General features: G+C 41.8%; 3 protein-coding genes and 5 long non-coding RNA genes across 24 annotated transcripts; 4 read left to right on the top strand and 4 right to left on the bottom strand.

Moving 5' to 3' along the window:
- The first annotated feature begins 59,840 nt into the window (after positions 1-59,840).
- NTNG1 (netrin G1) lies at positions 59,841-266,873 on the top strand. 12 transcript variants are annotated; one of them, XM_083620474.1, is made up of 10 exons: positions 59,841-61,567; positions 69,413-70,124; positions 141,229-141,866; positions 194,982-195,154; positions 203,750-203,776; positions 223,154-223,219; positions 226,093-226,152; positions 233,653-233,810; positions 242,490-242,627; positions 265,529-266,873. In XM_083620474.1, exons 2-10 carry the CDS (start codon positions 69,879-69,881, stop codon positions 265,724-265,726), a joined length of 1,704 nt encoding a protein of 567 aa, XP_083476600.1. In that variant the 5' UTR covers positions 59,841-61,567; positions 69,413-69,878; the 3' UTR covers positions 265,727-266,873. The 12 variants fall into 12 exon arrangements, with proteins under 12 accessions (XP_083476600.1, XP_083476595.1, XP_083476602.1 ...); XM_083620469.1 differs by having other exon boundaries at positions 233,653-233,820; XM_083620473.1 differs by lacking the exon at positions 59,841-61,567 and adding an exon at positions 61,727-61,796 and having other exon boundaries at positions 233,653-233,820.
- On the top strand, positions 217,771-221,156 carry LOC310765502. Its single transcript, XR_014549617.1, has 2 exons — positions 217,771-217,901; positions 220,816-221,156. It is a non-coding gene; the product is annotated as an uncharacterized lncRNA (long non-coding RNA).
- Positions 266,874-280,791: 13,918 nt separating the features above from the next.
- Positions 280,792-284,015, bottom strand: LOC310765501. Of its 2 annotated transcripts, none has more exons than XR_014549615.1 (4): positions 283,474-284,015; positions 282,115-282,255; positions 281,261-281,508; positions 280,792-280,922 (listed from the first exon to the last, which is right to left on the bottom strand). It is a non-coding gene; the product is annotated as an uncharacterized lncRNA (long non-coding RNA). The 2 variants fall into 2 exon arrangements; XR_014549616.1 differs by lacking the exon at positions 283,474-284,015 and adding an exon at positions 283,073-283,462.
- A 4,766-nt stretch (positions 284,016-288,781) lies between these two features.
- Positions 288,782-447,292, bottom strand: VAV3 (vav guanine nucleotide exchange factor 3). Of its 5 annotated transcripts, none has more exons than XR_014549604.1 (28): positions 446,727-447,280; positions 410,990-411,106; positions 397,132-397,190; positions 396,856-396,921; positions 395,986-396,094; positions 394,068-394,160; positions 391,695-391,763; positions 389,551-389,654; positions 383,056-383,155; positions 382,163-382,258; positions 378,347-378,415; positions 377,122-377,208; positions 376,322-376,407; positions 375,002-375,134; positions 374,424-374,533; positions 352,463-352,564; positions 349,214-349,314; positions 343,148-343,170; positions 340,125-340,170; positions 329,955-330,091; positions 323,473-323,538; positions 319,050-319,084; positions 315,961-316,083; positions 314,908-314,995; positions 306,231-306,375; positions 293,477-293,631; positions 289,630-292,002; positions 288,782-289,101 (listed from the first exon to the last, which is right to left on the bottom strand). XR_014549604.1 is itself a non-coding variant. In XM_083620443.1 (28 exons), the coding sequence occupies exons 1-28, from the start codon at positions 446,928-446,930 to the stop codon at positions 291,961-291,963; spliced, it is 2,646 nt and encodes an 881-aa protein (XP_083476569.1). In that variant the 5' UTR covers positions 446,931-447,280; the 3' UTR covers positions 288,782-291,960. The 5 variants fall into 5 exon arrangements, 3 of the variants coding, with proteins under 3 accessions (XP_083476569.1, XP_083476568.1, XP_083476567.1); XR_014549605.1 differs by having other exon boundaries at positions 293,477-293,628; XM_083620443.1 differs by adding an exon at positions 298,524-298,607 and having other exon boundaries at positions 288,782-292,002; positions 293,477-293,628.
- LOC310765498 lies at positions 316,205-319,007 on the bottom strand. The gene is made up of 3 exons (XR_014549612.1): positions 318,089-319,007; positions 316,753-317,712; positions 316,205-316,451 (listed from the first exon to the last, which is right to left on the bottom strand). It is a non-coding gene; the product is annotated as an uncharacterized lncRNA (long non-coding RNA).
- A 21,187-nt stretch (positions 447,293-468,479) lies between the features above and the next one.
- LOC310765506 lies at positions 468,480-501,104 on the top strand. The gene is made up of 2 exons (XR_014549620.1): positions 468,480-468,685; positions 500,500-501,104. It is a non-coding gene; the product is annotated as an uncharacterized lncRNA (long non-coding RNA).
- Positions 501,105-515,665: 14,561 nt separating this feature from the next.
- SLC25A24 (solute carrier family 25 member 24) lies at positions 515,666-532,915 on the bottom strand. Its single transcript, XM_083620503.1, has 10 exons — positions 532,760-532,915; positions 530,841-530,928; positions 529,998-530,109; positions 527,880-528,038; positions 526,263-526,412; positions 524,069-524,176; positions 523,014-523,181; positions 520,022-520,172; positions 517,248-519,147; positions 515,666-517,075 (listed from the first exon to the last, which is right to left on the bottom strand). The coding sequence occupies exons 1-9, from the start codon at positions 532,797-532,799 to the stop codon at positions 518,969-518,971; spliced, it is 1,155 nt and encodes a 384-aa protein (XP_083476629.1). The 5' UTR covers positions 532,800-532,915; the 3' UTR covers positions 515,666-517,075; positions 517,248-518,968.
- Positions 525,109-533,455, top strand: LOC310765507. Its single transcript, XR_014549621.1, has 2 exons — positions 525,109-525,918; positions 533,209-533,455. It is a non-coding gene; the product is annotated as an uncharacterized lncRNA (long non-coding RNA).
- The last annotated feature ends 1,157 nt before the right edge of the window (positions 533,456-534,612 follow it).

Raw genomic sequence — 534,612 nt, 5'->3', positions numbered from 1 at the left:
TTTGTAATTTGGCTTTCGCTAATAGGACAACACATATGACAAAGATTTCCAATGACCAATTGGTTTCTATTGCCCCAGCATTAACAAGAAGGTAGTGGCTAATTTCTAGCAAGACCTTGGCATGAAGATAAATTGTCTGACTTCTGAATATTTCATGGAAAGTACAAAATTAATGACTGCGATATTGAAAAAAACCTTTTTATGGTGATCCAAGGAACACCTCACTTGACCATTTTATCATCTAGGATATGCAAACAGCCACATTAAATACAGTTACAATCTCTTTTGTTCTGCAGGGTACGTATTCTTACGTTTTATTGCAACAAGAAATATGGCCCTTGCCAGGCAAAGAACAGACACTAGTAATTTAGAGAAACTGCCTTTAGCCTTTATGTACTCAACAGCTTTCTTTCTTTCAGTTGTATTAAACCAAGCTTCTTGTTTGGAGTCCTGATTCCATCAGTGGCCAGACAGGTTTTTCCAGGAATTACACACATAGGAATGAAGGTCCTCTTCAGTTGTTTGCCCCTAAATAATCCTGAGATTACAGTGTACAATCACATGAGTGCATTAATGTAGTGTCAGCTGCTCTAATCTGCCATGCCTTTCTTACAATTATCACACTGATGAGACATAATGCCAATTAAGCATCATTGGATGCATTGTGGAATATTTTATATTGATGTTGTTGCCAGTGTTTTAATGACAGGTATATACCAGTTCAGTACAAAGCTGATTCATTGGGAAATGGTCTAAAATGTTTTAGTAAACATTTGCCTCAGTATATCTAGGCACACTGATGTTATGTCTTCAGACAGTTTTGATCAAATTACAAATCCGATATTACGGGAATGTTCACGTTATCAAAGGTGGAAAGCAACAAATGGCTTTTGTTGATGCACAAGATAGTTTTGTATGTATTTGCCAAAGTTCAGTGCTAATCCCATTACTTAGAGAGAATGTGCTGACCAGCTTTGTAATCTCCACTTTTAGAAATGTACCCTTAATTCTAGTTTTGTTTGTTTTTAAAATATATTGGTTACAGTGGTCAGAGGGAGAAGGCTGGGTGGAGGGCTAGATGCTGAAGGGGCAACAGGGTTTAGTGAGCAGGGAGAGACGGTGACAGGGAGCAGTTCAGACTCCAAGGCTGAAGCAAAGGAGGGGGGGTCAAGAGGCTGCTGCAGGATCCTGGGAGTCTCCCTCTCCTGTTGTGACAAGTTCACCTCCCCGCTGGTCTCCAAGAACTCACAGAATATTGAGGATGGGCAGAACAGAGACCAGAGGTGAACAGACACAGTCGTGGCAAATGTTCTACTGGGCAAGACCTACTGGGAAATGTTGCTGTGTTGTATGCTGTTTCCTTGAATAAAGAGTTAACTTCACTGACAATTAACTTTGCTTCTTCGTGCTGATCTGCATCTGATGCCAGCCCTGACATGATGCTTGTAAAATGCGGATGAGGAGGGGAGAAAGAAGGCTTTGCTATCCCTATGCTTAGTGCATCCCAAAAATTGAACTAGTAGGCTGTTTCCACCATCTTCACAAAGGTAAAACCCAACAGGAAGGATTTCTTTATGTTTCTTGTTTCTGGACCCTTCAGTGGGCTCAGACTTAGTAATACTTTTACAACTATCACTGTAAAAATAGCTCTCTTTTTAATGGCATGTTAAGTAAATATGAAGGGTGTGTGTGCTACTTCTGCACCCCATTTGTCATTCTCCCCAGTCTCCACAAATTGGAAGGAGATTGCCTGAAGTAGGGCACCTCCTATTCTATTATATCCATATATCTGTTGCTTACTACTTGAAAACAACTTTCTTTCTTTTCTTATGGAGTGAAGTGGTGACTTTATCATACCTTTATCAACTTTTGGTAGAGCTACCAGAGGGCAGGGGAAAAATTCCTCCAGGCTACCAGGTTCACCATCCCTGATCCAACACAATACTTCTCTCTTTCCTCTCCATCCCACATAAACATGAAATGCACACCTTCTGCAGGAAATAAAAATAGGATCCTGCCTCCTGCAGAGTGATGGATACTCTTCATGGATAAAACTTTGAGAATTTAGTATGCAGTGAAAAGAATAATGACTATGAGAGTATGCAAGGCAGGTGTTTGGGATCCCTGGAAGATTTTTTCAAAAGCCTCCTGCCATGAGTGTTGGCTGAGTGAGGTTGGAGAGCAAGCCTGCCATGCAGGAGTTTATTGTGATGTGTTCTTTTCTTGACAGTTTATTCATCAAGGAGCTGATTGTCTTCTGGAATCCAGCCTTACATTTACTTGTAGTCGTCAGTCAGAATAATGTGTCCATAACTCAAAAATCGGGCTGCCATGATCTTGCTTGGTTAGCTGCGTAATAATAGAGAGCTGAAGAATCCTCAGTGCTGCTCACTTTCCTGTCTGTGGCATTATCATTTTTTTTCCTTGCCATTACCTCAAGCGATAACATCTGATACTCATAATCATAATATATTTGGAGGGGGCTTTTATCCTTGGATTTGTCATTTCCTCTCATGGAAATGTATATGTGGGTTTTCCTAGGCAATATCGTTCCGGGCAAGCTGTTCCATGCACTGCTAGGACAAATGTTACCAATCCATTGTCTGATATGGGCATATTCAATTATGTCTTGCACAACATTAATGATGATTACTTGGGGGTCAGAATTAAGGCCAGCCAGAAAGTGACTCATCTATGTTCAGGCCGCCTGGCCTTCCCACATCTTGTCAAGGGAGATGAAAGGACAGAATAATCAGGAGCAATTGTCATATGTTGACAGATGCTTCCCAGTAATGACTACCCCCTGCAGCCATAACCCAACACCTTATGACACCACAACAGTTCAGTGTTAATCTTCTTCTTTTTCCATAACACAAAACATGCCATGTGTTATCCTTGTGATTATCTGCATCAAATAACTAACCATCATTACAGCAGCTCATGTCAGTCCAAGGAAAGATGTAGAAATATTTACTGAATTCATCTACCTGCACCATACACTTAAAGCAGTATCATTTGGGGCTGTTCAAAAAATCCTGGGAATGGTGCTTTGTTAAGGGTGCTCAGAATTTCCTGGAAAAATGAGTTCACTGTTAAACATATGAGCCAGCTCCTAGGGGCTGAAGTCCCTTCGTCCCCTCAATTAAATATTTGAGGGGGTTGGGGTGCCCAAATTTGATGGGAATTGCCATTTGTATGGTGTGTGTGCACCGTGTATTGTGTTCAGTTATGAGGGGCTTGGCTTACCTGAACCCCCCCCCCAATATTTTATTCAAGTTGGCACCCCTGCTGTTAAACACCCATAATTCCTCTCAGCTCTCTAAGAGGAAAAGGAGTCGTTTGTGGTCTTTGGAGTCCCCAACATCTGTTCACCGCCCCTGCCATTTCTCAAAGCAAAACAGTTCGGGGAGGAAGAATGTTGTGCGAATCATGTATTTATGGTAGAAAAAACTAATTCTCTTGTCCTCACAGTTTTCAACATCATTTACAACAGCTACTAAATCTCACTATCTCCCAAGGGGACAATGCTGTAAGTCAGGAGTGGGCAAACTCCTGTCTGCAGCCTGGGGTCTCCCCATGTGGGGCCTCCCCATAGTGCTTTTCTAACCCTTATTACACTGCCCAGAGACCATGGGAGGGGGGTCACAGCTGTGGAGGGAAGAGTTAACCCTTCTGTTCTCGTTTACTGTGACCCACCACTACAAAAATATCACTCTGATCGCCCTATAGGCTCTAATAGGTTGGGTATAAATAATAAAATTATTATTATAGAATAGGACATTCCTGTTTTCATTGAGACATGTTGGAGGGTATGCTGTTTTTGAGCCTGATTGCCTTGCTGGGGGCATTGGGGGGTTTCACCCACAGCTGCACAAAAAACATTCCCATTCCTTTCCAGGTGCAGTAATTAGGCTTGTAAAAGGCACCTATTGGCCACAATGAATGCAGCATCACCAATGAAGATTTCTGAACATAACTGAACCAAATGAGATACAGTAGAAGAGGTGGATTAGCAGGGCTTGAAAACAAAGGGCAGCCTCCCCGAGGGCCTTCTAATTGTGCCGGTAGTGCTCTAACTTTTCTGGTCTTCAGCTTACACTAATTCCCACAAGGAGAACTCCCAAGTGCACCCACAGAAAGGCCTATTGAACATCAAATTGTTCTGCAATCAAAAAGGCCTATTGAAAAGTGAGAAGAGCCAGGAGCCCAAACAACAGGTGTTTTCCCTACAGTTTCAGGATCACCCTCTTAATCTCTGTAAAGAATGAAGCAGGAAAACTATGCAAGGCCTCTTGTTACTAGGCTTATCAAGAGAGAAGTGATTAGAAGCCCCCCTAATCAGTTTATCCACAAAGCAGCCAATGACATTAATTCTATGTACCACTGTTCAGTGCTAGACTTTCTCTCTTATTCTCCCAAACACTGTCAGTGGGTGAATTCATTTGAAATTAAAATTGATTTAAAAGTCCTTTTGTAGCTGTTTTTGTATATAGTGTACTGCATGGAAAACACATTTCCTTTTATGTTTTGGAACTGGGGTTTTAAGGGAGGACAGTGAAGTGAAAGGACAAGTCCTTAGCCAAAGATCCACAAATATAAACTTTACAAGGCGGGGAAGTCATTGCCACGCTGTCTCTGCCTCTCAGCAATGCATGCATGTGCAAATCAGCCGCTTGTGAGCATGCCCTTGTTTTCATATGAAAGCAAGATGGGAAAGAAATGTCCCGAGAGACTTTTACTAACTAGCAGTTCCTCTGATTTTCAAGCTGATTAGGCCTCTAATTCTGCATATCTGCAAACACACTGGAACTTGAAGTGAAGTGGCTGCCGTCTCAAGACTATGTAGATAACACCCAACCACATTCAATACGCATTGGCAAGGAAATGTTTTAGAGGAACAACGGAGTATCAGAATAGTTGCTATTGCTACACACTGCCCATTGGCAAAATACTTACCCCCATACATATGGAACACAGGGACACGGGATTCCAGATTTTCTACTCCTCTGAATCTCTCCATGGATGTTGATATTCGTCAGTACTTAAGTCTTATTTCCAAAGTCGAAACAATACACTGTGGCTTTTCATTTAGGAAGTTCTACACAGCTCTGGTTGTGTGCTCTTTGACACAGGTTTTAATCCTTTCCATTCACTGTGGAGGGAGGGAGTGTTCCTATCTCTATATTATTAACTTTACGGGCATACTGAAGAAATGCAGCAGGAAAAAAATAACCACAAAAAAAGAAATATTGAAGATGTAATGAGATGAATGATTTCATCAACACATTAGAAGAAACCTCATGCTGGTAACCGCTCTTCGTAAGGGCAACAGACTGCCTCAGGTACTGCCTCAGGTACTGGGGTTACCAAAGGCTGGGAAGTTCTTTGTGAAGAATGCTATAGTTGCAACAACACATTGTAGATCCTACCTTAAGTAGTGGACTAAATGACCTGCAACATTTTTTACAACTCTAAAATTGTATTATTATATTATTCTAAAGTTGTTTTGTACAATGTATTGCTAATGTGCAAGCTATGTTGCAATGGATGATGTTAGGCTATCCTGCGCATAACAGTAACACTGAGCAAAAAAGAATATTGTTGGAATCTCAGGGAGGAATTCAACGTAGTGCTAGGGAGATTGTTCTACCAGAAAAGGAGAAATGCTTGAGCTGATGGAACAATCTCCCTTCTCTTCCCCCATGTGTTGTTCTGACTGTTCTCCTGACCCCCTCCCACAAGTTAATTTGTGGGGGCATGGGGCATGTTGAGGAGGAGAGGGGGAAGCCCAGTTGCACTACCAGAAACCCTGGCGTGGGAAGCCCTGGTGCGGGCTTCCACTAGTCAGACTAGTTACTAGGCCTTACTTACAAATATATAATAACTGCTTCCGCATTGTTCATGTGTTTATTGGTAATAGGACACACACACACACACACAGGACATGAAAACATCAGAAAACTAAGCATATTCCAATTCCAGAATTAATCAGCTTGTTAAAGAAGAAATCAGTGGATACCAAGTATTCATGGATAAGGAGGAACAGGTCTCCCCAAACATCACACACAGCACTGTGCCCAGGCACCAGCCACATGTAGACCATAAGATAAGGCAATGATGGGGAGCCTCAAGCCCAAAGGCTGAGTATGACCCCTAAGGGCTTTCTATCTGACCTTTTCGCCAACACCCTTTCAGGTCACACCTCTTCTCCTCAGGCCAGACCGTGAAGATTCAGCTCAGTTTTTATGGCATTTTGTTCATTATCATGACAACATATACTAGCCAGCGGTTGATGTACAAGTAATAATTATATCTTCTGTAAGATGCCAACACATGCCTCATCAGACAAAATGTATTGTTTCACATCCAAAGTCTTTAGTTGCTATTTGACATTTTATTGTATCCTTTTGCTGTTTCCTTCTCTGCATTTGATGGACATAAGCTCCACTCTGGGAAGAAAACAAAAGCATGGCATCATTAGTACCATATTCTACTTCCTGTCTGGTTAACGTTGATGGCCCAGTAATCCCATACATGCAGCAAATACAAACGCCTGCTCTAGCTATTAAGTGAAATAATCTGCAAAATACTGTTCCGTGTTGTGAGGTTTAAAAAGTAATAATAAAAGGTGGGTGATAATGCGCCTTCCTGCAAAATAAAATCAATGCCTGTCTTGAAATGTTGAACATCACAGCAAGGACTACAGCGAAGGGAAAACACTTCAAATCCAAAAGTATCTTCCCTTAATATATACTGTGCTGTAGATCGCCTGTCAAGTCAGGGGACATTTCAGATATGAATTCAGCCAGTGCATATGCTGACTTTCTAAATAAAGCTTTCCAACCTCACATTTGAGGTTCTCTTTTTTGCAAGTCTGTCTTCTCGCTCTAACCTCTCTTGCCTCAAAAAAGTACACTGGGGCAGGGAGGCCTTGTTATCAGTTGCTTGAAAATTCTTTTGGGTGTCAGGAACCGTCCCCTCTGCCCCCACAAAAGACAAAGAGTTTGCCCAAATTATTTTTCTTTAGTTATTTTATTTGCTACACTACATCTGAGAAGCCCTGAGAAACATGAATTGTGTCACGCCTTTTAACTTTCTAGCAACCCTGTGAGGTAGTAGGAATAGACAAATCTGTTCATTTCAGTTTCTCTCTTTTTTCAACCCCCCACATTTCTGCATCAGTTTGCAATTTTGTTTAAGTCCTCATTTAAAAAACGTCAACATTTTAGGACACATTTCTCCTTATGTACGCATCTTTTGCATGCAGTTTCATCTGGCAAACACATTTTCACAAGCAATTTCCTACAACATAGTGCATTTTATATGTCATCTTCACAAATATATGAGCTTTTGCACACTTACCCCTATTATACACATCTCTGAACACAATATTTGGTTGGACAGCTGCATCACAAAATTTGGAGAAGTGAAAATTTCAAAGGATAGCTATGCTTTGGTTCATGTATAGTTTCTGAAAGTGCAAATCAAGTAGATTCACCTTTAAATCGTAACTGAACCAAATTTCTCCTCTATTCCTGTAATTTCTCCACTATACCTATCCCTATAACCCAGGAGGGTTAGATGTAGGAATAAGAGATTTTGGCAAAGTCACAAAGGTTGAATCCATGTGTCCCTTAGTCCAAGTCCAATGTATGATCCACTATGCCAAACTGATAAATTTGAACAAAATGTGGTAGCTTTTGCTAGTGGAGCCATATATCTGGGAAATTTGAAAAGGGCTTTTTCTAAGAGAAGTCAAATTTCTCAAGTATCTTTCACACATCCGTAGACATCTTCTGAAATTTGCCTCTAGTGAAATGTGAGACAATTTTGGCCTTGCAAAACGTAAGGAATATTTGAGAGAGCCCAAGGGAGGTTCTAATGTAAGCCAGGCAGATTTTACTTGGTTTGTTCCAGATATTCCCATATTTTGCATGCTGGGAAAGACTCATACATATTTGAATGGCCCAAATAGTGTTGCATGTTTTCCTTCCCTGAAATAGCACAACAAGAAGGCTACAGTTGGTTCTTTTTTCAGGGTTGGGATGTTTTCAGCTGGTTTGGCAAAAGTCATATCTGTTAGACTAAATTATAGAATTTGAACTTCATTTGGGGTAGTAGTTGTTTTAGTTGATAGTGGCAAAAACTGCTAAGATTTATAGAGGAGAACAAACATAAAGACATGTATAGAAGAGGGGAGCAGTGATATTAAATACAAAAAAGTCAATTAGAGCCTAAATGAGTGTTGAAACAAGCAAAGTGGCATTTCCCCAAGTACAGTAACTAGAAATAACACAGCTATCTTAGCATTGCTAAGTGAATTAACATCTGTGGTGTGAAAGAAAACTATTACTTCTGTTCAAAGTTTGTTATCAGTTGTAATTCAGTTATTCAACCCTGGAGTCTCCCTCTGAAATACCTTTCTTGAACAACGGCAACTTTTTGTATATACAGTACCGTATTTGTAGCTGTGTTGTTAGAATGTTCAGATCATTTTTCTCCAATTGGATCTGATGCATGGAACCCAGGACTGAACACAAGCCCTCTGCATGCGTGCAAAAAAATGTGTGTGGCATAAAGTGCAAAGGAGGAGCAAGTGGGCATTGGTACCACACCCACCCACCTCCCTCCCTCTACTCTAGCCCTGAGCTTCAGACTTTGAGCAGGAATGTCTAAGGGAAGGTTCTAAGCACATTTGACTGGCTGCACTTAGAAGCTTCCTTGCAATCAGGAGCCCCAATAACCCTGGGTTCACAAATTGCAGAGGTGAATCCCCTTCAAACCTGCCTGTTTAGCATAGGAAGGTTGGAGATAATTGGCTGGGGCCATTGCACACTCACTCTCCCTATGTACATGAATAGTACTCTACCTACTATATCACATTGGGTTTAAGTCAGTACTTGTTTCGACTCGCCGCCATTTAGTACTGGCAGAGCATGCCTCTTTGGAGACCTGTCCTGTTTTGTGTAAACTATCCTACCGCAATGAACATGGAAATCTAAATTATAATGGGTCCATCTTTAATAAAATGCCTTATTAAATAGCGGGAAACAAGAAAATAATCCATTTTTATTACTCTATCATCTCTCTCAGCCAACTGCTACGGTAATAAAATGAAGCATTCTCTTTCATTGAAAACAAGGAAAGTAATTGTATTTACCTTTTTTTCCATCGTACCCCCATGCGTACATGCACACAAGAAGCAATCAGCTGCTGGACTCGTTAGGTTGCTGATTAAATACTTTGCCAGTTAAGTCTGAACTAATTAAAAGAGAATTGAGGCTGCCTATGCATCAGCCAGCAAGGTATTAACTTTAACTGAGCTTTCCCTCATGTTCCATTGCCTGAAAGAGTCTGTTTGGGGTACTTCTAGAATGAAATGCATATCCTTAAAAAAATCCTCACATTCAGGTTTTCAGACTAAGAGATCTAGTATCACTGTTTTGATGTAGAGTCCTACCTTTCAGGTGTGCCCTATTGGGAACGGCAGAATTGTGAATTTGGATTGGTGGAAGAAAGATTATAGTATAAGGGCTTATTCACACTTACCTTTCCTTCACACTTTCCAGGTATGCTCCGTGATTGTCCAAGTGCCCCTTTTTTGCTCTGGAGCTTCCCCCACAAAAATCTGCTCTTTAAAGCTCAATCAGAGCAAATGTAAACCCATGGAAAATCTGAATTGATGTTTGTTCTGATTCAGCTTTAAAGAATAGGGTTTTGCTGGGATAGCTTGGGGCAAAAAAATTCTGGCAAGATTCCCACATTCTAATATGATACTGAATTGAAGGGAAGCCATTAAGAGCTTCTATCTCCAATTAGACATTAACTCCATAGTGCACAACTGCCTCTGGTCTGTTGTTTTAATTCATTCACTCACTTGGAAGCCATGCAGGCTGGAGTGAGCTGGAGAAGATGGGGAGGAAATGCATGATTATTCTGACTTCCACAGATGTTGATGTAGTGCTTTACTTTTCTTTCTTTTTGGTCCTTTCATGAGCTTTGACACTTTTCCTTATGTTCTTTGTCTAGTTTAAGCTACAAGCTTCTCGGGTGTGTTTGTAAAGTGACAGTGACACTGATATGAATAATGCACTCCACATGCTGCAGGAATGCCATTTTTATTTTATTTTTAAGGAAAGTGTAACCACAGAGATGTGGTACAAAAGAGAGTGCGTTTCCACTGGATTCCCTACCTGGTAAGACTGATCAATCTCCTACTTCTCATCTTTCACTGGCAAGACCAGGCAGCGATTCCATCACCACCACCATTTATTTATTTATATCTACACCTTTGAAAGCGTAATATAACAAGGTTTAGTATCTCCATCCATCTGGATTTTTAACCTGACAGACCTCACCAGAAAGGCCTTTTGTCTTGAGAACCTATGTAACTGCTCATATAATTGTCTTAAAACAATACTCACTTCCAAAACACCAGGCCTTGAGAAGGTTAGGTTCTGACTGCACAGTTTCCTGAATGAATCAGCCAAGATCAAATCTAACTAGAAATGATAAAACTTCCAGAATTCATGATGATCTATGGATGGAATTAAAAAAGCTATTTTACTTGTGTCCATGGTGGACAACAGGCAGCACCTTAAACTCTTTTCAAGCTAAGCTTGGGTATTTAGCAATGCCAATCTCTAGCTTTGGTTCTTTGGCTCCCCAGCCTTGCTATGTCCTCTGACTCCTTGACTGCCTACCTGCCCATATACAACCTTGTTCTAGGCCCACCTCAGTTTGAATATCACAACTTCATCCCTTTTGAAGCCTGCATCAATCCTTCTTGTATGCTAGCATGGTCTGCCCAATTCAGGTCCCAAACATGCTGGTCTCCACATTCTCAGAAATAAATGTTCTAGCATAACCTTTCCCTGACATTCTAGTTTTCTACATGTGGGGTGTTGTTGTTGCTGCTGCTGCTGCTGTTATATATAAATAATGGTTTCAGTCAAACTGAAGCATTCTAAAGCAGTGCTCTCCAAGGAATGAGGTAACCCTATGACATTTCCAAACATAGTTTGTCTCTTAAGAGACAGTGTGCATCATATAGTTAATGACACCCGTAGGACTTGTGCCCAAATACAAGATTTGGGTGCTCTTTTCCTATAAGAAGCAAGGCTTACAAGATTTCTGATTTTTTTCCCCCAGCTCCAATTTTAATTGGAGTCAGAGAAGAATTCCTGGCTTACCTACTCCCCACCTGTTCAGCTATTCAGTCAGCCCCCAAGACACACACCCAAACAATTCCTCTTTGCTTTCCACATGACTTAAACAGGAGGGTTCAGGGTTTCAGGAGTAGTAGTGGGTCTACTGAGGGAGAGGCGGAACAAGGATTTATCCTCCCCCTAAGACAAAAGGCCCTTGCTGGTCCTTGAGGAATTACCGGTAAGTTCTCTCAAGGTCAACTTCCAAAGATGGATCGGCTCAGAAAAATAAATAAATAATTTGGAAATAGCTTGATTTATTTCGAAGTTGTGGCGCTTATTTTTCTAAGCCAATCTGACACCCATCTCCAGTTTCATGGAAATGGCTATGACATCTCCAGACTGTTGAAGAATTCTCTTGCATCAACTGAATTCTTGAAAGTCTCTTTATAGAAGCTCCCCAGCTGCTATGCACCAGACCACAAGATGATGATGGAGTGTTTATCTCACAGTAAACGCTGCAAACACTGAATTCATGTACAGGAGGTGGAAGAATGAAGCTGACATCTGTTGCTAGGCAGGATTAATTAGGTATTACTTTAAATGATGAATCCTGGACCATTCCCATATGAACAGTTGGTAAATGCTCTGTTCTAATCAGAGATTTTGAAGATAAAGATGTTCTGTTACAAGTCCCATGCTGGCTACTAAGACCTTTATTAGTTGTATTAAGGCTCTTATCAGTTTCATCAATGTATATTAGCATGTACGTTACACAAACTGTGTCACATTTGCCTAAAGAGAACAAATATTTTATATTATGTAGCATTCCCCTTTTCTTCAGTTTTTAAGCTTTGGTCAGGATTGATTGATTGATTGATTGATTGCTCTACTGCTATTGATTTTTAGGTTGATTTGATTGGTGATTGTTTTTAAATCACTTTTTTTAAACACTAAATTGAAGAGCACCTTCTTCTCCCACAAGCCCATTTGCTGGAAGTGAAAATGGGACAAGGGATGTCTATTTTTTCCAGAGGATGGATGAAATTCCCTGGAAGACTTGGAACTCAGTGTTAACAGTAGTGGTTCCAGTAAGGAGATGTACACTCAGCACGACACTATGACAGAGAGAAAATACACACGATATGATACAATACGATATCTTTATTGTCATTGTCCCTTGCGGAACAATGAAATTGAAAACTACATAAAACTGCATAAAAACTACATAAAACTACCACAAAACTACATAAAACTACATAAAAACCACATAAAACTACATAAAACATTCAAAAACCCCTAAAACTCTAAAACCTCATTTTAAAATACACTATACTACAGAGACTCCTTATGCTGCGTTTAGAACCAGAATTGCATTAGCGTAGAAACTGTTTTTCAGGCGGCTAGTCCTGGCCTTTATAACCCTATACCTTCTTCCAGAAGGCAGAAGCTGAAAGAGATCATTTCCGGGGTGCGTACTATCATGTGCTATCTCTGCCGCTTTCTGGCATCCAAACACCGTAACCATCCGTGTTTGTATCCGGCCTTGTTTCCTGAGGGGTGTGTACACTGGTGTCAGAAGCAGGGACACATGATCTGAACCACCGAGGTGCGCCAAGGTCTTGACCTCATATGCCCGTCTAATGTTCGTATACACCTTGTCAAGAGTATTTTCTCCCCTTGTTGCACACAGCCATGGGAAAGCCCAACAGGGCCCAGCAGGCCACAGAATATTGAAGGGGCCCTTGAAAATTTGGGGGCCCTTGGCCCCTCAGCCCCTCTTAGCAGTGGCGTAGCGTGGGTTGTCAGCACCCGGGGCAAGGCAAGTAATTTGTGCCCCCTAACCCGTGGATTTGCGCCCCCTATCCCGTGGATTTGCGCCCCCTAACCCTAACCCCCAGATGTTGCGCCCGGTGCGGCCGGCCCCCCCTGCACCCCCCACGCTACGCCACCGCCTCTTAGATGGCTCCCCTGTTCTCAAGCCTTACTAATTGAGACTCTTCCAGCATAACTAAACAGTGGTCTGGACACCGCTTAAGGTTATCTGTGGTTCCCCAATCCCCATCTGACACTGCCTGACTAGAGGGGAGAGAATTGATGGGATATGTCAGAGGTGTCCACAGGCCTCATTCATTGAAATAGCCTGGTCATCAAGTGCTCATCTGCATAAGCTTCCAGCAGACATGGGAAAGCAGGACTAGATTATGCCCTGTGAAGATCCCTGTGTAGCTGGGCACTACAAACTGGTTTAGATCAAAATCTGAACGTGTACAGGGCACTGATTTCATAACTAAGTATTACAATAAAACTTGTTACTCTGTGCCTTAATGGCGTGCTGTTTCTTCCCCATGACACACACCATATATTTCAGCATAAGCTCCTGTGTTTTGTTCTTTAACCAGCCTCTGAGAGCAGCTGAATTCGTTCCATTCCAATGTATTGCATCCAAATTCAATTTGGAGTAGGTGCCTTCTAAGTGCAGTGTTGAATGCAATCCATTCTTCTCCCTTTCTCTTCATGCTGCTAGGTGTACCCAGAAGTTTGTGGAAGAGTCTGAAAAGCATCACTAATAGCAGAGAAAAGTGAGACATAAAAGGCTTGAAGAAATCACCTCCAGATGAAGGAGGACAGAAGGGGACCATCAGATCCAGCACAACCAAAGTGTTCTGTAGTGAGAGGATTCCCCTGGAGCAAAATAAAAAAGGACATAATACAATAAAAAAAAAACACTTTGAAGGCAGAGTGAGAGAAGGAATAAAACTGCCGTAGCACATATAGAAAGGAGACGATTTTGAAAAGCAAGGAAAATTGTGTGTGTTCTGACATTTCATCAGCCTCACAGCTAACATTGGTTTGGGGAAAATAGCCTGGTTTCTGCAACAAGAGGTGCCTATCTTCCTTACCTATGATTTTCACTTGTTCCTCAAAGAGGCAATGCTGCAGAAACTGATCATTTGGTCATAATTCTCCACAGGGGGGAAAGAAAACAAGAAAAGGAGCATTACAAGGATGTACAACCATACGCACCACAACTAAACAGGACCATAGCAGCCTTATACCAAATCATAGCCCACTGGTTGATCTGCATTGCATTGTCTTTACTGAAATGCAGTGACTCTCTGGGGTTCTGAGCAGGAGCTTTTGCAAACTCCATGCACAGCCGAAATGAGGGCAGGGAGCTGAGCCGACAGGAGGAATAACTGGCACAACAACATTCTGGAATTCAAAACGACCACAACCTTATTGATTACAGATGTTGGTAGGCTTTGGCTCAGGCATTTGGCTTAGACTCCTGTTGGATGGCTGGCATTGGCAGGGTCATGTATGGGTTAAGGGTCATCCCAAGACCCACCCACCAGGCCGCCACCTGGAAGTTCTATGGCTCATCAGCTTGCCATAAGAGCTTCAGGACAGAATCTTCCATCCAGACCCCTTTACCAGGGTACCCCGAGATCACCCTGCTTGCAATGAGATGGGGAAGGTGATGCACCATCTCACCCCACCCCCAAGAACAAACTAAGGATTCTACCCAATGCCTTAACTGCTGGTTTGCAAGCAAATTCCTTCCTGGTCCTGAATATGAGGACCAATTATCTCCACAGCAAGGTCTTCAACACAAACTGCTCTAGTGAAGCTTGTGTCTAGGATGGGTGAGTTGCTTCGCCACCGACTGCTGGCTCCGAGCGCAGCCGACCTAAATACCCCAGCAGCAGACCAGAGTGAGGACCAGAGCCCCACATCCATCAAGGCCCCTATTGGCCAGTTTAAATTTTCTGTTCAGGCAGAGTATCCCATTGTTCTCCTCAGCTAGCTGAGGCCAAAGGAAAATGACTGGCCATGAAGGAGAATGGGCTACCTTCCCCGCTTCCACGCCTGGGGAGCTGCACTGGGCCACAACTGTCACCTCCCTGTGGAAGGGGGTAGGCGATCGTTCCCAGTCCTAACTGAGAGGCCAGAGTTTGAACCTTGTGTGTGCAAAGCATGTGCTCTATCACTATGCTACCACCCTTCCCCTTGAGAATTCAGAGAGGCTACAGGTGCCAAGTTGGGCAGGGCTCTTGTCCAGTAGATATTGGCATTTCAGCAGGTGAGCAGCTCATGAGACAGAGGTGAGAAAAGATGCTTGGAGACCTTCTAGATAGCAAACAGCTAATACATTAAATTTATATTTTATTATTATTATTATTATTATTATTATTATTATTATTATTATTACCTGAAGGAGCATCTCCACCTCAATCGTTCTGCCTGGACACTGAGGTCCAGCGCCAAGGGCCTTCTGGCGGTTCCCTCGCTGCGAGAAGCCAAGTTACAGGGAACCAGGCAGAGGGCCTTCTCGGTAGTGGCGCCCGCCCTGTGGAATGCCCTCCCACCAGATGTCAAAGAGAAAAATAACTACCAAACTTTTAGAAGACATCTGAAGGCAGCCCTGTTTAGGGAAGCTTTTAATGTTTAATAGGTTATTGTATTTTAGTATTTTGTTGGAAGCTACCCAGAGTGGCTGGGGGCACCCAGCCAGATGGGCGGGGTATAAATAATAAATTATTATATTATTATTAACATTTGAAACTCCCTCCCATTAAATATCAGAGAGACAATGTTTCTTCTGGGCACCTAATAAATCCTTTCCTTTTTCAACAGGTCTTTGAAGCAAAGATTTTTATTCTAGTCTGTGTCTGTATCTGTATTATTTTTATAGATGAAATTATTTTATGCATGTTTTTATTGTTAAATCACTCCGAGGTCTTTAAAAACTGCAATAAATAAATTTTCTTATCCATTTGTTGTTGAATTTATATCCCATCTTTCTTCCAAGGAGCTCAGGGTGCCACACACAGTTCTCTCCCTTGCCCATGTTATCCTCACAACAACCGTGTGAGGTGGGTTAGGCTGAGAGATGGTAACTGGCCCAAGGTCACTCAAGTGAGCATCATGGCCCAATCGGCATTTGAACCTGGGTCTAATCCAGCACTCTAACCAGTGTGCCAGATTAAGCAAATGCTGGTTGTTCACTATGAACTCCCTGACTTCACATCTCTTGATTTTGCAAAATAGAAGAGCTAAAACAATATACAGGTAGCTGCTTAATCTAACTTATTTTAGTGGCTAATTTGCATATCAGTTATTCCGTTCAGTTATCAGTTCTAGCATGGCAGAATGCATGGGCTATTGCAAATGTATGATTTGCCTAGGGCATTGTTTCACTGAGTTCACAACACGTGGCATATAATCTAAACTAATGTGTATTCAGACATGCTATGGGGTTGGGTGCTGCACGCAGTTCCCCAGTGCAGTAACTGTAGCCTTTCCGAATAACTGATATCCATGTACAGCTTTTTGAAGATATGTTGACGATGCCCTCTGCAAAAGAGTTGTATCAGTCTGTAGAGTTTCTACAATGAGATAAAATCTCTCATAGGCATTTGATGGAGAATAAAAACCCTGAAAGCAAAGCTCCAGAGTTTTCATCATGTCACTAAAAACATCAAAGCAAAATTGCAACTATAATTTATGTGCATAGTGGGAACAGATAATTTATGAGTGCATGACTTAAAAGCTACTTCTGCCCTTCCACTAATTGGTCTCTTGTCTTCCTTCGCATCCCATTCTGCACATCCTACCTAAACAATAAAGTGTCACTATGAATCTCTACCTTTATGTGAAATTAAAATTATTTGGAATTAGTGTTGGTGGGGATTTGCGTAGGGATTTGCCTTCATTCTGGACCTTACCTTGGGGCCGTTCTGTTGTTTTCTACATTAATAAGCCAAAGTCTAACAGAGCCATTAAATTAATACATGCTGCTTTAAACAGCATGGTACACTTTCAATGTACACTTTGTCACAGTCTAGAATGGTTGGGATGGAAGCCATGTCAAGGAGGCTGGAGCTAAGTTCATGGATCAGTAAACCTAAAACACCAGAAACAGGTTATGAAAGCCAGGGGTGGAGGAAGAGGGGTGCAGTAGGTGCAGGCCGCCCCGGGTGTCACCACTGAGGGGGGTGACAAAATGCCAGGCAGCACTCACCATGGGGCCTGTAGCACACCCGAGCCACACGTCTCTCCTGGGAGTGACGCAGTGGCTTGGGCACCCGCAGGTTCCGCGTTGCCCCAAATGGTCCTCCCGCCACCTCCCCCTTAGCTGTAGGGCAACTGAGTGGGAAGAGGTAGGCATGCTCCGGAGGCCCCATGGTGCACCCCACCCCACCCTCGCCCTGCCCATATGGGTGCTTTGCCCGCTCCTGGGCGCACCACCCCAGGCGTCCGAGCGGCTTCCTCCACCACTGATGAAAGCCAGTGCCTCTTCTTCTCTTCCACCTCCAGGCCAGCCCTATCATTGGACAGAGTAAGGTGACCATCAGAGGCAGAGGATGCTGGAGGTGAGGGGCTGCAGAACTCCAGTCATTCCCCCCTTAACCTTTTGGCAACTTAACTCTGTTGGGACTCAAGTCCCTAGTTCACAGGACCAGGGTAAATACAAACTGAAATAATCTCAACACGTTTAAATGCATCATGCACTGCGTCCAACTTAAGCAACTGAAAGTCGCTGAGTAAATCAGAGGAAGCAGAAGACCGAGACAAGTCCCATGGTCTATCCACTCACAAATGCGTGAGTAACTTTACTCGTGTAAACTTCTTTGCAATTAGCTTTCATTAAGAAATTTGGCTGTAAAATGTCTGGATTTTTCATAAGCATTTATCCCTCCCTGGCTCTGCTTCAGTGTTTTTGACTTCATCACCCTACATAAATCAGAACACAGCTCAGAACGGTAACTTTAATGAACCTTTTCATCATGTCCTGTAAATCAATCCATATGGGAGCTATGTACCTTGACATATATATATATATATATATATATATATATATATATATATATATATATATATAAAGCTCTGGCAGATGAAGTATAAGTAAATGCAACCAACAGGCTGGCACATTTAACTCTTGCTCCTCAACACATCTGGCATTGTCCTCTGTGGCCAATAAAGCTATGTACCCTCAACCAGAAGTGGGCCAGCTCTTCCTCATGCAGTAAAAATGTGACAAAATCACAGACCAGTCAGCATTTCCCTTTCATTTTGGAGTCAAGAGACCAAAAAATGTGCCAGGGATCACTGATAGTTCCCAGATCAATTTAATTAGAGATGAACAAATCCATCTGCTTCTAGTCCTTGTCTTGTTTATGTGTTTTAACCATGACTCCATTGCATTCTGTCTCCACATTAATCTGTGGATTTTTATTTTTTAAGAAACCCTCTCAAAACACATATTGAAACGTGAGCTTTCTTTTAAAATATGTATTCAAATGTACATTTTCTCTCAAAATATGTTAATGCATGTTTTGACACATTTAAAATGTCAAGGATTGCTTAACAATATTCAGAGAAGTGTGAAATCCAGTGGGGAGCCAGGTTCTAATGTTTGGTGTGGACATTAGAAGAATCATAGAGATGGAAAGGTATGGATTAAGTTATTCACACACACACAAAGACAGAATTCCTTGCGCATTCTGAAATTATTCACTACCAATCTAAGTCATTCAAGAGATTGTGGCAAGGCAGTATCCATAAATCCATTCCAGCTTGTTTCATTTCTACATTCCTCCAAATGCTACGCAACTGAATTTTTACACAGCTGAGGGAATTAAATTAAATAAAGTGTCCTAAATCCCAGGGAAAGCAAGGGAAATTTGCCTAATTATATCTGGCTGTCACCCTGTTAGTTTCAATGCACATTTGAAAGGTAGCCTTAGTGATGGTTGCCAACAATTTGAAACCTGGCAAACAACCCGGCCCCCTTCCACGCACCTAATCTCACTGATTCGCAAGGCAGAGGAGAGAGGTAATCAACATTTCTTGAAAACTGTGCCACTGCACCACCAGGTATTCCAGCTCACTCCAAAATCAGGTGATGGAACCATAAGGTGACATTGGCACTATGCCACATCATTGCTGTTTTATCATGCATGGAACTGAAATGCCAGAAAAAGCTTAGCTGGCCGCTAAAGTGTACCAAAAGAGATAGGTTCACATGTTGCGGGGGGGGGGCATTCTAAGCTGTATCCTCCAATGTGGTGCACCAATTAATTTCCTCTATTGTCATCTCACTCGGGGAAGGGAAAGAGAGCAGGAACTTAGCATACTTAATTATTCTGAGTAAGACCATTGGCCTGTCTAGCCCAGTATAGTCTACACAGGTTGGCAGTGACTCTTCAGGGCCTGGGACAAGAGGCTCATTTCAGCCCTACCTGAGGATGCTGGGGATCAAAACAGCTGCACCAACATCTGGACAGAGCACTGGACACCTCAACAGAGTTGCTTCCCATTTGTTAGTACAGGATTTCAAGATGAAAGTACCAAAAAGTGAACTGTGCATGCAATTTCTTTTGTAGGAATTATAAAATACAAAACAACTTTATTGTCCTCTCATGGGAATCAATCACCACAAAAGCAAAACCTGAGCACTTTGTTTCAGCACCTGTTACTGGATCCTATGTCATTGATTTCTTTTGGCAGTTTCCACCAGAAACAATTAAATGGTTCAGTCTTAATTGCTATGCTATCTTCCTGTCAGTGTACTCACTGATCTGTGCTGTCCAGTTTGGGTAGAATTTAAAGATGTGATTAGCAAAAAGTTGGTAGGAGCATGAGTGGAAGTCAATGAATGGGACACATATTCATTTAGAAAAGGACTAATCGTCTACTCCTAGTTCCACGCATTTGAAAACAGGACTTTGTTTACACCAGGAGTTTTCAACCCATGGGTTTCCTCATAAGGTTATCAGGGATTAACCACTGTAAAGATCAGTAATGGAAGATAAGCATCCCTGAGAGGCAACATCAATCGTGATCAATATAACCATGATCAAGGTGTTACTATAAGTATATAAAGCCCTTAACAACTTGGACTCGTTTTACTTGAATGATCTCCTTACCCTATAAAGGCATCCCTCCCCACTTTCGCAGGTGTTGCGTTCCGGGGCCCCTCGCACATAAGTAAAATAGCATAAAGTGGGGGGCATCCTCTAAACACCCTCTTTGCCACTCTCTCTTCAATCCACACCAAAAATACTGTATCCAAAAATATCCACAACTAGAATTGAAGCTCTGGGGCCAGCAGGAGGCTGGAGGATGCAAGGGAAAGCTGCTGCCGCTGCCACTGTGCTACCCCGCACATCAGCTGTTTGGCAGGTAGGGCCCCTTAGAGTTTGTGCCTATGACTTGGCAGGTGTATCGCAACTGCATCTTTTCTACAGCCCCAGGGAGGCAGCCAATACAGGAGTTGTGACTACCATATTTTGCAAGCATTGTGTTTTTAGTGTTTTCTCTTGGTGAGATAACCGCAGCTGTGCTCGGAGCAGGTGAAAGGTGATAACAAGTTCAGAATATATAATAAAAGTACAGGATACTAACATTTTAACAGGAGGCAACATTCCTCTCATAGATTTCATTATCCTGTTGTTTTTTCCCCAGAGAAGAGTACTTGGCAGTAATCCAAAAGTGAGAGGATACATTTTAAAATGACTAAATAAATGAAGTTCACATGGATATAAGAAGAAACATTATCTCCTACGGTATTTCTCAAACCAGTTGCCAGATTCCTACATACATTCTAATATTAGTAGATTAATGCTGTAACACAAAGCTGAAAAACATGCAGGTGGGTGTGTAAGGCTGCATGGTCAAGCCGTTAAATGAAGCATAAAGGAATAAGATAATGGGCGGGGGGGAGTGCATTCATTTCTGGAAATGAATTTCTCTCATGGCCTTATATCTCACACCCCTTTCAGAAATTAAAATGCAGTAAGTTGAACACTCCACACCCCAACAAGGTTATCCTACAGAGGGAATTGGGGAATGGGGACAAAACATTGGAAAATGGGGCTGTAGGTGTCATACAGTTTGCCCTGCATCCCTTTGCCTGTGTAGACATAAGACTGAACTGGCATTCAGACGGCTGCTGTATGTGCAACAGGAGGATGTTGTCTTGTCCTGTGCCTCAGGTAGAAGAATGTTTTGGGGTGACCATGCAGCCTCTGCAGGATCTTTCCCAACTCTTCAAGAGGAGGGGGTTTAGTTGACTCAACACTTGTCTGACATTTCACTAGTCTCTTACGAGGTGCTGTATCTGACAACGTGCTTTCTCCGGCACAAGGATTTTTGGCTGGGCAACAGAATTTTCTTTCCCTCTCTTCTCCCCACATTGTCCTTAATTCTGTTCCAGGCATTTCTCTCTCCCCTTTAGTGCACTTTTCCTGCTTCCGTGTTGTTTTCTAGGAGTCACTGGAATCTTCATAGTTTTGTCCTTCCTTTTTTTCCCTAGCAACAGGATGCATCTTTTCTACACTGGGTTCATCTGAGATCAGGTACTCTCTGTCAGTGTTTGTAAAAAAAGAAAAGAGGTTCTGACCTCCCTTTGTTGCCTCAGCCTGGTCCTCGGACCTTTGTCGGCATAAAAGAGTCCACGAGAAGAGTATCCTTGCAGAGTACTTTCTGCTTTTATTCTTAAAAGTCTTTCTGCAAAAGCAACTGACCAACTGTACACATATCAACACTACCAGCTTTCACTAACTAACTAACTAACTAACCAACCAACCAACCAACCAACCAACCCAGCAACAAACTAACATTTCTCACTCTATATATACAACCCAGTGCAGACCACTGACTCATGCTGACCCAGCTTTTTAAGCATTAAAAAACAGCGGCCAATTTCTTAGCCGTGACACTCTCTAAAAGTTATGTTCTACAAATGCCATAGTTAACTTACAGTAAGTACTCTGGTATGCATGTCTACTTAGAAGGACGACTCTTAAAATAGGCTTAATTCCAGGTAAGTGGTTACAGGATGGCAGCATATGCTTGGATTTAGGATTAGCACTGGAGGGGAAACAGAGTTATTGTGCCTTTAGCAGCTTTATCTCCATAATTAGCACCAGCAAGACATAGTCGACTTGCCATGGTATGCATGAGGTTGTCTGGCTATTTTCTGTTATGCCATGCCCCCCACACACATGACAGTCATTTGGTGACTAGTACTCAGAGCAACCTGTCAAAATTCGAAATGTGCTCTCTGGTTCAGAAAGGTTGATAAAGCTTGGTGAAGAATATAGACAAAAACACATTGTGATAAGCCAGTCTTGTTCCTTAACAAATACCTGTATTATTATTATTATTATTATTATTATTATTATTATTATTATTAAAATGGTGTAAATGTAAGTTATGTTTTATATTTTAACACTGTACACTTAATTGATATTTTATGATATGGTGGTATAGAAATATTACAATAAGTAAATAAGTAGAACACCTTTCTTAAGATTATTAAAGGAGTGCTGCTTTTCTAAAAAGAATCTTTTCCATAAGCATATTTCTCAGCTGTCCCAATGCAGACGAGAAGAAGCCATGCTGAATAACAAGGAGCTTTCACAGCCCAAATTCCAGGGAGGTTATTGTGGAAAGAACCTAATGCACTATACAAATTTCTCTATATTTATAGAGATTTTTTTATGGGCTTATGGATCAGTTAGCAAAGAAAGGCATTAAGCTCAGCATTATTTAATTAATAGCTATTCATTTTATCACAAGTCTAAGAATATTCCAACAACAGGTTTCCTTTAAGTTCCAAAATAAGATATTTGACATTTAGGTCATGGTTGAGCTACCTTTCTTTGATCTCTATTATCTTTCGGCAACCTAACCATGAACTGATATTCCCTTCACTCACAGAAATATTAATATGATTTATTCATTGAATTTGTATGCCACCCTTCATCTGTCGATCTCAGGGCAGTTCACAACATACACTATTCAATCAAACCAATGCTCATTTACATCATAAGCAGAAAATATTAACCATAGTATCTTACCAGCTAGGTTTCTTCTGAATTCTTAGGTAAAGGTAAAGGGACCCCTGACCACTAGGTCCAGTCGTGACCGACTCTGGGGTTGCGGCGCTCATCTCGCTTTATTGGCCGAGGGAGCCGGCGTTTGTCCGCAGACAGCTTCCGGGTCATGTGGCCAGCATGACTAAGCCGCTTCTGGTGAACCAGAGCAGCACATGGAAATGCCGTTTACCTTCCCACCGGAGTGGTACCTATTTATCTACTTGCACTTTGATGTGCTTTCGAACTGCTAGGTTGGCAGGAGCAGGGACCAAACAACAGGAGCTCACCCCGTCACGGGGATTCGAACCACCAACCTTCTGATCGGCAAGTCCTAGGCTCTGTGGTTTAACCCACAGCGCCACCCACGTCCCAAGTCCCACGTCTGAATTCTTACTTACTACCTTAACCATCGCAGCACCATTGGGAATGGTATAGGTATTTCCCTTTATTTGTTTTTAAGCCACCTGCAGTAGCAGTGTGAGAGAAGCACTTCTAAAATGACATACAAATATGCATCCTATACAACTTTACTATAATGGAGAAAATGCTGCTGCCTCCAGACAACCACTCCAGGAAGCTTCTATAATACGTGCTTTCTTGATGCCTCTGCTGCCGAAGAACCGTGGAAGGGTAATATAATAGGGTGGTGGGGTGGCATTAATTTTTCCTGAGGTGGCACAGAGGCTGATGCTGCCCTGATTTTCACAGCAGCTTCTCCTAGTGTGGTGAGGCATCACAGCAGCTCACCTGTGTGAGGCTGTGGTAGAGCAAGGAGGTGACATGTTTGGGACTGGGTGGATGCACCCATTACCATGAGAGTGCCAGATTGGCTGTGCCACTGCACCACACAGACCTCTCCACTACCCTGGCCCACCCCAATCCTGACTAAGTAGTCTTGCTACCCCAAACAGGTTTGACATATAAATGTATGAAGGTGCCTTATCTTGAGTCAAAGGAGAAGATGGAGAAGCATCAGAAGTTAGAGAGACAAAAGATGAAACCTTCAACAGCTGCTAAGAAAACAGTAGACTATGGTAAACACAATGCAATCCATGTATGACACCCAGGGGAAAAGCTAACTACAAGAGTGCAAAACAGAGTTCTTAAAATGTGTGTCATTAAGAACAGAATACTCTGTTCAGTAGCATTTGTTAATCCAAGGTTATAGATTAAAAAGCTGTCATGTTTTGTTCTTGAATAAAGCTTTAAATTCATTAGCATTGTGAAAATAAAAAAATGAAACAACCCCAGCACAATTCATTTTTACACTGCCTCATTTAATTTTTTTATTTTTGCACCTTGAATTCTGAAAGCCTACAATATCCTAAACTGTTCACATGCTTATTGTGCTTGTTATGAACATGTCAAAATGTGTATTTATGAACTCATCCTTTCCCCAATTTCTGAGAAGAAAAAGACACAATATAAGAGAGCAACACCAAAAAGGTGGACCTGTCAAACATAACATTAAAATGCTCTGTGCAGAAATCCATTGTGATATATCTGCATTTTCACACACAGCAACATGAGATGTCTCGACTAGAACAGAAAGGGAGAAAGAATCAGAATTTACCTCCTCACAGAAGTCTTCTACAACATGCTACTTCATGTACTGACTCCTATTTTGTCTTAGTTAAAGGGAATGTTACAGAGTGGAAGGGGGTCTAGTAAACTTTGCAGAATTCCAATTTCCTTATTAATGCAAAACATCCAGGTGTATCACATTTAAAGAGAGAGTGGGTGCCTTTCTCTTTAATCCATACAATACCTTATTATAGCATTAATAATTTTTCATATCATTTCATTCATTTATTAGACCTATTAGTTGCTTTCCACCAGAAGTTCTCCAACGACTTACAGCAAAAAGAAAAAGAAAAAAAGATATACAAAAAGCTGGCGGGTGTCATACAATACGTACATTAATATTTCATATAACATAACATCATTAAAAAAAAGAATCTCAAATAATAAACAAAGCAATAATCAGACCCACAAATAAACAAAAACTCAGTCTCCCCAAGTCCAAAAACCATTCATATCAAACCAATAATTTCCCCCCTTTAACCTCCTCACCCCACCCAGAAGTCTGTTGTCAAGGCCAGCTGTTGCGAATCAGTGGTTGGTGGGCCCAGTGTTCTCCATGGATGGTCCAGTATCTCTCCTCTCCCTTCAGTGGGAAGTAGTAACAAAACAAAGCAGGAATATGGTAACAAAAGTTTTACCTGCTTTACAGCTCCTGCTGCTGGTGGGGGTGCAGGTTTTCCTCTTCCCCAACTTCTATCACTCTGAAAGCCAATTCAGAGTGAAGGCAATGTTTTTTACCCTCATTCTGAATGTTTAACCATTCATTCAGATATGGTTATATGACACTATAATCACATCATACATCTCCCTAACCTCGCTCCTCATTATTGGCTGACAGTATGAAAAGCAGATAATATGGTGATATGTCATGGACTACGTTACAGGGATAGGAGATGTGGTTGTCTAGTCATGTGGTTGTCATTCTGCTGGGAACCTGACGCTCATCTTCTCATTTGTTTCTGCCTTGAAAACACACAGATATTTGGACATTATCATATACTGTCCAAATAACAAGAGAAAGAGCCCTTTTCGAGAAGCACAGTTTGCTCTGGGAAAAATGCCAATCTCCTTTTCTCATGGAAATAAATAATAGGCAGACATTGTAGAATCTATACACCTTGATGCAGAGGAAATTAAACTGAAATAAGGATGAAAGAATTCAAAAGCACTGCAGCTTATACCCTTGGATAGATTTTGACATGTAGCAGGATGAGGAGTTTAATTAAGATGAGGTCTTCTGTGTAACTTCCGAAACAGTTTGGAGATCACAGCTCCTGACATGCAAGCACACCATGTCACAAAGAAGTGAAAATTCTGGGTCATTGCACTAGCCGCATGGCCTAGCATTTTGGAAGGGCAATGACAAAATTTGTTCAACTTTGCATGAATCAGAGGCTGGTTGCCAGATGGGAATTAGCAGTAGTTGTACACAAGGGAGCTCGTTTATACTGCTGAGTCAGATGCATTAGCAGGGCAGGTCATTCCAGTACAAAAGCCAGTTATGACCATAGTTTGCAGAAATTGGAATCTAAATGCAAGAGAAGTAAGGGAAGAATAAGAGACATTAAAACACATTTGGCTGAAAAAAGAAAACATATTTCAAATTGGCAAGCACTGAAACCACTGCAGTCAGTGAAAATTCCATAAAGCAAATCTTCCCATAACAGATATCTACCAAGAGTTTTCCTTTTTTTATAGCCTGCAATTTGTGTGTGTGTGTGTGTGTGTGTGTGCAAAATTGATGTTCAATCTGACAAGATATTTATGACTCTTAGGAACAAAGTGATTCCTTTCCTTTTGGAGTTACAGCCTGATGAACATCATCTGATGCTCCTCTAATTCCTATGATCAATCCCTTAAGGAAGTCCTAGGTAATAATTTGAGGAAAGTGGTTGATGGAGTTTGGAAGACCATCTCTTAAAGTACATAGAAACAGTATGCATCCAAAATGAGAATCTAAGGCTGCAATTCTATGCACATTTACCTGGAAATAATCCCCACTGAATTCAGTAGGATTTACTTCTGAGTAGCCATGCATATGATGGCACTGTAAGAAATGAGCTCTCATGCACCACTTCATTAAATCAGTCCCTAAATATTTTTATACTTCAGTGTATTTTTTTATTGGAAATGAAATTCTAGCTCAATTAATTCTTACCCACAAGTCATACTTACATAGTTGCACTTCCTTGAAATTTTCCTTAGTTACACATATGGCCCTTTCACAAAGAGGTATGTTCATATGCTGCTCTTTCATTCAGCTAATTTCTAGACATAAATCTATTACTTCCTCAAATTATGGATTTGAGGTTTATGTCGCAACACCACCCTCTTTTTTCTGAGATGCTCAGGCACTGCCCACACTCTCCGGGACCGCCTTCCTTTCAAGCTGTCAGCCAATCATCACTCACCACCAACATTCCAAGGCCCTGTCTCCACCTCCCTATCTAACATTACTTTAACTATCATACTTACCATTATGCAACATTACTTAGCATACTGCATGTACATTCAATATTATATACAAACACCAGAACATCACAGCTTACATCTTTGGGAGATAGATATCATTGACACAAGGTCAGCATGGTGCAAACACACCAATGGATCCTGCTAGCATGTTTCCACCACTCCAACTTCACGACCACCTTGCTCCTGCCTTCTCCATCATGGTACACAGCAGCAACTTCCTTGGAGAGAGGCCAGGTGAGCTGTGCAGCCCCACCACACCATCTACTGCCAATGCCATGGATGATATGGGAATCTGCGGCTGGGATGCAGGTGGCACTGTGGTCTAAACCACTGAGACTTTTGGGCTTGCTGATCCAAAGGTCAGTGGTTCAAATCCCCACAACGGGGTGAGCTCCCATTGCTCTGTCCCAGCTCCTGCCAACCTAGCAGTTTGAAAGCACACCAGTGCAAATAGATAAATAGGTACCGCTTCGGCGGGAAGGGAAATGGCATTTCTGGGCATTCTGATTTCTGTCATGGTGCTCTGTTGCACCAGAAGTGGTTTGTCATGCTGGCCACATGACCCAGAAAGCTGTCTGTGGACAAACGCCAGTTCCCTTGGCCTGAAAGTGAGATGAGCGCCGCAACCTTTGACTGGACTTAACCATCCAGGGCTCCTTTACCTTTTATGGGAATCTGCACACCTTTTTCTGCTGTCCGTCCATGCTCCTCCCACTGGCAACAATGAAAGGGAAATCATTAAAAGGAAGGGGGAGCCCATAAAGGAAAACAGAATCACTTCTCCATTCTACCTTCCACCCTATCAGTATAAGACCAGCAAGGCAATGCATATTCCAGATCCTCTGCTATTGGTTTCCCCCGCCTCCCTTGTCCCAACGGTTGGATTGTTCTGTTAATATCCCTAGGGTCTAAAAAAATAAAAAAATAAAAAATAGTAATCCAGAAAAAGAAATATGAGAAGTAGAATTTCTGCAATATTTTATTACTCAATGCAAACTATCAGAATGCCTCTTTGAACCAACCGCAGTGACAAAATTACGTTAGCAAAATTAATTTTAGAGCAAAATATTCTGTATGTAAAAGTATTCAATTAGGTTTCCTGTTTCTTCTTCCTAATGAGAAAAAAAGATGGTGGCGCCGCCAGGGCTAAAGGGAATCTCCAAGCAAATGTTATCATTCATTATATGGCATACAACAGCAGGAAGCATAAATCATGCACACACAAGGAAGGGGTTGTGCAGTTATTAGAACCCAAAACAATAACTAATAAGGGTGAAGCACAGACCTCAGAGAGAATAGCATTGGGTGTACAGCTTCCTTCATCTTCATTATCACACCATTCAGCCAGCTATTGATATAACAGGAAGGTGCTCCTGCTGTGGCAGAAGTGGCAAGCCATAGATGGAGGCATTACTGTCAGAGAAAATTAGCAAGGCAAATGCAGCAAAGAGCATCCCAGGAGAATTAGAAACCAGCATCACAGCAAACCAAGGAGTTGTCTTTTTTTAAAAAAAAAATGAACAAAGCTACAGCAGGAGCAAGGACCCCAAATCAGTGGGGGAGTTTCCTTCCCAAAGAAGAAAGGGTAATATTCAATTAAGTCCTACCCAGAGTAGATCCACTGTGATTAATGGGCCTACGTATATTGGTATCATTGGGCCTACTCTGACAAATGCTGAATATCATCCAAAATTCAGCTTTCACCTACAGCATGGTCAGGAATGCAGGGAGTCAGGTAGGGAATAAAGAACAGAACCTCAACTATGCAACTGTTCTGGCTTCGGCACAGATCCAGGCATAGGCAAACTCGGCCCTGCAAATATTTTTGGGACTACAACTCCCATGATCCCTAGCTAACAGGACCAGTGGTCAGGGATGATGGGAATTGTAGTCCCAAAAACATCTGGAGGGCCGAGTTTGCCTATGCCTGGATTAGGCTGTGTGTCTATCCAGAGAGCTCAATTCACATCTAAGTCTGGCTGACTTCTGTACATGTAGTGAAATAACATGTTGTTCTATGCTTCATCTACAAAAATGTCTTGGGCCAGCCCTGCCCACAGTTGACAATGAAATAATTAATACTAAATAATAATAAATAAATAAATAAATAAATAAATAAATAAATAAATAAATAACTTATACCCTGCCCTCCCCAGCCACTCTGGGCGGCTCCCAACAAAATATTTTAAAAATTAAACATTTAAAACTTCCCTAGAAAGAGCTGCCTTCAGATGTCTTCTAAAAGTCAGAGAGTTGTTTATTTCCTTGACATCTGATGGGATGGCCGCATGTATCAGCCCTTGCTCATGGGCTGTTCTGGTACTGCCTAGGAATAAATGAATAAACTGAGGTGTTTCTACCAATGCATTAATATCTGAGAGTTTTGACACACAGGGTTTGGCTCTTAATAGCGATGAGGTTTTGTTATTCAATTAAGAGTTCTTACCTAAATTATCCCCTTCTAACAATGCAGATTGTCAAAAACAAATGATTGAAATATATTTGTTTCTCTGGATATGGCTGTATATATTTTGAATAATCCAAAACCAGATTTGAATCTATTGATCCAGGAGCCCAGGCAAAATAGTAAACAGCTACATGTCTACTGAGGGCTATAGTTAAGTCTATCCAATCAGTTTCCCTCAATTTATAACTCAAGCAGAATTTGTCCTCAGGGTTCACTCACCTCATACTAAGTCTACAAAATTCGGTCAGTAACAAATGATAATGGCTGGAGGTAATCTTGGCACACATTTGGAGCTGTGCATTCATTGGTTAGCTGCCAGCAGCAGTTCTGTTTAGCTGATTGCAGCCTCCGGGAGCTCATGACCAGGACCGGTAAGCAGGGGTGTTTGCAAGTGGGGGAAGCTTGGAGTGCAGTCTCATTGTGTATGTAGGACTAAGAGAAATGGGTGGCCAGGGAGCTGCTACAGTGATCAGCAACACCTGTGTAATGTCTGTCACCCTGCCTGAGAATGTGCAAAACTACACCTGCAGCAAGTGCAAACAGGTTGCTTTGCTGGAAGAGAAGGTACAGCAAGTTGAGGCCCACCTATCCACACTGCAAGTTATTGGGTAAGATGAATAATTTCTCACTAGAGCAAAGTAGACAGTCCTGCAACAGCTATGCAGGGGCAGTAACCCTAGGAAGGAGGAAGATCACTCACTGCAGGAGACAAAGCCCTGGAAGAATGGGACACACAGAAGAAGCACTGTCAGGAGTATCATTGCTGTGCCGTGCTGTGTCACTGGAGCTGTAAAACCAATTCCATGCCCTCACCTTGAATGCCAATTCTGGACCAGAGGAGCAAGTACAGCAGCTGCAGACCTCAAAATACACCTGAGGTATCTGTGGAAAGTACACTGTACAGAACAATTCCTGCCACTTCCCAGAGGAAGAAGACACGTGTGGTGGTGGTAGGTGACTCCAGACTAAGGGGGACAAAGGCACCAGTATACAGAGATAAAAGGATGTCCTGGGAGGTTTGCTGTCTTCCAGGTGCAAAGATTCATGATGTAACAGTGAAGATAAAGCCCACTGACCACAACCCCTTCCTTCTGATTCATGTGGGTACCACAATTTAAGAAGGATATTGGTAAGTTGGAACATGTGCAGAGGAGGGCAACCAAGATGATCAAGGGTCTGGAAACCAAGCCTTAAGAGGAGTGATTGAGAAAGTTGGGTATGTTTAGCCTGGAAAAGAGGAGACTGAAAGGAGATGTGACAGCCATCTTCAAATATCTTAATTCTTCAAAGAGCTTTAATTCAATTTGGCAATAATTTCTGGAGTTATTTATATACTAATTCTCATTACTTGCTCTATAGGATGTCCCTCCACGACCCATCTGCTTTTCACAGCACTTTTGGATAATATCATATTCTTCATTCATTCTTGGGATTTCATTTTTTTATTTTAATTTTGAAGGCACTTATTTTATTTATGTGTTTTATTTATAGCATTCGTATGCCACTCCTCAGCCAAAAAGCCCCCCAGAGTGGCTTATATAAGTTAAAACAATATAATCTCTCCCTGCAGGCTCACAATTTAAAAAAGCATGACTCACAAGGAGAAGGGCACAGGGAGAGAAGAGGGGGAGACTCAGGCATCAATCCTTAAACAGTTCTTATAATGGTCATCTGGCACAATTCAGGGGTAGGAAGTGATTGATAAAGCTGGTCTTCCAGCAAAGCTGATGGAATGAGTTATATTTCCTATCTCTCCCTCTGAGGCAGCCTGAAGGAATGGGTAAGGTTGCTGGTAAGGTAATGGTGAGGAGCTTAGTTTGTGATGGCTCTAACTCATGCAACAATCTCCAACAGAGTCAGTGTCTCTCATTTCCCACATGGAGTGGCATCTAACTTGTAAGGTAGAAGAACAAAAGTCAGTATTTTGTCTCCTAAGTTTGGCTGGTCCTGGAAGCTGGAGAGACGGAGGCATGTCTGCTCTGTGCTGGACCCAAAGCTGTGACTTCCCTGGAAACCTATCCATATGAGCGCTTAGCTGTAACATTTTCATCCTTACTAAGGCCTATTTCAAGGAAACCATCCCTGAGTGCTCACTGGAAGGACAGATCCTGAAGCTGAGGCTCCAATACTTTGGCCACCTCATGAGAAGAGAAGACTCCCTGGAAAAGACCCTGATGTTGGGAATGATTGAGGGCCCAAGGAGAAGGGGATGGCAGAGGACGAGATGGTTGGACAGTGTTCTCGAAGCTACCAGCATGAGTTTGACCAAACTGCAGGAGGCAGTGGAAGACAGGAGTGCCTGGCGTGCTCTGGTCCATGGGGTCACGAAGAGTCAGACACGACTAAGCGATTAAACATCAACAAAGGGGCTATTTCTTGCCGATGCACTTCACTCTTCAGGCACCTCATGTGCTGGGTCAGTGGTAGATAGACTTCAGGCTTGCAGGATCTACTTTGTTGGCTTAATTTTACTCACACATTCCTGGATGCAGAATTTGGGGCAGGATAGGATGGGGTTTAATAGGAAAAGAATGCATCAGTGGCATTGATGGTGACTGCCAGCAGATGAGTTCTCCAACTTACTCCAATTTCCCCCCAATGCTTAATAAGCTGATTGGGTGGGGGATTCACCTGCCCCTTTCATAACTGAATCCACGCTGTTCTGAGAATCTTTTAGCCAGCTCTAAATAAAAATGCATAACGCTTCTCCCCGTCAAATTAGGCGCAAATCCAGTCAAAGCCAAGCACTTTCAAGCCCAATTGATTTCAGTAGAGGAGCTAAACACATGATTAAATCTCTCCCATGGAAACCAACGAGACTGAAAACTGCTTAAATTTAGCTTACTATGTCCAGTGTTCATGGCCATTTTGATCCTACAGAGAGTCATAGATAAATTGAATCATATATTTTTCTCCTGTGTTTACTAGAATTGAAAAATGCTCAGACATTTTAAACCTACAAGCTCTTCAGCAATTATGGTTTTTGTTTAGAGCTAGCATCGATTTTGTTAAGGATAGAGTAGCATTCTCAATCTGGTAGTCATCAGGCCAGATGTGCGACTTTTTTTCTTTTCTTGTACCATAGGCATGCAATTACAGGGCTTTTTATACTGTCGGACCTTGCTGACAGTGTTTTTTGAGGCCCGTTTTTGTCAGATTGACCAAAGTTTGCAACCTTGAACAGTTCAACATGCCATCATTATTGTATTGCACTCATGGCACTGATTGGGCAGAGAGGTATGATGGCTTAATGTGTTTTGTTGGTCAAAGAAATGAACAGTTTAATTCAGCAAGGGAAGGGGAAATGGTCATTTTATCTGGGATTCACGTCTTACACTGGGCAGAATGAAGGCTCAGGGTTCAGGAAAACTACTTTAAACAGTCCTGCCTTCCCCCAAAGAATCCTGGAAACTCTGGTCTGACAATGGCGGTATTCCACTCACAGAGCTACAATTCTCAGAGTGGTTTAACAATCAATTCCTCTTCCTAGGGAACTCTGAGCATTATACCTCTGTGAAGGTAACAGGGATCTCCTCACAACTCTCTGCACCCTTACCTAACTATGATTTCTATGATTTTTTTCAGGGAAGCCATGGCTGTTTATAAAGTGGTATGTTGCTGCTTTAAATATATGGTGTAGATGAGACCTAAGTCTTACTCCAAGCAGACTTGTTGAAATTAATGGACACAAATAAATTAGGTCCATTAATTTGAATGGGTCTACTCTGCGTGAAACTTGACTACCACCCATTTGACTGGAGCCAATATAATCACTTTATTGGGGATGAGAGCCTGCCTGCACAACCCTTTAAGCTAATCTATTGCCCTCAGGTACACTGGAAAACCCTGCTCAACCAGGGCTGAAGTAAGAGTCAACTTCCCATTTGGTCAGTTACCATATGTTGAATGGCGATATGCCATTGTGTCCTTTGTCTCAGGATGAAAAAGTGGCTTGGGCCATCACAGATGTCAACACAGAAGTCTCACTGAGTTCAAGAGGATTTTCTCCCAGGTAAGTGTATATGGGTTTACAGACTTGATGTTCTTTTTGTTGTGTGTGTGCATTTTAACAGTGATCGTAAATGAATGGGTTTTGTAATATTTTGTCCTTCACCATAGCTTGTAGCCTAAAAGGTAAAAGTAAAGGACCCCTGACAGTTAAGTCCAGTCGCAGACGACTCTGGGGTTGTGATGCTCATCTCACTTTACAGGCTGAGGAAGCCAGTGTTTGTCCACAGACGGTTTTTCTGGGTCATGTGGCCAGCATGACTAAGCCGCTTCTGGCACAACGAAACACCGAAACCAGAGCAGTGCATGGAAACGCCGTTTACCTTCCCACTGGAGCAGTTCCTATCTACTTGCACTTTTTGGTGTGCTTTCGAACTGCTAGGTTGGCAGGAGCTGGGACCAAGCAACAGGAGCTCACCGCGTCACGGGGATTCAAACCGCTGACCTTCTGATCGGCAAGCCCAAGAGGCTCAGTGGTTTAGACCACAGCACCACCCATGTCCCTAGCTTCTAGCCTACAGTGCAATAAACTTGATTCTGAGAGCCTAACCCCATATTACATGTCGCTGTGGCATTCTTTTCTCTCACCATATATATATTTTATTTTATTTTTGCAGAGAAGAAAAGGACTCTTAGGAAACTGGAATCCTGAACAGAGGAGGAGGGAATGGGATGTTTAACCTCTTTCCTGCCAGCTGTTTGCTCAAAATTCAGTCCCTGAATCTTTTGTCCCACAGGGAGAAGCAACTGAAAAGAGGCTTCTTTGAAAGGGAGTGATGAGCAGAAAAAGGGCAGCCTCTCCCTCATCCACACAAGGCCAACCGCCTTTGCTTGAGAGGAAGGGGGAAACTGTTGCAAAAAGGAATTACAATTACATATAATGTATAATTTGCCCCGATTTTGATTTTGTCCTGAACATTTCCATATATTTGTCTGAGCTCCTTCAGGAGGAAGGGCAGGTTATATACACTGAATGAATGAATGAATGAATGAATGAATGAATAAATAAATAAATAAATAAATAACTTTTTTTGGCCAGGTATTAAACCTGTTGCAGAATGAGAATTCCTACCATCATTCCAAACAAGAGCTGTTAGGTCAGCCAGGGTGAGGAGGGGAAATCTATTTAACATCCTAAGAGCTAAGCCATGTTGAAGCGTCACATGCAACCAACTTAAAAGTCGCAAAGCTGATCAGGTAATGAAGGTTAAGTCAACTTTGTGCTGGGATTACCTCGCCTGTCCATGTCTTTCCCTGGTCAGGACTAATTTATAAGATTACCTCTGTTAAAAACAACTCTCTATCCTACTTGGAAGCCTTTCCTTCCCAAGGAATAAAGTGCTTACGTTAGTCCTTTAAAGCTGGTTAATCAAAAGGAGGTCCAGATTAATTTCCCTTACATTCTTTTCACAGCTGGAGATTCTAATTGATGTCGCTCTCAGCTGATCTATCTATTCCATTATAAAACAATAGCATGGATTTCTGGGTCTTTCTAAGTCATTTTTTGCAGTTCAGAAATGCTCTGTGCATATATATAAAAATTTAACTCACATTTGTGACATTGGTCAGGCAGAAACAGATGCCTTTGCCATTGCTTGCTATTAAAAATAAAAAGCTTTATATTGCATTAGGAAAAGCCCCTATTTGCATCATAAGAACACATAAATGGAGAGTTTATTGAGCTCCTGCTGAATGGGAAAGATCAACCTCAGCAATATAGTTGATGGTCATTCAGTGCTATCTGAGTGTGAAGGAGCAACCCAGGAGATACAATAGAGGAAAAGAATTAACTATGAGTACGTGACCAGGTGCAATGGGGGGAAATCATTGGCTGGAGGGTTACGTGGGAGCTGGTAGAAGTTAAATTCTTTGAAGACAGAGGTCCTTTGGCTGGGTCGGGATGTTATGGGATTGGGGGGCAACTCCCATCTCTTGCGGGGGCGCAATTAGTGCCAGCACCGTCCGTTAAGAGTTTGGGTGTAATCTTCAACACCTCCCTTTCCATGGAGGCGCAAATTGCAGCTATAACAAAGGCGGCATTTTTTCATCTCCGCCAAGCTAAGCAGTTGGCTCCTTACCTCTTTTGCCCTGACCTAACCACTGTGATCCACGTGATGGTCACCTCCAGACTTGATTATTGTAACTCACTCTACTTGGGTCAGCCCTTGAGACTGACCCAGAAACTCCAGTGGGTGCAGAATGCTGGGGGGACACTCCTTACAGGGTCCTTGCCGCAGGTATCACATTCACCCAGTGCTATACCAGCTGCACTGGCTCCCAGTGGAGTACAGGATCAGGTTCAAGGTGCTGGTTTAAAGCCCTATACGGCCTAGGACCCTCGTACCTATGGAACCGCCTCTCCTAGTATGTCCCACGGAGGACCTTACAGTCTTCAAATAAAAACATCTTGGAGATCCAGGGCCACAGGGAGGTTAGGCTGGCCTCAACCAGAGCCAGGGCTTTTTCAGCCGTGGCCCCAATCTGGTGGAACGCTCTGTCACAAGAGACTAGAGCCCTTCGGGACTTGACATCTTTCCGCAGGGCCTGCAAGACAGAGCTGTTCCACCAGGCCTTTGGACAAGGCACAGTCTGACCCTCCTCCTTCAGTAATCCTCACAGAACTCTAGCCCAATGGTTGCCATTAATTTGATTTTGAATTGATTTTAGAATGAATTGGTTTTAGAATGCATTTCAATTAATTGATTGTGATTTTATGTAAACTGTGTTACTTTTATTGTTGTTAGCCTCTCTGAGCCCGGCTTCGGCTGGGGAGGGCGGGATATAAATAAAAATAATTGATGTCCAGGGAACACATTGTGTTCGGTAAGCAGGACCTGTGTATACATTGAATGTGTGTTTCTCCATCCTGTGGCATTAAAGATTCTGAGTTGGAGCTAGAGTGTCTCTTCTATAAATAGGAGGTTTCATTCCAATTATAAAAGGGACTATGAGTGGCAATTCTTGCTGATGAGGTGAGACAATTTTGCTGCAGCCCCCAGAGCCATTTCCCATGCTATTCCAGAAGGTCTCCAGATCCTTGAGAACAAAATAGAGTGGGCTATCAAGGGAAAGGATAAATATCGTTTTGTCCCCTTCCACCAGCAGAAGCATCCTGTGAGCTTCTCACTTATGGGAACTAAGAATTGAAGCCCCTATTTTCATACCCACTATCCAGTTTTCTTTGGAGTTGTCCAAGAAATCCATGCAGAGCTGGAAAAGCTCAGATTGTCAGATTCAACCCTTAACAAGTTGAATGAAGTCAATTTAATCCACTGAAGTAAAGTGTCAGAATGCGCTGGGATTGGGGGAGCCATGCTATTTAAATAACATTAAAATGTACATATATTCCTACTCATTCAAGTGAGGTCTGAAGACGTTGTTCAACGTGGCAACTCGTTCTTCAGTGCAAAACCAAACCATTAAATTCTAAGAATTAAAATAAAGGGGGCACTATGTTTATATTCACAACATCAGTTTTAAAACCATTTCCCCCTTAAAAAAAGTGGTAACTGACTGTATTGCTACTAACTACTTCAGCACTCTTAGCCCCGAATCATCAGCCAAAGGAACAATAGCCACCAGTTGCTTTTAAAGCAAGAACATTAGCAAGAGAGGATCAACCTAGCCTGAACTGAATTAAAATGTATGCTTATAGCTCACCACTTTGTGAGCTTCACCCTCTGTCTTCTCCTTCATTCACCTGCACATCTTATCATTTAAGTGTTTAAGCCTGATGAGGCAACCCACCTCTCTTTAATTCATGTACGCCACTTCAGGAGACAGTAATTGTCTATATATGTGATAAAAATACCATTAAAGGTAAAGGGTAAAGGGACCCCTGACCATTAGGTCCAGTCATGGCCAAGTCTGGGGTTGCGGCGCTCATCTCGCTTTATTGGCCGAGGGAGCCGGCGTACAGCTTTCGGGTCATGTGGCAAGCATAACTAAGCCGCTTCTGGAGAACCAGAGCAGTGCACGGAAACGCCGTTTACCTTCCCGCCGGAGCGGTACCTATTTATCTACTTGCACTTTGACGTGTTTTCGAACTGCTAGGTTGGCAGGAGCAGGGACCAAGCAACGGGAGCTCACCCCGTCACGGGGATTCAAACCACCGACCTTCTGATTGGCAAGTCCAAGGCTCTGTGGTTTAACCCGCATACTTAATACCACCACCACCACCACTGATTTCAAGTCAGTCTTGCAATCAAAACTGCTATGTAATCAAAAGGCTGAGCTAAGAGCATAAGAACTGTGGAGACTAGCCATCCTTGAGGAAGGGCCATAACTCAGTGGCAGAGCTTCTGTCTTGCAACCAGAAGGTTCCAGGTTCAATTCCTAGCATCTCCAGATAGGGTTGGGAGAGAGTCCTCCCTGAAATCCCACAGAAAAGCTGCCTGTCAGTGTAGACAGTAAAGAGCTAGATGGATTAGTGGTCTGGCTCAGTAGAAGGCAACTTCCTCTGCTCCTATGTCCCAAAGAGCAGTGGGAAAATTCACCATCATTCCGCTCCACCATCTTTCTGTGCTACTAGGCTGGCCAGCTATTAATAGGGAAGGGGGGGATTAAATTCAGGTTGCATTTGAAGACAAATATACTAAAGTCACTCTTACTGAAACAAGACATAAACTGAAACAGTAATCATTTTAATTTTGCACACCTCTGAATTTTGCAATACAGCTCTCCAGCCAAACAATGTGTACAAAGTTGCATATATTCATGGGAGAAAAACATATTTTAAAAAATGAAAAATGTTTTGCAAAATGTGTATATTAGGCAAAATTGCATACAAAATGTGTATGAAATTCACGCAAAAAATGCTGCTGAATTTTCACGAGGACTTTTAGAAAAATGCAAAATGATGTGGAAATGTAGTGGACTGAATTTGAGAAACTTAGTAAAACTGAAATTTACAGATTTCCTACTTACTAGACAGAGCAACAATCTCTCACAACTATGTTGTGGCAGAGCACGTGTGAATGTGTGTTTAAGGGCTCTTGAATAAATGAAATGAATAAATGCTTTTGAGAACTCGTACCAATGTATTGGTCTCTGTGTTGTTCTCCCATGCCACATTGCCTTCGTGATAGCTACATCATTAAATTATATTGAATTAACAAGCAGTACTTGCCAGTTCTAAGGAAGAGTTATGCAGAATTTGCTTCCAACAGGAAAGGAAGGGAAAGGCCAACATATTGGTTTTGTGCTTCTGCTACACAAACAGCCTCCCAAGTGAGTTGTCCTCCCCATTGGCGATATGCTACTTACTGTTCATGAGATTCCACAGAGATGAGTGTGTAGGGCTCTTTGTAGTAGCCAGTAAAATGGAACTAATTTGGGAGGGTTGATTGCCAAGCAAGCAGATGGAAAGCCATCAGATCTGCTTCTTCTCAACAGGTGTTCCAGCAATTTTTATTTTTTTTATGAAACATGTTGGCAGGAAAGGGAGACCATTCCAATTATTCTCAGAATGCAGCACTTGCATGGAGTCACTTTCATGACCTTTCATTTCCAGGAAGATTCATCACATAACATTGAGGGGAATGAGAACACTTTCTGACATGTCTGGCCCCAGGCGTGATGCTCTGCAACGTACACTAATAATGTTCTAGCTGGACTGTGCATAGCTTTGCATTCCTTCTGCCAGGTTTTGACTGCTACCAGATCCCCTTGTGTGTCTATCCACGCAAATCCATATATTACATGCATTCACAGGGATATTCTTTGGAAAGTTGTGCGCCACAGACATTGCAATGGACACAGCGTTGCCTTGCTTATGTGGGGCAAATTCACAAAATGGAAAATACTATGTGAAATGGCTTTGCAGCTTGAAGCACCAGTAATGAAATGTAAAAGAGCAAGGTGGGTAGTTGTTACGAATCACACAGACTACCTGAAGTCATGTTGTCACAAACTTAATCTTAAACAGTTTCTCTATGGCACATTTTCTTGTGATATAATGCTTGTGCTACTCAAAGAGAAAACAAGAAGAAGAAGTGCTGGGAAGAAACAGTGAGATGAGGAGAGGAAACAAGGGTCGGACTCAAGTTAATCTGAAGATTAGGTCTGGCTCCTGAAGGCATTCACATGTTGGAGAAAGCTTGAAGTAGAGTGAAGCAATCCAGTGAGTTCAATACAAAAACAATACAAAATGTATGTTTTGAGAGGTGCCGAGATATAGTAAAGAGACTTCCTGAGAGGTGTTAGATATAACACAAAAGGTGATTTTATTAAATGTAGGGCTGGGTGGGAAGGGGGATTAAAGGATGTAGGTAATGAGCTGCCATTATACATCACAACATTATTTTCCCACCAGACAGTGGCAGGGAGGCCAGAACTAGCAGTCAGATGACTAAGATGTCCCTCATGGGGAAAGGTGGAAACTTTTCCCAGGAAACGTAAATTTAGATTTGCCAGTAGAAAGTGCAGACTGAAGTAGGAGGACTTAATCCAGGGGTAGACAGAGTTGTGCTCTCCATGTTTCTGGCCTGTGATTCCCATCACCAGTGATCATTGGCCATGCTGGCTGGGATTGATGGGAGCTGGAGTCCAGTAACAACTTTAGGGCACAACACTAGCTGCCCCAGACAATCTAATCTCTAGGGAGGTGCTTGCTGTAGGAGGTTCACTGTTACTTTACCTAGAGCTGCTTAATATTTGGATTTGGGTGTTGAGATGGATTCCTGAATTCTCAATATTCAAGGTTATGGGGACTATATAGGCATGCATTCATGCTATTGCTGCTATAGCGAAGAAACTCCCTACATGGCAATGATCTTTGCCAGGAATACCTGAGGCTTTCTTTCTTACTTAGCTTCAACTACATAGCTTTCTCTGATTCCTTACAATGGTGCTCAGAGCAAAGCAAAAAAACCAACAACCTCACAGTGGTCTCAGGGCATGTGCAGAGTTCCAGCTGAACTAAGATTCTCAGTAACATAACCTTTTTAACCTTTGATTATTGCACTGGTGGGAGAAGCTGAGTGTCTGCCTCACCACAGCACTATACGAACAGACAGATTTGCAGACCATATTTTACTTTGCGTAGTCATTAAAGACCCAAGAGGTATATCTGAGTAGAGAATCTGGCATCCATGTTTCCTGAACTAGCACTCATCTGACAAGCACTCCAAAGGACAAAATATTCTCAAGCAAGGGTTCTGAAAGGACAAGGTAGTCAGAAAGAAGCAGCAAGAAAAGAGAGCGGCTCTGAGTCATTACCTTGGATATGCTGCCCTCTCAGAACACATCAGGCTCAGCAAACCTTTTGGAGTGTTTCTCTAATCAAAGGCTAAATAGCACCTCTTGAGGCTGGTCTCTCTTTTTGTTGGGCAAAGGAAGACCAAAGCCTGGTAATTTCCTCAGAGTTGGAAAACCCCATATAACATGAACCAGAGAGCTGGGTTCACTAACCTGTCGGTCTAAGTTTGTATAAAAACCACCTCATGTATGGAATGTTTATAAGCTTGGAGGGTGCCAGAGTGCTTTTCCTGGACACATTTTATTGATAGTCCAAGAAGAAGAAGAAGAAGAAGAAGAAGAGGAAGAAGAAGAAGAAGAAGAAGAAGAGGTGTTTGGATTTGATATCCCACTTTATCACTACTGTAAGGAGTCTCAAAGCAGCTAACATTCTCCTTTCCCTTCCTCCCCCACAACAAACACTCTGTGAGGTGAGTGGGGCTGAGAGACTTCAAAGAAGTGTGACTGGCCCAAGGTCACCCAGCAGCTGCATGTGGAGGAGCGGGGATGTGAACCCAGTTCACCAGATTACGAGTCTACCACTCTTAACCACTACACCACACTGGCTGCAACAATTCCTCCCACTTTGCAGAGACCGCCTACAGGCTCCTCTTTTCTTTCTCCATTCCCTCTCCTGGGTGGAATCTACACACATATATAAACCATTCTGAAAATGCTTTTTTTAAAAAAAAAAAGTTTTAAAAAAAAAATACATGGAATTTTCCATAAGGCTCACCATCGCCAACTAGGGTCACATTGTGTATTGCACTTAAAACACTATTAAAACGTTTTATTTGCAGCTGTATAGCTGAGTCCCCAGTTTCCATTCCCCTTGCACGCTCTTACCTCTGATCTTCTTCTTTTCCCCTCATCCACTTCCAGAAACAAGGTGGCAACGCACACATCACCAGCGAAAGAAGAAATGCATCACCAGCCAAAAGAGGACAAGAGAGGGCATCAATTTGCATACAAATTTCATGTGCTAATTTATATGTATAGATGCAGATTTAGAGATAATGACTATAATTTAAATAGAAATGCCATGCATATCACCATGGTGGGGAAACTGTAACCAGGTAACCTTTGTGCCTTCTCGGTCTCCTGCACAGATGCTAACTATTGATGGGTAACTTCCTATCTTAATGTTGGGTTATCTTAATACTGGATCTGGACTAGACAGCCCTTCAAATAGAGGACAGTCATTTGAAAAACCCTTCAAATTTAGGACTATCCTCTGAAAGTAAGACATACAGGCTACCCTGTTCAGAAAAGCCTGATTCACATTACCTGATGCCTTCTCTGCCTATTTTCTCTTTTCCAATGGCACTGCTTTTACTATGCTTCTTTTCCTAGACCCTTCAATCTACCATGACCCTTCCTATAATCAGAATATGATAGTGGATGGTGATAAGGGCCATTTAGTGAATAGCTGTCAAAGACCTGCATGCTTGCCCACCCTTTCTCTGTGCCAGAAGAAGAAGAGGAGGAGGAGGAGTTGAATGATAAATAGGCACTATGAAAAAAAAATATTTTAGTGATTAACACTAGAGAGCACAATCTTCAATTAATTATTCCTAATGATTAAAAAGGGGGTTGTTTGGGGCATTTCAGAAGATATACAGTTTGCCTCTAAAGCAACCAATTAATGTAAAAAACTGAAGTGGCCAGGGCATCAGTAAGCACTATAACACCCAATGAGAAACCTTTAAACCAGGCATTTTTAATACTAAGAGCAAAACAACTCCCAAGAGATATCATCACTTTGACAACTCAAAAGCAGTTGAGGTTCGGATGTTAATGGAAATGTGTTGGATGTTTTTGTTCAGGCAGGGGGCAGACAAAGTGACTCAAATGGTCCTTTCATACCCTACAAGCTTTGGTTTCATGTTTGTTACTAGGGCTGCCGCCCCTAACCACCACTCCAGCCTAATCTGCCAAAGCCTTGCCAATGACTCCCCCTTAGATTACACCTGGCCAATCCCTGCTTCCCACTCTCTTTACACCTCACACAAACCCCTTACCTCTTCCTTTATAGTTCATCCAACCTCTCTTCCATTTAAAGCTCACCCAAACCCACCTTCCCCTCACAGCTCACCCAACCTCTACCTGCTGGCCTGGGCCGCCCAGGCACTCACTTACCAGTTTCTGTCTCGGCTTCCCACCTCCTTGCCCCCTCACCCACCTGCCAGCCTGTTTGACTGTATGCTTGTTCACCAGACTCAGCCACCCGCACATCTGCTTATCTCTGTCTCCAGTTCCCCCCTCCTCATTTGTCTTCACACTATAGTTTGCAGTTCCAACCATTGATGGCAACACAAACTGCAGCATGATGACATTCTTACATTTTTTATGTATATAGGAAAATTTATTCCACAAAAGTGGAACATACAAATCTGCCTCATAATGAGTCAGACAATTGGTCCATTAAGCTCAGTATTCTTTACATTAACCGGCACCAATTTTCTGGAGTTTCAGAGTATTTTTAAGCCCCACCTGAAGTCGCCTGGAATTGAACCTGGAACAATTTTATTACAATGGTACCTCGGGTTAAGAACTTAATTTGTTCTGGAGGTCTGTTCTTAACCTGAAACTGTTCTTAACCTGAAGCACCACTTTAGCTAATGGGGCCTCCCGCTGCTGCACAATTTCTGTTCTCATCCTGAAGCAAAGTTCTTAACCCGAGGTAATATTTCTGGGTTACCGGAGTCTGTAACCTGAAGTATCTGTAACCTGAAGCGTCTGTAACCTGAGGTACCTCTGTGATTCTTTATTTAGTACATCTAGGCCCTACTTTTCTTCCATCATGAAAATCAAGTAGTGTATTCCCACGTGGTCTTCCATCCAGGCCCATGACCAGACCTAAGCCTTCTTAGCTTTAAGAGGATAGCTACTTATTTTGCCCTGGAGCAATGTATGCATTGAGATATGACCCTCTCCCAAATTAACAAATCCTTAGTTAGTCTCTCTCACCTAGGCTCTCTTCTCATTGAATTCTATTTAAGTTACTGCTCCTAAGCTTACATCATCTAGTCACCCACTCCTTAATATGTCATTTGCTGCCAGATAAATCTGTTCCTTCCTGTATCTCCTCCTCCTCCTCCTCCTCAACCTTACAGTAAAAATTTAATGCTGAATTTGTAACCTCTGTGTTTTGCAACTCTATAAATCTGAGTGTGATAGTGATGATTAAAAGTTTTATGAAAATGCTGAGTCAATTTTATAACGTTTCAGCTTGGTGCTATATACATGACTGAAATATTTGGTCATAAAATTAAGGAAAGAGTCTTGAAATACAGTCACGGGTTGTTCCTTTCAGAGAACAGTGTATGAACTTTAATTCAAAAACACCCTGATCAATGTTGAACATTGCTTGGGAAACTGGAAAGTACAGGGGCTCCCCTTTTTTTATTAAACAACAGTAGTGGGGGGCACCCAATGTCATAGTAGTAATTGTAATAATCAGTAAGAATAGTATTGGGGAATTATGAGTGGTAGCCAACTGAGTTTTACTCAGAGTGCACCTACTGCATTTAATTACAGTGGTGCCTCGCAAGATGAAAAGAATCCGTTCTGCGAGTCTCTTCGTCTTGCGGTTTTTTCGTCTTGCGAAGCAAGCCCATTAGCGGCTTAGCGGATTAGCGCTATTAGCAGCTTAGCGGTTTAGCGGATCAGCTGATAAGCGGCTTAGCGGCTTGGGAAAAAGGGGGGGAGGGGAAAAACCCTGCAGGAACTCGCAAGACATTTTCGTCTTGCGAAGCAAGCCCATAGGAAATTCGTTTTGCGAAGCACCTCCAAAAGGGAAAACCCTTTGGTCTAGCGGGTTTTCCGTCTTGCGAGGCATTCCTCTTGCGGGGCACCACTGTAACACTATTCTGTTAGGTCCATTAATTTCAATAGGTCTACTCTGAGTAAGGCTTAGTTGAATACCACTCTATTTGGCTATGCCCTGGCACTTGTGCTGTGAGGTGCAATTTTATCCCCATGTTGATTAAGATCTATCTGAAGGGGGGTCAATAGGACCACAATGTCACTAATACACTGATGACACCCATCTCTAATCCTCTGTTACCTCTGAATTGGGAGACACTCTTACTGTTTTGAACCAGCGCCTAAATGCTGTGGTAGGCTGGGTGAGGGCCAACATATTGAGACTAAATCCTGATAAAGCACTAAGTGAGTATCCCCCGCCCCATACACACACACATTTTTCACCCCAAACCTTTGGCCCCAAGAAGTTCAGGGCAGTTTTATCTAACCCAGGCTGTTTTAACTTCGCAAGGCATAAGCCTGCCTCCTGCCTGCATGTACAGTTAGATCGGGGCCCCAATCTTCCCCCCAAACCAGTTGTACCCATTGTACTCTGTTTTAGTATTAAGCAGTTCTTTCTTCCTATGGGCTGTCAGCCTTTTGGGGGCTGATGTGAAGTGACTGGAACCATAGCTATTTTAAACTAACATTATCACAACGTATTACGGGCATGGCAAAATGCTGAAAACAACTGGCCAGTAAAGACACGTTGATGAATAGTTATTGACAGCCCTTGTGGAGGCATGCATTAATAAAAACTGCCAGGCCATTTCTGCAACATTTGGAAAGAATGAAAATAAGAAGCCTGAATATGTACAGTAATGATAATATGTGTATAGATCTAGGGGAAATAAACAGATCGTAAAATCTGCAAGCACAATAGCATTCTTCACAGATGCCCTCTAGGGAGAGAGATGTACTTTGAAAGAAATGTAAACATTTTGCAAATATTTTCCCTACCAATACTATGTATTGAGTTTCTTGCTGAAATTGCAGTTGCAGGTTTTCAAAACAGAAGGGCTATGCACTGCATAGTGCTGCAAGGGGAAGCTGGTTGAAACCAAGAGATCTTAGGGGTTCATCAACAGGAGGAAATGTGTGAATGTTGCAATTAGGAATTGGGGATAAATGGGAATCAGCTTGCATTTAAAGGGACATCAATAAATTTCATACTTTCTGAAGCACTAAGCAAACTGAAAGAGTCATCTTTCAAAATTTGTACTTTTCCTGCTAAGGAATATAAACAAAAATGCACACACAATGGTAATGTGTGCATAAAAATGTTAAAATATTCGTTAAAATAGTATGTAAACATGCATAATATTAGGGGGAAATGCTTGCAGACAATGTGAAGATTACATACAAAAATATGCATAGTAAGAGAAAATTGGACTAAAATGCTAATTGATTTTCATGAGGACATTTTTTAAAAATATGCAAACTGATATGGAAATATGGAGAACTGAACTGGAAAAATTAGAAATTGCGAAAAACCAAAATGGACAGATTCTCCCATCTCCAGTGCTGCCAAACCACAGAATGTTCCTGTGTTTCTTTCCTTCTTTCCCTCCTAGTTGATTACTGAATGGTGTCTCTACCAACAAGAAGCACCACAAGAACAATGCTAGCTGTTCCAGATGTTTTGGAAGATGGTAGTTGCCTAAATTACCAGCTCTTCGCTCACAATCGCCAAGTCCTTGAGCACCAGCCACCCATTGAATTACCAAAACAGGTCATATTCTAGCAGGAATATAAGAGCATAAGAAACAGCAGAGCAAAATATAGAATAGAGTTCACCTGTGCTGAGAGCATAGGAACTGTTGAGCCTAGCCAGAGGTGCCTCTTATTTAGCATGAGCAAGCCATTCCTACATCACTTTATGCCATATGGCTGAAAAACTAATTAAAATGGAAGACATGTCACTCAAGTACTGCTCACAGATCAGAATAATCTCTCCACATTCTGGTATAATCTTCAGAATCAAGCCAGGTAATCTGTGGGAGCACACCTGAACCACCCTTTGAGTAGAAACAAGACATTTCTCAATGGGGCTGGTATAGAAGCAGCTCCATCACATTCAGTATACATGTAAAATAAGCATAACTCTGTGTGTGTGTGTGTGTGTGTGTGTGTGTGTGTGTGTGTGATGCAGCTTTATTTAGCTAACAAAGCTAAACACTGTTGAGTGTCGTCTTCTGTTAGATCTCTAGAACGCAACCCATTTGGGGTCCCTATGAGCTTCTGTAGGTTATTGGAGATTTTCTCTGGAGAGATTCAGCCTAATTTATTGGACCCTCAAATCTCCTTTTGATTTGTTGTTGTTAAGATCATTGTCCCAAGATGCTTACAATCTAAGTTATTCCACTAAAGGAACTCAAAGAGAACGACTGGAACAAAATGAGAGACCAGGGACTCAGCTATACAGCTGCAAATAAAACATTTTAAGTCTGTTTTAAGTGCAGTCTACAATGTGACACAAGATAGTGATGGTGAGCCTTTTGGAAAAGTCAATGTATTTTAAAAAACGCTTTAAGAAAAAAACATTTTCAGAACAGTTTTTATATGCGTGTAGATTCCACCCTAGGTACTAAGGGTTTAATATGGGCAGTTGACTTATTTATGATTGCATCTATTTAAAAGAATTTATAAACCACTTACTATTTAAAGTGGTATACAATCTAACAACATGTCAAGAAAACGTGAAAACCAAAGCACAATAAAATAGCAATATAAGCACACATAAAATCATATAAAAGTGGATAAAATAGAAATTCAAAGGATTCAAACACATAAATCAGAGACCAGCCTGATGGACCAGGGCCAGAAGGTATGGTATGTCTTCACAAGACGTCTGAAGCTGTTTCATGTATGGCAGAAGGAAGGGCATTCTGCAACACAGGAACAACCAGTAGTGGCCAACTGGGCAGTGCAAGTTGGGCTGCTGTGTTCTCTACAGCCTTTTGGTAACCAGTGGCGTAGCGTGGGGGGTGCAGGGGGGCCGGCCGCACCGGCCGCAACATCTGGGGTTAGGGCAAATCCACGGTTTAGGGGGCGCAAATCCACGGGTTAGGGGGCGCAAATTACTTGCCTTGCCCCGGGTGCTGACAACCCACGCTACGCCACTGTTGGTAACTGGCAGTAGTGTGCAGCATTGGGAATACAACTCTGCCCGAATTGCCCCATTAGCCTCTACCAGGGGCAACAGCAGAAAATGTCTGTTTTTGTCATGAACTGGCAAAATGACAGGGAGGAGGAAGAAGATCCCAGCAAAGGGTTTTGCCGGGACTGGGGTACACCGAGGCAAGCAGGAGATGGGGAAGAGGATGTCACTCACAGGGTGACAGAGGGTGGCAAGTGGATGGGGATCTAAAGCAGGCATAGGCAAAGTTGGCCCTCCAGATGTTTTGGGACTACAACTCCCATCATCCCTGACCACTGGCCTGTTAGCTAGGGATGATTGGGAGTTGTAGTCCCAAAACATCTGGAGGGCTGAGTTTGCCTATGCCTTGTCTAAAGCAGGGGTCAGCAACCTTTGTCAGCCTTGGGAAGGTCCACTGTCCCTCAGACCATGCAGTGGGCCGGACAGTATTTGGGGGGAGAATGAACAAATTCCTATGCCCACAAATAACTCAGAGATGCATTTTAAATAAAAGGACACACTCTACTCATGTAAAAACACCAGGCAGGCCCCACAAATAACCCAAAGAGGCATTTAAAATAAAAAACACATTCTACTCATGTAAAAACATGCTGATTCCCGGGCCGCCCACGGGCCGGATTGAGAAGGTGATTGGGCCACATCCGGCCCCCAGGCCTTAGGTTGCCTACCCTTGGTCTAAAGCATAGGGAGCAGCGGGAGGGGCACCGTAAGAGGCTGAGGCAGGCAAAGGCCCACAGTGCAGCTCTCTAACTGGCCAGGTGAAGCTCACTAGCTCTGGGAGGAGGTGTGTGATTCCTCAGCTGGAGTAGGCTTGGAACAGGTGAGGACCACATGCTTCATCAAGCCCAGATGCTGCAATCAGCATGTAGAGTATAAAAGGGCAGTAGAGTTGAGGTGTTGGGTCTGTGTAACTGCCTAGGTTGATGGGCCTATGGGACTGTGCTTTGGGTTTGACTCTGGAAGGTGTTTCCTCAATTTGGACTTTGCTTATGGGGAATGACCCTCAGACTTGGCATACTGTCTTGCTTCCAGGTAGGCCAGAAGTTTAGGACAGTTTTCAGGGCACCACCCTATCATCTTCCATAGTTGAGCTTACTTAATATTTGCATCCTGCTTTCCTTACAGCAAATGTCGAGGTCAAACCGGCTTAAAATAATCACAATAGCATTTAAAAAAACAAAAATTCAACACTATAATATGAAACACAATAGCATATAAAGCAAACAACAAACTCATCAAAAACATTAATGCAATTCAATAAGGTTGTAGTAACTCGTAGTATTGCCAGGATACACCCTAATCACATGGAATCTTACTCCAGAACAACAGAATGGATTAGCTGTTAGGTTATCAAATGCATTGTTTTTGCCAGTGTAGTGGTTAAGAGCGGTAGACTCGTAATCTGGTGAACCGGGTTCGCGTTCCTGCTCCTCCACATGCAGCTGCTGGGTGACCTTGGGCTAGTCACACTTTTCTGAAGTCTCTCAGCCTCACTCACCCCCACAGAGTGTTTGTTGTGGGGGAGGAAGGGAAAGGAGAATGTTAGCCACTTTGAGACTCCTTCAGGTAGTGATAAAGTGGGATATCAAATCCAAACTCCTCCTCCTCCTCTTCTTTAAACACTTCATTGAGTGGCAGCCTCATTCACTGTATGTGAATTATAGGCTCCTACATGGAACAATACACTAAAAAACCATTTGAGGTGGGTGGTCAAGGTCCTTGAGTCAGCGGGGCCTGTCATCTTCAGACATCTGTTGGGTGGGGTGCCATGAGTAGTGTTCCCTCAGACGGTCAGAGTCATTACAGGTCTATACACAGACAGGCAACTTAAAGGTGATCAGGCTACGTACAACTCCTCCTCTTCCTTGCAAGCATTGTTTGAGGTAACATATGACATGAAGGAGAACTTGTGGATAACTGCTAAGATACTCAGCCCCACATTGTATGTATTTTGGAATGCTAATGCTCATAATTAGCATATGGAACTATAATTTCTGGATAGGCACATACAAAGACCCTGCAGTTTATTATTCATTACCAGATTCTAATTGCACATTTTGGGATGGTCCAGTGACAAAGTGACACTTAGTTGTAAACCCCCGTCCCCCCATTTCTGCACTGCTCAGCATGAAGAAGCTGCAAAATGTATTAGAAACCAGTGTCTTTAATGACTTTCTTGAAATGCATTTCAGGTTATTCATGCTGAGAAATGTTTATCGTTTGAACTTTCAGACTGCTGGGCTATGCAAAATTAGCCGATTCTCTGTTAACTCATTGAGGGCCATTGTCTACTATCTATCTTCTATCCATCTATGTACTCTTGGAAAGTGGTTTGTCAGTCAGTTCATCTGCCCATCTGTTCTTTGTAGATTCAGTTGCCTCTTGAGATATCATCACCAAATTCAGCACAACGGTTCCCACATTGTGGGCAGTGGTTTTCATGGGTGTTGGGATACTGGCCTCCATTTTGAATCAAGATGACAGACCAAAACTTGACTTTGGCATGACTTTGCCCATTTTTAGCATGCCTTTGGCTGCCTCAGCAAACCTGGCCCATGGGTTCCCAAGGTGTGGGAAATGAACTTCATCACTGTTTGGACACCAGGCACCATTTTAAATCAATATGGTGGACCCATTATTTGGCATAGCTTTGGCCAATTTGATGTGACCACTCCTAAGTCTATCCTGACACATTTTTGCATGAATCTGTTGCAATTTTAATGGATACTTTTAAATAAATAAATAAATAAATGCATACATATTTTCTCTCAAGATACCCACTCTAAATGTTTTTTTTTATCTTAAAATAAACATTTTGATAGGCATTTTGGTATATCCCTTGAGCATCACAAAAACTGAAGAAGTATGTACCGGTAAATAACACAATGAATGAGATTTGTATCATTAATTGTTATAAAATTTAATAAATATTTAAAAAACACAACTGAAGAAGTGTGAAATTCAAAGTATCACTGCATTAATCCCCATGGGGGGGGGTCAGTTCACATCAGAATTTGTGAAGAAGAAATCCATCAAGCATCCCTATTCACTCTACACGAGGTCCCAGGAGGCATGCAGTATACTAACTTGGAAAAACAAGTTCCATTTGTGTGTGTGTGTGTGTGTGTGTGTAGTCATTGTTATTAGGTGATTCTAGCATTTATTAGGCCATTTTAAAAAGCTGGAGATTTGAAAGTCAACCATGTATGGATGCTTCTGCAGGAACACTTTAGCATTAGAAAACTGCAGACTACACATGAAGTGGCCATGTGAATTTGCCTTCTGTATGGTGAAACAAACAAGTCCCTTACAAGTCACTGGATCTGTGGTGCTTTCAAGGCTCAAATACTAGCCCTTTCCCCTATTAAAATTAATTACATGTGAAACCTGTGGGAGTAATTCTCTTTCCTAGATCCCGTCTATGGATAGTCAATTTTCCTGTTTGAATTACAATCAGTTATTTCTCCTGCCATTCCTTTAATGTTGCTCCTGGGAGTATTTTACTCTAGGCTATACTGCGGTCATGGTTTTTGTGGTGTTAGCAGTCATAAATTCTAAGCTGTTGTTTCACATGCATACTTACTCCAGGTCAAAACAGGTAGTGCATAGTTTGATGAGATCACAGGAGATTAGGAGAAGATAACACTCGAATTCTTGCAATCAGAATTAAAACAGAGAATTTGTGAATTCTCTCCCCACATTTGTGTCAACTACAGTACAGCACAGATGGAGAAGAGTTGATAGATATTTAAGTACTTCTCAGGCTTTTTTAAACTGGATTTTCAATCCACTTCAAATTTACATTCCCACCCCCCATGCTTTGCTGACGTGGAGTGTGGGGGGATAGTCTGCCTGAAATCCCTACATTAAAAAAATCACATGCAACCATTGAAAAATATGTACTACAGACTCAAGAGGAAAATCTCACACAAGCCACTTGGGGAAGGCCATATTTAAAACTATAATCCAGGTCTCTCTAGCATCATTCAAATGAGTGGCAATTGTACTGAAGCATTTCCTCACCAGTTCTGCCTCTGACGGAACAAAGCTGCCATTGATGTTTTTCGAGATACCCCATTTATCCATTTATCACTCTGCTATTGACAGATTATACACAGCTCATTAAGTTTTTGATTACAGCATCTTCTTAGCGTCTTTTTTTTTTAATAACTCTATTCCCAGTAGTCTGTTATATTGAATTTACAGACTAAGACAAGCAAGGAATCCTGATGATTCTGTCTAGTTAATACATAGACCTGTTTGGTTTTTAAAGAAATTAATTGGGGAAAGGCCATGTCTTTCCATTCCCCAGGGGAAAAGCTTAAAGATCTGCAGGAAAGGACAAAGAATCAGCAGAATATCAGGGTTTCGCAGTGGAGGCCTTTGACTGTTTACTTAGATTATAGTGTGCCAAATGCACTTGATTCTGTGTATGTGTGAATGTGAGCATGCACACACTGTTCCTCTTGCCTGGGGTGCATACAAGCAAATAGTAACGATACAAGAAAGGTGGAGGGGGGCAGATAATTTATGTGACATGCGTTGATGATGATGTTGTTGTTATAGCAGGCACAACAAATATTATCAAAATGCATTGCTTTAAAATTAAATTAATCTCAAATATATCCAAGAGAGGGAAGCTATAAACTTTTCTAAGAATCTTGTCTTCTACCTGATAAAATCTCTTTGAACTTAATCTATACAACACACACGCGCACAAAATCTGAACAGGCATCCTAAAAGAATTGGGTGGTGCTGTGGTCTAAACCACAGAGCCTAGGGCTTGCCGATCAGAAGGTCGGTGGTTCGAATCCCTGTGATGGGGTGAGCTCTCATTGTTCGGTCCCTGCTCCTGCCAACCTAGCAGTTCGAAAGCATGTCAAAGTGCAAGTAGATAAATAGGTACTGCTCCGGCGGGAAGGTAAATGGCGTTTTTGTGCACTTCTCTGGTTTGCCGGAAGCGGCTTAGTCATGCTGGCCACATGACCTGGAAGCTGTACGCCGGCTCCCTCGACCAGTAAAGCAAGATGAGTGCTGCAACCCCAGAGTCGCCCGCAACTGGACTTAACAGTCAGGGGTCCCTTTACCTTTTTTTGTGCTAAAGGAAAGCAAAAACCCCAATCCAAAAATTAATTTCCCCTATGGTGCAAAAAGAAGTAGGGATGAGCCCTCTATGCAGCCTAGATGGTCCAGGTAAAAATTCATTAACCTGAATTGTTGTTTGCCCCGATTCAGCAGTAAATATTGAGTTTTCCTGGGGAAAGAAGCAGGGGCAAAAATAAATAAAGCACTCGGGCATGGATGGGGAAAGTGCAGACCTAGAAAGCATGAGGCAAAAGGTAACTGTGGACAAGCCCTTAAATAAATGTAAATCTTTTTGTGCGGAGATTCCATTCCGGACATCCCCTCTCTGCATGTGCATTAGCAGAGTGTGCATAAGCCTTCCGCACCCTGTTCCTTTCCCGCCCTGGCCCACCTCATTCCACCCCTTTTCGCAACATCTTCTGGGATTGGCGCCCTGCACAGGTGTGCAATCATGCAACATTCTGATGCACCTAAACTGGGAATTGTCTGTATGAAGAACATTGGTTCTAAGTATAACACCAAACGTATCCAATGAGACTGACTCTATGGTCTCCACCATATGATTCCCAATACACAAAAATGGAAGGAATAGGAGGCAGGTTTGACACTGTAGCATTGGTGAAGGCTCATGGGTATGCATTCCTAGCCTTCCTGTTACCTAGTTCAACATTATTTCTGTTGATTTTAGAATACACTTCATGGGAGGCATATGGTTTCTCAGAAAGCAAGATGCCCTTTTGCAAACTTTCAGATAAGTGAGAGGTGCTAATTTATACTTCTAATGTTCCCATTTTGAAAGAGTGTTTGTATAATGCTCAAAGTGGATATTTGGCGCATATATATCCCCAATTAATTTCTTATCTACTCAAACTATAAATGTTTCTAATATTTTAAACTTGGCAAATAATTGGGTGAAAGAATAGGGAGCTGGGCTAGAAGAGCAGGCTCTTCTTACATTCTTTTTTATATATATAATATTTTTATTAAGTTTTACATAACAAATTTAAATTCAAACACATCAGTCACCTCTGAATCCCTTGACTTCCCTCCGCCCTTCCATGGTTACCATTATCAATCCAATTTTCCATCTGCTTATCTTATTTCCTCTAAGTTGTTACAAGAATATTATCAATTTTTCCATTGTTTTTTGTACATTACAAGCATTACTCTAATCCTGCCAAAGTTTTTAGTTGTTTACAATTTTATCTTAAGTACATTATGAATTTTCCCCATTCCTTCTTAAAATTCTTCTCTTCCTGTTTTCTGATTTTCCCAGTCATTTTCACCATTTCAGCATAGTCCATCATCTTCATCAGTCAGTCATTCCTCTCTGGTTGGAACTTTATCTTCTTTCCATCTCTAGACCAGTAGTATCCTCGCTACTGTCATTGCATACATTCTTGATATAGTATTTTGAAGGCACCTGATGCAAGAACCTTGCCAAAGCTAAATGGATCTGGGTCTGGTCAGTGCCTGAAAGGGAAATTACATGGGAACCCTGTAATATCCACTTTGTGCTCCATGACAGAAGAAAGGAAGGCTATAAATGTAATTCATGAACTTTCCAAAATTTCAGAGGACAAGCTTGTAACACCCCAACATGTAACAAGCCTGGCTGCCTGGGCAGTTCCCAATCACATGTTCCTAAATGTTTAAACTCCATCCGCTGTATGGTCTTCTACGCATCAGCAACTTGACATGTGCTGTTTGAAAAATCAAAATAGTGTTTTGTCCTATTGGTTAGGGAAATACTATCAGCCTCCAACCTGTTATCGACAGTACAAAATGTGCAGAGCCAAGGTGTGATTTAGCAGCCTGAGCTCTATGCAGTGCCTTAGAGTTCCTCATGAAAGAATTTGCATGAGAGAAGATTAAACCTCCACCCTCTGCCACTAAGACACTTGACTTCTAGAGACATTCTGGAGGAAGCTCTTCTCTAAAAGAAAATGACAACTCTAGCAATTACTTAACAACATTTAAAACCTGGGAGAGGGAGGTGAAAAAGAAAGATGGAGATAGTGATTTATATGGGACAGGAGCCATCACTGGTAAACAGGGGCAATTGAGACTTTTGTGGTCCTAAGTTGATCTGGGTCGGGTCAGGTGGTCTGGATGGCTGAATTTGTCGGTTTCTCTTAGCTTCTCACATTTCCAGTCTCAAATTCAGCTTGCCACATTTCCACATCAGTTTGTGACTTTAAAAAAAAAAGCCCTCATGAAAACCCATCACCGTTTAAATGTCCACTTCTTCTTATATACATATGTGTGCAATTTTGCCCTATACGCACATTTTTGCAGCCTTTCTGTCTAATATAATGGATCTTTGTATGCTATTTTCACTAATAGATGCATTTTTGTGCACACTCTCTGGCTGGAGAAGTGCACCACAAAATTTGGAAGGGTGGCAATTTCAAGAGCTAGCTGTGAATCTGTTTACATATTGTTTCAGGGAGTGCTAATTAGGCAGGTCCCCATTAAAACACACACCAAACTGAATATATCCCCCCATTCCTATGGGAGATGAGCTGGCAAGCCATGGTACACTCCTTTGGGTTGGATCAGGTGAGGAAAGTAGCTTCCCCTCCCACTCAAAAAAAAAAATCTAACTTGATGAGCTTTTCTGAAGTTACCTGAGACCACAGCCCCACACAGAAGTGGTTTCTTTTCATTCCAGGCCTGAGAAACAAGGAGCCTAGACTGGGAGTTGGAATGAAGTCTGTTTAGTTCCCTCTTTTTGGCTTTTGCACATATCTACTGGAAAGTTTTTAGGTGGAGATGTCTTGCTCAAAGGTTCCACAGACAGGAATGGGAAAGATCTTCTTACCCTCAAGCGGGGGGGGGGGGGGAGGGGGAGAGAGAATAACTCCAAGCCGAGAAGGAAGATTAGGTAAAATCGAGCCAAACAACCTTTCACTGTCAATTTGATGGGTTGGGCAGGGGGATGCTTCCTTTCAGACCCAAGTTTCTTGATATAATTTTCTGGCAGCAGTGAGGAGAAGATGCTTGAGGAAAACCAGGCTGCCAGTGTTTTTACTATCTGATCATTACACTACCACTACTCTACACACACACACACACAGAGAGAGAGAGAGAGAGAGAGAGAGAGAGAGAGAGAGAGAGAATCCAATGCAAAGTACTGTTGCAATAAAGACCTGTTACAATGTCATCTAGCTTTATCTTGGTTGGGGAAATATATGCTTGTTCCCATCATTATATCAATCAATTGGAACTCCTCACAAAATAAGGTGAAGGCATGTATATAAAAAAAAATCTATATGAAACATACAGTGGAACCTCTTGTTACGGACAGGATCCGTTCCGGAGGCCCGTCCATAACATGGAACTGACGCAAGCCGAAGTCCTGCATCTGTGCACACGTGCAGCATGATTTAGTGCTTCTGCGCATGTGCGAGCGGCGAAACCCAGAAGTAACCCATTCCGGTACTTCTGGGTTGCTGCGGGACGCAACACAAAAACATGTAACCTGAAGCAGACGCAACATGAGGTATGTCTGTACACATCTTTTAAAGTGTCCTTTGCAACAACACCTTTTTCTATATATGTATCTGTGAGGGAGAAGGCATGCAAATATTTTGTTAGTCTTTATTGTGCTACAGAACTCTTATTTGTCCCAACTATTCCAGGCAGACATTCTTTTCCTGCAGAATCCTGTATTCACTGGATTAAGACATTTTTCTCTCTCTCTAGCACCATTTCCCCCTTCCCCCCTGGTCACTCCCCAGTCTTCCCTTGGGAGCAGCAAATAAAGCTGTTGCAGGCACTAAAAACACAGGCCTGGATCAATAGCCAAATAATCGCCTATTGATTGAGCAAATTGGGAGCTGAGTTAGGGCAAAATAAATCAATGGGAAATCAGATGAGCCAGCTCAGGCCTGGGAGCCAGGGACATGAGCTGCTGCATTTTTCTTCTTGAACTATTGTTGTTGAATTGAGATGGAAGTGTGTCAGGGTCAGAGGTACAAGTGATGACCATTAATATCCTATCCTTCATTTCCAACACCTTTTCTTAATGCAGTCCACACTCCTTGAGTGTTATAGTACCATATAGCAACAATGTGCCGTGTTTTTCTTTCAGACACAAAGAGCAAGCTTGGAATAGTTAACCTAGCATTTTTTATTTTTTTTATTCTACTTCTGGGAAGTGAGAAGATTCCCATAATCCACTCTGACACATACACTTAGCATAGATACAGCTTTGCTATAACTTGGCTGAGAACAAAGACCGCAGCCAAAATCCCGAAGCAAGCTACACCAAAATCAAGGCTGCCATTCTCAATTTTCCTATGGGAAACAGTAAAGTGTGCTTGGGGATACTGTTGCAGTGAGAGCAAAACTTACTTTGCTTCCCTGACCCACTCTCCCATCGATACAGCTGTCCTCTATGAAAGTATGGCGCCTCTAGCTCTGTTTCCCAATGAAAAATTTCAGTGCACACCACTGCCTGAGGCCCTACACACACACACACACACACACACACAAAATCTTGTGCCCCATGTTTGCACTATGCCAAGCTCTGCCACCTCACCCTCCCATTAAACAGCAGCGACTCAGCCATCAGGAGGTTAGGTAAGCACCACTGCCCCAACATACTGCCAACTACTCTCTCCCCTCTGTAGAACTGGTGAAGTTGTAGGAAAGTGCCACTAAAATATGTGACATAGGTTAGCTGTATGCTGATTTTTCTTGCTTCAGTTGTAGCAAACAAAATGGTTTGCTTTGCTAATATGCAAGTATGCACTGCTGATGCATGGACCAAAGGAATCAGTACCAAGGGAAGCAAATTTGGCTGGTTAAAGAAGAAAAGAAAAATGTGTTTGACTTTCAGGAAATACATAAGAATCAAGGCCAAGAACATACAGTTAGGGTCACTGTGATCTGGGAACAATATTCTTTTAAGGGATGCCATAAACGTAGTGAGGAGGAGGTCAGCCCAAATGTGCCATGTACTGCCAAATGTATAGCTAAATGCCAGCCAAAAAGTGTTTACAGGAATCAGGAATTTAAGTTCACTATGATAGACGGTTGAAGTAAAGCTCAGTATAATATGATCTACATGTGAACATTTACATATCTTGGGAATGTGAAGTTCATAGTGGTGAATGATTACCTACACATCCAGAGAGGCAGTAGCCATCAAGAGCTTGTGAAAGACAATGGATCTATGACAACCATGATGTGAGAAAGTGATTCTGTCCCAGCTACATGGGAGAAACATGAATGGGTCCCTGATTCCTTATAACAGTCTTATGGACCTTTGGTTCTTAGCAGGTCCGATTTTGCCTTTGATAAGATGAACAAACTCTGGTTTAATTAGAATGGGGATGGGGAACCTGTGGCCTTTGAGCTGTTGTTCAACACCTATCAGCCCCAGAGGTTTCCCACCTCTGATTTAGAGCCCCCCTCAATTAATTGGCATTCTGTAAGCTCACAAGTTCATGACGCACAGGGTCCCCCCCCCCCCCCAGCCCTTGAATGTCATGTTCTGCATTTCTGTAGCCCTAGCACCTACTTCAAGTACTCAGAAGCCACTACCACACTTTTGGGTGGCCCAATTTCACTCCTAGACGAGTTCACTATTATAGCAGGAATGGTATTATTCTGTTGTATTCTTGATCATGTGGATAATGGCTGCCCTGAGAGCTTTGAACTGAAGGGTGTCATAGGAGTATTCTAAATAAAGTGTATCACCAGTAATAAATGAGCAGCACACATACTTTAGATTTCAGGCTTGTGAGTCTTAAGGCTCAGTATTGTCAACAAGAGGTGACAGGGCTGCAGACAGGAGTCTTCCCTGCCTTACCTGCCAGGGGTAGAATCTGAGACTCCTGCTTAGGGCATGTCATTTTAGAGGGTATAACTTTATTTTTGCAAATTTCTTCAGTCTTAAAAATATGTTTTAGAGTGTGAGAAATTCAAATCTGCTTTTATTTTTCTGACTGGGCAACATTTAGCTTGGTAAGTCTGCATTTGATGAGAAAGCACATAAACTGCTATCGGAAAACCAAATAATTTTAATTTTTCTTTTTGAAAACGTTAGGTAATGCTTGATGATGATGATGATGATACATATTAATATATAATATAACTGCAAGTACTTGGCTATCATTTTTAAGGATTTCTGTGCAATTTTACACACAATTCACTTACCAAATAAAACCAAATTTTATTAATTTAACCACAGCTTTTGAGTTCCCAAGCCATGTTACAACTTTTTAGCACCCCTCATTTTTTGGAATTCGAATGCTGAAAAATGCTTAATGTATGCACTACCATTGAGCTATGGCTCTGCCACCAAAGTGAAATACATAGGTGTGCCTTTGGTTTCAGTGAAAGAGCTAGGCATGTCCTCTCCCAGTGAAATCACAGGGACATTAAAGAACTTAACTTCAGCTGTGCTATTCTCTACTGTCACCTACACGACCTATTTCTTTAGAGGAAAATCAGGACTATATGAAAGAGGCTGTCGCCTCAAAAATTTTCATCACGTCACATAAAAACAATCAGAGCAAATGTCAATGTGACGCCATCAGTCACAAAGGGTGCAGACACATACATCAGCGCAAGGAAACAGGCAAGGTGTGGCCCAACCCTTTTCCAGATGACTGCTAGTGTTAAATGCAGAAAACCCTGGAGTGCACCATTCACAAGTGGCAGTGCTGGGCATTCATTTTGGTGCCAGTATTCTTAAAGCAAAGTGTGAAGCAGCTCAAATGCTCCAGGGAACTATGAAGAACCTACATGACCTAGGAGTGGTGCATGTGTGGTCTGGTGATGGTCGAGATTCAGGTTGCATAGAATTGGAAGGGACCCCAGGGGTCAGGAATCTCAATGAAAGCATCAATGACAGACAGCCATCCATCTGTCATTAAAACCTCCAGTGCAAATCTGTCCCACTGTCCAACAGCTCTTCTATCAGAAAGCCCTTTCTGATGTTTAGTCGTAATCTTTCTTGTAAGCCATTGATTCAAATCCCACACTGTGGATGAGAAAAGAGGCTTGCTCTATCTTCCATGTGCCAGCATTTTGGAAATTTGAAGGTGGCTAGCATATCTCCTCTTTCTCAGGCTAACCTACCCAACTCCCTCAACCTTTGGAAATCACTAGCTTTACCTGGAAGTGACCTGCCATTTACACCAGAGGTGGGGGGAGAACCTGCTCCCCTCCAGTTGTTGCTGGGCTGAAACTCCCAACCCCCTTAACCATTGGCTGAGCTGGCTGGGGGGCTGATGGGAGTTGAAGTCCAACAACATCCCAAGGGCCACAAATCCCACCCACCCAGCTTTGCAGCAATCAGGCTTAATTCTTAGTAAGATGGATACGACTGTAACGGGGTGGGTAGGTGTGTTAGAAAACACCTGTGCATTGTTAAAGCGAGAGAATGAGGGGCGTGGTAGGTGCCGGAGACGCTGTGGGTGGTAAGCAAAAAAAGTGGAGCTGGCGATGGAGCCGGCTGCTGATACCATCGGCGTTAGGACCGCTCGGCGCGCTCAGGTCCGGAGGTGGTATAAGGTTCGCAATCTCTCTCGTCGCTGCCAGTTGCAGGAGGAGATTGCTTTTAAGTGAAACGGCGGTGCCACCCCCTCTGCGCCTTCCTCGCAGCTCGCCCTCCCTCTCGCATTGATCGCGTCCTGTCCTTAAGTTTGCGAGCTTCTTTCCGCCACTGCAGGGGCCGCGGCGAGCGCCCAGGAGCTGCCGGTAGCAGGTAGTACCCAAGGAGAATTTGCAGTCCTGCAAAAGAGAGAGGAGGAGGAGGAGGGGTGTGTTGCATGTATATTTCATCCGATGGACTTTTCCCCGCGTCTCGCCGTCGACGCTGATGTGCAGTGACATTTCTGACTGGAGCGCCGCGACGCGCCCCGGAAGCGGCGGTGGCGGCGGCGGGGCCCTGGGAGAGGCGAGGAGGCTCTGGTCGGCGCCAAGGCTAATTGCGGTGATTTATGTCCCTTCCGAGCACCTTCAACGTCGGCGGCCGAAAATAAAATGAAAGCTGGTGGGGTCCCGCAGCGACAGCCGCCGCCGCCACCAGCACGACGGGAGCAGCCGCGCCACCTGGAGCCGCCGCGGCCGGCGGGCGAGCAGCGCGCGCCCCGCGCCTGCCCGCCAAAAGTTTGACGCCAAGAAGTGCGGCGGCCTGAGGGAAAAGCCGGCCGGGGAAGGGCGGGAAAGTCCCAGCGGAGCGGGACGCCTGAAGGGACGCCGTCTTCCCGCGCCGCCCTTCCCGCCACCTCTGTCCGAGCCAGGTCCCTCCCTCTGCCTCAGGATTTCCCGCCCCGTTGTTAGCCAAGCTGGGCTGCTGCTGCTGCTCCAAAGTGGCCGCGCCAGAGGAGTGGCTAATCCCCGCCGGGCGCCGCGCACGGGGAGCGCCCAGCCTCAGCCCGAGGCTCGCGTTGCTTTCCCTTGCCTCGCTCGCGCAAGTCTCTCTTTTTGCGGGGCGTGAGGTGTAACTTTGTTAGCTAGTCGCCTGCGAAGGGAGAGCGGCGGCGGCGGCGGCGGCAACGGCACGCGGGAGGAGCGGCCAGTGAGGGCAGCCCTCGTTTTTCCCCCTCAGCGTCCCTGCGCTGCCGGAGAGGCACCACAGCCTCGTTGGCTCCTTCGCCCGCCAAGGGGGTCCCGAGCGAAGGCGGCGCCCGGTTCCTCGGCCTCGGAGTCTTCTCCTCCTGCCCGACGCGCGCAGCGATCGCCCCGCACGGTGAGTAAGACCGCGCGCTCCACGCGAGCCCGCCCGTTGCCCGCCCTCCAGACGGCGCTGTGCTAAGGAAAGGAAGGGGTAAACTTCCCCACCCCAAAACGAGGTTTCTCCCCACTTCGGCTCGCTTGCTTAGGATCCCAGAGCTGGAAAAGATCGAGGACCCTTTCGCAGCCTGCCCGGGGGAAACTTCGCTGTTGGCCAAACACAGAGGCACGAGATCCCATCCGAGGTTTGTTGGGACTTCCCCACCTAACTGGCTTCTGCGTCCTCCTCTTTCCCTTCCACCGTGCAAAGGGCTACCTGAAGGGGATGCTCTATTCTTTTTATTATTATTATTTTCTGTCCCGGGTTGGAGGGATGGAAAGTGGGGAGCCTCCGGTGTCATTGGATCTGGATTCAGCGCTGTGGTTTGCTCAGAGGAAGCGGGTGTTCATCTGTCTATCTGCCCATGTACTTTTTTTTTTTTTTGATATGCAGCGTCTTCAGATGCATATTTCCGTAGCAAGCAGAATTATTGTGCTTTTCTGGCGTTTCCTCTTCTCCGCCACCCCCCCTCCTCCCCGCAGTAACCAATTAAGAGATATTTAGAAGAGGGAAAGCAGATCAAACTTAGATACGAATAGAAACTGCGCCCTCTGCCGTTCGTCCGGGAGGGTCTTCCGTGGGGAAGGCGACCAGATTTGCAATCTTGGCGAAAGGGCGGAAATGTGCTAGGGGGGTCTTACAGAGGGGTTGTTTCTAGGAAAGAGGGCAATTGACCTTTTATTATCAAACACCGAATATGTTCAGTGGTGGTGGCGGGGATCCAGGCATCTTTTCTGCCAGGGCAACGAAGCTAGAGATGTACTCCTTGGGCTGGCACCGTCTCCCTTGAAATGCATTGTTCTGCTAGTGGGGTGTCCTCAATTCTGAACCATCTAATTAAATTCTGCTTCGTAAGGAAACCTTCAATCGGTTACCTTCCTGCTCTGGACCTTTGCTAGCTTAGAATTTCATTTTAAAATCACAGAATCGATGGCACAAGATTTAAAGAAGGGGGAGAACCTCACTGTTGCAATTTACGAAAAAGGGTTATCCTCAGCACGAGATCTTTCCCTGAAAAAAAATTTTTAAATAATGGCAGGCAGTAAGAAAAAGGAATATGTTTGCTAAATACAGACTACTTTTTTTAATGGATCATCTGAGCCAAAGCTGCTAAAAAAGTGCACCGTTCATTCTGAATCCGAGTAGCTTTTTCAGTTCTGTGAATAAAGATTTTTGTGCATGGAGGAAATGTGATTCAAAATACAGCAAAAAGACTGGGAGAGGTGGCTTAAGCCCAACTCCACTGGGTCTTCGTTCTGATGTGAAATGAAATACAATATTTCTAAATTAGTCAGATGTAAGTGTTAGGGTTGTGGGACGGCGAGAGAGGAAAATGAGTTTATCCCCCAAAAACAAAAGCATCAGATGACAGTGAGCTATGATGAAAAGGTGTATTCAACAGATAACAACTCTTAAAAGTTTGCATGCTTTACATCTTGTTCCCTTAAATAAAAAGTATGAGCCATATATTGATAAATATTTGTTTCTTCATCTTTCTGTTTTCCAAATATATGAAAGGAGGGGAATAAATAAGGCAGTGGTGCAGATTGTGGGTTGCCAGGCCCCTTTCCTCATAGGTTTCCTTGTTTTTAGGATCTGTTTGAAAATAGCCCAATCCTAAACCCGCTTAATTGGAAGTAAGCCACAGCGAACTTAATTGAGCTTTATCCTTGAGTGGATATGTAAAAGATGATTCTGTCAAATAGATTTCATAACACAATCTTGTTAGACTCGAAATGTGTTCCTGGAAGTCCCTTAGAACATCATATAAATCCAGCCCATACTTTTCTGTCAAGTTTTAGGAACTTGAAAGATTTCTGTATTTGCCCTAACAAGAGAGTTGGGTAAGTACACCACAAAATGTGTCATTTGAATCATTGTGGATCCTGTATGAACTATTTCCACAGCAGTTCGCAATTAGAGATGGATATTCATTCTTTTTCAAATTGTCACGCCTAAATCACATTTAAAAATGCAACTGCATTTGTGATCCAAAGTGTAGAATTATTACTATTATTTTAAACAAAGCCAGGGCTTTTTAGCTTATCGGCAGCCAATTCCTTGCATATATTTAAGTGGTAACGAATATTGAAATTCGGCTGGGAAATTTTCTTATGAGTGTCGTGAGAAGCCATCCTGTACACAGGGTTGCATTGCTACATGCAGAATTGTTGCCACAGTTTGTTACTTTCCAACAACTTTTCTTATGTTGTGCAGGCGCCAATCTTTCCCTGGTAATTGTGCCTAACTGTTGCAAGCAATAGGCTATTCTGTAGCAGCTACTTAAATGAAGGATAGGCGTTTCAGCAATCTATGGCAGTTATAACAATACGTGCTTCCAACAGTGACTGATAACATTGCCCTCAAATGAAAACATGTGATTCATTTTCCTTCCAATTTGAATACTGTGCTACGCTATGAGGCATTCGTGTACTGTGTTTTCCGGATAATGCTGCAAGACAGAAAAAACGGAACAGTCATCATTGGGGGTTAGGTTGTTTTAGAGCCCTTGGTTTTCGTGATTAAATTTCAAATCTTGTCTCTCTCTCTCTCTCTCTCTCTCCTTACAACTTAAAATTCCAAAATCCCTCTTACCTTCCCAAGGGAAAAATATCTGCACTGTTCCACAGTTCAAAAATTTTAATTGCTTTTTTTTAAAAAAAAAGCTAGACTCTTTACCATCAAAATCGCAATGTATTTTACTACTTTTCAAGCCTAAGGGCATAAAGCATATACCCAATTATCCATATGGTCCTATTTTTGCTTGTTCAGCAGCTAATTTAGTATTTATGAAAAGCAGTGGGCTAGTTCTAAATGCAGAGGTTTCGCATACACCAGGTTTCCATAGTCGTGGGGGCACTGTACAAAATTGGCATTTTCCATTTTTGATCCCACATCCAAGGAGGTAAAGTGCAAACCCTATTTTATATATATGTTCCCTTTTAGCTTCCAAAGTTGACTGAGCTTGACCTTTATTTTATTTTTTAAGATGTGGGCTGGTTTTAAATGCCGAGATCCTGGCTTACCCTACCAGATTTGATTTCCTGAGTGGTGGTGGGGGGGGGGAGTGGAAAATTGTGGTGGTTTATTGCACGTTCTGGATTGTGTTCATAACAGTATTATTGGAGCCTTTGAAGAAGACACCACCCAAAATGCCATGAAAGGTTTTTAAAGAAAATCTGTAGAGAATAGCATAGAATATAGTTGACACATATCTGCTTTATGGTTTCATTATCCATCTACCAAGCTATCTACAGTACTAAGTTATGTTTGATTTGCATCTGACAATGTAAGGAAAGGCTGCAAACCTGACCACACTTCCTTAAAATGCATAAACGCTTTACTTCTTTTGAAGTAAATATAACTAGAACTGGTTTGGGTTCTTTATTTTTTTTAACTCTTTTAAAAATAAAAATCAAGCCAAGTAGCAAAGGCAACCCTCACCTGGAGAGTTCTCCTGACATCATCCCCGATCATCTCATTCTTGGGTGACAGTTTTTATAATGAGATGATTATTATTGCGAGTGTGGGAAGATGGTGCTGTTCCCAGTGACCAAGCCTACTACAAGAAGCTACATTTGCCAGCAAAATGCTAATGAGAATTGACAGTTCTCTTTTATAATAATTAATTACAGCTGGCATTCACTTTTGGTGTCTGAGCTGGGGTATCAAATTTGGTATGCGTAATGAATGCAACATGCAAGGCTGGGCATCGATTACCCGTCCATGCCTAAAAATAGATTGCTGATTACGAAGCGATTAATATCACTGTTTTAAGTCACGATAAATGCAAGTTAAGAATGTGTGTGCTGGCTCATGGGGGTGGTGGGGTGTGAAATGCCTGCTGGCTTTTTTTCAGACACTGGAGAATAGGGCATAGGTGGAAAATTTAAGGGTCAAAGTACCTCGGGAGTGATGAGCTATCAGAAACAAGGGACAGCTCCAATACACTGTGTGTTGTGGCTCTGTTGAATACAGTTAGCATAATCCATTTATTTTTCCAGCAGATTGCAATTACCTTTCCTTCAACTAAGGAAGATGCTAGATTTTGTATGTGAGATGCTGTGGATCAATTCAGTTTAATATGGTAGATTGCATGATTGGATAGTAGGCAGAGAGGTTATAAAATCTTGGGAGGATTCACAACACCAGACGTCTGTCAGTTATTTGCACTTCTCTGTTATAGATCAAATATGAATTGGGAAAATGCTGGGGTGGCGGAATCCTACTTGATTCTTCAAAGCTCCTTATCTCCACTACAGATGTTAACGTTCAAAAAGTTTATGATCCTAAGGAAGTTCAACTAGGAATCTTATTTGAATTGTGCTGAAATAAACTGCTGTTCTGTTTAGGATCAAAGTGGAAATTTGTGAGTTCGTGCAACAAAATAAAATCATTACGTCTGTAGGTAGCTGAGACTTGGCTTTCATGAGTTGCTCTCCCCCCTCCCATGCATAAATGCAAGATGGGTCACGTGATGCTGTTGCCCCAAACACCGACGACCCTTAGCCTGTGATCTTAAGTCAGTATCTTTCCCTGTGTCACTGAGAGCTCATTAATAATGAGATGCTGCCAACTAGCTAAGGTGCGCTGCGTTAGCTTTTGCCAAAGCATGACATTTTTAATACATTAATAATATGTCTGTAATGTAATGAAAAACTATTAATCATGTACCGGACAGGTGCCAGAAATTTAAGCTATAATTGGCTGCTTCTTGTCAAACATGCCATTCACATGTTCTGGTATCTGTCTGATTCTCAAATCACCTGCAGAATCTTCTCCACTTTCCCCTTGTCAGCACACTAAATTTGATCAATGATACAGTCTATAATTCTGCGTAATGACCATCATCATGACTCTAAACTTTCCTTAATGAGGATTCATTATACAGGGGAAAGGGTATAGCCTAGTGAAGAGGGGTAGTGTTCAGTGCTGCTCTTAGTCTCTACCTTCTGCATTTGTGCTTTGTGTCTGCTGACATCTTGATGAAAAAAAGGAAAGCTCCACAAGAAAGGTTAGGTATTTAAGGACACATTTGCTCAGGGGTAAAGGGTCCTGAAAATAATAGGGCTTACTTGCAGAAGTGCATCTTTTTATTCACAAAGGTACTTCATCATTTCAGCATTCATTATATATAGCTTTTTTCTGGTAATCATAAATTTGATTTCTTAAAGAAAAGATCAAATAATACCAAAAAAGTGAATTATTTCTTTAGTAAACCCTTCCCCACCCCAACGATGAATGGGAGCAGGGAAAGGAAATCTGCCTTCTTTCTAGAAAGGTGCATTTTGGACTATACAATGGAAGAAACTCTAAAACAACAGATTTGAAATGAATCAAACGCTGTTTCTAAATTACCAAATGAATGCATGAAATGGCTTGGTGATGATTACACAAGATTAAGCATACCAAAACTCAAGGGAGATGTTGGACAAGATGGTATGGTTTTAAAGGTATGTTCGTGGAAAAATATATATATTATAAACATGCTTCTAGGTTTGTGACAATTTAAAATTCCGACATTGTGCAGCTCGTTGCTGGAAGGAAATTCAAGTAGCCAGAACACTTTCTAATGCAATGCAATGCATGTAACAGCTGTACAATACCATTTTATGAAATGAATATAATAGGAAATTGCTCTTGCGTCCATAAGGCAATTATTGTAATTTGCTATGGAAACACAATTCAGCCATCTGTTGGCACTGCATAGTCTCTGTAGCTAAGTTCAGTTTCAAGACGGTGCCTTCTTTGAATAGAAGGAACTTGTTTACAAAAAATTGCTTTGAAGACCAGGTTCCCTTTCCCTGGAAGTAGATGTTTTCTGGAATGAGCTGTAAGAAGTTACTATAATGTGGGGAGCTTTTTTTTCATATATGTGGCATCATAGTCTCAATTATGCAACTAGCTAGAAGATCCAAACTAACAGAGGTAAGCAGCTGTATGAAGCACAGCTGCTTCCATATGCCAAGGGAGAGCTCTGGGAGAGCTGGTGGCGGATGGTGGCTTAATAACAGATTGTTAAGAATGGGGCTATATGATTAAACACATCATCTTGGGGGAAATTGCCAGAAAGAACCAGCTCCTTGTTCCCTTGAAGTCTGTAGATCAGGCTCCCAACGTTCAGAAAGCACCATTAAAGGCAAATAGAGTGGCACATTGAAATACTTCCATCCCAGCATAGGTCTGAGGACTGTGGCCTGTACCAGGGAATAACTAAACTCTCGTATTTCCAGGGGCCACACTATTCTCCAGGTGCTAGACTCTTAAATTGGAACAATATGATTTGCTTGCAGATACTCTGGATCCATGAACCAATCGGCACCATCTAAAGCTAAGGGCTTCACAGATTTTGAGCTCAAACATCATATTATATACACATATGCACAAGCTGTGTGCAAAATCCAAGAGAGATGTCACCACCAAGTGTGGAATGCCTTTACTTCTTGGAGCCTGTAAACTCCACCCCCCCCCTCCAAAACCTTTGGGAACTTTTGATCACAATTTAACTAAAATCTGGTAGAGCAGGGCTGGGCAGACTTCAAGCTTGTTAAATCTATATTCTTGTTGTTGTTTACCAGGACATATAATTAGAATCAAAGCAGAAGATGCCATAGGAATTTGTTTTCAGTACCAGAACTGAGATGAGCTGACAGCCCCTCCACAGAAAGTCCACTCCCAGTTCTCTTCATTTCACTTCTTTTCATTAATTTAGGTGGGGAAAGTTATTTTGTTGCTGGTACTGTTTAACAACTGGCAGTCAGAAATCCTTTCTGATCTACTGCTGGTACAGAGATCTATCAGTAGATCCCGACGACCCTCTGCCCACCCCACAGGACAGGAAAGAATGCTTTTTTGGGGGGAGGGGGGGCTTGATTAAGCCTGACGGCTCTCAGGTGAACATCTCTGTCCCATGGTTCTGTGCATGATTATGTATTTTTTAAAAAAATAGTTGTAGCATTTAATTAATTTACAGCACAGTGTTTTATGTCCCTCTCCTGTGAACAGAGGGGGTTTGAGAGGATGGCTTCTGCTCTGGAAATTGACACATAAAAGGACATTAAAATAATAACAATAATAATAAAAAGAAAATACAGAAGGCCTATAGAAAGAGGAAATTATTATAAGCTGCAAATGAGCCAACTGTTATCTTTGTCATTAAACACAATTAAACAAAAGAAGCAAAGCTCTTCCAGTACTAATGAGAAAAAATCCAAAGAGACAGAAGTGTGCTCATAATATCTCTCTTATTAAGCTAACAAAAGCTGAGACGTGTACTAGACACTTGGAGCTGTCTCCCAGGCCTTCTTTCCAAGAGATGAAAAGCGCACAAGTTGTTGTCAGCCCTTTGTCACTGTAATAAAAGATCCACTACCTCTGGTGGGTTGGGGGTTTCTATCCCCCTTTTGGTTATGAAATTCAAAAGCTGTTTAAGGGTTATTTCTTGCTCTCGGGCTTTGCCAAGATGGAAATACCATTTCTGAAGCAAATAAACCAAGGGAAAGAGGGACTCAGGACTCACTGAGAATGCTACATATCTGTCTTTGTTAGAGAGGAGTTAAATCTTTCATGTCAAAATAGTTTTGGTGATGAGTGATTCCGGTAGTTTGTTCACTCCAGGAAAAGCCCCTCCAGTAAAGGTTATCCAGATTATTCCAATTTACCTTATATTGTATCAAAGGCTCTTGAAATGTCAACATATCGTATATTTTTCTAATGCATTGATTCTTGGACAATAACTCTTACTTTTATTGTTTCTAAAAGGGTGCTGGTGCCAGAAGAAAAGAATGATTGATGGCAGTTAGACACAGGCCTGTAGATGCTCATCGTTTTGCTCCAACAACTGATTTATCGGTTTGGCTGGCCATTCCTCATGAGCCGCGAAAGAGGAGGATCGCTCAGGATTACTGACTACCCATCTGAAGACTGGCAGCATTGCTAAGCTATCATCTGATTTTGGATGTCCTTTACGTATGTGATTAAGGCCCTGATACGTTCTTTTTAAGGCAGTGGACATCCTTCAGATGAAAAACATCTCTTTGTAATGCCAGGCTACCACCAAAGTTTCCAACTTTAAAAAAGCAACCACTGTAACCTAACTCTTCTGCTCTGTTCCGGAACATGTTTTTACAGTAACTCGCAACTCCTGGTGTACATACATGTATAATACAGACTACACCTTTGATTGCTACTGGTAATAGCTGTCAAGGCACCTGTGAAGGATTTAGAGATGTATTTGTCAAGATTCTTGTCACTTCATGCCCTTTGGGTTACTGTGTCGTCGGTGATACAGCACTACACTTCGGCTTGGGGGCATTACGATGTGTGTAAGACCCAGATTTACACAGATGAAGGGAAGTTTTGGGATTACACGGCCTGTCAGCCAGAAGCCATAGATATGATGAAATATGTGAAAGTGAGCCTGGATCCACCAGACATAACATGTGGAAATCCACCAGAGACCTTCTGCGGAATGGTAAGGCAAAAACCTGAATGTTGAATTGTGGCCTAAAGGATAGATCCCTCAGCACAACAAAGTGAATATCCTTAACTTCAGTCTTGTGGACCAAGACCAAGAATTTAGGCTTATGGCAAAATTTGCATGTCACTCTATACTATAGGTCTGAAAAACCTTTGGCAAATAACAGCCATCAGCTTTTTAAGCTGAAGAGGTAATAAGTAGTCATTCAGTATGTTTTTGTTTAGGTTCAGTTGGTATCAATGGCAAAACCATTACTGGTTCCTTTAAATGAAAGGTGTGTCCTTTCACAACTGCAATATTTTGAGTCAAAATGCACCTGGTTTCAGCTCGGGATAAAAATGCAAACAAGGTTACCAAGATTTGATTTCAAGTGTATCTTGGTGTTGCCAGCATCATTAAGTGGTGCAGAGCACCTGTACTCTTCCAGGTAACTTCTCCTAAGAAGGTAACAAGCTTCTGCAAAAAGTAAGATTCCTAGAGAAACATTCCTACACGTCTGGCAATCCTATTTTTTCAGAGCATTATTTATTTATTTATTTCTGAATGTGTTTGCTGTTTTCCTATAACTGAATGAACCCAAAATCCCAAAGTTGGAAGCACAGTTTTCTTGGGCAAGAAGAATAACCTACTAGCTATTTAAACCAGCATTGGATAAAAATGCTGACTTGACCTGCATATGAGTCCCTACAGTTTCACTAAACTGGCATATGTATGTATACATACATTATATACGGAATCTCACCATTTGTAAACTTGCTCTATAATTTAGGTGCAGTGAAAACGTATGCTCTGGTTTTGTCATCTACTACTTCTTGTGCAAATGATTATGCATTGTTATAAATTGCATGCATCCATGGGCTTTTTAAATTGCTGACAAGCATTCATCTTGTGTTTTGTAATGTACACTTTGAGATAACCACAGAACCACAGGACAAAGCTAGAAGTAAGAGGCAGAATATGCAAAATGCTGGACATATCAATTCTGTCTTAACCTGTACACGCATTCTGGAAGCTCACTTAGGGCATAGTCTACCCAGTGTGTACCACATTGAAATGAGCAAAAGTGGTACAAGAGGGCTACAAGCTCTGGTATTCATTTCATTTGGGCCAGGAGAGCTTCCCAGGGAATTGTGTTAATAACACCTATAAAATATTGCAGATCCATGAGAAATTCATGTAATTTAAAAAAGTAAAGTGTGTTTTTTTCCCATAGAGTTGAGTGCCCTGTTTCTGAAATGACCGAGAGCTACATGTTTGGTGAAGGATGATAGTTCACTGGTAGAATGATGTGCTTTCTGTGCAATTCTTGGCATCTCTGGATCGGGCTGGGAAAACTCAAGACTCCTGCCTGAAACCCAGGAAAGCTACTTCATGCTAATGTAGACAGTACTGAGCTAGATGGAGCAATGGTCTGACTCTGTATAAAGCAAACTCTTGTTGTTTGCTGTGATGGAGACATGCAATGTGATCTAGTCACAGGAAGATTTCATTTTTAATACTTTTGCTTTGAGGAATGTTTCCATGCTGAGAATGGGATGCAGGTTTCACAAGAATGTTTTAAATCTAGCATGTTCCAAATCACAGTCATGGTAGGCACACAGTTAGCATATGGCTTTCCTTTAAAGCGTTTTTTGGCCTTGATCGAGACTCTTGACAGGTCACGTACTTTGTCTGGTCTCCAGACCCTGACCTGAGGTTTCAAAGAGCAGGAAGGGTTCATGTGCAGTCTGTAGCCCAGGCATACGAATGAATGAAAATGTCATAAGAAAATGTCATCTGCAGCTTTTTCTCACTCTTGCTTATTCAAAAAGTTAATAAACTGAACTAGAGTGAAACAAAATAAAAAAAATTCCTTCCAGTAGCACCTTAGAGTGAGTGAGTTGTACGAATAGTGCAGCCTTTGGTTGAGATTTTGGTTTCTCTGTGCTTGTATGCAAAGAAGATTTTATTTATTTATACATACCCCACCCATCTGGCTGGGTTTCCCAGGAATGTATTCATCAGAGACTGCAGATTAGCTTCAACAGAACAAAGAGGGAGAAGATCCCTGTTGCGTTTTTAGTGGGTTATGGCTTCCAGTACCCCAGAGCACCCCGTTTATGGCTTCCAGTACCCCAGAGCACCCTGACTGGCTAGAACCTGGAGAAGAAACACTCTCTTGTTAGGAAGAGAAGGTGCACAGCAATATTCTGTTGCAGCTCTTCCTCATCTGTGCAAGATTGTTCTTTTGATGATCATGATGGCTGCGGCACTGCTTGGCCAAGCTGATGATAGCTAGCATCATGTTCACCTGTGTAGAGAATGAAACCTTTTGTAATCCAGTCTCCATGGGAGGAAGGAAGAGTGGATATCCCCCTTTCCGTTTCACTGCTGTACTGTGGGTTCCTTTAGCTCTGTGCTCAGCTCGCTCTCCTTCAGATTTAAACTGAGAATTTCTAAAATTATTTTCAATAATGAGCCGTTTGCAGTTGGTGCTTCCCTCCTCCTCCTCCTCCTCGGAAGTTTCCAGCTTGGAAGAGCTCATATATGCATTAATTAAAACAGTGGGTACAAAGAAGCTTCATACTTTTGAAAACTGGGGGGCGGGTTGGGGGTTCAGAGAACCCCAAGTTTGTATCAGTGTTATTTTGTTTCAGTGGATGTTTGTAATGTTAAAAAATATGAAGAAAAAAAATTAAAAAAGGAGCTTCAGACAGGATTCCCCCACCCCCTATTATGTTATCAATGCACACATGTACATGTGCACCTCAGTTAAATCACATCACAGAAAGGAATCTTGGGGGCCCTTGTGTGACGTGACCACATCAAGGCTCCTTTTCATCCTGTGTTTTAAGGAATTGCACATATGTGCTAATGTGCATTGGCAATCTGTAAGGGAGGGGTAGTAAGAAAGGCAAGCTGTACATGAGCAGATAAAGCCCATAATAATAATAAAAATATCAGATGAGGTCATGCTGCAAACAAGATGAGGTCATTCAGAAGATCAAAACCCAACAAAAAGTGCACATGGGCCAATTTCATCAGCATCACTCCTGGGCCATTGCATGAAGGTGGTGGAGCACTTGCAAGAAGTCCCAGGTTCAGTTCCCGGCGTTTCCAGGAAGGACTGAGAAAGAGCTGCTTGTGGGCTTCCCAGATGCTGAACTGGATAGACCTTAGGTCTGAAAGAGCAGGATGCTGGTGTACTTACTTCTCTGCCTGCAACCTTGGAGAGCTGCTGCCAGTCAAGGAACACAGTAGGGAGCTAGATGGACTGTTTGTCTGACTTGAGCCAAGGCAGCTCCCTGTATTCCTAATATTTGTGCATGTGTATTTCTCATGACAATTTATTGTTTCCAGGTCACTGGGTGGCTAGGTGCCCAAAGAACATGGTGCTATGCAGGAATGATTTTGTGGGCGAGGGAGGCAGAAGGAGCAGAGGTGCAGCTAGCAAATTGCCAGTGTCCACTTGTAATTTGCAATAAGCAGTAGTTTATTGAAGAGTAATAGCGACCAGAAGAGAGGAACTCTTTATTTTCTTAGGCAGCCTTTGCTGCCACAGCCCAGTGCAACATCCGAGTGTCTTTAAAAAACTGCAACTTATCTTGGAATTATCTGCAGCATGCTGCAGTTTTAGTTTAGTTTTCTTTCTTTTTCCTGGAGAGGTTATACAGCGACTTTGAAAGAGCCTACAGATGGAGGAAGTCTGTGTACGTTTGTACAATTTATAGAGCTGAGTTGCTGATGGCAGCGTAAAAGCAAGCCTTTGAGTGCCACTATGGATTTCCTAGCCAATCAAAACTAAATTAGGAAACAAAGATTATTAAAAAGTCTTCTGTGCATGTAATTCTAGCATAACATTATGAGTTGGACCTTAAATGTTTTCCTTGGAGATTTTTGGCGTCATTAATGCAGCAAGCCTTTCATTACCAGTAGGCTCGCATTGCTAAAAAATTAGGGAAATAAAGGGCTCTCTGGTGTAGTTAGCAGTGCCATGATTATGTTTACTGAAATAATTAAACCATCGGATTCCATTCATCAGACTAGTTTATAAGGCAAGAAGTGAAATGAATCTGGGGTTTCATTTGGAAATGCCCTAATATATGCATGGATGCCTAAGGACAACAAATCGATACAGCGCTGCAGCAGTAATATCAAGAACAAATCTGGTATGGAAGGTTGGTAGCTGGTAATTTATCACGAAGGGGAAAATAACCCATTCAGATTGTATACCTCCCTTCTTTTCTTTTCTTTTCTTTTCTTTTCTTTTCTTTTCTTCCCTTCCTTTCTTGATGAAAATGGGGTTTTTTTTGGTGAATATCTTCATGTTTTTATGAATGAAGGTTATGTGACCTCTAAGCACTGCATTTCCTTTGGTTGTGGTTCATTTTATTATGGTTGCGTGTTGATGCTCATGCTTTTTAAGGTATATGAAGCCACCTTGAGTATTTTTGAAAGGTAGTGTAACATTAGTAAAATAGCACTGTTTCCCACATGGGTCATGGGTAGTGTTAGATATATAGGCTAGGCACCCAATGGCTTCTTAAACCAAAGGTTACAGTCACCAGAATGGAATGTCTAGTTGTCATTTGGGGCCAGACAGCTCTAAAGTCTTATTTTTCAATGCGGCTTTTTGGTTCTGATTGTGCAGAACCAAAATATAATGCATAGAATTCTATAGGATGTGTTGCTAGTGTGTGAAAACAGTCAAGATCCAAGGATCCCCAGGCATGCACCTCCTGGCACCTGGGCATATTCACTTGGTTGCAAGTGGCTGATAGCCAGGTGCAAAATGTTCCCGGTGCCTGGTGAATTTCAAATGCTGGCTGCAAGTAGCTAGCCTTGCCTAGGGTGTGAAATAGCCTGGCACAGCACTGGTGGCAGAGCTTCTTCCTTGCATACAGAAGGTCCCAAGTTCAATCCCTTGGCAACTCTAGGTGTGGCCAGGAATGTCTGCTATCTGAAACCCCGGATAATTTCTGCCAATCGTTGCAGACAATACAGAACTAGGTAGGAAGACAATTGATCTATGTTCCTACACCCCACCTTTTTCCATGGTAGGACTCCAGCTAGCATACATAGCATTCCTAGGTGCTTCTCTCCAATACAGACCTCTTTAGCTTCAGCAAGGTTCTTGTATGTGCACCTTCTGTTTCCTCACAATTCCCATCACGGGGAGAACGCTCCATGCCAAGGTCTGCATGCACCTCTGTGGATGGAAAGATAATGCTTTTCAGAGCATCACACTTCATAGCCCCATGTGATGTGCATGGTGGACAGAAGGGGTGCATATCACTTCTTCATGCAAATAGGAGCAATGCAAATAGGAGTAAGTTTATGAACCGATATGTAGATTGTAGGCATACAGTTGCAGGTTGAGAGTGGATCTGGGAAGGGATCAAGGGGAATGAGTGCATTGAAGGAAATCATCTGAATCTTATTTCAAAGTCCTATGCAAATGCACATTCAAAATGTCATTCTTTCTGGCCCAGCTAGAATACTGAATGAATATGTTTATAGTGATAAATACTATGCATGTTCTAGATGTCTGTGTTGGAGTTTTCATAGGCTATTTGTAGTGGCACACTTTTTGGTCTCATTAAAGGAATATAAATGCTCCTAATATTGCTAAACCCTCCGTGATGGCTTGCTGTGGGATGCTTGTTTCTTTTGCACCCCGACGGGAACAGCAGCAAAAAGAATATATCTTTCATGAATCAAAATTAAAAAGCCACATTCCAGGAAAAACAGATTCTAATGTCATTCATTAATCCACTTAAAAGCATGCTTGTAAATTATTAACAGGATTATGCCATGATGAATTTGACTGTAAATCTGTTTTCTAAAAGCAAGGTTTTTGGTTTGGTTTTGCTCCGTTTTCAAGAGAGAGAAAATGCAACTGAAAGAGTCCCCCCCCCCCCCCCGATCACATAAACACATTTTTAAAGTAAAGTCAGGATTTTATAAACAAATATGCTACTCGGGTAGTTGGACACCATATTGCTGAAATCTTACAACAGTTATGTAAAATAAAATGGTTTTTAATAGAAACATGTTCTGGGAAAGCGCTTTGCATAGTGACTCATGAGTTCACTCATTCATAGACGATTCCATAGGCAGGAAACCCTGATCCCAGATATCTATTTTTCAGTGCATGGGGTCTTCTAATCCTAACCATAGAAGGGCTATTAATAATACTTCAGCATTCTAAGCCTGGTGTGGGCAGCTGGTTAACTCCCAGCCTGATGGGTGAATGATGAACTTGCCTTTGCTCATTCGTTTTTATTTTATTTTTAGCCGTTCTGAAGAGAACGATGTGGAGAATAATGGTGTAGCCAGTGAACAGCCCTTACAAACCCCTGGGCTCATCAGCCAATGCCCAATTTATCAGGTTGCTGGCACTGGGCTGCTCATGAGGGAGGATGTCTTGCTGACAGTGTTCTCAAGCTGGGGAAAGGGGGGTACCATTATTAATTAAGAAATACCATTAGGGGTGGGGGAGCTTTGGTGACAGTGCAGGTGCAGTCCAAGGAGAACGATGGCACTGCCATATGCTGCAGACTGGCCCAGTGTGCGATGATAATTTTAAGATTAATTTTATTATTTGCCCTATCCATCTGACTGGGTTGCCCCAGCCACTCTGTCCTGAGAAAAAGCAAGGTGGGGGACCCACAAAACCACCTGCCACCTTGTTTAAAATAATGGCAATTGCCCCTCCCCCTGTCAAAAATGAGCAAAAATTGGACGAGGTGCTGAAAATGTTTCTCCCTATCTGCAGGTTGCAAATGGCACTACAGAGGTAGGGGTGTGTGTGATATTTGGTCTCTGCTAACTAGATGAACTATCCATGCTGGGATCACATCATTCTGGTCCCTTGACAGCTGTATGGAGCCCAGAGTGGCTATTGTGAATAACAAAAATGACTAACCTGGATCTAAGCAATTATCTTGATTGGTCAGCATCCATTGCATTGTCCAGATCTGGAAATATAGCTGAAGTTGGTTTCAAACTAGCCGAATGACCCCCCCCCTTTCTTTTTCTTTTGGTGTATTGGTTAATAAGAACCACATCAGGCATGCCTTTGGAGACAATACTTGTGTCCAGTTTTCCTAACTGAGCTTTGTACACAGCCCCAGAAGCTGGTGTGAAAGACAACCCATGCACAGCAGATAATTGTGTGCAAGGGTCCACATCCGGATAGAGACAGCTGGTCCATGCTTTGGTTGCCTTGCACTGGCCTAAAGATGGGGTTGGATATGTTTTCTCCACTGATGGTTGGTCGATTCATCCTTCTCACATCATACTGTTTTAAAGGAAAGCTGAAATTCCTGAAAGAGAGAAATCTTGCGCCTTGCAAATAAATCAAGTTAGCAACTGGACAGTTTAGCTAGGGGAGCATCAGCTCCCAATCTTCATACAGTATTTTACTTTGAAAAATTGGCAGTAATCCTAGATGCTTTATCTAATGGAGTGAAGCAGAGAAAGCTTGGGATAGAAAAATGTTAGTCTCTTAAGAGCAAAAGGTTCGGCAATATCCCCAGGCAGAAATATCCATAAACACATCATCTCTTAAGGTTATATTTTTAGTACTTCTTCTTTTTTTTGTCTCCAGAATTTAATAAATCCACATGGGAACAGTCACTTGGCAGTGACACTGTCTTGATATTTAAGTCCTGACAGTGTGAATGTAATTATAGAGAGAGGCCTTTGAATGAATTTTAATAACATGTATGCCCTACGAAGAGGATAGTTTCTTGCACTTTTTGGTTATTAATCTCCTTCTTTTACTTGGGTGCTCAGTGACTTTCAGTCTGCAGGGGATAGTCCGAAGTCCAGTTCTGCACATACCTAAGCAGATAAGTAATTTTATATCAGATCACAAATCTACAGATCTCAGCATGGCGAGAGATATAGAAGAGGTAGTTAAAGAAGAAGAAATACATGAAGCCTACCTGGTAACTAGGGTTGCTTTGTAGGGCTGGGCGATAGCTGGGTTTCAGCTTCGGGATATATCACCAGCTTAAACATGTGTAAATATCAGCAACCTATTATGGTTTAATAATCGCAGGGCAGCACCAGTTTAAAAAGACTTGAGACTCTATAAAGCAGTATGCTAATGCAAAGACAAATCATCAGTTTTGCTGATAGAAAAACTCACCCATTCAGAAAATGAATCTGCTCAAAATAAATATGATACATATTTCTTGTCCTGTCTGAAAAAAGGAGTCAAATTATACCAAATGCTTCTATTATCTGAGTGAATACCTGCTTATTTCTAATCAGTTTTATGATCAACCTGGGTAGATTTTTTTTAGAGGTAGAAAGCTCTTCATTCTTAAAAAAAAAAGCAGGAAGACTTAAACAAGCAATGAACTTTTCCACTATTGAAGAAAGAAACAGAGCCTTCTACTTATGTTGACCATCTTGATATTCCAAATAGAAAAGTAGTGTATACTCATGTGTACATTTGGTGGGATTACTGCTCTTTTGTGATGTACTTTGACCAGAATATGCAGGTTGGTTTTTCATTCTTGTCCGAAACCATTCAAGATGTTGCTCTTGGCCTACAGAACCCTGCATAACTAAGGGCTCTGTTTACTGGGGATGCTATCTCTTTTCCTAAATCCCATTATGATCAGTTAGATCACCTTTAAAATCAACACACCTGCACATTTTACAGCTTTCCTGTAACAGCTCTGTCCTCCATTATGGAAACAAGAAGCTGCCACCAACAAAATTGTGCTGCGTACATATTCATCTGGGTCTCTTGTACCACCATGTGGGCTGGAGACTATTTCATCAGTCTGATTTGCATCAGTGCAGCTCCACAAAGAGGAGGAGCAAAGCAGCTGCAAGCTTTTCTCCAGGATCCTGCAGATAAACATTTCACTTAAGGCAGGAGTTGGTAAGCTTTTTGGACCAGTGAGCACATTTGAATTTTGAGAGAGTGCTGGGGTGCCAGTCACAAAATGGCTGCCATGGTGGTAAGGTGAGGCATAGCACAAAATTAGAGAGAATGTTGTAATGGTGCAGCTTTCCCCATAATTGTATTTCTATAAAGAAGGCTGATCGCTGAAGAATTGATGCTTTTGAATTATACTGCTGGAGGATTCTCTTGAGAGTCCCATGGACAGCAAGATGATCAAACCTATCCATTCTGAAAGAAATCAGCCCTAAGTGCTCACTGGAAGGACAGATCCTGAAGCTGAGGCTCCAATACTTTGGCCACCTCATGAGAAGAGAAGACTCCCTGGAAAAGACCCTGATGTTGGGAAAGATTGAGGGCACAAGGAGAAGGGGACGACAGAGGATGAGATGGTTGGACAGTGTTCTCAAAGCTACCAGCATGAGTTTGACCAAACTGCGGGAGGCAGTGGAAGACAGGAGTGCCTGGTGTGCTCTGGTCCATGGGGTCACGAAGAGTCAGACACGACTGACTAAACAACAACAAATACTGGAAAGGACTTATTCTGTTGAATTTCTGCTTACCATATGAGCTGTTATGTAACCTGCTTTTCCACAGGGTGTATGAGGTGTTATGGGAGGGGTAGAACCACTGGTGGGGGACACGCCATGTTCCTTCTGGGGTAGTTTGTTCCCACCATGCACTCTGCTCTCAACTGTGGCTCCTAGAAGCTGCCAGCATGTGACAGTGACCGCACAACGGTGAATGGCTTTGACTGGCCGGCTAAACCTGGTGAGGGAGCTGATAGGTTTCCAACCCTCAGTGAGTTAGGGACTTCCATTGCATGCAAAGACAGGCTCCGGTGAATTAAGCAGGTGAGAACAATAGTGGGTCCAATGGTCAAGAAGGCAGTTTCTGCATGTGCTGTAGAGGGAAGTGAAGGGCAGATGGGGCTCATCAACCTGGGAAGGTAGCCCATCTAGGAGAAGGAAAGCTCTGATCTCAAACCTCTGCTGCCTTGTGGGATAACTTCAGCAGAAGAAAAGGATAAGGAGTATACCCACAACGGAGTGGAGCCCACAAGGTAATTGGATGTCGCCTTGTATGCCGCCTTCTGGCAACTTCTGCAGGCAAGCTTATGCCAGATGTATTGCTCTGCTTTCCTTTGGACCACATCAGATAAGCCAAGAGGAGGGTCTTGACATCTGGGCAGCCCGGGACCTCTCTACACACTGCTCAGGCTTGTGTCCCAGGGAGGGCACTTTGGTGTTGCTAATACGGAAGTTTGGCTTCTGCCCTGGAGGTGAACTCCATTGTCTCTTGACGGACAGGTGCCAACAACCCTGTTTCCCCCCAATGCCGCCCGTAAACCAAAACCTAGGCTTCCATTCTGTACCCACTGACCTTGGAATAAGCCCCATTAAACACTTACTTCTGAGTAGACATGCATACCATTGTGTTGCAAGTTAACCGTACTGTTAATTCTTAGGGAGTTCTTTAGCTCCTGCACAGCAGGACCTACCTCAATCTCTATTCAAAGTTTTCACAGTTACATTTTGTGAGGAAGGAGGATTATTCAAAATCCACCTATGCATACTGCGTATTTGCAGACCGTAACTTTTACGGATTACCCGATCTTAGATGAACCCAGAACAGGAAAGATGCCTCTTGGTTTCTAGGGGGAAAGGAAGGGGAAACTATGGAGATTCCAATGACTAGAAAAGAACACAGAAGCAGGAAGAGTGCACTAAAAGGGAAGGGAAAATAGCACATCCTCAAGACACCAGGAATTCCTATTTGCTAGTGTGCAAACAACTTGTGTATCTATCACAGCTCTGACTTCATTCATTGGTTGAAATACTGACAGGGAGGAGCAGCCAGGCTGACTCACTTCACAGGAATTGCTTAACTTGAGGGCTAGAGACTTAACTTTCTTTAATAAAAAAAAGGAAGCTGAGAGTCTTGGGCCCCTGTCCAGGGGTGCCAATAAAGACTTTAGTGGCAGGGCACCCATGTGTGCCAGGTTGTCGATCCCAGCTTAATGTGTTGGCGATCCCAGTTTAGTAAGTTGGCGATCCCAGCTTTAGTATGTTGGGCGAATCTGGCCCATGTCAAGCATTCTGCTGGTGCTTTTGAATGCATGGTAGTCATCGTAGTAGTTAGAGGTATGCAAAACCTGTTGCTGTAGTCTGTGCATGTTTCAACCTTGCCATGCTGGTGTTACATTTGCCTGTAACAGTGGGCATGTAGTTTTTACATTGGAACTAGAAAAAATATGAACATTTGCAGATACCCTAATGGAAAACTCTAAATAACTTTGCTGTGGCAACGTCACCATCATATTCTCAGAGTTTCAACTTGCAACTGCCTATCCCCACCCCCACTCCACCCCCACCCTGCTGCCAATATATGTCTTTGTGATATTTCTTTAGACATCTTTGCCTATACAGATTTTTAATTTGCATGCAAAAAAACCAGCAGCTACTTTTAATTACATGTTCCTTTATTCCAAGAGGCAGAAGGTAAGCCTTTTTATAAGTAGGTAGTTAAAAAGGCATTAGAAAGGACTCTTTATGATGAGAGGAGCATTTCCGTACAAATAAGGGTGGTGCTTTCTAACATTTGAATGTTTTAAACTCTTTTTATCTGTAAAACTGTTGAGAGCCATCATCCAAACTGATTTTTTAAAAGTTTTTTTTTAACACCTGATTGTAGGAATCTTTCTTCTGGTGACTATTAGCAGTTGAGCTGCTCATGGCTGACATTTACAGAGGACTGAAGTGGCGGGGGAAGAAAAGGAAAATCTAAACAGCAAGCTACTAAGGGAGGGGGAAATGATTCATTTTTTGAAATGTATCATGTGTTCAGCCGCAGAGGGAGAAATACAGATTGCTGTTCTTGTAACGGATCAGAAGAATAAGCTTTCGTGTGAAATCAACCCCTATGTTTCTTGTACCTTTCTCCACCTCCCTCCATGCTGATGTTCACAACTCTTCTCGCCAAATGTAAGGATGTGATTTTTAGTATTAGAGAGCCAAAACATCATTGCAAAATGGCATGCGTCTTATCTGCACCTAAATCCACACCACATTGCCTATTCAAAAGCAGAGAGATTTCACTAAGCAATACCCAGATGTAAAACATGGTTTATGCAATACCATCAGTGGGAATAGTTACTTTACAGAGCTGCCCCTGAGGCATTAACACTCTAAATGCAGGGAAACAATAGAGAGGCAGGAGAAGGGAAGTGATGGGATCAATGGGAGCAAATGCAGTTATACATACTGAGGCTTCATTTCAGCTAGGAACATGGCTCAAAGGGTTAAGCTCAGCGCCTTGTGTAGAAGACTTTATTTGAGGAGTATTTTTGTTATTGGCTTAATTCAGGCATCCCCAACCTTTGGCCCTCCAGATGTTTTGGACTACAATTCCCATCATCCCTGACCACTGGTCCTGTTAGATAGGGATCATGGGAGTTGTAGGCCAAAACATCTGGAGGGCCGCAGGTTGGGGATGCCTGGCTTAATTCCACGTCATCGTGCATGTCCAATTGCTGCCTCCTTTTGGGATAAACTGCAGTCTCTGGGTTTGACCATTGTGGGTTTTTCAGCATCACTAACTAGAACCATCCTTCATTTCTGTCTTCTTAGGGGTGGGGGAGAGGCCTTCCCACTGTTTCGGTAATCATATAAAACTGGTAAGCAGAAATAAATAGTGCAGATAACCCAACTGCAAGGGTTATGTGTCCCTGGGTCTTGTCTGTCTGTCCAAGCTATTCTTTTCGGGGGATCCTAGGCTTCCCCCTTGGCCTCATGTTTCATGGAACAGAGATAGCATCACTGGTGCAGTAAAAGCAAACAGATTCATACTAATTTAGGAATATCAGACCAAACAATGAAATCTTCTTCGACATTTGAGTATCGGCATCTGGAACTCTCTAGTGTGCTTGTTTGTGATGTGCATGCTACTTTTAGAAATGCACCTGTGCAGTCTGTTTCGTGAATCACGGTTCTGTGACCTTGTAAATAATGCAAAAAGGAAACGCACCCCAACAAACGGAAGGCATAATGAAGAAGAACGAGGTGTGTGTGAACACACAACCTCTTGTAATACATATATTGTACAAAACCATTTAATGAAAAATAGTGCCAATTAAAAAAACAAGCAGCATGTATCTCTAATTGTAGCGTGATTTACTCATACAACATTTGCTTTATTTTAACCAAACATGCTTGCGCGTGCACACACACACGCACACACAATTTCCCACACCTCCCTTTTATCAATCTTGTAGAATAGATTAAACACAAGCATCCTTTGGATTCCCAGCTGGAAACCAAGGATCTGGAACATATCACTCACTCATCCTGACATTTTTATTACTTTTCAAAAGTGTCAAGGTTTAATTGTTTCTTGGATTGAGATTGGCAGTTTAGCCTGCTCTGGCAGAAGCTTCCCAGCTAGTCCTTTGTTGTGCTTTTAACTGCTGACCTTGCTTTTTGGTGAAAAAATTCTCAGACTTTTTAATGTCGTTTGTAGTAGCTCTTCCAATGTGCAAAATGAGTTGTTGTGCTTGGTGCAGCTCTATACTGTCATGCTGGTTCGACTTTAGCTGTGAAATCGTTTTCGATTTAACTTATTATGCACCACCTCTGTAGGATGGGGTGACTAGTAAATAAACCAATCAACTAATGAAGGAAGATGAGTAACTATGAGGCATGGCCTGGGGCAGCAATAGCCAATGTGGTGCCCTCTAGATGCTGTTGGACTACAGCTCCCATCATTTTCTGCCAGCATGGTCAATGGGGTGGGATGATGGGAGTTGTAGTTTAGCAGCATTGTGGTTATTTTTTAAATTTGTATACCGCTTTATACCCGCAGGTCTCAGGGTGGTTGGCAGCATAAGATCACAACACAGGATATGGTGGACTCTCCTTCCTTGGAGGTTTTTAACCAGAGGTTGGATGGCCATCTCTCATGGATGCTTTAGCTGAGATGCCTGCATTGCAGGGGGTTGGACTAGATAACCCTTCCAACTCTGTGATTATACACTGACTGGCAGTGGCTCTCCAGGGTATCAGACAGCACACATTCCCAACCCCACCTGGAGAGGCCAAGGATTGAAACTGGGACCTGCATCCAAGGCAGATATCTGCATGCAAGGCAGATGTCTGCTCCTGAGCTACATCTGCCCCACAGAAGTATATATGCTATTATTATTATTATTATTATTATTATTTATTTATTTATTTATTTATTTTATTTTGTAGTTTCAAAAAGTTGGAGCCAATTGTGAGCACTGAACTATCACTCCAATGAGCACATGCACTGATGGCCTCAGTAACTGGAAGCAGATGTACATGTGGGGATGTCATGGTGGTGCGGTCGCAGTAGCGGAGTTGGTTTCACACTCTTGCTACTGTGCCTACACCACACTGACCTCCCTGCCATCTCTCCCCTTTCCCCCTTAGTAACCTGCACTGACCTGGTGTTGGGAAGCCAGGGTAGGCAGCCCAGCCACACCCCATCTTGATTTGGGTTATGACCAGGGGTTGTAACCACTTGTCCTAGGCAAAATATACAACTGTCATCTCACACGGCTGCCTGAAACACTATAGTTGCACCGAACATGCATTACACAGTGGGTGTCATCAACATTACTATTATGCCACTTTTCCTTAAAGGAGGTGAAGGAGAATGTGGTTCCCTCTTCTATTTTATACTTAGTTTGTTTAGGCTGAGAAAGACTTAATTGCTCCAAGGCCCCCTAGTGAACTTTGTGGCAAAGTGAGGAACTGAAGTCTTATTCTATCAAGCACACTTGTTTTAGACCAGGCTTCCTCAACCTCGGCCCTCCAGATATTTTGAGACTACAATTCCCATCATCCCTGACCCCTGGTCCTGCTAGCTAGGGATCATGGGAGTTGTAGGCCAAAAACATCTGGAGGGCCGAGGTTGAGGAAGCCTGTGTTAGACCATCCAACGGATGTCACAAAAGTGAAAGGGAATGGTAAAAACCTAGCCCACCACCCTGAGATATGCTCTAGGGAATAGAGTGTCTGTTGCTTCTGTGACTGCAAAAACTAATTACATCACATTAGGTCTACTAAATGCCTTGCACAGTTTAGCATCTTGGGCAGGTTAATCAAAGGACTCTTAAGAAACAATAACCATCAATATTATTATTGATAATGATAATGATAATGATAATGATAATAATATACAGTGCCATTGAAACATAATGCAATCATTATTATTAAATACAGTCCTGTAGCAACATGGTTGAAAAAGAATTTTTTTAAAAAAAAAGAGGCAGGTCTTGTCCCCCAAAAGCTTGCAGAGAAGGATGGAGGGGAGGGATGGAGATGCAAGAAATAAGGAAGGACAATGCAAGCAGAAGCAGCTACACAACATTAAAAATTGTTGTGGTGACTATAGTGTTTCTATTTCAAATATTAGAGAATGATCCAACCCCCCCCCCCAAAAAAACCTACCAAAACAGAAAGAAACCACCAGCTATGCTATAAAAAGAAGCTAAGCATTGAGACCCTCTTTTCAGCTATGATTTCTTTGCCAGCTCATGATAAAAGAGCTTCTTTCCAGAGCCCCCTAAGCGGATGCCTGATAAAATCTCTCTAATCTCATTTTTGTATTCATTACCTAGATCAACCTTTTCTTGCGAGTTTCTTTCGCCAACATACTGATCTGTCTCCAGCAGGTGTGGAAACTTGCAAGCAGAACAAAAGTAACGTGGCGCTGAGATTGTATCAAAACTGATAAAACGCTATTAGAAAACTTGAAGGCAGCTGAGAGGTGATGGGGGTAACACGAAATCCTGAGCTCTATGTTGCTACATTTGGGGGCATTGCGATATTCTCAAACGAGGAACGTACATGTGCTTTTTCGTCATTTCCCAGTGTGTGTTCTTTCTGAACTGAACTGGGGAAAAGAATATGAGAATTCTGTTGCTGTTCCTAATGATGTGCACTTACAATTGTGGAGAAGGACTGTGGAGTACAAATTAACAGTGCAAAGTCCTGCTACTTTGTGTAGAGATGATCAGGCTATTTTTATATTCTATTATTGTTATTGTAGATAGGTTAGGCCTTTTTTTGGGGGGGATAAGCACCATGAAAATCTTGTTAAAATAATAGTAACGCAGGGCAGCCCCTGAAAATGAATTGCTCTCAGTATTCACTTGATCATTTGTTGACCTAATACAGCACGCTTGGTTTTCAAATGGTGGGTCACAACTTCATCTAAAGTGAGTCACCACAGTGGTGGCATTGCTATCTTTTGGAGAGAGAGAAACAGAATAACACAGAGAGAACGAGAGCAGGGTGGGAGGTGAGAAAAATGTGACAATCGGAGAGAGGGAGGGAGAAATCTATCTATGTATTTATTATACGTACATACATATATATATACATACATACATACATACATACATACATATATACATACCTCAACCATCTGACTGGATTGCCCCAACAACTCTGGGTGGCTTCTAGCATAATAAAAGCACAACAGAATGTGAACACTCTAAAACACATCCTATCAGCGCAATAATTTCTGTTTGTTCCTTGGAACTTCCTTCACCTCCCCTCATGCATCATGTGCTCCCCCAATCTGCTCCAGAGGTTTTGGGGAACCCCTAGAACTGGTTTAGGATGCGGTGGGGAAAGGTCCATTGTGAAAGCACAAGTCCTTGAACTGATGGGACTCATAGCCAGATACTGCCCATCCTCAGGGCTAACAAATTAAAAGTGGGGCAGGATGGGATTAAAGTCAAGCCCTCACCCTGGATCTGGAAAGACTGGAGCCCGCTGATTAGGGGTGTTCAATTCAGTCTATTTCTATTTTGTTTCATTTGCAAAGGTTTTCATCTATAGCTCAGCTCTGTCCTGTTTCCATGTCAATCTGCTCCCCCCTCCAAAAAATACTAAATCTACAGTAAAATTTGCACTTGCCTACTTATTTAACTTCACAACTGTATTTTCCAGTCTACACATTAATCTAGGGGATGCAGATCCAGTCAGCTTGCTTTGAAATTGGCAAGGATTGGACGCGTTAAGCATCCTTGCTACTGATATAAGAGATCGCAGTGGGACGTCATAATGGATCAAGCAGGCTCTTGGGTATGTTAGGCACACAGCATTGAAGACAGGCAGGAAAGCTGTGCAATTTCCCCCTTCCATAACTCATCTGAAGAACACGGTGGAAAGGTATATCTCTAAGCACTGGCTGCCAAAAGATAAATAAAAATAAAATAAATTGCAAATTGCAGCGCCTTACAACTCTATTAACCAGAAGATGGGGAAATAGCCAGCTTTTCATTTTAATGAGATGTCAGATCTCACCCTTGCTGTCCCATGCATCTTAATGCACCTGGCTGGCTGCGCCGACTTGGGGACTCAGAGGCTTTGTCATTATTCGGCAGTGCCTTTCTCTAATTTCTTGTGACACATGGTGCTAAAATCCTCCAGAAATGTGAGGTGAGGCAGGAGAAGATTCTTGCAGACAGCCTTGCTGTGAGAGTGCTCATTTGCATTATTCATTAGGCAGGAGCATAGATTTGCATCTCGTCGTGGCTGTCTCTGTTTTGCGGCAAGAGAGTTCTTGAGATTACTAAATTTTTACGATATTAATATCGCCTGTTTGGGAATAGAGCATCACCATTGTCTGGCTTGTGGGGGTGTTTGGGGGGGGTCCCCGTGCTGATCACAAAAAGGCTTCCAAAAACTCTGCGCCATCACCTCTTTATGTAAAATGCAGCTTTCTGCCGTTTAACCAAAAAATATGCTCCTTTCCTCCATTGCGCAGTTAAAAAATGTATTTATATGACGGAAATACAGCCCTGTTAGCCGGTGCATCCAATTAGACCCTAATTGCAGGCTGGTTGCTAGTTTTATAAGGCAATCCTTCAGATACGCGGGCTGTTCCTGCTGCAGTGTTTGCACACTGTTTAATAACATCTGCAATACTTTCTGCCATTTAGGTTGTCTGAAGTACTAGCCTGTTAAGGACGTTATGTCTTTCATTCGATAGGACAGCTGTTCTGAAAGTTAAGGAACGCAGGATTGAGTTTCCTCCCTCCTCCTAAATCTCGTTAATTAATTTACATTGTGCTTAGCACTGAATCACAGTTATTCAATTAGAAAAGCTTGGGGGGGGAGGGAAGATCTAACGAGTTTCAGACTCGCATATGCTATGCACATTTTTTGTTTTCCTTGTGCGTGGCATTATTGAACTGTGCCAGGCTAGTTTATTTATAAAGAAATGAAGCAAAAGCTTTTTCCTTCCCCGTGTTTCTAATGGAGACAGTGCGAGTGCTAGTTAAAAGATGAGGTTGACCAGCCACAAGTTGCTCTACTGTTCTCTGATGCACCCTGAAGCATTTATACGCCACTATTCTTGTCAGATGACGATGCGCAGCGTCTAACAATATTCAGTATATCGGAACAGTATACTGATGAATCCAAAAACATCTGAACGAAACAGAACAAGATGGAAAACAATACAGCCATCAGAAGCTAAAGCAGAAACAAACATTTTAACAGCAAGCCAAACTGAGGTATACAGAACCAACACAATTTTTACCCAAATGCTTTACAAAACCACTAGCTTTTAGCCTGTGGCCCTAGATTAAATGGCTCAGGACCTCAAAGACCACCTCTCTCCATATGAACCTGTTTGGACCCTGAGATTACCTTTTGAGCTCTTCTTTGTGTACCTCCTCCACGAGAGGTCTGGAGGGTGGCAACACGAGAACAGCCCTTTTCTGCAGTGGCTCCCCATTTGTGGAATGCTCTCCCCAGGGAGGTTTGGCTGGCGCTTTCATAATAATACCTTTAGAAGCCAGGTAAAAACATTATTCTTTAACCAGGCCTCTGGCTGATTGGCATTCAATGTCCTTTTAAGATGTGTTGGGGAGGGGTTGTTCTTGTTTTTTATTTTTATTATGTATTTTGTGTCTTTATATTGTGATTTTATCTTGCCAACTGCCAAGAGACCTGTGGGTATAGGGCGGTAAAATGTACATATGAATGAATGATTATATAGTGTAGTATTGGTGCCACACCTGAAAAGGCCCTGTTGCTAGTGGACACCTGTCTTTTCATTTGTCAGAGGTGCCGGGAGCAAAGCCTCTGATGTTGAATGGAGTGCATTGGGTAGCATAGCATGTATGGGAGAAAGCAGTTTCTTATTAGGGCTAATGTAGCTAAGTGGGTAGGAAGAAGAATTTCAGGTTTGATTAAATGTATTTAGGCTACAGTCTTAAGATTGGGGTGTGTGTGTGTGTGTGTGTGCGCGCGCGCAACAGAAGGCAGTACAACTGCTGCATCCAAAGCCGTGCTGGGATCTTGCTTGCAGGGTGCACATGAGGTCAGAGGAATGTTCTTGCATGCTCCTGTCCTCTTTCCTTCTTTTACGTTACCGTTATTTCCAATTCACAGAAGTGTTTGATGCCATCCCCTGAACTGGCATCGTCCTCTCCTTATTTGGGAACATTGGCAGAGACCTGTGAAGGCTTTGGATTCCGCATATTACACCCACACCCTGACACATCCTCTTTTTGTCTTGGTCAATATCAGGTGTGCAAAAACAGCAGAGGCAGGGCCAAGGAGTCTTCTGCAATGCTGGTGGTAACTTGACATGTCTGTGGCACCAAAGGGGGGAATCTGATGTATCCTATGTCCCCTAGGATGCCCTCCTGGAGGGGGGCATAGGATTACACTTAATGGTTAAATTTGCATCCTACCCCTTTTTCTTGGAAGTAGTCTTAGCCTCACAAGAACCCTCTGAGGTGAGTTAGGCTGAAATATAGTAATGGCTCACTGTTTATCGCTGATTTATGGTCTGTTGCTTTTTATGCATTTCTGTGTAGATCATCAGAAGATTATACTTTCTCAGCTTTAAGAGCCCATAGAACTTTCTGTCTAGAACTGATGCAGCTTTGGAGACAAAAACAAACAAACAAAACCCAGGAGTATCAAAGTATGGGTGTGAATGCATCCTGTAACAGCCATTTCCATTACAGTGCTACCTATTAAAGATGCTGCTACAATTACTGCTATTGTTATCTTCACACACAAATCTATGGAGGATGTTGGCATATAACGCTTGCTAAAGTTTTGGAGAGTTGCAGGGGAAGAGAGAGGACCAATTTCAGGAGGATGGTGTAAATGGTGGTGCACAAAGCATCAGTCGCACCACTTTAGCACATATCCCTTTGATCATCACGGGCTGGAATTGGAAAACATTAGGGTGAATCCTCTGGCCCAAATAAATTCAGCATACATCTCTCATAGCCATCATGGTAGCTGGCTAGCTATTGCTTTGCTTAAAAACACACACAACTGAATGCTGCAGAAAGATTATGGTGTACATGTGCATGCATGTTATACTACGTATAGACTTCCTTGTAATCCTTCCCAATAGTTAATGGATCAGACATCTTTCTGAGAGTTTCACAAATCCACATAATGTCCCTGATTATTTCACTGTACGCTAGGACCCAAGATTTACTTGCATAGATGTGGATAACAACCCCCTTGTCCTAACAGCCACGTATGGAAGTCAGAGATTTCTCTGCTATCAAGGATTAAACAGGAATTCTAGTTCATTCCACACACACACACCCTATCCCCTCTTGGCTCATCCTGTTTGAGTTAGCAGCCTGTGGAGAAACACTGCTTTAGGACAATTTCACACGCCAAGGGTCAAACTGTCTGCTTTTTTTGAGGATACTGCCTTCACAGCTGTAGAAAAACCTGAGGATGAAAAGAGAATCGCCCCTTTTGGACCAATGTATCTTGATGTAACTAGGACAGCTGGTGATAGCCCCATAAGTGCATCGCTAAAAAGCCAAATTACAAAAGAGGGCATAAAAATAGCAGCTGGCTCTCCGATAAGTTCTTACCACTTGCCAAAGCCCACTATACTTAACAAGCAAAAAAAAAAGCCCCCACAAAAAGTGCATTAAAATACAGTCCTGCCTTTCATATGCACACTTGATACGTTTCCAAAAACAGTCTGTGCACAACTGCTAGGTTTCAGAATGACTTTTAATAACCTGAACATTCAAGCGGTGTGTGGCGTATGCACTCCATTAAACTCTACTGGTTTCATGGGACTCCTTCTTAGGAGATTTATATTGTAATAGTTCCACTCTCATCATATTTGTCTGGAGTAAATAGACACATCTTGCAAATTCTCAGTATGCAACATTGGAAGAAGGCCAATTCCTGCCTCATTTTTCAGCCAAACTCCCACTGAAATGAGTGGCATCTTTGCCTCATTAAGGAGTTCAGAGCCAGGCCTGCAATATGCAAAATCCCACTGCATGTTGTTTTTGCATATCCCTCGCGAAGGAGGAAGCAAAGCTATCAAGACAGGCTGCAGTTCTGAACCCTTGCCTACTCGCTGTCCATTTTCACATCTTTTAAAACACCGAGCTACTTTAAACAAAACACCCTGCAATTATTCTATCAATCTAACGGGTGTCTTGAAGCCAGCCATGCCGACATAAAACGATAACACTTCCAGGCTGCACATGTCTCCAGTTTCGCAAAGGGAGCTGTATTTCGTTCCCATGCAAATCAACTAATTTAAAATATTGTTACGATGGAAAAGTGAACCTCTTCCAAATCAGGGACTGCCAAAGTCAAGAGTGGCAAAATAAGCCAAATTGGTTCCCTTAAGGTTCTTGTTTTTTCTTCCAGACTAGATTGACTAATGAACTTGGATGAGGAGGGAAGTGTTGACGTCTTCTGTATGTTTGCTGTCTCACCTGCAGCCTAGCTGAGGGAGAAAGTGCGCCATTTTTTCGAAGATAGAGGGATGCTGTCCTCTGCCCAGATTGCAAGTCCGCCTGGTTTCCTCTGAACTTGGTAGCTCCACCTTAAGGAGACATTAAGCTTTGCTCCTGTGGCAGAAGAGTCGGGGTGTGTGGCACCATGGCAGCAGTCTTTTAAACTGTGACAGCTGAATATATAGGAAACATAAATCTTTGGCAAGGAGGCATAGACTGATACCCAGATTATGGGGAAGTTGATACCAAACATATAGTTTTCTGATTTGAGGTATAAATAAGATATTGTTCTAAATTAGCCTTCACCCACATGGTAGCATCCTGATATTTTGGACTAGAGCTTCCAATTCCAGCACAGTCATTTGAAGTGCAAAGCATGGCTGCCATGCTCTCACGGGAGAAAAAAAAGAAAGAGAGCCCAGACTCCTCTACGCTGCTTTATACCTTGTGTGTTCATGAAAATGCCTCAAAAAGGGATAGAGTGAACATGCAAAATATATCTTTTTTCCTATTGGCTTTTCCATACTCCTTATACATTCACTGCCGGGAACTGCAAGGAAAGTACAGAGAGGGGGTGGGGATGAAGAAGGCAGAAAGAGGTTTCTTGGTACAGCCAAGTGTTCATTCAGCCTTGCATATCCACAGATAAGCACCAAAGTGAAGGCTTTAATAAATGAAAATTACTACCTGGCTGGTAAGTTGAAAAGGCACCTTGTGTACTGATTAGGGAAGGGAATGTGTGGGTGGATTTTTTTTGGGGGGGGAGGAAAGGGAGTAAAAGTATTATTCTCTCAGATGTAATAATGAAAAGAATGTGTTCAAAGGTAACCCAATAAAATAATAATAAATTGGTAAGGAAGCAGCAGGGAGGAGACTTCAGTTATTCGGTGGTGGGGTAAAGGCACTCTGTTGATTCTTAGAGGAACTCTCCTCATATTCTAGGACTTAGCATTAGTACAGGGGTGTCAAACTCAAATTCATCGGGGACCGCATCAGCAGTTTGGTCACCCTCAAAGGGCCGGTTGTATCTGTAGGACTATGTTTCCTGAATGCATGTAAAGTGGAGGTTTCCTGTGTAGAACGGCCGGCGCCGCTAGAGGGCAGACGTTCTCTGGCTTGTAGGCTGCCGCGCATGCGCTGAAGAGGCGACTTTCTTGTGTCAAAAAAAAAAAAAGCGAGAATAAAAGGTGAAGGCTGGCGGCCAGCGGCGGCTACACGGGCCACATGACGAGGTCTGGCGGGCCAGATTCGGCCTCCTTGGCTGAATCCTGGTGAATTCTTGGCACAAATTGGAATGGAGACATGGAGAGCTTTTCTGTCCCTGATGACAAGAAGGGCATCGAGTTGTAACAATAAATCATCAATCTGTTTATATGAAAAGCTGCTGAATGGGGGGGGGGGAATGAAGAGGACAGTTGTGTGTGTATGTATATGTGGATTGTGTGGAGCCTGCAATTGCTCAGTGGTGAGAGAAAAGTGCTCTGAATATGTTCAGAGGAATACTTTTTAAAACCGCTAGTTTTGCTTAGGAGTCCTATGTTGTGGATTTACTGATTGATCTCAGTATAGTCTTTCATTGTTGTGCCTTGGTGTTACTCAGCTATAAAATGGGGCCAATATCCTATACATAAATGCAACATAATTCATGTATGTATAATAATGCCACCAGCACTCTGTACGTGTGTGTGTGTCTCTGTGTGTGTGTGTGTGTGCTGGGGAGAGCAGGTATCCAATTATGCATATGCCCAGAGGCTCATGCAGATAGCCATCTATATTTTTAGCTCTCCTTGGGAGAGTGGCTACAGACTTGGAGATTTGACTAAAGGGGGTCTGCCATGATGAGCTCCTGCATTTTGGAATTCATTCAATTCATTCACCACTGCCCCCATTCACTGCGAAAAATCTGATCTGCAGGTCACTTGGCATGGTGAACTCTGCTCATGCCTGATTTTGGCATGGTGTGAAACAGTGGCATAATTATGAGGAGTCACAGGTAGACACTGCACCTTTTGGGACTGTGCTGCCCCATGATGTGATTCACCTTTTCAGAACTCCCCTTTCCTGTCCAGAGCAGAATCCTGGAACACCCTCCTGCCTGAAGGAGAGATAGCTGTGTTCTAGATCTGCATCCTCCTCCTTTCCCCATACTGTTACATGTACATGTCCTCTGCGTTTTATGTATTCCTGCAAATTTTGAAATTCCTTGAGTGTGCCAATACCTTGTGTGTTTGAATGGAAAAAATGGATGCCTTTTTCAGACTACAGTGGTACCTCCAGTTACAAACTTAATTCGTTCCGGAGGTCCGTTCTTAACCCGAAACTGTTCTCAACATGAGGCGCGCTTTTGCTAATGGGGCCTCCCACTGCCGCAGCGCCGCTGGTACATGACTTCTGCTCACATCCTGGGGCAAAGTTCACAACAAGGAGCATCTACTTCCGGGTTAGCAGAGCTCGTTACCTGAAGCATTCGTAAGGAGGGTGGTACGTAAACCGAGGTTCCACTGTATTTAAAGAAATATAGTATGATGAACTTGCGAGCAGGATTTGAGCTATGAGCAACGGAAGTAATTAGATTATAATATCATGGTTATGATCTAATAGTTACCGTAGGTTGCAGCAGAAGGGGGAGAAAGAACAACTCCATGGAAAACAGGGTGGGAAGTCGATAAAAATAAGAGGAAAGACGAAATTGTGTTTTGATAATGTTGAAACTTAATAAAAAATAAGCCCTGAACTTTGGAAGTAGAAGGAATGATGTTCACTTGTCTGGGTCTTTTTTGTATATGTGTCTATACAAAATGTGTATATATTTTTTGTATATTCCCCAGCCAGGAAAGAGAGTAGCTATGGGATGGGGCTGGCACAGACCATTTGGCTCCAGCAGACCTTGAGCGTTCTGCACCATGGTCATCCGCAGTCCATGAAAGGGATGCTTCAGAACAGAGAATCAGGATGTTAAGAGAACCAAAAGCTGGCCTTTGTTTAGTTAGATGACATGGACCACGCACGTGGAAGATAATAGGTAAATCTGCAACACACACTCTTATGATAAGCAAAACGGAAAGCAGGGCAATTGCAGATAGTGTGAATAGTTACTCTTTTGCACCATGTGGGTTACCCGCTTGTAGCTTCTAACTAAACTGCCCCCTGACATATTATGAAGTGTGGTATCTAAATAATCTAAAATAAAGAACTGCTTTGTCTTTAGGTCCCCCCTCAATCATAGATGGATGGATGTGGATTATAATAGCCATCCAAAAGAGCTGAGAACCAACTGTGTGCCATCAGCGCCTGTTGCTCCAGCTAGGAAAGCAATATTTACTACATTTTTTAAATTGTATACACTGCGGAAATAAACACTGCTATCTTACTTAATTGGACACACAATGTGTGGGGAAATGTGCCCTTTTCTGAATAGAGATGAGGGAGTTAGCCTCCTGGTTTCAGTTAGGATAATTACAATTGTAAAGCTGTGTTTTCCAACTCCCACCACCCAGAAATATACCCTTCCAAACCTTTAATTAAACCAAGAGAAATGCTTCGTTTTTTTCTGGTTATTGCCAAAACATGTTTCGGATGCCTGGAGGAGTGTTTGATTGCACTTTCATTAGAATTCAATTTCTATCAGCCATACAGGTGCAATGAAAGAAATAAAAATTAATTAAAACTGTGGACATGTTTATCCCCTCCAGGTGCCATGAAAGGTAGTGGCAGAGACATTTTTCAAGTAATTAAACAGACATCTCTCTGTTTTCTAATGAGTTACTACTCGCCGCTCTAAAAATGCACCAAGCAGGATTCATCATCAGTCTATAACAGGTGATGGGAGAGTTCTGTATTGGAATAGCAGCAGGATCAGCTACATTGTCTCCATTGTCTGGCTGCCCCATAAACAGACCAGCATAATGGGGGTGACTTTATTTTCATTTAATGAGTCCCTGAATTCCCATGTGCACAAGCATGCAATATCCTCAGTTATATCAATGGAATACAGCCTTTCCTTCTTCCTTTTGTACAAACTGGGCATGTCCCTTTCAAATAATCTCTTCTCCAAACAGAACATCTTCTATCCTCATTATCCCTGGGCTCCAGAAGCTACCACTGCTGGGAAAGAGAGGCTTCCTAATTCCTCTCCCCTTCTACCCCTTACTCTCCAGCCACGCCCAGTTCCTGGCTTTCTTGTGAGTAGGCTCATGACCAGGTCTTTACTTACAAGTAGACTATTAGCTCGCAGGAATCCTTTTAGATGTCCAATACAGCTGCATCCCGTTTGCCCAGCAATGAGCAGCGGGGTGTGGGTGGGTGGGTGTCAATCACCCAGAGACCAGCATTCCAATTTCAGGGCAGGCTGGAAAGCAGTCTTAAAAACAGCTCCTACCAGCTATTCATAAATATCTTGGGTCAAGAAAGTATTCCACCTAAATTGCTAGCTTGGAACTGCCCAGCAAAAAGAAAGGACATTGTTAGAACTTTCATTGTGCTTCTCCTTTATGTAGTAAAGCAGGAAGTTGAGCACATTCTCTGCACCTCTTGTGGATGTTCCATAATGTCGTTTCTGTAGCAGAAAGAAATAAAACATTTATCTCCTAATGCCAAAGTGTGGACATATTGCCAGTTAAGATGAATTCTCCAAGGGATTTTTCGTTTAACAGTCTTTCTCCCTCTGATTCATCATTTTGGAAACTTTCTTTAGGCTTCTGATTTTTATTATTTTTTATTATTTTTTACAGCATACCACTAAATAATATCAAAGGACTTTTTTCTTAGGAAAAAGACTTTGTGGCACGACCTTCAAAACCTTCACCTGGCTACACCAGAAATGATTATAAAAGATTGTGGCTGCAATCCAGCAAAGTGAACTATGAGTAAATTTTGAAAAGCAATGCTGGTAATTCATTGCAGGGAGTAAATGTGAAGGCACTGAATGGGGAATATACAGACGAACTCAACGGTGTGTGCAGACAGTGGCTTGTACAGTGGTACCTCTGGATGCGAATGGGATCCATTCTGGAGCCTCGTTCACATCCTGAGTAGAACGCAACTCGCAACTGTGCGGGTCGCGATTCGCCGCTTCTGCGCATGCGTGTGACGTCATTTTGAGCGTCTGTGCATGTGCGAGTGGCAAAACCCAGAAGTAACACGTTCCGTTACTTCAGGGTCGCGGCGGAGCGTAACCTGAAAATGCTCAACCTGAAGCATATTTAACCCGAGGTATGACTGTAAACACTTTTGTATCGTGGCCTGTGTCAAAAAGTAAAATGCTTAGCAGACACTACAGTACTTTCTTTTAATTCTCTTGCATGCTGCTGCAGACATTTGGTGTTTAGGGTAGAGTGTAGCTAAGTAGTCAAGAAATACTTACAAGGGCAAACAAACATCAGAGGAATCTGCTATACAAATTTGTCTATAGAAAAATGTGAGAATTGAAGTTTTTGGTTTGTTGTAGAGTGTAAAGGCTGCAGGGGAAACAGAAAAAAAAGGAAAAGAAAACCTCCCCACCCCACCCCCACACTTTATCAGCCTCCCTCCATTTTTACAGAAACAGATCAGGGGAAAACAAAAATGGGGGAGAACAGATCCTTGCCTCAATTTTCCTGTTTTTCTTCTGGGCTTTCACATCTCTAATTTATTATAAGGGGAAATTTTCCCCAAGATAAAATTGGACTCTGGGCGGGGGGCAAGGGTTGACTCTTGTAAATTACTTTTGTTCTTGTAAAATGATGAACAAAATCAGGTTCTTTTGAATGGTTAATCAAGAGCAATTTTCTTTCTTTTTCTGCATCATTTTATATTCAATAGTAGATATTGATTGCCCACTTCGTAAGCAAAATCAATTATGAGTGAAGTATAAATTCCTTGGTTTTATAATTACACACCTTATAACAGAAAGCATTAATGACACCCAGCTCCAGAGATACTGTCTGGTCACAACAAAAGCCTATTTTAAACCAGAGTGCAAAACATATTTACGTGATTCCGAATCTGGATTTTGACATCTTCAGAACTTTCTCTGCTCCCTTGACAAGGTCATTGTTTATACAACAAATGGTAGGTTGTAGTTTGCATTGCTTTAATATTGCAAGCGCATTATGCACTGATTAAACAACAGAGCACAGCTATACATCATACCCTGCCGGTCAGTTTTCCAAGGTCTATAGTTCATCATTGTTGGGAGACAGAATGCCAGACTAGAAGAACCCATACTCTGATCCATCAAGGTGATCTTTATGTTCTTACATTAAAGCACAGGAAGGCAGCATGGTGCGCTCACCCCTCCCATCCATGTTTTGGACTAAAGCTCCTATGATTCCTTTCCATTGCCCATGGTACTTGGGCCTCATGCAAGTTCTATTCCACAACATCTGGAGGGCGCAACCTCCAGAGTTGCCCGTTCCTTATTAAGGCATATGCAACAAATGTTGGGAATAGGAATTTGAAGACTGAAAAAAGGAAGAGCATTAATTATAGTCCATGGTGCAATGGAGGTGTAATGGCTGTCCACTTAGAGTTCACACATTGAACAGAGCTGACATTGAAAGAGCCAATCTGCCACTTGTCTTCTCCTTATGATTGAAACAGTGGTCAGAGCTCTCTAGCATTGCACACCTTGATTATATTGGTAGAGGAAGGACTACATTCAGCCCAATGGCCACCTGAATTCCTGAATTATTTCATAGGAAATACCAAACTTCACGCTGTCCCCTTATATCAGGGATATAACTGCTGATCCTCTGCATGTTGGACTCCTCCCAGCACTACACTGGCCATGCTGTCTGGGGCTGATAGGAGTTGGAGCCCAACAATGTCTGAATGGCCACAGGTTCTTCATCCCTGCCTTATGTGGATATATCATACCTGTCTACCCTGAAGAGTTAGGCAGGTGGTGAAGAGAAGGCTAGATATGGAATGGTTCCTGTGACTTTAATTTGTTTATTGGGTTTATTAGGGTCCCATCGCTGGGTACAAGAATGAAATGAAACAATAAAGTGGCAATTAAAACCAATAAAAGCTCCAAGGGCCTTCTGATGGTTCCCTCACTGCGAGTGAGGGTTACAGGGAACCAGGCAGAGGGGCGTCTGCCCTGTGAAACACCCTCCCGTCATATTTCAAGGAGATCAATAACTATGAAACCTTCAGAAGACATCTGAAGGCAGCCCTGTATAGAGAAATTTTTAATGTTTAATGTTTTAGTATGTTTTTATATATGCTGGAAGCCACCCAGAGTGACTGAGACAACTCAGTCAGGTGGGCAGGGAATAATAATAATAATAATAATAATAATAATAATAATACGATACCACATCAGCCTGTGGAGTGTATTCAGGAAAGTATGCTTGGCAGCAGCCCCACACTGCTCCTGCAATCTTATTACTTGCTTTGTTTTGTACACTTCCCTTAAGAATCTTAATACTTAAGGGCAGCTTATAACTTGTCAAAGTAAGTAAAGCATTTTAGGGAGAGTCTCTGCAGGTGGGCACCCTAGAAACAGATCTCTGTCAAGCTGCAATATCCTGAATAGTATTGATGGCACTTGGCTTGCCCCAGGACTCCATGATTGTACTGTACAAGCACAGTAACTGGCATTGGGGGCAACATTCATATACTGAGGCTCCGAATATTCACCTTTCAAGAGATCCCTCAAGTCTGAAGAGAACGGATTTCATTTCTCAGCAGGGATGATCCATGTCCTAAAGCAAACTTCCATTAAAAATGCCTACTGGTATCAGAAAAGTTTCTGGTGATGCATACAAGCTAATACAGGCCCAAAGATCTTGCTTAGACCAATCTGAATATTCTAGTTGACAGTGGCCCCTTTTTCTCATGGCTTTGATACATTTGTAATTTGTTTTCTCAATTTTGGACATGTTTGTTTGTTTGAAGAAAACCCCACTGCACATGGAACAGGTGTTTTCATTGAGCAAGGTGTCTTCTTTCCAAAGGTTTTGTTATTATTAATGTTTGTTTACTTGGCTTCGCAACTGTGAGTATTCCCAAAGCATTCTAATATCATCCAAACTTTCTGAAGCTTGCAGCGAGGCTTGGTAATGTACGTTGTAAATGAAATGCAGCACGGACAGTTTCAAAGTCCGTAAGAGAGGAGCTTTCTGGGAAAATCAATTTTAACAATTGATATATTACATCCCTTATTGGAAGAGAAATGTGCTGGTAGCATCTTGGAAAACAGTCAGGTTCTTATAGTGTGTTCACTGACAGGCCCAATCTCTTGCGGACCCTTAAATTCATATATAGAAACCTTTACTTTCTTGCAGACGTGAGCCAAAGGACTCACATTGATGCACAGATACACCAGCAATGCAATTAATTGGTGCTATGGAAGTAGCATACTTTCCTCCTAGGTTGTTTCACATCATAATATGAAACATCCTCAACCAAAGAAACATAAGGTCACAAGCAGTATTAGAAACTCAGATATATAATCTAGGCGCCAAATGGCTCCTTAAACCAGAGTTACAGTTGCCAAAATGGAATGCCTAGTTGCCATTTTTGGGCCAGAAGGCTCAAAAGTCATATTTTTCAGTATCCCCTTCTCACAGTGGCCAACCAGATGCCTACGGGAAGCTTGCAAGCAGAATGGCATTTGTTAGCACTGATCTGTTGTTAACTCCCTTTGCCTTCCCTCCACTGTCAAAATGTGAAAACTAAGTTTGAGAGCTGGTTAAAGGTAAAGGTAAAGGTACCCCTGCCCGTATGGGCCAGTCTTGACAGACTCTAGGGTTGTGCGCTCATCTCACTCTAGAGGCCGGGAGCCTGTGCTGTCCGCAGACACTTCTGGGTCCCGTGGCCAGTGTGACGAAGCTGCTCCGGCGAACCGGCACCAGAGCAGCACACGGACGCCGTTTACCTTCCCGCTATAAAGCGGTCCCTATTTATCTACTTGCACCCGGGGGTGCTTTCGAACTGCTAGGTTGGCAGGTGCTGGGACCGAGCAACGGGAGCGCACCCCGCCGCGGGGATTCGAACCGCCGACCATGCGATCGGCAAGTCCTAGGCGCTGAGGTTTTACCCACAGCACCACTCGCGTCCCCTTTGAGAGCTGGTTACGTTATAACAAACAATGTAGCTTTTATTTATTAAACTTTTTGTTTTTGTTATTATGTTAATATTTATTATTGATACACAACGTAGCAGAACTGGTATGGCTCAAATTCCAAGTATGATCAGCATCTGGAATGGAATATCATACCATTATCAAAAGGGAGGTCATTTTGCATAACAGTCTTCTTCTTCCTCTTCTTCTTCTTCTTCTTCTTCTTCTTCTTCTTCTTCTTCGGTGATCACTCATGGACGAGTAAGACTGTCTTCCATGAACACGGTCTTAACAGTGAGTCCGTAAGTGACCATGGACGCCAATTCTGGATCCACGCGTGCTTCCGCATAACAGGACAGTAGGACTCACAAGGGTCCACAAAATTGTGGTTAGCAGTGGAGGCTTGCCTAAACTTTTCGGTCATTTGAATCCTACGCCCTCCCTCGAGAGGAGTGCCTTATCCTATATCTCACACCGTGTCTCAAAAATGAGAGGTTGAGGAGCTGGGGAGGATTGTGCATAATGCGAAAGCAAGCCCAGAGCTGTAGAAAGGGATGGCAGGGCTTGCTTTGGCTGGTCTCTCCATGAACCCAGTAATCACATATCCAAAAAAACCAACAACAACCCCACACTCTGTCTTCCTCTGAATTTTGAGGAGAGTCGGAGTTTCCTCATTCTCTATAGAGTTCCAAGATTGGGAGGAAATCTGTATCACTGTGGCTGGTAATTATGAGTAACACTGGAGGGAAAAAATGGTTCTGTTCTTCTCAAGGTTTCTAAATCTGGCTGTAAACGTTACCCTTCCCTTGAACCCCAAGCACTTTTTACTAGGGGCTGCCGCTGCTTCTGTAATGGCTTCTGTGGTAGCAGTGGAAGTCTATCCTTGTCCCCCTTTTCTCTTCTCTAATGCCTCAAATGAATACTGGTTTGGCAATATCTCAGCTGCCAGCATCCCAGGTGTCAGAGGCTAGGGGAACACAATTTCCCCTGACATCAAGCAGGCTGTAAAAATAACATTTCCCAGGGCTCCCGGAGGTCCCAAATCCAAAATGGGATCCCTGGGCTAATGTTAACAGTTTGGGCGCTCTTTGATGTCAGGCTTACATTGTAAGCCATTTACTGAATAACTGCCTTTCAATTAACCAGCAAATGTACATATAGAATAAATTAGAGTAATTTCAGACAGACAGCAGAAGGGTGAATAGCTTCACTCAGCTAAATTATATAAAATGAAAACAATTTTACATGCATTGAGTGGATTTAGAGAGACTGCTTTTGTCAACGACTTTAGTATTGATCATGCCTCATAATGGTGTACTTCTGTTTACAAAGAATACAAATCTATTAATATTATTCTATTTTCCCCCCATTATTCTTTTACCAGTATTAAGAACACAGAGCTGTTTTCCACCCTTGGCTTTTCCATCATGTAGTATATTGATTAAGATATTTTATGATTAGCTTTCCCAGGAACTTCAGGAGTTATGCTTTAGTAAGAGGGCTTTTGTTGAAGTTTGAGAGCTACTGGGCTGGGAGTCTGACCTCTGCATCTGACATCGTTACAATTTCTAAAACCATCTGAGTTTGGGTAGCCCAGGATTACTATGACTGACAGTTCAAAAATACAGTGATCTGTTGTGTCTAACCTATGTCAAGCTGGAGAATATTTAAATCAATAATAATGCTATCAGAAGTGGAAAATCAAATGCAAAATAATTCCCTAGGCTTCCTGTGCATAATGACACCTGCTCTTTTGATGAATTGCTAATGCATTCTTGCACAGGAGAACAGCCAAATCTGGGATAGAAAGAGCAAGACTGGAAGAATTTGTGATTTTGTTGCCCTTACTACTGTTCACCGCTGTTTATTTTTTTGTTTAAAAATGTAGAATTCACTGTTTAAAAACCATATTCAACGCAGCACAACTCATACTAATTACCATTAAAAGATAAATCCACCAAAAACCACTCATCAGTGGTTATGGGCTTGTTCAGAATTTAAAAGCTGGGGGGATTATAATAGCTACTCTTTCATCTCTTCATAGAAAGCACTTGGCACAGCCCTGATGGAATTCTACTACATTGCAAAGCTGGCAGAGGAGCTGTACAACTGAGTACTCTTCACATCACAAATTCCCTGCCCATTGAAACATAGCATTTCAGGGACAGCGGTCATCCCAATGTGCTCGTTTTCCATTCAGTGAGTTTTTGATGTGCACGAGCCTTTAGTGATTCTATTTCCCATCAATATTCTGAAGCAGCACAAGCTTAAAGATTTTTTGATTCTCTAAAAGTTCATCTCTTATTTGGGGGGGGGGAAAAGAGCTGAGAATATTTCTGCATCTCATAGCTATAAAGAACAGGAGTTGTTGTTTTTAAAGGATGGAAGAGCACATGAAGGCTGAAAGCTAAACGTAAAGAGAGAGGGGGGTCCGTCTCTTAAAACTGGGGAAGCTTCAAAGAACATATATAGTGTCAGAAACCCAGGAGATTCCAGGCTTGCCATAACATATTGATTCGAAGCCCGTTGGAAAGTATATCCTTTCTGGCATAAAAAGGCAATAAATATTTGGCAAAGGTGTGTAGCCTTTCTGCACTTAAGGTAAGAAGGGTGCATTTTGCCAGTGCAGCTTTAATATGTACTAGTTGTTAATTAAAACAGACGACTTTACTAGTTCATGTTTTATGCATTTGTGGGATTTTAATACAGCCACAACTAAAAGGTTTGGTTCAGGAGCTTGGAATCCTCCTGTAACCCTTTAACAAAGCACTTTTCGACTTAATTGATGTGCTTAATGCTGCTATGATGCCTACTCAAGGTGCTCTAGGGACGTCAAGTAATGAAAAATGAAAATCTACTCCCACTCTCTTCCTGTGTGCATTAATGGACACCATTAATGATGCAATCGTTTACCTTTCTACTCAAAAGTAAGCCTTGTTGTTTTTAATGGAGCTTGCTAGCATTGCAATAGCCTTCTCATGCATTCAGTGTATTAGCTCCATCCCTGCTCCCAAACTGGACGACAAGCCTGTAGTACATGTTGTTGCATGCCACCCCAATCTCTGATTCCAGGGGTGCTAGGCAATTTACCTAGGGTCCATGTTTCCTTTTGGAAATGAGGCACAGCAGAAACTGTGGAGTCTTGATTTATGGTTGATTTACACCTATATGTCAATCAACCATTTACAACCTGAGCTTGGGAGAGGCTCCCAGCATTAACACTCCAAGAGAGGCTTGTTTCTCCACAGCCATGGATGCAAACAGAAGCCAACCATCATGCTTCAGCCCTCTCTCCAGCTTGCCGTCTTTTCCAACCTGCAACCTTTTCCCTCCCGGTCACATCCCAGCCAATTCTAAAAACTCTGGCTTTGTCTTCTAATTAACTTGGAGCTGGAGGAGGGACCCCACCAACTTGTCATCTGACACAGAGCCTTTGCCTTCTTAATGGGCCATTGACTTCCCTTTGTTTTCGTAATGGCTCATCACTCCAGGCGATTACCTCATCAGGAAACCAGGCTGGCTTACAATTTAATCCTTGCTGGATCCAGGGGTTCAGGAGGCTTGAATAAATTCTAGCACTTACTGGATCCAGGAATTCAGGGGAGTCTGGCTCGTCACTAATGCATAAGGCTACGAAGACTCAGCATGAGTTTAAAACCCCAGGGGTGCATGGAACCACATTTCAAAAATATAGTTGACAACATGCTAACCTTATGGGGAAATGGGAGATGGGGTGGGGGAAGTTCCCATTTTTAAAAATCTCGTTTTACTTTCTTTATTACTTTATTGTTTTAGGGGTGGGGCAAGAGGAAAAGGTTTGTGGTAGGCTGTATCAAAATTGTGAAGTAGACTATAAATGCAATTATACAAAGTATTTCAAGGCTGGGGGGAAATGGAGGGTACATTGAAGGGACTCCTCACCTGGAGCCTAATTTGGTCTTGGGTCAGTCGGAGCAGATGATATTGGGTTATGTGGATCAATAGTCTATCCCAGTATAATGACCTGACCTGCTGTTTGGGGTGGATAGGTGTAAGGGGCATGCAACCAGACAACAGACCATCAAGCTTTAGACAAGGAAGAAAAAAATGAGATAAGTGAAGATGGAAACAGCCACAATGGCCAAGGCTTAGAGACACAGCAAGCTGACACATGGAGTCAAATGCATCTAGCTCTTGCAAATTCTAGCACAGTATAGAACAAGCCTGGGGAGTGTACAGTGAGATTTCTGCTGAGGGGAAAACTTCAGGAAAAGTCTGTGTTCCCTGTGGAGTGTTTCAGGACACAGCTTTGCCTGAAGATGTCCATATCTAGAAGTGTTCTCAAACATCCCTCCAAATCGTAATCTTGTTGTTTGTGGAGATTTTTTAAATTCTCTAGTCACACAAGAAAAGGAACTGGAATTGCATAACGAATATTTGTCCGCCTTCACTCACTACACTCCATTCAGGATACATACAAACCAAGGAAGCGTTTTCTTAATCATTTGGCAACACAAAATGCTGGCTGTTTTAGTTTTCCATTTGTTGATTTGATTTGCTCTTCACACTGAGGGAGAAATCCTGAAAATGGTAAGAAATGTAATTTAATATGTTCTAATTGATGCTTCTGGAAAACTTGCATCATCATAGGAGAAAGCAACACACAGTGATGTCAGTTCCGTACCAGCGTGAAAACCCATGTTTGTTTCCTAATGCCAAAATGTGGACATTTCGACAGTTAAGACGAATACTCCGAAAGGATATTTCGTTTTACTATCTTTCTTATGCATCATTTTCAGAAACTTCCTTTAGGCTTCTAATATCGTTGTTACATACCACTGAATAGCATCAAAGGGCTCTGTGGCACAGCCTTCAAAAACAGTAGACAAGACTAGGCCTTTGGGGATGAAAGAGGAATAGAGCATTTTAATCCAGAAAACAGGTGTGTATCAGAAGTTTGGGAAACATTTGGTTCGTAGAGTAGTAGCTTATTAGCACACAGCCTAACTATATGTGCCTGACCAACCCTTGTTTTTCAACCCAAAGGTATTATGATGCATTTTACAGTGATTTAAAACCTGCCTGGTATAATCCTCTGCGTATGGATGTGGGAGTGTAATCGCCGCCTTCTTTTTGCTCAGGAGTGCTAGCTAGCAAACCGCTCGATCTGCAACCTTGTTAAGATGAAGCACTTGGACATAAACAGATTGGGTCTTCCTGAAGTCATTGGAATTAAATTGGTTTAAATCCAAGCACTTAAGCTTAATTGGGGTGAGGCTTTGGGTTGTACATCTGACAGCGCATATATTCGTGACAAGTGCCAAATTCGCTCTCTTGCTCTCTCTCCACCTTGCCATCGTTTTCATTGGGGATGAGAACTACGAGCTGCATCGGAATTGCCTTGAAGGGATGCTCTGGCATTGTCCGTGTGATTTTTCTGCTGCTCAGCTTCCCTAATAAATCATTTATATCAGGAGAAGTGCAACAGGGCTAGTGAGAAAAACATGGTTGTTGTTGCTGCTGCTGTTGTTGTTTTGTCTCCATGTCAGAGAGCAAAAAAGCCAATAGTTTCCCCAGCCCAGTTTGTCACTTTAGCTCCAGTTAAATGCTGACCTATCTGAGATTTTTGAACTTTCTGTTGACATCTCTATGAACTTGCTCTCTGTAGCTTTGAGTCAGCTTGCTGGCCTCTGCTTAGATCCTTATGCTTCTTAAATCTTCAGTTCTGTTTCTTTCATCTATTTTGCCCCTTGATAAGACTGTAGAAGTTTTGGAATTGGTTAAGGAAGAAGAGAAAAGCTCATCCACTGCTGTTTTCTTAGCACAGATTTTTTTAAAAAAGAGAGGAATGGGAAACATAGGGTGGTGGAATAACATCGGCCCCATAAGAATAGCTTTAGTACCATAGGCAGAATGGCATGTTCACTCCTACAATTTATAACGTGTTTTATATGGGAACAAGAGCAATCCTGTCCTATTGGTGCCAAATTAGAGAAAACATTAGATCTGCATCTTTGTCCTTAAGTGCAGGGCTTTTAAATGCAAGTTGCCATGGTGAAGGTATTAATCTGGACTGGTTCCCTACCACAGGAAAGGAGTAGTGCCAACTTTTTGTTGCCTACTATGGTTCCAAATCACAGGACTCTATGCTGGCAGTTTCTACAAGGAAAATAACTCCCACAGGATTCAACTGGTTCCCCCCCCCCCCATGGAAATTGCAGGCCCTGGGTCAGGTGAGCCGTCCAGATTGGGACTGAAGCAGGAAGCAAAAGCTGAAAACCCTCTAAACACCTGACCACCACCACCACCACTGCTTGGGTCTTGCTTCATGTTGGGGACCCTGCACTGGCAATTTGTGTTATAAAACAACAACCTGCACTTAAGGGCACATACATGGAACTTAAGTGCTACCTAGCTTGTGCCTCGGGACACGGGTGGCGCTGTGGGTTAAATCACAGAGCCTAGGACTTGCTGATCAGAAGGTCGGCGGTTCAAATCCACGCGACGGGGTGAGCTCCCGTTGCTCAGTCCCTGCTCCTGCCAACCTAGCAGTTCGAAAGCACGTCAAAGTGCAAGTAGATAAATAAGTACCGCTCCTGCGGGAAGGTAAACAGTGTTTCCGTGCGCTGCTCTGGTTCGCCAGAAGCAGCTTAGTCATGCTGGCCACATGACCCGGAAGCTGTACACCGTCTCCCTCGGCCAATAAAGCGAGATGAGCACCGCAACTCCAGAGTCAGTCACGACTGGATCTAATGGTCTGGGGTCCCTTTACCTTTAGCTTGTGCCTTAGCTTCTTCCATTCCCCGCTTTCCTAGCCAGCCAGTCCCCCTGCCTTCCCTTTCATTTCTTCAAAAAAATACCTGCTGGTGGCTTGATAACAGAAGAAGCTCCCATCAACAGCTGGTGTAGAGATGGACATTGTTTTCTGAAATGCTAACCTGGCAGCTGGGCTCTGGTGCCCAGCAAACTGCTGCAACAGGTATTTGAGGACATAATGGAGATGCTGTTTAAAAGGGAAGTGGGTGACTTTAATGAGGGCTGTTGTTTTGTGCTAATGCCAAGCTCATTAAAAACCAGATCTGATATTTGCAGGCAGGAAGCGGTGGTTGCACTGGGCTCTTGAATATAAAAAAACCCCACAGAATTTGTTTAAAACATATTTCATATGAAAAACACTCTTTTTTCCATCAAAAGTCTCAAGATTTGTCAACTTTTTGCCAGGATCCCTAGGGGACTGCCTATCCACTTTGAAATACCATCTGCTTCCACTGGGACTAAGGCGAGGGACTTTGAGATTTGCACCTTCAAATGTTGAAATGTGGAACTGAAAGAAACAAGGGCTCTACAATGAATTCCAGTTTTGAAGCCTGCCTACACAAGAAACCAGAAAGTTTAAATTCTGTGGTCCAAAGGCAGACAAATCACTGATTTAATCTCTTTACGGTGGGAGTGGGCACTTGGTATACATAAACTGGTCTTTCCCCATATTCTGGAGAACCATTCTTTGTGTTTCCCCATGTTCTTCACTTGTGGTTAAACCAAGGTGCTTTAATTTTGCACTAGGTGAATATTAAGCCTCTTGGTTCCGTATGTGGCCCTGTGCCTTTAATTAAAGAAAAGGAAAAAGACAAGCGTATCAGTTGATGCTGAACCTGAGGCCACAGTAATAGCTTTTCCGTACTATTTGTCTCATTTAATATTCACAGGCCACAAGGCTCTGTCTGTCATTTGTGGTTAGGAGTCTACATTTCCCCCCCTTTTAGTTGGAGAGAGCACTTGTCCTTTTTGTTCTACTTTGACACCGACACCGTGTTTCGCTTTACTCTGAACACAAAAGCATGAGCGCCCCGTGCTGTTTGTACATTGGTGTCACCTCCTCCACCTGAAATTAGCATTCCCCAGTGCCAGCCAGCATATTTATATGGAGCATAACGTCCTAACTTTGACAAGTTAGGAAACAAAAACCAGTGTACAATGAGCATGCCAATTGAGGCTGATTATATTAATTGCTATTCAGGTCAGCGCTCAGATTAATTATTATGTTTGTGTAGCGTGTTTGTTAAGTGGTTGCCTGATTGCTGTTCAGAAGATTGATTACTTGTTACATTTACCTTGTGGCTTCTGCGGGGGAAACCGGTGCTTGCATTTCATCAGTTCAAAGCACACTGAGGTCAGGGAGGGCAAGTGGGAATTGCGTGTTGATCTCTTGGTAGAAGCTTGTGCAGACCTGAAATGGCATCAAATGCTTTGTTGAGTTATATGCACCCTTTTGATCTTCCTTAGGGACATCCTGAAAGCATGTCACTATGTTTCAGGGATTTTCAAATCCTATATATACACACACACAGTTTTTAAAAATTAGATTCCTCTTTCGTCATTATTAGAGCTGAGCTGAAAATTCTCTGAAGAAATCTTTCTGAGAAGATTACTGGGATTTTTCTTATTTTCTATCTCTGCACACACACACACACACGGTAAAAAAGGGCCATTTTGCAGACCATTCTCCTTCCTTTACCTTTGTGTTGGAGCAGCCACTTCCCCTTGGAATGCCCCAGAATGATAGTATCCATGGCATCATGGGATATGCAAAATGGTACCTAGACTGCCAACGCAGCTAACACTGTTCACTTGCAGTAGCACCAAAAACAGAAGTGGGGAAGCTGTGCTCCTGCCACTGCTGTTGGCAAGATTCATCCTGGTTAAACTGTTGGAGATTTTCTTCTTTCCTTGGGATAATTCAATGAAAATTTCCTTGCAATTTCTCTGCCAACAAATAGGGCAGGGGAATTTTGATGTACCAGGTCATGGGGGAAAAGAAAGTGCACCTCCTTAAATTCTGTAGTTTTACAAATGAAGGCATAAGAGCAACCATCTGTTCCTTAACAGGTCTTAAAAGTAGGTAAATACAACCTCAGATTAACAACAACACATGACATATTACACTGTGTCATGCAGAACATGCGTATAAAAATAAAATTCCTAGTTACGTCTGTGGGCCTGCATGACCTTGTACCTTGTTACACCAGTAAATCCTCTTCATTTATACAAATTCCAATTCAAAACTGAAGTATTTCTTTATGTTAAGAAAAAAAATTAAGGAATGCATATTCCCCCCCCCCCATTATTCTAGTTTAAGTAGTGCCTTTAAGAATTTCCAGTAGTTGCTTTGCATCCTCTGCTCTTTGTACTTTGATCCGAGCTATTTGGTCTCACATTTCCATAAAGGCAGTTGTCACCATGGAGAAAGATAGCATCATATAATTTAGTAAAGGGCATACTTGGGGGGGGGGTTACAAAATACTTAGGGATTTAGGGACAAGAGGCTCTGTGATTAGAGCAAAGTGTGGAAGAGAACTTGGTTTTATTATCATGGAACATAAATGAAATATGCTTGGTGACTGGTAAAAAAGAGTTGTCGGTGAGCATATAAAAATAATGCAAATAGTTATTGTGGTAGTTATGAAGATAGTTGGACAGTTGTTTCAAATATCAGAAGTGTTTGGCTATAAATATACATTTACCAAACATGTGTCAGAGTGTTAAATGGCACCTGGTTTTGGGAGGCAATACCATAATCGGATGAATTATATTGGGACTTAGTCCAATGTTGATTTAGTTTAATTGGATTGAGAGGACAATTCCAAACTAAGTGAAATCTTTAATAGTAGCAGAAAATAGTGTGGTGTCCCAAGTGGAAACATCCACAAGTTCTGTCTGTAAGGAAATGACTGATGAAGTTTTTAGAGTTGGCAGAAATGGATAAATTAACTGATTTCATTAATAGGCAGAAAGGTAGTTCTCAGAATTTAACGCATTCCTGAGAGATGGGCATGCTATTTACTGTGTCACAAATGAGAAAGTGTCCTCAGGGGCTAGAGCCCCAGTCCAGGGAGGTATAAACCTGCTGCCCAAAGCACTCAAGAAGGAAAGCAGGGGTGGTGATGTAACACAGCTCAAAACAGCTGGCGTCAAGCACAGGGAATCAGTTCAATTGGTCACTAGTGGAAGGTTGTACAATTCTTCAGTAAAATACAATAAAATCTCAAGCTTTGAATTCTGATGATTTTCTAGGAGAAGGAAGTTTCATATTTATGCAGCAATTTTTAATCTCCCCCCCAACTCTCAGTTCATAGAATAAAATTACTTGCAATCTAAGATTTAAGAGAGGGGATAGACAATATCATCCCATAGCAGTGCAATGCCTTATGCTCCAAATACCCTCTGCATTCCATCCCCTTGTCCCTCTTAACTCAGTTTCTGGCGGTGTGGTGCTGGTATGAGGAATAGTTGCAGTATGGATTTCTTGTACTACCACAGCAGCATGGGAAGGAGGCTCAGGGATGGGGAGTTTGTGACTCTCCAGATGTTTTTGCCTATGCTAAGTGGGGCTTGATGAGAATCGAAAAGCATCTGAAGGACCACAGGGTGACATCTCCCACTTCACTCGTGTAACATGAGAAGAGTGTCACAGAATAGGGAGGAGAAGAGAGGAAAGGCTAGCAAAGAATGAATGGAAAGAAATGCAGCTTAACACTAGGGCTCCCAGATGTTGTTGTTTGCACAATGGGTGGGCATGTAGCCTAGTGATGCCACGCCATCGATGTGCAAACCAGCTACCCTCCTTATACACTTCACAGATCCCACAGCACACATACTTTTAATGTAGGTGGAGGTCTGCTTTAGTTAAGCTTTGTTTTAGTCAGGGTTTAAAAAGGGAAGCTTTTGTAGGGGGATTTTTGCAAGAAATGTCTGCTGTTCAGATGGATCATACTCAGAGATGTAATATGTTTTTAATATCACATGCTTGGGTGGCAGTGAGGAGTAAGTTCAAGCTAATGAGATTCTTCTCATTGTCTTCCTGGAATTCTTCCTTTAGTGTCAGGGGGTTTATACACCCAAGGGAAGACATGAGCTTTCATCCTATCCCATCCCGTGGAGATAGGATTCATAAGTAGGCTGAAATCCTATGTGCCTGTGTGGTGGTTTTTTGTTTTTTGTTTAAAAAAGAAGTAAATATATAAAATGGACTAGAGATGGGCATGCTATTTACTGTGTCACAAATGAGAAAGTGCTTTTCCATATCTCACTCAGAAAAGTTGCACAGGCAGTAAAACTTAGTTTAGTTACAAAGTTGTGAAAGTTCCTAAATTATTAATATAGGAACACGGGGATGGCTGGTGAGAGCCACGTGACTGAGTCGAGGCAACCAACTCAAACCTCTTCACAGGCTGGGTTTCTCAGGTGGACAATAGGATGGATTGCTTATTTCCTCCCAAGATAAGGGAAATGACATCGCTAAGCCTGGCAGGGCAGCCCACTCTATGGCAGGGGTAGGCAACGTAAGGCCCATGGGCCACAAGCAGCCCACAGGGGTCGTTTAACCAGCCCACAAGCCACCCCTGAACCAAGCCACCCGCTCGGTGAGTCCCCGCGTGCTGTACTAAACCGGCTCTATCCATCATATTCAGTTAAAAGGCCTTAGCAAACATACAGCGATGGAGCAGCCCAGCCTCCAACAACCCTGATCCAACAACTCTTCCCAGAAGATTTTTGTTTAACACCCACTGTGTTTAGTGTGTTTGACCCTGTTACATTATACCACACATTTTTCATTGTCTTACAAGCATCCATCATCATCATCATCATCATTTTGCAATATTAAAACTTTATTTTTCAAAACTAGAAATAGAAATTTTACTCGGATCTGACAAATCTCGCCAGCACGGAGGCACTCCTGGGAGGTAATCATGACAACGGACATGCTTCAACTGCTTGAAACAGATTACTCATTTTCACCAAAAAGATGCAAGTCCCTGCATAGAGCAAATCAATTCCTTGCAGTGACAGCCTATTTGTTCTGAAAGCAGAAAGACGGTCCCCTCAGACTCTGAACCAGCTGGCGTTAAACCCTTGTGCCTTTTCTCTGGGTTGCACACATTACATAATGCACAGGCCTAGTTTTTTTCTACTCTGTCTCACTCTTTCAGAGCACGGACCTGAGAGGTAGTTTGAGTTTTTTCATGCTGGAGAAACATTATGGCCATGACTGTTATTGTCGGTTGGCTGGCTCTTGCTTAACTGGAAAGACATAAATCTTCTTTAGAACGCTAGCTGTTGTACACACTCCCTTTCGCGCTCTCCCCTTCAGCCCGCCCATGCTATTAGCTTTGGACATACTGAAATGATCTTGGTCTAGCATCAAAGACCTCAAGAAGTAATGATGACAGGGGATCTAAACTCATTAAAATCTATATGGGAGTTGGATCTACACTCTTAAATTGGTAACGCAAACTCGAGGAACCTTTTAAATCAGTGTCGGCTAAACTGAGAGAAAATAGTTTCAAAACAATTCACACAATTCACAACCAATAAATGCCACAGGTTAATAATATCTCCTTCCAGTCCTTTATGTTGGAGTGCATTACAAACAATTCATCTCATATTTCCATATGTGATGGGGATGCAAACCTGTACAATTAATTTTAGAAAACTGTCTTTGAAGAAGTTCCTCCTATTACAGGACAGGCGATTCAACCTGGTCTGAGGCTAGCTTTCTTAAATCTGGTTATAAGATGACAACAACAACAAATTAATTCAGTTTATATTCTGCCCAATACCCGCAGGTTTCAGCGTGGTTCACAACATAAAATCACAAGATAAAAACACAAGATACATAATAAAAATAAGAACAAAAACAACCCAATAATCCCCCTTTTCCACAACACATTTTAAAAGGACATTGGGTGAAGGCCTGGTTAAAGAGAAATATCTTTACCTGTCATCGAAAGGTGTATAATGAAGGTGCCAGCCAAACTTCCCTGGGGAGAGCATTCCAAAAATGGGGAGCCACTGCAGAAAAGGCCTGTTCTCATGTTGCCACCTTCTGGACCTCTCGTGGAGGAAGCACACAAAGAAGGGCTTAGAAGGTTATCTAAGGGTCCATGTAGATTCCTATGGAGACAGGCAGCCCATGCGGTATTGCGATCCTGAGCCAAAATCATTATTTAAGGACTTACTAATCTTTTTCACGTCTGCAGCAAGAAATACAATAACACAGTGTAGGAAAACAGCTAATAACTTAACTCTAGAGGCATGGTGAGATAGAGTAGCCCTAATGGAAAAACAAATAAGCATCTTAGAGAGTGCTCAGGAACACAAAGACCAAAGATGAATTTGAAACTGGATGGCACATGTCTATTCAGTACACAGGAAAAGACAAGGTTGTCAACTCACCACAAGCTTCCCATGGCTCACCCTAGGACGATCTGTATTATTTATCTGTATTATTTACATGTCTATGCATGGAATGTTTCTTTTGTGGGGGTGGAAGTATATGGGGATTGTTTGTTAAAAGTATTTTTAGAAACTGAAAATATAAAGTTAAGAAACCAGGGGGAGAGAAGTAATGTGTAGTCAGCCTCCCTAAGGAAACCTGTGATTTACTGCATCCTCAGTGTCCGGCTGTTCTATAACGTGAAAGGCTTTGTGCCTTCATATGCTGCAGAGTGTATGATTTTGGCCCATCAAGTCAGTGTTCAAAACTGCTCAAAGGCTGTGAGGGAAAACTGAACTCTTTTGTGGGGAGCCTCACCGGATATTGTGCCTCTATGGCATTGGATCTACACTGCGGCAGGAAGCTATGGGCCACAGAAACTTAACAGGAAGGCTGGCTGCAGTCTTCCCTTCCAAGCCTTTTCTCTTCAAACAGTTTTTGAAAAAGAACTTGGTCCATGCAAGTCAGCAGCTGTGTTCGCACTTGGTTGGGTTGTTCCTGCTGTGTCAAGGACATGATTTGCTAGACCTTTGCTAGTCTTTACACATATTTGGCCTTATAGGTTTTGATAAGTAGAAGCGTAGGGCTTAGTACAAAGCGTACGGGTGAATGATAAAGGAAGACAAATGTCAAGCAGAATTGTCACCAAGTCTTTAAAATTTAATCAGCTTCTTTGAGTTCTTCACACCCTCCTTTTTTGTGCTCCATGCCATTATCAGCTCTCTATTTTAGTCTTTAGTGAGGCTGCCCACAATTATCACTATTATGTGTCAGAGACAGTTCTGTTCTCCCCACCCAGACAACTGGCTGTGCCCTGAAAGCACCTTTAGTTTGGGTCACAGGTTGGCCAGAAGCCTTGCATGGGATGCCTGACATCTCCTGGTGCTGCTCCATTCTTCTAACCTTAGCAGAGTTCTTACCTGTGTTTCCCCACCCACCCCACACATTTTGTGCTGTGCTCTTCTAGTCTTAGAAGTAAAGTCTGAGACTCAAGCACATAGATTCTGCAAAGTTCTGCATGACTCGGCGACCTGTGTAAGTATTCATGCACCAGTGGCCAATTGCCGGATGATATGCCACACTGCTATGGCACTTCTGAATGCAGGCAAAGCAGCATGTGAATTATAAAACCTTGAAACAAGTTGCTGTTTCATATGGAGCCCTGCATTCACACCAGGGACAAAATTTCACTTTTCCAGGCCATTCCCCTGAAAGCTAGGTCCAAGGTACTTTCTAGAAAGCATCTATGTTCATCATTTATTGTGCTGACTAAGAGGATATGCATCTTTCCCCTCCATTTTCTAATTCCATGCTGAAGTAGTAAAACGAGTGGGATTGCATCCTATATTTCAAAATTTGCCATTCCTAATTCTAACATATCCCCAAACCAGAGAAAATATTTGCACGTGTCCATACATGTACTCCTGTATTTCAGATGCTATTCTGCCTAAGTGTCCCTTCTTTTTAAACATTTCATCAGCAAATTGTGCTCATAGCCATAATCTACTGCAAGCCTTTCTGGCAGTTGAGGATCCCAAACCATAGTTTTCCATCTTTGGAGAAAACATCAAAATCCTGCTTGCGGCAAAACTGTGAATGGAAGTTTCTCATCTTCACCACTCCCTAGAAGTGGGAAAGGAATCATACAACCTTGAGGCAGCTAATATTTCAAACAGTCAACCATCTGAATCCAGCCGCTGCCTTGCCACACAAGAATGCTGTGTCTGGATTTATCAAAATGCTACATAGTATAGTTTCATTGCTTGACTTGCTGGCCATAAGTAGCCCTGTCTGTACAGTGGACGCTCAGGTTGCAAACATGATCCGTGCAGGATGCACGTTCTCAACCCGCAATGTTCGCAACCCACATCTGCGCACACGCGGGTTGTGATTCGGCACTTCTGCGCATGCGCAAAGCGCGACCGCCAAAAACAGGAAGTAACCCATTCTGGTACTTCCGGGTTTCTGCGGTCCGAAACCCGAAAAAACACAACCTGAAGCGGCTGTAACCCGAGGTACGACTGTATTGTAGTTTAATGGCACGTGACAAAGAGTAGGTGGAGCAGCAAACATAATTGAAGAAACTGGGGACATCATGCAAGAAGGTGCCAACAAAAGCCCAATGACACCTAAAATAATTTGCCTGCATTTTAAAAATAGAATAAATGTGTCTGGGGCATCTCTGAACAGTCTCATCAACAGAGGGAGTACCTTTATCACCTGCTGCTGTGTAGACAAAAAAAAAAAGTGTGGGGTGAAAGGATTATTAGTGAACCTTGTCATTATGAAGTCCAGCTACTGGAACAGTTCCTAGGAGGTGTTGGCAGAAAACACATACAACAGCTCCTTCTTGTTTGCTGTTATCAAAACTGGGCAGGAAATTTGCAGAGAGAAAGAAATATTTATGCATCATGCCAACAGCCCTGCTTTTCCCAGAGTGATTACATATAAATTCAGAATGAAGCAGATTTCATGCACCTGGTTCCAGCAATTGTGAATTCATTTTCAAAATGGCCAAGTACTAGCCTTCACCAAACTGGGAGCCTCCTGTTGTTGTGGACTACGTCTCCCATCATCCCTGATCAATGGACCATGGTGGCTGGGGCTATTGGGAATTGTAGTCCCAAACATCTGGAGGCCACTATGTTGGAGAAGGCTGGCAAATATTTATACAGGGCAATCCTGTGTGTGTCTGACTCCATGGTAAGTATTATAGTCACAGACTATGGTGTTTTTTAGCTCACTGATCACATTATTCTTTCGAAGGCTCACCCCCTTCATCATATCTGTTACTTCTGCTGCTGCAGATCACTGCCTTGTGATGGAAGTGGTAATGGAACATGACATATTGTAACTCTTTACTTTCCCTGGACGGGCCAGAAGAAGGATGGGCACCTGGGGCTAGGCACGTCAACTGCTTTTGCAGTGGATCAAAGCGTATTAGAATGCAGTCCGTCACTTTGCTTCAACTTCACCTTTACAAATCGTCTGAGCACCTCAGCTCCATGTGTCAGGAAGCAAATCACATAGCCTCAACTCAGCCAGTCTCATTGGGGTCACCTGTCATGTATCAACATTAGGCAGATCCTACGGCGATCTGTTGGGAGCTCCAACGTGTCACTTCGTTCTAGGAATAGCATTATAAATATTTGTGTCCACTATAAACCAACGTTTAACATGGCACTGGACGGCCAAGCAACAGCAGCAGCAACACTATAAAAACGGCCTTGCTATTAGGCCACTTCGTTCCGCATTTTGCTTCCAAGAGCAACCAGCTGTGGAAGCTCACAGGCTTTATCCTCAGCATCTAGTGCTTATCAAAAAAAAAAATCAGGTGATGCGACAAACCTGTGTCTGGATGGTCCTCAGACTGGAGGTGGGACTCAGATTATGGAATGATCTGCCGTGCAAAACATTCCTACATGAAGAAATCTATTGTAGAACAGGGAGAAGGCACAGCTTGAACTTTTTCCCCTGACCCTCCAGCATTCTGACAACTCGTCTTCTGTTTGTGGGAATGGCATCTTGGAGGCACAATGCCTCTGAACCTGTAGCTGTCATGGCTAATAGATTGGTAGACCTGTTCTCCATCAATTTGCCCAATATTTTTTAAAGCCAGTAAGAACATTAAAATGGGAATTGAGATTCAGCTTTTTTAAAAGAGTCACTAAAAACATGGATGGGGCGGGGATGTGCATGTAAGCCACTGTGCACCCCAGTTTCTCCAAAGTGTAAGTGGCAATCCTTGGGGTCTCACATTTCAGCGGTGTCCTATGTGGTGGCAAAATTGTGTGCCCCCCTGCCTCTCGACTTCCATTCTACAAGATAGTTGCTGAACCCCCTGTGTGCCCAGTGTGACTAAACCAATGGCGCTCCCCTAAAGCTGCCTCTGTTTGTGCAAACCTGGAGAGAGTTTCTAAGCACATTCTATTGAATACACTTAAAAATCTTCCCATAATTGTAAGACAGGGAGGTGTCTAAGCATGTTCAACTGAACCCCTAGAACCCCTCTTCAGATCCTCAGATTAGTTGCACGAAGATCTGAAGAGCCCCACCACCACCACATAACGGGGGCACAGTGTGGCAGGGCTTGCATATGTGCCCTGCACCCCAGCAGATTTGTATCCATTGCATGTTAAGGAGAATACCAGCATAGGGTTTGAAACATCATCATACATAAGCAGCTTGCCTTATTTTCTTTTTTTGTTTCATTTTGCATATTTCTCTGTTAAGTTTGACTGTACTCTCCAGAGAAAGTTTTCAGTGGTGCAGTTCTTTCGACTGTTGGTCCAAAGGTTTCCTTCATGCTTTCGTACATTTTGCGAGCATTGCAGCAAGTTGAATGCTCTGACACAGCTTTAGCTAATAGTCATTGGCACATTGTCTGGCAATCAGCTGGGCATCTGCAGGAGCTGGCTTCAGGCACCAGGCCTGTTGGCAGACCAACTCTGTGTTATAAAGATGTCTGCAAATGTGACATGAAGCCTGGCAACATTAACCCCGCCGTGTGGGAAGCTGTTGCAGACAACTGAAGTGCCTGGAGACAGGTTGTGTATTCACTGCGGCGACCAGAGGAGAAATGTCTACTGGGAATAGCACAGAGAGAAGAACACCATGGTGCATCTGCACCAGCAAAACTAGACACCTTCATCTGCCCTGCCTGCACTGAAACATATCTCCCCCATATCGGTCTCTACAGCCACAGCAGGTGCTGTAACTATCCAATGCTTTGACTTTACCCGCAATGGCACACTCTTCCATTGTCTCTCAAGACAGACGGATGCCCACAAGATATGTGATAGTATTAAATGCTAATCTTGCATAGCCCTGATTTTATATCCAATTTGTTGGGGGGGTGTTTTTGTTTTTGCACATTTTCTGAAACTAAACAGCATCTGCAGCTTGAGGGCTTAAGTACATGTTCATGTTGTGTAGTGGAAGCAACATCAGAGCGATTTTTTTTAAAGTTTTGTGTGTGTCAATGAGGTACTCAGTGTGTAGGGAGGAATGGCTTACCCTTCCTTGGGGAAAAATGTGTTTCTCCAGTGGCAAATGGGTGCCAAAGGGAGTCCAAGGTCTGTTCTTTTTCTTTCATATCTCTTGTTATTTATAGCATGCATGCCACGGTTATGCAGGAAGAAGCTCGGGGTGACTCACTCCCTCTTTAATCCTCACAACAACCCTTTGAGGTAGATTAGTTTGAGTGACAGCAGCAAGCCACTAAACTTCATAGTGGAATAGGGAATAGAAGCCAGTCCAACAGCTATATTCACTGCTACTTTGTTAACAGTAGTTTCGAAGCTTATTAATTCCTGTGTTTCATAACTGTAAAATAAATGGCTGCTATTTTCAGGCTTTCGATCTAATTAATTTAAGTCACTTTCGAAGCAAGCAACTGCTGTTCTTTTTCTTTCTTTTTTCTCAAGAAAAGTGTAAAAAGGGCCAGTGTGCGTGTGGTGCTTATGTCAAGACAATAAGTGTCCGTATGATGATGGGGGTGGGGGAATGTGTTAAGGGAAGCAATGTGCGGGGAATTTCATTTTGAAAACTAGTTGTCTGTGTATGGCCTTGGCGAGTATCATTTACAGGTGCACCTCTGGCCAAGAAGGAGAGTCCTTAGAGGAGAAAGTATTGATCTGCATTGCCCTCCACTCTGGTGAACCTAGTAATGTATTGTATTCTGCGCTCTTACAGTGGATAGAAGCCAGTTGCTGCTATGTTCTTTTACTTGTCAGTCGTAATGGGTGAATCATTCTTCTTCCTTATCTTGGGTTGCATCTGACTTACTTATGTTTGTGGGAATTTTTCATAATTTAAAAGTCAGGAAGGCGGATTATTTGCATGTGCCTCAGTGCACATGCCATAGCTCCCAATGCTGGAGTTTCATTGTTGAAGTGAATGGAAAGGGGAGTAGCTCCATGCTCACAAGTGGAGCCCCTGGGTAAGAGCCAGGGTCTCAAATCTGAGCCCCTGCAGGGACTCTTCATGGGCAGCTTTAGAAAGAGAGAACAAAAATTTAAGAACCACTTTTGGACTTCTGGATTGGAAAAAAAGATGGGTGTGTGGTGCCTGAGAAGAATTATGCCTGGCAGAATGATAAGCAGCGATAGAATAGGATATAGCTAGATATTATCCTGTAGTGCATGTTCTGATTAATTTGAAGGATTATTATATGTACAATTGGCAGGTGGTGAATTGGATTTTTCTTTTCTTTTTTGGTTAACTTAGCTGTTTTTATTTTTGACTTCTAGAAGTCCTCTATCTTGGGTTGATGAGGACACGCACAGAGAGGTGATAGGTGGATGATGAGGGGCTCTGTATGGGAGAAAAGGTAGAAAGGGCACCCCTCCCTCTCGCCGCCTTCCTCTCCCCCAACCCCCGAATGAGGGACTAGAGATGGTGGCGGCGCTGAGAGGACAGAAGGCCCTGGTGACGGCAGGATCGGCTTAAGCAAGGAGGGGCAAGTGCTCGCCAGCTGGCTCTAGCCCGGCAAGAGGTGGAAAAGGAGAAGAAGCAGCACCGTCGCTTCCACTGCGGCCACCCCAGACTCACCTCCCTGGGAGAGAATGACGGAGCTCCAGTCCGAGCTGCCACTGTGGAGACGGCCGACATGTCAGTCTGTCCGTCCGTCGGTTGGGGCAACACAAAAAGTTAGGGGTACGCATACCCCTGCGTCCCCCCAGAAAAAAAGCACTGAGAAAGGCAACCCCAGGGTGGGAGGCTGGGGGGGGGGGACAGAAGTTCCCAGGTGAGACCTGGGAAGGTTGACTTTTTTGTATATGCATAAAGAATATGATACAATTTTGATAGAGGGTTTCTATATCTATTCTCCCCCCCTTCTTTCTCTTGCCTTTTTTTTGTTTTTTTCTCTCTCTTATTTTGGCTTTTCTGTATCTTTTTCGTTTTTGGATGAGTTTGGCTTTTATTGTCTCTTATGTTGAAAATTTTGAATAAAAATACTTAACAGGGAGAAAGAGAGAGAAGCACCTCAGTGCATAACATTGTTTTCTGTTCCATGGCCAGCAGGAATACCTGCCTCTTTTGATGGGAGTCACTAGCCAGTAGCTGCCAGGTGCCTATCCTGTGGTGTACCGGTATATCTTCATCGCATTCACTGTACACACACAGCACGAACATTCATTCAGAGCAGGTGTGGAGGACTTAAGGCAGCCTGAGGACCAAATGCAGCCTCTCTTTTTGGTTCTTATGAGTTTCCCAGACTAGGCTCTCTCCCAAGCTATACCCTTCAATGGCCCTGCTCCACACTCGTGCTTTTGCCAGCTGGAATATGTCTTTTAACTGTGATAAAGTCTCTTATTTGCCATGGAAGGGGAGAGAGAGAGAGAGAGAGAGAGAATGAAGAAACACCTGATTTTTGCCTAGCCCTAATTCAGAAGAATACTCAGGAACACACAACTTTGTGTTCAGTTTAGAGCCCTCACCCCTATATAAACTTGCAGAGATTGTAAAACCATATAATCTTGCTGTTCTTAATTAGAAATATATGTAAAAGATACGTATATTTATAGGGCTGAGAGCTGTCAGGATTAACTTAGAAACCTTCCAGTGCTGGGCATTTCTAAAAGGTTCGTGCTAGCAGGCTTGAGATCAATATTGTGATAATTTCAGCTTTGATTTTTTTATATATAATAACATACTTCTAGCCTTTCTATCTGTCGAGCAAAGGCCAACTAGTGTGTCAATAGCATCTGGAAATGAAACATCAGTTAAAATGGTGTTATATCTCTTTTAAGAGTCCATCATGGTCGGTTGGGAGCAGTGAGTTCGAAGAAGCTTGTAATAAGAATATAAGCAGAGCAGTTCAAATGCTGCTTAAACCAACAGAGTTTCTGTTGGGGCCAAGGGTTTTTCTTCTTCTTTTGTTCAAAATGATTTCAACTTATCTCTCTTTGTAGATTGAAACTGTAACTTTTCTTTTTAGAAACAATCTGTTCTGTAACCCTACACACACATACAAATCCTGAACCATCCATCACATGTGCTAAGGAACCATTCATTTACCTTACGGCACAAACAGCATTTCTATTCCTGTTTCCAGAGAAATCCCACACAGCATTCCACACTTCATTGTGATTCATCAAAAGAATATTTATTTTGGCCTCAAGACAAACCAAATGAAGGCAAAGTCATTTAATACCCCCAAATGATCACAAAAAACCCATGTGTAGCTGTTACGATATCCAGGGCCACATATCAGCTACCTCACTTGGTGTTGGGGTAAGTATGGATGTTCCTTACACAACACACTATGTATTGATTCAAATACCCATTCAAACACTTCATTGTTAGAGATGAGGTCCAAGGATTTGTATCTTCATAAATGCCTCTTAATTCTTCCACCGCTGGCTTAAGCCCACCAGACTGTTCTTCTGAGTGGTAGTGAGTTATGTGTAAAGACCAAAAATTATGAGAGGAGGTTAACCTCTCTCAGGCGGTACTCAAACAGGCTTTCCCCTCAACATATTGTCTTGAAGACTCTAGCTTTAAGTTTTATAGTGTTCTGTCTGTCTGAAAGTCCAGCAGAGTTTCAGTAGCTTATATGCAGATGAGGCAATGTCTGTGCTCCTCTCCAGCACCTGAGACCCTCAAAAAGTGGGCTCACTGGGCCTCCTCAACTCACAGTCCAGAACCATAGATTACTGAGCAGTCTCTCAGCACGGTAGGGACTAGAGCTATGGCAATACAATTCATGTAGATTAGGGTTTGGGGAAAGGACCCAGATGGCACACCGGATCTTAAGGGTCCCCATCCCCTGCAGGCTACTTCTACAGGCGGACGAGGGCAGTGTGACAGAAAAAGGCACCAGATTCAGACAGCACCAAACCATAGCTCAAAGCCTCCACAACTGATATAATGTCAAGTGCAGGAAAAGGTGGGCATGGTTTGCCCAAAACGGCCCTGTGAGTTTATTATGCCTGCAGACTAGAGGTATATATTTCTGCCCCACATTTCACTGCAACAGTTAAAATATGGAGTATCATATAAAACAATAAAAACGTGTGCAGAAAATTACAACCCTACACAAATCTGGAGTGGAGTCCCTAAGGCGGTTGGATGGCTCCATGTGCGCCTCCTTCTTGCAGCTCCTGCATCCAAGCTGGTGCCAAATGTATTGCTCTGCTTTCCTTCGGACCACATCAGCGAGGCCAAGAGCGGGGTCTTGTTATCTGGGCAGCCCAGGACCTCCATACACACTGCCCAGGCTTGTGTCCCATTGAGGTCACTTCGGTGCTGGTAATGCAGCAGTTTGACTTCACTCCCAGAGGTACCCTCCATTGTCTCTCAAGACAGATGACTGCCAACAGCAGATCAAGGAAACCACTACTCCCCACTGAGGCCTTTACCTTTATGCTCTCTTGCTCCTTCCCTCCATCTCTGCTTCTCTCTTCTGCTTTCTTCCTCCTACTTTCCCAACTACCTGACCAGTTCTCAGGGGCTCCATCCTATAAGGCTTTCATCTCTTTTAGAGGGGGGTTATCAGCCCAGGATTGTACAGGCTCATAGGCACCCCAGGGTTCTCTAAGCCAGGAAATTTGACGATAAACATGATCAAATACAATAAAGCCAAGTGCTGAGTTCTGTGGCAATAAGGCAGTCTTGTTATTTCGACTGAGGAGGGAAACCACCCTATTTTTGCATAACATCAGCAATTCTAATTGTGGTGCTTGACATTCAGGGCTAATCCACCAGTTCGAAAGCTTATTAACAATGGCAATGAGAACATTGGTAGCAATAGGGGAGGTCAGAAATCGTCTGGGGTAATGCTTGTTAAAAAATCAGAGATAAAATTATGAGTAGAGTCGGAATGAGGACTTGGCATGAAATCCACAGGTACAGAATCAATAATATGCCAGAGAACAATGAATCTTGCCTACAGATGCAGATAGTCCCAGCAGCAGAGCTCCCTCAGCAGATAAAGAAGCCCTTTATATATTTTTAAAACCCTTCTTTTATTTCTTCCCCGGCTGTGTGGATTCTCTTCCCCATGGAATCAGAAATAGAATTAGCAGCTGAAAATAATAAATGCCAGCCACAAAGTAAGAAGGAAGAAGCAGTTTAGATTTTGCTCCTAGCTCAAAAACAAAGAGATGGTGGTCAAATTAGCTCTGTTATCGACTATGCTTTAGTTTTCCTCTTTGAGACCGAGGGAAAATAATATTTTGCTACCTTTACAAACTGAGCTAAATACATACAGATGAACAGCTGAGGTGGCAGAAAGCATTAATCTCCGTATAGGTACGAGGTCGCTAGAACAAACAATAGCAGAGTGCTGTTGCCTTTGTGCCAGTTGTGAGGTTCTCAGAGCCAAATTGTACATTTGGCAGTTATTTACATAATGTTAACCCAGCACCGGCTTCTCTACCCAAAAGCATCCTTGCAAAGTAATATGCAAGGGGAAATAACAGAAGTTTAAGCAGTTCCCTCTCCATAATGGGTACAACAGCAAGGATGCCTCTCCATCTCTCCCACTCATTGGTGCTGCCTTGAGCTGAAGATTGGGGGTGCGCCACGTGCCTGTGACATCTGGAGGAGGCATTGCCCAGCGCCACGCAGCTTTAATGGCTACTTTGATCCATTAAAACAGGGGTAGTCAATATGGTATCCACTTTCTGTTATTGGACTCCGAATTAGCCTCACATCAGTCCCAGCCAGCGTGGGCAATGGTCAGGGATGGTAGGAAAGTAAACCAGATTGATGGATAGTCACAGGAATTGGTTTAGTTGCTGACATCGGGGATCCTGGTAGCAACGTATGCAATCTTTCAACAATAATGTCAAACTTTTAACACTGTAATGTGCTATATAGATAATGAACTAATAACTTCATTTCTCGTGGCCAAGAAAGGGACCCATATAATGGGGAAGGGGAAGAGCTATTTATTTCATATTTTCATCCCTGTGATGTCTTTGTGAGGCTGAGGAAAACGTTCTTTCATTATTTATTCAGCAATTCAGCTTATGAACTAGATGTATTCCACTGAGGATAGCCTGTGGAGGATTTTGGAACAGGTCAGTCTAGGTGGCACTATCATATTATGGCAATAATTATAATTGCTTTCTGGACCACATTTCAACCACTGTTTAAATCCAGGCCCTCTGTGTGTGTGTGTATGTGTGTGTGTGTGTGTGTTCACATCAGTTTTGACAAAAAGAGAGAGAAAATATTTCACTGTTGCTACAACATTCCAAGCAGCCTTTTTAAAAAAATCTCACTGTATAATCAAGAACCATCCCCAGGAAAATTTAGTAAATTAAGGTTGACATTGGTCTGTCACAAGCAAACATTAATGAACACCTTAGAGGATTGCTTGTCTCTCTGTTCATTGTCTTTCTGTAATTTATATCCAATATCCCAGAGATTATGCAGAATATATATGTGTGTATTTGTTGTAGCTGCACAATTGGACAAGCCAAATAGGATTTTATAAATTGGTGGAAGTAAGACGTGGAAAATAAATGTGTACCGTATGCTTCCTTGGGATGAATATTTGAACCATGATAATATGTGGTTTCTCAAATGGCATAAGGTTTTCCTCCAGTGCTCCGAGTTGATTGGTCTCGCTGAATACAAATGCTTCCAGATGACTGTATAGTGTTATCGCCAGCTGATATGATGCATTCTGACATGTCATAATCTGCTTCATGACAACGCGGATGCCTCACTGAGCAAACCTTAAAACCCAAAAATTATATTTATGTAAAGCGATATAAGGAACCTATCAAACTTTCACTATATCCATGATTCTTTCTTTCTTTCTTTCTTTCTTTCTTTCTTTCTTTCTTTCTTTCTTTCTTTAAAAAGGGAGGAAAATACTTGTTGCAAGAGGGAGAGATAACCTGTGGCCCTGCAGATGCCATTGGACTCTTAACTCCCATAAGCCCTTGCCAGGATGGCCAGTTGTCAAGTTGTCAGAGTGATGGGAAATGTGGTACAACCACATCTGGAGGAGCCTGTGGTCCCTGCATTCATCCCCAACCTATACAGACCAGTTTGATTTGAGATGGCCACTATTGTGACTCTAGCACACTATGAAAAATGCAGTATTTAAATAGCTAAAATAAGTTTCTGTTGAATCAACCTCCCTTGAAGCCAGGTTAGTTAACAAACCAATAACAATGGATGCAAACAACGTGTCAAAATGTGCCTGCCCTTGGTGGAGGTCAGCTGTTCATCTCTGGCTGAGCAGCTGTCTTCTTGGTGCACGTATTGCAATCAGGAAGCACACCCAGATCAGATCACACCCAGAAAAGCACATCGCATTTCTGCTCACGCTGTGTCCTCCAAGTTTGGGTAGCTTTGCACATCTCAGAGAGTGCATTGTAAGTCACATGCATTCAGTAAGAGCTCCAGAAAAGTAGGCTGTTAGCATTGCTTTTGCGCCACATCCATTAAAAATATTAGGACTGCGCCACCCTCTACTGTGTATAACTGTGAACATCACTGTTCTTTACAAAATTTGCAATTCAATGCATTTTGCTGTTCACACTTGGTACCCTGGATTCACATATAGAAGAAGAGAGCTGAAAAGGTCCCATGGAGCTTCTGTTGCCACATTGCCCTGGCAATCCTAGGGGAAAAGATTTAGGAGGAATACTATGGACTGTAGCAGGGGCAGAGGGGTGAAAAGAATCCATGGCCACTGCCTTGCTTGCTAAGGAGGAACCTGGAAGCTGGGATCTGTAATCAACAAAGGAGGAAAAGGTGTGTGTGTGTGTGTGTGTGTGTGTGTGTGTGTGGGAGAGAGAGAGAGAGAGAGGGAGAGAGAGAGAGAGAGAGAGAGAGAGAGAGAGAGAGAGAGAGAGAGAGATGCGGATAACACAAAGAGAGAAAAAAGGGGTGTCCCTGCCCATTTTTAGTTGTAGCTTCACTCACCATCAGCTCTGGCTTCATGCATGCTGGTTCCAATGCCTAATTCACTGTCCCTGTGTTTTGACAGCCCTTCACTGAAAAAGAAAGTTCTGCACTGCTTGTCTGGACCTACCACTGACAGCAGCAGCTCTACAGGGTTGTACAATTCTCAGAATTATCTAGAGGTGCCAGGTGTTGAAACTGGAATAGTCTGTATGCAAAGCATTTGCTCTGCTACTGGGATATGGCAGGGATGTTGGATAGCTCAGTTGGTTAGAGCATGGTGCTGATGATGCCAAGATTGCAAGTTCGATCGCAGTAAGGGACAGCTGCATTTTCCTGCATTGCAGGGGGTTGCACTAGATGATCCTCAAGGTCCTTTCTGACTCTACAATTCAATGATTCAGTGGTTCAATGGCCCTTCCCCAACAGATGCTGCTCCATGTGGGAATCTGTTTTTGTGAAGCAGACCCTATGTAGCTGTAGAAGTTACGCATATATATATATACTCTTCACCATTTTCGAGAGTGAGTGGCTGGTGCAATGAAAATACACCCATTCATTCCACAGCTGGGCCTCCATTTACTTCTGAGCACATTAAGAAGGCATGGCATTCAAAGAGCAGGTTATTATTCCTGGAACTGCTAAGCAACAAGCATACGGTAAGCAAGACTGCATTAAGAATAGCAGCATTGCTCTATAGAAGAGAACTTGGGCACTTCAATTCCACTTCAGCACTTCAAGGCTGTTCAAGGTTCTTTGAGGTGCTACTGTTAAGTGCAGCTGCACAATCTGAAGAGACCAAAGAAAACAGGCAGAGGATGAAGATAGTCTTGGAAATAGCCAGATGAAGGGCACAATATCTGCACACAATCTACGGAAACATGTTAACACCCAGAGCAGACAGAAATCAAAAGGTGCTCTAGCTGTGTCTCTCTGTATCTGTCTCCATCTCTCTCTCTCTCTCTCTCTTTCTCTCTCTCTCTCTCTCTCTCTCTCTCTCTCACACACACACACACACACACACACACAGCAGAAACCAGGCCTATGTGAAGCAGGGAAGTAAGGCCTCAGGACAGCTTACTAAAATGCAAATTAAAAACAAACAAGCTCTTAGCAATCACTCAATTCCCTCAGTGTTTGCAGCCCATCTTGTTGGTTGCAAAAAGCAGGAAGAATTCCGCATCACATAGAGAGATCCTCGGGGGTCAGAATTAAGATTTACTTGCATAACAGCACAAGTTCTAAACTCACCAAGCCAAAAACAGCTCACCAGCTGTGAGTACCACTCTGTCAGAGCTCAATACGCATGAAGTGGAATTGTGCATGGAGCTGGAACTACCCTGGCCTTGGTGCCACCTTGTCCCACCCTATCCTGATGAGTGCAGCACCACTACTGAGTGTACACCACTGCCACTTCGGCTCCTCATGAGCCACCACTGTATCTGAGTAGGAATGGGAAACATGAAGCACTATGCTTCCATTTCCCCATTCATACAGATTTGTGCAACTTGCCTGTTGTGTAGTATACAGACTGCACACTCATTGAATATTATATGTGAATAATTATGCAGGTGAATAGCTCAACTATTTGTGTACACAGATTGTACGCTCATTGAATGTAACATTCAAGGGAAATGCCTGCTGCTGCCCTTCTTTTGCAAACATCTTCCAGCATAAATATCTCCTAAAATAAATATAGACATCTGGAATGTGAATTCACTGCCAGGGGCAGGTGCTTACATTTTCATTTGACCTTTCACCCATCATCTTCATCCATGTAGCAGGTTGCAGGCTGTAACACACTTTGTGCAAGCTTTGTGGTATAGCTCCTTAAACACAGAGATGGCCAGATCTTACACAAACATTTGCTGGACCATATTATGTCTCTAAACTAGCTTTGAATCAGATTCTACACATCTGAAATATGCCCTGTCTGAACTTAGATGCTTTTAGGCTGTAGTGTGCAATTATGTCATCGTCAAACATTAGAATCTAGAGATTTCTGACCAGTTGCAGACATTGAGAAAGTTCAGCTGGATGTCTGAAATGAGCTTAATTTTATGAATCCAGCGGAAAGTTCAGATACTTTAGGTGTTTACCATCATTTGGAGATTCAGGAGACATGAGCCTGCTATGCAACTGTAAACCTATCTCACTCTAGATTCATCCCCTAAAAGCTTCCAGTGACTTTACTCTTACATCAGGAAATGTTTTTGAGGTCTGTTCTATATTTCTTGTATCCAAACTACAACACCAGATAGCAGCATTTCTTCCTTATTCTTTTAAAAAAGGTTTTTGATTGCTCAGAATTTATTTTTAGCTCCATAGAATCTTGACCTACTTGACCTTGATGGTCTTTGCACTTTGCAAAAATCCCCCCACCAATCCTCTGGAGGGATTTAGCCAGGTATCTATTATGGCATGTAATCTGTGATATAGCTTCCCAGTGTTCATGCTCCTGAAAGGTTAAGTCCCCGCCCTGCATCTTTCTTCCTGGTTATTTTTTTTAAAAGGTCCACATGGTATTAGCAGTGTTACATACAGGGATAAAATGTTTTTGAAAAAGCAACTGCTTTAATCAAGTTCAGAGCTACAGAATATGCTGAGGAAGGATCCTTGCGGTAGGAAGCAAGAGGATAAATATTTCAACCAGAAGAGCTGCAAAGTCACAACAACTGCAAACACCAGTATAAGCTCAGTCATGATGTTGTATTTGCTTTCACTAGGCAAGGGGCCATTAGTGTGATGGGCAGTGTGTGTCTCTGAGTGTGTAAGGAAGAACAGTATATGTGCAAGGATCGCATGGAGTCATACTGTACCACTATCTGATGCTCTGTGCATCTAGATGCATGCACGCATGCAAGCTCTTGCGTCGAAGAGGCTTAGTTTGATCAGAATCAAATATACACTTTGAGAGTTTTAATGCCAAATACATTACTTCTGGTAAATGAGCCACCACAACTGCTAGAGGGCCTTGAAAATTTGTGTTCCGGACTTTTTAGACTTGACTGTTCATGTACTATCTGAAACCAAAGGGGCCCAGTTGGTTGCCGGATGTGAAATATATTGGCGTTATTTTCCATCTCTCCTTCCCCCATTATTGCTCTACCACCTCCGCTCCGACCTATCCATGCATCCTCCCTTGATTGGTTCAGTGTTGTACAGCAGCACTGTGCTGTGCACCTGTCGCGGAGCTGGAAACATTGGTCGGTGCCTGGGTAGCCGCAGCCTCTTGTACAGCAACTGTGCTAGCATGGAGTCCTCTTGGTCAGGTGGCGCTGATGTAGCAGTCATTGAACGCAACCCTAATAACCTATTTGCTGGTGTATTGGCTCGTAAGGTTAGAACGATAAATCCATATCGCACTCACTGAGAAGCAGGGCTTAATTTGAGTAAATATGGATTTAACTGGAACGTGTGAGGACTCAGCACTAAAGCATATGAAGCAATAAGGTGTCAGTTGAGCCAAAGGGCAGGAACATAGCTTGGTGGTAGAGCACATGCTTTGCATGCATAACATCCCAGGTTCACTCTCTGACGTCTTCAGGTGGCAGGTTGGAAAGACTCTTGTCTGGAACCACTACAGATGTCTTGGGCTAAAGCTTCAATATTCCCTCACCCCTTTGGTCATGCATGCTTGGGCAGACAGAAGTTCCAGGTTGGAGGAAGACTGGCGTAGACAAGTGCCTGGCTATATGTTCTGCTGATGCAACCCACTATCAGGCAGCTTTCTGTGTTTCTAAGCAAAGCTGCTAAGACATTAAATACAAAAAAAAAATGATCTCTAAAAATGGGGAAAGGGTTTCTTCTTGACTAGGTAATCACTGCCCTCCCACGCCACACATCTGAGATTAGGGCATGATGCTCAGGGGTGTGTTTGTGTACTTTCCAGGAACGTTGGGTTTTTAACAAATTAGCCATGTCCTGGAAAGGAAATAAAACTTCCCCTGAAATCCATTTGGCTTGCTTCTCAGGAAATGTGTTTAGTATTTGGGTGGCAGTAAAGCAGAATGAAAAGGATCTTTGTTAAAAGGATTGATTACATATTTTAATGCCCTTGTGATAATCCTCCTTAATGCTCCTAATGCTGAAATGAATGCAAGGGGGGAGAAAAGCCATTCCCTTACTTGTCAAAACAAAGCACATTTTCTCTGCTAGTGACATCTAACAGACTCGAGCATAAGCAACTGGAGCTAATTATCTTGTGACCAGCAGGCAGTCTCGAACAGATCTTTGCCAAAGACTTCCAAGAAGCAGCACTTCAGCTGGACCAAATGGGGGTGGGAGGGGGGCGGCGGCATGCCTTTTTAAAAAAACTATCTCAGATATTTTCAAATAATTGAACAGAAAGCCTCTAAATACTTTCCCAACTATTAGCAAGGAAAATGGGGGGATTTTGTTTTTGCCCTTCTGTATCACAGTGTTCTAAGTGTGTTTTTCCCCCCCACGGCACCTCTGGGAGTGATTCAGGCTGCTATTAATTAGCACATTGCCTCTCACAGCATTACAATTTTATTATTTTTGCCTCGTCACACTTTGGAAAGTCAGCAATATAGCCAAACGTTTTGGCAGACTGCAAGGATTTCACTTCACTTTTAGTTTAATTGAGCTGCTTTCAAGCTAAATGTGTGTGTTTGTGTGTGCACGTGTCTGCACCTATACATATGCATGCATGTACACACATACATGCATGCACTGCGGAGGTTAAGTTCAACTACACAGCAGAGAATGGAACCATCCTACAGCACCATAGTGTGGAGCCAGAGGCTCCTGACTGCAGCAACAAGGGCTATGGCTTTCCTTTTGTGCCTTTAACAGCAATTTGATCTACAGCAACCAAGCAAGTAAAGCTTTCAGTGGCATGAAGATGCATAGTCCCCTAATGATGGGGTACCACAGTGCCTTCAGACACCATACTAGAGCCTGCGAAGACCCTCACAATTTACTCAGTCCAGTATATCTGAAGGAGTGTCTCCACCCCCATCGTTCTACCCGGACACTGAGGTCCAGCGCCAAGGGCCTTCTGGTGGTTCCCTCACTGTGAGAAGCCAAGTTACAGGGAAACAGGCAGAGGGCCTTCTCGGTAGTGGCACCCGCCCTGTGGAACGCCCTCCCACCAGATGTCAAAGAGAACAACTACCAGACTTTCAGAAGACATCTGAAGGCAGCCCTGTTTAGGGAAGCTTTCAATGTTTGATGCATTACTGTATTTTAATATTTTGTTGGAAGCCACCCAGAGTGGCTGGGGAAGCCCAGCCAGATGGGTGGGGTATAAATAATAAATTATCATTATCATTATTATTATTATTATTACTTATTTTTAATTGAGAAGGGGTTTTGTTTTTGCTTTTGTGGGTGGGGCTGTTTGGTTGGAGGTGGCCTGCTTTTTTTGTCTTTTGGGGGACGTAAGTTTTGCCTGTTGTTGTTTTTAAGGGGAGAGGTTCTAAGCATGCTTTGAAAATGCTTTGAAATGGCCCCGTTTGCACTATATACATTTAATGCAGAGGAAACCATGGTTTCTCAAAGGGGACTGAAACGCCCTCCAACTTACTGAGTCCCCAAACTGGGATGCATGTAATTCTGCCCGTGCTCCTGCGCAAGATCATCGAGACCCAAACACAAGCCTTTTTCACGGCTGTGCTCACACGGTGCCCAAAAATGCATGTTTTGGAAGTGCTGTGTGGGATTGCAGGCTCACCCCAAATGCTTTTTCAGGGAAGAGCATTTTTTCAGGGTGAAATCCCTCCATGAAATTGTACAAAATCATGGCACCCAAAATGACCACCATGCTCTCATACAAGAAAATGGGATATCCCCCTTTTTTTCTGGGATACCTGTGGGTATGGCATGGCAGTGCTTTTAAATGTATAGTGTAGATGGCCCGTATAGACAGTGTTACTATATCAGTGTGTCATGATTATACATGGACGCGAGTGGCACTGTGGTCTAAACCACTGAGCCTTGGGCTTGCTGATCAAAATGTTGGCGGTTCGAATCCCCGCAATGGGGTAAGCTCCCATTGCTTGGTCCCTGCTCCTGCCGACCTAGCAGTTCGAAAGCACGTCAAAGTGCAAGTAGATAAATAGGTACCGCTCCGGCGGTAAGGTAAACAGTGTTTCCGTGTGCTGCTCTGGTTCGCCAGAAGCAGCTTAGTCATGCTGGCCACATGACCCAGAAGCTGTACGCTGGCTCCCTCGGCCAATAAAGCAAGATGAGCGCCGCAACTCCAGAGTCGTCCGTGACTGGACCTAACAGTCAGGGGTCCCTTTACCTTTACCTTTTTGTTAAAGAAAATGAGGTGCCAGTACTCATATAATGATAAAAGTGGTGTGGGTGCCAGCACAAAATGACTTGTTACAGGAAAGTTCTGACTGTACATAAACATAGTAAACATTTTGCAGAAAGACACACATGCCCGATTCTTTCCCCCACATGCCCGGGATCAGTTTAAGTTCTCTCCCCACTGAAGTTCAAAACATCTCTTTTATTGGGTTTGCACTGGGATTCCTGCCTGCCTTCTCCTGCCTAAGACTACTGTCACCCTCTCATTCGTTCCTCCTCCATAATCATCAAATTGTTAACCTCTATAACATCATTTAGCTCAATGAAACCAAACAGAACACTCTGATTGATTGATTTTGCTTTATCAGTAGCCGTTTAGGCAGGAAGCTCATTTGGAGTGATTTGCTTACACAACAGTTTCAGTAATGTTTTGCTACTTGAAATGATTGTGAAGAATGGATCCAGGCAAAGGACAAAGCTGTTGTTCAAATGAGCCTGGCTGAGCATGCAGCAGAACTGGATTTCCAACTCATACAGTGGACGCTCGGGTTGCGAATGTGATCCGTGTGGGATGCACGTTCGCAACCCTCGGGGTTCACAACCCACGTCTGTGCGGGTTGCGATTTGGCGCTTCTGCACATGTGCGACCGCCAAAACCCAGAAGTAACCTGTTTGGTACTTCCGGGTTTCGGCGGTCCGCAACCCGAAAAAACACAACCTCTTTCTTTCTTTCTTTCTTTCTTTCTCTCTCTCTCTCTCTCTCCCCCCCCCCCTCTCTCTCTCTCTCTCTCACACACACACACACACACACACACACAGAGCACATACATTTCAGAATGAACCACAAAACCATTTGGTTCCATCCAAAATAGATCTGCTGTTTCAGGCCTAGCCATGACCTGGTTCCTGCATTCCCTGATTGCGTTGTACAAGTAATGCAGGTGTGGTTCAGCACCAAGCGCTGTTAGTCACCTGCTAATGGCTGGAGAATTAAAAATGCCAGCTCCCATTGTGACCACCACTGCTGCCACTGTCACCAGCTAAGCCTGCTAGAATGCAGTGGGGTGGGGCACTATGCCCAGGCCTTTAGACCCTGTCATGGCCTTCACTAAAAATGGCCACCACCTCATTGCCACAACAACACCGAATTGTCCGCCCAGTGATAAATTATTGTGTTTCTTGTGTAACTGTGCTTCTGCACATGCAGCACACAGACACGCATGCATAACCCTGGGCATGGAGCATCTGTGTCCTGGTATGCAGTTAGTACATTTCTGAGTTTGGGGCATGGGTTCGAAGACACCAATTTCTGCCTGAGCTGAGCGCCACTTTCTCCCTACCCTTCCTTCTCATCCTTTCTATCTGTGCTCTGCCCACTCATCTAGCCCTGTTGACCGCCTTTTCAACTTTGTTCTGAATCTTACTCGAGTTATGGTAGGTGGAAGGTCATATCCAGCAGCTAGGTTCCTGGGGATTCAGCTCACCTGTTCAAAGACCACTCTGAAAGGTCAGCCAATTTCCTCCCAATCAAGTAGTTAATATTCTTTAGCAGCTCCTGCCTGCTTTGCTGCTAGGGAACAGGCAGTGCTTTAAGGAGACACAGCAGCATCCAATCTAGGTTATCCATTCAACTTCCTAAAACCTGCTGTCTGGTAGCATCTAGGGACCCTTGTGTAGTGTTGGAGTAGCTTTAGTTTTCAATATAAAGAATCGCAACAGATCCACAATCGGAGTTTCTTGGCTGTGCTTTAGGAGACCAAAGGCAGCTGTCAGAGCAGCTTAATATAAATGTATGTAACTTGCTGTTCAGTAGCTTTGATTTTCTACATTCCGATATCCCTGACCTCTAGATAAAGTAGTTGTGTGTTTTGGGTGGGGGGTTTCCACAGGAAAAACTAGCATGCTAGTTAATAGTTACTCAGGCAAGTCAGGTGTTGACAAACTTTGAAGCTGCTTAATTTCAAGTCAAGGTGTGATTTGTATAATCCTGACCTCTTTATGTAAAGTTCACATTTACATATATTCAAAATCTATAAATCCCAATAGAGTTGAAAACATGTAGTGTTTTCATTTGATTGGGGGTCGGGGGGAGCCACTGAATATATTAAACTGATTTTTCAATGGCTAGCTGAGCATGCTATCAATCTTACTTGTAATATTTGTGGGGGTTTTTAACTCCTCTGCATTTCATCGAATGTGCAAGATGTGTAAAAATAATGTTACTGAGCATGCATGGGAGGAAATGATAAAACAAGGGCATGAGCCAGCCAAAGGGAAGCACAGTTAATTACACTGAAAGCCATAAAAGTGGCTGGATTGTGTTGTGATGGTTTTAGACAGGTTCTTTGAATGTTTTCCAGCATATTTCTGTACTTTAGCATATACTAGGTATGGGCATGCCCCCCCCCATTTTCCTTGTATCCAACAAAAAAAATGTACCTGTTTGATTCATTCTGTGTTCACTTCCCTCTGTGCTTTGGGTTCTGAGCTGCTTTGTATAATGCAAACTTATGTGTTCCCCATAATGGGGAAGCTAAAAGCAGCTACAACTGCTACCCCTTTTGGCCAAAGTGGATTAAATTTAAAAGCACAGAGTAAATTATGCCTTCCAAATTGCAGAAAACAGGTCTAGAGATTTTCTTTTGGTGGGGGCAAAAGAGATTCAACTCCTTCCGCAATCCCTTTTAAGCTAAGGGAGCAGGGGTTGACTGGTAGATCCTTTGTGCTTAATACAAGGAATAAACTGCCCAGTTTGGCATCAGCAAACGGGGGAAAAGAGGGGGATTTTTTGCGTGCAAAGAGGGCAGGAGCCTGGAGCAACAATGACATCATATGTTTGTGGGATGGGCATCAGTAGCCTGATCTCCACATTCGGGTTCAGGAGAACATAGCTGACTTCTGTGATAAGCTTGAAGTAGAAGGCATGCATGGTCCGACATAGAATTTAAGAGACATAGACTGTTCTGGACTTGTTTAAATGTGTGGAGTCAAGAGGGAGGGTTGCAGCTTAGAGGAGGAAAGGGACCTAATCATTGGCAAATTACAAGATGAAGTCATTATGAAGTAACATCCTGCAGTCAGATTATTGGTGTTCATGCCCTCCCTTTATTTTATTTTTAAAAAACCTGAATAACTTTGAAAGTACTATAAATATTTCAACAAATCTCACATTAATGGGGGCCTTAAGTTATAAAATAGGCAACCTTACAGTTAAAATACATGAAACCGGCAACTGCCAAAGACCGAAGTTCCAAAAATCAATGTACCAAGTAACTTTTGATTAGTGGGTCACCATGCCAAAAAGGTTGGGAACCACTGCTCTGGGGAATGGCAGGACGAGTTGATTTCCTTGAAATTGACATGAATATAAATCTTGCAACTTACCTGGTGACCAGGGGAGAAGCCATTATTGGAGACTGGGATCACACAGTGGGGATGATTGAAAAGCTCCAAAGCCCTAAGGTTAGGAGATGGGAAGAAATACGATAGTAATTACACAGGGTGGAAAAGGGAAAGATTAATTATCTAGAGAATTATTCCCCTACCTAGATAGGAAAGAAGGACTCACAGTAATTAGAACAGAAATTTCTTGCAATGAAAAAGATGGAACAGTGGTTAACCCTCTCAGTAACTAATACTCAATTCTCTGAAATATACAATGTTGTTTGTGGAAATTTTGGCATCTTCTGGAAATGTTGGGTGGTATCCAACTAAGTCATAATCAGAGTAGATCCATTGCAATCAATGATTTCAACAGATCTACTCTGAGTATGACTTTCTTGGATATAACCTGTTGACCTCAAGACTTTAGGACAAGTCCTGGAAGAAATCTGTCAATGCTCCTTTTAAAATGTATGCTTAGTTCATTTTTATCCCACTGTTCTACACAAAAATCCACCCAAAGAAGCATACAAGAACATTAATACTGATACAAAAATAGAAAGAGAGCAAAAAGGAGCAGTAAGATGACAAACACAGGTGAAAAACAGCACAGAGGTGATATTAATCGAATGTGTGCCTGGATTTTTGTTAAAGTCTTTATAGACCATCTAAAACAGGATCATTTCAAGAAAAAGAATTCCAGGAAAACAACAAGCCCCATCTCTTTACAGACCTTTCCCAGCTTCTGAGAAAGTAGTGTCTCCAGCAGCATAGCCTTTCCATGTCTCAGTCCAAAAATCCAAAGTCATTAAATTATTATCAAGAACCACCCTGCAGCATTCAAATTTTATTTGTTGGACTCAAACGCCTTTAAACACCTGCATGAGTAAACCCTGTTATGATTTGTAATGCAGGGTAATAAAATCCTGTGAGCATGTCAAGCTCATATTTTGCAGGTGGGAAATCCTAGGAGCAGCACTTGTTATGCCCAGGTAAAGGATCAGACCCCTATGTAAGATTCCTATAGCACGCGTGCAGGAAACTGGCCTTGGAACCTCCCTGCCTGCAGCACTTGGGACCTTCTCCTCCCCTCCCATTCTGCAGTAGGTTGTCATGTTTGAAGGGCTATCAGAGGACAGACCTCTCTATTTGAAGGAATCCTCTAGGGCGGTCCTGTTTCAAGACAATGAACACTAAGAACAGAAAACATCAAGGTCGTTTGAAGTTGCTCATCAGCAGTTATCAGTACCTGGATAGCAAACTGATAGCAAACAAACCACAATGCTGGTATATCCTGTACTTCTGTTTAAATTGCAATAAGTATTTCTTAATTTGCATCTATACATATAATTAGCACATGCAATTTTTATACAAAGCAGACAACCTCCTTTGTCCTCTTTTCTGGATCTATGCTTCGTCATGGTTGGCAGTGCACAAGAGGCAACCTGCTATTCTGCAGGCAAGGAAGCCTTTGTAAATTGGAAGAGGGTTGGTTTCTTTTTTCCAGGCTCTCGGTGTGAACTGAATTCTTACTGTGAGTACAGAAGGACAGGCAAAAATGCTTCTGGGCTAGTAACCTTTATGGACTTATTTGCAAGGCTGTTTTCCCCTTCCAGCTGATTCCAAAGTATAAGCTTTTTCACAGTCATCTTTTTCAACTATTTTCTTGCCTTGCTTTTAATGGCCCAGGTAACAGGTTTGTCCAGGGCAGGTAGACATGTGTGCAGTCCTTCTTATGCTCGATTTTGCAACAGCCAGTGGATCTTATGGGCCAATAAAAACTTGCCCATATGATGGCACAAAGTCATCTCACCCCCTCTCTATAGCAGTAAGCAGAGCAGTCTCTGTGCTCTCCTTGCCACTAATAGGGTCGGTATTTAGCTGCAACAGCACTTATCATGGATTTGAGCTGCCAGAAGCTGAACTGATATACAGATGATTTAAGAGACATGATTTAGCCCATTGTGATGCTCTTGGAGTAGCATTTTTTGAGCCACCCCAGCCTCCAAACAAGATAGCCTTTTGGAGCGAAAGGCAAAGGTGGCAGCTCTCGAGTTAATGCATCGAAAGGTCAAGAGGAGAATAATTCACTTTCACCTTGCCACGGAGGGAAAGCGCAAGTAAAAGCTGCCCGCTTATTGGCAAGATTATATATAAATGTGCAGTTCATATCTCCAGCTACCACCTCAGGAGCAGTCCAGTTACAGAGTTGATGTCATCGCCCACCTCCCTAATCAAGTGGTGCTGGATTATCTTGTCCTGATAAATTGGAGCCAGCATCTACTGGAGGGCAGGAGGGAGAGAGAGAAGGAGAGGGAGAGAGAAATAAGTCTTACATGAAGTACTCTGCTAGTTTGTAAGTAATAGGGTAGCAGATGTCCGGATCAAGCCCCTGAGCTTGTAGTCTGCGGCACAACAAAATGATTTGTGGTGAGCAGTGTAAAGGTCTTTAAAGGAAGACATCACCAAGCAGGCACACAGTTAAGCATGACATATTTGAGGCCAAGGGACAAAAGGAATCCAAAATGCCACAGTGGGTATTGTTTTACAGAGGAATGCATACAGTCTGTATGGCTTATCTGGATGCATTTGCCCTAGAAGGGACCATTGTTTTGCACTGCTCTTCTTGGGCAATGCACTTGTGATTAAAAGAAGAAAGAAACATTCCTAGCTTCACTACTGAGCATATTTCTAAAAAGAATCAAGGGCCGTTGAGCTGCTAGGCACTTGTTCAATGTTCTTTTTTTTGGGGGGGGGTGAGTTGATTACCAGCATCTCATTCAGGGTAAATAAACAATTTTGTTCCTCTTAAACCTCAGTAAGGCTAACATTAAAATTTGCTAACTACATAACTGTGGAGGAAGGCTTTATTTAAGAAAAAGACAAAGCAGGACTATTCTTGTTCAGATTTTGGAAATCCACTCCTTAATAGAAAGGTATGTGGAAAAAGGCAATCTGCAAATGCAATAGCTGTAGCCACTGATGTGTTGCAAAAATGGACATTGAGTTTTTAAGGGCGATTTCATTATTGGGCGTACATTGGTTGGGTCTCTACTGCAGGAATTCAAAAGACCGTCATTTGTGGCTGAGCATTTTATTTTCATACCAAACATCTGTGTTTCAATCCCTAACATCTCTAGGTAAGGTTGAGAAAGACCCTGGTCTGAAACCCTGGAGAACTGCTGCCAGTCAGTATAATGAATCAGTATAAGGCAGCTTCTTACATTTCTCGGGTGCTTTTGCATTTAAAATCCATCATACTAGAACAGATGGCACATGTTTGCCACTCCAGTCATCAATGTATAGTCACTGGTTAGTTCTATTAGCCAGTTAACATATCCAGCATCTGCATATATAACACTGAGCAGGTATCAGTTGGTTGTTTATGTCAATAAATATCTATAATACAGTGGTACCTCTTAGGGATGCGGGTGGCGCTGTGGGTTAAACCACAGAGCCTAGGACTTGCTGATCAGACGGTTGGCTGTTCGAATTCCCGCGACGGGGTGAGCTCCCGTTGCTCGGTCCCTGCTCCTGCCAACCTAGCAGTTTGAAAGCATGTCAAAGTGCAAGTAGATAAATAGGTACCACTCCGGCGGGAAGGTAAATGGCGTTTCACTGTGCTGCTCTGGTTCGCCAGAAGCGGCTTAGTCATGCTGGCCACATGACTCGGAAGCTGTACGCCGGCTCCCTCGGCCAATAAAGCACCGCAACCCCAGAGTAGGTCACGACTGGACCTAATGGTCAGGGGTCCCTTTACCTTTACCTTACCTCAGGTTACAAACTTAATTCGTTCCAGAGGTCCATTTTTAACCCGAAATCATTCTTAACCTGAGGCGCACTTTCGCTAATGGGGCCTCTCCCTGCCGCCACGTGATTTCCATTCTCATCCTGGGGCAAAGTTCGCAACCTGAGATAACTACTTCCAGGTTAGCAGAGTTTGTAACCCAAAGTGTTTGTAACCCGAGGTATCACTGTACACAAAGAATGTAAGCTCCTGAACACCCACATGGTTTCTGATACACTGAGGACCAGACTACATCAGATGTGGGAGATCTGTGAGCTAATCTCCCCCAACTGTTTGATTTCTTACTTAAAGCAACTGCAGGAGCCCCCTGGTTTGCTGCAGTGACGTTAGTCCTTTCCTCCAAGGCCATTTCCCCAGTCCATTCCCCCATACTGTTTCCCAACCCACCCGCTGCTCTTTTGGGGAAGAACTTTACACTGAGAAAATGGTGGGCATCAGAGACTGTGTTAAGAGCACACCCTCCCGCTCCTGCTCTGATGAAAATCAGGGGTCCCTGCAGTTGCAGCAAGTCATAGATATCTTGTGTAGTTTTTCTTGGGCAGGTTAAATAATGATTAAGTTATTTCATTTTTGTTTTATAGTGAAGAGACTCTCCAAAGATCTAAATCTCCCATGCCTCTGGCATGCAACCTTTTGCCAATTATTTGGAAGTTGAATAAACCAATAGCTATAACCTATGAAACTGACTACACTCTCATAATCATTTCATCCAAGCGACCATCCTTCTTACAGCTGTTTTTTCCCCTTCTTTCCAGGGAAATCCCTACATGTGCAATGAGTGTGATGCAGCCATTGATGAACTGGCGCATCCGCCTGAACTGATGTTTGATGCTGAAGGAAGGTATCCCTCCACCTATTGGCAGTCTACCACTTGGAAGGGTTACCCCCAGCCTCTCCTTGTGAACATCACCCTGTACTGGAACAAAACCATCGAGCTAACGGACAACATAGTCATCACCTTTGAATCTGGCCGCCCAGACCTAATGATCCTGGAGAAGTCCCTCGACTATGGTCGGACGTGGCAGCCATATCAGTATTACGCTACAGATTGTTTAAATGCTTTCAACATGGAACCAAAAACAGTGAGGGACTTGTCCCAACAAACAGTCCTAGAAATCATTTGCACAGAAGAATATTCTATGGGGTACATGGCAAACAGTAAAATCCTCCACTTTGAGATTAAGGACAGATTTGCGTTTTTTGCTGGGCCTCGGCTCCATAATATGGCTTCTCTCTATGGGCAGCTCGACACAACCAAGAACCTAAGAGATTTCTTTACGGTCACAGACTTAAGGATAAGACTGCTCAGGCCAGCAACAGGGGAAATATATGTGGATCCACAGCACTTGACACGCTACTTTTATGCAATCTCAGACATAAAAGTAATTGGAAGGTAAGACAAAATAAACAAATGCATTTTCATTTGCTTTTTAAACACTGTGTGTGATGGCAAGCTTCCATCTTTCCTCCCCTTTCTAAAGACAATAGCAATTTCCACTGGAATTTGAATTGTTAGCCACGTTGAGAAAATTCTTTGTACATCTACATGGTTGCAACTTGATAATTTGTAAGGCTAGGTTTCAACTTCAGATGGGGAACCTGTGCCCCCCCCCCGCCACCATGTTGTTGGACTCCCAACTCCCATTAGCCCCAGCTAGCATGGTCAGTGGTCAGGGATGATGGGAGCTGGGAACAAATAATATCTGGACAGCCACCGATTTCTCATCCCTGGGTTAGACCAGCCAGCACACTATAATTCTGAAGACTTGCACTTTGATATGGGTTTCTGCAGAAATTTTGCTTGGCGAGCCCCAGATGCTTGGTTTACAACTAGATTTTCTCTTTAACTTGGTTAACACCTTTCCATTTATGAGGTGACCACAGCAGGTTTGCTGTTTTCTTGCTCACTGTACACAAGCTTGGAATTAGCTCCTTCCAGTGCCACTAGTATCTAGCTTTTCTCAAATATTGGAAGGGATGGAGAGACATGTTTTCTATAGAGGTAACTTGTTTGCCATTTCCCCCCACCTTATAGATGGAAGGGGAGAACTCTTGCACTTGTAAGAGAAACATGCAATCTCCAGTTGAAGTGAGGAATAGAAAAGTTTAAATGGTTTCCCAATGACAAGAGTGTTTCCCTTGATGGGAGCAGACATGGCATTACTTACTATGCAGCAAGGTGACAGATTTTGGCCACCACTGAGAGAACAGTCTCTGGTCTAACCTACTCTCTTTATGTGTATTTGTGTCAATGAGGCATGGACAGGGGAATTTCCTGGAGGATTAGGCTACATATTAATTCATGAGAGGGAGAAGAACCTTGTGTTGTATTGTCTTTTAATATGTGTTGAAAAACCAATTAAAAATTTATTTAAAAAAAGAGAGGGAGAAGAACCTTTCAGATACTCCAAGTCAGTGTTAGGCTACTCTACTGCTTATTTTAGCTCTGTTTGAAGAGATGCCTAAACATTTTAATACAGAATTTTTAGATTTGAAAGAATATATGAAAGGTGACAAAGTGGTCAGAAGAGGGACTGCTGCCAGTCATCCCAGTCGGAGGCTCATGACACTAAGACAACTACCAGTGTCATAGAAGCAACCACTGTGTTTCTAAGTGTGTGGGTAAAGATGGTGAACCACACTTGACCAACATCTCCAAAATGGAGAATTCAGTGCCAGGGAAATGTGATTTCCTTATAATAGATTCTCTTTGTTTCTAGAATCTAGCAAGTGCTCAGCAATAGTTTAACTCCCTCCCCTCCTCTCCTTACCGTCTGGAAAGTATACTGGCCATACTGATAATCTGTTAACTTTTGGTACTCTCTTTTTGCTGCTATAGAACTTCATTTTCATTCAAGCTTAAAATATCAGGGGGAAATGCTCAAATACCTGGAATTTTGTTGTGCCAAGGACAAACAAATCCAAGTGTGGGTGGTTTTCTAAGTAAATGTTCGTAAGAATAGGGCTCAGGTAGCACAGTATGGCTAACATTCAGTTGCTCAGAATTGCCTGTAAATGTGACTAAACTCATGCAATGGCAGTCCAGTGTTAGGAAAACATTTTGCCTTGTCTCAGACCAAGCCTTCATTTATCACCATAAGGATAGAGCTGACATCTATTCATGCTAATCCTTGTCATAGTAAATATCTGGAAGCAATATTACTGTTCTGATTTCTCAACTGCTCCCCGCTCCCCACTGGCACAGAATGATCAAACTTTTTAAAAATCTCAGTGAGTTCTTAACATGCAGTGCTCATTGTATAGTGCAGGAGCACTATGGAAAACACTGAATCATTCCCATGGTGCTGATCCCACAAGAATGATCCACCCATTTAGCCCCACTCACATGGGTGTAGGCCTTTAAATATTAAAACTGTATTGTGGGATGAACTTCCAAAAAAGTGCTTCTCAGGAACGGTGTTAAAAAGCAGGGATAGGGAACCTGTGGCTGGACTGTCAACTGCCATCATCCCTGCCCATTGACCATGCTGACTGGTCTGACGGAAGCTGAAGTCCATTGGCAGGGACACAGGTTTGACACCACTGGTTTAAAGGCTGCCTTAGCATCTTTCCACAAAGAGATTAGCCAGGCATATAGAGAGAGACATGTCTCTCTCATTCATTCATTCACTGCTTGGCTCTTGCTTGATTATTGTACTTTCACAAGCCCTAAAGGTGAAATATATGATGAACGTGTTCTGTGTAACTAGTCATGTGCAGATAATGAACATGTACTGTGACCCTGGTGAGAATAAGGGATTGTGTATTCTCATTAGATGCATGAGAAGGAAGGATTGACCTCATCCAAACTGTGCATTGCTCCTGGATTTCATGTGTGCTGGTTCCGTATCCTGCACTGCTCATGTGCAGTACTCTGAATCTCACCTTGGGAACCATGTCCATACACCCAGTTGTTAGAGGCAGATATTCATTCAGCAAATCTTCATCAGTCTCCTTTGCTGGGTCTTGCTATCACTTGTAATTTTCCTTTTGTTTTAAAAAAAGAGTGGATTCTCAATCATTTTTAAACTCGAAGAAAGGCCTTAATGCAGTATATTGATAGCTGATTATACACAACCATCCAAAAACTGGCTGGACTTGACAAAGGCAGTGTCCAGTAAGTGCAGTTATTGGCAATCAATAGTTGATTTTATGATCATTCGCCAAAGTCCTGTTGAGTCTTTATACATGAATTCATAATCCTATGGCCCACTCCTAAGCACTGGTAACAGTGAGGAAAGGAACACAAGATCCTAGTTCTACTGCATGGTTGGTAGCCTTTTAACAGTGCATATACCAAAACCCAGCACACACATAATATCATCTAGCAGTCTTAGTACACCAGAGGTTGCCTTCTGCATCCATTGCAGAGGTACTGTGTGAGAACAGCTGCCAGAGGTGATATGGGCAAGGGATCCACTTATCAGTGGTGCCTGGAAAACCTCTTTGCCTGATATCATATTTGACTGTCAATGGTAGGGCAGGTGGCCAAGGCTTGGCCAAAATGGCCTCATGGGCCAAATAGAGAAGCCTAGTAGGTTTGATTAGGGCTAAGGGTTGGAGGTTCCCAACTGCTGCCTCATTGCTTCCTTCTGTGACAGAGTTTGTGGCCATCAGAACCTTCCAAACTGATGCAACACTGCATGCCCTCAGGTGCTTGGTTTGGAGGTTTTTCCTGTCAAGCAGCTAGAGCCTACTTGTAGACAAGATGCTGCTCCTACTTTCGTGGCAGAAGCTACTTCCTGTGCTCATAGCTCTTCCCAGAGATTAAGCTTGGGTGATTTTTCTTGTCCTAAGTGTAACAAAAGCTTGCTTGATTTTTAGATGTTAACACCCAGTGCTATTTTTCTATAAAAAGAGGTGACTGAACTCGCCATGAACACCTCCATTGTTCTCTTACAATGGCACCTGAGAGGTGCCGGAACTGAGTTCTGGTGAGTTCTGGCTGAAAAAAGCCCTGTTAACACCACAGTCTTGGTTTAGTGAAGTAAATTCAGTTCAGTACAAATGTCTGCTTATCTTTTTATCACTTAGCATATAAAGAAAACATACGGCAGGCAGCAAGTCAGGCCTGAACCTATCAACACAGCTTCACAAAGAAATTGTGTTCTTAATGAGAAGAAATAATTCGAATTTGGGGCGGGGAGGGAATAGCTGGTGTCACAGTTTGTTTTCCTCGTGCCCTTTCTCTAACACGCATTAGCAGTTATTAATTTGAAATGTCACAACACTGGTAAAATGCCATTGGATTCGTAATTGTTATTTAAATGCACAGCTATTGTTTGGGTGGTGAATGGTAATGTTTTCTAGAGATCTCTCTTTTATACCCGTTGGAGGAACAATATCCCTTCATTCATTTTGTATATTTTGCTCACTCTATTCCTGGCAAAGGGGTTCAACCACTGGATATTTTAAGGTAAATATTTGAATTCAAATAGGAGAATTGTTTTCGGGTTCAGCGAGGCCACAGAAATTTTTACAGCACATTTTTAACTCTTCCTGGGCGTACAGAAGTTTGAATTGCACCCTCCTATACATACACAATGGGACACGGGTGGCGCTGTGGGTTAAAGCCTCAGCGCCTAGGACTTGCCGATCTATAGGTCGGCGGTTCGAATCCCCGCGGCGGGGTGCGCTCCCGTCGCTCGGTCCCAGCACCTGCCAACCTAGCAGTTCGAAAGCACCCTCGGGTGCAAGTAGATAAATAGGGACCGCTTACTAGCGGGAAGGTAAACGGTGTTCCGTGTGCTGCGCTGGCTCGCCAGATGCAGCTTGTCACGCTGGCCACGTGACCCGGAAGTGTCTGCGGACAGCGCTGGCTCCCGGCCTCTAGAGTGAGATGAGCGCACAACCCTAGAGTCTGGCAAGACTGGCCCGTACGGGCAGGGGTACCTTTACCTTTACCTTTATACATACACAAACAAGACTGTCTCTCCTTGCTATTTACACAAGCAAAAAACCTTTATACATACACAAAAATCACTCTCCACTCCCATTGCTCAAAGACACTTCCCTACTCCTGCTGCAAAGGGTTGTTTCCTAATAATAATTAGGAGTCCAACAAGAGAGAGTGAAAGAGAGGAAGCCTATTGCAAGGGAATTAAAATTAAAAGCCTTCTGAAAGACAGCTTTTTTATTTTTATTTTTTAAAAAAACCCTCTCAGTAATCCCATAGCAAATTGGCTCTAAAAATTAAGTGTGACAGTTCAGAGAATTTATCTAATGGTGTTGCTTGTTGGCTAAATCCACCAGTAATCGGACACACACATTACAAAGGGTTATCTTCTATGTAATCCTATCCTAGCAGATTAAATTCATGTGAATTTTTTGCTCAACCAGTGCTGATAAAGCACCTCTTGCAGAGTTTCCCCCTCTTGCAACTCATCTGGATCGTTGCCTCCCTTTCACTGATAAGAGCTTAATCTATTCCCCCATAAGTAGCGAAAGGATGGCTTTCGCTCCTGGTTGCTCTCACGGCTTCAAAAGAAGAGCAAGCTGTGATGCTTCTGTCATTCCTCATGAAAGATGGCAAGTTTTATATTTCACCCGGATGACTGCTAGAAGATACTGCTCTGGAGATCTGGGGGTTTCCTTCTGACTCCTACCCACCACGTACCTGGATAAATCCTCTCCGGTTCTTTTAGGGCTTGTGTACACAATCAATTAGCCTCAGATAACAAAACCTCTAGCTCACTTGAGTCTGTATTATTATTTCCCCATGCAAGTTCAAGGGTCAAGATGCGCAGGTCAAAAATTTAGAATGAGGAGTGGAGAACACAAAAAGTTAAAACCTGTTATCACAGGAGTCTTTTATCAGAAACTCTGGAGCAGGAAAACATAGCCATCTCCACTGACCCAGCTCTGTTGCCCTGGCATTTGGGGGGGGAGGTGGCATCTGTCAGGAGTGGGGAGCCTGCCACGTATGTGTAGGCACTTTCTGTGGTCACACATCCCGCTGTCTCCCGACCTGGTTTGGAGGCTGGCGGAGGGCTTCCCCCTCCCCCAGCCCCGCAAGCTCCCAGAGCGATGCCGAAGCTCGGGCTTCCCCCTCCCCCAGCCCTGCAAGCTCCCAGAGCGATGCCAAAGCTGCGCGCAGCTTCAGCATGGCTCTGGGTCCCGTTCTGGGGGCTGGGATCGGGGGAAGCTCGGGCTTGCGGAGAGCTTCCTGTTCTGGGAGCTGGGGTCAGGGGAAGCTCGGGCTTCCCCCGCCCCAGCCCCGCACCTGGGGGGGGGGAATAATTTTTTCCCCTTTATTCCCCCCCCCAAAAAAATCTAGGTGCATCCTATGGGCCGGTGCGTCCTATAAGGCGAAAAATACGGTACCAGAACCATCACAGCTCTGCTGTTCCTGTTTTGGGTGACTTAATAAGAGCTTGACCACTCGAGCCCTAAGAGACCTATAACCCTGTTGTTTGCTTGCCATTGTTTGTTTTTTCTTAACTTTAACTTCCTGCTGTCATTTAGTGCTGCACTAACCATGGTTAATCCCATCTGAATATACAAGCCAATTTGAAGTGGATCTGCACCTGCACCAAACAAACCATAGTTAGGAGAATTTTGCTGTCTATCTCATTTCAAGGTGATGGATTGAACTCTCTGATGTCCCTCTATTCATGTCCAAATGCAAGATTTGCCTTGGTGAGATATATTATGGGTTTCTTGTACGTTTGGGATCTTAAGCAGGTTTAAAGAAACAAATAATACTTATCACTATCCAAGGTTTGCACCCAGATTCTGTTGGGTATGTAGAGATGACTGGAGGTACAATTCAATTAAAAGGAAGCCCTAACTGATAATGTCCTGATGGAAAGGAAAAGTGGCTGTGGTGCCAAACAGAAACCCAAGAGTTAAAAACCAAATGTGCAGATGAAAAGAGCTCAAAACTGTATATATGGGGGAACATCAATTGACTTAAGTAAATTTGAAATTCAACTGCATTCTATATTTGCAAAACAGTTCAGTCTGCAAAGAAGGAGGCCCAATAATAATCAAACAATCCAGGAACAAAATAGATAATTTGAAAATTATGCTATTTGCTTCCACTGGCCTTTGAAGATGTAGAAAGGGAGGGAGAAAGGAGGTATTTTGATATGAAAGCTACTGCACTGAGTATAAGAGCAGTTACGCAAAATCTTTTCTGGTGCATTAAAGCTGGGAAACCTACCCATTTAATATACAATTTGTTTTCTTATCCAGCTGCATTTTGCTGTGAAATGAGTCTAATGCATATTGCACCGAGGATGAAACCCTGCGTTCTCATGATAAACACTTCAGTTCTTCCATTACAAGTTGTTTATTCAACTTCCATTTGCTACCTTTCATTGTGTGTTTATTAAGAAAATGAGTAAAACAAAACAAAAAGACAAAATGTGGCTGTTAGCAATTTCAGCAACCCTATTGTGCTGCTATTATTTGGGAAACCTAATAATCCACATAAACTAATTCTGACTTATGGACGGCCTGCTTCACTAAATCAAGGCGATTTTCTCGGGTGAATAACAGGCGAGTTCAGTGTGCCAGTGCCTTAATTAAAGAGAGTCTCTCTTCATCTTGATCTCATTTTAATTTACAGGGTAATACTACAATAATATCACTAATGGAAGGTACATTAAAGGGCATCAAGTAGTATTAAGTGTACTAAATTATGGCACTTGTGTTAATTAACTTCTGGAGCAAGATGGTCCTAATGGCTGAAAAAGGTCCACTAATGCATAAATAAAGTCTGGCTGAGTGAGAATAGAAATGGAAGGAAGACAGGAGAGGGCTTCTTTCACTCTGTCCACTGCCGACTGTAGAGAGAATTTTAAAAGCTAGACAATGTGAATAAACTGCAAGAAAGCTTTTCCTATTGAACTGTTTGATGAAAAGGCAATTTTACAGCCCCTGAATGACTCTGATTAATGGAAAAGTTTGCTCCAGAAATTTGATTGTAAGGCAGCATGTGGAAAATTCTAGCTAAGGGCTCCACTAGAAGACATCCAAGTGCCCCCACAAGTTACTATTGTGCCTGAAAACATAACCATCTGGTTCAGATGTAATGCTAAACTATCATTTTGCGTTATGAACAGGAGCTTTGTGCTCATGCCTTCCTCCTCCCCTCCCCTCTAAGGCCATTCAGAAGAGCTAAGAAACTTTCACTTATGTTTTCGATGAATCACAGTGTATTATTTCATTTAAGTGGCTCGTCTTATCTGTGGCTATTAAGGGGAACAAGCCAGGATGCTAAACTATGGTTTGACATTGACTCATTTTCCTAAACTAAAGTCAGCTCTGAGCATAGTTTGTCTGGGTTCAGGTTTAGGCTGTATCCATGAGGGCATTTATATGTACGTGAGTGGCCATTTCTGTGTGCTCATTTGTGCACCTTCAGCCTCATGTGAGCACTTTCATGTTTATGCCTCTTCCAACTATCTTGCCATTTCCCATCCCGATTTGAAATGCATCTATAAGCTGCATTAATTTCCTTTTGCAAGATTTCTGAACCAAAGTACGGTTGAGAGGACTTGGCAGGGATCCAGTGTGTGCATTTTGCCATTGTGCCTGAATGTGCACATTCTATGGCTATGTTGATTTCCCTCCTAAAAACATGAAGTTGGATCCTGGCAAAAAGTTCAGTTCTATGCATTTCTACTCAGGAGTATGTCCAACTGAGTTCAATCGAGGTATGTACGGTACAGGATTTCAGATGTGATTGTTTAAAATAGTTACCAGATGTTCCAGCCAAACCCCTAGATGTGTACCTCACCTTCCTGCCTGTGTCTGTTTTGATCTCAAGCAACAGACAAAGTTCCTCAAGCTGTTATTCTGCTTGTTTCATTGTCCACCAGTTCCTCTTTTCCCATTCTTGCTCCTACCTAGTTAATATACCAGTGTATCCACTTAGTAGATTTCCATGAGACCCTGCATCTCTGATACATCTAGTTTCTCCTTTTTCTAATGTAGTTTGGTACATTCAGCAGTGAGCAATGTTTGCCTCCCAGGCAGCCCCTTGTGAAATTTCGCCTTTCCTGTTTCTACCAGCAGACATGAATACTGTTTTATTTAAATTTAATAAATCATTTGAATGATTTCAGTCAATAATGGGGGTTTCGGGGTCCTACTGGTCCCCAGTTTGTGACTTGAATTGGTCTCAAGAAAGGCCATACATTTGCAGAGGTATTCCTTAAAATGCTCCAGAATTTCCTTAACCATATCCTAAGCTACAGAATGAGAAAATAAGTAGCTACTGACATTTTCAGGCAGATTACTGAATGGTGAGCATTTAGTCACAGTAAAATTGTAGGCATGATGACTGAAGGGCGGGGGGAGAGAATGGTAAACTATGAGCCCCTCCCCTTGGGGTAACTAATTCAGACTCTGAGGTGGATTAAATTTAAATGTGAGGGACAAAAACAGAGCTCCTGTTATTGCTGGGACATAGTCGCAAAGCCCTGGGGCTCAAATACAGAAGATTCCAGCAGAGGGAAGAGCATAAAAATAAAATGAAAGGCTTAATGGTATGTATTGCAAAGGGACTCAAAGATATTTTAAGTTCCAGAATAAAGCACTAGTTCTTGTATTGAAGATCTGAGCAAATGGTCCCTGGATTTCATCTTGGCAATCCTTTCTGAGCTCAGAGGAGCAGAAGTCATCCACAGTAATCGAAGTTTCATCATCTGATCCTTAAATACCTGAATGCTCCCAAGTAACTGCATAGCAAAAGGATATAATGATAGAAACAACATTACCTGATATTGGGTTCGAATATTATGCAGTGCAGAGGAACAAGAAGCACAAGTGATTCATTTGTTCTCTGTGTAGGATGCAGAGACCCACAATTTATAAACTTTAGACCCACAATTGACAATGGTTTCACTGAGTACCATAAAGCTCAAAACACTCACAAGGGTTCAGAAAGTCTGTAGATACTGAACATAACTTGTGTAATCAGACTTCAGGAGTCGAAAGGATTGGCATGCGGGGGTTAGGCCTTCCCCTTTTCACTTGATGCTGCTGCCACTGCTGATCCAGTTCTGGGTGCCTTCCCTGTACCATTCCATGTTATGCCAGCTCCACTGCAGAGCCTAAGGCTGACAGGTCGCTGTTTCCAGCTGCCTTTCTCTTCCTGCTCTTTATTCTAATCAGTGGTGTTGGTGGTGGTAGCTTCTGATAGAGTTCACAGAGAAGGAAGGCGGACAGTGGCACTGGCCAGTGTGCAGATCTGGGCCCCATGCTGGCAGATGTAAGAGGCAGTGGAGATGAGGAGAGGGCTTCTGCAACCTGTCCTGGCAGACCCTCTGCAACTTGCCTGGGCTATCCACTCACTCCCTCTCATCACAGTGTAGTTTGCAGCAGCACCTGCTTGCCACAAAGCAAACTTCAGTGTGACAACACACTTGCATTTTTATTATATAGTAAGAAATAATAATAATAATAATAATAATAATAATAATAATAATAATAATAAACAACCCTAGGAAGAGAATAACAGAGGATAGCACACTGCCCCGGGATGTATTATAGAGAGGGACCAACATGCCGTTGAACAATATGGGCATGCCCATTGAAATTATTAAAAAGGTTCACAGGACCCCAGGAGGGGGTAGATCAGCAGCCAGTAGCCATACATTCTCTACACTGGTGTAAGTTTTGGTAGTGCTCCCTGCCGGCAAGGTGTTCAACACCAATGTGAAGGTCTTATGTGCATATCGATGCAGACACACTTTACATTGCTGCCAAGTGCATATCCTTTAGGGGGCAAGAGTCGCGATCTTGCACCATTCCCTACAATGTGTGAATACCACTACTATTAATAGTGCTGGTGATTATCATAACAACATAATGTTAATAAGCAGCAACATAATGTTAATAAGGCATTGCAGTAGTTGGACTAGATGACCCTTAGGGTCCCTTCCAACTCTGCAATTCTATGATTATATAATAAAGAGCTGGTCTAATTTCATGTTTATCAAAAGTGTTTAGCTAGACTTATAGTGCAGTGCTAAAGTCTCCTAATAACGTCTACTTCATACTGTTAAGGGGAGATTAGAAAATCATTGTGGTTTGAAACATTTATTTACAGCACCTGAGGTTTCTTTTTAACAAAAATAGTTGCATGAGCTTATCGCATTCCTTTGGGACTTTTGCCACTTTTTGGAGTGACTGCATCTAACAGTTCTTCCAATTAAATTCCAAACTTCATTAAGAGAATTGGCGGGGGGGGGGGGAGCTTATGTACTTATGATCTTGTCAGTTTATTCACAATTCCCCCGTGCTGGTAGAAAATATTTTTATAGCTGCTGCACTATGTCATTAAAGAAAAGGAGTGCTCATCTTTTCTAAACACTTCAAAAGCTTTTAAAGGAAACATCATGAATAAAAATGAATGAAATCAGTTCAACATGCATTAGCCGAGTTTAGCAGCATTTGAGTAAACTGCTCCGGATTTCCTTGGGTTACTGCCTGTGGTCAAGCAGGTTGTTTATGCATTGTAACCTAATTTGGATTTCAAAAGGTTCAAATAGTATTGTCATTTTAGCAGCAGTTCCATGCATGCATGAAAGGTTGCAACCTGAGAATGTTTGGATTTGGGCTTCACTCCATTGTAAGTAGGGACGCGGGAAGCGCTGTGGGTTAAACCACAGAGCCTAGGACTTGCTGATCAGAAGGTCGGTGGTTCGAATCCCCGCGACGAGGTGAGCTCCCGTTGCTCGATCCCTGCTCCTGCCAACCTAGCAGTTCGAAAGCACGCCGAAAGCAAGTAGATAAATAGGTACCACTCCGGCGGGAAGGTAAACGGCGTTTCCGTGCGCTGCTCTGGTTCTCCAGAAGCGGCTTAGTCATGCTGGCCACATGACCCGGAAGCTGTACGCCGGCTCCCTCAGCCAATAAAGCGAGATGAGCGCCACAACCCCAGAGTCGGTCACGACTGGACCTAATGGTCAGGGGTCCCTTTACCTTTACCATTGTAAGTAGAGCCGTCAACTGAATTGAGTTTCTAGCTGATTAACCACCTGTCTTTTAACCATACCCTTCAGCGTCCCACAAATGAAAAAAAGACAAGCCTATGCATGAGTGCAAAGGACAAGAGTCCAACCATCCAGGGATGTGTTTGGACAATGGTAGGGTCCATAGAATCTAGACTTAAATGTACCACAATGCAATATTGTGGGGGTAAGTTCACTTGAACTCATTCAGGGCTTACTTGTGAGTAGCCAGACAAATGAATATGCTCTTAAATTGCTAACAGATTGCTCCTGAAAATAAAAAGAGTGAAACTATCCATAGACTAGTTGCATGAAATGCCTGTAGAATGCACACATAGACTATATTGCATATATAATAGTTGAAATGTGGTCTCATTTTACAGATGAGAAATGCTGAGGAAGAGCAGTGACTTGAGAAGCCCTGGATTAGCTGTTGAATCCACTTTAGAGCATTTTTAGGCAGAATTTGTTTGTTTGTTTGTTTATGAGACTTGCTAGTTGCTTGTTACCCAAAGGTCTCACTTTGGCAGCTTACTAATAACAAGCAATATCACCCTAGTCTTATCAAAAGGCTGCAAACCAAAAAGATGTCAATGAAGGCTCCAGACAAACCTTGCTGGAGAACCCACTCTGCAGTTAGGAAGCCACAACTGAGAAGATCCTAGTCCTTTTTAAGCATATACAGATTGCTCTCCCTCACCTTTCAGCAACTGAAGCCATCCTCCATCCAGACACTTTGACTTTTGACCTCTGCCTTAAAGCCCCAGAACCTTTCTCTTTAAAATATCAGACACTTATTCCACCTCCACTGCTGAGAAACAACTCACTCCCAATTCCCCATACACTTTGTTTTAAGCAACATTTCAGGGGGAAATTGTCCTCCTACCCAGAAAATCTTTCCTAATCTTCTTGCAATAGGTAATTTTTTTGTGTGTGCTTCCTCACCGTTCTTTTATTTAAAAATAAATAAGTGAAATGCCTCTAAACCTAACATTAATTTGTAATTAGATTCTTTGCTATATTTCACCACCAGACTGCATTATATACAATAGGCAAAACACACCTACAGAAATGAACCCAGAACTTGAATGCAATACCATCAAGGGGCCCCTGTAAGATAACTCCAACGTATACCCTCCAACACCTTGAAACCAAAATCCAGGACGCTGTCTTCTCAGACGCCATCTCCCCCTATTTTATTGCAAGAGCATGGCGGCCATTTTGATTGCTGCGACCTCACACAATTTTGTGCTGCAGTTCCCCCTCCCCAAAAAACACCTTTGGGGGGCACAGCTCCCCAAAACACACATTTTGAGGTGCTATACAAGATTGCATCTCTGAAAAAACCAACACTTTTTTGGGGGGGGGGGGAATTACAGTCCCAGTCGGTTGCCAGGCAGCAGTACGGTAGACCAACTGAAGTTTCTGAGACACCTTTGAAAAGCAGCCCCAGGGACAATGCATTTTAGTATTTTAAGGTGAGTATTACCAGAGCTTGGGTAACAGAGGTCAAGCTGTCGTTTGACTGGGAGAGGATACAGCTAGCTCATCAGCCTTAGCTGGTGAAATATGCTTCATCCACTAATGCCATTTGGGCAATGGACTCATTAGGTGATCTTGGACATGCCATAGTTCTGCCTTAGCCGGTTCTTACAATATTTCAGTGTTCCCAGACAGGAACACCCAAAATACAAAATGCACACACCGTGCACAATAAATACAAAGGACACATTGTTTAGACCGTTCATCTCTAATTTTGCATATTGACTGGAATTAATTAGACAATTCTTTGGCTACAGGCTTCTAGCCATAATTATGAAGCGTATCAAGCATGTAAAAGGTTTTGTTTTCTATTCGGAGTAGGTCACTACGCTCTTCAGAGCAATATAGTAAAGCTATTAGAGTATAACAATTTCGAAGCTCAAGGATGAGCTAAATGGATCCCCTTGTGATCATAGGCAGCACACTTCTAAGTATAGGTACTGGATGAATAACAGGATATGTGTCACATCCGTGCTGTGCTTTAGAATTTCTAGAGGCATCTGCCTGACTACTGTTGGAAAAATAATGCTGGACTGCATGAAGTTTGAAATGCAAACATAGAAAGTGCTGTTTGGAGCAACCCCAAATATGAGCCGCTATATCAATGATAGGGAAGTTATTCCACCCCAAGGGCCACATTAGCTTAGGGGGGCTGTATGCCAGTGGTAAAGCAAAATTGGGTAATGGGGTGTATGTGACTCTTACCTTTTGTATGGAATATAGACTATATTTCAGCCATGCAAAAGCCAGAGGTTTACACACACACACACATACACACATCTGTCCTTCATCCAGACATTATCACATTCAAGGACACATTCCAGCCAGGCAAAAGTACTCAAGGAGGGTGCAGAACAGGTCTGGGGAGAGGTATGGTCTGAGGATAGAGGGTGTGGCCTTATTAGTTTCCTGAGGGTCAGCCTGGAGAGTTGTATTTTATCCAAGGTCCTGAGGTTCCTACCTACCCCTATTCTAAATGTTTCAGTTCCCCTTATACATCAATTGTCCTTGGTACAGGCATAGGCAAACTCAGCCTTCCAGATGTTTTGGGACTACAACTCTCATCATCTCTGGCTAACAGGACCAGTGGTCAGGGGTGATGGGAATTGTAGTCTCAAAACATCTGGAGGACTGGGTTTGCCAGTGTGGTGTAGTGGTTAAGAGTGGTAGACTCGTAAACTGGTGAACCGGGTTCGCATCTCCGCTCCTCCACATGCAGCTGCTGGGTGACCTTGGGCTAGTCACACTTCTCTGAAGTCTCTCAGCCCCACTCACCTCACAGAGTGTTTGTTGTGGGGAAGGAAGGGAAAGGAGAATGTTAGCCGCTTTGAGACTCCTCCGGGTAGTGATAAAGCGGGATATCAAATCCAAACTCTTCTTCTTCTATGCCTGCCTTAGTAACTACAACCACAATCCTTGAAGAAAGGGTCTGTTGGGGGTGGTGTCACTTCAGTCATTTAGTCGTGTCCGACTCTTCGTGACCCCATGGACCAGAGCACGCCAGGCACTCCTGTCTTCCACTGCCTCCCGCAGTTTGGTCAAACTCATGCTGGTAGCTTCGAGAACACTATCCAACCATCTCGTCCTCTGTCGTCCCCTTCTCCTTGTGCCTGCCATCTTTTCCAACATCAGGGTCTTTTCCAGGGATTCTTCTGTTCTCATGAGGTGGAGAACAGTATTGGAAAAGTATTGGAGCCTCAGCTTCACGATCTGTTCTTCCAGTGAGCACTCAGGGCTGATTTCCTTAAGAATGGATAGGTTTGTTCTTCTTGCAGTCCATGGGACTCCAGCACCATAATTCAAAAGCATCAACTCTTCGGCGATCAGCCATCTTTATGGTCCAGCTCTCACTTCCATACATCACTACTGGGAAAACCATAGCTTTATACAGACCTTGATTGGGAAGGTAGCTTTAATTAAATAAACCTATTACCTTGGTTGTTTTTTGAACATCCTCAGAAATATTAATTTGAGATATTGGAATAATGGTAAGGAATTAGGTACCATACGCTAAATAAAGGATCAGGACTACCTGATACCAGACTATATTACCTTGTGTCAAGTTCTGTAGCAATATCTGACCAGCTGACCTAGATAAAAGTATATCATTTTACTGTCATTTAAAAATGGAAGGAATAAAGGGCAAGATTATAATCTAAGAGTCAATAACATTTTGTTAGCATAGTAAAAAGGAAAAGTCAACCTACCCACTATCTCTTATCACAGCTAACAGTATTCTATAATACTGAGTTTTTTCCTCTGGAATTGCTGAGAATTATCTCATTGTAATATCTGCCTCAATTATTTCAACTTATGTATTTGTTGAAATATATTAATTTTTTTACTTTTCATGGAGATATAAAAAGGAAGGAAGCAGGCCATTGCGTTTTTAGTACTCCCCACCCCCTTAGCAAACTATAAATGCCTGATCCAGAGACAGTGTAATATATGTTGAAAATGTTTACAAAAGAATGCATGTTGTCCCTTAGATTAAAATGTTGAGGCTGTAAGTGGCATTATCTGATTACATCTAAATAAATGAAAAAAGTTGTTGGAAGTGTTAAATCCTTAATGCTGACATATTTCAGATCTTCTGGACTCATCTAAAAGGGTTTTGGAAAGAAATCCTGAAAGGATACAATTTTCTGTGAAATTCTTAGTACTCTAAAAACTGTACTGTTGGGATTTACCCTGAAAGAAGACTTGGAACTGATCACTTGCCAGACTCTGTGTTGTTTGACCATTACATGTGACTGGCACAAAAGGATATGTATGAACACATTTTTTTTAAAAAAACACAAAAATTAAATATTGAAAATCTTCTAAGGAAGCAAATAAGCTTGTAGAAAAAATGGTTTTAAAAATAAAAATGGAGTGTGCACACACACATAGCATACTCCTCATTAACTGGCCCAAGCTGCACATAGCTTGAACAAGGCAAACAGCACATTCCTCTATGACTGCCAGGAGCCTAGAATGATAGTGGCCATTTCCCATGGCTCTTTATTGTCTTCTCCATGACTTTGAAATGGAACATAATGTAGCAGCGTTCCGTTATGGAATCAAAGGAGAGAGGAAACATCCAGCAGCCAGAATCTCAAGGACAATAAAAGTGGCCTGTTTGAAAGGCTGTATTACTGAATGTATTATCAATGCAGAAACAGTAGGAGCAAATGACTGCATTCAGAAGGAGGAAGAGACAATTCCAAATAAAAATGAATGCAATATTATCAGGTTTGAATGTTAGATTCAGCATGGGTTAAGGGAAATGTATAAACTTTAAATTTCTCCCCCCCCCCCCACTACACCGACTTCATTCTCAGGAAATTAGCATTTGGAGGGGCACGGAACCCAAAGTGCGAGAAAAGCAAATAGATTTATAAAAGAATTTGAGTTCCAAATCATAGATTTTTATACTGATGCACACATGAATACAGGCTTCTGCATATGTATCCCTGGGAAATGGGTTCAGGGGTTGCCAACCCAGCACCTGAGAAAAACATGTAAGTCTCTAGCCCTCTTAGAAAGAAAATTATGGAGCAAAATGAGCAGATACCTGCTAAGTGATTTCTCATTGTGGTGGGGGCACCTTTTATATTTTCCTGGTACAGTCATACCTTGGAAGTTGAACGAAATCCGTTGCCGAAGTCCGTTCAACTTCCAAAACGTTCGGATGTTCTGCTTCCAAATAACGTTCACAAAACGGAACACTCACCTCTGGGTTTGCGGCATTCAGGAGCCAAAACGTCTGAGTACCAAGGCGTTCAGGATCCAAGGTCTGACTGTACAGAGGAATGTTCCCCATTGTTATTGGGCAGCAACAGCATCATATTCTCTGTGTTATCAATATTATGTGATCACTACAGTCAGGACCAGCAGTGCGTATCTGACTTCCTATTGCAAACATAAGGTAGTGAGGAGTGCTTGTCTCTCTAATTTTGTGTTATGCCATGCCCCCATGGCAGCCATATTGTGTTGTGTCACACGCACATAATGGCAGCCATTTTGTGACTGGCACCCACTGCACTCTCTCAAAATTTACATTGTGCTTACTGGACTAAAGATTAGTGGTCTCTGGTCTATATAAACAGATGCTATGTATGTAGGCACGCTTCAGTAATTTGATTTTGTATACTGACCTGAGTTTACCTGATCCACAACTCCTGGATTAAAGTGCATATTATGCACTGGATTTCACACATTCTGAAAGTTTTGGTCCAGTTCTCCTCTAAAACAAGTATCAAAACTTTTTTTGATGCATATTTTGAGAGAAGATATAAATGTGTTTTTTTGAGGTAGACATATTTAAAAATGCGTATTCTGAGAGAAAATAGCTTTGAAATATTTAATATGCTCTCCAGTACATAAGAACATTAGTATTATTACTACTAATATTATTATTTTTACTACTACTACTACTTACCTATCCTTCACCCTAATGTCCCAGGGTGGGTTACAATATTAAAGCACAATATTAAAAACAGTTTAAAACAACTTCCAATATATAGGCTCCTAATTGCAGCCATGACACAAACCTAATTAGCTATGGTAGTGGTGTAGTGGAGACAGGGGGAGGGGGAGTTGTGGTTCAAATTTAATTGCTTTCACAATATGCAAAAAGATACAGATTTGGATACCACAAGGATATGTACCCTGAGATGTACACTTTCACACTCGAGTAGTTCTTTGCCCCTGACTGCTTTTGAGTTGCTCAGCAACATGTGGTGCATAAATCATTACAAAATGTGTTAAATGCAAATGGTTGCTAATAGGGTAACCATCTGTTTGATGCTGCGAACTTTATGAAAGGAGGTAGTGAGCATTTCCTTTAGTAAAACACGGGGAAAGTTCTGCAATTATCTGAAGTGGCGAGGAGGGCAAGCCCAGCAACAAATCAGCCACCTGGATTACTGTCAGCAGCAGCACCTTATATCCTTTCCATTTCCCCATCAATTTCCACAGAGGTAATTTGGCACGGTGGCATGATCTTGACTTCAAGACCATATCCTGGGCTGTAGCAATCTAGGCTACCATTGCTTCTTGCAGCTTGATCATTAAAACTCAAGCCGTATTTGTTGCCTTTGAATAGTTCATTAAGGAACAGGCTGGCCTACCCTCCCCAGGGCATCTTTTCATCCACAAATATAATCGGACTCTCTTATCCCGCTTTACCAGCAGCCTCATACCCCATGGAAAAAAATGGATAATATTTTGTAAGTGATACATCAGTGACATTTTCCTGCCCGATAATGTATTGCAGTAGACTCCATCAGTGTGCACTTTCCATCTCGTAATCTCTCCTGCAGTATTACTATTAAAGATCTCTGTTTTTGCAAGGAAGGGGGAAATCGATTCTCTTGCCCCAGACATACATTAGTGGATGCTGTCACATACCTTCCTAATGAACATTGCTAGGCAGACTTGTGAGTGACAAGGTAATGCATTAGGAAATTACCAGTGGGACACATGAAGGGCTGAATAATCCAGTTGCTTGAGCTTAATACCACAGTAGCCAAGCTATACAGGAGAAGCTGTAAACTACCAGCACCATTATCTGTTGCAAGGGCAGCTAATTGTTGGTCCATGGACTGCATCAACTCCCTGCCCTAATTTTGTCTATCTCTTCCTCCTACACACACATAACTCTCTTATTTACCAGATTGGAAGGGGGTGTGCTCCTTTTTATTTATCAAGCACTTTTTCCTTTGGGAAGTGAGGTTGCTTTGGGTTGCAAGGCATCAGGACTAAACACGGGACTCTCATAGCAGGAGTCCAGAGCCCATACTTGTTGGACCACTGTAGGAGTTGGCCATACGAGATAGCTGCTGGCTTTCATTCCCATGAGCATCACCATCACCACTGCAGTAGTGGCGCTGTAGCATCTAGTTCAGGAGTCACAAGAGATCAATAGGGTTCCACCCACCGCTGCAAAGCTATCAAGGCTAGTTTGCACATCTTACCCTCAAGTGCATACTGAGCTGCCTTCCCCTCACATTATGGCTTAACTTCCAGCTTGTTTCTAGACTGCCAGGTCACTTCCTCTATTCCCAATAAACCTTTCAATTTATTCCAGAATCTCCCAAACCAAGCTTGTGTTATGCAGCCCGACATAGAGCATAGTGCACATTCCTGGAAGTGAGGAGAGTGTGGAGTGCAGTGTCCAAGAGGAGCTGTAGCTAGTGAACCAGCCATAGCTGGAAATGCACACTCTAGTGATCAAGGCTAATTGAGCCTCCAGTGACCATGTTAGATCCAGGAGCTACCAAAAGCTGTGGTTCTCTTCCTTACAGGGAACTGCAGTCCTGTCTGGAATAGTCTTTCTCTCCATCTCCAGACTTGAGAACACCTCTTGTCTGTTTTGGATTCAGCTTAAGTTTATTGACCCGTATGCAGCGCTTCACTGTGTCCAAGCACCATTTGCTTGTGGGCCACTGCTTAGTATTAGACTGTGCATGTATCAGATCAGAAGCTACTGTTGAACAACCCCCCACCTCCCTGAACAAATTGAACAATAAGTCCCTTCCCTGTACTGGAACTGCAGAAACCTGGAGATGTGAGGGGCATTAAGTGCATATCCCCTGCAGAGAAATACAAGTGTGTGTTTTTTTCGTATTGTGTGTTTAAAAGGGAGAGTGGGATGGAGAGAAAGGAAGAGGGTGTCTTAAAACCTGCCTTCTCCTGTCATCTTACACAAAGCAACTTGCTCACTGAAAGTACGGTACGTATCTTGACAACTTATTTCTGATTTAGAAGGAACCCAGGGGTGTTCAGACAGGGTGGCTGCATGAATGAGGCACATGGAACCTGTCAAGGATGTGGGGAGAGTCCTTTGACTAGTACTTTGGCACTACTTTTGTTGAACACGAGCATTGCTCCAGTTCCCAGAACACTACATATTTTTAATGTGAGTTGCTGGTGACAGGACAGCAGCAGGGCTGTTGATTGTTTCTGACTTTTATATCTGACGAATCCAATTTGATTCATTTTTGCTGTTTAGCAATCTAGAGCAATACAGGTACAGAGATTTTGAAGGTATGATATGCTGATGCCATCAGAGGCATGTTGATAATTGCAACTCCTTTCCTCTTCTCTCTTGGTGAAGCCACTTGAGAGAAACGGGGCTGGTTTGCATATGCTCATGTATCTCAGTGGAAGTACTCAGGCTCCACATTAAAAGCTTTCGTATCATGTTGCGCCCACTCAAACACGATGCTTCTCAATGGAATCCCATTCACACTTTGAGCTAAGAAAGCAAATGCTGTACGTGCAGTTGTGAACTGCCCTTCATTGTGTTCACTTCCTGCAGGTTGCTTTATAGACAAGTACATCACTCAGTTTCTTATCAAGTGATAGCTACAGTCCTCATGCATGTATCTGAGCCTGCTAAGCCGTATTGGGACTAAGAGGGCATTTGAGTTATCACCCCGAATGATGCACTTGGGATGATAGTATGCAGCAACTGCACCCCTTTGCTGTTCCTTCACAGCCCTGAAAGGTGATGTCACTAGGGTACTTGTCTCGTTTGGTATACTTAGCTACACAGCTCCAACTGAACACATACTTCCCCATATTTCATTTCAATGTAGATTTTCTTACTCTATTCATGGAAGTGTTGTAGTGTCTTCTTCCCAGAAATTTCTGGGTCCTTCAAATGCTGACCGCTTCTACTGTGTCATGCTCAAATTTAATTAGTGAGAGTCCCCAAGATTCAGTTACCTTAAACTTGGGAGGAGCTTGCACAGGAGTGCTAAATAGAGTCTCCATGTGATAGGAAGACTCCAGCTGATTGCATTAGCTGCTGATTCTTTCAGCTGCTACAACCGCATGTGGAGAACCCCTTGGCGTCGTCTCTGACTGCCATTGCTTGCTCTCTCCACTTCTGACAGCACCCAGCTGCTTCTCTTAGTTGCAGAAAAGAACAAAAAATGCACTGCATGGAATCCCCTGCATGACTAAGTTTTCCTTGTTCTTTTGGTGGCACTAGAAGTAGCCAACTGATGCTGGAGACTGAGTAGGCTGCAAACTCGGAGAGAGATGGAAGAGTTCTCTTTGTAGGTTGTTAGAGCTGATATCTGCTACAACTGTTTGGCGGCTCCTCACTGTGTGTGAACTCTGGGGCTCCTGTGTCAGCCAGGTCTTGGGTCTTTTTATTCCATGCCTCTGTTATCATGAAGTCATCTCGTCCAAATTCTGGAGCAGTGGATTGCAATCAGGGAAGAACGTGATGAATACATGCTAGGGTAGTTTTTGATAGGGCAAAATCCTACTTTCTGATGCTTTTCCAGTTATGCCAGTAATGCTGACTGCAATCATGACAGATAGGAACTGACTTTTGAGTTCAGTGCTTTCAGTGAAAATACTTTCAGGTGCCTTAGGAATCCAATAAAAATGCAACGCTATGTATTCAACCATACATTTTTCAAAGCATGAATGTTTCAGAGCTGCAACAGGCAAAATTATAAACAGATCAACAGAAAAGGGAAAGAGTTGCCCCAAGAGAAATACATGAGACTTCTCTTGAACCAGTGAGGCTCCTAGACAGCTGCTTTGGGCACAGCAAGGCACATGAACAGGTGACAATGTGACAGCAAGTTGCGTGATGACTTTTGTCAAGTACATTGTCACCATTCTGAATCCAAAGTACATTTGCCTCCGGGGGGATTTGCACATCTGCCATATATTTAGATTACTTTTATTTTAAAGAAACACATGCATATAATTCATATGTAGACACAAGAGTACAAAAGACAACCATGTGGGAGGCTAAATTCATGCAGGCATTTCTGAGCTGGCATCATACAAATGTGCTAATGTACTAAATGATGCGATGAAACCTACTGTTAGAAGGTTTATCCAAGCACCATACTTTGGAGTCACTCTGTAGCTTTGGCTTTTTTGTAGTATTTCATCAAAATGTGTGTGAGGACTGAACTAGCTGTGAGTGGAAGACCTGATCTCAGCCAAACTCATGAAAAGCATTGGAAGGCAGAGTTCATTTGGAGGGGAGAAGTGGCAGGTGTTGTTGCTACTTGATTCCTTCTGACTAAATCTTCCCTACACTCTCCTCCCCAGCCAAGATTCAGTGCTGGGGGGGGGAGCAGATTGCTGGGGGCGGGACAGGAGAGAGGTCACCACCCATCACTTTTTATTCCCAAATGACACCATCCACCACTTTTCCCTCTAGATTTTAAGCAGAGATCCAAGTTCCCAATTCCATGTCTCTGTCACAGCATTCTGATACATTGCTTTGTCAAAACTACTACACAGCTGCTAGCTGCGCAGACAGAAAAATAATAATTAGGGCTTAATGAAATCAGTGTAGGTAACCGTTATGCCCCAGCATATTGCTCTGTTTCTTCTAACCTGTGGTTCACAGCATTGTTGCAATCTGCAGCAGTGGTAAGGCAAGAAAGTACAACACACACTGGCAGCTATAGAAGCAAGAAACAAAGTTCCCATGTCCCCACGTTGCCATGTGGAGCTCTTTGGACATTTGCTCATGTGACAGGGCAGAATGAGAAATCAGAAGAAAAACAGAGGTGTTGTTTTCATGAGACTTTGACACATGAAGGGGCATCCCATATAGAATAGGGCTGTTATACATCACCTCTGGCTCCATCCATAAAGCCAGGTGGTACCATTGGTCCAGTCCCCAGTCCCCATTCATTAGGCATGGATACATAAGAGGCCTATGTAGTAGGCATGGATACAGAAGAGGCCACTCTTCTGATGGTCTGGGGATGGGGCAGGGTAGTGAGCTGCACAGGCTCACAACCTGGTCCAATCTGATGCTGTTGACAGTACACCCATGCAGCCTTGACCTGCCATCCTGTCTCATCCTTGTACTGTCTAGATACTGTTCCATGCATGGCACCACCTCATCATACCAGCCACTCCTGCGGGCACCTGCAAAAGAAAGCCTTCATCCATGCACCTTGCACATGTTCTGGAATGCTACGTGACCCGGGCTCCATAGTGCTTAGTGAGCTACACGTGCAGGCTTTCCTTTGCAGATATCTAAGCCTAACTTGATCACAGGGCTGGTGCCTCCATGCAGTCTCAAGGGCAAAGCCAGAGGCAGACTTTCAGTGCCGCATCCTAAGCGTGATGCCTCTGGATGCAGTGCAGCCATGAAGGGGGCTTCTGTGTGATATGATGTTACCACACAATGCATTACCTCATTCCCAGTAGAGTGGACATATGATACCATCCCATGCATTGTGTTACACTAGGCATTTTTTCTGGGCATTGCAAGGCAGAGAAGAGGAACAGGCAGCAATTGGTCTCTTCTCCACATTTTGCAAAAAAATAATAATGCAGCTCTTTTCAAAGAACTTAGAAAGATGCTACCTTTCAGGAGGGAAGAGCAATGAGGTTGCAATGGGAGCAAGTCTCAGCCTTCTCACTCACCTCCTTGCACTTTTTGTGCAAGTGTGTGAAGGAACTGCCCACTGAGGTTACCACTAACCGCTTTATGTTTGTGGATGAAATTGGCTCTAGCAGATGGAGCTGGTGCCACAGCAAATCTCCTAGTCTTTAAGGTGCCATGATTGTTGTTGCTTTTCCACAACTCTCTAGCACAGCCCCAGCTGGAATTTGTTCTTTCAGTGCTTGTGGAGAAAGGGGACTGTCAACAGGAACAATGTGTCTCATGCACAAGCTAAATTTCCCCCTGTGTGGGAAATTAAGGGGGCAGAACTCCCACCCCTTCAGTCATGCTATTCAGACTCCTTGCCTTCTCTCCTCCCTCCCTCCCTACTCTATCCTGATCCTCTGCTACTTAAGCTATCATCTTGGCAAATTTCTCCATTGTTGAGGAGGGAGGAGGAGTGTGTGTGTGTGTGTGTGTGTGTGTGTGTGTGTGTGTCTATGCACTTTCTTCTTATCTAAGCTGCTTCAAAGCCTGGCCAGACATGCCTAACCAAGGCCTCAGCTGCACTCCATCAATTTCAACCTACAAGGGCCTGCCAGGCCAGTTCTCCCCAGACTGAATTAAGCTCTCGTGGACCAGTGAAGGTTTAAGGTCATCCCATCTCATTGTTTCACTGGCATACACCCAGTGTCGGGCTTTCAGACCCTACGTAAGATGCTTACTCTAACCCAGTTTTTCAGATGCAAATGTCTGTTATGCACACAAGCATTCTAATCCTTGGGATGGTGGGCTATTCCTGTTTGTTTGTTTATTTTCAGATTATCTCAAGTATTTCTTTGTGAGCAGAAGCAGCTTTTGCATTTTTCATTGCTGAGTGTGGCTGAGCACGGGAAGCCTGAATGACATTTTCAAAAAATGGGGGAGAGGGAGGGAGAGACGACAGGATTGTAAAAAAAGCGAAGTCAGGCAAGGCAGAGTCAGGAAGGTTCATCCTTTAATATAGGCATTGTTTTCGTCAGCAGTATTTCACAATCTGTTTTTCCTTTATGACAGTCATAAATTATTTATAACAGGCAATCTATTCCTTAAAATCTTCAGTTGTACGTTGTTGTTGCTTTTGCTGGTGGGGTGATCCCAAACTCAGGCGGGAGGAGGGGCTCAACAGAATATTGATTTGAAGCATTTGAAATATAAATGAAGTTGTTTAGTCCTTTCTGGCAGATGGAATCTTAAAGCAATTGGGTCAAATTCAGCAGACCAGCAGGATCCAACCTTTCTCTACCTCCCCAAGACAAAATATCTAAATAAATAAAAATGCTTTAAGTTTGCATTAGCAAACAGCAGAGCTTTCTGAATTGCACCTCTCATCCCACTGTCATCCGTCTTTGAGTTAATCAATATTTCTGAAAATGAAAAATAAACAAATGAAGAGATATGCATATATTTTCATCATTGCGGCTGATTGCATTTTTACCTCAGGTTAGTCCCAATGAACTCAATCCAGTGCTGATCACATGCACTCAGGGAGCAGCAGGTATATGGAACAGCCATTTAATGTGTGCAAACACACACAGTTCCTATTACACAGGCTGAGATGTGTCCTCTGCCCTCTTAAATCTCTCTGGAGCACCAGTGGTGATGAGCAAACTAAGCTATCTTAATGAACGAAACACCAGGTTCACTTAGAGCCTTGCTGCCCATGAGTGCCAGTGGCATTATTCCATAACAGATTTTTATAGGGCAAGCTGTCACAGGTAGTTACAAATACCATATTTTCAGCAATAAAAGATAAACCGTTGGCTTATGAAACAAACATATGGAAAACACAGTTTCTGAAGTGCCTCTACTTTCAGACTTTTTTCTGAAAAAGATTATCCCTTCTGAGAGCACTGAGAGTACATCCCCCTTCATCTCAGTAACACAGCACCAGTAGCTTGAAGACGGCACAAATACAATGGAAGGAAAGAAGAGCCTCTTTCCTCTGTTTCCTCTTCCTGTTCCATTGCAACTGCTTCTATATCCATACAAGTCAACGGGAAGATGCAGAAGCCCTATCAGGATGGGCCAAGATTGTGATTTCATAAAGAAAACAGTGGGATATGTTAGTGTAAATGAGAAACAGTGCCAATGAGAGCTGTGCAATATTAAAATTTAAGTAACCCATTTCCAGCCAGGATCTATTTTTGACCATGGGAAGCAACCCAGCAAACCAGTTCTAACCAAATTCACATGGCACAGTCAATCAGCCAAGTCTGATTGTCAAAACCTCAGATGGGGAACCGTTTCCAGCCAAAGAGCCATCATTTACTTCCAAGTAGCCTTATGGGGGGGACGCGAGTGGCGCTGTGGGTTAAACCACAGAGCCTAGGACTTGCTGATCAGAAGGTCGGCGGTTCAAATCCCCGCGACGGGGTGAGCTCCCGTTGCTTGGTCCCAGCTCCTGCCAACCTAGCAGTTCGAAAGCACGTCAAAGTGCAAGTAGATAAATAGGTACCGCTCCAGTGGGAAGGTAAACGGTGTTTCCGTGCGCTGCTCTGGTTCACCAGAAGCGGCTTAGCCATGCTGGCCACATGACCTGGAAGCTGTACGCCGGCTCCCTCGGCCAATAAAGTGAGATGAGCGCCGCAACCCCAGAGTCGGTCATGACTGGACCTAATGGTCAGGGGTCCCTTTACCTTTTAGCCTTATGGGGGCCACGTCCCAGCCTTGAGTGAGGGCCAAGATTGGCAGAGCAACTCATGCAAATGTTACCTTCTACAGTAGGCTAGTCTCTACACACACATCTCCACATCTCTCTATCTATCCTCCTTCCAGACAAGCAAGATGCACGGTTGGAGGTCAAGGATACATTCCAGCCTGGCAGAAACGTTCAAGGAAGATGTACAGCTGGGCCACCGAAGGGTGTCGCATATAGAGAATCCCAAGGACCAAATAGATTGGATCAGAGGGGCGCAGCTGGTCCTTGGGTTTGAGGACCTGATCACAGCCAAAGGCCATGAAAAAATATAGTACTAGATGGGGATTCTGCTGCACTGAAGAATGCTGCCCCTTTAAGAAAAGATAGTGCCTTCCCCCCTTTTTTAGACCTCAGGGCAGGTTAGGAAATGTAGGCACAGCAATATTCTAGTTTCTTTTTTTCCTTTTTTTAATGCTTTACTGGTTTAAAAAATAACAAAACAGAAAACCAAATCAAACAATATATAGCAATATTAACAAAAACCAATCCAAAATAAATACTCCTTATGTACTAAAAAGAAAGACACAGAATTAATTTCATTCTTTACTAATTCTAGTATGACTTCTGGTCCCCCTGTAGCACCCTGCTTGTGGTTAACGCTTAGCTGGAATGAAATATTCAACGCAGCAATAGAGAAATTAAAATAATAATTTGTCAGACAAATAAACAATAGGCACAGTGGTATATGGTTACCAAAGCTCTGCCCACTCCAGCCCTGATGGCCAGCACTTATATTTCCTCAGCCCAGCCCCCTTGCTCCTCCTTTGGCTGCCTCTGTCCAATCAGCCTGGTTGAAATTCCTATTGGCTGTTTGCTAGAACCAATCATAAAAGATACACCCATTTCCTATTACCTTTTATGGGAGACAAAGAGCTATATTTCCTTCTATCCATAAATGGCAGACAAGTAGCCATATATCTTACATTTGCCTTGACAAGGCACCTTAATTACCAGATCACCTTTTGCCCCTGTTGCCCCTGCATTCCAAAACAAATGGCTAAAACAGATGGCTCATGGTATTAAATTCTATCTAAACAGAGATCTTGGGTTCACATTCTCACACACCATCAATGAAATAAGAATCTAACATAAGAATCTAACATTTCTTACTTTCTAAATCCTTTGCATAATTACATTAAGCCAACAAATCTCATACATAACATAGATAGCCTTTTAGAAGAAAAGGCCTTTGCAAAGTAAAAAAAGGAACTCAGTAAAAACAGCTTCAAAAAGAAGCCTCTTCAGTTTACACCCTCCTTTCCCAGCCAGCTGCTTTTCCCATTAGCTCTTCCCAAATTTTATTGCCCTTAGGAAAATATGGCTAGAGTCTGATGAGAGGCACATGGTATTATTTTCTGTTAAACAATAAATCTTACTATTTACCAACTCTTAATTAGTGTTTTTCCAGCTTGATTGTATTCTGTAATTTGTAGGGTCAGTGTAACATTTGCTCCCAGCCTGTATTTCCCTTTTACAACTTTGAGAAACTTGTCTCCTGCTACTGCTATAAATCGGGGGGCCCTGTTCAGGAGAGCAGGAAGATAAACAAACCGCCAAAGTAATTAGCCAGCTGGTTTCTGCCTGGCATGAAACATACAAACATTTGCAAATATATCTTTAAGCTCATTTTAAAATGCAGGCCTTGATCAGATGCCTCACTCCCACTGTGGTTCCTAAATTCCCTTTCACTGCACACTTAATTTTATCTCTCCTAGATTCTCTATCATTTTTGTTCTGTAACCTCTTGTTTTCAAGCAGAAACTCAATCAAAACCTGCCAATGATTTGGTAATATTGCAATGTTCTTTTAGGTAATCTCTATAAATATTCCACTCTTTGTTGAATATTTGATCTGTATGGTTTCGGAATCTTGCAGTTAATCTTGCTAGTTCAGCATATTCTAACATTTTACTTTGCCAATCTAACTTTGTGGGCGCGGAGTCCCCTTTCCATATTTTAGCAATAACGATCCTAGCTGCTACTACCGCATACATATTTTCCTTAATCTTTTTGGGATTTCAATATTCTAATTTCTATTGACTCTGCCCAGATCGGGAAGAAACCTCCCTTCCTCCTTTGCAATCTAGTTTCAGTTTAATTCTTCAAACCTAGAAAGAAGGGTGAACTCACTCGTTCTTACAGAACTCCACCGAGAACTCTACATGGAACTTAATAAAGAGCATCTAACCAATTTCATTCAGAGCCAAAAAAAACAACCTATTGGAATGTTAGTAAATATTTCTGCATGTGCCTTGTGATCTTCAATAAATCTATGTATGAGAGCTTTGTGGGGTTTTGTTGAATACTATCCAGATTGAGAGAGAATTCTCAGGACGGACTGGCTAACCCACTACTATTTATCTCTTCTGCAATGCAAAAGGGAACCTTGAGCAATTTAATATATGTGAATGATCTCTGGAGTTTCAGTAGTCATCCTTCTGATAATTTAAGCTAGCAATACTTAAGAGATGCTTGAGGAATTTGATCTCAGTGAATTACGATATGAAATATCAGGAAATATACATTTCAAGCATTTTAAATATGTGTTTTGAGAGGATTTTTAAAAAGTTGTTTAACGTGGAAATAGAATGAATATAATTAGTAGTTGGTTGTTGTTTTTTAAAAAAGTGAAAGTAGCATGGCTCAAAAAAAAGGGTGGGCAAATTAATCCATCCCAAGTAACGCTGTCTCACCCAAAAAAAGCCTGGGTGTTTCATGCTTCCATATGTCTGTCACACATATTTTTATGGGTACCAACCATAAAAAGGTTGATAGGTGCTTCTCTGTATCAGTACACCTGGAGAAGTGCCTCACCAGATATGTAATTATGAAGGCTGCATGGTTGCATTAAAACAAAAATGCAATATAAGCAGTATTTACTTGCTGTTTTGAGTTCAGCAAGCTTTTCTCTCTGGCGGGCATTCCTGGAAGAAGGTTGCAGTATTTCTTGCCAATTGCTAGCAATTTTAATTCTGTCCTTCTGTACCAGCTCTGTCTACATATTCTTGGCATGCCCTATATTTATTCCCACCTGTTAACATAAGGCTAGCTGAACTTGGCAGATCCGATATTTTCATAGGACTCGCAGAGAGTCTAGTGAATTAACTGCTCAGCTTATGTATTAGGCTTTTCCTTGCTTAAGCGGCCAGTCTGACTGAAAGGTTCCTTCTACTTTGAGTTCTTTTGAAATATGGCCAGTCAATCTTTTGAGAATAGACTAGACTAGACTAGACTAGACTAGACATAACGAAAGAAAAAAAGGGGGACTTGTTCTAGTCTCCAGTAATAATAATAATAATAATAATAATAATAATAATAATAATAATAAATTTATTTATACCCCGCCCCTTCCCGGGTCAAAAACTGGGCTCCAGGCGGCTGACAACAAATTTTAAACACTTAATTGTAAAAACAGCATAAAATACAGTACAAAAACATCAATAACAATAAAATTCAAAATTCAGAAAGCAATTTAGGGAAAATAAGCATTAGATAATCCCCAGGGCTAGCTGGCTGAATTGGTCCTACTTGGGCCAGCGAGGAGGCCAGGGGAGAATTAGCTGTGGGGTCTCAGAGCGGGTAATCTTCATAAAAGAGGAGGGGGGAAGAAAAGGGAAATAAAAGATTAGGCTGAATTCAAATTAAAGGCCAGGTGGAATAGCTCTGTCTTACAGGCCCGACGGAAGGAGGTTAAATCCTGAAAGGCCCTAGTCTCATGGGACAGAGCATTCCACCAGGTCGGAGGCATCATGCAGTGAGGCTTAGGTGTGGGTGTGAATGCAAAGTGTGGAAGAAAATGATAGTTGTGCAAAAGAAAGCAAAGTGTACATTACACAGACAACCACTCTAGCATTGAAAAGCCTGTTAGAAGGCATCAAGGATCTGTTGGAAGTTTCAAACAACATCCATTCATGACTATTTAAGACTCCTCTATTGTACCAAAATGCATTTGGAGACTGTATAAATATATGTAAAAATAAAGGGTTGCAATGTACCTGAGGCCACGGATAAGTTTTAGAACCAATCCCAGGCGGTCTTGAGCACAGAAGTGCTTCGGTGTCTATTGAAAACAAACAAATGCACTGCAGCAGTGAGCAGGTTTTCCTGCTGTGCGTTTCTGTACTTACTGCTGATTTGCTCAAATACAGCTCTCTTTTTCCTGCATTGCAATGGGGATGCTATTGTGCTAAGAGAATGCTGTCTCCTGAGTTTTGTACAGCTTGCTAGAGAAAGGTGCTTGTTTAACAGGTAGTGATGGTCAGTGATGTTTCTACGGATAAGAATGGAGGTTATGCTTATCTGCCGGAGTCAGGCGCTGGATACAATGGTTTTGCAGCTTAATCTCACATGAGGAGAGACAGGCAGACTGAGAGGTTGTTTCCACCCAGTTTATTGATAAGAAGTAGCCATGAAGGGCTTCTTGATTATGCTGTTGTTTTGGGTCAGGGTAGGAGGAAATCTGTTTCCTATGAAGGAATGTTTGCCTACAGGAAAAGTTAGCCGGGGGTGGTGGCCACAGCTGGTGGTGGGTGAACCTAAAAACCAAAGCTAAGCAAAAGTTGCAGCATTGTATAGCTCTCTCACCCACCCCATCACTCCTTCTGTTTCTCTCCATACCACTCCACTTCATGAAATTAGGCAATCCCCACGACGGAGTGAGCTCCCGTTGCTCTGTACCTGCTCCTGCCAACCTAGCAGTTCAAAAGCATACCAGCGCAAGTAGATAAATAGGTATTGCTATGGCAGGAAGGTAAATGGTGTTTCTGTGCGCTCTGGTTTCCATCACAGTGTCCCGTTGCACCAGAAGCAGTTTTGTCATGCTGGCCACGTGACCTGGAAAGCTGTCTGTGGACAAACACCGGCTCCCTCAGCCCAAAAAGTGAGATGAGTGCTGCAATCTCATAGTCGCCTTTGACTGGACTTAACTGTCCAGGGGTCCTTTACCTTTTTACCTTTTTTATTTAGTGAACTGATGCTGCGTGAGCACAACCCTCTCAGGCTGAGCATCTCACTGCTTTGTTGATTGTTCTGTATATTAAGAAGAAGAATTAATAATAATAATCAGAACCATAAGGCAGAAAGTTCACAATACAAGAAAAAATCATTTCTCCCTTTTCTATGTGTTACATAGCACAAACCATGACACCAAGGTGCTGTGTAAGCCTCCCTCTTGTATTTTCTGGAAACCCCCTCCTCAAAACCCACCTTCCCTTGGAGCTGTTGGCTTAACCCCTTAGTTCCCTTACCCTACTGCAACCAGGCTCAAATTATACATCATGCCTAATGTGTAGCATGAAGCTATGCATGGGCGTAGCCGAAGGAGCGGGGGTGGGGGCAGCTGCCACCCCTATATCAAGTAAATAAATAAAAATGCTTAACCAGTTGCATCACAGATAACTCAGTTTTGCCCCCCAACATAAAGCCTGCCTCCCAGAATAAATGCTGACTATGCCCATGAAGCTATTCCTCATTTTTTAAAAAATAATAATAGCAATAACAACAATAATTACAAGCAAAGGGAGATTGTTATTTGGACTACATTTCATCACTTGGCAGGGAGGTTGATATCCACTCCCCAGCTGCACCCCTCCCTCAAATATCCCCTCTACACACAGGCAGCTATGAGATATAGATAGACAGATAGATATAGTGTCAATCTGAACTCTTTTTTAATTAATCCTCATTGCTGTCTCAGGGACGGGCAGGGAAAGAAGGGATTAATTTCCCCTCTCAATGTCAGACACAAGTACACACACACTGTAGGTGTTGGCTCTCGTGTGTGTGTGTGTGTTTTCCCTGGAACCCCAAGATCTACCAAGCAGAACCAGGTTCAAAAGTTAGCATGAAAGAACAGGGCATCCCCTGACTGTTATGGGCCTATGAATTTGTTTTCAGTTCCGGGACTGAACAAAATAACACACTAGTCCATTACCTTGTTTAATTTCTGCAACCTAACCTACGAAAAAATAATTTGGCTGTTTTTATTGTTGAAGAATTGAGAGTCTGAAACACTTGCTAAGCAACTGCAAACCACCCAGAGATCTACCAGTGGCTCCTAATCTAAATTCTGCCCACACCAAACAATGCATTGAGCATGACATGTAATTCGACCCTAACAACACAATCCAAACCCAAAATCCACAAGGGTGAGAGAGTTTGGTTTCAGTATACCTTGGGTTTTCCCTGCTGAGGCAGGGCTCAGCAGAGGCTATGCTGGTATAAATTCCTCAGCCACCTCATCTGGAGATATGCTGGGGCTCAGAATTTATGCCTGTGTAAAAGGGGCTTTCAGCTCAGTCACATGACCTTGCAACCTGGCAGAAAAATGCCAACCTTTTGGTTGGTGTAAATAAAATTCCTCCTGAACTGAGTTTGGAATAGGGGAGATTTACACAGGCTTTCTATAGGTAGGATTGCTTGGTTAGCAATCACATATTATTTCCCTCTTTGTCCTGGCCTCTGCTGTTTCTCAACTTTTCCTGTAAGTTCTTCAGGACAAAGAGGTTGTGCTCTGTAGAGTCCCATGCACACTGACGGGGCTGTATAAGCAAAACACACAAATAAGTATATAAAACATAATCGGACGTTGGTCGTTGAGCCAAAGAAACACAATGCTCTATGATGACATCATGTCATATGCTGTGGTGCTATAGTATATTCATTGTAGGGAACAGGGGATAAAGAGACAACATGTTTCTTGCACTATCTAGCTCTGTTGTTATGGCATATAAAAAAAACAGCTGTCAGGTTCCTTGCTAAAGCTCTTAGTACTCTCTCCTCACAAGCAAACTGTCCCTGTGAAAATACACCTCTGAAATTTTTCTACCATTCCGTGCCTGTTTCCTTTACTGATTCCTGTGCCTGCCACCGTATTCCTCCTTACAGGGGATCACCAAGGTGACAGAAACACATTTAGGCCTGGCCTTGCCGTGGAGCAGAAAGGAAACTATTTCATCTAAGTTTCCCCTAATGGAATTTTGTAACGGGAATGGCTACAGTGATCGGCGCTCTGTAATAAAGCAGAGTGAAAGAGATGTGGGTGTTTGTTAGAAACGCCATAGCATTAATAGAGATGGGTGAGCATAAAGTGTCTCCTTTGGTTTTCAGAGAAGCATGGGGGAAAGAGGAGAAAGACATCTCCCATGCCAGAAGTAGCCACTGCTTGCTACCCAAGGGAGTAAAAGGTTCCAGAAGAGACTGATGTGCATGCATGTACACGAACAGAATCAGGATTTGCAGCACTGAAGGTGCAACTGTCACATGAACTGCCTTTTGACCTAGACTGTGTTTTCCGGGCATTTTGTAGAACTTGCGCATTCATGGTGGAGATGCTGCTTAGATCCACAGTGGCAACATGCTTTTTTTTCATGTCCTATCCATTTGCTGGCTCTGCTGTTTTCATTTGCTTCGCTTTTTGAGCATATGTCTGTGTTGTCGCTGGGCTTTTCAGCAGAGGATCCACAGCTTTGAACTGAACTGTGCATCTTACAGCTTTGTTTGTTGGCTTCCACCATCACTTTCTCAGTTTGGCTTGCAACCATTCTTGCTTTTTCTAAGTTTTGAGATCTCATACTGGAAGCAAGTACTTGCCTGTTCAAGGCATATCTCTTTCTCCAGTGGCTGATCTCTGGTCATTTCATCTGATTTGTTTGCAAATTCTCATTCATCAATTAGTTCACCCAGTTTTCCCCATGAAGTTGCTGCTTGGTGTAATTTATCATGATCTAGCTACACAGAAATTGCCGCAAAGATTGGTCTATAAATAGCTAAAGAGAACTTCCATGTTAAGAGGTGGTGAGTCATTTCTGAGTGCCAAATTCTGGGAATAGACAACAGGAGTCGGCCATCACAGAAAGCTTTTAGAGACATCTAGTTGGCTACTTGAGAAAACATGGGAACATAAGAAGTTGCTTTATGCTGAATCAGACTATTGGTCCATCTTGTTCAGTATTGTCTGCAATGTCTGGCAATGGCTCCCCAGGGTTTCTGGCAGGAGTCTCTGTTATTGGTAAGGAAAAAATAGGTATATGAAAGGAGAATTCCTGGCAGCCAAAATCCAAGTTTGGGGCAAGTACTCTTTGGTAGGAGAACCCCAGCAAAATCACAAAATATGCAGCAAAGTGAAGCACAGAAATATAGGTTGTTCACCCCTTAAAATATGCCCTTGGGAGTTCCAAAACTTCCCTCTTTCTCCAACAAAGGTAAAGACCACACATTTGGTAAGTTAAAATTTGGTTTACCGTATTTTTCCCTCTATAACACGCAGATTTTTTCTCCTAAAAAGGAAGGGGAAATGTCTGTGCGTGTTATTGAGCGAATGTGTGGTCCCTGGAGCCAAATGGCAAAAAAAATCAGGCAAAAATCAAATCGCGCGTCTCGGAGAAGGGAAACCTGAAAAGAGGAAGTGGCTGCTTTCCTGCATTCTGCCTCAGGGTCTTACTGCCCACCCGCCTCTGTTTCCTTGCTGTGTTTGCTCAAACGGAACAAAGAGCAGGGAAAGCCCCTCCCCTCCAGGCAAGCAGAGGGGAAAGCAGAGTGTCGTCTCTGTGCTCCGGTGCTGCTGAAAACATGCAGGAGGGAGAGAGAGAGAGAGAGAGAGAGAGAGAGAGAGAGAGAGAGAGAGAGAGCTGGCTGGCTTGGGTGGGTAGGTGAGGGAAAACTTTTGCCTTCCTTTCCTCCCTCCCGTTATACCCCTCTCCTGCATTCTTAGCCAGCTGCTTCTCTGCACACCCCTCTCATGCTCCTTGTCCATTCTGTATTTTTCCTTCCTTCCCCACTTAAAATGTGGTTAAAAAGCATGGATCCACATGGATCCTCAGGATCTTTGCATTGGGTCACCCCAAATTCACCATCAGATCACATAGCATGTCCATGGCTACAGCCTGCCCCCCAAAAATCACACACGCACTGTTGCCTGGGGCTGCAATGGTGCAAAAATGTGGTTAAAAAGCATGGATCCACATGGATCCTCAGGATCTTTGCATTGGGTCACCCCAAATTCACCATCAGATCACATAGCATGTCCATGGCTACAGCCTGCCCCCCCCCAAATCACGCACCCACTGTTGCCTGGGGCTGCAATGGTGCAAAAACGTGGTTACAAAACATGGATCCTCAGGATCTTTGCATTGGGTCACCCCAAATTCACCATCAGAGCACATAGCATGTCCATGGCTACAGCCTGCCCCCCCCCCAAAATCACACACCCACTGTTGCCTGGGGCTGCAATGGTGCAAAAACGTGGTTACAAAGCATGGATCCACAGGGATTCTCAGGATTTTTGCATTGGGTCACCCCAAATTCACCATCAGATCACATGTCTGTGGCCACAGCATGAAGCACAAAAATGATACATCCACTGTTTCATTCAGAATGTTTTTTCCCTTGTTTTCCTCCTCTAAAAACGATGTGCGTGTTATGGTCAGGTGCGTGTTGTCGAGCGAAAAATACGGTACTTAGAAACCCTTCAAAGGTCAGGTTCATGTGCTTTTCCAAAGAGAAAAAAGTTGTGTGGCAGTAAAACTTAGTTTAGTTTCAAAGTGATGAATGTTCCTAAATTATTTGTATAGGAACTCAAGAGTAGCTTGTAAGAACCATGCGGTCCGAGCTTGCAGCATCCAGCTCAGACCTCCTCACACATTGAGCTTCTCAGGTAGACTAAAGGGCTTGAGCCGAGGTGAGCTAAGCCTGGCAGGACAGCTTACTCTGTGGTCCACAGTAATTAGACTTAAGCATGTTGGTTATATAAGGCTGGTTACCCATACTCTCTCCCAGTTCTATTTTGAGATGCCAGGCATTGAACCTGGGACCTTCTGTCTGCAAGATGCTCTGTCATTGACCCACCGAGCTCCCCCAAAACAATGCTGTTGAACCATAGTCTGGTTGATTTACTGGTTTGGGGAGAGGCAGGGAGTTGCTCTAAAATTCTGTCTAGTAGGAGTGGTAATAGTACTAGTAGTATACCACTTAATAGTTCTTCAAATAACTATGTTGAGAAAATCCTATAAAAAAAACATCAAAGTCAAATACTACAAATGCTGAATGATATAGCAGTACAGAACAATTAGATAAGGTGTCACCTTAAACATCAGTATAAACTAAAATAACTATTGTAGAGTCATCTCTGTAGTTGCGTATCTGCAGTATGTTAACCATTGCACTTTTGTCCTACTGGTTATTTTTCTTTGCTTTTGTGTTTCTTCCTGTTCAAATTCTTTTAGTTCAGAGATTGCTTTCAAATGGAAAACTACCACCTCACCATGCACTGTAGCATTTATCCTAAATATTGGGTACACTCTTCCATCAATGTTTAAGTGGAAGTCCCTGCAGATTCACGGGGATCTATCTTTAAAAATCAATGGTAAAATGCCAGAGTAAATTCCTACCAATTTCTCCTCCTCCATTCCCAGACCGGTATATGTTTTACTTCCTATGACCCTGATCAGACCTGACTCTCCAGGGGGAAATCTCAGCCCAATCAGAGTCTCAGACACAACCTCTTACACAGACTGCGCTTTGGTGCTCCACTTGAATTCAAAGGTTTTCAGACATAAAGCTTCCAAACAGTCAGAGTGCATTACAGTAGTCTAGTCTGGATGTAACTAGGATGTATGACTATTGTAAGGTTAACGTCCTCTAAATAGGGTTGCAGCTGGCAACTTAGCCTAAACTGATTTTTAAAAAAATCCTAGTCACCAGGGGAGTGCATCCTTTCACTGATAAGCACTGAGTCCAGGAGATTTATTTTTTTTCTAATGGCAGTGCAACACCGTCCAAACTCTGTCACAAACCTCCCTACAGATGAGCAAATTCCCCCAGCCATAGTATCTCGTGTCTTATATGAATTAATTTCTAGTTGGTTTCCCCTTATATATCCTAAAACTGCCTCTGTATTCATATCCATGGTTTGCGCAGCCTCCCTGAGACTAGAAAAAAGAGAGGTAATGTCGTGGGTTACTTGCATACTAATAACACTTCATCCCAAACCCACTTCATCCCAAATTCTCAAGTAACTGTTAAAAAGCATCAGGGATGGATAGAACCCCGAGGAACCCCAAAATCAACAGCCATGAAATGGAATAGTAACCCCCTAGCACCTGCTTCTGAATGGCATTAAAAAACCACCTAGAGTTCCAGGAGAACTAACAGGGTTGTACTCCTCAACAAGGGGATTTCTTCTGAGTACACATGTATGATGTCACTGCAAAACAGCTTCCAGCAGAGATAAACTAACACTTAAACAAAAGTCTTCCTTAAAAAAGAAAGTATTTACAATGTGGCAAAAGGTGGAGGATGTAAGGTGAGGAATCGAGAAGACACTACATCCAGTTAAATATGACGTAGTCCAGTTCACGTGTTTCTTTTTCCATGCATATAGGGTTAGACTACATTTATGCTTAATGTGTAGCATGTGATATGTCTCCTGTTTTTCTTGAGTTAATTACATGGGGGGGGGGTGTCTTGCACCTGCCTGAAGACCACACATACACCCAGCTATGACACTTAGTAAAAGAAAAAAGAAAAAAAGATCTCATCAGTAAGTATCAATGGGAACAATTTGTACCGAGCCTTGTAGCCATACTGGGAGAGGTAGGAATTTTCAGGTGAGGTTGCAGCTGAGGAGGGAACAGTATAAATTTCCAGTTCCTACATTCTGTGATCCCAACAACAGGCCGCACCACAACTGTTACTGTTTTTGTTTTTTTAAGAAAGACTTAGCTGCGTGCTGTGCATTAAGCATAATATGTTTGCCCCTAAGTGGGTTAAGGGAGGGTACCTTTAGAGCCTCTCTCCAAGTAGATCTGCATCACGGGGCTCTTGCATGCCGCCCCTTGCTTCCTGGCATGAACATTGCTTTATTTTTAAAACATTTATTCACACACACATTTTTTATATCGCCCACATCTGCTGCTTTGGAGGAGGCAGACACCTTGAATTCTCCCTGTTCTTGCTTTACAAATTTCTTGGCAACTTTTTGCCCGTTAACTTGTTTATCCAACAACACTTGACATCCCAAATCCTCACCCTGCCAAAAAAGAGAGAAGAAGACACAAATGGTTTGTGATGAAGTTTGATTGCACTGTTGTGGGATGCTGCTCTTTGAACATAAGGCGAGCCAACCCTGCAGCGCAGCTCAGATTGTGCAACAGAGCCAAGCCAAATGTCTTAATGGGGCCTGTGCAAGGGAGAGAGCCAGTGAGTGGAGGCAGTGTGTTTAATCTGCTACTTTGCCCAGAACTCTCCTCTCCCAGCCGAGACAAACATGCATGTTTCCCAGCTGAGACAAACATGCATGTGGAGACCCAGCAGCAGGGGGAAAGCAACAGTAGAGAGTGAGAATGGAGGGGGAAGAGCAGTGGGGTCACAAAATGGTTAGGCCTACCACTTCTCAACATCACATCATGTGCTCCCTCCTGCTTTTTAGCTGGTGAGTGGAGACCAATGTTCTCAGACCCAAGGCTTCCTCATGTACTTTGCTTCAAACTTCTACCCTTATCTGTCTGGCCATCAGAACGCTTCCTAGGCCACACCCCACACTGGTCATACTTTGCAGCCTGACTGTATGTTTGCTTGCCTGGAATGCGTCTTTGAACTCTGATAATGCCTCTTCCTTGCCTGGATGGAACAGCTAGCCTACTGAACAAAGGCAGAATTAATATTCATTGGAGCGAGCCAGCAATAAATTACGCAGAATAAGTGAAGTTAACATTTCATTAGACAAAACAAGGTCTGCCCAGGAGTGCCAGGCCTAATGAGCACAGTAACTCTTCTTGATAGATCTTGCCCCTATAAGGCAATTCTGGAGACTGAAGGTCTTGATCTTCCCACAGCTGCCTAAGTCTCTTCTTCTCCTGGGTTTTCCCCAAGCACTACATTGGTGCGCCCACCTTTGCTCCTCCCACTTCATACCTCTCCTGGACCTGGAAGATCAGGGAGAGGGGAACTTGTCACAACAGGAAAGGGAGACACCCTTGCTTCTTCAACACCCTGACATATCTCTGCTTCTTGGCCTTCCTCCTCTTCTGTTTCTACTTCAGCTTCTGGTCTTCTCTCTTCCAAAACCTCTCCCTGCTCACTAAACCCTTTTACATCTTTAGCTTCCAACACCTCATCCTCCCAATCTTCTCCCTCTGACCACTCATCATCATCTGCCACCAATCCCCTGGCTCTGAACCTTCTTCCCTTGGGGGGTTCCCCAGCTAGTGCCTCCCACCATTCCTCTGCATCCTGCCAGTCCATGACATCAGCCTACCTTTTGCTCTGACCCTGCCTACTACTGGCACGGGGCCTCAGAAGATTGTCCAGAAAGGAACGTGGTCCACGGGTTAATCAAAAGAGTTCCTTCAAAAAGCAGTGCCTAAAAAGTGTCTATTAAATTGCCTCACTTTTCAATACATTGTTGAAATCATCTGTGGGCAACTCATGACATGCTGTTACCTTGTCATCACTTTTAGCAATTTGCATTTAGAATGACCTTTACAGGTTCCGACTTAAGCGTGCTCATCAGGGGGAAAGCAGGCATCCCTTGTTTTTTGCACTGCCTAGTAATAAACCTTTAAAAAGGATTAAATGTTGACAATCTACCTTTTTCCGTAACAGCAAGTAAGCTCTGTGACACAAAGCTAAGTATCTTGGCTCGTTCTGGTGGTGACTTTTCCAATCCAATCTCTTTCTCCTTACTTATTTGACTGCTAACTTTAATAAAGGGTTCGTTTTACCAGTGCACTAAACAAAAATGACAAAAGTCTACTGCAATTATTACAATATTTTGGAGTTCCTGTTTGACCTTTGGACAATAATATACCCAGAGCAAATCATGCCAGAAGCCTGAAAAGGCTGGCTTGTCACTAAATCAATCACTTGCTCACAATTAATCCCATTGGGAATCAATGAGATTTCTTTATGAACTTCAGCATTAAGAATGGTGTCCTTGAACATCTTCCATAAATTCTGTGCTTAGGATAGAAATTTAACAGTGCAGTCCTGTGCATGTTTACTCAGAGGTCAGCCCTACTGTATTAAATGGGGCGCACTCCCAGATACCTATGGATTGCAGTCTCAGTAAATAAAGTGGAGTTCAAATAACAGAAATTTATTATATCACTGAGAATCTGGCAATGGGAATTGTGAAAGACTGTCTAATTTCTTAGAATAGAATCACAAAGTTGGAAAGGACCTGAAATCTCATATAGTCCAACCCTCTAGGTAAAGGTAAAGGACCCCTGGATGGTTAAGTCCAGTCAAAGGTGACTATGGGGGTTGCGGCGCTCATCTCGCTTTCAGGCCGAGGCAGCCAGCGTTTGTCCATAGACAGCTTTCCAGGTCATGTAGCCAGCATGACTAAACCGCTTCTGGCGCAACAGGACACCATGACGGAAACCAGAGCGCACGGAAATGCCGTTTACCTTCCCACTGCAGTGGTACCTGTTTATCTACTCACACTGGTGTGCTTTCAAACTGCTAGATTAGCAGAACCTGGGACCGAGCAACAGGAGCTCACCCCATCGCAGGGATTCAAATCGCCAACCTTCTGATAGGCAAGCCCAAGAGGCTCAGTGGTTTAGACCACAGTGCCATCCGCGTCTTTACCTTCAGTCCAACCCTCTACCAGCGCTAGAAGTCCACTGTTGCAGCCTTCCTGATATGTGACGAGAATTTGTTTAGAAACCTCTAAGCAAAGATGGTCCACCACCTTTCTGGGGCAAGGTCTGTTCCATCAAGAAGTTCTTTCTAATATTTAGCCAAAATCCCCTTTCTTCTAATTTGAACCTGTTGGTTCATCTCCTACTCTCTGGGGCAGGACAAAGGAAATTTGATCTATTATTTGTGTGACAGCCTTCCAAATATTTGATGATGGCTATCATACCACCTCTTTTGTTTGTGTGCACTTATTTGTATGTGTCTAAGATATTCTTAGCAACTGAACTGCAGAATTAACATCCGGAAACCCTGAATATCTGTATGATGTTACATTTCTCTCTTTATCAGGGTAATTCCAGTCCTAAAACAGACAGATCCAGGGCAGTACAGTTTGAAGTCGCCATCACTCTGTTTCTCCCACATTGAGGTTAGAACACAGCATGGAGGGAACTGACTTGAAACTGTATTGTTCTAGAACAGTGTGTCTTGGAATTGATCAGTGTAGCCTGGAATGCATTTAAATTTCCAGATACTAGTTTCTGTAGCAAATCTACATTTGCAAGGGTAGCACCATTTAGTAAATTAATTGGCTAGATTAATAAGAGTTTTTATAGGGGGGGGGGATCAATCAGTTAAAAAGGTGCTTGCAATCAATCACAGGATAAGATTTTTATTTAATTTTACTTAAAATCCCATTTTTTAAAAAATAGAAGTGCTACACATGGCAGATGCCAACGTTGAAGAGGAGGAAATGTCTCTTCTAAGATTGCACCTCATGTTGTGCTCTGCCGGCAGGGGGCAGCGTCTCAAAAGAGATATGCCTTTCCATCTGTGAGCAAAAGGGGGAAACTGGGTGCCCTTCAACTAAGTTTTACTCAGAATAGATCCATTGATATTGGGTTAAAAACAACACTCTGCTTTATTATACCACATGTAGAAACCCAGTCGGTATCCTCCCAAACTGAGGATTGAACAGTAAAGACTAGCCAAAGTAATGAAGCAAAAAAACTAATCAGCCAATGAAATCACAAATATTCCTTTTCCACACATAGTTCTCAAATATGAACATAAAAGAGGATTGCCCAGTGCAAGTAAACTTCTTTCCCAGCACAAAGCTACTTACAGAATTAAGAAGCTTAAAAACCTTATCCAATATTAGTCCTTACTTTGTAAATTAAAGAATAATTTAGCTATATGCATAATGTCATAATACTACATTCATGTTTGGCGGAACAATTACCTTTAATTGTAAATGCTGGTCTATTCTGTTTCCTGTTGCCCCCCCCCCCCCATTTAAAGAAGATCTGCACAATCTGTGACCCACTAAACAGAATTGAGCTCCCTCCCCATATCTATGCACTGTAGTACCTCAAATGGATAAGTAAAAGGTAAAGGTACCCCTGCCCGTACGGGCCAGTCTTGCCAGACTCTAGGGTTGTGCGCTCATCTCACTCTATAGGCCGGGAGCCAGCGCTGTCCGCAGACACTTCCAGGTCACGTGGCCAGCGTGACAAGCTGCATCTGGCGAGCCAGCGCAGCACACGGAACGCCGTTTACCTTCCCGCTGGTAAGCGGTCCCTATTTATCTACTTGCACCCGGGGGTGCTTTCGAACTGCTAGGTTGGCAGACGCTGGGACCGAACGACGGGAGCGCACCTCGCCGCGGGGATTCGAACCGCCGACCATGCGATCGGCAAGTCCTAGGTGCTGAGGTTTTACCCACAGCGCCACCTGCGTCCCTTGCTAAGAGTAGGCCCAAGACTAATGTTAAATCTTTTTGGCTTCCTCCAACATCCCTCAGAAATTTTACTCAAGCAAGAACTTCTACATTCTCCTCAGATTTTGCTTTAGGCAAGATTCAGGGATATCCAAGGGACATGCAAGATATCTCATCCACCTTATAAACCTAATCAGTCTTATCAAGATCCTTTTGCGTTTTTCTGAAAATTGCATTTGTTTTGCCTCGGCGAGCACAGATTTGCCTCAAATTTCACTCCAGGCAATATTTTTATAGCAACAATAATGGAAGAGATATATGGGGTCCCCTTCCTCCTATAAACAGCTTCCTCTTTAACCGCAGATAAGGCTAAATGTATCCCTCATGCTCTAGCTGTCCCTATTTACCAGCAGCAATCTGTATTTTATGAAGCTAGTTCCTTGTAAAACATTCTCCCTCATTTGCCTTTTGAAATGATGGCTGTGGTCTTTTAAAACATTGCCAGTGGTACACATAGGCTATGCCTTGACTCTATGCATCATGAATGGACACGAAACGCCAGTTCACAGTTTCCCTTCCATCCCTGCCTCCCCATTATATTGTTACAAAGGTTGAATGCCACCTCCAATCTCTGCTGAGCTGCGGCAAGATTCATGCAGGTTCCAGGTGCCCACATCTTAATTCTGTGTTCCTTTGATAATTAAGGAGCATTAAGAGGCTGCCGTAGCTTTAAGAAATATGATTCATTCACATATTTACACCTGAATTTAGATGAAGGGAGCCCATATCTTACAACATGGTCATCTCAAGCAGGCCTTGTTCCCTAGAGCAGTGCAGCACCGGAGTCCAAGACACCTTTCCCAGCTTCCCTTCAGCCAGCCTTCCAAGATAGAAAAGAGAACAAAAAACTTCTTCCCAGCACACCTCTGCTCCAAGCAACTCCTCCCCATCCATATGCGATCCAAAGCCTAGGTTTTTTAGAGGCACATTTTTCCTGTGAACACAGCCTGCCACCTCCCCATCCCCTTGGCAACCCCTGTCTGCCCAGGCCCAAGGACTATGGCATGGGTAGGCAAACTAAGGCCCGCAGGCCAGATCAGGCCCAATTGACTTCTGGACCCATGCTTTCCTTCTCCCTCACATGGCGGTGGTGCCAGCGTCTCCTCCCTCCCTCCTCCTGGCTTCTCCCTGCCCTGCCTAGAGGAGGAAGGGGGCTGGGCTTTGTTGGTGCCAGCAGCAGCACTCGAGCGGCCGCCATTTTAAGCAGCCCCTCTCCAGAGCCCTTTCGCGCACCACTCATCTCCCCCGCTGCCGCCAGCCCCTGCCGCTTGCCCCGGGGCTCATGGTGTTCTTGCATCATTCCCCCCCCAAAAAAAAAATAGTCTGCCCCCCCACAAGATCTGAGGGACAGTGGACCGGCCCCCTGCTGAAAAAGTTTACCGACTCCTGGACTATGGGCTATCAACGCCTTTTGTCATGTTAACACCCAGGCAAGGCCCTAGCTTGGAAAGAAAGTTGAGCCTGTAGTTTTCCACTGGCCTGGAATTTTCCCTTCAATACTCCAGATGTGAGCTAGCTCTTGACATTCATTAATTTCTACTCTTCCCTACTAGACTGGTACCCCAAATCTGTAACAATATGTATGCATCTTTACTGCTCACTCAACAATATTTTCTGGGGATGTTTATACGTAATTTAAAATCTAATAAAGTACCAATACAATCAACATTTCTAAAATGTCTATCCAGATAACAGCTAATATAACCAAATATATTTGAGTTGCACACTGCCTTCTAATACAGCCTTCTCCGACCTGATGCCCACCAGATGTTTCAGACTACAACTCCCATCAGCCCCCGTGGGCATGGCTGGGCTAGAAGGGAGTGATATGAGTTGATAGTTGGGTCGTAGAGTTGAAAATAATGCCAATAAATTTCTCATTTGGCAACCAATGTACCACTTTGGTTTCAGATAGTACATGGGTAGATGAGCTCAGCCACCATAGCCACTAGAGGGCCATGGAAATTTGTGTCCTAGGCTTTTTAGACTCCTCTACCCATGTAGTATCTGAAACCAAAGGGACGCATTGGTTGCCAGATGTGAACTTTTTTCAGCTCTCCTACACCATTGCGAAGTCCACACTATCTGTGGGGCACCACACTGAGTGAGGCTGGTCCAATAAAGTATAACCACATCCATTGTGGGACTATGCATTTATTAACTCCATATATATATATATATATATATATATATATATATATCTCCTCCAGATACCAGTTTTAGGACAAGTATTGTGGAGCTATCATGGAGGAGGGATATGCAAAATCAAGTAATAGAAACACAGAGCCCATCATCCTGGAAAAGCAAAATTAGATAACATTTTTAATAGCAGGGGAAAGAATTCTAAATGTTTTTGAGCTGGCCATTTTATATATTTTATTAATAGATGTGATAAATTTGTATTATTTTCTCAAATTCCAGACTGTGAACAAGGCAGACCCAACCCACAGTAATGTCACAACACTATAGAGAGAACATTACTAATGTAAAGCTAATTCTGCCTTTCCTCCTCTGCTAAGGAATGCCACACCTGCTTTGGAAACTTCAGTTGCTCAGTGCCATCACTTCTCATGGGTTTGGGCTTGGGCACAAGCATGAGCATCTGAGGTACGTATTGCAAGAGAGGGGTTAAAGAGCAATGCCTTTATCTCAGCTTGGGAAAAAGAGCTGAGGTCTATAATGAGTATGCTAACTTGGGCTATATAGAAAGACTATGGGGTGGTATCCAGCTAGGCAGTTCCTCTAGCACAAGCACTTTTGGTTATGCAATGGGACTTCCCCTCTCCTTTCCCTGAGCACCCCCTAAATCTGTTATGGAGTTTCACCCAACACACACCCAACCAACAAGAGCAGATTTAGGAGGTCTGCATGGTCTGTGGGAAGAGGAAAGGGACAGAGAGTTCCATTGCACAGCCAAAAGTATTTGCGCTACTGGAACTGTTTAGATACTAAACAGTATCCCAGTTTCTTATCACTAGTCTATACATGGCTTTTATTCTGATTTGCCGAACCTTGGTAATTCTATGCAAAGATCCTAAGTTGCGTATTAAGAGAGGAACATATGGCTCCTCGTTAAAAATGTATCCAAGAACAACTCTCACGCACTCCTTTTTTTTTTTTTTTTTTTTTGTCAGCATGAGAGATCCCCTCATGTGACCTCCAGTCTGCTGGTTGACACTTACAAGCAAGTGAATCAACTTGCTATTAGCAGTTATACCTTGGTGATATTTACAGCACTTTAATGTCAGTTACATAGATGTAAATAGAAGCTGCAAGAAGCTGAAGAACCCATGATTTATTCCCACACAAAAACTAAGGCCTCTTCCTTGGGTGTTCCGGAATGCTTACGTAACTGCAAAAGAAAAAAGAAAAAAAGTTCTTACAGACAGAAAGGTATTTTAAAATATGTTCTGCCAAAATAATGAGAGTAGCAAAGATGTGTGGTCAAGAAAGCAAATAGACCCATCCAAGGAGGAAGAGCTGACCCCCCCCCCCCCCAGGATATTAGGCAGCAGTTTGGAGGTACTGGGAATTAAAACTGCATATTTTGTGTGCCATGAGTAAGACTTTCATGTACAGGTTTTCTCGGTTGGAGTAGGAAGACAGCGATCAGCTAGTTGTGGAAACAAACAGTGCCAAGATTTCCAGATACACAGCAAGCCACTGTTGAATTTCACCATCTCTGCTCTGACAAGGTGGCTGTTACAGTGACATATCATGAAAAGGAAGGTTTGCATCATACATGTAATGCGCACAACTTCCCCCAAGAAGCCTGGGAACTGTAGTTGGTTAATGGCTCTGGAAACCGTAGCTTTATGGAAGGGAAACCATAGTACCCAGACATGCTTTAAATGTGTGTTGGGTATGCTTTAAATGTACGCTGTGGATTTGCCCCAGAGGTGTGCAGAATGTGTGTCAACATCAGATTTTAGTAGCTGAAAGATGGCTCCCTCCCCTCTCTAAAACTCTCTCTTTAGAACAGGGGTGAGTAACAGGTGGCCCTCCAGACAGTGTTGGACTATAGCTCCCATCATCCTTGGTCATTACCTATGATGGCTGGGGTTTATGGAAGTTGGAGGTTTTGTGAGTTTTAGGAGCAAGAAAAAAGTCTAGGCAATTGCTTGACTGTCCATCATTTTATTTAGATGGAATAATACTGTGGGTTAGCATTTTGGTTACTCTGGACCAAGGGGTAGCCAATATGGCGCCATCCGGATATTGTTGGAATACAACTGCCATGATCCCTGACCAATAGGTTTTCTGGCTGGGGCTGATCAGAGTTGTAGTTCAGCAACTTCTGGAGGACCCAATGTTGGGCTGGGCAGAAAAAGAGCAAGAATGCATGTGTTTAATAGCAAACCTAGCTTAGACTAGAAGGAAAACAAAGACTTCATGGTATCATTTGACCCTCTCCAAATGTCTTCATTAGATCCTTTGTTCACCTCCAAGTCTTGGCCTCTGTCCCCACTTTACCACCCTCTGGAGTTGGCCATTAGCCAAATCTATATTTGCAACCTCCACTGCTGGACACAAGCATAGTTTAATAAGAGCAATTGAATTATCCTCAAATCATGTGGTTGCGCTGTTTGTTGGTTACCATCTTGTAGTACCCCAGAGGAAGGAAAGAGATTGCTATCAAAGCGAGTTGGATTCCTTTTTAGCCTCAAGCCATTATCTAATTGTGAAATATAATCATCATTATTTTGAGCTCTTTTTTATAAACAGCTGGAAATGGGTCTTTATGTTCTCTCTTTCATATCTTTGTATTTTCTCAGTTTCTCATCAGCATGAAAGAAGTCAGCCTAGCTTTTCATCTTTTCCTACAGAGGAGTGCTTTGGGGGATGGGAGTCTGGCCATGTACAAAGGCTTCTGAAGGCTTTGGAGATTTGGGTGTCCATTTAGCTTTAGTCTTAGTGTAATGCCAGCATTTGGGGTTTAGGTAGACACAAAAGATGGGGGTGAATTTGGGGATTAAGATAGAATTGAGATAAATATCTGGTCTAAGCAAATGTGAGGTGCTGGAGTTTGTTTGGGGTTTTGAATAAATGGCTAGCTTTGCCCAAAGGGATTTGTTGTTTGGACAGGTATTTGACATGTCCGAAGGGATGGGTTTTTTCATAATTTGGCTGGGTGTGTGACCTTATGATCTAGATATATATCTTACCTGGCTTGAAAAATAGAAGCATTTTGTGACCTAGGTGGAAACCAAATTGATGGATGGCCTCAGTTAGAATAGAGTCTGGTAACTGTGGGTTTTAGTTAGCCAAATCAGTCATCATTTCTGTTTCAGTGTATCTGAAGTATGCATGCACACGAAAGCTTATACCCAGAACAAACTTAGTTGGTCTCTAAGGTGCTACTGGACAATTTTATTTTATTTTATTTTATTTCCAAATCAGTCAGTCTTTTTAGCAGACGAAGCTCAATAATAGGGCTCTCTAATCCAAGTCCAGTTGAACTTTGGCCCAGTTCTGATGCAAACTTTTTCCACAGAAGCCAGCATGTTGCAATCCAACAGAATGTTTTCCACTTCTTTGACATCTCTGAATGAGACAAATGACTGTATTGTGTTTTGCTAGTCACCGCAAATGAATCAAGATGAGCTCCAAAGTATTTTTTTATATATTGTTTTTGTTTTATACTTCATCCGGTCCATGGGAGGGGGTGGGATAAAAATTCAAAGAAATATATATTGCTTATAAGAGACTTAAAATATTGTTAAACCAAAGTTGTTGTTTTTTATGGAAATAATCAATTAGATAATGAAGACAACTAACAGATGGGTGGTTTAGATGTGCTCTGCAATGGAGTCTTGCTTTCAAGAAAAGCCAATGGATATTTACATTTTTCTGATTTCTGTCCACTTACACTTCAGAGGCAGAATCCAGAATTCTCTCTTTTGGCATGTACATCCTTCAAACATTCATAAGCCCATCACTGAATATATACTTCTTAGCTGAGCTGAGCGTGCATTGGCTTCCTTTATCCATTCATTATGCATCATTCTCTCTAGTACACAAGTCATTTTTGTAGCTGTAGAATGAATTTCCTCACAATGACATGCACAGAATTTACTAGAGTAGTTTGGCTGCATCTCACTAGATTGATAAAGATATAGAGAGCCCCATGTTCAGAAGGCAGTGCTTTTCAGTATGCAGCACAAAATGCTATTGCTGTCCTCTTATTATCTCTCAGAGTATGAATCTCTTGCTATGTCCTATGGAATCTAAGGTCAAACAGAGACTGATTCCCAGAACTCTGAACTTCTCACAAAAATTAGACATGGGATTTTTAGCCAATAATCCCTGCCTCAAAAATCACAGGATGTAATGCTTCCCATTATTTATATCCTCCCGTTTACGGTGGTTGTTGTATGAAATCATAACCTACTCAGGTCAAAGGGAATTCTCCCCTAAACTGAATATATTCATCTGCATCCTCCTGATGGCCTTTTTGTTTTAACTGAATAAGAAATTAAATGTAGTTGAGGCTGAACGAAGGAGGTCGTGTTGGAGCATGAGACAAACAGTGATCCAAAACACCAAGCCTGTGCTGGCTACTTCAGAGATTAGTTGTCTGGGAGAACAAGACTGAAGGAAGAAGCCATGATAACTAATTGCAACAAAAGCCTTTAAGAAGAAGAAGCTTCTGGCTTTCCCTGCCAATCTCTACAAGCCTGAGCCCGCCCCCCATCCCCAAGTCTCAAGGCGTAGAATTTATTTTTATTTTGCAAATATGTATGTGACTTAGCAGAGCCTCATTTATTGTAGCTAATGTAACTGCAGTGTACCTAATATAAGTGCAGTGAAGAATGTGCAGAAACACCACTAACATGCACAGTCACGTTAAAACATTGAGCATAGATGCATAGAATTGTAGAGTTAGAAGGGACCACGACGGTCATCTAGTCCAATCCCCTACCTGTGAACACACAGATAGCATGATCAGGTGAGTTTGCACATTTCCCAGGCAATATGCATTTCTTCCGAGGAATGCTGGAGAATGTACACAAGTGGGTAATGTCAACAGAATACTGCATAAACTGGCCAAGTAGTGTCTTCATTCAGTACAGGTGCGTTATGCATGTTACATATGAAAGTTACATAGAAGCGCTGTCCGTTTATAGGGCAATACACAAACCATTTCACACTCTCCAGCATCCATTGGTAATTAGCTGTATTAACTAGGGGAAGGTGTAAGAACTCCTTTTGGTACTGTTAACTTATGCACGTCCATGTGAATGTAAGCAAAGTTGTTTGAACACATTTTGCCCATCAGATCACATAGACTGAGCATGCTGGGACTACAGGACTGTTTGCTGTTTTTACAACAATTTGACTATTGCTGTGTAGTCAAAAACATGACAGTTGCCTTACATGCACCCTCATATCACACAAGTGTAGAAGCATGCATCTTATCCATAGCCCCTTTTGGTACAAATAGTCCTAATTCATCTTGTGTTTGCACCTCCAGAATACTGCATAGAGGAAGGAGCATTTGAGCACCTTGAGCTGCTTAACACCATTAGAGACTATTACTCCTGTAACTGTTATGTAGGACTTAATGCAATGGTCTTTCCAAGCCCTGCTCCCTTTTAAATGGGAGTCCTGGGAACTGGAACTGGGATCTTTTGCATGCAGGTTGTGTGCTATGCCACTAAATTATGGGCTCATGAGAGTAGGTGGGTTCTGCTGAGAGTTTATCCGGATCATGGTGCTTTCATAATATTTTAACAGGAGCTCTTGCAAACCTCTATGAGGTCTGTTTCTTTTTGACTTTGCTCTTCCAACTCTTAGAAATCAAAGCTGTAGATGTGGTGAGTTTTCTTACTCATTTTGAACATAGAAACCTGTTATTTGAAAACTCAGTGGAATGAAAGGAAACGTAGTACTGGTAGAACAAAAATGCAATGGCAGATCTATGCTCGGATCCTGCCTTCATACATGCATACGTTAAAAAAAAAAAAGACACAACCAATCTGAACAATTTCCACATAAAAGAACAAGTTCTAAAAGTAAGATACAGAAAAAGAACAACACACCCAACAAAACCCTGTAAGACCAGGTCTTCCAGGACTCACAGCCAAAATGGTTGTGCTTCCCATATACACCTGGTTAGCCACTGTGAGAACAGGATGCTGGACTAGATGGGCCATTGGCCTGATCCAGTAGGCTCTTCTTATGTTCAAGGTTTTTTTAAAGTGCTTGTGGGGGGGGGGGGATGCCACCTGGCTTCATATCAGGCAGCAAAATATCTGATGACTCTTCATTTATAACACCTCATAGAACCTCTCCGATTTCCAGATTTTCCATTCTTTACCTATTTTAATCGGTATTTTATTTTATTTTTGTTTTTTGTCAGGAACTGAGCAGTGTTTTTGTTTATATTTAAAGCCATTCTGTAAATGTGTGCGAAGAAAACAAGCCTTTTATAAGGCAATCTAGCACCACTAATAGAGAACAATTAAACTTTCTGCTTAGCGGAGCCTCATTTATAAACCTGTTTACAGGGATTTCCCACCACCCTCGCACACCCATTTTAATTAAAAGGGAAAAGGTGTTTGTTAATATTTCTAGCTGGAATGAGGTATTATAGCAGCCATTCTTGAGAGCATCATTTACTTAAGCCACAGGTGAAATGCAAACTGCATGTACCAGGTTACCAATTCTATCTGCCATTATCCTGAATTCCTTAAAGATGCCATAAGTTGGCTTTGCCCTGAGGATATATGTGTGGGTTGCTACTTGCCTCAGGTCAAATTTCCCTTAAATGGAAGTCAGGTTTGGCAGCTGTTCATTTGCACTTGCTATTTAAAAAAAAAAAAATGCTTGCCCCTTCCGCCTTGCCCTAATTACTAGTCACTCCTTGGAACAGGTGACAAATGCCCACAGAAGAATCTTTCCAACCACCAGATGTAAAATCGTTAGGAAAATAATCAACCAGAGTTGCTAAATACCTGGGCACCTCTCCAACATGTATCTGAAGGCGATTTTAAACCATTTCTGACATCTACTGGAAAGAAATAACAATGCTTTCATGCTGATAAAATGAGCTTTTTCATTTTGAACGCATCTTCAGTTCTTGGGGGATTTTTGGGTGTTCATTAAGAGGCTTTGGGTTCATTAAAGGACTTTGGTCCATATTCTGGTTCAGTCCATTTCAATTTGCATACTTATAGCACAGTAGAATACATTGTTCTTTTTATTTTATTTTTTGCCCCAATAGCCTGGGGCCAATGTCTAAAATTAAAATAACCAGAACTTTTCCAAACCACTTATTGATGCAAAAGGTTTCCCTTGAGGTGGTCATGGTATGATGGTTAAGAGCTCAAGTTTCCGGATCAAGTTAGTTGCATATAGGAGCATTTTTGCAAGTCCCATTTCATTCTGAAAGGGGTGGGGAAACAAAATTCTATTGACTTGATCACCATATTCCCCCCTCCGCCTCACAATAATGCAGTGAGGTTGTCCCTTAGAGCTTCCTGCCCTGTTCTCATAGCTCATTGCCTCTTCCATCCACCAGTGTTGACAAACAATGGAGTTTCATTTAGCATGAACTGAGTGGAGATTTATCCAAGGAGACTTCTTTTTTCTTCTTTTTTTTTTGCCCCCTGCCCACCAAAAGTTAAAGAATCTTGCATCTTTCCCAAAATATAGTATTTCAAGAAATGCCCTCCCTGCTTTTTGTCACCTGCAAATAGGATGGAGATTTTTTGGAAGCTGCATTCCCTCAGCCTCTTTCAGTTTGATGCCACTTAGAACTGTCAAGCCTTCCCCCCCCCCCACACACACACACAGAGTCCCAGGTGCTTTGAGGCCCATGCAGAGTTTGTCTGAGGCCTAGGACGACTGGGAGACACAGGGATTGGCATGACAGTGTAAGTCCAGCAGGCCTCTGGGCAGCTTAGCCCTCCAAGGCCTGGGGCAAGTATACCTGGCTGCCCCCCCCCCCCCCGCTCCTCTGCACAGGTCTGGGTGCTATAGCTCAGAGACATTCAGAGAATTCCCTGTTGGTACCTCATTGCTATACAGCCACATCACAGAACTCCCAATTTCCAAGCTTTCTGGAGATGGAGGAATTACAATTTAAGCCAGTTAAGTCTTTAGTTAAGTTTGTTCTTCATAGGATTGGGATATAATATACAATTGTTAATTATAAGGAGCTATTTTGATTTGAGCACAGGGCTTAAGAGAACCAGATCTGAAAGTTTTGATGTAGTTACTTTTTGTTTGATTAGTACACACCAAACAGCAATATCCCAACTGTCACAGCATTTATGTATGAAAGCAATTTGAAACAGTGCTGGGAGGCTTAAAAAAACAACAACAAACCAACAGAAGTTAAACCAGCAACAACAAGAGCAGAGTGTTTTGTTATGTAGATGTTTCTTGCCAAGAGCTGGTCTTCAGTTTGGAGAACAACATCCTGAAATGAAATCTCCACTTGTGATAACACCTTGCCTTTTCTTTTGTTAGGTGCAAGTGTAATCTCCATGCCACCGGCTGCAGAGAAGAAAACAAAAAATTGTTATGTGAATGTGAGCACAACACAACAGGCCCAGACTGTGGGAAATGCAAGAAGAACTATCAGGGGCGGCCTTGGAGTGCAGGCTCATATCTTCCCATTCCTAAGGGCACGGCAAATATCTGTGAGTACTTATGCACAGCAGAACTGCCACGGTAGTGATGATACGTTTTGGCCTCTGGCCTTGTGGGTAAAAAAAATGATCCTAAGAGAGCACATCAGCCAAACTCAAAACATCCTAAAACATTATAGCTTAAAGGAGTAATAGAACTTTAACCAGTCATGTGCGTGTTTATTTGGGAGCAAATGAACAGGCACATTACCACTATGTTTGGTGGGTTTATTCCCAAGTAAGTGTGCAAAGGATTAGAAGCTAAACTTTAAAAAACCCAGCCCTGCCTGGTGTTTTTTTAAAATAACCTCAAAATTGTGATATCCACTCATATGTAGCATTTTAATAAATGTAAGTGCCAAATTTCCTTCTCCACATATTTCATACTTGTTATCGCATTCAGTGGAATGCCAACATCTCATTCTTTGGGCATTCTTAATGTAGTTTGGTCATTTGAAATTTCTATTGTTCATTTCCTGTTCACATGATAAGCCTATAACAGAATCACTGTGTAAACAAGTGGTTCCCAATTAGGGTTCCACGGCCCCATCCCTTGCCTCTCCCCAACTAAATTCTTGTCATTTTTGTCCGATAATATCACAGATTTTATGGTCTTGTGAGATTTTTCAATAAGTTAGCCAAAATCGGTTTTGAAATCACACCGCAATAACGATTTTGACCCAGCAATACACAGCAATGTATTGCTCCTCGTGTGAGGGAGGGCAGGGCAGCCGATTCCGAGGCCCTGCCTTCCCCTCACGCTGATGGAGAACAGAGCAGCTGATCGCCCTCACTTCAAGGGACCAGGCACTACCTTCCCCTGGCACTGAGGCGGAGCATTTTCCCTCAGTCAGCAGGAAAGCAGCAGCAGCCACAGTAGATGTACATCTTCGCTGGTGCCACTGAAGGTGGCCTGATGCACCCCCATCCCTTCCCACTCAAACCATGCAGTGAAGGTGACTTTGCTTCCTCTCCTTCCTTCACCTGCCAGATCTCTGCGACTGCTCCTTCCTTCATCCCCACGCCTGATCTCCCATTTCAGACGTCGTGATATATCGGAATATCATGCTGTTTAGCTGCTGATATATCACAATGTTGGAAACCAGATATTGCTCAGCCCTAGTCTGTTTTTTTAGTATACCTAAAATCCTTTGCTTATTCGGGGCTACCCCACATTTTGTTCAGAAACTTGCTTTGCAGAGGTAACAACCATGGAGTTATCAAAATTTTCAAAAGTAGGGTGTCCGTGGCTTGGCTTTTTAAAAATAAGGGGACCTCAGTAATAAGCTGATTTGGAACAACTGGTGTAAACTATTACATTTATATCCCACCCTTCCTCAAACATGATCAAGGCAATGTTTGTTGTTTCCCCCACTCATATTATCCTTTGAACAATCCTGTGAGGTAGGTTGGCTGAAATAGTGGCCCAGGGTCCAGTGAGCTTCATGGCTGAGCAGGGATTTGGACCTGGGTGTCTCCAGTTGGAGTCCAACACCCCAACCCCATTGGTAGTCAATGTGGTGCCCTCTACAACTCCCATTGTTCTTGACCGTTGGCCTTTCTTGCTGGGACTGATGAGAGTTGAGCCAAACATCTGGGGTCATATTCAGACTAAACCCATTGAAATAAATAGACCTAAGTTGGGTGTTGATCTAAATGGGCCTACTCTGAGCAAAAGGGACGCAGGTGACACTGTGGTCTAAACCACTGAGCCTAGGGCTTGCCGATCGGAAGGTTGGTGGTTTGAATCCCCGCGACGGGGTGAGCTCCCATTGCTCGGTCCCGGTTCCTGCCAACCTAGCAGTTCGAAAGCACGTAAAAGTGCAAGTAGATAAATAAGTACCGCTCCGGCGGAAAGGTAAACAGCATTTCTGTGCAGTGCTCTGGTTTTGCCAGAAGCAGCTTAGTCATGCTGGCCACATGACCCGGAAAAACTGTCTGCAGACAAACGTTGGTTCCCTCTGCCAGTAAAGCAAGATGAGCGCCACAACCCCAGAGTCATTTGCGACTGGACCTAACTGTCAGGGTTCCTTTACCTTTACCTTTACCTTTACCTTTACCTTTACTCTGAGCAAAAGTTAGTTTGCTAACTGCTCCCTAACTATTACTTTCACTGGCCTACACTAGCTTGCGCAGGTTCATACTTTCATGCAAAAGAGGCATAAAGGTAAAGGGACCCCTGTCCAGTCGTGGCCAGCTCTGGGGTTGCGGCGCTCATCTCACTTTACTGACCGAGGGAGCCGGCATACTTCTTCCGGGTCATGTGGCCAGCATGACTAAGCCGCTTCTGGCGAACCAGAGCAGCACACAGAAACACCGTTTACCTTCCCCCGCTGAAGCAGTACCTATTTATCTACTTGCACTTTGATGTGCTTTCGAACTGCTAGGTTGGCAGGAGTAGGGACTGAGCAACGGGAGCTCACCCCATCGCGGAGATTTGAACCGCTGATCGGCAAGCCCTAGGCTCTGTGGTTTAGACCACAGCGCCACCCGCGTCCCTAACAGAGGCATACAAACCTCCAAATAAAAATGCAGAAACAGTTTCATCTGTGACATAGATAATATGGCATCAAGAATCCTATTCAACCAAGTGTAACAGGGCATATCTTACAGCTGCTGCCTAACCATGATAAACAACTGCCTGTGAGCTACTCCTTGTTACAAATAGGTCATCACAGAAGACCAGTGGTTTTGCTTGAGTTTGTTTCTATGGTATTACTAGGTGCTGCATCTCTGCTCGCTTTGCTCGCCAACCCCACAATTAATCTCCTAGAGCTTCCCCTTCCTACCCCATGCAACGAACAAGCTCACATTTCACCATCCTTACTCCATTTCTGATGCCACTTTTCTGCAGCCCTGCATTGTACCCATTTTCACCCTCACCCCACTGTCCTCACCCCTTCCTTTTATGCAGCACCCACTGCTTGCACACAACCACCATGGTAGCCTCCTGAATATTCCTCCTCTCTCACATTGCAACCACTAGGCACCCTTTTCACCTTCCCCCCATTATGAAGCAACCATCCTCTCCTATTCTGCAGACACATTCATGCCCCTGCTTCCTCTTTTCTGCAAGCCTCCCTTTGCACCCTCATTTTCACCTTCACATACACACACGCACGCACACCTCATTCTGCCTGCTTTTCTCAGTTCTCCCTTTTACAAAGACTAGCCCCACTGCCATGCACATCCTTACACTTTACTGTGCAATTGGATTGTGCCTGGCATTGGACGCTGGGTTAGATTCAAGTGTGGCATATGGTCTCAAGAGCTCCTCTTTTTTTATTTACATTCATGGATCGTTGGTATACAGTATATGCCTTATTTTGTTCCCCAAACAGCCATGTAAAACCCACATCCAATGATCGTTACTTGGATCCAGTTATGTTAAGCTTGTACACTGTGCTTTTCATCTACTTCCTGCTTTTCACGCAGGAACTTCTTTTTGCATGTGTGGATGGCACCCAGTATTATGGTCTGCTTGCTGGACCAGGATAAATGCTTAACCAAAAGTACTAATATTCAGTTATTTGAAAATGATGAGCATGATACAGCCAAAGTTAAGTACTCTGAAGTCCTAACAGTTTAAATGGGAGAGATTAAAGCTGGTGCTTAATTCTCTCTTTTAAATCAATGGGACTTATAAGTGCTTAGCTTTTGGCTGGATCATTTCATGCACATTCATCCCTCTGACTAATAGTATTGAGAGCAGCACAATACAGACTTCAGATTGGGGACAGGAAGAGGTACAAAAAGAAGAAAGGAACATAAAAAAGCAAGAAATCCATGAAACTGTTCTGCCATGCAGGCAAGCGAGTTATACATTAACTCGGATCCTTGCTAATTTGACTTATGTACCTAAATCCCTCAGAGGGAGAGGGGTGGGGGAAAGGAGCAAGCAGAGAATAAGCCATCAAACCTTTTTGGAGTAGAAGTTATTAGTTGCTTTTTATAAAAAGTCCGGAGTTTTGCCCTGTATAAAAGTAAAAAAAAATCTGGCTTTGGAAATAACCATTCACTGAAAAGTTATTTTGAAGAAACAGGGTTATGTGCCGCAGCTAAATGAAAAGTTAAAGGAAAAAAACAGCAGCAATGTGCCATGTTCCGAATGTTATCTCGCACTTCAAAGCAGCAGCTGTGAGGAATCAAACCTCCAAAATGAATATCACAGGAAGCAGGACCTTATCAAGTTTAATGTGAAAGTAATAGACTAAGTAACAAACCATGAAGTGTGGGCAGGGAGGGCATGAAATTATGATAAAATTCCTACCAGGCAGGGGGGAAGTGAACCTTCAAAAAGAAGGGAAAAACATTTTGTAAGAGCATTAACTTTTAGAAAAACAGACACTTTGGATCACAGAGTTAATACTTTAAAGCTATGTTCACGATACATTTTGAAATTCACAGGATTCCCCCCTCCCTCCTCGCACAGAGAATTCACAGCCTAGAAAAGGCTTCAGAATCACTCAGCTTGAGTGATGCTGCATGGAAAAACACAGTTCCTCAGCATCCAACTCTGCTCTGCCTCTCAGTTGCTCCTTGTAGACAGGAGCATCCTACATCCTTTATACAGCTGTCCAGGTGTCTCCCTAGTGATTGAGTCCCTCTTATACATAGACACTCTCAAGCTCTTGCAATGCAATATATACTTCACAAATCTTAAACAAATACTTAGCATGCAGAGGTATCACTAAAGGGATTAGCAAACATGATCAGAGGCGGAGTTTTCCTGCATCTCTTGTACACCATCAAATTTCCACTAAAGTGGGGTTGCGGGTGAAATCTGGAGTGTTTTCAGCCAAACATGTGCTAGAAGATAAGAGCAAGTACCTTCAGACTTTCATCAGTCATGAACGTTGACTACCACACAATAAATCATAAGTCCTAGTGTCTGACCGAGCTGTCAAGCTCAGCTAAAATCTGGTACAGTTCTCCTTTGTTTTCTGCCTGTCCCTTTGCTTGAAGCACAATGTGATCTACCCTAGACAAACAAATTGGTAGGGGGGAAGTGGAAGAGGAGTTGATATCCTCAGATTTCTTGAAATCTTGGATTTTTCACAGCTGGTATATTACTGACATAAAGGGGGACAATGTGTGGTATATTTGTCTCAAAATATGTAGTATGGGCATTTATTAGGCCATGTGACTGGGGGAGAAACCCCTCCAGATTGATTGCAATCTTACGTTGCCTCACCTGCGATTTTGTATCATTTCCGGCATCTAACAAACAAACTTGTACAAATGTAGCAAACCAAACTGATTTTAGACGCAAAGGCTCAGAGAGGGATAGCTTTGCTCCTAATCATGACAATCCATCCAACCTTGAATTTGGCTTTCATTTGTACAAAAGTTACTCTGTCCCTTATGCCAGCCATGCTGCTAAGTATACTTCCCACAGGTGAGAAAACAGCATTGCCCATAGGTGTAGCGATAAGAAACTTATTCTGCATTGCAGATAATCTCACAGGAACCCAGGGTTTCAATAATAGAGTGTTATTTGCCTGCGGGAAGCCTTTCATATTGTAACATTATTGCAGAAACTTTTACTTGGGCTTCTTTTGTTTGTTTCTCTGCTTTTGCAACACTGTTTGGGTTTACTTGCTGCCTTGATTGTATGGTGTAATTTATTATTTTGGCACTGGAAACTGGCAATGCAAACTGGCTATTTTAATAATATAATTAACAGTTCTTAATGCATGGTATATAATTTTGAGACATTTAGCTGCCTCGTCAAACCATTCAGCTATTTGTTTGTGTATTTTTCTTTGCAACTCATTATAAATATATTCTACCAGCTAAAGCATCAGTGTTCCTGATGCAAACCTGTTTTCTTTGGGACTTTTTTATCTGACAACTCTCATCACACAAAGAGATGGATGCATGTAGAATATCTTCTCCTCCTTCTCCTCCTCCTGCAAAGCATGTTTGCATGTTACAGTGCAGTATATTGGTTGCGGGTGTTGAAAAGGAACGAATCACTTGATGCAAATTGATGCAAATAACTGTTATGATCAGGCAAATGTTTCTAATCTCAATGAAAAATGGCCACTTGGAAGAAACTTTCAGCCAATCGCATTGGGCTCTTCCACGCTTCCACTTCTCCGAAGCCTAAAAAGCATGGGTCCGAGAGTTTTTCCACTTGCCCCATGCTTTCCAGGCATGGGTCCACTTGCCCCACTGCATTCCCCAGGAAAACCTGTTCTTTACTGCTGAACTGGAGCACAGAAAAGCTTTCCCCACGCTTTAGCCTCTCTGTTTCTGCAGCTCCTGGCCCCTTGTTCTTTCTTCTCCTCTTCAGTATTGCTATTTCTGGCCCCTTGCACCCCCTAGTCTCTGTTTCCACCTCCTCACACCCTGGTTCTCTCATTCCCCACACTCTAACCCAGTGGTTTCCAAACTTTTTCCCCCCTCTGGGCCATACCTGCATAATGAAAAGTTGCTCACGCCACACCAATTTTTTTTCCTTGCTAAGAACTACATTGGAAAACAAAAAGAAACAACAACTAGTGGTGCTTGATTTGTGACATAGAACGCAACAGCTTCATAATATGATCATGGGACTTCCAGAAGTATAAAGCAATGCAGTTAAATATGAACATGCATCATTCCCAAGATATAACAAGATATAACAACTTCCCAACAACTAGGTTTGTCCTCAGTATCGCTTGATGCTTTTTCTGTCATTTTGAAAATATATCTATCCATGTTTTGCAAATTAATATAAGTAGTACCTCGGAAATTGAATGGAATCCATTCTAGAAGTCTGTTCGACTTCCAAAACGTTTGGAAACCAAGGCCATTCGGGTTCCAAAGAACATTCGCAAACCAGAACACTCACTTCCGGGTTTGTGGCGATCGGGAGCCAAAATGTTTCACTCACAAGGGATCCAAAGTATGACTGCAGATGGATGGATGGATGGAGATGACAGATAGATAGATAGATAGATAGATAGATAGATAGATGATAGAATGTTATACTACACCAAAATGTTTAAATGTTTCTTTGTCCTTGAATCTTCCCAGCACACTTGCCATCCTCTCCAGTGTAGTGCAGCACACCCTTTGACAACCACTGCTCTAACCTCAATATTTCTTCAACATCACAGCCCCTAGTCTCACTCTTCCCCCTCCATCCCTTAACATCTATCCTACTCTCCCTTCATATCCGCTGGCCTTGCTCCTTCTCCTTCCCCACTACCTAAACACTCTCTCTCTCTCTCTCTCTCTCTCTCTCTCTCTCTCTCTCTCTGTGTGTGTGTGTGTGTGTGTGTGTCTGTCTGTCTGTCTGGGTCAAATGTGTCTGTGCCTCTGTTTCAAGTGAACCCCTGCCAATTTTTAACCCTGGCTTTGCCTACCTGCTCTGTCCTCTGCCTCTGCCCTGTTTTCCACCTGCACCAGCCTAGTAGTCAGCAGCCACCACTGAGGACAAGCCACCCTTCATAATACAATACCGAGGAGTTTGCTGTTGCCATTACCAAATTGTGAAACAGGAAAGCCAAATAGCTGTGATACAGATAATGAAGGTTAATGAGAGGAACGTATGCTCTGTTTGCAATTTCCAGTGATTTCTCACACGTTGGACATAAATAACATTCCCAAACGCCCACAAGTTCTGGCATGTATTAACCACTGTGGGAGCCTCCTACATAGCACCTGAACCTCATTGAAAATAAGGTCATTTTGAAGAATGCTCGATTGCATGAGATCATTAGCTGGCTGTTTTCCTAGCACGATATTGTCTGCAAGTGCAAAGAAATTAGAGGTGGGATGACTAACTGGCTTCAAATGATATTTTTATTTGATTTTTTTAAAAATCCTGTTGCTTTCTAAAGCCAGCAAGTGAAATATTTATTAATTACAAGTTGAGCATTTTGCAAGCAGTCACAAAGAATTGTTTCCTTTCTTGGAGTAACAGCCTTACCTCTGAGCATAAAAATGCTCATCTCCATATTCAGTGGCACTATTCAAAATCCAGAATTCAAAGGTATTAATGGGCAACTCCCCAACTTTAATTGAACTTGAGAGTAGTACAAAGATCATTATGAGCTATATGTTCTCTCTCTCACACACACGCATGTATATACACAATGTGGTTTAACTCTAGTAGGTTCAAAGCAAAGACAAAAGGTAACTATAATACAGTAAACAATTATCAACAGGTGGCCAAAGAAATCCATACTGCAACAATGGCAATATTTGTTGTATTACCTACATAAACATGAAATACAATTTTTGCCTGAAAGCAAGACAAATATGTTTGCTTGCTTACAAATGGCTTATATTTAATTTAATGTAATGTAATAGCTGCACAGAAACCCAGAATCTTCAGAAACAATTATTTCTTTGTTAACTGCTCCACTTTGCCCTTACACATGGAAGATTTGGATGAACTTAACAAGTGATGGAGGCACAGTTAAACACTTTTTAAAGTTCAGCAACATGTGCTTCATTCACCCATAGAATGCAGTGGGACTGTGAAATGCTTGCCTTTGGCTCGAACTTGCCCTTGGTGGTGCTGCTATAACAATGAAGTCTACTGATGCGGTAATATAAAATATACATCAATATATCTGCATCCCTAACCAAAATTCTCTCTTTTCTTTTCAGGTATGCCCAGTATTTCCAGCATTGGTAGTAAGTAATACAGAACAGACTTAGGCCAGCTTTGCTTGTTGTTCAGCCTCTGAAAATCTATTTTTCCAACATCTATTTCTGTTCTCCCTGAAACCTGCAGTTGTGGTAACTGGAGAAATATTACTAATATTCCTGCTGCATTTGCACATCATAGATATTTATGTTCAGAGGAACACACCTCATAACGCAACAGTCAGTGCAGATTGTGATCGCTAAACAGACATTTTTTTGCAAATTAAGGGATTTCAAATGATACACATCTAATATTTTTCAAGTTTGACAGTGAATGAAAGCAGAATCCTTTATTATTTGCTTTCAAACAAGCACAGCAGAGGAAACCAACTACTCTTCAAACTGCCAGGACTGTATTTAGAGATCCTTCACTATAGCCAGTCCAGATTACATTGAATATTTTTTTGTAATTGTTCCAAATTAGGTTCAAATCTGCAAACCACCCTGTTTATTTTTCTTTGAAGGGTGGCATAGATATCTGATAAGTCAATACTATCATTTTCCAGGACTAGAGGATAAGCATAATGGACATGATTTTCCTCCTGGGTGACCATACACTTGCTCATCCAGCTACGGCATGGTTTTGCTTAGCATTACATGCAGATGAGGCCAATAACTCCTGCTAGAGAAGATTTATAGAATGCCCTTCTCTAGACAATAAATAAAAGATGAAAACTGAAGGCACCTTGTCCCTGAAATGAGTATTTCTGTTCAACACCTTTTCTACATGTATAAGTTATCTCACTTTTTCCCTAAGTCAGATACTCAGGTTTTACTTAAGAAATCTGGCATGATCTCACAGTAAATAAATTTGGAACTTTATACTAAAGAATCCCAAGTGCTGATAAAGTGTACTCAGTCACTGAATGTCTTATACAGTAAAGTAGTGACGTGGGAAACGCAGCATATGCACTTTGGGAACAATCCTTTTTAATGCAAGTGCAGCGCTTATAGGCAGCGTAATCCCCATGAACTCCATAGGGTTAAAAAGTAATTCCCATAGGGCTAAATAGAGCCCCATTTTCACTCTCTCTATCTTGGCTTAAGTAGAGGCAGTGCTCAAGAGCATTATGGGGAAAGAGGAGTCTGTGCTCACTTCCTAAATCCTCCCTTCTGACTCTGTATGTGATGCAAATTAGAAACTAGCTAAGAGAAGGGAGTTTGTTTGGGAATGTGGAAAGTGTGCACAGGCCTTCTATTCTCCATGATGCTGTGATGCATGTGATCCACTTTACACAAAAGTAGGAAAGAGAGAAACAGGCCTTGGTAGATCTTTGCAGCCATGCTAGGAAGTATCGTATTTCTTTTCAGCACAAGCTTTAAACAAGTTAGTCAGATCTAGCTTCTCTCAATTTTAAATGCCACTGACTTCAACAGGAGAGTTAAGCACGTGCTTAAAACGAATGGGATTTAAATCCACTTTGGCTGGATTGTGTCCAGATTTTGTGCTATGCAGTACCCTTATGCATTTCTTAACTACCGACAGAAGATTTGCAATACCTGACATCTGGCTGAAAAACAGTGACCTGATAATTTATCAGCCGCATTTCTTCTTCTAAATTGAGAGGCCTGACTGTGCATTTATAAGCCAACTCAGTTTTCTCCAGCTCATAAATAGGCTTAGGGCTGATTTGTTAAGCACCACATAGCATGCTAAATGCATTCAAAACTAGCCTTGTCATGAATGCATGTGGTGCTCTTTGTCCATTTTTGTCCTGGCTTAAATGTTAAAGTAGCCATTTCCCTTGCAATGAAATTAGTGTTAGCATTATGCAGGAGGAAAGTGCTATGTATTTTTTCTGCCCTAGTATCCTCCTCAGCATAGTTCTGACTGCAAATGCACAGTGGTGTGAAGCCCTGACAATGAATCTGGTTGTGTTATTTGATGCAAAGAAAAGTGGGGAGGAGCCTAAGGGAAGCCAGGGGAGAAATCTTATGGTTCGTAGCCAAACAAAAATCCATTATCATAGCTAACAGAAATGGATAAATGGTAAAAATAGTTCTTGTGCTACAGACTGTTTGGTATTGTCTTGCATGCACTCGTGTGGTTGTGACATTCACTTTACACTCCCATATAGCTTTCTTCACTGCATTCGCCATCTCTGAGCATCAGCAGATGTTGGCCTTGGACTCTTAATTGGGAAACTCATATAGACTTGGATTAATCCAAGATGAACTGAAAGGATGCATTGCTGACCCCTTTGAATTTTGACACTTTTAGCAGTGGTGTAGTTAGTATCAATTGCCTTTGCTAAAAAGGGAATTGTTTCAGTTGTGCTAACCTTTCAGAGTCCCCCCAAGTCACAGGCCTACCAAAATAGTCAGTAGCTCATGTTATCTGTTAGTCCCTACAAAGGGGGGTGGGGTGGGCAATCAACCTTGCCTGCTCTCCTGAAGGTACTTCCTGCTTTGTACAGGTGGTCAGGTGACTATTGACAAATATGGCTTCTTCAAATTTGTTGCATAGCCTTAGTTCACAAATAATCCCTTTTAGATACCCTTAAGAGGAAATGTGGAATAGGTTTCACTTCAACAAGTGTTCATTCAAATATGAGCACTTTTTGATGCATAAAATACCATTCATAAATAATAGAGGGTTGCATCCAAGTTATACTTAGAGGAGACACATTGAAATTGATGCACCTACATTAGACATGCCTATTAATTTCAGTGGGTGTGCTCTGAGTAGGACTAACAGTGAATACAACCCAGTGTTTTCCCCATTCTGATCTACTGAGATTCACTGGACTGCAAATTGTGTGTGTTCACACACACATGCCAAACAAGATTAATAACACCAGGCTGCTTTAATGGATTCTGTGTGATTTCTTCTTTTGTCTATGCTAATGCAATATTTGTGTTCATTCCAGGAGGTTTTTCCTCTCTCAGCTGGGAATAGATTATTCTCAGGTAGTGCATTTAATATCGCTTGCTAGAAAACACTGAACTGCGTATATTGGCTTCTGTATGCCTGGAGCTTTTGCTCAGTTTAGTGGAGAGAGGGGGAAAATGAACACAAAACATCCAGCATACAAAGAAAATCCATTGCAACAGATGTTCATGTATCATCCATAAGACTAAGATGATCAAAAGCATGCCCAAGGAAGAATAAAATATGTATATATTGGTGCGTAACATATATGTATAATTCTGTATTCACTTTGATCTCAAAGGATCTTGTATTAAAGCAGCACATCATTAATGTTTAAGTGCAATGCAAAGAGTGGTTGTTAAGTAAACACATCCTTTCTGATCATCTACACAAAAAATTAAATCAGAGCTTTCCCCATTAAGGTCATTTGTACCTGCTGTTGTCTATCAATTGAATAAGAGGTTCTTTGATCATTTCCAGCACATTTGATTCCAACGCTGATCTTTTCAGCACTGGCTTGGGGGCGGGGGGATAGCTGATAGTGAGATGGTTAGCAATTAATGAGTCCCAAAACCAATTTCAGAATACTGTAAAGCTTTTATGATCAGTTATGCCTACAGAGCACCTTACTTTGACCATCGTTAAATAATCATGGTATAGACGAACCTGTCAAAAATACTTTTGAGACTGAACACTGAAGATTAAAGTCCATTCCTTCATGCCTTCCCTTTTACACATTTTCTGCACTCAACCAGCAATTCAGGGGTGTTCTATGCATTATGTAGATGAGGTTGAAACTGCACTGCATCACTTCAGACAGTAGCCATATTTTTCACATGTCCCATGTAACTACACCGGAGCGTGTCATAAACTAGGACATCAGAGAAAGAACTGTGCTGAAACTGTTCTTCCGATGCACTGGCTTACTACATACAGTGAGTATATTTCATGTAAAAAAAATTGTGGTTTTTTTTTAAGTGACACTACTATTTAACAAGTGAAGTACCGCAGTCCATAATTCTCTCTCAATCATATACCACCCTATTAGCTTATTCTCTGTAAAGTGTAGATTGGGCTATACGCCACCACTTATGAACCCTTCTCTATTACAAAATGTGACAAAGTGGAACCCACCACCGCACCTTGCTGTGTGCACACTGCCTGTTTGGCCAGGGTGTTTCTCTGGTTCCCTGCCTTCCATCTCAATGTTGTCACTGCCTGTCACATCTATGTGGCCACACTCGTCGTGGTAGAGGAAAGCCATCACCCCTGAACCACCCCCCTCCTGGAATTTCAAAGCCCTGATTTGAACCAGTTGTTTGTTAGCAAACTACTGCATCTAATCTGTATTCCGCAGTACACCATGACACTAATTATGCTAAGTAGTTTGTTAGAAAGTGCACAATTACGCAGAAAATAGGATTGACATGATGCACAGATAGTTTTGTGGGGGTGATTACCACCTCCGAAGCTATCGCTGACAGAGAAGTCAGAGTTTAGAAACAAACAATGTACTGAAGTAGCAAATGCAATCAAAGTCAGCAGACGTTAAATCTGATGTTTGCAGTCGTGTCATTTTTCCTCCAATTACCTCTTTCAGAAACACAGTAGGGCCCTCTCCTGTGGAACAAACTGCAGACCACCAAGAATAATGTTCCACACTTCCCCAGACAATAGGGCATTACAATACATGTCCAGTTTCCTTGTGACCACAGGATATTGGAGATTGTAGAATACTCGTAGTAGTATGTTTAAGTACATATATATTGTTACATGCTACCCTAATCTCCAAGCAATGTGATATTCCAGAGGTTAATGTGCTTACTCAGCGTCAGTGTTTCCTCTTGAAAATTAGGAAACTGTGGTGTCTTTAGGCTTATTTATACATCTATACAACCCAAGCCTATGAAGGAGGGGTTAACAGCATACACACCCCAAGAGGTTCTGACTTCTCCCATAGCCACAGCAGCCTTGGTTTTAAGGACGCCTCAACCATTGTTCTCAAATGTTGCTCTCTGACACTCTCTCCAGCCCGCTACTTACAATATCTGTTGCATAACTCCGATCTCCAATTTTAAGAACCCGCTCACCGAACTGACTGGAGAACTGGGCCAAAACAAACAAAATGAATTTCAGTAGGGACAAATGTAAGGTTCTACAGTTAGGCAGGAAGAACCAGCTGTGCAAATATAAGACGGGGATGAGGCACCTGGCTTGCCCGTAGTAAATGTGAAAAGGATCTAGGAGGTCTTAGTAAACCACAAGCTTCACATGAGTCAGCAATGTGATGCAGAAGAAAGAAAGAAAAAAGCTAATGCTATTCTAGGCTGCATCAATAGAAGTGTAGTGTCCCAATCAAGGGAAGTAATATTTTATTCTGTGTCCAGTTCTGGGTGCTACAATTTAAGAAGAATGTTGACAAGCTGGAACGTGCGCAGAGGAAGACAACCAAGATGATCAAGGGTCTGGAAACCAAGCCTTATGAGGAACGGTTGAGGGAGTTCCAGTATGTTGAACTTGGAAAAGAGGAGAGTAAAAGGAGATAAAATAGCCATCTTCAGATATCTAAGGGGTGTCACACGGAAGATGGAGAAAGCTTAATTTCTCCTGCTTTAGAGGACAGAACTCAATCCAATGGATTCAAGTTTTAAGAAATGAGATTCTGACTAAACATCAGGAAGAACTTTCTGACAATACTATGTATTCTAGTAGATAGTGTCAAAAACTCATTAAGCCAGGACTAGGTTCCTCTGTGAGGTGATAGCTTGGGGGTAATGAGTGATTAGGATGACAAATGATCAAGGGCAAATCTCATTTGCAAATGAGTAGGCACACGCTCTCCTTCAACTGAGAATCTCAGAATTGTGGAGTTCAAAGGGGCCCCAAGGGCCATCTAGTCCAACCCCCTGTAATGCAGGAATCTCAATTTGATCATACATGGCAGATGGTAATCCAACCTCTGCTTTAAAACCTCCAAGGAAGGAGAGCCCACCACCTCTCATGGGAGTCTGTTCCACTGCCAACCAACTCTTATTCTAGTACACAGCTCAAATGCACACATGGGCCTAGCCACCAGTTTTAACACCAAATTGTAATTACCGTATTTTTCGCTCTATCAGACGCACCAGACCATAAGACGCACCTAGTTTTTGGAGGAGGAAAACAAGGGAAAAAAATATTCTGAATCCCAGAAGCCAGAACAGCAAGAGGGATCGCTGCACAGCGAAAGCAGCAATCCCTCTTGCTGTTCTGGCTTCTGGGATAGCTGCGCAGCCTGCATTCGCTCCATAAGACGCACACACATTTCCCCTTACTTTTTAGGAGGGAAAAAGGGAGTCTTATAGAGCAAAAAATACGATATATTCTAACACCGATTAGACCCAGGAATTTAGGGTGTCTAGCACACACACTCATAACAATATACAGATTGAATAGCAAGAATGCAGGCAGCACTGCTAACCACAATCCAGGACCAATAGAGCAACCCAAAAGCTGTAGGACGCCACTACAATTTTTCTAACCAAGCTTGAAAATCAAATGCATATGAAAGAAAGAGAAAGAAAAATCTACTTCCTTCTGGGCCTCCCCTTCCCCTCATTCACATCTGTGCAAACCATCTGAAGCCGCAAAATGGAACTGGAGATGAGACAGAGGAATCACCTCCCCAAATGCTCATGGAAAGAGTAAAAGACATGGACACGACACACATATCTTACAACCTATTGGCTGCAAGACACATGGTGCAGACTTAGGATAAAATTTTAAACACAGTTGAAGGTCCAAGACCTATGAACAGGATCTCCCTCTTAAAGTAACAGCAATAACAGTCAATGTCGTAATAGCAATAGTTATAGGCAGACAAGTCCGTTCCTGGCTGCTGGACTCAGGAAGGGAGGATTCAGTCATTTATGCCACACTATTTTCCTTGATTAAATTTCTCCTACACTACATAGGAGAAGGGGAGAAATTTGGTTCACATTTTAATGTGAGCAATGTAGTTTACACTTTCCCAAGTATTAAGTGACTCTTTCTTCAAGTGGCATTCCGTTCTCCATCCAAAAATTGTGATACAAAAATACATATATTAGGCAAAATGACATACACGTCAGATCTGCTTTCTGCAGTTCAGGAGAAACTGCTTGCAAAAATGTATAAATTAGGCAAAATTCTGTTAAAATGTGTTTAGTAGGAGAAGGGATGCAAAAATGCAGATAAATTCCTGTGCAGACTTTTCCCCCTCTTATTTTGCAAATAAGGAAAGGGGATGAACCAAATTTAAGGTTGAGAAAATGAGAAAGTGAAATTGACGTGTTAATTGACATATCTACTCTGGTCATAATATATAGTATTTGTACAAGAAATATGGTGATGATGCTGTTGTTTTGGAAAAACTAACTGATGATTGTCCTTTTCAGAAAATACTGCTTATGGCATTAGTTTGAGTAAGACTTAAGAGTAGACAATTGCACCAAAATGTGTCCTTGCCTAGACTTGCTTCTAAAAATGGATAGACGTTTATGACCATGCAAAGCGAAGCATGAAGTTTGGACTCTAAAATCTGCCAAACATTCTAAAACCATGTTAGGAAGTATATCGGAGTCAATTCTCAAAACCAGCTTACTACTACTTCATGTTTTCCACTTGAAAAAGAACAATTGTCCCTTTACTGCATGAGTGGCTGTGGATCAGCAATCACTAAGTGTTGTTTTGTACAGTGAAAGGCAGTTGTCTTTAGAAAGCTGGCAATGTGGTAAACCAACCAATAGCAAAGTCCCTATGCCACAGGGAATTATGGGTGTGTGTGTCTGGGGGTATCGTGGTAACAGAAGGTGCTGTGTTTGGCCAGGGTGCTATAAAGGACCCATCCCAACACATACACCACCACCACAACAACACCACACACAAACACACGAGGGCGGGGACACACAACTGTTTTCCAATTAGTCCTCATTGAGATATCAAACCTAATATACTTTGCAGGCCATGTTGACATTTATCATTGTACTACTATATTAATAGACTCCACACTGGGGTGAAGGATAGGATATAAATACATTTCATAAACAATGAAAAAGATAAATTAATATTGTATGTAAGGCTGGCACCAATTCTGAAGAGCCCTGCCGCCCACCCAGCAAAGTGCTCTCCAAGAACCACGTCCAACACTAGAGGCTGAAGGATTTATAAACAAACAAACAGTCCACTCTTATGCATATTTATTTAGAAGTAATTGCCTCTAAGTTGAGAGGGAGATAGGCCCATTTATGGAGTCGGATCCAATATGTATAATAGGAGCTAGCAACGTGGTTGCTGCCGCCGCCACTGTGGTTTATCCCGCACCACTAGAGGTTCATGTAAAGTTTCCCTCAATTAAAGCTGCATACATAACATACATTTAAAGCACTTCCCCCAAGAGAATCCTGGGAACTGTCCTTCACAGAACTACAACTGCTAGCACCTTTCCGAGACTACAGTTCCTAGGACTCTTGGGGGGGGGGGTCACCACCCCACACAAGTGATCAATTGTGGCCAAGAGTCATTGTGTGGCATGGATGTCACTGAAGCCATGCGTTAAGGGCTCAATCCTATGTACACTTACCTAGGAGTAAGTCCTATTGAATTCAGGTAGAGTTACATCTAAGTAAATATACACGGAATTACACTGAAGGGCATCTAACTCCTAAGTAAGCATAAATGGCTTAGGCCAGGATTCAACTAAGTTGTTGCATAAGTGGAACGAAGTCCGCTCATACAAAGGGACTTTCCCTGTTCTCCTCCCTCTGTACCTCCTAAATCTTCCCTGGAAGTTTGGGGAACTCACAGAAGAGGTTTAGGTGGGTTTGAGGGAGATAAGGAAAGCCCAGTTGCATGAGAAGACCTCCTTCTGTTCATACATACCCTACTTACAACTATGTTGAATTCCACCCTTTCGGGTGCAACATAGGGTGAAGGGAGTTGTTTACAGGCAACCCCCATTTTAGGCACGCACACACAGCACTAAAATTGGAAGTGACCCAGAAACATTATAAAATACATCACTAGAAGGGTGGAACGGGGTTTGGCAGAGCAGAGCAGGGGCAGAATGAGGTGTTTAGATTGCACATGATTTCACGCAAGCACGCAGTGACTTGGAACTCAACTCCCACGCAAATCGGGAGGTGCCTGTTTTTGTTAAGAACTGTGTGTTTTGTTTTCTTCAAATGTGATCATATGGGAGCTGTTACATACCCAATATAATTTTCTTTGATTTGACACCATCTTCAATTGCAGGTAAATGTTGAAACTAGGGTATACTACTGATTTAGTAGTTCTAATCAAGATAATTTCTGTTTGCATTAGAAGATTTTCAATTATCCTAACCATTTCGTTTGCTCAGTAATAAATAATACTGCCTATGACGTTGACAACTGGCTAAAACAAGCCTAGACAGGCCGCCTCTTCTGGCTTTAGTGGTTGCTTGGTGTGCAAAAAATAACAATCTGCAGGTGACACTTTTCACAGCATGGAGAAAAATATAATCACTTGCTAATGTCTGAACGACAAGCTGCTGTTAAAGTCACAGCTACGGTCATCGGTTACAATATTGGCAAGCCTAGTTGTCTTCAGCATAATAATTCACACTAATGAGATGTACAAATTGACTGTATACTGCACACATACATTAATTAACCAGATATGGAAAAAGATTTGTAGAGAATGAAGTAAAAAGGAGGGGGCAGCAACAGAAAAGGCTTTCCAGCACCTCTGTCCCAAGTAAAAAAAGCTATATTCGGAGAAAAATGCTACTGATATCATGTGCTAAATGCTGGGTTGTTACACTCTAAATTACATTCACCCTCATTTTAAATAAAGCATACCCATAAGAAACAGATCTGTTGGCTGCAGTCCTAACCCCACTTACCTGGGAGTAAGGTCTGCTGAATTTACTTCTGAGTAGATATGGTTAGAATTGCATTATTAACTCCTAGTTACATAAAGCTTGCTTGTGTCATGTTAGCATTTTTTTCAAACCAGACGGTTTCAAATGAAACTTTCTTTTTTAAAAAAAGCTTTTTAATTTTAATTTTTTTAACTGTGTTTTCTTAAACTGCTCTGATCCTGCTACTAGAATTATGAGATACTGGAAAGGGAAGCAATAACCATTCTGCAAGGTGGGCTGTTTCGTCAGTATGGTGGCAAGTCGACCACATAACTTGAGGCCAACATGGTTTTAAAAATACGCTACAGTGGGATCTCAAGTTTGGGTACCTCTGCGCAAAAATGAAATCTTTTGCTCTGTGGAAAGGAGGATTCAGAAGTTTCCAAAGAGCTAATATTCAGAGACACTGAAAGATTTCCCTCCTGCCCACTCTTCTTTCAAGAGTGTTAGGGAAACCATTCTGGCCATAAACTACACTGAGATTTGCTACCAGAGTGTTTATTTTATCAGCCTTGCATAACCATTCACAGAAAGTTTCCTTTTTGTAGAACAGTGCCTACACCTGAGGTCTCCTGTCATGAGTAGAAAGTGGTACAGCCCAAGTAAAAAAGTTGTACCAAGTGATTCTGTTGCTGCCTGTGTAGGTTGACTCTTATTCCCTATCACGAAACATGACACAGCCACTAACTTAAGGCAGTTGTAAAAAGCGATTAAATAAACGCATAGAGGAAAAGCCTTCACTAGCTAATAGTTACGATGATTGCTAGTCGCTGTAACTCTCATGTCCTGCTTTTTCGATATCTCAAAGGCATCTGGCTGGCTACAAAGAGAAAGCTTGGACTACACAGACCTTTGGCCTGATTGAGCAGGTTTAGTCTTATGTTCCTGTACTTTAAGATGTATGAGATTATCTCTGAAGCATTGCAGGGGTTCTCATTGAAAGAAGAAATGGGAAGAAAACATCATTTCATTTCTGTGTTATCATATCTTCCAGCATTTCATGGATGAAAATAGGGACACCCTTGAGACTTGTAACACTCCTGTTCTCACATTCACCTCCCCTTTCTCACACACAAAAGTTGTCACACGTTGCTGAGGGCTCTTCCCTACCTCCTGTGCACCGTATTTAACTTCTCCTGACTCTAGCTTTTGCAGCAGTAAGCTGATCTTAACAGTTTCCTTTTTTTAAAAAAAGAAAAGAACAGAGAGAAAAGCAAGGCTTTTTAATACAATATTTACTCTCACACTGGATCTGGCTGTAGTCATTATAGAAGAACTACAATTCAAAACATATTCAGCAGCAAATGGTGGGCCAGAGTGGGAAATGGAATTAAACTCTTAAAGTAAAGAATTTTGTCTTCACTTTAAGACAAGTAAGAACCCAATCCTAGGCATGTTTTCCTAGCAAGTCCCTCTGAGTTATTTGGAGCATACTTCTGTATAAACACACCTAGGATTGGGCAGTAAGAAAAAATAAACTTGAATGTGGCCATGTGATATAGCTAGATGGTGTTATATTAGGAAAACCATACCCTATAATATATAATATGTCTATGGGGTGTTCTGCTATTATGCTATGCATTTTATATTTTTATGTTGCAAACCAACCAGTAATCGATGGGGATTATGATGCCCCAAAATGTTTTCAATGCAGGCCACTTTTTGAATTTCTGAACCCCAACCCTTCACAGCCATCTTTTTGGCAGGTGAGCTCAGAATATCCTTGCAGAGCTCTGCTGCTGCTGCGTGCATAACTTAAACTGATGATTGGGGCGCTACTAATCCAACACTGGTACTAGAAGAGAATTGGAATAGCACAATGCAGTGAACCACTGGTGGGGTGGGTGAGCGGTTAATGACAGGCCAGGCCAGGGACATCACTTGAAGCAGATTCAACTTACTCTGGTTTGCTTCCCATCCTCCTCCCTTGTACAGCAGACACTTAAGCAATTCTCAGACCCTGGGGTGCTGTGGGAAATTAAATGTGGCTAGACACAGCCACTGTGCTGCTTGGAACATTGCCCTAAAAATCAGGCAAGCCTTTCTGATGAAAAATAGCCCAACCAAAGGACAAGTTTCAGGTTCGTTCACAAGTGTGAACAGTAACCCAGTCCCTTGCTCCAAGCAAACAAAACAGAATGAGACAGAAAATGCATGTGCTGCCTAACTGTGAATAAAATCTCCCAAGAGGTTTGTGGAGAATATAAAGTATACATTAAAATTGTCATTAAAAATAAGAATTAATAGGGTTTTTTTTAAAAAAAAAGCAGTTGAAAATGAAGAGTGGACTTCACCATTGTACTGTTCTGAATGTTCAGGCTGCATGAGCATTTCAGCTTGCTAAACAGAATGATCCCCACTCTCTTATTTGCCCAAGTGGTGGAGCATCTCACGAACCCCCACCACAGAGGGAGGATGGGGAAAAGCCCCATTGTCCAATGAGAAGTCCTTGCACAGGGCTTCTGCTTATAGATCTCCTTAGTTGAATTTTGCCCATACTTATCAGCTAAAATAATGTCAACTTTAGGTCATGGTCTATCTTTACATTTGGGGGGGGGGTATCCTTAAGCGACTTACAAGTATCATACCATAAGTATTGCAATAAACGTTCAGAAAAGACTAAATATATTATTAAAATTTTGTAATGATTTGTTGGGTCTCTGGACCGTAATAAAGATTGATTATTATTAAAATGTCCACAGTTGGGCCTAAGGCAGGGGATGGAAGAGACACTGGGAGCTGCAGGTGTTGGGTTACAGCTCTCATCTGCCCCGACTATATGCCAAGCTGGCTGAAGCTGATGGGATTTGGGCTTCAACCTCTGGAGGACCACAGGGTTTCCCACCCCAGCCTAAGGCACACTGGTATGCAATTATACGTTTTACACAGTCCTCTGTCATGAAGGAGGGAGGCAGGCAGTTGGAATAGTTTAACAAATTTCCTGCTTCTCTCTTCTCGGTAAGCAGACCAGGAGTGGTTGCCTAGCAACCCCAGTGCTCACTTTCTTTCCCCGGAAGAGGCCTAAGGGCAGCAGCAATTAGTGTGACCAGATGAAGAGAAAGACGGGACTCCTGTGCTTTTAATAGGTGTGGAGAAGAGGGAATTTTAGCAGATGCAGCTTGTCAGATAGGGGTGAGGGAAAGTTACACCTGCTGGAAATCCCTCTCCTCTACCACCGCTAAAGGTACACAGGCCCTTTCCTCCGTTGCATCTGATCACTCTAGCAACAATCTGGTTCCTGAGGTTTGAGAGCCCACAGATTTCACATAGCTTTCTCTGAAAAAAACAAAGGGGTCACTCATTTCTTTGTACATGTGCCTTAGGGAAGCCCATCTGCCAGTAGTTTTCAGAGTTATCCACCTTGGTACTGGAGGAAGCAAACACGTATCAGATTAAAAAGATAGGTCACAGCTGGCGTTGCCAACTTGTAGCTGTGTTGTGGCTATGTCTTTAGCAGGTATTAGTGAGAATGTTTATCTCCATGCTATGAGAAGCATAGCTGTTGATTCCTCTATGGGCAAATTCCCCCCACCCCACCCCCTGTTCTGCCAGTGTAGGTTCTAGGGTCCAACTTAACTGTGGACAGGCCTGGGAACATATAACCAGGGCTTTTTTGTGACCCATTCAAAGGTTATGTAAGTGGATAGGTGTTTCCATATTTTCAGGGCCTGGGGACTGAATTTCAGTGGTGGGAGAAGTTAAACTCATAACTTCTAAGGCAGACAACCCCCATTTTTTTTAAGCTTTGCTAGGAGCTACGGGGGGGGCACCAATTTCTTCCCAGAATGCTGCTGAGGATGACACTATGTCATAATGAAACATTCTTCTGAGGCAATATTGGAAAATATAAATGGTGGAGGCCAGCCAACAAAACACAGCAAGAATCCTTGTAACTGCTCTTCCCACACTGCTGAACTTCTCCCTGATCGCCTGAAAGGCAAAAAGCAGAAGGGAGAGCCGCCCCCTTTCTTCCCCACACCCCTCAAAAATGGGTGAAAGTTCTCAAAGGTGAAAAAATCAGGAGAGCCAATCACAGATATCATGTGCTATGTATGTTTTGGCCATATAACATATTTAGTTGTCTAAAGATTCATCTTGTGCAGCACCACATGTCACTCACTACCAGTCATATCCCTCACTTTTATTATAGAAAAACATCATTTTGGTGCCAGTTTACTCTCACCTAGGCAAGGATCCAGCATGTGCTGCCCACCACCCTCAAACAAACACCAATTCATCAATTATGTTTGTGTCTCTGGCCATTTTTCAGCCAAGTGACTATGTGAACCACCCTTAAAAGTCTACATCTGTTCTTGGCTAAGGTAAGAACCAAGAATAATTAATTAATTCCATTAATTAGTGCAATGCCTATTGTGGAGAAAAAGGAGTGAATGGTGATTGGTTGGTTGATATGTGTTACATTATAGACACCTGTCTAGCAGACCATACCATGACCAAAACGTGCCATTAGCCCTGTTAAACATTCAGACCTTTCATCACATGCCAAATATTGTCTTGTTCATTCCTTTCTTCCATATATACAGAACAGATAGAAGAGGGAGTGGTATCGCATCCTCTGGCCTCATTCTGATCTCCATATCAGACCATCCAAGTGTCCCTATTTTCCAGGGACAGTCCCGGGCTTACAGAAGCCATCCCGGTTTCTGATTTGATCCTGGAATGTCCTGCTTTTCCTTAGGATGCCCCTATTTTCATCAGAGAAAGGTTGGAGAATTTTGGAGTTATGCAACCCCCGATCCAAGGAAATAAGTAACTTTACAAGCTTTAGAAGATATCTGAAGACAGCCCAGTATAAGGAAGTTTTTTAATGTTTTTATATATGTTAGAAGCCACCCAGAGTGGCTGTGGCAACCCAGTCAGACAGGAGGGGTATTTTATTATTATTATTATTATTATTATTATTATTATTATACGTTCCTATTTTCATCGGAGAAATGTTGGAGGGTATGCCGTATTTCAGGCTTCCTCAACCTCGGCCCTCCAGATGTTTTTGGCCTACAACTCCCATGATCCCTAGCTAGCAGGACCAGTGGTCAGGGATGATGGGAATTGTAGTCTCAAAACATCTGGAGGGCTGAGGTTGAGGAAGCCTGCCGTATTTTCAGTGGACTTTCAGTTTTGACCCACGAAGCCTAACACAGGTCACCAGCCATGTGCGATAATCCACTAGTGGCTCAGTAAATTTCCTGGTTTCGCTTCCAGCAAGGGGAAAAAATCACCATATATCATAGATGCATTTTGTTTAGCAAGTTGTATAGGTCTGACCCATGCTACTGATATCAAAATAACCATAAGAAATTCCCCAGAGGAGTGGGGCTGATACCGGTAAGCACAGTGAGCTAAGCATTTTATAAGAATATGCTTCCCCCACACTTTAAATAATTTGGAGTAACTGATAACATTATAGCTTACCTATTTTTGGTATGAAAGCTTGCGTTTGATTATTATTATTATTATTATTATTATTATTATTATTATTATTATTATATTTTGCATATGTTGTATATCCTGTATACATGTCATAATCAAAATAATGAAAAATAAATATTTACTAGCAACTATCACAGCACACTGTTCAGCATAAAGCCCAAAACATCATAATTAAGTATGAAAATGTTTTATATGGCATTGGGTGATTTTTTAAAAAAATCATCAGAATCTGAACATCTCTTTCAAAAAAACACAGCTGCTGAAGATAATTTTACAAAAGCAAAGCAAATCTTTGTCAGTACCTGACTGGTAAACTATGTGGGTACTTTTTGAATGTCATTTATTTATTAAGATTTATACACCACTTAATTATTATTATTAAAAACCCTCTAAGCAGTTCATAAAAAGATAAAATTAAGACAGACGTACGCCCATACTTTAAAACATACAAAAGTTAAAATGCTAAATCAGATTAAAAGTATCTCAACTTCATCTCTGGAAGAAATGTAATAGCATATAAATTTAATAAATAAAAAGTTCTGTCTTTGTGCATATCCACAACCCCTGCACTTTTTAATAATAAAAAAACAGCCCTTTGAGATCACCGGCTGCATTTTACAATTCAATATCTTTCTTCTCAGACTTACCTATACCCCTGCAGAGATCTCAGAACTATTATGTTATTTTCCTGCTGCTCAGGAAAAGAGAGTTCTTAACAAATTGCGGTAAATGAATGAGTGGCTATTATATGGCCTGGCTATTAAAGGATTCTGATTGAAGCCTGTTGAGAATGAGTCATCTTTTCCAGTTACCTAAAGACTTCACAGGCAGCCTCCAGAAGAATCTCTGAGTGACTCAGAAGTTTTCATCCCACTATTCAAGCATTTTTTTAAAAGCCAAATGTGCAGAGATTGGGTAGTGTTCATGCTGTATCCAGCCACAAATTGGAAAAAAAATGAAAAGCTCAATGCCTAGAATGAGGGCCATATTTGTCATAGGGGGGAAAAATGTAATAATTGATATACTGGCGGTGGAACAAGGCTTAAAAATAATTCAAGGTTCAGCCCAGTGGAAGTAGCTTCAATCTAAAGCTGAACAGGCTCTGTACCATTATTATTTTTAAAGGAAGATGCTTGAAGGATCCAGTAGTTGAAGTAGGAGAGGGGAGGAGCAGATCAAAATAGGCTGAGAATGTAACAGGATGTGACTAATAAAGATATCTCTAAGAACCTCTGAAATCTAGTTCTCATGGATAAAGGGGTAGATACCAAAACCCTCTTCAGTGAGATGTGGGGGTTTTTTTGTGGCATCACAAGGTTGGAGGAGGAGATATTAGACAGTTCAAAGGTCAAATGTGACCAAGACTGCAACTCTAAATAAACGTATAAGGAATAAGACCCACTGAACCCAGGAGGACTTATTTCTGGAGTCATGCATAAGATTGCATTGCACGACTGAAGATTAACAGCCAAAGCAATCCAAACCCAGGGCCAGAAGCCAGAAAGGTTTTAATGAGAGGTTATTATAATGTTGTATTGATTGCCTTTTAATGTATTTTATTGATTGCACACCACTTTGTGAGGCAATTGGCCTACAAAGTAGTATAGAATTTATTTTTTTACATAAATGGCCAGAGCAAAACAGGGAGTGGGGAAAGCTTTTTTTTTTCATATATATACCGTGTGTGTGTGTGTGTGTGTGTGTGTGTGTGTGTGTGTGTGTACACACACACACACACACACACACACACACACACACATTCTTTATATATATTTGCTGTGCCAGCTCCAGACTGGTGAAGATGTGGAACTCAAGAATCAAGCCCCTTAGGTGAACCACAGGCTATGGATACATTGATTACTGATATTCCACTCCAAAAGCCACCAGCACCTCATATACCAGGCTGCAGCAGAGTCTCATCAGCACCAGTGGCACTCTTCACTGGTGGAGAAAAACTTGAGCTCCATCCCCATTCAACCACCAACAGAGAGGCTTAGAACTGCACTCTCAAAAAATTGCTGTTACGCAATTAATCCACTAGATCGGAGTAGGCAACCTGATGTTCTGAACTTCACCTGATAAGTGTGTATAATGAACAAATTATTGCCGGGGTTTTGTTTTGTTTTTTAAAGAAAAGACTGGGGCAGAGCTCTGCCATGTTGCACATGACATTAAACTATTGAGTCTATTTAATAGAATAGCAGGGGGTGCACAAAATAGCTTGATTTCTTCATTAAAATTGGTGGAACCGGTTGCTTTGCACAAGGAACAAACGTAGCAGTAGCCTGCCATGTTGATCAGTAGTCCAAAATAATATCCAAACATTCCACCCTGCAACTTGCCCCTTTCCAAAGCAGAAACAATGCACAATTCATCAAGGTGTCAAGTCTTATAACTGAGAACCATGCACACATAAGTCAGATCTCTTGCCTTTAAAGAGGAAGCCGATTACAGTGTGAGGATTAGGGGTGGTGGGGAGGAAGCATATGAAATATGGTTACAGAAAATCCTACCCTCACAAAAATGCTGTAACTTCTCTAGTTGATAAATGTCCCAAACATGTTGAAATGCAATAAAACATTAGATTTATTATTATTTCACATTAAGCAAAATTTTATTTCATTGGTGCTTCTTTCCTGTGATTTTTGTTGTCGTTAGCATGAGTGAAATAAGACACATAATGGGAATGTTTTAATGAAGAAAGAGAGACACACTACTGCAGCTAAAGGACAGCTGTGGAGGACATATTTTCTAATTCTGCCAGGGGAATGCGGAAAAAGAGATTGTGTGTGTGCCTGTGTTTGTAATGCACACACTCACATATATAGAAGGTGATTCTAATGGGTCTACTCTGAGTTTGACCAGCATTCGATATCACAAATATATGTGTGTAGATACTAACCAAGTAAGGCAGATGACCAGTTAGGAATCCTTTTTAACATGTAGCAGTTCTGATTACACTGAAATAAATCAGAATTACCAGGCAATACTTAGAATTAATGCTAAGGACATTAAAAAAAATCCTTTGCTAATTCTCATCAGAAAGCAAAATAGTGATCAACAAGTTCATAGAAACTTAGTGATTATTTCTGCTATCACATAAGCATTTTTTTCCCTTTAGTTGCTTTCTGCATATATAGTTCGCTGGATATGATAAGAAATCAAGTGAATTCATTCTCTAGAAACCCCAGTCTACTTATTTTTAAACCTTTTGCTATAATTTTTGAAAAAACACGTCTGGCTTTGTCTAGCTTCCAAGAGCACGGAGGAGCAAAAATTATGTAAAATGCCTTTGCTATCCTAGGCTCATACTCTAATTTTATATTTAGAGTATGGCTTTAAATAGGAAGTGTTGATAATTTGTTGATTTGCTTCACTACTAGGTGTGGTTGCAGGCAAAATGGAAGTGTATGTTTGTAGGGTTCTTGTTAAGACTGGTCCACATCACTTGGATGACTAGAACAATGAATGGGCCATCATCACAGATGTGTTGTTTATATGCCAAATAATAAGTAGCAGTGTTATCAACGTTAGTCAGAGTCATCTTTCTTTGGACTGGCGTCTTTGGCATGTATGCCTAGTATGTTCACCCATGTAATTGTTTATAACAATATCATTTGATGTGTGCAACTAGCAAGTTAGCCAGAGATATAAGTGTTCCCGAGGAATCATCAAACATGGCACAAATCAATAAGCAGAGCCTATCCTCCCCTCCACTGCCCCATCTACCATCCCTAAACATCATCCTTGACAGATGAGTGTCTAGTTTTACCCCAGTTATCCAGTGCCCCTTCCTGTAATACATATTTTAACATCAAAATTGGTAATGTTAGATTATAAAAGCTGAAATGTCTCTCTCGCTCTCTCTCTCACACACACACACAAACAAACACGTGCACACAAAAGATGTAAATGTCCATTCAATGTTTTGGGAATCATCAATTGCTTGTTCTTGTTCAATGTGGCCTTGATGTATTGTCCAAGTGTGTCATTGACAAAGTCCAGTAATGGATGTTTGTGCTTTATGTTTTTCTCCATACACGTCTGTTTAGAAATAAAACAAATAAAAAATATCTATCAGCAGATGTAAATAACAAATCCTGATTTTTCCTGATATATGCAGCTCCTCCAAAGTTTGATAGGATATGGCCGAATATATCTTCCCTTGGGGTTTCTAACCCAAATCAAGGTAGGATTCTGTAAAATTCCTACTGGTCTATACTTTTAACTGCTTTCATAGAATCTGAGATGATGGCAAAAAGGACAAAACACATTTTTTCCTCTCTTGGGACTAATAAAAAAGTATACTGTCCAAAAACAACTTCTGGGAATTATCATAAAAATGAATCTTACATGAAAAGGCTTTATATAACATGTACAGATCTTCCTCACCAAAGTTATAAGCGCTTTTATAGCTTAAATTGAATATGAGTCCCTGGAGAAGACTGGAATTGTATAGGCATCAAGGTTTGCATGATAAATAAGTTTTGAGAATTTTTGAGTGCCAGAGATTTCTTTTGTCTCCATCAAATCATTTCTTAATGTCTCTCTCTTCTGCTTTGTTTTCTTAATTGAAATGAATGTTATTTCGGTTGGTATTCAGAGCTGAGGCTGCATTGAGACAGACTTATGGTGGTGGTAGCAACAGTATTCTCAGGGAATTTCTTTGAACAATGCAGCATCTTCAAAAAGCTGGAGTTTTCTCTTCTCCATTCCCCACCCCCCCGCCAAGAGGTCAAGTCACACTGTAGGTTGCTTCCCATATCCCGTATCCTTTTTTGTGTGCTTAAAGTATTACATTTCCACTAGCACTGACAGCAATATTTCTTTCTGAAATCCCTAGTGCACAAGTTTCACATCTGAATTCCAGTGACATTCACTCACACACACACACACACACACACTTACTGTCAGACTGTGGCCTGATGATTATTCTGGGAGTGGAGAATGGAGTGTGGTTTAAAAAAATAAAGACAATGAAGAACATATATAGTTAAAATGCTATCATTTTAAACGTTTGTTCTCCTGCGGAGCTTTTACGCAGCAAATTCATTCAGTCAGGTGTAAACGCGTTCATTATATCACATGGAATTATCTTGTTTTCCCTCTTTAAAAGCAAATAATATTGGTCTACAGCTTGCCATCGTTATACACAGGATGTTCCTTTTAAACTCTAATGAATACAGATGGAGGAGGAAATGAGCAAAAGAGGATCCAGGAAATAGCTTCTAAGCTAAAACAAAATGTATTAGCAATTTGTTGGAGAGCTAGATTGGAATGAATGCAGTCCTAGCCCTTGATCATAGTGATGAAATTGAGCCTGCCCTAGATACATACATTACTAACAGCTAGAATTGCCTTAATCATGGAATCCATATTATATTTTACAAGTTTCTTCAAATGTCCCTTGAAGAGGTTACAGTAACCGATCTTTCCTCTACAGCTCTCCATCAAGATTGACACTGAATTTGAGAGCACATTATTTATTTTGTATTTCACAAGCAATTGTCTATTGATGGCATTGAGTGAATTAAGATTCACTTAGCATGTCTAATGGATTTTGTTATTTAACAAATTAATTGCAAAGGGTCTTGGGTTTCAACGTAACTTCCCACTGAATCTTGAGCAATGCAGCATTAAGCACTGAGAGGTCAAGCATCAGCTATGATGCTCAGGTAATGGTGTAAAATGGGAACAGAACTATCCTCATATAGGGAATAGTTTGCAAATGGTTGTGTGACTAGCTTAGCCCATTAGCAGTTTGTCAGAAAGCAACAGTTACAATTACAATTGCTTATGATAAAGTAGGACGGTCTAAGCATCAAACAACTAAAAAAGTATGTAATACTCTCTCTCTCTCTCTCTCACTCACACACACATACACACACACACACACACACACACACACACAATGGCCAATACTGTTGAAGCTGACAGCCCTGATTGTTTGTTTACCACAGGGTTCCGCAAACTTTGGTCTCCAGCTGTTTTGGACTACAACTCCCATCATCCCTAGCTGGCAAGACCAGTGGTAGGGGATGATGTGAATTGTAGTCCAAAAACAGCTGGAGACCGAAATTTCAGAATCCCCGGTTTAGCAGGAGGAAGGAGGCATCTGACTGAATTAGCCCCATACCCCTCCACTACCAATAGATCTGTTGCCATCAGAACATGTAGCACTGATTACATTTTAGACCACTTATATTTGATGTACAAGCATCTCACATACACATTTGTAACACTACAGTTAGGGGTCTTAGATACCCCTCCCCCCCCAGCCTGTTGTATTGCAGGTTGTCAATCCATGTGCAGATTCCTGTTACTGAATATCTAACTGCAACGGTGGCTGAGTTTTTATCAATAGTATTTCTCAGACTGGTGAATGGCACTATTTAGTGGAAAGAAACTCCAATGAAAATCCACATTACATATTTTTACATGCATAGCTGTCAACTTTTCCCTTTTTTTAAGGGAAAATCCTATTAGGAATAAGGGAATTTCCCTTTTAAAAAGGGAAACGTTGACAGCTATGTTTACATGGCTGTTAATTTGTATATATTTTTTTAAAAATTATATATGGATGTTTTATGATGGGCTATATTTGTAATGCCTAATAAAGGTTTGGCAAAGTAAGTTATTGAATATCTCTTGATCAGGGCATGGAAGTACAGGAGAAGTTATGTTATGAAAAAGGAACTGAGAAATCCCAACAACATATTTTGTGTGTGTGTGTGTGTGTGTGTTCAGGGTTTTAATTAACTTTATATTTATAGTAGTGAGGGTTCTCTGAGGTCACCTGTTTAAGCCAGAATACCTAACTCCTTAGATAAACCTGTTTTATTTTACAAATATATCATACATAAATATCCACATCCAGTATTACCAATAGTGCAATCCTGTACATGTCTATGCAAAAGAAACTCCCATTTAGTTCAAAATATTTACTCCCATGTGAGTTTATATAGGGCTGCAACAAATTCATCTTAGGTTCTGTTTGGTTTTTTAAACTTGTGCCTATATGACAATTTCCTAATCTACTCTTCATTTTTTAAACCTATCCAGTTGCTCCAAAATTAGCTTTGTCTACTGTTTCTTCTGTTCAAGTTGCAAACCACAAAAGAGGTAGGAATTCTTGCATTCATACAGTGGTTTCCTAGCGTTTGTCCTGTGTTGTGTAACAGATTGCACTGTATGAATCTGGAATAACTGTGATGTGGTGTCTAGTATCATCCCATTAGTGAGCACAAATGAAAGAATTAAGCATTGCTAAGGACATGAACCACAAAAGGGGCACATAAAAATGATTCCTAGGCTGTGTCATGTTTGTAAGTCACCAGGGATATATTACTGATGAGCAGCCACTATACACACACACACACACACACACACACTAAAATAAAATCACAGCAATCATATTTTTGACAGAATTTATTATGAATGATATTGTAGCTGTTGGGGGGGGGGGAGAATGTCCTCTAGATTGTGTTACTAATTTGATACAGTAAATGAGAAACTATAATCCAGTAAAGTACAGGCAAGTGAATCATGCAGAATTGATTCCATTATATGCCTTTGACAAACAAAACAATCACTGGGCAGTAGCCAGCTAAGCAGTTCTACTAGCACAAGGACTTTTAACTGCACAGTAGAACTTCCCCACCTTCCCATCTCTCCACACAACCCCTAAATCTGCTCGGGAGAGTTAGCGGAACCCCTGAACCGATTGAAGGGTTTGAGAGAGAAGAGAATGCAGTTAAAAGTCCTTGTGGAACTGTTCAGTTGCACTTGAATGTTATAGCCAATATATAACATCCATTCCCTGACCCCCACCCCGCAGTGAAACTTTCTCACACCTTTTATGGAAACATGGGGTACAGTCCACCAAAAATTATTCTCACACAAAGTACATTGAAATGAATCGTTGCATCATTTTTTTTTGGTAGCTACATTTTTTTTCAGTGGAGTTTAACTGATGTGAGCAGTATTGCACCATACACACAGTAAACTGCACTCATCTTTTTGGGAAGTTGCTTGAGCACCCTCGGTTGTTTTGCTTAAGCAGAATCGTGTGTTTTTTCCTTGAATTTTGCTTTAAGCAAAATTTGGTAGAAATTCTAGTCTTGAACTTCCTGGTGAACCGGCTGCATCCATCGGATTCCATGTGCCCTGATATGGTTTCAATATTTTATCAAAATAATGGAATTATATTGACATTTTAAAAGCATAGCACAATTGCCTTGACAGCTCCCAGACAGTATGCCCCAGCTGAGCATCTGTCATTTATAGACCAGAACTATTTTTGCTATTTTTCACTTCTCAATTTTATTTGTTTAAGCATGTGAACAACACATTGCAATATTTGTGTAAGCCAAGCTATTGTTCTCAATATGTCCTTAGTCATGGGATGAGAGTTGCCAAGGCATATGGGCTGATTAAAACAACAACAACAACCCTTGACCTTTGTTTTGCCCCAGGGGATGGATAAATGACCTACACTATGAACCTGGATTATTTCTAATGTAGAAATTTTAAGCTGATAATGAAAAATATATTTGTTTCCATATTTATATTGTGCAAGAGAAGAATAAGAAAGTTTGATATAGCGTGGGGACAGTGGCTTTAAAATGTTTTTTATATCATCATAGGATAGTGTTACTACAATGGTAGCAAGAAATGGAAATGTTCGTTTTTGGGGATTTCCTTCCATTGAGCATTTTCAAGCCCTCCATTGCTGCTTCAGCCGCTAAGCACAACCAAAAACAGAAGAGGTGGTTCTTCTATAGGAATAACAAAGTATTAAAAGAAGGGAAAGGAGGAACAATATTGCAAGGGATTTATTGCACCTGTAACTTAGTAAAGTGTAACCCTTTGGGAAGTGAGGGCCATAGTCTGCTTTGTCCCTGAGCAGCTGCTGCAGTGGACTGAATGTTATATCTCTGATATAGCTGTGGCAAAGTGGGACAAGTGGAGCAGAGGCACTGCACAACATTTTGGAGCTCTCACATCCCTCTCCCTTCTGCTGTTTTGAAATTGAAAATCCCAAGTTCCACTCCCCCGCAATGGGCTGCTGGAAGGAAAAGTGGAGTTAACACACCATTTTTTTGTCTGTAATAGTACAGCAAACTAAATCAAAAAGCTAGTGAGAAAAGCTGAGCAGAAATCTCAGGGACAAATATGGAAGATGGGGTTAAAATCCAGCACATCCCAAGTGGGGGGAACCATCTATTTTCCTTTGAATTCTTCTGTGGTTGTTCACACCCCTAGTTACCACCACCAGGTTGCTGAAAGAGGCAGCACCAAATTGGGTGGGGGGGAGTGTCTTTTGTGTCTTCTGGCACTGTGCTGCGTATCAGAATGCTGGGAGATATAAATGGTGGCCTCTTCCAAGTTTCAACGAATTGGGCAGCGGGATTGTAACTTTACAGATAAAGTTGTGAAATGATATTAAGTTGAATCAGACATACCAACAAGCCATATAATTATAGGTGTATAAAGGTTCTCAGAAGGTTCTATATTCTAAGAAATTAAAATTATATCGAGATTTACCTACAGAATATTGACATGTGCTTGTATAAAGACAAGTCCACAAAATTTCCTTGGTTGCATGGATGGCCAATTCATTTGTTTCTTTTCTAGCTCAGTGCTACAGAAACTGTGCAGATAAAAGAAGTTTATGCCTTTCAACTTTTTGTTTTTATCTATTTTGTATCCGGAGTAGGGTGACAGAGCTCTACCATTACCTGTAGACATGCTATTCCAGCAACATCAGAAATTCCCAGTCACGTGGGAAAAACCAACAACTTGGTTCTCTTCCACAAAGAGCATCACCTCTTTCGGTAACTGGGGGAACAGTTGTTCCCATTCCCCTAATGCCATTTCAGAAACAGCTGTAGATGGCTTTTCAAGTGGTTGATGGCAGCCTCCCTCTTCACTGCACCCAAAGCCCCTTTCATGGCACATCTCTGTTGTTCCGGAGCTTCTCTTGAACAATAGTAAAATGAGGTCCTAACCTGCTACTGGCCTAGCAAGGACGCAGGTGGTGCTGTGGTCTAAACCACTGAGTCTCTTGGGCTTGCTGATCGGAAGGTCAGCAGTTTAAATCTGCGGAATGGGGTGAGCTGCTGTTTCTGTGTCCCAGTTCCTGCCAACCTAGCAGTTTGAAAGCACACCAGTGCAAGGAAAGGTAAACAGCATTTCCATGCACTCTGGCTTCTGGGATGGTGTTCTGTTGCACCAGAAGCGATTTAGTAATCCTGGCCACATGACCCAAATGCCGTCTCCCTCAGCATGAAGCGAGATGAGCACCACACCCCATAGTTGCCTTTGGCTGGACTTAACCATCCGAGGGTCAGTTACTCTTCTTCTTTTTACCTTACTGCCCTAGCACAGCAGGTTTTGTAAGGTGTCAGCTGCTAAGAACCATAGAGGTGGGCTGTGATATTTTCGCTATCTCCAGTTCCTGATTTAAATGTAACACCCACCCCCCACCGCCCGGTTATCATAGTGGAACTATTCTTTTCTCCCTGCAATATATGTGTTGTTTTTTTTGCTGTAATTATGTAAATGTTATTTGTATGTCAACCAATTACAAAGGAAGTTTAATTGTTTTTCCCTCAGCCTACATCCAAGCACAGCTTGATTATTTCAAGACGTGTTCTTTGAATCTAAAGGACACAATCCAGCCATAAAATACTTTTAGGTCCTATTCATTTCAGTGGGAAACTTGCCTGGAATATAAGCAAGGAACACAGTGGGAATTAATTCTGAATGAACATGGGAATTACTTCTGAATAAACATGCATAGGATTTCTCTGTAAATCTAACTGGCTGAAATCAATAGAACTTGTTTCTTGCTTCGCATTGGCTAGATTATGCCCAAACTGTTTATTTTGGTGATGCAGTTACAATGGTAGCATCACTTCCATTTTTAAAAAAGAATTCACATTGTTCATGCCTTATAGTAACAGAGGTTGTATAGTGGTGGTTGTCACTTGTAATGACTGGTATGCTATTTTAGATATTCCAAGCACTATGGAAATTTTTAGTACCTACTCTTTGAAAACAACAACTTTTAACTACCTCTCAATTTAAAATTATGCAACAGATTGTTGTTGGTTTGCAGAGTGGTGGAAATTATTTGCAATATGGCCTTAGAGTTTGGCCAATGGGTTTGCCCAGTGTGGTTTTAGTGTGAATCATGCCAGAATGACAGGAAATTGCTCTGTTGTAACAAAAGCCAGATCCCATGGATATTGGAGAAATGAGCGTGAAAGTATATTGTGCATGGAATTTGAGGTTAAAATAGGGCAGGTGTATTCTTTTCTGGACAACGTATCTCTTTAAGAGCTTGGACAATAACCGCAGCTCCACAGGTATGTTTAACTTTACAGTGAAGAAAGAAACAACACCTGTTCACTTACATTTTGCTTTGGGACTCTAAAAGGGACATATTACCTGTTTTAGCTAGAAACCTTAGGGCTGAGACACCTGTGCTGTCAGTTCACAGTATTCCTTTATTTCGCCATCATATGTTACCTGAATGTCAAAAGAGCCCCTTTCCTTTGGCTTTGCTAGGTCCTACCCATACTGCTCTGATTTGGTAGTTAAAGGAATATGTCCGGTGTCTGGGTTCTAAAGTGCCTGTCCTTGTAGGACTGCATTGCCATTTTTGCTTAAGAGAAGGCTGGCTTTGATAGGTAAAAGATGCATGGCATGGCCAACCTGATGTGCAGACAACTCTACTTTATGTTGGTGAGGTTCCCCATGAAAGATCCTCTTGTGGTGAGAGAAACCAATACTGCCAACCTGAAGTGAAAGTGAATGTGCGTCAGAAGGGCTTTATTCTTGTTCAGCATGTCCAAAATACTCTTAGTCATGTGCTTGAAAAGTCAGAGTCACTAATAAAGAGGCAGAGTAGGCGACATGAGGCAACATTATAATTTGCTGAACAGCTTTGCCATTTCAAGGATCACGGCCATTAATTAGCAATTGACTTCGTACTTAACAATCCAGTGTTTTCCTCCTAAATGACTCTCTTAAATTCACAAAGGGAAAGAGGTCTGTCATAGAAAACTCCTCCGCCTTTATTACATGCATTAATTCCGTGTCCAGGAGAGGATAGTCATCAGACAGGACTCAATAGGTAACAGGGGCTCGCTGTATTAAAAAAATAAAATAATTCAAGACAACAGCTGCTCAAAGGATAGCTGGAAGGACAGCTCTTCTTTTTAAAGCTTCAATTAAGAAATTGAATAATTGATGAAAAACTTTTTTTTCTTCCAGGAAGTTCCAGGCTAATGTGGTTGGGGAAAGTTGCCTTGGGTTCTGTTCCATTCCGTTTTTTCCCCTTCACTGTTACAAGTCTCCCATCTTGATTAGGATCAATATCCAGAAGTTCTCTCCAAGATGGCCATGGTCATTCAGTCAGGTGAATCAGCTGCTAACCCAGTGATGAGCACATTGCTTGATATGTCTGCCACCACTAGTAAAATGCCTCATAGGAACCTAGGAAGCTGCCATAAACCAAGTCAGACCATTAGCCCAATGAGTTCAGTCTTGTCTTCGCTGACTGGCTTCAGTGCCTCAACTTCAGACAGGGTTCTCTCCCAGCGCTACCTGGAGATGGCAGGAACTGAACCTGGGATCTTCTGCACACAAAGCTATCACTGAGCTTTTGCTCTTCCCCATAAGCACTTAATAAGAGAGTTCTGACTCTCTTGCATTGTCTGTATAGCCATTTCATGTGATAAGCTGACTGTGCAAATGCAGCATTCTTGCCTAATATAGTATGATAAGAGCATGGCTTCATCTAGCTATTTAAATGTAGACTGGTAATTCTAACTAACACTTAATTTGAAATAAAATATGGGAGTTATCACAGAGCTGTCAGAATTCGATACTCAAACAAGAAAGAGGAAAATGTTGCAGCTAGTAACTAGCAAGCATAAGATTTTGGTCCAACGCCGCAGAGACATAAATATGAAGGCATTGGGCTACATTTTTCTATCAGCAAGAGGTGATACCTGTCATTTGAATGCCTTGTCCCAGTGACAGATTTCTATCTTGCGTTTTCCTTGACTTCTCCATAGCTAAAGAGTTAGTTCACATGTTGAATTTTTACTTTCATGCACCCGGAACCTGGTCTATTGAAGGAAATAAGTCTCCATGATACTCCAGGGCACAAGGTTTACCAAAACAGGCAGTTGCATGTACATCAAGCATCCACTTCCTTCTTTAGCTGTCAAACATCTTCAATCAGTATCCCCCCAGTTTCATTCATCCCAATTCATGGTGGGCATTTTGAGGGGAACAGTCAGAGAACATGTGATGGGAGGCACCACACATTAAGGTGGAAATAAAAGTCATTCACATTCCAAGTGGCAACGCCACTTATACCACACATGTTTGTTTTATTTATTTAAGGATTTCTATCTCATCCTTCTAAGAATTCTCCAGGGTAGATAAACAACGTATATAAACAAAATAGAAACAATAAAAAACTAAAGACAATTAAAAATTCATATAAGCATAGCATAAAGTCAGATTCTCCAGGGATGAATATGGTTTTAAAGGCCTGGGGAAATGAAATTGATTTCATCTATTGCCAGAAAGATAGCCGAGTCAGTGCCCAATAAATCTCCCCAAGGAGAACATTCCATAACTGGTGCATCACCACCAAAAAGACCCTTCTCACCTCAGATGGTGGAATACCTAAGGGAAAGTCTCTGAAAACTACCTTAATGTATGTGCAGGCTGAAGTAGAGTCAGGTGAGCTTCAGGTACCCGAGACTTAAGTCATGCATGGCTCAATTCACTAATCCTTTTAACTGAACTAGAAATTAATTGGGAGCCAGTGCAGCTATTTAAGCACTGATGAGCTATGAACCCAACGCCCATTCTCATCATCTTAGTAACTGTATTTTGAACTAACTAAAGACCATCAAAGACCGCCTCATATAAAATGCCACAAAGCAATCTAACCAAGAGGTTACAAGAGAATGGATTACTAGGACTAGGCCATGTCTGTCAGAAGGGGTCATAGCTGAAACGTGTCAGCTGCGGCAGAGGGCACTCCAACCTGTGGAGGCCACGTGGGCCACCAGAGGCAAAGGTGGACTAATAAGCGCAGCAAAGGTGCAAATGTGGTCCTTCAGGGGGAGGGCAAGCCTATCCACCCCAAAAAGTGCATTTAGCCTTCAACATGTATCATGAGAAATTCCCAATAATGCATTCAGCTTCTGGCAAAATCACCAGGGTTTTTGTATTTATTTATTTTTTAAAGGAGGCTATGATTGCACATTGTGCAAAAGCCATCCCACAAAACCCATGAAAGGTTTACAGCTGCAAATGCTTCTGCTCCATTAGACCTACAGATTATAATACTACTCTCAGTGCTATGTAATGGATGTCTAATCATTCTAACCTGCCTGAAAAGAGATACCACCTCCATACAGTCAGACATCTGTGGTTGTCCATGTACGCTACTGTAACGTTAATTAACATGTTGTGCTGCTGTCCATTCATAATCTATTCATGCTTCATTTATTTTTTTTAAAAGAGCATGTGAATTGCTATAACTGCTGCAGAATACCCTTTGTGTACATTTTTGTTCTTCCTTGCAAGACTGTGAATGCTTCGGCCACTCCAACCGGTGCAGTTACATCGATCTGCTCAGTGCATTCATTTGTGTGAGCTGTAAACACAACACTAGAGGGCAGCACTGTGAGTTGTGCAGGCTGGGCTACTACAGAAATGCTGCAGCAAAACTGGACGATGAAAATGTATGCATAGGTCAGTTTCATTCTAATTCTGGCGTTTCGTTCTCTGCCTTTTTTCAGCTGTTCAGACCTCTTTAGTACAAAAGCGAGACATTTCCAACGTTTCTCTTCGTTGTACCAGCTGAGCCAGAGTGAGCTTTTTCAATGGAGAATCTGCACACCTTACATGCATTTGTTCTAAGCCTTAAGCGTCTAGTTTGAATAAGGACTACACAGCGTTGTGATGGCCATGCCTCAGTATTTTAGACATTTCCCCCCTTCAAAAAAAAACAACCCTTGATATTGCCAATTGCTCTAGGTCTAGACCCCTAAAAAATCACCAGTTCCCAACAATGGATCCAAAACCCGCCATTACAGCCATTGAAACACCAGCATGAGATTCCATTGGAGAATCTATATAACTGGATCAAAAATTACAGGATTCGCAGATCACAGCACCCACCCGTATGTAGCCCAGTACATATAATAGAGTGCAGGTCTTCAGGACCCATAGGTGGGCATAAGACCATGCTAAGTGGGTCATACGAAAGCAAGACTCCTCAACCAAGCCTGGAGACTGCAGCTCCCCCCCCCTTATGTAAGAGAGTTTCCTCCCCATACTGCCCCTCCCAGCCTTACTGCCATTTCCTCCTCACTCCCTACTGGGAACATGCTGCCTGGCTATCCATCCCATTTTCCATGGCCCCAGAATGGATTGTGGCACGATGCCCAGAAGCCATGGGATACCTCACCATAGATAAGAGGGGCTGGTATTGTTTCTGTTGATGGCACTGGTGGGGCACTCGCTCAGGGCAGGAATGAATCCAGGCATCCCCAATTCTAGAGAGCAAGCCTTGCAATGTGAGGGTTTGCTCACTAGTAAGGACTGCTACTCCACTGCACACTTGACTTGGAGTAGAAGGGTTGGACAGGAACAGCAGGAGATCCCACTAGAGCTTAATGGGCAACCATGCCTAAGATATTCAATTTTGGGGGTGCCCTCTATTCTGGGTCCAGTCCCCTTGAGATTTTTATAGTTCCCCATCACCTTTGATTACGAGCATGGATAGATTTCTCTTGCTGCAGCTGGATTCCCAGAGGAGGGTTACTTGGGGAGTAAAAGTTACTTGGGTTCAGCTATGGTAGGACTTTCCCTTTTCCTTTTTACTCTCAGTTTAAAGTTGCTGCATAGGTGTTGTACTGCTGTCACTTGCAGTCCAATTATCTGAGGACACTCCCCAGTATACAGTTGTGGGGCTTTACTGTCAGGAAAATGTGCCCATATAGGATTGTGACTTTACAGCCTGATTTGGATTTCTATGTGTTTACTGGAGAGCAGGTCTCACAGGATTATTGAAGAGTTTCAGTCAAATCATTTGTTCATTCAGGAGTAAGATTGCAATGCCGACCTGGGAATATGCCCCATTGAATTCAGCAGGGCTTCCTTCTGAGTAGACATGGCTAGGGATTCACTGCAATGCTTGCTTTATACACTGACTAGGCAGCCAGGCATCTTGCACACTCGGGCCTCTTATGCACCTGCCCCCTGCCTGCCAATAATACTTAGAAGTAAGGTCAATTTAGTTAAATGGGACTTACTCCCTATTCAATGGTTGAGGACAGCAGCAAACAATTGCTGTGTAGATTAGGTTGTGAGGTTACTGAAGCATTTTGATTTATTCTGTGTACATTTGATTTCAGGCACATTGATACAAGGAGAGGACAGATAGGAAGGTGGTAGAGAGAGAGAGAGAGAGAGAAATTCATCTACAGAAGCTGACAAAAAAAGAAAAGAAGGAAAGGGAGCGGAGAATCAGCTCTCCAGATTAATTCATTAATCTTAAATTAATATGCAGATCTAATGCATGTCTACTCAGAAGTAAGGCCCATTTATTTTAACGGGACTTATTCTCAAATAAGCATGCAACTTTAGTATATCAGGGTTGATTTGGAATGCAAATTAGCTTTATTTAGTTGGTTTTTTAAAAAGAATTATAAGATGGCAAGACTTTGCAAATTAAGAGGGGGGAAATGGTTGTTGTTTTGAAATGACAACTCTTACGTTGATTCAGTGAGGGAGAATCTGGGGAGTTCCTTCAAATCATCATCCAACACAGGGGCAACAAAGAAACCTGATATCTGTATTAGGTTATGAGGGTGCTGAACCTCCCTGAGAAATCCTGCTCATTTTTATTTCAGGCAAGTTGACATTAGGAAGGGGACAAAGGGCACAGAGAGATGAATTAAAGGTGGCCGAGAAGGTGACACAAGCTGGAAGAAAGTGAGGAAAGAAAAAGCCAAAAACGAGAGGGAAGGAGAAATGTAATAGTGAGCAGGTAAAATGAAGTAAAAGGAAGAAAGTTTGAGAAGGTGAAGAGAATGTAGAAGATGGCATGTGCAGAGAGAAAGAGGAAATAGACAGATTGTGAAAGGTGGTGACAACAGATAAAGTACTGAGAAAGTGCAAGGAGGAGTCAAAGAGGAGATGGAAGAAGAGAGGAGAGGAAAACAGAAGCAATGCAGGTGATGGAGGACAAAATGTGCCAGAAGGTAGGGAAAGGAAAAGGCAGCAACAAGGGTTAGAGAAATAAAGGAGGTGACTCATTTTATTGGAAGTGATAGAAATACTTTTTTGGTAACAAAACACAAGCATGAATGACTGTGCTGGCTTGTCCTCTTGCTCAATATTGACCACAGCCCCTGCCCCTGAATTAAAAAATAACCCGGAAATCAAAGACAGGATACAACTATTAAAAGGGTTCAAAAGTTTGACCAACAATATAGGAAATATTGGTTCACTTTTATTGAAAAAAAAAGAATAGTATGCTGATACCCCAGGGTTTGATATGTGGTGAGATACTAGCACTATTAAATATAAATCAGAAGTGAAAATGTGAAAGTGGATCCCATGTTCTTAAAGTGTGTCTTCAGTTTGGACTGGTTGAAGACCTTGTAACAGAGCAGTCACAGAACTGATTTAATTCCAGTACATTCCATTGTATGATTGAGAAAGCTGCTCAAACCTACAGAATCTGAAAACAAGAGCAATGTTGGTACTCCTTGTTTCTGTTCCTTATTGATTTGTGTAAACATACACAGGAATGTTCAAAAGCAAGATAAGATTGACCACAGGAAAATATCAGGCGTAAAGACCAGCTGCACAAAATAATGAAAAGAATGATTTTAAAATATGCCACAATATGCGCTCCTGTAAACCACAAAAAAGGTGGAAATTGGCAGCTATTTTCCATTGTAGAGTAGATCCCCTGGAACAAGTTTGTTCACACAGCCCAATGCACACTAGATTCCATTGGTTGCAATGCTTTAGACAAAACCTCAATCATAGATCAAGATTACTGAAAACTGAGCTTTGCCCAAATACAAATGTAGAGAATTTCACAAAATAGAGCCACTTCAGGTGTGATGAACTTTCAACACACACCATCCACATGCAGGAAACTCACCTGCAGTTAACACACTCCTAGCTTTTTTACCACAACTCAGCAGGGTACCAACTGTGCATAGAACATGAAAAAGAAAAATCTGTATTTAGGATCTGTAATAATGTACACATAGAATTCATGCAATTTCCTGCACAGGAGAGTTGTCCATGTAGGAAATCAATCCTAAACCAGCCCTTTAGACCAGAATACAGTTCATAAATTGGACTGACCAAACCAAATTCAGCCTACCAGTTCTGTATTGTAGGCTGCCAGGGGATTGATAGCCCTATTTATTTATTTATATATATATATTTTGCAGCACAGCATTATTAAAATTGTTGCTGTTGATACTGTTTTTTACTTTATTATCCCACATTTTTGTCCATAGTAGGCTGTCATGCATTGTTGGGTCACAAATTCTGCAAGACTGCCATAAGGTCATGAAGTTAAATGTGTTTTCCTAATCAGCTATCAACTCCAGCTCCTTGCCAATGCACGATTTTGTGCACATAAACTATAGATGGTACTTGTTTGCCAATTCCTTTCTTCAAATAGAACATCATTAGTCAAGTACAATATACTGCATAGTCTCCAAAAAAAATATGTTACACTACAGCAACAACTATTTCCTTCAGACATTGTTTAGGGAGCATCATTGTCAATTTCCCAGATCAACATTTATCATAAATATAGCCTCACTCTATGGTCATTAGCTACCAAATTGTCTTAAAACCATGATCTGCTGATGAGGTTCTGTGTTGTTTTTTAATTGCACATCCGAGACCCCTGTATTGTATTACTTAAACAAACAAACTTTTGTGCTTGGATTAGAATTTCCTTTATCCACCACAATGCCTTCTATCATTTATACAGAGAGATTTTTTTTATTTTAGCAATTTAAAGTATATTTTGTGCAATAAAAATACAACAGATCCACATTAATCTAAATTTTTTAAATAATCACGGTAGGGTGAGGTGCCAATCACAACTTATTTTGCTCTCGTGCACAATGTTTCAAATACCTTATTTCATAAAAGAACACAGCATCCAGAAACACGCATGGACATACAATATAATGCTCACATCCCTTTTAAAGTCATTTGGTGCTAAGTGAAACGAAAAGATTGATTCCTTTGAACTTAATTATGCTGCACTAATACTAACTACGTGTGTATGACAAGTAACAAGACAGCCGCTCATACTGCCCTGCTCAATACAATTAACACATCCGACAAGCACAGGTCTTTTAAACAGAGCATCATCTGCTAATTAGCGCTTGATAGAGACAAGGAATTATCTTTCTGATATCAGAGGTATGTGCCTAGCTTCAGAGATCTGTGAGGAAATTACCTCATAGCTTCCTCCTTTTGAACTGGAAACGGGCAGGAGAAAAGGGCACCAAGTACCCCAGCTAGTGGAGTCTGAGGGGGCTCATTTAGAGCAGCTCTCTGAAGCAGGAGGACCACCAATTACCTATGTAAGAGTTTCGGATCAAGGCCAGCAGGGAACTGAACTATTTGTAAAGCTAAAGAACTGGCTGGACTTTGAAAAAGCAAGCTTGGAAGGAAGGAGAGATAGAAACTAGAGTGCACCAGTGGCAGGACCCTGGTCTTCCAGACAGTGGTTCACTGAGAAATGCCAGGACTCTATCTGGAAATCATAGCTTAGGGCCCGTTTCTTGAACATAGGGAGATGTTGGCCCAGCTCCCACAAAAATCAGCACCATTCGATGATGGAGAAACTTTCTCCTTACTGTCTTCAGCAACCTAAGCATCAGAAGCAATTTTTTTTAGGTTCCAGTGGTACCTGGGTTTTTGCATTCTGATTAGGCCTGTCGAGCGATTGTATTTAACTGTTTCTCATTGGCTTCTACACTTACAGTCGTGTACAGAAGATTCATGATCCTGATCCTATCTATGTGCATGTTTGCATTCATGGGGAAAGCATTAGTATGAAACAGGTTGCAACAGATTTATAGCCACAGCATTGTTTCCCCCCTCACACACAATTGTGTTCACACTTTCCTGTTGTCATATCACATGACTTGCTGCAGAGGTGTGTAGGTTAATGATCTGGGGGTACCTCCTGGCTGCAAAGGGGCAACCCTAGAACAGTAATTGATATGGAGATGCAGTGGGCAGCCTCAGCACAGATAATTTGGTTTGCGTTTCTCTGCAAAGCCAGAACAGCAAAATGTGCAAGCAGCATTTGAAAGTGCATAGGAGCAATTAGTTGTGTGATTGATTTCTTGTGCTGCACAGAAAGGTATCTTGTGTCACACTAAGATGCCTCGTTTGACAGTTCAGGAATGATCAGCCATGCTGCATATGTGGGCAGCATGTCCAGTCCTTAATACTTCCTTGGCACATAACTCACTTTCCACGAGTGAAATCTGCCTGGGGCTGGATCTAGACATGTCAAAGAAGCGTTTCAGTTAAATGCGTTGTAAACTTTGTGTGAGAAATCGGGTTGGCAAAAAACGGAACTCCACATCGCCATCTGGTGTCATAGTGTTAGAATACAACACACATAAAATGCTCTTTCTTTGCCAATGTAGCTGAACCCAAGGTGAAATACCAGCACCATTGAAGTCAATACCAAACTTTTGTTGACTTTGGCAATGACAGAATTTCTCCCTCCGTTTGTTAAACGAGGTAAAGGCCAATCAGCTCTTATTTCCATGTAAACATCTGACTTTAAATACATTTATCCACCTCTGACAACCTTGGTTCTGAAGCCATTTAAAAGTACGTTCTGAATATCAATTTCATTTAGAATTGTCCCTTTTTTCTCCTGTGACATACCACATGGTTAGATGCCTTTGCCAAGGGCAAAATTCTCAGTAACTTTGTTAATGTATTGCAGATAACTAACTGACAGGATTATCATTATTTCAATTGGCACATTTTTCCAAACCACCACCAATAGCACTAGCCTATGTTCCTTTGGAAATGCCATTTCTAATTTGTAAGGATTGAAATCCTGAGCAATAGATGCAATATTTGCTACTCAAAACATTTTCCCCTTAAGCTTCTCCTCCCCCACCCCCCATTTCTATTTGCAATGTTAAAATATTCTCAGTTTCCCCCTCCTGTTTTGTCATTTCTGATCTCAAGGATTCATAATGAAATCCCAGGGAACAAATCTAAATGGAATGATTAAAAGAAAAAATAGAGCCGTTCACCCAGCATGGTCTCTAAATTCAAAAAGAAATACTCGCACTCTTTGCATTTGATAGCAGGTATCAGGGGTGTTGGGAAAGTTATTATTAACTTGAAGTCTCAATTCTATCTACACAAGTGTATCTGCAATCAAAATCAGATCCTCAAGGAACTACCAGAAGTGCAAACAACAAGATAAACAAGGCAAGGATATATAGGGAAGATGCAAATCACATAGCATTCCAGACATTGACAACCTGATTTTTTTATATATGAAAAATAATGATTTGCAATAGAATCATACAATTGGAAGATACCTAGCTGGTCATCTAATCAGAGGCAGCAACCAGCCTCTGCTTAAACACCCCCAGCATGTAGACACTGCAGCCCCGGGCCAAAGCTGACTCCCCAGTTGCCAACCAGGAAAGAAAAAAAACATGAACAGAGTGTGACTGCACTGCATGTATAGACTTGCCAGCAGCCTACTTGGGGGAGTGTCAGTGGTAATCTGGCCTGCCATCATTACAGCAGCACCCCCACCCTTCCTGCAACAAAGCACTCCAGAGATTTAGAACCAATAGGGGTGCAAGATAAGAACATACATTTCCTAGGAATAAAATATGAAAACAAAATAGGTTCAATAAAACTGATCCAGTGGTTATTATAAGACAAACGTTATCACAAAAATTCATACGGTCAATGTTTGTGCATTTCACATCTGTATGTTTTTACATTCAATGTGGTAACAAAAATGACAGGCTTGGGTTTAAGTTATTATTGGCCAAGGCTCTGGGACACTCTCATTCATCTGCTGCCCATTGAGTTCTCTCAAGTAGGATATTGTGGCATAACTTAAAAGGTGTACTAACATTGCAGGAGAAAAAAAATACAGCCTGTAAACTCCAATCACTAAAATGCCATGAATAAATTAAGCTGATGCCCATAAACATAAAGGAAGACTGCCTTGGAAATTAGTAAAGTGCATTTATGTTGCCATTTAGAAAATATTCAGCATCAAGTGTGGAGTCTTACCTATTTTAATAATTTAAAGCAAGCTTTAACTTGATGGTCTATTGATGTTTCCTGAAATAGCAAGCTGTCTTAACGTTCATTAAAATGATATAAAAACGTGAAGAACAAGTTGTAAGCGCTATCACCGTTAGTTACTTCTGAGGACTTCATTCTTCGCTTTATTTCTGCTAATTTTCTGCTCATACCACCATGGAAATGTACCATTAAGGGTGGTATCCCAACTAAACAGTTCTGCTAATTCAAGTACTTTTGGAATCTAGGAAGCCAGACAGTTACCCTAGTCCAACTTGCTTACTGCCTGGTAGTGGCTCTCTGCCATTTCAAGGCAGAAGGTCTCTCCTAGTTCTACCTAGAGATGCCAGGGATTGAATTTAGGACCCTCTGCATGCAAAGGACGTGCTGAGACCCTTCTGGAGGGCTGGGGAAGACCTCAGAAAGCCTCAGGATAAATGGAGGGAGCAAAGTTTCATTGCACAGCAGAAGACAATTACACTAGTAGAACTGCTTAACTGAATACCACCCTAAATGTATAGCAGTAGTCTTCAGTAGTTCAAGCAGGGACCCACCTTTAATCAAAAACTGCAACACCGGACCCACTTTCAATCTTTTTATCATATCTTTCTCACTTCTCCTTTGTCATTTTCTTTTTTTAAAGTAAACAAACAAACAAAAGAATTTTGTGGTGTGTTGTAATGGAGTCATTGCTGGGATCCACCTCAGATTGGGGGTATGACTCAGTTATGGATCCCTTTGCATTAGTTGAACACTGATACTCTCAGTGCTTCCCAAACTTGGATCGCCAGCTATTTTTGGACTACAACTCCCATCATCTCTAACAGGATCAGCGGTCAGGGATGATGGGAATTGTAGTCCAAAAAACAGCTGAAGACCCAAGTTTGGGAAACCCCGTTCTAAACCAATGAGCAAGTGGACTTTCCAGCAGTCTGCCGTTATCAAACCATCTTCCTTTGTGGTTAAACTTGGCCACTGTTACCCCTATCAGTAATGAATGACTTTTAATCTTGTACCCCTGTACCAAGTTCATATGTGTTGTCTTGTTTCTGCAGAATGTAACTGTAGCCGTTTTGGCTCAGTCCATGATCGCTGTAATGAAAGAGGAATTTGTGAGTGTAAGCAGGGAGCAACAGGGCCTAAGTGTGATAAGTGTCTGCGGGGATATAACTGGCACAACCAGGGTTGTCAATGTAAGTAACTGCCCTACATCTGCCCTCCTCCTCCTCCCCCCCTTCCCCCCACCCTTTGCTGCCTGCGCTTCTCTGTGCCAATGTGTGCAGTCCCTCAGCACTTTTTTTTAAAAAAAAGAAGAGAAACCTTTCTGCAAGGTCTCAAAACTCCTTCAGCCTGAAGTTTAATGAAAGCACTCAAAGGGTAGCAAATTGGCTATGCAATTTCTTTCGTTTCAACATTCTGCGTATGTGTAGTGCCCTCTCCCTTTCCTTCTGCTAATGCCTGGAGAAACCTTTAACTAAGATAGCACATATACGCACCTTGTCAGCTACAATCAACTAAAGTATGATGAGCTGTATCACCAGTGTCTGGGTTCTAAAGGCATATTGAAAACAGAAAGGTGAGAAGAATTGTGCATGTACGTTTATTTCGTTGCATTGCCCTTTCCTAGACCCTAGAAATTTTAATTAATATATTGAGCTGTGACTTTCTGTAACAGGCTTAGGGAACCTCCAGGTGTTGCTGGTCTTCCACTGCCAACAGCCCCAGCCAGCATGGCCAGTGGTCTGGAATGATGGGAATTGTAGTCCACCAACATCTGGAAGGGCACAGTTTCCCTCTCCATGCTCTACAAAGCCCTAACTGTGGATGTTCTGGTTTACTATCTATTATCTAACCATTCAAAACCCAATACTAAGAAATGTGACAAAGTTCGTTTGAACTGTAGGAGACAAATCTATGTAGCAAATCTTTTTCTGGATCGCTCCAATAATACAGTACTACTTGTTCATTTTTCCAATAGAGCAGGAGTGGGAAATGTGTGGTTTCCCCCCTGTTGAGGGTTTGCAGTCACTTGGGAGAGGGGGTAATCTACTTTGGCGGGGGGGTTGTCACATGCAAACACTGAACAGAATGGGAGCCATTGGAAGGCATTGACAAAGGTCACACACCATATTAAATGTGGCATAAGTCATGGTAATTTGTTAAGGGTGCTGAGAGGCATTAGGATGGGGACACCTCACAGAGCCACAATTCCCAGCACCCTCAATGAACTACAGTTCCCAGGATCCTTTGGGGGAAGCCATGACTGTTAAAAGTGGTAAAATTGTGCTTTCAATGTATATGGATGTGACCAAAGCCTGGGAGGAGCCCAAGCCTAATATTGGCAGGGACAGAGCTTTCACTTTTCTCCAGATTCCTCCTTGTCATTCACATGAAATTAGGCCAAGGACCATATGAAATTGTGTCCCAAGGTTGCCCACACAGAGAAGCTCCTAAGTAAAGGTCTGCTTACCAAGTGGTTCACCAAGCCATGCAGATGTAACATGTTTCAAAGTCACAAACATAGTATTCTTCAAATATAATGCAAACCATGGTTAGCTTTAAACTGGAGCTTTAAAGCAGGTTTGTAAACCATCGTTAAAACTATGGTTAAGTGTTAACCTCAGTGTAGAAATAATGCTAACGCCAGTATATACTGGAAAGGGAAAGGGGGAAGGACTTTTAAGTAGGAGAGAAGAGGGAAGGGGACTAGTATATGAGCCAAAGGGGCACACCCATTGTTGAGCATGGGAAATATTATCTGTGCCACTGGGCCAATATAGTGCAGCCTTCCTGGTGCTTGAAGGTGCATTTGCAGTGCAGGGTGGGTGCAAAAAAACAGGAGCTTAATTGAGAAGTAGAAACAAGAATGGATTTTCAGGTAGGTGAAATGCAATTATCCAATTAGAATTCATCAACTTCTATAGTCTTGCAGTGGAAGTCTCTGGAGCAGAGTGAGCTATTCAGAGCAAACATTTCATTAAACGCATCTTGCCTAGCTCTCCATTAGTGGATTATCAAGAACAAGCTTTGATTTGATGTGTTCATTACTTGATGTTGTGTGCTTTATGCAAATGTATTTCCATTTGTGCCTTATTTATTGGCTGTTTGCCAGTTCCACCCTGTGCATTTCCCCTCATCTTCCAGCAAGCATGCAAAATCACCTTCATCTTCTAAAGTTAGGGTGCATCCTAAATCTACAATGGTGTACTAAAGGTTACATGATTTGGGCAACCTTTAGGCAAGTTAGCATCAATATCCTGTCCCTCCATCCTCCCCCACCTGGAAGTGGGTTCCTGCAGAGTATTAATTGTCCCATGCTACCTCTGTCTGTCTCAAGTACTTAGTGAAGTACGAGAATAGTTTGGGGACTGGTGGGTCCTTCAGTAGTTTTGTAGCTTTGGCACATATGCAAAGGTAAACTTGCCAGCCTCTGGCGCTCTTCCTGGTAGCTTGCTTTGAATGTAGGGGCATTACATTGTTTTGACTAGATGTCATTTGGAAATCTCTTGAGATTATCTTAATACTACATCCTTGTTCCTAGTGCAACTGCTGAAGGTTCCACAAGATCTAACAAATGATTTCATTGAATTGCCTCTCATATCAGAACACTGCCATCCCTCAGAATGCAAGTCCCTTCTTTCTACTCATTATACATTTATCAAACATAATGGAAGACTACTCCAACTCTAAAGTTGCATGTATGCCTATATCTCCCATGGAAATATGGCACTTTAAGGTGTTTGACTTTGACTGCATCACATACTAAATTTTGATAATGTGGGAGACAGCAGAGACAGAAGGGAAAGTGGGGATTCCATGGCAAGGGACAAATGTAAACAAATGCAGTTTTAGCTACTCAAAGTTCAATTAAGTTGGGGGTATTGCATACAGCATTAGCCTAAAGGCAAATCAATATGCAACATGAGCTGCTGGTAGAGGTTCAAGTTATGGTAAGCAACAACTCCTGATAACTCTGGTTCTGTTCCCATGCCTATGCAACACCAGGTGAAACCTCATTTGTCTTGAATCTAAATATTTGTCAGTGCAGTAACATCCAGTTAGATTTTGATATATTTTTAGGTTACTGAGAGGCTGCTGTTGTACTGTTTCAGATTTGTTTTTATACTCTAATCTGTCCTGAAACCCCCAGCAGTAAATAAAGTTCAAGGAAGGTGCAAATCAGCACCTTCAAGGTCCACCATTTGTTACACATTAATAGTTGCCCAAAACTGCAACCGGATTGGGACCTTGGCATGTAAAAATAGCTGCTATTGATTTGATTAAATTCACACTGACATTTTCAATTGATCAACACTTTGGATTGAGTTAAGCTATAGCCCCTGTTCCAAAAAAGTTTACTTAGCCAAGATAAGAGTCAGACCAGGGGTTTCAGAGGAGGCTACAGGAGGTTCACAGACAGACAGATGAGTGGCCAGAAAATCTGAGGTGGTGTTTTTCCCATAAAATATAAAAAAAACATTATATATATTTCACCGGGAACTAGCCTTCAAATTAGCATGAATTTTGAAGTTTTTTGATATCAGCTTGTGCTACCTATAGGTCTTCTGCCTGATTCCCTATTTTTCAGTCCAGGACTCTGTAAACTTTATAATCAGCTCCTTTTCATGTTCACTTCATTTATTTCTCAAGGAAATTTATTATAGTAGTACAGAAAATTACAAGAACAGCAACAGCAGCAACATCTCTCTAATGTGCTATAAAGACTCCCGAAAGATTACTTGCATGAGCATGCAAAGCATACACTCAATATAAATCCTTGTCTCAGCTGAAACTAAGCCATAATGACAACGAGTAGAATATGTGTAGCACGGGCAAAGTTAATGAAGACAGAGCCAGAGAACTGGTGTTATGCAGAACTTATTCTTTTAAGGCGGAACCCAAAAATGGGGAAGAGAGGGGGCAGTGGGTCTGCTGTGAGGTGTGTGTTACAAGCTGTGGCGCTCTCTCTCTCTCTCTGTGTGTGTGTGTGTGTGTGTGTGTGTGTGTGTGTGAGAGAGAGAGAGAGAGAGAGAGAGAGAGAGAGAGAGAGAGAGAGATGCATGGCTATGTCCAATGTATAATGAGAATGAGGAAATATAAGGACCCATGGCCTCAGTCACACTTGCATCTAAGCATGCATATGAACTTAACAAACATATGTAATGAAATATTTAGTTCAGAGACAATGTGCAACGGAGAGGTTACATTTTATAATAGTATGTTGGAAAATCAGTACTTGGATAAAAGTCAAAAGCTTAACATCAACAAAACGTACAGTTTTATTGCAAAAAATATATAGATATTTATTACTATGCAGTCTTCTGCTGAAGGAAGAAGAATTGACGAAGCAAACAGCATGTAAATTGGATTGGTAGTATGTTTTTGCCTGGGGCAGAAGGAATGGTGAGAGACACCAAATGAATAAGTGGAACCTAATTGGCAAGAGGAAAGAGGAGGGGAACAAGATTATGTGTTACTAGCAGGCAAAATGCAATAACTGGGGTCAATGTACTTTGATGGATATGCAAAATGACAGTGAGGCTGATCTCAGAAACAAAGGATAGTGTGGAAGGTCCTTTGGGGTGAAGTCATGGTCAAGGGAATGGGCCTGCCCAGAGAACCCTACAAACACTAGCTGTATTTACAATAGGCACATGCATGTTGAAGAGGAGTCCTTGCTGTTACACCAACCTAATGCAATTTGAAATTTGGCCTTCTGTCATGAATCTAAGTAATTGTCCCTGCTCACAAGGTTGGGTCATTCAGACACAGCTGCCAATTGCATAGGATGCATAGTGGTTCCTTGGTGGCTGCGGATACGTCTAAAACATACCTTACAGAGCTCTAGTTCTGCCCAAGAACTATCCCTCCAGCACATTCCCCTGTAGGCCAAGTTCTCATGTGCATAGGCAATCTGCTTCTGCAAGGCTCAACTAGATGTTATCATATGCAACTATACCTATGAGGTTTCTGGTGTTAGAAATCCGTATCATGCTTCCAAGGAGACCTGTATTAGTGCAGCATAACAACATCTGTGTGCCCTGGCAAAACAGGAGGTCTCTGTTCAAGCTACTGCATGGGCTACAGCATCTGACAACTCATCCAGATCTGCAGAATTCTGGATTCTGTTTAGGTTAGTTGCTTTGTATATGTCTGCTGCCATTTGATTTAATTTATTAATATTATGCCTCAAGGGCCAATAATGTTCATGCAATATCTTATTTTACAGATTTTACTTACTATTTTAATTTGATGTTAAGATTACAAGCCACAGGACACCTAATTCATCACATGCATCCATGGACCTCTGCAATATAAAGTTGTTGCTGATTTACTGATGTGAAATGTTCAAGGCAAATTTGTAACCATAGACAGCATGGATGGAAGATGTTACCGAAAATTGACAGTGGGTGTTATCTGCTATCCTGCTGTTAGTTGGGGGCAGGGGATGAAAGTGTCCACTCAATAAGCACAGCTGGTAGGGTCTGGGACCAGGGTTGCCACCAAATTTACCTACAGCAACATTTTATGGTCAACTTGAAAGTTCCTACACAGAAGAAATCCCAAGGAATTTTGAAGGAAGCAAAGAGTTTTAGTAAGTTCTTTTTAAAAAAATGTCAAGGGTGCTTTACATATTCCCTGTATCCCTATTGCAATGTTCTTTCTTACGGTAGTAGAGATGACCCTTGTGAATATAGGATTTATACCAAAGAATCAACACCCTATACCGTGTTTTTATCTGCTGATTCTACACTACTATCTTAACAAAGAAGAGCAGACAAATAAATAATGACATTGCACATCTGAGGATTTCTTTTTCTGATATGTAGATAGAAACAACTTTGAAAAATGTGTCACATCACCTGATTTAACATTTCACCTGGAGGGAATCTGTTGCACATTTCAATGCATTCAGGTGCCTATGTAACAGTTTTTGAGTTTTTCATTTGTAATATTACATATTCCTATGTTTCAAACAGAGAGTAGGAAATATGGGGGAGGGGAAAATCAGAGTCAGAATTGCTAAATCTTAAACTTCTCAGGAGGCAGCTTCCAAAGCAGTGACCCCAGTAGAAGCTTCCATGAAAGTGAAGCCCAATGTAACAGTGAGGCCTCTATCTCTGTTTCTGGATGAGGCACATTTGCTCTTCCTTCTAGTTTCCAAATGACTTTTCTCTAAAGCTGCTGGCAACCCCGGGAAACACACACACACACACACACACACACACACACATCCATGCTCCTAAGTCAAGTAAGAGCAAAGGCTTTTCCAAAACGGCTGGAGTGCATGTCTGCATAAGAGGACACAGATGCCTTATCCTCCAAGGAGGCTCCATTCCAGGAAGTCAAGACTCCTTTGCCAGATTATATAAAGGAGGGGTGGGAACCTTTGGTCCTCCATACATTTTTGGACCATGACTCCATCACCCTTGGCAAAAGATGGCTGGGGCTTGTGGGAATTGTAATCCAAGACACCTGGAGATCCACAGGTGCTCTATCCCTGGTATAAAGCATCAGTCAACACCAAACACTTCCAGTAAGCCTGTAGTTTAGGGAGCTCTCCATGGTCTTGACTCTCATCTGCCTTTATTGCATTTCACCACATCTGACTGGAATATACCCACAGACTCCAGCCTGGAACAGGAAGAGGATGTGGTTTTATTAACACGGAAGGCAGAGCTATTTGCAAGTTTCACTTGGGGCAAGTGTCTCCCAGTGTTGCACATTCAAACACTGTTCAGGCGACTACTCTGCATAATATTAAGTGCTGAGATAGCTGGCTTGCATGGCAATGGTCAAGATTAAGAAACAATGGTTTGCCTAAAGCCACTCAATGAATTAATGACTGAATTCAACTTGATGCCTAGGAGTTATCAGCTCAGTTCTCTTAGACATTTTACTTCACTCATAACCATGTATTTAACCTTTCTACGCATTTGCGATCATATATGACCTCAATGGGATATAAAACTAAAATATTTGCCCCCTAACATGTGTGACTTCATTCTGCCTTTAAAATGGAATAGTTCATTATTTGGAGGTGTTATAAATCACATCCTTTCACTACTGTGCATTTTTTATCCCAACTAAACTGAATTAGGGATGCAGGCATGAAACACTGAACGTCTATGGCCCTGTTGTGAAAATTCTCATTTATGTGCAGAACATTTAGATAAAGTGTTAAGTATTATTTATTGTATTCATACCACCAATATATAAAGAAATTATCTTTTAGAGATCCCAAATTACATTCCTGCATACTTCTAAACTGTGCTCTAAACAATAATCTGTAATACAATTTTTTGTTTTGATAAAGATGGCCTAAATACATCTCATTCTAACAAAGCAAAACAGAAAGACTTAATTTGGTTCCATTTGACAAACTAATATCAATAAAGTGTAGTAGTTGCTTTAGTGTAGTGAGTTAAATGGCACATTTGTTCAGCTCTCACTATGATCTGTTGTTGCAATGCAAATAAACACTAATTTAGCCACACATGTCTGACACTTGTTGCAACACTCTAAGTTGGAAAAATGTGATGATGCCCTGAAGCTGCACTTATGAATTTACCATCAAATCTTTTAAGTGAAGGCAATCTAGTGGAGTTATTATATGAGGGCTTCATGCCAATTGGAGAACAAAATGTGTCCCAGGGGCTGGTTCAATAAGTTGACTCTGGCCAGGAGATACATTGGTCTGCTCTAGTAATGCTGTTCTTATGGATCTTTAAAAAAAGCACACACACTTCATTTCCATACAATTTCATATGTTGGCCTTACATCAGTCAGAGTATAATGTGTTGCCATGAATGTAGCAATGGGGCACCATACTAGAAATGCAACTAACAGTTACCTGTAAGACTTCAGTATAGGCAAAAAAGCATAATTTTTCGCATCTGTTGAGGTAGATGTCTCAGACAATGGTCCCAGTGAAGTACGACCTTTTCTTAGGAGGCTGTCAACTCCCCTAGATTGTCTCAGCAGAAACAGAAGGGGATTTTTATGCCCTCTCCCCAAATTAAAAAATACAGTTGTATCCAGTGCAGTTGTCCCATTAGCACAAAGACTTCCTCCTGCACATCAGGACTCCCTCTCCCTGTGCGCCTTCCACCCACCCCCAAATCTAGAGGGGAGAGAGAGGGAGCCCATGGTGGGAGTTCTTGAACTAACAGGATGACTTCGTTAGATGCAACCCATAATGTTTGGATGAAGTTTACTACTGGAGGAGAGGCATTCAGCTTTGCTGAAGGTCCCAAGCATCTCCAGTTAAAATAACTTTTGGCTGCAGGGCTAGGAAAAGTCCCCTTTCTGCTTCAGACCTAGGGGTCCACTGCTACTCCAAACAGAACTGGACTAAATTTTATTTATTGCATTTAAAAAATATTCTGTCCTGACCTTTAACATAAAAATTTTCGGACAAATGGCAGCTTCATATATTCATTATGTGTTTGTTTATCCATATCCTTGCAATCCCATCCCCATAGCCAGTGACTCAGGTTTAAGCCAGGAAGCTCCACAAGGGTACTTGCTCAAATTATGGTGAAATATTAGATATACCCACTCATAAGTGTACAAAGATTACAATCCAAGGAAAAGGCCATCTTGCTTTATCAGCAGGTTCACATGAGAGTTATTTTCACTTCTGTTGCATGCAAACAATAATGAATGTATAAAAAGTTAAACAAGGAGCCTGTTTCTTCTCTTCAAAAAGTATAATTTTTAAGCGGCTAATACTTGATGGCTTGGTAATAAATATTTCAATACAAGATATGGCAATCAGAAGTAGCTTGGAATGAAAATGCAAAGGGAGCTTAGAACAGAAAGAGACAGAGCTTCTATTAGGTGCATGAAATAAAACAGCTTGAAAGATTAAAACAACAATTGCTATGTTGGACTGCAAATCTATTGAAGGGAAAATTATAATGTTTATCGAGAAGAATTATTCATTGCTCATTTGAGCAAAAGCAGGCATGGGCAGCTTGTATTGTGAAATGACAGGTGGGCAGACATTACTGTAAAAGTTTGTCCTCAGTAGGAGTTGTGAAATTAAGCTTTGTATAAACTGCTTGCTCATCACTGACTTAGAACAGGCACACAAAAAATTCCCAACAATCCAGCAATATATAAACCTGGCATTAAGGCCAGATATTAATAGATATGGACTATTTTTTAAAAAGTCATTAATATTAAATTCCATTGCATTTTTTAAAGCCAAGATCATTAAAAGGAAATGCTGCTAAATATGTCCATGGCAAGTCTGATGGCAGAGCAACTTCACCTAAGGTGGACAGCTATTTCCCCGCCCCCCAACAAGTCTACTACCTACTACCAAATACTATATCACAATACTACCCAAATGACAATGGGGCCAAAATCAGAAAGCAAACATGGATCCTGGGCTAAAGGATTCTCCCTACTACCACCACCAAATGATGCAAATCAAATAGGGCAAACCCACCAGGTCACCATGTGGGGTGTTCTATGGCTCACTGGCCCCTATCTGGGCCTTCAGACACAACCTTCCCCCTGGACTCCTTTACTGGGGTACCCTGTAATTTTGATTGTGGAGAAAGGGTGTGGGACCCACCCCCTTGGCTAAGGATCCAATCCAATGCCTCTTTCCACCAAAACGTTGTGACAGTTGCTATGAGGAAGACAAAACCCCAAGGCAGGCCCAATTTTGGGGCAGCGGAATTCCTCCCTGGGGCTGAATATGGTGACTCATCAACCACAACAAGGTGATACATACGTGCTGCCCACTTACCTCTGGGCAGCAGTCTCATGCTGACTGCTGTCTGCTCCCAGCGCAGCTGGTTTAAATGCTGTGGCAGTGGACCAGAGTGAAGCCTGGGTCCATCGCCAGAGCCCCGCCCACCCAAATGGCCATGATTGGCCAATTCAAATAAAATCCAGTGGTAAATCTCGTTGACCCCTGCAGCCAGCTGAGGCTGATGATGGAGTCAGCCAGGTGTGCAGATAAGAACCCGCTGCTATAGGTAAGCAGTCTTTACTGATTTTACAGATAGGGCATGCTGAGCTTAGTAGAAAACATATCCCATACTAAAGAAAACACTAAACATGAGCTGTAAGCATGGAAACCAGTGTCATACACTGTTACTTAGAAGTGAGTCCCATTCAGTTTAATGACATATACTTCCTCCCAGGTAAGTGGATATAGGATTGCAGTCTGAATCTCTTTACTTGCCTCTGTTCAGGTTATTTCAACAGCAACAAAGAAATACCATTGGCAACAAAAAAGAAAAATTAAGGCAGCTCTACTACTAGCATTTAGCCGGGAATTAAGTGCTATGAACAGTTTAAGCCTTACATCTCAGTAAATATTGCATGGGATTGGGCTACATAAGTGTGAAGCAACGAACTGCATTTTTGAGAGCTATGGACAGATCGTTCCAAATAGAAACAGGAACACGCAATCTCTCAAACATGTTCGCAGACATGTCCCCAAGCAGATGATACATATCTAGAAATACACAATTTTCGGTCATTGAAGGAGCTTTTGAGCCGAAGCACACACTACATCCTCATTATATATCAGCAGGAGATTGTTCAGCAGGGTGCTCAGTTAATGAGATGCTGCATTGTGGTAAATTTGGAAAAGTAGCCATTTTGGTGTCACAAGGTGAAGTCCTCTTTCAGTGAAAAAGATGCTTAACTTAAACTGTTGTTATTGTCTAGGTTTTTTTCTTTTAAAAAAATTCTTATTTCCAAGGCAGTTGTGGAGAGACAGTTTCACTATATGTGGCCCTCCCCAACCACCATAAGTAAGAGTGGGTTTGGAGAATAAGGCAGGAGCTGCTGAATATTATAATGTAAACGGGTCAGTATCTTTGAGCCCAGTCACCCAGTTCTACCTACCAACGGTAGAAGAGATTTACAAACCTCTTTAACAGGCACAAGTACAGAAGCATTGGGCTCCAATCCTATACATACTCAGTAAGCCACACTGAATTCAGTGGCTCTTACTTTTGAGTAGACACATATAGGCTTGTGCTCTTGTGACATGCCTAACACCAATGCAGCTGTGCCAGTTTAATATGTTCTTCTTCATCCAGCTTTCTCACGCAGCAATACAAGGGACACAACTTAGTCTCATTGGCACAAAAACATAGCAGAATTGCAGACCCGAGGTCAAAGAGCATCACCCCAAAATGTACCTTGTCCACATTCACAATTTTCAGATACCCAAAGCACTTTAAACAAGCTAGCTATTATACATGATATGCTCATGTTAAGCTTATCACCATGCAGTATATTTAAACTTTTAAGAAATTCAAAATAACTCACTAAATGTTTAGCTGCATGCCTGTAATATAAAGTTTTATGTGACTTTCAGGTTCCTTTCCTCCTGACAGATCCTTGCCGTATTTACCAACCTGGTCTTTCCCAATATGCTTCTCAAACACATGATAAACTAAGAAGATCCTTCTGGATCAGGCCAATGACCCATCTAACCCTGCATTATGTTCTCAGAGCGGCCAACCAGATGCCTGGGGAAGCCCACAAACACAGGGCCTGAACACAACAGCACTCTCCCCACCCCCCTGTTCCACCCATCTGTTCTCTTCCAGCACTTCTACTCCCAGTCTTGCTTTCCTACGCATCTTACTCCCTTTCCCCTTCTTGCCTTGGATAATCTGACCTGCCATTTCCACCAGTGGCAGCTGCAGGCTCTTCAAAATGTCAAACTGCTGTGCAACAGAAAGGCAGCTGGGGTCATTACTGAAAGAGGCTTCTTCATCACCACTAGAGACATAAAAACAATTCCCTTTGTAGATTATAGTACAGATACTGAGAAGAAGCAGGCTTCTCTGTTTCCTTAGTTGTCTTTGAAAAGTGTTTAAAGTTCTAGCCATCATTTGAGAGCCTTGAGCAACTTCACTGTGTTAGAACCAGGGCATTTTTTCCCAGCCATAATTCAGTTCCGGCACCTGTCAGGTGGGCCATTGCCATTATATGAGAACAAGGGAAGTGTTCATGGTGAGTTCTGGTACCTCTTTTCCTAGAAAATAGCACTGATTAGAGATATTTAACTTCATTTCTTGCTTCACCTAAGGTAGATTCAAAGTTTAAATGCTATGTGTATTCAAAAAGATATGAACCTTATACTTTTCCATAATTACTAGAAAAGACAGAAGAGTGTTGTTTAGTTTACATTACTAAAGGTATTTAAAAGAGAAAATATTGTGAACATTTTGCTTCTTATTTAAAAGTCTTCGCTGATAAGAAAATGTATAAATCTTAAATACCATATCATAATTTAAAGAGGTATGAGTGGGAGGCATTCTAATAGAGAGATTATTTATTTTCACCTTATATTTTACAGTGCTGGCACAGTGACGTAGCAATAAATAATCTGCCTTTTTCCACACATAAAGCAAATAGGGGGTATGTGCCTCATAACTAATATAAATCCTGATTTCCCCCTCCCCCACCTGTTAGCTTGGTTCATAAAAGTAATATTATAATTTTACTCTACTTTGCAACCTCCACAGATAATCCTTCGGAGTTTGTCAATCCAAACCTTGCTTCCATCTCCATACAAATTTGAGGGTTTGAAAAGTGACATATTGTTCTGTGGAGATCACCCCCTAAACTTGCATTCATCCGCAAGTAAAGCAACACAGGATGTATTTCACAAGGCCTTCTGCCTATATCACCATAACCACATTTGGAATCCCTGATCCCTAGGGAGAAGGCCAAGAATGCAGTCCTTTCCTCCTAGCTGGAAGCAAGGATTACAGCCAGATGTAAAGAGCTTGCACATGTGGCTTTGCCATATTCTTATTATCCATTCATTTATTCATGAAATGTATTTATTAAATTTATATTCCTCCCTTCAAACCCAGAGCAGTGCATGACAAAATATATATAATATGGAGATCATAAAGCAACAATTATAAACTGTATATTTATTTATTTAGCCCTTCACTTAATTTTTCATTTGTGCCACATTCTGCTCTTGTAACTGTTGTTCTACTGCTGTTAGGTTTCCTCCCAGAAAACATAATATTTAAAATAATTGATAACCTATTCAATTTCAAGCCATAATGTGGAAACGTGGCCTCTTGGCTACTATTCAGCTCTTGTCAATATATCAAGTAAAATCCCAACTTGTGTGATTTACCATGGGGGGGGGGGGAGGGAAATCTAAAATGGAATTTGCACAAATTGTCAAAACAACAAATTGTCATTTTGTTCAAAGCCAAAGCAATATTAAAAATAGGACCAGCTTCTAGTGCTCTCCCCCCCATGCACAACACTAAAGTGAAGCAATAATTAAAGTTTTTAATTGGCATGGATAATCCAGACAGAAATCTAATATCTTTCTCATTGTGAGGAAATCCAAATCCAAAGGATTCTCTTTTAGCTACCCAAATGTAGAATAATTCTTTTCAAAGCATTTCCATAAGCATTTTGCTATGCACAGCGGGTATCTCGCACAAAAATTTACATAACAGACTTGACTTACCTCTTTGGATCCATTCTAATCTACTTATTAAAATGTGTAGGGCAGCATTCTTCTTCCCTGACAAAAAACTGGAGTGTACATATATAGCTCAGCCAGAACAAATTTCCCTTTTAAGTCAAGCATACAATTTTCAAATGTGATATTAGACAAGAGTCTGTACGGAAACCCACTGTATTGCTCAGTAACCCTCTAGTCACATCCCAATGCAAGGTTTCCATAAAAGAGCTGTGCTCCAGTATTATCTGCACACTTTTTAATAATTCAGAAGATGGGGAATTGTATAGCTATAATCCAGAGTCCAACGTATTTTCCAAAGGTCCCCATAAACTCTCATTGCCAACTGTGGTGGTTTATACTGTGTACTGAATACATTTTTTCTCTTCTGTAGTAAACAGTGCACCCAAGTTGCATACACAAGGCAATATTTAATATTCACATACTATGGAAGCAGCTTACTGAGAGCTGATCCTGAAATGAAGGTGGCAGAACAGCCATTTTATGGATAACTGTGAGATAGATTTCACATTTTTCACAAGCCCGAAACCTGCTTATGAGACTTGTTGAAAGAAACCACCTCACTAATTGAATTCTCGGGAAATGAATACTGATGAGAACAAAAGCTTTCTTCGAAAGTCTATTGTTTTATCTAGTTTTGAATCCATTTCAGAATTTTCTACACACACACACACACACACTTTACAGTCCTTGAGAAATATACATATTGTCATTGCCCTCACTTGCTTTAACTGACATTAGTTGCCTTCAGTGATCATCATTTGGTCATATATCTTTACAGCATCATAACCAAATTATATCCACTATATCAAGGGTGGAGAACTGGATTTGTCCAGCAGGACAAGTCTGAGAGGTGAACAAGGCCTCTCACCTGTCAATCACCTCACAGTTGGGTATGTATAACCTGGTAAAGAGAAGTCTGAGAGGTGATTTCATAGCCATCTTAAAATATACATGAAGGGCTGTCACATAGAAGATGGAGCAAGCTTCTATTCTCCTGCTCCTGAGGGACCCAAACCAATGGATTCAAATTGCAGGAAATGAGATTCTAACTAAACATCAGAAGGACTTTCTGACAGCAAAAGCTGGCAGCTGGCAGTGGAACAGACTGCCTTGGAGAGTGTAGAATCTACTTCCTTGGAGGTTCTTTTTAAAACATAGGTTGGATGGCTATCTGTCAGGGATTCTTTAGCTGCAATTCCTGCATTGCAGTGTCAAGTGGGACCCAGAGAATGAGCTAAGTAGTGCTGGCAATAGGCCCTTCCAAGACCTGAGGCAAGTGCCCAACCATGTCAACCTCTGGTGCCCGGGGTAGGAAAGGAGGAGTGTGTTCTCGGGGCAGGGAGTTGGTGGGTGGGGCTCCTGAAGAGTAGATGCAGTGGGGTGGGCAGATGGAAACCAGAAGGGAATTTTGAGTGAAACCATAAAATTAATTATTATTATTATTATTATTATTATTATTATTATTATTACGCTGCCCATCTGGCTGGGTTTCCCCAGCTACTCTGGGTGGCTCCCAACAGAATTAATGATGATGATGATAATAATAATAATAATAATAATAATAATAATAATAATAATGCGATAAAACATCAGACATTAAAAGAATGTAGAGGCATATAAGATTCATTTCTCCCTTTCAAACATACCAAGCACTCCAAACCACTGCCGTTCCTACTAGAAAGACTTTGTCTTCAGGTCTGGTTGCATACTCCTGACTCTGTTAAGGCTCCCCAAGGCTCTGTGTTATGACATGTGGCTTTCCTCCATCAAAAAAAATTAGGTTGTCAGTACCTTCGGGGAAGAAGAATCTACATTTTCATGCAGACTGTTACTGCATACTTGGTACAGATTTTCATATATAGATATATGTAATGTCCAACCTAAAGCTGAACAGGAAAACATTTGCTCTCCTTCACTGTGGGAGTCTTTTATCGCATTTGAATACTACTATGTTCCCTTCATTTTCTTATCTCTAAGTCGTATGCGCACAGTTCCTTTGGCCTTTCATTACCAGCCTCATGCTTTTGAACTTCATTATCACATTTACAGCTTTCCCTAGTCTTCACCAACCGATTGTACCCCTCAGGTGACTCCAGCAGCTTTGAGGACTGTATTATGAACTGCCTGGTATCCAAAGACAATCAAAAGGATTTATGGCATGGCTGGAGCTGAGGATTCCTTCCCACCCTTAAGAATCTTCTTCCTGAAAGCACTTGATCTAAATCAGACAACTGCACAAGCTTAGTTAACCGCGCCTCCCCTTGCCTAAGAACAACTGGAGGGCTCCATCCCCTCTGGGACAACAGTAATTCTAAAATGCCTAATCCTGGATTTATTTTCAATTTTGTCCGTTTTAGAAAGCAATCTCTTGTTATCCTCTATCAGGCCTGTCAAAACGACTCTATGATGTGAGATTATTATCTCTGTCTGGAGAGAGTGCCCACTTATTCTTTTGTGCAGTGCTGGATATTGTTCCTTTACTCTTTTACCTTTTCTGTTATTTCAAAGTCCTTGGTAGCTGCATTTCTACTGTTGCACACCTCTGGAACCGATTGTATGATTTCATAACATTTTTGAGCATAGGAGATACAGAATAGTTTTAAGTCTATTTCTCTATACCCCTGGTCTCAAAAGACCCTTCCTTCCTTCCTTCCTTCCTTCCTTCCTTCCTTCCTTCCTTCCTTCCTTCCTTCAACATATTAGGAAGTGTTGAGGTTTCAAAATTGTGAGTTACATTGCCCTTATGCAAACATTCTGAATGAGAAAATCCAAACGTAAGTTTCTGCTTCCCATATTTTCATGGAGCAGTGTCTATATGAATTACTGCAGTCCTGATCCTATTCCATAATTTAGCCCAAAATTGGGTCATCATCATCATCAAACATGGCACCACTGCCTTACTCTTCAGAAGCCGGTGGATCCTGATCAGAAACTGGCTTAAAACAACTTGCTATGCCAACAACTGTAAGATTTTTGTTTTTTTAAAAAAACTCATTCTCCAGAGATCTAGTATAAGTTCAAATAAATATTTACAGAAGATCATTAAGTGTGATGCTTTGAAAATAATCTGATTAAATTCACTGGGACTTATCCCAAATTAAGTGTGCATAGCCCCAGGCTACAGTCCTATGAATATTTACTTGGGGATAAGACCACTGAATGCATTGGGATTTACTTTTGAGTAAACACATGTAGGATCGAGTTATTATTCAGCAATGAGTTGCCTTTGGGCAATGTTGTTAACTTGTTTTTATTATTTTAAATCTAACTTCATTTCAAATTAAGTGGGTGGCTACCAAATCCCTTTCAGATGCCATAGTTGAAGATGCACCCATCTCCAGCTCTGTGGCTGATCTTGATTTTTCTTAAGCACCCCCACCCCCCTTGATATGTAATTAATTACTCCACCTTCTCAAAGACCATTACTTTCACTTTTTTGTCTCATGAGGGGGGGAATATTTCTTTTTCAACCTAGTCTTCATGTTATAATTATTCCATAGCGCTGGAGTAAGTGGTTGTTTTTCATAGCAGCATACAGCTTTCTTTCACATGATTTCACATTGTAAAAATAGGAAAAATGATATAATGTTAGTATATATATACTAATCCACTGAATGAGTGTCACTTTTTAGAAGATCTACTGCTGTACCAGAGGTCAAAAGCTGTTCCATTCCATATTGCTGGAATCGTGACTTCATTCAAAATCTAGGCTGGGGAAACCTTAGGTGAAATGTTAAGAAACATGAAAAGCCTGCAATCAGCAGCACCTAAATATAGTATACTGACTCTCGCAGTCTTTAATAGGGTCATCCATTATGCTATAATGATTATAGGGTGTCTGCCTTGAGTGGCTCCTTTCCCTTCAGTCTTAACACTTTGGGTCAGTCTCAAATGCCACCTTTTCTCAGCTGCTTCAGCATTAATCAGCCACCAAGTGGAAGAAATGGCTGCTTTTCCCAGGAGGCCACTAGCAATTGCATCCCAGATCTCCCATTGCCAAAATGTGGAAATCCATCAGTCCCAGCTATTAAGTGCTAATGAGAGCAAGATTCACATGCCCCAGAATGCTGTTCCCACTGCAGCATACTTTGATCAAAACAACTCTTACTTTTTTTCCCTTTTTCTTTTTTGCTAGATTTGCAATTATTAATGACACTGGGATTAGAAAACAAATGGCTTCTTGTGAATCTATACTGCCATTTTCTAACACGTGAACTTGTGCTACAGTGTTGTGATTATGCCTCTGAAGTTGTTGTGTTTGCTAATCTGCCATGAACCAGTCATAGTTGGAAGATAGCTACTATGGGTCCTACCAAATGTCCATTTATTCAAATATTGCTTCTGTCTGATGGTGTGAGTGAAAGCAACTTGTGTGGCAGAACCAAGGAAGAAATAAATTTGTGGCTAGCCAAAGTTTGAAGGGTATAGATGACTCACCAGCTTCACTCAAACATCAAAGATAAAGAATAGAGATGAGCTGGATATGATTTGCGTAACAAACATTGTCATTTGCAGCCAAGCAAAGGTAGGTAAAGGTAAAGGTATCTTATTGCAGCCAAGCAATAAGATAATGAATGCATGAAACCACACACACACACACACAATGCATACAAATCAATGCATAAAACACCCTCTTCAAGGTGTTTTACATAAGGATTTGCCTTCACTTTTTTAGCTTGCATGTCATACCATGGGTCAAGCTACTAGTATCCTTTCTATATAGCCCTCTAAGTGCTTAGGACAGGGCAAACCAAGAGTTAGAGCATCACAAAACATATCACTACACCCCAGTTGAAAAAGCAGAAGTATCAGCGCAAATGATTAAAATGGAGCTGCCAGTAATTTCATCATAAGACTTTATAAAATGCTGCAGTTACTGTGGGATGGAAACCATAGGCGCAGATAGGGATCATTCACTCTTAAACACTCACATGTTTTGCAAATAAAAATAAACCAAAACAATAATTATTAGTTATGAGATAGACTCACTTAAGGAAATGTCTCAATTTGCATTCAACGTCTAGATACTAAGAGCTCATCTGGTGTTTAAGAGGGGCATTTAATTAACTATTAGTTTCCCATTTAATTATTTAAGGCTAGTAATGATCAATATCCATGCTATTGCATTGATACTCCATGCCTGACATTGCCCAGTTTAGAAAGAAACAAAGAAACACCAAACCACAGCTGCCCTTTTCAAACATGCCAAATCTTTTAAGGGACTTTGCAGCTGGATTTTTCTACAAAAGTTTTATTTATTTCAAGCCAAATGAACTGAAAGATCATATGTGAATATTAGCTATAAGCAGCATAGTCTGCAACCTTACACACACTTAAGTCCTATACATGTCTACTCCAAAATGGTCTCATTGGGTCAATGGAACTATACCTCTTATGGTAAGTGTTCATAGGATTACAGCCTTGCTGAGGATATAGACTGTAAGGAATAATAATCGCTGACCATGTGACTGCAGTGCAAAGCAGTCATGTGCAGACAAATCATTTATCAACAACACAAATCTTCATTCTCCTCAGAGGCATTGCTTTTCAGTGCTGTTGGAAATGCATCACTTTACATCCAGCACCACAAACAGAAATAGAACTCAACATATGCTATGGTATTCACTGGAGTCAATTTATTAATTTAGATGCTAATCAAAGGATTATATACATATTTGAGTGAACCAGTCTGAAGATTTCCAAACAAATGTGGAAATTCACAAAATATAATCTTGCTATGAGTATCTAAGAAAAAGTCTAGTTCCTTATTCTGCATTTATTTCTTCTGTTGCTGCTTGCAATCTTTTCCCAGACTTGAAATCTCATCAGACTTGCTTTATGGTTTATTATTTCTCTTGGTTTATATCTGCAATATAAATATGCCCAATTAGGCTCGTCTAGTGTGCTATATTAAAGAAGACTAAAATGCAGACATATGGTCATCATCATCACAATTCCCTGAGCAAGCAGCATTTATAATGGCTTAATATGCAGTTGTGACATTTACAGATCAGAAACTGTGGATGCATTTCAGTGTTGTGTCAATGGGTCATAAAAAATACATTAGCACTGTAAAAGGAATCACACAGGAAGGTGACGAAGGAAGAACATGTTTAGATGCTGCCTGTTGGTTGCCCTCCTGTTAATTATGGCACGGTATGCTGGAGAGGAAGTGAAAGAGCATTATTATTCAACGCATTTGCATGAACAGAATTAGAAGTCAACTGTGCATCGGGAACAAAGGGCATGCTTTATAAGCAACTGTAGGGGAAGCAATTCCACCAAGAACTACTTGTTGCTGCAACCTCTGTTGATTTGAATAGAGCGAACACATGAAACTTCCTTATTTTTGTGTCAGGGTTTGATCCCTCCTGCCCAGTGCTGGCAGCAGCTCTCCTAGGGCCTACTGAGGTCTGCTCCCTGAGATTGTTCTAACTAGAAATGGAGTCTTGGATTGAACCTGAGAACTTCTGCTTAAACAACATGCATTGAATTACTGAGCTATTGCCTTCCCCCGATAAAGAAGGCTATGAGGGATTTATTTGATTGGTACTTTGAGTGTTTAAACTCCTTTTAGAATATCTCTATCATAAAAGAAGAAGGATTAGCAAGAGATTGGACAGAGGATGCATGCTGGGTGGGTGGGTGGAAGAGAATGTATGCATAGGAAGAAATGTTTTAAAATGTGACATATGTACTTCTCGGTTAATTGTCGTCTGTGGCTAGTAGTCACTTTGGTGTTGTTGTTGTTGTTTTAAAAAGGGAGACATTTGTCCTATTTCTTTCTGTATTCACTTGCTTATGAGATTCCCCAGGAGCATGCTCCCACTGCTCTGCTATTTCCTCCTCGCGCTTTCAGCTTACCTTCCACAGATACGTTTGCTCAGTGTAATGTCATCATGTCTCATATTGGTATTTTGCTTTGGGCAACTAAGTGTTGCCTTTTTGTTAATGCACAAGTTTTGTCCTGTTTGCTGCAAATATCATCACTGTATATAAACATGACTATTAATAATTCCAGTTCAATAATAATAATGACAACATATAGAGACTTTGTTCAGACAGTAATGCTTCCCTTTGCTATGCCCTGTCTGTCAGGAAAACTGCACCTTAAGGCACTCCAAAGGCAGGGCCGGCCCAGCTCTAAGGCAATTGCCTCAGGCAGCAGGATCCACAGGGACAACAGATCCTGATACCAATGTTCACTCACTCCTTCTTCCCTGGGGGAGCGCACCATTTTGTGGTTTGCCTCAGGGGCCAAAATGTCTTGGGCTGGCCCTGTCCAAAGGTATAAAATTACTTGGATACTGAATAACTGTGAGCCTGCAGTCTGACAACAAATTAAGTAGGCATTGATCCCAAAAAATCCCCATTGTATTTGTGTGTGTAACTGGGCACTTGAGCCCTGGTTAAGCATTCACCCGAATGCTTGTGTGGGTAGAAGTGGGGAGAGGTGGCAGTGCTTCTGGACATGCTGCCTTCACTTCAGAACTTCCTGCATTTGGAGAAGACTGTATCAGGGCTCATGAGCATGTTTAGCATCCCCCTTCAGACCCCTCCTCTCCACACAAAGGAGGTCTGAAATGCAGCTGGTCCACATGGGAAGGTTGGGATCAGGACTTGCATGCTCACCCCTGCCCTGCCTGCCCTCTTTAAGTGCACGCGTGTTCACTCCGAAAGCCTGGAGAAAGCCAATATTGATAGCACAATCCTATGCATGTGTATTCAGAAGTAACTCCCACTGTGTTAATCTGGGCTTACTCCCATTTAGGGTGCATAGGACTGCCGATTAAAGCTTTTGGCTTCCATCCAAGAAAGTCATTTACATTCAAGTAATACTTGGAGTTTATATAGACGCTCAAAAGAATTGCGTAGAAGTCAAAGGAAGAAATCAATTGAGTTAAAGGAGTAGGCACTGCTGCAGAGAAATATTCAAAGATCCTGTAATGTGCCTGTGGTTGAGTTTATTTGAGCCAGGTTCACTGTCTCCAGTAATTCAAAGTGGACTGGTGTATTTTGCCATCTCACAACAAAAAACGAATGTGAGCATGGTAAACATAATGGGTTGGATCCAACAATGCCCTTCTGGCCACAGCGGGAGGCTTCTACTAACAGAATGGCTATTTCACATAGCACACAGAAGGTTTGTTTGAGAAAGATGAAGCAAACAGCACAATCCTAACCATTTCTACTCAGAAGCCAGTCCTGTTGAAAGCAATGGGGCTTGCTTCCAGGTAAATGGGGTTAGGATTGCAGCGTAAAACCAGAATTGTTATTCTTTTGGTGCAGCATCAAATTCAACCTCTTGTACAAGCTGGGGAACTGCTATAGAACCTACCAATTTATAGCGCCACATGTATTTGCAGAAAAGTGCTGTGTGCTATTTTCCTTCCACTCACTGTTCTTTGAATCTCAGCTCTATAGTTTGGATTCAAAGCAATGATTACCAACGTATATACAGATTTTGGAAACACACAGAGCCACCTGTTACATAGAACTGTATGCCTGGTTTTCCATTATTCACATAATTATTTATATCTTTTGAGTGTCGGTTACATGCACCCAGGAAGACTTCTGCATGGGCATCTCATCAGGGTTATGCCACAGTATAATTTTAGCGCTGAACTGGTGGTGTGATCTTTGGGCATATTCACATAGCTTTCAAGTCACATTCAGAACGTTCATGAAGCATAGATCTCCCAAGACTGTACCACCACTGTAGGTGGGGCAATAGCGTTTTCCTTCATGTGGAAAAGTGGCATATCAGGGACTGAGTTGAACTAGTAACCTTTTCTCTAACATGTTAAGTTTTCTGGAAGGGAATGCTCAGACATGTGATCCTACACCTGCTGTCTGTAGTGGAACAGTCCCAGAAAGTCTATACAGTAATTTTTTCTGAATGCATAGCTTGGATAAATCTGCACAATACACAAGTGCAAAATTCCACAGTCTAAAATGGTCTAGGTTTTCCTCTTTGACCACTTAACTTAAGCAGATTGCCATAGGCTGGTGGACAGCATGTCTGGCTTTCTTATGTTCACCATGAGGAAAAGGTGATGCCTCCTCCCCCACCCCCATGAGATTATATGCACCCCAGACTAGCAGCCTTGTGCGTGTTCTATCCTGCACACCAGAGTCTGTGGTAACCCTGGTAACATGAACATGGGAAGGTAATTTAACCCTTCGGCTGGGAGCTGTAACACAGGTTGGTTTATACACAAGTTGGAAAACCAGCACATTCAGTGTGCATAACTGCTGGATGTGGGGGGCAAGCACTTGACTGCTTATAGGCTGCGTATATAAAGCTAACCCTTTCAGGGAGGTGAGGGGATGAAGTCACAGAGATTCACGACCAAAGAGGCAGGCCCACTCTCAAGCCACGTTCTTCAGTACATTTGCTGGTGAGTAATTACCATGGGTTTAGCAAAGCCACTCACAAGTAAATGCACCGAGTACTGAAATTATCAGAGTTTAGGGGCGGGCGGGTTGAAGAACCAATGCTTTTATTTTTATTTTTCCTCGTTGCTTGTCATAACCAAGTCACTTATACTGATTATGCTTTTCTCTTTCTACTCCTCCTTGCAGCAAACGTATGTGACAATGAACTTCAGATTTGCCAGAACGGGGGAACATGCCACAACAACGTCCGCTGCCAGTGCCCCGCAGCCTACACTGGTGTGTTGTGTGAGAAGCGGAGTTGTGAAATGGACCCAGACGGTTGCAGTCAAAGCTCTGCGCAAGGGGCAATATCATTACCACGTGTTATACTCCTATTACCACTGATTGCTCCATTAGGATTAAGTGGGTTTCTCATATTCTAGGCAACCCAGCTTTGGAGGGTCAACTTCAGACTGCTTAAAACAAAAAAAAGAACATGCCACAGGAAATCTGGGGAAAAGAAATTGCAGCAGCAGCAGCAGCAGCAGCAAGCAGATGCTTTTATGTTTTCAAAAACATAAAAGGGGGGAAACTAAAATCTCCACACATATATAGACTCTATAAAGGCCCAAACGAACTAAGCCATATCTATCCATTGTGGACAACCCAGCGAGTCAAGACTGTTATTTTCTGACTCAAGCTTAAGTCGGCAGCTGCCAATACTATTACTACTAAGTCACAGCTGCAAAAGCTTACACAGGATCGAAAAGGCTTTCATAACCACCCCCCGACGGGAATACAAAAAAAGAAAGAAAGAAAGAAACTACAAAACCTTGCTCCTCCAATCTGGTGCGCAACTGTACCTCTTCCCAGTGTGTGGACCAACCAAATAGAGGCAATTCTTTGCTGTCAGTGCATTGTGGGTATAAGGAAATCTGTTTCAAAGCTGCCATATTGGCCTGCTTCAGCCCCTGAAATTCCCTTTCCAACTGTGCTTTAGTGAACGTTGCTCTGTAACCCTTGTTGGTTGAACGATTTCTTTGTCTGATGTTAGTAAATGCACATGTGTACCAGCTCCCTCCTCAATAAATCTAAAGCCAGTCATACCCTTGTATATTTTAGAAGCACTGCATCAAGTTCATGCAGTGCTGACCTACTGTACAAGAGTGGCTATAGGACAAAAAAAAAGAGTGTATTTATCCTTTTGTATTCAAATGAAGTTATTTTTCTTGACTAACGTAAGACGTAGATTTTTTGTATTATTGCCAATTTGTGTTAACAGACAATTTATTAATGTACTTTAATCCTAATCAGATTAAGGGGGGGAAGTTATTTTTTATTTTCATCCTATTTTTTTCTTTCTTTTTTTCTTCCTTTCGCTTTTCATTTAATTGTGCAGAGATTTCTCTGTATGGGCAACGTGCTGGCATCAAAGAATATCAGTTTACATATTATAGCAAGTGTAATAAGATTCCACCAAAGGACATTCTAAATGTTTTCTGTTGCTTTAACACTGGAAGATTTAAGAGAATAAAGATTCCTGCGTAAACAATTTCAGGGATTAGTATTGCAATTTCTTAACTGCATTTTACCAGTTTGATGGAATAGAAATTCAAATGCAGAATTGTGCAGACACAATGAGATGGATGTGAAAGAAAACTCCCCAAATGATTCAGAGACAGCAATTATGAGTGACAAGGCCATGGTAGGTAATTTTTCAGCTGGCAGACCAGTTCAATTCATTGCCTTCAAATCAATTCAGTTCAGCTACCATCATATACCAACTTACTTGGGAGCAAGCCCATTGGCCTCAATGGGACTTACTTCTGAGTAGGATGCCTAGGATTACAAGTGTCAAAATACTAATTATAATTTCTGCTAACTAATTTATTCGCAGTAATACATATAACACATAACATACATGTATCAAAATAGCTTTATAAAGCTGAAATGAAATCAATGTTCACAATTCATATTTCAATGTTGCTTTTTTTTTAAGTCAAGCTCCAATACATGAAACTTACAAGTCAAAATATGACATGAAAATTCAGCATTCAGATATTTGGACTGGTTAAATGAATGAAGGTAATATAAAGTACGTAAGTATAAGTAATTATGCAAAACTGCCAAATACTGATTGCTACTATGTCAGATACAGTCAACTTATCTAATTAATTAACTGTATAGCATGCCTTCAACAAAGAGGTTCCCAGGATAACTGACAAAAGATAAAAGAACAAAACACTATCATAAACAATCAAAATGGTACTAGACTGGCAGCTTCTAGCAGCATTTTTAACAGTTTGAAAAAGCCAAGAAAATGCAAGTTTCATTACTGCAAAGATGAAGGCACTAGGCAAATCCCCTGGGAAGGAATTTCCAAAGGCAGGGTGCCACAACCAAGAAGGCCATATTCCTAGTTCCCACTTATGAAGACCGAGGCACTCACAGGAGAACCTTTGTAGATACCTTCAGTGCACATACTGGTTGATACGGAATGAAGTGCTTGTTGCTGTTTATTGCCATGTGTTAGAAACTATCAAACACTGATTGGTATTGCATGCCAGGTCTGCAGTACTGTTAAATACTGATGGATACATGTCAGCAACTGACTAGGCTGAATGCCACTTGTCAGATATCAGATATATTGACTATTGTTGCAAAACCTTTGAGTGCCAGTGCTGAATTTTCAAGTATATGTCAAATATGTGCACATCAATATAATATCCGTGATCAAAAATTCTGAAAGCATTATTACTGGGGCGGGGTGGGGGCATTTTGCTATACACTTAAGCTAAAATAGGTCCGTGGTTAGCAGATGTGTGCTATGATTGCCAGTGCTGTGGAGCCTCCAATGTTTGCCTCCAATGTTAGACTCTGAATAGGTGCTACCAGGAGAATGATTTGCATCTGTTTTACAGAGATAGTTAACTCAATGGATGCATATAAGTGAGATGCAAGATCTCACTTCTGCATGATACACTGCTTCATGCCTCAACATAACAGGAGAAGCCTGCACAGCACAAGGCTATGGTAGTATGATTTACACTACGATAGTCCTTCCATGATCTACTTTCTCAGTGCAGTAAGAGATGGATCAGATGGACTCACATTTTTGCCATGTTTTGGGGAAAACAGCAGAACTGGGCTTGTGACACATCATTTGAATAAAATAGACTGGATATAGAAATATTGGGAGTGTTTGGACATACGTAGCTGAATAAAAGCCATAATTGTCTGCATTTGATTGGAATGTGTTCAGAAGTCTGAAAGGCTTTCACAAATAGGCACTAGATGGAAATCATGGTGCTATAACAGCATGCTAGAAAGAAAAGTGGAATTCCTTGGTTTTTACAATAGCACTTACTAAGTTTGCGTGTAATGATGCTCCCCCAAATATTATCAATCCACTGCTGTTTAGAAGGGTGTCAGGCAGACTTCCAGGTACACGCTAAACATTGCTTTCCTGTTGCATCAGGTATCCAGAGTTGCAGGTTCAAAATAATGAAGCAGCATAGCTTTATGAATTACCTATGGTCTAGCGTAGAGAAAATTTTGGTAGTAATGAATCACATTCCCCAAACTCATGCACAGCTGGGCATGCCCACCAAAAGTGGAAGTATAAACAGATTTGAACACAGCTCTCCCAAGAATGCTAACTATGGTTTGAACGACTTTGTGGTGGTAACGAACCACTTACTGAGAACTTTACACGACATCTTTGCCCCACAGTCATCTTTTCCAATACTTAAGCCTAAAATTCATCTTCTTGACTCAAATTTATTCTGCTGCAAAACATCTGGAGAAGGTTGACAGTAATGAAGTAGCTGTAGATTCCAACGGCCCATCATCTGAATATTCATATGCATCCCAAACCTTAGTCTGCCTAAGGAAATGTATGGACAACCCCCACCCTATGCATAAAAGAGCACAGCTGCATGATTTAAGTTTTAAAAAAGCCAGATTTAGTATTTAAAAAGAAGTGTCAAAATATACAGTAGCACGTAGTGGGGAAAGTGCTGCTCTAGCAAATAAAAGTTTGTTTAAAAGTATTGCCCAAGGTGTAATAAATTCTTGTTTCTGCCTTTTATTAGCCCAATTACCGCATGTGACAGCAAGAGCTGGAGCAAGGAGTGGAAGCAAAAAATACTAAACACAGCAATGTTTCAAAGACAAGGAAGAATCAAAAAGTGGCAACACAGGGCGAATTTGCTTAGGAGCAGATATTCTATCACACATAATGCAAATATTTTACCAATATAATAGCCTCGAATGGAAAACAATTAATCAGCACAGACAGAAAGCCCAAGAGAATCCAGCTATTTTGTTCCCTCCAGGCTCTGTATTCTCTGAATCAGGCAGCCTATAGTCTTTGAATCATCTTTGATAGACTTGCCTGCACCTCAAGGGAATAATGATTTGGCTGGCAAATACTCCCCAGGAACACCCACCAGGGGAGAAGTCTGTCTTATCAGTTTTGTTTCTCAGAAAGCCAATATAGAGAATGGCAGTAGCAGTAAACTGGTGATATTTGTGGAGTCCTCCACAGCAGCACAGCTGATGGAATGTTTGTTATTTGCACCATCAGGCTTCTTGGGTGTACTGGAATAAGATAAGGCAAAGATAAATTAAAGCTTTGGCTGACTGCCAGCAACGACCTACATGAAATTGTAGATTTACACCAGAAGCGCACTCATGATAATAAACAGAAAATTATATTGCAGCCTCACAGAGGAGTGTAAATGCAAATACAGCTGACTGACACATGGCACCAAGGATTACTTATAATTAAAGTGGATTTCTAATATTAAAATGTGGAATTTAAGCTGCCTGGAAATTTATTAGAACAGACCAAAAAAACCAGGCTGTGTAATTATCAGAAAAGAAAATGCTCAGGAGGTAGATTGTGCATGTTTGATTATACAGGAATTTGCAAGCCAATGGCAAACTACTATGAATTTCATACTTCAGCCATTTGACTAATTCAGCGTACCCTAAGGGGAATCTCAACTTGTGTTTCTCTAACAAGAGCCTCCCACAGTTAATGGCAAACTGCCTTTGAACTGAAGGAGAATTTCAAAAGCAGTCTGTGGGGTGGCATGAGGATTTGTCTTTCAAAGAAAAAGCCAAAAAAACCACAACCCCACTAGGCACACCCAGTCCCGTGGACATACCTCTAGTAGCTCTTTGAACACTGACCAGGATGTTCTGTTTGTGCACTGAATGATCTTAGAGGTGTGTGTTCATTTCAGGAGCAAGGAGCAAATAGGCCAGATTCATGGAAACAACATGCACTGACAACATTAAAAAACAAAACAAAAAACTTCTGTCTATTCATAGCTCCGTAGGATGTCCCTATACCAAGGGCGGTCCAACACACAGCATTTTATGGCATGGAGGGAGGGGCTATGTGAGGTATTGTTGCGATCTAACACTTATCAGCCAAAACCTGGCATAGAATTCAGAATACCTGTACAAAATAGCTTCTAATTCCATTCAGGTTAACCATATCTTGCACTGTACCCATTGTTTTCATTCATCTCTGAAAAGTTATACAACCCATTTGGTCAGGCATATACTAAGGCTGATAGATACAGTGAATTTCTTCATTGAAAAGGAAAATAAATCCTTTGGCATCAGTAGTCTCTACAGTGTCTTTGTAGTGAAGTGTCAAGAATGAAACAGAAACACAAAATGGATGTGAGTTTTAGACAAATTAGTTATTCAGTTTCCTTTTAAAACAGGGCCTACTTCAAAAATGCAGGATTGAAAGTTGGGGGCCGACGGTAGGACTAAGACCTGGACTTAATATGTTTTTCCTCCCCAATCAAACCATCCCCAAGTAGGTTACATGTTGTTGGAAGGTTTCAAAGTACATTAGAAGGCCCACTGACCTGGTGAGAAACACTGCAGTTTGAGAAATGAAGCAGTTGAATGCCTATTTATTTATTTTACTCAGAACATTTTAAAACTGCTCTTGAGCTACAAAGGGTCCAAGGGGAGTTGCTTTCCATAAGATCAAGACATCATCTCTGCCCACAGGATGCCAATCTAAAACACATGACACTTGTCACGCAGGCAAGTTTTACCTTGGCACTAAGAGAGCCAGTGTGGTGTAGTGGTTAAGAGTGGTAGACTCGTAATCTGTTGAACCGGGTTCGCATCTCTGCTCCTCCACATGCAGCTGCTGGGTGACCTTGGGCTAGTCACACTTCTTTGAAGTCTCTCAGCCCTACTCACCTCACAGAGTGTATGTTGTGGGGGAGGAAGGGAAAGGAAAATGTTAACCGCTTTGAGACTCCATACAGTAGTTATAAAGCAGGATATCAAATCCAAATTCTTCTCTTCTTCTAAGACCTAGCCTTGGCTAGCAGCAAGATCTGCCACTCAAATGTTTTTTTCAGAGTGATGGAGGCAAATGTATCAACGCTGTTTGGCCGTAAGAAACCTATGGCGCACAGTATTATCCAGGCTTGCCAGCACAGGAGCAACAATTGCAGTGGTGAAACTAGGGAGTTTTTAGAAAGCAATTTGGCAGAGATATATGGCCCTGGGCATCGGACAATGGTATAACTTCAGCAGCCTATGCCATTACACTTAACAGGACAGGGCTGCTCAATGTATAAATACTGCATTGCACAATGGAATCTCCTAGGTGAGACATCTTAGTGTTTAAATATTGCTCTTTCATTATCCGTTATCGTTCTTGCTTACTTTAATTCCAGTTTCATTTCACAATATTCTAGATAGAGATTTAAATAAGCAAAGGCTCTGGTATTCCTACATTTTTCTGACATGAAATGAATAGGTTAGTTTATAATTAATGCTTTAATTCCTGCCTTGCTCTACTCTTATATTGGGGCTGGGAGGGGGGGTAGAAATCTGGATGGCAAATTAAAGAGTGGCAACATTTAAGATTAAGTGATAATTTTATTAACTTCCAATAATTGCTACTGAAATAGGCCATTATTCCATGATATGTAATTATGGTAATATTCAGACCTGCTGAGGAAAATTAGGGAGATCTCAAGAGTAAAAATAATGTCCATTTTGTTCCCCTTGTCATAAAATTTTTCTCAGATGTAGTTTTTACTGTTCTTTCATTAAGGAACTAAAAATTCTGGTGGAAGGATGATTTATGAAAATTAAATGTGCAAATTCCATTTTTATCTGCATAATCCCTAAGACTCCCACATATGGCAGAGTAACACTTTAAAAGTAGCGTTCACTTCACAGGGCTATTAGGTTTTTGGAAGGACTAGGGGACAGATTCCACTTACATTTGGGCCTATGGTCCAAAGTCTTTGGATGCTTCCATGACCACTTACGGTAAATTGTCAGCAAATTTACTATGGAAAAGTAGTGTGTGGTATTGTTTTAACTTTAAGAAATCTGGTGCATTTTTTTAAAAAATGGACTGTCCATTCAGACCTTCTCCTGGAAAAGATAACCTGCACTGTGGCAGAGGATTTGCCAAGGCCTCTGAGCACCAGCTCCACCTAGATTGGGCTTTTCAGCTTATGGAAACACATATACAACACCAGTTTTCATGCTTGTTTTCTCTTTTGGATTAGGACATTTGTTTTGGGGACAGCCAAATATGTAGTGTACCAAATTACATGACTGGAGTCACATGGATTTCCACCACCAGTTGAACACAGTTTTTCTTTTTGGTAATGCATCTTGACACAGCTGCATCTGACTCTTGGCAGGGTTTTTGTACAGCAATCATAGGCAGCCATAAGTGTCATCAAACCAGCCATCTTCAAATTATTATGTAAAATATTATCCATCTAATTTACAAGTAGGTGTAACCAGGCATATTAACTTGTTAATGATTCTAAGGCTGCAAGCCTCCAACTGTTTTGGTTGGAGCAATTTTGTTGAGTAATTGAACAGGCTTACTCCAGAGTAACTTGTTGGAGGCTACAGGCAAAAAAAAAAAAAAAAAAACTGCTTTACCTACAGCAACAAACAAACTGTGAAAGTCAAATAAAGGAGATCCTAAATTATCCCAACGGAGGAATGATTCTCATAAAAGCGATTTTTAGCTGCCGTTTAGAATGCAAAGTTAATTAACGCAAGGCATTGGGATATATCTGGAGGACAATAATGCTTTAATAGAAACATTAATGTGCATCTTTTAGAAATAAATTGAGGACATATTGAAATATAGGAAGGACGGAAATAGTAAACAAAAAAATAAGGAAAATGTCAAAGTAGCACATGACCTCATTGGTTGCATTCATGCATTCTAAGCTTCTATTGTCTTTACATCTCTTAATCCATGGATGATTCAAGAGTATAAATGGAGTTTCCATATTATACTCCTGGAGCTTACCAGGTGCCATTTTGACACGACACAGTGCAGCACTACATGGTTGGCCCTAAACATTTCTATACCCAGGAAAGGAATGCAAACCTCACCACTCATTCTCACTGTCTTCTCTTACCCAGAATATTAATTACAAGTTATAAGACAGATAAATAAATGCAAGATACATAAGTTTTTTCTCATTTGTTTGTTATACTGAGGAAGGTGCAAGGCTCATTGTTAAACCTGGAGAAAGTGGTGAAGGGTTTGAGAAAAGAGGGTGAGCTTAAGCAGACCATTAATATATTTTACCTCTCTCAATAGCATTTTCCAACCCAATTTCCCCTAACTCAGGAATAGGAGAAGAGATTAAAAACAGCAACAACCACCTGGATAGAAGAAATGGAAGGAGATTTTCAGAGGAGAACAGCAAGAATGGGAGGAATTATGTGTCTGACTTTTTGGTTTTTCCTTTACAAATACCTCCTACGTTTGCACTGCCTTGGCAAACGCAGTACCTTGTACAGCAGTCCCACAAAATTTACATGCATTTAACCTGTGCACATTCAGTTTTATGTGTGTTGCAAGAAAAAAATCAAATAAATAACAATAAAAAGGGGGCAGGCATCCAGGAAAAATGACTTCGGCAATCCTGCCCACAATAGCATTGAATGTGTTTTAACTAGACACGATTTTGGCTTTAGGTGCAATCCACAGAAATTGAGGGCTTACTATAGTTCAATCTCTTCCCCGTTACTGTTTCTGCTTGCTCGGGTTTTATACAAAATGCCTTTTACGTAGGCATTTTTACCCACTGCGTAAGAACTATTTCGCTAGCCTCTCTTTCCCTCCAGTCAGCTTACTGCTCCATACCTCCCATAGGTCAAGCAGTGAGAGAAATCCCATGTGTATGATACAAATGAGCCACCATTGAACAGAAATTTTAGGGACCTGGAGATCAAGGGAACCCATGGAGAGGTCAGGCCTCATTGTACCACAGGTGTTATCCTCAGTGCCAACCATAGAAAGGCGTGGTTACACATTACCTCAGATCCTTGTTCTCCTCCATCTTCAGGAAACAACGATTCATCACAGGAAATCTGCAAGGCCCATTGGCTCATATTTACCTTCTTCCATTCACCAGCAAGCACAGTTCTAGTCTGCTCTCTGTGTGAGAATTTTTCCACATATGAATCCAGTCAGGGTAATATCTCTCTTAGTGCTCATTGCATACAACACAATGGCTGTTCCTGCCCCACCACTGTGTCATCATAGGCTCATGTCTATACTTAATTAAAACAGTGGTGCCAGCTGCTCAGCTAACCACCATCAGCTTCTTTAAGTGTCATTGATTGGTTTAAGCCTGCTTATTTTTATTATTTCTCTTCCCTTATAGCTAGCTCATGAAGGAGACAATGCCTCTGTTCACTTGCTTCCGAATGTTCTTGCAGCAGGAAAGCTCAGCTTCCAGAGATGAAACAGAAATGCTGAGTTCTTTCAGGTGCTGTAAGAGTCTTTGTTGTTTTGCTGCAAATGACTAAACACAGCTGTCCATCTGCAAAACCAGTATACTCAACTGAGCTCACATGCATGCAATCAATATTTGAAAGGTGGTTTCCTATCTTCATATTATTCTGAAGCAGAAGCAATTTAGAATTTACCTATTTCTGAGTGAATGCAACAGAGCTAAAAAAGAAAGCAGTAATATATCTGCCTTATTTTTCAAAGAAACTGGACAGCTGCAAAGCATTTGACACCTTGCCCCTCTTTCGTTAAATTTATTAATGCCCACATAATGTGTGCTGCATTAAGCCTCTAAATTAATGTGTAAAATCTCTTGCACCTTGAGAATAAATTCATTTGCAGAGGCCTGGGATTCTGACATTATTGGGGTTTGATACATGGATATTTCTGCTTCCTAGAAACTCGGTTTTGAAGGACTCTCCATTTTGAATGGCCTCATAAATATATATTGAATTTAATCTTCTCAGATGTAAAACCCATTTTCCAGTTGTTTAGGTGGTTTGGGGGCTGGTTAGGAGAAACAGAATCTGGAAGTATTTTTGTTGTATGGAGCTAATTAGTTCATAAATCAACATGTCTAAGTACGGTGGAGATTACCCTCAAGCCAGCACAGAGTGAATTGCCGCACACATAACTGCACTTTTAAAGACCTTTTACCTATCTCTAATGTCCCCATCTTCTCAGACTATTAACTTTTCTGTAGCAATTTAGCTAAGTACTTAGTGGTAACTCAGCAGGTTTTTATGCCACTTCCTGTCTGGGGGACTTTTTGGGGGGGGGGGTACCTTCCCTCTCCTTCTTTCTGTTTACCTCATTCAGGCTGTACATTAATGCTCCACACACCTCAAAAGTAATTTTTGAAGTTCATAACCAGGCACACCGCATTCAGTGTGGAACTGAATGTACACAACACTTGATGAATTGTTGTGATTACTTGTAATATACCTCTGAAGGGTGACCAGAATGAGGTAACAACTGGGATCTCATACTGTTCCCAGCTGTGAGGGAATGTTAGCATCTGTGGTGTTTCTCGCCCCTGCCTGCCTGACCTGCTGCACCTGGCAATGTTCCTGCATGTTCACACTTATTAAAAACACAGAAACCCTATTCTCCTCCTCCTTCGCATTTGGCTAGCTGCTTCAAAGTAACTTTAGAGAGCCCTCAGGGGTTTCCTATCAGCCCTTTCCCCCAAACATAGACACAAGGGCCTCCATGATTTTCCTCAGCCATATTCTCCCATGTAAACTAAGAGGGGGGCAGTCTTGGGGTTCTTCAAGCCCACTGATATTTCCTCCCTCACACAAGTACCCTAGCTGCCAATTTCCTCTGAGGTGTATGAAGCATAGCTGTCAACTTTCAGATTTGAAAATAAGGGATCACCAACCTCGAAAATAAGGGATCAGCAGCCTCACCTGACCCGGGGACAGTCTATGGGATATCTAACAATCCGGGATAGCAGCGGGAAGCAGCGCTGGAATAAGGGAATTTCCCGCCAAAAAGGGAATGTTGACAGCTATGGCGTGAAGGAAAGAACTTTGCAAAAGCCCTTGGTGGAATTGACTTCACACGGGAGAAGTTTAGAGGACATTGGCCTGGGTGTGACTTGGGCAGGAGGCAGCACAGTTTGTTTGTGGCCCTTCAGCCCTTGCTTAATCTCATTTTAAATTAGCTGCCCACAAAGTCTTGGCAGTTTTACAATGCTATACAAAGTGAGTTTGCAAGTACAGGCTGGGCGGTAAAGTATGTGTGCCCAAGTGAGGACCTCTGTGGGCAGATGTGTGCCCACTGGTGCCATGCTGGTGACCCCCTGCTTCAGAGGCAACTTGCAAGAGCTTTTGCACCCTGCAGAACTCCTGGAAGGGAAAGTGGCAACCCTACATGCCTACAAAAATACACCTCTCAGGCGCTGTTATACAGCATATTTCTTTAAGCATGTTTTCAGAAACAGGTCTTGTACATATGCATGGCTATGGAACTGGAGGGTAGAGAGCTTCTGCTAGTCATTTTAAGCAATACTGAGCTAGGTTAGTCAAGAATCTGACACTTTATAAGGAAACTTCTTGCAGTAGGAAGGTAGAGGCAGCCCAAGAAGTTTTGATGGCCAAGGCAGAATAGTCTAACTTGCAACTTCCCCATGGTGGTAAAAGTATCATTACAATAACAAAATAATTGTCAATTTGCTGTTCTTTAGTGGTTACCGTTCACCAACCACCTAAAAGCCACTTTATCCCACTTAATAGTAGGACCAGGCCAGGTAACTGGTTCAATCCTCTCTTGTTGCCTCAGCCCTATTTCAAGTCACCAGTTCCAGGTGAGAACTCAGCAACTGCAACTGCAGCCTATTTGAATGGGTTTCGAGTCAGAAGGGGGGGGACAGTTCTACGTGTGACAAAAATAACCCGAGAAGGCTTGCCTTCCCAGTGCCATTTCTTCCTCCTGCATTTCTACTTTTGTCGTGCATTATTGCAGAATAGAAATTATCTTCTTTCAAATGTTCCCACAGCTACAGCACTGCTGGTGACAAATGTCTTAATTTCAAAAGCAAGGGCAGCATAGTGGATACCGTTTCAATCCAGAGGGAGAATGAAGTTCTCCAAATCAAGCTGTTTGCACCTGCAGTTTGCTTGTTTGTTTGCCTGCCGCCGCCGCAGTTGCTGCCGTCCGCTGCATCACCACAACCGTCTTAATCTACATAAGCATTTTGTACTGAGCTATCTTAACTGGCATGATTTTTTTTTTCTGATAAAAAGCACTGCCCTCCACCCCACCCACCCTCAGAACAATTATTTATGACACTATTGTGAGATAACTAGGCAGCCAACAGGGAAATACACTTGCTTTCTAACAAATACCAAATGTATTGTTAACTGTGCTGTTTCTCTCCATTCTTGGTTTGAAGTGAGCGTGAGAGCAGGCTGGTAGACTGAACACTGGGTTGGGAAATAAGACGGCTGGTTTCTAAGTCCATTGGTAGCAGATTCAATGAAATATTTCTGTTTCTTAGCCTTCAGCTGCAATCCTACATAAGCTTACTTCTGGCACAATTACATCTTACTAAACATGCCTAAGATTGGCCTGCATATTCCACACAGCAACAAATTGCTTTAGGAGTCAGCTAGGCACAGATGAAGGGACGTGGGTGATGCTGTGGTCTAAACCACTGAGCCTCTTGGGCCTGCTGATCAGAAGGTCAGCAGTTCGAATCCCCGCTATGGGGTGAGCTCCCGTTGCTCGGTCCCAGCTCCTGCCAACCTAGCAGTTCGAAATTACGTCAAAAAAGTGCAAGTAGATAAATAGGTACCACTCTGGCGGGAAGATAAACGGTGTTTCCACGTGCTGCTCTGGTTTCGGTGTTCCGTTGTGCCAGAAGCGGCTTACTCATGCTGGCTACGTAACCCGAAAAAACTGTCTGCGGACAAACGCCGACTTCCTTGGCCTATAAAGCGAAATGAGCGCCACAACCCCAGAGTCGTCCGTGACTGGACCTAACTGTCAGGGGTCCTTTACATTTTTCGGCACAGGTGAAGCCCCAGTTTAAGAGTTACCTGAGCCACTATTTGAGGCAAGCCAGTATTATCTCAGTCTGTCATATGCAGGTAGTAGTAACACAAACCTTCCTTGAAGGGCCATTGTGATAATGCATGGAATAAATTATTAACAATGGGCTGGCTCTAGAGAAACTGGTGAAAGAGGATAAACAGGTGGTTTTCCTGTTCCATCCTCTCCCCCAAAAGCCTCTCCCATAGGTCAGGGGTCCTCAGTGAATGTGGTGTCATGTGACATAGGGTATGTGTGATGGGGAAGAGAAGGATAACTGAAAGTCAAGCTGACACACCCTCCACGAGCAACATAAATGAAGGAGGTGCTTAATTTTTAAAGGCTCGGGATTGCTAGAGTATCATTGCCTCTGATTTAGAATCCTTGACCCAGCTCTATGTGTCTAGATGATGATTGTGATTCTGCAAGGAATACCCCCTTTTTAACATCACAGATTATACCAACAAAACATGTAGGCCACCAAGGAGCTTATTGGGACCATGGTGTAATTACAGGTATCTAGTTGCCTCCTTTTGATTATTAAATATGTTAGAAAACAGGTCGCTTTGGGAACCCGATGACCGCTCCTTATTCCCTTATGCAGTAACTGTAGCGTGCAGAGTGGATCTAAACAAAATGTCAACCACTTCAGTTATAGTTCTCTGAAGCGACTTACCCCTTTCGGTTCTCTCTTTTGAGCGAACAGTGTTGTACTTTGCTTCCTCTCAAGAGATTTTTCTCGGTTTTGGTGTCCTATCTTTTTTGTGTAAACCACTTTCATAGTCAAGCGCTATATAATTTTTTTTAAAAATTAAAAATTAAAATGCTCATTTTTGAAACTAAAAGGAAGGACTGAGACTAAAAGATGGCTGAGAGACATAGTTCTGCTTTCTGTAATAATATGAACAAACTCTCTGCATATGTGACTCTGTCAATAAGAAGTTCTCTCACTGTTACGAAAGCAGCTCTAGGAATGCTTGATTTCCCAACAATTCCTTCCTCCTGTACCTTTAACAGTAGCCTAGGGCTGGGAGTAGACAATCATAAAAAGAGAGGTTCATACAAAAGCCCTCATGTCTTTGCCATGACCCTCCTGTGCCAATGCATCTACTTACCAGGAAACCAGAGGTTTATTGTTAAGGAGGAAGGGGGCTGTATGCACAGAGTGCTCCCCCAAAAAATAGGCCAATCAGGAGCGAAGGAGCCTTATGCATTTGCAGGGTACTGGCAGCATGACCAGCCGCTCCATTGGTGTGGACAAAGCCCTGCTGAGTCCCCCACTCCTCCTGTCTCCATAGTCTAGTTACGGGAATGATTGATATGACTGTGTGATATGGTGATGGTTTCTTTGCTTTCATGTCAGGCTGGAGGATGAGAGAAGTGTGCATGGCATGATTTCACACATTTCCATAGCTGGGGTAACAAAGCACAGGGTTGCCATTTTCAGCATCAACCTTGCATGTGGTGTCATGACTAGGTCCGTGCACTTTCTCTGTAAGGAAGAGCTTTGCCAGACCAGCATGTATACATTTAAGCAGCTTTTTTAAAGCAAAGGAGCAAGGGAAAATAGAAATGGAGAAACAGAAAGAGAGAGAGCCCCCCCCTGCACCTCTCTATCTGTAAAGAAAGGGGAAAGGCACTGGGCAAAAAAGTGATATAATTGCAATATCATTGACCCATAAATCATAATAAAGTGAGGCCTTTGACTAAACACGACTTTCCATTCACTACAGAATGAAAGATAAACAGAAAAGGGGGGGGGAGGAGCAAGAAAACAATGACATTTCAAGCTCTCGCTCAAACACATTACCAAACTTTTTTTCCCCTTTCAGGCCTGATTCGTCACATTTCAGCCATTTAAATGAACTCAATGTGAGTCAAATGTATAGCTGAAAGGATAAAACATTTGAGTATGTAATCTGTTTAACTGAGCCGCAGTACTTAAGATTGTATTGCTGTGGAAGAGAAAGAAGAGACTTTAATTTTCTCTAATTTGTCATGCTTTTCAGTAGCATTTGAATGGTTGCCGCAAGAAGGCCCTCACTGTGGCTTTTTTTTTTTACTGTGCTCAGTTAGCTTTATCTTGTTCAAGTTGGATGGAGGGTAGCCAGGTTTCCCAGTTTATGCAGTCAGTCCTCTATATGAAGGGCTGTCTGAGGGCAGTCCTCTGTATGAAGGTGCCCTCTGTTTGAAGGGCTGCCTGTCCAGTCCAGTCCAGTCCAAGCCCTGTTTTGAGATAAAGAACTGTAAGAAGGGAGAGCACGGTGTTTCAAGAGGCCTATCAACAGAGAGGATTCGGACAACAGACTGAAAAGGCACACAGGCCAGCTGTGTCTTCCCCACTGTGGTGATGTGCACCATATTTCTATTTAAATTATAGCAATTGTTTCTAAATTTGCATCAATACATATAAAATTAGTGTGCAATTTTATGCAAATCCAAGCCCTCTTTTATGTGACGCACAAGCAGCCACTACGCCAGCGTTGATCGTTACTTATTTAATAAACTGCACATGCCGTTTGTTTGTATAAATAAAACCCTCAGCCTCATCAACTCAGCTCTACCTCACTGTATGTTCAAGGTCACATCCACAGCATACATTTAATGCACTTGGCTTCCGCTAAAGGATCCTGGAAACTGTAGTTTATGCCTCACAGATCTGCAAAACCCTTAATAAAATACAGCTCCAACCTTCTTTGGGTGAAGCTGCTTGACTGCTTTAAAGGTATGATGTTGATGTCATGGGAACAGAATATACAGAGGGGATAATGCATTGGTTTGTTTTTACACCCGACCATGGGTGAGCAAAAACCTGAAATGACAGGAATGAAGTGTCAAGACACAGTACTTTTTTACATTAACAAAACCCCACTCTTCTGTCCCTCTGACTAAACTTTTCAGAAGGGTGGCCCTCCCCTGCTAAATTTAGGGCTGCCAGATTACCACCTAAGGATGGTAATGTGAGGCAGAGGATGTTCTGTTGCTTCACTTGTAAGGAAGCCTTTATTCGTGAGCAGACTATTCCACATGAAAAGGCCTAAGTCCAGGTAAAGGAAATTGTTTTTGAGCTCTTTAGCAGGTACAATATGTCTCACTCCCTTTCTCCATTTAGTTTGCTTTTAAATGCACTGATGTGAGAAGAAGCCCCAGGTTGCTGCAGCTGCTCAAACTAGTTCCTTTTTTTCATGGTTCTTCCATACCCTCCAACATTCCTCAGATGTTCCAAGAACATTCCAAGCGCCGGTTCATCCTCCTTCTCCCTGGGCTTGGCAGCAGCAGTACTGGCTGGGGAAATAGGGACATTCAGGGATGGCTTTCGTAATTTCGAGACTGTCCCTGAAAAATCAGGACACATGGAGGACATGCTCTTCCCCCGCCCCCTCCAACGGAAGTCAGGCAAATGGGGAGTTTTGCTTACCATTAAAGCGGATAGATAAAAGGAGTCGAATTTCTGTTTGTTGACATGACAGTTAAAGGGTACAGGAGCCTTGCCATCTTTGTTTGTGCTCAATTTTCCATTTTAGCTCACATGGACTGCAAGGGCACAAAAGTCATGCATCTGCAAAGTAGCAGAGAAGCACTCAGCAGACATTCAACAAGCACATCTCTTGCATTTCAGGCCTTCTCATGATCTCAAGTTTAGCTACACTGGATTGCCTCTAGTCCTATATAGTACTAGGTTCTCACCCCAATGCCATTTTTACCTGGAAATGATTCCCCATTTATTTCAATACTACTGCCCCCAGCATCACTGACATGTGAGCTTACAACTGCAGCTATAAGTGATCCCAACCATGTAAGCTCAGGAGTTCAGCTGGACTACTCCTAATAAGCATGTTTTAGGACTGTAACCTTAAGTGACAGTCCTATTCCTTTTATTGTTGCAGCAAAGGCAATACATGAGCAAGTGTAGTTTTTCCAATCACAGTGCTGCAATGATTGCAGGAGATGTACTAGGTGGATCCCTGTCCCCCTCACTAATGCCAAACTGGTAAAGGTCCAATTGTCTTTTCACCACTGGACAGGATAACCCAACATTCAGATAGCTAAAAGTGTCCTATTTTATTAAACCACTGAATTGTTTAACTGAGGCATGATTCTGAATCATGTAATTTTAAAATAATAGATTTTTTAAAACAAACAAACAAAAAAGCTGGCAAATTAATTACTACTCCCTTTCTTTTGAGCAGAATGATTCTTCAACCATTTGCTCTTGCTCAGGTAAGGCTGACATCTTGTGGTCACCAGGAACATTTCAGTCTATTAACCAAACATCTGTATGCCCCCTCAGATACAAGCAAGCATGCTAATGACTGCATTATCATTTAAACAAAACACAAAACAGTCTGGAGCAATGTAAGATGCAATTATTTCACCTAATTAGATCTGGTGCTGGTTTCAGTCCTGGATGCTGATGAGACAAGCTGAAGCATAATTGGAAAGATTAAAATGCAGCTATCGGTAATCTGGCTGTTTGGTTAACTAGATTATTTCTTGCAAGGTTTGGAGAATCCTAAAGTGAAAACTATTTTGGGAAGGAGGGGAGGGGTCAAAACAAAAGAAGCATATAGTATGTTTGCAGGGTGAGTAAATGCAAAAAGGTTGTTATTTTTTAGGCAGGAATTTTGGCAGGTACAGTTTGACTTTGACATGCTGCAAGGGATGGAAAAGTTGAACCAGCTGAGATTCATTATTCTCCAGATCAATCAAAGCTATATCTATGCCAGATATTTAAACTAGCTTATTATTATTTATTTCAAAATATCTACCCACACACCTACAGCATTTTCCCTAGTGGCATGCAGTTAAAAACATTCTGTACAGCTGATGGAATCCAGTTGCTTTCCTTGCAGGTCCCCCGGCAGCTTCTGATTCTGCAGATGCCTCTGCCAACAAAAAAGGAGGGGAGGCAATTTTTGCCCCAATGACAAATTTTAAAAAATCATATTCAGATAGTTGGGGGATTCTCTGGAGCAGGGTGGAAGATGGTGTGAAGTTCTGCTGAGTGATGAACAAACCAGCAAAAATTGCTTCCCTGCCTCATCCACTAGTGGAGGCACTCACTTGATTAGAAGCCCTTCCACAGGCGCAATGGGAATTAATTGACTTCTACCCAATGCAGTCAGTAAGATGTGCTGCAGCTTGGGCGTTAGGAGTCCTGGGATGGTTCCTAAGTCTTGTGTGATGCTACTGGAACAGTATGTGTAACAGTGGAACGCACATGACCCCTTCATGTTTCTGATTATTTGAGAAAGTGATGTGGTTGAATTGGGCTTTTTCTAACTTCTTAAGAAGACATCTGAGTTAGGCTGAGCCCAATTACAAATGATGGTCTGCCCACTACTAGACTGCTTGGTAGAGCCTGTGTGTTTGAATGTTTCCGTGTTGCATATACGGTATGCACAAGTGTGGGGGTCGGCTTATGGGTGGCACAAATCCACACAGCAAATATTCCCCATAAGTTACAGCAGGGACGGCAATGTTGCAACGGGGATGCTACTTTTGTATTTCTTGTTTCACAGTAAATGTAATAATGAGTGCTATAGTTCAAAGAAGACGTAATGAGAAAGGGAAAAGGAAAGGGAATTAGGGTTGGATGGAAGAACATTTTGCCAGTTACTAGTTTGATCTGGAAAACATTTAAGAGAAGTAAGAGTGTAAAATGTTTAAGGCACAAGCAGTGGGAACTGGAAGAGGGAAAGTTAAAAGCATCTGGGTACATTACAGGGCTATTCAGTCCAGTCCACAGAACACCCAAAGTGCCTATAAAATGCTTGGCAATCCAGTATTTCTTTGGCTCGTTTTAGTGGCCATTATAAACCCACACATCAAAACAATTCTTGGTTAATATGGTAGGCAAAATTTGAGTGCAGGGGAAGGACGATTGCAGACAAATGATATCAACTTTGGGCTACAATTAGTACTTCATTGCTCTTTAAACTGCCCAAACGTTAGCACATGCGAATTCTGACAGTTTGACAAAGATGTATGTGTAGCCTTGCCAATGCCATGCAGGCAAATGTCACTTATGTCGTTATTAGAAATTGCCCTTAAGCTAACATCGTATGTCTTTTTGACAAGATGAATGGTTGGCTTCTGACAATGAATAATTTTCATTTATACTGGAAGAAAATGTTATAAGGCTTCTTCAATTAAAGAAATGCATATATGGGATTGCAGATTATTAATTAAGAAAGTTATGCACATGTTCAGATATGGAGGTTATCTCTTTGTGGTCTTCCAGAAGATGATGACAAAAGGAGTATGCTTATAACCATATTTACTCAAATTTAATGCTCACCTTTTTTGGCCAAATTACATTGCAAAAATTAAGGTGTGCATTAGATTTGATGGCACATTTACATTTGCCAGCAAATGCCTTTTTTTTGTTTCAAGCTTCTGAAAACTGAGGAGCATATTAGATTCGATGGTGCATTAGACTCGAGTAAATACGGGTATACTGTATTGCTGGATAAATGCCTATTATCATCTGACTCAAGTATTTGTTGTGTTTATAAGTACTATGTGAAGCACAAGCGTAAGAGTTAACACCTGCCCTGCAATTATTCTTTATCATTTAAGTGACCTAAGTCTGTTCATTTAGCACACTTGTGATAAATAAGGAGCTTAGGACAGTATCCATAGGCCATCTTTATCCTTATGAAGAAAATATGCTCACAGAAAGCTATATCCAGCACTCAATAGCCATGGCATCAAGGTAGTGACTTGCATCTTTGAATGCGCCACCGATGGAACGGTGATATAATCTCACATCACCTCAAATCCAGCACTTTTGAATGAATTCAGTTAACACATTTAGCTGCAAGTTATGCATTGTTGAATAATGAAGTGGTGAGAGATCTTATCCACCACCAAAGAGAACCATGGCTGATGGGAATTTCTCCAAGTCCAGTACTCTGTACCCTACATCACACTGGCTCTCATTGCCCTTTATTGGTTACATCTCATAATGGGCAGAGATAGTGTATGTGTATATATAACACATACAGCCATAGGCATGCATACATGTACAAAGCAAGAGACAATAGGATTATAATAAACTCCTAAATGCCTTCCAGTCATTTCAATTTGTCATTGGGCAAGGACTCAGAGGATCCAGTCTATGGGTTGGAACACTGGCACAAGTGCAAACACTCGGCTCTGAACAATCCCACAAGTGCTGCAATTCCCAGTGTTTTTCTTCTCAGTTATGGGTCATGCATTTATCTCAAAATATTCCTAGCATACAATGCATGCATGAATGGATGGATGGACAAGTGTAATTTGATATGTGTTCATTTCTCAAGAAAAGATACAAAATGTGTCCTCCGTTATGCACTTTCATCCTACCAGAACTCAGAGCCAGTCAATCACATCTGACTGGTAGCAGATTCAAGATACTTAAACACATTGTTTAACTTACATAGCTTATACAGAGTCATGGAGGACAGGTCTATCTAATGGTTATTGGTCACGATAAGGTGGAACTTCCATGTTCAAAAGCAGTATTACTTTGAATACCAAGTGCTGGTGACAAACCATGGGCAACTACTAGTGGTGGTATCTGGCCCCCTATGGTTTGAAAAAGGATGCCACTACCATAGATAGATCTTGGTCTAATCCTGCAGGGTTGTGTTTATTATTATTATTATTATTATTATTATTATTATTATTAAAGATTTTATTGATTTACAAAAGTGTGTGCAATGTCTCTCGGTTTTTTTTCCCATGTAACATTTTTAGATTATGGGATTATATGGCGTATTTGGTTGGCAATGTAATATGCTTCTATGTTGAGGATTCCCCATCCTTCTTCTGAGGTGGGGAGGTGCAGGAATTTGGGGCTTATTCTTGGTTTTTTGTCTGAGTGTAGTTTTCTCTGCCATCTGCGGAGTTGGGTTTGGGGAATCCAGATTGGGAGGGTTTGGAATAGGTAGGTTAATTTTGGGAGGGTGATCAATTTGATCATGACTATTTTGTCTGAGAGAGTGAAATTCATGTTTTTCCATCTCTGTAGGTTTTTGTTTATTTGTCGCCACAGGGGCTTGTAGTTGTGGAGGTATAATTTATTGAGGTTTCTGGTTATTTGTACCCCTAGGTATCTGAACTTGGTGTGGCAATCCTGCAGGGTTGTACTCATGTTTTCTTGACTCTGTGATAATTTGCGAATATTTTCTGGCTTCCAAAATGAGCAATTTCAACATCATCATCATCATTATGAAAGGAAGATGAGAGTGTTCCACATCAGCTAAGCCTTAAAAAGAAAAGAAAAAAGACGACTGTATTTCAGAACTGTGTTTTGCAGGGACATAAAAGAAGGCTTTTAAAAGCCCAGGGAATGATTCCTAGGGTTAGAAGATCTTTTCAGATTTGAACTCGTGTGTCAAAAGAATGGAGCTATGAAAGAGAGAGAGATATTTAGCACAAGGTATCTTGTTTAGGATCTTACTGATGTGGCAAATCAAGAAATTAATGGATGAAAAGTATGGCTAAGCAATTAATAGTAGTATAAAAAAAGTATTCCATTAATTCACAGTGATGACATAGATCAGCAGTTTTCAAATGTTTTGCTTTCAAAAGAATTTCTTTCTGCATTAGCTCGTTCAGCACAGCACCCCAGCTGTGTTGCAGAGGATTCTGGGTCTTGTTCTGTGGTATATACTCAGCTCTTGTGAGGCCCTGTTTGGCCCACTTGAACACACCAAACGGTCCTTAAAAATCGAAGAACTGGGCAATTAATGGGGGGGGCAACACTGATTTTCGGAGAAGCTTATCTGCCATTGTTGATGAACACTTGATGCAGTTTCTGGTGGAACCTCTGACCTGGATCCACAGGAGGAAATGTTAAATAAGGAGCAAGTATGATTAGAGAGTAGCCAAATATCACTGAGGTACTTCTTCGGCTTGAATTTGGCAGAGGCACAGTACAAATTGCCCCCTTAAAGTCCTCCCCAAAATTATTTTGCTTTTGTTTATTCTGTCATTGTTCATAGCTACAAAAATTGCCTCTTTCTCACAGCCTCAATGCACTGAGCAGGAAAATAAGGGAGCTTTTCCCAATGGCCCAAGCAATTGTGCTCACTAACCTCTGGTCTTTGAAAATACATATAACAAACAATCCCCACCTCCAACAAACATCCTTTGCATATACTGTACATTGTAAATAATAGTCAAACGTTAAGCAGGTTTGTGTAACAGCTTAGAGTTGATTACATCAGTTAGGTGTCTTCTACGTTCCACCTTAATAGATTGTCCCAGAGTGCGTGGTGGGTACCTGGTATTTAAGGGGACAATGTCCTTTCCAGTGTGCTGAATAAACCTGTGCAATGCCATATCAAAATTGCTTTCAGTCTTTTATGTCCCTGATTGCTCTAAGACTCTTTGTTAGTTTCCCCATAAGGGCTATATTCCATAGTCTATCCCAGGCATAGGCAAACTCGGCCCTCCAGATGTTTTGGGACTACAATTCCCATAATCCCTGACCACTGGTCCTGTTAGCTAGGGAGGATGGGAGTTGTAGTCCCAAAACATCTGGGGGCCCGAGTTTGCCTATGCCTGGGTCTATCCCATCATGCCTCTACAATTAAGTTAGTAGCTATTTTCCAATATTGTGTTAGTATATTTCTTAGCTGCAGACTTGCAAAAAGTATTGTTTTTATCCTACTTCTCTGTTATAAAAACACACAAAGCTGCTTACAGAGATTAACATAGTGAAAGAATAAACAATAAAAACTAAAAATGCACAATACCAATGATAAGACCAAAGCATTTAAGAACAGCAGATTATAAGTAAAGAAGATTGACTTCTTCCTTTTCTCTTCCCACCTACCACAGTTGGACCAACAAATAAATGACGAAAGGAGAGCTCAATTCTGCAGCCCATGGAAAGAGCTGTGAAGCTGGAATTGATGTTTCAGCTGAGCTCTGATGGCCTCATATATAAATATAACTGAGCCTTACAAAACAATGCATAATCAAGTGTTCAATATGTTTCTGGAAATATATGAGACACGTTAGCAATAATAAGGAACCTTTACAAAATAGCAAGCCAAGCCTCTGTGATATAACCAGTCATAAGATCTGAGTCATTAAACAAGAAATTAACCAGTTTATTAATATATTCACATTATTTACACAATATTACAAATTAAAGTACTGCCCCAGCTCCCTGAGTGAGAGCAAGGTCGGGCAGAGAGGCAAAAAGAAAATGCATTGCTGAAAGAAGGGGGGAAACCAATGGCTCTGGCATATTAAATCTTTGGTATTTGAAATATAATACAATGCAGCATTTAATTTATTCAACACAGGGCATTACAAACAACAACACAACAAGCACAGTCCTGTCCAGAGTTCTGTAGGTGCACACACAGAGCTTCAGAATGACTCAGCTCCTACATTCGCTATCCTGGAAAGAGAAGAGAAAGCCCGGCAGTGCAAAAGGTTTCGTGTTGGATTGCAAAGTCACAATCCAGAGACTCTGTTCAACCCTTAAGAGATATGCAGCAGTAAAAGAAGATGGAGCCTTGGTCCACCCTTACCCTCTCCTCCCCTACCCTCTCCTCCCCACTGCTGTGAAACAAAGAGAAGTCCCTCCTTGTTCTAACGGGCAGGTGGAGAGAGTGCTTTATGGAACCAATGGATGAGCAAGGTGTTTATCTGCGGTTGAAAACTGACCACTTCAGTTGCGCATACCAAGCTGCTTCTCTTCTCTTGCTGAAGTTAATGCAGAAGCTCTTTCACAAGTGGAAATCCCCTGCCCCTAAAGAACTGCTGGGCCGAGGTGCATGAATAGGAGGGAAGTATTTAGATATGACATGACTTCACTAAGTTCCATTAAGCCCCTGAGTTGCAAAAATTAGCAAACAGCAACTTTAGGTTACCTAAACTATTGATCAAAATCTTTTCTTGAAAAGATACATTTCTTAATCTTTACCTTAAGCTGATTCTCCCTCTACAAGACAGATAAACACTGATGACACTGCACAATACGTTTCACAGACCTAGAGACAAAACCATATCCCATTAAAAGTCAGCAATAGCTTTTGGTAAAGCAATTTTGCCCATTTAGAGATCAAGTCCACTAGACAAAACTAGTTAGTACAGGGAAAAAAGCACCAGGGGAGCATTCCTAATCTAACATTTAAGATCAGGTCATTTTATAAAATACATTTCTGCAATCTTTTACAAATGCTGCAGCTGGTTCCACCAAAATAATGTATTCAATAAAATCAAAGTTGACATCATTTTGAATTTCTGTATGCTACAGGTATACAGAGATATCCTCTTTGCTTGATGACAAGCTCCTTAATGGGGGCAGATTGGAGAGGGCTTGCAAATTCTGGATCAATTGGCAACTGAATGGGCCAAGCATTCAACCAGAGGCAAGTGAGCATTAGGAATGGCAAGGGCGAGAGAGGGACAGAATGGGCTGTGTGCACCAAGTTGGGATGGTCTCTAGGCACAATACACAACCTTGTGAGATGGAACAAAGCTCTCCAAGGCTTCTGCTAATTTTATGGGTAATGACACTCAGGCAAAACATCAACCAGAGATATGGTTTTTCCCCCCTGATGGTGGATCCGAGAGGCCCTCCCTGTTAATCCAGAGTGCTTTTGCACATGCAGGAACGTTTTTTGGTTTTCACTTCTGCTTGCAGCTTCTCACAAGTAGGGAACCCATGGTGGAAGTATGCTCTGACCTTCAGGAGCAGCTTCTTGGTGAAAGAGGTGCAGGTATGGGAAATTTGGGTCCTCAATCAGTTCAGGAAGCACCAGATCCTTTGGATCCCACCCTATGTATTTGCCAGACAATTTGCTGGAATATTTTCTCGTTAAGTGTTGTGTGTGGTATCATTCTCTACTGTTCTAACTCTTGGGATCTGGGCATCAGGAATTACTTGCTCTCCTATACAGTTCTGCACTTCTGCTCTCTGCCTGACAAAACTGAGGGATGGAACATGAAGGCGAGAACCCTGAGAGATCTGATTGTTAGTGTCCTAGAAATTGCAAGGAGCTTATTAACTTGTCCCAAATATTGCAGTTTACTTTTATAGTGGAAAAAATCTGAGTCCACCCCAATAATGAAAGCCAGTGAATGAGGAAATTACCATTTGTCTCAGAAGTAAAGCACAGTTCATCTTGGGGAGGGGTGTGGGAGAGAAGGAGGAAACATCTCTCACGAATTGCTTTCTGTAATAATACCACCTTCTTTAAGTACACAGCACAACTTTTTATATTATTACTGGTCCCACTGAGACAAGTAAGGCAACTGGAGAGAGAGGGATCTTGCATATTAGCAGAGCTTTCAGTAATGGCCAAGGTAGAATATCAAACCATGCCCAAAGATTTATCCATAAAAGCATAATATCTCCTAGGTACATGGAATTTTGCAAAATATATGGGCGTGTGCATTTTAAAATCACTGTTCTGTATGGAATATTTTGTGCTAGGAATCTGTAACCTTAAATACTACGGAATCCCATTTTCTAATGCAACTGTATGGTAACCCACAAAACATTTCCTGAAGTTTGCTGTTTCATAAAACTTTTTTAAAAAAAAAGAAAAGAAAAAGACACAGACACAGACAAGCCAGTTAAAATGACCCATCGAATTAAAGACTGAACTCCTTTGTATTTTTCCTCCCCAGAATTACACGCAGAGCTGTGTTGAATTTAGCTTAGTCCCCATAAAGTGTGTTTAGAGGCTGCATCCTTGATGGTTATGCAGTCATTGGCAAGGTTAATTGCTGCTGCTGGATATTTCAAGACAAATAATATTGACCACATGACTACTGGAATGCTAAAACTCCCCCCCCCACTCCTCCTGGAAGCTATGATAGGCAACAATAAAGCAAGCCTTCATCTCCTAATGCCATCAGAGATGTTAGCTAACAGGAAAAGAAAAAAGAAACGAAGGTTAGTAAATAGATACCCATACTTAGTATTCAATGTGTACAGCAGGATGGAATGAAAAGAAGCATTTTTTAAAAAGTCTGTTTTGAAGTGATTTTTCAGGAAGGTGAAGTTAGAGTTTTGAACTGGTCCCCAGTGGTGATGGGCAGGCAGTTTGCTTCTTTGCACAGATCTGAGTGAGATATTAATCTGTCAACACAAACTTCTTCAGTAATCCCAGTGTTAAGACTGGAGGGTTTTAACAGACAGGAGCGCTGCATTTCAAATACTTAACAAGACGAATAATGCTTTGCAGATGGCTGAAATTCACAGTCCCTGAAGTTTATGATCGAGAGTACCAGCTAGGACTCCAAATCATTCATCCTCTTCTACGTACGTTGAGGGAAACCAACCCACCTAAAGGGAACATCAGGAAAGAAAAGGCACAACATATTAAATTGATATTCCTTTGGCACAGGATAATTTTCTTTAGAACCCACCTGTTCAAATTAGGTATGATTCACAACAGTGAGAAAGGGGATGAAAAGGGTGCGACAAACTAATTTTTGTGGCAAAGCATTCAACGTCTCTCTGGATAAAGATATCAAGTTAATGACCCAAAGCGTGCAAAAAATAGAAATATGATCAGACATAGGGCTGACTGCCAACATTAGATTTAGCAATTCAGGAACTTTTGGCATTCAGCTGAGACAGGAATACAATCACGCCAAGCACAGACTCAGTACTCAGCAAATGAGGCAGCAGACCTGCTTGTACCACTTCAAGCAGCAAGTGGGCACTCATATGACTGAGTGTGTGTGTGTACCCTCTACACAGAAAACTGAAGGTTAAATTACACTCACTGCATAGTCAATAAGGACTGTGAATGCACTCAAGACACTGAACACTACTCAAGCAAACAAAACAGTGGTTGAAGCATCTGTCTTGCTCCTAAGACTAGCATGGGACTGGAGGCATGTTCTATTAACTGCATTGGCTTTGCACTGTCTTTGAGAAGAAGTGTCTCACATGCTCACATACAGTTTCCCAAGCTTTCATCATGCCTAGAATTGATTTCCACAATGTGATTTATGGGGGGACTGCCCTGAAAAACAACTCAAATGCTTAAGCTGGAATTGCAATCAGCAACACTTGATATTGGTTTGCTTCCAGACTAAATTTAAAGTGCCAGTGCTTACTTTTATGCCATTTGTGGCCTGGGGCTCACACATCTTTTGAGACAGCCTCTTCCTGGACAAGCCCTGCAGCTGAGTTCTGCAGTTTGGAACCACTTCCAGGTGCCTTTACCTCTGGCTCAGGAATGAACTCAACAGTGAGGTAGAGCTGCTCCTGGTCTCCCATAGAAATGTTTTGAAAGCTATATTGCTGCTGCTTATGCCATTTTAATTTGCTGATTGTTGAGCACTATTCATTTTAAGTATTTTATTTTCTAGTTTGGTTAAAGACCCTAACAGTGCAACCTTGGGCATCTCCGCTTAGAGTAAGCCCTACTGAATACAAGGAATAGCATACAATGGTACCTCAAGTTACATACGCTTCAGGTTACAGACTCCGCTAACCCAGAAATAGTGCTTCAGGTTAAAACTTTGCTTCAGGATGAGAACAGAAGTCGGGCTCTGGTGGCGCGGCAGCAGCAGGAGGCCCCATTAGCTAAAGTGGTGCTTCAGGTTAAGAACAGTTTCAGGTTAAGTACGGACCTCCGGAACGAATTAAGTACTTAACCTGAGGTACCACTGTATTTCAGCTCAAACCTCAGAAAGTTAGGATAAAAAATAGTTCAAATAAACAGAACAAAATTAAAGAAGCATTTGCTAACATTCTTCAAAGCATGGAATATACAAAAAGTATGCTGTCAAAAACATAAACCTACCCTTCCATTTACTTCACCTCTCCACCAGCCATTGGCACTAATCTTGGTGTAAATTTTGACCACATCTCCTTTGACCAGGGACAGTTCGCGCATGTCTCGTGCACAGAAGTCATAGCGGGCAATAGCTATACCAAGAACCTTGGGACTCAGCACTGCTTGGGAACACAGGAAGGCAGCATAATTAGAAATTCACTAACTGCGTAGCTGTTGAATTGTTTCAGCACGGCATACAACTGTAGTACAAGTGCAAGCAAATGTATTTTTAAACACAAAAATGCGAGCTGACCATATGAAAAAGTGCAAAAGAAATCCATTCAGTGTGATGTTTTCTTGACTAGACTTTTCTGTTTGTTTGTTTTAAACAAAGCCAAAACAGAAACCCATAAAAAGTAGGGGAAATCATCCTAAATATACATTGACTGGGAACCAAATGGGTCATAGGTATTATTCTACACACACCCTGAGGCTTTTGCATGTGAAATGTTGGGAGACCCTCCCAAGTAACATGAAGGGTTGCAAAAAGAAAGAGAAAAAACCAGCACCTTTGCACACACACTTCCACACACACACACAGACATACACAAATTGCTCATATATGGGGCTCATTGGATGTTGGTCATTCTGTTGAAATAAACGGAACATATTTCTAAGGACCTCTGCTTAGGTTCAGGATGGTATAAGTAATTAGACAATCCCAACCTGTTTTCAAAAAAATAAATAAATCACTTCACGTAGCAGTACAGCAGTATAACCTCAGAGAAAGAGCCTGAGAATTTAAAAAAGTTTCCACTATAAATTTGTGTTGCTGTTTCTATCTTGAGTCAATCCCCCCATTTCTCATCCTGCGATTCTAAGCCTAATTATTCTATGCACACTTTCCTGATAATAAGACCCCATGGAACTTATTTTCTGAGTAAATATGCATGAGAATGCACTGTACGAAACAAAGGGCATGGGCCAGTCAAATTGGTTTTATCTTTTTGTAAACTGCTTTTAAGCTTTTTAAAACAAAAAACAATCAAGTGCTGTCATGTATTATCTTGCTGAGATTCCTGCATTGCAAGGATAATCCTCGGGATCCCTTCCAATTCTACAATTCTATTATTCTATGTATAAATTTAAATAAACAAATAAATGGCTTTTAAATTCCCCTCTTTCCCTCCTCCCCCCATACACAAATACACACACTGCACCTATGTGGAGTGTTATCACAAATGAGCACCTCCTTCCCACACAGGCTGGTGTGCATATATCAGTGGGTCATTAATGATCACAAGCAATCAGCCAGAATCTTAAAAGGACATCTAGGTAGCATGTTATCTAGTCTAGCGGCAGCCATTCGACCAGGCAAGGCAGAAGGAGCTGCAGGACCCTACCGTTTGGTCAGCTGAGGCACTGGCAAGTTCTGCCTCCTCCTCTTTATGAACTGTTTCCATTCCAGCTGTTCCTTACAAGAACTATTTAACTAGCTGATTCAATTTGCTTTCCTTCCTGCATCCCTCCCCAACCTTTTCTTCCTTTTGTATAACTTCTCTTAGATTGCAAGCCTGAGCACAAGGACTGCCTTACTACTTGTACAGAATCATTGTAGAGTTGGAAGGGGCCACAATCGTCACCTAGTCCAACCTCCTGCAATGAAGGTAAAATTTTGGCCCAACATGGAGCTCGAATCCACGACCCAGAGATTAAGAGTCTCATGCTCTAGTGACTGAGCTGGAAGTGGAAGGGATGTTACTTCACTCTGGAAACCCTGTTTTTGTTCTTGAAGGGAGGGTAAGATGCTTGAGATAAGTAAGTAGATGACAAAACTGAACAATGTTGTGCTCATATTCAGGAATGAAGCCATGCAAAAGATTAAAAAAAAAAAAACATGCAAGGGACCAGGAATTGGACTGAATAGTGCTATCATGTCAATACGGATTATTTGCAGCATTATGAAAAGTTTGGATTTGATATCCCGCTTTATCACTACCCTAAGGAGTCTCAAAGCAGCTAACAATCTCCTTTTCCCTTCCTCCCCCACAACAAACACTCTGTGAGGTGAGTGGGGCTGAGAGACTTCAGAGAAGTGTGACTGGCCAAAGGTCACCCAGCAGCTGCATGTGGAGGAGCAGGGAATCGAACTCGGTTCACCAGATTACGAGTCCACTGCTCTTAACCACTACACTACACTGGCTCTCAAGTGCTAGCAACCTAAGCCTGGAAACAGCAGGGGGGAATACATTATAAAACATCAACAACCAAATCAGTCCACAGTTAAAAATTATCAGAAAATAAAAAAGTTTTAAGCAGCTAAAAATATATATTCTGATGTTTTTAAAAAATCCTTCCTTAACAGGAAGAAATCAGTGGGTAGAGCTAAGAGGAAGGGCATGCCATAATCTGCATTTCCCTACTTTAAAAATATCATTGGCACAATGTCCAAGCAGTTCAAGAAATGATGGGGTGTGGACCAGAGTAATGGCTGCTGATCCTACGGTGGAGAAAGAGAGACAGAGAGAGGCAAAGCCACTCCCTTCAAGCTAGTCTTAGAAGTCAAGCAAAGTGACTTCATGTAAATTCCAACTAGAGCAGTGAAGACGGAAAGAAATTTCTCAGATCACTGCAAAAAATGATTCTTGGGTACAAAGGCACAATCATTATCACAGCAAACTGAGGAGGGGTGGTGGTGGTTACATTTATTGAACCCAAATTATTTCATCATAGGGGGGAAAGCGCTTCCACCACCCAGCCACCACCCCAACAAAACAAAAAGGCCACTGCAGACAGAAGAACTGGCTTCCCCCAATTTAAAACCACAAGAGTTATATATAAAATGGCATCCAAAGGAGAAAAATATATAGACAGCTATGATGAAGATCACCATTTGCGTTCCAAAATTGCTGCACATGCTTTTGTGTCATAGTTTATTGTGGACTCATATGGTACCAAAAGGCAATATTTTACACACTGCGGCAGTTTTCCCATAACAGTAATAGATACTGTACTTTGGGAAAAAATAATAACTGTACACACTTTGGTGACCAAAATTGAAATGCCTGATATAAAATCGCAGCCTAAAAATAAATTATGCCCTATTTTTGTCACTATAGTACCTAATACACAATCCCTTTAAGCAGCCAGTATTATAAATATAAGACTACATCAATACTTTGGGGAGAAAAGGAAGGGGGAGGGAATAAGAGAATCCGCCATTTGATTACTGCTTACGTTTCCAATATGTAAACATTGTCCACTACTGGCCAGAAACCAACACTTTTGCCAAAGTTGTCAAATGCTGTAATTTTTCCCTTACATCACTTAAGGAGATGTCAACTATGACAGGAGGAAAGCAGCAACCATGAGGACAGGAACTCCAAGAATGCACAGAGGCTAAATAAGGAGGACTTTAAGTAAGGGGTTGCTCACATCAAGCAAGATTTGTGACAGATGTTCCACTAAGCCAGGATTTCATATGAAATTCTGCTTCCAGGAATGTTTTAAGAAGCCTGCAAACAGGTCATGAAGACACCAGTCCTTCCTTGTTACTTGTATCCCCTTGGAGGTACACCAGGTCTACAAACAGAGGCTCCATTTAGCCATTGTGGCTGTCAGTAACCTCCAGAAAAAAATGTCTAATCTTCTTTTAGTCACTGTGTCTACAACAGTTAGCCAACCAGAAGCCCCAAGAAGATTTGCAAAGCAGAGGAGCTAACAGAGTTGCTGACTGTCATGCATCCTACTTGCCATTTGGCATGTTTGCCTCAAGTTTGTGGAAGTTTCTTTCCCACCCATCCTTTTGCTACTGAGACTACATTTGTCAGCCTCCATCTCCTGGCCCACCAAAACATCTCATCAGGGATTGGGCACCTATGGATTCCAGATGTTGTTGGATTCCCAGCTCCCATCAGGCCTAGCCAGTATGTCTAATGGTCAAGGTCTGCAGCAGTTGTTGTCCAACAACACCTGGAGGTCCAAAGGTTCTGTTTCCAGGCTATATTTGAATCAATTCCTCATATTTTTAACCTACCAGACTGGCAGTCCTAGGTATGGATAGTTATATCCTGTATTTCTAATAAAATATGCTCACTCTGACTATGGAGGGTCTCTTTTAGCTATCATGTGATGATTTTTACTCTGTGTAAGACCTTTTTTTACTGATATCGCACACAACACACAAACACATTTTAGGACTGAGTGAGCTGTAAATATAAATAGATATATAACAGCAGAGATCACGTCCGTAGAGCTCTCTCTGCTCTTAAAAGAAAAAAGAAACTTGGCCCTTTGTAGCATCTTAAAAAATTCTAAATGCTTCTTGACATACAATAAAAGTTTGAAAGAGAATAAGAAACACAATACAAATGCATAGAAAATAAAAACAGATGAATAGTGTGCATGCAAAACTCTAATGAAGGTTGTTGTTTTTTTAGACTGAAGTATTTTACCAAAGAATGCTGTTGCATTAAGCTCTGACTTAGGGATGGGACGAATATTTTGATTCACAAAAGCATTGTTTTCAGATTTTGAGACTATGTCCAGATAGAATATGGTAATTTGAGATGTTCAACAGCTATTTATAGTATCATCATGATCATACATATTAGGCTTAGTTCAGCCACAGCTGTGTAGAACTGCAAATTCTGAATGCATATTATTCCAGGATCAGCCTTGATGGCCTTTCAACATTCTCAAAAATGTATGGCAATCACCTATTTGAGAGCAGCACCTGCATAGCTGAGAAAACACTGGCCAACCAACCTTTGTATGTGTTCATCTGTGTGTGAGATCACATGGCAATCCCACTGAATGGTGTCCCATTTACTTGTTTGGCCAGGTTAAATATTCTCCCAGCCGTGGAGTAGCTGTTCAGAAATAAGTCACTTTCAAAAGGCTTTGAGACCATCTTTATAAACTATAATTTGGTGTTTAGTCAAATTATATTCAATGGGGGGGGGCAGGGGAGAATCCGTCCCTTCCCTAGCTTGCACTGCACACAGAAACAGAAATATTTTATTTGCAAAACAGAAGCAAATTGAGAAGAAATATAAAAGCAGTAAAGCAGTACCTGACCAGAAAGGAGTGGAGGAAGGGGGAACAAAGCTGTAGTCTGGAGGAGTTACAAAAGAAAACCCACAGAACAAAGAAGGGGCTTAGAGAAAGAAAGGAAAAAGAGAGAGACAAGCAAAATGACATTGAAATATTGATAAAATAATATTGGTAATATAATACTGCTGATAAAATTGGCTAAATGATATTGAAATATTAGCAACCCACACCATACATTTAAAACACCCTTCTGTTTTTAACTACAGGATCCTGGGAACTGTAGTTTGTTAAGGGAGTTTGTTAAGGGAGCAGACCTACGCAATTCCAAGCACCTGCAATGAACTGCAGTTCCCTGCATTCTTCATACCTCATAAAATGGTATAAGAGTGTTTCAAAGGTATGGTGTGGCTGTCTCTGTTAACAAGAAACATGGATTTCCCTGAAGAAACTTGGTGTTTTTTTCAGACTCCCCAGAGGCTGTGGATTTGCTCTAACTCCTCCACTTGTATAGCTCCATTCCTCACCACTTCTTCCCCCACCTCAGAATTAGTATCAATGCACAGTGTGCAGAATAAACCCATTAGTCAATGCCTTCCACCCTGGAAGAGTGGGCATTTCGAAAGCCAGTGTGGCATTGTTAGTGCTTAGAGTGTCAAGACTATGGTGGGGAAGACCAGCCACTCTCTCTTAGTCTAACCTATCTCCCAGGATTGTTAATTTGGGGCATGGGAGAAGCAAGGAAAGGAAAACACGTGTGTCACTTTGAGTTGGGGGGAGGCCTGCTAATTAAATAAATAAAGCAAGTGGCTTCTAGAATAAACAAGCAAAATAATATGAATTCAAACTTCCCAGTTTTGTGACTGATTTTCTCTCAAAAAGGTATGCACGCAGAAGTTGGTTGCATTGTTGTTTCAACAACACTCCTGTTCACGACAGGGCAGCAAAATGCATGCACAATGGTTACCTTTTACGCACTACTTGCTAGGCGCTAAAAACTTCCTAACGTAGATGTACCACCTTGTACTGTGGGCAGCACCATGCAGAGCATAAATAAGCCACATCACTGCTGTCATTTGCTGAATCAAAGACAACACAAGTTTAATATGTGCAACTTCTCTTATCACATGTGGTACGTGGACCTTCCCAAGTGTTCCTATTTTCCAGGAACAGTCCCGGATTTACAGAAGCCTATCTCAGTTTCTGATGTGGTCCTGGAATGTCCCGCTTTTCCTTAGGATGTCCCTATTTTCATCAGAAAAATGTTGGAGGGTATGTAGTTAGGCGACTCCCAAGCCAAGGAGAGGAGTACAACCTCTAGAAGACATCTGAAGGCAGCCCTGTATAGGGAAGATTTAAAAATGTTTTATTATGTTTTTATATATGTTGGAAGCAGCCTTGAGTGGCTGGGGCAACCCAGTCAGATGGGTGGGGTATAAATAATAAAATTCTTCTTCTTATGGAATAAGAATAATAATTCATTGGAGAAGTGTTGGAGTGTATGCAATAGGAGAGTTCTTTAGGGAAAGAACTTATGCTCCTTTCTTTCTCTCCTTGGAGGCTACATCTGTCCCCCTTCCCTTGCACATAGTACTAGCTCATATGGAAAGTGGCTGCGACTTACTTCACCCCTTCCCTTTCCTGACGTTCCAGTGCAGCAGAAAGCAGAAGGGTCTTGGTACTCCATCATAAGGTAAAAAGGTAAATAAGGTAAGGACCCATGCATGGTTAAGTCCAGTCAAAGGCAACTATGGGGTTGCAGCGCTCATCTTGCTTTCAGGCCGAGGGAGCCAGCGTTTGTCCACAGACAGCTTTCCGGGTCATGTGGCCAGCATGACTAAAACACTTCTGGTGCAATGGGACATCAGGATGGAAGCCAGAGCACATGGAAACGCCGTTTACCTTCCCGCCGCAGTGGTTCCTAGTTATCTACTTGCACTGGTATGCTTTCGAACTGTTAGGCTGGCAGAAGCTACAACAGAGCAACGGGAGCTCACCCCATCGTGTGGCTTTGAACCGCCTACCTTCCGATCGGCAAGCCCAAGAGGCTCAGTGGTTTAGACCACAGCGCCACCTTCACCATAGCCCAAATCAACAAATAATGTGGCACAGAATACCTGACTCCAACCTTGCCCTAGAAACCACATAAGATCAAAAATGCACAAGCAATCATCATAGGCTGCAGTAAAGCTCACTCTGCTATTTCCTGAATCCCACAAGGTCATTGCAAAAGAACCACATAAGTATGGCCTCAACCACATTTTGAATAGAAATAAGAAACCAAGAAAGAGCTGACAATTTTCCAATCTAGTTCAATATTACTTCCTTTTTTTTTTTCAACCACTGAGCAATGCTGCAGGATTAGCAGGTTGAAAAGGAAGCTGGTAAGGTATGCTTCTCTTTCACATTCTATGGGAGGGAAATTGTTCCTGGGTTGGGACTGAGCCTCTTAGCAAAACCCTTGGCCAACTCCCCTCTAATAGCCTGATGTGAAGGGAGCATGTTAGATCACTATTTTCTCTTTTTAAACATTTTATATGGAGATATAAGATGAGACGATGCTAGCCTGAGACTTTAAGAAGATGAAGGTTCAAATTCCTAATCAGCTATGGATTTCCAGTCCCACTCTGGACAAGTCACTGATTCCTTTTCCAAAAAGGAAGGTCAAGAAAATAGTTTTTACATACAGGCTCTGGGAGGGCACGTGGAGTCTTTTCTTGGTGAAACTAAGGAATGGGACTTTCTTTTTCTTTTTTATTTTTTGCAACACAGCCGAGAAATCCTTAGAAACATCTTCCCCTGAAAACCTGCTGCTTTTCAGATGTTTTGGAGTACAACTTTCATCAGTCAGAGTCAGTGTGACCAATGACTACGACTTCCATGTAGTCCAAAATAACTAGAGCGCACCAGGTTGAGGAAGGCTGGGTTAGGAGAATCCAGCCTTTAATTACTTCACTGGTGATTTATCAGCCACTTTACCCTTAGAACTCAGTGTGGCTTCTTAAATGTGCCTTTGGATCATGTTTTCAAATTGTATCAGAAATGTGTGCAAGCATTTGTGAGGCAAATCAACAGGACTTCTGTAAAGGAAAAAGGCAAGATTCTTCTGGATATTAAGAGACTTGGATGAACCACATGAATATGGGTAAATCAAATATGAACTGGTTGGACTTTTGGAAATTTAGTGTGTGTGTTTTTAAAATGGCATAGTGCAAAAGTCATCAATGTTGCACCCATGGGTGGACCCTTCCCTGGCACCTTGCAGTTCCATCTGCTGAAATGAGGCTTGAAAGAAGCATTTACAGTATTTTTCGCACCATAGGGCGCACCGGACCATAGGGCGCACCCAGTTTTTAGGGGGGGAAATCAAGAAAAAAAATATTTTCCCCCCCAGCCCCAAAGAGCAGCGTACAGGCTGCGCACAACCTCTCCCTGCCGGAGATGGATCCCGCTCGCTGTTTTGGCTTCCCCTTTAGCCCCGTGCAGTCTCTCCCAGGGCTGCATGGGGCTAAAGAATCCATAGCCCCGTGCAGCCTCTCCTTACCGGGAGACGCTGCGCAGGGCTAAAGAAGCCATAGCCCCGTGCAGCCTCTCCTTGCCGGAGGGGTTGCGCGCAGCTATGGAACAAGCCAAGGCAGCGAGCGGGATGGATCCCGCTCGCTGTTTTGGCTTCCCCTTTAGCCCCGTGCAGTCTCTCCCAGGGCTGCGTGGGGCTAAAGAATCCATAGCCCCATGCAACCTCTCCTTACCGGAGGGGTTGCGCGCAGCTATGGAGCAAGCCAAGGCAGCGAGCGGGATGGATCCAGCGAGCGGGATTTGGCTTCCCCTTTAGCCCCGTGCAGCCTCTCCTTGCCGGGAGACGCTGCACAGGGCTTTCCTGGCTTTCCTGGTAGGTGGGGGGATTCCCTCACCTCTCCCAAAAGCCCGCAGAAGCCGCGCAACCCCTTTAAAGAGATCACGGCTTCTCCTGGCTTTTCTGGGAGGTGGGAGAAGGGACTGATGCGGCCAGTCAGTCCCTTCTCCCTCCTGTGGAAAAGCCCGCTTGGGGGCTTTTCCCGCCTGCCTCCCCCCTGCATTCGCTCCATAGGACGCACACACATTTTCCCTTGCTTTTTAGGAGGGAAAAAGTGCATCCTATGATGCAAAAAATACGGTATGTTACGGTCAACACAATAACAGGTTGTGGTATGTACTTGGTTACAGTATGTGTCTGGCACCTAAAACAGTTTGCAAATGTGCCCATGGACCCAAAAAGATTGGTGCACCCTGGCATGGTGAATAAACAAAAGAGTAGAATTTTTTCATAAATGACCATTCACATGGTAGAAAGTAGGTATAAGTATAAACTATTAGTTATTATAGTGAAATTATTTAAACAGTGAAGTGACTCAGGACCTAACTTTAGATGAGGATACATAGCATGAGGTCAGAACAGGATATTAATCCCATTAAAACTATGAACAGAGTAGACACCTAAGCCCAAATGTAGCAGTAATATATGATGAGTACAACCTTAGTTCACACACTCCCCAAATTTCTGCTTCCAGTTGTAGAATACAGCAGTTTGACCACTTCATGTGAACGCTGCAAACTGGTTTTGTGTTCAAAGTAGATATAAATGAAACCACGACAGAACTGTGACTTCAGATTCTGGTTTGGAAACAGAGGCTTGGACAAACTACTTTCTGCTGCAATGGCAAACATCAGAAGAAGCAAAACTTGAAGCAAACGCTTCAGATCTCTTTCCCCTTGAACCCAAAGGATTTAGTGTGGCTCCTTCTAATAACAAACCACATTTTTTGTTGTCCCATCTGAATCAGGCCCAAAACTGTAGACCTATTCAGGAGTTCTCAAAATGTATCTGTGGAGCAAAGTGCCAGGCCTGCACTAAGCAAGAAGATCAATAGGGAAGTCATAAACCCAGTTGGTTGAATGCAGTTACTATCCTCCTTGGTTACAATACTCATGCAGAATTCCCAGCCATGGGGAGGATCGTAGGCACATTCAGTTAGCCACATACCTACAATCCCACCTTAGATATTCATGCTCAACAGGGGAAAGTCAGGGGAAGAGAAGCAGGAGTTAATTATATTAACGTTAGCTGCATTTACTAATTTAACAAGAATGTGTGTACGATACCTGTACCTGCTCCTACACAAGAATAACTAGAATAAAATAACAGACCTATGAAACAAAGTGAGACAAGAGAAAGAAGTGGGGATTTTAAAAGCTCTCAAGCAATTGCAAGGAAAAATGAATGCATGTACATGAATTAGAAACTGAAATAAGCATTAGACAGGGGTGCTAGGCAGAAAAGAAAAGAAAATCATAAACTGACAAAACAACAAAGACTGTTTGATGGGGAGAACCGAATGGGGAGTACAGAACACGATAGGAAGGACAAGATAATTTTGTTTAATTCTATGCACACAAACACGCAACTAAGTCCTGCTGAATTCAGCGGGATTTATGAAGATGGCCAAAGGCACATTTTTGCCTGAGACAGACAAGACGGCACCCCCTCCCCATTCCACATACAAAAGCTGGTTGGACTGGCAAGTAGATCTTACTTCACCACTGCAGACAAGGAAGAACTGGAGAATTGTAGAGTTGGAAGGTACCTTGAGGGACATCTAGTCCAACCCCCAGCAGTGCAGGAATTGGTTGCCCTCCTCTGCACACATTTCAGATTGTCAACATCTTTCTTAAATTGTGGTGCCCAGACCACAGGTGTGGTCTGACCAAGGCAGAATAGAGCAGTACTTCTGTTGATGCAACTTAGAATAGCATTCACTTTTTTTGCTGCTGCTGCATCACTGTTGACTCATGTGAAGCTTGAGGTCTACTAAGACCACCAGATCCTTTCCACATATGTACTGCTGGCAATTCAGGTGTCTCCCACATTACAGTGTGCTGTAAGCAATACAAAGTGATAGAAAAACTGCCTGATTTAAGCAACATATGTGAGAGTGTTCTATTTATTTTCCTACGAGCCTCATCTGCTAAATAAGAAGCTCTCGGAAATAAGAGGTGAACATCTAAAATGAGCAAAAAGTGATGGGCTCTTCAAAATTAGAGCCATGAGTGGCCATAATGGGATCTTTTTGTTTGTTTGTCAACAGCATTAAAAGCATTCCTTCCTCCTTATCAGATATTGAGTGTTATATGGACCTACTTCGCTTAAAACAGTGCAATTTTGTTTTTGAAGAACATGTACAGATCATCTGGCAGTTTTTCAACATGCTTCCATTTATCAATTGAATATTATTAGGCCACACTCAATTCCTTATGTCTAAAACAATGAATTTTATATACAGTCGTACCTCGGTTCTCGAACGCCTAGGTACGCGTATGCTTTGGCTCCCGAACGCTGCAAACCCGGAAGTAAGTTCCGGTTTGCGAACGTTCTTTGGAACCCAAATGTCCGACGTGGCTTCCGGTTGAGTGTAGGAAGCTCATGCAGCCAATCGGAAGCCGTGCCTTGGTTTGTGAATGTTTTTGGAAGTCAAACAGACTTCTGGAACAGATTCCGTTTGAGAACCAAGGTACGACTGTACATTGTCAATTGCTGATCAAGTGGTAATGAAGACATGCTTTTGAGTGGGGTAGGGTGTGCACACACAAAAGAAGGAGAGAGAGATCACACATTCAAATGACATAAATGTTAATTCATTCTGTCCACTGGATACCCACCCCATAGTCCAGGGATGGGGAGCTTGTGCTCCCCCCAAAGGTTGTTGGCCTACAATTCCCATCAGTCCCAGACAACATGGTTCATGGTCAGGGTTTATGGGACTTGTAGTCCAGTAACACCTGAAGGACCAGGGGTTCTCCATTGTGACTATATTCAGAAGGTTGTCATTAGATGTTAGGGGAGAGGAGAAGTGGGAAAGCTTAACCCTTCCCCTGCCTACTGCTTTTCCACTGCATTCCCCTTCCGAAACTTCTTTTCTCTAGCCATTGTTCATTGTCTTGGACCTGTTTAGGGAAGTCTGATGCTGTATTGTTTTTATATTCAGTTGGAAGCCGCCCAGAGTGGGCGGGGTATAAATAATAAAGTATTATTATTATTATTATTATTATTATTATTATTATTATTATTACTACTACTACTACTACTACTACTACTACTACTGCACACACCCAGCCTTTTCTCTTCAAATATGAGCCTTTTCCCTAATGAATTTTCGATGTTCGATGGTGATTCTGGTTCTCATGCCAAAGCCTTCCATTCAATATCTAGTCAGGCCCCAGAAAGATATTCTAACAAGAGCAACATTGCAGAGGAAAATCTGTTAAGAACTTAAAAGTTTTTTTCACAGAAATTCTGCTCTATAATCTATGGCTTTAAATCACACAAATTATTCATTTAAATGCCAAATGCAAGATTAGAATTACATGTTTATTAATTCATGTAGCCGAAAACAGTGCAGCCAATGCAAAATGTCTGTTTACAAATCAATCGCTCACTTACATTTTTAATAGATGTTTGAGCGGTGATTTGATTTAAGGACAGGCAGTCAGGAAGTCTAACTAGACCTGTTCATAAACCTGTCAGCAGATCCTGTTTCTGCTTAGCTGCAGGGAAACAAAACAAAACAAAACAAAAAAAAACCTAGCTAAAAGCATTATCATATTAATTGGTTCTGTGTCAAAAATGCAAAATGAAGATGTTTTTAACCTGCTGCTATTCCTTTGTTATTAAATGACAGCAAATTCTAATGCTCACAGTTGCCACATGCTCTGTTCCCACTTGCTCTGTTGCTCCTTTGGTCCAGCGAATTTTCGGATTCTTTGTATGGGTACTGAAGAGTTGTATCCAGACTTCGGAAGCCTTCTTTGAGAGAGTGGTGCTTGTAATACTCCACAAGTTCCTTCCAGAAGACAGGGGGAAATAGGATAGAAATCTTTAGTTTGTGCTCTTCTCCCACCAGGATTTAAGGCACAGAAACTTTAATGCAGCTTTATAGAAATAGATGCACCCAGTTCACTACCGGTGCATGAATAGTACTGGAACTGTGTCAGTACTCTTTGCTTGTTATTGAAGAGGTACTTGTGTGACGAAAGATGGAAGACGAGGCACATCAATTACACAAACAGTACATGTTTAATTCATACATGAGAGATACTGCATTTGCATTTTCAGCATTCAGGAATTAAGCTGGAGGGCATCTGCATACGTGAGACTGGCCTATTTATCATAAAAAGCAGGTGGGGGTAAGCGTGTCAGCTTCTTAGTGAAACAATTCTCACATTAAGAAGAAAAAATATCCTGCACACTGAAACAAGCATGCCAAGCTAGAAACATTCACCATGACACCTACATTTCTATGCAGAGGGAATTGTGAGCCCCTCTTCAGGGGTGTAAGTCTTAACATATGTATATTACTTTGCCTGGCATTTGTGACTTTCACCTCACATTCCTTTTCCCCATGTGGTTATCACTGACTCTACACTTGTATTTTTACTTGTACATACACTTCAGGTGTATGCGACATATTTTTCTCATATGGTTTGGCTTCCTGATACACTTACAAACCATTCACATGATGTTTTGACCCTTGGGAAGGCCATTACTCGTAATGCACACCAGGAACCCATGCCACACAGGTAGAAGTCTTTGCATGCGCTCAAGCCAGTGTGCAAGTAAACACAAAAACTAAAACTGTGCTGAAGTTTCTCACTGTCCAAGATCAGCATATACATTTATCCAACTCCTAATGGTCAGCTGTAAAAGTTAGCAATCACCATTTGTAAAAACACCAGTGACAAACGTACTGGCTAATCCCGAAGCAGTAATAACAACCCACCAGAAGTTCTCCTGCAGCTTAGAAAGTGAGGAGGTTTTAAAATGATGATAAAACGAGGTTCTCTACATGTACAGTTTTGCAATCAGCAAACCAGACACTCCTGTCCAGTTGCTTTTTAGTTACACATGCTGAAGTTCTTTAATGTTAACTCCTTACTCTAAACTCTCAGTTGTTATTGAGAATTCTGTTAACTGTACGATCAGACCATCCAAGCAAATAGCCTTTTGTTTTGTCAGAACCTTATTTTTGTGGGCCAACTATTGTTTCTTTCCGATATTTTATTTGGCTGTTACGGAAGCATGAAGAATCTTTCTGAATTTCATGCAGAAGTGACAAGCATCAGTTAAAGACTGATTCTTCCATCCCTAGTTACTGCCCTCCAGCCCAATTAAAAACCCTCTCTTGTTCTCAGTTGTGTTGCAAGAAAAAGTTGAATTTTCATGGAGCAACACAATAATGTGCAGGCATGTGGCATAATGAATACATTAGAAGGTGAGAAAAAACTCAGTAAGCAAATGATCTTTTTTTTTTAATGCTCATGAGTCATACCACTCATAAAGGAAACTCATATATACCAAACTAATTCTTAATTGAAGCTTCCAAATGCCTTTGAGCTCCTCATATGCTATTGTATGATCATATGTTCCTTAAAATTAAAAATGACATGGTAGAAAATCCTTTTCAGTATATCTTCTCACAAATGTAGGTATATACAAAGTGCTTAAAACTGCACAGGTGACCCAGAGATTTCCAAACACTGACCACAATCCAACCAAAGCTATACAGTTAAATCCATTTCGATTTTCACTGCAAGAAATTCAAGTATACACTTAATACATTTACTGGAACGAATGGGACTTAGAAGTGTTTAGCTTTGGCTCGATCATTAAGATCGGCTCAGTTTTGAACTGCTTATGATCTACAGGGACTCTTGCCAGCATGAAGACCTTTCCCTACTGATGGGTTGATTTTCTCCCCAAACACAAAAGCTGTCATAACACTATTTCTGTTTTACCTTTATCTCTACAGTGTGCAATAGTATATTTTCTGCTGACAGCAACATATGAGAAAAGTAGCTGAGAAGAAAATCGCGGAAGGCCTCACATGGGTTCAGTTTCTTATTAGACATCAGCCCTATTCAGGTGTTTGAGCAAACACATAAGGGCTAATTGTGGAGGAAGACAGGGGTGTGTATACCAGCCCAACTCCAAATGCCCCACATGCTCTGGCACCACATTAGACCCCCATGCATTCAGTTGAACACGCTCCAAAGATCCCTGCGGTCAGGAACACTTCTTCTTCAAACCTTCATGCTTAAAACACAGCTGCCACACTTCGGGATACAAGATGGGGCTTACATGTGTGCTCCCTTCTCTTCCACAGTTTAAGGCCACATAACATTTGCCTGAAAGCCAAAATAGGGCTAAGCTGAATATTGTGTGTGCCCATGTCTATGTGTGTGTGTGTCGAACATCTGTGTGCAAGGAAGCTCCAGTTCCCCTTGTCAAAGGATTGCTTCCTTCTTCCTGTGCCTTTCAAATGTTCCCAAAAACGGCAGGTCAGCTGTCTGTGAACATGCCACCATCTCACCTCTTCACTTTCTGCTGGCTTTCAAACAGTGGGAAAAAAGGTTGGCCTACAAGATTCTTACTAAGCACACAAGACATCAGGACTCTTGGAAACAACAACTGCTGACTTTCAAAGAAGATGAACTGTGATAAGAAGGGTTTTTTTAAAAAAAAATCATCAGATGGCATTAAGAACCAGTCAAGGCAGCATCTCCTGTTATCTTTGGAAGGCATAAAGCACACTTTCAAGAGCCACCTGTATATCAGAAGATGAATGCAAAATGAAAGGTGATGATGGAACTATAAGGTACACCTCTGTGTCAGCAATGATAAACTAAGAGCTTCAGTCTGAAAGTGATAACTGTAGCCTGCATGTCTGCTCTGCAATACAGTAGTGTTTAATATAATTCACTGCCGTATCACATGATCTTGAACAGCATGCACCATTGTGACTCCCCAAAAGTGCAAGCAACAAGACAAACTACAGATTCCAAATTCCCCTTTGAGAGTCAGTATAGTGCAGTGCTTTGAGTGCCAAAGACCACAGAGGATCCAGAATCGAATTCTCACTGAGTCATGAAACTTACCAGCCTCAGTACTTCTCTCTCTCTCTCTCTCTCTCTCTCTCTCTCTCTCTCCCTCCCTCCCTCCCTCCCTCCCTCTCCCTCTCTGCATAACCCACCTCACAAGGTTGCTGTAGGGCAGTACATGCAAACTCAGCCCTCCAGATGTTTTGGGACTACAACTCCCATCATCCCTAGCTAACAGGAATAGTGGTCAAGGATGATGGGAGTTGTAGTCCCAAAACATCTGGAGGGCTGAGTTTACCTATGCCTGCTATAGGGAAGGAACCTGCAAGTCACCCTGAGCTCTTTGGAGCAAAGCCGGGACAAAAACGTAGTAAAATCAATCAAGATAAATTATATAGTATTTCCAGTTACAGATAGGTAGCCGTGTTGGTCTGCCATAGTCAAAACAAAAAAAAAAAATTACTTCCAGTAGCACCTTAAAGACCAACTAAGTTAGTTCTTGGTATGAGCTTTCGTGTGCATGCACACTTCTTCAGATACACTGAAACAGAAGTTGCCAGATCCTTCTATATAGTGAGAAGGTGGGGAGGGGTATTACTCAGAAGGGTGGTGGGAATGGGTGATTGGCAGATAGCTGTGATGAGCCTGTTGACGACTCTTAACGACTGCAATAGGTCTTACAGGAAAAAGCAAGGGGTGAGAAGGTGAAAAATGGCTTTGTCATGTATAATGAGATAAGAATCCAATGTCTTTGTTCAGACCAGGTCTCTCCATGGTTTTAAGTTTGGTAATGAGTTGCAATTCAGCAGTTTCTCTTTCCAGTCTATTTCTGAAATTCCTTTGTAGTAATACAGCTACTTTGAGATCTTGTATAGAATGTCCTGGGAGATTGAAGTGCTCTCCTACTGGTTTCTCTGTCTTGTGATTCTTGATGTCCGATTTATGTCCGTTTATTCTTTGGCGTAAGGTTTGGCCTGTTTGTCCAATATAGAGAGCTGAAATGCCAACAGTGTCCTTCAGCTGAACAAAGACATTGGATTCTTATCTCATTATACATGACAAAGCCATTTTTCACCTTCTCACCCCTTGCTTTTTCCTGTAAGACCTATTGCAGTCGTTAAGAGTCGTCAACAGGCTCATCACAGCTATCTGCCAATCACCCATTCCCACCACCCTTCTGAGTAATACCCCTCCCCACCTTCTCACTATATAGAAGGATCTGGCAACTTCTGTTTCAGTGTATCTGAAGAAGTGTGCATGCACACGAAAGCTCATACCAAGAACTAACTTAGTTGGTCTTTAAGGTGCTACTGGAAGGGGGGAAAAATAGTATTTCCAGATGGCACTTGTATTGAGTTGTGGGGATGCTGTCATTTTCTGGTTCTACCAAACAGTTCATATGTGAACATTTTCCAAACCCCAAGATAGTCAAGGCACAGTTGTTTTGGGATTTTATTGGGGGCACACTTCAGTCTCATGTTCCAAATACTTTTCAGTATGAAAAAGTGCTACATGCATTCAACTTCTGCCTCCAGGGCAAGTGCCAGCTTGGCCCTGTGACCATGGGTGCCTAGGGCTGTGGGTGCCATGCAGCCCTGTCACCTAAATTTGTGGGTGCCTGGTCCCTTCATGGGGAATTTTGTGGGTGCTCAGGCACCCAGTCCCCAGGGAGTTGGCACCTATGCTTCAGGGCTTGGAAGAGCTACACGCTGGGGTTTGTTTCTTATTCAGGAATCAGGATCGAAAAGGTTTTTGGCATATAAGACGGTCTGCCTTGGGCTTTCATTGTGGCCTTGAAAGTCCTTTACACAACTACAAGGGAGTAAACTGAACTCAGTGGGACTTGCCTCTGAATAACCATGCAGAAGAGCAGGTTTTAAAACACATTTAACAAAAATTCTCCTGCCTGATGTAATGCAAACCATGCATTTCTAATGATAAGCTAGATGATCCGACAAAGATCTTTTAAAATCTAAAGGAAGAGAAGCACGTACCTGCACCCCTTGCACGACTCTTTTCTTCACTAGCTCTTCTACTTTTAATTATTTATCTTTTGGGGATTTTAGTATCTTACATTTCAGGGCAACAGTTTGACATTTTAGAATTCTAAATATTTGTTCTGACTTGCATTTATGAAGGAAATCAAGCTCAGCAGGCACACCCTCCCCTTGGTTTTTATTCTGGAATCCCTGCAAGCTTCAGTTAGCAAAGATGTGATAGCCCCACCCTAAGCACTTTTCCAGTTTCTTATATCTCCACACCTCATTTGCATTAATCACTTAAACAAACTTTAAAGCCTGCCTAGGTCTCCTGTTGCTATCAATTCACTTGAGTCAGAGAGAAAAGCCACTGCCAGAACAGGGATGGGCAGCTGACCTGACCTCCTTGCCAGTGTTTTTGTGGACTGCAAGTTAGGTGGGATGCTTGTTTTGGGATAAGCATCATCTGAGTTACAGAGGCAATCAAACATTTAACTGGATCATTTCTATCATGCCCTTATAAGCCAAAGATCTCAAGACGAGTAAAAACAATTTCAAGGAAATTGCAATACTGATAAAATCATAAAAAATAACTCTAAGATACACCACAAATATATCCAAGGAACATCAGGGTTAACTCCCAAACACCTGGGTTTAAAGCCATCTTTTGAGCTGGTGACTAAACAACAGCAGTGGCGATGCAAATTTCAAGGGATAGGACAGGCATAGGCAAACTTGGCCCTCCAGATGTTTTGGGACTACAACTCCCATCATCCCTCACCACTGGTCCTGTTAGCTAGGGAAGATGGGAGTTGTAGTCCCAAAACATCTGGAGGGCCGATTTTGCCTATGCCTGGGATAGGAAGTTCCAGAGCTGGGATGCTACCATGGGGAAGCCCCACCCCCACCTCACCCCCAATGCACAGATCCCACTGATGGGACACAAAAGATGGCCAGCCTGGCTGATCTTAACTCCTGGAAAAATTAATTTAACACAATAGAATAAAAATAGCAAAACCTAAATGAAATCAATATGTTCCCTTCCATCACACCATACAGTAATCATTTATTCTGGGTGAACTTATTCTGGAAAACTTAATTCAACACCTCATTCTGTTACATTTTAAAGGCTGTAGTGGAGGCAACACCTCCTCAAAACAGTATTAGTTATCACTGCCATAAAGATACAGGGATCTGGGAAGAATGCAAGAGACATTTTTAAGAATTCTCTGAAATTCCTCGTACAAGCAGACTGAGCATGATCCCTGAATTCTGGTTATGCTAAAAAGTAAGATCAAAGATCAAAGCAAAATCATAGAGTCATAGAATTGTGGAGTTAGAAGGGACCCCAATGGTCAGCTAGTCTTGTCCAACACCTTCCAGGGAAGGGATCTCAATTAAGCATCCATGACAAATGACCATCCAATATTTGCTTTAAAATCTCCAAGGAAGGAGAGTCCACCACCTTCCGATGGAGTCTGTTCCACTGTTGAACAGTTCGATGTATAGCCGGAATCTTCTTTCTTGTAACTTGAAGCCACTGGTTCAGGTCTATCCTCAGGAGCAGGATAAAGCAAGCTTGCTCCATCTCCCATGTGGCAGCCCTTTAGATATCTGAATATGGCTATCATATCTCCTCTCAGTCTCCTCTTTTCTAGGCTAAAAATACCCAACTCCTTCAACTGTTCCTCTTAAAGCTTGGTCATCTTGGTCACCCTCCCCTGCACACGTTCCAGCTTGTCAATATTCTTCTTAAATTGTGGCACCCAGAACCAGACACAGTATTCCAGGTGTGGTCTGACCAAGGCAGATTAGAGCAGCACTATGACTTCCCTAGATTGGGACACTGAACTTCTGTTGATGGCAGCCTAGAATAGCATTAGCTTTTTTTGCTGCTGCCTCACACTGCTGACTCATGTTAAGCTTGTGGTCTACTAAGACCCCTAGGTCCTTTTCACATGTAATACCGAAAAGCCAGATGTCCCCCATTTTATATTCTGGTTCTTCCTGCCTAAGTGTAGAACCTTACTTTTGTCCCAGTTGAAATTCATTTTGTTTGGGCCCAGTCATCTTGAATCCCAATTCTGTCTTCTGCAGCATTAGTTCCCCTCCCAGTTTGGTGTCATCTGCAAATTTGATGAGCATCCCCTATGCCATCATCCAAGTTGTTTATAAAAATGTTTAGCATAACATCTAATCATTCCGTTCTTTCAAATCACTGCTTTTTGCTTTGCACAATGGAAGCATAATGCACAAACTGCTCTCTCATCAGCAATTCATTCAATATTCTCATTCTATTCAGCCACTTTTAAGTCTCTAAAAGCAAAATCAATGAGGGCAAGCTTTAGACCAAATAAGCAGAGGGGAAATGTACTGTTATTTATGAAGCACAATAATCGCACGGTTTGACTGGACCAAAGCTCCACCCCAAATGATTGCTCAGGACTACTTCAGATACAACAATTTGCATAAAAAAGGGGAAGAATTGGTGACACACACACTTCTTTGGAAAAGTCCCCATTTAAGACTGCACCAAAGTAGCAGGACAAAAGGAAGAATGAGTCATCACATCTAATACCACTACCAAACAAATCCCTGAGAAGCAAATTCAGAAACTGCAAGAATATATAACTCATCCATCTCTTGGTTACTGAGAGACAATAGTGTTTGTGAACATAAAGGGATCATTAGCGGACCTTGAATTTACCCAATCCATCAAAAAACTGTTTTTTGACAGTTTCCATCTCAGCAGTGAATTCCACTGATTATTATGCATTGTTATGAAAACTACTTCATTTCTCTATCATAAACCTGCTGCTACAAAATCCACGCATTGGGAGAAAAAAGTAAACTATATTTTTTATTTTATCTGTGTTACAGATCAAAATAATTCTAATCATCTAGTAGGATCGATTGCCTGGCTAGTCACTGCATGACTAAGTATATTATTAATATTTTAATTTGTATAATGAAACACCACAAACTATGGAACGTTCCTAGCAGGACAAATCAAAGAAAAAACTAGCAGTATAGAGAAAGACTATATCCTGTATTCTTGACATGTTTGTAGGGTGACTCATTTGCTAGGGATAAAACTATATAAATAAACCAAGGCAGTTTGATCTGTTTATCTGCAACATATACGCATGTTGCTTGATGACCTCGAAATGTGTTCTGATAAAGGGCAATCTTTTTCCACCCAGCTACTGGGCTGGGGGTGGCGGGGGTAGGCAGCTTTACAGCACTTTGTCGCATTTGTTGCCTCACTTGGAAGACAGATTCAACTTTTTAATTACCACTTGATCACCAGGATTGTGAATGCAAACAGTCTTAGAAGTTAACCAATTCACTGAAGCCATATTAAGTATTCGTCATGCATTCTAACAGTAAAAAAATATACCGACTGATTTAGCATTGTTCCAGTGCATTTTCTTTTTCTAGAAATGCAAAGAATCAGTTTTCAAAAAGATAAAGTTAGATGATATATTCGCAAAGAGAGAAATCAAAATTGATGCTTACCATTAAACTTTTAAATTTCCTATTTTCTGCAATGTGAAAAAAGCATTCTCTTGTGAAAATCTTTATGTGCTTCACTTCATTATTGTACCTATGGGCAATGAATAACATGAATATAAATGTGTTTTTAATCAGCAACAATCAATAAATTACTTGAGGGCATGCCCCACCACTACACAAATAAATTCTTAAGACAAAATGTATATCCATGCCAATACACTCTTGACACCTAATTAACAAAACACATTTATTAGGGTTTGGCTCAAGATGCAGACTCAATTCAGATTTTAGAAAAGGCCTCCCAGCAAGATCTGATTATGGGATCCTGTAATGCTGATTGCATTCAACTTCATATTGACAAAACAGACCGGCAGCTTTATTTAAAATTAATATTCCTTAGACGTTAAGCTTGTTTCCATTTGCAATCAATTCAAGGGAAATATTCTATTTGACTTCAGTTGGTAGTCAAATCAATTTTAAACATTTTCTAGTTAAAATGCAAATGGACCACTAAATCACCTTATGCTAACTAGCATAAAGTCATTTGTGTCCTAACTCATACATTAATTAGTGCACTGCACCACAGCCTCCATTGAACAGATTACTAACAAAAGAGGATGCCTGAAGATCCAAGGAAATGAACCTGAATGGCTTTGTGGGAGATGTAGAAGGATGTGCAGACTGAAATGCAGCACAGTTGCAATGCAAGAGCATTTGTGTCTGTGCAGCAGCAGATCCTGACTAACACACACACACATATACTCACAAGGCGTGATTCACAAGCAAAAACGCTTCACTGCATATTTAACTATACTTGTGCTGGATTAGGGAACACTGACCTTCAATAAAAGTTTCATGAGTTGTATCAACAAGGCAAAAGTACTTCTCAAACTATCCAGATTTTCATAAATAACAGAATATATTATTTTTCGCAAAATGTAACTGCAGCAGGCAATGAGAATGTCGTCTATTGGTCACATCTATTCACACAAGAGCTAAAACAATAATGGAAAGGTGAAATGCATTTGCAGGAGGCGGGAATTAATTCTCACTTACTTAATGCTAATGCTGATGGCATATTCTCCCGATTCCGTAGTCCTATACCGCACTAAGTATGTGCTGTTTACCCGGTTAATAAGTTCCGTCTCTGCTTGCGGCCTTTCCATCATTCCAGCATACCTGCAACAAAGTGTGTGAAGTTACTAACTACACTTTCCTTAAAAATGGACACTAAGCAGATGAGCCAAAGGCACTTTGCAGGGGCACGTCCGTGAGCTGAGCAGCTCATAGCTCCACCCACCCCATCGCAAGCAAGGCTGGGGTTTTCGGCTGGTTTGGCAAGCAGCTTGTGAGGTGGCGTTGTGGGGGTAATTTAGATTTGCTGAGGTTTTGTGGCATGTGCCCAGGCCCTTCCACATAGGTCACGACCTAGCACTGAAACAGAATAAATGATTGCACCAGCAAGAATCATGAGCTTGGCTAGAGGTGGACCATGCACGTCCTGATATTCATCAGCAACTGATACCCACCTCTATTAAGTTGGACCCCTGACCATTATGTCCAGTCATGGCACTCATCTCGCTTTATTGGCCAAGGGAGCCAGCGTACAGCTTCCAGGTTATGTGGCCAGCATGACTAAGCCGCTTCTGGCAAACCAGAGCAGCGCACGGAAACGCCGTTTACCTTCCCGCCGGAGCGGTACCTATTTATCTACTTGCACTCTGATGTGCTTTCAAACTGCCAGGTTGGCAGGAGCCAGGGACTGAGCAACAGGAGCTCACCCCGTCGTGGGGATTCGAACCGCCGACCTTCTGATCAGCAAGTCTTAGACTCTGTGGTTTAACCCACAGCGCCCATACTCAGTGGCAAATCCAATTATGGGAATTTCATTCACTCGACTGTGTTACATTGTTATTATTATTAGCCTTTAATGGCATAAGTTTAGATAATAAAATCATACAGAGTCATCCAAATACATTAATAATCCAAACACATACAATATATAAAAGACTAGATAGACTGTGTTGCATCGTACCAATTGCGGACTTAGGATTCCAGCCGATGGGCTGCATGCACAGAACCATTTCACATGTGTGGTGTCTACAAAGGTGTTTTGTACATGAAAGGCATGTCTGCTTACTGGAGTGAATGCAATAGCACTTTGCTTCTATGATTAGAACAGGAATTCCAGTATAGGTACAATCAGGGCTTTTTTTCAACCGGAACTCAGTTCCGGCATCTCTTGGGTAGACACCATTGCCATTCTAAGAGAATGAGGGAGGCGTTCATAGTCAGTTCCAGCACCTCTTTCCCTAGAAAAATAGTGCTGTGTACAATATACAGATTCCTTCATTGCAGTATAACCAATATCTTAGTCATTCCAAAATGTGCCAAGACATAATAGTGTAACTTGCAATAACCACTGCTGTGCAATAATAATTAATGGCTTCTGTGAGGTTCTGGATGAGTCTCCTTCGCCTATCAGTGGCTTGTGAGGACCAGTACTTCTGCTAAGTTACTGTATTTCATCAGAGATGCATAAGAATCGCCTGTCCCTTAGAAGAGTTTTGTGTGTGAGAGAGAGAGTTGTCAAAAGTTGGGAAAGCATCACATGATACGCTTGCATATAACACATGATCCTGATTTATCATCAACATCATTGTGAATGGCCATTCAAACATAGGAAGCTGTTTTATATTGGGAAACTAGTTAGGTAAATGTCTAAGCAAGAATTGAACATGCACAGTTGATGGAAACAGGAATTGATGAAAAACTATTAGAAATTAAGAAAAAGTATCTTATTGTGATCTTATTGGGACGCGGGTGGCACTGTGGGTTAAACTACAGAGCCTAGGACTTGCCGATCAGAAGGTCAGCGGTTCGAATCCCCGCAACGGGGTGAGCTCCCATAGCTCGGTCCCTGCTCCTGCCAACCTAGCAGTTCGAAAGCACATCAAAGTGCAAGTAGATAAATAGGTACCGCTCCAGAGGGAAGGTAAACGGTGTTTCCGTGTACTGCTCTGGTTCGCCAGAAGCGGCTTAGTCATGCTGGCCACATGACCCGGAAGCTGTACGCCGGATCCCTCGGCCAATAAAGCGAGATGAGCGCCGCAACCCCAGAGTCGGCCACGACTGGACCTAATGGTCAGGGGTCCCTTTACCTTTACCTTTATCTTATTGTGACCAGCAAAGGAGGGAGGGGAAAGAAGCATATTGAAGGGGGGGTGGAAAAGTCCATTTTAAATTTTGTGTTAAATTTGATTTAATTTGTTAAAAATTTGGAAAATGAATACCAATTAGTTGGCAAGAAAGGAACCCGTTTTATACTGGTAAGAATATTGGTCCCTCTATTATCTATGCTGATGGCAGATGCTTTCTAGGGTTTCAGACAGGGAACCTCTTCCAGCCCAAGCCAGAGATGCCAGGACTGAACTGGGGAGCTTCTGCTTGAAAAGCAGATGCTCTGTCACTTAGCTACAGTCCTTCCACCAAACAGGAGGTTCCAGGAAGCCAGGCGGTTCAAAGACAAACCGAAACTGGAATTTGCAAGCAAAATGCTTACTTCCCATGTGCACTTGGGCTGAATAGATACATCACTATCTATTCCTCCAATATCTATGGGACCTCTCTCATCCACAAACTGAGATCAGGGGAACCTGTAAGGAGGGGTATGAACTTGCATAGAGGAGTTTTATCTTGTATTTTATTCTCTTGATGAAGGGCAGTAAAACAACAACAACAATAGAAAGGGTATGCTGGTGATCAGGGACTGTCTCATCTCAGATTTGGCATGAGATTCTTAGATTTCACTCTAAGGGATAGTTAGTGTGTGTGTGTGTGTGTGTGTGTGTGTGAGAGAGAGAGAGAGAGAGAGAGAGAGAGAGAGAGAGAGAGAGAGAGAAATTGGTATAAACAGACTGTCAAAATCATAAAGTATGGTAAACCTATGAAAAAATGCCGTCAGGCAGTGCATATATTCAATTATTTTTGCCTACATTGCAACAAAATGCCTTCTGCAGAAGATCAGAAAGGTTAAACTACAACAAATTAGATTGCTATTAATAACAGGTTTTTTGCTCAGGCTATTTATTTAAACTCCCAGACACCACCAAAACCGAAAACAAACATAGTTTAGAAGCACTCACCATGGCTGGGAAGAATAGTCTACTGGTTTAGGAACCTAATATTGAAAAAAATTAAAAGAGAAAAATAAATTACATGCATAATATTGTGATGTACTGTATTGAATAAATAGTGTTGTGCTATGGCTTTAAGACAAGGATATAAATGATCATAAAATTGAGGAAATCCTATAATTCTACCCATTATTTAAAATTAATGACTAAAACAATGTGTTATTACAGCACTGGTTCACATAAATACATCTGCACAGCTACTTAATTATGATAGGCGACAACTTTAGAAATCTGACTATGCCCACCCCCACCCCCCGCTATATATATAAAGGGTGTCTGCATTAATTACATTTGGTAATAAATTTTCCTACTTCAGCCAATAAAATGGTCATCTATGTGGGGCTACCTTTGAAATTGACTCGGAAGCTACAACTAATACAGAATACAGCCGCTAGACTGGGACTAGGAGTGGCCACTGGGACCATATAACACGTAAAGGTCCTAAAGGATCTTCACTGGCTCCCAGTACATTTCCGAGCACAATTCAGAGTGTTGGTGTTGATCAGCCTCAGCTTTGTATATCTCAAGGAACGTCTCCACCCTCATCGTCCAGCCTGGACACTGAGGTCCAGCTCTGAGGGCCTTCGGGCGGTTCTCTCACTATGAAAAATGAAGTTAGAAGGAACCAGACAGACGGCCTTCTCAGTAGTGGCGCCCACCCTATGGAACGCCCTCCAAGTGTACGTCAAGGAGATAAACAGCTACACGACAGTCAGAAGACATCTGAATGAAGGCAGCCCTGTATAGGGAAGTTTTAAAATGTCTGAGGTTTTTATATTTTGTTGGAAGCTGCCCAGAGTGGCTGGGGCAACCCAGTCAGATAGGTAGGATACACATAAAAATAAAATCATCATCATCTACTGAAACATGAACAAATACTGAGTTGTTTAAAGTATCCAGCCAAACCATATGGTGTAGACTCCAACTCCCATCAGCCTAAGCCAGCATGGCCAATGGTCAGAGATGATGGGAGTTGTAGTCCAGCAATACTGGCACAGCACCATGTTGCCGATGCCTGTACTAAACTCTATATATCAACAGCATTTATTTAAAAGGGGAAAAGGGAAGAGTGGGTGGAGGAGCCAAGTTATTTTGAGAGAGATACTTCTGCCTGGGAAACAAGTGGCTTCTGTAGATATTCTGTAGATGTAGCTTTCTGTAGATGTTGCCAGGACGAAGCAGAAGACCCACCTTATCCCTGGCTCTTTCCCCTTGTACTCATACACACTGATGGAGATGCAAGTGTGGCACTATGGTGTGTTTAAGCCTGGGCCCCAGACTACTACTTTGGCAAGATTTTAATGGTTGGTTTACTGATTCTACTATTCCATCTGTTTTTGGTTGTTCTGCTATATATGGCGCAAAATTGCCAGTTTTAATTTAGAGGAATGTTTTATTGCATTTGTTAGTGGATCTACGTATTTATAACTGTTTTGCAACTGCACACATTCAGGATATAAATAAAGGATATTTATCACCATCGTCTGTCTATTTCACATGCACAGTGAATAACATCACCACCACCACCGCCTCCTCTCTGTACAGGGTATGCCATGGCATATCTGCTAAACTGTAATATACAAAACAATCCCGAACCCTGGAATGATATCATCATCACAGGACTGTCGAGATAATAAATGGTGCAGATTACATATGGTAACTAACCGCAACAAAAATGGAAAGAAATAAAGTGAATTATAAGCTGTTATTTATCCAATACAGAAGACTTCTTGCTGCCACATATTCCATACTGCAGATAGAAAAAATGCTTTATCAGTGTATCTGAGAGCACACCATAGTATAGATGTTCCAGACCTCAACCATTTTTCATTCAATATTTATTCTTCATGCCTTTTGATGTATGTATTTTATACTGTTTCTGGGCACTTTTATATGGGCTGGTTGTAAAGGCTGTTATTTAATAATAATAGTAAAAGCGATGGTGCACTGAAAATTTGATAGATGTTTCATCATCTCCGTTATCATTTGTCATAAGGGAATGTTTATACTTTGCCCTTCCAGGTGAACAGTGGTGAAGCATCAATTTATCTTTCTAGCAAGAGTCTGCCTGTAATACGCTGAAAATTGATGTTTATTCATATTGCAAATTTATGCAAGCTTCATGACTTAACTTCTCCCTGATAAGAATGCATTTCACTGAAAACTGTACCTTAGGCTGTAATTTTCATTTTGCTTTGGGGCTTTGCTGAGTTTTGCTTTTAGGTGTTTCTCCTTTTTTTGTTTCTTTTTCCTTTTTTTCCTTTTTCCTTTTTTTTTGCTACTTGCACATGGATTCAAAAGAGAGAAGGGGCGGGGAGCACATGTGCAATTGCCGCACACATGACAAAATTCAAATAGAATTTGTGTACCTCTCTATGGAACGTTATATCGCGTAGGTAAATTGTAGCTGTGAAACATTATGTACTTGCTTCAGAAGAAGCTCAAGAACAGGAATGAAAAGAAGCACTGCCTACAAATGGATTGTTCACAATTTAAAACTAGAGTTCAGAAGGAGGTTTTGAACCCTTTAGGAACAAATGACACATTACATTAAACGCTTGAATACCTTCAGTGTATCTGGTAGGGTTGCCATATTTCAAAAAGTAAAAACCAGGATACCCCAAAATTTTAAGAAGCCACTGGAACTGTTCATCTTTTTTTTTAGAAAGCCCCCAAAATTGTTGAGCACCTACTGCTACTTGTAGCCCCGGCAGCACTGACACTGCCCTTCTGCTCACGTGCAAGGAGGCTTCCCTGGCAGTGGCTAGGGTATAATTCTCTGGCAACAAGGATATTCAAAAGCAAGACGAGGAAGTTGCAGCATCTCCCTTCCCTTTGCTCACTTACAAGCTTACAATCAGCAGGCCAGGAGCTGAGCATCTGCTTAGTTGTCAGACCACTTCTTCACAGCTTCTGGGTAAGTGAGTAAGGAGAGGGAGCAAGGAGCAAATATGAGTCATCAGAGGGCGCTGTAGAGCAGCGATCATCATCAATGGGAAATTGCATTGAGACCTATATTACGTGGGGGGGGAGGGGGTTGCATTTTTCCAGACCAGTGTAGATACAGCCCAAGTGGCAGTGGGTACCGGGTAGAGCAGGCAACATCCCAATCCTGTGGGCCTTGTTTGGGGCACTTGAGCCCCGGCAAAAAGCCCCTACATGCTTGGTACACATGGCAGGTCTGATTTAACATAACTGCAAAACTGCATATGTTATTGTAGAAGCAAAGACCCTCATCCCGGAATTTGACATACTTACGATTTCTATGTTGTGATTTGTATTCTGGTGCTTCAGTTGTGGTCATAAAGTGGCTCCTATAAATCTAACCTCACTGGATCCTTTTTAAAAAATCAGATATGGAATTGCCCGCTATTATAGGTTTCCACTACAGTAAAATTGGAAAGACTTGGGTAATGGAAATGGCTCACACTTAGTCATTTCTACCTTAACATGTTATTTAGGTTTCCCCACCTTCAAGGAAACTTCCTTTAAAAACTCCCTTTGTGGCATGGATCTCTAGCTTGAGCCAGGAGGAACAATTTGCCTTTGAGTCACATTTCTTCAGAGAACTTACTGTGTGACTATAGTATCCTGAAGTCAACATTCCAAGGGCAACTGAAGAATGGTGGGGGGTGGGGGGATTTTGTCCAAAGTTACAGCGTATAGCTAGAGTCACCACCGTTGCTCCTTCCAGTCCTAATCCAACTGTCTGATTCTACAAACCTGGTATAAAATGAGCTGACTCATGCAGAGCTTTGCTGGCAGATAAAATTATAACAGCACAAGCTGCAAGTCGTGGGCAATTTAAAACATTCAGAGGTGATGCATGCCTTTGATAGGAAAGAAGGAGAAGGGATCTAGGAAAGTCAAACCAAGCAGACATATGACAAAATGAGCCAAGAGCTCTGGTTTGATAGCTTTTCTCATTTTCAGATGTATTTCTGAGTCCATTATTATGGTCTAACCTTTCTCTATAACCCAAGGTGACTGGGGAATGTATTAGAAATGGAGTGTTCTTGCCCCACTTTTAAGACAGCAGCTTTATTGCACAAAACATTTATTGTAGGTTTTCACTGTATTTCATTTGAAAACTAGTTAGACAATTTAACTTATTAAATTCTGACGAGTTAGGCCTGTCTCTTGTGCAGGGTTCCTTCTGACTTTCAATTTTAAGTCCAATAACAAAGAACATAACCACGTTACATTTTTAAATAAAATTAAGTGTAGCATGTAAACAAAAAGAATCACAAAAATAATGTAAATCCCACTAGGCAGGATTAATAAAAACCTTGGAACGAACCAGGCAAGCTCACTGCAAACATTTTTGTGAAAACAATTATACTGACAAACACAATTACATGGGTCTACTTACACAAGGGCAAGGCTTTACTGCATCACTTGGAAAGAAACCAAGTTCCCGGGTCACTACATTTCTACCCTAAAAGAAACAGAAAGATCCAATTAGGGGAAAACAACACATGCAGCTCACCATTGTGCATACAACCCTTTGCACATCCATAGAAACTCCAAATTTCCATGTAACAATTATCAACATGTACACAGTAATCTGTTCATATTTCATAGCTATTGGACTGGCCTAAATTACAAGAAGATACAGTGGTACCTTGGTTTACAACCATAATCCGTTCTGGAGGTCTGGTTGTAAACCAAAACAGGTTGTAACCCAAGGTGCGTTTTTCCCAATGGGGCCTCCCAAAAAAAAAAAAATTTGGTTGTAATCCAAAAAAAAAAAAGTGGGTTGTAATCCAAAACGGTTATAATCCAAAGCGGTTACAAACCAAGGTACCACTGTAACTCTGCAGGCAATGACTTTCAGTGATGGGATGAATTCCACCATTTGGTGAACACCAGATTTTTTGCATCCCTTCCCCATTTCAAATTAGTCCCCAGAATAGAGATGGTTGAATAAATCTACATCTGGTCCATGTCACAAACATAAATTCATAAATCCATTTTTCCCTTTTTCTGCATCAATATACATTTTTTCATTCCAAGTGCATAAGCCAGTGAATAACTACCTTCCAGCCCCACACTTCAGTCCAGGAGCTACAGATCAGGGCAGATCAGATCGGAATTCTTGAATTCCGCAAGAATCCCTACCCAGGATCCTCCTACCTGATCTAAAATGGTTCAGATAGTGTCACTATCACTATACAAGTAGTTTTATACCATCGTATAATGAGATATCAGGGTGATGTACAATGTTAAAAGAGGTGGTTGGAGGTTCACCTGTCATGGATGCTTTAGGGTTGGACTAGATGACCCTTGGGGTCCCTTCCAACTTGACAATTCCATGATTCTATAACACACTGTTTAACACGTGTGCATTTCTGTTTACAGTTTGCCCTAATTTTGTACACATTATTTGACTGGAGAACTGCACTGCAAAATTCAGAGATGTGCGAATTTAGAATGATGGCTATTTTCAGTTCAAATGTTGCTTTGGAAAGTGTAGATTATGTATGTGAACTGAATCAAATTTCTACCCCAACCCCCGCAGCAGCACCTCAAAACCTAGTTGCCGTGTCAGGGCATATTTAATGCCACACTGTCCTGGAGTTTGGGGTTTTTTTTTAAAAAAATGCATTCATTGGATGTCCAATTTGGTCACTTCAGATCATTCCCGGAGCAGACTGGACAGGGACACAATTTATTTATTTATTTACTACCACCGTGAACCGAACATAAGAGTTCTCTCAAGACAAGCAATTAACAGATCATGTAGCTATTCAGGATGCTAGCTGTTGCCCTAAACTTTGTGCATGTAAAATTGGAAACAGAACTGTTAGATCCCAAAACAAAGATACTTTCAAGAATGTATAACTTGCTGTTAAAATGGAACACTCAGGATGAAACGGTTAAATCTGCTATGATTAAATGGGCACAAGATGTTGGACATAACATTATGTTCGCTGACTGGGAACAGTTGTGGACCACAGGTATGAAATTTACGGCATGTAATGCCCTAAGAGAGAATATTATGAAAATGATATACAGGTGGTACATGACAGCAGTCAAGCTTGCAAAAATCTATCATTTGCCTGATAATAAATGTTGGAAATGTAAAGAAAACGAAGGTACATTCTTTCACCTTTGGTGGACGTGCCCAAAGATTAAGGCTTTCTGGGAGATGATCTATAATGAAATGAAAAAGGTATTTAAATATACCTTCCTGAAGAAACCAGAGGCCTTTCTCCTGGGCATAGTCGGCCAATTGGTGCCAAAGAAGGATAGAACTTTCTTTATGTATGCTACAACAGCAGCAAGAATACTCATTGCAAAGTATTGGAAGACACAAGATTTACCCACCCTGGAAGAGTGGCAGATGAAGGTGATGGACTATATGGAACTGGCGGAAATGACTGGCAGAATCCAAGACCAGGGAGAAGAGTCGGTGGAAGAAGATTGGAAGAAATTCAAAGACTATTTGCAGAAACATTGTAAAATTAATGAATGTTAAAATGATGCTGGATTGAAATTAAGTGGCATTAGCAACAAGGTTAATAAGAATATGTAAAAATGGATTGATAACGGATGAAAATATATAGGTATAATATGTTGAGATATAGAGTTAAGATAAATGAAAGAGGGTAAGGATTTGCTGAACTGACTATGTGAACGGGAATACAAAAAAGGGAGGTGTGAGGAGGTCAGGGAAATAAGCAAACGAAATTCAAGATATGAAAAAAATGTATTTGTTTTTAACTTTTTTTATTTACTTTTTCTGTATTTTGTATTTTCTTTTTTCTATGTATTTTTGTATTTTTTGTATTTTTCTTTTTTCCCTTGTTTTCTTTTTATTCTGTAAATTTCTGCTTTTTGTAAAACTCTAATAAATATTTTATAAAAATAAATAAATAAACTTTGTACATGTAGTATTGCCACAGTACAGTGGTACCTCTGGTTACAAACTTAATTCGTTCCGGAGGTCCATTCTTAACCTGAAACCATTCTTAACCTGAGGTACCACTTTAGCTAATGGGGCCTCCCGCTGCTGCAAGGCCACTGGCGCGCAATTTTTGTTCTCATCCTGAGGTAAAGTTCTTAACCGGAAGTACTACTTCCGGGTTAGCGGAGTCTAAAACCCGAAGTGTTTGTAACCCGAGGTGTTTGTAACCCGAGGTACCACTATATATAACGAGTTGTATGCCTTGCAAGGATCTCTGGAAGCCAGTCAGCAGAGGTAGAGAAACAGCAATGTTCTTGTTCTTGTTGTTGTTTTAAAAAAAACCCTTTGAATTTAGGTTTGTACAAAGAAGTAATCATATACCTGATTTACATCCCCAAACTTACATCTACATATTACATAAGCTTTGCTCAAAAATTTCCAGTTTCAAGTATCAGAATAAATGTTTGGGTACTCACGAGAGATCACAGGGGACTGTAAAGGTAGTGGTAAAGGTAGGAATTACTACAGTAGGGGTGTGTAGATCCTTAGGAAAGTATCCTGGCTCTGTAGGAAAGGATTTACTGTGCACAAAAGCAACTATTGGCTGCTTCACTCGCTGGTCACCCCCACAACCATGTACCTCCTCAGGTAGGCCCAGTGAAAGAACCTCTGAACAAAGAACTGACAAACAATTACACTGGGCTTAAAAAGTAATTGAACTAACACCGTTGATGAAAATTAGGCCTTTGCCAGTGTCTTGAGTCCACAGAACTCTCCAGTTTTGAAATTTTAATAGTAGAACTCTTGTACCATTAACAGCTCAACCCTTGAGAATAACTGCACTGGCAATGCAGAGCACTGGTCAGCAATTAGCTTTCCTGATTTTATATTAGTGAGGAGCTGCAGGCCAATGCCTTCTCATCGTTTCACAAACTGGGATGGCTGACTAATTTCAGCATCATAGATGCTCCTCCACAGGAGGAGGAGGCAGCTCTCAATGGTTCAGTATCAACATGCAGATCAAATGAGTTATGCATGAAATCCCTGTGTACAGAGAAGTAGTACATCCATTCTAAAAAGAACTCTGTCCTAATCCTCTCCCTGGTGTGCTAGTTTTCTTCACACAATAAAAGTATTATACATTGCATTCAAATAAGCAATACACCGATTGCATTTTTAAGTAGCGTGATTCCAGATGGGATCTACCACATTATTATTCTGAACATGCAGATTGGCTTTAATAGATCTGGATTCCTTCTATTATGAAAAGGCTCCCTAAAATGAGGCATGATGGTTGCCATGTGCCAGTCTTGGGGATTTCCATTCTTAACAAGCAGTAACATCACTTCAAATGCAAGACGAATGAAGCACAAAACTGACGAATTAAGGAGGAGTTTCAGACACTTGTCTGGAGCACTGAATAAAGTTGCAATATTGGGCCTTTGAACTACAACCTATCTTTCATCATAGATTTTTTTGTTTGTTTTGGGTTTGTTTTTTAATTTGTTCCAAGCCAAGAGGTGCATTCCTAACCCTGGGGATAAGCTCTCAGAGATAACAAAACATATAGCGTAAGCTGTGATGCAAAGCTGCCTTTGCAGGTTCTCTTTGCAATTGCACAATATCCACTGATTTCTTTTACCGTAAAAACAAAAGACAAGCGTTTGGGGGTTTTTTTGGTACAGATGAAGGCTATGTTCAACAGCTTTACCAGAAAGCCAGTGCCATTGAATTCAAGTGGAATTTAACTTGGAACTAAACATGTTTAAGATTGGCAATTAGCAAGTGACACAGACTCTGGTGCTAATTGATCCACAGCTTTTAGTGAAGCTCAAGTAAAAGTACTGCCTTCCTCTGTTTTTATTCTTTGTGCTGCTTCCCATCCCCACCTCCCGCATTCTTGCACACGACATAGTCTGGAAGGGGGAAGGTCAGCATGTGATCTAGTGTTCCAGACAACCTTTGGAGAAGACAAAAAAGCCTAGAAATTGTATGCAAGTAAGGATCACTGATCAAATACTGCGCTCTTTCAAAAGCTCGCAAAAGAAATGTGCCTCAAAAATCCCAAAGCATTTCAATAGCAGTCACTTCTGCCCCTTCTCAAATGACAGGAGTTGTCAACAGCTCCCTGCAGGAACAAACAATCCCTGCAGAAACAAGTGACGCCAGAGAGCTGAATCTGGCAGGGAGCGCACCCAGAAATCAGTAAAAAGCAAAACAAAACAGGGTTGTTTGCTTGTTTACATTGGTTGCTGTGTTTTCTGGAAATGACAGCACATCAGACTGGAAAGTAGCACAGGTGACCTGAGTGAGAGAGATGCAGAAAGATACATGCCCAGGATATTGCTGGCTGCCAGGGGATTCAGACGGAGAGGAGAATATGAGCTGAGCTGAGCTGAGCTGGGAGGAAGGGTAAAAAGCAAGAACAAGAAAAGACCTTCCTGCAGTGATGAGTGGAACAGAGGTTATGAGAAAATTGAGAGTGGTGTATACCCTGCTGAACAGGCTTATTTTGGCCCCTATAGTCAAAGAGGGAAGTTACTATGCTAGGGAGCTGTAACTGTAATAAGAATTAAAGGTAAAGGGTAAGGGGACCCCTGATCATTAGGTCCACTTGTGGCCGACTCTGGGGTTGCGGTGCTCATCTCGCTTTATTGGCCGAGTGAGCTAGTGCACAGCTTCTGGGTCATGTGGCCAGCATAACTAAGCCGCTTCTGGCGAACCAGAGCAGCGCACGGAAACACCATTTACCTTCCCGCCGGAGCGGTACCTATTTATCTACTTGAACTGCTAAATTGACAGGAGCAGGGACCGAGCAATGGGAGCTCACCCCGTCACGGGGATTCAAACCGCCAACCTTCTGATTGTGGTTTAACCCACAGCGCCACCCGCGTCCCCAAATGCATTAAAAGCAGCAGAGCCTCAAAGCTGCACATGACCTCTTCATAGGATTAGCCACCCTAGGTACCTCTGTAGGAGACCAGTTGTTATTGTTTTTCCCCAACTTGATTTGGCTTGAAGCTGGGCTGTTGGTTAAGTGGAAACTTCCCCAGCATTACACAAAGTAGGAACCATGGCTTCTCATACAGACGCAACCGATTAGCCCTGAGGAGATGCAGCGGGCCTGGTCTTGGGCACCAGTCAGTGACATCTTCAGTAGCTTCAGCTAATGAAGCAGAACTGCCCAATGCTTATGGCGAGATGAATTCTCTAGCCTTTGGACTAGTAGAATTCATGCCAAACTCCTGAGTTATGGAATCTCTCCCTCAGATTCCCTAAAACTAGACCAAATCACTGCTCAGAGACTGATCCGCCAAAGACTGGATGACATCGATTTACAGCGAAATTATACGCTGGGGGGAGGTGTTTGTTCGCCCCAGAACATTGGTATCACTTTAACTTACTGCGTTCCATCATACCTCTCCTCCCTTTCGACTGTTGCACATAGACTGGCCTTCACCAAAGCGAGGTTTAACGTTTTTCCCTCCAATGTCCTGAGACATAGGTTCTCAAAGGGCCAAGCCCCCGCCGTGTGCGAATGTGATAAGGTGACGCCGGAGTCGCTCCAGCACATTATGTTCACTTGCCCCTTGTTTAATGTGCCACGGGCAAATTTGTTGGGATCAATCATACAGAAACTAGAGGGTACCCCACCAAAATTCCACCTTGCCCAAATCTTGCAGGACAAGGATACCCACACGACCCTGAAGGTGGCTAGGTTCCTAGTTGCTGTCCTTTCCCAAAAGCGACGCCAAGGAGCTCTACAAGCTAATTAAGGCGTAGTATGCCTTTCCATTTTATAGTATTTTATTGTTATAGTGGTGTTTTAGCGATTGCTTTTTTTCTCTCCTTACGGCACAAGCTGTTATTTATGTGTTGTTTTTACCTGTATGGGCCTATGGCCGTAATAAATGATATATTATTAAAACTGCCAAGTACTTTACCTGCCAAAACAAGCTGTGTGCATCCCCTTTGATGAGTTCAATTATGTCCCCGATCTGGATATGTAAAGGAGGGCCGTCCTGTGGAGCTGGCTGTGGTGTCCCGCTATAGTTTCGAATTACTTGCATTTTTGGTAAGCCTGAAAAGAAAAGCACAGGTTAGCTATATGTGGTGAATTATCCAAAATCAATGGCCCTACCAAGGAACTCAGATCTAAAGTAGGACCCCTCCAATAGGGCCAGTTCACAGTCTGCAGAATGAGCCCCCCCCACCCTCTTTCCCAAAGGACAGCATCACATTGATAGGCTCTTTAGGGTTGTTCTTTTCAATCCCCCAAAGAATTTTGTTTTGAGTTTTATGCTGGCTGTTGTGTCATCTCCTGCTGTCATGTTGTATATTGTTTTGTTTATTATTATTATACCTATGTTTTATTGTTTCAGCTACTATCATCTACTTTAAGGATCATTTGGTTGAAAAGCAGAATGCCAGTGGGAAAATACAAATCAAAATCAGATTAAAATAAAAAATACAAAATCACAGTGCAGTCCAAGGAATTGCTTATTCAGAAGTAAGCCCTAGGGAACTAAAGGAGACTTTTACTTCTAGGTACATGTGTATAGGATTGTGGCCATGAGGGGGGAAGACAAAATCTGAATGCCTCAAATAACCTGACTACATCCAACAAATGGATTAGGGTGGAGAAAAAGTCAAATTGTATGTTGACATATGGACTAAGATATGAAAAGAGGAGACCTTTTTCACTATCAAGCCTCCTCCCCTGTATTATTATTTTTAATGTGGTTGTGCGAGAAAAATATTTTTCTCTAGGCTGCTGCTTAGTTCATGAAAGCACAGCACGTACAGTTTAATGGAAAATAATCAATTTTTTCATCAGCTCACTCCTGTCCTCCTATTAATTCTCTCTTGAGGCACTAGTCAATTTCATCGCCACGGAGGCTCATCCTTTCCTGAGTGTACATACAACTCTGGCCCTGTAAAAGATTTATATCTTAAGGTTATCTTTCTAATTTTAGAGCCATAAAAAGGTGATAGATGTGATGAGGTAATGCTTTAGACGCTGATATGGAGAAATTCCGTGCGTTCACATCAGTCTTCTTTGAGTGCACCACTGAAAGGGAAATGTGTCCAAGACAACAGGAAATCACAAGTCACTCCATGTTTCTGATATAATCATTTGAAAAGGAAATCTAATTTTTTCTTAAGTGTTATTGGATTTACAGAGTAATTCAATCGTTCAATTGCACTCTACAAGCAAAGGAACTCCAAATGCACCACCATATGTTGCTTGTAGTGGCCTCTCTGCCAAATTGTCTTGTTAAAAGGGCATTTTCCAACGGAACAAAGGTGTTCACCAGCTCAAAAGTTTTGTTTTTAGTAAAGAAAAAGAAAAGATTTTAAAAAGTTAACGTGGTTCCTCTAATTCAAGGTTATGACAGGCATTTACTAAGAGCTTATCCTGTTGATCATGCCCAAGCCTTATTTTAGCCTCCATAGGACGCTTGCTAAGTCTCCAATGCAAATGCAATATTGTGATGGGTCTTATGCAGCTTATGGAGAAAGACTGTGCTGCAGGAGATTTGACATAAGGGGGAGTAAAACCTTCCCTATTACTGCTGCAGATATTTCACTATCACCCAGAAATGATTTCACAGATCAGGATATTTATGTACAAACATGGAAGTGGCAGGTAGGATTTTCAACATTACTAGTTCACATGAGCTCCTAACATTGCTGTGTCCCCTACTTAAAAGCACGGAGACCTGCCTTAAAATTGTGGACTGTTTCCTGCATTTGAATGATCCAGCTTCTATAGTGTTTTTGAAAATGATACATGAGGCCTTATTAGAGAACTCTAATCATTTAGCTGTTTTGACCCCCAATGAAGCTTGGGGGGGGGAGGAACAACACTGGGCATTTTGCATCTTTGATTAAAACAGAGCACGTATCCTTGATGTGCTTGATTTCCTCATGCAAGGAAATTGCTTGTATGGAGGGGCACTCAGTTACATGAGCCCTCACCTGCAGCCTGAAATGCAAGTTACCAAGCAGCTGCTCCAGCGCACCCAGCCAGAATTGCAAGGCTAAGCAAAGTCACATTTAAGCTATTGACTTAACAAGGGAAGGTCACATCAGGTGACATTTTACATCAGGTGTTTACTGTGAGCATGCAAGGCGTGCACAGACTCATCTGGAAGAACCACTGGCAACTGTCATCTAATCTGGCAACTGTAACACTTAAGTGCATAAGGTTAGTGCTGCTCTACAAAGCCACCTTTTAAAATCCCAATTTTGTGCAAAATCATTTGTGCAAATCCATGCAAAATTCACTGGTTATGTGTTCATGAACATAGTCTGTCTAAATTGCACTCATATGGTATAAAGCCATCCAAGCTGGTGGTCCTTACTGCAACGTCTCAGAGAAAATTTCACAGTTAAACTACGTGTGAAGAAGTAGTTTCTTTTGTCTTTCTCGAATTTCCCAACATTCAGCTTTATTAGATGGCCCCAAGGTCTAGTATTATGTGGGATATTAGCTTACTGAATGTGGCACAAGGATGTCTCAAATAAAAGCAGCAACAGAAACACTAAGCTCCATGTACCAGTTTCTGTTTGACTCCAATTTACGAACATCATTTTACAAATTTATTTTACCAATTCTGCTCATAGTTAAAAGGCGAACCAGAACGTGTTTATCCTCCAAGCCCAATAACTATTCAACACTCCCTCCTCCCAACGTGTTAAGGCTCCTCAGGTAAATGGAAACTTTCTGACTCATGCACAGCGTGCTCACCTGAGAGTTCAGCCTACCCAGACATCTGGAGATTGCCTGTATTGATTAAGGATATAGAACCAGCGTTTCTAGAGGTAACATGCATTATTCACTACTTTCAGTTTCAAAAGGAGGAAGGCGCATAAGCCTTATCATATTAAGAAGCAGAAAAACCATGCTACTATGGTATGGGGGGTGGAATAGAGAATTGTTCTCCACCAGTTTGGGCAATGTACTTGAGAGTATAGTAGCAAGTCAGTTTCAGGAGTGCTTGAGAGAAGCTGATTGTTTAGGCCCATTTCAATCTGGCTTCACACTGGTTTTGGCACTGAAATGGCTTTGGTCACCTTGGCTGATGGCCTTTAATTAGAAGAAAGAAAGTGGGAATGCCAATTCTCCTTGATGTCTCAGCAGTTTATCATTATGCACAGCATCTGGTGGGTTTCTCTCGACTCCGCGTATATTTCAGAAGCACATTGTTATAGTGGTTCCACTCTTACCTACTGGGCTGGTTACAGATAGAAGCAATGGAGGACATCTGCTCAGCTGCTTGGCAACTGTGCTGTGGGATCCACGGGGCTTTATGTCGTCCCCCACACTATTTAACTTCTAAGGATTACTGCAATGTACCCTGCATGGGGCTGCACTTGATGACAACTTAGAACCTTGAACTGGTCCAAAATCCAACAGCCAGATTACTGGCTGGGGTTACATTCAGAACGCATATAATCAACAGCTATGTTGATTGCCAGTTTGTTTCTGGGCCCAATTCACGGTGTTCATGTTAGTGTTTAAAGCCTTAAACGACTTAGACCAATATCTGAAAGATTTCCCCCTTCCCTATAGACCCTCTCAGGTGTTAGGATCAGCAGAAGTGGCCCTCTTGGTAGTTCCACTGCTCTCAGAAGCTGATGTGGGGTGGCCTGGGAAAGCACATTCTCTGTAAAAATCCCCAAGCTGTGGCAAAAAATAAATAAATCAGAGTTTTGTTCATTCACTCAGATAACCCCTCTCTTCTCCCTAATATGCTTTCATAGTTCTCCTTCCTGAATGTCTAAAGGGTTCTCTCCTTTTCCCAGTCTTTTGCAGGCTTCAAGTGGGAAGTAAGTAAAGCATTGTGTTCTCTTTACAACCTCTCTCTATAAGCCACCATCATTCAAGTTGCTACTGTAGCAGCTGAACATACAATTTAAAAAAAAAAGCAAAAGAGAACATTTATTCATTACATCCAACAACGTATCATTAATATTTAAAAACTTTATAATGGAGTAGCAATAGCACGACAGTACACTTTTTTAAAATAATGATACCCCCCACAATACAAGCCTTCACTAGGAAGCTTTGCTTTTCACTCTCACTACTAAGGAAAGCAACCATCTCTTTTTCGTGTGCAGATTATAAAGTTGGGAGATTTCTCTGATGGTCATTTAATAAAATTATTCTGACTACAATTATGATGCCTCACAAATTGATGAAAGTTTTTAATGAACTAACAGCCTCTAAAATGAGCCAACACCAATGCAATGTATCTTCTCAGGTCAGAGGAAATGGCTTACAGAATAAAACTAACAGAACCTTCTGCATCATTTATTATCAAGGGCAGACTCATGTGAGAATGCATTGCAGTAGTCTAGCTGAAGAGTTCACAGTTGTGAACACTGCCTGTTCTAAGTATAGCTATGAATACTTTTATCTTACGTAGTTCTGTCTGGAGTACTACCTCCACATGGCCTTTGTTTACATCATAAAATGTCACAATGACCTGTTCCTATCAGACTCAATTCTAGCAGAATTCAACAGCAGTGTCAGTCATGCAAGTTCATCCTCCAAGCAACTTAGGGGTGGGAACTACTCCAAACTGGCCCACGCATTAAGTTAAACAATAACCTAAGAAATTAAACAGAATCAGGCAAGGGTTCTAGTGCTTCAGATGAAGTTACTATTAAATTCAGTAGCTCACGTTAAAGATTAATCAGACAAACTGATTATGTGACTACATAATATAGAAGTGTGACTGTGCTAGACATCAAGGTCTTTAATTTTAGCCACAGAAACGGAAATGACTTACAGTGTACTTCTGTTCTTCATGATTCAAAGAGGACATTTTAGGAGTTATTGAAAACAGGAGTAGCTACAGGGTTATGGGGTTCTTCAAGGGCAGTCGGGAAAGGCAGGAGGCAGGCCCTCTAATCCTGCTTCTGGACCAAGGTTCTTAGTCTTGAAGGCATCTCTCCAGAGTCAGGAGGGAACTGCAAGTATTCCTCCCTAGGCTACCCTTTCCATTTACTGAATTTCCATTCATGAATCATTTCATAGGAAACATCTCAAGACATCTTTACGAAAAAACGTATGGAAAACATGTATAGAAACAATTTCAAATCCCATACAGGTACAGTCTGGGATAAATTATTAATTTTAAAAAAACCACCTTAAAATGCTTGTTGAAGGAGGAAGATGGGAAAGCCACAGAGGACAAAGATTTGATGAGATGGGAGACTGATAACGCAGGATAGGTCCAAACTGTTTCCTAAGCAAGTGAATGGAACTTATCTTAGGAACAGAAGTGAGTGAAATTTGGAAAACTTTAGATGGAGGAAGTGCATCCCACTATAGGTGCTCTTTTCCCTTTATTCCCTTTATTAAGAAAAACATGTATGTCCATTATTTGAGATTACCACCTCTCTCCATATGAATCTATCCAAACCCTGAGATCAGCCTCTGAGGCCCTTCTTCGTGCGCCTCCTCAGTGAGAGGTCCGGAGTGTGGCAACATGAGAATGGGACTTTTCTGCAGTGGCTCCCCATTTGTGGAATGCTCTCCCCAGGGAAGTTCACCTGGCACCTTCATTATACACCTTTAGGCGCCAGGTGAAAACGTTGTCTTCAACCAGGCCTTCAGCTGGTGACATCCCATGACATTTTAAATGTGTTGTGGGAAGGAGAATTATTGGGTTGTTGTTGTTGTTGTTGTTTTTACTATGTACTTTGTGATTTTTATATTGTGATTTTATGTTGTGAACTGCCCTGAGATCTATGGATGAAGGGTGGTATACAAATTTTAAAAAGAAAGAAAGAAAGAAAGAAAGAAAGAAAGAAAGAAAGAAAGAAAGAAAGAAAGATTGCATATATTTACAACAAATAAAAACTCCCATAGCACTGGAGGCATAAATCTCTACCAACTGTTACTATACATGAACAGAATCAACGGAAGATGCACACAGCAGGTGGTCTGAGGACAAACATCTCAACTTCTTAAAGGGGAGGGATTGTGTTAGGTTTCTGCCCTTTTCCCCTTCTTGGGCAGCAGTGGGAAACCTCCAGCTCATAGGCGTAATAAGGCCTGGCATGGGCTTCTACTTTGGCTCACAGGGCCACTTTCCCCAAACTACGCCCACCTGTACCACACCTGGCATCCAATGTGCCATCAGGTGTGGAGCAGCTAAAGACATAGCTGCAAAGGAACCATCAGCAGACTTAAAGTGTGCTCCTGGCTGTTTTTTGGCCACCAAGGCTTCTTGTAAGTGTGAATCAGCTGATTGGCATTGAGACCAAGGGAACTTTGCAATGCAGCTGGATCCTGCCCAAAGGGCCATGCTTTAAGTGTCAATCAGCTGATTAGTACTTATAGTAAGCCTTGCAATTAAACCCCTCCTTTGACAGTGCAGTTTGAAATTAAACTCTACAGAGAAAGTGACATTTCTCCTTTGCAGACTAGCTTGAATTCAAACCTACTTGTAAAGGAAAACACTTCATCTGACATCCATGGTGGCCTCAAGAGAGATAGATAGGTGAGTGGGCCACCCATCTGTCACAGTGGTTCTAGGGGTATGTCAGGATCTGGCCTGCCAACTGAATCCACTTTAGGGCAGAGCATGGCAGCAGCTCCACAGAGTTCCTTCAGCAAGCTACTGAAGCAGGATTTCCCCCCACGAGAGATAAGATCATTTAGCCTTCAGTAGTTTTACAAAGCTTTGTTAAGTCTCCATGTGAGAAGTGCTTTGAAGCAGAAGTTAAATTATTACTGAATTAAGTAAATGAGTCGCCTTTGGTGGAGTGGAAATACTCCCTTTTGCTTTGTGTTAACATTCTGTTATTATTTAAAGAATAGTAACGACAGCAACATTCCTAACATTCAGTGATTGATTGCTTGGTTAGGCTTCTGAGGAAGAGTGTGATAATTAATAACAGTAGTGATTACACTTGAGAATTACTGCAGGAGTCAAGTCTCCATTGTTACAGCACATAAATCTTAAGGGGTGTCCAGAGAACAGTCTAGTCCTCTTGTGCTAGATGAGTTTCAATTGGTAAGGCTTAAGGACATGGACAAGGTGATTGGAATGGTCAGGGCAGCCACTTGCGTTCTGGACTCTTGCCCCACTTGACTGATGGAAACCAGCAGGGAGGGAAAGCTGGCTGGACCAGGAAGGTGATTAATGCCTCCTTGTGAGAGAGAGGGTGTTCCCTGCCTGCTTGAAGGAGGCAGTGGTAAAACTACTCCTAAAGAAATCCTCCTTGGACTCAGAAAACCTACGTTACTACTAGCCAGTTGCTAATCTACCCCTTCTCTGATTTGTAAGACTCAGCACTCAAAATACAAACAGGCCCTGACCATGAAGTATAATCAGGCAGGATCACCAAGTTCTGTTGAGAAAATAAAACTATATAGAAGCCAGACTTGCAAGAAAATGTCTTAACAGAAATAAGCCAGATCAGGCCATGTGGTACTACAAGACACATCTAAAAAAACAAGGAAATTTTGCTGCTGTTCCCCTTCCCTGCCCCATCGCCAACTTGAAGACAACAGCAAAAACTATCAGCCAAGTTGTACAGAGGCAGGATATTTGCCCATCTAGCAGTACATAGGCTTTAAAAAGTTGGTTGGAGGCAAGAGGCATGCTGGTTCTTGTCCTGCAACTGAGAGTTAATGTATTATTTTGGGGAGAGGCAGTATAGTTGGCATAGCTGCAACAGTTGAAATAATACTGCCAAGCAATGAACAAGAGCTTTTACAGAAAATAAGCATATCAGATGGGGAAACCACTGAGTTGGTTTAATTGCCGTTGTTGAGTCATCTAGTTTTGTACCTAGCTGCAATCATCAGAGGCGCAAAAGATAACTTCTAACCTGCAGGGCTCAATGTAATTATGGGAGGTAGTTTAAAACTCTTTGTTTTGGTTTAGGGGTTGTTGTTTTTTTGCAACCGTCATGAGACACTTCAGCAGTGGACGTGCTAAGAGACTTAAGCTGCATGAATCATAAGGATAATGGCAGCTGTAAAAACAGATTCTGGAACTACACGTGCTCCACCATGAATAATTACTGGCATGGACCTGTGCAATCAGATTCCCGTTGTGACCAGAAGTAATGAAATATTGCTCTCTTGGCATCAAGCAATTTTTTAAAAATGGGTTAGGCTGGTGGTTCTCAGACTGTGATGCATCATGGGGGAGGGTGAAGCAAAGTGGCTTCTGAAGGGGCAAGATCAATCCCAGTGTGCGCATGAGTTAACAGGAAAAATATGCTCTGTAGTGTGGATGAAATGGAGCCCAGCACCAGGTACAATGCTTTTGATTAAAGCAATCCATTGGGCACAGGGCAAGCAAAATTGTATCGTTGTGGAGAATAGCCACTCCACCTCCCTGTCCAATCTTGACAATGGGTGCTGGGCCAAAACATAGCTTGCTGCACCACCCAGCCAGGTTTCAGTAATAGGTACCAGATAGGCTCCTTCTTTCAGGACTTGGGAATCCTTAATTCCTTAAGTCCTTAATTCATTAGCCTCTGTGCCACACATTTAGAACTTTTCAATGTGGAAAAGTATCTCCAAGGGCACAGTGAAGCAACACTTGGCTTCAGGCAACAGCGATATTTCTTTCAAAATGCCCAATATGGTAAGGTTGTTTTTTTACAAAGGGAGTGGTTAGTCAAGACAATTTAACCATTTGCATTTCAACTCCCATGCAACTGAGCAGTAAGTACAGCAGCTCTTTTTTCCTGCATAAATGAAACTTCCACCATCACCTGCTTAGTTATGGACTTGGAACTCCTGTTTCAGGTGCAAATCATTCTTACGTTACTACATTTAACGACTCAATGATCTGACTTGCTTTTGAAAAAGAGCTCATAAAAAGAAGCAAAAAAAGAGAGAAAAGAATCGCCCTCCTCACACAGTTATTGTATATATGTGCATTCAACACTTAAGAGAAAGAACTCGCATTTGATTTTATCAGTGAAACGACCAGAACTACATGTTTATTCAGTCAAACCACATTTGCAAAACCCCCGGTGCTGCTTTCTTTGACAGAAACCTGGGTCTGGTGAGAGGTGGGGGAGACAGTTGTAGAGGGAATGCGGAGAAAGATTAAGAACATAAAAGTCAAAGTGCATTCTGTTTGGAGTCTTGCACCTCAAAATACCTAATACCCGCTGCCTTCAGACTCTATGAAAAACAGCAGCTGTTGAGAACAGAGTGTTGCAAGATTAGGCATCAATTTTAAAATACTTGCTCTGTTTAAGCAGCATAAGGTGAGGGAAGTTACCAAAAGCCCAGGGGCTTCTAGGTCTGTAAGCAAAGTTTAAGAGCACCACTTGTAAAAGCAAAGCACACATACACACACACACACGGAGTTCAGATAGTCTTATGATAGTCATATGACTGTACCCTTGAAAACACGGTCAGGAAAGTGATTAGCAGCCTGAGAGCTTATTTGAATCCAGGCCATAGAATTCAGCAAAACTAAAAGGTCCCAGTGCTGAAAGAACAATTTCCACTAATGCAACATCGAAACACACTGCACTGACAATCTTGACTGTTTCAGTGAAGCAGCAGCTGCATGCAGGAGAGTGCTACTACAACAGTGCATGCAACTTTACTTTTAGTAGTAAGAAACTATTACACAAAAGTGCCTGCAGCCTCAACGCTGGCAATATTTTAAGCAGGCTTAAAAACCTCTCGGATCACTTTCTCTTAATAGCTGTTTTCTCAGAATTGGTTGCTTTCCTATGGATAGTGCTGATGGTTGAATGTTCATTTATTTTGATATTTTTAAACTTTTCCAACTTGTCTATGTTAGCTCTTGCTATGCATTTTTTTTTTACTGTTTTATTATGTTGTGAGTGGGCTAAGGTGGTGTACATATGATTGCATAAATGATATGGTAAGAAACTGGGAAGGGTATTGTATCTTGCCAGGCCTGTGGTAAAAGAATACAACAGACTTTTAAGATCAAACTTACAACTGCCAGCTTACATCTTACTGATTGGTGGTACTCGTTCCCCCAAAAGAAAGAGGCTGTATAAATAACATCTGATAATGAGATTCAAACCATTAATTATTCTGTGCTAATTCTAAAGTTTTAATGATGAAAAAGAGAAACACAGACCTGGGTCCATATGCCTGGAGCTCTTTCGGAGTCCATTTGGTCGTCTCTGTGTATTTGAAAAGCACAAGTTAGATACTTGTTTTGAAAACCCATTCCTATCCAGTTAGTCTCCACACTCCACACTCCTTTGACTTTCCTAGAAGGGCTGGCCCAAGACATTTTGCTGTCCTCAGTGGAAGCCAAATAGTGCTTGCACACTCTCCCTCACCCTGGACAGGCACTGCAACAGTTCCTGCCCCCCCCATGTTCCATGTCACAGTGCCCAACAGGAGAAGCTGATGCAAAAAATTATAATAATCCCCTCTTCCTAAAATTTACTTTCAAGGTAAGACATAAAATGTGTAGAAGTATGGAATATAAATTACAGACAAAGCTCACCACGTACAAAGAGTGTTGTTTCCCATCCCTCAGACGGACCATCTGTCATTAAAGGTTTCTGCAGAATTTACTTGGTATAGGTAGTGATGAGCAGGTTGCATTTGTGTGTTTAAAAAAGCAGGCAGCTGTTATTCTGCAGAAGATGTTCTGCATGTCTGTTCTGCCCATGATCTCACTAAAAACGTGTACAGCTTCCCAATTTACATATAACTAAAGCCATTTTCACTTTCCAATAAAAAAGAAGAAGAAGGCTTCAAAAGCTTCAATTTTCATTTACAGTGAAGCTCTAACTGACCACATAAAAGCGTATGAGGCTGTTGCAAATGTAATTATAATAAAAAGTAATTTCTACTTCACTTTTATGTTCCTTGCTAGAGTGGAAGAAATGAGCTGCAATTTTGAGAACGAACGGAGGCCCTGATTATTTTGCACGCTACATGAGATAATTCTGCAACAGCCGTTTACAGAAAAAGCTTCTTTTTAAATATTTTTATTAACCTCCAAGGCAAGTTTGGGAGGAAGGGGAAAGTAGAACATTACATAACGTTACATAATAAATGACTACCTTAAAAGACCAAGTCAACAAGAGTCTTGAAAACTGCAGGGCCCAGAGGTGGCCCTGTACATTTTGGTGCTGAAAGCAGAATGTTCAGATGGGGGTTAAAAAATCATCTCTTACTTTTTAACCACACTTGCCTGTTACAAGTTAGGAGGTACAATGTATGTTTTGAAACACTTAAAAATGCAGCAAAATATGCATTTTTGTAAAGTAATTAACAAATCGCTGCCCTTTAACACTACTCCAAACTCTACTGCCTGAGGCAGGCCAACCGAGCCTGCAAAGTAGTGGCGATGACTTCAGCAAGGCCTCCTCCACCAAGCTCTATGGAGGAGAAATGCTCTCAAGGAACATTCAGTAGCTTCGACATCACATCGCCAGACATAAGAAACGTCACGTGCAAGCAAAAAAGACTCTGGTCAAGAGTGTGACACAAACAATAATTATACTGCAGTGAACTTCTCCCTCCTTCTTGGAGCTCTGCAATCAACCAACCTGTGCTTTGAGATTATATAATCTCCTCAGGAAACAGAGCACCGTTTTACAGCCATGCGTGCTGAGCCTCTAGACTGAGAATTGTGCAGGCCCTACTAACCAACAGGAATGGGTGTGTATCAATTTGCACATGCAGGCAACACGTTGGCCTGAACCTTTGCACTGTCAAAGTAGGTGCAAATCAGAGAGCCCCAACACCAACTGACACATGTTTTTATGGCCTTTACTGCTTAGTAATCATTAACTAGCTCATTCACAGATGAGCTTTCCAGGACATGGAAACTCCCAGTGGTGTTCATCCTGGATTTACCACCTCAGGAGCCATCTAACTACTGTCCATCTATTTTGCAGAACAAATTTTTTTTCATTGCTGTGCATCAATGGAACAAGGGGCGGACTTTTAGGTGGATCTTCTCAATAAGATTATTATTTTTCACCCGCCCGCAACACCCTAAATCCAGCGCTGATGGAATCATCCCTAAGTGTCCAGCACTGTTACACAGAGAATGGAGAATATAATGCAAGGGGGGGAGAGAGAGAGAGAGAGAGAGAGAGAGAGAGAGAGAGAGAGAGAGAGAGAATTTCTAATTCCACTTTTATTACTTAAGACTCATTGAGAACCGATAAGAGAATTGTTAGTTCCAAGTAATTTCCCTGTGTTGCCTCATTGCTGGAGAATGTATGGAAAGTGCTGCTTAGGGGTAAATCCACACTTCCAATGAAGTCTTAAGCTCCCGGTTGACATAAATCCCCTTCCAAATGGAAATGAAACATGCTACCCAAAAATATAAGCATTGCACGGTATAATACAATGTACAGTTAACTAACGCTCCCCAAGCAGCCTTTTCATTATCCGCGTTTAACTTAGCCCCACATTTCAGGGCAGTTTAAAAGGATACAAGAGAATAAATGCAACATTCCCCCCCCCCCCAACCAAGAAAAAAGAAACCTTTCTGCAAACGTACCAAAATTAACACAGTATTCTTGGATTATTGTCATCTCATTGAATATGTCCCCATTTGCCTATTACCATTCTGTCACAATATTAAAGATTCTCCAAGTGATCCCATGGCAAAGAATTCAGCTTCAGAAATCAGCATTTGACAGCACATTTGACAGCACACAGATTGAGAACTGCTGAACTTTATACTCATGCATTATTCTTACATCAGTAGGTTGCGAAAAAATTAGACCACTTGTATTTCTTGTAGTTTATCATATTGAACCATTACGTGGTTTTTTTATACATGTTCTGCTAATGTCTTGAACACTAAGGAAGTCTGGAGAAAACATCAGCCCCATGAAATTAATAAGAAATCTGGGGCACGAGGCAACTTAAGTCTCCTTGTATTTTCCTTTTTCTAAAGAGTATTATACGCTATCCCGACTGAAACCAATGGGACTTGAAAATTCTTAATCTTGAGCAGATTCAACACTTTCACTATCTTTTTAATCCAATTTTGCCAGAGCGCAAGCACAAAATGCCTTAAGTGATCCCAGCACTAACACCAAAAAATAAAAATGAAAAATGGAACATTTTAGATCAGCCACAAAATAAATGTCAACCCACACTTCAAAAAGCTGCACTTACCTCATGTTTCAGGGTCCCGGGTTCTGAAACAAACGTAAAAATTGGCATGGTCAGAAACTGAAAGTTCACTCTGTTCAACAGTAATTCCTTGCTGTGCGGTTTGCTGAGAGTACACGGAGCTGCTTTGTTTAGCTAGCTGATACCTGTTTTATGCTCCACCAGCCCTGGGGCTCAGCTCGTTATTTTGCAAACTGTGTTCACTTAGTTTTATTGGCTCAGGCTAAGCAGCACTGAACAGCCATAAACAGATTCAAGTTTATGCTTAACTCTGACGACACGCAGCTTTCCAAACCAACAAATCAGCTATATACATTCTGAAATAGTTTGATGAAAGAAAAAACTCAGAAGCTCAGACTTTACAGATTCAACATGTGCACTGCAGTGCAAGACTTCAGGAGACAGCATGGGAGCTTCTCTTCCCAAAGGAAATGAATCGGGGAACTATTACGTCAGATAACGCAAAATCCTTATTTATTTTGCATCCTGACAATAATGTTTTCCAGGAAGTTTTTGCATTCATACAATATATTGTGATGCCATGGATATTCCCAATAAAATAACTTGTTATGCTGGAATTTGGACTCTCTTATGTGAAGTACAAGCATACATAAAGCAGTAGCAACAAATACAATTACTAAGAGCTGTACTTTTCATTGCTGGAAATCTTTTGAAAAGTCAAGGAAACTTCAGCCATATGAGGTGGGGATGCCCATATTCAAAAGTTTATCGGAAAAAAATGAACATTTTAAGAGAGAAATTATCAAATAACACTATACTATTAGACTTGCTACCTGTTTTTCAGCCTACACAGGAGTTTTAATATGAAAGGAATGGTAATAACTGCTAGTTTTTACTAAATATTGGAAACTGCCAACACCAAACTTACATGTTTTTTATAGATATATAACAGGTTTTTTTTTATAGATATATATCAGAGAATTGTCAAAAAGTTTATAGGCAAATGGTCACTGTTTATTGATTTTTGTAACCTGAATTTATTAACGGTAAGCTGGCAATTATGCTCTAATATGCATAATTTTGAAAAAGTGTTTTAATAATGTTACTTTTAGGTTAGAGTGAGTTGCATCAAAGCTGCAGGAGGAGCATTTCGTTTGCACAGTAGGACTTCCCCATGCTATCCTCTCCCTGCACACACACACACACACACACAAACACACACACACACTCTGCTCCAGAAGGTCTTTCAACACTTTGGAGCAGATTATCAGGGTGCATAAGGAGCTGCAAGGGAGAGGAGGGGGAAGTCCCACTGTGCAAGTGGAAGCCTTTTGTATGAGCAGAACAGCAGGGGCGAATACAACGCAGTATCAACAAACTTTTGAAAGCATGCTACAAAATTAATCAAGCTTTACCTTAATTTTTTCTAAAGAGTATTAATTGTAGACACCCTCTCTTGTTTTGTTTTTGTTTTTTAAATTAAGACAAGGCTACAGGCTGGTCTACTACCCTTGCGCAGTCATCACTTACTGACTGCAGCATCACTTGCACTTCTGTTTGAACAATCATAGATTGTGTACCACAGATAGCCCTTAAGTATCACTTCTTATTACCGCAAATACAATGGCCTGCATCCAAATAACAGAGGAATCAGCTTTGTGCATCCCAAGGGAATTTGAATTCACATTTATCAAACAGTAGTTCTCTTTGGAAGGGAGCTTCAGAATCAGATTGCGTCATGGCACTGGTAGAAGGGGTGGGATGGGGGGATTCAATCAAATATCTCACCAGCCATACCCCAAGCCATTGCTGCTTGGAAGAAGGAAGAAGAAGCTCTAAGTTTTGCAGATGGGTATCGGAGATTAAGAAGAGGTTTCTGGCTTTCCGAAGTAGCTGTAAATATCGCTTAGTACTAAACTGATGTTCTGCTGGGCTAGGGCTACCTTCTCTCTTTCAATTCCAACTGTATGTTTATAAAGTAGATATTGCAAAAACAAGAATCTGGACAGAAAGGAGGAAAAGAAACCAGAGTTCTGCAGGTGGCTGACATAAAGCAGTCTTGTTGTAAGGTTGTGCTGGTGGTTTTAAGGCACTAATCCTGCTTTAAAGACAAGCACTGTCTTATTGGTATGCATGCATATATATATATATATATATATATATATATATATACACACACACACACACACACACACACACTGCTTATATACATGTAAATCAACAAATGCTGCAAAACACACCCAAAGAGCACAATCATATTTATACTACTCAAAGATAAGCCCCACTCTATTCAATGGAGTTTTCGCCATAGTAAGTATGTTGAGGATTGCAGCCTAACTCTCCAAATAATATCTTGTCATAATAAAACTGATCCTGCAACACTACTGTACCAGCTTTCCACTACTTAGGAAAGTGGAGAGTTTGAAACAACACTATTTCTTATAAAAAGACAGAGAAAACTAAGAAAGAAACTGCATGAGCCACATCTAAAATGGCCACTCCTATGAACAAAGTTCAACTTTGGGCATTTTTTTAAATGTATGCTCAGAGTATACAGTCCAAGACATGAGTGGGCCTGCCCTCCACTTTGTTTGAATAGCTTATCTTGAAATGAAGTACAACTCATGCTGTTTGGCAATACATATTACGTAATGCAACTGGTAGATCTGTTTATTTCCAGGCAGGTTTCCAAGTTTTATCCCTGCACTTTGCCTTACTGAAAACATAATACTGAATAGACCACTTTGGAAGCATCAAGTCCAAACTGGTCTTAAGAACATGAGAATCTCCTTGTGGGATCACACCGTCGACTTAGCAATCCATCTCTCACACCTGGCAGCCAAGTGCCCTTAGGACACAATGTCTCAAATCTCAACATGGTGAACTTAAAAATGCATGCCTCCACGACATTTTAGATGTATACATAAAACCACAACATGTATGCACAGCCAAACACACACAAGGCCATGGTTCTGTGTTGCTTCTGCATGTTACTAAAACAAGGGAAGGCATGAGGGCAGCTAAGCTTGGCTGAGGGCCAGTTCACACATTACATCTGATATCTCAGCGTTTGAGATGTTTCAAGTGTATGTGTGAAAGCAGCAAAATGTTCACCATAGATGTAGGCTCACAAGGAAACCATGAACTGCCTGTACACACCTATTTTTGTCAACTTTTAGCTCTACATTCATCCCTCTTAAACATTAATACAAAAGGATACTTGCTGATACTACCTCTGATTGAATCAGATTCAGCTTACCACTGGTCTGGTGAAATATGTCTCCATCAACCTCTGCAGGATAAATCTTGCCAAGGCACATTCATTCGCCTTATCGCATAAACTTCTAATTAGAAGTTCAGTAAGAAGGTTCCACTTTCCTTTCTTTTCCAGTTATCTACCTGACAGGTAGCCAGGATGGAAAGCGGTGTCGGGTATGTGTGTGTGTGTGTGTGTGTGTGTGTATGTGTGTGTGTGCAATAAAGCAATCAGTCGTTCAGCAAAGAGTTGGGGAGCACCTCAGTCTACACTTGAGCATCAAGTTGCTGAAACAGAAACCCTATTAGCTCCTTGTATCACATCCTGACTCCTGCTGTACAGGCTCCTCTTTCTGGTCATGTGCAGACTCGGCATTGAAGATGGCAAAGGCTAGACCAGCAACTCTCTCCCTTGCAAACTACCAAGATGGTGCAGGGAATAAGAGGGTTCAGTCTCCTTGCCAGAGCCTCTGGCTTGAGATTGGTGCAGCCTTATGCAAGCATCTGCTACTGAGCTTCATTTTGAGATGCAAACAGATTTTCTAATCACAAAATGCAAATATCATGTGGGTTTTTTAAGCCACCCTCAAATTACTATATATGCCTGGACAACAATGCATGTCAATTATAGTAACCACCCTGAAGCCCTGATTAATGAATAGACTGACCAGATACAAAAGAACAATGTTCCTATACCTATAATAGTTCTTCAGAAGCAGCAATGTAAGCATGTGAAAAGTTGCATCTTCAGAAATTATCTTGGACACAGCTACTAAAACGTGTACAGGGCCCCTGTACTCATTTGCATTTTCCTAAAATTAGAAATGCATTAAAAATGACCTAATCATGAACATACTTAGATTGCTTTGTCGAAAGCATAACGGTTTTCAGCTCTGGCATCTAATCTGAATAAAATCTAAAGGGAAGGGAAAAAATTCTAATGCTCTCCACAAAGGCCTGGTTTAGACACAACACTAATCTATAGTTTATTTAACCCCGAGTTTATTGCTGGCTTACAAACCTTGGTTTGTTTTAACTATGGCTTGGTGTTATGTGCAAACACAGCACCTTATCTGAATGATGGTTTGTTTGACCACCCTACCCCAGCCACACATGAAGCTACAAGAACAGCAGAAGTGAGAATGCTGCTGCTACCTATAAATGGAGGCTGGTGGGTGAAGCTGGTTATCTCTGTTGTATTTCAATTGTCTAGATCTGCTGCAATTTATTATACTACCCACCTGATTTTGTTCTCGTTTATAGTGATGTTTTAAGAGGATCTCTTATCTATTTGTTTTGAGTTATTTTAAATGTGGATTTTTACATTCTTTTTGCATTTATTTGTGATTTTTATGATGCTGTAAAATGCTCAGAGATTTCTTTGAAATATGGAGTGGTATATAAAATACCTAAATAAATAGAGCACAGCATGAGGCAAGAACAGCTAAAACAAAGCAAACTTGCGGGGGGGGGGACACAAGTCATGGTCTGCTTCATAATCCGTGGGAAAACTTGTGGTTAATTTGTGGCTTGTTAAACAAACCATGGGACGCGGGTGGTGCTGTGGTTTAAACCACAGAGCCTAGGGCTTGCCGATCAGAAGGTCGGCAGTTTGAATCACCACAACGGGGTGAGCTCCCGTTGCTCCGTCCCTGCTCCGGCCAACCTAGCAGTTCGAAAGCACGACAAAGTGCAAGTAGATAAATAGGTATCGCTCTGGTGGGAAGGTAAACGGCATTTCCACGCGCTGCTCTGGTGCACCAGAAGCGGCTTAGTCATGCTGGCCACATGACCCGGAAGCTGTACATCAGCTCCCTCAGCCAGTAAAGCGAGATGAGCACCGCAACCCAATATTCGTCCGCAACTGGACCTTTACCTCTACCTAAACAAACCATGGCATAGCATTTTTGTGGACCTGGCCGTTATGTCATGCCCCTGGGAGTGACAAATCAAAAGGAAAATGCTATTGAAATTTCTTCAAAGGGAACCTTACATAATTATAGTCAAATGTTTTATATTACATTAGGACAACATATCCATGTTGATAAGAGGCAGGAAAGTTTAATCAGGGAAGTATCTCAAATATATTTATTTTCAGGGATGGGGGTTTTGAATTGCAATAGCTTTGAAAATCTAACTTTCACTACAGTGCTGGAGAAGTCTGGACCCATTTTGATTTGAGCCTAGGTATGCAAGAAGGCATCATTTTCTGTTCCACCATTCCCTATATGCAGCACTGTCTGTTCTGCTGCAGCTTGTCTTCTTCCAAAAACTACATTATTTGTCTTACCGTCCCACTGTGATGAAATTTCATCGCTTACGTAAAATGCACAGTTAATTACATAAATCATATTGTCATCACATTGCTGTCACCACTGGTTCCAGCTACATATAATGGCATGCAGCCCCTGAATCACTGTTGCGTGTGGCTCCCAGTGGAAAAAGGTTGAACAGCCCTCAGTTGTGTGGGGGGATCTGGACCTCCACCAGAATTCTGAGGCACCCGGACTGTAGCTATCCCACCCTTGCTGTTTCATGTTGCAACATACTGAGGTAGAGCATGAGACACTTAACCGCAGGGTCGTGCGTTCAAGTGCTACGTTGGGCAAAAGGTTCCTGCATGGCAGGGGGTTGGACTAGATGGCCCTCATGGTCCCTGCCAACTCTACAGTTCTATGAGTCTCTTATTCCAGGACTTCAAAATGCAATTATAATTATGCTTATAAAAGATCACTACAAAAGAATATCTGCAGTGCAATGAACACAAATTAGAAGAAAATTAAGTCTTAATTATAACTGGCAAGCTTTATGGCCTAATTAAAAAATTTATCCCAAACAATAAAAATGACTTACCACCCAAATTAGCTCTGCCACAATTGTCTAGCCTTCCCAAACATTCTTTGTGGACTCCAGCTCCGCACTTTGAACATAAATAGCCTTGACAAAAGGTTCCCCTGCAATACAAAGTAAGACGGTGGGGGAAATTAGAAGAAAAAACTCAACCTTTTGTGTACACCCATGTTATTTGCAAGACAGTTTGGAAAGTTGTATTCTGTAGACTCCAGCATGGGCCAGGAACTGGGGGGAAACAAGTCTGGGTTCAGATACCACAACAAGCCAGATTCTGCCTTGCTTCCCAGCAGCATAGCAACAGGAGGAGGGAAGGAGAAGCAGGGGGAGAAGTTTTCAGCACTGTGCACTAACACTCTGTGGGTCCACATTAAACCATAGTTTGCTTTTGACTATGGTTTAATATGACATGCAAATCAGGGCACAGGAATTCATTATTATTATTTTTGCTTTCACATAAATGCACTGTATCATCACAATTTCTGTATTACCTTCCATAACCGAGAACACATTACAATAGAAATACATTTTTTAACGTGCAATAAATCTTTCAGGGGCGATGAAGAAAGAAGAAATGGCTTATCTAAGGAAAAAATAACTTTATGGCTCATTAACAATAAAGGCTTCTCGGGGTTTTGGGGCCATCCAGCTGAGGTTCCACTCTTTATTTCACAAAGAGTAAATTGTGTTTAGTAATAGCCACATGTTGCTTCAAACTGTTCAAGGAATAGGAATGAGGCTCGATGGTTTTTCATTTCCATTGACTTTAACCAGCCAAAATCTTTTCATAGACACTTAACCTTCCAATCACCTCATTGATAGAATATTCTCTGTGTTCTGGCCATAGTACAGTTTACAAGAGAGAAATTTCTTTGGACCACTTGTGGAGAAAACAGACTGCAAATAAAGACTGTGGCTCATAACAATGAGCAAGCTGTCAGAATGCTAACTTCAGGAACACCATGAAAAAACATTTTGAAACTGAAATAATGAAAGGAACAGAGTGTTAGGATCAAAAGAAGTTGCATGTGCATGCAGAGGAAAATTGAATAAGCAACCAGAATGTTCATTATTGCCATTCCAGAGGAGACAAGCAACTTTTTAAACTTAACAACAGCTTGGCTCCTCAGTATTAGAAATTACTAAAAGAAAAACCGTGTGTGTGTGTGTTTCTGGTTATCCAGACACATGCTACTTCTTTGGGTCCAAACCTAGGTCTGAAAATTCACACTAGAAATAATTATGGCATGCAGTGGATAAAAATTACAGCTACAGAGTTTTTACATGATTCAGTGCTAGAAAAACTAAAGTTCCATTTTGGAACCTTTCCACACCATACTCACCTATTTGGTCTGCTTTTCGTTTTAAAAAAGATTATTGGTGGTTATATTGTATTGAACTTTATTACGGCCATTGGCCCATCACACAACAGTTTCCCATACCAACATAATGTACTTAAAACTCCAATTTTAAAACCGCCAAAACTTACAAAAAACAGACAAGCACCAAAGCAAAATAAAACAAAAGACCAACATCATACATTACACTAAATTTGTAACATGAACATCGCCCTCTACTCATAAATTAGTAGAAGACATCAATGGTGATATCACCTAATTACATCCTAAAACATAGATCATAGTTTGGAGGGATTATCCGAGCCGCACAGGAGTCCGTTTCTCTTCTTTAGGGATAGAACGCTGATCAAGAATCTGGCAACCATGAGTGATCTTAAGGGGTCATCATCATTTAGTAGATATCTCAGTTTGGCTTCATTTGTATCATCGGCAATTCCCTTTAGATACTGAGCAAGAAACTTGCTCCTGGCCGATGAATGAAGTGCACAATCAAAAATTATGTGATGCAACGATTCCGGTGCCCCACAATTACAATCACATAAGAGCGATATCTGTCCATTGGAGAATCTATTTCTCAGCACGTTCGATGGGAAGGTGTTGAATCTTGCCTTTACAAAAGCATATCTATGAGCCGAAGAAGTTAAGGAATTCAAATAGTTTGGGAGCCTTAAGAGGGGTAATAAACCAAGGTTTAGAGGTGAGCAGGTACCATTGCCCAAGACCATTTTCTGCTGCAAGTCCATCTCCTCTAGTTTACAGGTTACTGTTCTTTTAGCTGGAACTATATCCTGCTCTAGTAATTTGGATGGGGAGATTCCCATTGCCGTTGGTGGTTATATCTAGTAAGAGTTCTACCATTTTTGTTTTCACCATTTTTATTTCTTTTCTAAATACAGAAGCTATTTTTACCAAGCACCAGCTTTTTAAAAACTCTTTCAAATTACCACTAGGAAATTGCCAGCTTCCTTATTCTAAACGAACTCTTCATTTTCCAGACCACAGAGATGGAGGGCCAGGTTCTATAATAATGCTGTCAGCTCTGCTGAGAAGCCAGGCTCTTCCTTCTATCAACTGTCACATGGCAGCAGTCATTCCACCATGTTACAGTAGAAATGTGAAGAAAAAGGATGCAAGGCCATTCCATCTGCATAGCTAAGAGACTAGCAACGTCTGGGTCTGCCTCTCCTTGAACTGTTTTCATCTCAGTTCATCATTAGAACTTTTAACTAAGCACTGGTACCTGAATTCACTTATTTCCCTCTTCTTGCCTAATACATTTTCCTTTTAGGTTGTGTTTTTTTATATTAGAATCCCAAGGACATGGACTGCTCTGTTTTGATTGATATGTAAGGCATTCTGCGAGCCCTTTATGGCTGACAGTGAGAATAAACATTTGTGCCTTCAATAACTCTGGGTTTCACAGTTATGAGCTCAGACATAGCAAAGATATTATGCATGAAAGAAGGGATGTAGCATTAAAATTAAATAGTGGGATTTCTCCCTCGCTCCTTCATTCACTCCCATAAACATGAAAGCTTTTTCTTTTCTTTGCAAACATTTTTTTTCAGCTTGATAAAAATTCGGTAGGAACTCCATGAGCAACAAAAAAAATTGTTCTACATACCCCACAAGCCACCAGTTGCACAGATGGGATTTAACTATCAGCAAAACTATATATTTAGCTGCAAATACTCATACACTTTAGACACTACAGCCAAATTTATCCTGATACTGAATTATCAGTTTCTGCAAGTTGGATTTTAAATCCTATCAGTTTTTAACAGGAGACCTTGTTCTAGCCAGACGGATAATTTTAATTAATTTATTCAATGCAATAGTTTTTTTTCCAACTTTGGTGCAATTCTAATCATTATTCAGCTCCCTTGACACTTACCTCAGAAGCATCTGACAGACTTTGCAGGATGTTACACGAGTGAAGGTATGCATTTTGAAGTTATGAGTATTTGTTTCTCCATAATGCGGCCTTATGTTGGACCTAGAAAAAAGACAGTTTTTAGTTCAATATTTGTAAATATTTGTAGAGCACAGAAACCAATATTTTGGTTGCTGTGCTTAGAGCAATAAAATATAGTCAATGATAAAGCTGAACAAAAAGGGCTGGCAAGGAGCTTCAAAACTATCTCTCCAAACCGGGCATTAAAACAGCAAATGTGGTTCAGTGTAAACAAGTGTAAAGTGGTGCATCTCTGGGCAATATCAATGTCAGGAATGGGCCAGCCCAACTCATGCCTGCCTCTTGGCCTCCCTCCTCTTCTGCTGCCACTTCTACTGCTGGACTTCTCTCCACCATAGAGTCTCCCTGATCATTAACCCTGTTACCTCTTCAGTTTCTGACACCTCCCAATCTTCTCCCTCTTCTCACTCATTGTTGCCCCACCACCAACCCCCTGACTCTGAGCCTTCTTCCCTTGGGGAAGAAGCTGGTGCCTCCCACCATTCCTCTGCGTACAGCTAGCCCATGACAATCAATACTGATACGGATATTCTTCAAATATATGCAAACACAGTCTGAACTAGCAGTGTCTGACCAGGAAAGAGACCCGGGGGTTGTGGTGGATAGCTTGAGAAAATGTGCAGCAGCTCTGAAAAGGGTGGATTCCAAGTTAAATTGAGTCCTGCCAGAATCTTCCATAGTTGTGTAAACAAAGCTATTCAGCCCTGGGTTAGAACTGCTCCAATTTCTACCTTTCCAGAAATGCTACAAAGACATGCAAAATATTTCTAAACATTACACCAAGAGCCATAAACACAGTCTTCCTGACCTTAAAGCGCTATGAAGGTTCTTCAAAGGCCTCACTCTCACTAGCCCCTTCCTGCTCCATCTTCAAATCTCCTACTCTTCTCTCTGGTTCCTGTTGCATTGCCTTTCAGCCACATTGCACCCCTGGACTCTCATAACTTCCCACTGAATTATTCTGATAGATCTGTTTCTCGAACAGGTTATTCTGAACATTCCAGCTTCCTATCAGCTCAGCCAATCAATGTTAGAAGTTTCACTGCCATTAGCACAAAGCAATATAGATTTATGCAAAACATATAAAGAATCTGAATGAGTAGAGGAGATTAATCAGAAAGAAAACTCATACAGTATGCCTGGAGGACATTCATTATGATGATGTTTCTATTATGGTAAAAACAATGCCAAGAACAAACATTTGCAGGCAGATTTAGTCATATCTAATATTGAAAAAGACATGAGAAAAATATATACAGACAAGTCAAAATGTTGTGTTTGTGTTGTGTTGGAAATGTCCTGCTCACTGTTTTCCATCACCTTACCACCATATCCTGTAGCAGTGTCTATAAAATACTCAAATGATAACTGTTTTATGCTGTTGTTTATGTAAATCTCTCAAATGCTGCTCATTCTTGGAGTCATATGAGCCTATTTTTAATGCACTTATTCCTCTTAACTACAACACTGCCTGTTTGTATTTCAATAGTTTATTGGTTAAACAGGGGGCACAAGACAATAATGCAAATAAGAAATGTATCAGTGACTTTGTCATTTGCTCCTTTATGGATTTTCCAGCAAAAGCTACATTTGCTCAAATTGTCATCTGCACACAGACCTGTCTAAATAAGCAATTGGAAATGAACACACCAGCTGCTAATAGAACACATTACCCTTACGTGTGTGACCTACATGTGCAATTTTTATAATGCCAACATTGATTTCAAGTCACAGTAAAATGTAGTTTGTGTCACAATGTGGAACATTTATTTTATAGCTTTGTGTTTCGCCTTTATCACATTAACAAGTGAGTAGAAATATTAAGTGTAGGACTACCAAAGTAATATGCAGAAAACTAATTTTCTCCCAAGCTCATTAGGCATATACATTTTGTCTTCACTGTTGAAAAATGTAAGAGGGAGAGTGCATAAACAATGAATTTTTTGTCATAGAAATTCTTTCATGATTCTGTAATATTACAATTGACAAGAGATGCCACATGGGATATACAGTGGTATCTCAGGTTACAGACACTTCAGGTTACAGACTCCGCTAACCCAGAAATAGTACCTCGGGTTCAGAACTTTGCTTCAGGATGGGAACAGATATTGCATGGCGGCGCGGCGGCAGCGGGAGGCCCCATTAGCTAAAGTGGTACCTCAGGTTAAGAACAGTTTCAGGTTAAGAACAGACCTCTGGAACAAATTAAGTTCTTAACCTGAGGTACCACGTATGAGGAAGAGGAGGAGGAGGAGGAAGAGGAGGACGACAGCTTGGGTTCATCCTGATCTAGAGATCTACTGGTCAGCTAAGCTATACAACTTTGGGCATGCTCTGAACTAACAGCACAAAATGGAAGAGAAAGATGCAATATGCAACAGCAAATGTACCCAATGACAAACATCAACAACGTATCATTTTCTACTCCGCTTTCCAAGACTTGTTTCTTGAATTAGGTCTCACTGAAGTGGCAGGCTTATGGCTGGGCTGTACGACTTCAGGCTAGCGAAGCAAGTTAAAACTTGGGGAGTTAAGAATACAAACTTCCTCGGTGAAAATTGCTTCACTGGGCTCATTTCTCAAGAGCAGAAATGCAAGCACAATGTGGGTTTCGGAAACAGACACTGCAAACTCACACCTAAAGCACTTTGAAGTTCCACAGATTTCAATGGGAAAGTTAGATCTTAGATTTTCACGCACTGAATTCAACTTAAAAGAGTGCTTATATTTGACTGGATCAAGTCCCTGGGTTTGGAAATGGCAGTAATGGCAACAAACGGTTCAGGGCAGCCCCCAAAAGAAGCAACAACAAGTAATGTGTAACAGAGGCCACCTTCACCAAACCACAGTCTTAAATCTGAATCTCACTCCACAGCCCCCATCTCCCTTCACAGTCTTTGCTCGATAATATTGATTCACACAAGACAGTGTGAGTCAATACTTCAGCCTCCATTCACATGCAGCTGAAAACCATCAATTTGTGGGAACATTCACAAGCTCTCCTACAACTTCCATGTTATTTAATCACCCTTTTCCCATGGATTAAGGAAATATTATGATTCAATGCTACACAATTACTTGCATTATATATAAGGACTTTGGATGTTGGATGTCTTACTGTGATTTTATATTTTGTTGGAAGCTACCCAAAGTGGCTGGGGCAACCCAGTCAGATGGGCAGGGCACAAATAAAATCATCATCATTATTATATAGATTCACATCAAGAGTTCCGTGATTGAACCTGCTCAGCTCCTTAGATCCAAATTTAATGTCTCATTTATACTTTTACGTAATTAGCCACACCTCAGTGTGCTGAAGGCAAGAGAGATATAAGGACAGCCTCTCAGATGACAGTCTACCTTTCTTGCTAAAACCAGTGGGCACAAAGCCCACTTTGCCCAATTGCCGATAAGAGGTCTCATTGCTGGGTCTTCTACGTAGCTCCTTGTGTTAGCCAGAGCTGACTACAGACAAATGTTGTTGGGCTCCAACACCCATGAGACCATGGTCAGGGATTATAGGAGTTGTGGCCCACAACATCTGGTCCACAACATCTGGAGGGCCACAAGTTTGCAATCCCCGCCTTAGGTTTCATGTTCAAGTCCTACCAACACCACCGTGAAGGAAGATGGACACTGAAAATGCTGAAGACAGAATAAAAAGCAGATAGGAAAGTGAAATCCCTCCAATCCAATTTTCCTACAAACGGAAGGAGGAAAATCCTTATCAAAACACTATAATGCTGCATTAACTGTGGGCTTGAAAGCTCTTTTGCTCATTTCAATATTTGACCAGGCATTATGCATTGTGTCACAGTGGTTTATGCAGTCAAATTATATGTCACATCTGATGAGACTAAAATAATGTGATATGAAACACAAGAGCAAGATGTGTCAAATCATAAATTTATTTGGGTACTTCCTACTGGGAGAGCTTCTGAAATGTTTCGTTATTTCAATACTTCCTGCAATGAAAGCCAAAATATTTAATACTCAAGAAGTTTAATTCTTGGGGCATAAGCTTACTCCACTTGCGGATATAAGAGAATAGAGGAAATGACAAACGCCAGGTTATACCACGTAACTTGAGGATAAATGTGTTTTTAGCATCTTAGTTATAGCATAAACTATTTTGTTTAATTTATACCTTTTGGTAAGCCCCTGTTCACTATATCCTTAATATGCTGTTTACTTAAGAGGAAAAAATGCCTCTCATTTAATTCCTGGAGTTTATACTAAATTTTCTGTTAACCTGAACTCAACATAGCCCATTCCATCTGCAAAGAGAAGTGAGAGGGAAGGTCACTGCCTTTCCCTTCCCCCCAAATTCTCTCCACCAGTGGGGTGGGGAATTGGTTGGCACCATAGAATCATAGAAATGTAGAGTTGAAAGGGACCCAACTGTTACGAAAAAGGAGCAATGCTGCTGAGTGCTCCAGATGGCTGGAAAGCCAAACAGGATGTTTATGTTATGGGACTGTACCGTGGGAACCAGGGACAGTCTATTATGTGCTCTGAGCACCGGATGTTAGCTCAGAGTGTCACATGACCCTGTACTGGAAGTACATGGGTGGAGTTATTCTCTCTCTGCAGCTGGGTATCAGAGGGTACAGACATGTTTCTCTGTACTGAGGAAAGACAGAAATAAAGGCATGTAAATACATTTCTGTCTGTCTCTTTCCCCTCCCTGGGGATGGCAGGGAGTGAGGGAGGAGGAGTGGCTGTGTTCTTCTTTCACGTTTGAAGAAGGATCGGCCGATAAAGACCTCGCCTTGTCTTGCCGGGAGTCGTTGACGGGGGGGTCAACAAGGATTCAAGCCGGGCACCTGGAGGGTGGCCAAATTCCTCTGAAGACAGGGCTTGATTCCAACATATGGTAGCAGACGCTGCTGGTTATCTGATCCATGGGAATCAGCATGAGAGGTGAGAGGTTGATGGATCGTGTGCCATCCTCTGCACCAAGGAAAGAAGATAACGTCTGCAATTGCAGCCAGAAGCTGAACAGACGGCTGGACACCAAGAGGGGGTGTTTTCCAAGCAACGGAGCCCCAAAAAGGTATGCTGAATATCGGGCTAAAAGTGTGAATGCAGAATGATTTATTCTCTGGTTCACGAGAGCTGCGTTTGGCAAAACAAGCTCTGAAAGAAAGGCTTGCATACCAGAAATTCTTGCGGCGAGATAAGGATGAAAAGTATGCACAGTTGCTAAGCAACGACAGTCGGCAGTGGAAAACTACTGACACCTGGGGCTGGCTCAGTCAGAGCCGGGAAAGCGAAAGTTTGTTTTGACTTTGAAACAGCTTGGAGATTGCCTGCCTGAGAGGCAGAAAGACAGCTCAAAAAGAGCTTTTGGGATTTTACTAGCTCGAGAGTGGAGAGCTGAGACTTGAGTTCAGCATGGATGCCAAGAAGGGGGGAGTGCCCCTGAGTGCCGTGGTTCAGGATGAACACGACAGGCTTGCTGCACTGGAGGTGAAGGACAGGGGGAGGGAAGAACGGAGTTCTAATTCCCCCACTGATCTTGCTACTGGAGAGGATGCTGTAGCTTTGAACGTTGTCCGATGTTACAATTGCGGACAGGCTGGGCATCTTCAGCGGAGCTGCAAGAAGCCACGCCAGCCGAAAGGAGCGAAGGGCCGCTCAGCAAAGCCTGAGGCAGCAGGCAAAGGTCATACCAAGTCTACGGTGAGACCTGGAAAGGCTTTGATGGCGAAAGGAACCACGCCAGATGTTGGGAACTCGTTTGTAATTGACACTGGATGTAATTTTCATATGTCCCCGCACAGAGGACTCTTTTCGACGTTTAAGAAGCAAAGCTTCGCTGTGGAACAAGCCAACGGTCAGAAGCTGGAGGCGACCGGGGTTGGATCTGTGTATCTTAAGAGTCTGAACTTGACAATACAAAATGTTTACTTGGTTCCTGAATTGAAGTTCAATCTGCTGAGTGTTTCGCAGATTGCAAAGAAAGGACTGAAACTGTCCTATGATGATAAGAGCTGCAAGATCTTCAAAGATGGAGAGTTATATCTTTCTGCCAGACAGAAAGGTGGACTGTATTTGTTGGACTTTGAGCAAAGTGATTACATGGAATGTAATTCTGAGTCTAACGTGATTTCTCTTGCAGGTGTGACCAAAACAAGCACCAAGAAGGTGGCCAGGGTCGACAGAGCGTTTCAGCGGGTGTATGCTGATGTGATTGGTCCTCTAGAACCATCTAGAGGCAATGCAAGATATTATCTTGTGTGTGTGGATCATTTCTCTAACTTTGTCTGGGTTTATGTGTTAAAGAAGCCACAGGAAGCCTTAGAAAGGTTTCAGGAGTTTTGTGACAAAGTTAAAGATATGCATGATGCTAACATTGATTGTCTTTTGACAGATGAGAAGCAGATTTTTCTTTTACAGGATTTCCAGAGGTTCCTGCAGAAGAAGGGGATTAGACACAAGGTTGCTGTGTCAGCGGAAGCGTGGAACAGGGGTGTCTGTGTACGGGTGAACAGAGAATTGCAAAAGGGGATGAATGCGCAATTGCTTAGTTCACATCTGCCACATGAGTTTTGGGCGGAATCACTCATGTCGTTTTGTCATGCATGGGTGAGAAAGGTTTCGAAAGAGTTGGGAAGTTCTCCTTTTGAGAAACTGTTCCAGAGAAAACCTTCTGTTGCCCATTTCAAGGTTTTTGGGTCTCATGTGAGGACAGAAGCTCCAGGTGGAGTAAAGAATGCCAGAGGCATTTTTGTGGGATATGAAAAGGGTCTCTACAGAGTAATTTTGTCTGAATCTGGTCAGGTGATTCTCACAAAATTTCTAGAGAGTGCTCCTGAAAAGGAGAGAGTGATAGCACACACATTTCCCACAGAGGACGATTCAGATGATGATGATGATTTCACAGAGTACAGTGGTACTGAGAGCGACAGTGATAGCTCAGAGAGCTCTGTTGTCACAGTCATTGAGAGGAAATCTCACACAATGGATAGACCTTCACAGGTGAAGGATGAACCACTGTTTACTATTGGAACTGGTTCTCCAAAGAGTCCTGAGACTGGACCAGTGAGTAGAGAGGATCAGCACCTCATACGTAGGTCTGAGAGAGTTACAAAGGGTCAACCACCTAAGAGGTACTCAAAAGAGTTTGCTAACTTAGCTGTTGCATGTGTTGCTGTTGTAAACAACCGAGGACAGGTTGGAGCTGTGTCTAAGTCAGAGACAAAGACACAACAGAGAGTTGCTAGCCAAGGGAGTGCAGATGCACTCGTTCCTTGGAAACCAGACAACCAGAGAGGTACACTGGGGAAACCAGTGGCGGGGAGTTCCAAGGGTGGAACTGAAACAACAGGGGAGTGTTATGTGTATAACAACTGTTTGTTTTCTTCTCTGGATCACGCTTTGCATGCCGCAACACGCATTGATTCTTTTGGGGGAGGATGTTACGAAAAAGGAGCAATGCTGCTGAGTGCTCCAGATGGCTGGAAAGCCAAACAGGATGTTTATGTTATGGGACTGTACCGTGGGAACCAGGGACAGTCTATTATGTGCTCTGAGCACCGGATGTTAGCTCAGAGTGTCACATGACCCTGTACTGGAAGTACATGGGTGGAGTTATTCTCTCTCTGCAGCTGGGTATCAGAGGGTACAGACATGTTTCTCTGTACTGAGGAAAGACAGAAATAAAGGCATGTAAATACATTTCTGTCTGTCTCTTTCCCCTCCCTGGGGATGGCAGGGAGTGAGGGAGGAGGAGTGGCTGTGTTCTTCTTTCACGTTTGAAGAAGGATCGGCCGATAAAGACCTCGCCTTGTCTTGCCGGGAGTCGTTGACGGGGGGGTCAACAAGGATTCAAGCCGGGCACCTGGAGGGTGGCCAAATTCCTCTGAAGACAGGGCTTGATTCCAACACCAACAGCATCTAGTCCAGCCCCTGCAATGCAGGAATATCAAATAGATCATACATGACAGATGGGCATCCAACAACCTCTGCTTAAAATCCTCCAAGGAAGGAGAGTCCACCACCTCAATCTGTTCCATCATCAAACAGCTCTTGCTGTCAGAAAGCTCTTCCTGATGTTTAGTTAGAATCTCTTTTCTTCTGACTTGAACTCATTGGTTCAGGTCCTAGCCTCTGGAACAAGAAAAAGCAAGCTGGCTCCATCTTCCATGTGACAGCCCTTCAGATATTTGAATGTGGCTATCATATCTCCTCTCAATCTCCTCTTTACCAGTCTAAGCATACCCAATTCACCTCAATCGTTTCACTTAAGGCTTGGTTTCTAGTCCTTTTATCATCTTGGTACTTGCACATGTTCCAGCTTGTCAATAGCTTTCTTAAATTGTGATGCTCAGAACTGGACATAGTACTCCAGGCGTGATCTGGCCAAGGCAGAATAGAGTGGGACTATTACTTCCCTAGATCAGGACACTATACGTCAATTGATTAAGCCTAGAATAGCATTAGTTTTTTTGCTGCTGCACCACATTGTTGACTCATGTTAAGTTTGTGGTCTACTAAGACCACTAGATTCTTTTCACAAGCCAGGTGTCCTGCATCTTTTATCTGTGCAGCTATTTTTTTGTTCTTCCTGTCCAAGTGTAGAACCTTACATTTGTCATTTTGTTAGTTTAGGCCCAGTTGTCTGTTAAGGTCATATTGAATCCCTATTCTGTCTTCTGCAGCATTAGTTACCCCTCCCAGGTTGTTGTCATCTGCACATTAGATAAGCATGCCCCTCAATACCTTCTTCAAAGTCATTTTTAAAGAAATTGAACAACAATGGGCCCGGGATAAAACCCTGCGACACCCCACTTGTCACTTTTTTCCAGGATGACAAGGAATCGTTAATAAGCACTAACCAGCTACAAACCCACCTAACACTCACCTGGTCCAGCCCACATTTTACCATCTTCTTCTCCAGAATATCATGGGGAACTTTGTCAAAAGCCTTAGTGCAATCAAAATACACTACATCCACAGCATAATAATAATAATATTGTATTATGCTTCTGCATCTCATAATAATGTTTATTCGCTTCTTTGAAGATCTGTAATTGGATACTAGTGTAATATCCAACTAAATTGGTTGCAGCCCACCCCACCCCCACCCCCAAAATGTATTTTGCACAAGTATGGCCACCACTGCCTAGATGTTGTCTAGCCAGACACTGCAACTTCTTTGCATTACTACCAGACAACATTTGGAAGAATTTGATTCCTTGGGGGTGTGAGAAAAAGACTGAGTCCAAAGTGCTTGTTACGTGTCCTGAACCCTGGAGATAGCTCAGAGAGTAAATCAATAAATATGTACATGCACATAATTGGACAGGGGCCAAATAATATTCCTACAAAATCGGTTGATGTCTTAACACCAAAATCTGAGCTAGTGTGCGAGCTTAGACCTAAATCACGGGTCAGCCACCTTTTTCAGCCGGGGGGCCAGTCCACCGTCCCTCAGACCATGTGGTGGGCCGGACTATATTTTTTTGGGGGGGGATGAACAAATTCCTATGCCCAACAAATAACCCAGAGATGCACTTTAAATAAAAGCACACATTCTACTCATGTAAAAACACACTGATTCCCGGACCATCCGTGGGTTGGACTGAGAAGCAATTGGGCTTTAGGCTGGGCCTAAATTAACACAAAAAGTAGAGAAATGCATTTTGAATTCCTGGGAACCAGCAGCAAATGTACTGGCACTTATACAACCAGGAAGCATGATTGTTGCCAAATCTGCTCAACTCTTTAGATATAGTATGTAGCCTCCAGACAGCACTAGATAACATGGTTTAACATATCATCAGATTTAGACTTCTATGCACAGTTAGAAGTTACAACTAAGATTGCACCAAAAAGCAACTGTACTTCCATCTGTAACACTTTATCACGCACAGCTCCTGTATGCATCATCCTAAATAGGAGTACCTGGTATCTGATAACTTATCCTAGGATGATCTATTAGAAAAGGATTGTGACGTACAGTACAATGGGTTTTCATTCTTTTGGGAGGAATGATATTAAAATCTCTTCATTCCCATAGAAGGTCAAGTTCCTAAAAATAAAACATGTCCAAATCCCTCCTGCAGATATTCTGTAACACTAAAAAATCTATTTCCTTCCATGCAGTGTTTCTGCTAGAGAAAGAATTTTATACACCACGTTTCAACATTAGCTGCTTAAAAAGAATATGGATCTGACATGCAAAAGGTTTTTTGAAAGAGAGAGAGAGATACAGCTTTAGATGACACTAACATGCTAGGAAACCCATTACATAATAAAATAAGTTCAGTTTGACATATGGCCAAAGTGAAGCATTGCGCTGCCTAGCGAATGATAAGTTTTTAGAGCTGCAATTCCAAAATTGTGTATTGGAGAAACACTGTTATTGTCACGAGGGAGTAATTTTAGAAGTAAGATACTGAAATAATCAACAGCTCATGTGGGCCTAAAGCTCCCACGCATGCAGCAAACCCTGCTATCTAGCCTTGCTTCAAGTTAACTGCTAGTGGGGTGAAGAGTTATTCTGTAAACTTGCAATAGGAGACTCCTTCTTTGAATGAGCCTGTCCCATAAATATAATATCACGAGTCATGAATTTCTGTTCATCTAGTTTGCACGTTAATGCACCACCCAAGACAGAATGTAAAAAGGCCCTGTTAATTCGAAGATTGGGCTACTGATGGGTATCACTCAGCTTCATTTCTGTTTTAAGCTCTGTGACCAAATATTCTCTGTTTTCTCTCTCCCCACACCCAACAACTAGGCACCAGTGGGAGAGGAAACAATGGTGTCCCATACACCCATACATATAAGCCATTTGTAGCCTAAGTGAAGGAAAAATCGAATTTGTATAATACTTCCTTGCACTGTTGCCTGGAGGTGATTCTTATTCACCACATGGGACTGGAGGAGTATCTATTTACAACCCTGGACTGAAGGTAAAATGCTTTCAAGGTCACTTAGCTCTCAAAGCTCTTCTAGGGAGACTATTCCAGAGATATTCAGTGCCAGTAGTTAAGAAAAAAAATGCTATTCCCAGCCCTAATTTGTTAAAGACCGCCAATAGCCATTGGTTTGTATACCCACAATTGCTTTTTAGCCTAAATAAATTTGTTCTCTCTTACGTATGTTGCTCCCACTGATGCATTTGAAGAGTTGAATCACGTCCTATCCTATCCCACCCCATTGCTGTTGTTGGGTTTTTTTTGTCTTAAGCTGGTGGTTCTTCAGCAGCTATTCAATACTGACCAAGTTTCAGCAATTAAAACCCATGCATATTCTCACCTTTCCATGTCAAGGCCGCAGCAGAGTCATTGCTTAAACCCATTACAAACATTTCAATTAAATCTTGAAAAATTGCTTTCCTAGGGCACTTAATTAACAACTCACCTCTTCCCACCTAGATGTCAAGTAATTTCAATTTAATTAATTTCCCCCCAACAACTGGTGGGGGGGGAGTGTATTTAAGGGAGGAAATACCTTTCTGCCTAAAATTTCAATGTGAAATAAGTTATTTGTTGTTGTTTTCACAACAAACCTAACTAAACCTTAGTCCAAAGGAAACATTGGTTCAAAAGGACATGATTACACAAGTAAGCTTAGGCCTAGTCAATATAAACTGTAGATCACATGATAAAACAATTCCTGGAATCTATCACTTCAAACTGTAAGTGACAAATCTGCGACGTAAAACTTTTAAAAATCTGACTCTAAGAGCCACTTCAGATAATGAAAAATAACAAGGCAGATGTTTTTTCTTGATGGAATAGCAACAGCATGTGAATTTGATGAATGCCTTAAATACCAAAAGTGTGGTTAATCTCCTCCAGCAGCAGGTGGAGCTGTACCCTATCCTGCTTTTATAGGCAGCCGGCTGTCAATATTGTAGCAACAACAACCCAGGGTTTCCCGCCTAAAGTAACTGACGTGGACCTGAGTGAAAACTATATACACGATACTCCTGGTGGCCAGGGTGAGAACTTCAATACATAACACAAACAAAGATAAAGACCAATGGAACATTTAAAACAAACAGAACTAAATCATCTGACTGGATAGGCTCAGAGAAATATAAAAGTTTTTCAGTGCTGTCAATAGATAGGGAATTCCAGAGCACAGATATTGTGACACTAAAGCAATGACTCCTTGTAAATGAGGAACGAACACTGTGTGGCACTTGGAAAATTCAAGTTCTACATACTGAAGTGATCAAATGGGTTTGTACTCATATGCCAAAGGACACGAGGACCTAGCAAGGATATTGCTCAGGGCTAGAAAGCTGAAAGGGGAGAAGTCCCCAACTTTTAAGGAACAGGAGAGAAAAGAGAGGGGGGAGTTCGCTCAGAAAAAGCCACAGTTTATTTATAAGCCTAGCCAAAATGCAAAGGGGTTTTGTTCAGAATTTAAAACAATGCAATTCTATATACACCTACTAAGAAATAATAGGGTCCACTGAATTCATAGACAAATACTTAATGTTGTTCTATATGTGTGCATTGTTCTAGTTTCCAATTATTATAACAACAAATGGCAAACTGAAATATTATCCAGTCTCCAGGTTCCACTGAATTCAATGGGGCTCAACCCTGGATAAGTGGGTGACCAGTTACTAGTTATTTCCTATGAGGGAGAGTTCATTTCCAAAACTCAGCAACATCAAACTCAGCCTGGGCAAGAACACTGCCAGACCAAGAAACAGAACGAACTATATAAAGCTGACAGGGAAAATGCGTGATCAAAGAGAAAAGATTGCTGGGCAGGCAATGTCGTATAGAAAATAGGAAGAGAGAGCCCTTGAACCCGCTAATTTACCTATTCTCTAGGTCTCTTTTTTGCTAATTAAAGCTTCATAGAAGCAATGCTCATTTATAAGGGCAATGTACTCGAACAGCAGAAATGTACACTGGAGGTACTTAAACACAATGGAAACTGAGCGGTACTTATGCATTCCCAAACAAAGGCAAAATTTACATTCCAGCCCATTTCTGCAGATGCCACCCACCATGCACCAACAAAACCACAGGAGACTGGGTAATATTTCAATTTGTCTTTTGTTATTATAATAATTGGAAACTAAAACAATACACACATATAGAAGAACATAAGTATTTGTCTATGGGTAATATTGATAAACCAACAGAAGACATACAATGCAAGAAGGGATATTTCCACAACATCTCTCAACATTTCCACAAAATGTTTCTCTTCTGGAGAAATTCTCTTTGTTATGTTTGGGACTTCCTAGCTGTAGCTCAGAAATAATCTTTGAAGAACAGCATTTACTGAATTAATCAATCAATCAATCAAGTCTCCATATGTTAATACTCATACATCCCAGATTTGTCACATCAAAGGATTTCTAGCAGAAAGGCATGTTGCCTAATTAAATTAACTGTATCACAAGTAAACTGTGCTTTTGATCAAGAGAATGCAATTTACTTCTAAGACTTTGCAAGAAAATTTGCTTATTTGATCATAGGGTGGCTGCCCTTTTAGAGATTAAAGGATTTAATCTTGCTAGCTTTCTGGGTATGTAGTGCATTGTTTCAATCAAGCTAATGACCATGATTTAGCTTCTTTCTTCCTATGGAAGAACAATTCAGGTTCACAATGATTTATTCATGTAACAATCTATGGACTGTAATAACCGAGAGATATGAAGGCACCATTTTTCATTCATACCAATCCACCGCTGGGTAAAGACCTTATCAAACTGCATCCAACTTTTTCCTGACAGGTTGTTGAATAACTGGTTTTTAACCCCACATTAGGGGTTTGCATGTTATCCTGCACTTTGCCCAGCTTTGCAGTTAAATTCAGCTGTAGAAGAACAACCATGTGCTATGCTATGCCTATAGAGCACGACATAACTCAAGATTTGGTCCTATGCTGAACTAAAATGCTGATCAATAAAAGCCCTAGTTTACCTTTATCTCTGCACATGTTCGGAAATCTGAAGGACTAAACTGTGCCATCAAGAGGAAAGCATATCCAGCTCCATTTGGGCTTTAAATAGAGAAGCCTTATTTTAGCATTTTGCTTCATGGTCTAACTAGACACACAGTACCTAATCAAACGCAGAGTCAAGAAGCTGAAAGTTTAAGGAGAAAACAGTAGGGAGAAAATCTTTAACCTTTTCATATTTATTTATTTTCCCACTAAAACTCCACCTACAACCTACAAGCCGCTGCTTCACCCACAGGTGCATAATAGATAAAATATTAATAATAATAATTTATTATTTATACCCTGCCTATCCGGCTGACTTTCCCCAGCCACTCTGGGCAGCTCCCAATTGAGTGTTAAAAACAATACAGCAATAAATATTAAAAACTTCCCTAAACAGGGCTGCCTTCAGATGTCTTTTAAAAATAAGATAGCTGCTTATTTCTTTGACATCTGATGGGAGGGCATTCCACAGGGCAGGCGCCACTACCAAGAAGGCCCTCTGTCTGGTTCCCTGTAACCTCACTTCTCGCAATGAGGGAGGGCCCTTGGCGCTGGATCTCAGTGTCTGGGCAGAACGATAGGGGTGGAAACGCTCCTTCAGGTATACAGGACAAAGGCTGTTTAGGGCTTTAAATGTCAGCACCAACACTTTGAATTGTGCTCAGAAACATACTGGGAGCACTGATTTAGCCGAACTTTTTCCAGTGCAAAAGTTCTCTAAGGCTCTCTACATAGGACTGCCTTTACAAACTTGGACTGTCTACAAACTTGAGAGGATGCAACCTTTGGCACAAGAATACTTGTTTGACATCTGATGAGAGGTGAACAAACGGGAAAGTACTAATACTAGCCTTTTTAAAGCCTTGAATGTTTCAACTCAGGTTTTTTTTAAAGGCCACCGGTGTCCATATGAACCTGATTGACTCCAAAGTATTTGGGCTCACCACTAAGGTCAGGTTGGCAGCTACCAGAGACAGGTCTTTTAAGTGGTAACTCTACAATGATGGAATCACCTCAGCCAAAAACACTCATTGGCCACCTTTCTTGAGTTATTGAGCAATGCCAGAATACAGTTTTTCATTCACCATATTCTTTATCCATCTTGCTGCTGGTTCCCTACTCTGGTGTTGTTTTTATTATGTTTGTTTTGACATGTTTCTAGCGAGCTACCCTGTGAGGGTTTGCCCAACAATCCTAAGAAAGCTTATGTTAAATAAAAGTTGGACCACCGAGACCTGCTTTAGATGGAATAAGACTAGAACCTCAGTTTTACCTGGGTAATGAATTCCACAAAAGCATAACAGAGAGAAGAAGGAGCCCCCTTCCCCCTGATGAGGCTGTGCTTTCTGCAGGAGAGGCGCAAGGGAGAGCCAGCAGATCTGCTTTCTGCTATCCTGGGATCTAGAGTCACAAGCTGAGGATCTCTACTCCATCACTGAGTGCCCACCTTCCAGCTCCCTGTCAGTTCTTTCCTCCTCTTAAATCTGGGGGTGGCAAATCATGCTAGTTCCTGATGGAACCAGGGGCCTACGACAGTCTATCATCACAACAATATCTGACCAATAAATCCTAAGTTTTAATAACAGCAAAGAAATGTTGCTACTTCTTTTTCTTTTGCCCATCACAACACGGTGAACCTTCAAATTACCCCTAGCGACCCTGAGAGAAAAGGAGGCCTTATTTTCACTCTCACGTGTCTCCTTTCCTTATTACATTCCTAGATCAGTACCTAAAACCCACACAATACAGCACCTCAGGGAGGGGAGGCTGTTATCTGCAATTAAAGATGATTTTCCCTCCCCGCCACTTCTTTTAGAAATCACTTTCACAAAAAGTGACAGAACATATCTTGGAAAAAAAGTAACAAGGACGACCGAATTTCACCAGGATAAAAGCAAGCATAAATGTAAATCTATCATAGTGTTAAACATGAAGTGCTTTCTTTCCCATGCTGTTCTGAGAATTCAGCACATATCTCAGGCTTTTTACATGCATTGATATTAACACTAACAGCTTTAATTCAAGACGTCAGTGTTCAATATGTCAGAGATCAAATATTCCCTCAGAAGAAGTTGCTATGCATATGTATTTTTTAAAGAAAAACGTTGGTTTAACTTGAACCTGATTGGTACATTAAAAAAGTAGAGCAAGGAGCATAAGAAATGAAGGCACAGTAAGCACCCCTCCTTCTGCTGTTCTGTCAATCTAGCATACTTTTTTTAAAAAGGAAATTCTACTCCCTTCTTAGATTCATATCCATCAAACTGAACTGGATATTGAAGCTTTTATATGAATAGTGTACCAATTACACTGGAAGGCTCTGAAAATGTCAAGGCTTGTTTTAAAATCTACATCCTGCTTTTATTCCAATAATAAAAACATAGAGCACTAAACACCATGATGTACCTGAAGCATTTCATCTTTAAATGTCCTTAAGGGGCATGAAGCTTAAATGCACACAAAAAATGACTGTCACTGAATGTCACAATTTCTCCCCTTTAATAGAGGTTTTTCAAGATTTCGGAATTGTATGCACAAGCACAGGTGTGTACATGCAATACACGCTTTGCTCATTAGGGCTGGGCAATATCTGGTTTGCAGCATCATGATATATCAACAGCTAAGCATCACGACATACCAATATATCACAATGTCTGAAATAAGGATAGAACTATGTAGAGGCATAGGCTGGCTTCATGGTTTTCCCACATTGTGATTTTTGTATAGCACACACACACATCATGATTAGCAATATATTGCCAGGTCAAAAACTATGAAACTGATATCACAATATGGACTGATATATCAATATATTGCCCAGCCCTAATGTTCATCTTAGTTCACACTGATCCTGTTCCCAGCCACTATGAAAATAGACCAATATGATAAATGCTTGGCATGAATCCAAATCAGCACAACATAGTATTTGGTGAAATACATTTTACATGGCTAGCCATTACATTAAAGCTGTGCTGCTCTATTTTGAGCCATCTGCAGTTTACAGTCTTCAAGGGCAACCCCCTTTAAGGCCCATGGTAGTAGTCATAGGAACAGGCTGCCAAGGCATGCAGAAGAAGAGATATAATGCATCTGATAGCAATGTTGGGTAAGGTATTGCTACAGTATTTTCTTCTGTATATCTTGGAAGGAGCCATCACCATGTGAAAACAGAAAAATGTTTGGTTTTTAATGGCCTGGAAGAGAGCTTGAATAATGAAGTGGAAAATTCTGCTGATGAAAAAAATTTCAGAGAGGATTAAGGAGGGTTGTGAGGAAGAGCCGGAAGACCCTAAAGAAATGAATGAGCTAGTCATCATCATGACAGGTGAAATTTAACCTAAGTGAGAGCTTAAGATGCTGCACAGTGGATTGAAATAGAAAGCTTCTGAGGTAAACTACATGCTGAGTTTACACTCTGATAAGTCCCAAGTCAAGCATCCACAGGCTCTCAAGCAAAGCTATCCGGATGTAATTGTGAACAGCTCAGTGAAACCATCTGTTCACTGCACAGCAGAGCGAGAGTGCATGCATGTGTGGTCCGTGTGTGGGAATAACACAGTGCAGAAAATATACTGCCAGTAAATCAATATTTTACATCCTTGACTTGCATACTAACCTATACTGCTTCCTGAGCCTCTCAGCAATGATTAAAACAATTTTTTAAGGAAAAAAAACCCTGATGTTGATGAAGTTCATAATTATTATGAATTTGTCCAGCTCCCAATGCTCATCTGTATTACAAAGTTATCATTTCCCCCAAACATTATTTAATGCCAGCCCCTTACCTATGATAAACATCACAGTGTCTGCCAGCCTTTTACGTCGTAAATTCTTCGTTTGGGTCTTTTGAATGTTGCCCCTGCGTAGAGGGGCATATGAGCGGGTTGTGCTGAGCACTCCTACAGAATGCTTCTCTCTTATTTATTTTCACCCAATTGAATTTACTTCCAGTATCAAAGCCTGAAGTGAGTAGAGTTACCTCAGGGAAAGGACAGCTCACACAAACACACCCGCTGTGATTTAAAATCGCACAATTACAGATTTAAAACCCCACAAAAAAAAAAAAATCTTCCTGCTTGTCTGTAACGGTTTTCATGCCATTGCTCAGTTTCAGGAAAATTCAGGGCTGGTACAACTTGTAGGCCAGCTTTCATTATAGGCACTCATAGGTGGCACCTGAGGCACCAGAATTCAAGACAGGCTGGAAATTCCTCAAGATGTTCACAGCCCCACACTTCTACAATCATTTCAGTTATCGGTCTTTGTCCTTGATCCACTGACTGAAGGTTCAGGGGAAGGATTGCAATCAGGAGAACCCTGAAATGGTCCTCTGAATGACAACAGAATAACTAAACCCACTGTTCTAAGTCAGTGGTGTAACTTAGGAAAGAAAATAAGTCAATGTCAACAGCTCTCAGGAGACCTGCATGTCCAATAATTCTCCACACTTTTGCACCCCAGTTCACCACTCATTGGCATGCTAGTGAGTGAATGAGGAAGGGAAGCAAGGGACAAGCCTTTCTCCATTCTCCACATGCCCCCTGTCTCTACTCCAGTCACCGCCCCTTGCCAAGGAAGGGAAAGAGAAGGGTGTTTTGGGTGTGGAGGTTGGTGTCAAGGCATTTTGGAGATGTAGGTATGGTCATTTTTCTGTGCCTCAGATTGGCTTGGGGAAATGACCACGTTCTTTTGGAGTTAGAGTAGTTTGAGTTGCTTTTTTTTTATGAACACAGATAATTAAAAAAATAATCCTTAAACATAGAAACACAAACAAGAAACAGCAAGTGGTTTGTGCTTTCTGTCCCCACATAGACTACAGCATCTGAAGAAACTTACGTGGTTTTTCCCCCACCAGAGAGTCTGAATGCTCTTTTTTTAAAGTTTTGAATCAGAAACAAACAAAGCAGAATAATAGTGTGTATCCCAAATATCCCTCATTTGGAGCCAGCCTCTCAAATGTGATGTAAGTCCTTTTTGCTTCCTAAATGTTCGGAGGAGAAGGGAACGTGAAACAATAACGGATATTTTAACAAATCCATAAGGGGATATGGAAGAGCTTTAGTTGCATGGGAATGTATGTGCGATATCCCTCACTTGAGCATACTGAACATTAGTGGTTGCCAAATTTTGAAAGATAGGCATTACGTGTTTCGATATACAAAGATGAAAAGTGCCAATGCAGCCTGGAAAGCAACACTGTAGATTGCTTTGGACCTGTGCTCTTTAGATTGCAGGCTGTCAGTCTTAAAGAAGAGTGTTCAGCCAGGTTTGGTGTGGACAGGGCCCCCAAGAGGAATGCATTGGCTGGGAAACCGCTAATCTAATTTTCAATCCAGAGTAAGCCAAAATGGAACCCACAGAGAAGTCAAACGCATTAAGCTATAGTGAGCCTGCAAATCCCTTGGTTCTATTCAGTTATGATAATCAACAACAACAAATCACCTTTACTAAAGGAGGGTTATGAGTAGTGCTGCTTGTTGGCTGACGCCCAACACTTTTACAATCCTGTGAGGTTTTAATAGCTGACAGCATACGTGCAGGAAAGCAGACAACTGGAAGGCATTAAAAGCACTAATGTCTTCATCAAAACAGCAGCAGAAGCTAAGTAAATCACTCACAGCGTCAATTGTTGGTTCACTTAAAATGTATGCAATGTGCTTGCTGGGTCATTTGAGCTGCATGATGTATTAAAGCTCCTGGTGGAAATAATCAAGTTCTTGCTATCTCCGTTTAGGAACACATGATAAAGTGCTAGCTTTTGGAAAAAGGAACTATTACCCAAGCAGAAGCAACACTTCCTTATATTGTCATCATCAGAAGCAAAGTTGGTGTCAAATAATAACTTAAAGGTTGAGCCACATACGAGGAGTCCCTGGCGTGAATTGATTTGGTGCTTCTCTTTCTCGGCTGCCCATCTATATAATACGGGGGTACAAATACTAAAACTACCTCACAAACTAAACTGCATAACAATCATGTAACAAGGCAGCGAATTAAAAAAAAAACTGCAACAACATATGAAACCCAAACTAAGCCCCTGGGTCCCAAATCCTTTATCATACAACCCAAATGCAGGCTGAAATAACCCCACATCTTCACTGCTTGTCAAGTACAGTGGTACCTTGGGTTACATATGCTTCAGGTTACATACGCTTCAGGTTACAGACTCTGCTAACCCAGAAATAGTGCTTCAGGTTAAGAACTTTGCTTCAGGATGAGAACAGAAATCGTGCTCCGGCGGCGCAGCAGCAGCAGGAGGCCCCATTAGCTAAATTGGTGCTTCAGGTTAAGAACAGTTTCAGGTTAAGTACGGAGCTCCGGAAAGAATTAAGTACTTAACCCAAGGTACCACTGTACATGGTGCAACAGTGTGGGTTTCAGACTAGAGTTGGGGAGAACCAGGTTGGAATCTCCACTAGTTGTGAAGTTTAGATCATTCATTCTGTCTTAGCCTTACCAACCTCACAGGGCTGTGAAGAGGATGAAGTAAATGCTACTTTGACATTGTTGGAGGAATGAATGGATAAAAATGTAATAAATAAGTATCAGGCCAGACATAGCTGGATGCTCTGTAGTATACACACCATGACTGAAAAGGCCCTTATTCCTGCGCTCACCTGTTGTACCTTAAATAGTGGGAGGACACAGAGCAGTGTCTCTGATGTTGCTCTGAGGGCACAGGGCTAGTCTGTATGGGAAGTATGTTTCTGTTAAGTTGTGGGTGAACATATCAGACGACACAGCGATTCTTCAAACAGCTCTTGTTTATTCACAGGCCAGAACAGAACTGAACTGAAGGGTTCAGGCAGCCTGCTTATATAGAGCTCCACTAGAACGCAACAGTAACCACTTTCTGTAACTATCCAATCACTGAACGTCATTTTCAATCCCTTATTTGCATATGTGGACTGAGTGAAAACCATCTACAGTATCCCCCTGCTGGCCCAGGGTGAGAACTTCAGTACGTAACAGTTTCCTTCCAAACAAACCAGAAATGGAAGACATGGCTGGTACTTGGCCTATCACAAAGCCATTATGTAGCTTGTTTCCTCCTTTGTGTGCCAACAACAGGAGCAGAGTGAGGAGAAAAGCAGAGGCTTTTGAGCAGCGAACACCAGCATACTGCACATCACGTGAAATCCAGGTTTACTGATAACTATTATTTAATGACAATTGAACCAGGAGGTGTAAATCTTCTGTACTGAAGTCGAATGGAAATCCTTGGAAAAAACACAGTGATGGAAATCCCTTGTTCCTAAGCTACAAAGCAGCTCCTCTCAACACATTTTAACTTATTTATTTATTGCTAAGAGTTTTATTTATTTATTGTTAGAGCTTTATTTGGTACTTCATGAAGTAAATCAGAAATCAAAGAAATGACATAATAATTGATTGGGGGGGCAGAGTGGGGGAGAGACTGTTGGCAAACATAAGATATAAAACAGATATAGTTCCAATATGCAGCACACACTTTTTTTATTTCTTTGAAAGGATTCTGTAATACATAAACTGTTGTTGTTGTTGTGTTAAAAAGCAGAGAATCAAATCCTTGAAGATAAATTTAATAAAACCAAGAAACCTGATCCAAATACCACATAATAAATTAGTTAGAAGCCACTAGGAAAAATGCCAACATCCCCATCTCCCTTAGTAATACATTTTAGTTTACCAAGGCAATGATAGCAAAATCAGCCACAATTATGTTAAATATTTATTGCTAAATCCATTAATATGTTCCCTAGATGCTGGAGCACTAAGGCACAAGCTTTAGAGGAAAGCAGGCGACCAAAACATAGCTTAGAGCTCCCTCTTCCTTTCCTTGGAGGAATTTCGCTTTTGGCAGCTTGGAGGCTTTTGAGGCAAGTATATTTGAGATGACTGCATGGTCATAAACACTGTCAAATCATTGGTGCATTATGAAATTAATTACATGTGCAATACTCACAGTGCCATTTCAAACTGCTCCAGCCACTTTTTCTTCAAATCTTTCGTTTTGCAGTAGAATTCTAGTCCATTTTGGCCTTGTATGTGGATGAGGTAGAAGCCATAGGACCACTGTTTAAAGGACAAGGCAATGCAAAGGTTATCTATGAAGAATTCATGTGCAGCTGCTTCAGAACTTCTGAAGGCCAAACACTGCCTATTTCCAGTCCAATTACAATGATTAATATATAACAGTAATAGCTAGCATTTACATAAAGCTTTAGTGTGTTTCCAAAACTTCATACAACACAATTTATATGTGTCTACTCAGTCATAATACACATTTTAGAGCCATTAGAAACACTATGCACAATAAGGTAATAACATTCATGATTCCAGGCATTATGTTTTTGAGGGTTTTTGAGGCCCTCCACACACTTAAAAAGGTCCTTATAAAAAGTAAACAAAACATTTATTTCTGATGGGGGTTTGTGGGTAAATAAACATGGAAGGGAATGCTTTAAACCTCTTAAATACTGCAAAACTTTACAAATTTCAGCAGAACATCTTATGGATAAAGAAAAATCCTATACTTTTTACCTTTTTGTTCTCTTTGTCTGTGGTGGGGTTATTGGCTATTTTGTATTCCTGAAGATCAATTATTTCCTTCATTTCATAATTATCACCTCGCCGTTTGCATACAATTACAGCCAAGTCAAATAAGAATATATGCCTGTGAAGCAGAAAATAAAATATAATCAGATGTCATAAGCTGTCTTTTCCAATATTACCTGAATTCCAACAGCAATTGTCACACATTATATGTACATTATACGTACAGCACATTGATAAATGTCAAATATCACTGCATGGCAACCATTAAATCCCATGGTCGTATGTCAGCTATCAGGTTCTGCAGGAAATCATATGGCAAAAACCTTCTAATGTTGCTAAATATACTGATCTTAAATATTGCTATCCAATATCTAAGTCAAATATCTGAATATTGAAAGAATATTACAGATCAAAATTCACAGAGGATAAATTTAAGGTTCAGTCGAAAAGTGTGGGGACCCTATTAATAAAGCATGATCTCACCACACTAAGAGGGCTTACATTTCATCAGTCTTTCAAGGTACACATGGATGGGGTAGAACAAGTACAGCAACTACTTTAAAGAAGGCAACCCTCAGTAATATGTGCAATATAACTATCCCTGCCTTGAGAAGCGACTTGCTAAGAGAAGGCACTTCTGCAGCTAGAACATTTTTTGCCTAAGGAGCACTGCCCCTGCCTGCAAACAAATGGCACCTTTTGCTTGAAAAACAAAACCTACAAAAATCAGGACAGTCCTAATATAAAGGTAAAGGTAAAGGTACCCCTGCCTATACGGGCCAGTCTTGACAGACTCTAGGGTTGTGCGCTCATCTCACTCTAGAGGCCGGGAGCCAGCGCTGTCTGCAGACACTTCCGGGTCACGTGGCCAGCGTGACAAGCTGCATCTGGCGAGCCAGCGCAGCACACGGAAACGCCGTTTACCTTCCCGCTAGTAAGCGGCCCCTATTTATCTACTTGCACCTGGGGGTGCTTTCGAACTGCTAGGTTGGCAGGCGCTGGGACCGAGTGACGGGAGCGCACCCCGCCGCGGGGATTCGAACCGCCGACCTTTCGATCGGCAAGTCCTAGGCGCTGAGGCTTTTACCCACAGCGCCACCCATGTCCCTAGTCCTAATATAGTTGGAGCTTTATCCAAAATATGGAGGTAAATTAAACCTCTTGCTGCACAACAATTTAACATACACAACAGTTCTTCTGCCATATTTCAACAGCATTTATCCAGTGTAAATGACACACCTTGTTTTGTTTTGTTTTGTTTTGTTTTGTTTTGTTTTAAAAAAGAAAGCCTCATACTCTGCTCACCTATCCTGCCTTGCCCTTTTGTCCAGAGTTGTTATTCTTATTTCACCATCACCCTGTGGTCGTCCATACAGTAAAAGGGACTGGTTCTGAAAATGTAAGAACAGCATAAATTACTTAAGAGTTCACTGGCAGCATCTTTTCTTCAAGAACCACCTTGGTGCTATGAACCTATCCAAGCTATATATTTTTTTAAAAAAAAATTGTCCCCCAAGCTACTCCAAAGATTCTTTTTAGAGCCACTTAAGATTGCAGAGTGGCAGAAATAAGAAAGCAACATTGCCTTTTCCAGTTTCACCAAAGTTTTCCACCACCGTAATCTCCATCACCCTGCAAACATGCAAGAAGCTCTCTTGGTCCCTTCTGGCCTGATTGACCTATATACTTTCAGGTCAACCATCAGACTCCTGCCTTGCCTTTATGGCTCTCTAGTTATTTACGTCCATCAGCTTCCATGTTCCTCTTCCTCCTGACAGCCTGCATCCCATCCCCCTCTCCCAAGTTCCTTATTTACCTGATTACTGCTTTCCTACATCTATGTTCCAGCCCCACTTGCAACATCTTGGCTCTGCCTCTGAGCCTGCCATTCATCCTGCCTCTCTCAGTTGGCCCCAGAACTCCACTCTGACTCCAATTCCAGTCCTGCCAGGTTTTTCACTCTCAGCTCTCTGTGTGCTCAAGCTCAGACTTTGCCTTTGTCCAAGCTCCTACTTTTAAGAATGAAGTAGCGGCAAGATCACCCCGAAAAGGAACAGTAAAAACAACATACAAAGTTTGAAGGGTAACACGAGACAGAGACATACCAAATTCTCAATTGATGACTGAAATTGTTTAATTTCACGGAGGGTTTCATTATCTCGCTTCACTTCATTTACATACTGTGCCAAGTCCTAAAACACAGAAGAGAGATATCTGAGGTGCAACAGCCATGGGCTAAATTGTTACACTTAATCAGAAAAATTGACTACTAAGAGACACTTCCCAAGCTACAGTAGAAGCAGTTATGTATTAAAAAATTAGCAGGCACAAACTGTACATAAATATAAATTGTGAGACACATCACCCACCCTGCATATCATGTGGACAGTACCATGTGTCAGGTCAATCAAGCTTCCTTAACAATTTTTTCTGTTGTGAGGGAGGAATGGGAGATGAATAGGCTGCTCACACTTCCTTTTTGAGGCAGAGAGAACATAGCAAACCTTTAAGTGTAAACCTCTTTCTACCACAGTGTGAGAACACACAGTATGCTTAAGATAGTCAAAAAACCAAATAGGGCTCAGAACTAAGAGCTCTAGAAACAACTGAATCATATAGCAATAGCTCATATGCTCACTTCGAAAACTGAACACGAAAGCCTTTTTTCAGAAAATCTTCCTGCAGCAACACAGTTAGAATGGCTGCAAGACTGATCTCCCTCCATGAACTGACTCAACAGATAATAATATAAAGCTAGGAATAAAACTAGAGATGTGTAGTCAAACCAATTACGCATGCCATGCACGTAGATGATTTAGGTGGGGTCATAGCTCAACGACAGAGCATCTGCTTCATATCTAGAAGATATGAGATTCAATCCCCAGCATATGCAAGGAGGGCTGAGAGAGATTTCGTGCCTGAGGCTCTGGAGAGGTGTTGCCGGTTAGTGTAGACTATACTGAGCTAGAACCCATGGTCTGGCTCAGTGTGTAAGTCAGTTTCTTATATAGGTTTGCATTATATTTTGTGCTTTAAATAAGAGAAACAATGTGCAATCAAGCGGACTGAAGTTAACATGCATTTGACACACAACAAAGCTATAGAGCCTTTTCCTTTCAAACATCAATATTAATTTGTTCTGATGAGCTTGGCTCTGAATTGGGAAAACTCTACACCTGCTTTTAGGTATTAGTGAACATATGAGCTGGTGTGCAGTAATGCAGAAACAACACGTTGCAGGTAGATATATATTTAATTTATCTCCAGAAAAGACTCTTACAATTTTACACCAGAGAGAGTTTACATATCCAATCTGTTAGTCACACTTACCTTCATTGCATCAAGTGCCTGTTTCAGATTATTCTTCTCAGTTTGGTCACTAGTATGTTTTACCAACTCCTGTATTGAAGAATACACAGATATTTCTTGTGATGGCTATCGGCCATTCAAGACGTTTTTTTAAAAAAATGCTGAACTTATCAGTATTTAAAAACAGAACCATTCTGCCTTAGGAAGAAAATGATGGGCTGATCCCACCATTATCTGTAGAAGCCCAGAATATGAGGTATATTATGTATATGCTATATGCCACATGCTTTTATTCAAGACATGAAGTGAAGACGCGGTTTTCACTATTAAAGCCTATATCTGGAATGTTGCCCTCCACATAACAGTACCAAATCTAAGGATCTGAAAAACAGCCTTCTCAATAACTTTGAGATTAATTTTTCATGTTTTACCCTCAGAGTTTCAGAGGGCAAAATTACAAAAGCCCATGGGATTAATTTTCATTTCAGAACATGGGTTAAATTTCATAGAAATTCATCACAATTCCAAGCTAATTTTATCTATTCATGGTTTTTTTTCTTACACATTTATTTAGGCTGCAGACTTATTCGGGCAGATTTACCAGAGAATATGAAACAAATGGGTTTCACTGCTGAGGGGGCTTCCAGGTGGCCTATTTATTAAGCACTCATCCTGATTTGTTTGCAAGGAGATTATATGACGATGACTATTGAATGAGCATTCATTCTTATTTGTCTGTGGAGAGGCTAGATGATCCTGTAACAAGCAAGTGCTATTCCACACTTTCCAGTGTATTTCCTTGTTGCCAAAGGTCTGATCTTTGGGGGAAAGGCTGTTTTGTTGCCCAAGAGCTCCAAATCAGCTTTAATTGTACAATGTGAATTCACCAATATGTGACTGAATCCCACCCAAAAAAGGCAAAAGTCTGGAAGCAACATGAGTTGTACTGATATCCCGCTCCTATACCCTGTGTGCTTTTGTGTAACTGATCTACACTTCCCCATACTTATTTATAAACACTTCAAAATTGGTATGTAACTCCTAAAATCTCACAAGGCAAATTATTCCCTAACTCATCCTCAATAGCCAAGCCTTTTACATGTTCAGTTCCCTTTCTCCATTCTGGACTGCGTATTCAGGGATTTCATGGGAAGCAGATTCCTTTCAAGAATACTTTCATTCTCGAGCATCAAGGAAAGGGGCAGAAATTTAGGTGGGCCTTTCCACCTAAAATTTCCTATCTAGGTTCCAGCCTTAATGGGAATGGCTACAAATACTTCAAGTAGCACTGGATAGTACTATAGGAGGGAAAGTAAATGTTTGGAAGAGGAATTAGACCAGTTTACTGAACTGAGCCCCCATTGCAATCAGTGACTAACTTGTATCATTGGTTTCAGACAATGCAGGACCCTTCTGCAATATATATTTAAAGGAGTATCATAGCACCTTAAGCAGTCATGGCTTCCACAAAGAATCCTAGGGATTGTAGTTTTTTAAAGTGTGCTGAGAGTTGTTAGAAGGCTTCCAATCCTCTCATAAGAACTACAATTCCCAGAGTTCCCTAGGAGGAAGGATTAACTGTTAAACCATGCTGGAAACTCAGTTCATTCAGATGCATTTTAGGAAGCATGATATACACAATAGAAAAGAACACTGCAAAGGGAAGGTGGGGGGGAATTGCTTCTTGCACAGGTAGAAATTCTTTTTAAAATGATGTTTTATAAGCATCAGCAAAGCTGACAGTCTAATGGAGTAATATATTTCCTTGCAACTGAACTAATGAGTCTCCCAGCACAGCTATCAAATGATATTTATAGGACTCTCTAGCCTCATTATAGGACTAACTGCACAGAAGCCACAAGCTCCGTGGGTTATAATGGGAAGCATTCAAAATAACTATTGCTTTATTATAATTCAGTACAGCAAGAAAATAGGCTAGAAAGTGCTTGAGCCTTGTCCAGCTTCAACTTCAAAAAGCTTGGTAGCACTATCTGAATGCACCAGATTATTTTATTATTGTTTTGTTGTATTTTGACTCAAGTTACTGCGAAATCAGTCTTAAATTATTGTCCAACAGGCTTAGGGAATCTTTCTAAATAATGGCACTCTTCTGTGGTTTATTCTCAGTGCTTTACTGCAATTATCATGCGACTTGAAATCCCTAGGGCAAGCTGCCCCACCCCTTGACGGGTGCATCATTAATAAAACTCTCTGCATGAGTCAAGGCCATCATGCTGTTCTTGCCAATGAACGCCAGTGACATGGCTCATGGGTGGGGAAACTCACAGTGTGAAAACACTGACTAGCTCAATGCAGCAAGCTGCAGCCCTTGGCAAGCAGGTGATGAGGCGGAGGGGGTAAGGTTAAGATCACACCTGCACATGCAATCTCTCTCTTAAGACCATCACCACCACCACTATTGCATCTCTTTGTCTCACAAGCATGAAAAAGAGAGAGAAATAGTTAGTGGTTGTGATCATATTAAAACAGAAACAGAGATTATCTGCAAAGGAATGAAGCCATGTGGGGGGGGGGGGAGATTGCCCTGTACTAAATGATACAATGTGTAACAGGTGAGGCGATTTTCATTTTCCCAGGCTTTAAATATTTACGCTACTCTTTGGAAACGTTGTAGTAGTGTCATTAAAGGTAAAGGTAAAGGTACCCCTGCCCGTATGGGCCAGTCTTGCCAGACTCTAGGGTTGTGCGCTCATCTCACTCTATAGGCCGGGAGCCAGCGCTGTCCGCAGAAACTTCCGGGTCACATGGCCAGCGTGACAAGCTGCATCTGGCAAGCCAGCGCAGCACACGGAACGCCGTTTACCTTCCCACTAGTAAGCGGTCCCTATTTATCTACTTGCACCCGAGGGTGCTTTTGAACTGCTAGGTTGGCAGGTGCTGGGACCGAGCAACGGGAGCGCACCCCGCCGCGGGGATTCGAACCGCCGACCTTTCGATCGGCAAGTCCTAGGCACTGAGGCTTTAACCCACAGCGCCACCCGCGTCCCTAGTGGTGTCATTACCTGCTGCTTATTTTATTTTTATTTTATTCTGTGACTGGTGTTATTCTCTTTTAGAGAAAGACTTGACATCTTTCTGCAGGGCCTGCAAGACGGAGCTATTCCACCAGGCCTTTGGCCAAGGCACAGTCTGACCCCCTCTCTCCTCCTGTAATCTTCATAGAACTCTAACCCAATGGTTGTCATTAATTTGATTGTGAATTGATTCTAGAATGTATTTTAATTAATTGATTGTGAGATTTTATATACACTGTGCTATTTTTACCTGTTGTTAGCAGCTCTGAGCCCAGCTTTGGCCGGGGAGGGTGGGATACAAATAAAAAATTATTATTATTATTATTATTATTATTATTATTATTATTATTATTATTATTTTCTTGTTGCAATGAGAAAAAATTCTGAATAAGCTAAGGAGACTGGAAGTGGGGAGAGAACTAGCACTGATCCTGAGAGACAACAATGTTGCATATCAAGGGAAGATACAACAACAACAACAACAACAACAACAACAACAGAGGCAAGTACTCCACACCAAAGAGGGTGAGCATGCAGCCACTGGAAAGGATACAAAAAAACCAACAAAAGAAAGCACAGTAAATTTGGCAGGGTATTCTGAATGGCACTAGGTGTAGGACTTCTGACCTACCACTTTGTGCTTTGAATGGAAAACACAATCTGTGGCACTAACATGACCCCAATTCGAACTGGAAAAGTTCCATAATAGCTGTACTAGTTGGGTTAGAAGGTGGCAACCTGAGCTACTGGTTGAGAACTGATAAAAACAGTGTGAAGTTCATATAATTTAAAGGTGAAGTACCTGAAGCAGAAGATGGTATTTCAGAACTCGCTGCATTGGAACCACAAGAAGATCCCGCAAAGTAAACTTTCCATTATTGGCTCTTTTGGAACATTCCTATTTAAAGAAGCAAAGGGTTCGATATGACTTGGTATAATCAATACAGCAAAGTAACGTCTTTAATTTTCTGAAGCATGCAGACCAGTTATCCAAACTGGTGGCAACAGGTAGAGTTATGAGGTTACAGAATGGACTGTATCACATAAGAACATAAGGTCTGCAGGATCAAGCGAATGGGCCCATCTGGTCCAGTATCTGACTCTCACAGCAGCCGGTTGCTTATGGAACTCCAAAGGCAGGACCTGAGTGCAACAGCACTCTCTAACTCATGATTCCTGGGAACTGGCATTCAGAAGCACACTGCCTCCAACAGTGGCGACAGAACATAGCCATGATGGCTAGTAGGCATTAATAACCTTATCCTCCATGAATTTGTCTCTTCAGACAAGAGGTGATGGGGTGCTTTTTCATACTCTCTTGTATAACAACTCCCCCCATATAAAAATGCATGACAGTAAGAAGTGGGATAGGTTACAACATTGCTACCTGAAATGTGGGATTTTTTTTCCTCCTATGGGAAAAAATTCAAACGTGGCATCCCCCACGGGCAATTCACTCTACCACCTCAGGATCCTACCACAGGCCTAACTCCAATTTTGTAGAAATGAACTCATAAGACATAGATTGAAATATAGGGTTGTCAGTCACTGAAATTAATGGACTAAATTATGTGCACTGACTTCAGTGGGTCACTGTGGGTAGAACGTAGGTGAATACAATCCATACTCTCCATGCTACGATTCGAGATCAAGGTACAGTTTGTTTGTTTTTAAGAAGAGAAGTTTCAGTGATACCTCCAGTTTCAATTTAACATCTTCTTTGGTCTTGGAAATGTTATCCAAACAGGATATGGCTGTTTCTACTTGACTGCAGTACTGCCCATAAATAACTAATCTAGATCAAGAGGAAAGAGAACAAGCAATTAATCTTTTTATCAACTCCACCAACTTCAATTTCCACACAAGGCTTTGTCTTCTTACACCCCAACCCTGGAAGGGGCTGCTGTTTTCCAGCTGCATCCCATCATTCTTGCATACAGATTGGCCTCTTAGGTACGTGTGTGTCAGTCTCTACAGGTGTTCAAAAGTGTAACACCCACTTCAAAGTATGTGCTGTGGTTTAATGCCTACATTTTATTAACTTAAAAATACAGCTGCAAAAACCTTTTGGAACAGAACAAGTCTTATTAGTATTTGTTATGTTAATGGGCAGACTTCAAAGGATTTGATGAATAATACTCTGCAGTGTAGGATTAGCACCAGATTAATTACACCGAGTCCTTTTTTATAGTAGCAGCAGGGCAAGAATACCCATTTACCAGTTTACGTTATATGAGCATTTAAGTCAAGATAATAACATGTTGGCTCAAAGAACTAAGTGGCAATAGTCACAAAGATCAGACTTACTTTGACAGATTTTCATAAGCTATGGAAAGGAAAGCACAATAATTTCAAAACTCCCTTGTGCAATAAGCTATTCTTTTCCATTAACATTTTCTGCATTTAAAAAGGGCTTCTTGCAACCGCAATAATAATTTTTCAAGTACTTGTTGTTGGGATACTGCCAGGGAGATAAAGTCCATCATGACTCCACGTCGTCTCTGGACGTCCATCGATCTCCCGTAGACACGCAGTGTCAGCAATTAGCGACACGAGCTCCAGAAATAGATTGCCACATTCCTGGGCTGATGCACGCTCTATCAGCAGAATTCACACAGCGAAAGATGCACAGCAGGAGAGCATTTTTCCAAGTTTATTCAGCGTTGGTCAGAACAAAGAAAAACATGACTGCCTGCTTGCGTGTTCAGGCAAAGAAAAAGAAACGAAACAGGTGGGAATTCCCCCAAGGCCTGTCTTTTAAATACAGAGGAAAGAAAATAAGAATAAGGACAGTAAACAACAAGGACAAGTTTCTGAAAGACCACGAAGAGGACCTACAGAAGGAAGTGGAATCTGGTGAGGACCCATCGGTGTCAGGAAAAGGACTTTTGGAGATAGCAAATTTATTATCTGGACGCCCCGGCTCAGGGAGAGACAAGCTACCGACAGAAGAAGAACAACAACTTGGTGCAGTGGGAGGGAAAATTAATTAACTAATCATGTCTCTGTAACTTCTAAGTTGGAATTGTAATGGACTGAATTCCCCTAGAAAGAGAAAAGGTGTTTTCCATATATTAAAAAAAGAACAATTGGACTTGATTTGTTTACAGGAAACACATGTAACGAGGCTACACAGGAAAATACTTGTCAATAAAAGATTAGGGCAAGAGTTTATTTCGTCTGACAAAGTCAAAAAGAGAGGAGTGGTGATATATGCAAAGGAGAAATTTTCACCGAAATTTATCCTCAAAGATGAACAAGGAAGGTATCTGGCAATTGAAATTCAGTTTCAAGGAGAGAAATTTTTGATAGTAGGCGTGTACGCACCGAATGAGGGGAAGTCGGAATTTTTTAAGAAGTTGCATGAGACTCTTATGGATTTTATGGACTACAATATAATCCTGATGGGGGACATGAATGGAGTTGTATCTACTAATATGGACAAGGCGCAAAAACAGGTAGTCACCAAAGATGGTAGACTACCAAAAACCTTCTTCGAAATGACTGACAACATGGACTTGATTGATATTTGGAGAACTAAGAACCCTCTGGAGAGAGAAGGAACATTTTTCTCTGAAGCCAAGATGACATGGACCAGAATTGACCAAATTTGGATTACTAGAGGAATGGCACCAAAGATAAAAAAAGTGGAGATCTGCCCTAAAACTTGCTCTGACCATAATGCTGTAAAGGTGGAGATGAAGCAAACAACAACCGGCACCTTCAGATGGAGGATGAATGACACCTTATTTAGAGATGAAGAAGTATACAACAAGGCCCAAAAGACTTTAAGAGACTATTTTGAATTAAATTTGCCAACAAACGTGGAAAAAAGAGTAATCTGGGATGCAAGTAAAGCTGTGATGAGAGGGTTTCTGATACAACAGAATGCATTAAAAAAGAGAAGGCAAAATGAGAAAAAAGATAAAATTTTGGAGAAAATTAAAGAAGGTGAGAAAAAATTGAGAGCCAAGCCGAAGTCACAAGAGATTCTGAGAGAAATAAAGATCTATCAAACACAATATATGGAATTGATGAATCAGGAAATAGAATGGAAAATTAAACAAATGAGACAGAAGACATTTGAATCGGCGGACAAATGTGGGAAATTACTGGCTTGGCAACTGAAAAAAAGACAAAAATTAAACACAATTACAAACCTGGAAATAGAAGGAAAAGACATAAACAATCCAAATGAGATTAGAAACTGTTTCCAGAAGTACTTCAAGCAACTATATGCACAAGCGCCACAGAATGAAAGGGACATTGATGGATTTTTGAAAACAAATGGATTACAAAAAATTTCACAGGAAAGTAAAATACTGTTGAACTGTAAAATAACAGATCAGGAGATAGAAGGTGCCATTTTAAATATGCAATTGGGCAAATCTCCGGGACCGGATGGGTTGACTTCCAGATACTATAGATCTTTGAAGGACTGGTTAATCCAACCTCTGAAGGAAGTCTGCAATGAGATTTTGGAAGGGAAAAGGGCACCAGAATCGTGGAAAGAGGCCTATATCACACTTATACCGAAAACAGAGACTGAAAAGACTCAACTTAAAAACTACCGTCCCATATCCTTATTAAATGTGGATTACAAAATTTTTGCTGATATTTTGGCCAAGAGACTGAAAAGAGTATTGATTGAAGAGATACATAAGGACCAAGCGGGCTTTCTACCGGGAAGACATATATCTGATAACTTGAGGAATGTAATTGACATCTTGGAAAAGTTAGATGTGAACATAAATACTAAAGCTGTTTTGATATTTGTGGACGCGGAGAAAGCCTTTGACAACATTTCTTGGAGTTTTATGAAAAAGAACTTACAGGGTATGGGGGTAGGCCAAGGCTTTGAAAATGGTATAAGTGCAATATACTCTGAACAAAAGGCTAAACTAATTGTAAATAATGTGGTTACGGAACAATTTAAGATAGAAAAAGGGACACGACAAGGGTGCCCAATCTCCCCTTTACTTTTTATATCGGTCCTGGAGGTTTTGCTGAACATGATTAGAAGGGACCGGCTGGTTAAAGGCATGCAGGTCGGAGCCAAACAGTATAAATTGAGAGCATTTGCAGATGACCTAGTTTTGATGTTACAGGAGCCAGAATCTAGTACCAAAAGAGTTTTAGAATTAATTCAAGAATTTGGTCAGGTGGCAGGATTTAAACTGAACAAGTCCAAAACTAAGGTTTTAGAGAAAAACTTAATATTGTTTGAAAAAGAGAAATTTCAGAATGAAACAGGTTTGACTGTGGTGAAGTAAGTGAAATATCTGGGGATTAATATGACAGCTAAAAATGGGAATTTATTTAAAAATAACTATGAGAAATGCTGGTTAGAAGTGAAAAAAGATCTTGAAATATGGTCAAATTTGAAGCTTTCCTTGATGGGTCGAATTGCAGCTATAAAGATGAATGTATTGCCTAAAATGTTGTTTTTGTTTCAAACATTGCAAATTGTGGACAAGATGGATTGTTTTAAGAAGTGGCAGAAAGACATTTCTAAATTTGTCTGGCAGGGCAAGAAGCCCAGGATAAAATATAAGATTTTAACTGATGTAAAAGAAAGGGGTGGATTTGCCCTGCCAGACTTCAAACTTTACTATGAATCAGCAGCATTCTGCTGGTTGAAAGACTGGCTGCTTCTTGAAAACACAGACATTTTGGATTTAGAAGGTTTTAACAACATTTTTGGATGGCATGCATATTTGTGGTATGACAAGGTTAAAGCACATAAAGCATTTAAAAATCATATTGTTAGGAGATCTTTGTTTAATGTTTGGATCAGATACAAGGATTTATTGGAAAATAAGACCCCAAGGTGGTTGTCACCAATGGAAGCAAAAGCCCAGAAAAAGCTCATTATGGAGGCCAAATGGCCGAAATATTGGGAAATTTTGGAACAAGAAGGAGACAGACTGAAATTGCAGAGCTTTGAGAAACTAAAAAACAAAGTGCGAGATTGGCTTCATTATTTTCAGATAATGGAGGCTTACAATTTGGACAAGAAAATTGGCTTCCAGGTGGAAAAATCTAAATTAGAAACAGAAGTGCTAGAACCTAAAACTAAGATCATGTCAAAAATGTATAACTTGCTGCTGAAATGGAATACACAGGATAAAACGGTTAAGTCAGCTATGATTAAATGGGCACAAGACGTTGGACATAACATTATGTTTGCTGACTGGGAACAGTTATGGACCACCGGTATGAAATTTATGGCATGTAATGCCCTAAGAGAGAATATTATGAAGATGATACACAGGTGGTACATGACACCAGTCAAGCTTGCAAAAATATACCATTTGCCTGATAATAAATGTTGGAAATGTAAGGAGGTTGAAGGTACATTCTTTCACCTTTGGTGGACGTGCCCAAAGATTAAGGCTTTCTGGGAAATGATTTATAATGAAATGAAAAAGGTATTTAAGTATACCTTCTTGAAGAAACCAGAGGCTTTTCTCTTGGGCATAGTCGGCCATTTGGTGCCAAAGAAGGACAGAACTTTTTTTATGTATGCTACAACGGCAGCAAGAATACTTATAGCAAAGCACTGGAAGACGCAAGATCTACCCACTCTGGAAGAATGGCAGATGAAGTTGATTGACTGTATGGGACTGGCAGAAATGACCGGCAGAATCCGCGACCAGGGAGAAGAGTCGGCAGAAGAAGATTGGAAGAAATTTAAGGACTATTTACAGAAATATTGCAAAATTAATGAACTTTGAAAGATGCTGGATTGAATTTATGTGGTCTCTAGCTGTTATGATAAAAAGAACTGGGATAAATATTGTTTAAGTTATAAAATTTAAAAAGTTGATTGGAAAATAAGGTGTTAGTTAAAAGGAATGTTAAGAGATTAGGGTTTGCTGGATAATCAGTTTGAACTAGAAAACAAGAAGGGGAGGTATGAGGAAGTCAAAGAAACATGTTATTGAAAATTGATATTGAAATTGATTTGTTTTTAAATTTTTGTTCTCTTTTTCTTTTTTGTCTGTATAAAATTGAAAACTCGAATAAATATTTATTAAAAAAGAAAGAAAAAGAAACGAAAGCAATAGAACACATAAACATCCTGTGAACAGGAAATACGCAGACTCTGTGACTCACAAAGCCTGCTCCCTTTTAAGGTGGAACGGAAATATCCTAACACTTGTGATGTTCAGTTCTCAGTCTTACCATTGCTCTGAATCCCGTTGTAAGGGAATATAAATGAAAACCAAGCCCTACAAACACAACCTACCTGGGGGCTGACCTACTTCAGAATACAAACAAAGTGCATGTCATGGGTGAATCAAAAACTCCCCATCTATGGAAAGCTCACATGTCTATCCAAGCCTTTGTCCCAAAATGCTAACTTGCTTTGTGCATGAAGCTGTGTTAATAAACAAAACAAAACAAAACATGGAGCAGCATTCAAAACATGCATTTAATCCCACTTGCTTTATGAAATGGTGCAAACCTAATAATTCTATGCTTCAAAGGTATCTGAAAATGTAGATCAGTAAAAGATCAAAAGAACACAGCATAGAAAATTCTTGAGAGTCAGGATACTCTTCCCGATTAGCATTCACAGGAAGGAAGTGAACAGGCTTGCTTCTCTCCCTAGCCATCTATTCCCTCCCTGGTTCCTGGAAGATGGTAGGATGTGAAGCTACTGAAGGTTAATGTGAAAGAGTGGATGCTAAGGCACACAGAGCCCTGATAAAGTCATGGAACGAATAACAGTGTTTTGCATCAGTCATAGGTTCTTGGTTATTTAAGATCAAGAGAAGAGGATGATGAGGTCAGATTGTCAAAATAGATAACATCTGAGCAGCATGTAGCCTATTCATCAATATGCGTATTGCACTTTGAGATAACATGACATTATTTTATGCAAAATAAGGCTGAGAGTTGTGAAAAGAAAACAGCGCTGTAACAACGTATGAACAGAGAACAGGTAGACTGACACAGTATATACTAAAGAATAATGCTCTCTGAAATTTGGTTTAGCATTCAGCACATTTAAAGCTATATGCTAATGTTACACATACTATTTCTGGTTATAATAAAAAATTAAATACAGTTTCTCTAAAAGCACACTACACAAAACAAGACTATATTTCTAATGCATAAAGGAATATGAATAGCTTATGTTAAAGTTATCGACATTGTGCATTTTAAAAACTTGGTAATTACCTTTCCTTGTAGCTTATAAAAATTTGATACAGGTTCTGGTCACTTTTGTTTACGATGGATTCATGAATATCCTGTGTTAAACTTCTGTGGATTTTCACCAAATCCTACAACAAAAACATCCAATAAAACTTCTACAATTATGTTTGATTCTGCCATGTAAAGCCACTGTTTTCATGTATACAGTAAAATAATTCATAGCTTGATTCATCCTAGACATCTTATAATTGAATTATATCTTTTGAATGAAAAAGATTGCACAATAAAGATATCTTGAATATACATAGTTATATATCTACTCATTAAACTTAAAACTGCAAATGTTTAAGAAATGTAAAACACCTTCCCCTCTATGTTGGAGAATTTGTCTCAGTTCTATGGTAAAATTATAACATTTTAAGGCAAGTAAACATGTTGGGCCTGGTGCAGACCTGGGTTTAAGACTGCAGGCTACAAAAACTCTTCCCCATCCATCCCCATCCCCAAGCACTCTTCATTTAAGTCCATTGTTGAATGAGACTAAATTTTATTACAGTTTAAATGAACCCAGGAAAAATCTAAGCTTCATTTCCCTAACTAAAGCCGGTTTCTTAAAACAGATTTTAATGAAAGATCCAGGTGCAAAGGATGGGATGTATTTGCACATGAAAAAGGGAAGGGAAGTCAAGCAATCACCTAGCCCAGTCTAGTCACTGGTTGGCATTATACCTGCTCCAGGTTTTAGAGATAAAAGAATTAAAGATTCACATTCCACTACTTCAACAAAAAATCATTTGGCACATTACATTGGACAGCTGAATAGCAGCATACTGACAAGCTAACTGAAATCTTAATGTCTTGCTCAAGAAACAGAAGGTGCTGAGACAAGCAGAGTGGAAAAGCAATAAACATTTCTGTTTACAGAGTTTGTAGATACTACACATTTTCCAAGTGTTCTCATAAATATACAGGTATATATTCGCAAAGCTCTGCAAGGCTGAAATAAGAGCCATCTAAAAGAATCCCTCATCTTTCAAGAATTTACAGTCACGTGCTCTTGTGGCCAGAGACATATTAGGGACGCAAAACAGGTAAAGGACCCCTGGACAGTTAAGTCCAGTCAAAGGCGACCATGGGGCTCATCTTGCTTTCAGGCCGAGGGAGCTGGCATTTGTCCACAGACAGCTTTCTGGGTCATGTGGCCAGCATGACTAAACTGCTTCTGGTGCAGCAGAACACCATCACAGAAGCCAGAGCGCATGGAAATGCTGTTTACCTTCCCGCCGCAGCGGTACCTATTTATCTACTCACATTGGCGTGCTTTCAAACTGCTAGGTTGACAGGAGCTGGGACAGAGCAACGGGAGCTCACCCCATCACGGGGATTTGAACTGCCGACCTTCTGATCAGCAAGCCCAAGAGGCTCAATAGTTTAAACCACAGCACCACCCGTGTCCCATAGACAGGCAAAACAGGTGCACTATGCAGGACCAGATCTCTCTTCATAGCTGTGGACTACCAAACATCATGAGGAACATCAGCTACCCTGCCCTCTGCCCGCTGCTGTGAGTAACATCATGGAAAGGGTATTTCTAGGACTAAGGTGAAACTGTAAAGCCCCCTTGCTTTTTTTTTGGTTATTAGATGGATGTTGCTAATGGCTCCTATGTTATTAGGAAATTCTTTTTGCACTGCTAGGTTTTGAAATGTCTTGTTTTCTTTGTTGTAAGCCACTTTGAGCATGATTATTATTTTTTTGGCATGGAAAAGTGGCATACAAATAAAATGAATGAATGAGGCAGGTGATGATCACAGAGCTGCCCTGAATTTTCTTTACACACACTTCACACAGCAAGCAGTTGAGTTTACAGTATCCCATGGACACCGGCTCCTCATTTCATGTGTTTATAGTTGCCTAGATCAGTGTTCAACTTTGGGTCTCCAGGTGGATCATGGATGTTGTATCTATCCACATCTGGGGACCCCAAGGTGGTGCCCACCTTTCTGTATGTTGTTACCTAAGCCCGTCTACCTATTAAACCAGGAAACCAGAAGAAAGGCTCTTTGTAAATCACATCTATCTCTACCCTAACAGTATTCTCAAACAGTATCCTGTAGACTTCCACATAACAGAGGACAACGAACAAAACATCCCAAGGCATTACATACGGGAATGTTGATGAATACTGTCTCAAACTCTGAAGTGGTCAGAAACCTTTTCAGGGGAACCATAAAAAACTGTAAGAGAAAAATGAACACATACTGCATTAACATATTTTGCCACCCACTAGAAAGGACATTTCTGAATATGTGATTCCTATTCAGAGAGGGCAAGGGTAACAGTGACCCCCACACTCTGTATTTTAGATGTATATGTCTTGTGACTGCCTGTATTAGTTTTGCATACCCTACATGATAATGGGTATAAACCAGTGCTGCCCAAACTTCTGGTAGCCAAGGAACACTCCCCCCCCTTAATTAAATTTGGAGGCACATTTCATTCCACAGGATGAAAGGGCTAACTTTTAGAGCATGCATTGTAAGAATTACACATCTGCAATGAAGTTCATCCTCTGTGTTTTTGCATAAGCCATTGCTCTCAATGTGCCTTCCCACATGAAAGAGGTAACACATGCAGAAATGCAACAGTCTCCCTCCGTTGAGCACAAGTCATTTGGCTACGTCTCTGCAATAAGAATGACTGAATGACCATCCACAAAAGACGCTGCAGCATTATTTGAAAGCTGAACAAAAGTTTCCCTGGTGAAAATTTCAGGGAGGAAAGATGAGCCAAATTTGTTTCAAGGTATGAAGTAGTGAACCATGTTGCAGTGCCAGTGTTCCCTTTCTTTTTGCATATATGTGCTGGCAACAGAAACAGTAGTGAAAGCAGAATTCCTTTTGATGGTCATCAGCTTGCCTCCAATATTCTCTGAACATTACCAATTTCCAAAGGTGTTGAGCCACCATTTATTTACACCTCACAGAAAAGTCTCTTGGAATGTCACATACCCTGGGCATTTGGGAAGCTGACTGAAAAGAGGCAAGTCCAGAACAGCAGGTCCCACAAAGATATGATGGGAAGCCTCCGATTGTCTGGGCACATTTAATTTCAAGGGCCTTTGAATTACTTAATTCGTTTACTTCTAAAGGCACACAGTTTGGAAATTAAAATTAGACGGGCCAATTGACTATATTTATAAGCCAAACATATAGTTACTTGTTTTAAAAGGGCAACCGCATGACTGTTCCCCCTCTTAAAATTGCAAAGCTGTTTTGGAATTTAATCTTCAGTATATCCAAGAGCAGAATTTTGAAACATGCTAGTCTCTCTGCCAGTAGCAGCCAATGAGGCTACGCAGGTGCGGCACCATCACTCTCCTGGCTTCCCAACACAACAGGTAGCGGGTCTGCCACATGCTGCACTGGGTATAACAAGAAAACAATGAACATGGTGGTAATACAAAGACTACTGCAATCAAATAATTTCACCAAGGCAACTATCTGTAAACAAACAATAAATGTCCATAAAAATGGCAAAAGTAGTTTCTTTCCCAAATAGGTTTTATCTTAAAGGTAAAGAGACCCCTGACCATTAGGTCCAGTCGTGACCGACTCTCGGGTTGCAGCACTCATCTCGCTTTATTGGCCGAGGGAGCCGGCGTTTGTCCGCAGACAGCTTCCGGGTCATGTGGCCAGCATGACTAAGCTGCTTCTGGCGAACTAGAGCAGCGCACAAAAACGCCATTTACCTTCCCGCCGGAGCAGTACCTATTTATCTACTTGCACTTTGATGTGCTTTCAAACTGCTAGGTTGGCAGGAGCAGGGACCGAGCAACGGGAGCTGACCCCGTCACGGGGATTTGAACCGCCGACCTTCTGATCGGCAAGTCCTAGGCTCTGTGGTTTAACCCACAGCACCACCAATTGCAAATGCAGTAAATAAAGAGCTCACTTGTAATATATCAGTGGTTCAGTGCTCAAAATATCACAAAACTTGTGATATACCACTGGTTTAGTGCTCAGACACTGTTCCGGTAATCCGATGTTTCATCGCTAAAGAGCATAGTCATCGAGCTTTGTAGTAAATAAAATACAAGAGAAGACAATATGTAAACGACTCAAAACATGTCCCCATCTGCATGTTTCAATTGGGAGGAGCATAGAAAGAGAGTTAACAAACTGAAGGACATTTTCCTCTTTCTGTGAGCACTGAACCACTGATCCCAAGTGACCTCTTTATTTACAGTGTTTGCAATTGTTTAAGATAAAAACTATTTGGGGGAGAAACTACTTTTGCCATTTTTATGGAAATTTATTGTTTGTTTACAGATAGTTGCCTTGGTCGATTGCATGCTGCGCTGGGCCAAGCTCCCGGCACCTCACCCCTCGCCTCTCTCTCTCAGTATGTGCCAGCAGCCCATTGTGTTGGGAAGCTGGGAGAGTAATGGTGGTCCACCCAGACTGCCTCACCAGCCACACCCTTTCTCTGCACTCCCCAGCTGGAATGGTGCTCCTGATTGTTTTGCCAGGTCACTTTACCTTTTCAATGGATTCCAATGTTTCTGTGTATTTCTCTTCGGTTTGTTTTATTTCAGAAAGGCAGCAGCTTCTTATGTCGTTTTCAGGACATTTCTACCAAGCCAACAAGAAGTTATTTGTAGACGTGAAACATGTTGATTTCAGGACACTTTCCTATTACAACATATTGCTTTGACAGCTGTCAGAGTTTATGGTCAATTGGCAACAAAATGTTTTCAGATTTATTATTTGGGCTGCAGGGGACATATGTGCTGAGCTAGCTCAGTTGGTAGAATTTCAGGGTTGTGAGTTTGAGCCCCCAAAGGTTCCTGCATTGCAGGGGGTTGAACTACACATTCCTTGTGGTGCCTTTCCAACTCTACAATTCTATTATTTTACATGGGTTGTTGGCCAGCCTCCCCCAACCTCATGCCTTGGACTAGAACTCCCCATCAGCCCCAGCAATCGTAGCCAATGGCTGGTGGAAGTGGAAGACTCAAAAACCCTTGCAACAAATAATTTCCCAATTTCTGGACTTATTTCTTCCACCAAGCCTCTGCATGAAAGGGCTTGAGGTTTCAACATGTCAGCAGACATTACCAACTTTGAATTTCTTGACATTCTTACTCTTACATGTATGAGAATTTGAAGCTAGCTCTTCCAATTTTTTTGTTTTTAATCCCCATTTTCATTTTTTTTTAAAATAAAAGATCAGAAGAGATAGCTTCAAAGTTTCATACGCCGATGAGAGTTGGGGTCCAAAACACCAAAGAGCACCAACATGTGGAAGACTGCAGTAGGCAGAGAATAGAAATATGAGAGGCTCCTGCTACAGTAGGTACAGCTAGACAAATGGGGCAGCCCATAGAGCTGGGGTCCTCTTGCCATATATATTTCACACAAGATGCCCTATCCCATTATTACTATAACTGACTATTGTAACTGGAGTTGGGTAAAGGAATTGTAATGTTTGAGTGAGGAGGGCCAATTGAACTCTTCCCACCTGTCAAATCTTGTGGGTATATATCTAGCATATGAATAACAGATAAGAAGCTGAAACAGAGGAAGTACTCAAAGTCTGCTGCTTGTTTTCTAGATAGCTGACATGTAGCAGGTGGTTACGGATGACAGGGTCTTTTCACTGATGACACTATAATTGTGGAATGCCCCAGCCAGCCAGCTCAACTAGTGGTTATGACGTTGTCATTTCAGCAACCCCCTTTTTTGTTTTCCCACGTCTTCTAAATCTGTTTCAGTCCTTAATCATTATTTTTGCCTCCATTTATTTTGTTCTCTGCTCTTGAACTTTATGCTGCATCAGATTTTATGGTCTGCTATTCTATTTTTACCTTGTTTGTATTTTGGCCATGTGACTTATTGTCTATAAATTAAAATACAATATAATAACAAATAATTAAGCAACTACAATTGTTTTAAAGAAAGGAAGGAATCCCATCCCAAAACTACAAGAAGACAACAGTGTAGTCTTAGCAGGAAGAATATTCAAAATAAGAATGTCAAATATTTATTCATAGTGATCTGGTTTGATTTACCTCTCTGTTTTATCAAACAATAAAGCAACCAGACACTGCGATCATCATCTGAGGCCCTTCTTCATGTACCTCCTCCATGATAAGTCTGGAGGGTGGCGACACAAGAATGGGCCTTTTCTGCAGTGACTCACCACTGGTGGAATGCTCTCCCCAGAGAGGCTTGCCTTGTACCTTCATTACATAGCTCTAGGCACCAGGCAAAACATTCCTCTTCTCCCTGGCTAATTAAACAATCTACGGCCTTTTAAACGGTGATGGGGGGTTGTTGTTTTTGTTTGTTACTGTGCTATGTATTTTTGTGTTTCTGTATTGTAAGCCGCTCTGTGAATCCTCGGATGAAGGGTGGTATAGAAAAATTAATAAATAAACAAAGAGTTGAACCCTACTGGCTGGTGTGCTGCTTCAGCTTTCATCAGGTCTTCATAGACTTCACCACCTTCGTCGTCCCCATAAACACAATCATAAAGGTCTTCATCTTCATCTACACCACTTTCACTAGAACACAAAGCGGAAGGAGAAAAGACAACAAAATTAAGAACATTAGCAATAGAATTTGAAGAACATTTAGGCCTTTTAAAATTATAGGCACAATGGGATGCAGAAGAAGTCTTAACCCTTTTGAAAGGTTCTGATATTTCTGGAGGACGACAAGGAGGGTAAGAGCAACATAACCTGGCGTAATGTTGCTCTGCCCCCCTTGTCCTCCTCTGGAAATAACAAAATCTTCCACTTCCATTGAGATCAGGGGTGGCTAACCTTTTTTGGGCCACAGGGACCACTGATCCAGCTTCCAAAGGCCACGTGTCAAAATGGACATGGCCAAATTGTTAAAAACCTGGTATGGTTGTGGGGTTTTTTGTTTTTGCTTTTAATGTCACATTTTGGTCCTGATGGGGTCACCAGAAACTTTTGTCATCACAATGGGGGGCCCCGCAGGAATGATTGGAAGGAAATTCAATTAAATGGATAAATTTAGGGGTCATAGGAGGACACAAAATAAAGTACCTATGGCAGCACAGTACCTATGGGATCAGTCAGTAAATATATAGGGGGGGAATTAAAATGGATAAATGCGGGGGGGCTTGAGGGACCACAAAACCTCTTCAGGGGGCTGTATGTAATCGACAGGCAGCAGAATCTAATTAGATGTTTCGCAGACACATGTACAACACAGTATATTTTGTTCATTGGTCAAAACAGTTCCATTTTCTCCTTTACATAACTGATGCTGTAGAGTCCACAAATGTGCAACCTACTCTATTAAATCTGGAAGGCCTTTGTAAATGTCTTCATCATTCACGCTCTCTTCTGTAGGAAACGGCCTGTGGAGACAAAATATAAAAGTAAAAAAAACTGCCATAAACCCAGTTCTTAAAGTACACCTCCATTTTAAAGAAACAACTGTGTGGTAGCATTTTAACATTCATCATTTAACTGTAACTCATCTGCTAGATGGAGAAAGATTTCACAGATGTTACTCAAGTTATCGGCCACGATAAAAGTTAAAAACAGAATCTACAACTACATTGTACCTTATTCCGGTGACTAATGCAATAGGGGTGCGGGAAAGCTTGGATAATGTTTCTATAACCTGCAGAAAGAATTGAAAACATTTGTTTAGTTACAGAAATAAAAACCATATGCCATAATTGAAATGCCATAAAATAATGAGTGTGAATGGCTAGCATGTCGTGCTATCATTGGTTGGGATGGGAATGAGTGAGGGAAAACAGAAATTGGACTGTTACTGTAAATTTTAGCAAGAAGCAAAAAAAAAAAAGGCAACTTCAAAATTTAACCAATATTTAAAGCAAAGCAACATTAAATCCAGTTTATACAATGGCAGAACATAAGGACAAAATAGTCAAAATAGCTGAGGAAGAAAACATTTCTCTTCTACCTTGTCACCAAAAGGGGGAACTGTAGGACAAGCCATCGCTTCAGTCCAACCAGGTCTCTCAGTAAACATATTCCAGAAACACACAGCAAAACTAACAGTAAATTCCAGCTTAGTTTTTTTTAATTTTTAAGATATGAACTCTTAGAATAGAATGCAAGGAATCAATGGAGTAGGCAGATATAAAAGTTCAGATCTTAAGAAGTGAGTATAGGTATAATGCATGAAGTGAGTGGGTTAGCTAATTTGTTTGGTGTGTGGGATTATTCTGCATTAATTTAAAATTTTAAGCTACTCCTGTGCTCTGCAGTGAGATGGTTTCTTTCAATTGGAGAAGACTTAAAGCCATAAAATATCCAATATCCCAGTTAAACATTTAGTTCTCCTTTATTTGCAGTGCAGAGAGTGTGCAGAGAAATTCATAACTGGCCAGCTGGCCAGATAAGCAGCATGCATGATTGCTTAATGCTCACATATATCAGTGCAATTTGAAATAATGTACTTATCAGCCTCAAACAAAGCCTATTTATTTAGTTTAAAATTCATAGCCCATTTCTTTGAATAGGTCCTCAGAGCCCCTCACAATGTAAAGAAACGAACAAAAACATCACCCTTACAGGAAGAGTAATATTACACAATCCAGGAGGCTGAAATACCTGTCTAAATAGGAACTTGCTGAAAGGGCAAATTTGGCAGTCTTCCAACTTTAAGGAGCTCCCTCAGGCATCCTGAACCCAAATCATGGACAGATTTAGTAGACCGGACCAGCACCTTTAATTTATCCCTGAAACAAACTGGGTTATCAGTGGAGCTCTTTTAGCTCAGGCGTGATACATACTCTTTAGCACTAGCACTCTATTGTCATGCTCTATTCAAGACCAGGTCTGTTTTCAAAGTCATTCCATGTGAGCACATTATAGCGAAGTGAAGGTGAGTATTCCAGGATATGCAGAACATTAGCTACAGATGGGATACCAGTAGAAGCTGGTAAAATGAGACCAGCCCGCATTGCAGGCATTTACCACCGCTGAATCACACTATTCCCCCAGGACTTGCAAGGTTCTACACAATAGAGGAAATGAAAGTCCCTTCCTGTATTTATAGCCTGCGATGTTCCATCCATACTAATGGATGTGTGGGTGTTCCTTCTGTCTTCCCATCCTTTTAAAAAAATTATATGAAGAAGTGAGCTTCCACACATACTTCCCACCCCCCTTAAACGTTCAGTGGTTCTGGTTTGGTGCCTTATTCTTCTGCTATGGATATTAGAATCATAACACTATAACATTATATAGGGGTTTTTTATAAATAAATTGCCACATATTTGCTCTGGTAATGGTGCTTAAGAAGACAGACAGAAAGTTCTGAGCAAAAAAAGATGATATATGGGGGAGGACTAATAGTTGACCCAATCCCAATTGGGGAGGACTAATAGTTGACCCAATACAAGCCACTGGGCACTCCACCTCAGATGCCTGGGCAGTAACACTATTACCTGTACACATATGAAGCCATTGCAATTCAATGCCATCTATAGCTACAAAGCTGCCACAAACAAACTCCAAGAAAAATATTAAACAACTGCAAAGAAAGCACGACGATGATCTGCAGACAATGTCATCACTGGTGCTCTGCAAAAAGTGAGTGAAGGGATGAAGAAAACATCACCACACCTGGATAAATAGAGCTGAGGTCATCTTCATATTGAAGATGCCTCACTATAAACCTCCAGATCAGCCTTCCCCAGCCCTGTGCTTTCCAGATGTTGTGGACTACAACTGCTATCTCCCTTGAACCCTGGCTGCAGCTGATGGGAGTGTGAGTCCAACAACATAATTAGTCACCAGGCTACGGCAGACTACTCCACATCAGCCTGCAGCAGCTTCATGTATATGTTTAAAGCTATTGGAGGCATTAGATCCTTGAAGAGTAACTCCCACAGTGATTAGTAGACTTCCAGCTCCATGTTCTAAAACTTCCCAGTGATGTAGGAATGGTTCCATTGTAACACAATAGCTTCTACTCCCAGCCCAGGCAGTCCAGAAGGAGAGCATGGTTAATGACACTGAAAAGTCACTGAGAGATCCAGGATATTCAACAGTGTCACACTCCCTGTGCCTTTTTCTTGGCTAAACTATTCAAATATTGAGCCCTGACAGTCTCCACGGTGAACTTGATTCAACTGAAAGCTAAATAAGGAGAGTGGAGGTTAAGGATTAGTTGGTTACTCAAAAACAATTTAGCATTCAGAACTTGCTTTTCCCGGTCACACCCAACAGTTGGCATTGCTTCTAGGCTCTCCTTGCCAGTGGACCTAGACTGCATCCAGATCATCAGTCCTGGCTTCACCAACCATGAATGACAGTCAGACTTTTTAAATGTAGCTAAGAATCTGATTGGTCCTGGTGAAACGAGGATCTGGTGAAACGATGAAACGAGAGCTGCACGTTTTAAATGGAATAGAGAACACTGGCTCAATGCAAGCCAGGAATGAAGCACCAAAGCTAAGTGTGCAATGGAAGAGGGAGATGTGTATGACACAGACTGAAGCCAGCGAAGATTATCCAATACCAGCCACAGAATGGAGCCTCTCTTGGTCTTAAGACATTGTGAGGGTCTCCCCCCCCCCCCGAACCTCTTTCATTCACACTCTCTTTTCAGAACCCCTTGTAACCTCTGTTCTCATCCTCTGCCTAGCTTCCCTTGGGATGCTCTCTCAGTCCATTGTATTAGTCTTTCGGATACCTATCTATCAAGTTCCCCATGCCTTAACATCCTAATCTGCTGAGATCTCTCCCCACTTTTGCTAATTTTGTGCCTTTCAGCTGTTTTAGACTATTGTTCCCACCCAACCCAGCCCTGAGCAGTTGGAGGGCACCAGCTTGGCAAAGGCTGCTGTGAGGCTTCAATCTCAGCAAAACAATATACAGATAAAACAACATATCACTATTATCTGCAACCCCTTTGTGCAAGAATTCAAGGGTTTTGTGAATTTCTAGGATGAGTAACAAAAACGTTTTGTGAACCAGAACCTCAAATAAATGTAAATTGTTTTCCCAGCCAAGCAATTGCTTACTGACACTTTTTGTTGTCAAATACCATGCCATAAATAACTGTTGAGAAATAAAAAGCCAATCTGCAAGATATAAGCTATTCAAAAGGCTTTAATAGCATCCTTATTGTGGGGCAATGTAATTGCTACCAAACAAGTCTGCAACATCACCATCAATGTGATAGTTAAATTTTCCAGAAGCATGTCAAAATTGAAAGTAGACATCATTCTTAATTACTAACATCATAGCAGGCTCTCTCTTTTTCAGCAGTGTGTGTGGGAAGCAGCAGGCTATAAAAAGAAGTTTCACAAAAGATATTCCAGTGCATAATTAGTGCCCACCATACTGCATTATATAATAATGCAATTCAGAGGAATTCTATGTACCTCCCTAATTGTTCTGCACTTCGTAGTGTGCAAAGTTTGTCTTCGTAGCATACAGATCCCACCTGATGATCCCACCTTCTATCCCCCCCCCCCAAATCTTAATCCTCTCACTTTCAGTATGAACTGCAAAACTTAACAGTATAAGAACCAAAGGCTATGGAGAAATGTTACATTTTGCAATATATATTGTGCTGAAATTTCCAGGGCACTTGGTCACCACTGTTGGTCCCAGGCCTGTAGCCGGGACTTTTGTGATGGGTGCGCACCGTTAATGTGACAGAGCAACGAACTAAAAAGCAGACTGGTGCCTAGACACTGTCAACCCCGATTCTAGTGCATGGGCATTTACTGGAACATACAGCAGAAAACTGGATACCGTACAAATCTGCGGACTACAGATTACTACAATCTACTATCTGTGGATTTGCTTTTTAAATGAAATGAAGCCATGCCACATGTTTGCAGGACTATTTAATTATTTACTTAAATCATTCGTGCATTGCCCTTCTCTCATGCTCAAGGTAGCTTAAAGAATTAAAACCTGAAACACTAAATAGTTCTAACGCAAATATCAATGTGCAAATCAACTGCAGGTTCCCGGCTTACAATGTTTTCACATGTGTGCTTCAGTAATGAACCAGTTCCCTGTGTTCATTCTACCATGTCATAATTATGACCACTCTTCTAAAATGTACATAAGAGGTTGTGGTGTGCACTAGGCTATTCAAATGTGGAATAAGGCCTGAGGCTGAATCTGGCTCATCAACTTTTTTTTTTCTGAAAGAAGTTCCCCTGCATCCCTGAACAACTGGCCCTTGTGGGTTGTCATGGTGCAGCAACATAAAACCTGAGAGAAGCAATACGTTCTGTGGGTTTTACCTAGTCCACAGCTGCACTACAGTACACAAGCCTAAACCCTGTCTGCTTCTAATCGGAGCAAAATTAAATATTAGTTAGCCTAAATTCAGTCTAGTCAGCACACAAAGAGGAAATAGGGAAGAATCAGCTGCCCCGCCCCCATGTGAGCTACTAATCTAATTTTACAGAGGACTGAACCCCTCCTCCCCCAGAAATTGTTTTTGTAGGAATCTCTGGGCCTCTTTCGCTAAATGCTGCGAAGCAAGCCCAAGAGAAACCTCCTCTTCAGCTCTGCGGTACAAAGGAAGCACACTCACAGATGAGACTCATTACCCTTTTGCTCCAGAGCAATGACACTGTAGATGCCAGGAGTACTTGGGAGGGGAAAAATGAACATCCTCAGAGGTAAACCACATCATCCATTAAGATCTATTTATACATCAGAGCACCCTCATCTAGATGCTTCAGAGCATGGCAAGCTCACGCAAATTGGGGCATGAAATTAAAGAGGAAAAACAGTACAGCATGCTCCTTTTCCTTCTTAGATGCACACATCTTTGTTTGGGAGAATTAGGAGACAAGTATCACAAGTATGATACTTATACGTAGGGCTCAGCAGTGCAGACTGCTTCTGTTCAGAGTTCCAGCCACTACGTTCCATTTCCCCTTCCTGCTTTCCCTTTTATATCACCCACCTCAGTCAGTCAGAATTCTGTGTGATTTTTCACAGCAGTCAGAACAATTACAGAGAGCAGAACTAAAAAGGAAGGTGAGGAGATCTATCACCTGCATTTAAGATAGCAATGGAACCTGACATTTGCAAGGAGACACATCTAGGAATAGCATGAGCAAACACAAGCCTTTAAAATACTTAACCTAGATGTTTGTCTACACTGTCAGGAAGCAGCAGAAACTTCAAGGTCAGGGAGAAGTCTCTCTCTGACAACATCCATCTTTTAAATTTTGTACTTGAGTCAGAAGCACTGACAGCATAATGAGGCTCTTCAAAGAGGCCACCCAACAGTTTAATTAATGACACTGGAGAACAGGCCAACAGGGAACAAAGTCCATATAAAGCAAAACCCAGTGACTTGCTAGAACATAGTGATCCTCAGGTTATGAGAACCATCATAGCTTGGCTCTCAGCACAGCCTGCCAGGTAGGTGAATAATGAATCAGCTTTGAAACCTTTAAAGAAGGGGCCTATTTCATCAAATATTTATTCTTTTCCACAGATCTTAAAGCAAAAAATGCACTATTGTGTGCTGCTCATCAACAGTCGTCACACCGATACCATAAGCAGAGAAAAAGAAGGGGAGTTGGTTGGAAGGAGCAAAGAAACAAAAAAATTCATTCCAAACCAAAATAGCCCCCAAATTAAAATAAAATGTGTTTCCATAATTGATTTCTGGGGACACCCATAAGAAATTTAACAGGGTGAAAGTATGCCTCTGTCCTAAAGGTAAAGGATGTACAACTGAAACGTAAGAACAGTATTCAGCAACCTGGCGCCCTACAAAAGTTGTTTGGACCACAACTTTCTTCTCCCCTTAAGCAGTGGCCATGCTGGCTGGGACTGATGAAAGCTGCAGTCCCAAACATCTAAATTGCACCAGGTTGGGAAAGTCTGCGTTAGGAGTACTAATAGTTATGATCTACAGCTGAGGCCTTACATTTACTAATGTATTATTAATGCTTATTAATAAAAGTTTACAAGCTTTGGAGAAAAAGTACCCCTTCCCAAGTATACTCCCTTACATTAATGGATGCCATTCAATCCCAAGGGGAAGGGAAGCATTGAACTTAGGGACAGTGTTCCCAAGGAGTGAAACCTCACACATACATACACAGGCACACATACGGAGGCTTGGTTTCTCAGACTCTGAGTGCCACAGTGCTTCTGTGTACAGATACAATGTTCCACCAAAATAAGTGGCACCCTGGCTATCTTAATGACGTCATGCTATTTACACAATAGATTGATACTGTGCACATTTCTTCCCAGAAGGATGTTAAGTTCCCATTTCAATAGCGACCTACATTTGAGTTCTTTTTCTTCTTTTTTTAGGCCTCTTCTTTAATAGCAGAGACAACCATTATGACACACACCCCGAAGTAATTTTCAGAATCTGGTGAAAGCTGGATTACAATGAACAGGACTACTTATCTGATGTCGATTTCCTCCTGAACATAACACACAGCAGGCTCCAGCAGAGTTCTTGTGCAATGTTTTTGTGCATCACAAATTACAAAGTGTTTTCACCCTTCTGGGGTGTTAAATAACTCATGCACTGGGATTTTAGAAGGTGAAGCGCACATACAAGCACTGAGTTCCCAACCATTCATCTGATGCAATGTAAACTGGTGCTGATTAGGGCTGGTCGGGTGCAAGGTAGGGAGAGCAACAGGAGATGGAAACAGAGCAAATAGCTGCTGGTGCAAGGTACAATGATAAGTAGAGCCAACTCATTCTGCTTTGGTTCACATCTTTATATCTCTTGAGTTCTAAAAAGGCAACACTCAAACTATGGAGGAAAGCCTGCCAGCCTAGACTGGTTGCAAGCAAGGAGATAGGCAGAGCAGCCTCCGCTGATCTGGTGAACAAATTTAGCTCAAGTGCACACCTGGTCTAAATTTACATTACAAAAAATGTTGCAGTCAAACAAAGCATGATTTGAATCTTTTTTGCTTGATGTAATGAAATACACAATTGGCACTAAAAAACCTCAGGTGTTCGTCATTTTGATAGTTAATTGCATTTGCTTAATGGCCTTTGATGTTTGATGACAATTCCAATGTGAAGGAAAATGTCACATCCTCACTGTAACAGGTTGTGGATGAAGGAAACCATTTTGCAGTTTAAACAAAAAAACAAAAAACTGGCCAGAGGAGGGTCAGAGAGGATAACTCAAATTTGTTGCTGGTTGCTGTGTTGAATGGGCAACCCAGGACTTCCATACACACTGCCCTAGCTTGTGCTCCAGAGAGCTCACTTTGGTGCTGCAAATGCAGTTGCTTGAGGGAAACTGATAGCTCTTTAAAGACTAGCAAAGCTTGTTGATGTGCCTGCTGCTTTCAGCTCTGCTAAAGTCTGTATCTGTAAAACAGATTTGTATCCGAAATTTTGAATCAGTAAGAGAGATCAAAAAACAAAAAGACTCTTAAGATTTCGGGAAGGGAAGAAACATGCATCTCTCTTTGCTGATCAGTTCTTCACAGAATCTGTTGGAGACCAGTGTCAGTCCAGCACTGTTTACAATTTGCTACCTCAGCTGGGTCACACTGTCCTGCTGCATCTTGGCCTGGATTTCCTCAGCACCAACCATGTGGCTAAAATGATTGCATACTTCATGACCTTTCTTTACATGTTCCTTTTTTTTCTTTTTCTTTTTGCTGGAGCTTGCTGTGCCTCTATTGTCTGAGAAGTGAACAACAACTAAGAAGCATACTGAAAAGTTTCCAATTGCCATTTGCGTATTAGTTATGTCACCAAATTACTTTTTAACATTTTTAAAAATAAATTTTGTTTTTGAGATGTCGTGGAAAGTAATCTGAGCATCTGTTAAGCAAGTGTGTTGCGATAAAATGTAAGGCTTTATCGCCTTTCCTGGGCTTTTGTTCAATGACCAGATTCATTAAGAACTGCCACAATGAATATGCATTTTCATCTGGCTGTACAGTGGTACCTCGGGTTAAGAACTTAATTCATTCTGGAGGTCTGTTCTTAACCTGAAACTGTTCTTAACATGAAGCACCACTTTAGCTAATGGGGCCTCCTGCTGCCGCTGCGCCACTGCTGTGCGATTTCTGTTCTCATCCTGAAGCAAAGTTCTTAACCCAAGGTAATATTTCTGGGTTAGCGGGGTCTGTAAGCTGAAGCATATGTAACCTGAAGCGTATGTAACCCGAGGTACCACTGTACTATTACAACAGGGACAGTCAAGTCCCAGATGCTGGACCAGGGATGCTGGACTCCAGTTCCCAACATCCCTGACCATAAGCCATACTGGCTAGGGCTGCTGGGAGTTATACTCTACAACAACTGGAGAGTGCCATCCAGGCTATCCCTGTCCTGCAAAATGGCCACTGGCTTACTTCCAGTTAAATAAGCCAAACAGAAACAATGAAAAGTATATGAAATAACTCTCCTCCTTTGATAAACTTGAGGCCTTTCATGGATTTCAAAAGAGAGTAGGCCAAATCTTTTAGACTGTTATTTCTGCGCTGAAGCTGCCCATCCTAAAATTATTTGCAATTAATAATGACGGGGGAGGGGGGGCAATACAGGGATTCAACTAATGAGAAAGGCAGACCTGCAACCAAGTATCGAAGTTGTAAACTATGGCAGAATGTTTTTTAATCTCGTTTACTGCCGCTGTTTTTCTCCCATCTCCCACTGTTGCAATGCTGTATTTTTTCCCACTCAGAACATCATGATCAATATTAGTCCTACTCAGTGCTATTTTTCTAGAAAAAGAGGTGCCGGAACTCACCATGAACACCTCCTTCTTTCCCTTAGAATGGCAATGGCGCCCAACTGAGGTGCCGGAACTGAGATCTGAGTGAAAAAAAGCCTTGCTCCTACTCAGATTAGACTCACTGAAATTAACGGGCTGGACCTTAGTGTCCAGGCTGAACGATGGGGGTGGAGGCGCTCCTTCGGGTATACTGGGCCGAGGCTTCCTACGTAAATCTTCCTGATAAAAAGTTCCAAGAGCGACACTTTTCTCAATTTGGCTTTATTTTGCAGGAGAGATCAATGGAGATTTATGGCAATTTTGTAAGATGTGACTGATCTAATAACAGGCAAAGGTGAATGCAAACAGATTAAGTATTCCTACAAGAGGCAAATTTGCTGCCCTGTATCAGTTTTCCAAAGAAATTCTGTTGCTAAATGGTGCTTTCCAGCTTTCATTTCCTTGCTCTTGCTCTCAAGCACCTGTCTCAAAACTGAGGCTTCTTTCTCACAGCCCTAAAACCTGCTCCTTTTCTCCATTCCAAAACACTTCTGCTGTTTCCTCCGCTTGCCCTCTCCTTCCAGCTGGAGGGAAAGATTGAGTAACCTCCCATGAGTTCTGGTAGGTTTCAAATTCCAAGCCATCCTCCAACAATTAAGTTACCATAAAGAGACACTGCTTGGACATCCTGGGTCATTACCAAGCAAATTTCCCTGGCAAAAGGCTGGCATAGCTTGGCCAACATTTGTAACAGTACTTTGGAACAATCAAAATAATAGCCGGGGGGGGGGAGAGAAGGGAGGGTGCCTTTTTATGCAGCTCAAAATGTTCCCTTCAGGTTCATGACACTTCAGATTAATACAGCACAACCTGAATTATGTCCGTATGCCAACTCATAAGGAAAGAAAACAGTTAAGCAAATGAAAAGTGACTCTCTGGTACAGAATCGCAAATAAAGACTTTGCCTTGGCAGCATTTTGAGAAGCGGGGGGGAGGGGGGATCTTTCCTTCATGATCAACAAGCCAACATAACCGATCACAAATCCTCCAGGACAAGAGGCAGCTATGACTAACATTGTGCAAAAGTCCACAGAGTCCAAGCATTTGTGAAATGCTTCAAATAATATTCGCTCCTAAACAAATGGGTTTCCTGTTCAACAAAGTATGAGTGTTAAAAGTATCATTAGCATAGAAATAAATATTTGAAAGATGTCACTGCTGCTTTTGTTATTTATGTGAGCAGGATCTATGAAGGGAAGTAGCAGGATAGCCTGGACCCTGTGCTTGATGTCATATCCCTGTTGGCCCTGGCCCCTCTCAGTGGCTTTGTTTGCTAAGCCAAACCTTGGCTTAATGAAGCCACATGAATCTGCACGCTCACTGAGATGAGCTCACAGCAATTTTGCTCTCATCTGGTCCTTTTTTGCTTCTATGCCACACTATAGTAATCCAAGGTTTGGCTTGGTGTGCCATGCAAGCAAGCATGTCCAAGCACAGACAACTGTGAAAAGGATAAAGTAGTCTCTAGTACGCTAAAATTTATTCCATAATAAATATGTCATTCTTTAAGGTGCCACAAGACTTCGGCTATAAGATACGGAAATAGCTAAAATAAAAATTAACTGCTGAGAGAAGAAAGATGCATATCTTAATAAGGCAAGGGAGTCATACACAGCCAGATAATCATTTGACAAATCTCTGTAGGCTGCCAATAATTTTTCCCCACTTATTCGACATTTGCTTTTGCACAAACACAGTGCCTTCTCAAAATACAACCAACAGCTCGTATCAAGCCCTGCATTTTTTCACCAAGGAGTAAAATGTGGCCACACACACAGAGAGAATTCTTACAAATAGTTGCAAAGTGCATTGGTTGTGTCATTAAACTCAAATCCTTAGGTACAAATAAGTTACAAAAAAAACAATTTCCAGCTGCTTCTTTTAAAAAAAACCACACACACACGTCTCAATATGGAATGTAAAGAGGACAATACAAGTTGCTCCTGCCATCTGCTACTAGGATTTATGGGTGAGCTGGGAATGGCGCTTCACAGAATCATATAATGCTACTGCTACTATTTACCACATGTGAGTTCCCCCATTACAAAAAAAGCTGCTAACAGCTTTCATTGAAACAGACAGAAGAAAGAAAAGCAAATTGTCCATTTCATGCAGGACAGGAAAATATGGATGTGTTTTGCATGGATGTGCTACTTTCCAACACCCCTATTTACCAGATTCAGACCCCATATCCCAATCCTTGTCCTTGGTTAATCATTGCCCCCCATTTTTTCCTTAATCACGAGGTTTGGGGGAAATGCCTCCTTTAACATTTAGTCAATACTTCACAGATACATTAGGACACACTGCTTTCCTTCCATTCTCCAACAGCATGTGCCTAGCCAGAGAGTAAATATTACTGAATGCACTGGAGTTGCAGATATCAGTCCCAGGCAAGGGAGGTTTCGAAAAGAATTTTAAACACTGTTTCTAAAGCAAGTCTAAGGTGTTACAGAAATAAACAAACCAGATTGAGAATGGCTGGCTTAAACCCCAAATGGGAGCACTTTTTTATGAGAAGGGACACACTGCAAAAATAAAAATAAAAAGTTGCAGGTTTCATTTGTTCTGTAACAAGCACAGCCAGATGCACTGTGAGTTTAAATTAAGGGAGAAAAATCAACTACAATTTGTTTACCAACACATCAGAAAGCAGTGCAAGGCAGACTACAGCACAGTAAATGAACACAATATTTGGCAAGTGAAGAGACACTTTCTGGTGACTGTCCAGAAAACAAATCACATTTGTACCAAATTATCTCATTGGCAACAGCAATACAACTCCTTCACCTTTCTGTTGCCGTAACTGGGGAAATAGGGTGGCATGTAATGTTTTTCCTGCTAATTTTTAAAGTCAATTAGAGAGTTCAGGCTCCCCCCCCCCTTAAAAATGAGGTCTATCTAGAACACAGTTCTGTATTGTGCAAATGACAAATATGCAAAGTGTGGTGGTTTTCCAGGCTGTGATGCTTATAAAGGTGTGACAAATTTAGCAGTGGCTGCCTGTATAATTAGATCAGCAGTCGCTGTTAATCTAACAACATGAATCTAATCTTGTGTATTGAAAATGTTATTATTCAAGGTTCAGTTGGTATTACATTCTTATCCTATGGCCTTTGTTCAAAGCAAACAGATGTAATTACTAAGAAGCTTCTTTGAAAGATGATAAATAGGCTGCAGGTGACAACAGGCAAGTTTAAAAAGATGGATTCAGCTGAAAATGCTGCACCAGTGGCTACTGTATCCACAATGAACGCAACACCAACCTACAAACAAACACTTGTTGCTGGCATCCGTCTGTCTCAAGGGACAATGGAGTACGCCCCTGGGGGCAAAGTCAAACTGCTGGAGAATCACAGCGCCTGCTCTGCCCGCAGAGACAGTTAACTGCTCTGCAGACATAACTGTTGCCTCCTGTGTTGATTTTGCTGCCTTAGCAGCACTGAAGTGACCTCTCCTGGGCAGTATGTATGGAGGCCCTGGGCAGCCTCAATGACGACCGCCTCCCATCTCAGCCTCGCTGATGTGATCCAAAGCAAAGCAGAGCAGAAAGAGGCATACAAGATGCCATCCAACCGCCTTAGGGACACAGCTCTGGATTTGTATAGGGTTTACTCCTTAGCCTTTTCTTCTCCCAAAGATGTCCCACAAGGCAGCAGGTATGGCTCTTTCCTTGGGATTTACTCCTGAAGCCTTTCTCACTTATGAGTATAGCCACAAAAGAGAGGAGATTGAGGATCAGAGTTTTCCTTCTCCTAGATGGGCTACCTTTCCAGGTGAATGAGCCCCATCTGCCCCTCATTTTCCTCTGCAGCACATGCAATAACCACCTTCTTGACTGTTGAACCTACTACTGATCTCGTCTGCTAAATCTGCTGGAGGCTGCCTTTGCATGCAGGGGAAGTCCCTAACTCACTGAGGATTTGAGACCCACAGGCTACCCTCACCTGGTTTAGCCGGTGAGACAAAGTCATTTCTCAAGGTGTGGCCGCTGCTGCATACTGACGGCTTCTAGGAGTCACAGATGAGAGCTGAGTGCAGGATTGCAACCAAATTGGGCAAACCACCCCAGAAATGTCCCCCACCAGAGGTTCCACCCTACACATGACCAAATTATTATTATTGCTTTGCAGTGGGCACTTGGTACAATCTTTAGAAAGTTTTGGTCATCTTTGAACAAGTTCTGGTGATGTTATGGGTATATGGATTCCTTCTTTTGAAGGAGCACTGGAAACTCAAGAGAACTGGGGTGTTTCAAGGTGAGGCACTTGCCCTCATTCAGTTTCATGCAGATGAAGGGAGATGTCAAGTTGGGGCAGCTGTATTGTTTTGCCCATAGGTAATGATACAAAGAACATAAAGGCATGCCAAACATCAGTAATTTTTTTTTTCTTGCTTCAGTGTAAGCATGTATAAATTCACTCTTAATTTTCCTTATCAACATGCCCCCATGTGGAGAAATCAAGCCACAACCAACGGAAATGTAAAGATGGGGAAATTTTAATTTACTAATTTCCTGCAACTGCACAATCATCGTGTGGTCCATACATGGTGACATTTTCCCTGTAAAAAACTAACACGTATTTTCATCCAGAATATCCAACAGCATAAGCTGCTAATTGAATTATGCATTGATTTTAAATATACATAGAATTGGATGAGAGTAAAATTGTAAATACCTTTCCAAAATCACGGACATCAAACAGGTCAAATGCTTCAAAAAGTTCACTTTTCTTCATCCCAAATGTCTCACAGCAGGCCAAAAGGAATGTTCTTATATTCTTCAAACAGAGAAACTAAAGAAATAAAAAGAGAACACTCTGAAGTTTGTCACCAAATTATCTACAAGTACAATACGTTTACAGTTTATCAGTGGGTATACAGCCTTCATAAGGGGCTTGTACAAGGATAGGAGAATAATTGGTTGTTGTTTTTGCAATCACATGGCATCTTAATTTTGTCAAACAAATAAACGAAAACTGAGCTTCTCCCCAATCCATTGTGTTATATGAAAAACTGCCTTTGAAATTCTCTCAGTTTCAAGAGCAGTTTCTTATGGGAGGCAGGCTGCTGTTTCAAAAGAGAGGAGGAAAGTCACAAAAACTCATTGGCTTCATAAAACTAGTTTCATAGCTCTGTGGATTCTAGATATTCTTTTGAATTGAAGCACTACTGTTTAGTTCCTTTAGTCCCAGTCTGAACAGCCACCAACAGGAAGTATGTATAATGAAAAGTGCAGTACAGAGATGGCACAAGGCAATCTGATGCCTGAAAGAGAATATTGAAGTAACTCATCCTTGGTAGTAGAAATGTAATAAAACTAGCCTGACTATTTTATTTGCTGCTCTCAAGTAGTAAGTTAAAATTTGCCACCTGAGGCTGGCCCTCTCGCCTTAAACCGTGTTGACATTCTTGGCACAATGATCAGGATGCAGTTAACCTATTTAAGGTGATTTTAAGGAACAACATTTTTTAAACTCTAGAAGTCTTACAGCTGTAAGCAAGCCAAATGCTTCTGGCATTTTACAAGGCGTTGCCGCAGTAGAATTAATTATACAACATATGAAAACAAGCACTTTGTGATTGCGTACAGACACAGACACACCAAAACAGTTAATTAAAACCCTAGTTAAACAGATTCTGTAAATACATGCACTGTACTTACAGTTTAAAAACCACCACAAATGCATATTGCATAAGCAGAATGTACTGTAATAACACCCCTGGGAATTATGCAATTATGAGTTTACAGTAAGTTATGTAGAAGTAATAAACTAGTACACAACGGTTAATGTGGAAAATATGCATTTTCACCTTTAGAAGTGAATCAAAGACACCTGGTTTGCTTTGAGCAAAGCTACTGCTCCGAATAATGGATATTTCCAATAGCTACAGAAATTATGAAGAATTGGCAAAGCACCTTTCAGCTGTGTTTCCTGCCTCCTACACTGTAACAGTACATCTGGGTCAGACCTTCTCAGTTTCCTCACCCCCAGTTAGTTAGTTTTTTGTTTTTTGTTTTTTTGAACTGGAAGTGAGCGCATGAGGCATTGATTCAGGAAGGACGTGACATAGGAAAAATTGTCCCATTACTCCTGTGGCCGACCAACATCACTCCCCACACAAGAAATACTTAGAACTCCTGCCAACAGCCCAAGTGAAGGGAAGAAACTATCTGTTGGGATTACCCATAGACACAAAAATGCAATCCAACAAAATAGGCAATGAAGAAACCCATTAATATTCCTTATGCTTCCCAAATTCACTTTTAAAACAATAATACAACTCTCCACACCCCCACAATTATACAACTCTCTTCTAAAGCACAAATATTTTACTCTGAGCTACCGGTATTTCAACACCCTGCTTTGAAGGAAACCCATTCCACATCAACCCATGAGGAACACCTGCAATTTGCAGCAATTCTGAGAAATTCTGTATGGTTTTTAAACTGCAGTGCTTATACTGTACAGAGTGAATCCTTTAAAAGAGGCCCCATGGATACAGAGTACACATGTTCCACGGGGCCTCTTTTAAAAGACTCACCCTGTATTTCTTGATACATACACACATACATACTCTAAGGATCATATAACTTCTTATGGAACAGCTTTCCCAAATGAGTTTCCCCCTTTTATTATTCATCTCCAGTTCCCATCAGCCCCAGCCAGCACGGTCAGTGGTCAAGGATGATAGGAGCTGTAATCCAAAACATCTGGAAGGAAACTGGATGGGGAAGGCTGTTGTAGGACATGCACTCATTTTACAGTTTTCCAGGAGAAGACTGGGACAGGCAGGCAAGAGGTCCTTTTTATTAAGGGAAAAGCTCATCTGTCATTATGGAGCTTCCCTAAAGCATTATATGTGGTAACTGAGAGCCCTTAGAATATTTCCCATGCAATTTAAGAGATGAGGTAAACCAACTGTAAAGAAGAGAGAATCTCAGTGACTGAAGTCTTTCCTCTGTAGGGCCGTCTTTAGCAGATGCAGCACCGGGGTGCAAATATCTGCCCAGCACCCCCAAATTACCACAGATAGTGTTGGGGTGGCCGTAGCTGCGCACTGCCAGCCATCCGGGGGGGGTGCAACTCTCCCCCATGCCGCTGCGGGACAGCGATGCCCGCAGAGGCTTGGGAGTGAAGTTGCGCCGCTCCCAAGCCTCCGCGGTAGGAGAGCACAGCTTCCCTCCCAAGCCTCCTTGGGAGGAGCGCGAGCCTCCCAGAGGCTTGGGAGTGAAGTTGCGGGGATCGCTTTCCTCCCGAGGAGGCTTGGGAGGAAGCTTAACGCCCGCCAGCCTTATGGTTGGCAGGGCGCAGCTGACGGGCGTGCAGGGAAATGGGAGGCTGCCAGCAAAGCCGTGCAGCTCCCCCATTTGCTGGGGCGCCCCTGAGAGGCCGGCGCCCTGGTGCGACACATCACTAAGCTCTACGGGAAAGACGGCTCTGTTCCTCTGTACACCCTTAAAAGCTGTGTCATATATTCTTGCTGTGACATGCTAGGGGTGATATTCAATTAAGTTTAAGTAAGGGTAGACCTACTGAAATCAATGTCCTTGATGCTGAGTAATATCAGTGGGTCTTACTCTGAGTAAAACTTGACTGAATACCACCATTAGGCTTGCAAATTTGTTACTCAACAGTAGGGATGTGTGAATCTTATCCATTTTGGTTTCTCATTTTTTCCATTCTTAAGTTCAGTTATCCACACTTCCACATCAGTTTACGACCCTTCTTTTTTTTTTTTTAAGTCCTCATGAAAATTCATCAGCATGACAGTGCAAATTTCTCCTAAGATACACATTTTGTATGCACTTTCCCCTAATATACACATTTTTGCGAAAGCAAACCATAATATTTTGGCATTTTTTGCGTGTTATGTTCACTAACATTTTCTTATTATGTGCTCTCTACCCTAGCATATGTATTTCCGTGCACATTACTTGTGCCAAAGAGAGCTGCATTGCAAAATTCGGAGAAGGGTGAATTTCTAAGGCTGGTTGTGCTTCCCCATGTGTATTGTTTTAGAAAGTGTGAAATAGGTAGGTTCACTTTTAAATGCACCCAATCTTGCTAGGCTGTAGCCATTAAGAAGAAGAAGGAGGAGGAGGAGGAGGAGGAGGAGGAGGAGGAGGAGGAGGAGGAGAAAGAAAATCAGGCAGGGATGTTCTAGTAAACTGGAAGAGTTCTGGCTCTTCTCTGTTTTTGTTTCCATCTCCTCTCCCTGCAGCCTCCTTTCAGCCCATCAGTATCATGGAAATAGCTATGTTGTGATGGGGAGGAGCAGAGGGATGACAATAAGCAAAAATTATGGGCTAGTAACTTTTGTAGGCATATATGCGTACTGTTTCCACAATATCTTATGGCGGAATTCCTTTTAACTGCAGTCTTTAATTCTGCACATGATGCTAATTTTATGTTTAAGTTTGTATGGTAAATTAAATGGGAAATTACAGGGTATGATGTTGAATTTAGCTGTTCTCTGCAACATCCAACATTCAGGAGACACTGTGAAATGACACTGCACGTCTCCTAAGACTGCCTCCGGGAGCATGAAACCAACCATTTGTCACCATCCGTCAATCTTTCTTCCATCGGAAAGAGGGACACATCTTTAGTTACCATGCACAAAAGTAATTCCTTTAAAGTAACAAGCCTCTTGACAATAGGATGAAATCACCCTGTTGCCTAAAAGCACACTTAGCGTATTTGGTTTCAGTTTTTAATGGCTCAATAGTCAACCATTTTATCTTTCAAACAGATTAAAAGGTGTCTCTCTTAACAGTTAACCTCGCCTGATTAACAGACCAGATGTGCTATTAATACTGCACTTTTAAATAAAGATAACTTTGCACCCTTTATATTTTTTATCATTTGTTGAGGACCAAAGAGAAGAACAAATTGATAAGCCACCTCCTGACATATCCACTGGCAAATGAACCTGTATGCAGAATTATCTCACTTTCAAACAAAGCCCTGCACTTGGGGGGGGGGGGAATAATAAAGCAGCCAACACAGGCCTTTCTGTTTATCATAGAATCATAGAGTTGGAAGAGATCCCAAGGGTCATCTAGCCTAACCCTCTGCAGTGCTAAAGCATCCAAGGCAGATGGCCATCCTACCTCTGCTTAAAAACCTCCAAAGAAGGAGAGTCCACAACCTCCCGAGGGAGACTGTTCCACTGTCAAACAGCTCTTATTGTTAGAAAGTTTTTCCATATGTTTAGTCAGAATCTCATTTCTTGTAGCTTGAAGCTATTGATTCATCTTGGTTGCCTCCTCCGCACACATTCCGGCTTGTCAACATCCTTCTTAAATTGTAGCGCCCAGAACTGGGCACAGTATTCCAGGTAGGGTCCGACCTAGGCAGAATATCAGGGTGAGACACCATGCACCAAGCAGCATATTTTGCAGAACTATCAAAGCACTAGTGGTCATTTATTTAGTTTATCGGTATAGTTTTAATTTAAAGCTATTTCATTTCCTAGTCTAGGAAATGTGCTGAGTAACCTGGGTAAAATGCATGATCCAACATACTTAAGCACGTGCAGAAGGTAAACACTAGTGCAACTGTGAAATCAGTGGGGCTTGGAGAAAAGTGCTTCAATGTGTTGAATTACGTCATAATCCCCCCCCCCCACCGAGGTGTGTCTGGAATCTTCACCTTACAGCTTTTGGCAAATGCTGAGGACAGTACCCCTTTGATACTTGAGATGTGTGCTTTTAGGAACCACTCTACTCCCGTTACTGAAATTGGTTTTAGCTGTTTTTAATTCTGGGTTTTAAATTGTCGGAACCCTGGGACTTGCTGATGAAGGCTGGGCAATAATTTTTATTAACATTATTATTTACGAAAGCAGTTTGGGAAAGCAAGAATCAAAAGGATCTCTGGATGCATATATACTTTTATAGCAGAATTTATAATGCCTTCTTCAGGATTCTTTTAACAATGATTTGCTTCATTGCCTTAACAAAAAAGAAGAAATGTTAACCCTTGTGATATTATGACCATGATTATTCTTATTAATAATTGCCTGCCCTTCAACCAAAGGTCTTGGGGCAGGTTACACCATTAAAACATAATATTTAAAAAGAGGTAGGACCTAAAAATATGCATGTCTACTGTCAAAAGCCAGAGTAACAATATGACTTTTTGGCAGCTGGTATCACCCTCTATGCCAGGCATAGGCAAACTCGGCCCTCCATATGTTTTGGGACTACAACTCCCATCATCCCTGACCACTGGTCCTGTTAGCTAGGGATGATGGGAGTTGTAGTCCCAAAACACCTGGAGGGCCGAGTTTGCCTATGCCTGCTCTATGCCCCAAGGCAATTTTCACACAGATACTGTTTTGCATTGCAGTGGATGATAAAGGGAACATAGTGCTGTTCTACCAAGCATGCCAACTGTATTGGCCTGGATGGGCTCTGGTTGCCCAGGCATCAAGAGCAGCTATGGGGGCCTCAGGATTGAATGGGTCCTTGCAGGTCTCACAATCTAGCCTCTGGTGTTCTCCCCAGGCTAGTCCTCTCACCAGGCTTGTTCCACAACCTCCGTGAGTACCCTACCCTGAATGCTTGCTTACTTACTTGGACAGATGGAGAGGCGGGGGTTGAAGGTGTAGAAAGCTCTGGCTGTTGAATGCCTAGAAAGGGAAGAGCCACACTGTTCCTACATCTATTTTTGGCCTCTGGCCGCCGCCAACAAAATGTGGCCCCTGGAAAGCAGCCCGCAAAATGGAATTAACCCCCTGCCCCTTGAAATCATACTGATTTTACCCACATTTTTAGACAAGTCCACTTGAAGAAACACTCCACATTTACCAAGAACCTACTCAACAGCAACTAGTCGGGAGAGAGATGATTTTTATGAGGTCCAAAAATATATTTGTTAACAGGCACCTAGTTTCTACTTAAGCTCTGAGCTTCATAGCTCTTACTGCATAATCCTCAGTTTTGAACCATATGTGCATCAAGGAATGCATGACATTCTCCAGGAATGAAAAATAAATAAATGGCACTGTAGCGTAGGTAGACAGGTTACTGACCTAAAAGCGAAGAGATTCACGTTCAAATATCCCCACCCCACAGGAAGTTCACTGGCTGGCTTTGAACCAGCCATTCTCAGACAAATCTACTTTTGTCAGATGTTGTGAGTATAAAACTGGAAGAATTCCATGTAGGTCATCCCAAGTTCCTTAAACAAAGCACAAAGTAAACTAACAACAAAATCCTCAGCATGTTTACTCAGAAGGAAGTACATCTTAATTCTATGGGAATTTAGTGTGACTCACTTTCTAACAAATGTGCTTAGGATCGTAGCCTATGTTCTAAAGTTTTTCTCCCCAGACACATTTAAATCTTACATTTAAATGTCATAGAAAACACAGTTTAAACAATATTAAAGATCTGCAAGTTAAAACAGCAGCTTAGTCCTCCAGTATAGCTGAGAGCTTTTCAGGAGATTCCCCCAAGACACAGAGGTCCAATTCACACATAACATTAAACCATAGTTTAGGGTTACATGCATGAGCCCTGAAGTGAAGCATCTGACTGAGGAGTTCCCTCCCCTTTTCCCAGCCAAGAGGAGGATTCAGTATTGCTTTCTTTGGTTCTTAGCCTGTTATTACAGGAATAATTCCTAAAAACCTTGGGAATAATGACTAAAAACATCTCACCTATTGTCATTGTGTGGATAATGTCATTATATAGCACCATACTTAGTTGCATCTGGAAATTTCCTGTGCCTGTCCTGTTCTTACTGGACGGAAAGTTCTTCTCTAGGGTGCCTCTAGGCATTCCATGACAGTCAACAACCAACTTTATAAAGCAGGTGTGGGGGTCCTATGGCTCAATGTTGCTGGACTCCAACTCCCATGCTAGCTGGGGCTGATAGGAGTTGGAGTCCATCAGCATTTGGAGGACTTCAGGTTCCCCACTGCTGTTCTAATGTAATTGAGAATAGAAAGGTAAAGGTACCCCTGCCCGTACGGGCCAGTCTTGCCAGACTCTAGGGTTGTGCGCTCATCTCACTCTAGAGGCCGGGAGCCAGCGCTGTCCGCAGACACTTCCGGGTCACGTGGCTAGCGTGACAAGCTGCATCTGGCGAGCCAGCGCAGCACACGGAAACGCCGTTTACCTTCCCGCTGGTAAGCGGTCCCTATTTATCTACTTGCACCCGGGGGTGCTTTCGAACTGCTAGATTGGCAGGCGCTGGGACCAAACGATGGGAGCACACCCCGCCGCGGGGATTCGAACTGCCGACCATGCGATCGGCAAGTCCTAGGCGCTGAGGTTTTACCCACAGCGCCACCCGCGTCCCTTGCAATTGAGAATATACTGGTGCATTAACAGTAGAGATGGAAGAAGACTGGGGAGGGGGAGAGAAAAAAGGGCAGTTTCAAAATAACTTCTATCACTCATCAGAGAAACAACCCCCAAAGGGCCACATATTTGTGAAGATGATTCTAACATATCCCTCTTTTTGTAGACAATCAGTTCTTCAGATGCCAACTCAACATGTTTACAGGTCTGAATTTAAAAGGTGATGTACTTTACTTGGCGCAAGTTGCCATGTACAGCAGACATAGATAACTAGATCACAGACCAAGCAGGGCTCTACTGCTGTCTAACAAATCCTTTCCTTCTCCATCCATGCTATGTTGGTGGACCACCCCTGTTTTCTGAGATATTCTGTGTGAAATCAGATAATTAACTGCACAGAAAGGCCTGCTCTCTGCAGAAACAGGAGTGCAGCGATGTGAATGGATCTGGAAAAATGAGGTTACTGAATGTTAGGCACACTATATCTGTGAACTGCCCTGAGACTTGCTTGTATAGGGCAGTATACAAATTAAACAAGCAAACAAACAATGCAGGTTACCCAGCAGAAAAATGTACCATGCCTAGCATAGAGTAAGAGGAAGGCTACACTAAACCCCAAGTCACTCCATACTTCACTCTGCACTGAGAAATCACAAGGTTGCAGCCTTGCTGTTTAACGGTAGCAGGAGGAACGAGAAACATTTTGCATTGCAAAATAAATTGTTAATGCTTATAACATGATTCCTTTGCAGGAATCTAGCATCAACTTTCCTAATCACAATGTCTGATCATGGGTCACAGAAGAGGACACAGATTTGATGTTTATTCAGTATGGCACAGCCCAATGTGCATTGACACAGGAAATGTATAGAGATCTAGTGCAGCAAGTACGCACATAAAACAGCTATTAGATATTAAACAGGCAGGAGTTTTCAGCTGCCTGCAATAAAAAGAATGCCTCTGAACCACATTTACAGTGAAACGCTGTCCAAGACAATGGAACATTAAGAAAAGGCATGGAGCAGTACTGCTGCCCTTTTACACATCAAAACTTTGAAAGCCAAAATACCAGAAACAGTGAACAGGGGGTCTGTCGCCATCTTTGTGAGGACAAACCCATGAAGGGAGATGAAGCACTAACACAACATATATTGCTAGATTACCTATCAAAAAATTGATGGATATTGAGTTCAAAAAGGAAACTATTGCTCACAGTTTTGAGAAATCATAATCATACTTCAGGATGCATTTGAGTTATGCACACATACAGTACTACTTGAGTAGTACTGATTTCAGTGGGACTTTTAACAAAACTGTGGGTTGTATCCAATGAAGTATATGTAACAGAACTGCCCATGTAACAGAACTTCCCATCCCTCTCCTAACACTGCATGCCGCATGCCCCACCCCTCTGAAGGTTCTTCCACCCCTGCAGAGTAGATTTGAGGGAAGAACAGGAAGAAGTAGCTCTGTTGCATGAGTTGAAAGTGTTCTACATGCAAAAGGACTTCACTGAATACAGACTTATCTCCGAGAATTTGGACAGCTCTGACAAATGTCACCTACCACCCAACAAACCGTCCAACAAACCGTCACCTACCACCTGGCTTCAATAAGCCACCCATTTTCACTGGATGACTGAAGGCAAAGCTAGGCACGATGTTAGCTGTGTGCAAGCAATTAAGATCAGCATAATGGGGCCTATTGGTAGTTTTACCACCCTCGGAGGTTCAGGTTGTGGTGACCTGGGATAGGGCATTATAGAATTCCCTCCACACAGAGGTGCACCTGGCACCTTCAATATACATCTTTTGGAGAATGCTGAAGACATACCTCTTTACCCTGACTTTTGACACTTAAGATGTGTGTTTTCAAGACCCACCCTATTTCTATGGTTGCAATTTGTCTTAACTATTTTTAATACTAACTTTTAAATTGTTGTAACCCATCCTGCGACCTGCTGGCATAGGGGCAGGTAATACTATTTTAATTAATAATAATAATTTATTATTAATAACAACCTACCCCCTTTGCCATGGGAAGACTTGAAAAGCCAACTGACAGCTGAGGAGTGTAACTTTCTCTCTCCCTGCCACAAAATTGCCTCTCCAAGCTGCTATTTGCATTTCAATGTAAGCTGTCATTGATGCCCATCAAGGTTTCCATTGAAATGTGAAAAATGAACAAAAAAAGAACAATGCATTTCGTTCATGCAATTAACATCCCATCTAGCTTGGCCCTCAGACTGCAAGAAATGGGGGGATCATCAAGCTTTTGGAAGGCCACAATAAATGGCTGGTAAGCTAAATTCAACTGGGTGGGTCACACATTGTACAAACTTGGGTAACACTCACACATGCCATTCTTAGATATTTGGGGGCTGGCATCCCATAGTCACACATGCTTTCTGTCCTGTGATTTGCTGCACCCAACACCCACAGCTTGCCCATTTACCTCTGCGAATGTTTATTGCTATTTAGAAAGATATATAGACAGCTTAATCACAAAACCTTCTAAGCAGCACACATAATAAAACTGTAAAAACTTATTTTTTAAAAAAGAAAAAAAGCTAAAATTATATGTTTGGATAGGCTTGCTGAAATTAAAAGAACTTTTCAGCAGGCATCTAAATCAATATAGTGAGGGTGCCTGCCTAATGAGAAAAAGCTGCAGTCATCCCACCAGGCTATCAAAGCCTTACCCACTTCCCCATTCACCGAATTCAATGTGCTCACTCAAACAGGCAACAAATGCTATTGCTCCAAACACTGGAATGCAAACAGATACAGTAAAAAGATCTCCAACGGCTAGAGGACTCAACCGCAAGTGGTGGCAAGAGCAGATGCAAGGCGTGTTGTTTCCAGTCAGGTGCCCTGATCAGAGGAACGCGTGGGCAGAGTTGGTGCAACACAGTAGCTAAAAGTGCAAGCTAGAAAATTCCCAGTTCTCAATCTGTGATGCTCACTAGCCCAATTTCAGCAAAGGAAATGTAAAAAAAAACAAAAAAAAAGCAAAATCTGTGTCTTCATAGATGCATGCACATGCAGCACTGCAGAAGAAAGGGGATAAATAGAGCTGCTTTAAAATGTTTTGCTTTCAGAGTTAACAGTTTTCCTCAGAAATCATTCCTGCTCCTTAACAGATTTCAGCAGCCAAAACAGATTAAATTAGTTCTGCTCTGCCAGCAGCAGTAATTGTCACTATGTTCAATAAAGATAGCTGAAAGCGTTCTGAATGAACAAAACACAGATCACCGATGAAGCCTTCATTCACAATGAATGCACCCAATGAATTCTCCATGAACCCCCCATCCCAAGAGAAGGAGGAGGCAATAAAAGACTGCAAGAAGACTGCATTATTAGTTGTGCAATAAGGTACCTTAATTTTTATGCAAGGATAAAGAACTGCAGCCATTCTGGAAGATTGTTGCATCACTTGGAGGAAAATCACGCAAGAAATCAAACCAATCTTCACCACATTCTAATATCTTTCACTGTTGATCAAGCAGCCTGCTTCCTTCCTCTTTCAAAATAATTTGAGACAGATAGCTCTAGTTATAGATACCTTGGTGAATTTTCACTGCCATGCCATATGTTTATTCATTAATTCCATTTAGCCAACACTAAACTTGAAGACTTTAGAATACTAACACCAGCATACATCCCTTTTTTCTGACATAGACCACATCAAGTTTCTTGGGCACGTATGGCTGAAACAACATCAATTCAGCATTATTTTAGGAAAAGAAAACCACAAACCCACAATTCTAGAAGAAGGAATGGTGGACACAGAGAAAAGGGGTGGAGATGCCTTAAATACTGGGCAGTATTTCAATACCCTCCTCCTATTGGGCACTCCTGTCCAGATGACTTGCTAAGTTTAAACATCATTGGCTTCTTCTATTGCTATTCAGAAGTTTGCTTTGGAGACTTCCAGTGATGTACTACACACAACTTCACTGCTGTGCACAGTTGCTTAAAAAGGTCTTCAGAAGGTCAATAGGTTCAAACTGATGAAGCAGTGCACCTGTGGTGTAATTTTTTTAAAATACAAATAAAAAAATGAAGTTGTGATCAGCGGCAATAAAAGAAAATAATGTGAAAAGGAGGGGATGCGAGCAACAAGCAGAGGTAGCAGATATAATAAGAGGTATGCGTCACTGGAGGCGTTCAAGTGATTGCGCATAAAAGCATTTATGAAACAGCAGTCAACTTATTGATTACAGTTCCCCAAGTGTGTGTGTGTGTGTGTGTGTGTGTGTGTGTGTGTGTGTTTTCAGTTTGGAATGCACTTCAACAGGCGCACTGATAAAATACAATGTTTCATGCTATGTCTTCCACTGATTCCACTTTAAGCTTCCTAATCTCTCACTTTCTTATTCAGATGAATCGTTAACATTTCTGGATTGCTTATCCAGAAGGCAGTGATACATTTTACAATCTATTACTACGCGGTGTGGTTGATGTTAAACTTTTTTTTTTCCCCAGGATCCAGAGAAAGGTCAAAATATGTCTCCATTTATAGCAATATCAAAAAATATTTGATAAGTCTAGTATATTCAGGCTTTCTTCTGTATAAGCTTTACCTCGCTTTAATTTCTACACTCTGTTCTATCTGAGGTTCTAGAATGACACTACATTTTAGTACCCCTTTTCTACTCATGGAGTTTTACCTCCCACAAATTCTTAACAGCACAAACAATTTACAACCCACCCATATTTAGCCTCCTTTATTCCTCCTACAAAACAGCTGATCAGTGTTAATATAGCTCATAGGTTTTTATACATGCAAATCACATAAAAACCTTTTTTCACATTAAGCAGTATATAAATTAATAACTAATCATAAATAACCTCTAATGCATACACATACATGCAGCTAGTCCAGGGCCATTACATTTTGAAGCATCTCTAACAATCAATTTACCTTGAATTGTACCCAAACTACCCTTTTCCAAATCCTGTACCAAAAATCCATTACACTATACCAAAATCCATTACATGTACCTCCCGAAGTTTAAAATGGGTATGTTTGCAAGCACCCACTTATAACCATACAACAATTCAAGAACTTAAATTTTACCACTTTTTTTTAAGCATCAGAATTTCTTATCATAGAATGAAGCCAACAACCAGAGTCCCTCTGTAAATTTTCAGCAGTCGGAAGTTAAAAATCAATTGCCACTGGATACACATGGTATTAAATATCTACATTTTCTATACTTCATGGCATTCTTTGGGGATTGGAGCCTGTCATTATATAGTTCATTGATCTCCGCCTTTGCCCTTGCACCAGCTGCCAATCCTTCTTGCATCAAATGTAGTAACTGAGGAACAGCTGACATGTTTCCTATGTCAGTGAGAGAGGAAGGAAGCAAACAGAATTGCTTCTCCTTTGATTATTTAAGGTTGCACTTGCAACCCCAGCCTGAAAGTACCTAAAAATTTTCCATATCACGGTGTTCAATCTCAGTACTTTTGTGGTTTACTTTATACCTTTGCCCCACCACTAACTGTTTGCACAATTTTTGAAAACGTAAAAGCTAGCTCTTGAGTTGCATGTCAGTATTTCCATTACGATTTATTCCTGACTTAGAGTTTGCCTCCTTCACTAGCGAAGCAGCATCCTCTACTTTTATCTTATTTGTTGATAAATCAAGTACCCAGTGTTCCAACAACAACTGCAAGCAGTTCGTGGGATTCAGGTTGAGTCCTTTTTAATGTAGATTAGAACATGGGCTAGTTCTTTCAAATACTTAGTGTTCTTAAGTACAACAAACTTTTTTAAAAAAAACCACAGAACTGCTAAGAAATGTTGTGATCTCATCCCTTGCATTAATGTATCAGATATGGCCTATGCCTTCTAGCAATGAGTAGCTAGTGTAGGTCTCTCTTTGTGGAAAGGTTTTACTCTTGAGGCTATGTCAGGTTTACATAGAATCATAGTGTTATGACCCACAGCTCCAACTCCCCATCCTCAAGCAAAGAATGGGTACATTCATGGTACATCTCAAACTAGAAGGATAATGTGCCTTTGAACCAGACTTTCAATATCCCTGCCTCCTCCACGATGCCAGTAACACTCTGAGCTGAAGAAGTCACATTACTTCCTCAGACTATTATAGCTTGGATGCCATAACAGATCCTCAGCTTCCCGCCAGAAGTCAACAGCTCCTAAAATAGGCTGGGCTCCTTTACCAGTGGTGCATCACTCATCAGACACCAGCCAGTCAAAGGAAACTAAAGTGCTATTTAAGTCTATTTAAGTCTTATATTTCTGCTTGTTGGAACGACGTCCAGGTCTGCCTTGCTGGACTTCCATCCTTGGCTTCACTTGGAGCTATCCAAGGTGCTGTCCACCTTACTTGTTTGCCTTTCAGACTTTAACCTCTGCTGGGCTTGAGCTAATTCCATCCTCCACTCTTGAGTAACCTTGCCTTGCTGGAACCTAAACAAATTTTGCTTCCTGAATTAGGAACAGGGACTAGTAGTACATGACCTGATGTCCAACTGACTGTGCGCACCCACCCACAAGGGCTAGAATTTAATCCCTTGGCTGCATCAAATTATAAAGGCAACATGGACAGCTCTATGGCTCCATATTCAAAAGGGTTCCCCTGCCTTGCAAAATGGCGGTTCTCCGCACTGATATGGCTAATACATGCTGGGAACAGGTGTGCAGAAGGCCTCACAGCAGAACAACTTTCACAGGACTCCTTTGCAGTAACTGCAGTGTTCACTATATTACTTTCTTTTACCTCCAACCAGAAAGCAAAAACAAAGCCTATACATTATTGATAAGTCTTCCCAGCATTTCACAGAGAAGTTAAGAGGCATCAAATGAAAATACTGCCATGGTATTTTCACCCAAAGCTCAGCTCAATAGTATTTTATTTTATTTTTTACTCCTTTATGAGACATTCATTCAGCAAACAGCACCTAGTTCCTTCCAACTTAAAGACATTTTACTATTTTCTACTAAGCAAGTTTGTGTACTCTGTACTTGACACAAAAATGTTGGAAGAGGGAAATGGTACAGTTGCAATCACGATATTGGTGCATGCATGCCAGCATTTATTTAGCATTTTAAGAATCCTCAAAGCATTTCACATACATCATCCTGTAATCCTTAACAACCCTGTAAGGGATATCTTTATTATCCCCCTGATGCAGTCAGAAGGCTAGAAGAGAGCGGCTTGCCAGAGGATAACAAGTGAGTTCAGTTACAGGTAGGTAGCCGTGTTGGTCTGCCATAGTCAAAACAAAATTAAAAAAAAATCCTTCCAGTAGCACCTTAGAGACCAACTAAGTTTGTTATTGGTATGAGCTTTCGTGTGCATGCACACTTCTTCAGATACCTGAAGTGCGTTCAGGTAAGTTTAGAATTTGGGATTGTCTCAAGCTGCCAGGGCTGGAACTGGGAACCAATTGCTCTGCACACAGATATCCCATGTGATGAATTAGTAGGGCTGCATTTGGAGCATCTCCTTGGGCAGTAAGGAGCCACTCATGCTGGCTATTGGTTGTCTTCAACAGGAAGGGCTCTGGTTTGTTCTGACTACTAGCTTGATATTCTGGTTCCCCAAGTCTTGGCTCATCTCTTGACTAAAAACGGATTTCATTTCTACCACCAGAGAGTTGTCACGTTAACCCCAAAGTGACACCAATTTGGTGACACTTTTTGCAAGTAGCAAATTTCAAGAGAAATTTGCCAAACCAACGTCTGTAAGAATTTATGCAGCCCCGTTTTACCAATTTAATTATGTGGGGCTTACTCTGAGTAACTGTGCACAGAGCTGCGGTGTGATCCACAAAGCACTGACCTTGTAAAAGTGGGGTTATTAAAGAACCACTAATTTCCTGTCATTTGGGGAAACTAGGAGACTCAAGCAAGCAGAGTCTTGTCTGCTAGAATTAATTTAAGCCTCATCAATCTTATTGATCTGGAAATAAATGGGAAGTTCCATGGTGACTTTAAAAAATACATTAGAGCCATTTTAATCCAGGAAGACAATACGAATGTGGCAAAAGTGCATTAAAAATATCCTCATAATTTTAGAATATTGTAAGTCACCTTGAGCCCTTGTTAGAAAGACAATTTAGAAAATGTATAAATATATATGTCACCAACCCGTGTTTACCCAAAAGCTTTTTGAAAACAAAACAAAACAAAAAACCCCAGAGCAATGTGCTGCACATCACCATACACTTCTAAAGAGATTCATTTGGGGGGAGGGGAAGTAAACAGTGGTGTGTTTGCTAAATCTGTGACATCCTTGGTAGTGCTGAAGTATAAATTCAGCAAGTCAAAAGTTAGAAACCAAAAAGGATAATCCGCCTGCAGCACAAGCAAAACACAAAAGAACATTTTAAATGCACAAAGCTTTCCATAATACCCTTGCTTTTTATATATGAAAGAGCTTCTGTTTTCAAAGGCGTATTGTTGCTGTTCATGATTAAAACATTGTCAACCGCCACCTACAGACTTAGTTACAGTTGGAAATAAGGAAAAGGGATAACCAAAAGCAGGTCCCTGATCGCCCTAAAAGCAACACAGAAATATAGACTGTATAAGCAACAAAGTAGAGAAAGAAACAGGTAATCCAAGTAGATGCTGCGGGTGGGGTAGAGATGGATATTATAGATGCTCCCTGCATCACAGCATTTTCATAATTTTAGACTTGACAGTGTCACTTGCAAAATGTTGTTATTGCTGTACAGAAGCCAAAGAGAACCATTTTCAAAGTTCAGTGTACGTTATCCCTGATGTTGGGAAAGATGGAGGGCACAAGGAGAAGGGGACGCGAGAGGACGAGATGGTTGGACAGTGTTCTCGAAGCTACAAACATGAGTCTGACCAAACTGCGGGAGACAGTGGAAGACAGAAGTGCCTGGCGTGCTCTGGTCCATGGGGTCACGAAGAGTCGGACACGACTAAACAACTAAACAACAACAACAACATAGCAAGTAAAATATATGCATCCAGTATTCACATTATAAATAAAGGACACACAAAGAGAGGGGTTCAGGAGAGGCATCATTTGCAAAGAGAAGCTATTTTTATGGTTCAGCTCTACTGAGGAAGTCTTGGGCTTCACACTTTCAAGCATGCAAACCAAGTGCTGAAGTGGACCAAAAGAAGTATGACTCTACTGTCATGTGTTGCCAGAGGATGGAAGTCAGAGAGTTGCAATTCTGCAGCAAAACAAATAATATGGCAGGATTCACGCTCCTGAGAATCTCAGGGCCAAATCACACAGTAGTCATGGGCCACATGTATGTTTTGCTGGCGTTCTCTACCCCTTCCTTTTGATTTGAATGTAACTTCTAAAGCTATTAAATGTCACTAGAGGAAGTGGGGTAAGTTGCTTACCCCTTTCCTCTTCCAGCCACCTACACACAAAGAGATACACACCACCACCACCCATGAAGGTACTTTTTGATCCACTACTTTTTCAGAGAAAATATGTTTGGCTGAGTTGGGGGCGCTCAGCTAACATTTGTTTTCTTTTTTAAAAGGTGAGGGGGTGGACGCGTCTGTATTTGTATAAAGGAGAGACATTCTGGAAAGCTGTGTATGTATAAAATATTTCTACATCTTCTAGCTTGAAAATATATGGGCAAAACCAGCGGAAGTGTCAAAAGCCAAAGAGATGGCTAAATAATATTCCCAGCAGTTGGTGGCAGGGCCTTCTTTCTTTCTTTCTTTCTTTCTTTCTTTCTTTCTTTCTTTCTTTCTTTCTTTTTTTTTTTTCTTTCTTTCTTTTATTTATAACCCATTTTTTTTATTGTTCACACAGAGAAAGAAAGCAACAATAATAAAACACAACAGAAGAACATTTTGTTTAAATATAGCTTAAAGCAAAAACAGACAACGTACTAATGTTAACTACCCTAGCAAGACAAAATGTATGCAATTTGATCCATTTATATAATGTATGTGAGTTCAACTTTTCTTGGATAGGTACAGCACCTATGGGTAGGTAGAGTATTATATTGAGCGAAGCAATTGAAGACTAAATAACTGATAAGGGGAAGCAAAGGTAGAGTCACAGGTAGTAAGCAATTCAGTCTCGTGCTCTACCAACTGATCATGTGCATAATGTTCTTCATGTGTATACTGCATTACCTCCATTCAGGGATTCAAATGGACACATATAGATGACCAGGTAGATCTTGCCACCAGGATTTTTATTATTATTTTATTTAGTAGCCACAGATACAACACTTAACACCTGAGCAGGCATTGTGCTTCGATAGCCAGTATGCAATGGCAGCTTAAGTTATCCAGGCTACTTCAAATATAAGCGCATGAATTCACCTTTAAAACAGGCTGGCAAATAGCCACTTGTCTGTGTTAGTGCAAACAAGGCAAAGATTTTGTAAACTGGAAGAGAGCCAATTTTATTATTTCCTGCTATCATAGCTCACAAATTTAAGTGTGGACAAGACAACCAGTAAAAACACTTACCCACTTAACTGAGATAGCAGAAAGTGTTGGAGACTGGATTACTGGGCCAGTTGGAAACACAGGTAAGTGGGGACAGTGTGAGGGAGAAAATGACAGCACCAGAGGAGAAAAAGACAATGAGGCATTTGGATCTGAACAATCACTTTTTCTCAAAAAAAAAAGAAGAGTTAGAAATGTAACATGAGGTAGGAAAATTACATTAATTGAGGTGATTTGAAGGAGGTACAAAAGCAACACAAAACTTAAGAACATCTGTATTCTGCAAACTAAAAACTTCACAAAACTGACATAAGTCACAGTGTGTTCGGGGATTTCAGACTTTCTACTTCAGAGGCACAAATTGCAGGAAGTTTAAAAAAAAAGTGAAAGTTGCTTTCAAAGCATTTGGCTCTCTTTCAAGACAACAGCAAAACAAAACATTAGAAAAGAGGGTGGCGGATGATTCAGCCAGATAAAAATAATGTCCTTTTCGAAAGGAATGCAGTTCTAGACTTGGAGACATTAATGCAGGCTGTAAATCAATGGGTCAATGCTCCTTTATAATCATGATCTTCCCAGAAAGGGTCTTGATGGGAGCCAGATATACTGCACCCCTGCCTCCTGCTTAAGGACTGGCCCAAAGGAGCTGCTAAATGGGGTGGGGAATCCTTTCAATTTGCTGAGAGGTTGGTGATGAATGTACTCCTCCCCACATCTTTCCCCCCCCCCCCTATGTCCACAGCTCCTGTAGACAATAATCAGCTGCAGGCATCCCACAGCAACTTATCACGGCCCCCAATGTTAGCTTATGGGTCAGAATGTCTGAGATGCTTCAGCTGAGGAACTAGCTTTGAATTCCTTCAACCCCAACCCCCATCCCCGATGTGAAATTGAACTGCAAAGGGGACCAATATGCAATTTTCTATCGCGTCGCTCAATATTCTGAGCTGGACGGAAGAAAGTCAATTGCCACAGCCATTCAAATTGTTAACACAGTTTTGTCCAGCATAGCCTGCAGTCTTAATAAAAAGAGTACACCATTCCACCTGAAAGTGACCAGCTGAACTTACTACACTAAATAACAGTTTCCAATACACTCTATTGCACTTTATTGCTCCATTCACTTCAATGTAACTTGGGCATAAGTTTGTCTTCAAATGGAGCTAGCACAGTAACTGTATTAGGTGGGATGTGATGAGAAAAGTCACTTTTATTTCCCAGTCCTATGTGCCTTGATCTTGAAGATAATGTCACATTTTTGAGAAGGAGGGTGGTGATTTCTCAATTATGGGAGAAATTGATTCTGGATAACAAAATAAATTATTTCCCTAGAGCCAACTCTGCTTTTGTCCCATTTGATTACAGTCATTTAAAACAAATATACACTGGGGGCGGGGGGAACTCTACCTTGCTACCTTTACTATTATATAGGAATGGACTCCATTTTGGAATCTGCCATCTATTGCAACATACTTTGTTTTATGATGTATCCGAAGCTACACTATCATGCTAATAGAGGAGAAATGGTTTTGCAGATATTCTCTGCTCTGCAGTAATTTCCAAGCAAATGAGAATCCTCTCTGAAAAGCAGCTTTTATCTCCCAAGCACACTTTGCTACTATTCTAATTAACAACGACCCAGAACAGATCAGTATCTATTAGAAGAAAACTAAATATAATTTCTAATTTGGCTGGATGCATATGATTTCACTGAAGACAGGGGAGTTCAATTTGAGGCTCTTTATTATGTTGTATGTATTTAATATTGCATAACATGAAATACTATTAAAACAAAGAAAAATGGAATACACACTGCCCAGGCTTCCACCCTGGGGAAGTCACTTCAGTGCTACTAACACAGCAGCTTGGCTTCACCTCCGGATATGCACTCAATTGTCTCTCAAGACAGACAGGTGCCAACAACAGCATTATTATTGTTATTATTATTTATTAAATTTGTATACCACCCTTCATCCAAAGATCACAGAGCGGCTCACAACGTAAAAAGACAAAATGAGAACACAAAAAATGCAATATGAACAAGAGCAAGAACAAACCAATAGCACCCCTCCCAAAAACTTTTGTGGGGGGGAAATCTGAGATTCTACTCTTTCCCTCCAGAAACACAGTTCTTTTAAAATGCTTATCGAGCTACATTTGGGTTTGCGGACTGACAACTCCCAAGGACAATCATTGATCTGTTTCCATAAAATTGCTTTGAGGTGTCGTATATAAATTTTATTAAATGAATAAGCAAGCTTAAAGGATAGTTCTGTACAACAATCTCTCTCCTTGCACCATCCATCTCATTATTCAGAAGAAACAAAGCCTATGCAACAGCGTGGCCATAAAACATGTAGCAGTCAAGAGAAAGGAAGGTTCCTGGAGCAGGGAACGCATCACGCATAAATTAACTGGATCCACAAGGGATTCATGAATCCAAAACTAATGGTAGCATGCTCCCGTCTGCAACATATGAGCCAACACATATAATGTTACCAGCAACCCTACTGTTTCCAACACCACTCATCTGCTTTAACATACATGATCCTCTCTCATCACCTCCAGACACTTTAAATTGCAAATCAGCATTCCAGTCAGTCATGGCTTTGATCTCAGCTAATCAATTTCTCAACGCCTGCTGTACGATAGGAAACTATAGGACTCCGCTGTAAACCGAGCAACACTTGAAAAGGATTATACACTTCGTTTTCATACATCTGACAGCACAGCTGTATGGCCATTTTCTTTTTATATATTCTTGGAACATTGTGGTTGCTGCTCACATAATAGGAGGGGGGGAAATAAGTGAGGAAGACTAACAATTGGTTCCTTCCCACACCAACACCAGCACATTTACAGAGAGCAATGCTAGTATTGAACAATACCATTTCATTCACCCAGCCCACATGGCAGACAGTACAGCAGCATGGAATCTAATGACAGGAAAACAACAAACTATATATTTTCCCAGCAATCATTACCTGGCAGACTTTACATTACAATAGCATGGAACCCAACTATACAGGGAAATGGCAGCTTACTTGCCCTTGCAACATATGGAGTAAGCTTTAAAAAATGTTTTAAGGTGAGATAGTTATTGCGTGGTGACTTTTTCGCCAGATTTCTACACTTTCAAGATATCTGATAGTCTTTCGAGTGATAGGCCACCACCTGGGGCAGTGAAACGTAAAGCCCCAGCCCACAAAATCATGTCCACAGAGGCGTGATTGGTTTTTAAATGACCCGTCCACCACAACCTCTTCCTCTCAAAGCTGAAAAGATAGTTCCTTCCATTCAGCCACATATCTAGTTTTAAAGTCCCCAGTGGTGGTTCAGTTCTGAAGGCTGACATGGTAGATCCAGTGCCTTGACCTTCTACATTATTTTTTACAAAACAGAGTCCTAGGGGAATTCCTCACTAAGTTTGCTCCTTTAACTCACTTAGCAGAATTCATCTCACCATGCATCTTTCCAACAGAAGCTCATGTTTGAATGTGTGAACTCTACTAAGGTGAAGGGGACAAAGTGAGGCTTGCTCTCTATCCCTTTGCTGTCATTTGAAAACCTGGCATTTGCGTCTCTGACTCATATGATGAAGCACTGCTGTGACAACACACGTTCTATACCCGGCGTATTCTCAAAATTACACTGTAGTGGTTTAAACAAGGAAGCTATCACATCTGTTTCGAGTATTAATAGATTACACTCTCCGACCAAAGGAAACCAAGGTGATGTAAAGGGTTTTAAAACACAATACAGAACATAAGGCAGTAATTATAAGATACATATTTTTAAAAGAGAATCAATAGATTGCTTGTTTGCTTTGATCTTGCAAGGCAGGTAAAGTGTAATAATGACATCTTTTAGTATTCATATAGCACTTTAGAATGATCAAAGCACTTAACATACATTTTCCAAGCAATCCTTACAATTGCATATTTTTTTGACACATATGTAGGAAGCAAATGGAATCTAGGACTACTACACACATGCTTGCCACCCACGTTTGCACAGGACGTAATTTGAAATGCCCCTAAAGTAATGGTATTGTGACCCGGCTGCACACTCACTTGCCACCAGGTCTGGGGAAATACTATCTGTGATGAAGAATGAAAAAGCAAGTGCTCTTGAGTGCTTCCTGAGAATTAGACCAACCTACTTTCCCACATATGTGGCAGAATTGTTGGCAATCTTTTCTTTCCACCTACTACATATATACTACCCCTGTACGGGATACATGCTAGATCCTGTATGGCATAATGAGCAGAATGTAGGGACCAGAACCTACAAAGGGGATGGAGCTCTTTAAATTAAGGTTACCAGATTTTTTTTTTCAATGAATCCGGGGACACTTTTCAACTTCAATGGATTTTGTACGGGGACTGATGTGTAAATCCGGGGACTGTCCCTGGCAAACAGGGACGTCTGGTAACCTTACTTTAAATGCTTGGACTGTTGGCAACTGTTTTCAATGTAGATCGGGCTTCGTAACCCACCAGAGAATCTCTACAATGGAAGAACTACAGTGGCACCTCGGGTTACAGACGCTTCAGGTTACAGACTCCGCTTATCCAGAAATAACTCTGGGTTAAGAACTTTGCTTCAGGATGAGAACAGAAATTGCACAGCAGTGGCGCGGCAGCAGCGGGAGGCCCCATTAGCTAAAGTGGTACTTCAGGTTAAGAACAGTTTCAGGTTAAGAACGGACCTCCAGAACAAATTAGTTCTTAACCAGAGGTACCACTGTATATGAATCTCATAGGTGCATGGAAATGTCTCGTGAGAAAATCACTTACATGAACATCTAATGTCATATTCTATCATAGATGTTATTGTATTGTTAAGCTGCCTTGGGCATTTTAGTTGGAAAGGAAGGTTGCATAAAGGTATTATAGGGAGACCTAGGTTCAGATCCCCACTCGGACACACAGCTTATTGGTTGACCTTGGACCAATGTCCCAGACCTCATGAATGGAGTACATAAAATGTTTCAATGCCAATTTGGTATCTTTACTTAGAACAAAAGCCCACAACTCTGAAAAAAACAGCAAAGACAGCATAATAATACAGACTGGAGAAGAGGAACAGAAATTGAAGATGCAGCTACCTCATCAAAATATTATTACTAAGAATGGAAGCACGTAGACTCATGACACTGTTTTTTCCATCAACAACAACAGAAGAATTTGGGAGGAACAAACAAGGATGGAGCAACAATGGAGAAGAGAGATACTTCAAGCACAACCCGTTGTTTGTTAGCAGCTCCATTTTCAAACGGCCCTTCCCCCCATGAACATACAATTCAGTAAGTCAAGCTGCAGTCGCAGAGCAGACTGCAACATGCCAATTCGTTCCACAGAACTGAATGTGAGCTGCTGGAAACCAAGTCCCCTTGTATCTCTATAGTTGTCCTATTCGATACTGCAGTTCTTCAAGCGAATTCTGACTGAGGTGGCAAATCTATAACTTGACTATACCGCATCATATTGTAGGGGCAGAATGCTGCTGCATACAAGAGCAATAACAATACCCCTCTACACATAAAAGTAAATGTCAGAGAGTAGAATTCAATACTTGCCTCCTTCCTCCATGTTTTCTGTATGGAAAGATTTTTTTTTTTTTTAATGAAGAAGCATTTAATCAGATGACCCTCATCTGCCAGAGTAAGTAGCACAGGCCATACACAGGTTTATCACCTCCATAAATTTTAGACCTTACTCCCGATAAAGCATGTTTCATGTAATACTGTGCAGATCCTCCAATTTTCCAAAACATGAAACAACTGTAATTAGGAACTGTGAAGTGGAGTAGGGCCCAGTGTGTCAGTAGGGAGAGCCATCTTAATCCTTTTTTTTGATGGCCCCTAATTCTTTCACCTTCAGAGAAAAAAGCCTCTATTTTGAGAGAGAAAACAGGGAAAGGATTGTGCATTCCTTCCTTACAGGCCTTCCTCGACTCTTATAACTATACCCTATGTCTACTACTTTTCCTAGAAACATGCCCCAATAAACCTTTCCCTTCTGGTTTCAATAAAACTTTGAAACTGAATGAGGTCAGAAGTAAAATCCAAGATCTTTTACTTTCCTGCTAGTAACACTGTACTCTTACAAAACAGAGAGCACAGCAAATGCTACTGTCCTGGCAATGAGCCTTATTCACCAATATGCAATTAGCCTGGCCTCATGACAAGGGGCCATATGATAGCCAAGGTCCAACCACCTCGACTCATATTTGCTTGAACTTCAAACAACTCCAAAATTGCGGGGGGGGGGGGTTCCTCTTCCTAAATTCATAGGTTTGGTTTTTGCACTTCCATATCTCTTCTTGGGCAAACTTCATTCTTCACTTTGCTTTCTCCACACATGCACATATGTGTATTTGCTCCCAATACCACATTCTACCGCTAGTGCCACTCCTTTCAAATATTTCTTCTGCTTACATATGCTTCAATGTCTTTCTCCTTCAAAAGAGGCACAGTGGACTGGTCCGCATCTCATGCTAAGCAAAACCATAGCTTCGAATGAATGTGCAGGCTCTAGGAAAGGAAACTTTGCTCATTTCTGCTGCTGCGCCACACTGTGCTAAACCATAGTTTAGCTTAGCATGTTGTCCAAACCAAGGTTCATGATTCTGCCACAGTGATTCAAACGGCAGCTTACAATTTTATCACACAACTACCTAAACACTGCCATGCTGGGCTGTAAATCTAGTAAACAGCATCACAATACTTCAAGTAACAGGATAAAAATTATGATCAAGTGCAACAGGCTCCCTTTCTTCTTGAATAGCCTCAAAATAGAAGGCACATCTCAGGACATCATCAGATGAATTTCTGCCCTCTACCTCTTTGGCGAACTTGAAGTATTGTTAGTAACGTTGAAAAGGTTTCTCTGAAGAAACATAGTAAAAGTCCTCTTGCTGTTCTTTCGTATATAAGCTGAGAGAGAAAGAAAACTGGGTTAAGAGCTTTCAGATCACTTTCCCCCACGTGGTTTATGAGCAGTTTGACTTTAGTGGTGTCAAACATTATTCTAAAAGCATAGAAAAATAATTGGGTCTCAGTGGGGCTACTTACAGAAGTAGTTTTATATGCGTTATTAAAGCAGATGCCCATTATTCACAGTTGCAAACTACACAATTCAAAAGGTCTCTGTGTACTTATACAAAGAAAATGTATCTACTGTCCTTTATAATGTTCCCCAGCTCTTCATCAAAGAATTTCTAATTCAAAAATTGCCCCATTCTTATGCCTTTTTTATCATTTGGACTAATAAAAAGACTGTGAATATTCAAAAAAATAAAAACTTCTGGAGCCTATATTTCTAATGCCAATATTCAGATTCAAATCTTAAAGGACCCTTACAGTAAAACCTGCAAAGCCATATTGTATTTCCAATACAATAGAAAAAATTGTGAGAGAAAGATGGCATCATACTCTTTTGCTGCAACTAGAGAAACGTTGTAGATCAGGGGAGGCCAACTCCCAAAAGACTGCGTAGTTAAAAACTGGCAGTGATCTACCCCCTTTTGGGGGGTTCAGGTCAAAGTTGTTGAGCTACCTGTTGGACATGCCTGTTGCAGATAGTAGTCCAACAATTTAGAGGTGAAGTTTGCACTCACGCTAAATTCACTGTACATTTCAATCTCAATTTGAAACTATCAAGAAAACCATTTATCTTGAAGAGGTGGACCCACTGTGAAATTTACACTTTCAGTGTGGATGATGTATTTCTTTCAAGAGGTTGCAAAGTAAGCATCAACTGCCTAAGATTGCCAATTGACAACATTGTCAATTGTGGGTTAAACCACAGGGATGTGGGATGTGGGTGGCGCTGTGGGTTAAACCACAGAGTCTAGGACTTGCTGATCAGAAGGTCGGTGGTTCGAATCCCAGCGATGGGGTGAACTCCCGTTGCTTGGTCCCAGCTCCTGCCAACCTAGCAGTTTGAAAGCACATCAAAGTGCAAGTAGATAAATAGGTACCGCTCCAGCGGGAAGGTAAACGGCGTTTCCGTGTGCTGCTCTGGTTCGCCAGAAGCAGCTTAGTCATGCTGGCCACGTGACCCGGAAGCTGTACGCTGGCTCCCTTGGCCAATAAAGCAAGATGAGCGCCGCAACCCCAGAGTCGTCCGCGACTGGACCTAATGGTCAGCAGTCCCTTTACCCTTTACCTTTAAAGACCTGCTAAAGATTCAAGGAGATTTCCAGTGTTGTAGGAGCTATGGGATGGACAACACAATTTAGTACTACAAGTACTTAAGATACCAAAGCAACTAATTCTCCAACACTGGTAGGAGAAATATCTACCAGTTATCATACAACTGAATAAAAACTGCATGTACTTTCCATATTTGAACACACTGCCTATTATAAACAAAAGCTTTCAGGTGTATATTTGGACACCTGATCAGCCGGCACTGGACTACATGCCTAGACTGGCATTTTCTTTTGCACCTAGAACAAGTGATAAAGTTTTTGAGACTGGTAAATGGAATATTGTGGTAAGCTGTGCAGCCTTTGCATTCATAGCTTCATCCTGACTTCTATCTCCTCCACCCTTCCTTTTCTCTGCTTTTTTCCTTTCCTCTATTTCCTTTTGTGTTAAATCCTACTGTGAAGGAATAGAACTTTCAGCTATTTTGTTTTGGGGTTTTGCTTATAAAATGGTTCCTGTTTGCTTTAACAGTTCTCTTGCATAGGGAGTCAGCAGTTCACAGAAAGATTAAAGTACAAGGGGGTGTTTTGTTCTGGAAGGTTTGCACAGGAAGGTTATCCTCTGAACTTGCCCATTAAGGAGAAACAAACTTACAGTAACTAAGTGTCTACTCACCTTCTGATTGGCTAAATTTGTCAAAAGGTTGGGAGGGGAAGTGAAAATATTGTATATAAGTCCTGTCAGAATGTTGTGGAGTCAGAAACGTGATGAGCTGTATGAGAGGGGAAAGCCTTTAACATTTTAAAAGGGTTGTAATGCTGAAAGATGTCAAAGAGAGCAATTGGATATTACCTTAAATTCAGCTCTCCACAAATATGCAACTTGCAGATTATTATTTTTTTGAATCCCCATGAAAATTATTGAGCACTTTTGCTCTAATTTCTCCCAATAAACACTTTTTGTATGCAGTTTTGACTAATGTACACATTTTTTGCAAGTTTTCTGAATGCAATGCATTCTTGTACATCATTTTTACAAATATATTCATATTCATTTTTATGCACACTTTTACCAGATATATGCACTTTTGTAAGCACTGTTTGGCTGGAGAAGCATGGCTGTGTTTCAGTTCCTCTATTGTTTTGGAAAGTTTGAATTTGACTTGAAAGGTAAAATGTATTTCTCCCTTATTAGGCTACATGTGGTAGAAAAGAATGACCATGCCTCCTTGTCCAGCATCCACACATAGTAAGCCAGTGTTTGCATATGTGTATAGACACATATAGGGCCATAAATCCAATGCACATAATCTCCCAGATTCATGGGTTAACATCCACATTGTCCAGGCCTATGTTCACAGACCACCCACACCAATCAATACAGGAAATGATAAAAGGAACTGAAGGGGTGGCACCGAATTTTTCCCCCAAATGGATCAACCCCCATTTTATGTTTGGCCCCTTAAAGCTGGGCCAAATTAAAACAGGTTCACACCCCCAGACCCTCCAAGTGCCCCTATTTTCCAGGAACAGTCCCAGATTTACAAAAGCCGTCCCAGTTTCTGATTTGATCCCGGAATGTCCCGCATTTCCTTAGGACACCCCTATTTCCATCAGAGAAATGTTGGAGGGTATGGAGTTATACAATGCCCAAGCCAAAAAGATAAGTAACTAAACAACCTTTAGAAGACATCTAAAGGCAGTCCTGTATAGGGAAGCTTTCTGTGTTTACTATGCTTTTATATATGTTGGAAGCCACCCAGTGGGGTTGGGGCAACCCAGTCAAGTGGACGAGATGTAAATAATAAAATTGTATAATTATAATTATAATTATAATTAACATCCCTATTTTCATCAAAGAAATGTTAGAGGGTATGCACCCCCACCCTCACTGCTCCCCTCAACTTCCCCAAAATGAGGGGGATCTCAATTTGGAAGGTGATAAAAAGTCAAACATTTATCTATGTTTAACATTTTATACTTACTGCTGAATGTGTAAATGAACCCAAATAAATGTTTGTTTAGACTGGGTCTTTCTCCATTACTTTTTTCCCCAATTTGTTTCTATGCACAGGGATTTCAGAAATCAAAACTCCTTGTCTATCAGTATTTTTGTTTTTAAAAGCCTCTGTTTGCTTTAATCCTCCAGGAAAAACAAAACAAAACCCTCAAGAGGCACTATGGAAGCCAAGGTCCAAGGCTCACAGATAATGCATACATCCTTAAACTAAGCCATCCCCACTCTTCAAAATTAAACAACTATTTAATAAAGCCACCCAGTCAATCCAAAGTTTACTTTTAAATATATTTAAAACAAACATCTGCGTTTTCACACAGGCTGCACAGCAATCCTAGCCTTCCTGTTTAGAAATCTGATGGTCTAACAGACCTCTTTGAAGAAAGTGTTTCAAAACCAGATTACAAAGCAGCTGTCCCAAGAGTTCTAAAACAATATAAACCTATTTTAATTCATGTTTTTGTAACAGATGGCTTGGTCTAAAAGCAAGCAAAATTACCATTCATCTGGTTACCTGGTCTAAGTACAACTGCCCATTGGTGACCACAGGACTGGCAGACATGGGTATGGCAAGAAATTCATTCTGTCTAATGGAATAATTATTTTAGGGGACGGGAACACTTCTACAAAAATGGTCTCCCAGAAAACACCTCCCTCCCTGATCCATTACAATAACACTGCTGCCAATACAATATATCTTTTTAGTTGTGGATAATAGTCCAAGCAATTGAGGTTATTATGTATCATTTTTTGTTTGTTAAGCTTGTGGTGATTTTAGCATATCCTCACCGTACATGTTATATCTCAGATTTCTGCAAGGATCTGAGTTAAGCCCAATGCAGGAAATGGGGCAACTCATTTACACAAAACGCAGCTACACTACAGCGCTAGAGCTATGAATACAAAAGTTCAGTATGTAGTCTGTATAAGAAGCAATATTGTCAAGCTAGACCGAAATTAGAAGATGCCACCACACCATAAAATACTAGGGAAATAAATAAACAGCACTCCAAGGATTGCTCCACTGGAAATGCGCCCAAGTTATCTGCACCCAGATAAATCTCTTATCAACCTTAGACACATTGGAACATGCCTTTATTTGAGTCTGAGGTTCCTACGAGCAAGCAGTTCTTCTTTCAGAAAATAATCTTTGCACATAAGTCATTGAGGCCCAAAATAAATGTTTTGTGCTTAGCAAAGTCACAGTCTGACCTGAGGAAACATGGAGCAAAAAATTCTGTGAAATGCAGGATGCATGCACAGGAACTTAACTGTCTTCCACCCTCACTGAAATAAATTGTTCCATTTACACTGGAAATGAATGGCTGATCAAGAAACATGCAATAGCAAATATTAGCAACCCAATTTAGAACATTATCAGCTCAATTCTATCCATGTCTACTCAGAATTAAATCCCACAATTCAATGAGACTCATTCCCAAGTGAATGTACAGGACTGCAAACATGCAGTCTTAAGTAACTTACTTTCCAGGATGTTCAAGCAATACTGAACTCAGTAAGCTTTACTTCTGAGTACATGTACAACATTCTGCTTGTTGGAAATATTTCTCCTTCTCCCACACACCCCTCGGTATTCGTGAACTTGTCCATTTAATTCTTCACAGTCGTAATATTATTTTATTATTTGTACTATGATTTATATTCTATTTTTGTACACTGCTTCAGTATTTTTTAAAATACAGAGCATCTTATAAATTCCGAAGAATACATAAATAAGAACAATCATTGCAGGTCTTATGAGAAAACATCCTTTGGGCAAAAAATATGCCAGTGTGTGCTTTGTTTTCAAAATCTATCCAAATCACTACTGTGTCTTACTGATGATGGCTAAAATCAATTTTATTAGCCCAGACAGCTAATTTTAATTAGCAGATGATGAAGAAAAGACAGGAACATTACTTACTGTATGGAAACCACTCCAGTTCATCATCCAAACAGGATCTTTAAATTCTACCTTTCCACTAAGGCAAGCAAATCACAGCACTTGAACACAGTATTTCAATAGGCTGTCTAAAAGAGTTCAGGTATTACAGTTCACTGAAAACTCAGCACAGCACTTTAAAAATGAAAGGGGGGAAAGCATGAACAAGACCTAGCAACTCCAAGCTGTGTTCTTAAGCCACTTAATTGGTATTAAATATGGGAAATGGGACTTAGATTACAATGCAATATGTTATGGATCATAGTAATAGAAAAATCACAAGGAACTGGATGCATAATTGGAGTCCAAGAAAACAGCAGCAATTAGCAACCCTATCATAAGCATTAGAGGATAAGCTCATTGCCTACAGGGATAAGGAACAAATCCCACAGATGAATTCTACATGCATAAGAGCCTCCCTGAAGTGTGTTTCACAAGTTTTGCAAACGCAAGCAAAAGTATTTTGCCTTTTAAGAACTTAGGCATTCTGCTGTTTAGAGAGGAAAGTTAGATGAACACTGTACTGCAAGACATGTCTACTCAGGCATAAATCCTGGAGAGCTGAATAGAGTTTACTCTCAGGGAAATGAAGAAGCCCTGCTGAATACAGTGGAGTTTGCTTCCAAATAAACTGTATGTGACCCAGTGCTTTATCTCAACCAAGTGCACTACTAAAACATGGCTCCTTTTGAGATACATCTTCACAGCTGAATGTCTTCAAATGAACCAACACAGACAGTGTTCCAAGAGCAGACCTCCTTAGCACCAAGGCCACACTGAAAATATCATTTTGATCAGTAGATAGGGTAGTCAGGTGAAAAAGAGGACAGGGTACATTCACCTTTAATAGAAGAGAGAATTTCAGCAGGTGTAGCAGGAGAAACCACGCCTGCTGAAAGTCCCTCCTTCTACACAACTATTATAGATGCAGGAGTCCAGCCAGATAGGCATTTTATCCACAGGGCTACAGAAAAGCTGCATCTTATTTCCAAAAGCCACATGTGACACAGCTTCCTTTGCTTTTCAAACTTTTGTTGCATATAACGGACACTGTTTGCATCTTGTTTCCACAAATACTGCAAGTGTCATGCACGAGCTAAGTTTGGTGAACATGACACGCTTATTCTCTGATACTGCTGATGTAAATGCTTCCCCCCCCCCCCATCAAATGGGAACCTTGACTCAACCTCTGAAATATATTGTTGTAGACTTTAAAGAAAAGCATAACCCTGTATATATAGTTAGGCTACTTAAATCCTCAAGGGAATGAATGCAAGCTTGTGTGCTGAGATTTAAGTAGTCTAACTTTTGGGATAACTTTCTCAATTATCCCCAAAAGATGGCAGGTTTTTCAACCTGGGCTAAATGCATATCTGTAATACAAAGGGGACAGTATTCCATTCAGATATGGCATCATTAAGCACTGCCACCAATACTATTTATTGTGCGTATGCATAACTGGATGCCCCTGGTGAACATGATTATTGTTAATACTACTACATGCCTGATTACCAGGTTTGGGGACCAGCGTTCAAAATATGCATCCCAGAAAGTGTTATTAAGGAAAATCTGTAGGAGCGAAGAAGAAGGCAACCTCCAAGAAACCACTCTGTCAAATGGTACGCTTTTATCCTTGGGGATGGCTCCCAGTTCCTAGTGAGAAGGAATCATTTTCATTAAATAGGTGAACTGGGGCAGCTGTAGCCCAGGGGCAGGCAATGTGATGCCACCCTGATGATACTGAGCTACAACTCCCATCAGCCCTGACCATTGGCCATGCTGGCTGGTGCTGATGGGAGCTGTAGTCCATAAAATAAATAAATCTGGAAGGCACCATACTGGCTACCTCAGGTGCCCAGGAAGCTGCTAAAACAACAGGCCCTACCTCTAAATCAGGAGCTGGCAACCCTAGGAGTCATTTACACTCTATAATAATCAACTAAACATCATGTTTTGGAGTTCATAAACATGCATATCTTGAATACGTTCATCCAGTAACTAGCACTCATTGAGATCTATGGATGTATAAATTACCACTCATGAGAATTATGCTATGTTGCAGCTTTCTCATATTGCTGAGGTTAAGTGTTAAGCCTCTACAGAATGTCAGACAAAATCACCCATCCTGATGCCACATTTTGCTTCTCAGAAGCCTTACCAAAAGAGACTGTTTTTTGTTAAGTCCCACTCACAAAAGGCAACTGTTGGCCCTTGAATCTTCAAAATGATAAAGGGCATTTAAAAACCAATGACCACCACCCAGCAGCCTTTCTCTAATGAGACTTCCCTGTCTCTGCTATGGAAAGGATGCATACAAAGCACGATGGGGAAAGTACCTGTGTGTGTGTGTGTACGCGCGTGCGTGCATGGAGCATTTTCCTATCTCAGACAAGAAATGGAAGCTCCCACACACACAGGGAGCTGGGTCATAGCCAAGATTAACATTGCATTTCCAGGACACTCGAGCCAAATCATGCAAATGAGAAAATTAGAGGTTTAAAAAATATACATGGTGTGCAATCCACGACACACTTTAAAACACAAGGCTGTAATCTCATGCACACTTACTGTGAGCATTCATAAGATCAGGGTTTGCCCATAATATTTGAATTAAATACAATGCATAAGCATGCTTAAATGTTTCCTGGTATTTCACTGCAAGGCTGCTACAATGAACAGCGAATGTATGGCATTAACTGGTTTATACATGCGGACCTAATGAAGTGGCTAAGAGATTGAGCAGGGGGACTCGAGTTCCAATCACATCCCATTCAAACTCACGTGGTGATCTTAAGCAAGTCACTCTCCTAGCCTGCCCCCACTCACCTCAGAAATAGGAGTCCAAAAATAATACTAATTACTGACCTATTTTATAGGACACTTCTGATAATGATAACGGGTAAACCACTCAAGATATTCAAAAGTGCTATATAAGCATTAAGTGTTAATATTTATATAGCACTTTTGAATATCTTGAATATCTTGTGCTGTAGATCTCAACAAGGTCAAGTTTTCAGATGATGATCTTCTATGCAATAAATTGATAGTCTTGGATAGGGTAGCCAAATGAAAAATAGGACAGAGCCCTTGCACCTTTAATACCTGTTTAGAAATGGGAAGTCCAGCAGGTGTGCCTTGCATTACAAACTATGCTGAAATTCCCTCTTCTAAATAACTATTGAGGGTGAAAGAGCCTCATCTCCTTTTTCATTTGGCTACCCGTCTTAAGGTAAAGATAAAGGGACCCCTGACCATTAGGTCCAGTCGTGACCGACTCTGGGGTTGCGGCACTCATCTTGCTTTATTGGCCGAGGGAGCCGGCGTACAGCTTCCGGGTCATGTGGCCAGCATGACTAAGCCGCTTCTGGCGAACCAGAGCAATGCACGGAAACACCGTTTACCTTCCTGCCGGAGCAGTACCTATTTATCTACTTGTACTTTGACGTGCTTTCGAACTGCTAGGTTGGCAGGAGCTGGGACCGAGCAACGGGAGCTCACCCCGTCGCGGGGATTCAAACCGCCGACCTTCTGATCGGCAAGCCCTAGGCTCTGTGGTTTAACCCACAGCGCCACCTGCGTCCCTAGTCTTAGGTATGAGTAAATACAAAACAAGAAATAGACAGTTCTGGGATGACAGCAGATCAGATGCCAGTTCAGCTAAAGTTAGTCATAGATAGGACTGCACACTTACATAAGAGTAAATACCACTAAATACAGGAACCTTACTCCTGAGTAAACATGTTTAGGTTCATGGTGTACACACCACTGAAAGAAATGGAGCAGATAGTGCAATCCTCTGTGTGCTTACTTGGTAGTAAGTCCCATAATGTTCAGTGGAGTTTACTCCCAAGTAAGTGTGCACTGCCTTAAGACAGTTGTATCACCACCTTGTCTCATAGGTTTCAATGACAGTTAAAGTCAACTCTCTCTATATATTTACCTATGATGTAAATTTGGGCTTACTCCCAAACATGACAAAAAATTTAGCTGGCACAGTAATGAAGTTGGCAAAACAAGCCAAACACTGCCACCCTGCAGTTTATTCATTTTTAAGATATCATAATAAACTACTAACCTAAAAATTCTCTCTCCCTCTCCCTTACTCAAATATAAGAAGCTTAACTCAGAGAAACGTTTTGAGAGGATCACTTCCCTTTCTTCAGAAATCAGACAGCACCACGCAACCAAAGTGAAGCACTTTTAGCTGTGTTTCCACCAAACATTCAAAGCACACCCACCCAAAGAATCCTGGGAACTGCAGTTTTCCCCTCACTATTCCCAGCACCCTTTAACTAAAGTTCCCAGGATCCTTTTGGGAGGAGTGCTTTAAAGGTATAGTGAGTATGCACCCTTAAAATCTCTCATTGAAATCAATGGGGCTTAACCACAGTGACATTGTGCCCATTATATGCGTAGGTTAAACCATTCCAAACCACATTCACTACTACAGCTCATCCCATCCAAAAGCCCCAGGACAATATACATCATTCAAGGTGCCAGAGTGCAACTCTGAGTTACAGCTCTGGCTCCCACTTTGTATTTTTTTGTCTCTGGAGGCCAGATCCTTCATAAAAGGCATTCTGGCATTGTTCTGAGTTTCCCTGTGATGTGCATTATACTAAGGGACAAGTGGATAAATACTTTTAAACCCTCCCACAAAACCTTCGGAGGGCAGCAACAGCAGTAGCTTCTTTTTGCTTTGGGGCTGTCATTTTATCCTTTCCCCTGTCTATTGTAATTACAGATAACGGTAATGGAGGCAGTCAACTTCCTAGATGCTTCATTTTACATGACACAGTTCCTCTTCAGTTTCTCTTTTTTCCCCCCTAACTGTTAACCCAAGTGAATCCAGGCAGAAACAGGAGAACAGCCACAATTTAAAAGATACATAGATACACACACTAGATGGCAAAGTAATATTAAAAACACTAAGTCGAGCATTTTAATGGAGCCCAGTATCCTTTCGCCCCATCCCCCACTGAGTTCAAATTTTAAAAGTACCCCCCAAAAATATGCAGTGGCCAGCACAAAGCATTCAGTTCTGGGGTTTAAATTATTGCTGTTATTGTCATTGCTTCCTTTATCTCCCCAGTTCATGGAACTACAACTGTTGTTTTTATTTCCAAAATGCTACCTGAAACTCTATACAGGGTCTCTACCTTTGTTCCTTCATGTCACACACATAAATACTTATCTGGCAAAGTATCTCTCTCTCTCTCTCTCTCTCTATATATATATATATATCTGCAGCCCGCAAAAGAGCATCTTGTAACTCTGCCAAATTCAAACATCCCCTGCTGAGAGCTGCTGGCTAACAAAGTGAAAGCAAAATACCAACAAAAGTGACACCCTGGAAGGACCCCTGCATTGGAACAAAGGCATTATCCAGGCGATTAATAACGCGGGATGGGGAAGGGTGGGGAAAGGGAAGAGGGACTCGGAGGCACAATAACGCAGGCAGAAACCCGGAAGAGCCCGGCGTTGCACATCCCACACTTCTCTCTCTTTCTCTCTCTCTCTCTTTTTTTTTACCTGGGACATCTGAGGTCTGAGGTTGATCTCCTTGAGATTGATGGCGTGAGGGCGCAGGTTGTTGAGCAGCTGGCAAAGCAAGACTCCATCGCGGAGGGTCTGGGCCAGGTCGAACACCTGCGCCGTGTCCCAGGTCACCCGGTGGTTGACCGGCAGCACCCGGCACTGGATGAGCCAGTGGGCGCATTGCTTCCAAGGCTCCATGCGCGCTCGCCGCCGCCGCCTCAGCCCCGGGAAGAGAGAAGAGACCGCTTTCGCCCGACGCCGAGAACTCCAAAGGCAGCCGAAGCCGCGCGCCCTCCTCGCCTCTCCGCCTCTCCTGCTGCCGCAGCGCCTCTCCTGCTCTGCCCCTCGCCTCGCACGCACTGAGAGGAGCGGCGCACGGAAAGGCAGCCGGGGAGGCTGGTGCGCGTGCGGGTCCCCCTCGCGGCGCAGCCACACAGAGTCCGGCGGCGCCTGAGGGAGAAAAGAGGAAAAAGGCAGCGCGCGTGCGCCCACCCAACCCGCGCGCTTTCAGGTTGCGACGCCGGCTGCCCTCTGAGGGGACCGGGCGCGCTCTGCCTCACGCGCCAGGCGCAGCGTGGGTTGTGAGGGGCAGAAAGCCAACGGCAGAGGGAAAGCTGGAAAGAGGGAGGGGAGAGAATGCCGGGTCTCGCGCCGGTACTTGCACTGGCTGACAGGACGTTTCCAGCAGCGTTTCAAAGGGCAGGTTATGACCTATAAAGCCCCCAAACAAAGAAAGGAGAAGCTGTGCGGCTCTCCTGACGCTATTGGACTACAATTCCCATCATCCTTGGCCATTAGCCGTGCTGGCTAGGGCTGATGGGAATCGGAGCTCACCAGCTGCTGAAGTAGCGTTTTCCAAACTTGGGTCGCTTTTTTTAGACTACAATTCCCACCATCCCTGTTAGCTGGGGATGATGGGAGTTGTAGTCCCCCCAAAATGGCGACCCAGGTTTTGGAAATACAGGCCACTGGTTCGCCACCTCTGCACTAAACTGCAATCTAAGGTCACCAACCCGGCACCCTGCAGATATTGTGGACCACAACATCCTTCACCCACAGCCAGCACGGCCAATGGGCAAGAATAATGTGAGGTGTGATCGGAAGCATCTGCAGAGTTATCGGGTCGGCAGGCGCTGCCTATACCCATATCAGCCTGACCATAACTTTGGAGGGGGCACTCATCTGTAAAAGCAGTTAGGCTGCTGGGCAAACTGAACAGGGCCTTTTCAGTGCTAGTCCCCAATGATGCCATTTGATTCCAAGCACTAATTTTAACCTGATCTTAAAGACCCATTTTTTTATCATGGTCCTTGGAGGCTACCCAAGGCTATTGGATATTGTTCTTCAGCTTTAAATGGGTTGTGTTGTTGGTTTAGTGGCTTGTATATTTCTAGGGTGGAATTGGATTTTTGAATTGTTTTAACTGGTTTTACAATTGGATTTTATAGATAAACTTGTGCATGGTTGTAAACTGCTTTGAAAGGCAACTGTGCTTAAAAAGCAGCCTAGAAGCTAATGACCAGAAGGGCTGGTGGTTCACACATGCACATCAAATTTCTTTTCATATAATTACTGTACACTTCCACACTTCTCACAAGAATGATCATGGAGTTTGTTTATACTATTTACAAGCTATCCTATAATATACATTCTTTGGCAGCTTACAAAGAAAATTGATTTAGAATAATTACAATAAACTGCATATAAATATAAATATCCAGTAGGCAACCTTAAATTGAACATGTGAGCACCCAATATCTGAGTGACTGAAATAAGTATATAGCATTTTATTTTGCAGGGGATTTGAAGCGATGTTTTGATTTGCCTGCTGAGACACAAAATAGGGGAAAGTAAATAACATGTTCCTGACATAAAATTGATACTTGCTTTTATGGGCAACAATCTTTAAACAGTCAAGACAAAAATAATTGTTTGTTTACAAGCAGTAGGAAGCTTCTGTGGTTATCTAATAATTCCCACAGTTTATTTATTTTATTACATTTTTATCCATGGAGCTCAGAATGCCTAGGAGTAACTCCCATTGAACTCAATGGAGCTTACTGCTGAGTAGACATTCAGAAAATTCCACTGTAAAGTTACAACATGCCCCATTGAATGTATGGTTCTCTTACCCCACCCCACCCATCTTATCCTAACAACAATCCTGTTAGGTAGGTTAAGCTGAGAGAAATAGACTAGCCCAAGGCGACAGAATCAACATCATGAATGTATCAGGGTTCATAGTTCAAAATCTCATCTGTTCTGTTCCTGCCTTTTTTCTGGCAGGAGTCCTGCATGCCAGATTTTTTTCAAAAGGGCATGTTTTTGCAGTATGAAGATTAAGTAAAGGAAAGCCTTCACTACTGAATTCCTACTAAAACAAAACAGAACAAGGGCAGTGTTAGGAAAAGGTAGTACCTTACCTAATTATTGTATTTGCAACATTTATACATAGCTTAAGGGTTCAGATTTTAAGGTATAATTAGAGTCCCATCCTATGCATACTTATTCAGAAATAAGTTTAGCTATGCTCAGTGAGACTTTAATACTAACTGTGCTTGGGGTAGCATACCTGCAGGACAAGCCTAGGCATGTCAAATCAGGTATGTGGCATCTGGATCCTAAAATATAGTAGCCTGGATTGTAGTCAAAGCTGGTAGATAGATTTACTAGATAAAAGATAACATTGTCCCTATGAAGCTGTGTTTAAAAAAAAACCTAAACTAATTAGTACCTGCTACATCAGTTTCTTCAACCTACATGAGGCACCAGGGTTTCTGTTTATTTTGTAAGTGGGAACATCCCCAGTCTGCTGATCACATTCCAATAAAGTAGAGGTGCTTATATTTATTCTAACCATGATGATTCATATAACTTATAGATGACATGGTTAGCAAGCTCCTAAGACTGTTTTAACATAGTTCTTCCACAAGCCACAATATTCCAAGGATATTGAAATTGAAATTGAAATTTCATTTATTACGGCCATAGGCCCATACAGGTAAAAACAACACATAAATAACAGCTTGTGCCGTAGGGGGAAAAAAAGCAATCGCTAAAACACCACTATAACAATAAAATAATAAAATACTATAAACAATAAAATACTATAAAATGGAAATGCATACTACGCCTTAATTAGCTTGTAGTGCTCCTTGGCGTCGCTTTTGGGAAAGGACAGCAACTAGGAACCTAGCTACCTTCAGGGTCGTGTGGGTATCCTTGTCCTGCAAGATTTGGGCAAGGTGGAATGTCCAAGGATATTATTCCTTTAACAATCTTGCTTTGCTGTTACATGTTTTTGTTGTTAATTTTATTTCAAAATAACATTCCATGGGGTGGAGGTGATACCTAGGGTGGCTTTTATTGAGGTGATGCAGACCTTTTGCGGACAAGTGTGGAAGATTCCCACTTTTTTATTGAGGAAAAACTCTGTCCCTTTGGCAAATGGATATTCAAGCAGTGCAGCTTTCACCATCAAGACACAGGGCCTTTTCCAGGAGAAATGTGGCAATCCTCATCCTGGTCATCTCTCTCTCTCTCTCTCTCTCTCTCTCACACACACACACACACACAGAGAGAGAGAGAGAGAGAGGGAGAGAGAGAGGGAGACTTACTTTCAATTAACTTTGAAAGAATAGCTCTCTGTAACACTAAGTAATAGCTGTCATCACCAGCTTCGAGTTCTTGATGCTTTCCCGCTTTCTTATGTCTGTTTTGGTTGATTATTTAGCTTTATGTGGGAAGATATCGTTTTTTCTCCCATGGAAATTTGAGGGAAGAGCCCTTATGAAGGGGAGCCAAACTGTAAATGCACACAGTGTTTTACATAAATATTAGACCCTTTGTGTGGCTATCATGGACTGGCTGGATGTAGAGGAGTGGTGGGAGGCATCAGCTGGGGAATCCCCAAGGGAACACCCCAAGGGAACTAGTGGTGGGATGATGATGAGTGGTCAGAGGGAGAGGAGGGAGCAGACTGGGAGAAGGAGGTGTGGGAAGCTGAAGAGGTAACAGGGTTTAGTGAGCAGGAAGAGTCTGTGGCAGAGAGCAGTCCCGAATCAGAGGCAGAAGTGGAGGCTAGAGAGAGGAGGGGGACCAAGAAGCAGAGATGAGACAGGCTGTTGAAGAAGCCGGAGGGGGGTCTCTCCCTCCAGCTCCAATCAGCTCTTCTCGTCCCTGGTCTTCCAGAACCAGAAGAAGTATGAAGAGGGTGGAGCAAATACAGACAAGGCCAGATTGCTTGAGAAGGACCCAGGAGAGAAGGAGACTTAGAGAACAATGGGGAGGTGGGACCTTCAGTCCTCACAATTGCCTCATTGGGACAAGATATTCTGGGGCTCACTAGGTCTTGTTTCTTTGAATACAGAGTTAACTTCACTGACACCATGTGAGTTAATGCTGACCTGCTCCTGACACCCACTCCTGACAGCTAATTCAGGAAGGCTGTGGTTCAGTGGTAAAGCATCTGTTTTGCATGCAGCTTGCTATATTCATTCTATGCTTCTACCAGTAGTGGCTGGTGCCTGTTGGGGCTAGTGGAGCAGAAGGCAGGGAGCCCAACAGTAGGAAGAGCCAGAGCCAGTGGCAGGCAGAGCCAACTAATTCTAGTTTTGCCCCCATCTTCCTCCCTTCTGAGCTCTACAAGAGACTAAGGTGAAGGAAGCTGATCGTAGCTGACCTCTGTTTTGGCTCTGGACCATCAGTGACAGGTAACCTCAGTCTTAAATCCCCCCAAATGCAATAGGTGATGTCAACATCATGTCAGGCATTAGGTTTTGTGGCTCTATGCTGGTGACTGCTGATGGCACAGAGCCATTTCGAAGTATCAGTATCCTGCTGCTGACAGTAGATGATTCAGCAAACAGTGCAACCAAGGAGTGCCTTTTTCTTGTACACATCAGGTAGCAGCATGTCTTGGGATAGTGCTGAGAGAGGGAGAGGCTCTAAATATGCCTTCCCTCCAGGAACAGCATAAATTGCCAGGCCCTTTCCTCTGTTTATAGATGGGGCAGTATCTTTGTGACATCACCTATTTGCATGCCTAGCTACAAACGTAATTTGCAGTACGGAAAGGTGCAAAGACTTCCATCCCCATATGGATTATGGAAGAACTGATGTGATCGTGTAGAATGAGAGCAACAACCGGCACAACTAACTCATGTGCATGCCTGCCAATTCATCTTTTATCCTGGGTGCAGAGAAGCAGCACTTTAAATTAGTGCCATTTGATCACACTGATAGAGAACTTGGCTTCACTGAGCTCGAAAATGAACAGCACACATGCTGATAGGAGCCTATCGTTGAGTTTCTAGAGTCTATCTGCTAAATGAGGCTTTGGAACTTATATAATGTCAGTTTTATAGGAAAAGGATGGTCTGACAGAAAATACATTTACTATTCCCATTGAGCACTTTCTAATAAAGATAGTTTTATCTGAATCAATTAATCTTATTTGGAGCAAAGGGGGTTGATAGCACATAATTCTTAATATCTAAAGTGAAAGGTGTCAGCTCTCAGGGATGTTTGAATGTCATTTTTTTTTTATCTCAAAGCCCTTCTCTTTAACCATATGCATGGGAGACAATTGCAAGGGGGCTGGATTTAGGGGCAGGAAACTGGATTGCTGTACTTGGAGGGCACTCCTATGTTTATCTCCTTAACATCTGGAACAAAGAATACAAAGAAGTTACACTCACTTGTAAAGCTAGTATAATTGACCTGCAGTGCCAGTATTGCAATATCTTTTCAAATTTAAATTTAATCGTCTTACATGACAAGCATAAATCATGCATGCAAAAATAGCACATCAAATTTGCGAAACTGCCTGCAATTATAATTTTAAAAATGAGGCATACAAAACAAATAGAGGGGGTGCCAAAAATGCTCCTTGGATAGGGTGCCACTTGGTTGGATTGTGTTTGTGTGAATTCTTTTATTTATTTTGATGCCTGTTCTTCCTTCACTGACAGCATGCATTGTTTTGTGATTCTGCTTTTTTCTTGTATTTCAATGACCTTCTGTTGGTTTTAAATTTACTTTGCAAGCCCCCTTGAGCAGTTCAATTTTTGAACTGGAATTTAGGGAGGCAAACAGTCTTAAGAAATGATATTTGCACATTTGTCGACCCATGAAACTGATCAGTATAATCAAATGGAGTGCACCAAGCTCACTCATGTATGCCATTGCCCCATTGACTGAGGACTGAAGTTGCAAGTAACATGAACATTATCCAGTCAAGTGTGTTCTTCCCAAGAAAATAATCTACTCTATCATGCTTTCATAAGAAGAAGAAGCCCAAAGCAGTTCTGTCAGCTGCCTGCTCAGTCTTTTCTCAAAAATACCAAAGAAAATAAATTGCACAATGCCCCTAGAGTCTATGCCTGAACTACAAAACATAAGTGTAATTTTCAGGAATGTTAAATGTAGTTTTACCTTTAATTTACAACCAGTTTGCTTTGTATCATACTCTTACTGCATAGGAGAAGTAATCATTCTAACTTTCCTTTTTTCTTTTTCTACATTAAAAAAAAAAATCTAAGCTAAATCCACCCAGAATTGAAAGTCTTTCCTTTTGCAGTGTGCCTGAGCCCATTTATCATTAGGACCTTCAATTAGCCCTGGAGCCTGTTTTCATTGCCAGGATGCAGATCTTGGGCATCTGAAAAAATAATAAAGGAGACTCTGCTTTGCTCTTGGGACTTTCTAGAGTGCCTTTCATTCACAGAACTCAAATAAGCAGAAAGAGCTTTGAGGAAGGAATGGATGAATCAGCCAGTGTGCATCCGTTTTGCATGCGTTCATTCACAAGTCCATCCCATCCCATTTCCACATGAATCTGCACACACCCCACCCCCCAAAAATCAGCACAAATGTCCATATTGAAGTACACATTTAAATGTGTGCTTTATCTCAATGTACTTATTTGGGGTAAATGTATCTTGTCCTAAAATACACATTTTAATGAATTTTTGCAAGCTTCTTTTTTTAGAGAACTGGATTGCAAAAATCAGTTGGAGGACAAAACCTGAAGGATAAGTATGTCCCAATCTGCACATAAGTCCAGGAAGTGTGAATCAGCTCAGTTTCACTTTGGCATTCACAGAAATGCAACTGCTCAAACATCCCCCCTTCAATGTTATAATACACAATACCCAGACAGCTTTGAGCTCCACCTTCTCTAATGGTTAATCTATGCCTCAGATAATCATGTGGTCCACTGTTTTTTTTCTTGATTATGGCCATCCAGAATCCCTTAAAATTGGTAAAAAATACCATTTTAAAAGCATTCTTCATGAAGCATTATTTTTGTATATTTGCTTCTTTCCTCCCCCCACCCCAGTATTTTAGGTTGTTGCTTTTTCCTCTTTCTTTGTTGCTGTTGTTGATATTTCTAGGATGCTTTATTTAAGCTGGAGGGGGAATCTGCTATTAAATTTATATTTTGTAAATTCAGCTGCTAACAGATGTTGCATCTTATTTCAAGAGCTCTCTTGGTGAGAAGGAAGACAAAGAAGGAAAAAGCAGCAGCCAAAAGGTAAAAATGGCACTGAGCTGGCATAGGAATCAATGGCAACAAACACAACTGAAAAAATGGCAGATATTCTCACAATTAAAGTACCCTGAGGTTAATATTTCTACTCACACCACTGTCAGGCCAGAAATCAATACTGGACAATATTTAATGCAGTTCTAACTTTAGGAAAATCCACAAAATCAGGGAGCAGTCAGAAGGGCATTTCAGCAGTTGGGGAGATAGGCCAGTTCATCTAATTTGCACGGATCAGATCATTATTCACTATTATCATATATGAAGTAAACTCATTTCTCCAAGTGTCTGTCCTTACATAATCATGTTGTTGCAGGTCTCACTTGAGTTGTGTGCATTATTATATGTAACCCCTAATCCAAGAATAATAACAGCTTATTTCCTAGTCCTAAACCTGTTGTCTTTTTCTTTTTCTCAACTTTTTGCCTCATCCATATGTTCTAAGAAGCTTTCCCGAAGAGCCTTAAGAACGGATTTGACAGAAAGCCACAGGCATCATTTGGCATTGCTGCAAAGGAAGCATTGCTGAAAAGCTCTCACAAAGGAGATGAGTGGGAGGCCTCATCAAATGAGGACTCTTGTAGCAACTGCAATTAAAGGAACTTACAGATCAGACCTGCAGCCAGATAGTTTCTGTAGGAGCCCTAAAGCATTTCCGCCCCTTTTACTGGGGAGAGGGAATCTTAAAGCAATGTAAAACAACCAGACTTACTAGAGTAATTAATAAGTTACATAAATCCTTTTGATGAAATTTTAAAGTAGGCAAAGTTGCCCATCAGTCATCCCAGTGAAGGGAAATGTCATTTTTCAAGTCCCCTGTAACTGCACACACACTTTGGGTCCTTTCTATTAGCATCTGAAATGTATGGGAACATATGGGGAGATGCATTCCAGCAGACAGACGATGATAAATGATAGATAGATAGATAGATAGATAGAGATAGATAGATGGATAGATGATAGATACGATAGATGATATAGATAAATAGATGATAGATAGATAGATAGATGATAGATGTTAGCTAGAGAGAGAGAGAGAGAGAGAAGAAGAATGGTGATTAGATAGATGGATGATAGATATATAGATGATAAATTGATAGATAGATGATAGATAGATAGATAGATGATAGATAGATAGATAGATGATACATACATACATACTCCACTGATAGCTATTTACCAGAGATTGCCCAGGTTTCCAGCAAATGTCTCTGTTATGTCCCCTATTTTGTCCTTGTTTTGTTTTAGAGGAAGTCGCTATCGAAATTTGGGTTTGTGTGAGTTTCTAGAGACGGCATACTTCAGGCTTCTTCCACAGATTTCTAGAAGTTAGTTTCCTCTGTGTGTGAAGGGGATGGACTGTATATTGATTCTCCAGTGTGTGTGCTGTTTCCTTTGGAGGCAGTGGTCACTGAGGGCTCACAGTGTTTTTATAGTATAGTATAGTTTTTATAGTATTTACATGCATACCGATTGAGCATAGATGGAGAAAGGGAGCACAGCACTTTCACAAGCAGCAAATCCACTGCTCCATATCAGGGCTCTAGAGAGGTAGCGCAGCACCCCCAAAGGTGCCTTCTTGACCCTTTAGGTCACTCTCTGACTCTCAATCTGAAAGTGTTCTGTTTCACAAAACAGCTTTTGCCCTGTCCTTCAGTTGGAGGGAGTGCGTGGATCGGATAAGGGAGAGCATGTTGATGCTCTCATATTCCAGGGGAGTCACTATTGCAATAAATGGATAGATTGCAATAAATGGCTGTCAAACAAACAAAATGGAGGTGGGCGTGGGCCTTGCCCATCCACTGACAATTTGGCAGTCATTTGAGGGGGTGCTGCATTGTTCTTTTTTGGCCAAACCCTGGCACCTTTAACAATAATCATATAGTAACCCTATAAGAGCATATAGTCCCACTGAGCACAACAGAACTTATTTCTTAACAAGTGTGTATACAGTGGTACCTTGGGTTACGCTTCAGGTTACAGACTCCGCTAACCTAGAAATAGTACCTCGGGTTAAGAACTTTGCTTCAGGATGAGAACAGAAATCATGCTCTGGCAGCGCGGCGGCAGCAGGAGGCCCCATTAGCTAAAGTGGTGCTTCAGGTTAAGAACAGTTTCATGTTAAGAATGGACCTCTGGAACAAATTAAGTACTTAACCCAAGGTACCACTGTATAGGATTGCATCCTAAGATACCAGATGACCATATAGTCTCTCACTTTGCATGTTGCAGCAGGAGAGAAGATGATTTTTAATAGTTCTGACACATTCTGACAAGTAATTGTCATATTATCTTATTTAAAACATACACCCTTTTTGCTTTTCAGTCATGTAGAGATGGTTCCCGCCCCCCTCCAAGAATAAAGGAATACCACAGGTGAAGGTGACACAGCGGGGATTTTCTCTGCCACCAACAGCAGTGCTTTTTCAAGTACAAAAGAGCATCCCTGTCTTCCTTTTGCGAAAGGTACAGAGAATGACCTTCACACCTTGCTTCGCAGCCTGAAGCATATAGGCAGCCAATGCAGTGGCTTCAAAACTGGATGGGTATGCAATGTCACCATGTTTAATGTGTCAGGACGTGGACTGCTGCATTCTGCACCAGCCGCAGCTCCACGTTACACATGAAATGGTTAAAATGCAGAAGTCATAATTATGCACAGCAAATCGAATTGCGGGCAGGCCGCTGAAAGGAGACCAGCCCTGCACAATGGGTTACCCCACCAAGTCAAAATGCAGCCCAGCCAAGCAGATATAGCGACTTGCCAGATCCTTGAGAACCCCCTTTCGTCTCCCAGCCAGGAATTTACATTGTTCCAAACTTGACATAATCAAAAGAAAAAGAAAACTTCTGGTTTTTTTGTATTTTGGTTTTCAACAACTGACAAGAGATTCTAAGTCATTGTGCCAAAAGCAAATGTATCCAACGGCTGAGACTGTGACATAAACCACAGGAAGCCCCTTTTTTAAAAAACAAAAACAAAACTAGAGTGAGTGTCTTTCTCTGTATTTTCCCAGTGTAATAACAGCACTTTGAAAAATCTGCTGAAACAAAACTTCCAGAAGCCCCATTACTAATGGAACCAGCAGGGGCTCCCACTGATACCATAACAAGGTTCAGTAGGGTTCAGTTTGAGCTTTCCTTTGCATTTAACAGTTCTCATGTCTGATAGCAGTAGGCACTGGCCTAAAAAAAAATGAGTTTTAGTTCTCCAGTCTAGCTCAGGGCTGCCTCTCTGCGTGTCTCTGTTTATTCTGTTTTATCCATATTTCCTTCACATTTTTCACCATTCACATTGCTAGCTAAAAACCCAAGCGGCTGTAGAATAAAAACAACCAGTGAATAACCCCCAACTCTTTGAAGGTCTGTTTTAACCATCAGAGGGGAGGGAAATGGTTTTTAAAAAGGGCAGAAACGCAGGCTACAACCTTAAGCAAATTTACTTGGCAGTATGTTGCACTAAAATTGCTGTGACACCTAACGTGTTTAAGGATGTTTTTAAGTGTAGCATGATGATATGGAGCCATTAAATTCCATTGGATGGAATAAGGCCAGGTGAAGAGCAGTGGCTGAGGGCTGGGATCAGGGCGGAGAGCTGGTTTGAATCTCACCATTATTGTGAGCAGACTGTGTGTCCATAAACAGGGCCCATCTCATACTCACCATGGAAGCAAGGGAGCTCACTGGGCTGCACTGTGCAATCTCAGCTCCTGCTTCTGACATATACGTTGACTATGGGTCATGAATTTAGAAGCCTTATGAAGTGGCCCTGTTGTGCACTGATGTACACATGTAGCTCATCTTTGCTTGAGGGGGAATCCTGACTGGTTCAGGATCCCCCCTCACATGGAAGAGCTCTACTAAACACATCTTTTGGAATGCATGTCAGGCTACTTTGCAGAGTTCCTGAGCATGTGACTGGTGCATGTGACAGAGATATGTGGTGTGGTCCCTCGACCCGCTCACACATTATTTAAGTGTTGGGGTGGGGTTGAGCAAGCCCCTCTACCCTTAACAATCACTGGCTTTAGCCCTTTTCAGGTGTCCAAAGGACACAGGTGGTGCAGAGACAGACATGCCATCCCTGCTGGCTCTGTTTCTGCCTCCAGTCTGCATGCACTGAGGCCAAAGGTCTGAAAGGAAATCTGCATATGCTAAATGCACTAGGAGCCTTCCCCATGTCAGGGAAGCCTGCACAAAGCTCCTGGTGGCCATGGAGTATTCAAAGTTCAGTCATCTGATTGCACAAAGGACCCTCTCTTCAGATCACCACTTTAGATCAGGGGTGAAGTCATCTGATGCACCACTGCAGCCTCTCTATCCTTCATTCCCTACGTGCATTCTTTGAACACATGAACAGGGCTTGTCTCTTTGGGCGTTTTGCCTGCCAGCTACACCTCAACCAACAGTGGCTTATCAGCTTGCTGCTTCTCTCCTTCTCTGAGGCACCTGCCAGGAGAGCATTGGCAAATCTCCATCTTCTGGGGCTCCTCCCAGCTTTCCTCTTGTGCAAATGGCTAAATGTTGAAAGGCTTGCACATTCCACTGTCTACATGTGATTGTTATCTCCAAAGATGTCCTCAAACATTCAGGTATACAGTGGTACCTCGGGTTACATACGCTTCAGGTTACAGACTCTGCTAACCCAGAAATAGTACCTTGGGTTAAGAACTTTGCTTCAGGATGAGAACAGAAATCGTGTGGCAGCGGCGGCGCAGCAGCAGTGGGAGGCCCCATTAGCTAAAGTGGTGCTTCAGGTTAAGAACGGACCTCCGGAACGAATTAAGTATGTAACCAGAGGTACTACTATCCACATCCACTGTATATGCATACTATACCGTGACAGGTGCGGTTACAGTAGCTCTTTAAAATGTGGTGGATCTTGCCCATTCTCTTTCCACCTTCATCTAGCGGAAGTAAGTTATCTACTTATCTGCAAAGCTACTGATAGTGTGAAATTATCTAATACAGTTAGTACCTAATAATAGGAAGCAGGTTATAAGTTTGCCACCTGCAAATAACCACAAGGATGAACAGAGATACTGGACAAAACACACTAAGAACCTAAGTTTGCAGGAATAAATGTTGCTTCCTGCATTCTTGTTCATTTTTTTAAATGAAGCAGTATTGCAGACATATGAGAACCAAAAGCAGGGTTGCTGGAAGGCCAGATTTGCAGCAAGTATCACAAATTCCAATGACCTTTTCCAATAAGGTCAGCTGAGCTAAGGTTAATGTGGTTGCTGGTCTAAGACTCCCATCAGCCCCAGACAACATGGCCAATGGTCAGGCATGATGGGAATTGAAGTCCAGCCATCTCTGGAGGGCCACAGGTTCCCTGTCACTGTTTTAAAACATGGTAGAGATACACCAGTTGCACGTGTCAGAATAGGAGCCAGAGTTCTACCGTCCTGTTCAGCTGCTGCCACAACTATGAAAAGGATTTTGTGAAAAGTAAGTAAAGACAAGAATCCATATTGCTATAAAAGCTTCCCCAGAGGTCCATTTGAAGATGCTTTACCTTTGAAAGACAATAAAATTGCTGAGCCAAGCAAGTTAATGCTCAGAGAGTCAATGGCGGCAGCTGTAATGCAGGGCATGTTTTACTGCTAGATTACGCTGGAGGGAAAGGAGGCAATTAACCTAGGGGTATGGGAGCATCTAAGATTTTATTCTTAAAATTGACAACTTCTTCTAAATTAAAACCTCCGGCCAAATCCTAATGATGTTTACTTAGAAGAAAGCCCCACTGACTTCAGTGTTTCCAAGTAAGTGTGCTTAGGACTGGAGCCAAAGGGTTGATTGGTGTTTTTTTTAAGACTCGGGCATGCTAAGTACCCAAGCTTGAATGGCAAAATGCATGTGAATTCCCATCCATTGTGAATGATGAAAAATTGTGCAAAGAGACAGTTTTCCCTGCAATAACATGGAAAGGACCAATCCTTTAACCCCAACCTGTGTCAGGGTTATATCACTGGGGATCTGCCAAGGCCCATGCCAAAGTGTTGACCCCTGCCCAATAGCTCCTTGGACCTACTGCTGTTGCTCCTCATTACTGTGGTATATTCAGTTGCCATCTCTGACTGAGCAAGCAGTGAAAAAACTGAGGGCATCTTGCCCAGGGCTCCCCCAAAACCTTGAGCCTTCCCAGTTGCTGCTTACATGCCTGTTACAGGGGCACCAGCCTTTTAAAGTGCATATGTACCATTACCACACAAAAGCATTGGCACCACATCTGTATTTTGCAGTTTTAAAAGCACCTTAAGAAGTGAAGTGTGAACTGCCTCCACAAGAGGTGACTATTTAAGATAAAAGTGGTTTGGGGAAACACTTTGCTTGACTTTTGCACTGTTATTGTTGTGGTTGTTTAGTTGTTTAGTCGTTTAGTCGTGTCTGACTCTTCGTGACCCCATGGACCAGAGCATGCCAGGCACTCCTGTCTTCCACTACCTCCCGCAGTTTGGTCAAACTCATGCTGGTAGCTTCGAAAACACTATCCAACCATCTCGTCCTCTGTCGTCCCCTTCTCCTTGTGCCCTCCATCTTCCCCAGCATCAGGGTCTTTTCCAGGGAGTCTTCTCTTCTCATGAGGTGGCCAAAGTACTGGAGTCTCAGCTTCAGGATCTGTCCTTCCAGTGAGCACTCAGGGCTGATTTCCTTAAGAATGGATAGGTTGCATAGCTCTTCTGAAATATGTGAAAGAATCAGGGCCACTTTATTTTTAAAAAATCAGACTAAAATATTTCAGTATCTAGGCAAAGAAGACTTCAAAGTATGTGAATGATGAAAGCTGGGTGGGGAGAATCAACTGATTGCACAATTATGCTGTTCCCCATTATTAGGAAGCCTAGGGGGGGAGATTGCTGCAGCAATGAACAATCATGGCTATAAAATGAGCCCATCTTTTAAGTCTGCGGCTCTGAATATTTTAGAGCTGATCCACAAGAACAGATCCGCAATGTACTATAGAGTCCGCAACACCCCACCCCCAGCTGGGTGGAGAAGGAGGGTCCAGCAATGTCCCAGCAGGTTGCCATTGGTCTGCTTCCAACAGTACCTGCTGTGACTAGGAAGGAAAGCTACAGAGCTCTGGTACCCTGTTGCATGGCCAAGGGTAGCTGTCACTGGTCCAAGCTGCGGTAACAGCTGTGAAGAGGGCATCCAGGGCTTGCTGCTATGGCAGAGGAGCTGGCAAAAGTGCTTCATTTAACCACAGGAAAGGGTAGGGCAGCAGAGTCATGCAATTTCTCTCTCTAGCTTGGCAGGGCCCAAGAGAGGATGTGTAGAATTGGTGCTTCCATGAGTCAAGGTGAGGTAACAACCTCAGGCAACTGGTGGAACCAAATACTACCATAGGGATCCATTAAAGATGCATTGAAAATGAATCATCAAGCAGCTGTCTAGATTTCTTGAGGTCCATTACAACAATAACTTTCCTGGGGAGTAAGCCCATTAAACTCAACGTGTACAATTGCACTGTTACTGCATTATAAGTAACCTGGATTGTAAGTAACCTGTAAGTAACCTGATTCACTGTATTTGTAGAACTTCTCCCTTCAGAACTCCAGCCTCTCATGAAATCTGCTTCTTGCTCAACAGAGTCATTTCTCACAATGAGTTCAGAATGATTTTCTGAACGGAACTGCAAAAATCAAACTCGCTTCCTTTTACCTAGAACTGTGCTCCACAAATTATTTTATGTTATTATGTATTTCACAAAATTTATATACCGCTTGATTGTAAAAACAAAACCAAACCTCAAAGTGATTTATGAAAGATAAAACAGTAAAATCAAGAAAAATTCACAACCCTGGCACAGTCTGTCATGGCTGCAAATAGAAACCTGCACAGAGACAGAGAGAGAACTTCAATTCACAATGACAGGGATGTTTATTATATGTGGCATTTTCGCTTTTCACTCCCTCTAAAACTGGTGCTTATGCTGCTTCTATGGGCTGTTTTTAACACTTAATATCATTGGTTTTGCTATATCTTTTGCCAGTTTTGTCTTAGCTTATTTCCCAAGCCACTAAGAGAAATATGCGTCATCGTCCCCCACCCTGGGCAGAATATAAATCAGGGATGACTAACCTGTGTCCATCAACATCTCACCCCTTGCTTTTTCCTGTAAGACCTATTGCAGTCGTTAAGAGTCGTCAACAGGCTCATCACAGCTATCTGCCAATCACCCATTCCCACCACCCTTCTGAGTAATACCCCTCCCCACCTTCTCACTATATAGAAGGATCTGGCAACTTCTGTTTCAGTGTATCTGAAGAAGTGTGCATGCACACGAAAGCTCATACCAAGAACTAACTTAGTTGGTCTTTAAGGTGCTACTGGAAAGAAAATTTTTTTTTTGCTGTGTCCATCAAGATGGTGCTTGATTCCAACTCGTATTACCCTTGACCACTGGCCATGTTGCATGGGGTTGATGTGAGTTGGCCACCAGTTAGCCACCCCTGTATAAATTTTATGCCACAATGAGTGTGTGTCTGAACTGGCTACCAGGCTTAACATCGCCTGTAACTGTTACGAGATCTTCTTGGCTGAGGTGGCATTTTATCACTGGATGCTGGGTGGCGGATAGACGGAACTACAAGTGATTTCCAGTCATACTCAACAGCAAGCTGCTAGTAAGATTTCACCTAGCTAAAGTTAAAATCCCAGTGCCCCCATTTATTGCTCTGAAATGATGCTACTGCGATCCATTGTATGTGGCAGATTCAACCAATTCAGAATCTATGGCAAGATGTTCAAAACTGAAGAGCCCACTTAGGTTAAATGTAGACAGATTTCTTTATTTTTTTAAAAAAAATACAGCTTGTGTTCCTCCTTCAACCTGTTCTCTCTGCTCACTCTTGAATACAAGCCAGCCATTATGATAATTTGACAGTTAGCTTAACAGATGTCACCTCCAGACTGTGCTCTTTTTCTCTCACTCCTGTAAGTGGGAAGATGATCCAGAGAGGTTGGTGGCCCTCCCTCCGCCTTGCACACTGTGGAGTAATAGTCAGAGTGAAGCAGGATTAGCCTACTGATAAGCCATATTGCCCTTCTGGATGCTGCAGTTTATATATCAGGAAACACAGGGGACACAGCAGGCCCAGTAATAAAAAAGCAGCAGCACTTTCCCATCTGTTACCATATTAATTCCTATACACATGCAGCAAATAGAAGTACCTTTGCCTGCTGCTTCATCTAGGCTTGTTCCTTTTTCCTAGATGCATTTCTCTACGAAAACATGAGGAAGTGGGAGGATTCCTTTTTCCCCTTCTTCTTCTTCTTTTTCAGAACAGTCTTATGGTGAAATGGCAGTGCTTGCGAAATGGCATGCCAGCTTAGAAAGGTGGCATCATCTTCTTCAAAGAGACACAGGAAAGGGAGGAAGAGCAGGACCATGCACGTTTAGCAGAGTCTCTCCATCCTGATCTGATGTCTTCTTCTTTTCTTCTTCTTTGGTGATCACTCATAGCCAAGTAAGAGTGTCTTCCATGAACACGGTTTTAACAATGAGTCTGTAAGGGACCATGGAGGCCAGTTCTGGATCCACACGCCCTTCCACAGTGGGGACATAGGTTTCCAGGTGGGAGCTGATTGTGGTGAGGGTTTGCCAAATGTGCCTTCCTCTTAGCATGTTTCTCCCTTTTGTCCTGAGTATCTTCAAAGCCCATGACACCTTTGGTAAAGGCTGTTCTCCAACTGGAGCGCTCCCAGGCCAGTGTTTCCTAGTTGTCAGTGTTTATACTACATTTTTTTTAAAGATTTGCCTTGAGAGAGTCAAACCTCTTCTGTTAACCACCAGCATTACTCTTTCCATTTTTAGGTTCGGAAAGATGTACCAAATCAGAGACAGGCAACATAGGGTTGCCATACGTCTGGAATACTGCACCTGAAAATAGCCAATAACTTTGCCAAAAAATCTCAAGAACTTTTCTGTGTATGTTTTCACTTTTTGAAATATGGCAACCCTAGGCCACGTAGTGCCATCCAGATGTTGCTGCAATGTGACTCCCATTGTCACAGACCATTGGCCATGCTGGCTGGGGATGATGGAAGCTATAATGCAGCACCATCTGGGTGGCACCATATTGTCTATCCATGTACTTCCCCAAAGAGGGAAAAGGCCTCCATGAGTACTGCAACCTCCCTAGTGAGGTTCCTAGTATGGATGCTTGGGGAATTCTGTCCTTGCAATATCTGATATGAGCCTACCAAACTCATGGTGTGGATCAGAACATAGCTCTGCACTTCTCCAAGTATTTGTGATGCAGTTCTTGGCTTTAAATAAATTTTATCAGTGCATATTTTAAAATTCCCCTTTAGAAAATAAAACTTATCTGTATTTTAGGAGAAATCATGTTTGAAATGTATATTTCAAATGCAGGTTTTTGTGTGGATTTAAAAAAAATGTGGAAACAGGATGAAACAGATTTAGGAATGAGCACATGTGAAAATGGCATGGACTAGAAATAGACTGATTTGTCTACCCACTATATCCAATCTTTTTCCTGCCCGCATAGCTCTAGAGAAACAGGATGACAGCTCAGAAGATTAACATCAGTTATCTCCTTCTCCAGGAAGCAAAGGAGGGGCGGCGCAAGTATGAAGATTACTGGACTCTCTCCAACCTAATGTGATGTACAATCCCAAGCAGGAAACAGCTAACCCCTCGAAGAACATGAGAAGAGTGCTGGGCCTATCTAGTCCACAGCGAACAAGCAGAAGTATGTGGGAAGCTACAAGTAAGACATAAGCACAATAGCACTCTCCCACTCATGTTCACCCAAAAACTACTACTGCATCCAGGAAGCATATTACCTTCAATACCAGAGATAATGTAGGCATCATCATTAGATTTTTATCCCACCCTTCCTCCCAAAGGAGCCCTGAGCAGCAAACAACAAACAATATAAACAGTTTTAAAAGCCGGTCAAATATCCTCACTGCTAAGTAATTTCACAGTTGCCAGCAACGATATGTTTCAGCCATGAAATGCCAGAAAAATTGGGATGTTTTTAAATTCCACATAAAGGTTAATAATGAGGGGGGCAGATGCACCCTGCCAAGAAGGGCATTCTATGAACAGGAGACCACCACCACCAAGAAGGCCCTGTAATGGGTTAACACCAGCAGCGCAGCACCAGCACTAACCAAGGCTTCCCCTGCCATTCATAAGGACAGAGATGGCTGGTATTGGGGGAAGTGATCTTTTAGGTACTTGGGTCTCAAGGTGTTTAGGGTTTGATACACTAGTAATAATGCCTTAAATTGGGTCTGGCAGCTCACTGGCACCCAGTGTAGTCCTTTTTGGACTGGTGGCAGGTGGTCCCTTAGGGCTGCCCCATTTGCCATCCACCAGCCACAATAGCTGCAACTTCTTGACTGTCTTCAAGAGCAGGCCCATGTAGAGAGGATTGCAGTAGTCCAGACGGAAGGTCACTAGAGCATAAACTACTGAGGCCAGGTCTAGGCATAGCTGCAGCAAGTGAACCAGTTTAGACTGGGCATAAGCACTCATAGCGACAGAGGCCATTTGGGACTTCAGTGACAGGTTGGAACCGAGGAGTATTCACAGACTATGAAGCTCCTTTGCAGGGGCCAGTGATTTGCCCTTTACTGTAGAGGCCACAGTGCATATGTTTCATGTTAGGCAAGTGTGAACACAACAGCTAGTGTTTCACAGTTCACAAAGCATGGCAGATCTTAATGGCAATCGGCCAGTGGAAGGAATTTTTACTCCCAGTACAGCTGATCGGAGTCTGTCATTGTCCATTTCAGCAGGGTGAAGATTTTCTGTTCTTTAAAAAAGCAAAACAAAACACATATGGTTCTGCTGCCCTGGAAAAGCCAACATTTCTGCTTGATAAAATGATTACTCACCAAAAAATAATTGGATTGACATTAATGGGAGAGCCTGAAGCATTAGTTTAATAGCAGCCCATATACGGTAAATTGTGGAAATGTTTGAGTATCTGTTTTCATTTAAATGAGGCTTGTAGCAGATGGTGAAAATGCCAATCAGTCTGAGGCAGGTTTTTAGATCTTCAAACTAATGAATAATTAACTATTCCTCCCATTCCGCCAAATGCCACAACAACAGAATTGCTCCAGTTCTGCTTTTCAACTCATCCAGATACCTGCTCAAATACACTATGTATTATTCGTCCAGTAAGCTGTAATGTGTAACAGGCCTGACAATCTCAAAACACTTACTAGGGCAATACCTTTATTAGACCAAATTAAAAATTAAAAATGTGCAAGCTTTTGAATTCCCCAGAACTCTTTACAAGGCTAAATACAAGGTGGCAGAAAGTGGGGGGGGGGGCAGGGGAAGCTATTCAATCCATCTGTGACTGTACTGGATAAGAGTCTTAAGGAGGAGTATGGGAGGCAGTATTCAAATGGAGAAGCAGTATTCAAATGAACCCCATTCAAATGGGGTTAAACTTAGGCTATTAAGGAACTCAGGAAAGAAGACACTTACTGGCTGATTCCCCATTTCCAAAAATTCAGCTACCAACTGGATTGGCTCCGCTGGTGCATTTGCACCATGCCAGCCTCACCAATGTCTCACACTTCCCTCTCTCCTTCCTGGTATGCAGCATTGGCTCAGACAGAAGGTCAGGAAGCGATGTAGCGTGCACACCCACCCACACACCACTACTACCACCACCAGCAAATCATTCGCTACTGTCCTTACTCTTTCGTTATGACTGACTCAATTAAAAGTTCACCCACATCACTTTGTGAAATATACTCAGAGTCACAAGTGATTTCATGCTCTTTATTCAGCTCATAGTGGTGAGGAGGAATGAATGAATGTCCCCTCAAAGTATCTGCTTTATATACATTATTTACACAATGGGCTGCACATGATTGGCTAATTCCGGAATTCTACTGTAAGCCAATCAGGTTGTGGATTCACTTCTATCTGGAGCATGATTGGGTGGTTCCTGCCAACCAATCATACTGCTGCATTGTTCTAGGACCAATCAGACTGCTGCAGTTTGGATCCTATTCAACTCAGTACATAACACTTTGGGTCCTATCTCTCTTTCACTGGAACTAAGATGGCAACTATTTCTGTAGTCTTCTTCTGGTGAGCCTATTCCCTGTCCATATAAATTGTCTTAATGAGCAGCAGGACATTTTATGGTAATATAACTGCCACCGTGCAAATAAATGGAAACATTCAGAGTTTACGGTGCGTATTTTTTCGCTCAACATTTCCATTTCAGGCGCAGTGACTCTTTCAGCTCTTTCCATCTCAAATTTTCCTCTATGTCAATGGGTGAAGTGCTGAATCTGTGTCAGATTCCCATTTGTGAAGTAAGAGCATAAGCACTTTGTTTTCCCTCCTATAAATACTGGCAGCAGCCTAGAAGAAATTAGGTCAGAGATGGCCAACATGGTGCCCTCCAGATGTTGTTGGACTCCAACTCCCATAAGCCCCTGCCAGCATAGCCAAAGGCCAAGAGTGATGGGAGTAGTAGTGGATGGCATGGTGGAGCTGTGCCACTCATCTGGCATCACCCCTCTGGTTATGTCACTGTTGCACCAGGACAGAGCAGGGGAGTGGAAAATTGGTGGTGAGGTTGGATTACGGCAGTGATGCAACCTATCCACTTGGTCCCACCTCAAGTTAGATATTCTAAAACAGCCAATGGGACCAAAGCAGAAAGATAAATGCATTACTGCCATTCACCTCAATGGCATTAAAATTAACATTTAGTTGTACCCGTGTGCCCCAGTCTGGAGTGTCATGTAAACTGCAGTAGATACAGGGAGTTCCTGCATGCACAGACTTCCCTTTCAGTTCAAAAGAAGAAGAAGCTCAGCATCTGCAAGGGAATGTACATGTAGATGTGTTCCCTCCCTTCATAAAACATGTGGGTTGGGAAGCTCTATGCATTCTGTGCTGTCTTCTCGCAGATTGCAGGCACACATTACCTAGAGCCATGTATTGTGACAGACTGGGTGCCATAATCCACCCAATTCACCTTCTCCTTAGTTGGAATCTTAAGGAGATAAAGCTTGTGATACTGACCATGGAAACATCTTTGATTCTAATCTCATTGCTAAACCTCTGCCTAGCGTCTTCTTTTTTTTTCCACAACAGGAAAATATTGTTCTGAAGCTCAGTTCCGCTGACTAGCAGCTGCTGGACAGTTTGCACTCCTTAAGTTCAGCATTGGGCTGCGTCGCCAAACAGCAGATGAGAAATGAAAGGAATGTATCTATAGACGACAAGAATGGAATCGCCGCTAATTCTGTAGGTACATTTCCCCCCAGGAAATTCCATTAGGTCACCACAGGAATCCAGATAAGTGGGAGATGGGAGAATTTTGATTTACCTTGGTCCTTGAAGAAAAGGCCACCCAGATGATGTAAAGAAAACAAGGTAAGGCAAAAGAAAACAACTCAGAACAGAATCAAGTGCCAACGTGGTCCTATCAGTAAGGCCTTTAGCCATTTGTCATTGCCATTTCTACAGAACTAGATGCAGGGGTGTAGGAAGGGAGGGCGGAATGGCCTCCATGAGGGGGGTGACTTTTGGTGCACCGCCCGCCTGCTACTCCCAAACCTACCCCGAGCCGTAGGGGTAAAGGGGGGACCTGCGCCGCTTTGCCGGCAGCATTCCCCCCTTCCCCCTTCGTTTTGACAGCTTGGGGGAGGCTTGGGAGTTGCGGGCAGGTGGCGCACCGAATGTCCACCATGGGCAGCTCACTCTGCTCCCGGATAGAGGGTGAACACACCTCTCCGGGCACCAGAGCGGCTATCCTGCGCCTGGGAGGGCACCCTCCGCGCCATGCCCCCTCGGGAGCATGCCCGCCCTGGGCAGCGTGGGCATATGCTCTGCTGCTGTCTAGAGGGATAATTCCATCTCATGGGGGTGTTTTGATATGCCACCATTATGTAAGCAAGGGGTGAAGAGCCTCAAGCATGAAGGTCAAATGCTGTGCTCCAGGATTCTCTGCAACTCTCCCCAAGACACATACTTCACTGTCCGTGGTTTGCACTCCAAATGTTTTTGCCTGGCTGGAATACGTCCTTGAACGTTGACCATGCTTCTTGCTTGTGTGGATGAAGAACAGAGAGGGGTGTGTGCATGTTTGTAGAAACTATGCAGAGGTAAAATATGCATTCATTGCTCCGCCCACACTTGCCTCTGACCCCGCCCACAACTGGTATTTGGCCCTCAGAAGCCTCCCCAGAAGGGAATGTGGCTCTCAGGCTGGAAAAAGTTCCCAATCCCTGATGCAAATTCAGTGAAATGGATATTTAATTTTAAAACATTAAATTTATTTCTAAACTGCTTAGAGTCTAGTTAAGTGGAATATTTCTATGTAAACCGCTTAGAAACTATGGTAGTTAAGTGGTATATGAATTGTTCATATAGTAAAGAAAATAAAAATATAAAAATCTGTCCAATTATTGAGGTTTAGGGAACACCAAATAAACACTTTTGGAAAGCCAAATCTGGCCTGCAAGCCACAGATTTGCCACCCCTGGTGTAATGAGACTGGGTGCAGCATCTTTAGCGAGTATCACATGCCTCTCCCTGCTCTTTGAGATGAGCTGGGGATGCTTTGCTCTGGGTGCCTTTGACTTCTAAGGTAAGATCTATGATTAGCTAGAGCAGAGCTTTTTCAGCAATGGTACTGCAACCTTGGAATAGTACCCAGAGGTCTGCAAAGCACAATTGCTACTTAGATTTCAATTCCCGGTGAAGACATTTCAGTTCTCCAAATCAGTTTAGATGCTGCTTTTGGAGTGCTGCTTTTGCTATTTATTTCATGATCTATTTTAGAAGAAGCCCTCCAACATTTAAATATGTCTTAATTTGATATTTTCTATTGGAAACTTTTAGAATATTATGTATGGTGACTAGGGATTTAACCAGTTTGGGGGGGAACAGAACAAAGAACGAGATGTGAATCTGTCTTTTGTCACAGATACATGGAATATAATTACAAATAGATAAAAAGAAGTAGTCTGAGCTATATATCTAAGACTATGAGGAAGGGGAGTTTAAAGACTGAGCTGTCAATCAATACATGTAAATATGCAAGGGTATAGACAAATTTGTACACTCTGTATCTGGTATTGAGAGAAAACTGTTACAAACTGATAGCACAAAGATATGTGACTGTTTTACCAGTAAAGTAGTGAAAATATGTTGGATAGGGGGAAAATAAATTTCCTACAATGTTGGTGAACTTGTAAAAAAAGTTCTATGAGTTAATTTGACAGTGAAACCTAAAGTTTGTTTCTTGACATATTTGAAAGGAGCAACTCTAAGGAAGAAAGAAATATTACTGTTTCACACTTGAATAGTTGCTAGATTGCTTTAAAGTAATATGATCCAGTAAGAACACACTGAGAATCTTTTTAGATGATTACTTTAATGTTTTTCTGCATTATCATCATATAGTGGGGAAAATTAAAGGCTAAATTCTACAGATTTTTCATCCTTTCTTATGTACTGCTCTGAGTGTTTTTAAGGGAAAGTCAGTTAATAAATCTTAAGTATCAGCCCAGAAAACAGTCTGAAGGTACAGGATGTGGTTACCTTGCTGAAGCTAAGGATGCCTGAATTCTGGTTGGTGCCTGGATGAGAGGTACCCAAAATATGCCCTCTTGTGCTCCTGAGATGAAAGATAAGATGCAAATGCAATCAGTGATACTGTCAGGACAAAACCTTGAGACAGTGGCCTAAGCAGAACGAGTGGGAAAGTCCCCAAAATGCAGCAGGGTTAGCTTACCCCAATTTGAAGTTAAGTGAAATCTACACAATATCATCTAAAGAGGAGACTACAGACCTGCGGTTCCCAGAATTCCCTGGGAAGAAGGAGAGCTTGTTAACCCACTCTGAGAATGGTAGCTCTGTAGATTAAATAGCAGTCTCCTAATGACGCACGGCATCCTTAAATACTATTCCCCAAATTCTTTGGGAGAAGCCATGACTGTTAAAGTGGCATAACAGTGCTTTAAATATAATGTGTGAATGTGGCCCAAGCTGAGGATTCTGTTCGAAATGCATTCAACTCATAAAATAAAATTATACACCTAGATGCCTTTCCTTTTGTATTATAACAAACAACACAAGCAGGAATTTACTAATTAAGGTTATGACGTAATATGTCCAATAGCAAGTAAAACTCCAGCAGAGAAGAGCAACAGGTTCTTTTTTCTAACTTCAACATTGTAAATCCTCCAGCCCCTAAACTGAATTATTACACTTCTCTGTTCCGTAAAGAATGTTGCTTTGGAAACAGAACTGTTGATCTTAAAAGTTCCTGTTTAAATGCAGCTCTGCACTAAAATTCTGGGGCTCTTTATATCTCTAAGACTGGTCTGGCTCCTACCAAGCCAGACTGAAACCTTCCATATGTAAAAGGTCCAGCAAGGTGCTTATTGTGAAACAGTAGCAGCTCAAGGAGTGATTTGCTTGAAGAAAAATAGGCTTCTGCTTTTAAGTAGTGATCAAGGGGGGGAGGGAACACTGAGAAAGGCAGCTACAAGACATTTGCAGAGGCACAGGAGCAGCACATGGTTGCTGAGTATCTAGCATGCAAGTATTCAGCAGCCTATGCTGAATACTGCCTGATACTCAGTGGCAGAAGCCTATTAACCTCCAGGAAACCGCCTCACGAGTCACTGCAGGCTGCAGCAAAACGTCTAAGAACTTACTCAATTTTCTGCACTTCCTTAATTTAACCAACATCATCAAAATCATGCAGTTTTCCAAAGGAAGGATGATGCTACCAAATGCCCAAAGAAACCTATGTGCTTCATGTGCCATATGTACAATTACCATGGCCTTGTTATTCAGCATAAAATGTACACAATGGAAAACAATAATCAAAACAGATGATTGTTCATTTCCACAAGGAACAGTTTTTCATCATCCGTCATGGATTAAACATTGAAGTATACAGCATTTCCTTCCAAACCAATGAGCCATGTTAATTTGGAAAACATGTTCAAAAGCTCTAAAGACTGAGGCAGTTACTTCCTCTGTATTTTCAGAAATGGTTGATAACAATGTAGGGGAAAATGATAATGCACATTTACTGGATACACCGAAATGAATGTTTAAGAAGTAAGCGAAACAAATGTTTCTGCGACTTAGTACATGCTAGCACATTGGGTTTACAAGATTCAGGGATACCTGGGGAGCAAGTAAATTATAAAGTACACCAGATCGACATCAGTAGGAGCAGGTCTGCTATTTGATGCTTTGCTCGCTCTTTCTTATAAAACATCTCCACTTAAGTGTAAGAATCAGGAAAAACCCAATGCCTTGAATTGTGACATGGGAGTAGCACATTCATACCTATGTATGTACACTCCACCCAACTGATTTATCTTCTACAATTGGGTGGCTGCTTTACGCTGAGTCAGACCATTAGTCCATCTTGCTCAGTATTGTCTTCTCATCACAAGACAATACTGTGGGCAGCCAGTGACAGCCATACTTCATTTGCAGGGTCCTATACAAAACACATTTCCCTCCCATGTCCCCTACCCCTTGGTATGTCCTTCTTAAAAGTCACTGGTATAATTGCTGTTTTCATGAATGGTGTCGTGGATAATTTAACCCTGAAACAGATGAAGTATAGAGGACTTTCCCAGGCTGTGGCCACTATCTCATTCCGACAGCTTCTAGGAGTTACAGGTGAGAGCTGAGTGCAGGGCGGGGATCAAAGGTGGATAAACTATCCCAGAAAGCGTACGATGTGTCTTCCACCAGAAATACTACCCCTCCCATAATGGTGTGTCTCAAACGCTCGGTGAGTTAGGGACTGCCCCTGCAGGCAAAGACAGGTTCCGGTGGATTGAGCTGACAAGACCAATAGTGGGTCCAAGGGTCAAGAAGGTGGTTTCTGCATATGCTGTAGAGGAAAATGTGGGGCAGATGGGGCTCTTCAACCTGAGAAGGCAGCCCATCTAGGAGAAGGAAGACTGTGGTCCTAAACCTCTGCTGCCATGTGGAGATACCCATTCATGAGAAAGCCCCAGAGGTCACTTGGTTCTGCTAATGCAGCAAAAACAATGCAGGAGACAGTAGTTATGGGTTACCAGTCTCTGCAGGTACAGCAGGCGCTGTGATTCTCCAGCAGTTTAACTTCATCACTGAAGGCACACGCCATTGTCTCTCAAGACGGGCAGATGCCAACAGTAATTGGCTGCACTCAAGAAAGGGCAGTAATACCTCCTGCCCCTGTGGACCATGTTGTTTGTAGGGAGCAAATGCTCTCCCCTACCAGCTTTGCTAATTACAGTTGATTCACTTTGTCCTAAGGAATTTCTTGGGAACCATTGATAATCGAGGGCCAAACTAGATGTGATGCTAGTTGCATGAATGCATGAGTTCTCCATTCAGCAGCTATTAACAAAGTTAATAAGAGGATGCTTGTCTTCTGGACTAAAAGCTAACCTTTTCTATCTCAGATCTGACTGTCAACTTGGCATCTCCAGACATTCTCTGGCAGACCCAGAAAGAAGGATGCTTTCCATGTTAAGTCAAGATCTGATTTAGTCCCTTAAAAATATTTACATGGTCATTTAATGATGCAGAAGAGGAAAGCAGAAATACTAACAAGATGTTCACTTTCTCTCTTTTCCTGATCTAATATGGAAAATCATGGTAGTGTGTGGGGTTTGATGTTTGTATTCTAAGCACCACATGGCTCCCGGCTTTGGTTTTTAGTGGTGAAGAAGATGAGGTAACCCATAACATTAACAACCATTCAGGAAAGGCTAGTTTGTCTTACATCATTTCATCTAGACAGATATTCTAAATATAATTCTGAAGCCCTAGCATTTTAAAAGAAATGCCTATTTTTTCATAAATTCAATCCTGACTAAACAAAGTTTAGAAAGGCTGTGTACACACACTTGTTTACACTGCATCCCGTCCAGGAATGTTTTGATGTGTTTCTCCCCAAACTAGTTTCAATGCAAACTGAGGGGAAAGAACACTTTAAGCCAGTAATTTATACATAGCTGTAAAGTCCTCTTTGAGATGTTATACAATGGGGCAGATCCACACCATACACTTAAAGTACAAGATTTCCCTCAAAGGATCCTGGAAACTGTAATTCCCCTCTCACAGAGCTACAATTCCCAGCACTTTTACCGAAGTCCAGTTTCCAGGATTCTATGCTGGGTTTGTGTGACCACCACATAATTTCTATAATGTCCTGAACTAACAGAGTATCTATCTTAACCAACCTGTGGTAAGCAAACTTAATAAGACTAGCAAATATCATTAAATGCCCCATGCAAGGACGCTAGAAATCGTAACCGTTCTCCCCTCGCCCTTGTGCTGCCTTAGCCTCTGAAGGAAAATAATTGTTGGCAGAACTGCCCTGAAGAGCAACTCTATGCTCAAGTGACTTGTAATTGCTCCAGCAAACATAATGTTGAGCTCCAATGATTTTCAACATTGCAGGTCAGGCAATATAAAGAAGCCTTCATTGAGTCTTAGTGAGGTTATTTATAGATGTTCACTAGATCTGATGGGAGGAAAGGAAAATGTGCACAGAAATAAATGTTATCATAGTAAACGCTGGCCTGATCCTGTGCAGTTCTGCTGTTAACTGTAAAGTGGGAAACAGTGTTCCACCAAGGCTGCAAGGTCCAGGCAAGGTGTAAGGGAAGCTAAGGAAGAGCAAAGGGTGACTGACTACCACCAGCAAATAGCAGGACAGAGAGAAGGAAGCCAGGGGTGTCTACAGTGCAAGCCTTCAAAGGGCATGAAAAGCTCACATGTTTCAGGTGCCCTTTCCTAAAGGGTCTAAGTAATGATGTTTTTAACACAGCTGATTATAATTTGGTTTATGATAACCTTTATATAATGTTTCTGGCCTTTTTAAAGGTGCTGTTTTCTAACTGTTTTCGAATTGTTTGGTGATTCTAATGTCTTTTATATTTTGTTTTTGCAAGCTGTCTCCTGAGGACTATAAGCAGCCCTCAAAGACAGCCGTGTGTGTGTGTGTGTGTGCGTGCACACACACACATGTGTACTTATATACATTCACACACATATTGGACGTCCAGGAACAGATCTGATTTCAAAACTCCAAAACAAACTGAGATAGGAAGGAGTTAGGCTGTTCTGAATACTGTGCTCATTAACATTTCAAAGCTAATTCCATGGAATTTTGAAAGTAGTTAAATGGGTGATTAGTGCTAAAAATTACTCTTTCTTCAAAGCTCTGTGCTTCTCTTATTCTTGCTCTACTTAAATGAAGCAAAGACCTCATTCTGGCAGAGGGAATCCAGTGTAGCACTGATATTAATTTAACAGCATCCTTTCCAGTTTTTTATAGGCACTATATAGTACTGCACATTTTAAGGACAACAAAAATATATTCCGCTTCCCCCCTCCCAAAAGCTGTTTAATTAATATGCTGATTAATTTATAGAAATAGGGAATTCCTTATGGGCAACACACACACCAGCATGCCCTGATCTCTGTGTTTATGCACATTGCATTTTTTCTATAATATTTTTAAATTGTGATCATTGAAGTGCCGTCCATTATTACAGTCAGTTGAGATCCTATCAGCAATGTGTAACAAAGATTGTCTCTGATTTAAATTTCATAGGGCCTTGTTATGTGCTGCAGTCAAGCATGTAATAGATGCCGTATCAAAAATAGCACACTCTTGGCAACATCATTTGTCAAACCACAATGGACAGGTGGAGACCAATACATGTTTTACACATTAAGTATTTGGGGAACGAGTTGATGACAGCTCCCATCCAACCATGCCCTTGTATTTTACACTACGTAAGATGATGCCTTGGCAGTACCCATTTCGCATGGATGTGGGGGTGGAGGCGAACACGGTGGCAGCATGGCTTCAATGGGTGATGGCTTCTCCTCCTCATGCCACCAGCAGGGGGCTGCTTCAACCCTCCTTACCCTCCGCGGCAGGAAGAGGAGGAGCCAGCCACGGAAGCCACACTGCGTTCGGCTCCATGCTCAACCTCCTCCGCCCCCTGATTTTTTGGAACGTTAGGGGGCTGCCCCCCCTAAAAATATTGGGGGAACTAAGAGTTGGCCACCATGAGTTGGTGCCTCTGGATCAAGATGAATGCTCAACAAACAGGTCTGGAAATGCCCCTTGACTCTTAAGGTGGCTGTTCCACACACACACGGGAATAAGCCCAACAAAGTGAACTTGGATTGATTTAAGCAGGCCTCTCTTTTTTAAAGCCAGAACTCAGTTCCAGTTCTCAGGTGGCCCCATTGGCATTATAAGACAACAAGGGGAGTTCCGGCACTTCTTTTTCTAGAAAAATAGCACTGGATTTAAGCATAAATCACTGCCTTTAGCAGAACGTTATGCCAGTCTATAAAATATCACATGGAAAGCATCAACACTTGATGCCTCCTTAGGCTAGGGAAGGATCCAGAAGCATCTTGTTTATACATGTGTCTTTTTCAGGGCTATATATCTTAATTCCACCAACATTATGACTGCAATCTGGGGCTCATTTACTCACAATATTTTACCGTATATTTTAGTACATGGGTGAGATGAAAAAGTAGCCCTGTGTCACCAAGTGCTCTAATTGCAAATGGGACATCATAGAAGCCCAGAATCAAACAAAGACCACAACTTTTGTCCATTAGCTATTGCTCATGGCCAGTTTGAATTTAATCCAGCTACATGAATAAGAATTTAAAAGCACACTACACTTTTCTTCCAGTTCAACTTATCAATTTTTGAACCATTTGGGGGCCCAACCTGTCCTTAGCAAACATAGTTAAGAATTAGTAAGGACATTTTTATTTACCACATAATTTATTACATGATATTTGAATAAAATCTACATTAAACAGCAGGTCTCAAAAAGTGATGAAAGGGTGCAATGTTACAGGAATGCTAAAGAAAGGTGAGACCTCTAGAACAAATGAAAAAGTAAGATTGATAATGTACATTCATTTAACGGCAACTATAAAAATTCTACTGCAGGAATAAGGCCCTTCATAGAGCTACAGAAACCATTTCAACAGCTCTCTTTCCAAAGAGGTAATTTATGCTTAATATGGGATACCTTGCTATATATGTGCACATATATATGGGTTAAATTACTGCACCTGTCAAGGCCTCTGTGTAGCATAGCTCCATCTAATTATGTTGTAAAACCTGTTCATTACATGGAAATTGTCTTTTCAGTGGGTGGTTTTTTGTTTTGTTCAGTCATGGTCTATAATGCTAAATATACGTTAAAACTGACAGAGGGGAAAGTGCTTAGCCTGTGTGCTGGAGGAATTGGGGGGTGGCAGAAAATTTTCTTTGCCCTAAAGGGAGTATGGGGCACTGAACACATTACTGTTTGATTTTATCTATTAAGTCAGGATGAAGCTCAAGGTCATTTTTCTTTTTATATGAATGGGCCATTGCACAGTAGCAAGCGAAAGCACATACAGCTTTCGGAGGAGTGGTGTGTGTGTGTGTGGGTGGGTGGGTGTTTAGGGATGGGAGAGAAATTTGGACTGCATTTTAATGTGAAACTCAACTACAGTGGTACCTCAGGTTAAGAACTTAATTCATTCTGGAGGTCCGTTATTAACCTGAAATTGTTCTTAACCTGAGGTACCACTTTAGCTAATGGGGCCTCCCGCTGCCGCCATGCAAATTCTGTTCTCATCCTGAAGGTAAAGTTCTTAACCCGAGGTACTATTTCTGGGTTAGTGGAGTCTGTAACCTGAAGCGTCTGTAACCTGAGGTACCACTGTAGTTCATACTTCCTGAAACAACATGCAAACCGAAATACAGCTGTTCCTGGAAATTCACACTTCTACAAATTTTGTATGTGGTTCTCCAACCCAAAAATGTGTACAAAAATGCATGTGTTAGGAGAAAGTGTATGGGGTGTTGGGAGAGGGGTAGCACGTCTGGTCACACCCCAGGAACAACTTCAACTGGATAGCTAAGACACGTGAGGGAAGCTGATGGGTCTTAAACCCTCAGGGCATTAGGGACTTCTCCTGCATGTGAAGACAGGTGTACTGAGCAGGTGATACCAACAGTGGGTCCAACGGTCATGAAGGTGGTTTCTGCTTGTGCTCTAGAGGGAAGTGAGGGGCAGGTAGGGCTTGTTAGCCTGAGAAGGTAGCCCATCTAGGAAAAGGAAAACTCTGCAGTGGAGGATGTTTTCCTGTGACCGGTGTTAAAATAAGATTCAGTTGCCGACCCACACAATTTCTGTAAGTGGACCGGGAAGTGGATGCCATTTTGTCCTTCACCTCAAGCAGCAAAATGTCTTGGGCTAGCCGTGGCTGTTCCAAGAGGGATGGGACACTTGGAGAGGCTTTCTATCAGATGAAAGGCCACAGCTTTTTTCAAACACAACCAATCATCGTTCTCTCTCTCAGCTTTCTAATGGTCCCTTCTATGGCGAATGCTGATGATGCGTTTCAAGGGTATGCTGTCACAGAGGCGCAAAATGTATTTATTTTATGGAGACAGTAGTTCTGTGCATTCAGTAAGCATGGAGGGGCAGGGCTACAATTGTGGCAGCAAGTCTAACCTGCTCCATACACCCAACATTCACACATTGGTCATACTGTCTGCATAAGGATTAAGCATGGACTCCCAGCTTGCCTATCCATCACCAGTAAAAATGCAGCGTGCAGATCACACAATAGATTCTGATGTGCGTTGGGGGTCTACACACCTAGACCTTTATGCAACTATTATAATTAATGGATGTTGCTAGGGTTGCAGATGTAGTGGGGCCTGCTTCTACAGTAATTGTCTCCCTTCATCCACGATTTAATTTAATGTCTGCACAGGACCATACCATTAAGCACATTTGGAAAAATCTGTGATTGTTCACCATGCTAGCTGTGCATTAATTTTAATATATGATTAACACATACTCCAATGAGCACTCTCTTGACCACTGCTAAATGTTTGAATGTCAAATTACTTATTTGAAAATATGCAGGTCAGCAGCTCCTCACTTGAGAAATTAAATAAACTAGTAGTCATTCGTTGCATTTGTGAAGCGTTTTTCTTAGGCCATTTAAGTAAAACAAAATTGCATGCCGTTCTTCTCTATGGACATCTTTAGACATTTCTGAGGGAAAGGAGAAACAAACAAGACAGCTCTGGGCAATGCAATGCTATATCCATCGGAAGCATTGTGTTTTTTTCTCAATTTTCCTTCCTTAGCAGCTGGCCTGAAGGAACTAAACTTAGCAGGACTGAGGTGTGGGAAACCAGATAGCACATTCTAGGGCCTGAGAGGAAATGCAAGGCTCAATGTGTTTGAGGTTAAGATTAATGCTTGACTTCCTCCGGGGCTATTTTAAACAGTGGTAAAGGATGGCTTGCTTTCTTATAACAAAATGACAGATGATCAAAAGGTTGACTATGATCTGTATGTCAGGCATTCGTGCCCCTGTTGTAGCCCTTTACTTGACAGGGCCATTTGAACACAGTGGCTTCTACTTCCTTTCCTCTTTGTTTACGCAAAACATGCCGGTAACTGGGAAAGGCAATGTATCAGCTGGGGAAGGACCAGCGAACTTTGCATGTGTCCGCAAAGCGGAGAGCAGCTGGCTTAGTTTTGAACAAAGTGTGAAATTGTAGGGACTGGGAATACTGCTGTCTCAGTACTGAAAATTAATGTGGTGATGTATTCTGGACTGACACTCTGGGATGCTAAATAGCTGAAGCCCAACCTCCCAAACTGATTGGTGCAGCTGCTGCTAAGGTGGAACTACTTTGTCTCCAAGCCACCCAACTTCTCTTCCTCTTCTAGAAGCACAAATGAGTCCCTCAGCACATTCGAGAAACTCCTAAGATTCTTCAGTTGTGGATCATGCGACAAATTCACCAAAGTGCAAAGCAGTGTTTTTTTTCAGCGAGTACTCAAGGGTACACAATACTGGGGCTTATTAAACAGCCGCTTATCACTCCAGTGTGCTGTTCCCTGAATGAAATATTCTTTCCACTGTGGCTAGCATAACCAGTGTCTAGAACATGGATTTATAACACACTCCCAACATTATAATTACTTTTTTTTTCATGTAGATTATTACAATTGTTTCCCCACACAAATTGTAATAGGCCTCAGTTGCAATCTGGCCCTTATTACTCTGATTCACATAACTGTTAACAACATTCAATTATTAATACTCTCTCTTAACTAGCAATCTGGTGACTGGTTTCCTAACAACCCTTAGTCATTTCTCTCCTATGTGAAACAGCAACACAAGGCTTATTGAACAGGTCTCGTATCACACTGGGGCGCTGGTCCCTCAGAGGAAATCTCTCCACTCTAGCTAGCATATTAAGAATGAGGAGCCTGCTTTTTGAAGCTTTGCCCTTTCTTGCTTATACGGCATCTGCACTTAAATGTTAGATTTAGGGAAAACCCAGATGCTTTGGATTGTGACACGGAAGTTATGCATACATACCTAGGCACGTATGTTGTTGTTGTTTAGTTGTTTAGTGGTGTCCGACTCTTCATGACCCCATGGACCAGAGCACGCCAGGCACTCCTGTCTTCCACTGCCTCCCGCAGTTTGGTCAAACTCATGCTGGTAGCTTCGAGAACACTGTCCAACCACCTCGTCCTCTGTCATCCCCTTCTCCTTGTGCCCTCAATCTTTCCCAACATCAGGGTCTTTTCCAGGGAGTCTTCTCTTCTCATGAGGTGGCCAAAGTATTGGAGCCTCAGCTTCAGGATTTGTCCTTCCAGTGAGCACTCAGGGCTGATTTCCTTCAGAATGGATAGGTTTGATCTTCTTGCAGTCCATGGGACTCTCAAGAGTCTCCTCCAGCACCATAATTCAAACGCATCAATTCTTCGGCGATCAGCCTTCTTTATGGTCCAACTGGCACTTCCATACATCACTACTGGGAAAACCACAGCTTTAACTATACAGAGCTTTGTTGGCAAGATGATGTATCTGCTTTTTTGCTTTTTGCTTTTAAAGCAGAGGCACGGATACCCCTACCTATATGGCTATCTTCTACAACTGAGACACAGATGGCTGTTTTACGCTGAGTCTCAGACCATTAGTCCATCTTGCTCACTATTGTGTACTCACTAGACAATACTGTGGGCAGCCAGTGACAGGCATCCTTTGTTGTGCAGGCTCTTGTACAAAATACTTTTCCCCCTCCCAATTTAGTTTGATGATTCACCAGGATCCAATTCCATACCTCTTGATCAGAGGCAAAACATTATTATGAGAATGCATTTAATTAAATATGACGTACATATCTCCAGAATGTATATAAATTATAGATGCATACTTATGGCAAATATTAATAGGCATGACAATCTTGGACTGGATCAACTTCAGACTGGATTAATGTACAACTGCACCGTATGACAAAATTATCATATGTGAAGATTTCTGGGTTTGATCTTCCCCACAAAGCTTGCACACTCTGCCTGTCACTGCTGGCAGCAGCCCTTGGGGTCCAGGCAGGGGTCTATCCCCACCATATCTGGCATGACTTTCATGTGCCCACATAGGACAGACACATAAGAGTTGATACGTGTACACCTGTTCATGCACCTTGTTCAACATGCACCAACCCAAGCCTTGCTCCACTGCAAATTATACACCCCAGTGTGTAAACTGCCCCTTAATTAATTGATGGACTTCCTTGCCCCAGATGTTGCGAATGTGAGAGTCAGTGGTACAGATAGCACTAAGAACAGAGAGACCTATCTTCTGCATGAATTTGGTCGATCAACGGCTATTAGTCATGAGACGTGGGACTTAACAGTGTATTCCCATCTGCTAAGTGGAGTGTTCCTATTCAGGACTCCAGAGAAGGAGCTTTGTTCAGCAGTCTTGTTCAGGCCTCTCGGGGAGAGGAAAGTTTCAGGAGTAAGAAAAGAATAAAGAATGTGATTTTCCTCCCCTTCCGCCATCCCAAGGCCTCTGCTGGCTGGGCTATAAAGCAGTAGGAGGTTGCCAAATGTAAATATGAGTTTTTACAGCTAAATAGGGGAGGAGGGCCCACACTTCTGGAGAAAGAGAAAAAGTCGGGGGGGGGGGGGACAGGACACTGCTCTTAAAACAGAACAAGTATAAGCTCACTCCTTCTTCTCTAAGACACATCATACAATCTGTCAGCATGAAAAAGCGAGTTTCCTCTTTTCCCTCCATCCCCCGTTTTCCTTCTTTGGATTGGTTTTGTCTTGTTTTCAGCTAAAATTCTCTGCTCGAACCATTCTCATCAAAAGATTTAATTTACAGACTTGCATAGCCTGCCTGCTTTCTGTCAGCAAAGTGTGCTGGCTGAGGCTGATTGCAGTTGTAGTCCAAAACATATGGAAGGCAACAGACTGGCAAAGTTATAGTCGGGCAGCTTTGGGGTTTTCTATTATGTTTAAGTCATTTTGATTTATATACTTATATAATCCTGCTTGCCTAGGGAGTTCCCTCAGTACGTCAAAACCAGCACTTTATCTTTGGGCGGCCCTCTTCACTTCCAAAATCATAGGCACTTCACAACCTGAGTTTGCTATTATTGGGAACAAGTGGGACCTGCAACAAAATGTTGCAATGCTGAGTGCTCCTGTTCAGTGATTCACCCCAAAAGCCAAGCTGTATTTTCAAGATACTATGTTCTACTTCCCCTCCCAATTTCCAGTTTTCTATTTTCTCCCCAAGCAGACACTCAGCATTTTGTGGCCACAAAACCTGCTGTCTTCCTTTGGCATTTTTAGGGTGGGGTTTTGTGTTGTGTATGTTTTGCCCTCTTAGGCGTTCATCCTAATTGTTTGTACCTCTGGGAACCTTGGGGTTCTTCTGAGCATGCTCATACTTTCCTCTTGTTTCTCAGTGGCCTCATTTTGGCTGCAGCAGCTGAGTTCATTGTTCGAAGGAAAGATGACAACTAAATTGAAACTGCATGTTCAGAAGCGGAATGCTTGTGATGATCATCGGCAGGGAACAAGCAACAGCAGGAACCAAACATCTCCACCATGCCTTACTTCAGGGTTTGGATAAGTGTATAGCTAACCACTGTTGGAAACAGATGAGACTGAGTCTGGTGGCACCTAAGGTTCTTATGCCAGCTCAGCATCAGGGGCAGACTTTGGCAATATGGCGCCCAGAGCGAGGACAACATTTGGTGCTCCCTAAATATTTCTTATTTTAATGCCCTCCGCAGTTGATAAAGCATGAGACACTTAATCTCACGGTTGTGGGTTCAGGCCCCATGTTGGGCACAATGATTCCTGCATTGCAGGGGGTTGGACTAGATGATCCTTGTGGTCCCTTCCGACTACACAATTCTATAATTCTCTGCCCATGATGGATAGCCTTTCATTCTGTGCATGCTCTCAATTTCACTATGTCCATTGCGGCAGCCTTTGGCTATGTGCAATAAAACTGACTGAGACGGAGACTATGTCATAGGTACGGCAACTGAATTGCCCATCTGAACAGGACATAACTTTGAGTAGACACCCATATAAATATAGGATTGTTGTTGTTGTTGTTGTTTTGTGCCTCCTTGGCTTGGCACCCTGTGGAGGAACACCTTGCACCACTAGCATTAGCTCCTGGTGTAGTAGTGCTAGTGCCAAACATCACTCCAAAACACACACATTGAGGATGAGAGTTCTTTCACAAAAGCTCTGAGCTAAGGGCCACATGGCCACTTCCTTTGGTTGATGGAAGTTCCAGTCTCAAAGTGCCTGGGGCAATATTACAATCCAGCAACAAAACTTCTATGCCAGCAACAAAATAATCTCAACATGGTGACCCAATTTTTTCAGGTTGCTTATGCCTCTTACGTATTACAAAAACCTCAGCACCAACTAGGGCCATTGCTGTGTATGACTCAGTAGACGGGAATGATTAATGTAGACTGTTTTCTTGTTTAACTATGTTGCTTTGAAGGCTCCTTTGTGAAGGTAGGTTAGCAGAAGCTGAATTAAATGTAAGGAATCTAGGAAAGGTGACGTGTCATGAAAGCCCACCTCACAAAAATGGAACAAGATACAAGAGGTTTACTAGGTTATTGTGTAAATTCAACCTTTTTTCTTTTCTTTTGGAGGAAATAGAGGATTTTTTTTTTTAGGAAATAAAAGTATCAGTCACAGAAATAGGTGGCATTCTTTATGGTACCATTTGAAGTCCATCTTCATCTGGGAAATATTTGGCTTATTTTCTTGTTTTGCCTTCTACAATATTGCACTACAAATATTTGGGGCATTAAGTAGGCCAGACACAATTTAACTAACAGAGCAACTCAAAGCAGACCTTTGCAGCTCCCCAGAACTGGGTTGAAATAACATCACAAATAATTAATGTTACAGAAAAGGTTATATTTTTATTTGGGCTACTATTCCCCCAAGCACAGGCAAAAATATTGAACCAATAAAGTCTATTTTATCTGACCACTCATACGTAAACACTTAAACACCAAGACACTGTTTACTTGCAGATAATAGCTTGCTATTAGACCCAAAGAGTGTGAGAGAGAGGGGAAATTGCTAAATAATTCAAATAACAATTTGTGGAAAATGCAGTATTCCATTAATATTGTAAGTGGAAAAACTCTGAACATTCAGAAGAACATTTATGAGTGGAAACTTGTCAAATTCATTTTTAATAGCTAGCATTTCAGTCTATTTTTTGCAACCAGAAAATATTTAGGCAGATGGCAAACTGTGCTTACTGCTTGTAAGTGGCAATAAATCGACATCCTCTTATCCTGTGCTGCCACAACTTACCCTCTCTCTTACCCTCTGGTCAATTGTCCTCTTCCACTTGTTAAATGTTTTGGTTACATGTTGGAGATATGAGCCTTTTTCTCCCCCAAAAAACTCAGAAGCAGCCCTTAAGGAACATGGGAATTAATATGTAATTTTGTAATTTGTAAATTTTGATTTTGGTATTGTTAAGGTTATCAGTGACAGGTTATACACCTGTCCTAACCTGACTATCCTGGCTGCTGATTTTTACCTATAAAGCCTTAAATGGCTCAGAACTGCAGTATCTCAAGGACAGGCTCTCTCCGTATGGACCTACACGGACCCTGCGATCATCATCCAAGGCCCTAATTGTTTTATTCATGTTCCTATTATGTATTTTGTGGTTTTTATGTTGTGAACCACCCTGGAATCTGCAGAGGAATACAAATTTATTAAATACAAATTTAATAAATAAATAATATCTCCCTAGGTTCTCTAGGTTTTTTGTTTTTGTTTTTTTTTTTGCTTAGCTGATAGTTAAAGATGCTTTCTCAACAGATACTGGTGGCTGCTGGTGCCTACTGGCTACTGCATATTCCACCTGCCTGGATACAGGGCCAGGGAGGAATACTCTGACATTTTGGAATGTAGCCAGCAGATGAAGGTTTTGCAGCTAGCTGCTGAGAAGGGACAAAGTGGAGACAGGATATGCTGTTTGCCTTTGAATCTGATGCTACTTAAAAGCCTAGCCCTCACTAATGGGTCATTGCTTGCTGCCCAAAGTTCAGCTTGTATGTTAATTTATAAAGGAAGAGGTAATATAAATATGGCTCCAGTACTCTCCACCCAGGAAAATGGCCTTTGGACATGCAAACAGTATCAACCACAGATTGATTCAACATGAGTTTTACCAATTTATAATTACATCAACTACAGAGCAGCTGCTTTGGGGCATGGGGCAATAAATGAATACAGTTGGAAATGAATTATAATAATACTTACAGTGTGTTGTTACAGTGTTGGAGAGATGAGGGAAAGCTGCTTGTTTTCATATTTCTGAGTTAGAATTCTATGAACGTTTTTATTACAAAGGTATCAGTAAACTGTCTCTAAACCTTTTTATTCACTACTACTGCATTTTCATGTGTTACTTTTTATTATTTCTACGTGGCAAATTGAAGACCTTGTTTGGTATAGAAAAGCCAAGATACCAAGATACTATTCAAAACAGTAAGAATTTACCTACCCACTCGCTGATGTAAAATACATTTTATCAATGATGTATTTTTTATGAGGCAGGGATCCAAGTTACAAAAGTTTGTCAAAGTGAGTAGTCTGGGTATGTATTTATATATCTACAGAAATATTTCGCCTCCGTCATGCAAACATTGCCATATTGGTGCTATTTAAGGGAGATAGGGAGTGTCAGTATTTCAGATAACTTCTGATTATGCCTCAGAACACCTATGTTTCCAGATATTATAAGGTACAGCAAACTTATAAATGTTCTTTAGCAATAAACTTGAATTTTTGGGGGGTTTTTTTCTTTTCTTGACTCCTTCAGAAAGCTAGTTTTTGGGCCTTGTAGTGAATCTAGCAGGCACCACTACCTCTGGCCATCTAATGAAACAACATGGTGTCCTTACACCTTGCAGGATAAAGGTATATTAATAATGTGAATTCACTTTCCAATCAGTCCTTTCACTTTTCTGATATCAATGGCTTCTCTGATTCTAAAACCATAGGGGAGACCCCATTACTGCCACCTTCTGGTTCAATCTGTTCCTCACAGTCACTTCCAAATTTATACCCGGTGATCACATCTTAAGACACTGCTTAAAGCAAAAGCATTTGACAGAAAATCCTCAAGCTGTTATTAAATGCTAGTTTTATCAGACCAATACAGAGGAGCAGCCTGCTAAAAAAAAAGATAGCTCTAGCAATATCTCTCTTCTGGCCTCTTTACTAGCGAAAAGGAAATCTATAAACTTATTACCTAGGGTTTAGATAAATTAAAATAGCATTTTCTGTTGCACCTTGCAGTCCTTGCGATAGCATTAATCTGATGCTATTGCCCAACAGAATCTGCATGATCTCTCTATGGACAAGGTTAATATGAACAAATCACATTAAATATACATTTATATAAATAGATACTGTTTCAGTTGACACAGCTGGGTTTCTTTCAGTTTCCACATTTATTTTCACAAGTGAGGATTTATACAAAGGATCGGCAGGTAGCAGATCCAGGGCCCTCTGTGATACACTTTTCTAGAGAAAGAGGTGCCGGAACTCACCACGAACGCCTCCCTTGTTTTCTTATAATGGCAATGGAGCCCACCTGAGGGGTGCCCAAACTGAGTTCCAGTGAGTTCTGGCTGAAAAAAGCCCTGCTTGTTGCCAATTCAGATGGATTGGAGCAGCAGGAAATCATCTGATGCTCAGAGTCTGTGTCAATCCTGCAGGAGAAGTTGGGGAAGAGGAAGCTAATACTCAGGGTCTCCTGAGACATCTTCTGAGTCCATGTTATAGGGCAGGGCTCTTTGACATTACTTATGACGGCTCTTTTTAGAGTTGATTGAGGAAGAGCTTCAGCTGAAGGACCTGGACATTATGGCTGCCAACTGTGAGATGGCTGCAGCCATATTCTCTGCAAGCCTTTTTGGATGACTGCTCATGGTGCCAGAGCTTTAAAACCCAAATAGGCTGTATGTGGAAAGAGGGGCAACTACAGCAGTAAGGCTACCAAGCAGCTTCATTTCAGGAGTGCCGCGTTTTACTACCCAAGTAAGTTTTAGAAACAAGTGGTCATGTGTGCTATTCTTCAAGATTATTTGCGGGCCCTTGGGAAACTCCAGTTTAAAATTTGATTAGGAGGTGTGGCAGTTCCTAGAGGCAGAAGGTGCAATATCTTGTGAGCATCTGCTTGGCTGCGCAGAGAAAATGAGCAAAGTTCCATTGTGAGCATTGTGCCTCCTGGGCTCCATTACCTAGTGTACACATTGAAGTCTGATGCAGGAATAGAGCGTTCTTGATACACTTTGTATAAATAACCTACAAGCAACATCTTGAAGGGATAAAGGCTTACAAGATACTTAGAAACACAATTTCCCCTGCGAAAAACAGAAGTTTGTCCTCTCACTCCCACGCTAATTTTTTTTTGGCAAGCACCTTAATTTCAGATGCTGCCATAAGTTCTGACAACGGGAGCACTGGAATAATCAGAAAGCACACTTGAGGGTCCCCACGCGGAAAACATTTGGCACAAGTAGTGTGTGGATGTTTTATGCTTGCTGTTTGCAGAACAGAGAAGCTCATCAGATGGCCAGGCAATTAGGGAATCATAGCAAGCACAATTCCCCCACAGCTAAAAGCAAAGCTAAAAGAACAGACGTAATTCTAGCTGATTTTTACGGCTATGTCAGGGACAACAGCTCCATCAGCCTCGCTTTGTATCATCACAGATTTACGTATGTGACTTCCTCTGATTTTCAGCTGCCACCAACTCACCAGGAATGCCTTCAGAACCTCATAGTAGCGTGTATAGTAGACTTAGGCATGAGATGGATGCCAATGCTAGAGACAACTGTCTCTCTCACTGACGATTTACTCCAACTGACACTAACCTCCAGCCAATCAGTCTGCTGTCACCCAGACCAATCAGATTGAATTTACCTGATCCACGCCCCGTCTAATAAGATTTTTAAGCCATCATCTCTCTCTCCACTGTCAGAACCTGTCATCTGATCTACCGCTGCACAGGCTTGCAACATTTTTAATAGTACACAGCCTCAAACCTTTAAAGTCACAGTCACAGAACACCCCCTCCCTCAAATAATAATAATAATATGAACATAAACATATATGCAGCATTCCTCCACAGACTACATGGTGGCTTACTGGTGCATGATCTGTGCTTTTAGAAACACTTGGATCCAGTATATTAACCAGCATGAGACAGAAGGAACAGTGTTTAATAGTCTTTTATTATCACAATGGCTTTCCACCACAGTTGCAATATTAGGCACCAGGCAAAAACATTCCTCTTCTCCCAGACCTTTGGCTAATTAAACAATCTATGGCTGTTTAAGGGACGCGGGTGGTGCTGTGGGTTAAACCACAGAGCCTAGGACTTGCCAATCAGAAGGTTGGCGGTTTAAATCCCCGCGACGGGGTGAGTTGCCATTGCTCGGGCCCTGCTCCTGCCAACCAAGAAGTTCGAAAGAACGTCAAAGTGCAAGTAGATAAATAGATACCGCTCCGGCGGGAAGGTAAACGGCATTTCCGTATGCTGCTCTGGTTCGCCAGAAGCGGCTTAGTCATGCTGGCCACATGACCCAGAAGCTGTACGCCGGCTCCCTCGGCCAATAAAGCGAGATGAGCGCCTCAACCCCAGAGACGGCCACGACTGGACCTAATGGTCAGGGGTCCCTTTACCTATGGCTGTTTAAACTGTGCGGGGGCATTGCTTTTTTTGTTACTAGTTGTGTATTTTTGTGTTTGATATTGTAAAGCTCCCTGTGATCCTTGGATGAAGAGTGGTATAGAAATGCATGATTCTGGCTTTGCAACTAGAGTGAAAGATGTGCAAACCTGGAAACTGAAGGCTAGCTCAGCTGTCATCTTACCTTGCCTCCCCTGCTCCCTTTTTTGGTATTTAAAGGCAGCACACAGGCATTCATATGTTTATCCATTCGGTCATTGCCTAATTCATTTTTAAAATAATTGTTCAAAGTACAGAATTTCTCCAGGCAAGGGTTTTTGGTGACATCATGGCTCTAGGAGCCAACCAGAACCAGGCATTTGTCTATTCAATTATTTTCAAAAAAAATATATGCCACTGTTTAGCTAAGACGCTTCCAGAGTAGTTAACAGTATTATAATTAAATATGATGTAATAAAAGAAATTCAAACAAGACAGGAAACAACCAGACAAAACAATCACAGCAGAGATGGGGAGGAGGGGAACCTGGTAAACAAAAAAAAATGGTGGAAAGCCGAATCAATCAATTAAAATCATCTAACTGACACGCTAAAATGCTGTACTTTGCCTACTCTATGCATACAGTATTGGAAGCTTAGATCTGAATTGACTTTGTCCCTATGAACTTACTTGCAACTCCCACTTGCAACTGAGATAACGCCTGTCTTCAAAATCCCTCAATTGGTTCCATTTCTTGGTCACAATAGTGAGTGACTGAACGCACGACAAAAAAGGCAGAGATCATTCTCTCATACCAACAACGTGCCTCCCTTGATTCAGTGCTTCCTTTCCTACCTCAGCAACCTGGCATCTGACTCCAGACGCTGTCTTAGTTCCTGGCAGGCCCAAAAAGGATGCTTTCCCTGTAAGTCAAGATCTAATTTGGTCTCTTTGGAAATGTTACATGGCCATTTAATGATGCAGAGGAGGGAAACAGAAATACTAACAAGATACTCATTTCCTCTGTTTTTTTCTGATCTAATCTAGCCGTCAGGAAATATGGAAAATCATGGTAATGTGTGGGTTTTGCTGTTTGTATTCCAAGCATCACATGCTTCTCATCTTTGGTTTTTAGCATGGTACAGATGAGGTAACCCACACAATAACAACCATCGGATACAGCCCTATATTTCTTACCATGCAGATTGATTTGTCTGTTATTGAGCGAACTCAGGATCCATTGACCGTGGTTGGAATGGAACATACAGCCTTTGATTTGGATCTTTAATTCCTCTTATGCTCTATACCAAGGGTAGCCTGTGAAAATTGCCTCTTGAATATGCTGGGCTCAGGCTGCTAAGGGCTATGTAGATCATTATTTCCACTTTGGAATCAATCCAGAACACAACAGGGAACCAAGGCAGCCACTGAAATGACGCTTTCCCACCTAGGCTCATAGTAAAAATTTGAGTAAGACTTCATTGGAGAAAAATGTTACAGTAGAAGGAGTCCCAGGACTGCCCATTCTCGTATGGACAAACATAAATTATGGAAAAGAAAGGGGCAAACTTGCAGCAACAAGACTGGAGAGAGGAGATAGACCCCAGACATTTAGAGGCTCTCTCTGATATCTCCTAAGCTTCATCACTGAAGGGGGGGGGGCGGTTTACGTTTTATTTGGGCTAAAATTCAGTAGCAGGAAGGGAGTAACTTCTTGTTTTGTATTTTTAAAAGCTTATTATTCCCAACAGAGCAAGGGAGAACAACAAAAATAAGCAGGCTTATGTGCTCTGATTCCTTCACTGGATCAAGACCCATGGTCTCATATGTGGATCCAGTTGCTCCACTTGCATGGTGCAAGTTGCATTCCAAGGGAAAGGGATCTAATGTGATCTCCATCCATGCGATATAGATCTCCATCCAGTCTCAGAGATTTGCATGTGCCAGTTCAGAACCGTCTGCAGTATTTTGATGCTTAGTGAACTAGTCAACACATCTGATAAGTATGGCCTCATCAACACGTGAACAGTATATTTGATGGTGGCATCACAAGACTGAACGGACCTAGGAGAAGTTTTCACCAGAACACTTCACAATCTAGTTTTCTCTAAAGATCTGTAATTTCTTAGGTGGTAAAATGTCTGAAGTTTGTCAGGCTCAAGAGAGCTCAAAGGGGCTGAGTTTAGGCCCATTGCAACCCTCTAACCAGTGTTTTCAAATGACTATTTCCTAATAAATTTAAAGTTGTGGGGTTGTTTTAAAGATGGAGATAATCTCCTTGAGGGATAAGTATGTTACTTCAGTGGTCCATTTGCATCTGTTTAAGTTATCAAGTCCTCATGTTTTTATTTCTAAGTCCATTTTTTGCCCATATGTCCACCCACCCATCCCATTCATGAAGAGCTCGGAGTTGTGGATTTGGCAAATCCAACAGCCAGTTCTGTTGTTCTAATTCATAAGGATGCCAATGGGCCTATGGGATATGGCCAGCAATTTGAAGAAAAACCACAGGAGGTTTCTCTTTGGTTGATTTATGGCAACCTGTCATGATTACGATACATACACAGAATGACTGTGATATATACCAGAGTCAAGTGATGCTTCTAGAAGCGAAGAAAAAGTGTTTGAGAGAAGGGTTTTGTCAGTGTTTGGCCAGAAGGCAAAGGATTGGTTAAATCATAACTTGATTCAACTGTAAACTGGAGTGCTAGTGTTTCCACCCGATCTCCTTCCCTTGAGTGCCCCCTATACCTCCCCCCAAATGCACTCTGGAGGGTCAGTAGAACCCCCAGAACAGCATGTGGGGCAGTGGAAAGAGAGGGGAGATTGGTCTGTTGGGCAAGCAGAAATCCTTGTGCTAATGAAAGAATTAGAAATGTGCAATGTTGAATTACGCCCACGGTGTTTATTTTTGTCACCAGCTAGTTCCTTATTTCAATGGAGCACTGATTCCAACTCATCTCTGGTCAGCCGCATAGGCCAAGTTACAGGCACTGAAATCCTACCACATGCAGACAGTTGTGTAAAGAAAGTAACATCAGATCTGATGGACCACACAGCTTTCTACTAGTGATTTGTGTAAGAGTTGTCTTTTAAAAATGTGCCTGAAAAGAAGCTTTTCATGGTCGGCGGCATCTATAGAGGGAAGCCTGGTCAATTTTTAAGAAGAGAAGAGTTTTGAAATGAATTAGGGCAGTGGCAGCATAACTGAAATCGGAATAAAACTGTCTGCTTAGAGCAACTTGTCAAAAGGCACAAATATAGGAGTGCAGAAAGCCAGCCCAGGAATGGCACAGGAAGACTTTTTAAACTACTGGTGCTAATGAGGGCTCATTGCTGGGTTCTGTGTTGTGTATCAAAGGACCTTAGAGAAGCACTATGTTGAGCAACATGGGCAAATAAGAGGAGATGTGGAGATCATTCGAGGTGGAGAGTTATCAGTTTAAGATATATTTTATTGAGCCACATTATCAAAACACTCAACATGTCGGACATCAGAACTCATTGGACAGCAGCTAAATCAAACATTTGCACGATAAAGGGGCCACCAGGTGGCGCGTTGGAAGATGGCCGACAATAACATCTCTCTGACCCATACGAGGTAATTCAGGGGCTGCTATGGGAAGTAGGCAGCCTTCCCTTCCCCCCAGGAGGTGGGGAGACCCTGTCTTGCCAGCGGTGTTCATAATGCACCCCCTGATCCGAGAGATAGGGGTGCCGAACACTTGGCATGAGCCCTCAGTGAAGTCAGATCTTCCTGACGCCGATTCCAATTAGTGCGTGCTGGTTGCTTCAGCTTGGAATTATAATTGGAAACATATGATTGGAAATGAAGCTGAAGCACATATATCAAGTAAAGCTCGACGATAAGACTGCTGAGTAATGGATCTCTGTGACCGGGAGCGACGGATGGATAAGTAAATCTTTTGATGTGTCAGCACTAAGAGACTGTATGTTTGGAACAAAGGGGGGGTGGAGGAAAAACCCTTTCTTTCCTTTTATATGATGTGATAAAATAACCCTCCACCCCAGAAAGAAACAAGATTGTCGCGTTTTTTAAGAATCATAAGCAGGATTTTAAGAACTGTGTGGGGATGGATTACAACAGGAGAGAAGATCTGAACGGTGAGAAAGTGGAAAATTTTTATGACACAGTTAAAAAATGGTGTCTCGCCAAGACAGGCTTGCCGGAGAAAGAAGGACGGGGGAGGAGAATCAGGAATGTTGGAAAGAGAAGGAGTGTCGGAATTGAAAGTTTGACCTGACAGAGCCCTCTGACCTATTTGATTTATTTGGCTAGCCTGGAAAAATAAAGGACAGACCGAAGATTAACCTTGTTTATGGAAGTGTTAAACAGAGGCTGTCCTGGATTGATATAACTTTTGAAGAGTACAAAACCCACACAGAGACGCCAGCTTTCAGTCTGCTTGTGAGAATCATCAGAGATCGCAAAGAAAAGAATATATGACTACAACAAGATGAGAAAGAAAGTAATAAAGGACTATCCAGATTGAACTGGATAGAACTGATTAATTAATGCAGTAAAATAAGTGATGTCTGGACTTATCCAGAATTTTGGACTCGTGCGGAGCTTGATATATGGGTACCCTCCAAAATTTAAAATTTGGCTGTATAATTCGGAACCAATGTGATTTGAATAATGTGATGTGATTGGCCTGTTAATAAAAATTATTTAAAAAAACAACAACAAACATTTGCACGATAAAACAAAGTGGCACGTTATTGATAAACAAATGCCAACTCAGTCCAAAGAGGTGTGCTCTGGTGGGTGATCACTCCTCAAGATGGGAGTCTCCCCCTAAGCTCACACAGTGTCCAGCAAAATAAATTCAAACAAGAATTTGACTGATAAATAAGAACTGACTATGACTAAAAGCATTCTTACACATTTGTCCTTAATGATGACATAGTAAGATTCACTAGTCTATTTAGCACAATGTCATATATTTTCCACCTTCAAAGGAAGCTCTATTATTAATTGAAGAACTTAGGGTAATAAAAGCACAGAGATACAAAACATAGCTGGATATAATTCATGTGGGGAAAAAGAGATGCAGAGACAAATTCCCCAAGTGTTAAAACACTTTCGGTTGTGGGGGTCATTGTACATATTATGCTTTAGTTGCTTTACATTACCTGTTTTAGACAAAAAAAAGATGGGATGCAAAATTATACAAAACAAAATACTCAGGAGCACAAACAAACTTACACTGAGGACCTGTAACAACCATTGCACTTGGAACAAAGGGAGCAAACCCAATGGAATTAATTGTCCTAAATTAGTCTTGTGCATTACTTTTAATGGGTCTGCTCTGAGTAGGACTAATGTTGCATAGAATCCACAGGAAGCTATCTTCCGCCAAATCAATCTGGTATAAGTTTAGTACTGTCTACTGTAGCTGAGAGTAGCTCTCCAGGGTCAGACATCAGATACACACCATAAATTTAAAGTACATCCAAAGCACATTTAAAGGAGATTATTTGCCCCAAAGAATCCTGGAAACTGTAGTCTACCCCACACAGAGCTACAATTCCCCTGCATTCTTAACGAACTACAGTTCCCAATATTATTTAAGGGGAAGCCATGTACTTTAAATGTATGTTGGATGTGCTTTAAAAGCATGGTGCGGATCTCTCCTCCAGCTAAGGTCTTCCTCATCACTTTCTACCAGATCCTTCTAATGGAGATACCAGGGAATGAACCTGGGACTTTCTGCAGGCAAGGCATCTTCTCTATCTCCCATATACCTGTAAAAGTCTCTGCATTTACATATTAAGCACAGGGATAAACTACTCTCTGATTTACACTAGTTTTAACTGCCAATAATAATAATAATAATTTATTATTTATACCCCGCCCATCTGACTGGGTTTCCCCAGCCACTCTGGGCGGCTTCCAACCGAATATTAAAAACAATACAGCATCAGACATTAAAAACTTCCCTAAACAGGGCCGCCTTCAGTTGTCTTTTAAAAGTAAAATAGTTGTTTATTGCCTTGACATCTGCTGGGAGGGCATTCCACAGGGCAGGTGCCACTACCGAGAAGTCCCTCTGCCTGGTTCCCTGTAACCTCACTTCTCACCGTGAAGGAACCACCAGAAGGCCCTCGGAACTGGACCTCAGTGTCCGGGCTGAACGATGGGGGTGGAGGCACTCCTTCAGGTATACAGGACCGAGGCCGTTTAGGGCTTTAAAGGTCAGCACCAACACTTTGAATTGTGCTCAGAAATGTACTGGGAGCCAATGGTTTTCTTAAAAGGATCCCAATGACTGTAGTTTGGTTTGCCAAGAATGGTGTGTTAGAGATCCCTAACAACATCCCACCACTTCTAAACTTCAGTTCACAGGGTTTCCGAAGAAGAAGAAAATGACCAGATTAAGTGTTTAGTGTAGATTTGTCTCTTGTATTTTTCACACATTGTTCTTTAAAGAAGAAATACATTAAGCCACTTTGAACATTCCAGTTTTAGTGGAGACCCCATGCAGCTGCTGTAGCTCTACAGTGTGCATGCCCTAAAACTCTACAGTGGGAATCAGCACTGTGTCTGCCTTCACCCTTACTGCTTACTGCTCTGCTTGCTGTATGGTAAATGGAAGCAAATAATGCAGATATTGACCAATTAATCCTTCCAAATCACTTTCCAAAGATAAAAGTATCACATAAAAGCTAAGCATTATGAACTAAGACAGGGGTAATGCTGGGATTGGAAACGTCGATTTTCATCATCTGTATCCTAGGTAATCCTGGGATTTATAACAAGATGTGTGAGGTCTGGGGTTTAAAAAAAAAAAAGGAACATAATTGAGGGGAAATAGAGATAGAATAAAGTAAGTTCCTTTCCACTGGTTCACAAGAAAATGAGAGAGAGAGAGAGAGAGAGAGAGAGAGAGAGAGAGAGCACACAAAGCCATTGCAATTTGTCTCACTTCCTAAAATCACTAGTTTTATTAGTAGCTATGGGATGTCCTCTAGATGTAAGGAAGAGCCTGAGTTATGAATGATCTCTTGCTCTTAGCTCCAGTGAAAGGAGAAATCAGCAACTTCAGAGAAAGTAAGATAACCAAATAGGGGGAAGTTAGGATGAAATTGGACAACATTTAAATGCATGTAACAGACCAAAGAACTTTTTTAAAAAAATAAGAGAGAGAGAGAAACTGAGGTGGCAGGGCAGGAATGGGGAAGTGATGAGTGTTTGGCCCATTTTCCACCCACTGCTCCTCTGCTCCAGATCCGTTGTCGGGTTCCAAACACATCTTGGCAAGCACACGTTTAGGAGAATAATAGGAAGAGAAAGGAGGAGGAGGAGGAGGAGGAGGAGGAGGAGGAGGAGGAAGAAGTGTGGCGATTCCACTGCAAAAGCATGCAGTTAGCCCAGGAGCCTGGAGAAAATGCTAGTTGGAAAGATGTTTATACACATCTTGCTGTTAATCGTTCATTTGCCCCACACGTTTTGTCCAACACTTTTCAATGTGTTTCCCTGTCACTTTCCTAACTGCAAAACGTCCAGTGGGGTTTTTGTTGTTGTTGTTTCAAGTGATTTGGTGGTGCTAGGGTGACAGCTTGCTTTAAATCACTTTAATTTCACACAACTAGAATTACAGTACATGCCTGAATCCCCCCGCAAATTAGTGACACTCTGGAGGCACGCTGTCTTTTTGGGTAACAGGGGTCACAAACATATTTGACCTATACATACTGAGCTATACCATTCAGATTGCAGTATTCCAAAGTTAGGGAGCCATAACTGAGAAGGCACAAAACCATGAAAAGGAGGAGAAGGTTAGGAATAAATAAAAAGAGAAAAAATTCTTAAATGCTTTATTTGGCAAAGGAGGAAGCCAATAAGGAGAATTGCCTCGTGAGTTCCCAGAGCCCTGGGTCTGAGGTTTTTCACCACTGGTGTACAGGACTGCAGCTTTAGTTATTTCAGTGCTTTTTGTATACTAAAAACAGTTATTATTAAATCTATGCTTTCAGGCATTAATCTGCATCAAAATTTGCATTTGAAGAGTGTTTTCTGGAGGCATCTCTCGAATTAATCCCCATTGTCCTACAGGACTCAAATTATGCCAAAGCTATGCTCAATAAATACATAAATACATTCTGGCATCCATGATTTACCTGGTGAGATTCTGAAGGAGCTGCTGTTGGAACTGTTAATGGATGGAAATTTCAGAACAAAAGTGGTTTTAGATACAAACTGAGGCTGATTTACATGAGATTATTCAGCATTGTTGAAAGAATGCTAACAAATTTACCCCCAAACAGCAATTCAAATGCATGCAGTGCTTTCCATAACTCAAAAAACTCAGGTACAAAGATAGAGGTAAAAACAGACATGATATACGGTATAAAGTGATCACAACAGTGAGGCTCTGTACAAAACAAACATTTAAAGTGCATTCCATCTCCACCCTCCAAATAATCCTGGGAATTATAGTTCACTCCTATCAGATCTACAACTCCCAGCACCCTTGACAAAGTACATTTCCCAGGACACTTTGTGGGAGAATGTGCTTTAAATATGTGTTGTATGTGCAGTTTAAGAGCCTTGCATTGCAACTTGCATTACAAATGTAATATGGATCTGTTCCTAGTCTTACATCTTCCCTTGTTGGTTATATGGGATGTCTCTCTCTTTTTAAAAAAACAATGCATCATATGTGGGTTTATATGTTCATTCTTCACCTTACCTCTTCCCCCCCCCCCAAAAAAAAACACCTATAATGCAAAACAGATTATATGAGAAGTGGGTTGGAGATGTGGTGGACAGTAGCCAGTAGGAACTACACAGCTGCACCATGCTGAAACCATTTTTGTTTGTTTACAAGAGCTTGTCCCAAAGCAAGGGGGAATGTACATTTTCTTAGGAAACACCACTATTGTGTCTGTGTTCCCTCAGAAGTTTATTTGTCATGCCAAACCAGCTAGAACTAGATCTGAGTGCTGATGAAGTCAGTCCATTACATTTCCTGTTTCCCATCCCACTTACAGCCCAGCTTCGTGACATCATTATGGATTTATTTTTCAGACAGCCTGAATACAATCTCCTGTTTGCAAGGAGAATGACAAAGGCTACAGATCTCCCCCAAGGCTAAGATCCACATTTTTCAGTGACTCCTTGACAACAGAAATAATTGCTTTTCATTTTAGGAGCATATGGTGGGATGGAGGCACAGCTGGTTCACTTGCTATTTCCAGGTTTTGGGGAAAGGAGGAGGTGGAGAAGTAATATTCCATTCCTATTATTTGTCATGATCCCAGCCTCCAGCAGGGATCTGAACCCAGACTCTAAGCTGGAGAGACGGTGCATGACTATGGTCTTGCAAGTTCACCTGCAGGGAGGCCTAGTACTGCTAACAATAGTACCCAGTGCTTTTTTGGTGAGGGGGTTTAAAAAATGAGGTTCCAATACCCAAATATTGATAAAAGTCCTGTGGGTGCCAGCACAAAATGGCTGCCAAAGGCAGCAAAAAGAAGTGCCGGTACCAGTGAATACTGTCACAAAATAAGCAATGCGAGTACTCAAAAATTACCAGTCAGTACTGATTAAAGACCTAGTAACAGAGACCTTCTTTGTGGTCGCCTGAATCCCTTAAGGAACAGCACACCATTATATCCAAAGCTTCATTATCTCCCTGCTTTCTTACCGCAAATGCCAATGGATCCACCAAGATTCTACAGGACAGTAACAAGTGGGGGCCCCTCAGACTGTCACTGCTTTCAGGTGGGATTCAATCACACCCTACCAAAGTCAGTTAAAGCTGGTATGGAGCTCTTGGGAGGGGCTGTGCGTCTCATGTAGCCACCAATCAGCTGTGCAGCAGATGCATGAATAAGGAAAGCGAGGCATGAATGACTGCCTCTCATCTGTGTGATGGGCTATTTGCTACAAACAACATTAACATTCATCAATTTTTGGAGCAACTAGAAAGCGGAGTTCCTGCCACGCTTACTGAAAAGTTTTGACCACCTTGGACCACCTTGTGTTTTGTTTTTGAATTACATTTTTAAAGGGTGCAGAATTTTGCTTTAAAAATCCGCGCTGTCATTCAAAGTACCGGTAATGGAGTTACCAGTTTACTTGTATGTAAAGGAAACAAACTGGATTAAGACCATTCCATTAATCCTCTAAAGAGGGAACATATTAAAAGAGATTGGAAAATTCTAGTCCTGGAGACCTTGACAACACCATCCTAAAACCATCCAAGAGCCTTGCAAGGGATGCTTGCCTATTCACCCTTCCTTGCAAAGTGAGACAAGAGAGTTTTTAAAAAAGAAAAAGTCAAGGGAGTCGTTATTCCTCATCCACCTTCCCTTCTGGTCTTGCTTTTAATAGTAGCCTGACACAAATAAATTAAGCATGTTAAGGTTTTCCTGACATGGGGATAAAGGGATGAGAAAAATTTCACCTGCTGAGTTTTTCAGACCAGGCAGGAAGAGGATTAGAAACAAAAATAGCCACACTTGATGACACTGGGATCAGTTGTGACCGAGAGGAAGAGGGGATAAATGGGCTGAAATGTGATCCTGCCTGGTCCCTAGAAGTATTGGACATGTCTTTTATGGCCTCCTTTCTCATCGGCTACTGGATTATTCTACTGAAGTTACCAGCATACATTCATGTATAGCTTATTTCACTGAAGGCAATGCTATGCTTGAATTAAAAAAAAAAAAGTTGGAGGGTTCATTTTAAAGCTTCTACTAACTATTTTTGTAAAGGATTCCTTTTCTATACTTCTACAGATTTTTTTGTTGTGGTGTGTGTGTGTGAGAGAGAGAGAGGGAGAGAGAGAGAGAGAGAGAGAAGAAACATACCCTATGTTTTGACAATAAATGTGAGTCTGTTTCTGCATAGGATTCATGTGTGTTCAAACATACATTTATATACAAGGGACATCAAAATGTACATGTATTTGATTTATTTAATAAAATTTATATAGCACTTGGTTGTGGGGTGGGAGGGAACCCTCAAAGTAGTTTAGGTAGGCAAGTATGCATATATATGTGTATATGGTCGGTAGGAAAGTGAAAGAATTATCATCTCCCTTCTTCCAAAGGGCTGCCTCCAAAATCTTCCTGAATCCAAGACCCAGCCAGTCAGATTCTCACTGACCTCACCATGATTCCTGCTCAGCAGAGGATATTTCCTTACCTGGATTTTCTGAAGAAGTTGTGTTCATCAGGCCTCTGAATATTGCCTTGATTTCTAGTTCCTTCTTGGAGACCAGGGGGTGGACTTTGCACTGCCTGCAGCACATCTTGAAGAGGTTGCAAAGCCTTGTCAACCTAGGACAGAATGGAAGGAAAGTGAGAAACTGGCTTGTAGTGTCTGCACTGAACTTTGGGGGCCTTGACACCTCCAGGGTATGCTTTCGTGAGTATCTTGTGGACAGAAATAGGACCCAACAGGAAGATTTTGCAAAAGACCCTCCAAAACACTGAGGATCACCTTTCTGTAATTACACCCACAAAGGAAACAGGCAATAATGCATTTAAAATGGTCCTAACTAGTGGTATTAATACTCTTAGTATTCACTTTTATAGCTTCTGGTGGATTGTGCTGCTTTATTTTTTGTTTCTGAAAAAATTCTAGGCCACCCTTCATTCAGTGGATTCTAGTACAGTTTCCAAGTATAACAATACAATATATAACATCTTCTTCTCCAGTATTTCACTGTATATGCTCCAAAAACCTTGCACCTAACTGACTGTGTACTCCTCCCTCTGACTGTGTACTCCTCCCTCTACCAAGACATACAGAGTAGTTTCTGCTGACCCAATGAAGAAGCAAGAATCTCAAAAGCAAAGGACTAGACCAGGGGTGGGCAACCTAAGGCCCATGAGCCACAAGCGGCCACAAGTGGCCCATGGGGGTCATTTAACTGGCCCCGAGCTGCCCCCGAACTGAGCTGCCCACTTGGTGAGTCCCTGTGCGCTGCACTAAACCAACATAGCACGGTGCAGGAACTGCAGACGCTGGAAATCGTGGGCACGCATGCTCAGGCGCACATGCGATCTGGCCCACGGAAGGATCTCTGCTGGAGTGAACCAGCCCAGGCAAGGTAAACCTTGCCAATCGCTGGACTAGACACTTCACTCAACCATTTAGATACATCACCTATGGCAGACCAGCCAGCCAGGCACCCTGTTTAAACTGGGCCTGTTTCTCATGACATACATAATCATGATCTTATGGGTTTATGGGGGGCCAGATTCCCCTAAATTCCTGGGTGCCAAATCCTCCCCATAATTCCTGGATTTAGTAACAGTTAGACTTAATCAAGGTTTGGTTAAACTTTGCCCAACACAGAACTCCCTAGATTTGATTATCCTAATGAGCCAAGCCAGCTCAGCAGAATTAGCTGGATGGGCCATTAGCAGGGGACAAAGACTAGTGATGGCCCATCAAGAAAAGCATCAGAGGGCAAGACTGCTAGGCAAAGGAGAGTGTGGTCCCTTCTTTGTTGAGTGCTAGTGAACAAAGGCAAAGGCCAGCTTTAGAGTTTCAACTTTGAATGATGTGGGCTGGGGCGGGGGTCTTGAAGTTGGAGAGCTCCATGTGAGCTGGAGATGACAAGACTGGAAATAAGAGACACAGAGGATGGCTTATTGTTGTCTTTTGAACCCAATGCTGCCCTTAAGGGGGAAGCCAGACCCTCATAGGATGTGAATGCTCTGCAATCACTCCACCTAGCTGCAGGTTGTATATATGTGTAAATAAAACCATATATCATTAAAACAACCTCTGCTGTGCCTCATTGTCCGAAAAGGAAACACAGACCCTGGAAATCACACCTGCAACCCCTGGACTCTCACACCACTTCTGGAAATTGGGGTGGCATGTAACAATATGAATACTAGAACACGGACCTGACCTCCATTGCCTTTTGGCTCATAAATGTATGTGATATTGTGGCTCCTGGTTAAAAAATAAATAAAAGCCTTGAGGATTGAGGAATGTAGGAGATTTGAATCTCCAGATATTAGGAGGTTTTTGGGCAAGATGCCTCCTCCTGTCACCACCCACTCTGGGCCCAATTCTCAGTTCTGCCTGGGGGTGTGGAAGGGAAGTGATTAAGCAGCTGCTGTTGCTCCCTCTAGACCAGAGGAAGAGAGAGCAGGCAAGCAGACAGCAGTGGGGACAGGAGAAGCATCTGGATTAGGGTGCTCTAATGGTTAACCATGGTTCCAAGAATCCTGGCCTCTGGTTCAGGGTAGCAAGCCAAAGTTGCCATCCTTTGCACACCTACCTGGGAGTAAGTGTCAATGAAATCAATGGGACTTAACTTCTCAGTAGATGTGCATGGGATCTCACTTCTTTAACAAGACAAGCAGCACAGAAAGAGGCATGTGTGTGCCTGTGTTAAATATAAAATATTTTGTTGAGCTGAAATGATACGGCATAAAACCATTCCAAGCTCCATGTGTAGGAGGGTTACTGGAATCCAAGAACTAGCAGATGCCTCGGGCTTTGAGTGAAGGCAGACGTCTCGTCCGGAACTCAGCCCAGGTTTGTGGCTTTATTCCAAAGCCAGGCCCTCATGCAGCCAAGTCTCAAAGGAAGAGACAGGGTCTATAGCATGGAAAATCTAAGTTAAAAGGTAGTAAGACGTGGATTATGAGTCGAGGAGTACAAAAGGTGCAAAGTGTGTGTATGTGTGTGTGTGTGTGTGTGTGTGTGTGTGTGTTAGTGGTCATGTAAGTTGACTGGTTGACAACACACATCTCAACCAATATACATAATTTCCAGGTTGTTCGCAAGTGCACTGTGTGATGATTTAAATAGTAAAGTCTGAACAAAGACAATTTGCCGATTCTGATTGACAGTGGCTTTCCAGGGTCTCAGGCAGGATCTTTCTCATCACCTCCTACTTGATCCTTAAAAAGAAGAAGCAGTACCTGTGCAGTCCTTATTTAACTGGAGATGCCAGCTGAACATGGGTTCTTATGCAGGCAAAGCATGGGCTCTGCCATTGAACATAGTCTCCTACTCAACCTGTTATGCTAATCATTACAGATGGATGGAAGTAGAAAGCTTGCTGATCTTGATAGTATGTGGAAAACAAAGCAATGAGCTCTTTATGGCAACTAGATCCATGTTTTCACTAAGTGCATTAGTAGTAATAAAGTGACTTGCTATAGAGGCACCAACAGTGTCTGGGAGCTGAGGCCCACCAGTATGCGTCCCTTCATTTTAAAAGGTCATTTTTTTAATGCATTTCTCCTTGGGAAAACACAAAGGATAGGTAATATGCCAGCCCTCAACATACCCACAAGATTGAGGGCAAGAGTTAGCTTCTTAGAATGTGCCTTCAGGTGATTTCAGTGCCTGTGAGTGAATACCTAATGAACCTGTAAAAATAATAGCTTGTCATCTGCACCAAAGCACTGGCTCCAGTCCACTGAATTTCATTTCCATGGATTAACTAAACAGGTCCTTTGAAAGAGAAATATATTGTTTTATTACTGCTTTGTATCATTGCTAAGCGAGTTCTCCTTGTACCTTCCTCTGAATCACTTCACAATAACAACCACTGAAGTCACTGCACTGGAATAATAAATCTCCTATTTAATTGCTCCTACTTCAGGGACAGACTAAAAGGTGATCAATGAAAACTGGCACCCAGGAAAACTAGCACCCCTTGAAATCAGGGGTGGGGAACAATCGGGCCTGCAGGGCAATCCTAGCCTGCCCACCTGCCAAATTTGGCCTGCAGTGCCAATCCTGATAAGGATCTGTCCTGTGGCACCAAAAAGGCTCTCCACCCCTTGCTTTAAAGCTACATCTCATCTAGTTTACCACTCCTGCTTTCAACTGTTCTTTTGTTAAAGAAATCCTAGGGAAACATATTTGTCTAACAATATATAACACCTGGATCTAATTCCCCATCATTGTCTATCTGGGCAAATCCAACTGAAGCATTCTAAACCATCTTCTTATCAATTAAGTGAGACAACAACTGAGTTCACCCTAAATTGCACTCTGCAAATTTGCCTCCTTTGCAAAATGTTTAGTAGCTCTTTGCTGCATAGTTCTGTGCCTGTGCTTCCAGATTCGATGAGGCACTGCCCCATCAACCTCAAGTCTACCCTCAGCCAGCCCCCACATGCACCCACAACTGTCTGTCAACTGCCTATTTCTTAGACTCAGGTGGAATCTAGACACATAAAAAAAAAAGTTGTGAAAATGCTTTTTTTAAAAAAATAAATTTGATAAATATGTTGAATTTGCTCACCATCGCCATCTAGTGTCACATTTGTATAATGCACTTTACAACACACTTAAAACGTTATATTTGCAGCTGTATAGCTGAGTCCTCAGTATCCCCCTTGTAGATCTCAGCATTGCAGGGAGGAGGATGGGGTGACGGGTAATAATATGTTTACACTGGGATGTCTCTTCTCCCCAGAAAAGCAGAAGGAAAACAAGACATGAAGTTACCATCATGAAGGTTCAATACCAATTACTGTTTGTCTGACAGGAACAGCTCAGATTAGCTACTGAATAGGGACTCTTCCCTCCCCATCACAGTCAGTGCTATTAGATATGCCAATGACTTTGCATCAGCTACCCACAGAACTGTTTTGCTCTAGTTCAACAGTATTCCATTCATTTCCTGAAATGTAGTCACCCTATGTTGGGTGGAGATTGGATTGTGTGGGAAATGTCACGCATTCTCATGCTGAAGCAGCAAAAACTCTTGCCTGACTTCCTCCTTTTGCTGACAGTCAGAAGCTCACATGACCAAGCTGGGGGCTTTCGTGGCAGGATAGTGGAACTCTGTTCTGGATACTTCCCCATACATCTTTGTCTGTGGCTGGAATGACTAGTAAGAAAGTTTCATACCACAACTTTAGGTGTCAGGCGAAAACATTCCTCTTTAACCAGGCCTTTGGCTGAGTGACTTCCAATGCCCTTTGAAAATGTATTGGGGAGGGGGCATTATTGGGTTTTGTTTTTATTATGTATTTTGTGTTTTTATACTGTGATTTTATGTTGTAACTGCTCTGAGACCTGTAGGTATAGGGCGGTATACAAATTTAATTAACAACAAGAGCTATTATTATTATTATTATTATTATTATTATTATTATTTATGTCACTATGCCTTATTTGCACTGTCAAATGTTCTGGCACTAGCCAAAGTTATGGGTTGAGGAGGGGCGGCTCTGGGTCACTCATCCCCAGAACATGATCCAGCTTTCACACACACACCAACCACACATTTAACACATGTGAGAAGGAAGTCTACTAACAAACTTACATAGAACCCCTCTACATAAGAGGAGAGACAATCATGATTTCTCCCTCCGTGGGGGGGAAAGAGGATCAGTACATATGTGAGGCCACTTCTTGCACTTGCCAAATATGTGATCTGTTTGCATGGGGTAAGCTGGCATGCATGGCATAGATAACCCAAGCTGCTCTGTGCCTCCTAATACATTCTTTCATTACAGTAGTACCTCGGGTTACAAATACCTTAGGTTACAAACATTTTGGGTTACAGACTCCACTAACCCAGAAGTAGTACCTCGGGTTAAGAACTTTACCTCAGGATGAGAACAGAAATCGCACAGCAGTGGCGGCGTGGCAGCAGCAGGAGGCCCCATTAGCTAAAGTGGTACCTCAGGTTAAGAACAGTTTCAGGTTAAGAACAGATTTCTCAGAACGAATTAAGTTCGTAACCAGAGGTACCACTGTATGTGAGGACGTTTTTGTGAGCTACCCTAGCATGCAACTAATCATGGAGAAAACTTAATGCTGCAAATCACTCCTGCAGCTACAGCCATAATTAAACTATTCAGCACAAACCATCCGTTGCCATCTCTGAGTCCCATCATCATTTGCCACTTTGGGCATGGAACCTAAGATAAAGACAAAGTTGGGGATATTATTTCTGACAGTGAGCTCTCTGCCAAGGGAATTTAAATCCACTAAAATGAAATCAATCCACAAAACGAAACATAAAACTGATAAAGCAGCACCACTAGCCTTATGAATTGTCCTTAACACAGCTATATCTTTCCGAGTCCCATATGCAAGTTCAAGTGTAATGTTGTAAAAGTGGCTCCTAACTGAAGCTTAGAAGACATTTCTCTGATTTACAGGCATTCTATAAGCTCCTCATAATTCCTAAACGTATTGAAGAGAGAGAAAAAACTGAGCCATGCATTATCAGAAAATACATATAGGGGCATGTTCTCTTAAAGCAGGGATGGGGAACATGTGGCCCTCCAGATGTTATTGGTCTTCAACTTCCATCAGCCCCAGCAAGCATGGCCAATGATGAGAGATCATGAAAGCTGTAACCCATGGGTAGGCAAACTAAGGCCCGGGGGTTGGATCCGGCTCAATCACCTTCTAAATCCAGGCTGCGGACGATCCGGGAATCGGTGTGTTTTTACATGAGTAGAATGTGTCCTTTTATTTAAAATGCATCTCTGGGTTATTTGTGGGACATAGGAATTTGTTCATATTTCCCCCCCCCCCAAAAAAAATAGTTTGGCCCCCCACAAGGTCTGAGGGACAGTGGACCGGCGCCCTGCTGAAAAAGTTTGCTGACCCCTGCTGTAACCCAACATCTGGAAGTTTGCAATCCCTAGCATTCCTTGGGTTTTCCAATTAGGGGCCACAAGTTTCCCTCCTCACCCCCTTCTGCACTACTCCTGCTGCTGTGCCTGCATGGGGTTGCACCCCTCAGAGCACCCCAATGTCTTGACCCTCCCCCTTTTGGCAACCAGCAACGATTGGTGGCATGATGAAACCAGGACAGCAATGTCGCTCCTTCCTCCTTCTTGTTGCCTGACCACTCTGCCTTTGACAGCCCCAGGTTGCTCTGACCTGACCCAAGGCCATCTCAGTCTGATTCAGCAGATTCTCAGATCCATCTTGATCAGCCTGATTTGGTTTAGAGTTCAGGCTTGGGCCCAATCTTGTGAACAGCTTGAATGTGAACTAAGCAAATCAGGTTGAATGCTTATCACCATATAACGGTGTTGTTGTTGTTGTTGTTGTTTTAAAAAAACACCTCAGTAAATATCAGACATTTCTCAGAGAGAGAATTTTGGGAAATAGACTCAACAGCAAATTTTATTCTATTCTCAACACTTCCACCTCCCCTCAAATGTTATGAGTTGAAGATTCTATAAGAAGACACTAATTCATTAATTTTTCACTCTCTCCCTTACAATAAATGGATCACTCTTAAAAATTTCTTCTTCTATACTTGGTAGTCTTGTTTAAATCCTTTAGATTTCCCTCACTCCCCCTGCCTTAAGCTGACCACATTGCTGACTTCACAATTTAAAATAGATAATTGCATTGCTAAAAATTGTGCACTGGAATAAAAAAAAATACTTCCAACCAATTTTTCTCATTAAATTCTACACACATTTTTTCTATATTACTTTCTATTAAACTCTATGACTAATATCCGATCACAGCCATACCTGGAGGATTTTCATTAGGAGTGGTAATAGTCTGGCATTAAATAGATCATTAGCATAATGAATGAAACCAATGGAAGCCATGAAATGTAGCATCTAGTCTTTCGCTTCATTCTCAAATCATGATTCTGTGCTTGCACCTTATAGAATAACAGCAGTAAGTCTGTATTTTTTTGACACACCAGATAAAATAACCAGCGCAGCCACACCATAGACCCATAGAAATGGGTGAAGAATAGCTTTTCTTCCCTTTCCCAGCCTCTTGCTCCCTGTATTAGGCTGTGTAATCCATTCATATAATGTTTGTGCACCCTTAGAAAGCCTCACTGGCAAAAAGGCACAACAAAAAAGTTAATGGGATCCAAGGATTCCTTTCTTCCAGTGGAAGGCACTTCCTGTGTTGAATGAAGACTCAAGGTAGTGTGGCTGAGCACCAAATTGGAGATGGAAAGAAATTAGTGGTATGCTACATTTCAGTACACCATCTGGGTTATAATAAAAAAAATCATATTGAGAAGTGGTAAAGTAGCTGAGAACAGAGGTTTTCTGAAAAACCACTGAGCATCAATGTTGTTGTCGTTGTTTATTACATGTGTCCGTCATTTTATACAAAAGCAAAAGTTTCAAAGTGATTTAACAAGAAGTTGCTCCTGACTGGGCTAAATATGAAGTATGCTTCCCTTAGTTTTTGAAATGTGGCTTACATTTAAAGATGATTTGACTCCCCCAGGCCATTTGTGACATCTGGGATTTCAGGAAGGGAATCTGTCTCCCAGCCCTACCTTGGAGATACTGGAGAATGAAACTGGGATCTTCTGCATGCCAGACAGATGCTCTCCCATGGAACAACTGCCCTTTCTTGGCCAAACTCAAGTCAGATAGTGAGCTCCTGAGCGCAGTAAGGGGGCAGCCTTATCCGCTTTTCTCCCTATAGAAGTGTTACTGAGGGTAAATGGGCACAAGACTGTGTCTGGTCTAATTGCTAGGCAACCTAGGATGACTGTCTAGGGCAGCTGCTTTTGTGCCAGAGCAGATTATAGGGAGCGATTCTTTCTAGCTTCAAGGAACAAAGGAAGGATTGGTGGTGGGTCTAGTAGGGAGAACTTGGGGGGGGGGGTGGAACCAGACAACAAGCAAGTGATCACAACAGATGGAAGAAAGGGGAAACAGGCAAGGAAATAAGAGGGTGTGATGCCTGAACTAAGAACTGGGTAATTTAGTAGCTTGAGTCCAAGGGAATATAATGACATAGCTGTGAAACAGAGTGCAAATATGGCGCCATCCAGGACTGGCAAGTCACAGGGATAGGGAGAGGTGGGACAAGGCACCACATTCAGACCCTCCACGTGCCCCTATTTTCCAGGGACACTCCCAGATTTACAGAAGCCATCCTGTTTCTGATTTGATCCTGGAATGTCCTGCTTTTCCTTAGGATGTCCCTATTTTCATTGGCGAAATGTTGGAGGGTTCAGAGTTATGCGACCCCTTAGCCAAGGAGATACATAACTCTACAACCTTTAGAATACATCTGAGGCCCTGTACAGGGAAGGTTTTTTTTTTAATGCTTATTGTTTTGTTATGTTTTTATATATGTTGGAAGCTACCCAGAGTGGCTGGGGCAACCCAGTCAGATGGGTAGGGTATGATGATGATGGTGGTGGTGGTGGTGCAACAGTATTTGTCTTGGATGCCTGAAGTCTTCAGGCTAGCCCCAAAGGGAGTCAGTTCCTATTACTTTAATTCCCATGATCAAGTGCTTTTTCCCCCCTTAAAAAATGTTTAGGGGCTACTCTCATTTTGACTCTAGAAAATCACCATTTTATAGTTCAAATCGGGGGGGGGGGAATACTGACCAATCACTGTGCTAGATTCCAACTCCTACTTGACACATTAAATGCTCGCTTCTGTCTGAGACTCAGGAAACACAGTGACAGGAAATGAGGCCGCCATCGGGGGTAGCAACGGAACTGACGATTCACCGTGCTAGAGAAGAAACTAAAAAAATTAAATTTTTAGTTTCTCCTCCCGTTAGATTCACAAAATGTTTAGGGGTATGCCTGCATCCCCCCACCCAGAAAAAAGCACTGCCCGTGATAATGTCCTTCTCATTTGAAAAGTGCTCTCTCAACACAGTCTTGTCCTCATGACACAGACAGCCTGCCACATGGAGGGAGAGTCACATGCTAGAGGTCAGCCTCCCTCACGATTACTGTTTTCATACTCTTAGCAACAAAATTACCTGAGGGCCTGTTTACACACCATCCAGACGCAAGTGAAATAAAAGCACTAGCAACTTGCCAATTGTTGTGAGCTGCGAGGATGATGTGTGGGAATGATGTGAGGCCCCATCTGCAGTATACCATTAAAAGCAGTATTATAACATTTTAAACAGCCGTGGTTTCCCTCAGATAATTCTGGGAGCTGAGGTTTGTTAAGGTGCTGAGGACTGCCAGGAGACACCTAATCTCCTCACAGAGCTACCCCTGAGGGAAAAGGTTGATTGTAGTTCTGCGAAGGGAACATACCCTCAACATACTTTGAGGCAAGCCATGACTGCTTAAGATGGCATGATGCTGCTTTATATGTGTAGCGCAGATGGGGACCAAGTTGTTTTTTCTCATTGCCACAGAACAAGGGAGAAACAGAAATGAGAAGCGGTTGCTTCTACTTCTGTGCAGTGACCTGGTTAGTGACACCTACAAATCATCCCTTGTGTAGAGATAGGGAAACCACCCAAAAGTTCATGTAGTTCCCCCCCAAACAAGCTAGAGTTCATTTAAAAGCTAGGCACAGTTTTGACTGTTCCTCTCAGGACTTAATGTGAGCAAACAAGATTTCCTTGGTACATTAATTTGTCTCTAGGCAGGTTTCTCAAGTCTGTGTTTTTCAGTGCATCCAGCCACCTATTAGGCAAAAGTTAAAACAAACAAAAAACGTTTCAGCTTTAAGAAGGGGGGGTTCAGGAAGCTGAGGGCTCGGCCCCCTCCCCCCGGACCCCTGCTTTCTGCTCTGCTTCTTGCTAGACCTCGGAGGAAAAGGGAAACTTATTGCATCTTATCCTATCACTTTGTTTGCAAACCAAAGCATAGCACACAAATAGGCAATGTGGTGTCCTCCAGATGTTGGCCTGATTTTTAAAAAATATCTCCAGAGTGGTGTACAAATGAACTTGAAGATGAAACACAGCTGAAATCCACAGTCTGCTTAAAACAAAAAAACCCTGCATGAAATCAAAATCGTTACATAATGAAGAACAAAGATTTAAACCAATAAAACTTTAAAACATATGTAAGTTATAAATTCTAAATCTGAATAGGTTTTCTGAAATAAAAACATTTTCAGCAGCCATCTATGAAAACATAGGGAGGGTGCAGGCCTACTGTCAATAGGCAGGGAGTTCCAAAGTTCAGGTGCTGCCACACTAAAAGATTGGCTCCTCATACATGTGGAACAGATGTTATGTAAAAGTGCAAGTTCCTGACCAAAGCAATTGAAGAGGCACATTTAGGACAATGTGATCTCTTAAGTAAATCAAAGTTAATTAAAAAATTAATTAAATGGAATGGGGGGAGGAAATAAACATAAGCAAGTAAAGAAGGAAAACGTACCTGTTTAACCACACCGGACTGGGGACATTCCACTGCTACTAACCACCAACAGATGAATATGCCACAGAAGAATATGTCCTTAACAAAAAGCACTCTTTTGCCTCTCCCGCCTCATATAAGTAATTTATATATATTCTATGAATTGAAAATTGAGAAGCTGTATGTACTTTTGTTACCCAATAAAAACATTTTTTTAAAAACAACAACACCCTAATTCATGTATTTCCAGAATATGTGCTATAGTGTTATAGTGAATGGTAAAGAAAAGCTACATTTCCAGTGAGACCCTTTTCAAAGTTCTTGTTTGTAGTGCTTTTACCTTCTTGTTCTAAGTGTGGTGCGCCACCTACTGTACAAATATAATCATTTCAAATTTTATACTACAGTATAGGCCTGCTTTCACACAGCCGTTCTGAGTGTAACACCAACTACATAAGAACGTAAGAGCCCCGTTGAATCAAGCCAGTGGCCCATCTAGTCCAGAATCATTTTTTCACAGTGGCCAACCAGATGTCCATGGGAAGCCTGCAAGCAGGTACATGAGTACACCACCACCTTCCCTTCCTGCAGTTTCCAGGACTTGGTATTCAGAACAGCGGCATAGCATGGGTTGCCAGGGCCCATGGCTATGTGGAGGGACAGGAAACGTATGGAGTACACATGCACATTCAGCTGCCTAACAGCATCTGCATCACCCAGGAGATCACAGCTACAGAGATAAGAAGAGTCGTTCCGTTGTCTGGAGAGGTAGTTTCCTGGTTCACACGGCCTGGTTTTCAACGGAGCCCAGCAACGGAAGCATGCAGCTGTGTTGAGGCACGACTGGGTGTTGAAATTTTGTGCCCCTTACAATTTTGTACCCGGGGCAACTGCCCCTGTGCTGCCCCCACCACCACCACCACTGGTTCAGACGCATGCTGCCTCTGACCAGGGAGGTGAACTGATGGCTTGCATGTATGGCTGTCAAATGCTCCTCTCTGCAGAGTAACATGGTCAGAACGTTTGTACCATAAAATGTCAACTCAATCTTTTCAAAGGAGAGACTACATATATCCAGATGGGAGGCAGTGGAATTTAGCAGTGAGAGATCAAGCAGCGCCAGCTGCTTGTTAGTAGGTTGAAACTGACATGCAGCATTCACAACCATATCAAACACCAGAACTTCCATGCTACAATCAGTGTAGGACACACGCCTATCTGAATTCCCTATTGTATGCTATGTTTAAAGACACAGAAGGCCCTAGGGTCTAGAATTAGCAGCCATATACCCCCTTGACTCCTCCTAGCAAAATGTAGTCAAGCTTTTCCCTCAGACTTCTCTTTTCTTAGCATTACTCCACTGCCCACCTTTGCTTCAAAATTCCTGCCACTGAGTTTTCCAATGTCCAAGTTCTTGTTATTCTCTGACCTCTTTCTCAAAAGACCTTTCTGGTCCTCAGCCTCCTCTGTGCACCACCTTTTTCCGTAGGGCCTGAATGAGGTAACAAAACTGACAGCTTTTTCCCCCCTCACAACAGCTGGGCTGCGAATATTTGTGTTGCCAGCACAGTTGTTTCCTGAGCTTCTGGCACATGTTCTACAACACTACTATAGGGCGGGAGGGAGGGCTCACTGACTTTAAGCACAATAAAAAATGAGATGAACAGCGAAACACGCACAAGGCAGGATGAGTCACAGAACAAAAAGAATAATAGAAGTTCCTCTATGAGCCCTCAATATTTCCTCCTTTAGAAAAGGCGTTCTCTCTATGGCCTTTTGGGCTGAATAGGGCCTTGTGTGGATGCCAATTGTTTTGGCTACCAGTTGGCTACAGCCCCTTGCCTTGCATCCTGATTACTATGAAATTCTTGTCCCCAGCTGTGATCTGTAAAATGTACTGCTTTCTTTTCTGTGAGTTATTTATCACATGCTGTCACAAGAGCAGCTAGGGCAGGGAGGTTAGGGGGACAACGACAGGCCTCTTGTTAAGTGCCTACCTGACCTTGTCTCTTTGTTGTTTTTAAACTAGCAAGCAAGTTTACCACCCTGCTGTTCTTTAGTTGGCTGTCCTGCGGCTACTATCCTATTTGAATGACGCTCAAGACCTACCAGGCAAGAGCTATTGTTGTGAAGCTGCCCTTATTCTACCAGCAGGTGGTGCTGCTGACATAACACCCTGGGTTATATATAGTGGACAGTACAGTGCGAAAATTTCCATGCCAGGCATGGAAAATAAAAAGACAACATATATTTAGGTTCTAGCATTTGGAGGGTAGCAGTTGGCTCCTGTGTTTAGAAAATAATTCATTCGACGTTAACAAAACAAGCAGCTCTATCCATAAGCCACTTAAATCAGCATAATTGACTCAGAGCAGATTTATGCCTATCTCAGGACGAACTTAGTGAATAAGGGCTTAAAAGAGGGGGTTGTCAATCTGCCCTGCTGATAGAACTAACTGGCTTTCATTCTGCTGATTACCAACAGAAGCAATCCAATGCAATTTCATTAACTGCTTTCTCTCTGCTTTTTCAGCATATTAAGGGCCAGTTCACACATGCTTTCACATCTTTCGTCTTCACTTTGCCAGGCTAAACATACCCAATTCCCTTAACTGTTGAGTTTCAATATGCACTATACCTAATACTCTGTATCAAGAAGAAAACAGACCTTGCCATATTTTTGTCCTGGCAGACAACAGCAGAGGTGGAGGGAATTCAGGGCTAACTGAGAATATTGGTCTTGCAGGCCGATTGAGCCCTACGGTTTCTAGGGCATTAGGATTCAATAAGCTATATGAGCAGAACAGGTAAGCTGGGCACAAATTCCAAGAGGTCTGCCAAAATACTGAAGGCCCCTGTTTGACTATTACTGAATGAATTACATGGAAAAGTAGTATTAGACATACAAAGAAAAACACTAGTCTTGGAAACAATTTCTTTTGAACAGGAAAAAACCACATTGTACTTGGGTGGGTGGGGTTTATACCTCTAGAACCCAGCATGTAGTCTAAGGACACCATCATACAGCAACCTCACTGAAGCTAAGCAGCTCTGGATCTGGTCAGTGCCTAGATAGATGGCTGCATGAGAACTTTCTTAGTCCAAAATGTTGCAGCTACATCGTTTAGTGGAAAACTTGGGAGATGCAGATGTTACAGGTGTGCTGAGGGAACTGCACTGGTTACCAATCAGCTACCAGGCCACATTCCAGATGTTGTTAACATATAACGGTCTGAATGACTTGGGGCCAGTTTACCAGAAAGACCACCTGCTTCTACATATACCTGTAAGATCATCATTTGGGGAAATTATATTTGTGGCACCCCACAAATTATATTTGTGGCACCCCACCCCACAGTATATCATAGGGCAGCGACACAAAAAGTGGCATTTTCTGCTGTTACCCCTGTACGGTGGAATGATCTTACCACTGCCTTGCATGAAGTAGCAACCACAAGTTTTTTTCAGATGTCTTGTGAAGACCAATCTTTTTGCCCAGGCTTTCCCTGACCTGTAAGATTGGACCCTGATTTATGTGTATGGGTCCCTGGAAATCTGTTTTACTTGTTTTATGTGCTTTATACGGCTGATTTACTGGCTTTCGGCTCTATTTGTTTTAATTGATACTGTTTTTACATTGTACATAGGGAATTTTGAAATATTAAGTAGTTTAGAAATGCCAATACGGAAAAGTTAAAGGACCCCTGGATGGTTAAGTCCAGTCAAAGGTGACTATGGGGTTGCGCCGCTCATCTGGCTTTCAGTCCAAGGGAGCTGGTGTTTGTCCACAGACAGCTTTCTGGGTCATGTGGACAGCATGACTTCTGGTGCAACAGAACACTGACGGAAACCAGAGCACACAGAAACACCATTTACCTTCCCGCAGCAGCAGTACCTATTTCTCTACTTGCACTGGTGTGTTTTCAAACTGCTAGGTTGGCAGGAGCTGGGACAGAGCAACAGGAGCTCACCCCGTCATGGGGATTCAAAATGCCGACCTTCTGATCAGCAAGCCCAAGAGGCACAGTGGTTTAAACCACAGCACCACCCTTGTCCCCCCAAAATGCCAATACATACAGGTACATGCATACATACATACATACACTGTCTTGGGTTCCACAAAAGAAAGGAAAGGTATAAATATAACAAGTAAATACATTTCCAGCTAGTTACAAAGCAACTTCACAACTGCATTACAAAACATTGTTTATTATAAACAGATCAATTTAAAGGTTATAAAAAGCATTCACCAAGTAAGTCATCCAAGAAAACACAATTAGAACCTTGTTCTTTTTAGGCACAAAGTAAAGGAATCAGATCTGCACCATATCATGCATTCTTCCAACAAAATAAAACACCATCACCAACATTCTCGTAAGTGCACTTATATGAAAAAAATGACTGAGACTAGTTCACATACTGGTCATGTCACCTTAAAATTACATACAAGATAGGCATACATAGTATAGCTTACAGTTGGGTTTTTTTAAAAAAAAACAGGTGATTTAGAAAATCACATTTACAACAGGCAAATGCGTAACAGCATGCAATACAAGATTACAGAGTGCTTCTGCTCAGTTAATTCTTTGGTTTTGATCAAGTGCAAAAAGAGTGAAGGTTTCTATCATGGGACAGATTTGCAACCTAAAAAAACGACCCTGCCATTCATAAAGGATGGGCACAATCTACTGGAAACCACCTACCAAAGCTCTACTACAACAACATGATTTTTAGATTGTGCCCATAGTTACATCCAAAAGTTCATTAAAGACGGCATTCTGCATAGCAAACAATTGAAAAATGGATTGCTACTCAAAAAGTGCAAATATGGGTTCTCCATGGTGGGCTATATTATTTGGAGTTCACATCAGCTTCTCAAACCAGTCAAAAATATGGTTGGATCCCCCAGCCCATTTGTGAAATCTTTGAGGGGCTAGAGGCTGAGATTATCTGACTAAAACAGAGAAAAGATAGCATTATGAAGGCAAAGAAAACCACTTCCTCTATCTTTATGGTTCCATAAATCAACATAATGCTAATGCAAAAGGAAGTGTGCCTAGTACAAGCTTACAAAGCCATCCTACTAACATTGAGAAGTTGCTAAAAGGAATACAAATCAAGGAAGGGAGGACCATGGTAGTGATGTGATTTAGGCTATTTCTAGGGACAGTTCACACTACCAAATTGCTCCAATTGAACACAATCAAGAAAAGCTAGCATGAACTGGGTTATATAGTGGGGAACTGCAACCATCTCTGTGATAATGGTTGCAGAGAAGAAGTACAGCCATGAATGATCATGGAAATAGTTGCCACCTTCACTGACCTCTCTAGTCATGCAATGTCTTAAAGGAATTGGCCCCTACTGACTCCTCCAATTGACCTTGGATTAGCTCCTTTGTATATGCACAGAGGATGGGTTGTTCAAGAGAAGCATTGCTTCCCACACCACATCTACCTCTTAGAACTGGTGTTGGAAGCTTCAAAGACCAAAAAACCCAGATTATTCACTTTAGTGCAATTTTCCATGCCATCCTATAATGATCAAGTTTTATAAAAGAGAAAGAGAATAAGTAGACATTGAAGCAGAAGACATGCTTCTATGCAGTGGCGTAGCGTGGGGGGTGCAGGGGGGGCCGGCCGCACCAGGCGCAACATCTGGGGGTTAGGGTTAGGGGGCGCAAATCCACGGGTTAGGGGGTGCAAATCCACGGGTTAGGGGGCGCAAATTACTTGCCTTGCCCCGGGTGCTGACAACCCACGCTACGCCACTGCTTCTATGATGGTGGGGAGCGTCTGCAATTGACGTGATTTTAATGACGTGTTCGACATGCAGCAGCAGCAACCATTAATTTAACGGATAACTGAAATATACTCTGAAACTGAGGATCCATTCAATAAGATTTTGTGCTTTAAAAGATCTTGCAAGGAAGGCATGCAGGAAGAGTCTTCTCAGCAATCTGTTCTTGCAGGCCCAGCCTGACGGATAAGCTCAGTGCTTGCCATGCATTTCCTTACAGTCGTTCTACTGATTTAAACTGTGATCCTAAATACCATTACTAGATAGCAAGTCCTACCAAACTTAAGAGTGACTTATTTCTAAGTAAATAGACTTAGGATTGCAGTGTTGGTAACTGGATGGCAAAGTTCTTTATTGCCATGGTGAACTGGTTTTTCTCAGCCAGTCTACTCAGTTATTTGATTTGGGTGCTGAGAAAAGACAGGGAGTTTTCCATTATCAGTTGTCTCCACTATTAAAAAAAAGGAACAGCGTTCCATCAAGGAGGCCAGGTCTGACCTCCAGAAATACTAATGGAAAATTTGTGGTTGCCTGTAAGGCTGCACAAGTAATCCCACTCCTGCTCTTCTTTTGAATTGCGTTTTTCAACCTTCACATAATCAGCCGGTGTTACCAGCAGGAAAACACTGCACTTTCTTACTAGTAATACCTGCATAGGGCCAAAGACTTAATGGTTGAAACATTCCAAGACAAGGAAGAGATAATGAAGAATCAGTTTAAAACATTTAAAAAAAATATTCTGAAACTGCACACTGTTCTTAAAAGGTGATATGGCTTTCCCTAAAGGCAAGTTTTCTGCAGCAATCAAACAAGGGCATCAAACAATGCTCTGGGCTTTTGGTACAAACATTTACAAGTTACATGGACAGTAGCCCAGAGCACGCAAAATGCCATGAGACACTTAAAATTTGCATTCATTTCTAACTGAAGTATTTGACCAATGCATATCATCTGCCGAGAACTTCTCCTGCCAAAGTCAGTCACGACTAAGTTCCCACTGAAAGAAAAACGAGACTTTTCCTAGCCGTGACTAATAGCTCCCAAAGTTTTTAAAATGGGACTTAGTCAAGACTAAGTTGTTCCTTAATATTTTAAGTTAACAAGGGAATCTAATGTATTCAGGAACAGCACCGTGGCATTCTGTTTGTCTCTGCATTGCTGCCTATGCCTTTTTAAAGTTCACCCCAAAAAATAAAAAATTAACTATATTTTAATAACCCAATTTCCCTATTGCAGAATATAAACACAAAGGAGAGTTATATTTCTGGTATGTAAAAGATGGGACAATCCACTGACCAACCAAATACAAATCCTAATAATGCAGGATCAGCTGCATAAAAATATATATTTAGCTCAGTAAAATATATTTTAGAAAAATCAGAAAATTACATTGACTAGAGATTCATTCTTTAAGACCTTCCATCACTCAGCTCAGCTAGCAATTGAATATTTCTTGATTGTTAAGATTTGGGAACCTGAGGTTGTCGGATTTGGTGTTTTTAAAAAAGATACCTGGCTTACAGCTGTTTCGGGAAAGCGGGTCTTCTTCTGCTTCCTTGAAGAGATCCCTACAAGATCTGTGCAGAGAAGACTTGAATCCAATGGTAAACATGAATAAATTTAGCATCCAATGTGGTTTCATCAGGCGTGCATATTCTGTAATAAACCTCTATTTTTCTTCCCTCCTTTCCTCTCATGCTATGCCCAAGTTCTCCTTCATCTTTTCATATACCACGTAACTGATGCTGACAGCAGGGAGCACCTTCATGAAGTTAGGGGCTATGCCCCTGTACAGTCCCAGGACTCCTTCCTTAGCAATAATCCTTTGGAAGAGACCGACCATGGATAACTGAGGGCCACTTTCTACCATGGCTATGGAAAAAAAGGAGAAAGAAAGAGACACGTATTACTTAAAAGTATCATTTTAAAAGTATTCTAAAGTTAACAAAGAATAGAATGTGTTTTTCATGCAATCAATCCTTCGGTAGCGTCAACATTCCAGAAAGAGGTTCGCTGCCTCACATGCTGCTTGTGTGAAGAAGGCATTTGTCTCAAGCAGCTTTTGCCAATGCAGTGTCCTCCAGATGTTTCAATTTACAGCTCCCATCAGCTGCAGCCAGCACAGCTGTGCTGACTGGGGTTTATGAGAACTGTAGTCCAAAACTTACGGAGGGCCCCATGTTGGCAGAAGCTGGTCTGGTGTATTTCAAAAGGGTGGCTTAATTCTGGGAAGTAAAGTAATTGCTGATAGCAGGTAGTCTAGAGAAGAACCTACCAAGAAAAAAAGGAACTCTTAGTAGGCAATAGCACCTAAAGTATTAAAGCCTTGGTAGCTTGCTCAACAGGCAAGTGGGTGGCGCTGTGGGTTAAACCACAGAGCCTAAGACTTGCCGATCAGAAGGTCGGCGGTTCAAATCCCCGTGACGGGGTGAGCTCCCGTTGCTCGGTCCCTGCTCCTGCCAACCTAGCAGTTTGAAAGCACGTCAAAGTGCAAGTAGATAAATAGGTACTGCTCCGGCGGGAAGGTAAATGGCGTTTCCGTGCACTGCTCTGGTTCGCCAGAAGCGGCTCAGTCATGCTGGCCACATGACCCGGAAACTGTAAGCCAGCTCCCTCGGCCAATAAAGCGAGATGAGCGCCGCAACCCCAGAGTTGGCCACGACTGGACCTAATGGTCAGGGGTCCCTTTACCTAGCTTGCTCAACACAGGTGAACAAGCTCCTATACCACAGACACCAACACTCACCTTGAGCCTGCATTCGAGTGCGGATGAGGGCAAGAGGATAACTGGCTAACTGGCCACATGTACTGGACGCGGTACCACATGCCAGCAGTACAAGTACACCAGGGTTGGCAGAGTCTGTTGCATATTTTTCTAGCCAGTTCTTCTTCAAAGCCTGCCAAGAGAACATTGATGCAGTTAATTGAACTTTACCTAAAAAAAAACCATAATGGCCAAGTATTCACATGAGAAACATGTCAGGCCAATTCCTAAACTCACTATCAGCATATTTTACAAGTGCATATTAGTCCATGAGAGACGGGACCGACTCTCATCTCTTTTCAACCTGACAGCACAATCCTAACCATGTCCAGTCAGACGTAAGTTCTACTGAATTCAGCGAGCCTTACTCCTGGGTAAGTGGGGTTAAGGATTGCAGCCTAAATTAGTTGTAAGATTTTATAGTCATGCCTGCAGTGTAATGAATGAAATAATAAGGGGTTTCATAAGCACTAGGAAGCTATGGAACATGTTAATTATCACCTGTAAAAATAAAAAAATCAGTTATGTAGATGGGAGAGAAATTAGAGTTTAAGTACACTTGTTAGTGAAGCTGGTGCAGGGTATTACAGAACAAGAAAGCACGACACCAGCTAATCAGAGTTGGCATAATAGATGGCTGACAGGTAGCAAACGCAGAAAACAGCAGTACAAAATTATTTCAGCATGAGGCATGCTTAAATGTGTTAAGATTAATGTATTGCAGTTATAATGAGAGGAGGCTGCTTTATAAATGACAGCAGCTGTGGGGCTAAGTAACGTAGCATGAACCTCAGAAAGGCAGCAGTGTTAGAGAACTATTTCTGGTTAGTCTGTTTGCTAACACCTTAAAAACCTACACATTTACTGTGGCATAAGCTTTTGTGGAGCAGACCTCACTTTGCAAAGTAGCTTTGTTAAGGTCTTGCTGTGCTAACAGCACTGTTCAAACCCTGTAAGTGTGGGTTTCACTGAGTTACCCAGGGCTAACAACAGCCAGCGTGTTTAGTATCGGTTTGTTTTCATTGTTCCTTATATAAACTGACATCTGAGATTAATGGATTTGAACAAACAGTCTCCTACACCCATTCTCACCCAGCTGATCCCTCTCTACACTCTCCCAGCTGTTAAAACTTCCCAAACACCACCCCACTACTCCACACATCCTTCAACTTCCCCCACTTACCTTGATATCCCATGAACCAAATAGTCTCTTCGTCAGACCCCACTAAACTCAAACCCCAACCCTACACTGGCAGATACCGTGGCTGTGTGCATACACATGCACATGTTAGAAGTGTTTGTAAAAAGTCTAAGGACTGAAATACAGAACCCAACTATATACAAGATATACTTCCCTTGTTTGGAAGCCACTGATCATTGTTTACCAGGATTGGATGTAAGCAGGAAACAATGGCTAACAATGGCAGATCTGATTTGTTTTGCCACTCAAGAGGAAGGAACGAGTGAATTTGTAGTAAAGGAGATGCATGCACACAATTCATGTATAGCTTGGCTCATTAACCCAGAACGTGATCATGTGAACCTGGCTATAGTATTGACACCAAAAGGAGGAGAAATTACTTTTTGCAGTTAGACTCGCTAAATAATTCTGGTTCAGCGACTTCACTCTTTCATTACAAAATTAAAAATACATGATTTTGCCGTGCTGAGATTTCTGCTTGCTGAAAAGTGGAAACAGCAAACGTTTAGACAGCTACTCAGCAGTCAATCTACATTACACCCTACAGGCTAACTTGTATCACTGTGCAGGCCAATTGTTATCTCAGCAAATAATACTTGTTTGTCTGGTTTCCAGGCATATTAAACTGAGTTAAAATAGCTAGAAATAGCACTTGTTGCAATCCTACCTGGATTGTACTTCAAACTATAGGTGGGAGAGTGCATGTTTGAATGCTACCACACATTTTTAAAACTTCCTGAATATAGAAAACTGGCATGCCCGGGAGGGCGGGGGCAGGAAATAAGCTAAAATAATTCTTCCAGTTTGCCATATGCAAGGAGTCTTTAGATGAGGAATCCAGTCAGACATGGAGCCCCTCTGTTAAGAGTTCAGAAAGGACTATATCACGTATTGTTTTGCACATCCGAATCAGTTCTTAGAAGGTTGTGGCAGAGAATGGCCACACACCAATAGACCTATGTCCCTGCAGGAACAGTCATTCAGAAAAAGATTGAATGCATATAATGAAGGTTACATCAGATTCAGGTGTAAATACGTTTTTACAGGATTCACTAGGCTAATGAATACCCAAGCAGTAGTGAAACAACAACTACACCAATGCAACACTGCAAATACACAAAATTATGCTGAAGGTTCAATTATTATTAAGGTTATGTAACACACAAATATCTGGTTATGCTTGGCACCAACTGGCAAAGTATTTACAGTGGTTTCTCGGGTTACCTACACTTCAGCTTACAGACTCTGCTAACCCAGAAATAGTACCTTGGGTTAAGAACTTTGCTTCAGGATGCGAACAGAAATCGTGCAGCAGCAGCAGGAGGCCCCATTAGCTAAAGTGGTGCTTCAGGTTAAGAACAGTTTCAGGTTAAGAACGGACCTCCGGAACGAATTAAGTTCTTAACCCAAAGTACCACTGTACTTGGGAGTCATCCTTCTAGGAATGTGTTGCGCTACTCCAGAGTAAATAGCTTGGAGAATGGAACCTAAGAGAGTGTTTTATTAATCACAATTTAATTCCATTTATATCCTGCCTTTTGTCCAATGAGCTCAGGGTAGTACACACAGAGATTAGTCCACTTCATCTACACAACAACCAGATCAGTGAGGCAATACCTGGAACAAGGTAGTCAAATGAGCTTTGGCAGGCATTGAGTTAAGCAGACATGCGAACCTGGGTCTCTTTCCCCAGTCTAGGCCTAACATAACTATCTATTGTACAATGCTCCTTTAGTTATATTGTTATGGGATATGCCAGTGAACTCCACTCACCTCATAAACAGCCAGATCTATGCCGGCATAAGGAATGATGCCCAAAATATTGGGAATATAACCTTTGTAAAAAGCCTTCACACCTTCTCCTTTTAAGATCTTCTTAGCACAGTCAAACATTCCAGAGTATTGCCCTGTTTTACCCACAGCCAGTCTGGTCTTTAATACCTAAGGTGGAGAAAAACTGTTGAAGTTAATCAAAATACTGCATTACTAAAATCTGCTATTCACTCTCTTGTATGTATGTATGCATGCACGAATGAGCACAGAGCACACGCGCGCGCACACACACACATGAGCACGCGCGTGCGCACATGCAGAGAAAGAGAGAGAGCTGTATTACCAAAGTTGGGAGAAGGCACTCCTAGCAGGGGTAGATTTAGGGCTGTGGAAGTGGTGTGCACACAATGGGCACTAAACTCAAAGCTTGGTAAATGAGGCACTGGGCTTTGGGAAGGAGGCGTGAGGCTCAGACAAGGTCCTAGTTTGTGCTTTTCCAGCTTTGGGAAGGAGGTGGGAGGGCCCTGGGACCCTGCCTGAGCCCTTGTTTCTCCTTCCCAAACCAAGGTGCCTACTTACCTGCCTTTGGGAAGTCAGCGTGAGAACTGGGGTAGGGGGAGTGCCTAATTTTGGGCTCACACAGGGCACCATAGTACCCAAGTCTGCCACTGCTCCTAGCCGCTAAGGTTGCCTGGGGCCTCTGATAACAGAGATCCATTGCATACCAACTCGGACTAATGCTTCATCCTCCTCGATCCTTCTTAATCTCACTAGGAAAACCTCCATGGTCTCAAGCAGGTGCCATTCCCAGTTCTGATACCCAAGATGAGCCTTCATGCATGTGAAGTGTGCATTCTGGCAATGATCTAGGATCGCTCTGCAGCAACAGGCTTAAAACAGCACTCACCTCGGTTCAAAGATTTGGAAATAATTTTTAAAGAAGTTTGCAGAATGCTGGCCAAAGTGCTGACCACGCTATCTACAAAAAAGCCGCTTCTCAGAAAAAGGATAGATGGTGCATGTTCACAAACAGAGCAGGTCAATCCAAAACTGACCTCCATGGGATAAATAGAAGTCTGTGCAGTTGCTCCAGCCAGGGAACCAGATATGAACCTTTCTGCAGTGCCAATCTTTCCCCCTTCATCAACGAACATCTTCTTATACTGAATATTAAAACACACAGTGATAGAAAAGGTCACATTCTTCCCCATATAGTCACAAGCAGCTAACAGAACCACTTAGCAGGATCAAGAACACAGGCCATGTTAGTTTGTGGGAGGAGTTGCTGGTCTACATGGCAAAGTCCTGCACATAGGCAGCTCACTGTTGCCAAAATAATGTCTCCATCCCTTGTGTAAATCTCTATGATGGGCTGCTGTTGAGTTTTTTTGACAATGCCAACCATCACCCAACTGAGGATGTGAAGAGAGGCACTCTCAAGTGTCTCTTCCACAGTTATAGAGCATCCTATCCTGGAGATTTTTCATCTCTGCCTCTTAATGGGTGAAGACAATTGTAATGTTTTTATAGCAGCACAACAAATCTCATGTTCTTCCAACTGAGCAATCCTAGCTCCAATTCCAGAAGGGACCACAATGAGTGCAGATGAAAAATACTTTCCCTTTCCAGGACCAGGCTCTGAAGATACCTGCTCTGTATGTTATAGTAGCAACTTCTGCAAGGAGATTGACTTGCTGGCACCTGTGGTATCACTAAGTCACCTCCTTCGCCACTCCAGAGCAGTTTTGCAACTATTTTTAATCTGTTTTATATATATATAAATATATATATATATATATATATATATATATATATATATATACATACACACACACCAAACCACAAATAAATAAGATTGCAAATGCTTAAATGAAAAATGCACATGCCACTCTTTTTTATTATTATTTAAAATCCCTGAAGCAAAGCTGATGGTTGAATCAGCACCTGATTCACTGGTCTGTCATTTCAACTGAGAAACTGGGCTTACATCCTGATTAAGAGGCCTGACAAGATTCATTATTTCCATATTTCTTTCTCTCCAAACCTCAGCATTTTTCTAATTAATTTTTAGTTAACCGCCCCCCCCCGCCCCCCCCCCCAATATCGCAGGCAGAATCAGAATCAACTGATTACGGTCAAGCGATATGGACATATACAGCAATAGAGAACATGTAAATAAAAGCAGGTTAAAATTAAACTCTATAAGATAGAAAACAGTAAATAATACAGATGTAAAGCCTTTGAAATATGTAGATTAAATCCTTAACCACTAATTTAAAATGTTTGCGTTAAGACATTGGCCATTAGATTCATTCAGAGCTTGTAGCAGACAGCGCCGCGCAGAGCAAGGAACTTTGTCATCAACAGACATTGGTTTTTTATCTGACCCAGAATAACAAAGCTCAAGACTTCAGCCATTTTCTCCCTCTTTTCAACATGTGTCAGAAAATATATTTTCAGTTTGTTTGTTTTTAAGATACCGTTGGGAAACACAGCATTTCTAGTTCAATTTTCAAGCCAGTGTAGTGAGTTGTACCCTAGGTTTACTGCGCAAAGTTGAAATCCCCATTTAGGCATGAAACATGCAGGATGAGCCCCAAGCAAGTCACTCTCAACTGAACTGACTTTGCAATACTGTCGCACAGATAAAATGGGTCTATTCTGTGTGTGTGTGTGTGTGTGTGTGTGTGTGTGTCATCCTGCGTGACTTGGAGGAACGGCAGGATATCTATGTGACTTTTTAAAGCACATTTTTATGATTTAGCTTTCAGAAGTTTGCGATTCAAGGGGAACACTGGTAAAAGGAGGAGGAGGAGGAGGAGGAGAGCTAAAGTTCCATCTCAGGAGGAACTTTCTCCTGCAGTAGGATTAGGATGTTATATAACCTACTAAAGCTGATTCAGAGGTAAATATAACACTGAAATCCATGGTGAGGCCCATCTTACTACAGCTCAGTTAATTCTGACCTTAGAAGAATCCTGGCCGTGAAGTGCAGGATGGGCTAATCAAGCATTTTGCCATACAAATGCTGACATAGAGCTGAGGTGACAAGGCTGAAACCCAGCATGTGGTGGTGAACGTTTTAAAGCGCCTTTGAAATCAAATTTAAATCACTCAAGATTTTTTCTTTCTCAAAGGTAAGAAAGAAAGAAAAACAAAACAACTCCATACATTGCACAAACGGAACTTCTTGTGTGCTCAGCTGGCTTTCCTTCATTTCATGCCAATCACTGTCATTTAACATCTTACCCGTTCATACGCCCAAAACTTAATAGCTGTTTCAGGTGCAATTTTAACAACATTGACACCATTTCCTCTCCAAAGTGAACGGACGCCTCCTTCTTTAACCATCTGCTGCAAGCCACCTTTTATGTTCATTTTCCCCTTTGAGCCATGGACCTTTAGCAAAGAAAGAGAAAACATAATTGTTTGATACACATAGAAAGCTGAATTGACAGTATAACACTTCTTTTCTTTCTAAACAGAAATAAAGTGTGCAAAACCTTTAAGGAGGGAGCCATTCCAAATTCTATGCTAGCTGTTAATTTTATTGGCTTACACCTGAAACACAGGTTAAGGCCTAAACAACATGTTAAGCAAAGTCAAATTCCTCTGCATTTAAAAAATCCCGAATCAGCCTGGGGCAAGCTGTATCTTAAATAGTGAAGGAAAAGAAGGAAAAACTGTCTATCCCTTTCCCTTCCTGTACTTTTTCAGTTCAAAGCTGTCCTCTTTAAAACAGTTTCTTAGTTGGAAGGTAGAACTTTCACCCTCCAGATCAAAATGTAGCTGGTGAGGAGGGAGATTTTGAGGAGGAAATAGCTGGCAGGGAAAGGGTTAACCAGCCCTGCCCTCATTCCACTAATATACAGCCTGAGCTGCTTTCAGTTAAAAACCAAGAACAAAACCCTACTATAATATATGGTCTGAGACTAAGGAAGTTCAAAAATAAATACAACTGCATGCCCATAAAAATACACTGCAGATATTACATTGCCTCCAAATGTGATTTTTTTTTTTCGGGAACAGATTGCATTCTACAATGCCAAGTCTTCTTGGCATTACATGTGATGAGGACATGCACTGCTTACATGATTTTTACTCAACAGATCTAGCAGTCAAGTAATGGCACTGCATTTAGGGCCGGATCCAATGTTGCAGTTCTGGGGGATTCTCCAGAACACATTTAGGGGGTGGGGGGGAGGGAGGAAACAGAAGTTCTGTTTTGCTAGCAGAACAGAAACAACCTGTAGACAATCAGCAGCAAGATGCGTCCAACATCCTAATGCTGAACTGAGAATAAAAGATTCCAGACACAGACCTAAAGCTGCAATCCTGTCACACTTACCTACTCCAGTCAATGGGGCTTATCTTTGAGCAGACACATACAGGCTTGCACTGAAAGCCCCAGTCAATTATTAAGTCCTTCCTGCATATATTCATGTTATATTTGAGTTAACAACCCATTGCAACAAATGCATTTCCCATTTACATAATGACTAGCACTCGTGGGCTCTCTAAAAATAGGTTCCTGTAAATAACCTCTTTATACACGGAGCTTCTCTCAAAAACAGCTGGTATCTTGCGATTCAATTTTATTTCTTAGGAGGGGCAGGAGAAGATACCCAACAGGCCAAAGAGGCACAAAACTTGTCAACCCTGTCCCAGAAGGCCTTGCATTTATAGGACTCAAACAGCAGCACATGGGGCAAATTACTATGGAAAGAGCAGGCACTTCCCCAAATCTTTTTTGATTCAACATGGCAGCCCACTCTTCAAAATAAAAAACCGCACCAGGTGTGTTCAACCCTTTGGGTCTGGATGTCTGGATATGGATCCTGGGGGCTAAGCTTTAAAGGAACCCACCTGCATCATGACTTTAAGGCGGTCCAGTGGGGCTGTTCCCGTTCGAGATACTGCACCAGCAACCCCTCCTGACAGAAGCTGTCTCCACCACTGCCCAGTCTTTTTCTCCTCTTCTGTGAATTCGTCTGGGATAGTCAAACTGTCTCCAATGTCCAATACCTGTTAAGATGCAAAGCAAAAGAGTTAGAACAACATCCAACAAAGAGCCCTCATTGTTACAGAGCTCACACGAGGGCAATTCCAAGCAGAAGAGAATGGAAGCATACATATTTTTCCCTGACTATATCTGAAATCGTGCAGTCTAAAAACCCACCATTTCAAAAACCGCGCCGTCATCGTTAAAAATGATAGTAAATTTCTGCCTTGTATACTTCTGTAAAAGAGACATGGCATGGGGGTGAGCGACGCTTTCCAGACACAGTGCTGAAATCCTAATGGCTACAAAGCACAGTTCGACTTTCTTCCCGGCAGCTTTTAAGGATTACCAAGATTAACCTTTTGACAACTTCCTAAAAAGATTATCAGCCCAGTTACTTGTAATTCATCCAAGTATTTTTATCTCCATTGAATTATTATGTTATTTTTTAAAAAAATAAAATAAAAGACACCCATCTTGCTTTGCAAGATAATCAGTTTGGCAAATCTATGATTAGTTCGCCCCCCCCCCTTCTACCAGACTGCATGATTCAAATATAGTTTATTGGTATTTTTACATTTATAAAAAGCAATCCTTTCTATTTCAGCAGGCAGGTTAAGCAAGTTGTCCTATGCCTATTTACAGAATTTGATTACCAGTACTTTCTCTTTTTTTAAACACCACATTGTTGTCTTTCTTATTGTAGTGCAAACTGCTTTTTGACCATCTGTGGTGTTTATATTCAAAATAAACCTTAGCCTGGAGGCCTCCAGATTTTCTTCACTCCCTGCTTTAAACAATGCAGTAGCGCTGGTTTTTCCCCATAGGATGCTGCTACAACATTAAAAGTTATGCAACCACATGAACACAGCCAGTTTGCACAAGTTCTTATTGTGGAATTGTTACTGATATGAAACAGTTGAGTTTTGAAGATCAGGGCAATGGTTGTGCACTTTGAAATGCTGCAGCAGTTCTATGGGATGAACCACAGGAAATTTGCTACTGTGGTAGCCATTCTCATGGTTAAAAGGAATTAATCTTTGATAAAATTACTGAAGAAAAAAAGACAACAATTTTCTATATAAGTAGTTTAAATATAGACTTTTCATAATTCACTAACTAGCTTACATTTTGGCACCATGATCTATATAAAAATCTATTTTATGATATAATTCATCAGGCCTCAAAAGACATCTCCAATAAACTGAAGTAGTAATGGGCTTATAATGTACGTATGCTTTTAAGACGTATTTAAGCTACAGTCATAGTCTATCAATAATACTGGTATTTTAATTTTAAATATCAATATTCTCTCAGATTTTACTCTTCTTTTAGACACCCTGTCAATTCAAAATGCAGCTGCTCTTAAACTCTGATTCTAACTCTATCAGAAATGGGATGAAATCAAACAGAATTCAGCTTGACAGCCACACTTTTTAACAGTGAATTACAAACTGAGAATCCAGAATTCAGAAATGGAAATGTGCATTTATATTTGCAAGAGTTTATTATAAACAAACCTATTTTCAAGACTCTTTGCATTACTAGCTAAACCTTTTCTCCTCAGTATTCCAAACCCAAGCACCCGCTTCTATACAAGGTTTGGCATGTTCTAAGAATAATTTTTCTATGCTCTTCCGAAAGAGGGTTGCTGCCACCAGCCCGAAACACTCTATATTTTGAGCCTCCTCTAAAATAGGAGACCTGTTTAGAAGGATGTTCTAAAATAAACATATTTACCAGGTAACCATTTTCACTGGCTTCAATGGGATTCCCCTTCCCCCTTCCTACAATAAGCATACATAGAGCCATAATCTTAACAGTAGCAGAGCCACTGCAGCTTGAGGGTTACAGTAGCAGCCTAAGACTGGTGGGACCAAAGCATACCCCCAACATGCACTTCTGCTAACACAACTCATTAGTAAATCCTGCTCAAATTTGTCTGCACTATGACTACCATAAAAAAGGTAATGCATACTCACTGTAGAATGTTTCCAGTATCGAACGATTCCTTGAATGTCTGTAGCGGGATTAAATAAGAAATGATCCCGCCATTCATTCCAGTCCACTGACATTGTCCCGTCAGCATCTATGCTAAAAATTCAAAATGATATAATCAGAATTCTATGCAATATTCAAAACAAACCAACTTCTAGCCATGCATAGTGAAGCTTTGGTTTGTTAAATCAACTGGAGTTTGTTATGAACCAGAGCTCCTGGTTCGCATACAATGATAACTTAAGCTTCTAGTGGTATTAAGTGAGTTTACACTTTGTATATTTGTGTACAAAAAGATGAGGCTTACTCGGACTTGTTCCAGCTTGAGCATGTCAGGATAAACCATAGTATAGTGTGCAAAGATGGATACAGAGAAGCCATGGTTTACCTTGTCAACCTAAGTTATGCTTCTAGAAAATAGTGTAAAAGATTACCGTATTTTTCGCTCTATAAGATGCACCAGACCATAAGACGCACCTAGTTTTTGGAGGAGGAAAACAAGAAAAAAACTATTCTGAATCCCAGAAGCCAGAACAGCAAGAGGGATCGCTGTGCAGAGAAAGCAGTGATCCCTCTTGCTGTTCTAGCTTCTGGGATAGCTGCGCAGCCTGCATTCGCTCCATAAGTCGCACACACATTTCCCCTTACTTTTTAGGAGGGGAAAAGTGAGTCTTATAGAGCAAAAAATACAGTATAGCAGCAAGACTCACTTGTCACCAAGCAAAGAGAGAGGCTGGGAAATAGTTACATATCCCAGTGGGATGAGACTTCAGCAGCGAGGAGGTGGCCTCAATGCTACTCAATTTAAAATAATAGCAGGTGCTGACCTTTGTAGAATCTTCGTTGCTTGTTTTTCTGAAATATCTATACCCAAGATCTTGAGGGACTGAACAATTTCTGAGGCATCAATTACTCCTTTATAAGAGGGAGGGAGAAAAAAGACAAATGAGCTGAAAGGCTCTGCAGCTCCAGGTCACTTGACTCGGACCTTACAGACTTTTAAATATTTGCATGTTATTACAGATAGTCAAGAGAAGAGCACCAGGGATTTGGAAATGGGGAGTTGGTCAGTATACAAACAAACAATATAAAGATGTACGCCAGAAAAAAAACATCAAAAATACTAGGTACAAGGTCCAGGTAGATGGACCAATGTCTGACTCTGTATAAATAATAATAATAATAATAATAATAATAATAATAATAATAATAAATTTTATTTATATCCCTCCCTCCCCAGCCGAAGCCGGGCTCAGAGCGGCTAACAACAATAAAATAGTACAACATTCTAAAATCATTTCATTATAAAATTAATTCAAATCAAATTGATGGCAACCATTAGGCTAAAGTTCTGTGAAGATTGCCAAAGGAGGGAGTCAGGCTGTGCCCTGACCAAAGGCCTGGTGGAACAGCTCTGTCTTGCAGGCCCTGCGGAAAGATGTCAAGTCCCGCAGGACCCTAGTCTCTTGTGACAGAGCGTTCCACCAGATTGGAGCCACGGCCGAAAAAGCCCTGGCTCTAGTTGAGGCCAGCCTAACCTCTCTGTGGCCTGGGACCTTCAGGATGTTTTTGTTTGAAGACCGTAAGTTCCTCTGTGGGGCATACCAGGAGAGGCGGTCCCGTAGGTACGAGGGTCCTAGGCCGTATAGGGCTTTAAAGGTTAAAACCAGCACCTTAAACCTGATCCTGTACCCCACCGGGAGTACAGTTTCCTATGTTCCTATGTGGGGAAGTTGGTTCAGAGCAGACAGCAAACTGCAGTTACTTGGAAAAAGCTGATTCATATATTGGTTTATTACATATGACTTTCCAAACCAGCTCATTGACAGTTGTCATTCTTTAATATATATCTATTGAAAATGTTAATTATATATTGTATTGTGACACTTTTTTGTCAAATCTGTGTCCAGGGCAGCTGTTTACCAGCTCCATCTGGTACGTAGGCTGAGACCCTATCTGCCTGCGGACTGTCTCGCCAGTGGTGCATGCTCTGGTTATCTCCCGCTTGGACTACTGCAATGCACTCTACGTGGGGCTACCTTTGAAGGTGACTCGGAAACTACAACTAATCCAGAATGTGGCAGCTAGACTGGTGACTGGGGGCGGCCGCCGAGACCATATAACACCGGTCTTGAAAGACCTACATTGGCTCCCAGTACGTTTCCGAGCACAATTCAAAGTGTTGGTGCTGACCTTTAAAGCCCTAAACGGCCTCGGTCCAGTATACCTGAAGGAGCGTCTCCACCCCCATCGTTCTGCCCGGATGCTGAGGTCCAGCGCCGAGGGCCTTCTGGCGGTTCCCTCATTGCGAGAAGCAAAGCTACAGGGAACCAGGCAGAGGGCCTTCTCGGTAGTGGCGCCCGCCCTGTGGAACGCCCTTCCAGCAGATGTCAAAGCGATAAACAACTACCTGACATTCAGAAGACATCTTAAGGCAGCCCTGTTCAGGGAAGTTTTTAACGTGTGATATTTTACTGTATTTTTTGTTTTTATGGAAGCCGCCCAGAGTGGCTGGGGAGGCCCAGCCAGATGGGCGGGGTATAAATAATAAATTATTATTATTATTATTATTATTATTATTATTATTATTATTATATGTCATGTTTACATTTTTAATGCTGATCTCTTAACATAATTACGTAATTAATGCTTACATTTTATTTCTATGTTGTACTGAGAATTTTAGATTGACTTGAAAGTAATAGACTCCTTAACACAACAGATATGGTGGAAAATTGGATCCTACCATCATTGTTTTTGTCCAGACTTTTAAAAGCTAATTTCATTTTCTTCTCATGGTCTTTAAGATAGCGTGTAAATTCTTCAAAGTCCAGCCGGCCATCTTGGTTAGTATCGCCAGCTCTGAAAATTTTCTGTTAAAAAAAAATGCGTATTAAAGAAGAATTAGTAATGGTGCTTATAGTATTTCAAAAACGCATTCCAAAAGAGAGGTTTCTCCTTTTCTGCACAAATCATTTCTGCACTTTTAGTTAATAGAATTACATACATTTCCTGGAAATGTGGGCAATTAAGTGCAATACAGTAATTAATTTAGCTAAACAGTGTTCTCTTCTTGGATGTGGTGTATGGAATCTTACCACTGAAGCATTACAAAAGTAGCATTCCAGACCGCAGTGATGCATCCTCACATCCTATTTAACTGGAATAACACTTTCTGCCTGTATCTTTTCATAGGAACTGCTCCAAATGTATTCTGATGTGTTTTACCATGGAGGGAGACCCAATACCTTGCTTGCATTCTGCATCTGTTTGTCCCTGCCCAATTCCCTGATAGCCTTCTATCTACTGGGCTATGTAACGTTATTAGAGCGTTATGAGAAACATGAGACTGTGGTTTTTAATGTCTGACATTTTATTTTACTTTTTATTTTGCTGGAAGCAAATGGGAAGGGTATAAACAATAAAATTATTGTTGTTGTTATTATCTCATACGCAAGAGGAAAAAGCAGCCGAAAGGCAATGCAAAGCTGAGCTGTTCTGTCTTGATAGCTGATAACAACATTCTCCGCCTCTGGCTACTCTGGTGAAATGCTTGTGCTAAAGAATAAATGGGCAAAAAATCTAACATGAAAAAGAACACCATTTCAGCCTCCCAGCATACTCTGTTGCCTACCTCTCAACAGAATCAGGCTGCAAGAAAATTTCTAAATGATTCAAAAAACAAGCAGGCCTAGATACGGTCTCTACTTAAATGTAGCAGTGCCTGGAAAGGAGCTCGGGCAACACTCTGACTTTCTTTCTTGGAAAAGTACTTATTTAGCAAAATTTAACCTTAAATATTATACCATGTAAACAAAACAACAAAATTTATTGAATATGAAGAAGTAGGTCACATTCAGAAGTTAATTGGCAGCAGGCTGCAGATATCCATAAGAGAATACCTACCTCTTCACACAACTATGTCTTATGGAATGCACTGCCACTTTAAGTGCCAATCGCCACTAGCTTAAGTGGCTAACCCTGTACACCAGGCTTCCTCAAACTCGGCCCTCCAGACGTTTTGAGACTACAATTCCCATCATCCCTGACCACTAGTCCTGCTAGCTAGGGATCATGGGAGTTGTAGGCCAAAAACATCTGGAGGGCCAAGTTTGAGGAAGCCTGCCGTACATAGATAGCTTTAATGCAGTCATTACTACCTATGCAGCTAGCTGTAGAAGAGTTTGAAGAAGAAGAGTTTGGATTTGATATCCCGCTTTATCACTACCCGAAGGAGTCTCAAAGCAGCTAACATTCTCCTTTCCCTTCCTCCCCCACAACAAACACTCTGTGAGGTGAGTGGGGCTGAGAGACTTCAGAGAAGTGTGAATAGCCCAAGGTCACCCAGCAGCTGCATGTGGAGGAGCTGAGACGCGAACCCGGTTCCCCAGATTACGAATCTACCGCTCTTAACCATTACACCACGCTAGCTCTCTGTAATACATGAATTGCTCAAAATAATATGCAGAGAATGTTATTGTTTCCATAAATGAGCTGCGGCTTCGTGTTAATAAGCCACAAAAGCAAACCCTAAAACAGGTTCAAATGCCAGTATTAATTAGTCTAATGAGATATTTAGGCTACCTTAAAGACATACAA

The sequence above is a fragment of the Podarcis filfolensis genome, assembly GCF_964270895.1.
Source record: "Podarcis filfolensis genome assembly, chromosome: 6".
Taxonomy (NCBI): Eukaryota; Metazoa; Chordata; class Lepidosauria; order Squamata; family Lacertidae; genus Podarcis; species Podarcis filfolensis.
This window is presented reverse-complemented; position numbering and strand designations above follow the sequence as displayed.

Excerpts from the sequence above, each read along its gene's own strand:
- VAV3 (XM_083620443.1), bottom strand. The coding sequence starts at position 446,930 with ATGGAGCCTTGGAAGCAATGCGCCCACTGGCTCATCCAGTGCCGGGTG. Across the intron at positions 411,107-446,726 it reads TCAGACCTCAGATGTCCCAG|TTTCTCTGTTTGAAGAATAT; the intron begins GTAAAAAAAAAG and ends TTATTTCTTTAG. Across the intron at positions 375,135-376,321 it reads AAAAGGGCAAGGCAGGATAG|GCATATATTCTTATTTGACT; the intron begins GTGAGCAGAGTA and ends TCTGCTTCACAG.
- SLC25A24 (XM_083620503.1), bottom strand. The coding sequence starts at position 532,799 with ATGAAATTAGCTTTTAAAAGTCTGGACAAAAACAATGATG. Across the intron at positions 524,177-526,262 it reads AGTTTTGGGCGTATGAACGG|TATAAGAAGATGTTCGTTGA; the intron begins GTAAGATGTTAA and ends TTTAATATTCAG. Across the intron at positions 523,182-524,068 it reads CTTCTATTTATCCCATGGAG|GTATTAAAGACCAGACTGGC; the intron begins GTCAGTTTTGGA and ends TCTCCACCTTAG.
- NTNG1 (XM_083620469.1), top strand. The coding sequence starts at position 69,879 with ATGTATTTGTCAAGATTCTTGTCACTTCATGCCCTTTGGGTTACTGTG. Across the intron at positions 141,867-194,981 it reads GACATAAAAGTAATTGGAAG|GTGCAAGTGTAATCTCCATG; the intron begins GTAAGACAAAAT and ends TTCTTTTGTTAG. Across the intron at positions 226,153-233,652 it reads AGTTGCAAACCACAAAAGAG|ACTGTGAATGCTTCGGCCAC; the intron begins GTAGGAATTCTT and ends CTTCCTTGCAAG.